This window comes from Salmo salar, chromosome ssa04, assembly GCF_905237065.1.
Source record: "Salmo salar chromosome ssa04, Ssal_v3.1, whole genome shotgun sequence".
In the NCBI taxonomy this organism is placed as follows: Eukaryota; Metazoa; Chordata; class Actinopteri; order Salmoniformes; family Salmonidae; genus Salmo; species Salmo salar.
In genome coordinates, this window is record NC_059445.1 from 24,333,826 (window position 1) to 24,910,541 (window position 576,716).

The window sequence follows — 576,716 nt, forward strand, 5'->3', positions numbered from 1 at the left end:
ATCTAACCACACTGTCCGATTTCAAAAAGGCTTTACAACGAAAGCAAAACATGAGATTATGTCAGGAGAGTACCCAGCCAGAAATAATCAGACACCCATTTTTCAAGCTAGCATATAATGTCACAAAAACCAAAACCACAGCTAAATGCAGCACTAACCTTTGATGATCTTCATCAGATGACACTTCTAGGACATTATGTTATACAATACATGCATGTTTTGCTCAATCAAGTACATATTTATATATAAAAACCAGCTTTTTACATTAGCATGTGACGTTCAGAACTAGCATTCCCACTGAACACTTCCGGTGAATTTACTAAATTACTCACGATAAATGTTCACAAAAAACAAATTATTTTAAGAATTATAGATACAGAACTCCTTTATGCAATCGTGGTGTCCGATTTTAAAATAGCTTTTCGGTGAAAGCACATTTTGCAATATTCTGAGTAGATAGCCCGGCCATCACAGGCTAGCTATTTTGACACCCACCAAGTTTGGTACTCAAAAACTCAGATTTACTTTAAGAAAAATTGGATTACCTTTACTGTTCTTCGTCAGAATGCACTCCCAGGACTTCTACTTCAACAACAAATGTTGGTTTGGTTCGAAATAATCCATAGTTATATCCAAATAGCGGCGTTTTGTTTGTGCATTCAAGACACTATCCAAAGGGTAACGAAGGGTGACGCGCGGACGCGTATCGTGACAAAAAAAAATCTCAAAATATTCCATTACCGTACTTCGAAGCATGTCAAACGCTGTTTAAAATCAATTTTTATGCGATTTTTCTCGTAAAATAGCGATAATATTCCTACCGGGAGTCGTTGTTTTCGTTCAAAGACTGAAATGTAAAATGGCCTTTTCACGTGCACGCGCACACCCGTCTCATTGTTCTCAGATCGACCACTATCCAAATGCGCTACTGTTTTTCAGCCAGAGAATGCAGAGTCATCATTCAACGTTCTGGCGCCTTCTGAGAGCCTATGGGAGCCTTAGAAAGTGTCATGTTACAGCAGAGATCCTCTGTTTTGGATGGAGATATGGTCAAACAGGTTACTTCCTGTACAGAATCTTCAGGTTTTGGCCTGCCATTTGAGTTCTGTTATACTCACAGACACCATTCAAAACAGTTTTAGAAACTTGAGTGTTTTCTATCCAAAGCTACTAATTATATGCATATTTCTGGGCAGGAGTAATAATCAGATTAAATCGGGTACGTTTTTTATCCGGCCGTGAAAATACTGCCCCCTATCCATAACAAGTTAACAAGAAGTTAAGCTTTATTTTGATGTATGACACTTGTATTTTCATGAATGTTAAATATTTCTATAATTTGAATTTCGCACTCTGCAATTTCACCGGATGTTGTCGAGGTGGGTCGCTAGAGGAACGCCTGCACCAGAAAGGTTAATAAAAAAAGTGAAAGCATAGTTTTGGTGCTGTAGTTCTGGATGACTTTTCACTGGAAGGAATGACAACTGCCAACATCCACAAACTTACTTCTTTCTTTGCAGTTATTTCAGAGCAGCAGTCTCAAGGTTGTGTTTCAGCTCTGAGTTGAATAATTGTTAGGGAACAAGGATAAATCTTTTTTTATACTCACCGTGACAACTCCCGCACTCTGCTCTACAGGACCGTGACAACTCCCGCACTCTGCTCTACAGGACCGTGACAACTCCCGCACTCTGCTCTACAGGACCGTGACAACTCCCGCACTCTGCTCTACAGGACCGTGACAACTCCCGCACTCTGCTCTACAGGACCGTGACAACTCCCGCACTCTGCTCTACAGGACCGTGACAACTCCCGCACTCTGCTCTACAGGACCGTGACAACTCCCGCACTCTGCTCTACAGGACCGTGACAACTCCCGCACTCTGCTCTACAGGACCGTGACAACTCCCGCACTCTGCTCTACAGGACCGTGACAACTCCCGCACTCTGCTCTACAGGACCGTGACAACTCCTGCACTTTGCTCTACAGGACCCTGGACAGCGTCCTCCTGACTAGGCAGTTTTACAGGACTACCCTCCACCCTCGCAGGACCTTGGGCAGCAGCTAACCACTCCACTCTAGAGGTCTTCAAGGATACACATGTACCCTAATAACAGAGACCAGATCCAGGACTTGAGCAGGTCCGGATCCAGAAATTCCATATAATGTCACAGGTCTGGGTCGGATCTGATATGATTGTCACAGGTATGTGTAACTTTACGGACTTATCCAGAAGGACCTGTACATATCCAAATGCGACAGCTTCAGTAGAGACAGAAAGCTCGTTGTTGGCCAATCATAAGTCATTAAAGCGTCATAGAGCCTCCTTCTGTGGCAAAAGTTAAGATACCTAGTCAATGGAAGATGGGATTAAAAATGAAAATGGCAGAATTAAAAGTTAAAGGAGAAGGACTGGGTACAAACGACCAAGAGCCAGCAGGTAGGCTGCTACTTAATATTCTGAATGGAGTTGTTCTTTGTAACTGTAGGATGAGAACGCACATGCAGCCTCAATTAGCCTAACTAGCTACAGTAGTAGAAATAGCTTCTCCCGGTTTGATGCAGTCACGACAGGTACTACGTAATCATATTACATGATAAATAACCTAGCTCTGGCAGTTATTAGTCTACTATGGCACGAGTCGGATTGGTTGGTTGCCATCTCTCGTCTCTCCCTCCCTTCTCAGTGCTCCCTGTGTCACTAGTTAAAAATAGCACGCCCCCTCTGCCACCTGCTAGAGTGGCACTTCACACCCCCTCTTCTACCTTGCGCTTTATCAGCTCCGGTTAATAAATCAGATTAAAAAACATGAATTTTCTGCTGCTTCCCTCATTCGGATCGGGTCTGGATCTGACCAGGTCTATACAGAACCAGTCTAGTTATCCTTGGGTTCATTTGGGACTGGGCTCTATATTTTAAAATAGATTAATGCATATCAAGTCCAGGTGGGAAAGTCCCAGGTCCATTTCGGAACGGGTCCAACTTTTTGGACCCTCTACAGGACCTTGGACAGCTACCCCTGAGTAGAATGACTTTCATCCCCACCCGCCAACGTCGCAGGCCCATGGACAGCTCCTAAACACTCCAATCTCTACAGGATCTCGGACAGCTCCGAACCACAGCACCTGAAGACACTTGGTAGTGCAATCATCCAGCTTCAGGGTATTGAGCAATCACATAACAGATATAATAGCCTGCCTCAAAAATTGCACCAATCAGAAGTTTGAAAGCCAGCATCCTCTGGCCAGCAACTGCTGTGGTCCATTCCTCTGTCCTTCTCCTCCCTCTAAAGTGTTCAATCATGGACTGACTCATACGAAATATGGTGAAAACACCTCTGGTAAAGTATGTCTTTCCATGTGGCAAAAATAAACAATTCTTCAATGCTTTAGGTTTGGAGTTGCGCTACAAAGCAGAAAGGATGGTATAATGGTTTGTTAGCACTATTCCCAGTGCCACCAATATACAAGGAAGAGCAGGAATCTCATGAAAGTGAAATGTATTCAGAAACAAAGAGATTTTATGTAAATCAACCACAATCCCCCAACAACACGAAAATGAAGTTACAAAATCCAAGCCCCCCCAAAAAATCCAATGCCCAATCAATGCAGACAGCGAGCAAATACAACCAGCCGAGCAAAGGAAGAAAAATAATTGATCTTACCACTTCATTTCAGATGACTCTGTCGTGATGTGTGTTTTCTCCTATATTTTTTTTAAATTTATTTTTAATCCCAGCCCCCATCCCCGCAGGAGGCCTTTTGGTAGGCCGTCACTGTCAATAAGAATTTGTTCTTAACTGACTTGCTTAGTTAAATAAAAGGTTAGAAAATAAATACAAATAAATAAAGTATTCCAAACAAAAGTCAGCCACAGAAAGGAAATTGGCATCCAATAGGCCTTAGAAAAAGGCTGTCATCTACAATGGTAGTCCACAACAAAACTTGATTCATGTTATTGAAAGTTTCCCAGCCTCCAACAAATCAGTTTTTATTTGACTGTTTACTCCCAACCTGCCACATCCCAATACCTATTTCACAAACCAGGAAGTGGTTTAGGGTGTTACTATAGTAGAGAGGGGAGTGACCAGGCAGCTCCAGGGTTGTCCCCTAGGTACAGATCTAGGATCAGCTTTCCATTCCCTAATCCTGACTTTAAATGCGAAACTCACCCAAGGCCACTGTCTAGGGTGCAACTTCCCCCTACACGACCGAACAGAGCCTACAACCTACACCCACTTTAAAGCGTAACTACAATCCCAATTCCTTCCAGCCTTTTATTTTACTTCCTGTTGGGAAACCTGAAAAGTGGGTGTTTCATAAGAAGTAGTCATATTTCAATGACTCATTAATAGGCACAAAACACTCTCATCCATCCTAACAAGCTCTACCATAGTTGATACTGAGGCAAAACCTTGTCATCTGCTTCGCTGTCTGGCAGCCCTGTCATTTCCATCCCACACACGCACAGTCAACCTATTTCCATGCTGTTAAATATGCATTGCAAAGTATTTAGTCAAGGTAATGTATAATTGCAACTGAAGACTGGTACTAACAGTTTTATAATTAGGAAATGTGGTGACCAAATCACGGTAAGCCAATTATCACAGTAATGCATGACCTGTGTGTTATCATTATATAAGCGAACATGCACAAACACACACACACACGTATAGTGCAGTATTCACTCTGATTTACTCTTTTGGCATCCTGTAAGAATATAGAGCTACCACTCTGCAGGTAATAGCCTTTCATTTTACAGTGAATGGGAAATGTATTATTTTTTTCCCCCAGCAATTCCATTCTGTCATTTTGAAGGACAATGGGTTAATGTATCCCTGAGGTATTGTACTAATGCATTTGGTCCTGCAAAGTTGCTGTATCCATACCAACATGATGGCTTGTAAGCAAAGTCGAATGCATGGCAAGTTGTAACACGTTTTTCGGGCCAGCTGAAACAATCTCCTACATTTGCAAAGTTGGCTAAGTAAAATGTGTCGAATCCCAACTGTGCACATGCAAGTATGGCTTGTTTACTTTTTTCTACATTTCGATATCCAGATATTCTGCTAAATGACTTAAATGTAATGTAATGTAATGTAATGATATCCCCCACGATAGTAGTGCAGCTGAACCTTTTGGCTGAATATTCACTCCAGAATATTCCCTCCCTCCTTTTACCAGTCCATCCTCAGTAACATTCTCAGTCACAGCATGCTCTAGTCAGACACAGTGTGCGTCCCAACAATTTCTCCTGAATTGAACACTTCCCACAAAGTTTCCATCCTATTTCTTATATCAGTCATTTATCTTCAGTGAAGTGATCAAGTGCACACTTTGGGAGGAAGAAGAGATAATTGGGAAATAATCACAGCAGCCTTACAGCCAACTCTGACATATGAAATCAGTTGAAGTGACAGACAGGGTTAACTGGCTCCCAGGCCTCATTTGGTTCTCTAAAAGATAAAAATTCAAAACAAGCTTGAAGGCTTATGTGGAGCGATCCTGCTGAGCCATCTCATGCATACTGGATTTTGATCCAATATCTCATTACGAACTGAAGCTTTGAATTATACGAAAAGTACTGTTGCGGGCCTGTGGCAATGTCAGCCAAATGATGTCACTTTGCATTTTGTGTACTGCATATTTTGAATGTGCCTAACTGTTGCCACAGGAAACCAATTTGGTGGCATTTTAAATTCATACCTGGTGACATTAACAGAACGCAACCGCCAGCCCAGAACACTGAAAGTCTCACAGGTAGCTCTCATTCCATCTTATCATTTGCTGCTCACATTTCACTTTGGGGGGTTGCCTTCAAAACTCATCGTCAGGGTAGACCTGCCCTGGGGCCAGCACTGTAATCCAGCCAACATATCTTGCTGCCCTCAACGGCGGGTCAACCTTGAATGCGATTGTGCCCCAAAAATAGCTACTTTAATAGTTTTGCAAAAAAACTTAGTCATGTATTCCTGTAGTCTGATTCTTCTTTTTTTTTATCTTCCCATGTTGTTCAGTCACCATCAGTGGTATGTATTCATGGATGCCAAGGGAAGCCAGGCTTCCCCCCCCTAAAATGTACCAATAATAAAACAAATCTCTCGTGTTTCATAATTGTCCTTCATTTTACAAGAGGCTGAATGTATCTCACCGGAGAAAGCATCTGAGCGAAACAGCACCCCTCTGTCTATCTGATGCTGTCTGCTCAAAGAGTATAATATTGTTGCCGCCCGCAGCATTGAATGCAAGGGAAGCCAGCGAGCATTTGGCCTCCCTTGATAAAAAAAAAAAAAAAGAATACAATAATGACCAGTCAGTATTGAGCTAAATTGAGTGAGCTCAACTGTGAATGGTCCCGGCGCACTAAAAGATAGTGTCAAGGGAAGCTAGTTTGGATTTGGCGTCACACCAATCACATCAAGCCAAATATCATTGACAAGAAATCTTGAATCGTTGCATCTCGTTGTGTTGTAGTTCTCTGGTGGCTGGCTAAAATTGGCCATTTCCTAAATTAGTCATGGACGGAGATAGGGATTTAGACTTGTGGTTTTACTTAAATTCTCCTTACTGGCCCATGATTATAACGGCGATTCTGATCCAACCAAAAATGTATACATTGTGCTTCTGACCACAGGGAATAGAAGTTCAATTTGTAGCTAGATGTAATAGGCTAATGTTAACTAGCTGGCTAATCATTGCCCATGAAATGCTAACGAGCAATAATTTTAGCCAGGTAGCCTAGCACAAGAACTCAGTGTGTACTGTATGACAGGGTCATAGACCGTTTCAGCAACATGAAAGAAAGGACAATGGCATTGACGTTTTTCTACAAATAGGGTGAGTCATGTTTTTTTCTACACACGATATTTAGCTTACGTTGATTGGACTAAATCGTTTTTGGAATGTTTCAGTTTTCAGTGATACAGTGACTTGGACTAAGCATAGGTGATTTGATGATGTTGAAACGTTGAAGTTGAAATGGTGCTGGAATAGTGGAGGCAGCTCCTGTTTTCTTTGCAACTTGTGGTAACTCTCCTGGTTTCTAAATCAATACTTGTTTAGTATTCTAGAAATGTCAGAAACATTAACTTGATTGACCATGCTGTAGGTCATGTAACTGTTTGTTACATTCAATATGCTTTGTGGACTCCACCGGACAGATGTTGCTCTCCGGTTTTGTGATGAAACAAAGGTGTGGTTGAATATATTCTACCACTGCGTCTTCCTATTGTCTCTGCCTTAGGCCTATACAGTGAGGGAAAAAAGTATTTGATCCCCTGCTGATTTTGTATGTTTGCCCACTGACAGAGAAATTATCAGTCTAATTTTAATGGTAGGTTTATTTGAACAGTGAGAGACAGAATAACAAAAAAATCCAGAAAAAAGCATTACAAAAATGTTATAAATGATTTTTTAAACATTTTATTTCACCTTTATTTAACCAGGTAGGCCAGCTGAGAACAAGTTCTCATTTACAACTGCAACCTGGCCGAGATAAAGCAAAGCAGTGCGACACAAACAGAGTTACACATGGAATAAACAAATGTACAGTCAATAACACAATAGAAAAGTCTACATACAGTGTGCAAATGAAGTAAGATTAGGGAGGTAAGGCAATAAATAGGCCATAGTGGCGAAATAATTACAATTTAGCAATTAAACACTGGAGTGATTGATGTGCCTAAGATGAATGTGCAAGTAGAGATACTGGGGTGCAAAGGAGCAAAAAATAAATATATATATCCTGTTGGGGATCTTATCCCGGTATAGGGATTCATTGTCAAGAGACCATGGCGGGAAAGTCAAAACTGCAAGAATCTAATAATTTCAATTTCTCAAACAATCAACTATTTCTCACAATTTGAAAGATAAACATCTCCTAAATCCAACCACATTGAAATCGGACAAAGAGGCTTTACGGCGAAAGCATAAAGTTAGGAGAGTACATTGAAAATAGCTGTGTGTAATGTTTTGTCAATTCAAAGACAGGCGTCACCAAAAGCGGATAACCTCTTCAGCGTCTGATCCCGTTAGCGGGATCAAAATCCAGCGAAAAATCATATCGCCAATTAGCATTAAAAAAAAAAAAATCATAATTTTTTTTTTTTTTATTATTATTTTTTTTATAGATACACCTCTCCTGAATCGACCCACGTCGTCCGATTTCAAAAAGGTTTTACAGGAAAAGCAAATCATTAGATTATGTTAGATGAGTCCATCGTAAAAAGCAGCAACATAGCCATTTTCCAACCAACCACTTGCATCACAAATAACAGCTAAATGCAGCACTAACCTTTTACAAACTTCATCAGATGACACACCTAGGACATCATGTTATACAATGCATGCATTCTTTTGTTCAATAAAGGTCATATTTATATATAAAAACAGCATTTTACATCGGCGCGTAACGTTGACTGACTATTTTCCCCTCAAATGCGTCCCGGGAAACAGCGCATAATTCCATTTATTACTATTCGAAAACGATTTTTTAAATTTATATTGTCAATCTAACATTTATAGATGAATATCTCTTGAGAACACCTGTCATACCAGATTTTAAATTAACTTTACTGGGTAATCACACTTTGCGATAAAAGGAGATGCGATACTCAGAAAATGAGCTAATATACCGAGCTCGGCGCCATCTTGGAACAATCGCATGTCACATCTCATCTTGTATAATATTGTCAATAATCGCCTACCTTTAGTTGTCTTCATCAGAAAGCACTTCCAGGAATCCCAGGTCCACAACAGATGTATTTTCGGTCGAAAAAGTCCATCCTTCACGTTCCATTAGCCTGCTGTTGGTAGCGCGTCCTAGGGCTCTCTCCAAATTCTCCGATGTGCGCAGGGCTGCAGTTTCGGATAAAATGAGATTCGCCCGCCTGTAGGTTCGTTCAAACATGTCAAATGTTGTAAAACATTAATCTTCAGGGCCTGTAACACCAAGAGAGCCAATAAGATTCGAGGGGGATGATTTCATTGCCTTTCAAACCGTTTCCAAAGGTGGGGGTAGACATGGCCGCCGGCGTCATAATGGTGATGGCCCATCCCCTGTGACCAATTTCCAATGAGTCTCATTCACTGAGTTTCGACTGTATAAAGGCTCAAACCACTGTGAAAAGACTGGTGACATCTAGTGGAAGCAATAGGAAGTGCTCACTGAACCATGGTTAACGGTGTGATTAATAGGGAAAGATGAGAAGTCGAGTCCACAATTCTGAATTCCACTTCCTGTTTCAATCGGTCTCGGGGTTTTGACTGCCATTTGAGTTCAGTCATACACAGACACCATTCAAACAGTTTTAGAAACTTTAGGGTGTTTTCTATCCATATATAACAAGTATATGCATGCCCTAGCTTCTGAGTTTGATTAGTAGGCCGTTGAAAATGGGAACGATTTTTTTTCAAAATGCGCTGTGGCGCCCCCTATCCTAGGATATCCTCAAGAGGATAACCAGCTAGAATTATGCACTAACCTTTGACAATCTTCCTCAGATGACACTCCTAAGACATTATGTTATACAATACATGCATTTTTTGTTCCATCAAGTTCATATTTATATCCAAAAACAGCATTTTACAGTAGCGGTGAAATTCAGATTTTTTTTTTCTCTCAAATGCTTCCGGTGAACAACGTTACAAAATTACTATTCGAGAACATTGGTAAATTATAATATTGTCATTCAAATATTCATAGTTTACCATTTCGTAAATGCTACTGCATTGCCAGATTTCAAAATAACTTTACTGGGAAATCACAATTTGCAATAAACCGGGTGCTGTGCTAAGAACAATAGGCTAGGCTATACAGGTTAGCACCATCTTGTAACCATGTAATATGAAAATTACTATTGTCAATAAGTCACGGCGAAAAGTAAAAAAAATAATCTATTTACGTTCGTTCAAACATGTCAAACGTTGTTTAGCATCAATCTTTAGAGCCATTTTTAACGTGAAACATCAGTAATGTTTCAACCCGACCTCTCCTGTGTCTTGAAAAGCGTATTTGAAAAATGTATCGCAATGATTGCGCAGGTGCAGCCAATAATGAAGTGACGACATCTTAGGGAGGTCAAATTCTCTTCCTTGTCATCCGGTCTCTGTTCATCATAGACGCTTCAAACAACTTTATAAAGATCGTTGACATCTAGTGGAAGCCGTAGGAAGTGCGAAATGAATCCTTTCTCACTGTGGTATCTAATAACAATGACTCAAAAAAAAAAATAGTACAGCCACAATATTTTTTTTTTTTCTCAGGTTTTTGCCTGCCATATGAGTTTTGTTATACTTAGACACCATTCAAACAGTTTTAGAAAATTCAGAGTGTTTTCTATCCAAATCTGTTAATAATATGCATATCCTACCTTCTGAGTTGGTGTAGGAGGCAGTTAAAAATGGGCACATATTTTTTTCAAAATTCTCAATACTGCCCCCTAGCCCCAACAGGATATATATATATATTTATAGATGGGCTATGTACAGGTGTAATGATCTGTAAGCTGCTCTGACAGCTGGTGCTTAATATTAGTGAGGGAGATACGAGTCTCCAGCTTCAGTGATTTTTGCAATTCGTTCCAGTCATTGGCAGCAGAGAACTGGAAGGAAAGGCGGCCAAATGAGGAATTGGCTTTGGGGTGACCAGTGAAATATACCTGCTGGAGCGTGTGCTACGGGTGGGTGCTGCTATGGTGACCAGTGAGCTGAGATAAGGCGGGGCTTTACCTAACAAAGACTTATAGATGACCTGGAGCCAGTGGGTTTGGCGACGAATGTGAAGCGAGGGCCAGCCAACGAGAGCATACAGGTCACAGTGGTGGGTAGTATATGGGGCTTTGGTGACAAAATGGATGGCACTGTGATAGAATGCATCCAATTTGTTGAGTAGAGTGTTGGAGGCTATTTTGTAAATGACATCGCCGAAGTCAAGGATCGGTAGGCTAGTCAGTTTTCCAAGGGTATGTTTGTCAGCATGAGTGAAGGATGCTTTGTTGTGAAATAGGAAGCCGATTCTAGATTTAATTTTGGATTGGAGATGCTTAATGTGAGTCTGGAGTTTACAGTCTAACCCGACACCTAGGTATTTGTAGTTGCCCACATATTCTAAGTCAGAACCGTCCAGAGTAGTGATGCTAGACGGGCGGGGCAGGTGCGGGCAGCGATCGGTTGAAGAGCATGCATTTGGTTTTACTTGACATTTAAGAGCAGTTGGAGGCCACGGAAGGAGTTGTATGGCATTGAAGCTCGTCTGGAGGTTTATGATGCCTTTGGTGATAAAAAACTAAAGACCGCATTCTATAGCAAGAGTTGATGTTTGTGTGCTGGAAGGTACCACAGAGAGATCGCTCGAGTATGGGTTTCTACATAATGAGAACAGTCTTTACAACAAATACTGTCTGCTGTGAATTATTAGTATCTTTCATACAAATCCTAACCTTGTGACTCATTCCATACATCTGTTGGTTGTCATGAACATTCAGGTGGATGTACTTTGCTATAAAATGCTGTGGCTCAAATCCGCTCATTGGGCTCTCAACGAATCATCTAGAGGTGGTTTGTTGACCATCTTCATTATTGAAACAATGAATCAATGTTATTAATACGTTTTGAATTAAGTAATATCCTGATTGGTGATTGACCTTGTCTCTCCTCAAAATTGATTGGTATTTCTAGATCAATTTATTTGGGTTTGGTTAAGCTGTTTTCTAGTGATTATTTTTTAACAATGAACTAATGATGGGAGATTTCACCTGGCATAGAAAATATGGTCTCTCATCAGGACAATGTTCAGAGGAGCTAGCCAACTACACAGCTAAAACAATCACTTCAAACTGAAGCTGGAATGACAGCAAATTAGCTGCATTCTGGGATTTTATTTTGACCTTTTTTTTGTACATATCCATAAAAATTATGCTGATTCCAGATTTCGATTGGCTGAGAAAAGTTGACAGCCTGTCTGTCTGTTACTATGGGACAGCTGGAGATCGAATTTGAATACTGAAACAATGTTGGAAATGTCAGAGAGACAGACAGGATAATACAAATGCTAGTCTAGAAGACATGGGTGATAATGGCTAGATGCTTTTTACAGTAAAGAACAAGTTTATAAATTGCCTGGCTGGGCTAATGAGACAGTGGATTGCACTGTCAGATGGAATAGTGAATGGGCATTTCAACTTCATAGCCTTAGCGGGTGGTAACTTGTGGAAAAGACACCAGTCTGGAACTCAGTTTTAACCAATCAGCATCCAGGATTAGACCCACCCGTTGTATAAATATGTTATAAACTAATACATACTTATTATCCTATCCTACAGTGTTTTTTCTTACCTTTAAATCATTTCACCTGGTGTTAATCTGCATGAAAAAATATTAAAGGGATAATTCATCCAAATTACAAAATGATATATTGCTGTCCTTACCCTGTAAGCAGTCTATAGACAAGGTATGACATTAATCCATACTTTGGTTTAGTTTCCCTGGCACAGTTTCCATATGCTAACATTTTGTGGCACAAATCCCATTCAAGTCATGGGACTGATATCAGCATTTTATGTTACCATTTTCAAATCATCTATAAGTGACTTTGTTGAGCTATGTAATCAATTCGAGATACTTTTGGGGGGGGGAAAGCATATAGAAACAGTGCAACTAAACCAAAGCATGGTTTGCTGTCATATCTTGTCCATAGACTGCTTGCAGGGTATAGAAACCAAAGTGTAATTTTGGTGTGAACTATCCCTTTTAGTAAGCGACTTGTTTTTAATTTTTTTTCAAACTTTGTATGGTTTATTACTATTTAAAGTGCATAGTTTACGATTTAACTCACTCTGAAATGTCAGGAAACATTTTTTATGAACACTGCAAACACTGTCAATTATAGTTCCAATTTAGACTGAGAAATGAAATGTTTTCTCCCCATTACTGTTCTTTACCAGCTGTTATCTGTTCAATAGGTGTCTGCACTGTGTTTTCTGCCCCCAACAGAATACATTTAGGTCATTATCTTGCCATTCATTATCATATATAAGTGACTGATACAAACTAGGTCAAAATTGCTTATCAAGTTAAAAGACATTGTAAGATAAGAGCTCAACAAGTTATATGATTGCCTTATATCATGATAGTGAACATTGGCTTCTAGTCATTGTTTTGTCTCTGTAGAATGGAAAAAGGTGAAGGTTATTGTAAAAGGGGAATTAAGTAACAAGGAGAGTCAAATACTATTGAGATATGTGTATATCATCATTTGTGTATTTGGAAGGTTTCCTAAAAAAATGTCTCATGTATCTTATGTTAGCATTTCACCCAGAGATCAGAATGAAACAGTTAGCTGCTGGCATCTTACCAACTGAGTTTGATCTGAAATATAGAGACGCAATCATGTCAAAATAAGAGCAATCACGGCTCATGTTATTTCATAACGCATATCTTACGCTTAGTTTATTTATCACACAGATCAGATTAAATACACTACCTGCACTGTTTCTGGACTAAAATCCCAAATATGTTATTGTTTAATTAAATATGTTCGCCACCTTTCTGTATAGGGTTGGTATTACTGTCATATATTGCTGCTATGATTCATAAACCGCTAATATTTTGGAGTTCTATACCTCTGTTTGTACAGGATGAAGACCATAGATGGCCAAAAACAGGACCAACGTCACAATAAAGGCTTCTTTCCAGTCAGCCGAACACAGATACACAACATGCATCGCTATTTGTCGACACTCATAAGACATGCAACCGAGAATATCACAGTGAAATTTGCAAACAAAATCTATAATACATCTTCAATTTGTTCACTTTCAGAGGAGAGTTTAACACTTATTTTTCTTACAACTGCATTGTTGGTTAAGGGCTTGTAAGCATTTCACTGTAAGGTCTACACCTGTTGTATTCGGTGGATGTGACAAATACAATTTGATATATACACTGCGTGCACAATTATTAGGCAAGTGAGTATTCTGATCTTATCCTTATTTCTACGCACATTTTCAACTCCAAACCATATAAACTTGAATGCTTCTTGGATTTAATCATTTTCTTGTGTAATGAGGGAGGGTGTGGTGGAAGTGAATAACACTTTATATCAAGGTGTGCATAATTATTAGGCAGCTTCATTGCCTCGGGTAAAATGGGCCAAAAAAAGAGATTTAGCTGACACTGAAAAGTCCAAAATTGTAAAATGTCTTTCAGACGGAAGCAACACTTGAAATAGCTAAACTATTGAGGCGTTTCCACCTGACAATCAAACGTTTTGTCCAAAAAAAGCATGGAGAGGAAAAGGGCGCAAATGAACTGCAAAAGACTTGAGAAGAATTAGCAAGGTGGAGGAGGGGTATGTCAGGGGGCTAGGGTCAGTCTGTTATATCTGGAGTATTTATCCTGTCCGGTGTCCAATGTGAAAATCTCTCTCTCACACACACACACACAGATCAAGAAACTGACAGACTCCATGGATGGAAGGCTCATGGCCGTTGACAAGGGTGGCTATATTGTGTTACTTATTTGTTACTTTGTCACAACGTCCACAGAAGGTGGCGCCTCTCTCCGGTCGGGCGGCACTCGTCGTCCTACTAGCTGCCACCAATTTCCTTATCCGTTTGGTAATGTCTGGTTAGTGTTGCACTTGTTTTGTGTTTAGTAATTAGTGGGGTATTTAGTCTGTCTGTTTTGTGTTTGGGGTTGTTTCGTCTCTGTTATTGTAGGTTGGGGATTTATTTTTTCTTGCCCTTTTTTTACCGTTACGTGTCTTGGCATTTGGGTTGCTGGGCTGCGTCCCGCTACTTTCCTAGACTGTGTTTTGTCTTTTATGGAATCATTTTTACCCTGCCTTGTCAGTTCGGTTCTTTGGACTTGACTTCTTCATTAAAACGTGTTTCACGTACCTGAGTCTCCTGCGCTTGACTTCACCCCTCCTGCAGATCTATTTTATGACACACTTACTCTAAAAATGTAGAATAAACAAGCGAGTTGGGCGAAATTATTTCTGTAATTTTGTTGCCTAATAATTGTGCACACATATATTCCCCTGAGAAAGACAAAACTCACTTTTCCTTTGTTAAACATTCAGGTTTGAGGTTCAGTAACATTTTGGATTGACTGAGAGCACCGAGTTTGTTCAGCAATAAACTGAATCCTGAGGAATACAATTTGCCTACTAATTGTGCACGCAGTGTATATGTGGAGATGATAGACTCTCTCACCCTATTAACATTCCAATCAGTCAGTTCTACCATTACTAGACCATCAATATAGACTTCTCATTTAAAACATTGTAATTGCATTTGGCATTGCTATTCATTTTATTATCTTGTTGACATGCCTGTTTTTCTGTTCCAGATGAAGAGCCCGATAGCAGTAGAGGCGACTAGCGGTAAATGATCACAGACGTAATGAAGGCTCTTATGTACAAAAGATTAATCAAACCAATTAAAATGTGAAAATACACAAATCTGTATTCGATATCTGAAGTGAGCCTGGTTTACCATGTTTCTGATTATGTATTTGGGTAGATACATTAAATCAATATAAGATATTTAACACCTACATGTATATCCCCTCATATTTTTGCTGCCACGTGAGGAAATCAATACTGTTGAATGTGTGGTATGTGTGGCACATTGTCTGTCCTTTGTCTTACCTTTCATCAATTGACAAATGTTGCTGTGTATTACGATTTCTGTATACATGGGGCTGGTCTCCAGTCTCTTTCTTCTCCTCCGACAGAGAGACTGTACAGGAGAGCCAATCAGAATCTGAGGGAGAGTACAGCAGCCAACTACTGACACTCACCAAGCCCTGAGGATCTGAAACATAGGGGCGGCAGGTAGCCTAGCGGTTAGGGCTTTGGGCCAGTAACCGAAAGGTTGCTAGATCGAATCCCCGAGCTAACAAGAATCTGTTGTTCTGCCACTGAACAAGGCAGTTAACCCATTGTTCCTAGGCTGTCATTGTAAATAAGAATTTGTTCTTAACTGACTTGCCTAGTTAAATAAAGATGAGATACTATACACACTTCATTCTTAAACTAGTTATCCCAGCTGTAATTACCAGAGGTGTTGTGTACTTGTTGTTCATTATTTTATCTCTGTCCCCTCTTCGTTTCTCCAGGTGAGTTTAGGTTGTGGTGACCATCTGATGAACCTGACCTCCTCCTCTTGCTTCAGAGAGAACTGGTTCACTACCTGTTACTAATGGACAGAAAAAAACAGAGAGGATGGACGCAGGCTATAAGCAGAACAAAATGGCTATAACCATGAGGCAGATTCCATTTAGTCAATCAATATTTAAGTGTGCATATTTTTGGTGAACAATCCCTATATTTCATTAAAACAAGGCGTTTAACCGGATCAAGGTTGGACCATGAGGGACCGACAAGATGAACCTCTGGGAATGGGTATAGGGGAAAGAAAGATAAGAACTTATGATCAGTGGTGTAAAGTACTTAAGTAGTACATTAAAGTATTTTTTACTTAAGTAGTTTTTTGGGGTATCTGTACCCCAAAAATTATATTTGAGAACTTTTATTTTTACTTCACCACATTCCTAAAGAACATGATGCACTTTTAACTCCATATATTTTCCCTGACACCGAAAAGTTTTCCTTAGATTTGGAATGCTTAGCAGGACAGAAATGGTCCAATTCAGGCACTTAGAGAAACATCCCTGGTCAACTCTACTGCCTCTTGTGACATGGTGAGGTTGGACCCAGGTGCGGAGAAGAGACCAGACGAGGAATCAGTGGTTAGGGATAAACATAAATACTTTACTGATAAACAGTACCCGCAGGATCACAGTACACTGGGAAAAAACAACAAACACTAAGTCTCGAAAACTCATTCAGGAAACAACCGCACACGGTAAACAATTCAAGCCTCTGCAATGAAACCAGAAAACCCAGGTCATTTAACATGGAAATCATAATGAGTAATAGGACACACCTGAGATTCATTATTGTCTCTAGGACGGTCTCTGCCGCCCTCTGGTGACAGGTGGAACCATGACACCTCTGATCTGATGACTCACTAAACACAAATGCTTTGTTTCTGAATGGTGTCTGAGTGTTGGATATGCTCTGTCTGTCCGTAAAAGAAAAACAAGAACAATTGTGCAATCTGGTTAGTTTAATATGAGGAATTAGAAATTATTTAAACTTTCACTTTTGATACATAAGTACATTATTACAATTACATTTACTTGAGTATATTTAAAACCAAAATACTTTTAGATGTTTAATCAAGTAGTATTTTACTGACTGACTTTCACTTTAGTCATATCCTATTAAGGTATCTTTACTTTTACTCAAGTAAGACAATTGGGTACTTTTCCTACCACTGCTTATGATAAAGACATATCTTGCACGCACAGCACTCAATGACGGAGAGGCATATATGTTTATAAGACTTTTGGGCAAATGTCATATATTGTAATCAACGGAGTGTAGAAATTCTCACCAGGTTTCTGAAATGTCATTGGAATAGTATAAGAGCTGCAGTATCAGCACCCTCAGACACAACCCTGTGTTAAAGAGGACATTATTATGACATCACCATCACAAGAAATCATGGCCAGCACAGTGTCTCTATCTGTATTAATGAAGAAACTATAACATTTAAAGTTATTACCAAACCAACTAGCAGGCCTATGAGCATGTATACTCTTGCAAGAGGTTCTAGGCGTGGCTAGTTGTTCCATACACTTGAGTGGACCAGGTGTTGGCTGCATGTGCTTACTTACTGGGCTCAAGGGGTAAGCTCTGTCCTAACTCTAGTCGGCAAGCCTAATGTTCCAGTTGATGACAAAAAAATTATGTATAGCAAAAGAAAAGGGAATGCCATACCACAAACATATCAAATGTGGGAAGACCATTTAGGGACCAGTTGATACTATGCCCACCTCTCACTCTGCAATCACCTGCCAATCCTCCACACCTGTAAGCCGTAACTCAGTTAACAATCATTGCTGGGCCCAGGCTGCTACCCCCAAACGAATAGGATGTGGTAGTGTACTGTCTAGCTATGACCTGTAAACACTTACTACCTCCATCCCTAATAAAGTGCATTTGATACCCACTGTAGTTGAATTAATTGCTGTCAAAACAGGAATCTATGTCATAAATAGATGCAGGATCCTGCTATAGAGTAGAATCCTGACTCTTGTTGGTGAATCTATCAGTGCCTATAGAAAGTCTACACCCTCTTGAACTTTTTTTCACATTTTGTTGCTTTAAGTGAAAAAGTGGAAGTGAAAAATATTTAATTGTATTTTTTTTTCTTCATTGATCTACACAATTCTCCATAATGTCAAAGCAAAAGAAAATTCTACACATTTTTTTGTAATTAATAAAACAATTAAATAACTAAAAGATACTTGCTGCATAAGTAGTCAAATTTGGCTTAACAAATCACATACGTTTTATGGACTCTTTGTGAAATAACAGGGGTTGACATGATTTTTGAATGGCATACCTAGAACATCTGTAAGGTCCCTCACTACAAAGACCAGGGAGCTTTTTCGAAAGCCTCAAAGAAGGGAAGCGATTGGTAGATGTGTAACAATAATACATCAGACATTGAATACATCTTATAGCATGGTCAAGTTAATAATTATGCTGGGGATGATGTATTAAACCACCCAGACACAACAAGGATGCAGTCGTACTTTTTAACTGAGCTGCAGGACAGACCGATGGAAACTGCTTAGGGATTTCACCATGAGGCCATTGATGATTTTAAAACCGTTACAGAGTTCAATGGCTGTAATGGGAGAAAGCTGATGTATCAACAACATTGTGACTACACAATAATTACCTACTAATGTTGGATCTTTATTTGACCTCTTTTGTCGCAGGAGGAAGAATAAATATGTTTTATCGCCACCAGGGGGCAGCTGGAAGTGATGTTTGTATACAAACGCACACCATACCTACTGTACATTGTACCTTTTGTAGGTTAAGTGCAGGCTACAGCACATGTCATGTGAATTCTTTTGTGGTTTATAATAAATGAAAAAGCAGCACACCGCTGTTCATGCTCACAGGTGATCTTATTGTTACAATGTTTCTACCCTTAGGGGTGGCAGGTAGCCTAGTGGTTAGAGCATTGAACCAGTAACCCAAAGGTTGCTAGATCGAATCCCCGAGCCGACAAGGTACAAATCTGTTGTTCTGCCCCTGAACAAGGCAGTTAACCCACTGTTTCTAGGCTGTCATTGTAAATAAGAATGTGTTCTTAACTGACTTGCCTAGTTAGAGGTTAAAATAAAAAGTCTTCATCAGGCATCCAGGAATGATGTTAGTCATCTTAAAACATGTGGGGATTATGATGAGGTTGAGAATATGCCTGCCAGCTGTTCTGAGAACACCCCCTGGAAGAATGTTGGGCCAGTGGGTGTTGAGATCACCCAATCCTCACCTGGCATGATGTTGTTGAAGTGTGCATAAAATGCATTGAGTTCATCTGGTAGAGAGGCATTGTTGGGCAGATCACAGCTGGGTCTTCCTTTGTAATCCATAATGGACTGTAGTGGCAGGCCTGTCTAATATAATTCCACCTTGTTCCTATATTGTCCTTTTGCTTGTTTGATGACTCTGCAGAGGTCATAGTGGTACTTCTTGGACTTCTTCCTGTCCATCTCAGAGTGTCGTTACAGAAGTCAACCCACATAATGCATTTGTGACTGACCACCTGGATTCGGTCTTATGTAGCAAAATTTGAAATTGTGTTTTTTTTATTTTTTACATTTGATAAAAGTAGAGACTCAGAGCTACAAAATGGCATATCATACCCTTTTTTTTGAACAATGGGAAAGTAATTCTGCTTTGAAAGTTGATAAACCTTTAAACTCACGTTTGGGAAAATGGCCTTGAATGTTTTGGCATCTACCGAAGAGCTCTTCTTTGGCTACACCCATTCAGCGTCGTTCACACCCTCTTAAGCTTTAGCCCCACCCATCTCATTTCGCTCTAGAAGCGTTCAGAGCGCACACTTGACACTCTGGCCAATGATTTGTTTACCTCTGGATAACATGAACAACTCAACCAGCTCTGCTGGCAACAATTTCATTACGTTTTTTACGCCGATGTTTACTAACACTGGTCATATTCAACATGCAGCTAGCTAAACAATGAACATAGCTAAGTAAACAATGTATAAGATCACACACGTCACGTAAGCTAACGAACCAGCCTGCTAACGTTAGCTAGTTAAACAACAATGAACATACAGAAGTGCCAAATCGTGTCATGTCTACCCTGTATGAATCTGCTGGGGTATAACCAACCAGGTTCAATGTTAGCTTGCTAACATTAGGCAATAACTAGCCAAGCAAACGGCTCTGGGATACGAATAACAACGTCAGCTAGGGAGCCAGCCAGCTAACGTTAGCTAGTTAACAGTATACTTTAGTTTAAGACATGTAGCTAGCTAGGTAAACAATGAACCTAGCTAGGTAAACAACGTGTAAGATCACACACACACGTCACGTAACATTAGCTAACGAGCCAGCCAGCTAACAATGAACATAGTGCCAAATCATGTTGTTACTACCCTGCATGAATCTGCTGGGAGCTAACCAACCAGGTTCAATGTTAGGTAGCTAACATTAGGCACAAACTAGCAAAGCAAACAGTTTTGGGATACGCATAATAATGTCATACACTTAATGTTAACTAAGGAGCCAGCCAGCTAATGTTAGCTAGCTAACAGTAGATTTTAGCTTGAAATAAAACCACTTTGTCAAAATTATAAATGTGTAATATCAGAAAATGTTGCCATCTAATGCTAGACCATCTTACCCGAATACACCATGCGTGATGGACGCGTCTCCCTGTCGCAGATGCCATGCCACGGTTGCCCTTAATTACAAGATTTAATCCGGAGACAGGCGTTTCCTCCATCTCTTCAACTATCAATACTCTAATTCCACTGATTTCAAAACAAGATCCTCCAGAAAGTGGAGAGCAACGCATATGCTACTACACGATATATTTTAAATTAACCCGCATTCGACAGGATTACCAACAGACTGACCAGCTAAAATAGCCTTATAGTTCTGTAAAAAAAACTCAATTTGAAAAATGTTAAAAAACATTGAAATGGCTCTCCTGTGAACTCATGACTTGCAACATATGCCTAGTTGCCTGAAACGGGTCACATTTAACTAAAATTCTCAAACTAAATCTAAACAAAACCCAACCAACCTCAAAAAGCACTAGTCGCTCAGCACAACCTTGCACACATACAGTATGTCAGGGTCGGCATTGAGTTTGAGTCAGGCCCACTGCCTTTTGACTCATGGATGAATGTCTATTTTTTATGCCTTAATTCTGCATGGTTGCAGAGACAATTCCACGTGGTCACAGGGTTAAAACAGAAACAACTCAAAGGATAATAGTTTAGTAATTAATTCAGGTTAGGGCCATGATTTGGGGAAGGTTTAAAACAAAATATGACACGCCCACGCATCATCTGTTTTCATAGTATTGTGCATGGTGATCTTAGGCTTCTGTGTGACTGCTCAGCCATGGAAACCCATTTCATGAAGCTCCCGACAAACAGTTATTGTGCTGACATTGCTTTCAGAGGCAGTTTGGAACTCGGTAGTGAGTGTTGCAACCGAGGACAGCCAGTCTTTACACGCTAGGCGCTTCAGCACTCAAGTTCTGTGAGCTTGTGTAGCCTACCACTGCGGCTGAGCCATTGTTGCTCCTAGACATTTCCACTTCACAATAAAAGCACTTACAGTTGACCGGGGCAGCTCTAGCAGGGCAGACACTTGAACTGACTAGTTGGAAAGGTGGCATGCTATGACAGTGCCACATTGAAAGCCACTGAGCTCTTCAGTAAGAACATTCTATTGCCAATGTTTGTCTATGGAGATTGCATGGCTGTGTGCCCTCGATTTTATACACCTGTCAGCAACAGGTGTGGCTGAAATAGCCAAATCCACTCATTTGAATGGGTGTCCACATATGTTTGTGTATATATTTTGCATTTAATGTGCATTTTAAATCGGAAAAGAGACATACGTCTCCATGTCCTCACTGTAAAAATAATCGTTAAATTAACTAAACATGTAAAGAAAGAGAACTACTCTTTTTCAGGGACTGACAAGGCTCATTTGAATGTCCTGATGCAGCAGCAAAAATAATCTGATTTGTCAAATTAGAGTTGACTTAAATCTGCTTAAAGATCTATGGCAAAACTTGAAAATCGTTGTCTAGCCATGATACCCAACACCTTGACAGAGCTTGAAGAATTTTGAAAAGAATAGGCAAATAATGCACAATACAGGTGTGCAAAGCTCTTGTGAGGCTTACACAAGAAAACTCACAGCTGTAATTGCTGAGAAATATGTATTGACTCAAGAGGTGAGTACTTATCTAACCAAGATATTAGTGTTTTATTTGTCATTAGTCAAAAATACAAGGAAAATATTTTCCACTTTGACATTAAAGTATTTTAGGTAGATCGTTGACAAAAAGTGACAAATCTATTTTAATCCCACTTTGTAACACAATCAAATGTGAAGAAATCCAAGGAAGATGTAGACTTTCTATAGGCACTGTAAAGTGGCAGTAAAGAAAGAACAGTGAACTTTGGACCTACGTTGGAGCAGTTTGATTATTTTACTACTACAATATATTGCCCAACAGAAAAGAGACATTGTGGAAATATACAAATGCAATCTGAGTGGGAGGTTGAGAGCTACTTTATGAATTATATTAGTCATATCATGTATTAAAAATCATATTTAATATTGCTTCATTTATTTTCAAAGCCTAGGGGAGAAGGATAATGTATTGTTTGTATAATAACAAAATGGTTGCTTTACTTACCATGTGTTACGCTCGTTGTTGGAATTGGACCAAGGTGCAGCATGGTAGGCGAACATTTTACTTTTATTAAAAATGACCGCCAACAAAATACAAACCGAACGTAAAGTTCTGCAGGCTACACAGCAACTCTACAAAAACAAGATCCCACAAACTAAAGGTGGAAGAAGGCTGCCTAAGTATGATCCCCAATCAGAGACAACGATTGACAGCTGCCTCTGATTGAGAACCATACCCGGCCAACAAAGAAATAGAAAACATAGATTGCCCACCCTAGTCACACCCTGACCTAACCAAATAGAGAATAAAAGGGATCTCTAAGGTTAGGGCGTGACACCATGATTATGTGTATAAATTGCAAAATTAAATGTTGTTTTGTCCACATAATACTTCAAGAAATTAAGTTTTATAAGCCTATGTGGGCTAGGTACCAGTATTGGTGTATCTCACCAGAGGTGATAGTTATATATAGAAGTAAAATACATTTGTTCCTGAGTGCATGGTCTCCTTCAATTCTGAGATTGTGAAATCAAAATCCTCTTTGGCTTTATATTTGTATACTGTACTGTATTTGTACTTTAAGAACAATAACGTGATAGTGAGAATAACTTTGTTCTCCCTCTGTCTTCTCCTTCTATTTTTCCTCACAGTCAGTAATTTCACTTCCTCCTCACAAACAAAACGTCTCCGGCTTATTCATTTACCAAACACATGAACTCAATATCCTGGTTAGTTTGCTTTTACAGCACGTTATGTGCACATCAGCTGAGTGTACAGTACGTATGATTATCATGGCTGGGGGATGAAAACCAGTATCCAAGGAACATGAGCCAGAAAGTGTGGAGCCACTCTCCTGTTCAAGTAAATTAGTCAGGAGCCAGAAGAGGAGTACAATACCATTTCCTCTTGCGTTTCCTATCTAACACTGCCAAGTTGACCCTTAAGAGTCTAAGCCCTGTCGAAGCCAACTTCTACTAAGTTATATGGAATTGTTTTAAGAAGGTCATATCAAGGATCATTTACCTATTTGATTTTTAATTTTAAGACCCCTTGACTTTATCCCCCGTCCCCCAAAAAATTGTTGATTCAAAAAAAGTGGGGCCTTACTGATATTAGCCCATAAAAAAAATGCATTGAATAAGAGATTCACAACGTGGAACAATAGATAGTACCTAACAAAAATCTAACAGTGTCTGTCCTATATCTGAGCGATATGAGAAAGATCAGGAAAAATTTGTTATTTAAAAATATGTATATACTTATTTTTTTACACTTATTTAACCCCTCATTTTTGGCAGTAAACAGTCTCCATATATACTGTACTTCCCTACATTTTTCAACTGGTACCGGGGGACCTTCAGACGAGTCTTGTAAGGCTTGTGGGCATCCTAGTGTACCACAACCGACATGTACATGTTTGTGAAAGTCCTTTGCATAGATGGGTCATATTATTGTGTATCCCAAACTGCTCAGATGCTACAGACAGAAGTTTGCAAATCGGCTGTACTGACTTCAGACGAGTCCCAATACGTTTGTGGGGGTCATAGAGCAAAAGGGAGTTTTTAGGCCAAACCGTTCGGAAGCTATAGACGATTTAGTGAGAAGACCGATTTTCGGGATGTCTCATGGTCTGACAAACACTGGTCTAGCTCTGTCACCTTTCACCGCAGATGCGGAAGTGTGACACAGGTGGATGAGGTGGATTGAGACGCACCCAATACAAAAAAAAAAAGATATCTCTCTAGCTTAATTTAGGGCTAGGCGTCCCAACTTCCGGTGAAACTGGAGGGCACGCAATTCAAATAAATAATCATAAAAATTATGGATATTAAAACCTGTTATGGACAGGAGTTCTGCTGCGGAACCCCTCGCCAACAGCCAATGTAATAGCAGGGTGCGAAATAGAAAAACAGCAAAAATCTCATAATTCACTTTTCTCAAACATACAACTATTATACATCATTTTAAAGATAATCTTCTCGTTAATCCAACCACATTGTCCGATTTCAAAAAGGCTTTATGGCGAAAGCATAAAATTAGATTATGTTAGGACATCAACTTCCCAAGAAAAACCACACAGCCATTTTCCAAGCAAGGAGAGGCATCACAAAAACCAGAAATACAGCTAAAATGAATCACTAACCTTTGGCGATCTTCATCAGATGACACTCCCAGGACTCAATGTTATACAATACATGTATGTTTTGTTCGATAAAGTTCATATTTATATCCAAAAACCCCATTTTACATTGGCGCGTGATGTTCAGAAAATGTATTGCCTCCCAAAACATCCGGTGAATGAGCACATCAATTTACAAAAATATTCATCATAAACATTGCTAAACTTTAGAACAGTTATTGAAAGAATTATAGATACACTTCTCCTTAACGCAACCGCTGTGTCAGATTTCCAAATAGCTTTTTGGCGAAAGCACATTGTTCAATATTCTGAGTACAGAGCTCAGCCATCAAAGCTAACAGTTATACTGTTACCCGCCAAGTTCTGGAGTCAACTAAACTCAGAAATAGTATTACAAATCTTCACTTACCTTTGCGGATCTTAGTCGGAATGCACTCCCAGGGCTCCCACTTCCACAAGAAATGTTATTTTTCTTCGAAAAACTCCCTATTTATGTCCAAATACCTCCTTTTGTTCGCGCGTTCAGATCACTATCCAAAAGGCAAAATGCGCGAGCGTAAAACCAGAGACAAAAAGTCAAAATATTGCATTACCGTTCGTAGAAACATGTCAAACGATGTTTACCATCAATCCTTAGGGTCTTTTTAACATAAATATTCGATAATATTCCAACCGGACAATAGTGTATTCATTACAGAGGAAAAAGAAGGAGCGGCGCCCCTGGGTGCTCGCACAGTAAACAACTCACTGGTCCCAGGCAGTCCACTGATTGACTGGGCTCTTATTCTCTGCCCAGTAACAGTAGAAGCATGAAACAAGGTTCTAAAGACTGTTGACATCTAGTGGAAGCCTTAGGAAGTGCAATATGACCCCACAGACACTGTAGTTTGTAAAGGGATTAGATAGAAAAACTACAAGCCTCAGATTTCCCACTTCCTGGTTGGATTTTTCTCAGGTTTTTGCCTGCCATATGAGTTCTGTTATACTCACAGACATCATTCAAACAGTTTTAGAAACTTCAGAGTGGTTTCTATCCAAATCTACTAATAATATGCAAATATTTGACTCTGGGCCCGAGTAGCAGGCAGTTTACTCTGGGAACACTTTTCATCCGAACGTGAAAATACTGCCCCCTATCCCTATTAAACATTTCGGTACAGTTGAAGTCGGAATCATTAAAACTCGTTTTTCAACCACCACACAAATTTCTTGTTAACAAACTATAGTTTTGGCAAGTCGGTTAGGACATCTACTTTGTGCATGACACAAGTCATTTTTCCAACAATTGTTTACAGACAGATTATTTCACTTATAACTCACTGTATCACAATTCCAGTGGGTCAGAAGTTTACATACACTAAATTGACAATGCCTTTAAACAGCTTGGAAAATTCCCCAAAATGATGTCATGGCTTTAGAAGCTTCTGATAGGCTATTTGACATCATTTGAGTCAATAGGATGTGTACCTGTGGATGAACTTCAAGGCCTACCTTCAAACTTAGTGCCTCTGCTTGACATCATGGGAAAATCAAAAGAAATCATCCAAGACCTCAGATAAAATATTGTAGACCTCCACAAGTCTGGTTCATCCTTGGGAGCAATTTCCAAACACCTGAAGGTACCACGTTCATCTGTACAAACAATAGAAGGCAAGTATAAACACTATGGGACGACGCAGCCGTCATGCCGCTCAGGAAGGAGATGTGTTCTGTCTCCTAGAGATGAACGTACTATGGTGCGAAAGGTGCATTTCAATCTCAGAACAACAGCAAAGGACCCTATGAAGAAAACGAGTCCTATATCGACATAACCTGAAAGGCCGCTCTGCTAGGAAGAAGCCACTGCTCCAAAACCGCCATAAAAAAGGCAGAACTGAAAAAGCGTGTGCGAGCAAGGAGGCCTACAAACATGACTCAGTTACACCAGCTTTGTCAGGAGGAATGGGCCAACATTCACCCACCTTATTGTGGGAAGTTGTGGAAGGCTATCCAAAACATTTGACCCAAGTTAAACAATTTAAAAGGTAATGCTACTAAATACTAATTGTGAATATGTAAACTTCTGACCCACTGGGAATGTGATGAAAGAAATAAAAGCTGAAATAAATCATTCCCCCTATTATTCTGACATTTCACATTCTTAAAATAAAGTGGTGATCCTAACTGACCTAAAACAGGGAATTTTTACTTTGATTAAATGTCAGGAATTGTAAAAAACTTTGTTTAAATATTTTTGGCTAAGGTGCAAGTAAACTTCCGATTTCAACTGTACATATAAGTGTATTATATCGGTTGAAAGCTTAAATTCTTGTTAATCTAACTGCACCGTCCGATTTACAGTAGCTATTACAGCGAAAACATGCCATTGCATTGTTTGAGGACCGCGCCCCACATCAAATATTTTTCCACCGGCACAGGTTTCATAAATTCACCGATAGCAATTAAATATTCACTTGCTTTTTGAAAATCTAACTCTGATTTGTCTTCCAAAGGGTCCTAGCTATAACATGTAGTGTCGTTTTGTTAGATAAAATCCTTCTTTATATCTCAAAAAGTCTGTTTAGTTGGCGCCATCGATTTGAATAATCCACACGTTCAACATGCAGAGAAAGGAATCCGAAAATCTACCCCTAAACTTTGTTTCAACAAGTACATTTCTATTTACTCCTCAGATACCCTAAAATGTAATCAAACTATAATATTTCTTACGGAAAGAAGAATGTTCAATAGGAAACCAATTTTAGCAGGTGCGTCCTGTCTTCATGGCAAACACGAATTTCCAAGACTGTGTCCCTCTACTAAAACTGATATTTCTTATTCGTTTTGGAAGTTACAAGCCTGAAACCTTGAACATGGACTGCGGACACCCTTTGGAAGCCATAGGTATTGGTTTCAGGGAGCTAATTGTCAGTATGACCTTATACTTGCCATTCTAAGAGGATGGTCTCTCTCAACCAAAAAATAATTCCTGTTGGGATTTTGGGGGATTTTCTCCTACCATATCTATTGTGTTATATTCTCCTACATTATTTTAACATTTCTACAAACTTCAAAGTGTGTTCTTTCCAATGGTAACAATTATATGCATAGCCTAGCTTCAGGGCCTGAGCAACAGGCAGTTTACTTTGGGCACGTCATTCAGGCGGAAATTGAGAAAAAAGGGGCATAGCCCTAAGAAGTTTTAAACTAACATATTTTTATGGGGATTTGTAAAATTATGCTAATTAGATTATCACGGGGGCGAGGACATCGACCTTAGGGGGTAGTAGGGACCCGTTTAGCACTGCACCAAATGTTACAATGAAGACAATATCAGGATATTTCTCACACAAAATTAGTAATGGGAAAATACTAATACTAGTAATTTCAGGACACCAGGGCCGTGGTTACCTAACTCTGCTGTTGAGTACACACTCAAAAAAATAGATTAATGTTTTGTTATGCTTATTTAATCATTCACAAGGCAACAAGTATATAACACATGTTTTAAAGCTGTTAGGCCATCATCAAACAATAGACCACAGAGCTGAGGTGTTGCTCTGGATTTTTTTAAAGTATGTTGTGTCAGCTGATATGTAAAATTGTGTCCACAATTTGCAGTATCTTCAAAGTCAATGTGTACCTGTAGACTATGGCAACAGCACTGTGTTTAAAAAAAAAATCATTACTGTATACAATATCCGGATGTTTAACGAATGTTTTATGTACACAATGTCAACCATTCAGAATTCAATAATTTTGTAGACAGACACTTTTATTTACATCAATAATCTTACTGCATGTAGAAAACTATACATTGTTGTGAAATCAAATCACATCAAAGTAATTTTTTTATGTGCACACGATACAGCGTATTGTACACAGCACAACAAAATGCTTATTAACAAGCTCTCCTTTCAAACAGCACAACATTTATAAAATATTCAATAAAAAATAAGTGAAAAAACAGAATAAGAACACTATGTCAATACAAATAAGTAGAGAAAAAAGAAGAAACCCACACACTGCTCTTGCTAGTATCACTGCTCTTTACTAAGCTTTGCGTATCGGCCTCACGGCAATCATCAGAGCTTTAAACTCCATATAAGGTAAAGGTAAAGAGGTCATCTGAATAGATGACCACTGTTAAGTTAAAATCATTTAGTTTATGTATTTTTGTAAAGCTCTGATACGTAAAGCTTAATAAAGAGCAGTGATACTAGCAAGAGCAGTGTGTGGGTTTCTTCTTTTTTCTCATCCTATCCAACTGTTACCATGCACCTGCAACAAAGATAGATGTACGAGTTCCTTTTGAATAACAATAAGTAGGAAAACACAAAAGAACACTAGTATGAAATTAGTAAGTAACATGAATATAATGACGCAGATAATTACATTGATAGAAGCTACAATCTATATGAAATATTAAAGATGAAATACTCCTCCTCCCCCCCAAAAAATTATGACAACAAGCCTAGTGTTATCACATACCTCTGCACATTGGATAAATCATTTTCAGTCTGACCAACGTCCCATAGATATCTACATGTCCTTTCACTATTTACAGGAGTTCAGCTATCCAGAATCATGCTGCACTGAGGCTGAACAAGAATTGTTCCACTGCACCAGGGTACAGAGAGGGATAAAAACAGAGATGCTTGCAAATCTACCGCATTTCACAAAATCATCCCATGTTTGCTCCCTGCATCATTATATCACCCTGTAAAACAAAGTACATTTTGTACATGATCTCTGCTTTCTTTATCTTTACATTAGTAAACGTTGCATTAGACAATGGATAAAACAGATGACTCAATCACAATGACATTTTAGGTTGAATTGGTGAGAGATGATACCTTTCTCTTTTGGTTTTGTTGCTCATACTTGCTGTAACTAGTCTGATCTTTCTGGGACAGTAGTCCCTATAGTATCTATTAATGTATAGCCTACCTCATGTATTGCCAAAGTTAAGGAGCAGGGAGGCTGAAACTTGGCCTCAAGTGGAGCTTCCAGCAAGACAATAACCTCAAGCACAAATCATAATCCACAAAGAAATTGTGAATTTAACCACAAAATCAACATTATGCAATGGCCATCTCAGTCTCTGGACTTGAACCCCATTGAAAACCTGTGGTTTGAATTGAAGAGGGCAGTCCATAAGAGCAAACGAAGGATATCAAGGATCTGGAAAGATTCTGTATGGAGGAAATACAAATATTTTAGGATAAGGCTCAGTGCTATTATCCTCGCAGTAGGACAATGCTGGAGTATTGAATACAGAGGTGCCAATAATTTTTACAACCATCTTTTTGAGATTTTTTTTGTATTACAAAAATCAACTTCTCTGAGCAATTGTATTAGTATAAAATAATATAATTTTCACTTTTTTAGCACTCAATTTGGCTCAGTATTTGTACTTTATTTGTATACATACTTTTTTGCCCATCTTTATCAAGGGTGCCAATGATTTAGGACCTGGCTGTAGTAGAAAATGATTTACACTTCAGCGGAGGATGTTATTGTGATCAAATATCGACATATATTTTAACATTGATACAACTGAGTGGTATTGATTAGGATTTCAAGTAACATTTTCAATTGACATTTGTAAGTGTTTAATTGTATGTGTGCATTTAAATGTATGTCTTACAATTTTTTGTTAGTGTCTCAGTTATAATAAGCTTTTAGAGGAAACATCAACGGTGAACCTCGGTGTCCACATCACTAACAACCTATCATGGTCCAAACACACCAATACAGTCATGAGGAGGGTACGACAACGCCTATTCCCCCTCGGGACGCCGAAATAATTTGGCATGGGCCCTCAGATCCTCAAAAAGTTATACAGCTGCACCATTGAGCGCATCTTGACTGGCTGCATCACCGCTTGGTATGACAACTGTTTGGCATCCGACCACAAAGCGCTACAGAGGGTAGTGTGGATAGCCCAGTACATCACTGGGGCCGAGCTCCCTGCCATCCATGACCTCTATACCAGGCGGTGTCAGAGGAAGGCCCTAAAAATTGTCAAAAGACTCCGGCTACCCAAGTCATCGACTATTCTCTCTGCTACCGGACGGCGAGCAGTACCGAGTGTCAAGTCTGGGACCAAAAGGTTCCTGAACAACTTCTACCTCCAAGCCGTAAGACTGCTGAACAGTTAATCAAATGGCTACCCGGACTATTTGCATTGACCACCTTTTTTATGCACTGACTCTCTTGCACAGGCTCTATGCACGCTCACTGGACACAACTCACACACACTACGCTGACACTCCCAACACACGCACACACACATTGATCCCAAACACACAAACTCCTTCACACTCTTCAAATATACTGCTGCGCTTCTCTGTTTATTATCTAACCTGATTGCCTAGTCATTTTTACCCCCCCTACATGTACGTATTACCTCAATTACCTAAACTACATCGTACCCCTGCACATTGACTCGATACCGGTAATCCTTCTATATAGCCTCATTATTGTTATTTTATTGTGTTAATATTTCCTTCTGTTTTTGCTAATTGTTTTCTTTTTAACTCTGCTTTGTTGGGAAAGGGCTCATGAATAAGCATTTCATGGTAAAGTCTACACCTGTTGTATTCGATGCATGTGCCGAATAAAATTGGATTTGATTATACTGACTATTTTTTGTTCAGTAATATCTAACATGATTATTGTTGTGGGAAGTTTGCACCTTTGTCATCTACAATCATTGAATTTTTAAGGGAAATGTGTCGAATCCAGGGCTAAATACAGCAAAGAATGTGTTAGAGTTAGATGACACGTCAGCAAAACTGTACAGATGTACTGCTGAATCAGCATCATAAAAGGAAAGAATCTGTCTGTCACAATCTAAGAACACTCCCAGTGTTTCAAGGTTTTCATTTCCAGAGAATGGTGTTGGAGGGTCTGTAGAGACACAATAACCTTTTCCTTTTTTATAGCGAAGAACCCAGAAACCATTCCCAGGTTTTAAGGGGACAATAGCCTTATTAATCTGGGCTGCGTCTGTGGTGGTTACCCCAACATACCATGTCTGTTTACACTTTGAATCCACCTCCACTTCCCAGTATATCTGTCCTGAGCTGAATTTGTTCTCACTAAGGACAAAATGAGCTGTGGAAGCATGATCTCCTTTTTTACAATGAACCATCTTTTTACAGCAAGACACCGCTTGCGAAGAGTGAGCAGTCAGTGGGTCCAAAGTGATGTCCACTAAGAGAAGAGAACAGGATTTAATTCATACATTCACTTACATGGTTACTCATTGGATTGTGTTATATTACTACACGTGCTATGTGTAGTATGCTAACACTATATGCAGTGCCTTCAGAAAGTGTTCACACCCCTTGACTTTTTCCACATGTTGTGTTACAGCCTATGTAAAATAGATTCAAATGAAATGTTTTGTCACTAGTTTACACACAATACCCCATAATGTCACAGTAGAATTATGTTTTTTGACATGTTTACAAATTAATAAAAAATGAAAAGCTGATCTGTCTTGGGTCAATGAGTATTCAACCCCTTTGTTATGGCAAGCCTAAATAAGTTCAGGAGTAAACATTTGCTTGACAAGTCACATAAGTTGCATGGATTTTGAATGACTACCTCATCTCTGTACCCCACACATACAATTATCTGTAAGGTCCCTCAATCAAGCAGTGGATTTCACACACAGATTCAACCAAAGACCACGGCGGCTTTCCAATTCCCCTATACAGGCGTCCTTCCTAACTCAGTTTCCTAGGAGGAAGGAAACAGCTCATGGATTTCACCATAAGGCCAATGGTGACTTTAAAACAGTTAGAGTTTAATGGATGTGATAGGAGAAAACTGGGGATGGACCAACAACATTGTAGTTACTCCACAATACTAACCTAATTGACAGAGTGTAACCTGTACACAATAAAAAATATTCCAAAACATCCATCATGTTTGCAACAATGCGCTGAAGTAATACTGCAAAATAATAAGACAAAGCAATCACTTTTTTTCATGAATACAAAATGTTAGATTTGAGACAAATCCAATAGAACACATTACTGAGTACCACTTCATATTTTCAAGTATAGTGGTGGATGCATCATGTTATAGGTACTCTCGTAGTAGTTAAGAACTAGGGTTTTTCCAGAATAAAAAATAAACGGAACAGAGCTAAGCACAAGCAAAATCCTAGAAGAAAACCTGGTTCAGTCTGATTTCCACCAGACACTGGGAGATGAAGTCACCTTTCAGCAGGACAATAGCTTAAAACACAAGGCCAAATCTACATTGGAGTTGATTACCAAGAAGACAGTGACTGTTCATGAGTGGCCGAGTTAAAGTTTTGTCTTAAATCTGCCTGAAAACCTATGGCAATGGTTGTCTAGCAATGATCATCAACACATTTGACAGAGGTTGAAGAATTTTGAAGAGAGTAATGTGAAAATATTGTACAATCCAGATGTGCAAAGCTCTTAGAGACTTACCCAGTAGGACTTACAACTGTAATCACTGCCAAAAATGATTCTAACATGTATTGACTCAGGGCTGAGAAAACTTACACTATATATGCAAAAGTATGTAGACAGCCCTTCAAATTAGTGGATTCGGCTATTTCAGTCACATTCTTTGCTGACAGGTGTATAAAAATCGAGCACACAGCCATGCAATATCCATAGACAAACACTGGTAGTAGAATGGCCATGGTGAAGAGCTTAGTGACTTTCAACGTGGCACCGTCGTAGGATGCCACTTTTCCAACAAGTCAGTTCGTAAAATTTCTGCGCTACTAGAGCTGCCCCTGTCAACTGTAAGTGCTGTTATTGTGAAGTGAAACGACTAGGAGAAACAATGGCTCAGCCGCAAAGTGGTAGGCCACACAATCTCACAGAAAAGGACAGCCGAGTGCTGAAGCGGGTAGCGTAAAAATCTGTAGTTGGTTGCAACACTCACTACTGAGTTCCAAGCTGCCTCTGGAAGCAACGTCAGCACAAGAACTGTTCGTCGGGAGCTTCAGGAAATGGGTTTCAATGGCCGAGCAGCCGCATATAAGCCTAAGATCACCATGCGCAATGCCAAGCGTCGGCTGGAGTGGTGGAAAGCTTTCAGCCATTGGACTAAGGAACAGTGGAAACGCGTTCTCTGGAGTGATGAATCATGCTTCACCATCTGGCAGTCCGACGGACAAATCTGGGTTTGGTGGATGCCAGGAGAACGTTACCTTTCCCAATGCATATTGCCAACTGTAGTTTGGTGGAGGAGGAATAATGGTCTGTGGCTGTTTTTCATGGTTCGGGCTAAGCCCCTTAGTTCCAGTGAAGGGTAAACTAAACGCTTCAATATACAATGACATTCTAGACGATTCTGTGCTTCCAATTTTGTGGCAACAGTTTGGGAAGGCTCTTTCCTGTTTCAGTATGACAATGCCTCCATGCACAAAGCGATGTCTATACAGAAAATGTTTGTCGAGATCGGTGTGGAAGAACTTGACTGACTTGCACAGAGCTCTGACTTCAATCCCATTGAACACCTTTGGGATGAATTGGAACGACGAATGCGAGCAAGGCCTAATAGCCCAACATCAGTGCACAACCTCACAAATGTTGCTAAAAGGAAATAGGCCACCACAGCAATGTTACAACATCTAGTGGAAAGCCTTCCCAGAAGAGTGGAGGCTGTTATTTGCAGCAAAGGGGTGACCAACTCCATATTAATGACCATGAGTTTGAAATGAGATGTTTGACGTGTTGGTGTCCACATACTTTTGATCATGTTGTGTATGTAAATGACATATTTCTGTATTTCATTTTCAATACATTTGCAAAAACATTTGAAAACATGTTTTCACTTTGTCATGATGGGATAATGTGTGTAGATGGGTAAGAAAAACATATTTAATCCATTTTGAATTAATGCTGTAACACAACAAAATGTGGAATAAAGGAATTAGTAATTATGTCTCCCCACTTCGAAAACCAAAGTAATAAGGAAACAAACCTGAATGATTGTGTATATAAGATGAAAGACTTGTCTTTTCCTACTACCTCTGATTTTGCAAATAAATACTTTGTTGAGGGAAAATGCACTTGATATGATTGTACTATGTTGTTGTCTCACCTAGCTATCTTAAGATGAATACACTAATTGTAAGTCGCTCTGGATAAATCAAATTAACATCAACATCATCACAATATTACATAATTATAAGTATATAAATAATACTACATTAATTCATTTAAGGTTTGTAAAGATTTTCCATTTACCTTTTGGGAATGATTCTCTCAGTGCAGTTTGCGTAGCACTTTCTGCCCAGAGTGAAACATATTATTGACTTTTTTGGGATGTAACATTATTTTATTCCTGAGAGTGTTGTCCAATTAATGGTACTAAACAACTGTGAATGATTTTACATGTACTGTATGTTTGAGTAATACATTTCAAAAGAAGAGAGAAAAAATAACATTTTGTAAAAAAGAATTTACCTTTTAGGAAAAATTCTGTCTGTGTTTCTGTTTCCATATCAGTTTTCTTTACACCTTCTGTTCAGAATGAAACATGATAGATTATTAATAAAATGTATTTACTGGCAAATGTAGCTACCTTTTCAAGGTTTAATATGAGTGCATTTCAACTCTATTTACCTTCAAGAAGATTTGCCTCTTCTATTTAATGAAGACCATAAACAACAAAAAAAGTTATGAAAGTTATGTTATTATGTGTACAAATACAACAAATAGACTTGTAGGAATACTGAATTCATACCTGCTGGCCTCTCATTAGACTCTGTTTTACCTGAAATCCAATGACACACGAATATCAAGATATTGTACGTAATAAAACATTGTTCTCATGTTTCCAGTGTTAGACATAACCATCTTTACTTGAATAGACAATACACAGTACCCTCTGCATTGTCATCTTTCTCTGATGTTGACAACCTGATAGACCCTGTGAGAAGGGGGAAAAGGAGATATTGTCAAATAAAACCAAAATAATACAATAGAGATGGGTAGTGAATGCTTGATCCCTACAATAGTATTTGAAATGTTCAAATGCAACACTTGTGGATGAAATTATAATAAACACTGACCAAAATATACATGTAAAAACATGTATGGTCATCCTGAGTGATTTCAGAAAGCAGTGGGTGCTCTGCTGTACATAGTTAACTCACCTTGGTGTATGATTCTGTATATTTGGGGGAAGTGTAAATACTATGATCAGGGAAATTAGCTGAGTATTTTCCTTGGACTCGGAGCACCATGAAAAGCAGAGCCTAAATGCCAAGCGCAAATACTATCATTCACACTTTATGTTAATGAGTTCTCCTATCACTAATTAGTATCATAGCTGGATTTTTCATGACTTGATTTCATTTAAACAAATCAGATGTGCACACCGTTAAATATTGGGAGTTCAAAATGTCTCCTTACATGTGTACTCTGAAATATGCCCAGGCCTAGTCCCTAATTTCGAATATTGGTATTGGGGAAGCTCTGGATTTTCCAGCTTGATGTGAGATGGTTCATCAACCTGAAAATTGTCTTTGTGCCTGAAGAAACTGTAATCCATAGTTCAGTTCCCGTTAAACAACCACTACAAATTTCAGCTAACTTTATCTACTGCTAGCTAACAAGCAATGGATGGGAAAGGGCAATTGTGAAATGTTTTTTAATGGCCAAATCAACTGAAATCAGCTATATTGGTTTGATGTTAATATAAGATCATTAAACTTTTTTTTTAAAGTACATTGCACATTTGCCCCTATCACTTGTTTGTTAGCTAGTGGTGGCTACAGTTAGCTGAATTCTTTCAATTTCATGCCCAAATCAACCTGATGACAGAGATTGTGTAGCTCAATGGCATGGTTTTGAAGTTGAAGTCGGCCATGGAATTAAATAATTGTCACATGGGTCGTATAAAGGGGACCAAGGCGCAGCGTGTAGAGTGCTCATTCTTACTTATTTATTTTAAGAGAACACTTAAACAAAGAAAAAACAAACGACAGCAAACAGTTCCGGGAGGTTCACAGACTATACGGAAAACAACCACCCACAAAACCCAAAGAAAAACAGGCTGCCTAAGTATGGCTTCCAATCAGAGACAACGAAAAACACCAGCCTCTGATTGGAAACCATACTCGGCCAAACATGGAAAATGAAACATAGAAATAGAAAACTAGAACCAAAATCCCCTAGAACCAAAACCCCCAAAACACACAAAACAAACCCCCCTGCCACGCCCTGACCATTCTATGGCAAAATACCCTTTTTACTGGTCAGGACGTGACAATAATAGCATCTTGTTAATATACCTGTTTTTTTGTTCCAGATGAAGAGTCCAATTAGAGTAAAGATTACTAGTAGATTGATGAACAGTAATGTCATGAAGGCACCAAGGCTCCAATGTCCTGTAGAAAGGATGTATAAACCACTTCAACTTTAAGAGAACATACAGCGCCTTGCATAAGTATTTACACCCTTAGACTTTTTATTCTGTTACAGCATGGAATTACATTTGATTTAATTGTAAAATGTCTGAGGGGGGTGAAAACTTTGGTACTTAAAAAATATATAATTTAGGGGGTATATCAGCTTTAATATTTGAAGTGTTCAAGTGGGAAGGATAACATTAGGACGAAGCCCAAAAAACAGAATATCTGAGCAGTATTTGTAACAATGACTTCAGAAACCCTATTGCAACGGTTTTATACCTGTCCTGACGAAGACCCTTGTAGGGTTGAAATGTTATACTTCTTTCATTAAACACTTTGAGAGCAGTATACCAGTTTGCAGATTTTCATTGTTTAACCCTTGTCTATCTTACCCTTTATCATTTTATACATTTTGATTTGCATTCTACTATGTTGGTACAAATTAATCTGGAAAAGCACCGACTCCGTCAGCCAGGCTAGGTAAAAGTACACTTGAACTTGAATTTACATAAGGTGCTACATCGAGTGAACCGACTGAAATAGTTCAATATTGAGATATTAAATGTTAAGGTATTGATAACCTTTTCTGAGACATTCACCTTCCATTGGAGCTCTTGGCATGATTCTGCTCTCTCTCTTCTCCCCAGACAGAGAGATTGTACAGGAGAGCCAATCAGAATCTGAGGGAGAATACAGCAGCCAGCTACTGACACTCAACAAGCCCTGAGAATCTGTTAGAGAGAAGGGGGTGATACACAACCATTTATTAATTGTGAAAGATACACCTTCTCAGATACAGTCACCCACAAACACACAAACATACAGTTGTAGATAGCCTTCTTCAGACTGATTTGGCATGTGTAGTGATTCTACAAGTAATTACCAGTGGTGTTGAGTACTTGTCCATGTCTGATCTCTGTCCCGTCTTTGTTTCTCCAGGTGAGTGTAGGTTGTGGTGACCAACCCTCTGATGAACAGGTAACGTTCACCTGACCTCCTCCTCCTCTTGCTTCAGCAACAGAGAGAACTGGTTCACTACCTGTTACTAATGGACAGATAAAAGGGGAGGGTGAGGACAAGCTATGATCATAGATTATTGGAATAGACTATTGTATCTCATGCATCACATTTTCCTGTAAATTATCATACAACAAAGATACAAGATCATTTCTGCTACAATATTGTGAGTATTACGCAGGGTTGAGTGAATTGCATTGGCATTTCAGTCAATTCAGGATGTACAGTGAAATTCCTATTCTCCTCAATGATTTTCAATTAGGAAAAGTTGGAATTGGAATTTGGTTTACTTTCTGGAAATGAATTGGAATTGACCCAAACCCTGGTATTACAGTATTTTTGGGGAAGTTGTAGTTTTGTGGACAGACCAAAAATTTCATCCCATGTTGAAGTGGTAGTTCACCCAAATTACAAAATTACACATTGGTTTCCTTACCCTGAAATCGGTCTATGGACAAGCTAAGACAACAATCCATGCTTCGGTTTTGTATACCTGGCCACTGTCACCAAATGCAAACTCTTTAGCAATTATGGCCTATTAACCAATGCAAGTGAAGGAAACCAATCTGTAATTTGGGTGAACTATCCATTAAGTAGGACTGTCCCCAATTACTTACCATTCACTGTGAGGAGTACAATGGCCTTGTCGTACCACTGTTCACTGCTAACATAGCACACATACTCCCCCCTGTCTTCCAGTGTGACCCTCTCCAGTGTCAGGGACAAATTCCCTCTCTCCAGCTCCCCAGTTAGAGACACCCTGCCCCTGTAACGGGGGTCCACAGAGGCCTCCTGGATCTTATGATCTTTGTACAACAAGGCAGTTGAGTCAAAGTCTTTGGCCCTGTACCAGCGCACCTCCAATGGCTCCGCATTGAAGAGAGGTGAAAGTTCACAAGATAAAGAAACGGAGGAGTTCAACCAGGTCAGGATTGGACCGTTTGGGACCATCAAGGTGAAGGTTTCTGGGGTAAGAGAGAGAGAGAGAGAGAGAGAGAGAGAGAGAGAGAGAGAGAGAGAGAGAGAGAGAGAGAGAGAGAGAGAGAGAGAGAGACTCATTTTCTTACTCAAGGAAATTGAAGAATAATATTTTTTATTTCTGAATTTGAGACGGTTATGTAGAGAAAATAGGATATTTTGCAGAAAACTAATAGCATATTCTCACCAGGACTTTGGACTATGATGGGAACGGTGAGAGCTGCCAGTATCATCACCCTCAAAGACACACCTGTGTTGAAGATCAGTGTGATGACATTATAATCATAACAGGGTATGCTGGAGTACGGAGTGGAGTAAGGAATCATGTCATCTCTATTCATGGAATTTCTATCTGCAATGTGAGTGAGTCATTTAAGCGTGTTAATCCTTGCAAGGCTACTGGCCCAGACGGCATCTCTAGCCGCATCCTCAGAGCATGCGCAGACCAGCTGGCTGGAGAGTTTACGGACATATTCAATCTCTCCCTATCCCAGTCTGCTGTCCCCACTTGCTTCAAGATGTCCATCATTGTTCCTGTACCTAAGAAAGCAAAGGTAACTGAACTAAATGACTGTTGCCCTTTAGCACTCACTTCTGTCATCATGAAGTGCTTTGAGAGGCTAGTTAAGGATCATATCACCATACCTTACCGGACACCATAGAACCACTTCAATTTGCTTACCGCCCCAATAGATCCAAAGACGATGCAATCGCCATCGCACTGCACACTGCCCTATCCCATCTGGACAAGAGGAATACCTATGTAAGAATGCTGTTCATTGACTATAGCTCAGAATTCAACACCATAGTACTCTCCAACCTCATCATTAAGCTTGGGGCCCTGGGTCTGAACCTCGCCCTGTGCAACTGCGTCCTGGCTTTCCTGACGGGCCGCCCCCCAGGTGGTGAAGGTAGGAAACAACACCTCCACTTTGCTGATGCTCAACACAGGGGTCTCACAAGGGTGCATGCTCAGCCCCCTCCTGTACTCCTTTTCACCCATGACTGCATGGCCATGCACGCCTCAATAAGTTTGCAGATGACACAACAGTAATAGACAATGATGAGACAGCCTACAGGGAGGAGGTGAGGGCCCTGGGAAAGTGGTGCCAGGAAAATAACCTCTCACTCAACGTCAACAAAACAAAGGAGCTGATCATGGACTTTAGGAAACAGCAGAGGGAGCATACCCCTATCCACATTGAAGGACTGCAGTGGAGAAGGTGGAAAGCTTCAAGTTCCATTCGGCGTACACATCACTGAAGGCGCAACAGTGTCTCTTCAACCTCAGGAGGCTGTATAAATTTGGCTTGGACCCTAATACCCTCACAAACTTTTATAGATGCACAATTGATAGCATCCTGTTGTGCTGTATCACCGCCTGGTATGGCAACTGCACTGCCCGCAACAGCAGGGCTCTCCAGAGAGTGGTGCGGTCTGCCCAACGCATCACCGGGGGAAAAGTACCTGCCATCCAGGACACCTACAGCACCTGATGTCACAGGAAGACCAGAAAGATAATCAAGGACATCAACCACCCGAGCCACGGCCTGTTGACCCCCCTATCATCCAGAAGTCGAGGTCAGGACAGGTGCATCAAAGCTGGGACAGAGAGACTGAAAAACAGCTTCTATCTCAAGGCCGTCAGACTGTTAAATAGCCATCACTAGCCGACTTCCATCCGGTTACGCAACCCTGCACCTTAGAGGCTGCTGCCCTATATCCATAGACTTGAAATCACTGGCCACTTTAATAATGGAGAACTAGTCACTTTAATAATGTTTACATACTGCTTTGCTCATCTCATATGTATATCCTGTACTCTATTCTGCTGTGTTTTAGTCAATGCCACATTGCTCGATCTATATTTTATATATTATTTTACTTTTATGTACAGTACCAGTCAAAGGTTTGGACACGCCTACTCATTCCAGGGTTTTTCTATATTTTTACTATTTTCTACATTGTATAATAATAGTGAATACATCAAAACTATAAAATAACACATATTGAATCATGTAGTAACCAAAAAAAGTGTTAAACAAATCAAAATATAAAGTTTTATATTTTTACAAGTAGCCACCCTTTGCCTTGATGACAGCTTTGCACACTCAGAATGTTCTCAATCAGCTTCACCTGGAATGCTTTTCCAACAGTCTTGAAGGAGTTCCCACATATGCTGAGCACTTGTTTGATGTTTTTCCTTCACTCTGCGATCCAACTCATTCCAAACCATCTCAATTTGGTTGAGGTTGGGTGATTGTGGAGGCCAGGTCATCTGATGCAGCGCTCATCACTCTCCTACTTGGTAAAATAGCCCTTACACAGCCTGGAGGTGTGTTGGGTCATTGTCCTGTTGAAAAACAAATAATAATCCCAGTCAGCGCAAACCAGATGGGAAGGCGTATCGCTGCAGAATGCTGTGGTCGCCATGCTGGTTAAGTGTGCCTTGAATTTTAAATAAATCACTGACAGTGTCACCAGCAAATCTCCCCCACACCATCACACCTCTTCCTCCATGCTTCACAGTAGGAACCACACATGCAGAGTTCATCCATTCACCTACTATGCGTCTCACAAAGACACGGTGGTTGGAACCAGAAATCTCAAATTTGGACTCATTAGACCAAAGGACAGATTTCTACCAGTCTAATGTCCATTGCTTGTGTTTCTTGGAACAAGCATGTCTCTTCTTATTATTGTTGTCCTTTAGTAGTGGTTCCTTTGAAGCAATTTGACCATGAAGGCCTGATTCACGCAGTCTCCTCTGAACAGTTGATGTTGAGATGTGTCTGTTACTTGAACTCTGAAGAATTTATTTGGGCTGCAATTTCAGAGGCTGGTAACTCTAATGAACTTAACCCCTGCCAGTTTCATCATAGTGCTTGATAGTATTTGTGACTGCACTTCAAAGTTCTTGAAATGTTCCATATTGACTGACCTTCATGTCTTAAAGTAATGATGGACTGTCATTTCTCTTAGCTTTTTTGAGTTGTTCTTTCCATAATATGGACTTGGTCTTTTACCAAATAGGGCTATATTCTGTATGCCACCCCTACCTTGTCACAACACAACTGACTGGCTCAAACACATTAAGAAGGAAATAAATTCCACAAATTAACTTTTAACAAGGCACACCTGTTAATTGAAATGCATTCCAGGTGACTACCTCATGAAGCTGGTTGAGAGAATGCCAAGATAGTGCAAAGCTGTCATCAAGGCAAAATGGAGGCTACTTTGAAGAATCTCAAATATATTTTGATTTGTTTAACACTTTTTTGGGTACTACATGAATCCATATGTGTTATTTCATAGTTTATGTCTTGACTATTATTCTACAATGTAGAAAATAGTCAAAACAAAGACAAACCTGTCCAAACTTTTCACTGGTACTGTGTATTGTTGTGAATTGTTAGATACCACTGCACTGTTGGAGCTAGGAACACAAGCATTTCGCTACACCCACAATGACATGCTAAATATGTGTATGTGACCATTACAATTTGATTTGATTTGTTGCACCCTGAATGTACGTGACTGGTAAATTGGGGATACGTCCCTATCCATCTTCTATCTCAAAATGAAAACTGTTGGTTCAGCCAAAACATCATATTCATCCAGCCAATGTGCAGCAAAGACACCAATTAACATACAGTATACAGTTGAAGTCGGAAGTTTACATACACCTCAGCCAAATATACTGCTCAAAAAAATAAAGGGAACACATAAACAACACATCATAGATCTGAATGAAAGAAATAATATGATTAAATACTGTTTTCTATACATAGTTGAATGTGCTGACAACAAAATCACACAAAAATAATCCATGGAAATCCAATTTATCAACCCATGGAGGTCTGGATTTGGAGTCACACTCAAAATTAAAGTGGAAAACCACACTACAGGCTGATCCAACTTTGATGTAATGTCCTTAAAACAAGTCAAAATGAGGCTCAGTAGTGTGTGTGGCCTCCACGTGCCTGTATGACCTCCCTACAATGCCTGGGCATGCTCCTGATGAGGTGGCGGACGGTCTCCTGAGGGATCTTCTCCCAGACCTGGACTAAAGCATCCGCCAACTCCTGGACAGTCTGTGGTGCAACGTGGCGTTGGTGGATGGAGCGAGACATGATGTCCCAGATGTGCTCAATTGGATTCAGGTCTGGGGAACGGGCGGGCCAGTCCATAGCATCAATGCCTTCCTCTTGCAGGAACTGCTGACACACTCCAGCCACATGAGGTCTAGCATTGTCTTGCATTAGAAGGAACCCAAGGCCAACCGCACCAGCATATGGTCTCACAATGGGTCTGAGGATCTCATCTCGGTACCTAATGGCAGTCAGGCTACCCCTGCGAGCACATGGAGGGCTGTGCGGCCCCCCAAAGAAATGCCCCCCCACACCATGACTGACCCACCGCCAAACCAGTCATGTTGGAGGATGTTGCAGGCAGCAGAACGTTCTCCACGGCGTCTCCAGACTCTGTCACATCTGTCACGTGCTCAGTGTGAACCTGCTTTCATCTGTGAAGAGCACAGGGCGCCAGTGGTGAATTTGCCAATCTTGGTGTTCTCTGGCAAATGCCAAACGTCCTGCACGGTGTTGGGCTGTAAGCACAACCCCCACCTGTGGACGTCGGGCCCTCATACCACCCTCATGGAGTCTGTTTCTGACCATTTGAGCAGACACATGCACATTTGTGGCCTGCTGGAGGTCATTTAGCAGGGCTCTGGCAGTGCTCCTCCTGCTCCTCCTTGCACAAAGGCGGAGTAGCGGGCCTGCTGCTGGGTTGTTGCCCTCCTACGGCCTCCTCCACATCTCCTGATGTACTGGCCTGTCTCCTTCCAGAGTGATATGACGGCTGCGTGGTCCCATGGTGTTTATCCTTGCGTACTATTGTCTGTGCAGATGAACGTGGTACCTTGCTCCCAAGGATGAACCAGACTTGTGGAGGTCTGCAATTTTTTTGTCTGAGTTCTTGGCTGATTTCTTTAGATATTCCCACGATGTCAAGCAAAGAGGCACTGAGTTTGAAGGTAGGCCTTGAAATACATCCACAGGTAGACCTCCAATTGACTCAAATGATGTCAATTAGCCTATCAGAAGCTTCTTAAGCCATGATAATTTTCTGGAATTTTCCAAGCTGTTTAAAGGCACAGTCACCTTAGTGTATGTAAACTTGTGACCCACTGGAATTATGATACAGTGAATTATGAGTGAAATAATCTGTCTGTAAACAATTGTTGGAAAAATTACTTGCGTCATGCACAAAGTAGATGTCCTAGCCGACTTGCCAAAAATATAGTTTGTTAACAAGACATTTGTGGAGTGGTTGAAAAACGAGTTTTAATGACTCCAACCTAAGTGTATGTAAACTTCCGACTTCAACTGTGGAACACATGTGATGCTGAACTTTGGACCTTCAGTTCAGAACTTGTGACAGTGTCATTAAATTGCACTACTGCTACTGTATCTTGTAAAGGGACATTTAAAAAAATACACAATGAAAGATATTGCAGAAAAATACATCTAGCCTTGACTGATCCTGCTTGATGAATGCTCAAGTAAATGCTGATTAAACCTCCATAAGAATTATTCTTATACTACAGTAGGAAGTTTAGCCTTTTTTTGTAAATATACAAATAACTCACTAAGTCAATCAATAGAATATCAAAACATGTCTTTGTAAATAACATTAAACCAAGGGGAGGAGAGGAGGAAAAGGATAGTGAAGTACAGAAGATACAACATGCTTCAAACAAAGGCAGTTGCTATATGGTGAAATTCATTTCTACCTGAACACATCATTCTTCTTCAATTTCAAGTTGTTGTAACATACATTTCCAGCTGTTGCGACATCAAACCTCCGTGGCTTTGGAATGCTCTGATATTCCTATAGATTCATGACCAGCTACCATATCACACCGTATTTGAGCTCTGCTCTGTAGGAGAGAATGAAGATAGAACAGTTTATCCACTCCCATCTGTCTACTCCCTCTGTTTATTGTATTGTCTTAACGTATAGTCATGTGACAGGGTAAAGGCTTTGAATTGATCGTAGAAACACTATGGATGTTATGTTGTTTGTAAAAACAACAAGTAACACCTACTTCTTAGGTCATTCTTCCAGTGTAGTTATATTAGGAAGAGTGAACTACACTCTTGGAAAAGAAGGTGCCATCTAAAACCTGAAAGGGTTCTTGAAGATCACTTTTTGTTTGCAAGTAGAACTAATTTAGTTCCATGTAGAACCCTTTACACAGAGGGTTCTACATGGAACCCAAAAAAGTTCTACCTGGAACCAGAAAGGATTCTCCTATGGGGACAACTGAAGAACCTTTTTGGTCCTGTGTAGTTGGTAGAGCATGGTGCTTACAAGGCCAGGGTTGTGGGTTCGATTCCCACGGGGGACCAGTATGATTTAAAAAAGATATATATATATTATGAAAATGTATGCAATCACTACTGTAAGTCACTCTGGATAAGAGTGTCTGCTACATGACCGATAAGTGGTTAGAGCGTTGGGCCAGTAACCGAAAGGTTGCTGGATCGAATCCCTGAGCTGACAAGGTAAAAATCTGTCGTTCTGAGTGGGGTGATTAAGGAGGGGTGATTAAAGAGGCCAAACCGATGGTTTGTGGGAAGGTCCTGATCATTGCAAATACAAAATTCAGCAGGAGAAAGTCTTGAAATTTAACTCACTAAATGGGGGTCGGGTGAAATGTCACATTCCCGGTGCCCTGTCTAAACGGAGAGGAGTAATTGCTGGGATGCCATTGGAAATTACCATGAAACAAGTTAAGGCTTCCCTGAAAGAAGGAAAAGTTATTGACGCAAAACGGATGAAAAGCAAAAAGAGTGGAAGTCCAGTGGATCCTACAACTGTATTGTTACAATTTGAGAGGAATCTGACGAATAGGATGCATCTAGGATCACTCTGTTATCCAGTTAGAGAGTGCGTGCCACTTTCACTTCCATGTGCCAACGGATGGGGCATGTTGCTAATGTCTGCAACGGTAAAATGAGATGTGCAAAGTGTGGTGGGGATCAGGAGTATGTGAAATGTGGGCCTGATAAAGTTAAATGTTGTAACAGTGACGGAAAACATAGTGTAGCAAATGGAGGATGTGAAATACAACAGAAAGTAATGGAAGCACAGAGGTACAAAATTACAAACAATGTATCCTAACTGAGGCTGTTTGGAAAGTAATAAAGTTAGTGTTCAAAATACTCCAGATACAACATATCGGCAGATAGTGGCCGCTCCGAGAACGCCAGTGGAACCTCAGCCGATTTCTAATGTGATATGTGAGCATAAATGCTCGATTACAAAGAAAACCACAGTAGTAGGTTGTGTAGACGTCCTGTCCTTCGTGTGTTGGGCAATCAATATTACAGCTCCACATAAAAGCAAGACTGCACGAATAAAAGTAGTCGTCAAGGCAGCCAAAGACATTCTGGAGATTTCTGAAGTTAAGGTCTAAGTGATACATCGGATGCTGAACCAAAGTTCAAATGATGATCAGGATTAAAAATAGTATTATTGTGTTCCTTATTGTTCAATGGAATGCTAGGAGTTTGATAGCCAATGGACAAGAATTGAAGAAGATTATATATGATTTAGATGTTTTACCGGACGTGGTGTGAAACATAAACATGGTTTAAACCTCAATTGGATAATATTATTCCTTGTTTTATCTCTGTGAGAAGTGATAGAATGGAGGGTTCACAAAGAGCAATTAATGGTTTCAAATGACATAAATGTGTGGCAGTGGAGATTTGTAGAGAAGGGGGAAATATCACATTGTTTAATTACTATAATCCGTGTAAGCCCATCTCTGTATCTGAATTAGATATAGTTGTGATATCCAGTAAAGGTGATAAGGAGATATGGTGTGGCGATTTCAAAGCGCATAACAGCTTGTTTGGCAGCAATACCACAGATGCCAATGGTTTAGCGGAGGGGACTAGTTTGTATAAATGATGGTCGGGGGACACGGGTAAATGTGACTAGAGGTACAGTACATCGTAATGTTTAGATCTTACATTGGTGTCTATCTCGATTGCTGGTATACAGTATGTGAGTGGGATGTGAAGATAGAATCCACAATAAGTAGTGATCATTTCCCAGTCATGTGCAACATCGATCTTGACGTATGTTTTCAGAAACGGGAACTGGTTTTAAATTGGTGCTTTGACAAAACAAACGGGGAACCTTTTTACACTTTCTGTGAAAAGGAGAGTCTGAAATTGTCAATGGAAGGGTCGGTAGAAGACTTTGCTGGATCTGTGAATTCAGTCAAATTGGATGCTGCTTTATTGGCTACTCCAATAGGAGGTGGGATGGTAGATGAAAGATAGTTCCTTCGGTGGCTGAAGCATGCCATAAGGCCAACAGTGATCGGGATAATGCTTTTAAAACTTTGAAGAAGAATTTAACATTTGATAGCATGATAGTCTTTCAGAGAAAGAAAGCGTTGGCTTGGAAAGTCATTAAGAACGCAAAGAAATGTGCATGGCAGGAATTCTGTTCTTCTATACAAAGGGAAACACAGCTGGGAGATGTGTGGAAAATGTTAGAGCATGATGAGGAAAGGAAAGACAGTACAGATACCTGTGTTAGCTGAGGAAAATATTATGGCTGTTTCAAACAAAGCAACAGCAGACGCTGTAGGAAGAACTTTCGCAGCAGTGCATGAAGTTGAGTGATAAATCTAAGTGATGAACGCAAAAGACGTAATGAAGAAAAGCTAAGAGTGCATGAAGATATACTGTATACCATAATAAGTCTTTGGAGGGGTGTGGTTGCACTGCTCCAAGTGAGGATCCATTATGTTTAAACATCTGCCTACTGTCACGGCCGTCGTATGAATAATTGGACATCTGTGAGCGTGAGTAGAGTTCCACATTTTAATGATAGTGAAACTTCCAAAACAACAAAGATATAACCATCGTGAAATACGTAGCGCACATAGGCACTCATACAAAACAATATCCCACATCGCAGGTGGGAAAATGGACACACTAAGTATGATCCCCAATTAGAGGTAACGATATTCAGCTGCCTCTAATTAGGAACCATACACATACCAACATAGAAATATAATACCTAGAAACCCCCCTAGTCACGCCCTGACTTAAAACACCATAGAGAACCACGACGGCTCTCTATGGTCAGGGCATGACACCTACAGACGTTTTGGGAAAGATTTTGAGTTTATTAAACAAAATATGGAGGACAGGAATGCTACCATTAGGATGGAAACGTGAAGTGCTTCTGCCTTTTGTGAAGCCTTGGTAAAGATCCATCCAGTCCTGCTAGATATAGACCTATTTCACATACAGTTGAAGTATGAAGTTTACATACACTTAGGTTGGACTCAATGAAACTTGTTTTTCAACCACTCCACAAATTTCTTGTTAACAAACTATAGTTTTCGCAAGATGGATAGGACATCTACTTTGTGCATAACACAAGTCATTTTTCCAACAATTGTTTACGGACAGATTATTTAACTTATAAATCATTGCATCACAGTTCCAGTGGGTCAGAAGTTTACATACACTAAGGTGACTGTGCCTTTAAACAGCTTGGAAAATTCCAGAAAATTATGTTATGGCTTTAGAAGTTTCTGATAGGCTAATTGACATCATTTGAGTCAATTGGCGGTGTACCTGTGGATGTAATTCAAGGCCTACCTTCAAACTCAGTGCCTCTTTGCTTGACATCATGGGAAAATCAAAAGAAATCAGCCAAGACCTCAGAAAACAACTGTAGACCTCCACAAGTCTGGTTCATCCTTAGGAGCAATTTCCACATGCTTGAAGGTACCACGTTCATCTGTACAAGCAATAGTACGCAAGTATAAACACCATGGGACCACGGAGCCGTCATACCGCTCAGCAAGGAGACGTGTTCTGTCTCCTGGAGATGAACGTGCTTTGGTGCGAAAAGTGCAAATCAATCCCAGAACAACATCAAAGAACCTTGTGAAGATGCTGGAGGAAACAGGTTCAAAAGTATCTATATCCACAGTAAAACGAGTCCTTTATATTGACATAACCTGAAAGGCCACTCAGCAAGGAAGAAGCCACTGCTCCAAAACCGCCATAAAAAAGCCAGACTATGGTTTGCAACTGCACATGGGGACAAAGATCATACTTTTTGGAGAAATGTCCTCTGGTCTGATGAAACAAAAATATAACTTTTTGGGCATAATGACCATTGTTATGTTTAGAGGAAAAAGGGGGAGGCTTGCCAGCCAAACGAACACCATCCCAACCGTGAAGCACGGGGGTGGCAGCATCATGTTGTGGGGGTGCTTTGCTGCAGGAGAGACTGGTGCAATTCACAAAATAGATGGCAGCATGAGGGAGGAAAATTATGTGGATATATTGAAGCAACATCTCAATACATCAGTCAGGAAGTTAAAGCTTGGTCGCAAATGGGTCTTCCAAATGGACAATGACCCCAAGCATACTTCCAAAGTTGTGGCAAAATGGCTCAAGGACAACAAAGTCAAGGTATTGGAGTGGCCATCACAAAGCCCTGACCTCAAATCCTATAGAAAATTTGTGGGCAGAACTAAAAAAGCGTGTGCGAGCATGGAGGCCTGCAAACCTGACTCAGTTACACCATCTCTGTCAGGAGGAATGGGCCAAAATTCACCCAACTTATTGTGGGAAGCTTGTGGAAGGCTACCTGAAACGTTTGACCCAAGTTAAACAATTTAAAGGCCATGCTATCAAATACTAATTGAGTATATGTAAACTTCTAACTCACTGGGAATGTGATGAAAGAAATAAAATCTGAATTAAATCATTCTCTCTACCATTATTCTGACATTTCACATTCTTAAAATAAAGTGGTGATCCTAACTGACCTAAGACAGGGAATTTTTGTGAGGATTAAATGTCAGGAATTGCGAAAAACTGAGTTTAAATGTATTTGGCTGAGGAGTATGTAAACTTCCGACTTCAACTGTACATCAAATCTCTGTAAATTAATGGAAAAGTTGATCGTAGGTAGATTTTTGTATTATTTGGAACATAGGGGTCTATTTAGTCCATACCAGAGTGGATTCAGAAAAGAAGGACTACCCTTGATGCATTAGTTAAAGTTAGTACTGAGGTGACCAAAGTCTCGGCATTGAAGGAATTGAGGTCAATAGCATATTTTGATATTGAAAAAGCATATGGTACAATTTGGTGGGAAAGTCTACTGATTAAATTGAATGAAATGGGAATTAGTGGGAGAATGTATAACTGGATTTTTGTTTGACCGAACCTTCCACGTCAGGGTGCGATTCGAAAATATGAGGTGGAAAATGGAACTCTACAGGGTAGTGCTATTAGTCCTATCTGATTCATGTTGATGATTGACGATATCTTTGGGGATATAGAACAGGGTTTGGGGTTGGCATTATATGCAGATGATGGTGCAATTTGGAAAAGGGGAAGGAATATTCCTTATGTAATTGAGAAAATGCAAGGTGCTGTTGTAGCAGTAGATGAATGGTCCTTATCATGGGTTTTCAAGTTATCTTTATCTAAATCTTGCCATTCTGTATGTTGTTCGCTAACAAAAAGATTAAGGAAGATGTCAGTGTTCAATTATATGGAGAACTAATGGAAAGGGTAAACATAATTAAAGAATTTGGGGCTATGGTTTGATGAAAAGCTTACATGGAGACATAGTACATGTATTGAGTCTAAATGTAAGTACAGTAGTATTAAATCTTATGAGGACAATAGTTGGTCATGATCGAGTGGCAAATTTTACTGAATATTTATCTTACTTTGATGAGATCGTCCATAGATTACGAGTGCTTTGTATATGGTTCTGTGGCCTTTACATCGTTATTGCAAGCGAGGGCACTCAGGATGTGCGATGGTGCATTTAAAACTACACCAGTTGAGGCTTTACAAGTACATAATGGGGAAATGCCACTATCCCATAGAAGAGTTAAGCTAGCCCTGGCATACTTGGCCAGACTGAAGGGTAGTACGGTAGATCATCTTACACTAACAGTACTGGAAGATTGTTGGGAATATGAACACTATCAAAAGAGGGGTTTTGGCCCAGAGATTAGAAAAAGGGTTGATGAATATGGACTCAGAGATATCGTTATAGGGCCATCTGTGGCAATAGGAAATGCGCCACCGGGGTTTTATACAAGACCACATGTTGATCTGAGCCTGATGGAAGAAGCAGTGGTGTGAAGAAGATAATGTAGGAACAATACTGGTTCAAAACATTAGTAATCCATTTTATTCTTGTCTTGCAATCTATACAGATGGTTCAGTGGGTCCAATGAATGGAAAGACAGGAGCAGGTGTATTTATTCCTGAGTTCGATGTTAATCTACACAAGAGACTAACTAATGATTTATCTGTATATTCAACAGAAATGGTTGCGATAATTGTTGGATTGCAATGGATAGAGGAGGTGCAACCAAGAAGTGTCACGTCCTGACCAGTAATAGGGGTTATTTGTTATTGTAGTTTGGTCAGGACGTGGCAGGGGGTGTTTGTTTTATGTGGTTCAGGCTATGTATTTAGGTAGAGGGGTGTTTGGTTTATGTGGTCCGGGGTTTGTTAGTCTATGTTCTATGTTAGTGTATTTCTATGTTCTGTCTAGTCTATTGTAGTTCTATGTTTAGTTAATTGGGGTTGGACCTTCAATTGGAGGCAGCTGGTTATCGTTGCCTCTGATTGAAGGTCCTATAATTAGGAGTTTGTTTGTCATGAGATTTTGTGGGAGATTGTTGCTGTGTATAGCTTTGTGCCTTACCGGCCTGTTCTTTGTCGTCGTGTTTTGGTTTTCCTTCTTTGTCCTTTAATAAAAGAAGATGAGTATACATTTTCCTGCTGCGTCTTGGTCTAAACCATACGACACCCGTGACAAGAAGAGTAGTAATATGTTCAGACTCGGCATCAGTTTTGTGTAGTTTAATATCAGGAAAGTCAGAACGTTAGGATTTATTACTAGAAATAATCAAGGTGTTGTTGGGGTTATAAAGAAATGGTATTGACATTCAGTTCTGTTGGATTCCAGCTCATACAGGAGTGTATGGAAATGATATGGTTGATATAATAGCAAAAAGAGCAGTAAAAATTAATATTGTGGATATACAGGTGCAATTGGGTAGAGGGGAAAATAAAACATTGATTTGATTAAAATGTGTTAGATTGCTGGCAGAGACAATGGGATGAAAGTAGTAAGGGCAGACATTTTTATAGTACAAGGAAATCTGTACAGGAGATAGTGTCATGTAATGGGAACAGAAGGGATGAGGTTATGTTTTGTAGGATTAGATTAGGGCATACGGGATTGAAATCAATATTTTCTCTAGTAGACATCTGGCACCCCTGACAAACAATAACCTCAAGTCAAAACCGTTACAAAAAAAATGGCATATAGTTGCTGTACAGTGCACTAACCAGACCACTAGGTGAAGGTGTTGCACTGAAGGACAACATGATCTTAATCCATTTTCAGTGTAGTACCCTTCCTATGAATTGGATTGGCACTGTTTTTTCAGTTTGAGTCTCCCCAACCCCTTACATCTTAACCACTCCAGGGGCCTCATTTATCAAATGTGCGTGTGCACAAAAAATACCCTAAACCTTGCATGCGTCCAATTTCCCACAAAGGTTGGTATTTTTAAATGTTGAATTTGATGGGAAAGTGTGCATGTTTCCACGCTAATCTCACACCATGCGTACGTACACATTCTATTGGTTAATCAACTGTATTGCAAGCAAATATTGTTATTTTATGCACAGGAATTATAATAATGGTTGGCTAATAAAAACATTTAAAACGCAGGCCTAATGATTAAACAGATGCATTTTCTGTTGGTAAGATCGCTTAGCAGCATGTCGACTAATATATTTATTTTACTTTTATTATATACTGTGTCTTCAGAAAATATTCACACCCCTTGTCTTTTTCCACCTTTTGTTGTTACAGCCTGAATTGAACATGTATTAAATTGAGATGTGTCACTGGCCTACACACAATACTCCCATAATTTCAATGTGGAATTACGTTTAGATTTATTTTTTATTTTTTACAAATTAATAAAAAAGGAACATTGAAATGTCTTGGGTCAATAAATATTCAACCCTTGTTATGGCAAGCTTAAATCAGTTCAGGAGTAAACATTTGCTTAACCTGTTGGGGCTAGGGGGCAGTATTTGCACGGCCAGATAAAAAATGTACCCGATTTAATCTGGTTACTACTCCTGCCCAGAAACTAGAATATGCATATAATTAGTTGATTTGGATAGAAAACACTCTAAAGTTTCTAAAACTGTTTGAATGGTGTCTGTGAGTATAACAGAACTCATATGGCAGGCCAAAACCTGAGAAGATTCCATACAGGAAGAGCCCTGTCTGACAATTTGTTGTCCTTCTGTTGCATCTCTATCGAAAATACAGCATCTGTGCTGTAACGTGACACTTTCTAAGGCTCCCATTGGCTCTCTAAAGCCGCCAGAAAGTGGAATGGGGTGTCTGCTGTCTCTGGGCGAAGAACAGCAGGAGAATTTGTGAGTGGTCAGCCTGGGGACAGTGACACTGGAGATGCGCGTTCATGAGAATTCTCCATTTTTTTCTTTCAGCCTTTGAATGAATAGATCGTTGCCCAGTTGGAATATTATCGCTATTTTACGAGAAAAATAGCATAAACATTTATTTTAAACAGCGTTTGACATGCTTCTAAGTACAGTAATGGAATATTTCGAATTTTTTTGTCACGAAATGCGCTCGCGCATCACCCTTCGGATAGTGACCTGAACGCACGAACAAAACGGAGCTATTTGACTATAACTATGGATTATTTGGAACCAAAACAGCATTTGTTGTTGAAGTAGAAGTCCTGGGAGTGCATTCTGATGAAGAACAGCAAAGGTGATCCAATTTTTCTAATAGTAATTCTGAGTTTAGGTTGTCCCAAACTTGGTGGGTGTCAAAATAGCTAGCTGTGATGGCCGGGCTATGTACTCAGAATATTGCAAAATGTGCTTTCGCCGAAAAGCTATTTTAAAATCTGACATAGCGTTTGCGTAAAGGAGTTCTGTATCTATAATTCTTAATAATTGTTATGTATTTTGTCAACGTTCATCATGAGTAATTTAGTAAATTCACCAGAAGTTTTCGGCGGGTATGCTAGTTCTGAACATCACATGCTAATGTAAAAAGCTGTTTTTTGATATAAATATGAACTTGATTGAACAAAACATGCATGTATTGTATAACATAATGTCCTAGGAGTGTCATCTGATGAAGATCATCAAAGGTTAGTGCTGCATTTAGCTGTGGTTTTGTTTTTTGTGACATATATGCTTGCTTTGAAAATGGCTGTGTTATTATTTTTGGCAGGGTACTCTCCTGACATAATCTAATGTTTTGCTTTCGCTGTAAAGCCTTTTTGAAATCGGACAATGTGGTTAGATTAACGAGAGTCTTGTCTTTAAAATGGTGTAAAATAGTCATATGTTTGAGAAATTGAAGTTATAGCATTTTTGAGGTATTTTGTATTTCGCGCCACGCGATTCCACTGGCTGTTGACTAGGGTGGGACGCTTGTTAATAAGGGACTGATGGGGCAGAGTACACTAAGAATGAGTATTCCACCTTGTAAGCGCTTGGCAATAGTCTTCATTCTTATGTAATTCAACAGTGAACTGTAAGCCTTAATAGTGCCCAAATAGCTCCAAAAACATCTCTACAGTCAAATACAGGTTTCCAATGCATATAGGATACACCACTTCTCTGCAGACATAGGTGTTCCCTATTCTGAAGTGTAAACACTTTCCTCCGTTATAAATGTATAACAAGTCATTATTACTCCAAATTAGGTTCCCTATTCTGAAGGGCAGGTTCACAGTTGCATGTTAGTGGAAAGAAGCAGAGGCAGAGTAAATATATCCTGTGTAAATTAATCTTTATTGTGTACAAAATTATTATTTTCTGAACAGAGACATAGAAAAGTGCAGAATAGCAGTTCACATTGTAATGAACACGATGGGAGACAGAGAGCTGGTTTCAAGCGCAGGGTGCAGCAGGTGTTTATTAGTAAAGGACCACAAGAGGAGACAGGTAGCTGGGTCCAGGGACAGGCAGAAGGTCATACACAGGGAATCCAAAAAGGTAACAGTACAGGCAGGGAAAAAGACTAATAACGTAGTCTGGGAGATCAGGCAAGGTGTTGATGACAGAAAATCTGATAGGCAAAAGTACAGGCAGGGAATAGGAAAAAAAACGTTGATAGTGAGGATGGCCAAAGAATACGATACACGGGAGGACTAATATGGAAATAAACAGATCTCCGAATAGAATGTGTACAAAAACAAACAATACCTCACAATGATGGGGTGCAAAGAACTGAACTAAATAGTGTGTGTGTTAATGACATGCAGTTGTGTGAATGACATGCAGTTGTGTGAACATGCAGTTGTGTTCAGGGGATCTATGTGTTTGAGAGTGTGAGTTGGAAGCAGACGTTACAGACAGCTATATCCCTTTAAAATGTGCAATAGGCAGTATACTATGGGTAATTTTGATTAACCAAGTTTGCCTCTGTACTATTTGTTGTGCCCCCACTCGCTCACTCAGTAGCTTTCCTTAGTGCTGGTTTTATTATCTCTCACACACACACAGAACCCTGGGTTTAAAGTGCACTGAATGTAGACCTGTGTAATAAAGTGCACAGCAACATATTATACAATTAAATAAAAAGCTGACATTTTTGCTTATGTCCCCCCAAAAATATTTAGTAAAAAAAAAAAGCTTCACTTCTACAATCACTTCTAAAGACTGTCTCGTATCAGAACAACATAGCCGAGATGATCGATGATATTTAATACTTTATCAGTGTTGGGAGCAAGTGGCCTCTTGCTTTCATATCCTCTATCCCTTTCTTACTATCTAGTGTTACATGGCCAGCGCAATGCTTCGCGAATGCATGCAGCATTTACATCAATTGGTCGAACACCAGGATGCTGTAGATTTTCTGGTCCACCTTTTGTAGCTTGGAGATCAGTGCTGTGGCTGCGATGGTGCCTTTATCCACGTTGTTGCTATGGAAGGTCCCAGACATGGTGCAGACCTTCTTGGAGGTCTTCAGGACGTTATGGTACCTGCAGATCACCTCTTCTGGACCTTTGACTGCACATAAGAAGAAAACAAATATTTGTGTGTGTGTGTAAACTAACAATAAATAGATAATTAAATGGATAGTTTGGGATTTGGCAATTCTGTACAGGCTTCCTTCTTTTCACTTTTCAATTAGGTTAATATTGTGGAGTAACTATAATGTTGTTGATCCATCCTCAGTTTTCTCCTATCACAGCCATTAAACTCTGTAACTGTTTTAAAGTCACCATTAGCCTCATGAAATCCCTGAGCGGTTTCCTTCCTTTCCGGCAATTGAGTTAGAAAGGACGCCTGTGTCTTTTCTAGTGACTGGGTGTATTGATACACCATCAAATGTGTAATTAATAACTTCACCATGTTCAAAGTCATATTCAATGTCAGCTTTTTTTCTACCAATAAGTACCCTTCTTTGCGAGGCATTGGAAAACCTCTCTGGTCTTTGTGGTTAAATCTGTGTTCGAAATGTATTGCTCGACTGAGGGACCTTGCAGATAATAGTATGTGTGGGGTACAGATATGAAGTATTCATTCAAAAATTATGTTAAGTCCATGCAAGTTATTATGTGATTTGTTAACCTGGATCCAAGTTCACTTTTGAGATCAACCGCCATCCTTGGAGTAGGGTTAGCTGGAAGTTTGACAACCCTGTTTGTAAGCTTTTAAATTATATCAAACTCAACCGTTTATCTTTTAAAGTGATGAAGACATGGATGTCTCATGGTAGGGTGGGTTTTGCAAAATGGGTCAACTTTGAGCACCTGTTTTGGCATTCAGGCCCAAAAAGTAACTTTCTGACAACTTTTACGATGGGCAAATATGTATAGAAAGTTTTGTTCAAATCAAAAGGGGTGCGGTCAAAAAGTGATTGGAATCAAATGGAACGACCCATAGCGTGCATCATGGGTGAATGTATCAGGAGATTGAAGATGTAGACCGGTGTTCAAGAGTCAGGTTATTAATACTTTCCTAAGGCATAAGGACCAACAATCCAGACAATTGGTAGATTTAGTTCAAATGTAATTTTATTCAACATTCTGACTTGTAGAGGTTTTGAGAGGAAACTTTCAAAAAAGTTATATTGCTTTGTTTCAAACTGTTTAACCAGCAAGGTATCACAGACTGATGTATTAGGCACGCCATAACCTTGCTGTTCCTAAAAAAAACACTAACTTTGTGTGAACTCACCAACACTGTGGAATTTCATGTATTCAACTGTGGTTTTGTATTTAAATATACAGTAAGTCTTATAATTCAGTTATAATTAGCTTTTATATAGACAGCGTGCCTGTTTTATATTCAGTAATATTGTCCATTGTTGTAGCATTTCTTTTAGCTTTTGTTACGAAACCACCTAGCTAGCCTACTGATTTTGCTACACTCGCTAATTCTAGGGGTACTAGGCCTAGCTAAAGAATTTGTGACCTGATTTAATGTGTGCATTGTGAGGAGTAAGCATACAGTATACTGTATGGACAGGGTGTTGAATGCGTGTGCCCCAGGAGAGGCAAACTTAGAGTTCAGGGCCAGCTCAATCTTGACTCTTTGGTCAGCCAGCTCAAGCAAGTTATTGATGTTCAAAATGGTGATCAACCAGTGGCGATTTCAGCATGTTAGTCTTGGTGGGGCAAAACAAAAATAATGTTTTGATGCATGCTGTTGTAACTAGAGGTCGACCGATTATGATTTTTCAACGCAGATACCGATTATTGGAGGACCAAAAAAAGCCGATACCGATTAATCTGCCGATTTTTATATACATATTTGTAATAATGACAATTACAAACAATACCGAATGAACAATGAACACTTTTATTTGAACATAATATAATACATCAATAAAATCAATTTAGTCTCAAATAAATAATGAAACATGTTCAATTTGGTTTAAATAATGCAAAAACAAAGTGTTGGAGAAGAAAGTAAAAGTGCAATATGTGCCATGTAAAAAAGCTAACGTTTAAGTTACTTGCTCAGAACATGAGAACATATGAAAGCTGGTGGTTCCTTTTAACATGAGTCTTCAATATTCCCAGGTAAGAAGTTTTAGGTTGTAGTTATTATAGGACTATTTCGCTCTATACCATTTGTATTTCATATAGCTTTGACTATTGGATGTTCTAATAGGTACTTTAGTATTGCCAGCCTAATCTTGGGAATTGATATGCTTGAAGTCATAAACAGCGCAATGCTTTTACGCATTGTGAAGAGCTGCTGGCAAACGCAGTAAAGTGCTGTTTGAATGAATGCTTAGGAGCCTGCTGCTGCCTACCACCGCTCAGTCAGACTGCTCTATCAAATCATAGACTTAATTATAATATAATAACACACAGAAATACGAGCCTTTGGTCATTCATATGGTCAAATCCAGAAACTATCATTTCGAAAACAAAACGTTTATTCTTTCAGTGAAATACGGAACCGTTCCGTATTTTATCTAACGGGTGGCATCCATAAGTTTAAATATTGCTGTTACATTGCACAACCTTCAATGTTATGTCATAATTACGTAACATTCTGGCAAATTAGTTCGCAACGAACCAGGCGGCCCAAACTGTTACATATACCCTGACACTGCGTGCAATGAACACAAGAGAAGTGACACAATTTTCCTAGTTTAATATGGCCTGCTAACATGAATTTCTTTTAACAAAATCTGCAGGTTTAAAAAATATACTTCTGTGTATTGATTTTAAGAAAGGCATTGATGTTTATGGTTAGGTACATTCCTGCAAAGATTGTGCTTTTTTTGCAAATCCACTTTTGTTAAATCATCCCCCGTTTGGCAAAGTTGGCTGTCTTTGTTAGGAAGAAATAGTCTTCACACAGTTCGCAACGAGTCAGGCGGCCCAAACTGTTGCAGATACCCTGACTCTGTTGCACAGAACGCAAGATAAGTGACACAATTTCCCTAGTTAAAAGAAATTCATGTTAGCAGACAATATTAACTAAATATGCAGGTTTAAAAATATATACTTGTGTATTGATTTTAAGAAAGGCGTTGATGTTTAGGGTTAGGTACAGTGCTTTTTTGCGAATGCGCTTGTTAAATCACCCCTTTGGCGAAGTAGCCTGTGATTCAATGATAAATTAACAGGCAACTCATCGATTATATGCAACGCAGGACAAGCTAGATAAACTAGTAATATCATCAACCATGTGTAGTTAAGATTGATTGTTTTTTATAAGATAAGTTTAATGCTAGCTAGCACCTTACCTTGGCTCCTTGCTGCACTCGCATAACAGGTAGTCAGCCTGCCACACAGTCTCCTCGTGGAGTGCAATGTATCGGCCATGATCGGTGTCCAAAAATGCCGATTACCGATTGTTATGAAATCTTGCAATCGGCCCTAATTAATCGCCCATTCCGATTAATCGGTCGACCTTTAGTTGTAACTTTAATGGGTTACAGAGTTAATGTTTCCAGTTAATTCATTGAGCTGTATCTAAAGATATTTTCTTTACAGTCATTTACATATGTAATTGTATTATAATTCATGTGTTGGAGATTGAGAGAACTACATACATATTTTGTTGTATTGGTCAGTATTGGATTACGCTTTTGACTGCAAGTTCCAGAATGCCTTGCGACAGGAAGTAGAGCGATAACGCGCCAGTTATGTATAAGTGACAAGTGATTATCCTGACTTTCGCTAGCAACTTTCTTTTATTGTTTTGTAGAATCTAAAGTTGTTAAATGTAACGTGAACAAGTAGTACTACTAAAAGAAAATGTAATTTCAAACCCAATGTCCCGAGTCATTACTTTGAAGATAGTTATTCTATATTTTGGTGCCGAAACCCGGGAAAAGTATGAGCTGCGACGAAGATCGTAGGGATGAAACTGCTGAAATGGCTGAGGAGGAATGTCGCCATGAAGCAGAAAGAATGAGAAGAAAGCGGGGTGCCATTCGAAGTGCCACAACACGGTTTTGAATCAGATTGACGTGGAAATAACCCAGTCAAATTCGGATACCGATCACTTGAGTACATTGTTGGAATTGCTATTGGCTAAGGAGGACAGTTTGTTTGAACTTGATCATGGAATTGAACAGTTAACGCCATTGGACGGATTGCACAGAGGATTACAAAGAGTGCGTTATCATGCTGAAGAGCCGTGCACGAGTGATAAAGAAAAAACAGGACCTCAATCCACTACCAGCATGGGTGAGTGACACGAACTCAAACAGATCACAGAGACAATCAGTAAGGCTACCAAAGTTGGTTATTGAGAAATTCTATGGAGATGTCAGTATGTGGTAGGAGTTTGAGCCAGTATGAGACCACTATTCACAACAATGATTCACTGTGTAATAGTTTACCTATCTGAAAACATATCTCACTGGACCAGCTGCAAAGGCAGTAGCAGGACTGACGTTAACAGACAGTAACTATGATGATGCAATCGCTCTGCTCAAGAGCAGATTTGGAAGGGAAGATCTTGTGATTAGTGCTCACATGTCAAAGCTGCTGAATCTCACTCCTGTGAAGAAATCCTCTGACCTAAATGCATCGAGGCAGCTATATGATGAATGTGAAATTCAGATTAGGAGCTTGGAATCACTGGGTGTAGTGTCAGAAACATATGGAAGCCTACTATGCCCAATCTTACTGCAGATGATTCCAGAGGACATAGCTCTTGACTATAGTCGTCAGAGGGGAGTAGATGATGAATGGAAAGTGTCTGAGATCGTCAGTTTCCACCAGGAGGTTCAGAGCAGGGAAAGAGCACTACAAATGACACGATCATGCAACCAACAGAAAGAGAGCAAACCATGGAACAAGTCATGCCCCTCCAATGAAATGAAAACAAAAAGACCCAACATGCCATCTGCTGTGGCACTGCACACAGCCAGCCAGAAGGAACGAAACTGTCTATTCTGTGACAGTGCAGACCACAAATCAGAAAACTGCCCTGACCACAATATTGCTACACGCAAAGAGAAACTAAAGAAAATGGGAAGATGTTTTGTATGTTTAGGACAGAAACACATTGCAAAATTCTGTAAAGTCAAAGATGTGTCATGTGCAACATGTGGAAGCAAACATCACATTACTGTGTGTACCGGTAAGAGGAGTGAGGTGCAACCCCCTACTGTTTCTGCAGATGCTGTTGTTTCCTCAGTTATTCCCCATTCAGTGAAGATGAAACCAGATGGACAGAACACTGTGTTGCTACAAACGGCAAAGGCATGGGTAGAAGGCCCATCGGGCAGGAAGATAGCTCGTTGCTTACTAGATGGAGGCAGTCAGAGAAGCTTCATACATGAAAACCATGTGAAGGGCTATCTTACCCAGTTGCGGCCCACTTTTTGGAAGCAAACCATTCGATTTCGTCTCTTCGTTATATTGGCATCGAACATGTCACCCTCCCGAGGAGAGGGGGCGACCTTGATAATTTATTGTTAAAACGAGAGGCTGCCTGGATCTTTAATTTAAAGACCCTTGCTCCCTTCGGTCTCAACATAGACTTTGATCTGAAGCCATTCTTGTGATTATTGTGATTTTGCCATTGTAATTGTTTGTTAGATCCATTTTAGACTACAAATGCTATGATCGTATGCTATCCATTTGTTTGTCTTTTTGTATGTTCTTTGTATGCCATTTTTTTTAATATTTGAGATATCCAATGATATTAGGCCATACTTGGCCATGATTACAAACACCTGTGTGTCTCTTGACACTATATAAATGACTCATCTCGCAGTGTTTGTGATGATACCCTGATGAAGACAGCTTCGCTGTCGAAACGTTGGTTATTACATTTTTGCATCTGAGCTCTTAGAGTGTGCGGCTTTCCTTTATTTTCTAGTGTTCTACTCCGCTAGCCAGCACCTCGCCTTTATAGGTGTGCGTTTCTTTTTTCTAGATTAAAGGGCTTGAAGCTACCAGTAATCAGACAAGAGGCACTCACTCTTCACACGTTTGGCTCCTCTGCTCCAGCAACGTCCCAACGTAACACAGTGAAAGTCATCTTGGAGAATGTCTGGGCCAAACAGCAGAGAATAGAGAGAGAGGAAATTGAAACCCCACAAGTGTGCACAGCTGTGATGAAGGTTCCTGGTGAACAGATTCAACATGAGCTCAATAGAAAGGGACTGCAGCTCGCAGACTTTCCAGGAGATGGCAATTATCCTGAACTCTCTGTCCTGATAGGAGTAGACTACTACTGGCAGATAGTATCAGGCAGAGTGGAGCGACTGACGGAGACGCTGGTTGCTTTAGAGAGCACCTTTTGGATGGTCGGTGCAGGGACCAGTGTCCATATCAAGTGTCGCCGAGGCAACATGCATGTTCATCCCACTTGATGAAGACACACTAGTCTCTAAACAACTGCATGCATTCTGGGAGCTTGAGTCTCTGGGTATTATAAGCGAGAAAACACAGAACCCAGAGGAAAACGAGGCTCTACAGAGGTTCGAGAAAACAACCACCTTCAAAGATGGACGATATCACGTGGAGTTGCCATGGAAACGAGAAATGCCAGAACTCCAAGACAACTATAGAATCGGCAAGAAACGGTTTGAAGGTCTGAAGAAAAGCCTGAAGAAGGATGTGACATTCACATGCAACGCCATGGGCCAAAAGTTATAATCTTGTCTCATCGCTAAAACACCCCTGCGGACTCGGCGAAGGTCGAGAGCCAAGACACACTGCATCTTGACATACTGCTCGCGTAACCCGGAAGCCAGCTGCACCAATGTGTCGGAGGAAACACAAGAGCATGATGAGACAAGGAAATCCCGGCCGGCCAAACCCTCCCCTAACCCGGACGACGCTGGGCCAATTTTGTGCCGTCCCATGTGTCTCCCAGGCACGGCCGGCTGTGACACAGCTTGGGATTGAACCCAAGGCTGCAGTGGCACCTCAGCACTCATTGTTAAATTTCCGATTTCCAACTCTTTGTGTAATGTTTATGTCCAATGGCCAATGAGCACGGATATGTTTTATCTATAATTTATCTTCATATGACAAGGATTGAAAAGGATTTCCCAGTAGATTGTCGACTTGATTCATGAGGATGACCGCTTGTCTAGTTTGCTAGCTAAGATTGTGAAAGTATCACGTTGACAAAATCAGTCCAATCAAAGCTACGGTAGATATAATGTGATTTGGCCAATGACCTTGAGCCTTCTTGGATGGGCACTTCTAATGTAAGTCTATGGCAGCACCCAAGGGGCTTGAATTTTCGATTTCTCCCTGTAGATTCTGCGGTGACGTAGCGTCCCCATGAGTGACAGAACACTGAGCCAATCACGGCGCGACTAGAGAACATTACCAACCCCTACGCTCCGTATTGCCCGCTTGTTGCCCCACCACCACAGAAAGCACTGAGCTAGGCAGAAACACCTGCATTTTGGAGTTGCCTTACTCAAGAAAGGAATAAAGAGATCATGTTTGTATGCAGCTTTATTAACTCAATGATACATTTTTTGTTACATTGTTTTCAAACTGCTCCACCTGCACTGAATGACGTGTCGCCACTGTGATCAACAAATAATAGTATATACAAAAATAACAGAAAAATGTCATCCCAAAAACTGAAGATTTAAAACCAAACCGAAAGCCCACATGGCCACCAAACTACAACAGCCTCACGGTGCTACAAGCTGCCACACCCCGATTGCCCACACCTGTTCAAGACTTCCTGGCAGAGGACAGCACCTGCCTCTGTTGCTGCTACCTGGGGATGAAGAGTATAATTGTGTTCCTAAGAACTAAACTACCTGACCTATTTCATAACACTTTGTCATGCAGAGTCATTTTACTGTTAAGGGACAGGTGTCACGTAACCCAGGGCTGAATACAGCGAAGAATGTGTTAGATGACACAACGTTAAACAAACTGTAAAGATGTAGCTTTGAATCAGCATCATAAAAAGAAAGCATCTGTCTGTCACAGTCTAAGAACACTCCCAGTGTTGTAAGAATGTCTGCTGATATGTCTCTCAACATTGAAGGGCTTTCATTTCCAGATACTGGCATTTGAAGGTCATCAGAGACACAATACCCTTTTTCTTTTTCATATGTAAAAACCCAGAAACCATTCTGAGGGGTTAAAGGTACAACACCAGTTGTCAGAGTGGCTGTGTCTGTGGCTACCCCAACGTACCATGACTGTTTCTCTCCAAGTATTGAATCGAAATATCCACTATTCCTCACCACCACTTCCCAGTATATCTGTCCGAAGCTGAATTTGTCCTCACTAAGGACATGAGGGGCTGTGGAAACATTAGGTTCTTTTGATGTCTTAGAGTAGACCTTCTTTCGATTTGGAGACACTTGTAGATATGGATGACCAGGCTTTGGGTCCAGAGTGATGTCCACTAAGAAAAGGAAAAAATAATTGGTGAATTTATTCAGTCACGTGGTCGCTGAGATGGATGTAGTAGGTACAGCCATGTAATAATATTATGTTTGATGTTTTTTTTTGTCCTACCTTTGAATCTTTTTACTTCACCCCATTCTGCAAGTGATTAACAAATTAAAATAAGAGACATTTTCTAACCATGAAGCTTATCAACAGAAAATAAATATTGGGTTGCATCTTTTTTTTATGGGTGTTCAATGAATGTGAATAAACATGGGAATGACTGTGTTTGTGGGGGAATAAGTTCTAAAAGATGAGGAGAAAAAGTTCAATAATAAAAACGTATGTACCTTTCGGGACACATTCCTTCTGCGTAGTTGTTTCCTTGGCAGTTTGCGTACCACATTCTGCACGAGTGAACATATTAGTATTGACATATAAGTTGATTGTTGATGCATCAAATAATCAACCATATTTATCTGTTCAATGGATGATAAATTACTAATTGGACTCTTGACTTTGATTTCCTTTACCCGGAAATTGACGCTTGTCAATTTCTAATTAAATTAGACACATAATTCATAGCAAATGTAGATGTATACATGAAATAATCAACAACACACATAAATACATAATAATCAATAGAAAACACAAAATGCTCAGTAAAGTTGCTTTTGCAATGCTAAATGAAATGTTCAAATTTACCTCCGGCAAGAGATGTTTCTTCTATTAAATGAAAACAGTTAAAAGTAAGATACCAAATATGTTGAATCATATAATGTGTAGAAATACACAAAGTAGTCTTGAAAAAAGATATATGTAATACCTTCAGGCCTCTCAGTAGACTCTGTTTTATCTGAAATAGATTGACACTAATATCACTACAGGTCATACAATATTGTTGACATATAGATTATTGACACAATATAATTAACCATATTAATCTATCTAGCTATACAGTATGTTCAACGCTTGATAAATTACTCAGTTGACACTTGAATTTGATCTCCTTCACCTGGAGATGTGTTAGAAATTGAGTGCCATACTAAAGAAACAACGTTTTGAAAATTGAAAATCAATCTTTCATTTGAACACCACCTTACTGAGATTTATTGAAAAAATATTTTTTTCAATTTCTAATCAAATAAGACATGTTTCTTAGATAATATAGATACACTCTCCTCTATTTATTTGGACAGTGAAGCTACAATGTTTAAAGTTGTCTCTATATGCCAGCATTTTGGATTTGAGATCAAATGTTTCATGTATTTTCATACGTATCTGTTTTACTGTTTAGAAATTAAAGAACTTTGTGTATCTAGTCCCTCCATTTGAAGAATAATCTACTGTGTCATTTTGGAGTCACTTTTATTGCAAATAAAAATAGACGTTACTTTTACTTTTTATTTTATTTTTTATAATAATATTTTTTACACCCTTTTTCTCCCCAATTTCGTGATTACGATCTTGTCTCAACGCTGCAACTCCCCAACGAGCTCGGGAGAGGCGAAAGTCGAGTCCTCCGAAACATGACCTGCCAAACCGTGCTTCCTAACACCCGCCCCCTTAACCCGGAAGCCAGCTGCACCAATGTGTTGGAGGAAACACCGTTCAACACTTTAATACACTATAATTTAATTTGTCCAAATATTTATGACTTCTTCAAATGGATGGACTAGATACATAAAGTACTTTCATTTCTAAACAGTACAACAGATATTCATGAAAATACCCTCAAATAAAAGGTGTCATTCTATACTGTCACCTCATATGAAATATTTGATCTCAAATATGTAAAACCACATAACCCATTGTAAATGATAGGGATGGGTGTGAGTGACCAATCAATGCAGTAGTACTTAAAAAAAATGTAAGCAACAATTTGTTGAATGAAAGGCATACACTTTAAGCATTGACAACATTACATATAAACACAATGTAAATATGTACAGTATATATGTTTGTGGAGTAGAATAGTCTAGCCACCCTATGAAGATCAGTTCTACTAATAATAGGTCACAGGCTGTTCACATTTAAATTAATTTGCGTTAGCTTGTTGACATACCAGTTTTTTTGTTCCAGATGAAGAGCCCAATAACAGTAGAGACAACTAGCAGTAAAATAATCAGAGTCGCGATGAAGGCTCCAAGACTCCAATGTCCTGTACAAAGAATTTATCAAACCACTTAAAATATTACTTTAAAAAAATGAGTCTTATTTCCCAGGTTTATGATGTTGTCTTTTGGTAGATACAGTAACTCAAGACAACATATTAGAGGACTTCACCGGTCCACCTGTACCCGAAAAGCCGGGTTGGACCTAATTGTCATGGGTCTTGGGTATTTGTAATTATAACCAATTTGCCCGTAAGGACCCGTACAGACCCGAATGCGACTGGTGCTGTGGAGAGAGAGTGAAAATTGGAGAATTTATGCTGCTGCTCTTGCTTTCACAAAAGTGGTGCGTGAAGCTTGCTGTTGTTGCCGGCCAATCACAAGTCATCAAAGCAGCACTATAGTAAAAGTAGTCTCCCTGTGTGGCAAGCAAGTTAGGAGATACAGGTACAGTGCCTTGCGAAAGTATTCGGCCCCCTTGAACTTTTCGACCTTTTGCCACATTTCAGGCTTCAAACATAAAGATATAAAACTGTAATTTTTTTTTTTTAAGAATCAACAACAAGTGGGACACAATCATGAAGTGGAACGAAATTTATTGGATATTTCAAACTTTTTTAACAAATAGAAAACTGAAAAATTGGGCGTGCAAAATTATTCAGCACCCTTAAGTTAATACTTTGTAGTGCCACCTTTTGCTGCGATTACAGCTGTAAGTCGCTTGGGGTATGTCTCTTTCAGTTTTGCACATCGAGAGACTGACATTTTTGCCCATTCCTCCTTGCAAAACAGCTCGAGCTCAGTGAAGTTGGATGGAGAGCGTTTGTGAACAGCAGTTTTCAGTTCTTTCCACAGATTCTCGATTGGATTCAGGTCTGGACTTTGACTTGGCCATTCTAACACCTGGATATGTTTATTTGTGAACCATTCCATTGTAGATTTTGCTTTATGTTTTGGATCATTGTCTTGTTGGAAGACAAATCTCCGTCCCAGTCTCAGGTCTTTTGCAGACTCCATCAGGTTTTCTTCCAGAATGGTCCTGTATTTGGCTCCATCCATCTTCCCATCAATTTTAACCATCTTCCCTGCCCCTGCTGAAGAAAAGCAGGCCCAAACCATGATGCTGCCACCACCATGTTTGACAGTGGGGATGGTGTGTTCAGGGTGATGAGCTGTGTTGCTTTTACGCCAAACATAACGTTTTGCATTGTTGCCAAAAAGTTCGATTTTGGTTTCATCTGACCAGAGCACCTTCTTCCACATGTTTGGTGTGTCTCCCAGGTGGCTAGTGGCAAACTTTAAACAACACTTTTTATGGATATCTTTAAGAAATGGCTTTCTTCTTGCCACTCTTCCATAAAGGCCAGATTTGTGCAGTATACAACTGATTGTTGTCCTATGGACAGAGTCTCCCACCTCAGCTGTAGATCTCTGCAGTTCATCCAGAGTGATCATGGGCCTCTTGGCTGCATCTCTGATCAGTCTTCTCCTTGTATGAGCTGAAAGTTTAGAGGGACGGCCGGGTCTTCGTAGATTTGCAATGGTCTGATACTCCTTCCATTTCAATATTATCGCTTGCACAGTGCTCCTTGGGATGTTTAAAGCTTGGGAGATCTTTTTGTATCCAAATCCGGCTTTAAACTTCTCCACAACAGTATCTCGGACCTGCCTGGTGTGTTCCTTGTTCTTCATGATGCTCTCTGCGCTTTAAACGGACCTCTGAGACTATCACAGAGCAGGTGCATTTATACGGAGACTTGATTACACACAGGTGGATTCTATTTATCATCATTAGTCATTTAGGTCAACATTGGATCATTCAGAGATCCTCGCTGAACTTCTGGAGAGAGTTTGCTGCACTGAAAGTAAAGGGGCTGAATAATTTAGCACGGCCAATTTTTCAGTTTTTTATTTGTTAAAAAAGTTTGAAATATCCAATAAATTTCGTTCCACTTCATAATTGTGTCCCACTTGTTGTTGATTCTTCACAAAAAATTACAGTTTTATATCTTTATGTTTGAAGCCTGAAATGTGGCAAAAGGTCGAAAAGTTCAAGGGGGCCGAATACTTTCGCAAGGCACTGTAGCTGCCAAAATAAAGAAAACACTGACATAAAGTGTCTTAAAGGGGAATAACGGCAAATTTCAGAAATGTGTCTAAGTTCCTAAACCCCTCGAACTTGTTGTTGGACTGTCTGTCAAAGTGCGTACCTCTCTCACTCTGCAAGGTAGAGCGAGAGCGAACGCTATGTCACAGGGTTATGCAACACCCCCACTCAGTGCACCGCTTTCAAAGAACTTTGTGGAATGACACAAATCTCAGAAAAAAAATTACGTTCTGTCACAGTGAAAATACTAAATTCGGGAAGTCCAAACAAATGTGAGATATGGCATATACATTTTATGTGATAGATGTTGGTCGCAGGTTCACAATTTTATATTTTCTGAGATCTAACATGGTCATACCATAGAGATGGTCATACCATGGATCATTTAGCTATTTTTTTATTTTTATTTTAAGACCCTTTAGGTATAAAAAAAAAAATTAAGATTTGATAAAATATTGAACTTGCCATTTACTACTATAGACATGTACTATATCTAGGAGATATATGAAACAGCATTGTTGAATATTTGTTCCTGATTGGCTTGAAGAGCATTCTAGAATGTACATTTATACCAGATAGCGGGACAGTTGGGAAAGATATAGGGACACCTTGCAATCATGACGCAATACGCGCCTACACATGCATACCCTACTTGCTACAAAGTTACCGAAGCTAAACCAACAACCACACAAACCAAAATTGGATACATTGTAAATGCAGGTCCAACGAGGAAAAAACTGGCTATTTTGTAAATGACATCGGCGAAGTCAAGGATCGGCAGGATAGTCAGTTTTACGAGGGTATGTTTGGCAGCATGAGTGAAGGTGTGCTTTGTTGCGAAATAGGAAGCCGATTCTAGATTTAATTTTGGATTGGAGCTGCTTAATATGAGTCTGGAAGGAGAGTTTACAGTCTAGCCAGACACCTAGGTATTTATAGTTCTCCACATATTTTAAGTCAGAACCGTCCAGAGTAGTGATGCTAGGCGGGCGGGCGGGTGCGGGCAGCGATCGGTTGAAGCGCATGCATTTAGTTTTACTAGCATGGCAATGGAACATGGCAATTATCCCTTACTTAACCACTTTTTTTTGTCACAAAACTGCTTACCTTCAGATGAGTCCCGTGACACTTGTGGATGTCGTACAAACTGAGAACACCATTGTGTTTGTGAGTGCCTCATCTTTCCATAGAGTGGTCATATTAGTTTGTAGCCCAAACGGTTAGAACGCTATATACAGAAGTCGGCACATTGATGGTACTGACTTCAGACAAGTCCCGTGGGGCTTGTGGGAGTCGTAGAGCAAGACGGAGGACAACATCCTGTTCGTGTGAGTCTCATCTTTCCATAGAGTATTAGTTTGTAGGCCTAACCATTCAAACACTACAGACGTTTTCATGAGAAGCCGGATTTTCAGGATGTCTCCTGGTCTGACAAACAATGCACTAGATCTGCCATTTTCCACCACATATGTGGTTGTGGGGGATTCAGACGCAGCCCATACAAAAAAAAAATCGGATCTCTCTAGCTTAAACAGTCAGATTTTGATGGGGATTTTTTATTATGTTTCGTCAAGTCAACTCTAATTACCTCAGGAACCACACATGTGGAAGCACCTGCTTTCAATATACTTTGTATCCCTCATTTACTGAAGTGTTTTCTTTATTTTGTCAGTTACCTGTATCTAATCAATGGAAGATGGAATTAAAATGAAGGAATTAAAAGGTAAATGAGAAGGAAAGGTTACAACTACCAAGATCTATGGCAGCTAGAAGTTACTGTATTCTATCTTGTGCGAGTCTATCTTGTGCGTTTAGGAAAGCCCAAGGTCCATTTCACAACAGGTCCAAGTTGTGTTGACTGGTTTGTGGGTATAATGAACTTATTGTTACGTTGACTCAAATATTAAATGATAAGATACTGATTAAGATTTCTGAGATTCTCACCCTCCGTTGGAGCTTTGGGCAGGATTCTACTCTCTTTCTTCTCCTCTTCAGACAGAGAGACTGTACAGGAGAGCCAATCGGTGTCTGAGGGAGAACACAGCATCCAACTACTGATTCTCACCAAGCCCTGAGGATCTGTTACAGAGAGGAAAAGGGGATATACACACTTACTGACAGACAGACACACACAGCCGTAAATAGTTGCAGTAATGTTCCAAAAAAGTGTCTGCAATAACCTGGAGTGTTGAGTACTTCTCGTCCATTTCTGATCTCTGTCCCCTCTTTGTTTCTCCAGGTGAGTGTAGGATATGGTGACCAGCCCTCTGATAAACAGGTAACGTTCACCTGACCTCCTCCCCCTCTTGCTTCAGCAACAGAGACCACCGGGGTACCACCTAGTACTAATAGACAGAGGTGGTGCAAAGTACAACCAAGAAGACAATGATTGTGAGAATGTATTTAATTGTGTGCAGTACATTTTCCCCTGGATAACTGTAAACCTGCATAAAGAATTGCCACTTTCTCTCTACACTTCAAAGGGAGAGTTCACCCAAATTACAAAATAGCATATTGGTTTCCTTACCCTGTAAGCAATGTTAGACCGCTACGTGTCCATATACTGCATACAGAGTAAGGAAACCAATGTAATTTTTTAAAACTATTCCTTTAAAATAAAGTTACAATATCATGAATATTTATTTAACCAGGCAAGTCATTTAAGAACAAATTCTTATTTACAATGACAGCCTAGGAACAGTGGGCTAACAACCTTGTCAGCTCAGAGATTCAATCTCGCAACCTTTTGGTTACTGGCCCAACGCTCTAACCACTAGGCTACCAGTATTACAGTATAATTGCAGTGCAACTGTTCTGTCTGTCCCTCACATACAGCTAAATACAGTGCCTTCAGAAAGCATTAACGCCCCTTGACTTTTTACACATTTTGTTGTTACAAAGTGCGATTCAAATATATTTAATTGTCATTTTCTTTCAGCGATCTGCACAAAATACTCAAATGTTAGTGGAAGAAAGATTCTTATATATTTTTCTTATGGAAAATAAAACACCAATATCTTGATTAGATTAGTATTCAACCCCCTGAGTCAATAGATGTTAGAATCACCTTTGGCAGCAATTACAGCTGTGAGACTTTCTGGGTAAGCCCCCAAGAGCTTTGCACACCTGGATTGTACAATATTTGACAATTATTCTATAAAAAAAGTATTCAAGCTCTGTCAAGTTGGTTGTTGATCATTGCTAGACAACCATTTTCAAGTCTTGCAATAGATTTTAAAGCCGATTTAAGTCAAAACTGTAACTAGACCACTCAAGAAGATTCAAGTTTATATTTGGCCTTGTGTTGTAGGTAATTGTCCTGCTGTAAGGTGGATTTATCTCCCAGTCTGTTAGAAAGCAGACTGAAATAAGTATTGCTCTAGGACTTTGCCTGTGCTTAGCTCTATTCTGTTTCTTTTTATCCCAAAAAATGACAAGCATAAACATAACATGACACAGCCACCACCATGCTTGAAAATATGAAGAGGGGTACTCAGTGTTGTGTTGGATTTGCCCCAAATATAACGCTTTATATTCAGGACAAAAAGTTAATTTCTTTACCACAGTGTTTGCAGTATTACTTTAGTGCCTTATTGCAAACAGGATGCATGTTTTGGAATATTTGTATTATGTACAGGCTTCCTTCTTTTCACTCTGTCATATTGTGGATCATCTACAATGTTGTGGATGCATCCTCAGTCATCTATCACAGCCATTAAACCCTATAACTGTTTTAAAGTCACCTAACTCAGTTTCCTCTCAGGAAACTGCGTGAGGAGGTGTGCCTGTATCTTAGTCACTACAAAGTGTATTAATACACCATCCAAAGTGTAATTAATAACTTCACCATTCTCAAAGGGATATTCAATGTCTGCTTTTTTTTTATCCATCTACCAATAGGTGCCCTTCTTTGCGAGGCACTGGAAAACCTCCCTGGTCTTTGTGGTTGAATCTGAGCTTGAAATTCACTGCTTGACTAAGGGACCTTACAGATAAGTGTATGTGCGGGTTACAGACATGGGGTGGTGGTTCAAAAATCATGTTACATTTGCATTTTAGTCATTTAGCAGACGCTCTTATCCAGAGCGACTTACAGTAGTGAATGTATACATTTCATTTCATACATTTTTTTTCTGTGCTGGCCCCCCGTGGGAATCAAACCCACAACCCTGGCGTTGCAAACACCATGCTCTACCAATTGAGCTACAGGGAAGGCTATGTTAAACACTATTATTGCACACAGAGTGAGTCCATGCAACTTATTATGTGACTTATTAAGCAAATGTTGTACTCCTGAACTTATTTAGGCTTGCCATGACAAAAAGGTTGAATACTTATTGACTCAAGACATTTTAGCTTTTCATTTTTAATTAATTTGTAAACATTTCTAAAAACATAATTCCACTGACATTATGGGTTATAGTGTGTAGATCAGTGACACAAAATCTACATTTAAACCATTTAAAATTCAGGCTATAATTCAACAAAAGGTGCAAAAAGTCAAGGGGTGTGAATACTTTCTGAAGGCACTGTATCTACCCATTCCACATTGTCTACACAAGTGCAGTGCAGTCTTCAGTCCCTTACCCTTTACTGTGAGGAAGACACTGGCTTTTTCATACCACTGTGCGTTGCTGACATGGCAGACATACTCCCCCATGTCTTCCAGTGTGACTCTCTCCAGTGTCAGGGACACGTTCCCTCTCTCCAGACCCCCAGTTAGAGACACCCTGCCCCTGTACCGGGGGTCCACAGGGGCCTCCTGGATCTTGTGGTCCTCATACAACAAGGCAGGTTTGTCGAAGTCACCGGACCGATACCAGCGCACCTCCAATGGCTCCGCATTGAAGAGAGGTGAGAGTTCACAAGCCAGAGAGACTGAGGAGTTCAACGCGGTCAAGATCAGACCATGAGGAACCATCAAAGTGAAAACCGCTGGGATAAGAGTGAGATGTAGAATTTTTGTAAGAGGGTGTGCAAAATTAGCCACTTATATAGGGCATTACAACACTTTGCTTCGTAAGGAACTATACAGCCTGGTCTTAATCCTCTATGAATGTTGTTATAGATTTAGATGAGCAGTTGTAATGCATTAAAGTATAGCTCATAAGGCATACATGTGTTTATAATGTATTATGAAGAGGGCATTCATAAGTGTTAATTAAAAAAGCTAAGACAGTTATATGGAAGAAATCAATGTTTTTGCAACTAGCAAACAGTTGATATGCTCACCAGGACTTTGAGCTGCCATGAGAACTGTCAGAGCTTTCAGTGTCATCAACCTCAGCCACACACCTGTGTTAAAGATAGAGGACATCCTATTGATGACAATATCATCATAACTGCAGTTTCTATAAAAAGTTGAATCTATTGCATCAATGAACACGTACAGTAGTAGGGTACAACACTGCTATGTTCCGATAAAAATATATTGAGTAAAACAGACATGCCTCTTGGTAGAGTATAGTGGAATTTCTTTCTGCAATGTTCAGTATGTTGCACCCTCCTGAATATGACCCTGGTCATTTGATCAAATTCCACGTTCTGTCTCAAAGCTAAAACCATTAGGTCATACAGTCAATGTGCAGGAACCATTGAACAAATAGGCTGTGTTATGCTGAACTTTGGACCATAAGACTGTTAGGTTCTAAATATCAGATTAAGAAATTGACAGACACTATAAAAGCTCCAACCAAGTTTATTCACCCAAAGGATTGAACAACTGAACAGACAAAAACATATTTCCAACAGTGGTAGTATATATAGCTCAATTTTGGTGGAGTCTCCTCCTCTCTAAACATTACATCTTTATTGATAGGCAGGACCTTAAGTGATACGGGCAATAAACTGTTCCTTCTCCCTTAATGTGACCTCACCTGACCTCGACCCCCTTCCTCACTAATCCACAGCTCTCCACCCTTATCAGTGCCTGCCAACATGTGATCGTTTTCCCTGCACTCAGCACATTCCAAGCTTAATTGCATCCACCATATGCGTACATTCCTCCTACAGATAATCATTAACTTCTGGTGTAGACTCTAGACTATGGCAACCCTCATGTCTCTAGTATAACTGATGATTAACAATATTTAAAGTTTAGAAATCCGAACCCAGCAAGACGTGTGACAAGTTAAATTACAGTGCGTTCGGAAAGCATTCAGACCCCTTGACTTTTTCCACATTTTGTTATGTTACAGCCATATTAGAAAATGTATTAGATAGTTTTCCCCCCCTCATCAATCTACACACAATACCACATAATAACAAATCAAAAACAGGTTGTTTTTGCTAAAGTGGCTAGGCCACTCAAGGACATTCAAATACTTGTCCAGAAGCCGTCTTGGCTGTGTGGTTAGGGTCGTTGTCCTGTTGGAAGGTGTACCTTTGCCCCCAGTCTGAGGTCCCGAGCACGCTGGAGAAGGTTTTCATCAATGATCTCTCTGTACTTTGCTCAATTAATCTTTCCCTCGATCCTGACTAGCCTCCCAGTCCCTGCGGCTGAAAACATCCCCACAGTATGATGCTGCCACCACCATGCTTCACCGTAGAGATGGTGCCTGGTTTCTTCCAGACGTGACGCTTGGCATTCAGGCCAAAGAGTTCCATCTTGGTTTCGTCAAACCAGAGAATCTTGTTTCTCATGGTCTGAGAGTCCTTAAGGTGCCTTTTGGCAAACTTTTGCCTTTTGGCAAGCGGGCTGTCATTTTCCTTTTACTGAGGAGTGGCTTCCGTCTGGCCATTCTACCATAAAGGCCTGATTGTTGGAGTGCTGTAGAGACTGTTGTATTTCTGGAAGGTTTTCCCATCTCCACAGAGGAATTCTGGAGCTCTGTCAAAATGACCATCTCCCTGATCTCCCTGACCAAGGGAGCGACCAGCTCTAGGAAGAACCTTGGTAGGTCCAAACTTCTTCCATTTAAGAATGATGAAGGCCACTGTGTTCTTGGGGACCTTTTGATGTTGTTTTGGTACAATTCCCCAGATCTGTGCCTCGACACAACCCTGTCTCTGAGCTCTACGGACAATTCCTTCAACCTCATGGCTTGGTTTTTGCTCTGACATGCATTGTCATCTGTGGGACCTTCTATAGGCATGTGTGTGCCTTTCCAAATCATGTCCAATCAATTGAATTTACCAATCCAATCAAGTTGTAAAAACATCTCAAGGATGATCAATGGAAACAGGATTCACCTGGGCTCAATTTCGATTATCATAGCAAATGGTCTGAATACTTATCTAAATACGGTATTTCTGTTTTTTATTTTTAATACATTTGCAAAAATGTCTAAATACATGTTTTTGTTTTGCATTATGGGGTATTGTGTGTAGATTTATGTGAAAAAAATATATTAATCCATTTTAGAATAAGACTAACATAACAAAATGTGGAAAAAGAGAAGGGGTCTGAATACTTTCCAAATGCACTGTACTTAATGACTGCTGTCATAACTGCTATAAAAACATACACAAACATATATTGTTGAAATATATGTTTCCTCCATAGAAATAATTTTAATCATACAGTCGGAAGTACATTTTTTTGTATTAGTATTATTTTTTGGTAGATAATAATGTCCAAAAAATGTATTTGAACTAAGTCCTTTGGTAAAACTTAATTAAGGAGACAAGCAATAAAATGTCAAATAATAATACATTTACATTTTAGTCATTTAGGAGACACTCTTAGCCAGAGCGACTTACAGTTAGTGCAATCATCTTTAAGATAGCTAGGTAAAACACCCACATAGCTGCTTTATTGATGAAAGGTTGTACTATGTCTTATAAAGCATAATGCTTTAATGATCCAATATGTAACTTGTTGGGCTCCCCGACCAAATTCACATAGAAATGTGTTTTTGGTCTGTCATTTTCATTGAAAGCAAGTCTAGGTTCTTTTTAGACTTACATGCGAATTCTGCTATCAGAATATGAAGATTGTATTGAAAAAATATGGGTGTAGATGCACAAAAGTCCCTTTGTGGTATGATTATGTTCAGATCTGTCTGACCACTTCAGTAGGTGTTCAGGGATGCATTGTGTGCGGATTTCTCCACAATCAGGATACCGAAAGTGCATACAGTGGGCGACGTCCTCAGCACTCCTCCCACAAGTCTACAGAAAACGTGTGTTGTGTTTTGGGACTGAGGCCCCTTTTCATTATAAAGTACATTCTTAGCGTGTGAGGAACGTGTTTGCTGGCCACAAAAATGCTAGCCTGCTAGCTAATATTTAGAAAACCAGCTAGAGTTATGCTAACCCGTTTGCAATCCTTTTAGCGTTGCCTGCTAGCTACAGAGGTTAGCTAGCTAGTTAGCTACAGTAGTTAGCTTCTCCCATCAGTTGTTGTTGTGCTATCATCATATTTAGCCTATTCCACCATTTGTCGAATGCATACTGGCATTGGAATATAGTGCGGGAATAGGGAATCCGGACACATTTAAATGTGGATGCATGACATGTTGGTAATTTTATGAACACATCATATTTGTGAATGAATGAGATCATATTCTCTTCCTTTAGAGAACATCACTATTGATGTCCAGACTGACCATCCTGCGATTAAAGTAACTGCGAAAGGAAGGATGGCTCAGTACAGCAAAGCAAAATATACTGGGAAGTCTAACATGTATCTCTATGTATTAGGTAATAAGGTTTTTGTCAAAGGACAACACTACTGTCAAGTGGAGGTAAAGGATAAATGGTTGTCTCTGAAAAAGTGTCATGGTATGTTGGTGTGACCAAATCAAATGCTGAGAGAAGGCCTACATTTCCTTTAACACCCGGGGATGATTTCTGGATTCTCTCTTAAGATAAAAGACAAGGTTTCCATGTCCTAACTGACCCTTCAACACCACTAACTTTTATAGAAGAGCTATTTACAATGGGAGTGTTTCTAGACTGTGCCAGACACACTCTGTCTATTTAGAATTTTGAGTCACAGCTCTACACTTTTACTGATGTGAAATCATCAAACTTTCTTCCTGTGTTTGGTGCTGGACACCGTGACTCATGGCAAATAAGAATATGTTGAATGAGTACTAGGAAATGGAAGGTGAAAACCCGTCAAATGAGACATACTGTAATTATACACATGTATTTTAAATTAGGCCAATGCTACAGCTATGACTCAACGTATTTTTTATATTTTTTTAGGAGGTTCCGACCCCCTTTCATATTTCTGTATGGCTTTAGTCAGTACAGCGGGAAGGTAGAGATGGAATACGGATAGTAGGGGCATTAGCCTTTGCAGAGTTGCCAACAACTGGAAATTCCGGTTTTCAGGGGAGAAGAGAGAGCCTGTGACAGAACTTCTGCTTTTGGACATTAAAGGGGAATTTCACTCAAAAACTATATTTTTCCCTTAGTCCACTGTTGATACAACCCCAACATATTTTTCATGTCAGCAGTCAAGATATTGGACTGTGTCTCCAGCCACTTGAACATGATGATACAACATTTTGTAACAACAGTGGACCAAAGGAAAAAAATACCAAAAGAGAGTTTTTGAGTGATATTTCCCTTTAACAAGGAGACGCTCCATCTTATCTCCTCCATCACGTTTACTGAAGAGAACCTCCCACGACAGTATTTTTAAATTCTCATCAAGACCAGAATGTGGAAGATCTAGTTTCAGGCATTTCTTTTACGCCTGGCTACCTTAGGTTTGTAGGGGCACAGAGAAGTGGCTGAGACTGGTTTACAAAACCAAAAGTAAAAGATGTAAAAACTCATCTTAAGAATGAGACGCATAGAAATAGCGCACATAGAACAGATCTAGGGTTTCTAGGTCGTGTCTAGACTTGACAGTTCATGCAGATTTAGTATTCTGATCATAGAGTTCTGTTCATGGAACTCCGAACGCGTCATGCATCTGTTGTGTAGTAAATATTTCCATTTTTATTCTGATTGACTTTAATTTAATTTTTTCCAGTGAAGCACATTGTATTGCATTCCATGTCTGAAATGTGCTGTATAAATAAAGCTTGATCTTATTTTATTTGGACCTTGCAAAATGTGGAAGCCATAACATCCACTCACTAGGTGCAATGTGAGCGCCTATTACCTTCTAGCAGCTGGCGGCTCGTTAGGGCGATGGGGATGGTGGATGGGTATTTCAACTGCAGTCGAGCTTCGAGGCTTATGTGTTCAATCCCAGTGCTAGGCACTTGTTTTTGTGTGTGTGTATGTTTTTTTTTAAAGCCATTCCCAAACCTAAATTGAACCATTTGGAATGAATGCCTAAACTTAAACTTTAGTTTAACTTTTGCGGCGTTTGACTGACAGCCAAGATACGGCACCACATGCCATAATTACGTTACTGCAGTTAAGCCAGGGTTGGCGTTTTATTTGGAAATTGGGCTGTGCAGATTTAAAAAACATAGCCCTGTCACATGGCTATACAGAAATAGGGAAATATAATGAGATAAGGAGAGGGAGTGGACATACACGGCCTAGAAACAGTAGATATATTCTATGTGCGCTGTTTCTATGCAGCTATTTCAAAAAGCTGAAAATAACAATTGTGGGTTATGGAAAAGATTATTCACAGCTTTTTAGATGGTACAATGATTATCTACACTATAATTGCTTGTGTGTCACATAAATTGAAATTGGGCAAACTGTTAGAATTTTAGCAACCAGGAAATGGCGGTGTGATTTCTTCATAGTGCATCTTTAAACCAATAAAGCAGCATCTCTTTCTAAATACAACTAAACAAGGGGAGGAGATGAGAGAAAGTGAAGGGAGATACAACATTCTTCAAACAATGGCAGTAGTTGATCTAGTGAAATTAATTTCTACCTGAATGCATGATCCCTCCTTCAATTTCCAGCTGTTGTAACATCAAAGTTATCTTCGGCTATGGAATCCTCAGATGACCATGTGGATTCATGACCAGTTGACATATCCACAGTATATTTTCATTCTACTTTGTAATAAAAAATGAAGATAGAACAGCTTCTCCTCTGTCCTGTATGTCCACTCCCTCTCCTTATCTCATTATAAAAAAAACTGTTGTGGGAGGTTCTCTTCAGTAAACGCGATGGAGGAGATAAGATAGAGTGTCTCCTTGTTAAAGGGATATATCACTCAAAAACTATCTTTTGGTATTTTTTTCCTTTAGTCCACTGTTGATACAAAATGTTGCATCATCATGTTCATGTGGCTGGAGACACTCTTCTTCTTAAAAGTCCAATATCTTGACAACTTGACTACTGACATGCAAAATATGTTGGGGCTGTATCAACAGTGGACTATGGGAAAAATATATATTTTTTGAGTGAAATTCCTCTTTGAAGTCCAAAAGCGGAAGTCCTATCACAGGCGCTCTCTTCTCCCCTGAAAACCAGAATTTCCGGTTTTGGCAACTCTGCAAAAGCAAATGCCCCTGCTATCTGTAATCCATCTCTACCTTCCCGCTGTACAGACTAAAGCCATACAGAAATATGAAAGGGGGTCAGAACCTCCTTTAGAAACATTTAAATATACATACAGAGTCATAGCTGTAGTATTGGCCTAATTTAAAATACATGTGTCTCATTTGACAGGTTTTCACCGTCATCTCCTAGTACTCAATCAAAATATTCCTATTTTCCATGAGTCACGTTGTCCAGAACTGAACACAGGAAGAAAGAGGGATGCTTTCACATCAGTAAAAGTCTAGAGCTGTGACTCAAAATTATAAATAGACAGTGTGTCACGGTTGTCGAAAGGAGGAGCGGACCAAAGTGCAGCGTGTGTGTCGTTCCACATTTTATTAACACTGTGAAACTATACTATGCAATGCAATCCATAAACAAAACTAACAAAAACAACAAACCGTGACGCAGCGGTGAAACACACTGACTCAAAGATAAGCTCCCACAAACCCAGGTGAGACAAACACCGACTTAAATATGACCTCCAATTAGAGACAACGATGACCAGCTGCCTCTAATTTGAGATCATCCCAAACACAGCCCAACATAGAAATACAAAACTAGAACAACCCAACACAGAAATACAAAACTAGAACATAACAGAAAAACTAAACTAGAAAAAAAACCTGTCACACCCTGACCTACTCTACCATAGAGAATAACAATTTACTATCATTATAACATACTATCATTATAACATGTTTATCACTTTTTCCAGGGCTGAACACAGGGAGAAAGTAATTTGATACCACATCAGCAAAAGTGTAGAGATGTGACTGTGTCTCAACATTATAAAATGCACATGATCTTTGATCAGAAACTAACCTGAAACTGGGAAACAAGCAAAACAATCATAATGTTAAGATTAAAACAAGGAAAGAGGGGACTAGGACACCATTCTTCTATGATACGTAAACTCGCAATTCTAGAGAACCATCATATTACTATATATTTTATATAGGAAGGCTGCAACTCATACAGTGTAATGGAATTAATTTGTACCAGAGTGCATGGTTCCTCTCCCTTGATTTCCTGTTATTGAAAAAACAAAACGCCTGTGATTTTCTGGTAATCCTGTAGATTCATGGCAATCTGCCAATCTGCCTGTAGCCTTCCCTGTAGCTCAGTTGGTAGAGCATGGTGTTTGCAACACCAGGGTTGTGGGTTCGATTCCCACGGGGGGCCAGCACAGAAAAAAAAAATGTATGAGTTGTATGAAATGTATGCATTCACTACTGTAAGTCGCTCTGGATAAGAGCGTCTGCTAAATGACTAAAATGTAAATGTAAATCTGAATATCACAATGTATTTGAATGATACTTTGAGTTCCACTTCGTAAATGAGAGAATAGACCAGTAAGCATGATGTAGCCTGTCCACTTGTATGATATTACCTGTGCGTTCACTTTCACCACCAAGGGTAACTGATTTACAAGTTAGCTGCCTACAGTTTCTACTAAGCATGAGGGGGACCCATTGTAGAGACCCATTGCCTTGACTGACCATGCTTATTTGATACCATCCATACAGTATATAACAAACAGTACAACGTTTATTTTGTGAATAAATAATACATCAAATTACCAGCTCTATGACTTGATCAAAACCCCAGCTGTAATAAGGAGACAGTCCAGAAAAATACACAAGGGGAGGAGAGAAAAAAGGAAAAAGTGAGAATCCCATTCTTTAAAGAGGGCAGAGTTGTTAATCATAGAGTGAAGTTTATTTGTACCTGAGTGCATGGTCCCTCTCCTTCGCTTTTCCAGCTGTCGTGACATCAAAACCTTCTGTAGGTAATTGGCATGCTGTGGCAAAACATATGACCACGGTGTATTAAAGTTGTCCTTTGGAGCCCAAAATTATAATAGAAAAGAAAATACTCAGTTCTCCCTCTCCTGTCTGTCCACACCCTGCCTTTAAGGTTGTGGACTTACCTTTCACATTCTCCGTGGTGCACTATAAAACTACGCCCAACACCTGTCATTCAGCAGTTTGATTTTTAATGAGGGATTCGAATAGTGTAGCTTGTCCCTGAGCTGGCCGACAAAAGGTTTCTCACATCTCTGCCTGCTGTAGGTACTGCAAGTTTGTTCTAAAAGTAACAACAAAGAATGTTAGCAGGTCTGTTAGGAAATGCCTTTGTCACACCATCTGGATAAGGGCATTTCTGTGCTGCACCAGAAATACTCTTAATGGAGAGATGGGAAACTCCTTTTTATTTGTGCTATTAAATTCCTCTTTCATTTACAAATTCATCATTAGGCACACCTGGACTCCATTACCTCACTCATTACCTCCCCTTTATCTGGCACTCCCTTGGGTTCTTTCTCCAGGCAGTATTGTTTCTGTTGTCTAGACGCTACTCCTACGTTGTATCGGTAGATGTTATATTAAACTTACCACCTGCTTCAAGACTCCCAGCGTCTACGTTACATGAAGTCACCGAAATTGTTTGAATTAACAATTGAGGTAGCTATGTTATCTAACTCAACGCTTAACTAAATCAAATGTATTTATACATCCCTCTTTACATCAGCAGGTGTCACAAAGTGCTTACAGAAACAAAGCCTAAAACCCCAAACAGCAAGCAATGCAGATGCAGAAGCACGGTGGCTAGGAAAAAATCCCTAGAAAGGCGGAAACCTAGAGAGGAACCAGGCTCTGAGTGGCCAGTTGTCTTCTGGCTGTGCTGGGTGGAGATTATAAGAGTACATGGCCATTAAGGCCAGATTGTTCTTCAAGACATTAAAATGCTCATAGTTGACCAGCGGGGTCAAATAATAATCACAGTAGTTGTAGAGGATGCAACAGGTCAGTACCTCAGGAGTAAATGTCAGTTGGCTTTCATAGCTGAGCATTCAGAGGTTGAGACAAATGGTGTGGTAGAGCGAGAGTCGAAAACAGCAGGTCGAGGGACAAGGTAGCACGTCCGGTTAACAGGTCAGGGTTCCATAGCCGCAGGCAGAACAGTTGAAATGGAGCAGCAGCATGACCAGGTGGACTCTGGACAGCCAGGAGTCATCAGGCCAGGAAGTCCTGAGGCGTTGTCCTAGGGCTCAGGTCCTCCAGGAGGGAGAGAGAGAGAATTAGAGGGAGCATACTTAAATTCATACAGGACACCATATAAGACAGGAGAATTACACCAGACATAACAGACTGACCCTAGCCCCCCGGCATATAGACTATTGCATCATAGATACTGGAGGCTGAGATAAGGGGGGTTCAGGGGACACTGTGGCCCCGTCCTACAATACCCCCGGACAGGGCCAACCAGGCAGGGTATAACTCCACCCACTTTGCCAAAGCACAGCCCCCACACAACTAGAGGGATATCAACAGACCACCAACTTACTACCCTGAGACAAGGCTGAGTACAGTCCGTGAAGATCTTCTCCACCGCAAGAGCCCGAGGGGGTGCTCCAGTGCCTTGCCATTCACCTTCGCACCCCTGGGCCAGACTACACTCAATCATAGGACCTACTGAAGAGATGAGTCTTCAGTAGACTCAAAGGTCAAGACCGAATCTGCGTCTCTCACATGGATAGGCAGATCATTCCATAAAAAATGTAGCTCTATAGGAGAAAGCCCTGCCTCGAGCTGATTGCTTAGAGATTTTAGGGACAATAAGCATCTTGTGATCGTAGTGTACATACATGTATGTTTGACAGGACCAAATCGGAGAAATAGGTAGGAGCAAGTCCATGTAAGGCTTGTACAATTCATTTGGAAAGTATTCAGACCCCTTGACTTGTTCCACATTGTTAAGTTACAGATATTCTAAAACTGATTAAATAAAACATTTTCCTCATTAATCTACACACATTACCCCATAATGACATTAAGTAGCAAAAACGGGTTTTTTAAAATATTTCTAGAAACCTGTTTTTGCTACTGTATGTCATTATGGGGTAATGTGTGTAGATTAATGAGGAAAATGTTTTATTTAATCAATTTTAGAATGTCTGTAACTTAACAATGTGGAACAAGTATGTATGGCAGGACCATAAGTATTCAAATCTTTGCTATGAGACTCAAAATTGAGCTCAAGTGCATCCTGTTTCCATTGATCACCCTTGAGATGTTTCTACAACTTGATTGAAGTACACCTGGGATAAATTCAATTGATTGGACATGATTTGGAAAGGCACAAGCCTGTCTATATGAGGTCCCACAGTTCACAGTGCATGTCACAGTAAAACCAAACAAAGAGGTCAAAGGAATAGTACGTAGAGCTCCAAGACAGGATTGTGTCGAGGTCTGAGGAAGGGTACCAAAACAATCCCGCAACATTGAAGGTCCACAAGAACACAGTGGCCTCCATCATTCTTAAATAGAAGAAGTTTGAAACCATCAAGACTCTTCCTAGAGCTGGCCGCTCAGCCAAACTGAACAATCAGGGGAGAAGGGCCTTGGTCAGGGAGGTGGTCACCAATGGTCACTCTGACAGAGCTCTAGAGTTCTTCTGTGGAGTTGTGAGAACCTTCCAGAAGGACAACCATCTCTGCAGCACTCAACCAATTAGGCCTTTCTGGTAGAGTGGCCAGACAAATCAAATCAAATTTTATTAGTCACATGCGCCGAATACAACAGGTGTAGACCTTACAGTGAAATGCTTATTTATGAGCCCCTAACCAACAGTGCAGTTTCCCCAAAAAATATAAATAAGATTAAGAGATAAATGTAACAAGTAATTAAAGAGCAGCAGTAAAAAATAACATAAATAGGGGGTTGCCGGTACAGAGTCAATGTGTGGGGGCACCGGTTAGTTGAGGTAGTATGTACATGTAGGTAGAGTTTATTTAAGCGACTATGCATAGATGCAAGCAGCGAGTGCCAGTGTTATGGGTTCGGGGGTGGGTGGGGGAGCAATGCAAATAGTCTGGGTAGCCATTTGACTAGATGTTCAGGAGTCTTATGGCTTGGGGGTAGAAGCTGTTCAGAAGCCTCTTGGACCTAAACTTGGTGCTTCGGTACCGTTTGCCATGCGGTAGCAGAGAGAACAGTCTATGACTGGGTGGCTGGAGTCTTTTTAGGGCCTTCCTCTAACACCGCCTGCTATGGAGGTCTTGGATGGCTGGAAGCTTGGCCCCAGTGATGTACTGGGCTGTTCGCACTACCCTCTGTAGTGCCTTGCGGTCGGAGGCCGAGCATTTGCCATACCAGGCAGTGATGCAACCAGTCAGGATGCTCTCGATGGTGCAGCTGTAGAACTTTTTGAGAATCTGAGGACCCATGCCACATCTTTTCAGTCTCCTGAGGGAGAATAGATTTTGTCGTGCCCTCTTCACAACAGTCTTGGTGTGCTTGGACCATGTTAGTTTGTTGGTGATGTGGACACCAAGGAAATTGAAGCTCTCAACCTGCTCTTCTGCAGCGCCGTCGATGAGAATGGGGGCGTGCTCGGTCCTCTTTTTCCTGTAGTCCACAATCATCTCCTTTGTATTGATCACGTTGAGGGAGAGGTTGTTGTCCTATGGCCTAACGCAGCTCTGACCAGGTCTCTGACCTCCTCCCTGTAGGCCGTTTCATTGTTGTCGGTGATCAGGCCTACCACTGTTGTGTCATCGGCAAATTTAATGATGGTGTTGGAGTCGTGCCTGGCCGTGCAGTCATGAGTAAACAGGGAATACAGGAGGGGGCTGAGCATTCACCACTAAGGGGCCCCTGTGTTGAGGATCAGCGTGGCGGATGTGTTGTTACCAACCGTACCACATGGAGGCAGCCCGACAGGAAGTCCAGGATCCAGTTGCAGAGGGAGGTGTTTAGTCCCAGGGTCCTTAGCTTATTGATGAGCTTTCAGGGCACTATGGTGTTGAACGCTGAGCTGTAGTCAATGAATAGCATTCTCACATAGGTTTTCCCTTTGTCCAGGTGGGAAAGGGCAGCGTGGAGTGCAATAGAGAATGCGTCATCTGTGTATCTGTTGGGGCGGTATGCAAATTGGAGTGGGTCTAGGGTTTCTGGAATGATGGTGTTGATGTGAGCCATGACCAGCCTTTCAAAGCACTTCATGGTGACAGACGTGAGTGCTACCGGTCGGTAGTCATTTAGGCAGGTTACCTAAGTGTTCTTGGGCACAGGTACTATGGTACTATGGTCTGCTTAAAACATGTTGGTATTACAGACTCGGACCGGGAGAGGTTGAAAATGTCAGTGAAGACAATTGCTAGTTGGTCATTGCATGCTCGCAGTACACGTCCTGGAAATCCGTCTGGCCCTGCGGCCTTGTGAATGTTGACCTGTCTAAAGGTCTTACTCACATTGGCCGTGGAGAGCGTGACCACACAGTCTTCCGGTACAGCTGGTGCTCTCATGCATGTTTCAGTGTTATTTGCCTCGAAGCGAGCATAGAAGTAGTTTAGCTCGTCTGGTAGGCTTGTGTCACTGGGCAGCTCTCGGCTGTGCTTCCCTTGTAGGCTGTAATGGTTTGCAAGCCCTGCCACATCTGACGAGCGTCAGAGCCGGTGTAGTACAACTCGATCTTAGTCCTGTATTGACGCTTTGCCTGTTTGATGGTTTGTCGGAGGGCATAGCGGGATTTCTTATAAGCTTCCGGGTTAGAGTCCCGCTCCTTGAAAGCGGCAGCTCTAGCCTTTAGCTCAGTGCGGATGCTTTTTGTAATCCATGGTTTCTGGTTGCGGTATGTACATACGTTCACTGTGGGGACGACATAATCGATGCACTTATTGATGAAGCCAATAACTGATGTGGTGTACTCCTCAATGCCATTGGAGGAATCCCAGAACATATTCCAGTCTGTGCTAGCAAAACAGTCCTGTAGCTTAGCATCTGCTTCATCTGACCACTTTTATATTGATCTATTCACTGGTGCTTCCTGCTTTCATTTTTGCTTGTAAGCAGGAATCAGGAGGATGGAATTATGGTCAGATTTGCCAAACTGAGGGTGAGGGAGAGCTTTGTATGCATCTCTGTGTGTGGAGTATAGGTGGTCCAGAGTTCTTTTCACTCTGGTTGCACATTTAACATGCTGATAGAAATTTGGTAAAACTGATTTAAGTTTCTCTGCATTAAAGTCCCCGGCTACTAGGAGCGCCGCCTCTGGGTGAGCATTTTCTTGTTTGCTTACGGCGGAATACAGCTCATTCAATGCTATCTTAGTGCCAACCTCTGGCTGAGGTGGTATGTAAACAGGTACGAAGAATACAGATGAGAACTCACTCGGTAGGTATTGTGGTCTACAGCTTATCATGAGATACTCTACCTCAGGCGAGCAATAGCTCGAGACTTCCTTAGATATAGTGCACCAGCTGTTATTTACAAAAATACATAGTCCGCCGCCCCTTGTCTTACCAGACGCTGCTGTTCTATCCTGCCAGTACATCGTATAACCAGTCAGCTGTATGTTGATATTGTTGTCGTTCAGCCACAACTCCGTGAATCATAAGATGTTACAGTTTTTAATGTCCCGTTGGTAGTTTAATCTTCCCCATAACTCGTCAATTTTATTGTCCAAAGATTGTATGTTTGCTAGCAGAATTGAGGGAAGTATTTGATCACCTCCTACTTCTCAGAAGGCAGCCCGCTCTCCAGCCTCTTTCTCCGCCTCCTCTTCACGCAAATCACGGGGGTCAGGGCCTGTTCCCGAGGGAGCCATATATCCTCCACATTGGGCTCATCAGAGTTGTGAAAGAAGAAAAAGGATTCTGCTAGTCCGTGCTGAGTAATCGCAGTCCTGATGTCTAGAAGTTATTTTCGGTCATAAGAGAGGGTAGTGGCAACATTATGTACAAAATGAGTAAAAAAATCAGTTACAAACAACGCAGATAAATTAACAAAAAAACACCATCGGTTGGGGGCACGTAAAATGTCTGCCTTCTGCTCCGGCGCCTTCTTACCAGAAGCCACTCCTCAGTAAAAGGCACATGACAGCCCGCTTGGAGTTTGCCAAAAGGCACGTAAACGAATCTCAGACCATGAGAAACAACATTCTCTGGTCTGATGAAACCAAGATTGAACTCTTTGGCCTAAATGCCAAGAGTCACGTCGGGAAGAAAAGCATGGTGGTGGCAGCATCATGCTGTGGGGATGTTTTTCAGCGGCAGGGACTGGGAGACTAGTCAGGATCAAGGGAAAGATGAACAGAGTAAAGAACAGAGAGATCCTTGATGAAAACCTGCTCCAGGGTGCTCAGGACCTCAGACTGGGGCGAAGGTTCACCTTCCAACAGGACAACGACCCTAAGCACACAGACAAAGCAGGAGTGGCTTCGGGACACGTCTCTGAATGTCCTTGAGTGGCCCAGCCAGAGCCCAGACTTGAACCCGATTGAACATCTCTGGAGAGACCTGAAAATAGCTGTGCAGCGATGCTCCTAATACAACCTGACAGAGCTTGACATGATCTGCAGAGAAGAATGGGAGAAACTTCCCAAATACAGGCATGCCAAGCTTGCAGCGTCATACCCAAGAAGACTCAAGGCTGTAATCGCTGCCAAAGGTGCTTCAACAAAGTAATGAGTGAAGGGTCTGAATACTTATGTAAATGTGATATTTCAATTTTTTTACCTGTTTTTAGTTTCTCATTATGGGGTATTGTGTATGGAGTTATGACCAATGTTCCCTCTATGCTGTGCGAAGAACAAATATCAGCAAGCGCAGAGAAACACAAGATTGAGCTTCACTCAGCTTTCTAGAGTTTTCTCCTTTAGTTAACACTATCAATGTTTTGCTCTACTGTGGGAATTGTGCTCGAATCAAAGCAATGTTAGTCACTTTCAATGTAACACACCGAAACAAAACAAACTATGCAAGAGATTTTCTTGTAGGCAGAGCGCATCGATGTAGGATTCTATTGCATTGACAAGGATATTCTATTTACCTCTACGGGATTGGTGTCCCTAAACTGGGATGGTTGTTGCTAATATGCACTAATGTGATTAGAATGATGTAAGTAACAGACAACTTTCCAGGACGTAGACATGTCTTATATGGGCACAAAGCTTAAATTCTTGTTAAATCTAACTCGTGTCCAATTTACAGTAGCTATTACAGTGAAACAAAATACCATCCTATTGTTTGAAGAGAGTGCACAACAACAAAACACTTTTCCCGACAACTGGTTTGATACATTCACCTCTGAAGGTAAATAATGTACTTACATTCAGTAATCTTGCTCTGATTTGTCATCCCGAGGGACCCTGAGATAATATGTAGCATAGTTTTGTTTGATAAAATCTATTTTTATATTCAAATGTAGGAACTGGGTTCTACAGTTTGAACCCCTGCTATCTCCCTCTCCTGTAAACTCCCTCTCTTCGGTTTTTATCACCAACATCAATCAATTGTCAGCTTCAAGCTATCTCTAGTAAAACCCATGTCCTCAACACCCAGACGAGCTACAGGGTACTAGAGTGGAGACCATAAAACACAGCATTAGACAGATATCTTACTGTTTGTTAAGTAAATAATTGTTACATATCCAACAAATAAGGTGAATACATCATTTTTCTATCACAATGCACAATTGTATGAATTTGTCAGTCTGTTTCATTAGTGGCATCCTGGTCCATTCTGTTCAATGCACTGAATAGACCACTGAGCAGAGGTGTTGCACAGGAGTTTTTCAAATTACATTAATTCAATATCAGGTTAGTTTATGTCAATACTCAATACAGAAATCAACAGTGTTGATATTCAAAACATTTATTACATATTTACATCAATAATCTTGCTAAAGGTAATAAATATACATTTAAAGAGTAATGTATCTACGCAGTTTAACTTCCTGTTAGTGTCTCAGAGTGTTACAATGGTATATGATTTAATATGTATGTCAGAGTCTAGGTGATGTGGGTAAGGCGGAGTCAGGCGCAGGACACAGAGATGAGTAATAATAGTAACTTTACTCAAAATAATCTTCCAACAAGGAGAACGAAAATCCATAATCACATAAACGAGACAACTGACAACAATAAACATGCACAAAACCATGATGGCTCCAGAGGGTTAAATAGGGAAATAATTCAAACGTAATGGGAACCCAGTGTGTACAATATAGACAAAACAAATGGAAAAAGAAATGTAGATCGGTGGAGGCTAGAAAGCCGGTGACGTCGACCGCCGCCTGAACAAGGAGAGGCACCAACTTCGGCGGAAGTTGTGACAGTGTATTTCCACCTTTGTCATCCAGAGTCATTTAACTGTTAAGGAACATTTGCCACGTAACCCAGGGCTGAATACAGTGAAGAATGTGTTAGATGACACAACGTTAAACAAACTGTAAAGATGTAGCTTTGATTCAGCATCATAAAAGGAAAGCATCTGTCTGTCACAATCTAAGAACACTTCAAGTGTTGTAAGAATTTATTTTCCAGATCCTGGTAGGCTTAGAAATATTAAAGGGCATTCATTTCCCAATTCTGGTATTTGAGGGTCATCAGGGACATAATAACCTTTTCCTTTTTCATATGTAAAAACCCAGAAACCATTCTCAGGGGTTAAGGGGACAACAGCCCTTGTCAGAGTGGCTATGTCTGTGGCTACACCAACATACCATGACTGTTTCTCTTTGCTAAAAATTGAATCTTCCCTCACCGTCACCTCCCAGTATAACTGTCCGAAGCTGAATCTGTCCTCACTAAAGACATTACGAGCTGTGGGAACATCAGCTACTTTTGAGTCCCTAAAAAAAAACGTTCTACATGCATACACGTCTAGGTTAGGGTGAGCAGACGTTGGGTCCAGAGGGATGTCCACAAAAAAAGAGAACAAGATTTGGTGAATTCATTCACTCACATGGTTTGCTGATATGGATGTTACTTGAAGGTACAGCCATGTAATGATATTATGTTAGTTCTATGTTAATGTGTCCTACCTTTGAATCTCTTCACTTCGCCCCATGCAGCAAATGAACAAATCATATCAGAGAAATATTTAACCACTAATCTTATCAACAGAAAATAGATATTGGATTGTACCACCTTTTGTTCTTATGGGTGTTCTTCAATGAATGTTATTAACCCTGAATGACTGTGCTTGGGGGGTGAATAAGATCTAAAAAGCTAGATAAAAAATATTAAATAATGAAAAGGTATGTCAATATAAATGTACCTTTGGGGACACATTTCTTCTGTGTAGTTGTTTCTTTGGCAGTTTGCATTCCCCATTCTGCATGAGTAAAACATGTGATTATTGACATATTATGTATTAATAATGAACTATAAATCAACCATATTGATCTATCTATATGTTCAATGCATGATAAATTACTCATTGAGTTAAAGATAGAATCCTTAGCTGCTGCATCCATTTTTGTTTTACATATAAGTTCATGATATACAGCGCTTTCGAAGGTATTCAGATCCCTTCCCTTTTAGTTACGTTATAGACTTATTCTAAAAATTTATTAAATACTTTTTTTCCTCAATCTTCACACAATACCGCATAATGACAATGCGAAAACAGTTTTTGGGGAATTTTGGCAAATGTATTAAAAATAAAAAACGGATACCTTATTTACATAAATATTCAGACCCTTTGCTATGAGACTCGAAATTGAGCTCAGGTGCATCATGTTTTCATTGATCATCCTTGAGATGTTTCTACAACTTGATTGGACTCCACCTGTCGTAAATTCAATTGATTAGACATGATTTGGAAAGGCACACTACTGTCTATATGAGGTCCCACAGTTGACAGTGCATGTCAGAGCAAAAACCAAGCCATGAGGTCGAAGGAATTGTCCATAGAGCTCCGAGACAGGATTGTTTCAAGGCACAGATCTGGGGAAGGGTCACCAAGAACACAGTGGCCTCCATCATTCTTAAATGGAAGAAGTATGGAACCACCAAGACTCTTTCTGGAGCTGGCCGGCCGGCCAAAAGTGAGCAATCGGGGGGATAAGGCTTTGGTGAGGGAGGTGACCGAGAACCCGATGGTCACTCTGACAGAGCTCCAGAGTTCCTCTGTGGAGATGGGAGAACCTCCCAGAAGGACAACCATCACTGCAGCACTCCAACAATCAGGCCTTTATGGTAGAGTGGCCAGACGGAAGCCACACCTCAGTAAAAGGCACATGACAGCCTACTTGGAGTTTGCCAAAAGACTCTCAGCCAATGAGAAATACGATTCTCTGGTCCGATGAAACCAAGATTGAACTATTTGGCCTGAATGCCAAGTGTAAAGTCTGGAGGAAACCTTGCACCATCCCTACGGTGAAGCATTGAGGTGTTTTGTGAAGGGAGGAGTACACAGCGTTGTACGAGATCTTCAGTTTCATGGCAATTTCTCACATAGAATAGCCTTCATTTCTCAGAACAAGAATAGACTGACGAGTTTCAGAAGAAAGTCCTTGTTTCTTGACATTTTGAGCCTGTAATCGAACCCACAAATGCTGATGCTCCCGATACTCAACTAGTCTAAAGAAGAGCAGTTTTTTTGCTTCTTTAATCAGAACAAAAGTTTTCAGCTGTGCAAACAGAATTGCAAAAGGGTTTTCTAATGATCAATTAGCCTTTTAAAATTATAAACTTGGATTAGCTAACACAACGTGCCATTGGAACACAGGAGTGATGGTTGCTGACAATGGGCCTCTGTACGTGTATGTACAGTCGTGGCCAAAAGTTTTGAGAATGACACAAATATTAATTTCCAGAAAGTTTGCTGCTTCAGTGTCTTTAGATATTTTTGTCAGATGTTACTATGGAATACTGAAGTATAATTACAAGCATTTCATAAGGGTCAAAGGCTTTTATTGACAATTACATGAAGTTGCAAAGAGCCAATATTTGCAGTGTTGACCCTTCTTTTTCAAGACCTCTGCAATCCGCCCTGGCATGCTGTCAATTAACTTCTGGGCCACATCCTGACTGATGACAGCCCATTCTTGCATAATCAAATCTTGTAGTTTGTCAGAATTTGTGGGGTTTTATTTGTCCACCCGCCTCTTAAGGATTGACCACAAGTTCTCAATGGGATTAAGGTCTGGGGAGTTTCCTGGCCATGGACTCAAAATATTGATGTTTTGTTCCTCGAGCCACTTAGTGATCACTTTTGCCTTATGTCAAGGTGCTCCACCATGCTGGAAAAGGCATTGTTCGTCACCAAACTGTTCCTGGATGGTTGGGAGAAGTTGCTCTCGGAGGATGTGTTGGTACCATTCTTTATTCATGGCTGTGTTCTCAGGCAAAATTGTGAGCGAACCCACTCCCTTGGCTGAGAAGCACTCCCACACATGAATGGTGTCAGGATGCTTTACTGTTGGCATGACACAGGACTGATGGTAGCACTCACCTTGTCTTCTCCGGACAAGCGTTTTTCCGGATTCCCCAAACAATCGGAAAGGGGATTCATCAGAGAAAATGACTTTACCCCAGTCCTCAGCAGTCCAATCCCTGTACCTTTTTCAGAATATCAGTCTGTCCCTGATGTTTTTCCTGGAGATAAGCGGCTTCCTTGCTGCCGTTCCTGACACCAGGCCATCCTCTAAAAGTCTTTGCCTCACTGTGTGTGCAGATGCACTCACACCTGCCTGCTGCTATTCCTGAGCAAGCTCTGTACTGGTGGTGCCCCGATCCCGCAGCTGAATCAACTTTAGGAGAAGGTCCTGGCACTTGCTGGACTTTTTTGGGCGCCCTGAAGCCTTCTTCACAACAATTGAACCGCTCTCCTTTAAGTTCTTGATGATCTGATAAATGGTTGATTTAGGTGCAATCTTACTGTCAGCAATATCCTTGCCTGTGAAGCCCTTTTTCTGCAAAGCAATGATGACGGCACGTGTTTCCTTGAAGGTAACCATGGTTGACAGAGGAAGAACAATGATTCCAAGCACCACCCTCCTTTTGAAGCTTCCAGTCTGTTATTCAAACTCAATCAGCATGACAGAGTGATCTCCAGCCTTGACCTGTGTTAACGAGAGAATCACTGACATGATGTCAGCTGGTCCTTTTGTGGCAGGGCTGAAATGCAATGGAAATGTTTTTTGAGGGATTCAGTTAATTTGCATGGCAAAGAGGGACTTTGCAATTAATTGCAATTCATCTGACCACTCTTCATAACATTCTGGAGTATATGCAAGTTGCCATCATACAAACTGAAGCAGCAGACTTTGTGAAAATGTATATTTGTGTCATTCTCAAAACTTTTGGTCACGACTGTAGATATTCCATTAAAAATGAGCCGATTCCAGCTACAATGTTGTAAATGACTAACAATGTCTACACTGTATTTCTGATCAATATGATTTTTTTTGTACACACCTACTTATTCAAGGGTTTTTATTTATTTTTGTTATTTTCTACATTGTAGAATATTAGTGAAGAGATCAAAACTATGAAATAACACATGGAATCATATAGTATCCAAAAAAGTGTTAAACAAATCTAAGTATATTTTATATTTGAGATTCTTCAAATAGCCACCCTTTGCCTTGATGACAGCTTTGCACACTCTTGGCATTCTCTCAACCAGCTTCACCTGGAATGAATGATTTTCCAACAGTCTTGATGGAGTTCCCACATATGCTGAGCTGGCTGCTTTTCCTTCACTCTGCGGTCCACCTCATCCCAAACCATGTCAATTGGGTTGAGGTCAGGTGATTGTGGAGGACAGGTCATTTGATGCAGCACTCCATTACTCTCCTTCTTGGTAAAATAACCCTTACACATCCTGGAGGTGTTTTGGGACATTGTCCTGTGGAAAATTTGTTTTGATTTGTTTAACAGTTTTTTGGTTACTACATGATTCCATATGTGTTTTTCATAATTTTGATGTCTTCACTATTATTCTACAATGTAGAACATATTCAAAATAAAGAGAACCTCTGGAATGAGTAGGTGTGTCCAAACTTTTGACTGGTACTGTACGTGTAGAAATACACACAATAGTTAACCATATAGAAGTAATACCTGGCCTCTCAGTAGACACTGTTTTATCTGAAATGCAATGACACTCATTTTAATATAGGTAGGTCATGGAATATTACTTTGTTAAAATGTATTGCATTATATCAGAGATGTTTTCAATGTTATCATCAAACATAATATTATAAAGGGGTAAATCTTAACTTTCACTTAAATTGAAATTTCACAGTCTTAAATTAACATCAATGCATGACCTGGTGAAACGTTGACTTAAGTGTAAGTTAAGATTTGCCCCTAAATTATTAGACAACGCTTAATTACATCTGCATTTGCATCTTTCTTTGATGTTGAGAATCTGATAAACCCTGCAGGAGGAAGAGAAGTAGATATTGTAAATATAAAACCAAATAACACATTGTCAATTATATGGCGTGCTCAATTAATACAGTAGTACTTGAAACAATGTAAAGCAACAATTTGGTGAATGATAGGCATACACTTTAACCACTGACAAAAATCCCTATAAACACAACATAAATATATATATATATATATGTTTGTGGAGAAGAATAGTCTAGCTCAGCCTATTATATCAGTATATTAGTACTATTATTAGACCATCAATAGACTGTTCATATTTAAATGAACGTGTTAGCTTGCTGTTTTTTGTTCCAGATGAAGAGTCCATTGACAGTAAAGATGACTAGCAATAAAATAATCAGAGTCGTGATGAAGACTTCAAGACTCCAATGTCCTATACAAAGGATTTATCAAACCACTTAAAATTTGACAAAATCTGTATTTAAAATCTGAAGTGAGTCTTATTTCTCACGTTTATGATGTTGTCTTTTGGTAGATAATGTAACTCAAAACAACATATTAGAGGACTTCACCGGTCCACCTGTTCCCGAAAAGCCAGATTGGACCTAATTGTCATGGGTCTTGGGTATTTGTAATTATAACCAATTTGCCCATAAGGACCCATAGTGAACCGAACGCGACTGGTGCTGTGGAGAGAGTGAAAATTGTACAATTTATCCTGCTGCTCTTGCTTTTCACGAAAGTGGTGTGTGAAGCTTGCTGTTGTTGCCGGCCAATCACAAGTCATCAAAGCAGCACTATAGTAAAAGAGCCAAGTTAGGAGATACAGGTAATTATAAAAATAAAGGAACCACCGACATAAAGTGTCTTAATGGGAATAACGTCAAATTCCGAAAATGTGTCTAAGTTTGTAAACCCCTCGAACTTGTTGTTGGACTGTCTGTCAAAGTGCTGGCCTCTCACTCAGGGAGAGCAAGGTAGAGCTAGAACGAACGCTGTGTCACAGGGTTATGCAGCCCCCCACTCACTGCAGCGCTGTATCGAACTTTATGGAATGACACAAATCTACTAAAAAAATAAACGTTCTATCACAGTGAAAATACTAAAAGAGGGAAGTCAAATCAATTGTGAGATATGGCATATACATTTTATGTGATAAATGTGGGTCTCGGGTTCACAATTTGATATTTTCTGAGATCTAACATGGTCATACCATAGATCATTTTGCTATTTAATTTTGAATATTAAGACCCACTTGGCACTTACTACTATAGCCCATATGCATTTTACATTTTAGTCATTTAGCAGACGCTCTTATCCTGAGCGATTTACAGGAGCAATTATGTTTAAGTGCATTTCTCAAGGGCATATTATCAGATTTTTCACCTGTCGGCTCGGGGATTCGAACCAGCGATGTTTCGGTAACTGGCTCAACGCTCTTAACCGCAGGGCTACCTGCATCCATAGAAATGCATTGAACAACACATTAATAAATGGCAAAACAGACAGTCAAAAACATTTATCATAAGGTTTTGAAGTATCTGAACTATGCCTAGGAGATATAAGAAAGCAGCCTTGTTGAATACTCGTTTCTGATCGGCTAGAAGGGCATTCTACAATGGACAATGCTTAGCTCTATTCCATTTCTTTTTATCCCAAACAATGACAAGCAAACCCCTAACTTGACGCATCCACCACCATGCTTGAAAATATTTAGAGTGGTACTCAGTGTTGTGTTGGATTTGCCCAAAACTATTTGTATTCAGGACAAAGATTTAATTTCTTTACCACATTTTTTGAAGTATTACTTTAGTGCCTTATTGCAAACAAGATGCATGTTTTAAAATATGTGTATTATGTACAGGCTTCCTTTTCACCCTGTCATTTGTGTTATTATTCTGGATCATCTACAATGTTGTTGATCCATCCTCAGTTATCTCCTATCACAGCCATTAAACCCTGTACATTTTTTTAAATCACCATTGGCCTTATGGTGAAATCCCTGAGCGGTTTCCTTCCTCTCCGGAAACTGAGTTAGGAAGGGCGCCTGTATCTTAGTAGTGACTGGATGCATTGATGCACCATCCAAAGTGTAGTTAATAATTGCACAATGCTCAAAGGGATATTCAATGTCTGCCAATAGGTGCCCTTCTTTGCGAACCATTGGAAAACCTCCCTGTTCTCTGTGCTCTAATCTGTGCTTGAAATTCACTGCTCGACTAAGGGACCATACATATAATTGTTTGTGTGGGGTACAGAGATGGTGTATTGATTTAAAAATCAATTTAAACACTTATGGCACACAGAGTGAGTCCATGCAACTTATTATGTGACTTAAGCACAATTCTACTCCTGAAAGTATTTGAATACTTAATGACTTAAGACATTTTAGCTTTTCATTTTTTATTAATTTGTAAACATTTCTAAAAACATAATTCCACTTTGACATTATGGGTTATTATGTGTAGATCAGTGACACAACATCTACATTTAAACGTATTTGATTCAATTCCTCGTTGTGTCTCAAAGCTAAAACCATTAGGTCAAACAACCAATGTGTAGGAACCCTTGAACAAATAGACTGTGTTATACTGAAACTTTGGACCTTCAGCTGTTGGATAAGTTTTATCTTATAACTGCTATTATTACTGTTATAAAAACGTACACAATGGGAGCCATTTTGAAATATACAGTCGCTAGTGAGTCTACACACCCCTTGCAAAGTCTTCACATTATTCTGCATTGAAATTCAATGTAAAAATGGTTGAATTAGATGTTTTCCTACCCATCTACACAACCTAATCCACATTTTCAAAGTGAAGAAAAATTATAGAAAATGTTCCTAATTAATGAAAAATGAAAATGTATTGACACCCAGAGTTAATACTTGGTGGAAGCACTTTAGGCAGCCATTACAGCTGTGAATCATTTTGAATAAGATGTTACTAACCTTGCACAACTCTTAGGGCAACATACAGTATATCCATTGTTTTTGTCAAAATTGGGCATTTGGGCCAGTAACCCGAAATGTTGCTGGTTCGAATTCTAAGCCGACTAGGTGAAAAATCTATCGATGTGCCCTTCAGCAAGGTGCTTAAACCTCATTTCTCCTGTAAGTCGCTCTGGATAAGACCGTCTACTAAAATGACAAATGTAATGCTCAAGCTCAGTCAATTTGGTTGGGAATTATTGATGACAGCAATATTCAAAGCATTAAGTCAGGAATAACAAAATCTCCAGTCCCTGCCAGTGACAAGCATAGCCATAACATGATGCTGCCACCATTGACTCCACATTACTGTCCTGTATAACACCGTGAAAAGGAAGCCTGTGTTACAAAATCCACTCCAAAGGCCATGTAAACAGTAAAAACCTGACCCTTGGATAGTTGTATTATTCAGCAGGACAATTACACAAATATTAATGCCAAAGACAGACCATAGTGACTTTCCAAGAGGTGTTGAGTGTTCCTCAGTGGTGTAGTCTCAGTCCTGACTTAAATCTGCTTACAAATCTGTTTAAAAATTGCTGTCCATCAATGACTCCCAACCAAATTTACTGAGCTTGAGCAGTTTTTACAAAAACAATGGATATATGTTGCCCTGAGAGTTGTGCAGAGCATCATTTTATTCTAAATGATTCACTGCTGTGATGGCTATCAAAGGTGCTTCCACCAAGTATGTAAGAAGACATACACAATCAAGACATGTTATTGGTTTGAGGTTTTTTAATCATTTAGAAATGTTTATATCATTTTCTTTCACTTTTAAAATGTGGAGTAGGTTGTGTATTTAATTCCTATTTATATTTTATTTTAATGCTGAAGAATATGAATACTTTCACAAGGAATTGTATGTATCCTCCATTGAAATGATTTTACTCATACTGTCTGTAACAAGCGTCGTTGTAGGTAGACCAAAATGCAGCGGGTATATTAATAATTTTCTTATTTATTGAAGAAAAAAAAACACTTGAACAAAACAAATGACGAAAACAGCCCAGTAAGGTGTACAGACTATACAAGGAACAACCACCCAAAAACACAAGCGAAAACTAACCCACTTTAATATGGCCTCCAATTAGAGACAACGACAACCAGCTTCCTCTAATTGGAGGTCGGTCCAAAACCCCAACATAGAAATAGAAAAACTAGACAAACACATAGAAATAGAAAATAAACCAAAAACCCCGAAACACACAAACCAAACAACCCCTGCCACGCCCTGACCAAACTACAATAACAAATAACCCCTTTACTGGTCAGGACGTGACCCTGTCAGAAGTACATTTTTTGTATTAGTATTATTATTTTTAAGAAATAATATATTTAAACCCAGTACTTTGTCATAACTCAGACAAACAATGGAATATCAAATCATGTACATCTACAGTGACATTTTAGTAATTTATCAGATGCTTTTATCCAGGGCAACTTGTTAGCGCATTCATCTTAAAGGAGTAGTTCACTATTTTACAACTTGATGTTAGATGGTTCCTTTTCCTGAAAGTAGTCTATGGACCAGGAGAAACTGTAATCCATAGTTCAGTTTTCATGATACAACCATTACGAATTTCTGCTAACTTTAATCACCGCTAGCTAACAATCAATGAAAATGTTAATTGTTTTTACAACAAAATGTAACAGTTGTACTTGTTAGATCATACTAGCTAAGGACAGGTCTCTATTCTAAAGCCTGTAGACATGTTGCATGTTGGTCTTGATTTTTCCATTTTGTCATTGTATTGAGTAATCCTATCGTCTGTTGTTTTTCAAATTGTTTTACAAAACATAACTATTTTATGTAATTGATCAAAATTACGTCAATAACATACGACAAATTCAAAACCGTCGAGGCTATACTTTGCTTGTATTAGCCAACAGGCAAATGTGTATGAGTTTTAGAAAGGAGAGCTGTCCTTAGTGCACAACCAGCATATTTTTGCCATCTGATTGGGACGTGCTGCTGTCCAATGCATGCGGTACAGTGCACTAACTAGACAACAAGGAGATGTAGCATTGGAATCTGAAACAAAATCTGTATTGTGGCAGCTGACAGGACACCATGGTCAATGGAAAATATTTAGCTGTCAGTCTTGTACTCTTGATATTAATTTATTTAAGCATATTACATTTTTTAACAGGAGGACATCATTATCTAAATACCTTTCAACAGAATTAAAGAATATGATACTGCTAGCTTTTATTACAGTTGAATTACAGTGTACATCAATTATCTCACTACAAGTAACAACAAGTTGAACAATTGTAGTGGTTTTGAATACCCTTGTGCCCTCAGACGACAAACCATATACACCTGGGAATCACTGAATAACACTCATGTCTAAAATGATATCTCTGACCACGTGTTGCTTACTTCAACATGCCTGTTCTATTGATGAGCAGTATTGTTGGACATGTGTCTCATGTGACATGTTTTTCCCCTCATCGCTTAGTTTTCATTCAATATTGTTATTGGGTGTAGGTCATGTTGTCCAGGACTGAACACAGGACAAAAGCTGTATGATGTCACCAAATTACAAAAAGTGTAGATATGTGACTCTGTATCAACATTATAAAACGACAGAGAGTGTTTATCACAGTCTAGAAACACTCCTACCACAGAGAGATCTTCTCTCACAGGTTCTGAGGTTAGAGGGTCAGTATTGACATGGAAACCCTTTCCTTCTTCATAAGAGAGAATCCAGAATCCATAATGAGCTGTTACAGGGACTGTAGATGTTCTATCAGCATTATCTCTGGCCACACCAACATACCATGACAGTTTCCTACAGTCACCCACTGCTTTAGCAAATGTTTCATCCCTCACCTTAACTTCCCAGTAGTGTTGTTCTGATTCGAAACTCTGATTAGCCAATACATGAGGATGCCTTCGATCGGAAGATTTCATATTTTCGTTGATGTACTGAGCTGTCTTTCCTTCTTGAGTCACTCTAATAGCACTGTGAGCAGTTTTTTCATTCATAGTAATGTTCTCTGAGGGAAGAGAATATGGTTTTATTTATTGACATCCAATATTAAGATTTGTAAGTAGTGTGATCTAGGCCTACTTAATAATTATCTTAAAGGGATAGTTTGGAATTTTGGCAATAAGGCCCTTGATCTAGCTGTCCCTGTACATTTTCAGTCACTGCGCTAACGCAACTTAGCATTAGCTCGCCAAACTACCTCAAACTTCCTTCATACTGGAAGGAGACATTAAAATGGTATCTGACTCTGGCGAAGTAGATTAAAGGCCTCATTGCCAAAATAACTATCCCAATAAAAGGGAAGTAATCAACATGTTTGCATGGCCAAATCAACTCAAATAAACTAAATCATTTGTTTTTTGGGGGGATTTTGAGTGGTTCTGGACCAGTTCCGACAGACATTTGTGTACAAAGCTCTCTGTGAACGTCGTGGGGTACCATGTCTTAAGGCGTCAGCATGCTTATTAATGGTGATTTGGCGACCGCATGCCCATATCTCTCCTGTATTACCATGGATCACAGTTTTTCCTGGCTCGAAGACTAAGGAACCATCTAACATTAAGTTGAACTTCCCCTAAACGTAAACATGGAACAATTTTGGCACATTGTTTTTCCTACCTTGGAATCCTTTCACCTGGCGCCAATCTGCATATAAACAAATACCAAGTAAATGTAAAACGCAATGTTAAAATTAAGATTGTGAAGGAAAATAATGTTAAACATTTTTACCTTGTAGATTAATTCCGTCTTTGACGGGTTGTTTCTCCTGACTGTTTTCTGTCACTAACAGGGCACATTCATAATACACATAGTTAGGTAAATATATTCCAAACCAAACTAAGAAATTAGGCATGATTATATATGTTATGCCATAGTTTATGATCAGTAATATTCATGAATTACCTTTAAAAAGTTTTTTTGTCTCTGTTGAGTGAAAATTCAAGACAGCGTATAAATATAAAAATATGAATAAAATTGTTGAACAGAGTCAAATCTAAACTTGAGATATTCGACTTAGAAATTTGAGTTCAAGACATGTCATATGAGAATATCTCCCACAAAAATGTATCCAGAATGAAACAGTTAGCTTACCTGATTTACTCTGTTCAAGCTTAATTTGATCTGAAAAACAAAGCCACAATCAAAATCATGTTAATATAAAATCAATCATGTTTTATGTTACAACGTGTCATATCTAATTTCATCACACAGATGAGATTTCACATATTTACAATCTGTATGGTTTTACATTTTCTGTGATGAAAACAATGTGCAAGACCCTGAAAGATAACAAGGATGACTGTTGAAAGGTTTTCAAATAAAAATCTTTGTTAACAAATCTCTATACAGTAATGTTATTATCAATGACATACTGTATATTGCTGTTAATGACAAGAATGTGTTTCATACCTCTATGTTTGAGCAGAATGCAGACCACAGTTGACAGAGCACAGAGAAGTAGCAGAGACAGGACCAAAGTCACAATGAAAGCTTCTTTCCAGGCTCCTGCACACAGATATTCAACATGGACCAAATTCTTGTAAAAATCCTCGTAAAACACAGATGGGCTGTGGATATTTGGATACAGTGCCTATAGAATGTTGTCATTGCATAACTATTCACCCCCTTTGTTTAGGCAAGCCTAAATTAGTTCTAAAGCAACATTTTGCTTAAACAATCACATAATAAGTTAGACGCTCTGTGTGAAATAACAGGGGTGTCATGATTTTTCATACAAACATCATCTGTAAGGTCCCTCAGTCAAGTACTGAATTTCAAGCACAGATTCAACTACAAAGGCCAGAGAGCTTTTTAAAAGCCTCATTAAGAAGGGCAGTGATTGGTAGATGGACAACAATAACAAATCAGACATTGAATATATTTGCATGGTCAAGCTAATAATTATGCTGTGGATGATGTATTAAACCACCCAGACACATCAAATACGCAGTCATCCTTCTGAACTGAGCTGTAGAACAGGAAGAAAACTCCTTATGGATTTCACCATGAGGCCATTGGTGATTTTAAAACAGCTACAGAGTTCAATGGCAGAAAACTGAGGATGGATCAACAACATTGTCATTTAGATTATTCTGGAGTCACCTCAGAGCGAAAAGAAGAATACAAATATACAGAAGATTTTTTTTAAATTCCCAAACCAGCATATGCATCTTACAAGGCACTAAAGTAATACTGCAAAAGAAACACGGCAAAGGAATACACTACACGCCTAAATGCAAAGCCTTATGTTTGGGGCAAATCCAACACATTACTGAAAAACTGCCTCCTTATTTTCAAGCATGGAGCTGGCTGCATCATGATATGGAATGCTTGACATCGGCAAAGACTGGGGAGTTTTTCAGGCTGAAAATAAATGGGATGGAGCTTAGCGCAGCCAAAAATCGTAGAGGAAAACCTGCTTCAGTATGCTTTACACCAGACACTGGGAGAGGAATTCAACTTTCAGCTGGATATTCCCTACAACACAAAGCCAAATCTACAATGGAGTTTCTTACCTAGAAGACACTGAATGTTCCTGAGAGGCTAAGTTACAGTTTTGACTTAAATCTGCTTGACAATCTATGGCAAAAGTTGCTGTCTAGCCATAATGCCCAACACTTTGACAGAACTTGGAACATTTTGAAAAGAATAATGGGCTTCAGTTTCTTGGCAATTTCTCACATGGAATAGCCTTAATTTGTCAGAAAAAGAATACACTGAAGAGTTTCAGAAGAGAGTCTTTGTTTCTGGTTATTTTGAGCCTGTAATCGAACCCACAGGCTGATGCTCCAGATTCTCAACTAGTCTGAAGAAGGCCAGTTTTATTGCTTCTTTAATCAGCACACAGTTTTTAGTTGTGCTAACATAATTGCAAAAGGGTTTTCTAATGATCAATTAGCCTTTTAAAATGATACACTTGGTGTGACGTGTGCTCCCTCTCCAGCTTCTAGGTCATCAGCCTGCTCGTTATGGTGCACACCTGTCACCATCGTTACGCGCACCTGCACATCATCACTCACCTGGACTCCATCACTTCCCTGATTACCTTCCCTATATATGACACTGATCTGTGTCATGTCTGTGTGTTGTTCGTGGTTTCTTGTTTTGTATTATATTACGTTTATTTATTAAAATACTCACTCCCTGAACTTGCTTCCCGACTCTTAGAGCACTCGTTACACTTGGATTAGCTAACACAACGTGCCATTGGAACACAGGAGTGATGGTTGCTGATAATGGGCCTCTGTAGATATTCCATCTGTTTCCACGTTTCCAGCTACAACAGTCATTTACAACATTAACAATGTCTACACTGTATTTCTGATCAATTCGATGTTATTTTAATGAACAAAAAAATGTGCTTTTCTTTCAAAAACAAGGACATTTCTAAGTGACCACTTTTGAACGTTAGTGAATATATTCTTATTCCATTCCTTTAGATTTGTGTGTATTAGGTAGTTGTTGTGGAATTGTTAGATATTGCTGCACTGTCAGAACTAGAAGCACAAGCATTCCGCTACACTCGCAATAACATCTGCTAACCATGTGTATGTGACCAATAAAATTTGATTTCATGGGTTTCTAACATGTATTGACTCAGGGGGGTGAAGACTTATCTAATAAAGTTATTGTATATTAGTGTTTTATTTTTCATTCATCTTTTAAAAATATGATTGCATTTTTCTTCCACTTTGACATTCAAGTATTTTGTGTCGATCATTGACAAAAAAAGGCATTTAAATCCATTCTAATCCCACTTTGTAAGACAGTAAAATGTGAAGAGATCCAAGGGGGTTTAGTCTTTCTACAGGCACTGTATGTGGATATTTTACTCTACTCTTTTCATTGTTATTATTCAGTATTGATTGATGTACTGCATTGTTGAGGGAGCTAGCACATAAGCATTTCACTGCACCTTTTATACCTGCTGCAAACTGTGTGTGATGAATACATTTGATTTGATATGGTGTTTGTGTAGAAGACACACTTACCAGGTTTGTGAGGAAGGACTCTACTCTCTCTCTTCTCTTCCTCAGACAGAGAGATTGTACAGGAGAGCCAATCAGAATCTGAGGGAGAATACAGCAGCCAACTACTGACACTCAACAAGCCCTGAGAATCTGTTACAGAGAGAAGGGGGTGATAGACAACCATTTATTATGAGAGAGATTTACTCATAGATACATTTTTGTGATGAATTAAAATTGCATAGTGCCTGGTTTGTTAAGACTGGAATTACAGAGGTTAATATGGGACCGGCGGGACGAATTCGTCCCACCTACGTAACAGCCACTGCCATCCTGTGGCGCGATTTTCAAAATCTTCAAAATCATATTACTTCAATTTCTCAAACATATGACTATTTTACAGCCATTTAAAGATAAGACTCTCGTTAATCTAACCACACTGTCCGATTTCAAAAAGGCTTTACAACGAAAGCAAAACATTAGATTATGTCAGCAGAGTACCAAGCCAGAAATAATCAGACAGCCATTTTTCAAGCCAGCATATAATGTCACCAAAACCCAGAAGACAGCTAAATGCAGCACTCACCTTTGATGATCTTCATCAGATGACAACCCTAGGACATTATGTTATACAATACATGCATGTTTTGTTCAATCAAGTTCATATTTATATCAAAAACCAGCTTTTTACATTAGCATGTGACGTTCAGAACTAGCATACCCCCGCAAACTTACGGGGAATTCGCTAACATTTTACTAAATTACTCACGATAAACGTTCACAAAAAGCATAACAATTATTTTAAGAATTATAGATACAGACCTCCTCTATGCACTCGATATGTCCGATTTTAAAATAGCTTTTGGTGAAAGCACATTTTGCAATATTCTCAGTAGATAGCCCAGGCATCACGGGCTCGCTATTTAGACACCCGGCAAGTTTAGCACTCACCATAATCATATTTACTATTATAAAAATGTCATTACCTTTTGTTGTCTTCGTCAGAATGCACACCCAGGACGTCTACTTCAATAACAAATGTTGGTTTGGTCCAAAATAATCCATCGTTATATCCGAATAGCGGCGTTTTGTTCGTGCGTTCCAGACACTATCCGAAATAGTAAAGAAGTGTCGCGCTTGGCGCAATTCCTGACAATAAAATTCAAAGTATTCCATTGCCGTACGTCGAAGCATGTCAACCACTGTTTAAAATCTATTTTTACGTCATTTTTCTCGTAGAAAAGCGATAAAATTCCGACAGGGAATCTCCTTTTCGGCAAACAGAGGAAAAAAATCCCAAAGGCGGGGGCGGTCGGGGTCACGCGCATAAGCTAGTGTCTCTTGATGGGCCACTTGAGAAAGGCGATAATGTGTTTCAGCCTGGGGCTGGAATGACGACATTCTCTTTTTTCCCGGGCTATGAGAGCCTATGGACGACGTGGGAAGTGTCACGTTAGAGCAGAGATCCTTAGTAAATGATAGAGATGGCAAAGAAGTTCCAGAAATGGTCAGACAGGCCACTTCCTGTAAAGGAATCTCTCAGGTTTTGACCTGCCATTTGAGTTCTGTTATACTCACAGACACCATTCAAACAGTTTTAGAAAATTTAGGGTGTTTTCTATCCATATGTAATAAGTATATGCATATTCTAGTTACTGAGTAGGAGTGGTAACCAGATTAAATCGGGTATGTTTTTTATCCAGCCGTGTCAATGCTGCCCCCTAGCCCTAACAGGTAACAGCCTCTAAGTACTCGCTAGAGAACGCGCTGTCGGGTGTCCTCTTTATCCTACATATCAGATTCATATACTGTGTTATTAGGGGTGTGACAACCTGGCTATACTTGTATTCGTAAACGGAGCCTTAAATTGACAGTTACTTTGTCACGTCCTGACCAGTAAAGGGGTTGTTTGTTATTGTAGTTTGGTCAAGGCTTGGCAGGGGGTGTTTGTTTAGAGTGTTTCTGGGTTTTTTGGTTCATGTTCTATGTTAGTGTATTTCTATGTTCGTTCTAGTTAGTCTATTTCTATGCTTAGTTTATTGGTTTGACCTTCAATTGGAGGCAGCTGTTTTTCGTTGCCTCTAATTGAAGGTCCTATTTAAAAGGGGTGTTTTTTCTATGGGATTTGTGGGTAATTGTTCCGTGTTTAGCGTTGAGCCTTACAGGACTGTCTTCGTCATCATTGTTTGTTATTTTGTTTTGTGTTCACGTTCCTTCGAATAAAGAAGATGAGTTTACACATTCCCGCTGCGTTTTGGTCCAATTCCTACAACGAGCGTGACATACTTGTGATCAGGAAAAAAATGAAAGTGTTTTTTATGCCTAACTAGACGTTGGAAAAATGTCTCATCTCCCTGTAGGCTTATAGACCAAAAAGCTAGGAGCCACTGAGGTGTGTGACTCTGTCTGTGTGTCCTTTCCTTAAAATTTTCAGTAGGCAGACACATTCTTTCCCTACTCTTGCTTCACTTGTTAGATATTATGCACATTGATAGCCTGCTAGAAAACATCCTTGCCTATTGATTTATCATAGTAGCAGGCTAACAGGAGGCAGCAACAATCTAAATGATCAGACCGAAATATGCATTACATTACATTACATTTAAGTCATTTAGCAGACGCTCTTATCCAGAGCGACTTACAAATTGGTGCATTCACCTTATGATATCCAGTGGAACAACCACTTTACAATAGTGCATCAAAATCTTTTAAGGGGGGGGATTAGAAGGATTACTTTATCCTATCCCAGGTATTCCTTAAAGAGGTGGGGTTTCAGGTGTCTCCGGAAGGTGGTGATTGACTCCGCTGTCCTGGCGTCGTGAGGGAGCTTGTTCCACCATTGGGGTGCCAGAGCAGCGAACAGTTTTGACTGGGCTGAGCGGGAACTGTGCTTCCTAAGAGGTAAGGGGGCCAGCAGGCCAGAGGTGGATGAACGCAGTGCCCTTGTTTGGGTGTAGGGCCTGATCAGAGCCTGAAGGTATGGAGGTGCCGTTCCCTTCACAGCTCCGTAGGCAATCACCATGGTCTTGTAGCGGATGCGAGCTTCAACTGGAAGCCAGTGGAGAGAGCGGAGGAGCGGGGTGACGTGAGAGAACTTGGGAAGGTTGAACACCAGACGGGCTGCGGCGTTCTGGATGAGTTGTAGGGGTTTAATGGCACAGGCAGGGAGCCCAGCCAACAGCGAGTTGCAGTAATCCAGACGGGAGATGACAAGTGCCTGGATTAGGACCTGCGCCGCTTCCTGTGTGAGGCAGGGTCGTACTCTGCGAATGTTGTAGAGCATGAACCTACAGGATCGGGTCACCGCCTTGATGTTAGTGGAGAACGACAGGGTGTTGTCCAGGATCACGCCAAGGTTCTTAGCACTCTGGGAGGAGGACACAAGGGAGTTGTCAACCGTGATGGCGAGATCATGGTACGGGCAGTCCTTCCCCGGGAGGAAGAGCAGCTCCGTCTTGCCGAGGTTCAGCTTGAGCTGGTGATCCGTCATCCACACTGATATGTCTGACAGATATGCGATGAGAAGTGATTGGGTGAAATAGACTGCTTCGCTCTATCCAATTAGATGAGCAGGATCAATGAACAGCCCTCCGTTCTCTTTCTTAAACTAGCTAGTTTAGTTATTTAGTGCACGATGCTGAGGAGGACGCGCAGTTGCATGCTTTCTTGGTGTTCACAATTCTTCTTCATCATTACACTATTATTCTAAATTCAATCAACCTCTTCATCCTCCTCATCATTCAGTTCATTCAAATATAATTGTAATGTCACGTGCACGATTATCAGTTTCTATCGCCAATTCATCTATTGACCGCATTCATTCAGTGAGGAGAGAGAGGCATATTAAGTCCCAGGTACCATTTAACATTTAACATTTTTACCAATGCCCAACAGGGCATTTGTCTTGGCTCCTTAAGTTAGGAATCGGTGTGAAAAAGTAAACAGGTTCTATATACTTTTCTGTTTGTGATTTAAAAATTCTGACAACTGAGCAATGTAAAATATAACTATTTAGGAGGAGAAAATTGCTTTCAAAATGGCAGATTTATTTTTATTAAAAAATCAAATGGAAGGTTCTAGTGTTGAGGCTAAGTTCATCTTTAAAACCTTTGTAGGAGCATCATTATATCTTTGAGCTGTTTCCTAAAACCATCGTTACTTAATTAAGTTGCACTTGAAAACACTCGTAAGTTAAGAACTGACCTAGACCACACGTAGAACAGGTAAGTGCGTCTTTAGATTATGTTTTGCCGTCCCACGAATCACCTGTATCACTGTAACCGCTGATAACTTTAGAACAAAACTGAATTCAAATACAAAGTTTACAAAATCTTTGCAATTTTTTACAAACAAGTAAAGGATACATTTTTTTTTAAATGCATTTTAAAGTAAATATTCATATGCTGCATAGTCCTAGATTCATATTGCATATTCAATCAATTGAGTTATATTTTGGTATTGCAGGCTAAAGTAATTTTTCATTTTGTGAAACAACATTATTATTATACATTGAGCTTTAAGAGTATTGGGAAAGTGACTTTTGTTGTTGTTTTGGCCCTTTACTAACAGGGCCAAAGATACAATGAATATGAGGTTGAAGTGCAGACTGTCAGCTTTAATTTGAGGGTATTGCCATCCATACTGGGTGAAGCGTTTAGAAATTACAGCACTTTTTGACATTGTCGCCCCATTTTGAGGGTCCAAAAGTATCGGGTCAAATTCACTTATGTGTATTAAAGTAGTAAGAAGTTAAGTATTTGCTCCCATATTAATAGCATGCAATGATTATATCAAGCTTGTGACTCTACATATGGTAAATCATGTAGTGTCATTTTGGAGTCACTTTTATTGTACACTGAACAAAAATATGAACGCAACATGCAACAGGTCATATGAGGAAATCAGTCAGTTGAAATTAATAAATAAATAAAGCCATAATCTATGGATTTCACATGACTGGGAATACAGATACGAATCTGTTGGTCACAGATACCTTTAAAAAAGCTAGGGGACTTGATCAGAAATCCAGGGCGGGATAAATGTAGGGGCTTACCGTCGGGGGCCCAAGAGTCAGCAGAAAATAAATAATAAAACAATGGTAATGAAAAAATATTATAATTGAGGAAATACAGTGCATTAGGAAAGTATTCACACTCCTTGACTTTTTCCACATTTTGTTACTTTACAGCCATATTCTAAAATGTATTAAATAGTTTTTTTCCTCATCAATCTTCACACAATACCCCAATATGACAAAGCAAAAAGGTTATTAGACATGGTAGACCAAAAACTAAAACATCACATTTATGTAAGTATTCAGACCATTTACTCTGCACTTTGTTGAAGAACAGTCTTCTTGGGTATGACGCTAGAAGCTTGGCACACCTGTACTTGGGGAGTCTCTCACATTCTTCTCTGCAGATCCTCTCAAGCTCTGTCAGGTTGGATGGGGAGCGTCGCTGCACAGCTATTTTCAGGTCTCTCCAGAGATGTTCAATCAGGTTCAAGTCCGGACTCTGGCTTTGCCAAAAGGACATTCCGAAACCTGTCCCGAAGCCACTCATGCATTGTCTTGGCTGTGTGCTTAGGATTGTTGTCCTGTTGGAAGGTGAACCTTTGCCCAGTCTGAGGTTCTGAGCGCTCTGGAGCAGGTTTTCATCAAGGATCTCTGTACAATGCGCCATTTATCTTTCCCTCGATCCTGACTAGTCTCCCTGCCACTGAAATACATCCCCACAGCATGATGCTGCCACCACCATGCTTCACCTTAGGGATGGTGCCAGGTTTCCTCCAGACGTGATCCTTGGCATTCAGGCCAAAGAGTTCAATCTTGGTTTCATCAGACCAGAGAATCGTGTTACTCATGGTCTGAGAGTCTTGAGGTACCTTTTGGCAAACTCCAATTGAGCTGTCATGTGCCTTTTACTGAGGAGTGGCTTCCGTCTGGCCACTCTACCGTAAAGGCCTGATTGGTGGAGTGCTGCACCTTCTGGAAGGTGCTCCCATCTCCACAGAGGAACTCTGGAGCTCTGTCAGAGTGACCATTGGGTTCTTGGTCACCTCTCTGACCAAGACCCTTCTCCCCCGATTGCTCAGCTCTAGAAAGAGTCTTGGTGGTTCCAAACTTGGGTTCTTTGGGACCTTCAATGCTGTAGACATGTTTTGGTACCCTTCCCCAGATCTGTGCCTGCCTCGACACAATCCTGTCTCTGAGCCCTATGGACAATTCCTTCGAACTCATGGCTTAGTTTTTGCTCTGACACGCACTGTCAACTGTGGGACCTTCTATAGACCGGTGTGTGCCTTTCCAAATCATGTCCAAACAATTGAATTTACCACAGACTCCAATCAAGTTTTAGAAATATGATGATCAATGGAAACAGAATGTACCTGAGCTCATTTTCGAGTCTCATACCAAAGGGTCTGAATACTTATGTAAATAAGGTATTTCTGTTTTTTATTTTTAATACATTTTCAAAAAGTTCTATAACCTTGCTTTTGCTTTGTCATTATGGGGTCTTGTGTATAGATTGATGAGGGGGAAAAGTATTTAATACATTTTAGAATAAGGCTGTAATGTAACAAAATGTGGAAAAACAGAAGGGGTCTGAATACTTTCAGTGAATTTGTCCCAAAACATTTGGTCCCCTAAAATAAGGGGGACTATGTACAAAAAGTGCTGTAATTTCTAAACGGTTCACCCGATATGGATAAAAAAAGCCTCAGATTAATGCTGACAGTCGTCCAAATACTTTGTAGCTCACTGTATTATAGACTAAGCCATTAGAATATCCCTTCTCAATATCAGTCGTCAGTGTTCATTCCAATGTTAAGGTAAGAATTTGAATAGAGAAAGCTGATCCGGGAGCAGCGCTGCCTTTCTTTCAACCCTATAATTATCGACACTCCAATGACACACTTAGCGAACTTTCTCTCTGTGTGGTGTTTTGGGAAACGGATGTTAGGTCTACATCTTTGACCATTGTATTAACTGGAGAAGGAGAGAGAGAGGGAGAGAGAGAATTTCTAGTGATGATTTATTACTGTCTATGTAATTACCTGAGGTGAAGAGTACTTGTTCATTTTTTATCTCTGTCCCCTCTTTGTTTCTCCAGGTGAGTTTAGGTTGTGGTGACCATCCCTCTGATGAACAGGTAACGTTCACCTGACCTCCTCCTCCACTGGCTACGGAGAGAACTGGGGCGCTGCCTGTCACTGATAGAGAGATAAGGGAGTGTGGAGGCAGGCTACAATGATGTAGGCTAAACAACAATTGTGAGAAACAATTGTATCACATTTTCCTGTGGATTACTTTTAAGTTGTAAAAATAAGTGCCACTTTATTGTGAGTATTCTATACTTTATGTAGAGTTCGGTGCAGTATTGCAGATGTAAAATCATGTTGAAACCGTTTCAGCCATAAGCCTCTTACCATTCATTGAGAGATAAACGTTGGCCTTTTCGTACCACCTTTCATTGCTGACATGGCACACATACTCCCCCCTGTCTTCCAGTGTGACCCTCTCCAGTGTCAGGGACACATTCCCTCTCTCCAGCCCCCCAGTTAGAGAAACCCTGCCCCTGTACCGGGGATCCACAGGGGCCTCCTGGATCTTGTGATCTTTGTACAACAAGGCAGGGCTGTTGGAGTTCTCGGACCGGTACCAGCGCACCTCCAATGGCTCAACATTGAAGAGAGGCGAGAGTTCACAAGGTAGAGTGACAGAGGCGTTCAACCGGGTCAAAATGGGACCATTAGGGACGGTCAAGGTGAAGACCTCTGGGGCTGGGTATAGGAGGAAAGAAATAAGAACGTATGATGAAGAATACTCATTCAAGTCCTGTTTAGGTCTTTAATAACCAAGAGATTGTTTTAGTGGGTAAATGGAAACTAATGTAATTAACAGAGTAAACGTTCTCACCAGGTTTTTGAGCTGTGATGGTAACAGTGAAAGCAGCCAGTAACAGCACCCTGAGGCATACCCCTGTGTTGAAGAAAGAGGACAACACTGTTACATTACCCAGCTAAAAGGATTAATAAATCACATTTTGTTTACATTATAATGCCAAGTCATATTTTTATTGCTCCTTTATTTAACCAGGTAGGCCAGTTGAGAACAAGTTCTCATTTACAACTGCAACCTGGAAATATAGCAATGAACATTGGACTTTCACTGATCCTACATAGAACATACACTGTAGAAAACCATAGTAATAGAAGCTGACTGATGTGAATTTAATGTGATACCATGTAAAGCAGTATGAGATAACATGAAACTACACAAGTGTTCCAAAAACAAGTTTTCACATGATTTTACATGTGAAATTTCACGTGAAATCATGTGGTTCATCTGTAAGTGGAGGGATTCATATAAGAACACCATTATTCAACAATAACAGGAAGGGTGGTAATCACACGGCATTATTAAATGCTTGTGTACCTGATTGCATGGTCCCTCCACCTTCATTTCCTTTTATTATGCGGTTGAAAATGGACGGGATCTTCTGGTAATCTGGTAGATTAATGGCTGAATCTGAATATCATAGTATATTAAAAAAATTATTCAAATAATTATTCTTATACCTTGTAGACAAGAGTGGTAATAGACCAGCGAGAAAAAGAGGGAGTCTGTCCACTCCTTCCCTTAGAGTATGACATTATCTTCACGTTCACCACATCTGTTTATTGATTTACAAGTTGGCTTTCTACCACAGTTTGTGCTCGTCATGAAAGGGGACCCATTCATTGAAGGGTAAAGTACAGTGCATTCGGAAAGTATGTAGACCTATTGACTTTTTACCACATTTTGTTACATTACAGCGTTATTCTAAAATTGTTTTTTTAAACTAATCCTCATGATACTACATACAATACCCCAAAATGACGAAGTGAAAACAGCTTTTTAGAAATGTTTGCACATTTATTACAAATAAAAAACTGAAATGATCTACATGAGTATAAGTATTCATACCTGTTGTTATATGACTCGAATGTGAGCTCAGGTGCATCCTGTTTCCATTGATCATCCTTGAGATGTTTATAGAACGTGATTGAGTCCACCTGTGGTAAATTCAATTGATTGGACATGATCTGGAAAAGCACACACCTGTCTATATAAGGTCCCACAGTTGAACGTGCATGTCAGAGCAAAAACCAAGCAATGAGGTCAAAGGAATTGTCCGTTGAGCTCTGAGACTGGATTGTGTAGAGGCACAGATCTGGGGAAGGGTACCAAGCCATTTCTGCAACATTGAAGGTCCCCAAGAACAGTGTTGTCTCCGTCATTGTTAAATGGAAGAAATTTGAACCACCAAGACTCTTCCTAGAGCTGGCCGCCCGGCCAAACTGAGCAATCAGGGGGGAAGGGCTTTGGTAAGGGAGGTGACCAAGAACCCGATGGTCACTCTGACAGAGCTCCAGAGTTCCTCTGTGGGGATGGGAGAACCTTCCAGAAGGACAACCATCTCTGCAACACTCCACCAATCAGGCCTTTATGGTAGAGTGGCCAGACGGAAGCCACGTCTCAGTAAAAGTCACATGACAGCCCACTTGGAGTTTGCCAAAAGGCACAAAAGGACACTCAAACCATGAGATCCAAGATTATCTGGCCTGAATGCCAAGCGTCACGTCTGGAGGAAACCTGGCACCATCCCTACGATGAAGCATGGCAGTGGCAGCATCATGCTGTGGGAATGTTTTTCAGCGGCAGGGACAGGGAGACTAACCTGGATCGAGGAAAAATGAATGGAGCAAAGTACAGAGAGATCCTTGATGAAAACTTGCTCCAGAGCACTCAGGATCTCAGACTTGGGCGACGGTTCACCTTCCAACAGGACAACGACCCTAAGCACACAGCCAAGACAATGCAGGAGTGGTTTTGGGACAAGTCTCTGAAGGTCCTTGAGTGGCCCAGCCAGAGCCCGGACTTGAACCTGATCGAATATCTCTGGAGAGACCTGAATATATCTGTGCATTGACGCTCCCCATCCAACGTGACAGAGCTAGAGATGATCTGCAGAGAAGAATGGGAGAAACTCCCCAAATACAGGTGTGCCAAGCTTGTAGCGTCATACCCAAGAAGACTCAAGGCTGTAGTCGCTGCCAAAGGTGCTTCAACAAAGTATTGAGTAAAGGGTCTGAATAGTGAATACTGATGTATATGTGATATTTCCGTTTTTACCTGTTTTTAGCTTCTCATTATAGGATATTGTGTGTAGATTGATGATTTTTTTTTATATTTAATCAATTTCAGAACAAGACTGTAACATAACATGTTGAAAAAGTCAAGGGGTCTGAATACTCTCTGAATGCACTGTATACCAATCAAGCAGTATGGAATTATGATCAATGTTTCCTCTATACTGTACGCAGAACAAATATCAGCACGCGCAGAGAAGCACAAGACTGAGCTTCACTCAACTTTCTAGAGTTTTCCCCTTTAGTTAACACTATCAATTTTTCGCTCTACCTTGGGAATTGTGCTCGAATCAATGCAACGTTAGTCACTTTCAATGTCACATACCAAAACAAAACAAATTATGCAAGAAATTTTCTTGTAGGCAGAGCGCATCGACGTAGGATTCTATTGCATTGACAAGGAGGACTCAGGCCCCTACTCTACACAGACTGGTGCGCCATAACCAATCAATCAGAGCTGCAGTAGGCCTATATGTAAATAGCCAATGCAATATATGGATATGTGCCACTCACTTTGAACTGGATTGTGTTTACAATATGAGCGGTCATGAGTAAATGTGCTTGTTTCGAGATCAAAGTGAGAGCTGCATGTAGCCACCTGTGCACATTTGTTCATATTCTTTGCTAGTTAGTTATTAGCCCAGTTATACCTAATTTCTAGTCATCAATTGGGGAATGGTACTGCATCGCAGTGCTAGCTGTGCCACTAGAGATCCTGGTTCGAGTCCAGGCTCTGTCGCAGCCGGACGCGACTGGGAGACCCATGAGGCGGCGCACAATTGGCCAAGCGTCGTCCGGGTTAGGGAGGGTTTGGCCGGCAGGAATGTCCTTGTCCAATCGCGCTCTAGTGACTCCTGTGGAGGGCCGGGCGCATGTACGCTGACACGGTCGCCAGGTGTACGGTGTTTCCTCTGACATATTGGTGTGACTGGCTTCCAGGTTAAGCGGGCATTGCGTCAATAAGTAACAATAATTAAAACATCTCTTTGAACTAAGTCATTGGTCAAAACTGACAGGAGACTACTCAGAAATTATCACTGTTTAAAGATTAAAGTAAGGGGAAGAGCAGAGAGAAAGAAGGTATTTGTAATGGAGAGGTGGTAATCATATAAAAAATGCCTTTGTACCTGAGCGCGTGATCCTTCGATTAGTTTCCATTGCACGATCAAAATTACCTTTGGAATCTTCTGATCACTCTATGACCGACTGACAAATCAGTGTTTGTATACTAAATGTTAAATATCACGTTTGCATTCTATCAATCATAACAAAAGACTGAGAATCACTTAATTCTCCCTCTCCCGTAAACTCCTCTCTTTCTCACTGTCAGTACTTTCACTTTCTCTTTTCCATCAAACACACCTAAGGCTTATTCATTTACTAACTGTTGAGAAACATAGTGCCTTCAGAAAGTATTCGTAATCATACCCCTTCATTTACTCCACATCTTGTGTTACACCCGGAATTCAAAAAGGATTACATTGATTATTTTCACCTCACCATTTACACACAATAGTCCATAATGACTAAAGGAAAACATGTTTTTAGAAATGTTGGCAAATGTATTGAAAATTAAATACAGAAATATCTCATTTACATAAGTATTCACAGCCCTGAGTCAATACCTGTTAGAATGACCGTCAGCAGCGATTACAGCTTTGTCTTTCTGGGTAAGTCTCTAAGAGCTTTGTATTGAATTGAGCCTGGATTGTAAAATATTTGCACATTATTATTTTTAAAATTCTTCAAGCTCTGTCAAGTTGGTTGTTGATCATTGATAGACAGCCATTTTCAAGTCTTGCCATAGATTTTCAAGACGATTTAAGTCAAAACTGTAACTAGCCACTCAGGAATATTCAATGTCGTCTTGGTAAGCAACTCCAGCGTACAGTATATTTGGCCTTGTGTTTTTGGTTATTGTCCTGCTGAAAGATGACTTTGTCTCCCAGTGTCTGTTAGAAAGCAGTCTGAACCAGGTTTTCCTCTAGTCTGTGTTTAGCTCTATTCCTTTTATTTTAATCCAAGAAAACTCCCTAGTTCTTGCTGATGACTAGCATATCAATAACATGTTGCAGCCACAACCATGATTGCAAATATGAAGAGTGGTACTTAGTGATGCATTGCGTTGGATTTGCCCCAAACATAACTCTTTGTATTCAAGACATAAAGTTAATTTCTTTGCCACATTTCTTGCAGTTCTACTTTAGTGCCTTATTGCAAACAGGATGCATATTTTGTAATATTTTTTATTTTGTGCAGGCTTCCTTCTTTTCACTCTGTCATTTAGGTTAGTATTGTGGAGTAACTACAATGTTGTTGATCCATCCTGTTATCTTCTCTCACAGTCATTAAACAGTGGCATAAAGTACTTAAGTGAAACAAATATTTAAATGACTACTTAAGTCATTTTTTTTGTGTATCTGTACTTTACTTTACTATTTATATTTTTGACTACTTTTACTTTTACTTCACTACATTCCAAAATAAAATAATATCCTTTTAACTCCATACATTTTCCCTGACACCCAAAAGTACTCGTTACATTTTGACAGGAAAATGCTCCAATTCACGCACTTATCAAGAGAACATCCCTGGTCATCCCTACTGCCTCTGATCTGACGGACTCACTAAACACAAATGCTTCGTTTTTAAATTAATGTCTGAGTTTTTGAGTGTGCCCCTGGCTGTCCGTAAGTTAAAATAAAACAAGAAAATTGTGCCGTCTAGTTTGCATAATAAGGAATTTTTTATTATCTCGACTTTTACTTTAAATATATTTGAGCAATTCCATTAAAACATTTTAATAAAAACAAATACTTTCACTTTTATTCAAGTAGTATTTTACTTTGTGAGTTTCACTTTTACTTGAGTCATTTTCTATTAACCTCTAGGGGATTGGTGTCCCTAAACCGGGATGGTTGTTGCTAACGTGCACTAATGTGATTAGAATGATGTAAGTAACAGCCAACTTTCCAGGACATAGACATGTCTTATATGGGCACAAAGCTTACATTTTTGTTAATCTAACTTGTGTCCAATTTACAGTAGCTATTACAGTGAAACAAAATACCATGCTATTGTTTGAAGAGAGTGCACAACAACAAAACACTTTTCCCGGCAACTGGTTTGATACATTCACCTCTGAAGGTAAATAACGTACTTAAATTCAGTAATCTTGCTCTGATTTGTCATCCTGAGGGTCCCAGAGATAATATGTAGCATAGATTTGTTTGATAAAATAAATGGTTATATTCTATTGTAGGAACTGGGTTCTACAGCTTGAACCCCTGCTGTCTCCCTCTCCCGTAAACTCCCTCTCTTTGTCTGACTGTCTGGACTTTCACTATCTCCTCTCCATCGAACCACACACCAAGGCTTACTCATTTACTAAATGTTGATGAAAGCAGACTTCAGTCTCCTATGTCAGTCTGTTCAAAGCACTGAATAGACCACTGAGTAGAGGTGTTGCACAGGAGTTTTTCAAATGACATTAATTCAATATTCGGTTAGTTTATGTCAATACTCAATACAGAAATCAACAGTGTTGTTTATATTCAAAACTTTTATTTCAGATTTACATCAATGATCTTGCTAAAGGTAGCAAATATACATTTAAAGTATAATGTGTCTATGCAGTTGAATTCCCTGTTAGTGTATCAGGGTGTTACAATGGTATTTTATTTTATATGTATTTCCTCCTTTATCATCCAGAGTCATTTAACTGTTAAGGAACATTTGTCACGTAACCCAGGGATGAAAACAGTGAAGTATGTGTTAGATGACACAACGTTAAACAAACTGTAAAGATGTACAGTTGTAGTCGGAAGTTTACATACACTTAGGTTGAAGTCATTGAAACTAGTTTTTCAACCACTGCACAAATTTCTTGTTAACAAACTATAGTTTTGGCAAGTCGGTTAGGACATCTACTTTGTGCATGACACAAGTAGTCCAACAATTGTTTACAGATTATTTCACGTATAATTCACTGTATCACAATTTCAGTGGGTCAGAAGTTTACATACATTAAGTTGGCTGTGCCTTTAAACAGCTTGGAAAATTCCAGAAAATTATGTCATGGCTTTAGCAGCTTCTGATAAGCTAATTGACATCATTTGAGTTATTTGCAGGTGTACCCGTGGATGTATTTCAAGGCCTACCTTCAAACTCAGTGCCTCTTTGCTTGACATCATGGGAAAATCAAAAGAAATCAGCCAAGACCTCAGAAAAAGAATTGTAGATGTCCACAAGTCTGGTTCATCCTTGGGAGCAATTTCCAAATGCCTGAAGGTACCACGTTCATCTGTACAAACAATAGTACGCAAGTATAAACACCATGGGACCATGCAGCCGTCATACCGCTCAGGAAGGAGACACGTTCTGTCTCCTAGAGATGAACATTCTTTGGTGCGAAAAGTGCAAATCAATCCCAGAACAACAGCAAAGGACATTGTGAAGATGCTGGAGGAAACAGGTACAAAAGTATTTACATCTCCAGTAAAACGAGTCCTATATTGACATTACTTGAAAGGCTGCTCAGCAAGGAAGAAGCCACTGCTCCAAAACTGCCATAAAAAAGCCAGACTGCGGTTTGCAACTGCACATGGGTACAAAGATTGCACTTTTTGGAGGAATGTCCTCTGGTCTGATGAAACAAAAATAGAACTGTTTGGTCATAATGACCATCGTTATTTATGGAGGAAAAAGGGGGAGGCTTGCAAGGCGAAGAACACCATCCCAACCATGAAGCACGGGGGTGGTAGCATCATGTTGTGGGGGTGCAATGCTGCAGGAGGGACTGGTGCACTTCACAAAGTAGATGGCATCATGAGGTTGGAAATTATGTGGATATATTGAAGCAACATCTCAAGACATCAGTCAGGAAGTTAAAGCTTGGTCGCAAATGGGTCTTCCAAATGGACAATGACCCCAAGCATAATTCCAAAGTTGTGGCAAAATGGCTTAATGACAACAAAGTCAAGGTATTGGAGTGGTCATCACAAAGCCCTGACCTCAATCTTATACAACATTTGTGGGCAGAACTGTAAAAGCGTGTGCGAGCAAGGAGGCCTAGAATGACCCAAGTTAAACAATTTAAAGGCAATGCTTCCAAATACTAATTGAATTTATGTAAACTTCTGACCCACTGGGAATGTGATGAAAGAAATTAAAGCTGAAATAAATCATTCTCTCTACTATTATTCTAACATTTCACATTCTTAAAATAAAGGGGTGATCCTAATTGACCTAAGAAAGGGAATTTTTACTCTGATTAAATGTCAGGAATTTTGAAAAACTGAGTGTAAATGTATTTGCCTAAGGTGTATGTAAACTTCCGACTTCAACTGTACCTTTGATTCAGCATCATAAAAGGAAAGCATCTGTCTGGCACAATCTAAGAACACTCCCAGTGTTGTAAGAATTGTTTTTCCAGATCCTGGTAGATTTAGAAATATTAAAGGGCTTTCATTTCCAAATTCTGGTATTTGAGGTTCAGCAGGTACATAATTACCTTTTTTATTTTTCATATGTAAAAATCCAGAAACCATTCTCAGGGTTAAGGGGACAACAGTCCTTGTCAGAGTGGCTATGTCTGTGGCTACACCAACATACCATGACTGTTTCTCTTTGCTAAAAATGGAATCTTCCCTCACCTTCACTTCCCAGTATAACTGTCCAGAGCTGAATCTGTCCTCAATAAAGACATGAAGAGCTATGGGAACATCCGCTACTTTTGAGTCCCTACAAAAAAAACTTTCTACCTGCATGCATGTCTAGGTTAGGGTGAGCAGACGTTGGGTCCAGAGGGATGTCCACTAAAAAAAGAGAACAAGATTTGGTGAATTCATTCACTCACATGGTTTGCTGATATGGATATTACTTGAAGGTATTACCATGTAATGATACTATGTTAGTTCTTTGTTCATGTGTCCTACCTTTGAATCTCTTCACTTCGCCCCATTCTGCAAATGAACAAAGAGTATTCTGTTAACTATTTTGTGTGTGTTCTACTGAGGATGGGCCTCTGGGAGATAACACTGACAGAGGAGATTTATGATGTCTTTTGGGTAATAAAACCTAAAGAGCATTCCAGAGCATGAGTTAATGATTCTGTTCTATACCGAACCAGGGAGAGATTGTTCCAGTTTGGAGTCGGAGGGCCAGACCCTGGTCTCTATACAATGAAAACTGTTGACACAGCAGATACTGTCTGCTATGTATTATAGGTATCTTTCATACAGATCTTAACCTTGTGACCCATTCTATATATCTGTTGAAAATAATGTAGGTTGAAAGGGGTGTATCTTGGCTAATAAAGACCTTTGTACTTTTGTCTCGGGGCTTTGAACGAATCATCTAAGCGTGAATCGTCGACCAGCCATGACCAGCCATCATTATCATAGAGCACTCAATCGATACACTTTATATGTGTGCGTTGTATTGACCTGCTCCCTTATTAATAAGTGATTAAAGATTTAGTTTATGTATAACTCTAACTTGTGTGATAAGTTTGTCTCTCCTCATTTGATAGTAAAGAAATTAACCACCACACTGTGCTTGTGGGGCGAATAAGTTCTAAAAACCTAGATAAAATAATAAAATAATGAAAAGGTATGTCAATAGAAATGTACCTTTCAGAACACATTTCTTCTGTGTAGTTGTTTCCTTGGCAGTTTGCATACCACATTCTGCATGAGTAAAACGTGATTATTGACATATTATTTCTCCAGGCCCACCCCTCAGTTGTTTACAAAAACAGAGGTGGGGTGGACGCTTTGTTCTTGTTTCAATTAAGGACTCTTTAATAGAACAGTATCTCCCATATACAAAATAGAAAATCTATTTTAAATTTGTACACCACCTTCCTGAATTTCATTCTAAACGTATTTTTGTCAATTGCATCTCAGTGCTTGAGGCATTACTACAGACACCCTGGTTTGAATCCAGGCTGTATCACAACCGGCCATGATTCGGAGTCCCATAGGGCGGCGCACAATTGGCCCAGTGTCATCTGGGTTTGGCCGGTGTAGGCCGTCATTGTAAAAAAGAATATGTTCTTAATTGACTTGCCTAGTTAAATAAAGGTTCAATTAAAAAATATACACTACCATTCAAAGTTTGGGCTCACTTAGAAATGTCCTTGTTTTTGAAAGAAAAGCAAAAAATATTACATTGTAGACATTGTTAATGTTGTAAATGACTATTGTAGCTGGAAACAGAAGAATCTTTATGGAATATCTACATAGGCGTACAGAGGCCCATTATCAGCAACCATCACTCCTGTGTTCCAATTGCACATTCTGTTAGCTAATCCAAGTTTATCATTTTAAAAGGCTAATTGATCATTACAAAACCCTTTTGAAATTATGTTAGCACATCTGAAAACTGTTGTTCTGATTAAAGAAGCAATAAGACTGGCCTTTTTTAGGCTTGTTGAGTATCTGGAGCATCAGCATTTGTGGGTTTGATTACAGGCTCAAAATGGCCAGGAACAAAGGACTTTCTTCTGAAACTCGTCAGTCTATTATTGTTCTGAGAAATGAAGGCTATTCCATGCGAGAAATTGCCAAGAAACTGAAGATCTCGTACAACGCTGTACACCTTTTTGGTTACTACATGATTCCATGTGTGTTATTTCATCGTTTTGATGTCTTCATTACTTTCCTACAATGTAGAAAATAGTAAAAAAATAAATAAATGGAATTAGTAGGTGTGTCCAAACTTTTGACTGGTACTGTTTGTGTAGAAATACACACAATAGTTAACTATATAGAAGTAATACCTGGCCTCTCAGTAGACACTGTTTTATCGGAAATGCAATGACACTCATTTTAATTTAGGTCGGTTATGGAATATTACTTTGTTAAAATGTATTGCATTATATCAGAGATGTTTTCAATGTCCTCATCAAACATAATAAGAATCTTAACGTTCACTTAAGTTGAATTTTCATTCTTAAATTGACATCTATGCATGACCTGGTGAAATGTTGACTTAAGTGGAAGTAAACCAGGCGGCGAATCGCATCTCTGCATGTCTGTCAGACATATCAGTGTGGATGACGGATCACCAGCTCAAGCTGAACCTCGGCAAGACGGAGCTGCTCTTCCTCCCGGGGAAGGACTGCCCGTTCCATGATCTCGCCATCACGGTTGACAACTCCCTTGTGTCCTCCTCCCAGAGTGCTAAGAACCTTGGCGTGATCCTGGACAACACCCTGTCGTTCTCCACTAACATCAAGGCGGTGACCCGATCCTGTAGGTTCATGCTCTACAACATTCGCAGAGTACGACCCTGCCTCACACAGGAAGCGGCGCAGGTCCTAATCCAGGCACTTGTCATCTCCCGTCTGGATTACTGCAACTCGCTGTTGGCTGGGCTCCCTGCCTGTGCCATTAAACCCCTACAACTCATCCAGAACGCCGCAGCCCGTCTGGTGTTCAACCTTCCCAAGTTCTCTCACGTCACCCCGCTCCTCCGCTCTCTCCACTGGCTTCCAGTTGAAGCTCGCATCCGCTACAAGACCATGGTGATTGCCTACGGAGCTGTGAAGGGAACGGCACCTCCATACCTTCAGGCTCTGATCAGGCCCTACACCCAAACAAGGGCACTGCGTTCATCCACCTCTGGCCTGCTGGCCCCCCTACCTCTGAGGAAGCACAGTTCCCGCTCAGCCCAGTCAAAACTGTTCGCTGCTCTGGCACCCCAATGGTGGAACAAGCTCCCTCACGACGCCAGGACAGCGGAGTCAATCACCACCTTCCGGAGACACCTGAAACCCCACCTCTTTAAGGAATACCTAGGATAGGATAAAGTAATCCTTCTAACCCCCCCTTAAAAGATTTAGATGCACTATTGTAAAGTGGTTGTTCCACTGGATATCATAAGGTGAATGCACCAATTTGTAAGTCGCTCTGGATAAGAGTGTCTGCTAAATGACTTAAATGTAATGTAAATGTTAAGATTTGTCCCTAAATGATTAGACAACGCTTAATAACATCTGCATTTGCATCTTTCTTTGATGTTGAGAATCTGATAAACCCTGCAGGAGGAAGAAAAGTACACAGTCAATGTATATCTAAATAACACATTGTAAATGATATGGAGTGCTCAATCAATGCAGTAGTACATGAAACATTTTAAAGCAACAATTTGGTGAATGATAGGCATACACTTTAAGCACTGACAAAAATCCCTATAAACACAACGTAAATATGTATGTTTGTGGAGAAGAATAATGTAGCTCAGCCTATTTTATCAGTATATTAGTACTATTAATAGACCATCAATAGACTGTTTATATTTCCATTTACGTGTTATCTTGTTGACATACCAGTTTTTTTGTTCCAGATGAAGAGTCCAATGACAGTAAAGATGACTAGCAGTAAAATAACCAGAGTCGTGATGAAGGCTCCAAGACTCCAATGTCCTGTACAAAGGATTTATCAAACCACTTAAACATTTTCAAAATCTGTATTGAAAATCCGAAGTGAGTCTTATTTCTTACGTTTATGATGTTGTCTTTTGGTAGATACAGTAACTCAAGACAACATATTTGAGGACTTCACCGGTCCACCTGTACCCGAAAAGCCGGGTTGGACCTAATTGTCATGGGACTCGGGTATTTGTAATTATAACTGATTTGCCCGTAAGGACCTGTACTGACCCGAACGCGACTGGTGCTGTAGAGAGAGAGTGAAAATTGTAACATTTTTGCTGCTGCTCTTGCTTTTCACGAAAGTGGTGTGTGAAGCTTGCTGTTGTTGCCTCCAATCACAAGTCATCAAAGCATCACTATAGTAAAAGAGCCTCCCTGTGTGGCAAGCAAGTTAAGAGATACAGGTAATTGCCAAAACAAAGGAAACACCGACATAAAGTGTCTTAATGGGAACAACGGCAAATTCCAAAAATGTGTCTAAGTTCGTAAACCGCTCTAACTTGTTGTTGGACTGTCTGTCAAAGTGAGGACCTCTCTCACTCAGGGAGAGCAAGGTAGAGCTAGAGCGAATGTTATGTCACAGGGTTATGCAGCCCCCCACTCACTGCAGTGCTAGACAGAACTTTATGGAAAAAAACGACTAAAAAACGACTAAAATAAACATTCTGTCACAGTGAAAATACTATATTCGGGAAGTCAAATCAGTTGTGAGACATGGCCTATACATTTTATGTGATATATGTGGGTCTCAGGTTGTAAGGGCTGTCGTCGGAAGAAGACCAAGGTGCAGCGGAGTTAGTGTTCATCTTGACATTTAATTCAAACAAAGTGAACACTATACAAAGAAACAGGAAAACCGACAGCCAAACAGTACTGACAGGAAACACACTGAACAGAAACAATTACCCACAAAACCCAAAGGAAAAACATGCTACTTATGTGTGACTCCCAATCAGCAACAACAAACTTCAGCTGTGCCTGATTGGGAGCCACACACACACACGGCCCAAAACAAAGAAATACAAAAACATTGAAAAATGAACATAGAACACCCACCCAATGTAACACCCTGGCCTAACCAAAATAAAGAACAAAAATCCCTCTCTATGGCCAGGTGTCACGTCCTGACCAGTATAGAGTATATTTGGTTATTGTAGTTTGGTCAGGACGTGGCAGAGGGTTGTTGATGTATGTTTATGGGGTTTGTCACTGGTCTATGTCTGTGTTTCTATGTCTAGTTGATTGGGGTTGGACTCTCAATTGAAGGCAGGTGTGTTGAGTTGCCTTTGATTGGGAGTCCTATATAGTAGGGTGTGTTTGTCTTTGTGTTTCGTGGGTAGTTGTATTTCGCACTGCGAGTGAATGTATAGCCTGTGAAACTGTCACTAGTCGTTCGTAGTGTTCTTGTTTTCACGTGTTCACCTTTATTTAATAAATGAAGATGATGAGCACGCAACCCGCTGCGTATTGGTCCACTTTCTCTGACAGTGACTTCAACATATCGTCAGAAGACGAGGTTCGTGACACCAGGGCGTTACAAGTGGTACTCAGTGTTGTGTTGGATTTGCCCAAAACTCTTTGTATTCAGGAGAAAGGTTTCATTTCTTAACCACATTTTTTGAAGAATTACTTTAGTGCCTTATTGCAAACAAGATGCATGTTTTTAAATATGTGTATTATGTACAGGCTTCCTTTTCACCCTGTCATTTGTTATTATTGTGGATCATCTACAATGTTGTTGATCAATCCTCAGTTATCTACTATCACAGGCATTAAACCTGTGAAAAAAATGTAATCACCATTGGCCTCATGGTGAAATCCCTGAGCGGTTTCCTTCCACTCCAGAAACTAAGTTAGGAAGGGCGCCTGTATCTTTGTAGTGACTGGGTGTATTGATACACCATCCAAAGTGTAATTAATAATTGCACAATGCTCACAGGGATATTCAATGTCTGCCAATAGGTGCCCTTCTTTGCGAACCATTAGAAAACCTCCCTGTTCTTTGTGCTCTAATCTGTGCTTGAAATTCACTGCTCGACTAAGGCGCCATACATATATGTGTGGGGTACAGAGATGGTGTATTATTTAGAAATCAATTTAAACACTATTATGGCACACAGAGTTAGTCCGTGCAACTTATTATGTGACCTATTAAGCACAATTTTACTCCTGAACTTTTTTAGGCTTGCCATAAAAAAAGGTTTGAATACTTAATGACTCAAGACATTGTTTTTAATTTTTTCTTAAATTGTAAACATTTCTAAAAACGTAATTCCACTTTGACATTATGGGTTATTGTGTATATATCAGTGACACAACATCTACATTTAATCCATTAAAATTCATGCTATAATACAACAAAATGTGTGAAAAGTCAAGGGGTGTGAATACTTTCGGAAGGCACTGTAGCTGCCCATTCCACATTGTCTACATAAGCATAGTGCAGTCTTCAGTCCCTTAACCTTTACTGTGAGGAAGACACTGGCCCTCCAGGATTGTGTGATCTTTATAAACTCAGCAAAAAAAGAAACATCCCTTTTTCAGGACCCTGTCTTTCAAAGATAATTCATAAAAATGTAAATAACTTCACAGATCTTCATTGTAAAGGGTTTAAACACTGTTTCCCGTGCTTGTTCAATGAACCATAAACAATTAATGAACATGCACCTGTGGAATGGTCGTTAAGACACCAACAGCTTACAGAAGGTCACTTAAGGTCACAGTCATGATTACTTAGGACACTAAAGAGGCCTTTCTATTGACTCTGAAAAACACCCAAATAAAGATGCCCAGGGTCCCTGCTCATCTGCGTGAACTTGCCAGGCATGCTACAAGGAGGCATGAGGACTGCAGATGTGGCCAGGGAAATAAATTGCAATGTCCGTACTGTGAGACGCCTAAGACAGCACTACAGGGAGACAGGACGGACAGCTGATCGTCCTCATAGTGGCAGACTCTCACCAGACATCACTAGCAACAATGTCACCTATGGGCACAAACCCACTGTCGCTTTACCAGACAGGACTGGCAAAAAGTGCTCTTCACTAATGAGTCGCGGTTTTGTCTCACCAGGGGTGATTGTCGGATTCGCGTTTATTGTCGAAGGAATGAGCGTTACACCGAGGCCTGTACTCTGGAGCGATATCAATTTGGAGGGTCTGTCATGGTCTGGGGCGGTGTGTCACAGCATCATCGGACTGAGCTTGTTGTTATTGCAGGCAATCTCAAAACTGTGCGTTACAGGGTAGGCTTCCTCCTCCCTCATGTGGTACCCTTCCTGCAGGCTCATCCTGACATGACCCTCCAGCATGACAATGCCACCAGACATACTTCTCATTCTGTGCGTGATTTCCCCCCCCCCTTTGTTCAGGGACACATTATTCAATTTCTGTTTGTCACATGGCTGTGGAACTTGTTCAGTTCATGTCTCAGTTGTTGAATCTTGTTATGTTCATACAAACATTTACACATGTTAAGTTTGCTGAAAATAAACGCAGTTGACAGTGAGAGGACGTTTCTTTTTTTGCTGCGTTTACAACTGGGCAGGTCAGTTGAAGTCACCAGACCAGTACCAGTGCACCTCCAATCTCTCCACATTAAATAGAGGATAGAGATAGAGCAGTTCCACCGGGTCAAGACCGGAACATGAGGGAACAACAAGGTGAAGACTGCTGGGGTAGGAGGGAGATGTAGTGCTTGTAAGAGGAAGTGCAAATCAATTTAATAGGGCATTATAACACATTGCTTCACAAGGCTTTATAAACCCTGGTCTGAATCCTCTATGACTATGGTTATAGATGTTGATGAGCAGTTATTACTGCCTGTGTGGTGCATTGTAATTCATTATGTATAGCTCATAAGACATACATATGCTTATGGATTATGAAGAGGATAAGTGTTACTAAACAATATGTATATGGAAGAAATAGGAGCTTTTGAAACTAGCAAACAGTTGATATGCTCACCAGGACTTTGAGCTGCCATGAGGACTGAGAGCTGCCAGTATCATCAAACTCAGCCACACTCCTGTCGTAAAGATCAGAACATCACTCTGATGACAATATCATCATAATTGCAGGTAAGAGAAGAAGTTTAATTTATTGCGTCATTAAACACAGGGTGCAATTTTCAGTATGTTGCACATCGCTAAACGTAACCCTGGTCATTTGATTCAATTCCACGTTGTGTCTCAAAGCTAAAACCATTAGGTCATACAACCAATGTGTAGGAACCCTTGAACAAATAGACTGTGTTATACTGAACTTTGGACCTTCAGCTGTTAGATAAGTTTTATCTTATGACTGCTGTTATTACTGCTATAAAAACGTACACAATGGGAGCCATTGCTGAAATATAGTCACTAGTGAAAATGCTTGACATCGGCAAAGTCTGGGGAGTTTTTCAGTCTATCCCAGTCTGACGTCCCCACATGCTTCAAGATGGCCACCATTGTTCCAGTACCCAAGAAGGCAAAGATAACTGAACTAAATTACTATCGCCCCGTTGAACTCACTTCTGTCATCATGAAGACTTTTGAGAGACTATCACCTCCACCTTACCTGTCACCCTAGACCCACTTCAATTTGCAAACCACCCCAATGGGTCCACAGATGATGCAATCGCCATCACACTGCACACTGCCCTATCCCACCTGGACAAGAGGAATACCTGTTCATTGACTACATCTCAGCATTCTACACCATAGTACCCTCCAAGCTCATCATTAAGTTTGAGGCCGAAGGTCTCAACCCCGCCCTGTGCAATTGGGTCCTGGACTTCCTGACGGGCCGCCCCGCAGGTGGTGAAGGTAGGAAACAACATCTCCACTTCGCTGATCCTCAACACTGGGGCTCCACAAGGGTGTGTGCTCAGCCCCCTTCTTTACTCCCTGTTCACCCATGACTGCGTGGCCATGCACGCCTCCAACTCAATCATCAAGTTTGCAGATGACACAACAGTGGTAGGCTTGATTACCAACAACGATGAGACAGCCTATAGGGAGGAGGCGAGGGCACTCAGAGTGTGGTGTCAGGAAAACAACCTCTCACTCAACATCACCAAAACAAAGGAGATGATCGTGGACTTCAGGAAACAGCAGAAGGAGCACCCCCCATCCACATCGACGGGACAGAAGTGGAGAAGGTGGAAAGTTACTACCTGCCCTCCTGGACACCTACAGCACCCGATGACAACAACCACCTGAGCCATTGCCTGTTCACCCCACTACCATCCAGAAGGCGAGGTCAGTACAGGTGCATCAAAGCTGGGACCGAGAGACAGAAAAATTGCTAATATCTCAAGGCCATCAGACTGTTAAACAGCCATCACTAACAGAGTGGGGCTGCTGCCTACATACAGACTTGAAATCATTGGCCACATTAATAAATGGAACACTAGTCACTTTAATAATGCCACTTTAATAGTGTTTACATATATTGCAATACTCATTTCATATGTATATACTGTTTTTTATACCATCTATTGCATCTTGCCTATGCTGCTCTGTCATTGCTCATCCATATATTTATATGTATTTTTTTCTCTTATTCCATTCCTTTACTTAGATTTGTGTGTATTATGTAGTTGTTGTGGAATTGTTAGATTACTTGTTAGATATTGCAGAACTAGAAGCACAAACTTTTTGCTAAACTCACAATAACATCTGCTAACCATGTATGTGACCAATAACATTTGATTTGATTTGATGTGTTTCTAACATGTATTGACTAAGGGGGGTTAAGACTTACAGTTGAAGTCGGAAGTTTATATACACTTAGGTTGGAGTCATTAAAACTAGTTTTTTCAACCACTCCACAAATTTCTTGTTTACAAACTATAGTTTTAGCAAGTCGGTTAGGACTTCTACTTTGTGCATGACGAAAGTAGTTTTCCAACAATTGTTTACAAACAGATTATTTCACTTATAATTCACTGTATCACAATTCCAGTGGGTCAGAAGTTTACATGCAGTAAGTTGACTGTGCCTTTAAACAGTTGTAAAATTCCAGAAAATGATGTCATGGCCTTAGAAGCTTCTGATAGGCTAATTGACATAATTTGAGTCAATTGGAAGGGTACCTGTGGATGTATTTCAAGGCCTACCTTAAAACTTTACTTGACATCATGGGAAAATCAAAAGAAATCAGCCAAGACCTCAGAAAAAAAATTGTATACCTCCACAAGTCTGGTTCATCCTTGGGAACAATTTCCAAATGCCTGAAGGTACCACATTCATCTGTACAAACAATAGTACGCAAGTATAAACACCATGGGACCACGCAGCCATCATACATCTCAGGAAGGAGACGCATTCTGTCTCCTAGAGATGAACACACTTTGGTGCGAAAAGTGCAAATCAATCCCAGAACAACAGCAAGGGACCTTGTGAAGATGCTGGAGGAAACAGGTACAAAAGGCTCTATATCCACAGTAAAAACGAGTCCTATATCGACATAACCTGAAAGGCGGCTCAGCAAGGAAGAAGCCACTGCTCCAAAACCGCCCATAAAAAAAGCCAGACTGCAGTTTGCAACTGCACATGGGGACAAAGATCGTACTTTTTGGAGAAATGTCCTCTGCTCTGATGAAACAAAAATAGAACTGTTTGGCCATAATGACCCTCGTTATGTGTGGAGGAAAAAGGGGGAGCCTTGCAAGCCGAAGAACTTCATCCCAACTGTGAAGCACGGGGGTGGCAGCATCATGTTGTGGGGGTGCTTTGCTGCAGGAGGGACTGGTGCACTTCACAAAATACACTGCGTGCACAATTATTAGGCACGTGAGTATTCTGATCTTGTCATTGTTTCTATTCACATTTTCAGACTCCAAACCATATTAATTTGAATTGTTATTGGATTTAATCATTTTCAAGTGATATGTATTTGTGTAATGAAGGAGGGTGTGGCGAAAGTGAATAACACCTTATATCAAGGTGTGCATAATTATAAGGCAGCCTCATTACCTCAGGTAAAATGGGCCAAAAAAGAAATTTAACTGACACTGAAAAGCCAAAAATGTAAAATGCCTTTCAGACGGATGCGACACTCTTTAAATAGCTAAACTATTGAGGTGTGACCACCGGACATTTAAACGTTTTGTTGCGAATAGTCAACTGGGGTGCAAAAAAAGGCATGGGGAAGAAAAGGCGCAAAAGACTTGAGAAGAATTAAACGTCAAACTATCAGGAACCCATTATCCTCCAGTGCCACCGTATTCCAGAACTGCAACCTACCTGGAGTGTTCAGAAGTACAAGGTGTCAAGTGCTCAGAGGTCAAGAAGACTGAAACAAGACCACCACTGAATAAGATTCACAAGTTGAAGCGTCAAGATTGGGCAAAGAAATACCTGAGACAGATTTTTCAAAGGTTTTATGGACAGATGAAATGAAAGTGACTCTTGATGGACCAAATGGATGGGCCCGTGGCTGGATCAGTAATGGACACAGGGCACCACTTTGAGTCAGGTACCAGCAAGGTGAAGGAGGGGTACTGGTATGGGCTGCTATCATTGAGGATGAGGTAGTTGGACCTTTTCGGGTTGAAGATGGACTGAAACTCAACTCCCAAACCTACTGCCAGTTTCTGGAAGATTCTTTTGTCAAACAGTGGTACAGGAAGAAGTCCTCAGCATTCTAGAAGGTCATGATCTTTATGCAGGACAATGCTCCATCACATGCATCCAAGTACTCCACTTGCTATCCAGCAAGGGCATCAACGATGCCTGAATAATGACCTGGCCTCCTTCCTCAACTGACTTAAATCCTATTGAGAACTTGTGGGCCCTTCTCAAACATGAGATTTACAGTGATGGAAGACAATACACCTTTTTGAACAGCATTTGGGAGGCTGTGGTTGCTGTTTCAGCTAAACTTGATCGTGAACAGATCAAGAAACTGACAGACTCTATGGATGGAAGGCTCATGGCAGTTATTGAAAATAAGGGTGGCTATATTGGTCACAGAATATTTTTGAAAGGCCAAAAATGTTATATAATTGTCATTTTGTGTTACTTATCTGTTACACTTACTCTAAAAATTGAGAATAAACAAGTGAGTTGAGAGATTATTTTTGTAATTTAGTTGCCTAATAATTCTGCACACTAATAGTTGCCTAATAATTGTGCACACTTATATATTTCCCTGAGAAAGACAAAACTCACATTTCCTTTGTTAAACATTCAGGTTTGAGGTTCAATAACATTTTGGATTGACTGAGAGCATTGCGTTTGTTCAACAATAAAATTAATCCCGAGGAATACAATTTTCCTAATAATTCTGCACGCAGTGTAGATGGCATCATGAGGTAGGAAAATTTGTTAGGAAGTTAAAGCTTGGTCGCAAATGGGTCTTCCAAATGGACAATGACTCCAAGCATACTTCCAAAGTTGTGGCAAAATGGCTTAAAGACAACAAAGTCAAGGTATTGAGTGGCCATCAATAAGCCTTGACCTCAATCCCATAGAAAATTTGTGGGCAGAACTGAAAAAGTGTGTGCGAGCAAGGAGGCCTACAAACATGACTCAGTTACACCAGCTCTGTCAGGAGGAATGGGCCAAAATTCACCCAACTTATTGTGGGAAGCTTGTGGAAGGCTACCCGAAACGTTTGACTCAAGTTAAACAATTTAAAGGCAATGCTACCAAATACTAATTGAGTGTATGTAAACTTTTGACCCACTAGGAATGTGATGTAAGAAAAAAAAGCTGAAATAAATCATTCTCTCTACTATTATTCTGACATTTCACATTCTTAAAATAAAGTGGTAATCCTAACTGACCTAAGAAAGGGATTTTTTACTAGGATTAAATGTCAGGAATTGTGAAAAACTGAGTTTAAATGTATTTGTCTAAGGTGTATGTACATGTCCCGTGTATATATATTTTTATATATTTTTCTTCGCATATCTTTTAAATATTTTTTTCTAAACCTAAACTTCAAAATACTCTCCTGCAACCCGCCTCATCCAATGTGGTGTGGATCTGTTTTTTCTAAAGTATTTTTATTTACCTCGAATCCGGAATCCCCCAACAGAAGCTAGCCAGCTCACTAGCAACTAGATAGTAGTCAGCTAACCACTGCTAGCTGTCATCTGCTAACCTTAAGCTCGGAAAGCTCTCGCCAGTTTGTACAACGTGACTCAAACATGAGCATACCGGACCTATTTTCTCTCCATATCCTCGGATTCAAACCGCAAGCTCTGGTCATTTTCACCTGGATCATCGCAGCTAGCTTGCTGCTATCCGTGTGACTACTCCGGCTAACGTCGGTCCCGAAGCAAGCACAAATTAGCCTGGAGCTAGCCCATGCTAGGCCCTTTCTCCCGGCTAGCTAAAGAGGCCCATCAGCCACTCCTGGGCTACAATACCTGGACCCCTTCTACTGCCTGTACAGGGCACGGAACCCCGCCGAGCCTTCATGACTGGACTACGACGTAATCTGCTCGAGGGGGTACTCAACTGGCCTCTACATCGCGACGTCCCCTGAATGCCCATCTGCTAGCCACGGCCCGCTAGCTGCTAGCCGCAGCCCGCTAGCTGTCTAGAGCATATTGGACTGTTAGCTGTATAGATCCATCGGCCAATTTCTTGGGCCACTATACATACTTTGCCAATTGGACTTGGACCCCTCTGCTACTCGGAACCCTACTATCCATCACAACTGGTCTATCGACGTCACTACACGCGGAGGCTAAAACAGACTTTCCTCCGTCGAGACGTCCCTCTAAGGCCCTTCTGCTAGCTTGCTAGCCCCGGGCCTGCTAGCTGTCTGAATCGCCGTGTCTCCAGCCAGCCCAACCACTCACTGGACCCCTATTGATCACCCGGCTACGCATGCCTCTCCCTAATATAAATATGCCTTGTCCTGGTTAGAGATTATTGTTTTATTTCACTGTAGAGCCTCTAGCCCTGCTCAATATGCCTTAACCCACCATTTAGTTCCACCTTCCACATATGCGGTGACATCACCTGGTTTAAACGTTTCTAGAGACAATATCTCTCTTATCATTACTCAATGCCTAGGTTTACCTCCAATGTACTCACATCCTACCATACCTTTGTCTGTACATTATGCTTGAATCTATTCTATCACGCCCAAAAACTTGCTCCTTTTACTCTCTGTTCTGAACGTAATAGACGACCAGTTCTGATAGCCTTTAGCCGTAGCCTTATCCTATTCCTCCTCTGTTCCTCTGGTGATGTAGAGGTTAATCCAGGCCCTGCAGTGCCTGGCTCCACTCCTACTCCCCAGGTGCTCTCATTTGTTGACTTCTGTAACCGTAAAAGCCTTGGTTTCATGCATGATAACATTAGAAGCCTCCTCCCTAAGTTGTTTTATTCTCCGCTTTAGCACACTGCCAACCCGGATGTCCTAGCCGTGTCTGAATCCTGGCTTAGGAAGACTACCAAAAACCCTGAGTTTTCCATCCCTAACTATAACATTTTCAGACAAGATAGAACTGCCAAAGGGGGTGGGGTTGCAATCTACTGCAGAGATAGCCTGCAGAGTTCTGTCTTACCATCCTGGTCTGTACCCAAACAATTCAAGCTTTTACTTTTAAAAATCCACCTTTCCAGAAACAAGTCTCTCACTGTTGCCACTTGCTATAATCCAGCTGTGCCCTGGACACCATATGTGAATTGATTGCCCCCCATCTATCAGAGCCAATGCTGCTAGGTGACCTAAACTGTGACATGCTTAAATAGCTAGCCCGTGATGCCTGGGCTATGTACTTAGAATATTGCAAAATGTGCTTTCACCAAAAAGCTATTTTAAAATCGGACATATCGAGTGCATAGAGGAGGTCTGTATCTATAATTCTTAAAATAATTGTTATGCTTTTTGTGAACGTTGATCGTGAGTAATTTAGTAAAATGTTAGCGAATTCCCCGGAAGTTTGCGGGGGGTATGCTAGTTCTGAACGTCACATGCTAATGTAAAAAGCTGGTTTTTGATATAAATATGAACTTGATTGAACAAAACATGCATGTATTGTATAACATAATGTCCTAGGGTTGTCATCTGATGAAGATCATCAAAGGTTAGTGTTGCATTTAGCTGTCTTCTAGGTTTTTGTGACATTATATGCTAGCTTGAAAAATGGGTGTCTGATTATTTCTGGCTTGGTACTCTGCTGACATAATCTAATGTTTTGCTTTCGTTGTAAAGCCTTTTTGAAATCGGACAGTGTGGTTAGATAAAGGAGAGTCTTATCTTTAAAATGCTGTGAAATAGTCATATGTTTGAAAAATGGAAGTTTTTGTATTTTAGAGGAGTTTGTATTTCGCGCCACGCCCATCATTGGATAATGGAGCAGGTGTTCCGCTAGCGGAACGTCTAGATGTAAGAGGTTAACACTCCGGCCATCCTACAATCTAAGCTTGATGCCCTCAATCTCACACAAATGATCAATGAATCCACCAGGTACAACCCCAAATCCGTAAACACGGGCAACCTCATAGATATCTTCCTAACCAACTTGCCCTCGAAATACACCTCTGCTGTTTTCAACCAAGATCTCAGCGATCACTGCCTCATTGCCTGCATCCGTAATGGGTCTGCGGTCAAACGACCACCCCTCATCACTGTCAAACGCTCCTAAAACACTTCAGCGAGCAGACCTTTCTAATCGACCTGGCCCGGGTATCCTGGAAGGATTTTGACCTCATCCCGTCAGTAGAGGATGCCTGGTTATTCTTTAAAAGTGCCTTCCTCACCATCTTAAATAAGCCTGCCCCATTCAAAAAATGAAGAACCAGGAACAGATATAGCCCTTGGTTCTCTCCAGACCTGACTGCCCTTGACCAGCACAAAAACATCCTGTGGCGTTCTGCATTAGCATCGAATAGCCCCCATGATATGCAACTTTTCAGGGAAGTTAGGAACAAATATACACTGGCAGTTAGGAAAGCTAAGGCTAGCTTTTTCAAGCAGAAATTTGCATCCTGCAGCACAAACTCAAAAAAGTTCTGGGACACTGTAAAGTCCATGGAGAATAAGAGCACCTCCTCCTAGCTGCCCACTGCACTGTCACCACCGACAAATCCACTATAATTGAGAATTTCAAGAAGCATTTTTCTACGGGTGGCCATGCTTTCCACCTGGCTACCCCTACCCCGAACAACAGCCCTCCACCCCCCACAGCAACTCGCCCAAGCCTCCCCCATTTCTCCTTCACCCAAATCCAGATAGCTGATTTTCTGAAAGAGCTGATTGTCAGCTGGCCTAGACAATCTGGACCCTCTCTTTCTAAAATGATCTGCCGAAATTGTTGCAACCCCTATTACTAGCCTGTTCAACCTCTCTTTCGTATCGTCTGAGATTCCCAAAGATTGGAAAGCTGCCGCGGTTATCCCCCTCTTCAAAGGGGGAGACACTCTAGACCCAAACTGCTACAGACCTATATCTATCCTATCCTGCCTTTCTAAGGTCTTCGAAAGCCAAGTTGCCAAACATATTACAGACCACTTCGAATCCCACCGTACCTTCTCCGCTATGCAATCTGGTTTCAGAGCTGGTCATGGGTGCACCTCAGCCACGCTCAAGGTCCTAAACGATATCATAACCGCCATCGATAAGAGACATTACTGTGCAGCCGTATTCATCGACCCTGGCTAAGGATTTCGACTCTGTCAATCACAACATTCTTATTGGCAGACTCAAAAGCCTTGGTTTCTCAAATGATTGCCTCGCCTGGTTCACCAACTACTTCTCTGATAGAGTTCAGTGTGTCAAATCGGAGGGCCTGTTGTCCGGACCTCTGGCAGTCTCTATGGGGGTGCCATAGGGTTCAATTCTCGGGCCGACTCTCTTCTCTGTGTACATCAATGATGTCGCTCTTGCTGTTGGTGCTTATTTGATCCACCTCTACGCAGACGACACCATTCTGTATACCTCTGGCCCTTCTTTGGACACTGTGTTAACTAACCTCCAGACGAGCTTCAATGCCGTACAACTCTCCTTCCATTGCCTCCAACTGCTCTTAAATGCAAGTAAAACTAAATGCATGCTCTTCAACGGATCGCTGCCCGCACCCGCCCGCCCATCCAGCATCACTACTCTGGACGGTTCTGACTTAGAATATGTGGACAACTACAAATACCTAAGTGTCTGGTTACACTGTGAACTCTCCTTCTAGACTCACATTAAACATCTCCAATCCAAAATGAAATCTAGAATCGGCTTCCTATTTTGCAACAAAGCAGCCCCCACTCATGCTGACAAACATATCCTCGTAAAACTGACTAGCCTACCGATCCTCGACTTCGGCGATGCCATTTACAAAATAGCCTCCAACACTCTACTCAACAAATTGGATGCAGTCTATCACAGTGCCATCCATTTTGTCACCAAAGCCCCATATACTACCCACCACTGTGACCTGTACGCTCTCGTTGGCTGGCCCTCGCTTCATACTCATCGCCAAACCCACTGGCTCCAGGTCATCTAAGTCTCTGCTAGGTAAAGCCCCGCCTTATCTCAGCTCACTGGTCACCATAGCAGCACCAACCTGTCGTGTCTTTGGGGGTACCATTAAACTGAAGATATGTTTATCAATTAGCTCCCTGTAATTATTATCACGCGATTAAATTGATTAATCGTTTAATTGTAATTAACTAGGAGATCGGGGCACAATATTCAGATTACAAAGCTATAATTTTCCTAATATAACTTTCCTGTACTATAATATTCTATTCTATTATAGTATAGGCCGATTATCTTCTGGTTTAAATGGTGTATTTTACCTCGAGTCCAGTCTCATTCCAAACGTCGTAAATTGTTGTATCTGCACGAACCCAGTCTTTACTAAAATCATCCATACATCAATTGTCTTAAAATCATTTATTTACTACACTAAGTAATTAACAGAAAACATACAAACAGCAATTATCGTCACAAAGGATTGGTATAGTAATGTGCCCTAATGGCTAACAAGCATGGCTGGTCTGTTAGACAATGGGTCATAAACGGTCAGCTGAGAAGTTACACAGAGTTCATTAATATTAACAATTGACAATTGAAGGCTCACTCATTCGGGAACAATTGCAATCAATATATATTTACGCTCATGTGTCGTCGTGATCCTTGTTCGAGAGTTCTGTTCTGTTGGGGAGTTTTGTCCTCGTTCTCTCTCTCGGTTAGAATGGATCTTTCAGAGCGACATTCATTAATGTCGTCATAGAATGGTTGTTTCGTTGGTCTTCGCGTTCAATGATATAATTTACTTAGCTGCAGACTAATAATTAATATCAAAGACTTGTTCTTATTCTGTCGGTCTCGATAGTCTAAAAGTTAACCACGTGGTATAGTTCACTTTCAGTAGAGTACTTGGATGGTCAAACCTATGGGCCAACCCGCAATGGAGTGGAGGCCTGGTCTGGGGAAATGTAAATCAAGGGGTGTTTTATAGTGCCCATCGAACAGGCTTGTCAAATGACGCCTGGTCCTGTATGGGTCCCTGGGGGCGTGCCCATGACTGAGCTAGACTTGGTTACAGAAATACAATTCTATCACATTACATCAGTACATAGCATCTCAATGTCTTACAAAAGCTTTATCCTTATTAATACATTCTATACAACCATTATGATGCTATTATATAAACAGTTTTATGGTAATATGGCTATATTGTCTCTTCTGAGTATCACAAAATTGTACCAAGCGGATCAGTTCGTAGCTGGATTCTTCACCAATCTTCCATACCTTCTCCAGAACACAAAATGTCGCTTGGCTCTCCAATTCTATGAGTTGGAAGAATTTCCTGTGTCTCTCTATGGGCCATGTGGCCAGAGACTCTCCTGGAATTTTAGAGTTTTTATGACCCTTTACACACAGGGTGGATTGGGGGGAAGGTAGGTTGGGTGGTGGTGCAAAAGGGAGGGGTCAACTGTACCAAAAGAGGCCAACGTCATGACAAACCCGTAGCATGCGCTCCAGCAGGTATATCTCACTGGTCACCCCCAAGGCCAATTCTTCCTTTGGCCGCCTCTAATTCCAGTTCTCTGCTGCCAATGACTGGAACGGACTTCAAAAATCACTAAAGCTGGAGACTCTTATCTCCCTCACAAGCTTTAAGCACCAGCTGTCAGAGCAGCTCACAGATCACTGCACCTGTACATAGCCCATCTGTAAATAGCCCATCCAACTACCTCATCCCCATACTGTATTTATTTATTTATTTATCTTGCTCCTTTGCACCCCAGTATCTCTACTTGCACATTCATCTTCTGCACATTCTACCATTCCAGTGTTTAAATTGCTATATTGTAATTACTTTGCCACCATGGCCTATTTATTGCCTTACCTCCCTTATCCTACCTCATTTGCACATGCTGTACATAGACTTTTTCTACTGTATTATTGATTGTGTGTTTGTTTATTCCATGTGTAACTCTGTGTTGTTGTATGTGTCGAACTGCTTTGCTTTATCTTGGCCAGGTCGCAGTTGCAAATGAGAACTTGTTCTCAACTAGCCTGCCTGGTTAAATAAAGGTGAAAAAAAATAATAATAAGTAAACTTCTGACTTCAACTGTGTGTATGCCAGTTAGTCTCTAAACCTGTGGTAAAGTGGATTAATGTGATTATTTTAGTAAGTTATTTTATCACTTTAGTTGTGATAGAGTTTCTATCAAAACATATAGGCCTATGGGCTAGGCTACATGAAGTGTGTAATTATGATTTGAAAGTCTCAAAATAAAGTAGGCGCTGTTTCTTGCCTTCAGCTGAAAATGCATGTGTTAAAGGGGAATTAAAGGACAGCTACACTAAACAATCTAACTTTCTTAGATTTTTCCCAGATCTCAAAAGTGGTCCCCTGATATGGTTAAAGCATTGTTGTGAACATAGAAAATCAAATTGTTTTTTTTTCTGTTAAAAAAGTGTGAAAACTGGGGAACATGGAAAAACAAAACAGAGAAAAATTAATAATATAGATGTATTTTTTTTAACGTATTTTAAAAGGCACTTTAGAGCACATGTCATCCTGCAGCATAGCATTTTGAGGAAAGTTGAAGTCCGGTTCAGTATTGGCTATGCACCCTAATATGTATGCCATTTAGCAGACGCTTTTATACAAATCGATATGGAAGAACTGGGACATTTTCAGCTTCCAAGAATTGTGTACAGATCGTTGCGACGTGCATTATCATGCTGAAACAAGGTGATGGCGGCGGATGAATGGCACGACATTCATGTCCTAGTTCCTCCATGGCCTACATACTCACCAGACATGTCACCCATCAAGCAAGTTTAGGATGCTCTGGATCGACAACAGGGTGTTCCAGTTCCCGCCAATATCCAGCAACTTCGCACTGCCATTGTGCCATTGAAGAGGAATGGGACAACAGGTCACAATCAACAGCCTGATCAACTCTATGCGAAGGAGATGTATCGCGCTGCATGAGGCAAATGGTGGTCACACCAGATACTGACAGATTTTCTGATCCACGCCCCTACCTTTTTTTTTAAAGATATATGACTAACAGATGCATATCTGTATTCCAGTCATGTGAAATCCATAGATTAGGACCTAATGAATGTATTTCAATTGACTTATTTCCTGATATGAACTGTAACTAAGTAAAATCTTTAAAATTGTTGCATTTATATATTTGTTCAGAACATTCAAGGTTTGACAGCTTTGTAAGCGTACAACTTCCTTATTTTTGAAACTTTATCAACAGATTACAGTAATTTATTAATTGGGACAACATTTTAACAGAATTCAAGAAAACAAAGGATATTGCTAACTTGTACTACAGTAGCTTCACAGTATACATTCATAATCTAGCTACAGGTAGAAAAAAAGTGAAAGATTTTTGGTTGATTTTATAAAACTCGGCAGCTTGTAGTATTAAAAAATTTGAGTAACTTTTGGTTCGTTCAGCCATTCTTAGGGGGAAAGAATAGGGTTTTGGGATAAACACAGAAAATAACATCTGAGGTTAACACAGGTTTAGGAGATGTTATACATTTTAATCTGAGATAACGTTCGTATTAACTGACGGATATTATGAATTAAGCCTTTGTGTTTTTTCTGATTACATAAATGCTTTTAAAAAATCGAAGTGACGTTAGCTGATGAAGATTAGCTCCTAAACCTGCGTTTACCACAGGCCTTATTTCAACGTTTATCCAAAAACCCTACCAAAACTCCATTCATTTTCCCATAGGGTTTGTTCAACAAACCATGGCGGAGTACTGCCTTCCAAAAGATGCCATTACTAGTGCTTTCTTTTTCTTGTGGTGTCTGAAAACTTTTCGGGAAAAAGATACACACATTTACCACTTGTTATCAGTGAATAACACAAAATGTGTATAATGCATGTCTCATTTGACATGAATTTCACCTGCATCTCAGACCCTTTTCACACTATCGTGCTGGCCCAATATATACTAACCAGGCCAGTCCAGTACAGCTAGACTTGGCTCACTGGTGTGAAAGGGGTTTTGGTATGCATTCAATTTATTCTTATTGGGGTTTTGTCATGTTGTCCCGGGCTGAGCACAGGAAAGTAGTTTGATGTCTTAACATCAGTAAAAGTGTAAAGAGGTGACTCTGTATCAACATTATAAAAAGACAGAGTGTGTCTGTCACAGTCTAGAAACACTCCCACAATAGTGAGCTCTTCCACAGTTATTGGTGATTGAGGGTCAGTATTGACATGGAAACATTTTTCTTTATCAAAAGATAGAATCCAAAATCCATTCTGTGGAGTCAAAGGAACATTACAATTTCTCTCAACATTTTCACTGGCCACACCAACATACCATGACAGTTTTCCTGTTGTTCGTTCCTTTACCTTCACTTCCCAATAGTGTTGTCCTGAACTAAAGCTCTCTTTAGAAAATACATGGAGATGCATTCTAATAGAGGCGTTTTCTGTATCTTTTTCTTTAACGTAATGAGCCTGATTTCCACGATTGACTCTAATAACAGGATGTGCAGTCTTTTCATCCAGAATTATGTTCTCTGAGGGAAATAGAAAGACAAGATGTCTTTCATTCACACAATATGTTGGGATGGATTGGTAAGGATTTAAGATAATGTGGACCTACACGTAACTGCCAAAATAAAGGAAACACTTGAGTAAATGAGGTTTCTGGTGTCTCTGTTATTGTGTGGGGTGATTTTTCCTGTCAGAGTTTAGGTCCACTCAAGCCGAGAGGTCTAGGAAAATGCCAATAACTACACATCCCTTCTGAGTGATCACCTTCAACCTATGCTGAAGCATTTCTATCCTGATGGGAGGGGTCTCTTACAAAATGACAATTCCCTCATAGGGCACGAGTGGTCACAATAGTTTGATGATCATGAAAACAATGTAAACCATATGCCATGGCCATCTCAGTCACTAGATCTCAACTCAATTAAACACTTATGGGTGATTCTGGAGCGGCGCCTGAGACAGCGTTTTCCACCACCATCAACAAGAGAGCTCCAGACACTTGTAGAATCCATGCAAATGCACATTGAAGCTGTCCTGGAAGCTGGTGGTGGCCCAATGCCCTATTAAGACACTTTGTTGGTTTCCTGTATTTAGGCTGTTACCTGTATATCGTAATAATCTAATGAACACACAATTTTTTATTTACCTTTGAATCCTTTCACCTGGTGCCAATCTGCATTTAAAAAAGTGAATTATGAGTGTCCTGAATATGAATTTCCAAAAATGTTATATTATAAATGGTTTCATGCACTCCAACATATCAGCACACTTAGTTTTATGAACACTGTAAACTATACAATTTAGAGGGTAATGCATTTTTTTCCCCCAGTAAAACTTCACCTTTCAGATTAACTTCTTTACCAGATGATATGTGTTCGGTAGGAATCTTCACTGTGTTTTCTGCTCCTAAAGAACCCATTTTGGTCATTATATTGCAATTCATTATCATACATACAAAACTAGGCTATTACATTATTATCCAAGTTATAATAATACATCATATACTGTGTATCATGATAGTGAACATTACCTTCAATGGAGTTGTTGGTCTCTGCTGAATGTAAAAAGTGAAAGTTATTGTAAAAAGGTTAATTACTTTACCTTCCAGATTAACTTGTTTTCCAGCTGCTCTCTGTTCAGTAGGTGTCGGCACTGTGTTTTCTGCCCCTAACGGAGCACATTTAAGTAATATTGAAATTCATCAGGTTACTACATTATGAAAGTTATATTATATCATATACAGTACATCATGAGTGAAGATTAAATTCAATTAGGTTTTTTGTCTCTGTTGAATGGAAAAGTGAAAGTCATTGTAAAAAGGTGAATGTGGAACTGGGACAGTCAAATCCTATTGCAATTAAGACAAATGATCATCAAATTATACAATTAAGAAGGTAATTATTTTTTTAATCCTATTTCTTTACCTTTCAGATTAACTTCTTCTTCAGCTGCTCTCTGGTCGGTAGGTGTCGGCACTGTGTTTTCTGCAACTAACGGAGGACATTTAAGTAATATTGAAATTCATCAGGTTACTACATTATCAAAGTTATATTATATCATACACAGTAAATCATGAGTGAACATTACATTCAATAAGGTTTTTTGTCTCTGTTGAATGGAAAAGTTGAAAGTCATTGTAAAAAGGTGAATGTGGAACTTGGACAGTCAAATCCTAATGCGATTATGTCAAATTATCATCAAATTATACAATTAAAAGCATAATATACTCGTTCTCGTATTACTTTACCTTCCAGATTCACTTGTTTTCCAGCTGCTCTCTGTTCAGTAGGTGTCGGCACTGAGTTTTCTTCCCCTAACGGAGCACATTTAGGTATATATTGAAATTCCTATGTAGAATCTATGCCAATGCGCATTGAAGATGTCCTGGAAGCTGGTGGTGGCCCAACGCCCTATTAAGACACTTTGTTGGTTTCCTTTATTTAGGCTGTTACCTGTATATCGTAATAATCTAATGAGCATACCATTTTTTATTTACCTTTGAATCCTTTCACCTGGTGCCAATCTGCATTTAAAAAAGTGAATTATGAGTGTCCTGAATATCAATTTCCAAAAATGTTATATTATAAACGGTTTAATGCACTCCAACATATCAGCAGACTTAGTTTTATGAACACTGTAAACTATACAATTTAGAGGGTAATGCATTTTTTCCACCAGTATAACTTCACCTTTCAGATTAACTTCTTTACCAGATGATATGTGTTCGGTAGGAGTCTTCACTGTGTTTTCTGCTCCTAACAGAACACATTTTGGTCATTATATTGCAACTCATTATCATACATATTTTATTGATACAAAACTAGGCAACTATATTACTATCAAAGTTACAATAATACATAATATACTGTGTATCATGATAGTGAACATTACTTTCAATGGAGTTGTTGTTCTCTGCTGAATGGAAAAAGTGAAAGTTATTGTAAAAAGGTGAATGTGGAACTGGGACAGTCAAATCCTATTGCGATTATGTCAAATTATCATCAAATAATACAATTAAAAGCATAATTTACTCGTTCTCGTATTACTTTACCTTCCAGATGAACTTGTTTTCCAGCTGCTCTCTGTTCAGTAGGTGTCGGCAGTGTGTTTTCTGCCCCTAATGGAGCACCTTTAGGTAATATTGAAATTCAACAGGTTACTACATTATCAAAGTTATATTATATCATATACAGTATATCATGAGTGAACATTACATTCAATTAGGTTTTATCACTCTTTTGAATGTAAATGGGGAAAGTTATTGTAAAAAGGTGAATGTGGAACTGGGACAGTCAAATCCTATTGAGATTATGTCAAATTCTCATCAAAACATACAATTAAAAGGGTAATATATTTGTTCTCCTGTTACTTTACCTTTCAGATTCACTTGTTTTCCAGCTGCTCTCTTTTCGGTAGGTCTCGGCACTGTGTTTTCTGCCCCTAACGGAGCACATTTAGGTAGTACTGAAAATAATCAGGTTACTACATTATCAAAGTTATATTTTATCATATACAGTATATCATTAGTGAACATTACATTCATGTAGGTTTTTTGTCTCTGTTGAATGGAAAACGTGAAAGTTAGTGTAAAAATGTGAATGTGGAACTGGGACAGTCAAATCCTATTGAGATTATGTCAAATTCTCATCAAAACATACAATTAAAGGGTAATATATTTGTTCTCCTGTTACTTTACCTTTCAGATTCACTTGTTTTCCAGATGCTCTCCTTTCGGTAGGTCTCGGCACTGTGTTTTCTGCCCCTAACGGAGCACATTCAGGTATATATTGAAATTCATCAGGTTACTACATTATCAAAGTTGTATTATATCATATACAGTATATCATGAGTGAACATTACATTCAATAAAAAAATGTTGTCTCTGTTGAACGGAAAAGGTGAAAGTTATTGTAAAAATGTGAATGTGAATCTGGCACAGTCAAATCCTATTGCGAAAGTTATTGTAAAAAGGTTCTTGTGGAACTGGGACTGTCAAATCCTATTGAGATTATGTGAAATTATCATCAAAACATACAATTAAAAGGGTAATATATTTGTTTTCCTATTACTTTACCGTTCAGTTTCACTTGTTTTCCAGCTGCTCTCTGTTCAGTAGGTCTCGACACTGTGTTTTCTGCCCCTAACGGAGAACGTTTAGGAAATATTGAAATTCATCAGTTTTTAACATTATCAAAGTTATATTATATCATGTACAGTATATCATGAGTGAACATTACATTCAATTAGGTTTTTTCTCTCTGTTGAATGTAAATGGTGAAAGTTATTGTAAAAAGGTGAATGGAACTGGGACAGTCAAATCCGATTACGATTAAGTCAGATTATCATCAAAATATACAATTAAAGGGTAATATAATGTTCTTCTATTACTTTACCTTTCAGCTTCACTTTTTTTCCATCTGCTCTCTGTTCGGTAGATTTTGGCACTGTGTTTTCTGCCCCTAACGGAGCACATTTGCAGTTGAAGTTGGAAGTTTACATACACCTTAGCCAAATACATTTAAACTCAGGTTTTCACAATTCCTGTCATTTAATCATGGTAAACATTCCCTGTCTTAGGTCAGTTAGGATCACCACTTTATTTTAAGAATGTGACATGTCAGAATAATAGTAAAGAGAATGATTAATTTCAGCTTTTATGTCTTTCATCACATTCCCAGAGGGGCAGAAGTTTACATACACTCAATTAGTATTTGGTAGCATTGCCTTAAAATTGTTAAACTTAGGTCAAACATTTCAGGTAGCCTTCCACAAGCTTCCCACAATAAGTTGGTTGAATTCTGGCCCATTCCTCCTGACAGAGCTGGTGTAACTGAGTGATAAGAGAATGATCTAATAAAGGTAAATGAATCAATAAACAATGATTAATTATTAGTCACAAAGCATGGTTAATGAATAATCAATGTAATGATCAATGTAGTGATCGATTGGTCTGATTAGTTCCAGAAAGTCCAGGAACCACTGGAGAGGGAAAGAAATGTGTGTATGCAATTAGTATAGAGAGCAGGGGACGGATGGTAAAGGGAGTAAAACTTCAAAGGGTTCCTGACCTTGAGGGAAAGGAACAGGCTGAGCTAGATAGTGATAAACAGTGTGGGACGTCGATGGGGGATGCAGGTCACCAACAGTGTGTGTGTAAATGCATGTGCGTAAGTAAGCAAGAACTATAAAATGACTGTTTTGTTATCCTGACCTCAGAACGTTCTCATGAATAAAGCCGAATGAACCTTTTGCAGAAAGCTGAGTCCTTGCCTAATTATTTAACCCATTGTCTTACAAACCTTGGGAATTAGTCAAGGCTTATTGATTATTGATTATTATCATGAAGATATAAAATTCCTTTAACAATTGGTCCTTCGAGCTGGATCTCAAAAACTGCCGCTGTCGTTCCAAGGAGACACCGAAACCGTGCACGGGCGGATGAAATATCCGTAAATCAAAGACCTGGCCCTTTACTGTGGGTTCTTTACAGGCCGGTGACAAACTGGTATGCGACAGAGGTGGTGACGAGATTCAACGAACATTGAAAAACTCAGCTGCAAATAACAAGGTTAGTAAGCTTTATTCATTGTTTTGGGGAATAGCACCTGTATGATTACATTAAATAAGGAATGAGTGGTAGCACCTGAATGTCTGCGTTGCATGATGAAATGAGTAATGCACCTGTGTGTCTGCATTGCATGATGGAATGAAGGATACAACTGTGTGTTGGCATTAAATGAGGAAACGATTGATGTGAGAGTGAAAGGCGGGAGCAATTAGAGGATTTGAACCTCTAGGGGCTAGGGGGCAGTATTTTCACGGCCGGATGAAAAACGTACCCAATTTAACCTGTTATGGCTAGGGGGCAGTATTTTCACGGCTGGATAAAAAACGTACCCGATTTAATCTGATTATTAGTCCTGCCCAGAAACTAGAATATGCATATAATTATTAGCTTTGGATAGAAAACACTCCAAAGTTTCTAAAACTGTTTGAATGGTGTCTGTGAGTATAACAGAACTAATTTGGCAGGCCAAAACGTGAGAAGATTCTATACAGGAAGTACCCTGTCTGACCATTTCTTGAACTTCTTTGCAATCTCTATCTTTTACTAAGGATCTCTGCTCTAACGTGACACTTCCTACGTCTTCCATAGGCTCTCAGAGCCAGGGAAAAACCTGAATGTCGTCATTCCAGCCCCAGACTGAAACACATTATCGCCTTTCTCAAGTGGCCGATCAAGGGACTGTGGGCTTAGGCGCGTGCACTGGCCGCCCCCGTCTTTGTGTTTTTTCCTCTGTTTACCGAAAAGGAGATTCCCGGTCGGAATATTATCGCTTTTTTACGAGATAAATTGCATAAAAATGTATTTTAAACAGCGGTTGACATGCTTCGAAGTACGGTAATGGAATATTTAGAATTTTTTTGTCACGAAATGCGCCATGCGCGCGACCCTGATTTACCATTTCGGATAGTTTCTGGAACGCACGAACAAAACGCCGCTATTCGGATATAACGATGGATTATTTTGGACCAAACCAACATTTGTTATTGAAGTAGCAGTCCTGGAAGTGCATTCTGACGAAGACAACAAAAGGTAATCAAACTTTTGTAATAGTAAATCTGATTTTGGTGAAGGCTAAACTTGCCGGGTGTCTAAATAGCTAGCCCGTGATGGCTGGGCTATGTACTTAGAATATTGCAAAATGTGCTTTCACCAAAAGCTATTTTAAAATCGGACATATCGAGTGCATAGAGGAGTTCTGTATCTATAATTCTTAAAATAATTGTTATGCTTTTTGTGAACGTTTATCGTGAGTAATTTAGTAAATTGTTAGTAAATTCCCCAGAAGTTTGCGGGGGGTATGCTAGTTCTGAACGTCACATGCTAATGTAAAAAGCTGGTTTTTGATATAAATATGAACTTGATTGAACAAAACATGCATGTATTGTATAACATAATGTCCTAGGTGTGTCATCTGATGAAGATCATCAAAGGTTAGTGCTGCATTTAGCTGTCTTCTGGGTTTTTGTGACATTATATGCTAGCTTGAAAAATGGGTGTCTGATTATTTCTGGCTGGGTACTCTGCTGACATAATCTAATGTTTTGCTTTCGCTGTAAAGCCTTTTTGAAATTGGACAGTGTGGTTAGATTAACGAGAGTCTTGTCTTTAAAATGCTGTGAAATAGTCATATGTTTGAAAAATTAAAGTTTTTGCATTTTAGAGGAATTTGTATTTCGCGCCACACCCATCATTGGATATTGGAGCAGGTGTTCCGCTAGCGGAACGTCTAGATGTAAGAGGTTAAACAGGTTACTACTCCGGCCCAGAAAATAAAATATGCATGTTATTAATAGATTTGGATAGAAAACACTCTGAAGTTTCTAAAACTGTTTGAATGGTGTCTCTAAGTATAACAGAACTCATATGGCAGGCAAAAACCTGAGAAAAAATACAAGCAGGAAATGAAGATTTTGTGGCTGTACTATTTTCAAGTCATTGGCAATAAATCACACAGTGACAAAGGATTCATTTTGCACTTCCTATGGCTTCCACTAGATGTCAATGATCTTTATAAAGTTGTTTGAAGCGTCTATGATGAACAGAGACCGAATGAGAAGGAAGGGAAGTTGACGTCCCTGGGAGGTCATCACTTCATTATTGCGCGCACGTGCGCGTTCATGTGAGGCGAGACATTTTTCAAAACTTGTTTCAAGACACAGGAGAGGTCGAGTTGAAATATTACTGATGTTTCACGTTAAAAATGGACCAAAAGATTGATGCTAAACAACGTTTGACATGTTTGAACGAACATAAATAGATTTTTTTTTTTACTTTTCGTCGTGACTTTTCCCTCCCATTTTGAGTAGCCTACCGAACACGCTAACAACACGGAACAGCATGGAGTTATTTGGACATAAATTATGAACTTCATCGAAAAAAACAACATTTGTTGTGAACCTGAGATTCCTGGAAGTGCCTTCTGATGAAGATTATTAAAGGTAAGGGAATATTGCTAATGTTATTTATGGTATTAGATGATTCCAACATAGCGGCTAGCTGTATAGCCTAGTGTATTTTTCTGACCAGAGTACTCAGATTATTGCAAAGTATGCTTTCCCAGTAAAGTTCTTTTGAAATCTGTCAATGCGGTTGCATTCAGAATGCAACCGTTATTCTTTGAATAACAGTTTAATACTTTAACCACGTTTTATAATGAGTATTTTTTGTAAATTCACTTGCAGTTTTGGGGGAGACACATTTTCTCAACGACACGCGCCGATGTAAAATGCTGTTTTTGAATATAAATATGAACTTGATAGAACACAAATGCATCTATTGTCTAACATAATGTCCTAGGAGTGTCATCTGATGAAGATTGTCAAAGGTTAGTGCATAATTTTAGCTGGTTTTCTGCTTTTGGTGACGCCTGTCCTTGAATTGAAAATGGATGTGTGTACTTTTTTGGCTATGTACTCTCCGAACATAATCTAACTTTATGCTTTCGCCGTAAAGCCTCTTTGAAAATCGGACAATGTGGTTCGATTAAGGAGATGTTTATCTTTTAAATGGTGTAAAATAGTTGATTGTTTGAGAAATTGAAATTATTCGATTTTTGATGTTTTAAATTTCCCGCCTTGCTAGCAATCCCGTCAGGGGGATTAGGTTACCCTCGATCCCCAAGAGGTTTTAATGTACTCTGGGTGTTAGACGCTGGAACTATCCGGAAGGGAGTTTGTATCTGGTGACCTGTCTTTATAAGTTTGTGTGGAGAAAAATGTTTTAAAGGGAACCAAGTATTCTGTGCAAATGGAAGATAGGAATCGGGTATAAGTTCAAACAGGAGGAGGAGGGGTACGAAATGACTCCATGGTATCTGTGGCCACTACCAATATGAACTAGCTAAATATTGAGTACCTAAAACGTAAAATTGGTGGGAAGACATTGGCAGGAAACGTAAATTGGAAGGCGAAATATAGTAATATAATTATGAGGGAGGAGGACAGAGACATGATTACATTAATATAGGTCGCCTGTCTAAATACGTCTAGGAGGGGATGGTCAGATCTTCCGGAGGCGCAACCTAGGTCTGATTATCCATGGGAGAAGGGAGACCTAATATGGCGGAGTGAGAAACAGATATTATTGTCAAAAGTTACATGAAGCAACAGATAAATAGGCTGTTAACCTCTATGGGCTAGGCGGGACGAATTCGTCCCACCTACGTAACAGACACTTTAAGCCTGTGGCGCGATTTTCAAAACCTTAAAAATCCTATTACTTAAATTTCTCAAACATATGACTATTTTACAGCTATTTAAAGACAAGACTCTCGTTAATCTAACCACACTGTCCGATTTCAAAAAGGCTTTACAACTAAAGCAAAACATTAGATTATGTCAGCAGAGTACCAAGCCAGAAATAATCAGACACCCATTTTTCAAGCTAGCATATAATGTCACAAAAACCCAGAAGACAGCTAAATGCAGCACTCACCTTTGATGATCTTCATCAGATGACAACCCTAGGACATTATGTTATACAATACATGCATGTTTTGTTCAATCAAGTTCATATTTATATCAAAAACCAGCTTTTTACATTAGCATGTGACGTTCAGAACTAGCATACTTCCGGGGAATTCGCTAACATTTTACTAAATTACTCACGATAAACGTTCACAAAAAGCATAACAATTATTTTAAGAATTATAGATACAGACCTCCTCTATGCACTCGATATGTCCGATTTTAAAATAGCTTTTTGGTGAAAGCACATTTTGCAATATTCTAAGTACATAGCCCAGGCATCACAGGCTAGCTATTTAGACACCCGGCAAGTTTAGCACTAAGCATAATCATATTTACTATTATAAAAGTTATATTACCTTTTGTTGTCTTCGTCAGAATGCACTCCCAGGACTGCTACTTCAATAACAAATGTTGGTTTGGTCCAAAATAATCCATCGTTATATCCGAATAGCGGCGTTTTGTTCGTGCGTTCCAGACACTATCCGAAATGGTAAAGAAGGGTCGCGAACATAGCGCAATTCGTGACAAAGAATTTCTAAATATTCCATTACCGTACTTCGAAGCATGTCAACCGCTGTTTAAAATAAATTTTTACGCCATTTTTCTCGTAGAAAAGCGATAATATTCCGACAGGGAATCTCCTTTTCGGCAAACAGAGGAAAAAATCACAAAGGCGGGGGCGGTCGGGTCACGCGCCTAAGCCCAGAGTCCCTTGATCGGCCACTTGAGAAAGGCGATCAAGTGTTTCAGCCTTGGGCTGGGATGACGACATTCAGGTTTTTCCCGGGCTCTGAGCGCCTATGGACGACGTAGGAAGTGTCACGTTAGAGCAGAGATCCTTAGTAAAAGATAGAGATGGAAAAGAAGTTCAAGAAATGGTCAGACAGGCCACTTCCTGTAAAGGAATCTCTCAGGTTTTGACCTGCCATTTGAGTTCTGTTATACTCACAGACACCATTCAAACAGTTTTAGAAACTTTAGGGTGTTTTCTATCCTTATGTAATAAGTATATGCATATTCTAGTTACTGGGTAGGAGTGGTAACCAGATTAAATCGGGTATGTTTTTTATCCAGCCGTGTCAATACTGCCCCCTAGCCCTAACAGGTTAACTAGGGCTTTACAACCCCTGGAAAATAGTTTACAGTTGCATACGTATGCGACCTAATGTCCGATCAAGAGACCCCTCTATAGATAAAGTTTCAAGAGAGATAGAGTAACTATGCTGGGATGAGTGATTGCATGTGAGGAGAATTCTGTCAACAATCGCGAGAAAAAGACAGGCAGTAAAACCTAAAAATTAAACGGGTTGCAGTGTTTGTCTATGAGTGAGATAAAGACAGGGTTTCAGGATCAATACGTATGATCATTCTAGCAGAATAACTCTATATTGATAATTAAGGAAATTAATGGGTGTTGTTACACATAGAGGATATATTGATAAAGTCGAGAGTCGCGAGAAAGACTGAGTAGTTCTACGCGTGAGATAGAATCAATGTGTCATGATAATTATTCTCCAAATTCTAGGTTAATAACGGAAAAAGATAATTAGTTACGTGTGCGAAAGATATATTGATAAAGTCAAGAGTCGCAAGGAACGACAGAAAAATAAGTATAACTTATAGTCGTATACGTGTGAGATATAAATAATATGTCAGGAAGCATGCGAATAATAATTCTAAAATTCTAGATTAATAACGGTAAATAGCATACACATAAAGATGAACAACGAGTAGACACTGATTGTATTTGATCCAGAGTTTTTATAAATTAAAGCACATAGAATAAAAGATAGTTTAAGGTTCTTACGAATAATCCTTCTAAAATTCTAGATTGGGAGAAGAAGCTGAATAATTACGAGTGGACTGTAACAATATGGGTAGTAAATCCTCTAAGAAAATTCCGGTATTGACGGGAGATGAACGTTTTATGCCGGGAAAAGATAAGAGGAACATTTATTTTGGGCCGAAATGGAGGAAGAAGTATGATTTTGATGGATGTTTAAATGTTGATAGATTGGAATCACTGGTAAAACAAATACATAGGGTCTGTGGGGATAAGATGGAGAGAAGCGGTGTTTTAATTGCGATAGAACAGGACATTTCACCAGAAACTGTAAAACACCCTGTAAACGTTGTGACCGAGTAGGACACAACCACCGAAATTGCAGCTCTAAGCAATAGCATTGTGGTTCAGTGGTAGAATTCTTGCCTGCCATGCGGGGGGCCTGGGTTCGGTTCCCAGCCCATGCACCATGGGACTAAAATTTAACTTAATTATTGTTATGTTTTGACTGGAACGATACGGTTGTTAGTGTTTGTTTAAGATAGAAACCGAATGTTTTGATAGCTTGTTTAGTTTAAATAGGAAGACAGATTCTTTCAAAATAATAGCGAGGCGAATTCGATAAAGTACGTTGTTTGTGGTCTAAATGGCCTGCTTAAAGGATTTATAGAGAATGGGAGTTGTATTTGAATGACGGAATCAAGGAAAAGGCAGTTACCTAAATCTAATGAATTATAAGGAGCAGAAAGGAATAATTGCGACAGAATTGTGGCGATATACATTATATTTTTTAAACCCTTGGACATTTCATAAGAGTGAAGCCGAAGGAGAGATAAAGTTGTAACATTGGTTTTAATCTTACGATAGAGGTAAGGCAGAACGCTGTTTGAAAAGAGATATAATTTTTTTCCTACGGGTAAAACGAGGAGAGTTGGTTGTGAGCACTGGACTATATGTAGCTGGAAGCGATTCTGGTCTGAATAATGGAATCGTAAAAGTTTTGTGATAAATTCTGGTTATTGATTCGTGGTTTGATTGTTTAGTAACACCAGTGAATTGAACGGGAAGTGAATGTATGCTAACATTATGTTTTCATTGCATGAAACAATGTCAGGTCAGAAAGGTGGATTGCAGGGCGAGTTTATTTTATTTCGCAGGAACAGTGCAAATTAATCATAGTTGTGCGTGTGCCTGGCCGGCGTGCGCGTTCCTGTAGGACGTAGAGTCGCAAGCGAACTCGAGGACGCGCTATTTGTAAGGGGGTGAGTGTAATCGCGGTGGTGCGAGTACAATGGAATTATAAGTATTATTAGGTTTTGGTTGTAGTTAACGTTTGGGTTTCTGAATCGGGGTAGTATAAGGAATGATGACCAAATGTTCATGGTTATTTTATGGAAAAAGGAGCGCTTAGCTCTCTTTGGGGAAAAAAATCCTAGGGACAGGATATCTTAAAGGGGTATACACACATGGCATTTTGGAAGTTTTGTTTTCTGAGTTTAATTAAACACGTGAAATTATTTTGATAGGGAATGTTCTGGGAACCTGGGATACAAAATGTGGATAAAGTTCTTAGCCTTCATTTGTCTAATGTAGTAAGAAACACGGTTCTGAAAGGGTGGTATGACTTTTGACCCCTCTAGTGGCTTCCCTGTGTGGTCTGATCAGTCACATTGAAAAGCCATTTGGATGGTGAATTTAAGGTCATTGGTGATATTGATTTTAAGGGAATTTGTAGAACTGATAATTACGATGAAGTTAAAGTTCTTAGACACAATTGATAATTTGAACCAATGAGAAGACAGAATGACAATAAAGGTACAATGATTTTTCTTTGTGGAGTAATTCAGATTAGTCATTTTGATCTGATTATGTTATTTCAAAATATTTTGACCAGTAGTAGGGGTATTTTTTACATTATCTAGATAAGTATTTTCCCTTAGGAAGTCAGCTGTTGTTGAATTCAATGTAAAAGATTTAGCACAACAAGGCTGTGGAATTTATATAATAGTATTAATATATTTTGTTGTGAATAAGTTTAATAATGGTAGACTTATGTCAACAGGACAGAGATATATGACATCTGTAGGTGATCCAGGATCATTGAGGGTATTGAGATACATTTAAGTAGATATGCAATATCTAGACAGGTTGATTTTTCTAAAACTCAGGAGTGCAACCAAGGAGACAATGAGACATTTAGTTAATATTTGGAAACAACCCATATTTGATACTTTCTGTTATGAGAAAAAGCTGGAGACAGATAGAAGGGCAGACGGAGAAATCCTCCCCTGCACTGCTGAAACCTTGAGGGTTGGGGAGTATCAGGAAGAAAGGAGGGGGGCCAGCAGGAGTAGATAGGAAGAGAATTTGGTTCACTTAGCTTTAGGATATTAATTCATGGAGAGACTATCGGCTCCGTTGGCAGGCATGTATTTTAGCTTCGATTTGAAGTTAGGTTTGGTAATTTTGTTGAAAGTAGTTGTTAAATCTTAAAGACGATAAGAAACTTGACAGAGGATTGTTAAATGATAGCCAAGGATGAAGGCCCCAGGGAGAATTGGACATGTGGAAAATGAAAGGGGGCATCCTACAAGAGAAGGTCTGACATAAGGATAATTTACTAATCTTACCAAAGACATTGTTTAGATACGCAGCAATATTGATACATAGGCTAAGCAATGTATCAAGGGGAGGGAAGTATAGTAGAGTAGTTAGGAAAGAGTGATGGCCTAGAGGATAATTACTTAAACAATTTTTTTTTTGTAAGAAGATCCATTCCAACATTTGGAATTGGACTTATTGAACTATTCCGAATTAAGGGGAAGAAGGGGTGTTTAACAATAATAGATAAGTATAGCAAATGGGTAGAAGCGTTCCCAACTTACTTGGTGGACATGATTATGGTAGCTAAAACATGAGGTCAAGATATGATCCCTAGAGTTGGTTTACTAGGAGCCATCTCTTTAAATGATGGATGACATTTTAGCTGATCAGGTAAAGCCTATAGAATGCCAGAGTTAGGGAGAATAGAGATACCAGAACAGGTAGACATAGAAGTTGAAGAAATACTAACAGAACTAGTGAGAAGACTGTTTGTTAACCAAACCCGTATGTCCAAGATTTTGTGTCCAACAGGTGAATTACAGGAGAAGGTGATTCACTCAGTACAACCAGGAGACTGGGTGTGGATCCAGTCCCTGAGGAGAAAAAACTGGAAGCAACACCGTTGGGAAGGCCCATACCAGGTTCTGTTTAACCACTGCCTTTGCCATTAGAAAAGCTGAAAGAGTCATTTGGGTCCACGTTACCCACTGCAAGAAGGTAAGTACACATATGAGCACTGCTGATCACACACAGAGTTAGGAGAAGAACCGTGTACCAATAGGGTCCAGGGGCTACCTCCTTAACGAAGATTCCCTATCCCGACCGTTCATCACTGTGTGTGCTCCTAGAGGTGTGAGTATGGGGTGGTACCTAGCAGAGAGACTAAGGGCAGGAGAGGGTTGGCGGTTTTTGGGAAGAGTAGAGACTCCGAGCTGCATCATAGTTTTGGTAACCTTTCTGATACATTCAGATCCACCACCTTCCGGTACTAATCATATGACACCGTTGTCATTGAGAAGAAGTAAAAGATAAACTATATAATACACTGATGAGTGACATACAGAATAAGGAATCAAAGAAGATCAAGATGTAGAATTTAAGGTAAACATTAAACAATTTCCTGGGGAAGCAGACAACTGTACAGGAATTGGGGTTGGCCAGATAGAAGTGCTTAGCCAACCCACCTTGGTTCACCTTAACTCCTTATGAGTACCAGTGTTATAGATACAGGAATGGCACCGAGAACTTAGATGACTTTAATGGCTGGAAAGTAGTCATTAATGTGACTGACTTAGGTTTGAAAGATGAATAGAAAATTCTTAACCTCACAGCACCTATAACTAATGTAGGGTGGGCTAGTACCAGCAAAGGACGCATACGACAGAAATTACCACAAAGGGTGGTTAGGAACTTGCACCCTGGGGTTATAGGTCCAACCAGTTCGAGTTAGTCATCAGAGGCCAGTTATAGGAGGCTAAAGTAGGCACAGGAGGAGTTTTGACCAGGATGGGAGTAGCTTTGTCTAGATGGATGCTATTGGCATCCTCAGGGAAGTTACAGATGAATACAAAGCTATGAATCAAATATGTGAAGGCTTTAACACTACATTATTTTGGTGGTTGACAATAAATAGAAATGTGGATTGGATTAATGACATCTTTTATAATCAACAGAGATTCATGAATGAAAACGGGGATGCAGTAAAGAGGTTCTCTGACCAATTATCCGCCACCTCCCTCATGACCTGGTAAAATAGACTGACTCTCGATATGTTATTGGCAGAAGAGGGCGGTGTAGGTAGAATGATTAGGTTCATCACTGCACGTGCATTCCTGATAACACATCTCATGTTTGGGAAAATGGAAAAGTGTTGTAAGAACTGTATTATGGGCTGCTTTCACCTGTATGAGTGTGTTTGTGTTGTGTGGATGTTGTCTCATCCCATGTGTGAGAGGTTTAATCCCCAGGACTCTAGTGAGATCGATGACACAGCAGTTGGTGAGATATGGACCGATTCCGAGCTCCGATCAGTGGGATGGCGAAAGCGGGCCTCCAGGCCAGGAAGATGGCTCCGTTTCTTTTAATCATGAGATGCCAATGTTTGATGAAACAATTTTCAACGTTTAGATTGAATTTTCAACGTTTTGATAGACTGTTCCTTTAATGAAAATGATGATGAAAATCCTGAATCGAAGTGTCATAATTGGAAACAGGCCCAGGACAGTCATTGATGAGTAGGAGGAATATTCATGTATTGGTCTTGTTTAATCCTTGTATCACAATTGTGTTTACTTACAGTGTGTGATTATTTGTGTTTCCATATAGTGTGTGATTATGTGTGATTACATATAGCATGATTAGTAGGGTTCTCATATAGCATTTGATCATCATGGTGAATTATTGAATCATTTAAGGGTGGAATTGATAAGAGAATTATTTAATAAAGGTAAATGAATCAATAAACCATGATGAATTATTAGTCATACAGCATGGTTAACACTGAGTCAGGTTTGTAGGCCTCCTTGCTCGCACACACCTTTTCAGTTCGGCCCACACATTTTCTATAGTATTGAGTTTAGGGCTTTGTGATGGCCACTCCAATACCTTGACTTTGTTGTCCTTAAGCCATTTTGCCACAACTTTGGAAGTATGCTTGGGGTCATTGTCCATTTGGAAGACCCATTTGTGACCAAGCTTTAACTTCCTGACTGATGTCTTGAGATGATGCTTCAATATATCCACGTAATTTTCCATTCTCATGATGCCAGCTATTTTGTGAAGTGTACCAGTCCCTCCTGCAGCAAAGCACCCCCACAACATGATGCTGTCACCCTCGTGCTTCACGGTTGGGATGGTGTTCTTCGGCTTGCAAGCCTCCCCCTTTTTCCTCCAAACATAACGATGGTCATTATTGCCAAACAGTTCTATTTTTGTTTCATCAGACCACAGGACATTTCTCCAAAAAGTAAAATCTTTGACCCCATGTGCAGTTGCAAACCATAGTCTGGCTTTTTTATGGCGATTTTGGAGCAGTGGCATATTCCTTGCTGAGCGGCCTTTCAGTTTATGTCGATATTGGACTCGTTTTTCTGTGGATATAGATACTTTTGTACCTGTTTCCTCCAGCATCTTTACAAGTTCCTTTGCTGTTGTTCTGGGATTGATTTGCACTTTTCGCAAAAAGTACGTTAATCTCTAGGAGACAAAACGCATCTTCATCCTGAGCGGTATATCAGCTGCGTGGTCCCATGGTGTTTATACTTGCGTACTATTGTTTGTACAGATAAACGTGGTACCTTCAGGCATTTGGAAATTGCTCCCAAGGATTAACCAGACTTGTGGAGGTCTACAATTTTTTTCTGAGGTCTTGGCTGATTTCTTTTGATTTTCCCATGATGTCAAGCAAAGAGGCACTGAGTTTGAAGGTAGACCTTGAATTGCATCCACAGGTACACCTCAAATTGACTCAAATGATGTCAATTAGCATATCAGAAGCTTCTAAAGCCATGACATCATTTTCGGGATTTTCCAAGCTGTTTAAAGGCACAGTCAACTTAGTGTATGTAAACTTCTGACAAACTGGAATTGTGATACAGTGAATTATAAGTGAAATAATCTGTCTGTTAGCAATTGTTAGAAAGATTACTTGTGTCATGTACAAAGTAGATGTCCTATTTGACTTGCCAAAACTATAGTTCGTTAACAAGAAATTTGTGGAGTGTTTGAAAAACGAGTTTTAATGACTCCAACCTAAGTGTATGTAAACTTCCGACTTCAACTGTAGGTAAAACTGAAATTCATCAGGTTACCACATTATCAAAGTTATATTATATCATATACAGAATATCATGAGTAAACATTACATTCATTTATGTTTTCTGTCTCTGTTGAATGGAAATGGTGAAAGTTATTTCAAAAGGTGAATGCTGAACTGAACTGCGATTATGTCAAATTATCATAAAAATATACAATTAAAAGGGTAATATATTTGTTCTCCTGTTACTTTACCTTTCAGATTCACTTCTTTTCCAGCTGCTCTCTGGTCGGTATGTCTCGGCACTGTGTTTTCTGCCCCTAACGGAGCACATTTAGGTAATACTGAAATTCATTACGTTACTACATTGTCAAAGTTATATAATATCATATACAGTTTATCATGAGTAAGCATTACATTCATTTATGTTTTTTGTCTCTGTTGAATGGAAAAGGTGAAAGTTATTGTCAAAAGGTGAATGTGGAACTGGGACAGGCAAATCCTATTGCGAATATGTCAAATTATCATCAAAATATACAATGTAATGGTTCATATATTTGTTCTCCTATTACTTTACCTTTCAGATTCACTTGTTTTCCAGCTGCTCTCTGTACGGTAGGTCTCGGCACTGTGTTTTTTGCCCCTAACGGAGCACATTTAGGTATTATTGAAATTCGTCAGGTTCCTACATTGTCAAAGTTATATTATATCATATTCAGTATATCATGAGTAAACATTACATTCAATTAGGTTTTTTGTCTCTGTTGAATGTAAAAGCTGAAAGTCATTGTATAAAGGTGAATGTGGAACTGGGACAGTTAAATCCTATTGCGATTATGTTAAATTATCATCAAAATATACAATTAAAAGTGTAATATATTTTATTACTTTACCTTTCAGATTCACTTGTTTTCCAGCTGCTCTCTGTTCAGTAGGTGTCGTCAATGTGTTTTCTGCAACTAACGGATCACATTTAGGTAATATTGATATTCATCAGTTTACTACATTATCAAAGTTAAATAATGTCATATACAGTATATCATGATTGAACATTACCTTCAATTAGGTTTTTTGTCTCTGTTGAATGGAAAAGGTGAAAATTATTGTAAAAGGGTGAATTGTGGAACAGGGAGAGTATACCCTATTGAGATATGTGCATATTATGCTTGGTGTCAATGGAATATTTCCTCAATATTAAGTTAGTTTCAAGTATTAGCATGTATTGCCATTTCACAGAGAGATCAGAGTAAAACGGTTACCTGCCGGCACCTGTCCTAGCTCAGTTTGAGTTGAAATATAGAGACACAATCATGTCAACATAAAATCCATCATGGCTTATGTTGTCATAACTCATCTCACACTTAGTTTATTTATCACACAGATCAGATGAGATACTGTTTCTGCACTTTTGGCATGACACATTTTACATGTTAAAGAAATGTTTCCCCCCTATTACTTATTACCTTCGAGATTAATTTCTATACTAGCTGCTATCTCTTCAGTTGTTGGTATCTGTTCTTTGCTTTCTGCCCCTAGGACACCCCATTTAGGTTATTATCCTGCAGTTCATTAATCATAAATATTTAATTCATACAAAACCTGGCTACTAAATGATTATCAAAGTTAGAAAATGATATCATCATGATAGTGAATAACCTGCAATAGTTTTATTTTGCTCTATTGAATGGAGAAGGTAACAGTTATTGTAAAAAGGTCAATTGTGGAACAAGTAGAGTGAAATCCTATTGAGATATGTGCATATCATGCTTTGTGTCAATGGAAAGTTTTTCTCAAAAATAAGTTAGTTGCATGTATATTATGATAGCCTTCACCCAGAGATCAAAATAAAACAATTACCTGCTGGCCTCTGTCCCAGCTCAGTTTGATCTGAAATATTGAGACACAATTGTCAAAATAAAAAAACTCATTATGTTATGTCATAACTCATATTTCATTCTTAGTTTATTTATCACTACCTGAACGGTTTCTGGACTTTTGGGATGAACACCACATGGACCCTAAAAGATAAAACAAAGATTATTGTTTCAATATTTTATGGACAAAATATTTTATGACACATTTCTATATAGGGTCATTATTACTGTTAATTAAATCACAAACACTAATATGACTGAATTCCAGATACCTCTTCGTTTCCACAGGATGACAGAGCACAGAGCACAGATGATGACCAGAGACAGGACCAACAGGACCAGAGTCACAATGAAGGCTTCTTCAGAGACTCCTGCACACAGAGACTCAACATGGATCAAATGACTCTAAAGCTCTCAAGACATGACATCATCAGAACATCATCACGGTGAAATTAATTAGCAAAAGAAATCTGTAGACACCTTTTCAACATGTTCCTCCTCCTCTAAACTAGTGTCTGTGGGATGGGGGAGAGAGGGATCTGATCGTGGGTAGGATGTTTGTGTAGGAGACTAACTCACCAGGTACAGCTGTAGGACCTGTGTATATATGTGGCAGAATCCTGCCCTCTCTCTTCATCTCCTCAGACAGAGAGACTGTACAGGCGAGCCAATCGGAGTATGAGGGAGCGTAGAGCAGCCAACTACTGACACTCACCAAGCCCTGGGGATCTGACACATAGAGGGTTGAGGATGCACATGTTCACAGACACACAACTCAAACCTATACAGTATAGCTGTGTAGTGATTCTAGAAGTAATTACCAGAGGTGTTGAGCACTTCTTGTTCATTTCTGATCTCTGTCCCCTCTTTGTTTGTCCAGGTGACTGTGGGTTGTGGTGACCATCCCTCTGATAAACAGGTAATGTTCACCTGACCTCCTCCTTCTCTAGCTTCAGCTACAGACAGAACTGGGATACCACCTAATACTAGTGAACATATAAAGGGTGAGTGTGAGGGCATGTTACAACCATGAAAAGTTTGGACAAGGCATATGTTCTGTGAACCTGTCCCCAGCCGCTTACCATTGACAGTGAGGAAGACACTGGCCTTATCGAACCACTGTTCGCTGCTGACACGGCACACATACTCCCCACTGTCTTCCACCGTCACCCTCTCCAGTGTCAGAGACACATTCCCTCTCTCCATCCCCCCAGTTAGAGACACCCTGCCCCTGTACCGGGGGTCCACAGGGGCCTCCTGGATCTTGTGGTCCTCGTACAACAAGGCAGGGCTATAGGAGTTATCGGGCCGGTACCAGCGCACCTCCAATGGCTCCGCATTGAAGAGAGGTGAAAGTTCACAAGGTAGAGAGACAGAGGAGCCTGACCATGCCGTGATTGGAGCATCAGGGACTGACACTGAAAAGTCATCTAGAGGTAGAGTAGAGAGATACAGATGGAACATTGGGGATGGATTCTCAGACTGTTTTATCCAGGTAGTGGAAAATATTGTAATTCCATTAGTATACAAATTCTTACCAGGTTTTTGAGCTGTGATGGGAACGGTGAGGACAGCCAGTATCACCACCTTCAGACACAAACCTGTGGTAAAGATATATCACTGTGACATCAGTTTGATTATGGGCAATTCCATGGTAAAATAATTGTCCTGTGCTTTTGTAAAATCTTCAGTGGAAATTCTTCAAATAAGTCCTTGTGCATAGAGGTGTGAGGTTTGTATTGTTTTTTTGTTTGACATACATTTTAAAGTGAAAAATCTGAGTCATTCTGTTTCCGTGGAAAAGCCTTTATATTACTGCTATCTTGCCTGCCAGAAAATGATACATTTATCAAACAGAGATTTTAGAAAAATAGAATACAAATACAAACGCCTGAATGAGTATCTGGTTGATGAATTCTTTATGAATTATACTAATCATGCAGGGCGCTCAGGACCTCAGACTGGGGTGACATTTCACCTTCTAACAGGACAATGACCTTAAGCACACAGCCAAGACAAAGCAGGAGTGACTTCGGGACAAGTCTCTGAATGTCCTTGAGTTGCCCAGCCAGAGCCCAGACTTGACCTCGATTGAACATCTCTGGGGAGACCTGAAAATAGCTGTGCAGCAGCACTCCTCATACAACCTGACAGAGCTTGAGAAGATCTACAGAGAAGAATGGGAGAAACTCTCCAAATACAGGTATGCCAGGCTTGTAGCGTCATACCCAAGATGACTCAAGGCTGTAATCACTGCCAAAAGTTGCTTCAACAAAGTACTGAGGAAAGGGGTCTGAAAACTGAATACTTATGTAAATGTGACATTTCCATTTTTACCTGTTTTTAATTTCTCATTATGGGGTATTGTGTGTAGATTGATGAGAATTGTTTTTTTTTTTCATCCATTTTAGAATAAGGCTGTAACGTAACAAAATGTGGAAAGAGTCAAGGGGTCTGAATACTCTCCAAATAATCTGTATACCAATCATGCAGTTTGGAGTTATGACCAATGTTCCCTCTGAGCTGTGCGCAGAACAAATATCAGCACGTGTACAGAAGCACAAGATTAATCTTCACTCAACTTTCTAGAGTTTTCCCCTTTAGTGAACACTATCACTTTCACTCTACTGTGGGAATTGTGCTCGAATCAATGCAATATTAGTCACTTTCAAAGTAACATACCGAAACAAAACAAACCTATGCAAGAGATTTTCTTGTAGGCAGAGCGTATCGACGTAGGATTCTATTACATTGACAAGGATTACTCAGGCCCCTACTCTACACAGACTGGTGCGCCATAACCAATCAATCAGAGCTGCAGTAGGCCTATATGCAAATAGCCATTGCTGTATATGGATCTGTGCCATTCACTTTGAACTGAACTGGGTTTACAGTATGAGCGGTCATGAGTAAATGTGCTTGTTTTGAGATCAAAGCGATAGCTGCATTTAGCCACCTGTGCACATTTCTTCATATTCTTTGCTAGTTAGTGAGTTATTAGCCCAGTTATACCTAATTTCTAGTCATCAATTGGGGAATGGTACTGCATCGCAGTGCTAGCTGTGCCACTAGAGATCCTGGTTCGAGTCCAGGCTCTGTCGTAGCCGAACGTGACCGGGAGACCCATGAGGCGGCATACAATTGGCCCAGCATCGTCCGGGTTAGGGAGGGTTTGGCCGGCAGGGGTGTCCTTGTCCAATCGCGCTCTCGCGACTCCTTTGGCGGGTGGGCGCATGTACGCTGACACGGTCGCCAGGTGTACGGTGTTTCTTCCGACCCATTGGTGTGGCTGACTTCTTGGTTAAGCGGGCATTGTGTCAAGAAGGACGCACGGCTCTCAACCTTCGCCCATCCCGAGTCCATATAGGAGTTGCAGCGATGAGACAAGACTGTAACTACCAATTGGATACCATGAAATTGCGGAGAAAAAGGGGTAAAAGTTAAAAAAAACAATTGGGGAGTGGTTACTTCCTACAAGAGCACGAAATGTCGGCATTTCTAGCCATCTTTGAAAAGCGAGACAGGTAAGAGCATTTTTTTTTTGTCTTAAAGGGGCAGTGTTGTATTTTGAGTGGGCTTGAATAAGCTAAGTAGCCAATAGGGAGAGGGTATCATAATGTGTCTGATTCTCTGTAATAATGTTATGGGAAAAATAATATTTGGCCACTGTTAAAACTGTAACTGAAAGCGGGTACTACATCAGTGTTCATAGTAAATTCGGGCCAGAAGTTGCACAGAATTTTCACAATTTTCAAATTTGCGCTCAGTAGACCTGAAAGTTGCTCAGTGCTGAAGAAAATTTGAGGGAACATTGGCTATGACTATAGACTGTAGATAGCAATAATTAAACATCTCTTTGAACTAAGTCATTGGTCAAAACTGACAAGAGACTAGTCAGAAATTAGCACTGTTTAAAGATTCAAGTAAGGGGAAGAGAAGAGAGAAAGAAGGTATTTGTAATGGAGAGGTGATAATATAATCAAATGCATTTGTACCTGAGCGCGTGGTCCGTCTCCTTCGATAAATTTCCATTGCACGATCAAAAATTACCTTTGGAATCATCTATTCACCCAATGACCGACTGACATATCAGTGTTTGTATACTAAATGTTAAATATCACATTTGCATTCTACCAATCCTATCAAAAGACTGAGAATCAATTAATTCTCCCTCTCCCGTAAACTCCTCTTTTTCCCACTGTCAGTACTTTCAATTTCTCTTTTCCATCAAACACCCCTAAGGCTTATTCATTTACTAACTGTTGAGCAACACGGTGCCTTCAGAAGGTATTCGTAATCATACCCCTTGGCTTATTACACATCTTGTTGTGTTACAGCCGGAACTCAACATGTATTATTTTCACCTCACCCATTTACACACAATACTCAATGACTAAAGGAAAACATCTATTTTTTTATGTTTGCAAATGTATTGAAAATTAAATAAAGAAAAATCTCATTTACACAAGTATTCACAGCTTTGAGTCCATACCTGTTACAATGACAGTCGGCAGCGATTACAGCTTTGAATCTTTCTGGGTAAGTCTCTAAGAGCTTTGTATTGAATTGAGCCTGGATTGTACAATATTTGCACATTATTATTAAAAAAATTCTTCAAGCTCTGTCAAGTTGGTTGTTGATCATTGCTAGACAGCCATTTTCAAGCCAATTTTAAGTCAAAACTGTAACTCACCACTAAGGAACATTCAATGTCTACTTGGTAAGTAACTCCAGTATACAGTACATTTGGCCTTGTGTTTTAAGTTATTGTCCTGCTGAAATATTACTTTCTTTCCCAGGGGCTGTTGGAAAGCAGTCTGAACCAGGTTTTCCTCTAGGATTTTGCCTGTACTTAGCTCTATTCCTTTTAATCCAAGAAAACTCCCTTGTTCTTGCTGATGACTAGCATATCAATAACATGATGCAGCCACAACCATGATTGAAAATATCGAGTGGTACATAGTGATGCGTTGCAATGGATTTGCCCCAAACATAACTCTTTGAATTCAGGACAAAGTTCATTTCTTTGCCACATTTCTTGCAGTTTTACTTTAGTGCCTTATTGCAAACAGGATGCATATTTTGTAATATTTTTATTTTGTACAGGCTTCCTTCTTTCCACGCTGTCATTTAGGTTAGTATTGTGGAGTAACTACAATGTTGTTGATCCATCCTCAGTTATCTCCTATCACTGCCATTAAACAGTGGTGTAAAGTACCTAAGTAAAAACCTATTTAAATGACTACTTAAGTCTTTTTTTGGTGTATCTGTACTTTACTTTACCATTTATATTTTAACAACTTTTACATTCCTAAAGAAAACAATTTACTTTTTACTCCATACATGTTCCCTGACTCCCAAAAGTACTCGTGACATTTTGACAGGAAAATGCTCCAATTCACGCACTTATCAAGAAAACATCCCTGGTCATCCCTACTGCCTTTGATCTGGCGGACTCACTAAACACAAATGCTTCCTTTGTAAATTAATGTCTGAGTGTTGGAGTGTGCCCCTGGCTATCCGTAATACAAGAAAATGGTGCTGTCTGGTTTGCATAATAAGGAATTTTTAATTATCAATACTTATAAATATATTTTAGCAATTCCATTAAAACATTTTAATAAAACCAAATACTTTGACTATTATTCAAGTAGTATTTTGCTTTGTGACTTTTACTTGAGTCATTTTCTATTAACCTCTACGGGATTGGTGTCCCTGAACTGGGATGGTTGTTGCTAACGTGCACTAATGTGATTGGAATGATGTAAGTAGCAGCCAACTTTCTAGGACATAGACATGTCTTATATGGGTACAAAGCTTAAATTCTTGTTGATCTAACTCGTGTCCAATTTCCAGTAGCTATTACAGTGAGAAAAAAAATACCATGCTATTGTTTGAAGAGAGTGCACAACAACACTTTTCACGGCAACTGGTTTGATACATTCACCTCTGAAGGTAAATATTGTACATTCAGTAATCTTGCTCTGATTTGTCATCCTGAGGGTCCCAGAGATAATATTTAGCATAGTTTTGTTTGATAAAATCAATTTTTATATTCAAATGTAGAAATTGGGTTCTACTGTTTGAACCCCTGCGGTCTCCCTCTCCAGTAAACTCCCTCTCTTTGTCTGACTGTCTGGACTTTCACTGTCTCCTCTCCATCAAACCACACCCCCAAGGCTTACTCATTTACTAAATGTTGATGAAAAGCAGACTTCCGTCTCCTATGTCAGTTGATGCACAATTGTATGGGTTTGTCAGTCTTTTTCGTTAGTGGCATCCTGGTCCAGTCTGTTCAATGCACTGAATAGACCACTGAGTGGAGGTGTTGCACAGGAGTTTTTCAAATAACATTAATTCAATATCAGGTTAGTTTATGTCAATACTCAATACAGAAATCAACAGTGTTGATATTACAGATTTACGTCAATCATCTTGCTAAAGGTAGTAAATATACATTTAAAGTATAATGTGTCTACGTAGTTGAATTCCCTGTTAGTGTCTCAGGGTGTTACAATGGTATTTGATTTAATATGTATTTCCTCCTTTATCATCCAGAGTCATTTAACTGTTAAGGAACATTTGTCACGTAACCCAGGGATGAAAACGCCAAAGAATGTGTTAGATGACACAACGTTAAACAAACTGTAAAGATGTACCTTTTGATTCAGCATCAAAAAAGGAAAGCATCTGTCTGTCACAATCTAAGAACACTCCAAGTGTTGTAAGAATTGCTTTTCCAGATTCTTGTAGGCTTAGAAATTGCTTGTATTAGGCAAATGTGCATGACCTTTATAAAGGAGAGCTGTCCTTAGTGCAAAACCAGCATATCTTCTCCATCTGATTGGGACGTGCTGCTGTCCAATGCACACGGTACAGTGCACTAACTAGACAACAAGGAGATGTAGCATTGGAATCTGTAACAAAAGCTGTATTGTGGCAGCTGACAGGACACCATGGTCAATGGAAAATATTTAGCAGTCAGTCTTTTACTCTTGATATTAATTTATTTAAGCATATTACATTTTTTAACAGGAGGACATCATTATCTAAATACCTTTCAACAGAATTAAAGAATATGATACTGCTAGCTTTTATTACAGTTGAATTACAGTGTACATCAATAATCTCACTACAAGTAACAACAAGTTTAACAGTTGTAGTTGTTTTGAATACCCTTGTTCCTCAGACGACAAACCATATACACCTGGGCATCATGAATAACACTCATGTCTAAAATGATATCTCTGACCACGTGTTCCTTACTTCAACATGCCTGTTCTATTGATGAGCAGTATTGTTGGACATGTGTCTCATGAGACACGTTATTACCCTCATCTCTTAGTTTTCATTCAATATTGTTATTGGGTGTGCGTCATGTTGTCCAGGGCTAAACACAGGAAGAAAGTTGTAGGATGTCACCACATTCCAAAAAGTGTAGATATGTGACTCTGTATCAACATTATAAAAAGACAGAGATGGTTTATCACAGTCTAGAAACAATCCTACCACAGAGAGATCTTCAAACATACCATGACAGTTGCCCACAGTCACCCACTGCTTTATCCACGGTTTCATCCCTCACCTTAACTTCCCCAGTAGTGTTGTTCTGATCTGAAACCCTGATTAGCCAATACATGAGGATGCCTTTCATCGGAAGATTTCATATTTTCGTTGATGTACTGAGCTGTCTTTCCTTCTTGAGTCACTCTAATAGCACTGTGAGCAGTTTTTTTTCATCCATAGTAATGTTCTGAGGGAAGAGAATATGGTTTTATTCATTGACATCCAATATTAATATATGTAAGTAGTGTGATCTAGGCCTACTTAATAATTATCTTAAAGGGATAGTTTGGGATTTTGGCAATGAGGCCCTTTATCTAGCTATCCCTGTACACTTTAACAGTCATTGTGCTAACGCTACTTAGCATTAGCTCGCAAAACTCCCTCAAACTTCTTTCATACTGGAAGGAGACATTAAAATGGTATCTGACTCTGGCGAAGTCGATAAAGGGCCTAATTGACAAAATCACTATCCCTTTATAAGGGAAGTAATCAACATGATTGCATGGCCAAATCAACTCAAATAAACAACATTATTTGTTTTTTTGGGGGGACCTTGAGTGGTTCTGGACCAGTTCCGACAGACATTTTGGTGTACAAAGCTCTCAGTGAACGTCGTAGGGTACCATGTCTTAAGGCGTCAGCATGCTTATTAATGGTGATTTGGCCACTTTATGCCCCTATCTCTCCCGTATTACCATGGATCACAGTTTATCCTGGCTCGTAGACTAAGGAACCATCTAACATTAAGTTGAACTTCCCCTAAACGTAAACAAAAACATGTAACAATTTTGGCACATTGTTTTTCCTACCTTGGAATCCTTTCACCTGGTGCCAATCTGCAAATAAACAAATACCAAGTAAATGTAAAACGCAGATGTTACAATGAAGATTGTGTAGGAAAATAATGTTAAACATTTTTACCTTGAAGAATCATTCCTTCTTTGACGGGTTGTTTCTTAGGACTGTTTTCTGTCCCTAACAGGGCACATTCATAATAAACATAGTTAGGTAAATATATTGCAAACCAAACTAAGAAAGGATGCATGATTATCAATGTTATCCCATAGTTTATGATCATGAATATTCATGAATTACCTTTAAATAGTTTGTCTCTGTTGAGTGAAAATTCAAGACAGTGTAAAAATGAATAAAATTGTTGAACAGAGTCAAATCTAAACTTCAGATATTCGACGTAGAAATTTGAGCTCCAGACATGTCATATGAGAATATCTCCCACAAAAATGTGTCCAGAATGAAACAGTTAGCTTACCTGATTTATTCTGTTCAAGCTTAATTTGATCTGAAAACAAAGACACAATCAAAATCATGTTAATATAAAATCAATCATGTTTTATGTTACAATGTGTCACATCTAATTTCATCACACAGATTAGATTTCACATTTACAATCTGTATGGTTTTTACATTTCTGTGATGAAAACAATGTGCAAGACCCTGAAAGATAACAAGAACGACTGTTGAAAGGTTTTCAAATAAAAATCTTTGTTAACAAATCTCTATACAGTAATGTTATCATTGACATATATTGCTGTTAATGACAAGAATGTGTTTCATACCTCTATGTTTGAGCAGAATGCAGACCACAGTTGACAGAGCACAGAGAAGGAGCAGAGACAGGACCAAAGTCACAATGAAAGCTTCTTTCCAGGCTCCTGCACACATATTCAACATGGACCAAATTCTTATAACATCTTCGTAAAACAGATATTCTTCCTAAGCATTTTCACCTCAGTTTTTGTGGGGGTGAGTGGATATTTGGATACAGTGCCTATAGAATGTAGTCATTGTAACGGCCGTCGTAAGGAGTAGACCAAGGCGCAGCGGGTTGAGTGCTCATCTTAAACTTTTATTTTAATAAACTTGAACACTTCACAAACTTAACAAAACGAATGACAGCTAAACAGTTTTGCAGGCTAACCCTAGCAGTGCAAAAACAACTTCCCACAAACGACATGTGAAAAAGGGCTACCTAAGTATGACTCCCAATCAGCAACAACGATGTACAGCTGTTCCTGATTGAGAGCCATACCAGGCCAACACAAAGAAATATACAACATAGAAAAACCATAGGAATACAAAACATAGAACAAAACCCCAACAACACAAAACAAACACACCCCTGCCACACCCTGACCAAACTACAATGACAAATAACCGCTTATACTGGTAAGGACGTGACAGTCATTGCATAAGTATTCACCCCCTTTGTTTAGGCAAGCCTAAATGAGTTCAAAAGCAACATTTTGCTTAAAAAAAATCACATAACAAATGATACACTGTGTGTGAAATGATAGGGGTGTCATAATTTTTCCTACATACAACATCTGTAAGGTCCCTCAGTCAAGTACTGAACTTCAAGCACAGATTCAACTACAAAGGCCAGAGAGCTTTTCAAAAGTATTGTTAAGAGGTTAATTATTATGCTGTGGATGATGTATTAAACCACCCAGACACATTAAATATGCAGTCATCCTTCTGACCTGAGCTGCAGAACAGGAAGAAAACACCTTAGGGATGTCACCATGAGGCCATGAGTTCAATGGCTGTGATGGGAGAAAACTGAGGATGGATCAACAACATTGTGGTGACTCCACAATAATGACCTAAATGATAGAGTGAAAAGAAGAATGAAAACTATACAGAATATAAACAAATATTCCCAAACCTGCATATGTATGTAACAAGGCACTAAAGTAATACTGCAAAAAAAACACAGCAAAGGAATACACTACACGCCTAAATGCAAAGCCTTATGTTTGGGGCAAATCCAACACTACTAAAAAACTGCCTCCTTATTTTCATATCATGGCTGCATCATGATATGGAATGCTTGACATCAGCAAAGACTGGGGAGTTTTTCAGGATGGAAAAAATAGGAAGGAGCTAAGCACATCCAAAAATCTTAGAGGTAAACCAGCTTCAGTCAGTCTGCTTTACACCAGACACTGGGTGAGGAATTCAACTTTCAGCTGGATATTCCCTACAACACAAAGCCAAATCTACAATGGAGTTTCTTACCTAGAAGACACTGAATGTTCCTGAGAGGCTAAGTTACAGTTTTTACATAAATCTGCTTGACAATCTATGGCAAGAGTTGAAAATTGCTGTCTAGCCATGATTCCCAACACCTTGACAGAGCTTGAAGAAATGTTGAAAAGAATAATGGGCAAATATTGCACAATTACAGGTGTGCAAAGCTCTTATGCGACTTGCGCAAAAAGACTCACAGCAGTAATCGCTGCTCCTCCCTTCCTATAGGCAGAAACTCAGGATGTACCCGTGATAAGGACTATTCAATGCTGGTCTGACCAATCGGAATCCACGCTTCAAGATTGTTTTGATCAAGTGGACTGGGGCATGTTCCGGGTAGCCTCAGAGAATAATATGGATGTATATGCTGAGTCGGTGAATGAGTTTATAAGGAAGTGCATAGGAGATGTACTCACTACGAATATTAAAAGCTACCCTAACCAGAAACCGTGGATAGATGGCGGCATTTGTGCAAAACTGAAAGTGCGAACCACCGCATTTAACCATGGAAGGTTGACTGGGAATATGACCGAATACAAACAGTGTAGTTATACCCTCCACAAGGCAATCAAACAAGCGAAATGTCAGTTTAACCTCTTGAGGATACCCTAGGATAGGGGGCGCCACAGCGCATTTTGAAAAAAAATCGTTCCCATTTTCAACGGCCTACTAATCAAACTCAGAAGATAGGGCATGCATATACTTATTATATATGGATAGAAAACACTCTAAAGTTTCTAAAACTGTTTGAATGGTGTCTGTGAGTATAACAGAACTCATTTGGCAGGCAAAACCCTGAGACATTTTCTGACAGGAAGTGGATACCTGATGTGTTGTATTGAGTTTAAACCTATCCCATTGAAAAACACAGGGGTTTAGGAATATTTTGGCACTTCCTATTGCTTCCACTAGATGTCGCCAGTCCTTTCACAGTGGTTTGAGCCTTATAGAGTCAAAACTCAGTGAATGACAGGAGTTTGAAATTGGTCACAGGGGATGGGCCATCACCATTATGACGCCGGCGGCCATGTCTGCCCCCACCTTTGGAAACGGTTTTAAAGGCAATGAAATCATCCCCCTCGAATCTTATTGGCTCTCTTGGTGTTAGAGGCCCTGAACATTTATTTTATACAACGTTTGACATGTTTGAACGAACCTACATGCGCGAGGATTGCTTTCAGTATGAAGTGCAGAGCTGCGTTTGGAGAGAGCCATAGGACGCGCTACCAACATCAGGCTAATGGAACGTGAAGTATGGACTTTTTGACCGAAAATACATCTGTTGTGGACCTGGGATGCTTTCTGATGAAGACAACTAAAGGTAGGCGATTATTGACAATATTATTGAAGATGAGATGGTTCATACTGTTGCATCCAAGATGGCGCCGAGCACTGTATATTAGCTGATTTTCTGAGTATCGCATCTCCTTTTATCGCAAAGTGTGATTACCCAGTAAAGTTAATTTAAAATCTGGTATGACGGGTGTTCTCAAGAGATATTCATCTATAAATGTTAGATTGACAATATACATTTAAAAAATCGTTATAGTATAGCAATTTATTGAAACGTAGCATTGTTTACCGGGACGCTTTTGAGGGGAAATTAGGTAGTCAACGTCAGACAGAGATGTAAAATGCTGTTTTTATATATAAATATGACCTTTATTGAACAAAAGAATGCATGCATTGTATAACATGATGTCCTAGGGGTGCCATCTGATGAAGTTTGTAAAAGGTTAGTGCTACATTTAGCTGTTTATTGATAATATGTGATGGAAGTGGTTGGTCGGAAAATGGCTATGAAGCTGCTTTTTACGATGGACTCATCTAATATAATCTAATGATTTGCTTTTCCTGTAAAACCTTTTTGAAATCGGACGACGTGGGTCGATTCAGGAGAGGTGTATCTATAAAAAAAAAAAATATATATTTTTTATTTTTGTAAAAAATTATGATAATTTTTTAATGCTAATTGGCGATATGATTTTTCGCTGGATTTTGATCCCGCTAACGGGATCAGATGCTCAAGAGGATAAAGACAAAGTGGAGTCACATTTCAACAGCTTAGACACGAGATGTATGTGCAAGGGTCTAAAGACAATCACTGACTACAAAATGAAAATTGACACAGACGTCTTGCTTCCAGACAAACTAAACACCTTCTTTGCCCGCTTTGAGGATAATACAGTGCCACTGAAGTGGCCCGCTACCAAGGACTGTGGGCTCTTCTCCTCTGTGGCCGACATGAGTAAGACATTTAAATATGTTAACCCTTGCAAGAGTGCCGGCCCAGACGGCATCCCTAGTCGCGTCCTCAGAGAATGCGCAGGCCAGCTTGCTGGTGTGTTTACGGACATATTCAATCTCTCCCTATCCTAGTCTGCTGTCCCCACATGCTTCAAAATGGCCACCATTGTTCCTGTACCCAAAAAGGCAAAGGTAACTGAACTAAATGGCTATCGCCCCGTTGCACTCAGTTCTGTCATCATGACATGCTTTGAGAGACTAGTCAAGGATCATATCACCTCCACCTTACCTGTCACCCTAGACCCACTTCAATTTGCGTACCGCTTCAATAGGTCCACAGACAATGCAATCGCCATCACACTGCACACTGCCCTATCCCACCTGGACAAGAGGAATACCTATGTAAGAATGCTGTTCATTGACTACAGCTCAGCATTCAACACCATAGTACCCTCCAAGCTCATCATGAAGCTGGGTCTCAACCCCGCCCTGTGCAATTGGGTCCTGGACATCCTGACGGGCCGCCCCCAGGTGCTGAAGTTAGGAAACAACATCTCCAATTCGCTGATCCTCAACACTGGGGCCCCACAAGGGTGCGTGCTCAGCCCCCTCCTGTACTTCCTGTTCACCCATGACTGCATGGCCATGCACGCCTCCAACTCAATCATCAAGTTTGCAGATGAAACAACAGTAGTAGGCTTGATTACCAACAACGACGAGACAGCCTATAGGGAGGAGGTGAGGGCACTCAGAATGTGGTGTCAGGAAAAAAACCTCACTCAATGTCAACACAATTGAGAGCATCCTTTTGTGCTGTATCACCGCCTGGTACGTCAACTGCACTGATCATAACCACAGGGCACTCCAGAGACTGGTGCAGTCTGCACAACGCATCACCAGGGGGCAAAATACCTGCCCACCTCATGTCCCAGGAAGGCCAAAAAGATCATCAAGGTCAACCACCACCAGAGCCACTGCCTGTTCATCCTGCTACCAGAAGGCGAGGTCAGTACAGGTGGATCAAAGCTAGAACCGAGAGACAGAAGCAATTTTTAAATCTCAAGGCCATCAGTATGTTAAACAGCCATCACTAACACAGTGAGGCTGCTGCCTACATACAGACTTGAAATCATTGGCCACTTTAAAGAAATTGATCACTAGTTGCAAAGAAAAAGCCATATCTCAGACTGGCCAATAAAAATAAAAGATTAAGTTTGGCAAAAGAACACAGACACTGGACAGAGGAACTCAGCCTAGAAGGTCAGCATCCAGGAGTCGCCTCTTCACTGTTGACGTTGAGACTGGTGTTTTGCAGGAAAAATGTAATGAAGCTACCAGTTGAGGACTTGTGAGGTGTTTGTTTCTCAAACTAGACACTTAAATGTACTTGTCCTCTTGTTCAGTTGTGAACTGGGGCCTCCCACTCCTCTCTCTATTCTGGTTAGAGCCAGTTTGTGCTGTTCTGTGAAGGGAGTAGTACACAGTATTGCACTGGATCTTCAGTTTCTTGGCAATTTCTCGCATGGAATAGCCTTCATTTCTCAGAAGAACAGACTGATGAGTTTCAGAAAATAGTCTTTTTTTTCTGGCCATTTTGAGCCTGTAATCGAACCCACATGCTGATGCTCCAGATACTCAACTAGTCTGAAGAAGGCCAGTTTTATTGCTTCTTTAATCAGAACAACAGTTTTCAGCTGTGCTAACATAATTGCAAAAGGGTTTTCTAATGATCAATTTGCCTTTTAAAATGCTAAACTTGGTGTCAAGTATGCTCCCTCTCCAGCTTCTAGGTCACCAGCATGCTCGTTAGCGCATCATCACTCACCTGGACTCCATCACTTCCCTGATTACCTTCCCTATATATGTCACTCCCTTTGGTTCCTTCCCCAGGCATTATTGTTTCTGTTTCATGTCTGTGCATTGTTCATGGTTTCTTGTTTATGTTACATTTATTTATTAAAACACTCACTCCCTGAATTTGCTTCCCAGCTCTCAGCGCCCTTATTACAGAATAACGCCTCAGCTAAGAGAAGTATCAGGGAGTGTTTCATAAAAATAAAAATAAAATAGGTTGGAATGACATCGGGTCCGGGAGCTGCTACAGGCTCTCATGCCTCAGACAGATTGCCAGGCTCCCCTGCCTCCGCCGGTTCGTCAGGCTCTCATGCCTTCGCCGGATCACCAGGCTCCCCTGCTTCCACCGGCTCTTCAGGCTCTCATGCCTCAGCCAGAACGCCAGGCTCCCCTGCCTCAGTCGGCCTGTCCGGTCCCCGCGCCCCAGCCGGTGACAGGTTCCCGCGCATCAGCAGGTGTGACCGGTCCGCTCCTGATCCCCGGGATCGTACCTTTCTTTGGCGTCCTGCGGCTGGAGCCGATCGCATCGGGGAGGGGGTACCGACACGTATGCTCTCTCTCCGGTGCTGTAGGTTGCTATGCTCCCGCGTCTCAGCCGGACTGACAGGTTTCCCGCGCCTCAGCAGCGGTGACTGGTCCGCTCCTGATCCCCGGGATCATCATTTTGGCTGGAGCTGCGCGTCGGGGAGGGTGTACTGTCACGTGTGCTCCCTCTCCAGCCTCTAGGTCACCAGCCTGCTTGTTATGGTGCACACCTGTCACCATCGTTACGCACACCTGCGTGTCATCACTCACCTGGACTCCATCACTTCCCTGATTACCTTCCCTATATATGTCACTCGCTTTGGTTCCTTCCCCAGGTATTATTGTTTCTGTTCTGTGTCATGTCTGTGCGTTGTTCATGTTCTCTTGTTTTTACTATGTTACGTTTATTTTTTAAAACACTCACTCCCTGAACTTGCTTCCCGACTCTCAGAGCACTCGTTACACTTAGATTAGCTAACACAACATGCCATTGGAACACAGGAGTGATGGTTGCTGATAATGTGCCTCTGTATGCCTATGTAGATATTCCATAAAAAATCTGCCGTTTCCAGCTACAACAGTCATTTACAACATTAACAATGTCTACACTGTATTTCTGATCAATTTGATGTTATTTTAATGGACAAACATTTTTGCTTTTCTTTCAAAAACAAGGACATTTCTAAGTGACACAACTTTTGAACAGTAGTGTATATATTCTTATTCCATTCCTTAACTTAGATTTGTGTGTATTAGGTAGTTGTTGTGGAATTGTTAGATTACTTGTTAGATATTGCTGCACTGTCGGAACTGGAAGCACAAGAATTTCGCTACACTCGGAATAACATCTGCTAACCATGTGTATGTGACAAATAAAATTTGATTTGAGGTGTTTCTAACATGTATTCACTCAGGGGGGTGAAGACTTATCAAATAAAATTACTGTATATTAGTGTTTAAATTTTCATTAATCGTTGATTATGTTAAGAGATCCAAGGGGGTGTGGTCTTTCTACAGGCACTGTATGTGGATATTTTACTCTACTCTTTTCATTGTTATTATTCAGTATTGATTAATGTACTGCATTGTTGAGGGAGGTAGCACATAAGCATTTCACTGCACCTTTTATACCTGCTGCAAACTGTGTGATGAATACATTTGATTTGATATGCTGTTTGTGTAGAAGACACACTTACCAGGTTTGTGAGGAAGGATTCTACTCTCTCTCTTCTCTTCCTCAGACAGAGAAATTGTACAGGAGAGCCAATCTGAGTCTGAGGGAGAACACAGCAGCCAACTACTGACACTCAACAAGCCCTGAGAATCTGTTACAGAGAGAAGGGGGTGATACACAACCATCTATTATGAGAGAGATTCACTCATAGATACGATTTTGTGATGAATTAAAATTGCACAGTGCCTAGTTTCTTAAGACTAGAATTACAGAGGTTATCAGCCTCTAAGTACTCGCTAGAGAACGCGCTGTTGGGCGTCATCTTTATCCTACATATCAGATTCATATACTGTGTTATTAGGGGTGTGACAACCTGGCTATACTCGTATTCGTAAATGGAGCCTTAAATTGACAGTTACTTGTGATCGGAAAAAAACTAAAGTGTTTTTTATGCCTAACTAGATGTTGGCAAAATGTCTCATCTCCCTGTAGGCTTATAGACCAAAAAGCTGCAGGTTAGGAGCAGCGCGCTGAGGTGTGTGACTCTGTCTGTGTGTCCTTTCCTTAAAACTTGCTGCAGGCAAACAAGTTTGCTGTCAGAGTTTCTTCTTCTTTCCCTACTCTCGCTTCACTTGTTAGATATTATGCACATTGATAGCTTGCTAGAAAACATCCTTGCCTATTGATTTATCATAGTAGCAGGCTAACAGGAGGCAGCAACAATCTAAATGATCAGACCGAAATATGCGATGAGAAGTGATTGGGTGAAATAGACAGCTTCGCTCTATCCAATTAGATGAGCAGGATCAATGAACAGCCCTCCGTTCTCTTTCTTAAACTAGCTAGTTTAGTTATTTAGTGCACGATGCTGAGGAGGACGCGCAGTTGCATGCTTTCTTGGTGTTCACAATTCTTCTTCATCATTACACTATTGTTCTAAATTCAATCAACCTCTTCATCCTCCTCATCATTCAGTTCATTCAAATATAATTGTAAAGTCACGTGCACGATTATCAGTTTCTATCGCCAATTCATCTATTGACCGCATTCATTCAGTGAGGAGAGAGAGGCATATTAAGTCCCAGGTACCATTTAACATTTAACATTTTTACCAATGCCCAACAGGGCATTTGTCTTGGCTCCTTAAGTTAGGAATCGGTGTGAAAAAGTAAACAGGTTCTATATACTTTTCTGTTTGTGATTTAAAAATTCTGACAACCGAGCAATGTAAAATATAACTATTTAGGAGGAGAAAATTGCTTTCAAAATGGCAGATTTATTTTTATTAAAAAATCAAATGGAAGGTTCTAGTGTTGAGGCTAAGTTCATCTTTAAAACCATTGTAGGAGCATCATTATATCTTTGAGCTGTTTCCTAAAACCATCGTTACTTAATTAAGTTGCACTTGAAAACACTCGTAAGTTAAGAACTGACTCAGACCACACGTAGAACAGGTAAGTGCGTCTTTAGATTATGTTTTGCCCTCCCACGAATCACCTGTATCACTGTAACCGCTGATAACTTTAGAACAAAACTGAATTCAAATACAAAGTTTACAAAATCTTTGCAATTTTTTACAAACAAGTAAAGGATACATGTTTTTTTAATGCATTTTAAAGTAAATATTCATAGGCTGCATAGTCCTAGATTCATATTGCATATTCAATCAATTGACTTATATTTTGGTATTGCAGGCTAAAGTAATTTTTCATTTTGTGAAACAACATTATTATTATACATTGAGCTTTAAGAGTATTGGGAAAGTGACTTTTGTTGTTGTTTTGGCCCTTTACTAACAGGGCCAAAGATACAATGAATATGAGGTTGAAGTGCAGACTGTCAGCTTTAATTTGAGGGTATTGCCATCCATACTGGGTGAAGCGTTTAGAAATTACAGCACTTTTTGACATTGTCGCCCCATTTTGAGGGTCCAAAAGTATCGGGTCAAATTCACTTATGTGTATTAAAGTAGTAAGAAGTTAAGTATTTGCTCCCATATCAATAGCATGCAATGATTATATCAAGCTTGTGACTCTACATACGGTAAATCATGTAGTGTCATTTTGGAGTCACTTTTATTGTACACTGAACAAAAATATGAACGCAACATGCAACAGGTCATATGAGGAAATCAGTCAGTTGAAATTAATAAATAAATAAAGCCATAATCTATGGATTTCACATGACTGGGAATACAGATACGAATCTGTTGGTCACAGATACCTTTAAAAAAGCTAGGGGACTTGATCAGAAATCCAGGGCGGGATAAATGTAGGGGCTTACCGTCGGGGGCCCAAGAGTCAGCAGAAAATAAATAATAAAACAATGGTAATGAAAAAATATTATAATTGAGGAAATACAGTGCATTAGGAAAGTATTCACACTCCTTGACTTTTTCCACATTTTGTTACTTTACAGCCTTATTCTAAAATGTATTAAATTGTTTTTTTCCTCATCAATCTTCACACAATACCCCAATATGACAAAGCAAAAAGGTTATTAGACATGGTAGACCAAAAACTAAAACATCACATTTATGTAAGTATTCAGACCATTTACTCTGCACTTTGTTGAAGAACAGTCTTCTTGGGTATGACGCTAGAAGCTTGGCACACCTGTACTTGGGGAGTCTCTCACATTCTTCTCTACAGATCCTCTCAAGCTCTGTCAGGTTGGATGGGGAGCGTCGCTGCACAGCTATTTTCAGGTCTCTCCAGAGATGTTCAATCAGGTTCAAGTCCGGACTCTGGCTTTGCCAAAAGGACATTCAGAAACCTGTCCCGAAGCCACTCATGCATTGTCTTGGCTGTGTGCTTAGGATTGTTGTCCTGTTGGAAGGTGAACCTTTGCCCAGTCTGAGGTCCTGAGCGCTCTGGAGCAGGTTTTCATCAAGGATCTCTGTACAATGCACCATTTATCTTTCCCTCGATCCTGACTAGTCTCCCTGCCACTGAAATACATCCCCACAGCATGATGCTGCCACCACCATGCTTCACCTTAGGGATGGTGCCAGGTTTCCTCCAGACGTGATCCTTGGCATTCAGGCCAAAGAGTTCAATCTTGGTTTCATCAGACCAGAGAATCGTGTTACTCATGGTCTGAGAGTCTTGAGGTACCTTTTGGCAAACTCCAATTGAGCTGTCATGTGCCTTTTACTGAGGAGTGGCTTCCGTCTGGCCACTCTACCGTAAAGGCCTGATTGGTGGAGTGCTGCACCTTCTGGAAGGTGCTCCCATCTCCACAGAGGAACTCTGGAGCTCTGTCAGAGTGACCATTAGGTTCTTGGTCACCTCTCTGACCAAGACCCTTCTCCCCCGATTGCTCAGCTCTAGAAAGAGTCTTGGTGGTTCCAAACTTGGGTTCTTTGGGACCTTCAATGCTGTAGACATTTTTTGGTACCCTTCCCCAGATCTGTGCCTGCCTCGACACAATCCTGTCTCTGAGCCCTATGGACAATTCCTTCGAACTCATGGCTTAGTTTTTGCTCTGACACGCACTGTCAACTGTGGGACCTTCTATAGACCGGTGTGTGCCTTTCCAAATCATGTCCAAACAATTGAATTTACCACAGACTCCAATCAAGTTTTAGAAATATGATGATCAATGGAAACAGAATGTACCTGAGCTCATTTTCGAGTCTCATACCAAAGGGTCTGAATACTTATGTAAATAAGGTATTTCTGTTTTTTATTTTTAATACATTTTCAAAAATGTCTATAACCTTGCTTTTGCTTTGTCATTATGGGGTCTTGTGTATTGATTGATGAGGGGGAAAAGTATTTAATACATTTTAGAATAAGGCTGTAATGTAACAAAATGTGGAAAAACAGAAGGGGTCTGAATACTTTCAGTGAATTTGTCCCAAAACATTTGGTCCCCTAAAATAAGGGGGACTATGTACAAAAAGTGCTGTAATTTCTAAACGGTTCACCCGATATGGATGAAAATAGCCTCAGATTAATGCTGACAGTCGTCCAAATACTTTGTAGCTCACTGTATTATAGACTAAGCCATTAGAATATTCCTTCTCAATATCAGTCGTCAGTGTTCATTCCAATGTTAAGGTAAGAATTTGAATAGAGAAAGCTGATACGGGAGCAGCGCTGCCTTTCTTTCAACCCTATAATTATCGACACTCCAATGACACACTTAGCGAACTTTCTCTCTGTGTGGTGTTTTGGGAAACGGATGTTAGGTCTACATCTTTGACCATTGTATTAACTGGAGAAGGAGAGAGAGAGGGAGAATTTCTAGTGATGATTTATTACTGTCTATGTAATTACCTGAGGTGAAGAGTACATGTTAATTTTTTATCTCTGTCCCCTCTTTGTTTCTCCAGTGAGTTTAGGTTGTGGTGACCATCCCTCTGATGAACAGGTAACGTTCACCTGACCTCCTCCTCCACTGGCCACGGAGAGAACTGGGGCGCTGCCTGTCACTGATAGAGAGATAAGGGAGTGTAGAGGCAGGCTACAATGATGTAGGCTAAACAACAATAGTGAGAAACGATTGTATCACATTTTCCTGTGGATTACTTTTAAGTTGTAAAAATAAGTGCCACTTTATTGTGAGTATTCTATATTTTATGTAGAGTTCGGTGCAGTATTGCAGATGTAAAATCATGTTGAAACTGTTTCAGCCATAAGCCTCTTACCATTCATTGAGAGATACACATTGGCCTTTTCGTACCACCTTTCATTGCTGACATGGCACACATACTCCCCCCTGTCTTCCAGTGTGACCCTCTCCAGTGTCAGGGACACATTCCCTCTCTCCAGCCCCCCAGTTAGAGAAACCCTGCCCCTGTACCGGGGATCCACAGGGGCCTCCTGGATCTTGTGATCTTTGTACAACAAGGCAGGGCTGTTGGAGTTCTCGGACCGGTACCAGCGCACCTCCAATGGCTCAACATTGAAGAGAGGCGAGAGTTCACAAGGTAGAGTGACAGAGGCGTTCAACCGGGTCAAAATGGGACCATTAAGGACGGTCAAGGTGAAGACCTCTGGGGCTGGGTATAGGAGGAAAGAAATAAGAACGTATGATGAAGAATACTCATTTAAGTCCTGTTTAGGTCTTTAATAACCAAGAGATTGTTTTAGTGGGTAAATGGAAACTAATGTAATTAACAGAGTAAACGTTCTCACCAGGTTTTTGAGCTGTGATGGTAACAGTGAAAGCAGCCAGTAACAGCACCCTGAGGCATACCCCTGTGTTGAAGAAAGAGGACAACAGTGTTACATTACCCAGCTAAAAGGATTAATAAATCACATTTTGTTTAAATTATCATGCCAAGTCATAAAAAAAAGGTTGGTCAATATATTTTTATTGCTCCTTTATTTAACCAGGTAGGCCTGTTGAGAACAAGTTCTCATTTACAACTGCAACCTGGAAATATAGCAATGAACATTGGACTTTCACTGATCGAACATACACTGTAGAAAACCATAGTAATAGAAGTTGACTGATGTGAAGTTTATGTGATACCATGTAAAGCAGTATGAGATAACATGAAACTACACAAGTGTTCCAAAAACAAGTTTTCACATGATTTTACATGTGAAATTTCACGTGAAATCATGTGATTTTCCACATGTGAAATCATGTGGTTCATCTGTAAGTGTAGGGATTCATATAAGAACACCATTATTCAACAATAACAGGAAGGGTGGTAATCACACAGCATTATTAAATGCTTGTGTACCTGATTGCATGGTCCCTCCACCTTCATTTCCTTTTATTATGCGGTTGAAAATGGACGGGATCTTCTGGTAATCTGGTAGATTAATGGCTGAATCTAAATATCATAGTATATTAAAAAAGTATTCAAATAATTATTTGTATACCTTGTAGACAAGAGTGGTAATAGACCAGGGAGAAAAAGAGGGAGTCTGTCCACTCCTTCCCTTAGAGTATGACATTATCTTCACGTTCACCACATCTGTTTATTGATTTTCAAGTTGGCTTTCTACCACAGTTGGTGCTCATCATGAAAGGGGACCCATTCATTGAAGGGTAAAGTACAGTGCATTCGGAAAGTATGTAGACCTATTGACTTTTTACCACATTTTGTTACATTACAGCGTTATTCTAAAATAGATTTTTTTTTAACTAATCCTCATGATACTACACATAATACCCCAAAATGACGAAGTGAAAACAGGTTTTTAGAAATGTTTGCACATTTATTACAAATAAAAAACTGAAATTATTTACATGAGTATAAGTATTCATACCTGTTGTTATATGACTCGAATGTGAGTTCAGGTGCATCCTGTTTCCATTGATCATCCTTGAGATGTTTATAGAACGTGATTGAGTCCACCTGTGGTAAATTCAATTGATTGGACATGATCTGGAAAAGCACACACCTGTCTATATAAGGTCCCACAGTTGAACGTGCATGTCAGAGCAAAAACCAAGCAATGAGGTCAAAGGAATTGTCCGTTGAGCTCTGAGACTGGATTGTGTAGATCTGGGGAAGGGTACCAAGCCATTTCTGCAACATTGAAGGTCCCCAAGAACAGTGTTGTGTCGTCATTGTTAAATGGAAGAAATTTGAACCACCAAGACTCTTCCTAGAGCTGGCTGCCCGGCCAAACTGAGCAATCAGGGGGGAAGGGCTTTGGTAAGGGAGGTGACCAAGAACCCGATGGTCACTCTGACAGAGCTCCAGAGTTCCTCTGTGGGGATGGGAGAACCTTCCAGAAGGACAACCATCTCTGCAACACTGCACCAATCAGGCCTTTATGGTAGAGTGGCCAGACGGAAGCCACGCCTCAGTAAAAGTCACATGACAGCCCGCTTGGAGTTTGCCAAAAGGCACAAAAGGATACTCAAACCATGAGACCCAAGATTATCTGGCCTGAATGCCAAGCGTCACGTCTGGAGGAAACCTGGCACCATCCCTACGATGAAGCATGGCAGTGGCAGCATCATGCTGTGGGAATGTTTTTCAGCGGCAGGGACAGGGAGACTAACCTGGATCGAGGAAAAATGAATGGAGCAAAGTACAGAGAGATCCTTGATGAAAACTTGCTCCAGAGCACTCAGGATCTCAGACTTGGGCGAAGGTTCACCTTCCAACAGGACAACGACCCTAAGCACACAGCCAAGACAACGCAGGAGTGGTTTTGGGACAAGTCTCTGATGGTCCTTGAGTGGCCCAGCCAGAGCCCGGACTTGAACCTGATCGAATATCTCTGGAGAGACCTGAAAATATCTGTGCATTGACGCTCCCCATCCAACCTGACAGAGCTAGAGATGATCTGCAGAGTAGAATGGGAGAAACTCCCCAAATACAGGTGTGCCAAGCTTGTAGCGTCATACCCAAGAAGACTCAAGGCTGTAATCGCTGCCAAAGGTGCTTCAACAAAGTATTGAGTAAAGGGTCTGAATAGTGAATACTGATGTAAATGTGATATTTCCATTTTTACCTGTTTTTAGCTTCTCATTATGGGATATTGTGTGTAGATTGATGAACATAAAATAATATTTAAGCTATTTCAGAACAAGACTGTAACATAACATGTGGAAAAAGTCAAGGGGTCTGAATACTCTCTGAATGCACCAATCAAGCAGTATGGAATTATGACCAATGTTTCCTCTATACTGTGCGCAGAACAAATATCAGCATGCGCAGAGAAGCACAAGACTGAGCTTCACTCAACTTTCTAGAGTTTTCCCCTTTAGTTAACACTATCAAATTTTCGCTCTACCTTGGGAATTGTGCTCGAATCAATGCAACGTTAGTCACTTTCAATGTCACATACCAAAACAAAACAAATTATGCAAGAGATTTTCTTGTAGGCAGAGCGCATCGACGTAGGATTCTATTGCATTGACAAGGATGACTCAGGCCCCTACTCTACACAGACTGGTGCGCCATAACCAATCAATCAGAGCTGCAGTAGGCCTATATGCAAATAGCCAATGCAATATATGGATATGTGCCACTCACTTTGAACTGGACAGACATTTTCAAGTCTTGCCATAGATTTTCAAGCCGATTTAAGTCAAAACTGTAACTAGCCACTCAGGAATATTCAATGTCGTCTTGGTAAGCAACTCCAGCGTACAGTATATTTGGCCTTGTGTTTTAGGTTATTGTCCTGCTGAAAGATGACTTTGTCTCCCAGTGTCTGTTGGAAAGCAGTCTGAACCAGGTTTTCCTCTAGTCTGTGCTTAGCTCTATTCCTTTTCTTTTAATCCAAGAAAACTCCCTAGTTCTTGCTGATGACTAGCATATCAATAACATGTTGCAGCCACAACCATGATTGAAAATATGAAGAGTGGTACTTAGTGATGCATTGCGTTGGATTTGCCCCAAACATAACTCTTTGTATTCAAGACAAAGTTAATTTCTTTGCCACATTTCTTGCAGTTCTACTTTAGTGCCTTATTGCAAACAGGATGCATATTTTGTAATATTCTTTATTTTGTGCAGGCTTCCTTCTTTTCACTCTGTCATTTAGGTTAGTATTGTGGAGTAACTACAATGTTGTTGATCCATCCTGTTATCTTCTCTCACAGTCATTAAACAGTGGCATAAAGTACTTAAGTGAAACAAATATTTAAATGACTACTTAAGTCATTTTTTTGTGTATCTGTACTTTACTTTACTATTTATATTTTTGACTACTTTTACTTCACTACATTCCAAAAGAAAATAATATACTTTTAACTCCATACATTTTCCCTGACACCCAAAAGTACTCGTTACATTTTGACAGGAAAATGCTCCAATTCACGCACTTATCAAGAGAACATCCCTGGTCATCCCTACTGCCTCTGATCTGACGGACTCACTAAACACAAATGCTTTGTTTTTAAATTAATGTCTGAGTGTTTGAGTGTGCCCTGGCTGTCCGTAAGTTAAAATAAAACAATAAAATTGTGCCGTCTAGTTTGCATAATAAGGAATTTTTTATTATCTCGACTTTTACTTTAAATATATTTGAGCAATTCCATTAAAACATTTTAATAAAAACAAATACTTTCACTTTTATTCAAGTAGTATTTTACTTTGTGAGTGTCACTTTTACTTGAGTCATTTTCTATTAACCTCTACGGGATTGGTGTCCCTAAACCGGGATGGTTGTTGCTAACTTTCAGCCAACTTTCCAGGACATAGAAATGTCTCATATGGGCACAAAGCTTACAGTTTTGTTAATCTAACTTGTGTCCAATTTACAGTAGCTATTACAGTGAAACAAAATACCATGCTATTGTTTGAAGAGAGTGCACAACAACAAAACACTTTTCCCGGCAACTGGTTTGATACATTCACCTCTGAAAGTAAATAACGTACTTAAATTCAGTAATCTTGCTCTGATTTGTCATCCTGAGGGTCCCAGAGATAATATGTAGCATAGATTTGTTTGATAAAATAAATGGTTATGTTATATTGTAGGAACTGGGTTCTACAGCTTGAACCCCTGCTGTCTCCCTCTCCCGTAAACTCCCTCTCTTTGTCTGACTGTCTGGACTTTCACTATCTCCTCTCCATCAAACCACACACCAAGGCTTACTCATTTACTAAATGTTGATGAAAGCAGACTTCAGTCTCCTATGTCAGTCTGTTCAATGCACTGAATAGACCACTGAGTAGAGGTGTTGCACAGGAGTTTTTCAAATGACATTAATACAATATTCGGTTAGTTTATGTCAATACTCAGTACAGAAATCAACAGTGTTGTTTATATTCAAAACTTTTATTTCAGATTTACATCAATGATCTTGCTAAAGGTAGCAAATATACATTTAAAGTATAATGTGTCTACGCAGTTGAATTCCCTGTTAGTGTCTCAGGGTGTTACAATGGTATTTTATTTTATATGTATTTCCTCCTTTATCATCCAGAGTCATTTAACTGTTAAGGAACATTTGTCAACGTTAAACAAACTGTAAAGATGTACAGTTGTAGTCGGAAGTTTACATACACTTAGGTTGGAGTCATTGAAACTAGTTTTTCAGCCACTCCACAAATTTCTTGTTAACAAACTATAGTTTTGGCAAGTCGGTTAGGACATCTACTTCGTGCATGACACAAGTAGTCCAACAATTGTTTACAGATTATTTCACGTATAATTCACTGTATCACACTTTCAGTGGGTCAGAAGTTTACATACACTAAGTTGGCTGTGCCTTTAAACAGCTTGGAAAATTCCAAAAATTTATGTCATGGCTTCAGCAGCTTCTGATAAGCTAATTGACATCATTTGAGTCAATTGGAGGTGTACCCGTGGATGTATTTCAAGGCCTACCTTCACACTCAGTGCCTCTTTGCTTGACATCATGGGAAAATCAAAAGAAATCAGCCAAGACCTCAGAAAAAGAATTGTAGACGTCCACAAGTCTGGTTCATCCTTGGGAGCAATTTCCAAATGCCTGAAGGTACCACGTTCATCTGTACAAACAATAGTACACAAGTATAAACACCATGGGACCATGCAGCCGTCATACCGCTCAGGAAGGAGACACGTTCTGTCTCCTAGAGATGAATGTATTTTGGTGCGAAAAGTGCAATTCAATCCCAGAACAACAGCAAAGGACCTTGTGAAGATGCTGGAGGAAACAGGTACAAAAGTATTTACATCCCTAGTAAAACGAGTCCTATATTGACATTACTTGAAAGGCAGCTCAGCAAGGAAGAAGCCACTGCTCCAAAACTGCCATAAAAAAAGCCAGACTACGGTTTGAAACTGCACATGGGGACAAAGATCGTACTTTTTGGAGAAATGTCCTCTGGTCTGATGAAACAAAAATAGAACTGTTTGGCCATAATGACCATCGATATTTTGGGAGGAAAAAGGGGGAGGCTTGCAAGCCCGAAGAACACCATCCCAACCATGAAGCACGGGGGTGGCAGCATCATGTTGTGGGGCTGCAAAGCTGCAGGAGGGACTGGTGCACTTCACAAAATAGATAGCATCATGAGGATGAAAATTATGTGGATATATTGAAGCAACATCTCAAGACATCAGTCAGGAAGTTAAAGCTTGGTCGCAAATGGGTCTTCCAAATGGACAATGACCCCAAACATAATTCCAAAGTTGTGGCAAAATGGCTTAATGACAACAAAGTCAAGGTATTGGAGTGGCCATCACAAAGCCCTGACCTCAATCTTATTGAACATTTGTGGGGAGAACTGTAAAAGCGTGTGCGAGCAAGGAGGCCTATAATCCTGACTCAGTTACACCAGCTCTGTCAGGAGGAATGGGCCAAAATTCACCCAACTTATTGTGGGAAGCTTGTGGAAGGCTACCCTGAAATGTTTGACCCAAGTTAAACAATTTAAAGGCAATGCTTCCAAATACTAATTGAGTGTATGTAAACCTCTGACCCACTGGGAATGTGATGAAAGAAATAAAAGCTTAAATAAATCATTCTCTCTACTTTTATTCTGACATTTCACATTCTTAAAATAAAGTGGTGATCCTAACTGACCTAAGAAAGGGAATTTTTACTCTGATTAAATGTCAGGAATTTTGAAAAACGGAGTTTAAATATATTTGCCTAAGGTGTATGTAAACTTAGAGTATGGGCCCATCGGATCAAACGATCGCGAACACCCAGCGGAACGAACTTCCGACCCGTGGGACATTGAGGTGGAGTGGGTTCGAGCTGACCCGCCCGCTCGATGTCCGCATCCACCTCCCACACCACCGGCGCCACCAGACAGGACGCAGGGAGTATGGGAGTGGGATCGATGGTCCGCTCCTCGGTGTCGTAGAGACGTGACAGTGCGTCGGCCTTCCGGTTCCGAGAACCCGGGATGTACGAAAGGGTGAACTGAAATCTCATAAAGAACATGGCCCACCTGGCTTGACGAGGATTAAGTCTCCTCGCTGCCCAGATGTACTCCAGGTTACGGTGGTCGGTCCAGATGAGAAAAGGATGACGTGCCCCCTCAAGCCAATGTCTCCACACTGTCAAAGCCTTGACCACGGCTAACAACTCCCTGTCCCCCACATCATAGTTGCGCTCCGCCGGGCTCAGCTTCTTAGAAAAGAAAGCGCAGGGGCGGAGCTTCGGAGGAGCGCCCGAACGCTGCGAAAGCACAGCACCCACCCCAGCCTCGGACGCGTCCACCTCCACTATGAATGGCAAAGAGGGATCCGGATGCGCCAGCACCGGAGCGTTGGTAAACAGAACCTTCAGACGACGGAAGGCTCTGTCCGCCTCTGCCGACCACCGCAATTGCACCGGACCCCCCCTTCATCAGTGAGGTAATGGGAGCTGCCACCTGGCCAAAACCCCGGATAAACCTCCGGTAATAATTGGCGAACCCCAAGAACCGCTGCACCTCCTTCACAGTGGTAGGGGTCGGCCAATTACGCACAGCCGTAACGCGGTCATCTTCCATCACCACCCCTGTGGTGGAAATGCGATATCCCAGAAAAGAAACGGCTTGTTGGAAGAACTCACATTTCTCAGCCTTGACGTATAGGTCATGCTCCAGCAGCCGCCCAAGCACTTTACGCACCAGAGCCACATGCGTGGCGCGAGTGGCGGAGTAGATCAAGATGTCATCAATGTACACCACCCCCCCTGCCCGAGCATGTCCCTGAGAACCTTGTCCACAAAGGATTGGAAGACAGCGGGAGCATTCTTTAACCCATATGGCATGACAAGGTACTCATAATGGCCCGATGTGGTACTAAATGCGGTCTTCCACTCGTCTCCATCTCGGATACGCACCAAGTTATAAGCGCTCCTGAGATCTAATTTGGTGAAAAAGCGCGCCCCGTGAAATGACTCCACGGCCGTATCAATGAGAGGTAGTGTGTAACTGAACCCCACTGTGATAGAATTTAGACCTCTATAGTCAATGCACAGGCGCAGGCCTCCCCCTTCTTCTTCACAAAAAAGAAACTCGAGGAGACGGGTGATTTAGATGGCCGAATGTATCCCTGTCTCAAGGATTCAGTGACATATGTCTCCATTGCCACTGTCTCCTCCTGCGACAGAGGATACACGTGACTTCTAGGAAGGGCCGCGCCAGCCTGGAGGTTAATCCCCTTGTCGATGGGGTGGTAATTGAGTCGCCTTCATTTTACTGAAGGCGATAGCCAAATCGGCATATTCAGAGGGAATGTGTACAGTGGAGACTTGGTCTGGACTCTCCACCGTGGTTGCACCGATGGAAAGTCCTATACACCTACCTGAGCACTCCCTCGACCACCCCTTAAGAGCCCTCTGCCCCCACGAAATCAGAGGATTGTGAGAGGCTAGCCAGGGAAGTCCCAGCACCACCGGAAACACCGGGGAATCAATAAGGAACAGGCTGATACGTTCCTCATGACCCCCCTGCGTTACCATGACCAGTGGCACTGTTTCCTCCCTCACTTGGCCAGACCCTAGTGGTCGACTATCTAACGCGTGCACGGGGAAGGGTTTGTCCAGTTTAACCAGGGGATCCCTAACTTATCAGCAACACTTCGGTCCATGAAACTCCCAGCTGCGCCTGAATCGACTAGTGCCTTATACTGGGAGTGAGGGGAAAAACCAGGGAAGAAAACAGAGACATACATGTGGTCGACAGGGGGGTCTGCGTGAGACTGGTGCGGACTCACCTGGGGGGGGGGGGTCGATGGAGTGCTCTGCCTGCCCTCTGAGTTCCCGGGAGAACCTCTCCAGCACCGGTCCGCAGTGTGTCCTCTACGGCCACAGTGGGTGCAGGAGAGGCCCCCTCCCCCTCCGGTCCTCCTAGCAGCGGTCCCTCCAAGCTCCATGGGTGTTGGAGCAGGAGGGATGGGAGGTGGAATGAATAGGCCCCGATCGGAACGTCCCCGGGCAGTTAGCAGGTTGTCTAGCCTGATGGACAAATCAATCAACTGGTCCAGAGTGATGGTATGGTCCCAGCAAGCCAGTTCCCGGCGGACGTCCTCACGTAGACTACACCTGTAGTGGTCAATCAGGGCCCGCTCATTCCACCCCGATCCGGCGGCTAGAGTCCGAAACTCCAGCGCAAAGTCCTGAGCGCTCCTCGTCTCCTGCCTCAGATGAAATAATCGCTCGCCCGCCGCCTTGCCCTCCGGGGGATGATCGAATACTGCCCGGAAGCGGCGAGCGAACTCTGGGTAGTTGTCCTTTGCTGAGTCTGGGCCCTCCCAGACGGCGTTGGCCCATTCCAGGGCTCTACCCGTGAGGCACGAGACGAGGACGCTCACCCTCTCTTCATCGGAGGGAGAGGGCCGGACGGTCGCCAGGTACAGGTCCAACTGGAGCAAAAACCCCTTGCACCCAGCGGCCGTCCCATCGAACTCCCTGGGAGCCATTATCCGTATCCCGCTTGTACTGGGTTCGGTTGGATTCGGTAGGGGCGCAGGGCGATGAATTGGTCCTGGTGGGGGTGATGGAGCGACTCGCTCCCAGCTCTCCAGTCGGGTCAGCACCTGGTCCATGGCCGTGCCCAGTCGCTGGAGGAGACTGGCATGTTGGCCGACTTGTTCCTCCATTGACAATGTTCCTGTCCCTGCTGACTCCATAAGTGGTGCGGGATTCTGTCACGAGCGGAATGAACAGTTTAAGGAGTGAGTCAAACGCAGGAGACTGAGGTCCGTTGGAACAATCTTAATTTAATAAATCCACGGGTAAGTTTCACATACGGCTGGGAGTATAACAGTCAGAAAAATTGACAAAAAGAAGCTCCGTTGAAAAGGCAGACGGGGCGCAGCCCGGCAACCCTAATGCCTAGATAATAAAAGTAACACCACACGTAACAACGAACAATCCCGCACAAAATCCTAGCTAAACACAGACAGACTAAATAACCCCCCCCCACTAATGACAAAACACAAAACAGGTGCAAACAAAAACCAGACATAACTAATAGACACTGAAACACAGATCGGTGGCAGCTAGTAGGCCGGCGACGACGACCGCCGAGCGCCGCTCGACCGAGGAGAGGCGCCCCCTTCTGTGGATGTTGTGACACACTGACAAAGAAATGATCAGTCTCTAATTTTAATGGTAGGTTTATTTGAACAGTGAGAGACAGAATAACAACAACAAAATCCAGAAAAACGCATGTCAAAAATGTTATAAATTGATTTAATACGTACGTTTGTCAGTGGGCAAACGTACAAAATCAGCAGGGGATCAAATACTTTTTTCCCTCACTGTAGGTAGGTCATGGAATATTACTTTGTTAAAATCTATTGCATTATACCAGCGATGGTTTCAATGTCCTCATCAAACATAATAAGAATCTTAACTTTCACTTAAGTTGAATTTTCATTCTTAAAATGACATTATGCATGACCTGGTGAAATGTTGACTTAAGTGGAAGTTAAGATTTGTCCCTAAATGATTAGACAACGCTTAATACCATCTGCATTTGCATCTTTCTTTGATGTTGAGAATCTGATAAACCCTGCAGGAGGAAGGAAAGTACATAGTCAATGTAAAACGAAATAACACATTGTAAATTATATGGAGTGCTCAATCAATACAGTAGTACTTTAAACATTTTAAAGCAACAATTTGGTGAATGATAGGCATACACTTTAAGCACTGACAAAAATCCCCATAAACACAACGTAAATATGTATGTTTGTGGAGAAGAATAGTCTAGCTCAGCCTATTTTATCAGTATATCAGTACTATTATTAGATCATCAATAGACTGTTCATATTTCAATTAACGTGTTATCTTGTTGACATAGCTGATTTTTTTGTTCCAGATGAAGAGTCCAATGACAGTAAAGATGACTAGCAGTAAAATAATCAGAGTCCTGATGAAGGCTCCAAGACTCCAATGTCCTGTACAAAGGATTTATCAAACCACTTAAACATTTTCAAAAACTGTATTTAAAATCCGAAGTGAGTCTTATTTCTTACGTTTATGATGTTGTCTTTTGGTAGATACAGTAACTCAAGACAACATATTTGAGGACTTCACCGGTCCACCTGTACCCGAAAAGCCGGGTTGGACCTAATTGTCATGGGACTCGGGTATTTGTAATTATAACCGATTTGCGCGTAAGGACCCGTACTGACCCGAACGAGACTGGTGCTGTAGAGAGAGAGTGAAAATTGTGCAATTTATGCTGCTGCTCTTGCTTTTCACGAAAGTGGTGTGTGAAGATTGCTGTTGTTGCCGCCAATCACAAGTCATCAAAGCATCACTATAGTAAAAGAGCCTCCCTGTGTGGCAAGCAAGTTAGGAGATACAGGTAATTGCCAAAATAAAGGAACCACCGACATAAAGTGTCTTAATGGGAATAACGGCAAATTCCAAAGATGTGTCTAAGTTCGTAAACCGCTCGAACTTGTTGTTGGACTGTCTGTCAAAGTGAGGACCTCTCTCACTCAGGGAGAGCAAGCTAGAGCTAGAACGAGCGTTATGTCACAGGGTTATGCAGCCCCCCACTCACTGCAGCGCTATATCGAACTTTATGGAATGACACAAATCTACAAAAAAAATAAACGTTCTGTCACAGTGAAAATACTATATTCGGGAAGTCAAATCAATTGTGAGACATGGTCTATACATTTTATGTGATAAATGTGTGTCTCAGGTTCACTATCTGACATTTTCTGAGATCTAACATGGTCATACCATAGAGATGGGCATACCTTGGATCATTTTGCTATTTTGTTTTCAATATTAACCACTAGGCTACCTGCTTCCATAGAAATGCATTGAATAACACATTAATAAATGGCAAAACAGACAGTCATACCCTGATGAAGACAGCTTCGCTGTCGAAACGTTGGTGATTAAATTTTTGCATCTGAGCTCTTAGAGTGTGCGGCTTTCCTTTATTTTCTAGTGTTCTACTCCGCTAGCCAGCACCTCGCCTTTAAAGGTGTGCGTTTCTTTTTTCTAAAACAGACAGTCAAAAACATTTCTCATAAACATTTGAAGTATCTGTACTATGCCTAGGAGATATAAGAAAGCAGCATTGTTGAATACTCGTTTCTGATCGGCTAGAAGGGCATTCTACAGAGTACAATGCTTACCTCTATTCTGTTTCTTTTTATCCCAAAAAATGAGAAGCATACCCCTAACATGAAGCATCCACCACCATGCTTGAAAATAGAAGAGCGGTGCTCAGTGTTGTGTGGGATTTGCCCAAAACACTGTATTCAGGACAAAGATTTAATTTCTTTACCACATGTTTTGAAGAATTACTTTAATACCTTATTGTAAACAAGACGCAAGTTTAAAATATGTGTATTATGTACAGGCTTCCTTCTTTTCACCCTGTCATGTGTTATTATTGTGGATCATCTACAATGTTGCTGATCCATCCTCAGTCATCTCCTATCACAGCCATTAAACCCTGTAACTATTTTCAAATCACCATTGGCCTCATGGTGAAATCCCTGAGCGGTTTCCTTTCTCTCCGGAAACTTAGTTAGGAAGTGCGCCTGTATCTTTGTAGTGACTGGGTGTATTGATACACCATCAAAAGTGTAACTAATAATTGCACAATGATCAAAGGGATATTCAATGTCTGCCAATAGGTGCCCTTGGATGCCCTTGGAAAACCTCCCTGTTCTTTGTGCTCTAGTCTGTGTTTGAAATTCACTACTCGACTAAGGGACCATACATATAATTGTATGTGTGGGGTACAGAGATGGTGTATTGATTTAAAAATCTATTTAAACACTATTATTTCACACAGAGTGAGTCCATGCAACTTATTATGTGACTTATTAAGCACAATTGTACTCCTGAACTTATTTAGGCTTGCTATAACAAAAGGCTTGAATACTTAATGACTCATGACATAATAGCTTTTCATTTTTTATGAACATGTAAACACTCCTAAAACATAATTCCATTTTGACATTATGGGTTATTGTGTATAGATCAGTGACACAACATCAACATTTAAGCCATTTAAAATTCAGGTTATAATACAACAAAATGTGCAAAAAGTCAAGGGGTGTGAATACTTTCTGAAGGCACTGCTACCCATTCCACATTGTCTACATAAGCATAGTGCAGTCTTCAGTCCCTTACCATTTACTGTGAGCAAGACACTGGCCTTTTCATACCCATGTGTGCTGCTGACACGGCACACATACATCACCAGGGGTCCACAGGGCCCTCCGGGATCGTGTGATCTTTATAAACTCAGCAAAAAAAGAAACATCCCTTTTTCAGGACGCTGTCTTTCAAAGATAAATCGTAAAATCGAAATAACTTCACAGGTCTTCATTGTAAAGTGTTTAAACACTGTTTCCCATGCTTGTTCAATGAACCATAAACAATTAATGAACATGCACCTGTGGAGCGGTCGTTAAGACACAAACCGCTTTCAGACAATTAAGGTCCCAGTTATGAATACTTAGGACACTAAAGAGGCCTTTCTACTGACTCTGAAAAACACCAAAAGAAAGATGCCCAGAATCCCTGCTCATCTGCGTGAACATGCCTTAGTCATGCTGCAAGGAGGCATGAGGACGGCAGATGTGGCCAGGGTAATAAATTGCAATGTCCGTACTGTGAGACGCCTTAGACAGCGCTACAGGGAGACAGGACGGACAGCTGATCGTCCTTATAGTGGCAGACCACGTGTAACAACACCTGCACAGGATCAGTACATCCGAACATCACACCTGCGGGACAGGTACAGGATGGCAACAACAACTGCCCACGTTAAACTTGGAACGCACAATCCCTCCATCAGTGCCCAGATGTTCCGCAATAGGCTGAGAGAGGCTGGACTGAGGGCTTGTAGGCCTGTTGTAAGGCAGGTCCTGACCAGACATCACCGGCAACAACGTCGCCTATGGGCACAAACTCACCGTCGCTGGACCAGACAGGACTGGCAAAAAGTGCTCTTCTCTGACGAGTCGCGGTTTTGTCACTCCAGGGGTGAAGGTCGGATTCACGTTTATCGTCGAAGGAATGAGCGTTACACCGAGGCCTGTACTCTGGAGCGGGATGGATTTGGAGGTGGAGGGTCCGTCATGGTCTGGGGCGGTGTGTCACAGCATCATCGGACTGAGCTTGTTGTCATTGCAGGCAATCTCAACGCTGTGCGTTACAGGGAAGACATCCTCCTCCCTCATGTGGTACCCTTCCTGCAGGCTCATCCTGACATGACCCTCCAGCATGGCAATGCCACCAGACATACTGCTCATTCTGTGCGTGATTTCCTGCAAGACAGGAATGTCAGCGTTCTGCAATGGCCAGCGAAGAGTCCGGATCTCAATCCCATTGAGCACGTCTGGGACCTGTTGGATCATAGGGTGAGGTCTAGGGCCATTCCCCCCAGAAATGTCTGGGAACTTGCAGGTGCCTTGGTGGAAGAGCGGGGTAACATCTCACAGCAACAACTGGCAAATTTGGTGTAGTCCATGAGGAGGAGATGCACTGCAGTACTTAATGCAGCTGGTGGCGATACCAGATACTGACTGTTACTTTTGATTTTGACACCCACTTTGTTCAGGGACACATTATTCCATTTCTGTTAGTCACATGTCTGTGGAACTTGTTCAGTTTATGTCTCAGTTGTTGAATCTTGTTATGTTCTTGGGGCTATGTGGGACGCTAGCGTGCCACCCGTGGTGCACCCTATCAACAGCAGGTGCATTTCAAGAGCGGCAAATTTGAAACCAAATAAAATGTCAAAATTCAAATTTTTCAAACATACAACTATCTTACACCCTTTGAAAGATAAACATCTCCTTAATCTAACCACGTTGTCCGATTTCAAAAAGGTTTTACGGCGAAAGCATAAAGTTAGATTATGTTAGGAGAGTACATTGACAATAGCTGTGTGTAATGTTTTGTCAATTCAAAGACAGGCGTCACCAAAACCATAAAACCAGCTAAAATGATGCACTAACCTTTAACAATCTCCATCAGATGACACTCCTAGGACATTATGTTAGACAATACATGCATTTTTAGTTCTATCAAGTTCATATTTATATCCAAAAACAGCGGTTTACTATGGCGTTGATGTTCAGGAAATCGTTTCCCTCCAATAACCGGCAGTCAAGTCAGCACCACAAATTAAATAATTAAAATATTATATTGTCATTTAAAGAATTATAGATTTACATCTCTTGAACGCAATCAACTTGCCAGATTTAAAAATAACGTTACTGGGAAATCACACTTTGCAATAATCTGAGCACTGCGCCCAGAAAAACACGCTTTGCTATACAGACAAACGGCCATGTTGGAGAGATCTAAAATCGAAAATACTATGTAAATAATCCATTACCTTTGATTCTCTTCATCAGATGTCACTTCCAGGAATCCCATGTCCATAACGAATGTAGTTTTGTTCAAAAAAGCTCATCATTTATGTCCAAAAAGCTCCGTGTTGTTAGCACATGATCTAAGCCAGCCGGACTTCTCGTCATGAACGAGGGGAAAAAATATATTTACGTTCGTTCAAACATGTCAAACGTTGTATAGCATAAATCATTAGTGCCTTTTTAACCAGAACATGAATAATATTCAAGGTGGACGAATGCATTCTCTTTTATAACGTATTGGAACGAGGGTACCCAACATGAACTCGCGCGCCAGAGTCTAATCGGCCATCACCGTTCCAAGGCTCTTGTTCGGTCAGATCTCACAGTAAAAGACTCAAAACACTTTGTAAAGGCTGGTGACATCTAGTGGAAGCAATAGGAAGTGCCAAAACATTAATCAACCCCTGTGTGTTTCAATGGCATAGGCTTAAAGGTAATTCAACACATCAGGTATCCACTTCCTGTCAGAAAATGTCTCAGGGTTTTGCCTGCCAAATGAGTTCTGTTATACTCACAGACACCATTCAAACAGTTTTAGAAACTTTAGGGTGTTTTCTATCCATATATAATAAGTATATGCATATTCTAGTTACTGGGTAGGATTAGTAACCAGATTAAATCGGGTACGTTTTTTTTATCCAGCCGTGAAAATACTGCCCCCTAGCCCCAACAGGTTAATACAAATATTTACACATCTTAAGTTTGCTGAAAATAAACGCAGTTGACAGCGAGAAGATTTTCCTTTCTTTGCTGAGTTAATGTATGCGAGTTAGTGTGACGTTCGTCGTTAAGGGTAGACCAAGGCGCAGCATGAGTTGGGTTCATCATAATTTTATTAAAGGTGAACCTGAAAAAGAAAAAAGAACTGAAAGTCTTGCAGGCTTCTAACAGCTAAACAAAAACAAGATCCCACACTGAAGGAGGGAAAAAGGGATGCCTAAGTATGATTCCCAATCAGAGACAACGATAGACAGCTGCCTCTGATTGGAAACCATACTAGGCCAATCAAAGAAAAAGACAACATAGAAATATAACACATAGAACGCCCACCCCACACCCTGACCTAACAAAATGGAGAAATAAAACTTCTCTCTCAGGTCAGGGTGTGACAGTTAGGCTCTACACCTGTTGTAAAGCAGATTAATGTGCTTATTTTAAGAAGTTATTTGGTCACTTTAGTTGTGATAGAAACTTCATCAAAACATATAGACCTTTTGGCTAGGTTACATGAGGTGTGTGATTATGATTGAAAAAGTCTCAAAAGAAAGTAGGCGCTGTTTCTTACCTTCAGCTGAACATGCATGTGTTAAAGGGGAATTAAAGGACAGCTACACTAAACAATCTAAGTTTCTTATATTTTTCCAAGACCTCAAAAGTGGTCCCCTGATATGGTTAAAGCATTGTTGTGAACACAGAAAATCAAATTGTTGTTTTTCTGTGGAAAAAGTGTGAAAGAACTGGGTAACATAGAAAAACAAAACAAAGAAAAATGAATAATATACGTACACTACTGTTCAAAAGTTTGGAGTCACTTAGAAATGTCCTTGTTTTAGAAAGAAAAGCACATTTTTTGTCCATTAAAATAACATCAATTGACCAGAAATTGTGTAGACATTGTTAATGCTGTAAATGACTATTGTAGCTGGAAACGGATGATTTTTTATGGAATATCTACATAGGCGTACAGAGGCTCATTATCAGCAACCATCACTCCTGTGTTCCAGTGGCACGTTGTGTTAGCTAATCCAAGTTTATCATTTCAAAAGGCTGATTGATCTTTAGAAAACCCTTTTGCAATTATGTTAGCACAGCTGAAAACTGTTGTCCTGATTAAAGAAGCAATAAAACTGGCCATCTTTAGATTAGTTGATTATCTTGGAGCATCAGCATTTGTGGGTTCGATTACAGGCTCAAAATGGCCAGAAACAAACCACTTTCTTCTGAAACTCGTCAGTCTGTTCTTTTTCTGAGAAATGAAGGCTATTCCATGCGAGAAATTGCCAAGAAACTGAAGATCTCGTACAACGCGGTGTACTACTCCCTTCACAGAACAGCGCAAACTGGCTCCAACCAGAATAGAAAGAGGAGTGGGAGGCCCCGGTGCACAACTGAGCAAGAGGACGAGTACATTAGAGTGTCTAGTTTGAGAAACAGACGCCTCACAAGTCCTCAACTAGCAGATTCATTAAATAGTACCCGCAAAACACCTGTCTCAACGTCAACCGTGAAGAGGCGACTCCAGGATGCTGGCATTCTAGGCAGAGTTCCTCTGTCCAGTGTCTGTAATCTTTTGCCCATTTTAATCTTTTCTTTTTATTGGCCAGTCTGAGATACAGCTTTTTCTTTGCAACTCTGCCTAGAAGTACAGCATCCTGGAGCCGCCTCTTCACTGTTGAGACTGGTGTCTTGCGGGTACTATTTAATGAAGCTGCCAGTTGAGGACTTGTGAGACATCTGTTTCTCAAACTTTTCTTTCTTTTTGCTTTTCTTTCAAAAACAAGGACATTTCTAAGCGACCCCAAACCTTTGAATGGTAGTGTATATGTATTTTTTTTTTTATGGATCTTAAAAGGTACTTTAGAGCATGTGTCATCCTGCAGCATAGCATTTTGAGGAAAGTTGAAGTCAGGTTCAAAATTGGCTATGCACCCAAGAGGGAAAGAGGTTGCGCCATCCTTAAAATGTTTTAGAGTAATATGTATGCCATTTAGAAGACGCTTTTATCCAAAGCGATATGGATGAACTGGGACATTCAGCTTCCAAGAATTGTGTACAGATCGTTGCGACGTGCATTATCATGCTGAAACAAGGTGATGGCGGCGGATGAATGGCACGACAATGCGCCTCAGGATCTTGTCCCAGTTCTTCCATGGCCTACATACTCACCAGCCATGTCAGCAATTGAGCATGTTTGGGATGCCCTGGATCGGCGACAGCGTGTTCCAGTTCCCGCCAATATCCAGCAACTTCGCACAGCCATTATGCAATTGAAGAGGAGTGGGACGACATTCCCACAATCAACAGCCTGATCAACTCTATGCGAAGGAGATGTGTCGCGCTGCATGAGTCAAATGGTGGTCACACCAGCTACTGACAGGTTTTCTGATCAACGCTCCTACCTTTTTTTAGGGTATCTGACTAACAGATGCATATCTGTATTCCAGTCATGTGAAATCCGTAGATTAGGGCTTAATGAATGTATTTCGATTGACTTATTTCCTGATATGAACTGTAACTAAGTAAAATCTTTGAAATGGTTGCATTTATATATTTTTTCAGTACATTCAAACATTCAACAACACAACAGTGAAACTTTATCAACAGATTACAGTAATTTATTAATTGGGACAACATTTTAACAGAATTCAAGAATGTAAAGGATATTGCTAATTTGTACTACAGTAGCTTCACAGTATACATTCATAATCTAGCTACAGGTAGAAAAAAAGTCAAAGATTTTTGGTTGATTTTATAAAACTCGCTAGCATGTAGCCCTAAAAAATTTGTATGAGTAAGTTTTGGTTCGTTCAACCATTCTTAGGGGGAAAGAATAGGGTTTTGGGATAAACGCAGAAAATAACATCTGAGGTTAACACAGGCTTAAGAGATGTAATACATTTTGGTCTGAGATAATATCCGTCATTTTCCAGAAGGGTTTGTTCAACGAACCATGGCGGAGGTATTTCCTACAAAAAGACACCACTATGGCTCTCTTTTTGTTGTGGCGTTTGAAAACATTTTGGGGAAAAGACACACACATTTACAATTGGGCATCACTGAATAACACAAAATGTGTATAATTCATGATTAATTTGACATGAATTTCACCTGCATCTCAGACCCATTTGACACTATCGTGCTGACCCAACCTATACAGTGCTGGCTCTAATATTCTATTTTCACATTGTCCTTTCCGGCACAGTTCCAGCAACTACAGTGGATGCTTAACCAGGCCAGCTCAGTACAGCTCGACTTGGCTCAGTGGTGTGAAAAAGGTTTTGGTATGCATTCAAATTATTCTTATTGTGTATTGGTCATGTCCCGGGCTGAGCACAGGAAAGTAGTTTGATGTCTTCAAGTCAGTAAAAGTGTAAAGAAGTGACTCTGTATCAACATTATAAAAAGACAGAGTGTGTCTGTCACAGTCTAGAAACACTCCCACAATAGTGAGCTCTTCCACAGTTATTGGTGATTGAGGGTCAGTATTGACATGGAAACCTTTTTCTTTATCAAAACAAAGAATCCAAAATCCATTCTGTGGAGTTAAAGGAACATTACATCTTCTCTCAACATTTTCACTGGCCACACCAACATACCATGACCGTTTTTCTGTTGATTGATCCTTTACCTTCACTTCCCAATAGTGTTGTCCTGAACTGAAACTCTCTTTAGAAAATACATGGAGATGCATTCTAACAGAGGGGTTTTCTGTATCTTTTTCTTTCATGTAATGAGCCCGCTGCTTTTCTTTATTGAGTCTAATAGCAGGGTGCGCAGTCTTTTCATCCAGAATGATGTTCTCTGAGGGAACTAGAAAGACAAGATTTCTTTCATTCACACAATATGATGGGATTGATTGGTAAGGATTTCAGATAATGTGGACCTACAGGTAACTGCCAAAATAAAGGAAACACTTGATTAAATGAGGTTTCAGGTGTCTCTGTTATGGGGTGATTTTTCCTGGCATGGTTTAGGTCCACTTTACCCCTTAGAGGGCCAGGTATATGCCAATAACTACACATCCCTTCTGAGTGATGACCTTCAACCTATGTTGACACATTTCTATCCTGAAGGGAGGGGTCTCTTACAGAATGACACTTCCCCAATAGGGCACGAGTGGTCACAATGGTTTGATAATCATGAAAACAATGTAAACCATATGCCATGGCCATCTCAGTCACTAGAGCTCAACTGAACACTTATGGGTGATTCTGGAGCGAAGCCTGAGACAGCGTTTTCCACCACCATCAATAAGAGAGCTCCAGACACTTATAGAATCTGTGTTAATGCATATTAAAGCTGTCCTAGCAGCTGGTGGTGGCCCAACGCCCTATTAAGAGACTTTGTTGGTTTCCTTTATTTAGGATTTTACCTGTATATCATAATAATAATCTAATGAACATACAATTTTCCTGTTCTACTGTGATTTTATTTACCTTTGAATCCTTTCACCTGGTGCCAATCTGAATTTAAAAAAGTGAATTGTGAGTGTCCTGTATTTCAATTGTTACAAAAAAATTATGAATTAAAAAGGGTTTAATACACTCCAACATGTCAGCAGACTTAGTTTAATTAACAATGTAAACACTGTAAACTATACAATTTAGAGGGTAATGCATTTTTCCCCCCAGTATAACTTTACCTTTCAGATGAACTTCTTTACCAGATGCTATGTGTTCGGTAGGAGTCTTCACTGTGTTTTCTGCTTCTAACAGAACACATTTTGGTCATTATATTGCAAATCATTGTCAAACATATTTTATTGATACAAACTAGGCAACTACATCAGTATCAAAGTTAAAATAATGCATTATATAAGACTACCGAATGGAAAAAGTGAAGGTTATTGTAAAAAGGTGAATGTGGAACTGGGACAGTCAAAGCAAATTACGCTAATAACGAAGGTAATACATTTTTTATCCTATTACTTTTCCTTCAAGATTCACTTCTTTTCCAGCTGCTCTCTGTACGGTAGGTGTCGGCACTGTGTATTCTGCCACTAACGGAGCACATTTAGGTAATATTTAAATTAATCAGGTTACTACATTATCAAAGTTATATTATATCATATACAGTATATCATGAGTGAACATTACCTTCAATTAGGTTTTTTGTCTCTGTTGAATGGAAAAGGTGAAAGTTATTGTAAAAAGGTGAATTGTGGAACAGGGACAGTCCAACCCTATTGAGATATCTGCATATCAGGCTTCGTGTCAATGGAATGGTTTTCTAAAAAATAAGTTAGTTGCATGTATATTATGATAGCCTTTCACCCAGAGATCAAAATGAAACAATTACCTGCTGGCCTCTGTCCCAGCTCAGTTTGATCTGAAATATAGAGACACAATTGTCATTGTTATGTCATAACTCATATTTCATTCTTAGTTTATTTATCAGATGAAATACACTACCTGAACGGTTTCTGGACTTTCGGGATGAAGACCACATGGACCCTAAAAGACAAAAAAAAAAAATATTGTTTTGATATTTTATGGACAAAATCTTTTATGACACATTTCTCTATAGGTTCATTATTACTGTTATATCTTGCTCTTATAATTAAATCACAAACACTAATATGACTGAATTCCAGATACCTCTTCGTTTCCACAGGATGACAGAGCACAGAGCACAGATGATGACCAGAGACAGGATCAACAGGACCAGAGTCACAATGAAGGCTTCTTTAGAGACTCCTGCACACAGAGACTCAACATGGATCAAATGACTCTAAAGCTCTCAAGACATGACATCATCAGAACATCATCACAGTGAAATTAATTAGCAAAAGAAATCTGTAGACACCTTTTCAACATGTTCCTCCTCCTCTAAACTAGTGTCTGTGGGATGGGGGAGAGAGGGATCTGATCGTGGGTAGGATGTTTGTGTAGGAGACTAACTCACCAGGTACAGCTGTAGGACCTGTGTATATATGTGGCAGAATCCTGCCCTCTCTCTTCATCTCCTCAGACAGAGAGACTGTACAGGCGAGCCAATCGGAGTATGAGGGAGCGTAGAGCAGCCAACTACTGACACTCACCAAGCCCTGGGGATCTGATACAGAAAGATGGGGAGGGGAAATCAAAATATGCACATTGACTTTGTTAGGTTCTAAATATCAGAGTAAAATTGACGGACTCTATAAAAGCTCCAACCAAGTTTATTCACCCCAAAGGATTGAACAGCTGAACAGACAAAAACATATTTCCACCAGTGGTAATATATATACCAAATCAAATCAAAGTTTATTTGTCACGTGCGCCGAATACAATAGGTGTAGACCTTACAGTGAAATGCTTACTTACAGGCTCTAACCAATAGTGCAAAAAAGGTATTAGGTGAACAATACGTAAGTAAAGAAATAAAACAACAGTAAAAAGACAGGCTATATTGCCTTTATAAGTTCCTTTCCGGAGGATGGCTCACCTCTCACAGTTCTGGGTGACTTTAACCTCCCCACGTCTACCTTTGACTCATTCCTCTCTGCCTCCTTCTTTCCACTCCTCTCCTCTTTTGACCTCACCCTCTCACCTTCCCCCCCTACTCACAAGGCAGGCAATACGCTTGACCTCATCGTTACTAGATGCTGTTCTTCCACTAATCTCATTGCAACTCCCCTCCAAGTCTCCAACCACTACCTTGTATCCTTTTCCCTCTCGCTCTCATCCAACACTTCTCACTCTGCCCCTACTAAGATGGTATTGCGCCGTCCCAACCTTCGCTCTCTCTCTCCCGCTACTCTCTCCTCTTCCATCCTATCATCTCTTCCCTCTGCTCAAACCTTCTCCAACCTATCTCCTGATTCTGCCTCCTCAACCCTCCTCTCCTCCCTTTCTGCATCCTTTGATTCTCTATGTCCCCTATCCTCCAGGCCGACTCGGTCCTCCCCTCCTGCTCCGTGGCTCGACGACTCACTACGAGCTCACAGAACAAGGCTCCGGGCAGCCGAGCGGAAATGGAGGAAAACTCGCCTCCCTGCGGACCTGGCATCCTTTCACTCCCTCCTCTCTACATTTTCCTCTTCTGTCTCTGCTGCTAAAACCACTTTCTACCACTCTAAATTCCAAGCATCTGCCTCTAACCCTAGGAAGCTCTTTGCCACCTTCTCCTCCCTCCTGAATCCTCCTCCCCCCCCCCTCCTCCCTCTCTGCGGATGACTTCGTCAACCATTTTGAAAAGAAGGTCGACGACATCCGATCCTCGTTTGCTAAGTCAAACGACACCGCTGGTCCTGCTCACACTTCCCTACCCTGTGCTTTGACCTCTTTCTCCCCTCTCTCTCCAGAAGAAATCTCGCGTCTTGTGACGGCCGGCCGCCCAACAACCTGCCCGCTTGACCCTATCCCCTCCTCTCTTCTCCAGACCATTTCCGGAGACCTTCTCCCTTACCTCACCTCGCTCATCAACTCATCCTTGACCGCTGGCTACGTCCCTTCCGTCTTCAAGAGAGCGAGAGTTGCACCCCTTCTGAAAAAACCTACACTCGATCCCTCCGATGTCAACAACTACAGACCAGTATCCCTTCTTTCTTTTCTCTCCAAAACTCTTGAACGTGCCGTCCTTGGCCAGCTCTCCTGCTATCTCTCTCAGAATGACCTTCTTGATCCAAATCAGTCAGGTTTCAAGACTGGTCATTCAACTGAGACTGCTCTTCTCTGTGTCACGGAGGCTCTCCGCACTGCTAAAGCTAACTCTCTCTCCTCTGCTCTCATCCTTCTAGACCTTTCTGCTGCCTTTGATACTGTGAACCATCAGATCCTCCTCTCCACCCTCTCCGAGTTGGGCATCTCCGGCGCGGCCCACGCTTGGATTGCGTCCTACCTGACAGGTCGCTCCTACCAGGTGGCGTGGCGAGAATCTGTCTCCGCACCACGTGCTCTCGCCACTGGTGTCCCCCAGGGCTCTGTTCTAGGCCCTCTCCTATTCTCGCTATACACCAAGTCACTTGGCTCTGTCATATCCTCACATGGTCTCTCCTATCATTGCTATGCAGACGACACACAATTAATCTTCTCCTTTCCCCCTTCTGATAACCAGGTGGCGAATCGCATCTCTGGATGTCTGGCAGACATATCAGTGTGGATGACGGATCACCACCTCAAGCTGAACCTCGGCAAGACGGAGCTGCTCTTCCTCCCGGGGAAGGACTGCCCGTTCCATGATCTCGCCATCACGGTTGAACACTCCTCCCAGAGTGCTAAGAACCTTGGCATGACCCTGGACAACACTCTGTCGTTCTCCACTAACATCAAGGCGGTGACCCGATCCTGTAGGTTCATGCTCTACAACATTCGCAGAGTACGACCCTGCCTCACACAGGAAGCGGCGCAGGTCCTAATCCAGGCACTTGTCATCTCCCGGCTGGATTACTGCAACTCGCTGTTGGCTGGGCTCCCTGCCTGTGCCATTAAACCCCTACAACTCATCTAGAATGCCGCAGCCCGTCTGGTGTTCAACCTTCCCAAGTTCTCTCATGTCACCCCGCTCCTCTGCTCTCTCCACTGGCTTCCAGTTGAAGCTCGCATCCGCTACAAGACCATGGTGCTTGCCTACGGAGCTGTGAGGTGAACGGCACATCCGTACCTTCAGGCTCTGATCAGGCCCTACACCCAAACAAGGGCACTGCGTTCATCCACCTCTGGCCTGCTCGCCTCCCTACTTCTGAGGAAGCACAGTTCCCGCTCAGCCCAGTCAAAACTGTTCGCTGCCCTGGCACCCCAATGGTGGAACAAGCTCCCTCATGACGCCAGGACAGCGGAGTCAATTACCACCTTCCGGAGACACCTGAAACCCCACCTCTTTAAGGAATACCTAGGATAGGATAAAGTAATCCTTCTAACCCCCCCCCCTAAAAGATTTAGATGCACTATTGTAAAGTGATTGTTCCACTAGATATCATAAGGTGAATGCACCAATTTGTAAGTCGCTCTGGATAAGAGCGTCTGCTAAATGACTTAAATGTAAATGTAATATACAGTAGCGAGGCTACATACAGACACCGGTTAGTCAGACTGATTGAGGTAGTATGTACATGTAGATTTGGTTAAAGTTACTATGCATATATGATGAACAGAGAATAGCAGTAGAGTAAAAGAGGGGTTGGCGGGTGGCGGGACACAATGCAGATAGCCCGGTTAGCCAATGTCGGCCCAATTGAGGTAGTATGTACATGAATGTATAGTTAAAGTGACTATGCATATATGATAAACAGAGAGTAGCAGCAGTGAAAAAGAGGGCTTGGGGGGGGATTGGGGTGGGGCACACAATGCTAATAGTCCGGGTAGCCATTTGATTACCTGTTCAGGAGTCTTATGGCTTGGGGGTAAAAACTGTTGATAAGCCTTTTTGTCCAAGACTTGGCAGTCCGGTACCGCTTGCCATGCGGTAGTAGAGACAACAGTCTATGACTGGGGTGGCTGGGGTCTTTGACAATTTTTAGGGCCTTCCTCTGACACCGCCTGGTGTAGAGGTCCTGGATGGCAGGCAGCTTAGCCCCAGTGATGTACTGGGCCGTATGCACTACCCTCTGTAGTGCCTTGCGGTCAGAGGCCGAGCAATTGCCATACCAGGCAGTGATGCAACCAGTCAGGATGCTCTCGATCTTGCAGCTGTAGAACCTTTTGAGGATCTCAGGACCTATGCCAAATCTTTTTAGTTTCCTGAGGGGGAATAGGCTTTGTCGTGCCCTCTTCACGACTGTCTTGGTGTATTTGGACCATTCTAGTTTGTTGTTGTTGTGGACACCAAGGAACTTGAAGCTCTCAACCTGCTCTACTACGTCGATGAGAATGGGGGCGTGCTCGGTCCTCCTTTTCCTGTAGTCCACAATCATCTCCTTAGTTTTGGTTACGTTGAGGGATAGGTAGTTATTCTGGCACCACCCGGCCAGGTCTCTGACCTCCTCCCTATAGGCTGTCTCGTCATTGTCGTTGATCAGGCCTACCACTGTTGTGTCGTCTGCAAACTTAATGATGGTGTTGGAGTCGTGCCTGCCCATGCAGTCGTGGGTGAACAGGGAGTACAGGAGGGGACTGAACACGCACCCTTGGGGAGCTACAGTGTTGAGGATCAACGTGGCAGATGTGTTGCTACCTACCCTCACCACCTGGGGGCGGCCCGTCAGGAAGTCCATGATCCAGTTGCAGAGGGAGGTGTTTAGTCCCAGGATCCTTAGCTTAGTAATGAGCTTTGAGGGGACTATGGTGTTGAACGCTGAGCTGTAGTCAATGAATAGCATTCTCATATAAGTGTTCCTTTTGTCCAGGTGGGAAAGGGCAGTGTGGAGTGCAATACAGATTGCATCATCTGTGGATCTGTTTGGGCGGTATGCAAATTTGGGTGGAGTCTCCTCTCTAAACACAAAATTTTTATTGCTAGGCAGGAAGTTAAGGGATACGGGCAATAAACTGTTCCTTCTCCCTTAATGTGACCTGATCTGACCTCGACCCCCTTCCTCACTAATCCACCGCTCTCCACCCTTATCAGCGCCTGCCAACATCTGATCGTCTTCCCTGCACTCAGTACATTCCAAGCTTAACAACATCCACCATTTTGGGGCGGCAGGTAGCCTAGTGGTTAGAGCATTGGGCCAGTAAACGAAAGGTTGCTATATCAAATCCCTGAGCTGACAAGGTAAAAATGTGTCGTTCTGCCCCTGAACAATGCAGTTAACCCACTGTTCCTAGGCCGTCAATGTAAATATGAATTTGTTCTTAACTGACTTGCCTAGTAAAATAAAATAAAAACATTAAAATACATTCCTCCTACAGATAACCATTAACTTCTGGTGTAGACCCTAGACTACGGCTCCCCTCATTTCTCTAGCATGATTATTAATATTCAAAGTTTAGAAATCCGAACCCATCAACTTACACAAAGTAATGTAACTGAAAATACACCACAACCCAGGTCAGATTTTTAACCCAAACCACAGGTACCAGAACATTTGTGTCAGCAGAGCAGAGACGGTGTGAGGAAGTACCAAAATGTAATTACCAGAAGTGTTGAGCACTTCTTGTTCATTTCTGATCTCTGTCCCATCTTTGTTTCTCCAGGTGAGTTTAGGTTGTGGTGACCAGTCCGCTGATGAACAGGTAACGTTCACCTGGCCTCCTCCTCCTCTTGCTTCAGCTACAGAGAGAACTGGTTCACTACCTGTTACTAATGGACAGATAAGGGGGGACAAGCCACAACTATTAGTACACAGATTGAATGACAGAATCATTTGGAAGAATGCAAGATAAAGTCAGCAAAAAAAGAAACGTCCTATCACGGTCAACTGCGTTCATTTTCAGCAAACTTAACATGTGTAAATATTTGTATGAACATATCAAGATTCAACAACTGAGACATGAACTGAACAAGTTCCACAGACATGTGACTAACAGAAATGGAATAATGTGTCCCTGAACAAAGGGGGGGGGGCAGTATCTGGTGTGGCCACCAGCTCCATTAAGTATTGCAGTGCATCTCCTCCTCGTGGACTGCACCAGATTTGCCAGTTCTTGCTGTGAGATGTTACCCCACTGTTCCACCAAGGCACCTGCAAGTTCCCAGATATTTCTGAGGGGAATGGCCCTAGACCTCACCCTCTGAACCAACAGGTCCCAGACATGCTCAATGGGATTGAGATCCGGGCTCTTTGCTGGCCATGGCAGAACACTGACATTCCTGTCTTGCAGGAAATCACGCACAGAACGAGCAGTATAGCTGGTGGCATTGTCATGCTGGAGGGTTATGTCAGGAGGAGCCTGCAGGAAGGCTACCACATGAGGGAGGAGGATGTCTTCCCTGTAACGCACAGCGTTGAGATTGCCTGCAATGACAACAAGCTCAGTCCGATGATGCTGTGACACACCGCCCCAGACTATGACGGACCCTCCACCTCCAAATCGATCCCGCTCCAGAGTACAGGCCTCGGTGTAACGCTCATTCCTTCGACGATAAAAGTGAATCCGGCCATCAACCCTGGTGAGACAAAACCATGACTAGTCAGTGAAGAGCACTTTTGCCAGTCCTGTCTGGTCCAGCGACGGTGGGTTGTGCCCACAGGCGACGTTGTTGCCGGTGATGTCTGGTGAGAACCTGCCTTACACCAGGCCTACAAGCCCTGTCCAGCCTCACTCAGCCTATTGCGGACATTCTGGGCACTGATGGAGGGACTGTGCATTCCTGGTGTAACTCAGGCAGTTGTTGTTGCCATCCTGTACCTGTCCCGCAGGTGTGATGTTCGGATGTACCAATCCTGTGCAGGTGTTGTTACACTTGGTCTGCCACTGTGAGGATGATCAGCTGTCCGTCTTGTCTCCCCGTAGCGCTGTCTTAGGCGTCTCACAGTACGAACATTGCGATTTATTGCCCTGGCCACATCTGCAGTCCTCATGCCTCCTTGCAGCATGCCTAAGGCACGTTCACGCAGATGAGCAGGGACGCTGGGCATCTTTCTTTTGGTGTTTTTCAGAGTCAGTAAAAAGGCCTCTTTAGTGTCCTAAGTGTTCATAACTGTGACCTTAATTGCCTACCGTCTGTAAGCTGTTAGTGTTTTAACAAATATTCCACAGGTGCATATTCATTCATTGTTTATGGTTCATTAAACACGCTTGGGAAACAGTGTTTAAACCCTTTACAATGAAGATCTGTGAAGTCATTTGTATTTTTACGAATTATCTTTGAAAGACAGGGTCCTTTACAATTTAATGTTAGATGGTTCCTCACTCTGAAAGTAGTCTATTGGCCAGGAAAACCGGTATTCCATGTTTTGGTTTTCTTTTTAACAATCACGACAAACTTCACCTAACTTTAGCCACCACTAGCTAACATTCAATTGGAGTGATAGGGGCATCCATGACATTTTTTAAATGCCAAACAACTCAAATCAACTTTCAGTTATTTAGTTCAAAGTTACTTAAAGGTGGTTTGGCCATTTTTTTTTTTTTACATTACATGGATGCCCCTAATACAGCTGAAGAAATTTGTAGGTTCTGTACTCCTAATGCAATTGTAACAGGTGGGTATAATTGGTGGAACGTTCCAACAGGAATCTGTTGCAAACACTTCGTAAATATCAAGGTTGCAAACAAACAACGCATACAAAGTTGTATAACTGCAGAATAAGATACTGGGTAGGGAGAGGGCAATTTTGTTACGTTTTTCACTCACCACATTTATTCCGAAAAATGTCTGTCCTCACTCTGGTAGCCTTTAGACAAACATTAAGAATAAGCTACGTGGTGAGTTGATGCCTAATCGGCAGCTAGTTAGCTAAGTGAATTGATCATGCTACTTTGTATGTGTTTGTTGGTATCCTTGTTATTTACGAAGTTTTTGGAACAGATTCCTGTTGGAACGTTCCACAGATTAAACCCACCCATTATAAACTGAGAGGTAGCAAATGCAACTGCCATTTTTTTAAACTCTGTGGTACCAAAGACTCCAGGGCCTGTATTCATAAAGTGTCTCATAGTAGGAGTGCTGATCTAGGATTAGGTGCTTCGGGGGTGACACCACAATACACAGTTTCACCATCAATTTCAGAGATAACCCTTACCATTCACTGTGAGGAAGACACTGGCCTTTTCATACCACTGTTTACTGGTGACTTGGCACACATACTCCCCCCTGTCTTCCAGTGTGACTCTCTCCAGTGTCAGGGACACATTCCCTCTTTCCAGCCCCCCAGTTAGAGACACCCTGCCCCTGTACCGTTGGTCCACAGGGGCCTCCTGGATCTTGTGATCTTTGTACAACAGGACAGGACTGTGAAAGTTACTGGAACGATACCAGTCCACCTCCAATGGCTCAGCATTGAAGAGTGGTGAAACTTGACAGAGTAGAGAGACAGAGGAGCCAGACAGGGTCGAGATTGGACCATCAGGGACAGTTAAGGTGAATGTCTCCTGGGCTGGAGAAGGAGAGATGGGGGAGAAAGGGGAGAGAAAGAGATGGTGACTGATTTGTGCTAGACTCCCAGGGCCAGTATCCTGGACACAGATTAAGCATAGTCCTGAACTGGATCTCCATTGAAATTACTTTCTGTGACCAGAAAACTGTTTCCTTTCAGTTACTTATGTAATTAACAGTTTAAACATTCTCACCAGGTTGAGCTGCTGTGATGGGAACTGTGAGAGCAACCAGTATCAGCACCCTCAGACACAACCCTGCATAAAAGATAAAGGACATCAGAATGACATTATCATGATTTAGGTGTTCGGTAGCCTGAGAGAGAGAGAGAAACATTGTAGGTACATACAAAGTATCAAAATACTTGACCAATAAAGTAACAAAAATGTTTATAATGATTATGCCCATGTTGACTCCAATGCTTCCCACAGTTGTATCAAGTTGACTATATGTCCTTTGGGTGGTGGACCATTCTTCATACATACAGGAAACTATTGAGCTTGAAAAACCCAGCAGCGTTGCAGTTCTTGACCCACTTAAACCGGTGCGCCTGGCACCTACTACCATACCCCGTTCAAAGGCACCTAAATATTTTGTCTTGTCCATTCACCCTCTGAATGGCACACACACACACAATCCATGTGTCAATTGTCTCAAGGTGTAAAAATCCTTCTTTAACCCATCTCCTCCACTTAATCTAAACTGATTGAAGTGGATTTAACAAATGACATCAATAAAATAAAATACCTTTCACCTGGATTCACTTGGTCAGTCTGTCATGAAAAGAGCAGATGTTCCTAATGTTTTGTACACTCATGGTCAAATCAGATTCCGCCCCTTTCTCTCAGAAGTGAAGCTATTGGGTTAATTGGCAACCAGGTGAAGGTGATTGAACAGACGGAGCCTGTGAGGCTGAACTTTGGACTTTCAGACATTGGTTTTATCTTTTTACTACTGCTACAGTATATTGATTAACTAGCCACACTAGCACTAGCAACCATTTTAGAAAAGGACACGCACAGTAGTCATTTTAACGGAGTTGAATGGAAGAATATAGAATACATGCCTAATAGTAATAGGCATAATACAACATTACTAGAAATAATACATTTATACAAAATCGAACAAAATGTCCTATTACTATGAAAGGAAAACAACAAATGTAACAAATCCAAATGTAACATTTCTTATAGATGCAATAGACAATAGTGAAGAGTTGGGGGGGTGGGTGAAGAGGTAACTGATAACCTTTCATTTACATTTTAACTAATCTTTTACTGGAGAAGTCATAGAAAATGCATTTGTACCTAAGTGCATGGTGCCTCGATGTCCAACGGTCGTAAACATCAAATGTATCCTCACTTTAGGGATCCTCCGATGATCCTATAGATTCATGACCCTCCAACATACATCCCGTGCATTTCAATTCTACCGTAAGGTGAGAATGCAAATAGAATAGTTAGTTAGCGCGAAAGTCAATTTTCTTTGCCACTCCCTCCCTATATATTTCATTGTCCTTTCACTTTCCCATTTCTTGCAGCAACATGGGTTAATGGTTGACAAAAGGTGACAATCCAGGTCGACACTACGCATCTCAGAAGATTGCTATATCATATTGATGGGATTCCAGAAATGTTAAACACTTATCCAGGTGTTGTGAGATCTGATAATATGTGTAGTGTGACTGTGAAAAAGACGACCTGGAAAGCCATCAAATCGACATGCCCACAAATCATGTAACCACAGGGGAAATAAATCATTGGGGTGTGCCCCATCAAACAATCCCTGTACCTGATTTTTTTTTTTACACTCAAACTCTGAATACCAAATAGACTGTGAAAAAATACACACCAGTGCTGAACAATCTAAATAGATAGAAGGGAAGGCGCCGATAAATAGACAGTTCTGCTCACCTGCCATTGATTTTTTTCAGCCTCATTCAGCCAATGACAACGCGCCACCTTATGAATATACAGTTCATCTTTGCATCAACAGCCACGCCCCTTTCAGCAGGAGAAAGGGCTGAAAATCTTCCCCTAGAAAGGTACATTTCGAAAGCATTCCCCTTGATATTTGTTTTCTATTACATTTTGAATGGCCACTTAGATACTTAAACATATGGAACGCAAATGCATTCTCTAACTTGAACGTTATAGCTATGGACCTTGTTGTGCACAAGTTAGGACACCCGCTAACCAGTTTTGTTTCTTTTCATTTGACTTTATCTGATGCAAGATGTCATCTCGTCGACCTTTTGGTTCGGTAACTAGTTAGCGAGCTACAGTTAGCTAACGTTAGCTTGGCTACCTAGCCAACTAGCTAACGTTAGTTAGTGCAGTCATTTAAAGATAGGCTACGACCAGATGAGGTACTGGCTTACTGTGAAAAGTTGCCCGCTAAACTGATGTAGGTAGAAGAAACAGGCACTGTTGTGACAAATGTTTGAAACCAGCTGGGGTTGTTGGGTTACTCCCTAGCTAAGTCATATGTTTACAAACGTAAGTAATCCACTGACAACATCATGACAGCCTGGTCCAAATCTGTATGAGTTAAACAACATTCCTCAATCATTGTCATGCCAAACCCAATTGGCCATACAAAACATTCAACAATAGCACACAGTGTATTGTGGACCAGGCTAGACTGACAGTATAGTTTAATGAATGTGATACATGAACATAAGACCACGACTTTCTCTTCCTAGCTCTCAGGGGCCCAGCCCACCAGTAAAGCTGTATAAACACCGGGTCGACGGGACAGACGGCAGCGACGCGTCGTCGTACGGGGAGGTCCGCAGTGACATCACGATGAGCTACAAACCCATCGCCCCTGCCCCGTCCGGCTCCAACCACACCCCGCCAGGTTTCTGCCAACTGTCAATCAGTTATTTTGTAACCACGATCATTTCTATTTCTATAGATGCACCCTCTACACTACCCATCTTTGGTTTGGTCTCCACCCAACTTTCTGAACTCTCTACTCTACCACAGTGCAGTGGATTCCATTCAATAGATAAGACTTGTGGTCCTATCCCTGCACCTGCCCAGAGACTAGTCCAGGGAACACACTGCACGTCAACCGCAAGTCTGAGTGTCATATAAACTCAGCAAAAAAAGAAACGTCCCTTTTTCAGGACCCTGTCTTTCAAAGATAATTCGTAAAAAAACAAATAACTTAACAGATCTTTATTGTAAAGGGTTTAAACACTGTTTCCCATGCGTGTTCAATAAACCATAAATAATTAATGAACATGCACCTGTGGAACGGTCGTTAAAACTTCTTATGGCTTGGGGGCGCTATTTTCACGTCCGGATGAAAAGTGTGTCCAATATAAACTGCCTGCTACTCAGGCCCAGAAGCTAGGATATGCAAATAATTGGTAGATTATGATCGAAACACTCCAAAGTTTCTAAAACTGTTTGAATAATGTTTGAATAATGTCTGTGAGTATAACAGAACTGATTTGGCAGGTGAAACCCCGAGCACAATCCATCCAGGGAATTGTTTTTGAGGTCAATCTGTTTTCCATTGGTTTTCTATGGTAAGCCCGTTTTAATAGAAATATGCTTGCAGTTCCTATAGCTTCCACTAGATGTCAACAGTCTTTAGAAATCGTTTGATGTTTTTCTTTAGAGAAATGAAGAAGTACGGCAGTTCAGAACGAGGGTCCAGCCTAGGGCTCTCTGTTTTGAGGCACGCGACCTGGAACGTTCTTTCTTTGTTTTCCTCCGGTATTGAAGACAATTTATCAAGTCTTAAATTTTATCGATTATTTACGTTAAAAAATACCTAAAGTTGTATTAGCAAAGTTGTTTGAAATGTTTGGATCAAGATTACAGGTAACTTCTAAGATATTTTGTAGTCATGTTGCGCGAGTTGGAACCGGTGTTTTTTTTAAATCAAACGCGCCAAATAAATTGACATTTTGGAGATATAACGACGGAATTAATCGAACAAAAGGACCATTTGTGATGTTTATGGGACATATTGGAGTGCCAACAGAAGAAATTCTTCAAAGGTTAGGCATGAATTAAATGGTTATTTCTGACTTTTGTGTTGCGCCTGGAGGGTTGAAATCTGATTTTCATGTGTTGGTATGCTGGGCGCTGTCCTCAGATTATCGCATGGTTTGCTTTCGCCGTAAAGCCTTTTTGAAATCTGACATGGTGGCTAGATTAACAAGAAGTTTAGCTTTCATTTGGTGTATTGCACTTGTGAATGTATGAAAGTTTCATATTAAAAAAAAAAAAAAATGAATTTGGCGCTCTGCCATTAAACCGGATGTTGTCAAATTGATCCAGTTAACCTGTTTAGGATAGGGGGCAGTATTTTCACGGCCGGATAAAAAACATATGTGATTTAATCTGTTTATTACTCCTGCCCAGAAACTAGAATATGCATATAATTGTTTGATTTGGATAGAAAATACCCTAAAGTTTCTAAAACTGTTTGAATGGTGTCTGTGAGTATAACAGAACTCATATGGCAGGCCAAAACCTGAGAAGATTCTAAACAGGAAGTGCCCTCTCTGACCATTTCTTGGCCTTCTATAGCCTCTTTATCGAAAACAGAGGATCTCTGCTGTAACGTGACATTTTCTAAGACTCCCATAGGCTCTCAGAAGGCGCCAGAACGGGGAATGATGACTCTGCAGTCCCTGGCTGAAAAACAGTAGCGCATTTGGATAGTGGTCGATCTGAGAACAATGAAACGGGCGTGCACGTGAAGAGTCCATTTTACATTTTCAGTCTTTGAACGAAAACGACGTCTCCCGGTCGGAATATTATCGCTATTTCACGAGAAAAATCGCATAAAAATTGATTTTAAACAGCGTTTGACATGCTTCGAAGTACGGTAATGGAATATTTTGAATTTTTTTGTCACAAAACGCTCCGGCCGGCGCGTCACCCTTCGGATAGTGTCTTGAACGCAAGAACAAAACGCCGCTATTTGGATATAACTATGGATTATTTGGGACCAAAACATTGGGTGTAAACTAGAAGTCCTGGGAGTGCATTCTGACGAAGAACAGCAAAGGTAATCCAATTTTTCTTATAGTAAATCTGAGTTTGGTGAGTGCCAAACTTGGTGGGTGTCAAAATAGCTAGCCATGATGGCCGGGTTATCTACACAGAATATTGCAAAATGTGCTTTCACCGAAAAGCTATTTTAAAATCGGACATAGCGATTGCATAAAGGAGTTCTGTATCTATAATTCTTAAAATAATTATGTTTTTTGTGAACGTTTATCGTGAGTAATTTAGTAAATTGTTAGTAAATTCCCCGGAAGTTTGCGGGGGGTATGCTAGTTCTGAACGTCACATGCTAATGTAAAAAGCTGTTTTTTTTATATAAATATGAACTTGATTGAACAAAACATGCATGTATTGTATAACATAATGTCCTAGGAATGTCATCTGATGAAGATCATCAAAGATTAGTGCTGCATTTAGCTGTGGTTTTGGTTTTTGTGACATTATATGCTAGCTTGAAAAATGGGTGTGTGATTATTTCTGGCTGGGTACTCTCCTGACATAATCTAATGTTTTTGCTTTCGTTGTAATGCCTTTTTGAAATCGGACAATGTGGTTAGATAAAGGAGAGTCTTGTCTTTAAAATGGTGTAAAATAGTCTTATGTTTGAAAAATGGAAGTTTTCGGATATTCGAGGAATTTGTAATTCGCGCCACGCCCTATCATTGGATATTGGAGCGGTGATCCGCTAGCGGAACATCTAGATGTAAGAGGTTAACGGGATTTGAGCCATAAGAAGTTTTAAAACACTAACAGCTTACAGACTGTAGGCAATTAAGGTCACAGTTATGAAAACTTAGGACACTAAAGAGGTCTTTCTACTGACTCTGAAAAACACCAAAAGAAAGATGCCCAGAGTCCCTGCTCATCTGCATGAACGTGCCTTAGTCATGCTGCAAGAAGGCATGAGGACTGCAGATGTGGCCAGGGCAATAAATTGCAATGTCTGTACTGTGACATGCCTAAGACTGAGTTATACAGGCCAGTAATGTGAGACGCCTAAGACGCCTAACATCACACCCGCGGGACAGGTACAGGATGGCAACAACAACTGCCTGAGTTACACCAGGAACGCACAATCCCTCCATCATTGCTCAGACTGTCTGCAATAGGCTGAGAGAGGCTGGACTGAGGGCTTGTAGGCCTGTTGGAAGACAGGTCCTCACCAGACATCACCGGCAACAACGTTGCCTATGGGCACAAATCTACCATCGCTGGACCAGACAGGACTGGCAAAAAGTGCTCTTCACTGACGTGTCGCGGTTTTGTCTCACCAGGGGTGATGGTCGGATTCGTATTTATCATCAAAGGAATGATCGTTATACCGAGGCCTGTACTCTGGAGCAGGATCGATTTGGAGGTGGAGGGTCCGTCATGGTCTGGGGCGGTGTGTCACAGCATCATCGGACTGAACTTGTTGTCATTGCAGGCAATCTCAACGCTGTGCATTACAGGGAAGACATCCTCCTCCCTCATGTGGTACTGTCACAAGTTTTTTTTTTTTATCCCAATGTTCTAACTGAACTATTTTAGAGCTTTGACCAATTCCCCCGAGGTTGTAAATCTCAGGTTAATGAAGAATTAGACAAAGTCTCAGATTCTGCAATAGGTTAGTTCTTTACTCAGAGAGCTCTGCCCTCTCAAGTTCAAAGCCCATCCTTTATACACACATACACGTTCCTGTCATAGGCTACTCCCTGCTCAGATAGTCTGTATTTTTCCACTATACTAACACATCTCATTATTTTCTGCAAGCCTAGCCATTTCTAACAGTTACTCCCCTACCTAGGTTGGGGAGGCCTCTTTCCTGTTATTGGTTTCAGAGTTATCACAAGGTCGTATGTAGACAGTTCAGTTGTCCTTTGATGTCTCAACTATACATTTCTCTTATTGCTAAATAGTAACAATATTTTAGTCTTAACTTGTCTTACACACATTAAATCAAATCAAATGTATTGATATAGCCCTTCGTACATCAGCTGATATCTCAAAGTGCTGTACAGAAACCCAGCCTAAAACCCCAAACAGCAAGCAATGCATGTGAAAGAAGCACGGTGGCTAGGAAAAACTCCCTAGGAAAAACTCCCTAGAAAGGCCAAAAACATAGGAAGAAACCTAGAGAGGAACCAGGCTATGAGGGGTGGCCAGTCCTCTTCTGGCTGTGCAGGGTGGATATTATAACAGAACATGGTCAAGATGTTAAAATGTTCATAAATGACCAGCATGGTCAAATAATAATAATCATAGTAGTTGTCGAGGGTGCAACAAGCACGTCCGGTGAACAGGTCAGGGTTCCATAGCCGCAGGCAGAACAGTTGAAACTGGAGCAGCAGCACGGCCAGGTGGACTGGGGACAGCAAGGAGTCATCATACCAGGTAGTCCTGAGGCATGGTCCTAGGGCTCAGGTCCTCCGAGAGAAAGACAGAAAGAGAGAGAGAGAATTAGAGAGAGCATATTTAAATTCACACAGGACACCGGATAAGACAAGAGAATACTCCAGATGTAACAGACTGACCCTAGCCCCCCGACACATAAACTACTGCAGCATAAATACTGGAGGCTGAGACAGGAGGGATCAGAAGACACTGTGGCCCCATCCGATGATACCCCCGGACAGGGCCAAACAGGCAGGATATAACCCCACCCACTTTGCCAAAGCACAGCCCCCACACCACTAGAGGGATGTCTCCAACCACCAACTTACCGTCCTAAGACAAGGCCGAGTATAGCCCACAACGATCTCCACCATGGCACAACCCAAGGGGGGGCGCCAACCCAGACAGGAAGAGCACGTCAGTGACTCAACCCACTCAAGTGACGCACCCCTCCCATGGACGGCATGGAAGAACATCAGTAAGCCAGTGACTCAGCCCCTGTAAAAGGGTTAGAGGCAGAGAATCCCAGTGGAAAGAGGGGAACCGGCAAGGCAGAGACAGCAAGGGCGGTTCGTTGCTCCAGCCTTTCCGTTCACCTTCACACTCCTGGGCCAGACTATACTTAATCATAGGACCTACTGAAGAGATAAGTCTTCAGTAAAGACTTAAAGGTTGAGACTGAGTCTGCGTCTCTCACATTGGTAGGCAGACCATTCCATAAAAATGGAGCTCTATAGGAGAAAGCCCTACCTCCAGCCGTTTGCTTAGAAATTCTAGGGACAATTAGGAGGCCTGCGTCTTGTGACCGTAGCGTACGTGTAGGTATGTACGGCAGGACCAAATCGGAAAGATAGGTAGGAGCAAGCCCATGTAATGCTTTGTCGGTTAGCAGTAAAACCTTGAAATCAGCCCTTGCCTTAACAGGAAGCCAGTGTAGGGAGGCTAGCACTGATCAAATTTTTTGGTTCTAGTCAGGATTCTAGCAGCCGTATTTAGCACTAACTGAAGTTTGTTTAGTGCTTTATCCGGGTAGCCGGAAAGTAGAGCATTGCAGTAGTCCAGCCTAGAAGTAACAAAAGCATGGATTAATTTTTCTGCGTCATTTTTGGACAGAAAGTTTCTGATTTTTGCAATGTTACGTAGATGGAAAAAAGCTGTCCTTGAAACAGTCTTGATATGTTCTTCAAAAGAGAGATCAGGGTCCAGAGTAACGCCGAGGTCCTTCACAGTTTTATTTGAGACGACTGTACAACCATCCAGATTAATTGTCAGATTCAACAGAAGATCTCTTTGTTTCTTGGGACCTAGAACAAGCATCTCTGTTTTGTCCGAGATTAAAAGTAGAAAGTTTGCAGCCATCCACTTCTTTATGTCTGAAACACAGGCTTCTAGCGAGGGCAAATTTGGGGCTTCACCATGTTTCATTGAAATGTACAGCTGTGTGTCGTCCGCATAGCAGTGAAATTTAACATTGTTTTCGAATGACATCCCCAAGAGGTAAAATATATAGTGAAAGCAATAGTGGTCCTAAAACGTAACCTTGAGGAACACCGAAATGTACAATTGATTTGTCAGAGGACAAACCATTCACAGAGACAAACTGATATCTTTCCGACAGATAAGATTATAGTCTTATAATTCTAATACATTTCACACAGTTATACAGTTTCAGGGTGGAACACTTTAGTCATTATCTTAAAACATATACATTATTCTATCAGGTACCCTTTCTGCAGGCTCATCCTGATATGACCCTCCAGCATGACAGTGCCACCAGCCATACTGCTCGTTCTGTGCGTGATTACCTGCAAGACAGGAATGTCAGTGTTCTGCCATGGCCAGCAAAGAGCCCGGATCTCAATCCCATTGAGCACGTCTGGGACCTGCTGGATCAGAGGGTGAGGGCTAGGGTCATTCCCCCAGAAATGGCTGGGAACTTGCAAGGTGCCTTGGTGGAAGAGTGGGGTAGCATCTCACTGCATGAACTGGCAAATCTGGTGCAGTCCGTGAGGAGGAGATGCACTGCAGTACTTAATGCAGCTGGTGGACAAACCATACTGACTGTTACTTTAGATTTTTGACCCCCCCCCTTTGTTCAGGGACACATTATTCCTTTTCTGTTAGTCACATGTCTGTGGAACATGTGTTTAGTTTGTCTCAGTTGTTGAATCTTGTTATGTTCATACAAATATTTACACATGTTAAGTTTGCTGAAAATAAACGCAGTTGACAGTGAGAGGACATTTCATTTTTTTGCTGAGTTTATTATGTTAGCGAGTTTAATGTTGTGAAAATCGTGACAGAAAGCAGCATTGTTGAATACTCGTTTCTGATCGGCTAGAAGGGCATTCTACAATGGACAATGCTTAGCTCTATTCCTTTTCTTTTTATCCCAAAAAATGAGAATATGAAGAGTGGTGCTCAGTGTTGTGTGGGATTTGTCCAAAGCACTTTGTATTCAGGACAAGGATTTCATTTCTTTACCACATTTTTTTGAAGTATTACTTTAGTGCCTTATTGCAAACAAGATGTATGTTTTAAAATGTGTATTATGTACAGGCTTTCTTTTCACCCTGTCTTGTGTGTTGTCATTGTGGATCATTTACAATGTTGTTGATCCATCGTCAGTTATCTCCTATCACAGCCATTAAACCCTGTAACTATTTTAAAATCACCATTGGCCTCATGGTGAAATCCCTGAGCGGTTTCCTTCCTCTCCGGAAACTGAGTTAGGAAGGGCGCCTGTATCTTTGTAGTGACTGGGTGTATTGATACACCATCCAAAGTGTAATTAATAGCTTCACTATGCTCAAAGGGATACTCAATGACTGCTTTTTTTACCCATCTACCAATAGGTGCCCTTCTTTGCGAACCATTGGAAAATCTCCCTGTTCTTTGTGCTTGAATCTGTGCTTGAAATTCACTGCTCGACTAAGCGACCATACATATAATTGTATGTGTGGGGTACAGAGATGGTGTAGTGATTTAAAAATCCTTTTATACACTATTATGGCACACAGAGTGAGTCCATGCAACTTATTATGTGACTTATTAAGCACATTTTTACTCCTGAACTTATTTAGGCTTGCCATGACAAAAAATACTTTTTGACTCAAGACATTTTGTATTTTTATTTCATTTGTAAACATTTCTAAAACATAATTCCACTTTGACATTATGGGTTATTGTGTATAGATCAGTGACACAACATCTACATTTAAACCATTTAAAATTCAGGCTATAGTTCAACAAAATGTGCAAAAAGTCAAGGGGTGTGAATACTTTCTGATGGCACTGTAGCTACCCATTCCACATTGTCTACATAAGCATAGTGCAGTCATCAGTCCATTACCATTTACTGTGAGGAAGACACTGGCCTTTTCATACCACTCTGCGTTGCTGACACGGCACACATACTTCCTGTCTTCCAGTGTGACCTTCTCCAGTGTCAGGGACACGTTCCCTCTCTCCAGCCCCCCAGTTAGAGACACCCTGCCCCTGTACCAGGGGTCCACAGGACCATCCTGGATCGTGTGATCTTTGTACAACTTGGCAGGTCGGTTGAAGTCACCGGACCAGTACCAGTGTACCTCCAATCTCTCCGCATTAAAGAGAGGATAGAGAGAGAGCAGTTCCACCGGGTCAAGACCGAAACATGAGGGAACCACAAGGTGAAGACCGCTGGGGTAGGAGGGAGATGTAGTGCTTTTTAAGAGGAAGTGCAAATAATACATTTAAATAGGGCATTATAACACATTGCTTCACAAGGCTTTATAAAGCCTGATCTGAATCCTCTATGACTATGGTTATAGATGTTGATGAGCAGTTATTACTACTTGTGTGGGGCATTGTAATTCATTATGTATAGTTCATAAGGGATACATATGCTTATGGATTATGAAGAGGATAAGTGTAGGAGCTTTTGCAACTAGCAAACAGTTGATATGCTCACCAGGACTTTGAGCTGCCATGAGGACTGTGAGAGCTGCCAGTATCATCAAATTCAGCCACACTCCTGTCGTAAAGATCAGAACATCAATGTGATGACAATATCATCATAACTGCAGGTATTAGAAGAAGTTTAATCTATTGTGTCATTAAACACAGGGTGCAATTTTCAGTATAGTATGTTGCACATCCCTTAATGTGGCCCTGGTCATTTGATTCAATTCCACGTTGTGTCTCAAAGCTAAAACCATTAGGTCATACAACCAATGTGTTGGAACCCTTGAACAAATAGACTGTGTTATACTGAACTTTGGACCTTGGGCTGTTGGATAAGTTTTATCTTATAACTGCTATTATTACTGCTATAAAACATACACAATTGGAGCCATTGTTGAAATATACAGTCGCTAGTGAAAGTCTACACACCCCTTGCAGTCTCCACATTTTCCTGCCTTAAAATTCAATGTAAAAATGGTTGAATTAGATGTTTCCTACCAATCTACACAACCTACTCCACATTTTCAAAGTGAAGAAAATTTTTAGAAAATGTTCCTAATTAATGAAAAATGAAAATGTATTGACACCCAGAGTTAATACTTGGTGGAAGCACTTTAGGCAGCCATTACAGCTGTGAATCATTTTGAATAAGATGTTACTAACCTCACACAACTCTTAGGGCAACACACAGTATATCCATTGTTTTTGTCAAAATTGGACGTTAGGCCAGTAACCCGAAATGTTGCTGGTCCGAATCCTAAGCCGACCAGGTGAAAAATCTATCGATGGGCCCTTGAGCAAGGTACTTAAACCCTAATTTCTCCTGTAAGTTGCTCTGGATAAGGGCATCTACTAAAATGTCAAATGTAATGCTCAAGCTCAGTCAATTTGGTTGGGAATTATTGATGACAGCAATATTCAAACTTTGTCTCTTATTGTCAAGCATTAAGTCAGGAATAACAAAATCTCCAGTCCCTAACGGTGACAAGCATAGCCATAACATGATGCTGCCACCATTGACTCCACATTACTGCCCTGTATAACACAGTGAAAAGGAAGCCTGTGTTTCAAAATCCACTCCAAAGGCCATGTAAACAGTAAAAACCTGACCCTGGGATAGTTGTATTATTCAGCGGGACAATTACACAAATGTTAATGCCAAAGACAGACCATAGTGACTTTCCAAGATGTGTTGATTGTTCCTCAGTGGTCTAATCTCAGTCCTGACTTAAATTTGCTTAGAAATCAATGTTTAAATGTTGCTGTCCATCAATGACTCCCAACGAAATTTACTGAGCTTGAGCAATTTTGACAAAAACAATGGATATATGTTGCCCTAAGAGTTGTGCAGAGCATCATTTTATTCTAAATGATTCACTGCTGTGATGGCTATCAAAGGTGCTTCCACCAAGTATGTATGAAGACATACTCAATCAAGAAGTGTCATGAATACTCAGGGAGAAAAAGGTGTAGATTCACACGCAGAGCGCGGCAGGTGTTTATTTCGCCTTCTCAGAAGACTGGAATCATGTCACAGGCAGGCAATGGTCATACACAGGTAGGCAAACAGGCAGGTGAATCAAAACTAGAACGAGCTAGGAAAAGGCTTAGTAGAGTTATAACGAACAATACCTCACAAAGGCAAAAACAGAATGAACTGAACTAAATAAGGAGCTGATGAGACCAGGTGAGTAACTAACACAGGTGAAATCAATGAACAAAAATGAAAGACAGGGCTACGTTCAAGAACACAAAGAAACAGAACACAAGGTTGACTAAGAAAATAAATACAGATATTACAACATGTTATTGGTTTGAGATTTTTTATTCATTTAGAAATGTTTATATCATTTTCTTTCTCTTTTAAAATGTGGAGTAGGTTGTGTATTGAATTCCTTTTTTAATTTTAAGGCTGCAGAATTTGAATCATTTCACTAGGCATTGTATGTATCCTCCATTGAATCATACTGTCAGAAGGAACTCCAATTTGAGCAGCAGCAGCTGAAAAATGAGCTCCTACAAATATAGAAATTTACATGGTTTTTAGAGTGAAGTACATCGGAAAAAAGCAAAAGAAAACTGCAAGACTGAATAGGAGAAAAAACAAGCAACAAACAAAGAAGATAGGCGTTTTGAAAAATAACTATTTTTCATAAAATTGTAGTTATCTTAGCAAGCTGAATTGTTTACCAGTTGCTAAGCAGTTGCTAGGGACTCTTTTGGAAGAAGCTAGCTAGCTAACGAAGAACAACAAAGAATATCTAGTTAACAGAAGAAAAGAAAGAGAAAATCAGGACAGAAGAAAAAGGATATCAAAGTGAAACAGTTCTCTAAAGACACAGGAGACAATAATACAAGAAACAACACTTCTGTAGCTTGTCAGCTATGTGTCTGTCTATCCCTGTTCTCTCCTCTCTGCACAGGCCATACAAACGCTTCACACCGCGTGGCCGCTGCCACTCTAACCTGGTGGTCCCAGCGCGCACGACCCACGTGGAGTTCCAGGTCTCCGGCAGCCTCTGGAACTGCCGGTCTGCAGCCAACAAGGCTGAGTTCATCTCAGCCTATGCTACCCTCCAGTCCCTAGACTTCCTGGCGCTGACGGAAACATGGATTACCACTGCTACTCCTACTGCTCTCTCTTCGTCTGCCCACGTGTTCTCGCATACCCCTAGAGCATCGAGCCAGCGGGGTGGTGGCACTGGAATCCTCATCTCTCCCAAGTGGACATTCTCTCTTTCTCCCCTGACCCATCTGTCTATCTCCTCATTTGAATTCCATGCTGTCACAGTTACCAGCCCTTTCAAGCTTAACATCCTTATCATTTATCGCCCTCCAGGTTCCCTTGGAGAGTTCATCAATGAGCTTGACGCCTTGATAAGTTCCTTTCCTGAGGATGGCTCACCTCTCACAGTTCTGGGTGACTTTAACCTCCCCACGTCTACCTTTGACTCATTCCTCTCTGCCTCCTTCTTTCCACTCCTCTCCTCTTTTGACCTCACCCTCTCACCTTCCCCCCCTACTCACAAGGCAGGCAATACGCTTGACCTCATCTTTACTAGATGCTGTTCTTCCACTAATCTCATTGCAACTCCCTTCCAAATCTCCGACCACTACCTTGTATCCTTTTCCCTCTTGCTCTCATCCAACACTTCTCACTCTGCCCCTACTCGGATGGTATTGCGCCGTCCCAACCTTCGCTCTCTCTCTCCCGCTACTCTCTCCTCTTCCATCCTATCATCTCTTCCCTCTGCTCAAACCTTCTCCAACCTATCTCCTGATTCTGCCTCCTCAACCCTCCTCTCCTCCCTTTCTGCATCCTTTGATTTTCTCTGTCCCCTATCCTCCAGGCCGGCTCGGTCCTCCCCTCCTGCTCCGTGGCTCGACGACTCACTACGAGCTCACAGAACAAGGCTCCGGGCAGCCGAGCGGAAATGGAGGAAAACTCGCCTCCCTGCGGACCTGGCATCCTTTCACTCACTCCTCTCTACATTCTCCTCTTCTGTCTCTGCTGCTAAAGCCACTTTCTACCACTCTAAATTCCAAGCATCTGCCTCTAACCCTAGGAAGCTCTTTGCTACCTTCTCCTCCCTCCTGAATCCTCCTCCCCCTCCCCCCCTCCTCCCTCTCTGCGGATGACTTCGTCAACCATTTTGAAAAGAAGGTTGACGATATCCGATCCTCGTTTGCTAAGTCAAACGACACCGCTGGTCCTGCTCACACTGCCCTACCCTGTGCTTTGACCTCTTTCTCCCCTCTCTCTCCAGATGAAATCTCGCGTCTTGTGACGGCCGGCCGCCCAACAACCTGCCCACTTGACCCTATCCCCTCCTCTCTTCTCCAGACCATTTCCGGAGACCTTCTCCCCTTCCTCACCTCGCTCATCAACTCATCCTTGACCGCTGGCTACGTCCCTTCCGTCTTCAAGAGAGCGAGAGTTGCACCCCTTCTGAAAAAACCTACACTCGATCCCTCCGATGTCAACAACTACAGACCAGTATCCCTTCTTTCTTTTCTCTCCAAAACTCTTGAACGTGCCGTCCTTGGCCAGCTCTCCTGCTATCTCTCTCAGAATGACCTTCTTGATCCTAATCAGTCAGGTTTCAAGACTGGGCATTCAACTGAGACTGCTCTTCTCTGTGTCACGGAGGCTCTCCGCACTGCTAAAGCTAACTCTCTCTCCTCTGCTCTCATCCTTCTAGACCTATCTGCTGCCTTTGATACTGTGAACCATCAGATCCTCCTCTCCACCCTCTCCGAGTTGGGCATCTCCGGCGCGGCCCACGCTTGGATTGCGTCCTACCTGACAGGTCGCTCCTACCAGGTGGCGTGGCGAGAATCTGTCTCCGCACCATGCGCTCTCACCACTGGTGTCCCCCAGGGCTCTGTTCTAGGCCCTCTCCTATTCTCGCTATACACCAAGTCACTTGGCTCTGTCATATCCTCACATGGTCTCTCCTATCATTGCTATGCAGACGACACACAATTAATCTTCTCCTTTCCCCCTTCTGATAACCAGGCGGCGAATCGCATCTCTGCATGTCTGTCAGACATATCAGTGTGGATGACGGATCACCAGCTCAAGCTGAACCTCGGCAAGACGGAGCTGCTCTTCCTCCCGGGGAAGGACTGCCCGTTCCATGATCTCGCCATCACGGTTGACAACTCCCTTGTGTCCTCCTCCCAGAGTGCTAAGAACCTTGGCGTGATCCTGGACAACACCCTGTCGTTCTCCACTAACATCAAGGCGGTGACCCGATCCTGTAGGTTCATGCTCTACAACATTCGCAGAGTACGACCCTGCCTCACACAGGAAGCGGCGCAGGTCCTAATCCAGGCACTTGTCATCTCCCGTCTGGATTACTGCAACTCGCTGTTGGCTGGGCTCCCTGCCTGTGCCATTAAACCCCTACAACTCATCCAGAACGCCGCAGCCCGTCTGGTGTTCAACCTTCCCAAGTTCTCTCACGTCACCCCGCTCCTCCGCTCTCTCCACTGGCTTCCAGTTGAAGCTCGCATCCGCTACAAGACCATGGTGATTGCCTACGGAGCTGTGAAGGGAACGGCACCTCCATACCTTCAGGCTCTGATCAGGCCCTACACCCAAACAAGGGCACTGCGTTCATCCACCACTGGCCTGCTGGCCCCCCTACCTCTGAGGAAGCACAGTTCCCGCTCAGCCCAGTCAAAACTGTTCGCTGCTCTGGCACCCCCATGGTGGAACAAGCTCCCTCACGACGCCAGGACAGCGGAGTCAATCACCACCTTCCGGAGACACCTGAAACCCCACCTCTTTAAGGAATACCTAGGATAGGATAAAGTAATCCTTCTAACCCCCCCCCTTAAAAGATTTAGATGCACTATTGTAAAGTGGTTGTTCCACTGGATATCATAAGGTGAATGCACCATTTTGTAAGTCGCTCTGGATAAGAGCGTCTGCTAAATGACTTAAATGTAAATGTAAATGTAAGTACATTTTTTGTATTAGTATTATTTTTGCATTTAACTCAGACAAACAATGGAATATCAAATCATGTTCATCTACATTGACATTTTAGTCTTTTATCAGATGCTTTTATCCAGAGCGACTTATTGTTAGCGCATTCATCTTAAAGGAGTAGTTCACTATTTTACAACTTGATGTTAGATGGTTCCTTTTCCTGAAAGTAGTCTATGGACCAGGAGAAACTGCAATCCATGGTTGTTTTCTTTACATAACCATTACAAATTTCTGCTAACTTTAATCACAGCTAGCTAACAATCAATGCAAGTGATGGAAAACTGAAAAATATACATGTACTTCTTAGATCATACTAGCTAAGGACAGGTCTCCATTCTAAAGCCGGTAGACATGCATGTTGGTTAAAAGCAGTCTTGATTTTTGAATTTTGTCATTGTATTGAGTAATCCGATCATCTGTTGTTTTTCAAATAGTTTTACAAAACATAACTATTTCATGTAATTGATCAAAATTACGTCAATAACAAATTCAAAACCGTCGAGGCTATACTTTGCTTGTATTAGCCAACAGGCAAATGTGTATGACCTTTATAAAGGAGAGCTGTCCTTAGTGCACAACCAGCATATGTTCTCCATCTGATTGGGACATGCTGCTGTCCAATGCACGCGGTACAGTGCACTAACTAGACCACAAGGAGGTGTAGCATTGGAATCTGAAACCAAAGCTGTATTGTGGCAGCTGACAGGACACCATGGTAAATGGAAAATATTTAGCTGTCAGTCTTGTACTCTTGATATTAATTTATTTAAGCATATTACATTTTTTAACAGGAGGACATCATTATCTAAATACCTTTCAACAGAATTAAAGAATATGATACTGCTAGCTTTTATTACAGTTGAATTACAGTGTACATCAATAATCTCACTACAAGTAACAACAAGTTGAACAATTGTAGTGGTTTTGAATACCCTTGTGCCTCAGACGACAAACCATATACACCTGGGAATCACTGAATAACACTCATGTCAAAAACTATATCTCTGACCACGTGTTCCTGTCTTTAACATGTCTGTTCTATTGATGAGCAGTATTGTTGGACATGTGACATGTTTTAACCCGCGTCTCTTAGTTTTCATCCAATATTGTTATTGGGTGTGGGTCATGTTGTCCAGGACTGGGCTGAACACGCTGCTGCTGCTCTCTGTTTATCATATATGCATAGTCACTTTAACTATACATTCATGTACATACTACCTCAATTGGCCCGACCAACCAGTGCTCCCGCACATTGGCTAACCGAGCTATCTGCATTGTGTCCTGCCACCCACCACCTGCCAACCACTCTTTACGCTACCGTTACTCTCTGTTCATCATATATGCATAGTCACTTTAACCATATCTACATGTACATACTACCTCAATCAGCCTGACTAGCCGGTGTCTGTATGTAGCCTCGCTACTTTTTTTCACTGTCTTTTTACTGTTGTTTTATTTCTTTACTTACCTATTGTTCACCTAATACCTTTTTTTGCACTATTGGTTAGAGCCTGTAAGTAAGCATTTCACTGTAAAGTCTACACCTGTTGTATTCGGCGCACGTGACAAATAAACTTTGATTTGGGGTCACCACATTCCAAAAAGTGTAGATATGTGACTGTATCAACATTATAAAACGACAGAGTGTTTATCACAGTCTAGAAACACTCCTACCATAGAGAGATCTTCTCTCACAGGTACTGAGGTTAGAGGGTCAGTATTGACATGGAAACCCTTTCCTTCTTCATAATGAGGTGTTACAGGGACTGTAGATGTTCTCTCAGCATTATATCTGGCCACACCAACATACCATGACAGTTGCCCACAGTCACCCACTGCTTTATCTTCTGTTTCATCCCTCACCTTAACTTCCCCAGTAGTGTTGTTCTGATCTGAAACCCTGATTAGCCAATACATGAGGATGCCTTTGATCGGAAGATTTCATAGTTTCTTTTTCTTTGATGTACTGAGCTGTCTTTCCTTCTTGAGTCACTCTAATAGCACTGTGAGCAGTTTTTTTTCATCCATAGTAATGTTCTCTGAGGGAAGAGAATATGGTTTTATTCATTGACATTCAATATTAAGATTTGTAAGTAGTGTGATCTAGGCCTACTTAATAATTATCTTAAAGGGATAGTTTGGGATTTTGGCAATTAGGACCTTTTATTTAGCTGTTCCTGTACACTTTCAGTCATTGCGCTAACGCTACTTAGCATTAGCTTGCGAAACTTCCTCAAACTTATTTCATACTGGAAGGAGACATTAAAATGGTATCTGACTCTGGCGAAGTCGATAAAGGGCCTCATTGCCAAAATAACTATCCCAATAAAAGGGAAGTAATCAACATGATTGCATGGCCAATCAACAAAATGATTCGTTTTTTGGGGGGACTTTTAGTGGTTCTGGACCGGTTCCAACAGACATTTGGGTGTACAAAGCTCTCTGTGAATGTCGTAGGGTACCATGTCTTAAGGCGTCAGCATGCTTACGTTTGAACCAAATGAGTGTCCTCGTATACTCCCTTAAAAACCATTTTGAGACATCGTAGCCAGTATACACTTCCTCAAAATAGTCAGAATTAATCTAAGATGACTCACTAAATCTGTCATTACATTTCAAGTTTTTGCAGAGGAGATCTTAGTCGTGCAATACATCTAACTAAGATGTTTGGTATTTCTCAATGAAAAAAATTACATGAAGATGAGTCGTCTCTCATTCTTCTTTGAGGTTTAACGGCAGTTGGCATCCAATAAATGTAGCATTACCGCCACCTACTAGACTGGAGTACAACTCCCTTGTACTTTGCTTGAAAAAAATAAAAAGTAAACAAATACCCTACTGTACCATCAACACTACACTCAAGTGCGAATTTAGTTATTGCACACGCGCACTTCAGAGTAGGCGTTAAATAACGCTAACGGAAATATGCAAATAAATGCTAGAACGCACCAATAGGATCTCACTAGCTCTGCTTGGCTCAACCCACCTCCTTGCTTGTTCTGCCCACTATGATTCATTGCTCCCATTGCAAACGACAGGCTCTGCTCTATTTTGAGTTAGTTATAAAAAATATTTGCCTATAGTGCAAGAAAGCCCCATCTCTGCTCTCCGTTCCCACTCTTCCAGCTGAGCTGACTTGAATGTCAGGTTTCAGACCCCATATTTGCGCATAGGGAGGGACGTATCACATTTTCTGGCCTATCCAGTCATATGAACAATTTCCTGTGTCTGTGAAACAGTTGAATTACAGTGTACATCAAGGATATATGTCCTATGTCTGTGAAACTCACAGCTGTGCTTGCAATATGTTTATGAAACGAGAGAATCTTGCGAATGCAACAGTACTACTTTCATCTCGCTGTGATATTCTCAGCTGGATTTAGAGATCTAAACATGAACATTTCATGGAATTGAACTAAGATCACTTTCTCTTGGCAACAGACAGATGAAATCACTTTGTGCTTAAGAAGGATCCAGCCCTTTTTTTCAATTTTCGCCTGAAATGACATACCCAAATCTAACTGCCTGTAGCTCAGGCCCTGAAGCAAGGATATGCATATTCTTGGTACCATTTGAAAGGAAACCCTTTGAAGTTTGTGGACATGTGAAAGAAATGTAGGAGAACACAATAGATCTGGTAAAAGATAATGCGAAGAAAAAAACAACTGTTCATTTGTATTTTATTTGTACAATCATCTTTGAAATGCAAGAGAAAGGCAATAATGTATTATTCCAGCCCAGGTGCAATTTAGATTTTGGCCACTAGATGGAAGCAGTGTATGTGCAAAGTTTTAGACTGATCCAATAAACCATTGCATTTCTGCTCAAAATGTTGTATCAAGACTGCCCAAATGTGCCTAATTTGTTTATTAATAACTTTTCATGTTCAAAAATGTGCACTCTCCTCAAACAATAGAATGGTATTCTTTCACTGTATTAGCTACTGTAAATTGGACAGTGCAGTTTGATGAACAAGAATTTAAGCTTTTTGCCAATATCAGATATGTCTATGTCTTGGGAATTGTTCTTGTTCCTGACAACCTCATGCTAATCGCATTAGCCTTCGTTAGCTCAACCGTCCCGTGGAAGGGACACCAATCCTGAAGAAGTAAAGCTGAAGTTGTAACGAGTCTGCACACATTTGAATGGTCTGTGCGCTACTCAGTGGGCGTTTAGTAAAACAAAATCTGTAGGCAGACTGTCTAAGTATGATCATATTTATTTTACAGTTATAAGAGATGTGAAATCTTATACTAAGTCATTTATATTTTGATTGTTACTATATTTAGAAAGCATTTCAGTCATTTCAAGCTCTATTTCCCCACTTTTGTTGGATAGGAAAATCTTTTCATATTTCCATAATATTTGTACTATGTCCTCAAAAGTGAGTACACAATTTATAGAAATGTTTACCAGAAAGGAGTTCCAGACGTTTCTAAAACTATGCAACATTACCAGTTTTTGTTTATGGCCACTTCATGAAAAATAATTACATTTGGGTATGTCTATTTAGGCGGAAATCAATATTCAGCCCTATTATTCAACTGCAGTAGAAACAATAACCAAGCGGGCTCCCCACTCCTGGTTCAGTAAAAAGCTGAGGAATGGGGCTGGAGAAATTTAACCACTCTCAAATTCATAAGCAGAGCTGTACGAATGCAAGGATTGACCATCCATGATATCAAAATTCTACTTTTAACAATGTTTTTTTCTTCTTTGTTTATAAACATTGTAGTAAAAACAAGCTGTATATTTGGGGTTCTGATGGGGTATGACAGTTGAACTAAGCTCATGAGGCATTTATAAGTGATATTCTTCAAATATCTATGGGTACATATCATTAATTTATAAGTCAAAAAATTGAAGTAGCAACTGCTGATTGCCCCATTAATGGTGATTTGGCCACTGCATGCCCCTATCTCTCCCGTATTACCATGGATCACAGTTTATCCTGGCTCGTAGACTAAGGAACCATCTAACATTTAAGTTGAACTTTCCCTAAACGTAAACAAAAACCTGTAACAATTTTTTCATAGATTGTTTTTCCTACCTTTGAATCCTTTCACCTGGCGCTAATCTGCATACAAACAAATACCAAGTAAATGTAAAACGTAGATGTTACAATGAAGATTGTGTAGGAAAATAATGTTAAACATTTTTACATTCGAGATGAATTCCTTCTTTGACGGGTCATTTCTCCTTAGAGTTTTCTGTCCCTAACAGGGCACATTCATAATACACATACTTAGGTAAATATATTGCAAACCAATCTAAGAAATTAGGCATGATTATCAATGTTATGCCATCAGTAATATTCATTAATTACCTTAAAGTATTTTTGTCTCTGTTGAGTGAAAATTCAAGACAGTGTAAAAATATGAATAAATTGTTAAACCAGAGTCAAATCTCAATTTGAGATATTCGACTTAGAAATTTGAGTTCGAGTCATATGAGAATATCTCCCACAAGAATGTATCCAGAATGAAACAGTTAGCTTACCTGATTTACTCTGTACAAGCTTAATTTGATCTGAAAAACAAAGCCACAAACAAAATCATGTTAATATAAAATCAATCATGTTTTATGTTACAACGTGTCACATCTAATTTCATCACACTGATGAGATTTCACATATTTACAATCTGTATGGTTTTTAATTTTCTGTGATGAAAACAGCGTGCAAGACCCTGAAAGATAACAAGAACGACTGTTGAAAGGTTTTCCAAAAAAATTCTTTGTTTACAAATCTCTATACAGTAATGTTATTATCATTGACATATATTGATGTTAATGACAAGAATGTGTTTCATACCTAGATGTTTGAGCAGAATGCAGACCACAGTTGACAGAGCACAGAGAAGGAGCAGAGACGGGACCAAAGTCACAATGAAAGCTTCTTTCCAGGCTCCTGCACACAGATATTCAACATGGACCAAATTCTTGTAAAAGCCTTGTAAAACACAGATGGGCTTCCTAAGCATGTTCACCTCAGTTTTGTGGGGGTGAGTGGATATTTGGATACAGTGTCTATAGAACATAGTCATTGCATAAGTATTCACCCCCTTTGTTTAGGCAAGCCTAACTGAGTTCAAAAGCAACATTTAGCTTAACCAATCACATAATAAGTTAGACGCTCTGTGTGAAATAACAGGGGTGTCATGATTTTTCATACAAACATCGGTAAGGTCCCTCAGTCAAATATTGAATTTCAAGCACAGATTCAACTACAAAGGCCAGAGAGCTTTTCAAAAGCCTCGTTAAGAAGGGCAGTGATTGGTAGATGGGCAACAATAACAAATCAGACATTGAACATATCTGCATGGTCAAGCTAATAATTATGCTGTGGATGATGTATTAAACCACCCAGACACATCAAATACGCAGTCATCCTTCTGACCTGAGCTGCAGAACAGAAAGAAAACTCCTTAGGGATGTCACCATGAGGCCATTGGTGATTTTAAAACAGCTACAGAGTTCAATGGCTGTGATTGGAGAAAACTGAGGATGGATCAACAACATCGTAGTGACTCCACAACAATGACCTAAATGACAGAGTGAAAAGAAGAATACAAATATACAGAATTTAAAAAAAATCCCAAACCTGCAAATGTATGGAACAAGGCACTCATGTAATACTGAAAAAAAACACAGCTAATGAATACACTACAGGGCTCAATGCAAAGCCTTGTTTGGAGTAAATCCAACACATCACTGAAAAACTGCCTCCTTACTTTCAAGCATGGAGGTGGCTGCTTCATGGTATGGAATGCTTGACATCGGCAAAGTCTGGGGAGTTTTTCAGGATGAAAATAAATGTGATGGAGCTAAGCACAGCCAAAAATCATAGAGGAAAACCTGCTTCAGTATGCTTTACACCAGACACTGGGAGAGGAATTCAGCTTTCAAATATTCCCTACAACACAAAGCCAAATCTACAATGGAGTAGCTTACCAAGAAGACAATGAATGTTCCTGAGAGGCTAAGTTACAGTTTTGACTTAAATCTGCATGATAATTTATGGCAAGACTTGAAAATTGCTGTCTAGCCATGATCCCCAACACCTTGACAGAGCTTGAAGAATTTTGAAAAGAATAATGGGCAAATATTGCACAATACAGGTGTGCAAAGCTCTTATGCGACTTACCCAAAAAGACTCAAAGCTGTAATCATTGCTCCTCCCTTCCTATAGGCAGTAACTTAAACAGGATGTACCCGTGACAAGGACTATTCAACACCGGTCTGACCAATCGGAATCCACGCTTCAAAATTGTTTTGATCACATGGACTGGGACATGTTCCGGGTAGCCTATAGATAATATTGATCTATACGCTGATTCGGTGAGTGAGTTTATAAGGAAGTGCATCGGCGATGTTGTACTCACTGTGACTATTAAAACCTACCCTAACCAGAAACCATGGATAGATGGTGGCATTCACGCAAAACTGAAAGTGCGAACCACCGCATTTAACCATGGAAAGTTGACTGGGAATATGACCGAATGCAAACAGTGTAGTTATTCCCTCCGCAAGGCAATCAAACAAGAGTATAGAGACAGTGGAGTCGCAATTCAATGGCTCAGACGTGAGATGTATGTGGCAGGGTCTATAGACAATCACGGACTGCAAAAAGAAAACCAGCCACGTCATTGACAACAACGTCTTGCTTCCAGACAAACTGAACACCTTCTTTGCCCGCTTTGAGGATAATACAGTGCCACCTACGTGGCCCGCTACCAAGGACTGTGGGCTCTCCTTCTCTGTGGCCAACGTGAGTAAAACATTTAAACGTGTTAACCCTCGCAAGACTGCCGGCCCAGACGGCGGCCGCGTCCTCAGAGAATGCGCAGACCAGCTGGCTGGTGTGTTTACGAACATATTCAATCTCTCCCTATCCCAGTCTGCTGTCCCCACATGCTTCAAGATGGCCACCATTGTTCCAATTCCCAAGAAGGCAAAGATAACTGAACTAAATTACTATCGCCCCGTTGAACTCACTTCTGTCATCATGAAGTCCTTTGAGAGACAAGTCAAGGATCCTATAACCTCCACCTTACCTGTCACCCTAGACCCACTTCAATTTGCGAACCGCCCCAATAGGCCCACAGATGACGCAATCGCCATCACACTTCACACTGCACACTGCCCTATCCCACCTGGACAAGAGAAATACCTGTTCATTGACTATGTCTCAGCATTCAACACCATAGTACCCTCCAAGCTCATCATTAAGCTTGAGGCCCAAGGTCTCAACCCCGCCCTGTGCAATTGGGTCCTGGACTTCCTGACGGGCCGCCCCCCAGGTGGTGAAGATAGGAAACAACATCTCCACTTCGCTGATCCTCAACACTGGGGCCCCACAAGGGTGCGTGCTCAGCCCCCTCCTGTACCCCCTGTTCACCCATGACTGCGTGGCCATGCACGCCTCCAACTCAATCATCAAGTTTGCAGACGACACAACAGTGGTAGGCTTGATTGCCAACAACAATGAGACAGCCTATAGGGAGGAGGCGAGGGCACTCGGAGTGTGGTGTCAGGAAAACAACCTCTCACTCAACATCAACAAAACAAAGGAGATGATCGTGGACTTCAGGAAACAGCAGAAGGAGCACCCCCCATCCACATCGATGGGGGGTGTGGAGAAGTGGAGAAGGTGGAAAGTTACTACCTGCCCTCCTGGACACCTACAGCACCCGATGTCACAGGAAGGCCAAGAATATCATCAAGGACAACAACCACCCGAGCCATTGCCTGTTCACCCCACTACCATCCAGAAGGCATGGTCAGTACAGGTGCATCAAAGCTGGGACCGAGAGACAGAAAAATTGCTAATAAAATTGCTAATATCTCAAGGCCATCTGACTGTTAAACAGCCATCACTAACAGAGTGGGGCTGCTGCCTACATACAGACTTGAAATCACTGTTGTTGGCAATCAGATATATATATATATATTTTTATATATTTTTCTTCGCATATCTTTTTTATATTTCTTTCTAAACCTAAACTTCAAAATACTCTCCTGCAACCCGCCTCACCCAATGTAATGTGTATCTGTTTTTTCAAAAGTATTTTTATTTACCTCGAACAACGCGACTCAAACCAGAGCATACCGGACCTTTTTTTTCTCCATATCCCCAGATTCAAACCGCAAGCTCTGGTCATTTTCACCTGGATCATCGCAGCTAGCTTGCTGCTATCCGAGTGACTACTCCGGCTAACGTCGGTCCCGAAGCAAGCACAAATTAGCCTGGAGCTAGCCCATGCTAGGCCCTTTATCCCAGATAGCTAAAGAGGCCCATCAGCCACTCCTGGGCTACAATACCCGGACCCCTTCTACTGCCGGTACGGGGCACGGAACCCCACCGAGCCTTCACGACTGGACTACGATGTAATCTGCTCCGGGGGGTACTCAACTGGCCTCTACATCGCGACGTCCCCTGAATGCCCATCTGCTAGCCGCGGCCCGTTAGCTGTCTAGAGCATATTGGACTGTTAGCTGTATAGATCCATCGGCCAATTTCTTGGGCCACTATACCTATTTTGCCAATTGGACTTGGACCCCTCTGCTACTCGGAACCCTACTATCCATCACAACTGGTCTATCGACGTCACCGCACACGGAGGCTAAAACAGACTTTCCTCCATCGAGACGTCTTTCTGGTAGCTTGCTAGCTAGCCCCGGCCTGCTAGCTATCTGAATCGCCATGTCTCCAGCCAGCCCATCCACTCACTGGACCCCTATTGATCACCCGGCTACGCATGCCTCTTCCTAATATAAATATGCCTTGTCCATTACTGTCCTGGTTAGTGATTATTGTCTTATTTCACTGTAGAGGCTCTAGCCCTGCTCAATATGCCTTAACCCACCATTTAGTTCCACCTCCCACATACGCGGTGACATCACCTGGTTTAAACGTCTCTAGAGACAATATCTCTCTTATCATTACTCAATGTCTAGGTTTACCTCCAATGTACTCACATCCTACCATACCTTTGTCTGTACATTATGCCTTGAATCTATTCTATCGCGCTCAGAAACCTGCTTCTTTTACTCTTTGTTCTGAACGTAATAGACGACCAGTTCTGATAGCCTTTAGCCGTACCCTTAACCTACTCCTCTGTTCCTCTGGTAATGTAAAGGTTAATCCAGGCCCTGCAGTGCCTGGCTCCACTCCCCAGGTGCTCTCATTTGTTGACTTCTGTAACCGTAAACGCCTTGGTTTCATGCATGTTAACATTAGAAGCCTCCTCCCTAACTTTGTTTTATTCATGCTTTAGCACACTCTGCCAACCCGGATGTCCTAGCCGTGTCTGAATCCTGCCTTAGGAAGACTACCAAAAACCCTGAATTTTCCATCGCTAACTAGAACATTTTCAAACAAGATGGAACTGCCAAAGGGGGTGGGGTTGCAATCTACTGCAGAGATAGCCTGCAGAGTTCTGTCTTACCATCCAGGTCTGTACCCAAACAATTCGAGCTTTAACTTGTAAAAATCCACCTTTCCAGAAACAAGTCTCTCACCGTTGCTACTTGCTATAGACCACCCTCTGCCCCCAGCTGTGCCCTGGACACCATATGGAATTGATTGCGGTCATCCCCCTCTTCAAAGGGGGAGACACTCTAGACCCAAACTGCTACAGACCTATATCTATCCTACATTGACTTTCTTAGATCTTTGAAAGTCAAGTAAACAAACATATTACCGACCACTTCGAATCCCACCGTACCTTCTCTGCTATGCAATCTGGTTTCAGAGCTGGTCATGGGTGCACCTCAGCCGCGTTCAAGGTCCTAAACGATATCATAACCGCCGTTGATAAGAGACATTACTGTGCAGCCGTATTCATCGACCTGGCTAAGGATTTTGACTCTGTCAATCACAACATTCTTATTGGCAGACTCAACAGCCTTGGTTTCTCAAATGATTGCATCGCCTGGTTCACTCACTACTTCTCTGATAGAGTTCAGTGTGTCAAATCGGAGGGCCTGTTGTCCGGACCTCTGGCAGTCTCTATGGGGGTGCCAACGGGTTCAATTCTTGGGCCGACTCTCTTCTCTGTGTACATCAATGATGTCGCTCTTGCTGTTGGTAATTATTTGATCCACCTCTACGCAGATGACACCATTCTGTATACCTCTGGCCCTTCTTTGGACACTGTGTTAACTAACCTCCAGACGAGCTTCAATGCCATACAACTCTCCTGTGGCCTCCAACTGCTCTTAAATGTAAGTAAAACTAAATGCATGCTCTTCAACCGATCGCTGCCCACACCCGCCCACTCGTCCAGCATCACTACTCTGGACAGTTCTGACTTAGAATATGTGGACAATTACAAATACCTAGGTGTCTGGTTACACTGTAAACTCAACTTACAGACTCACATTAAACATCTCCAATCCAAAATGAAATCTAGAATTGGCTTCCTATTTCACAACAAAGCATCCCTCACTCATGCTGCCAAACACCCTCGTAAAACTGACCATCCTACCTATCCTCGATTTCGGCGATGTCATTTACAAAATAGCCTCCAACACTCTACTCAACAAATTGGATGCAGTCTATCACAGTGCCATCTGTTTTGTCACCAAAGCCCCATATACTACCCACCACTGCGACCTGTACGCTCTAGTTGGCTGGCCCTCGCTTCATACTCATCGTCAAACCCACTGGCTCCAGGTCATCTACAAGTCTCTGCTAGGTAAAGCCCTGCCTTATCTCAGCTCACTGGTCACCATAGCAGCACCCACCCGTAGCACGCACTCCAGCAGGTATATCTCACTGGTCAACCCCAAGTCCAATTCTTCCTTTGGCCGCCTCTAATTCCAGCTCTCTCACTGGAACGAACTTCAAAAATCACTAAAGCTGGAGACTCATATCTCCCTCACAAGCTTTAAGCACCAGCTGTCAGAACACCTCACAGATCACTGTACCTGTACATTGCCCATCTGTAAATAGCCCATCCAACTACTCCCCATACTGTATTTATTTATTTATCTTGCTCCTTTGCACCCCAGTATCTCTACTTGCACATTCATCTTCTGCACATTCTACCATTCCAGTGTTTAAATTGCTATATTGTAATTACTTCACCACCATGGCCTATTTATTGCCTTACCTCCCTTATCCTACCTCATTTGCACATGCTGTATATACTTTTTCTACTGTATTATTGATTGTATATTTGTTTATTCCATGTGTAACTCTGTGTTGTTGTATGCGTCGAACTGCTTTGCTTTATCTTGGCCAGGTCGCAGTTGCAAATGAGAACTTGTTCTCAACTAGCCTACCTGGTTAAATAAAGGTGAAAAAAATAATAATAAGTAAACTTCCGACTTCAACTGTGTGTATGCCAGTTAGGCTCTAAACCTGTGGTAAAGCAGATGAATGTGCTTATTTTAAGAAGTTATTTTATCACTTTAGTTGTGATAGAAACTCTATCTAAACATATAGGCCCATGGGCTAGGCTACATGAGGTGTGTGATTATGATTTGAAAGTCTTAAAATAAACTAGGCGCTGTTTCTTGCCTTCAGCTGAACATGCATGTGTTAAAGGGGAATTAAAGGACAGCTACACTAAGTTTCTTAGATTTTTCCCATATCTCAAAAGTGGTCCACTGATATAGTTAAAGCATTGTTGTGAACATAGAAAAACAAATTGTTTTTTTTCTGTTAAAAAAGTGTGAAAAAACTGGGGAACATGGAAAAACAAAACAGAGAAATGAATAATATGTATTTTTTTTAATGGATTTTAAAAGGCACTTTAGTTCACGTGTCATCCTGCAGCATAGCATTTTGAGGAAAGTTGAAGTCCGGGAAAGAGGTTGGGCCATCCTTAAAATGTTTTAGAGTAATATGTATGCCATTTAACAGATGCTTTTATCCAAAGCCATATGAAAGAACTGGGACATTTTCAGCTTCCAAGAGTTGTGTACAGATCGTTGCGACGTGCATCATCATGCTGAAACAAGGTGATGGCGGCGGATGAATGGCACGACAATGTGCCTCAGGATCTTGTCCCAGTTCCTCCATGGCCTACATACTCACCAGACATGTCACCCATCGAGCAAGTTTAGGATACTCTTGGTCGATAACAGGGTGTTCCAGTTCCCGCCAATATCCAGCAACTTCGCACTGCCATTGTGCCATTGAAGAGGAGTGGGACAACAGGCCACAATCAACAGCCTGATCAACTCTATGCGAAGGAGATGTCGCGCTGCATGAGGCAAATGGTGGTCACACCCGATACTGACAGATTTTCTGATCCATGCCCCTACGTTTTTTTTAAGATATATGACTAACAGATGCATATCTGTATTCCAGTCATGTGAAATCCATAGATTAGGACCTAATGAATGTATTTCAATTGACTTATTTCCTGATATGAACTGTAACTAAGTAAAATCTTTGAAATTGTTGCATTTATATTTTTGTTCAGAACATTCAAACATTCAACAACAAAACTTTATCAACAGATTAGTCATTTATTAATTGGGACAACATTTTAACAGAATTCAAGAAAACAAAGGATATTGCTAACTTGTACTACAGTAGCTTCACAGTATACATTTATAATCTAGCTACAGATAGAAAAAAAGCTAAAGATTTTTGGTTGATTTTTATAAAACTCGCCAGCTTGTAGTCCTAAAAAATGTGTATAAGTTTTGGTTCGTTCAGCCATTCTTAGGGGGAAAGATTAGGGTTTTGGGATAAATGCAGAAAATAACGTCTGAGGTTAACACAGGCTTAGGAGATGTTATACATTTTGATCTGAGATAACGTTCCTATTAACTGAAGGATATTATGAATTAAGCCTTTGTGTTTTTTCTGATTACATAAATGCTTAAAAAAAAAAATCGAAGTGACGTTAGCTGATGAAGATTAGCTCCTAAACCTGTGTTTACCACAGACCTTATTTTCAACGTTTATCCAAAAACCCTACCAAAACTCCATTCATTTTCCCATAGGGTTTGTTCAACAAACCATGGCGGAGTATTGCCTACCAAAAGATGCCATTACTAGTGCTCTTTTTCTTGTGGCGTCTGAAAACTTTTGGAGAAAAAGATACACAAAGTTACAACTTGGTATCACTGAATAACACAAAATGTGTATAATGCATGTCTCATTTGACATGAATTTCACCTGCATCTCAGACCCTTTTCACACTATCGTGCTGGCCCAACCTATACTAACCAGGCCAGTGCAGTACAGCTCGACTTGGCTCACTGGTGCGAAAGGGGTTTTGGTATGCATTCAATTTATTTTAATTGGGGTTTTGTCACATCGTCCCGGGCTGAGCACAGGAAAGTAGTTTGATGTCTTCACATCAGTAAAAGTGTAAAGAAGTGACTCTGTAACAACATTATAAAAAGACAGAGTGTGTCTGTCACAGTCTAGAAACACTCCCACAATAGTGAGCTCTTCCACAGTTATTGGTGGTTGAGGGTCAGTATTGACATGGAAACCTTTTTCTTTATCAAAACAAAGAATCCAAAATCCATTCTGTGGAGTTAAAGGAACATTACATCTTCTCTCAACATTTTCACTGGCCACACCAACATACCATGACCGTTTTTCTGTTGATTGATCCTTTACCTTCACTTCCCAATAGTGTTGTCCTGAACTGAAACTCTCTTTAGAAAATACATGGAGATGCATTCTAATAGAGGCGTTTTCTGTATCTTTTTCTTTCATGTAATGAGCCCGCTGCTTTTGTTGAGTGACTCTAATAGCAGGGTGCGCAGTCTTTTCATCCAGAATGATGTTCTCTGAGGGAACTAGAAAGACAAGATTTCTTTCATTCACACAATATGATGGGATTGATTGGTAAGGATTTCAGATAATGTGGACCTTCAGGTAAACTGCCAAAATAAAGAAACACTTGAGTAAATTAGATTTCAGGTGTCTCTGTTATGGTGTGAGGTGCTTTTTCCTGGCATGGTTTAGGTCCACTTAACCCCTTAGAGTGCCAGGTATATGCCAATAACTACACATCCATTCTGAGTGATCACCTTCAACCTATGCTGAAGCATTTCTATCCTGATGGGAGGGGTCTCTTACAGAATGACACTTCCCTCATAGGGCACGAGTGGTCACAATGGTTTGATAATCATGAAAACAATGTAAACCATATGCCATGGCCATCTCAGTCACCAGATCTCAACTCAATTGAACACTTATGGGTGATTCTGGAGCAGCGCCTGAGACAGTGTTTTCCACCACCATCAATAAGAGAGCTCCAGACACTTGTAGAATCTGTGTTAATGCGTAATGAAGCTGTCCTGGCAGCTTGTTGTGGCCTAACGCCCTATTAAGACACTTTGTTGGTTTCCTGTATTTAGGCTGTTACCTGTATATCGTAATAATCTAATGAACACACAATTTTTTATTTACCTTTGAATCCTTTCACCTGGTGCCAATCTGCATTTAAAAAAGTGAATTGTGAGTGTCCTGAATATCAATTTCCAAAAATTGAATAAATTATAAATGGTTTAATGCACTCCAACATGTCAGCAGACTTAGTTTTATGAACACTGTAAATTATACAATAAAGAGGGTAATGCATTTTCCCCCCAGTATAACTTTACCTTTCAGATTAACTTCTTTACCAGATGCTATGTGTTCGGTAGGAGTCTTCACAGTGTTTTCTGCTCCTAACAGAACACATTTTGGTCATTATATTGCACTTCATTATCATACATATTCTATTGATACAAAACTAGGCTACTACATTATTATCCAAGTTATAATAATACATCATATACTGTATTTCATGATAGTGAACATTACCTTCAATGGAGTTGTTGGTCTCTGCTGAATGGAAAAAGTGAAAGTTATTGTAAAAAGGTGAATGTGGAACTGGGACAGTCAAATCCCATTGCGATTATGTGAAATTATCATCAAATTATACAATTAAAAGGGTAATATATTTGTTCTCCTATTACTTTACCTTCCAGATGAACTTCTTTTCCAGCTGCTCTCTGTTCAGTAGGTGTCGGCACTGAGTTTTCTTCCCCTAACGGAGCACATTTAAGTAATATTGAAATGCCTATGTAGAATCCATGCCAATGCGCATTGAAGATGTCCTGGAAGCTCGTTGTGGCCCAATGCCCTATTAAGACACTTTGTTGGTTTCCTTTATTTAGGCTGTTACCTGTATATCATAATAATCTAATGAACATACAATTTTCCTGTCCTACTGTGATTTTTTTTTAACCTTTGAATCCTTTCACCTGGTGAAAATCTGCATTGAAAAAAGTGAATTGTGAGTGTCCTGAATATCAATTTCCAAAAATGTTATAAATTATAAATGGTTTAATACACTCCAACATGTCAGCAGACTTTGTTCATAAAACTATGTAAACACTGTAAATTATACAATAAAGAGGGTAATGCATTTTTCCCCCCAGTATAACTTTAGCTTTCAGATGAACTTCTTTACCAGATGCTATGTGTTCGGTAGGAGTCTTCACTGTGTTTTCTGCTCCTAACAGAGCACATTTTGGTCATTATATTGCAAATCATTATCATGATAAATTATTGATACAAAACTAGGCTACTACATTATTATCCAAGTTATAATAATACATCATATACTGTATATCATGAGTGAACATTACCTTCAATGGAGTTGTTGGACTCTGCTGAATGGAAAAAGTGAAAGTCATTTTAAAAAGTTGAATGTGGAACTGGGACGGTCAAATCCTACAGCGATTATGTCAAATTATCATTAAATTATACAACTAAAAGTGTAATATATTTGTTCTTATATTACTTTACCTCCCAGATTCAGTTCTTTTCCAGCTGCTCTCTGGTCGGTAGGTGTCGCCACTGTGCTTTCTGCAACTAACGGAGCACATTTAGGTAATATTGAAATTCATCAGGCTAAAAACATTGTCAAAGTTATATTATATCATATACAGTACATCATGAGTGAACATTACATTCAATTAGGTTTTTTGTCTCTGTTGAATGGAAAAGGTGAAAGTTATTGTAAAAAGGTGAATGTGGAACTGGGACAGTCAAATCCTATTGCGATTATGTCAAATTATCATTAAATTATACAATTTAAAGCATAATTATTCGTTCTCCAATTACTTTACCTTCCAGATTCACTTCTTTTCCAGCTGCTCTCTGTTCGGTAGGTCTCAGCACTGTGTTTTCTGCCCCTAACGGAGCACATTTAGGTAATATTGATATTCATCACCTTACTACATTATCAAAATTATATTATATACAGTATATGATGAGTGGACATTACCTTCAATTAGGTTTTTTGTCTCTGTTGAATGGAAAAGGTGAAAGTTATTGTAAAAAGGTGAATGTGGAACTGGGACATTAAAATCCAATTGTGAATATTACATTTACATTTACGTCATTTAGCAGACGCTCTTATCCAGAGCGACTTACAAATTGGTGCATTCACCTTATGATATCCAGTGGAACAACCACTTTACAATAGTACATCTATATCTTTTGGGGGGGAGGGGGGGGGGAGTGTTAGAAGGATTACTTAATCCTATCCCAGGTAAATGATCAATGGCAAATGATCATCAAATTACACAGTTAAGAAGGTAATTCATTTTTTTTATTTTACTTTACTTTTCAGATGAACTTCTTTTCCAGCTGCTCTCTGGTCGGTAGGTGTCGGCACTGTGTTTTCTGCCCCTAACGGAGCACATTTAGGTAATATTGATATTCATCAGGTTATTACATTATCAAAATTATATTATATCATATACAGTATATCATGAGTGAACATTACATTCAATTAGGTTTTTGTCAATGTTGAATGGAAAAGGTGAAAGTTATTGTAAAAATTTGAATGTGGAACTGGGATGCTCAAATCCTTTTGAGATTATGTCAAATTATCATTAAATTATACAATTAAAGGCGTAATATATTAGTTCTCCTATTATTTTACCTTCCAGATGAACTTCTTTTCCAGCTGCTCTCTGTTCAGTAGGTGTCGGCACTGAGTTTTCTTCCCCTAACGGAGCACATTTAAGTAATATTGAAATTCCTATGTAGAATTCATGCCAATGCACATTGAAGCAGTCCTGGAAGCTCGTTGTGGCCCAATGCCCTATTAAGACACTTTGTTGGTTTCCTTTATTTAGGATGTTACCTGTATATCATAATAATCTAATGAACATACAATTTTCCTGTCCTACTGGGATTTTATTTTAACCTTTGAATCCTTTCACCTGGTGAAAATCTGCATTTAAAAAAGTGAATTGTGAGTGTCCTGAATATCAATTTCCAAAAATTGTATAAATTATAAATGTTTTAATGCACTCCAACATGTCAGCAGACTTAGTTTTATGAACAATGTAAACACTGTAAATTATACAATAAAGAGGGTAATGCATTTTTCCCCCAGTATAACTTTAGCTTTCAGAATAACTTCCTTACCAGATGATATGTGTTCGGTAGGAGTCTTCACTGTGTTTTCTGCTTCTAACAGAACACATTTTGGTCATTATATTGCAATTCATTATCATACATATTCTATTGATACAAAACTAGGCTACTACATTATTATCCAAGTTATAATAATACATTATATAGTGTATATCACGATAGCGAACATTACCTTCAATGGAGTTGTTGGTCTCTGCTGAATGGAAAAAGTGAAAGTTATTGTATAAAGGTGAATGTGGAACTGGGACAGTCAAATCCTATTGCGATTATGTCAAATTATCATTAAATTATACAATTTAAAGTGTAATTATTCATTCTCCAACTCCTTTACCTTCCAGATTAACTTCATTTCCAGCTGCTCTCTGTTTGGGAGGGGTCGGCACTGTGTTTTCTGCCCCTAACGGATCACATTCAGGTAATATTGATATTCATCAGCTTACTACATTATCAAAATTATATTATATCATATACAGTATATGATGAGTGGACATTACCTTCAATTAGGTTTTTTGTCTCTGTTGAATGGAAAAGGTGAAAGTTATTGTAAAAAGGTGAATGTGGAACTGGGACAGCCAAATCCTATTGTGAATATTACATTTATATTTACGTCATTTAGCAGACGCTCTTATCCAGAGCGACTTAGAAATTGGTGCATTCACCTTATGATATCCAGTGGAACAACCACTTTACAATAGTACATCTATATCTTTTTGGGGGGGAGGGTTAGAAGGATTACTTAATCCTATCCCAGGTAAATGATCAATGGCAAATGATCATCAAATTACACAGTTAAGAAGGTAATTCATTTTTTAAAATTTTACTTTACCTTCCAGATGAACTTCTTTTCCAGCTGCTCTCTGGTCGGTAGGTGTCGGACCTGTGTTTTCTGCCCCTAACGGAGCACATTTAAATAATATTGATATTCATCAGGTTACTACATTATCAAAGTTATATTATATCATATCCAGTATATCATGAGTGAACATTAACTTCAATTAGGTTTTTTGTCTCTGTTGAATGGAAAAAGTGAAAGTCATTGTAAAAAGGTGAATGTGGAACTGGGACAGTCAAATCCAATTGTGATTAAGACAAATTATCATCAAAATATACAATTAAAAAGGTAATATATTCATTCTCCTATTACTTTACCTTCCAGATGAACTTCTTTTCCAGCTGCTCTCTGTTCAGTAGGTGTCGGCACTGTGTTTTCTGCCCCTAACGGAGCACATTTAGTTAATATTAATCAGTTTACTACATTATCAAAGTTATATTATATCATATACAGTATATCATGAGTGAACATTACCTTCAATTAGTTTTTTTGTCTCTGTTGAATGGAAAATGTGAAAGTTATTGTAAAAAGGTGAATTGTGGAACAGGGACAGTCAAATCCTATTGAGATATCTGCATATCAGGCTTCGTGTCAATGGAAAGGTTTTCTCAAAAATAAGTTAGTTGCATGTATATTATGATAGCCTTTCACCCAGAGATCAAAATGAAACAATTACCTGCTGGCCTCTGTCCCAGCTCAGTTTGATCTGAAATATAGAGACACAATTGTTAAAATAAAATAAACTCATTGTTTATGTTATGTCATAACTCATATTTCATTCTTAGTTTATTTATCAGATGAAATACACTACCTGAACGGTTTCTGGACTTTCGGGATGAAGACCACATGGACCCTTAAATAAAAATAAAAATATTGTTTTGATATTTTATGGACAAAATCTTTTATGACACATTTCTCTGTAGGGTTATTATTACTGTTAAATCTTGCTCTTATAATTAAATCACAAACACTAATATGACTGAATTCCAGATACCTCTTCGTTTCCACAGGATGACAGAGCACAGAGCACAGATGACCAGAAACAGGACCAACAGGACCAGAGTCACAATGTAGGCTTCTTTAGAGACTCCTGCACACAGAGACTCAACATGGATCAAATGACTCTAAAGCTCTTAAGACATGACATCATCAGAACATCATCACAGTGAAATTAATTAGCAAAAGAAATCTGTAGACACCTCTTCAACATGTTTATCCTCCTCTAAACTAGTGTCTGTGGGATCGGGAGAGAGGGATCTGATCGTGGGTAGGATGTTTGTGTAGGAGACTAACTCACCAGGTACAGCTGTAGGAGCTGTGTTTATATGTGGCAGAATTCTTCCCGCTCTCTTCGCCTCCTCAGACAGAGAGACTGTACAGGCAAGCCAATCGGAGTATGAGGGAGTGTACAGCAGCCAACTACTGACACTCACCAAGCCCTGGGGATCTGATACAGAAAGATGGGAGGGGAAATCAAAATGTAAACATTGACTTACACAAAGTAGTGTAACAAAGTACACCACAACCCAGGTCAGATTTTTAACCCAAACCACAGGTACAAGAACATTTGTGTCAGCAGAGCAGAGACAGTGTGAGGAAGTACCAAAATGTAATTACCAGAAGTGTTGAGCACTTCTTGTTCATTTCTGATCTCTGTCCCATCTTTGTTTCTCCAGGTGAGTTTAGGTTGTGGTGACCATCCCTCTGATAAACAGGTAACGTTCACCTGACCACCTCCTCCTCTTGCTTCGGCAACAGAGAGAACTGGTTCACTACCTGTTACTAATGGACAGATAAAAGGGGATACGCCACAACTATTAGGACACAGATTGAATGACAGAATAAATTGGAAGAATGCAAGATATGTATTTTACAATGTAATGTTAGATGGTTCCTCGCAAGGTAGTCTATGGGCCAGGAGAAACTGTATTGTATGGTTTGGTTTTATTTTAAACAACCATTACAAACTCCAGCTAACTTTAGCCACTACTAGCTAAAATGCAGTGGGAGTGATAGGGGCATCCAAACAATTCAAATCACTTAAAGGATGGTTTGCCCATTATTTTACATTACACGGATGCCCCTATGACTTCCATATATTTTTTTGGGGGTGCCGGGGGGGGTGTTATATAAGGCTAAAGTCAGCTGAAGTTTGTAGTGGCTGTACCCCTAATGCAATTGTAAACTGAGAGGTGGCAAATGTAACTGCCATTTATTTTTTTACTCTGTGGTACCAAAGACTACTAGGCCTGTATTCAGAAGTATATCAGAGTAGGAGTGCTGATCTAGGATCAGGTGCTTTGGGGGTGACACCACAATACACAGTTTCACCATCAATTTGAGAGATAACCCTTACCATTCACTGTGAGGAAGACACTGGCCTTTTCATACCACTGTTCACTGGTGACTTGGCACACATACTCCCCCATGTCTTCCAGTGTGACTCTCTCCAGTGTCAGGGACACATTCCCTCTCTCCAGCCCCCCAGTTAGAGACACCCTGCCCCTGTAACGGGGGTCCACAGGGGCCTCCTGGATCTTGTGATCTTTGTACAACAAGACAGGACTGTGGAAGTTACTGGAACGATACCAGCGCACCTCCAATGGCTCCACATTGAAGAGAGGTGAGACTTGACAGAGTAGAGAGACAGAGGAGCCAGACAGGGTCGTGGTTGGACCATCAGGGACAGTTAAGGTGAACGTCTCCGGAGCTGAAGAAGGAGAGACACGACGGGGAGGAGATGGTGACTTATTTGTGCTAGACTCCCAGGGCCAGTTTCCAGGACACAGATCCAGCGTAGGCCTAACCTGGATCTCCATTAAAATTACTTTTTAATCCCAGACTAAGATTAAGCTGTGTCCAGGAAACCATTTATTTTAGTTACCAATGAAATTAACAGTGTAAACATTCTCACCTGGTTGAGCTGCTCTGATGGGAACTGGGAGAGCAACCAGTATCAGCACCCTCAGACACAACCCTTCATGAAAGATAAAGGACATCAGAATGACATTATCATGATTTAGGTGTTCGGGAGCCTGAGAGAGAGAAACATTGTAGGTACATACAAAGTATCAAAATACTTGACCAATAAAGTAACAAAAATGTTCATAATGATTATGCCCATGTTGACTCCAATGCTTCCCACAGTTGTGTCAAGTTGGCTATATGTCCTTCGGGTGGTGGACCATTCTTCATACAGGAAACTATTGAGCGTGAAAAAACCAGCAGCGTTGCAGTTCTTGACACACTTAAACCGGTGCGCCTGGCACCTAATACCACACCCAGTTCAAAGGCACCTAAATATTTTGTCTTGCCCATTCACCCTTTGAATTGCACACATACACAATCCATGTCTCAATTGTCTCAAGGTGTAAAAATCCTCCTTTAATCCATCTCCTCCACTTCATCTACACTGACATCAATAAAATATCATAACTTTCACCTGGATTCCCTTGGTCAGTCTGTCATGAAAAAGAGCACATGTTCCTAATGTTTTGTACACTCATGGTCAAATCAGATCCCGCCTTTTGTCTCAGAAGTGAAGCTATTGGGTTCATTGGTAACCAGGTGAAGGTAAATGAACAGACGGAGCCTGCGAGGCTGAACTTGGTTTTATCTTGTTACTACTGCTACAGTATATTGGTTAAATAGCCACACTAGCAGCCATTTTAGAAAAGTACACGCACAGTAGTCATTTTAACTGGGTTTAATGGAAGAATATAGAATACATGCCTAATAGTAATAGGCATAATACAACATTACTAGAAATAATACATTGAGAGAAAAAAAATCGAACAAAATGTCCTATTACTATGAAAGGAAAACAACAAATGTTACAAATCCAAGCGGCAAGTCACAAATGTAACATTTCTTAATGGACAAAAGTGGAGAGTTGTGAGAAGGGGGAATAGAAGAAGCATAACTTTTTTCAATTAAGAGGACACTGATAACCTTTCATTTAAATGTTAACTCATCTTTTACTAGAGAAGTCATAGAAAAATGCATTTGTACCTAAGTGCATGGTGCCTCGATTTCCAACGGTCGTAAACATCAAATGTATCCTCACTTTAGGGATCCTTCGATGATCCTATAGATTCATGACCCTCCAACATACATTCCGTGCATTTAAATTCTACCGTAAGGTGAGAATGCAAATCGAATAGTTAGTAAGCACGAAAGTCATTTTTCTTGCCCACTCCCTCTATATTTCATTGTCCTTTCACTTTCCCATTTCTTGCAGCAACATGGGTTAATGGTTGACAAAAGGTGACTTTCCAGGTCGACACTACGCATCTCAGAAGATTGCTATACCATATTGATGGGATTCCGGAAATGTTAAACACTTATCCAGGTGTTGTGAGATCTGATAATATGTGTAGTGTGACTGTGAAAAAGACGACCTGGAAAGCCATCAAATCGACATGTCCACAAATCATGTAACCACAGGGGAAATAAATCATTGGGGTGTGCCCCATCACATAATCGCTATAATTGATTTTTTCTTTACACTCAAACTCTGAATACCAATGAGATTATGAAAAATACACACCAGTGCTGAACCCTCTAAATAGATAGAAGGGAAGGCGCTGATAAATAGATAATCCTGCTCACCTTAGATTTTTTCAGCCTTATTCACCCAATGACAACGCGTCACCTTATGAATATTCAGTTCATCTTTGCATCAACAGCCACGCCCCTTTCAGCAGGAGAAAGGAAGCTGCTTTTTCGACCTGGCTGAAAATCTTCCCCTAGAAAGGTACATTTCGAAAGCGTTTCCCTTCATTTTTGTTTTCTATTACATTTTGAATGGCAACTTAAATACTTAAACCTATGGAACGCAAACTCATTCTGTAACTAGAACGTTATAGCTATGTACCTTGTTGTGCACCTAGCAAGCCTGTTTCACACCGAATGAAAACCTGTCAGCAAATAGCTAGTTAATGTAGCTAGCTAGCTTCCTTGCTAAGTAACTAGCTATGACATGCGCAGTGGTGAACAAATACATTGCAATTACAAGTTAGGTCACCCGCTAACCAGTTTTGTTTCTATTAATTTGACTTTATCTGAAGCAAGATGTCATCTCGTCGACCTTTGGTCCGGTAACTAGATAGCGAGTTACAGTTAGCTTGGCTACCTAGCCAACTAGCTAACGTTAGTTAGTGCAGATAGGCTACGACCAGGTGAGATACTGACTTACTGTGAAAAGTTTCCCGCTAAGCTGATGTAGCTAGAGGAAACAGGCACTGTTGTGTCAAATGTTTGAAACCAGCTGCGGTTGTTGGATTACTCGCTAGTTAGGTAACCTAAGGTCTGGGTCATTAAGTCATATGTTTGCAAACGTCAGTAATCCACTGACAACGTCATGGCAGCCTGGTCCAGGTCTGTATGAGTTAAACAACATTCCTCAATCATTGTCATGCCAAACCCAATTGGCCATACAGAACATTCAACAATACTTGCATAGCACACAGTGTATTCTGGACCAGGCTAGACTGACAGTATAGTTAATGAATGTCATACATGAACATAAGACCACGACTTTCTCTTCCTAGCTCTCAGGGGCCCAGCCCACCAGTAAAGCTGTACAAGCACCGGGTTGACGGGACAGACGGCGCGTCGTCGTACGGGGAGGTCCGCAGTGACATCACGATGAGCTACAAACCCATCGCCCCTGCCCCGTCCGGCTCCAACCACACCCCGCCAGGTTTCTGCCGACTGTCAATCGGTTATTTTGTATCCACTATAATTTATATTTCTGTAGATGCACCCTCTACACTACCCATCTTTGGTTTGCTCTCCACCCATCTTACTGAACTCTCAACCCTACCACAGTGCAGTGGATTCCATTCAATAGATAAGACTTGTGGTCCTGCACCTGCCCAGAGATTAGTCCAGGGAACACACTGCACGTCACCCGCAAACCTGAGTGTCATATAAACTCAGCAAAAAAAGAAACGTCCCTTTTTCAGGACCCTGTCTTTAAAAGATCATTTGTAAAAAAAAAACATAACTTCATAGATCTTCATTGTAAAGGGTTTAAACACCGTTTCCCATGCTTGTTCAATGAAACATAAACAATTAATGAACATGCATCTGTGGAACGGTCGTTAAGACACTAACAGCTTACAGACGGTAGGCAATTCAATTCTCAGTTATGAAAATTTAGGACACTAAAGAGGCCTTTCTACTGACTCTGGGGGGGGGAAGAAGATGCCCAGGGTCCCTGCTCATCTGCGTGAACGTGCCTTAGGCATGCTGCAAGGATGCATGAGGACTGCAGATGTGGCCAGGGCAATAAATTGCAATGTCTGTACTGTGAGACGCCTAAGACAGCGCTACAGGGTGACAGGACGGACAGCTGATCGTCCTCGCAGTGGCAGATCACGTGTAACAACACCTGCATAGGATCGGTACATCCGAACATGACACCTGTGGGACAGGTACAGGATGGCAACAACAACTGCTCGAGTTACACCAGGAATGCACAATCCCTCCATCAGTGCTCAGACTGTCCGCAATAGGCTGAGAGAGGCTGGACTGAGGGCTTGTAGTTCTGTTATAAAGCAGGTCCTCACCAGACATCACCGGCAACAACGTCACCTATGGGCACAAACCCACTGTCGCTGGACCAGACAGGACTGGCAAAAAGTGCTCTTCACTGACGAGTTTTGTCTCACCAGGGGTGATGGTCGGATTCGCGTTTATCGTCAAAGGAATGAGCGTTACACCGAGGCCTGTACTCTGGAGCAGGATCGAGGTGGAGGGTCCGTCACGGTCTGGGACGGTGTGTCTCAGCATCATTGGACTGAGCTTGTCATTGCAGGCAATCTCAACACTGTGCGTTACAGGGAAGACATCTTCCTCCCTCATGTGGTACCCTTCCTGCAGGCTCATCCTGACATGACCCTCCAACATGACAATGCCACCATACTGCTCATTCTGTGCGTGATTTCCTGCAAGACAGGAATGTCAGTGTTCTGCCATGGCCAGCGAAGAACCCGGATCTCAATCCCATTGAGCACGTCTGGGAACTGTTGGATCGGAGGGTGAGGACTAGGGCCACCACCCCCCCACCCTTTGTTCAGGGACACATTATTCAATTTCTGTTAGTCACATGTCTGTGGAACTTGTTCAGTTTGTCTGTTGTTGAATCTTGTTATATTCATTCAAATATTTACACGTTAAGTTTGCTGAAAATAAACACAGTTGACAGTGAGTGGACGTTTCTTTTTTTTGCTGAGTTTACTACCAACCGTAATGTAACAATCCCTCTCACCTGAGAATGAATGCACCACGATGCCACGCAGCCTTTCTGCCCCTGCCTCCCATTTTAAAGATGTTAACCAGTCATAGGGCGCTTCAGTGCGTCTGAATTCTCTCTTTCCTCTGCCTAGGCTCCAGTGTGCCCTCGCCCTCACTCCCCTCCTCCTCCAACTTCAGACCGGCGTTCAGTGATTTCGGCCCCCCGTCGATGGGCTTCGTTCAGGTAGGACTGAACAGCCTGATCCTCAGCTCCAACTGCTTTAACTAGTGCCTATGCTATTTTAGAAAGTCATGTTAAATATCATGTGATGTTATTCAGGGTATTATATCAATAGGGTCCAGGTATCACTAACAACAAATACAAAGCAGATGGTCATTACTGGTCAATTTAATTGTACGTTTATTTGCATTTCTGTCGATTCGTCATGGTAATTATCCCCGTATCTCTACTCTGTGTAAAATGATTATATCTTGTTCAGGGTCAATTCGGAGTTCTAGTTGTTTTTGCTCTTTTACAGCATATGACCTTTGTCTCGTATCCCCCCCCCCCTCTCACACACACAGCCAGTGAAAGTGTCTCAGGGCTCAACCTACAGCGAGCTGCTGTCAGTCATCGAGGAGATGAGTCGCGAGATCCGCCCCACCTACGCCGGGAGCAAGAGCGCCATGGAGAGGCTAAAGAGAGGTACTGCAGCCAGCCCGGCTAAACGCCTAGGCCGTAAATATCCTCCCGAAGCATGGATCAAAGGTTGTGGTTATATTGACATAGGATGTTTATCAGTACTCCATAGACGTTACTTTCCTTTTCCCTAACCACAGTGCACATACCCAGCAAGCAGACAGTAAGCACATTAATATTATTGGCATAAACACAGCTATAAGAAATTAACATAAGGCAGTGGGTGAAAGCAATCAGCAACATTGCATGGCAGCAGCAGCACACCTAAATCATTGAAATAAACCAAATGGTATGTTCCAAGGCTTTCTGCATTCAATAAAACCATCAACAAGCTGTCATCCAGTCAATCGTCAAAGTTTAAATCCACCAAGTTCAATTAGCAAAATAAAAGCCAGTCCAATCTGACATTGTCCTTTAAATCCAAAGATTCCTAAATTATGTTCAATTCATGAAACGTAAATGTTATGCACAAAATGAAAATGGGAAATTCCATGGTAACGGAATTACGCTGCGACTAAGATTTCACTTTAACATGGATACCAAACAAAAACCATCATTTTTGTATGGTTTGTTAAACTTTGAAATCAGTGTTTTTTGTTTGGCATACATTTTAAAGTGAAATATCGGAGTCTCGTCGTAATTCCGTTACTGTGGAATTGCCCCAAATGCAGGACACATCAAAAATAATGAATTAACCACTACTTGGTGATGAAAGGTAGTCATAGTATTTGAGATGGTCAGTCCAGAAATCCCTATTCCAAGGCTTGTAATCCCAAGGAAAATGTTTATCTTATGAATAATTACTGAAGTAAATGCTTTTCAATGAAACAAACATTTAACCCATGCTTCTCACACGACGGCCATTTTGTTCTCTACTCGCATGGTGATCTGGGCTCCTTGGGACGTCCCTACCCTAAACCCTAACCTTAACACATTTCAACTTCACTGAGGTGACAGTTAGTCCCAAGGATCCCATTTTTCCCTATTCACATGGCACCAATACTTAGTGACATGATTTTACCAATCAACGAAATGTAACAAACCAAAAAATACCAGAAGGTCAGAAATGATGGCACGTCTTACACAGGTAGGCCTACTTATTCCATATGAGTTTACCTGGAAATACCTGCATTTGAATTCACATTCAGGTTAAATGTGGAAATCTCCACACATGAAGTAAAAGTTATAAATCCCAACTTGTGATGTTGTTGATCTGTCTTCTAGGTATCATTCACGCGAGGGCGCTGGTCAGGGAGTGTCTGGCAGAGACGGAGAGGAGCGCTCGCACATAACCCTTTGCAGAATCCCCCCGTCCCTCGTCTCTGTACAGGCCTCATGTGTCACGTCTTCGTTATCCTGACTGAACTTGTAACCTTCCCTTGTTCCATTCCCTCTTCCATGTAGCCTCTCACGTCGCCTATGGGGTGTGTTCAGAATGTGTAACACATTTTGCAGTTGTAGGACAGTTCGCTCTCAGAACATTCTGTAACTTATATGGGTTTCATAGGCACCACGAGGGCCTGGTAAATATTGTCTGATTCGTGTTGTCCAGTTCAGGTAGATTATTGAAAACTACGCCATAATGAAATGTCTGAGTTTGATACTCAATCTTTCTCTTAGCTGCTATACTGACACCACTTAACCAAAGGTTCAATTACCCATTGTTTTACAGTAAGCAACACTTAAGCCTTGTTCACACTGCAGGCCTTAATGCTCAAATCAGTTTTGTTTTTTCAAATCCGTTTTGCAATACTGACTGTCCAAACAGCAAGTTAAGTGACCAAATCAGAGGTGTGTGTTGACAGCAGTCATTTGCTGACATGGCTGTGCTAGTTGTCATACTAATGAGGGTTGTGTGCGCGCAGTGGTGTTGGTGCTTCCTATCACTCAGAAGTTATGTAGCAAGCGAAGGTGACAATGCCTGCAATGAACATTTCCCAGTTGCTTTGAATGTTCAAAATCATAGTGTAAGAACACTTTAAAAGCCTCAGGTTAAGATACTTTCAAAACAAGTGTTGTTTGGCTAGACACAGCAGTCAACTAACTAGGTAGCTGTTTATCTTTCTAGCACATTCACTCATTTATTTGTAAACGATTAATAAGCTAGTTAGTTGGCACGTTCTTGTCAAACTGTCAAGTGTAGCTAGCAAGCAACAAGATATGCCAAATAAGTTTTTAAAAAACACTTGAGGGCAAATCAATCAGATTTGACCATTCAGACAAGTCTAATGGCCAGGAATCAGATTTGTAGGTGGCTTAAAATATCCTATTCCATGTGCTATTTGACTGTTCAGACTGCAGGAAAAATGTTTTGAATCGGATATGCAAAAAAAAAAATGGATTTGATGTGAACAAGGCTTTACAGGATCTTGAAAATACCCAGTGCTCTGTTCCACATGCTACCACCCTACACACATCAAATCAAACTTTATTTGTCACATGCACTGAATACAACCTTTCTGTGAAATGCTTACATTTCCTGCTGTCATAGTACCCTCTATTTGCTGCATACAGTCAAGCTTTCCTTGCCCTTCATCCTCCACCCAATTAACTATTACCTCCCTATACACCTGAAATCAATTTTGTTAGTATGGTAATTTTGTAAACCCAATTTTTGCAGTTCTGTACTTCAAAAATTGAATAAAATGAAAAGTTTTCCAATTAAAAAAGCGAGTGTTTGTTTCATTTGTATACAGTGCACAGGTTGGTTACACCTTAATTGGGGAGGTAATGTCTGGAGTGCAATGCGTGGGATGATATCAAACACACGATTAACATGTTTGATGCCATTTAGTTTGCTCTGTTCCAGCCATTATTGTGAGCCGTCCTCCCCTCAGCAGCCTCCTGTGATGTAGTGCCTGTAGAAAGTCTACACGCCCTTGAACTTTTCCCATGTTGTCAGTGCCTGTTTCATGCATTTAAAATAAGCATTTTTTTGCCCACATATCTACACCCCATATTCTACACATTTAAGGCACATTTTTGTGTTAAGAAAAATATAATTGGATAAGTCTCCACCCCCGAGTTAATACTTGGTGGAAGCACCTTTGGAAGCAATTACAGCTGTGAGTCTGTTTTGATAGGTCTCTACCAACTTTGCACACCTAGATTTGACAATGTCTGACCATTCTTTACAAAACTGTCCAAGCTCTGGCAAGTTCTCTGGGGAACGTTGGACAGAAATCTTAGTCATGCCACAAATTATTGATTGGATATAGGTCAGTGCTCTGACTGGGCCACTTAAGGACTTGAACTTTTTATTCCTTAGCCACTTCATTGTAGCATTGGCTATGCGCTTCAGGTCGTTGTCATGCTGAAAGGTGAACATCTGTCCCAGTTTAAGCTTTCTTGCAGAGGGCAGCATGTTTTCAAGGACTTTTCTGTGCTCATTTTCTGTTCTATCCTGATAAGTCCCTGACGATGAGAAACATCCCCATAACATGATGCTGCCACCACCATATGTGTTGGGTCTGCGACAAATGTAACACTTTGCATTTAGGCCAAAAAGTTACATTTTAGTTTAGTCAGACCACAAAACCCTTTGCCACAGCTACAATCTCTTGTGTTTTTTTACATACTTCAAGATGGGCTTCTTTGAGTAACGGCTTCCTTCTTGCCACCCTACGATACATGACCAGTCTTGGCCAGAAAAGCCTGTTGCTCTTTCAAAGTTTCCATCGGACTCCAGGTAGCCTCTCTGATCAGTCATCCATATTGGAGGGCAGCCTGATCTAGGCAGGGTCTTGGTGGTGCTATACACCTTTCACTTGTTAATAATCGTCCTGACCATGCTCCATGGGATATTCAAGGCCTCTATTCAAGGTCCCGGAGTTCATTTGAAAGCTCATGGTTGAGTGTTTGCTTTGCAATTCACTACCGCTCAGAGGGAACCTGCAGGAACTGCTAAATTTATCCTGAAATCATGTGAATCACTACAATTTAACACAGGTGGAGGCCAGTTAACTTGGTGTGTGATTTTGAAGGTGATTGGATACACCGGAGCTAATTTAGGATTGCTATTACAAGGGAGGTGGATGCTTATCCAAGCAAGCTATCAGTTCACAATTTTTGATTTTCAAAAATATATTTTTTTCACTTGGAAGTTGTGGGGTAGGATGCGAAGATCACTGGATAAAAAAAAGCATTTTAATTCCAGGCTATAAGGCAACAAAAGGTGAACATTTTAAAAGGGGGTGTAAACTTTCTATAGGGACTGTGTGTGTGTGTGTGGAGATATTGATGAAGGGGGTGAGCGTGCTCACACGTAAACATGGGGTCGCGGGTGGGTACCACTAGGAACACAGTAAGAGTTGCACCTCTTTATTTGGCTTCTCAGTCATAACATAACAGCAAAAGATGGCTGCAAAAAGCACTCCTCGCTGTCCCGCCGTAGACATTTTATAGAAGGCATGATAAGTAGCCTGGTTAAACCAGGTTGAACACTGCTCACCAATGAAAACAATGTTGAGTGTAGCATTTACTCTGCTTCAACCAGGCTAGATAAGAACACCAATTTCATACAACTGACACTTGAGTCAAGTCATGGTGACCCTTTGATACAATTTTCACAAATACAAGGGACAAATGAGTTAAATGCTGGTATGACGAGATGTGTCAGTCGTTTGATGTGCAAACCTAGGAAAATGGGCCCTACAGAAGAGGCTCTCTTGACCTTCTACTTGATGCTTGCCAGTGAGTCATCGCCCCGGTTCCATCTCTAACCTTTCAGTGACTATTGGAGGCCTGGAAGGAGTAGTCTAAGTCGAGCCTCCGCCATATTGCCTTTCCCTATCCAGTCCTTTCAGTTCGTTGAACACAGGAATGAGCTAGGGGCCAAAATGATGGCCACTATCAAAATTACACTCACTGATGCCAATGACTTGGCAAATCATTAGCTCTGTTCGACTGACCAAAAGGCAAGTGGGGTTGGGGTGGTGGTTGAGTTGAGAGCAAAACAGTCCATTACAAATATCTTATCTTAAAATATACAGGACTACAAAGGACACAGATTAGCAAATGAAATGTAATACGTCAAAATAACATAACAATAATAGATACAAGTGAAGATAAAAGTAAATAACTTGGGATAGTCATATATAGAACATTAATAAGGGTAAATAAGAAAGGGGTGAACAAGAGGGAAATGGTGGAGACTGCTCTAGTGTCCACACATATCATATATCTTATGATTGTCTCCTAAGTTGACATCCCAGTCATACTGCCAGAAGTGGAGGATCTCCTGCGTATTCCTGTGCTTTCGCTGCGTGTGTGATGTAACTGGCTGTTTGCGGTAGGGGAAAGCTGAACTTTGAAAGTCTGTTGGTGTGGAGGGTACATTTGTTTGGATGTGTAACGTCGTTCTATAAAAGATAAAATTGAATCTAGAAGGAGAATATGTGCCATGCGAGTGGCGTGTGGGTTTTGAGGGCATTGCGAAAGTGATATTTCATGGGGAAACTGAATATGGCTTTGATGTGTGGATAAAACTAAACGTGTCAGCAATGTGTCCACAACTGCTCCTCCGCTCTTCTTTATAACAAAAATAAACGTCTTCTTAATTCAACCCTAAAAGAGTGCATAACACAGTGTTAGACATTCAAAAAGTACAACATTACATAATTAGTCATTCAAAACTAATAAGGGATGAAATACTGCCAATTTAAAAATACATCAATTAGTGTAAAGACAGATGGATCATTAATTTCAGTAGTAAAACAAAGGGCAGATATTTTCTTCACACCGGGTAATCTGATTCTAGATCTGGGAAAAGCACTCAAATAGCGTTCATGTATGAGTGCTGATATAGATTAGTTTGGCCTATTAGATTATAATCAATTATATTATAGGGACTCCTACTCTTAGATGCTGTTTTAATATGGGCCCAGATTCTAAGAGAAACTTCTAGAAGGTACTCGGCTACTCACCGTGGTAGCGGTGGCCGGGGCGTTGCTGTCGTAGCTGAACAGACTCTTGTAGCGGCCCTTCTCCTCCTTCTCCTTGGAGCGGATCCTCTCCTCCATGGCCCTCAGCTCCTTAGCCACCGAGGACCCCAGCGACGGGTCCAGCTCCACCACCTTGGCAAAGTCGGCCCGCGCCTCCGTCTCGTTCCACACCGCCGCGTGGGCCTTGGCCCGCTTGAAGTAGGCCTTCACGTTGTCTGTGGGGGTGGGAGGCAAGAGTGTGTCAATGGGAAAGAGACTGGTGTGTTCAAATGTTAAGTTTACACACATTTAGGTTAAGCAGCTGGTAGTAAGCAATAACACTTCAAAAGGACTTGTCATTCACTAGCAACAAGCCTGCTGTAGACCGATAAAACAGAACAGCAAAAGTAACAAATGTTTATTTTTAAAGGGATTGCCTTAAGTAATGACAGTGCCGCAACAAATTACACATTCGCTTTCAGAGCATAGCTTATTGCTATGTGAATTCAGCATCTCCACTTGATCCTAGGGCAGGGCTACACCTGAATGTATTCAGAAGTTTGTGACTCACCCTCGTATTTGGAGAGGATGGAGGAGCAGTGGTCCAGCACCTCGTAGTACTGACCCTGGATCAGCTGACACTGGCAGTAGTTCAGCATCAGGGGCGTGATCATGAGGTCCAGCTTGATCCACCCCTCATCGCCCGGACGCTCCTGATTGGAGGAGGGGCCAAGGATTGGGAGGAGTTAGAAGACTAGCCACTTACTTAGTGTGGTTAAGACGTTCTATAGACGGGGAATGCATAGATCTCATTTGACGTGACAAGCAGAATGGCTAGTTATCTCAGCTAAATTAAAAGCATTTGTCTGAAGTGCTCTAAATGTTACCCTACTAAATAAAAATACCCCAAAAAGCATGGGGACCAGGTTTGAAGTCAGAAAGGTTTACCTTCATCTGCAGGTTCTTCAGACAGGCGATGGCGTTGTGGTATTTCTCGGCCGCCTCCTTCACGTCACCCTTCTTGTACAGGGCGTTACCCTCCACGTGGATCTGAGGCACCACCTCCAGCTTCTCGTCGTCCGTCATCGCCCAGATGTCCAGTCTGAACGAGCCGGGCGTCAAAACCTGGGAGAGAGGCGTCAATCATATTATTCCATCAAAATGTATTTATGCAGTGAACTGACAGGGGCATGAGTGCTGCTTGGGTGATAAAACGGATAGAAAACATTTTGATGTAGTGCTTTTAACAAAAACTGTTATCACAAAATGCTTTTACAGTAACCAGGCTTTGACCCCCAAAAAGCAAGCAGTAGCACAGTGGCAAAGGAAAAACTCTTGAGGACATAAACTTTGAAAGGAAGGGTGCCATCCTCCTCTTGATGTCGTGGTCGAAGTTCAGAGTTCATTTAACCATCTAGGTGAGACAGATGTCCATTTACTTAGCGCCCCAAGCAAGGAAGGTGCTTTGCTCTAAGAAATAAGCAGTAGCACCGTGGCAAGGAAAATTCCCTGGATGGAAGAAACCTTGAGAGGAACCAGACTCCCCCTAATGGAGAGGGAAATAAGCCCCCCCCCCTCACCTCCATGAGCTCCAGGGTGAAGACCAGGGGCTGAGGGTTGGCCTGGAGCTTGTCGAGGTCACAGTGGCCCAGGGAGTGGTGTGAGTGGATCTGAGCAATGCCACAGCAGTGTCTCTGGCCCTCCAGGGGGTCCTTCCCTGCACTGATGTTCCTCAGGGACTGGGACACCAGCGGGTATAGGGCTGTGTGCTGCAGGGAGAGAAAGAGAAGGAAAGAGGATGGTTACATTACATTCACTGGGACAAATTGAGGGACTGGTGGTTATGAAAGTACAATTAAGGCAGTTCTCTGAAGGGAAACAGTTAACAAAACATATTGACAAACCCTGTAAAATTCCATAACGGTCAATGTTTTTTGCCACGAATTGTATGTGTGTGTGTACAGATGTAACAGTCTCTAATCCATCCAAGTCAACCATATTAAGTTGGGCGACCCACCTTGACGTCACATGTGAAATCTGCCACCTCTCCCTCCCTCATGGTGGCAATGACTCGCTCCCACACGGCCAGCTTGAACTTCTTCCCCAAGATGAGTTCCATGGGCTTGCTCCGGCCCCCCATGGTCCTGGAGTCATCCAGCACCGTGCCATCACACAGGCTGGAGCGGTAGTGGAATATCACCTGTTGGAAAATTGAGGGGATAGAATGGAGAACGGGTATTACACAAAGTGGATAAATCATGAAATACACTGAACAAAAATTGTCCAAATGCACAAAAAGCGTATTTCTCTAAAAAGTTTAGCACAATTGTGTTTACATCCCAGTTAGTGAGCATTTCTCCTTTGCCAAGATAATCCATCCCCCTGACAGGTGTGGCATATCAAGAAGCTGATTAAATAGCATGATCATTATACAGGTGCACCTTGTGCTGGGGACAATAAAAGGACACTCTAAAATGTGCAGTTTTGTCACACAACACAATGCCAAAAATGTCAAGTTCTGAGTGAGCATGATATTGGCATGCTGAATGCAGGAATGTCCTCCGGAGCTGTTGCCAGAGCATTAAATGTTAATTTCTCTACCATAAGCCGCCTCCAAGGTTGTTTTAGAGAATTTGGCAGTACGTCCAACCGGCCTCAACTGCAGACCACGTGTAACCACGCCAGCCAAGGACCTCCACATCTGGCTTCTTCACCTGCGGGATCGTCTGAGACCAGCCACCCGGACAGCTGATGAAATTGTGTGTTTGCACAACCGATGAATTTCCGCACAAATGTCAGAAACCGTCTCAGGGAAGCGGATCGGCGTGCTTGTGGTCCTCACCAAGGTCTTGACCGGACTGCAGTTCAGCTTCGTAACCGACTTCAGTGGGCAAATGCTCACCTTCGATGACCACTGGCACGCTGGAGAAGCGTGCTCTTCGCAGCTGAATCCCGGTTTCAACTATACTGGGCAGATGGCAGACAGCATGTATGCAGTATTATGGGCGAGCTGATGTCAACGATGTGAACACAGGGGCCCATAGTGGTGGTGGGGTTATGGTATGGGGCAGGCATAAGCTACAGACATCGAATACAATTGCATTTTATTGATGGCAATTTGAATACACAGAGATACAGTGACAAGATCCTGATGCCCATTGTCGTGCCATTCATCCACCGCCATGTCCATCCACCGCCACGTCACCTCATGTTTCAGCATGATAATGCACAGGCCCATGTACCAAGGATCTGTACACAATTCCTGGAAGCTGAAAATCAAATAAAACTTTATTTGTCACATGCGCCGAATACAACAGATGTAAATAGTCCGGGTGGCCATTTTATGAATTGTTCAGCAGTCTTATGGCTTGGGGGTAGAAGCTGTTAAGGAGCCTCTTGGTCCTAGACTTGGCGCTCCAGTACCGCTTACCATGCGGTAGCAGAGAGAACAGTGTATGACTTGGGTGACTGGAGTCTGACAATTTTTGGGGGTTTTCTCTGACACGCCTAGTATATAGGTCCTGGATGGTAGGAAGTGTGGCCCCAGTGATGTACTGGGCTGTACACACTACCCTCTGTAGTGCCTTACGGTCAGATGCCGAGCAGTTGCCATACCAGGCGGTGATGCAACCGGTCAGGATGCTCTCGATGGTGCAGCTGTAGAAATTGAGGATCTGGGGACCCATGCCAAATCTTTTCAGTCTCCTGAGGAGGAAAAGGTGTTGTCGTGCCCTCTTCATGACTGTCTTGGTCTGTTTGGACCATTACAGTTTGTTGGTGATGTAGACACCAAGGAACTTGAAACTCATGACCCGCTCCACTACAGCCCCGTCAATGTTAATGGGGGCCTGTTCGGCCCGCTTTTTCCTGTAGTCCACGATGTCCCAGTTCTTCCATGGCCTGCATACTCACCAGACATTTCACTCATTGAGCATGTTTTGGATGCTCTGGATCGACGTGTACGACAGCGTTTTCCAGTTCCCACCAATATCCAGCAACTTCGCACAGCCATTGAAGAGTGGGTCAACATTCCACAGGCTGCATGAGGCAAATGGTGGTCACACCGGATACTAAATGGTTTTTCGAAAAACCAACATATGCATATCTATATTCCCAGTCATGTGAAATCCATAGATTCGGGCCAAATTAATGTATTTCAATTGACTGGATTTCCTTATATGAACATTACATTTTTTGTTCAGTGTACATGACATGCATTGTATTGATGAAACAGTGTTTTTTCTGTTTTGTAACAGTAAAAGTTGTAGTCTCTACATAATCACTTCCCAGCAGGCCGAACATTATTATATACAAACGTTGGACAATAAATGCTGATAGAGTGAGCTGGTAAAAGGTTTATAATGCATGTCTTTCACAGACGAAAAAACTCCACATAAAATCTCGAATTTATTTTTATCAACAGGAAAAGAGGCAGAAATTCACACTGATTATCCAACAATACTGTCGATCATGCCGAATATCCAATTAAAACGTATAACTAATGTTTACCGACCAATAAGAGACGAACATCAATGAAAATGTGTCCATCCTGTAAAAGCCCCGCCCCCTTACAGTTTCACCAAGACAATTATCGTTTTTGCTCCAATAATTACTTGTTAGCTGATAATTTCTGTAAATAACAAACTATAACTCTGTCTACCAGAATTAACTAAAATAAGGTAATGTATGCGTCACCTCAGAACATGTAAAACCTCGATAATTACGCTCCATGCTAACGTTAGCAGCTAGCTAATAATGCTAACCAATTTAGCCAGCCATACGCATACAAAACTACTCTTTGGACGTGGATTAAATGCAGTATTTTATAACTCACCTTGGTCCCATCAGGAAACGTTGACAGATCTCCTTTACCAGGACTGACCACTTTCTTCTGAATGCCTTCTGCGAGTAGCTTGGTAGCCAGTTCCTCCATCCTTGTTTCCCCGAGTGTCAAAAAGCAGCCGATTGCCTATCTTCGGGAGCTTGAGAGAAACCGACACATCAATTGACGTCACTGCTGACGGCTAGGGATTTCAAGCAGTGATTAGATTACCTTCTACCAGTTGAATGCGATTGTCCATTGATTCTTTTTCACAACTCTTCTCCAACATTGATGTGGTTAAGTTTTCCCTACATACCAACATAACGGTTTTCAAAAGCTTATTGTATCCAAAAATATGCATATAGGATACTCGTGCACTCAAATACTCATCCCATTCATTAAAATCTGGGATATGCGGCCCCACCAAACACATCAGAAAAATACCTAATACTTGATCAATAAGTTTGGCACCAACAGCATCACAGCCATCCTAAAATGCCCATACTGTTCGCATTGCATTACTGCAACACCACCGCTACTAACAAACACTGACTCATGGAGACCTAAAAGTAATATACAAAAAAAAAAGTTTATTGTAGTTTCACAGTCATTATTTACTCACGAGACATGACAAACAAGGCAAATCAGACTCCCTTCTCTTCCATACAGGATGTGCAGGAAGCTTATTGAGGCACAAAGTGGTTGAGTCCATAGTAGTGGTCAGTATAAAGACAGGGTAAAAAGGTTTTACAAAATAAGAAAAAACATCCATGGAACAATATCTTTCTGTTACATAATTTAAAAAAGTATGATTCTGGAAATTGGACAAAAAAAGGTGTAGTGCAATGGGTCATTTTTCAAAATAGGGCAAGTAGAAGAACTTGAAGCCTCTTCTTCCCCTAACTGCACAGCTGATGTAAATCACATGGTACACTGAGGGAGAAGGAGAGAAAACAATTACCACACTGTTTTAATAATTTCTGTAGTAAATATATGAAGGTATAGTAGGCCGTCATTGTAAAATAAGAATGTGTTCTTAACTGACTTGCCTAGTTAAATAAAGGTCAAATAAAGATATTAATGCACATGTTGCCTGTATGTTATTTAATCTGCAGATTACTTGTATCAACATACAGTGACAAGTATGTGACAGTGGGGACTCCTACAGACCATTACAGGAATGTTTAAGTTAACATTCCTCCCAAATGCACTGTCCAGACATTATGATTAAAAAGACAGGAGAAAAGCATGAAAGACGTGTGAAAAATGAAACACATTGGACAACACAACCAAGTCAAGGTAAAGAACGCTATATACCCCCAGGAATGAAGAGAAGAAATCCAGGGACGAAGAAAATGGCACTTGAGACACCTGTGGAAAAGGTCAAAGATCAAGTTGTCAAAGCCCACAGTAAAAGACAACCAACCAAGAACACAGACATCTTCACTGATTTGTGACAACACACACCACATTAACTGAGTCTCTTACCTGCATCCGGATTCAATTGTATTACGACACCAGTGAAAATGAGAGCTGAGAGAAAGAAAACATGGAAATTGAATGAAAAGGCAATATTTCAAGATAACAAACAAGAGATATGAGAAGACAGAGGAATTATTCTGAGGAAAAGTTCAGTGCCATGAATACATTACAATGGCTGACAATCGGTGGTAAAAAAACAAGACATATCTATAAAATATAAAGCGCTGTACACAAACAAAATTTTCAACTGCAGTGTTCCCCAACCCATTCCTGGGCTCCGCGCATTTTTTTTCTAGCCTAGTAATAACACACACAATTCAATGTATCAGTAAACCTTTGGTTAGTTGAATCAAGTGTGTTAGTGCTGGGCTGATACAAAAGTGTGCACACCTTGCGCGTTCCCCCAGGAATGGATTGGTGAACAACACTGTTGGATGAGAATCATGGGAGGTGTCATTTCTTTCAGCAGAGATGGAGTGACTTACCGACTCCAGTGACGAGGAGAAGGAATGAAGCGAGGACCACTCTTCTGTTCTTCTTCACCAGAGGGTGAGACGTCCATCTGAGGAAAACAGCAGGGCTTTCGTCAGTCGTTGTGGGTGATTGAGAGTGTTGGTGTGTGAGTACATCCTTGATCTTATGCAATATTCTGGGCATGGTTCAGTGTAAATGCCTTCTTGTGAATTACTGTTTGTGTGCATTTGTGTGCGTGGTTAAATACCCGCAGCACTGTGCAGAGAGCTGGGTGACAGAACTCAAGGTGCTGAACGACCACTGGGAGCTGCAGTAAGACAGAGTAGCAGGATCACTGAGGGGGGGAAAAAATGGAACGTTGTACATCTTTATTGATAACATAGAAAACAAGAAACACACATTTACATTTGAGGATGCCATTCTCATCTAGGTAATACCAGATGCAATCACAACATGCCAATGAAGACAAACCTGATTTTGAATAAGTTATTGAAAGAGGAATTGCCACTGCTGCCTAAGACGTCTTCATTTTCCAGATTCTGTGCGAGCAGAGAGAGTAAAATGTTAGGTCACTACCACACAACATTACACCCTGATATCACTTTGTGTGTATGATGGGGCATCACCTGGTACTTCAGACTGCTGCTGTGGTCGGGGGAGCCAACCACAGTGGAGGCCGGGTGAGCCTGGGGTTTGGCAAAGGACAGGGTACCGAACGTCATCTCCCCACCCTCTCTGTCTTTCTCTCGGCCCTTCCATCCTTCCTTCTCTCCATCGGACACCCCTTCGTCCTCTCCCTCCAGCACAAACGCATCATCGATGCTGAACTGCGTTGCCATAGCTGGCGGTTGCCAGTACTCACACCTTGCTGCTGCTTTGGTTGATATACACTGTGGGTTGAGGGGGAAATTCAGCAAACAATCAAAATGTACAAAAGCAGATTTTCTACCCAAGGGCCATATATGTGGACGTCAACATAGGGCTCTGATCTAGGCTAAACTACATTTTTGGGTTCAGTGGATTCGTCTTGTGTTAGCTGTTCGACATGTGTGAAATCGACATCATACAGCCATTGGGTTAATGATTAACCACATTGAAGCTTAGGGTGCATGTCGTTTTCAACAAAGAACATTCTGCTATATTTATTAGATTCTTTCCTTTCGTATTTGTAACGTTAATCTGAATTAAACAGATCTTGCGTAAATCTTTGATGAACCAAATTGTTAACAACTCCATTGCCACTGTACCCTCCAACCCTGCGATTTGCAAACACGTTTTTCGTAGATAAGGACATTAAGCGGCATACTAGTAACGTTATCCGGTTGAGAAACGTTAGCTAAGTGGTAGAAATAACATAAACAAAGAACGTTGCTAACTTATAAACACAAATGCGTTTGTCGTTAACGTACATTATTATCTAAAGCTCTGAGATAAATTATTGTAAAAAAAAAAAAAATTAAAAGCAACTTTTAAGTAGCTACTTTAGCACTGTTGTTTTGTCTACATTGTCTGGTTGCACTGCTCCGCTAACGGCTAGAAATAAAACTTACTATTTTTCAGGCGATTTTACTTTGACTTTCCATGTTCACATAAATACATTATTTACTGTAAGCTTTTGTTTGCAATATGTCATACAAATCACAGCATACGGACTGCAAAAACTTCCCAAAACTTTAGGCTTCGTATTTGCATCCGGTTCCCGATGGAACATGACTGAGTGAAAAGTATTCGGATTCGAATACGCCCAAATGAAAAGACTCTACTAATCGATCACTGACTTGCAATGTCAATCTATCACGTACTTGGGGCAAAAAAAGTATTATACACAAAAGAACACATTGTATATTTTCATTCGTTCATGTTATTTTAATAGCATAACAACAAGCGGCACACGGAAGTATTAGATCGATGCATATTTAAAAAAAAATGGACTTTATCAATGCTAATCAAGATGAGTATACATAACTATAGAAAAAAAATACGAAGATAGGATTTAAAGTCTAAACAGTAATAATACTGGACAAATATTGAACAAAAATATAAATGCAACATGAAACAATTTCACAGATTTTACTGAGTTACAGTTCACATAAGGAAATCAGTAAATTGAAATAAATTCATTTTGCCCTGATCTATGGATTTCACATGACTGGGAATACAGATATGAATCTGATGGTCATAGATACCTTCAAAAAAGGTAGGGGCGTGGATCAGTATCTGGTGTGACCACCACTTGCCTCATGAATCTCCTTCACATAGAGTTGATCAGGCTGTTGATTGTGGCCTGTGGAATGTTGTCCCACTCATCTTCAATGGCTGTGCGAAGTTACTGGATGTTGGCGGGAACACGCTGTCGTACGTGTCGGTCCAGATCATCCCAAACTTGCTCAATGGGTGACATGTCTGTTGAGTATGCAGGCCATGGGAGAACTAGTAAGTTACTCTAGAAATGACATTTTCAGCTTCAAGGAATTCTGTACAGATCCTTGCGACATGGGGCCGTGCATTATCATGCTGAAACATGAGGTGATGGCAGCGGATGAATGACAATGGGCATCAGGATCTCGTCACGGTATCTTTGTGCATTAAAATTCAGTTGTATTCGATGTCCGTAGTTTATGCCATAACCCCACCATGGGGCACTCTGTTCACAATGTTGACATCAGCAAACGGCTCGCCCACATGACGCCATATACAGTTGAAGTCGGTAGTTTACATACACCTTAGCCAAATACATTAAAACTCAGTTTTCACAATTCCCGACATTTAATCCAGTAAATAATCCCTGGTTAAGGTCAGTTAGGATCGCGACTTTATTTTAAGAATGTGAAATGTCAGAATAAAAGTAGAGAGAATTATTTATTTCAGCTTGTATTTCTTTCATCACATTCCCAGTGGGTCAGAAGTTTACATACACCCAATTAGCATTTGGTAGCATTGCCTTTAAAGGGTTTTGTGATGGCCACTCCAATACCTTGGCTTTGTTGTCCTTAAGCCATTTTGCCACAACTTTGGAAGTATGCTTGGGGTCATTGTCCATTTGGAAGACCCATTTGCGACCAAGCATTAACTTCCTGACTGATGTCTTGAGATGTTGCTTCAATATATCCACTTAATTTTCCATTCTCATGATGCCATCATTTTTTGTGAAGTGCACCAGTCCCTCCTGCAGCAAAGCACCCCCAAAACATGATGCTGCCACCCCGTGCTTCACGGTTGGGATGGTGTTCTTCGGCTTGCAAGCATCCCCCTTTTTCCTACAAACATAACAATGGTCATTATAGCCAAACAGTTCTATTTTTGTTTCATCAGACCAGAGGACATTTCTCCAAAAAGTGTGATCTTTGTCCCCATGTGCAGTTGCAAACCGTAATCTGACTTTTTTTATGGCGGTTTTGGAGCAGTGGCTTCTTCCTTGCTGAGCGGCCTTTCAGGTTATGTCGACATAGGACTCGTTTTACTGTGGAGATAGATACTTTGTACCTGTTTCCTCCAGAATCTTCACAAGGTCCTTTGCTGTTGTTCTGGGATTGAATTGCACTTTTCAGACAGAACGCATCTCCTTCCTGAGCGGTATGACGGCTGCGTGTTCCCATGGTGTTTATACTTGCGTACTATTGTTTGTACAGAAGAATGTGGTACCTTCAGGTGTTTGGAAATTGCTCCCAAGGATGAACCAGACTTGCAGAGGTCTGCAATGTTTTGTCTGAAGTCTTGGCTAATTTATTTTGATTTTCCCATGATGTCAAGCAAAGAGGCACTTTGTTTGAAGGTAGGTCTAGAAATACATCCACAGGTACACCTCCAATTGACTCAAATGTTGTCAATTAGCCTATCAGAAGCTTCTATAGCCATGACATCATTTTCTGGAATTTTCCAAGCTGTTTAAAGGCACAGTCAACTTATTGTATGTATACTTCTGACCCACTGGAATTGTGATGCAATGAATTATAAGTGAAATAAACTATAGCTTGTTAACAATACATTTGTGGAGTGGTTGAAAAACGAGTTTTAATGACTCCAACCTAAGTGTATGTAAACTTCCAACTTCAACTGTACGTGGTCTGCGGTTGAGGCCGGTTGGACGTACTGCCACATTCTTTTAAATAATATTGGAGGTGGCTTATGGAAGAGAAATGCAAATAAAATTATCTGGCAACAGCTCTGGTGGACATCAAAACTTGACTTCTTTGGCATTGTGTTGTGTGACAAAACTGCACATTTTAGAGTGTCCTTTTATTATCCCCAGCACAAGGTGCACCTGTGTAATGATAATGCCGCTTAATCAGGTGGATGGATTATCTTGGCAAAGGGGAAATGCTCACTAACAGGGATGTAAACAAATTTCTGCACAACATTTGAGACAAATAAGCCTCTGCGTATGGAACACTTAATTTCATTTTATTTCAGCTCGTGTAACATGCGTTTATATTTTTGTTCAGTGTGTATGGGAGCTTTTGCCAAATAACCATGTGATTTTCGGTAAATCAACCCGTACAAAGTGCAAACACACAAGACCACTAATCAAACAATAAACAGATAAGTCATTTGTTTTGGAGAGAGCAGGGAAGGGAAGGACATACACGTACTGAATACAAGCAGTAGATGAACACACGCATTAGGACGTGAACTCTTTTTTCCCAGTAGAGAAAATATATCATCCTCCTTAGACTACTTCTGATGCTGTAATATTTGCAAGTGACCTGCAGTGTAAGTACACTTTTTAGATGACTTTCTAAACATCTACCAATGACTCAATCATGATAGGCCTACTGTCATAAGGATATCATGGTTAGTTACTCTAGAAATAATATTTCGGATATTGTTTATCTATGTTGTTATAACTGCAAATGATATGTCTAATACTTTGCTTGTTGCACTAAGAAATGAGGCATGGGTGAATGGCCCACCGGATTAGGAAAGAATGCATGAATATGTGCCAAACTAAGCTTGCTTTTGTGTTCTATTGATTTTCTCCATTACCACTGACCCTTTGCCCGCTATGTCCCGCCATCCCTTCCTACCTCTTCTCTCCCCCTCTATCTTTCTTCATCTTCCCTAGATGAGGATTTCAGTCCTATCATGTGTCTCCCTCCTGCTCGTCTTTGAGGTAAACACGAAGAGCCAGTTTCCTGGAGAATGATTAAACACACTCTTGGTCTGAAAAGCATGCTAAATGGAGAACCTCTGTTAAATGCTTTTTAGTCCCGGGTCCGTTGTCTGTATTTACAAAGAGTAGGATTGCTGTTCGGCTTTAACTTTTAGATCATAATGAATATGATAATATGGACAGGGCAGACCTGTCGCTAGATCAGCAGTCCTACTCTAAGACACTTTTTGAATACGGGCCCAGCAGTGTAGGCGAAAATCTGGTTCTAATATTAATCTGTTTTTTTTAGGACAAATGCTAATGTAGGACAGAGACACCTCATGTACCTTACAGCCTCCACCTTCTTGTTTGGTTTTCCATCTCTGTCTCTCGATCCAGCTTTTCTCTTCCTCCATTGGGGTCCTGCATGGTGTACCTGGCTCCACCCTGGTCATCCCATGTCTCCCTGGCCAAAAACAACAAAGCTTTGCTGGGGCTAAGATCACCTGGAAATACAATGACTCCCTGGTTCCAGACTACCCACAATCCTCAGAGCAACTCAAGCTCTCCCCGGATGGCTTCTTTCTGGAAATCTCTCCTGTCAGTGTAGCCAACGAGGGGGACTATGAATGTGTGATCAAGCAGAATGATATGGAGTGGCAAAAAGTGCACATAGTCCAGGTTGATGGTGAGGACACATACTGCCACCTTCTATTTTCATCACATCTGCCTGTGACGTGATTTAGGCCTTTCTTGAAATAGACACTCGGCTTGTGGTTTTTACACACAACTTTATTTTAAAAAATCATGTTACTTTAGATTATTTGTGTAAAGTGTGCCTACATTTTTATACTTAGGAATGAATCTTTGAGTCCATGTTGAGGAGAGAAACAGGACGACAACTTGAGCAGAGGGTTTAGATCACAATGAATAAGGCATTCAGTCAATTTAAACACACAGCCCCAGAACTTCACTCTATTCATAGATTGCAATTGTTAAACTGGTGAAATATGGGGCCATTTTTTTTGTTGCAGTTTAGCAAACTCTTCAGGTCAGCAAACATTGCATTCATTTTGAGGTTGGCTCCAGAAATCAACTCCACTGTTGTGCTGTCTTTCATCTTGTTCTCTATCCCTCCAGTGTCCAGCAGCTACATTCTCAAGGTAAACGAAGGGTCCACTGTGAATTTACCTTGTGAACGCCCACCATTCAGCAAAGACCAGGTCCATTGGTACAGATATGATAAAGTAATGATGAACGGCACACGGAAGCAGTTGAATCCCACAGAGACTGGAGAAATGGTGGATGGTGACAGACTAGAATGGCTTTTTGGCCCCTTTGAAAAAGACATGACAATAACACTTAATGATGTCAAAATGGAGGATGCCGGCATGTACTACTGTGAGACAGCTGAGGAGGGCAGAGACAGCAGCAACTTTAATACAATTGAGCTAATTGTGGAAGGTAACGTAGCTAACCTTCTATTACACGCTAAAACTTTTGCATGTATATACACACACACGTTTGTTAAATTGGTGTAATTCACAAATGTAACATCAATTGGTTCCGAATAGCCATAATGCCCAAATGTTAGACTCTCACCTGCAATGTTCAAGACACTGTTACGCTCTAGATTTGTTGAAATTATAATAATAGTTTGCCATTTCTTTTAGCTGCGCCCACCATTCTTCCTTACTCCTGCGTTGGGTTCATGACCCCCTGGGAATCGTGTCAAGACGAGACCAGCAGGTCGTGGGAGGCCATGCTAAAAGAATCCCTCAATGAGTTCTCCATGAAGCTTTATGCCCATCTCAGCCAATCGCAGCCCATGAAAAACCTGCTCTTCTCTCCAATCAGTATCAGCGGGGTGTTAACCCACCTGTTACTAGGTAAGAAAGAGAGGGTGAGGTTTCTTTGGGTGAGGTTTCTTTAAAAGGAAACATGGGGAGGGGTTGTCCAAGTGCACTCAGGTTTTTTTTTTTTTTTTTTAATAAAGCAACATTCTTGATATAAACTCTTACTGTGTGAATAATAGACTCATGGGGAGCCAAGTAAAATACCTACTGTATCATTCTCTCTCTCTCTCTCTCTCTCTCTCTCTCTCTCTCTCTCTCTCTCATTAGGTGCTCGTGGCAAGACAAGGAGAGACATGGAGACAGCTCTCTGTCTGTCTCACGACTTCTTCTGCGTTCATTCCGAGATGAAGAAACTGAAGCTGAAACTTCAGGACACACTGAAGATGGCCTCTCAGATCTATTACAACCCCAGTACTACCAGAGCACAATTAGTACTCATGATAATTATAACTTATTCTCCAGCTATAATTTCGAATTCTCGTCGTATATATTGTCAATTTAATCATGAGTCGCAGACACCCCTTAACTCACTGTCTGTCTGTCCACCTCTCTGACATTCCCTCTCTCTCCCACCTCAGACATGAAGTTGAGTGAGTCCTTTACCAACCAATCCATGCAGTTCTACGATGCGGATCCAGTCAAATTGACCAATAGTAGTGAGGTAAACGTGGAAATGATCAACAGCTGGGTGGCGAAGCAGACAAATAATAAAATCAAAGAGCTGGTCGACTCTGTTCCTGCCCACACCGAACTGGTACTCCTCAATGCTGTGTATTTCAATGGTCAGTATCGTGTGTGTGTGTGTGTGTGTGTGTGTGTGTGTGCGTGTGCGTGTGCGTGTGTGTGTGTGTGATCAAAGTAAGATCTTGATAAGCACCGATGCTCTATCTATCTGATAGGATATAGTCTATTTTAGCGGAGTTTGTGGGTTATAAACATATCTGTTTTAGGTCAATGGAAGATGAAATTTGATGAAAAATCAAAGAAGTCTTCATTTTTGAAACTGAATGGTGATACTGTGAAGGTGCCTGTCCTCTACAGTGCCAAATACAAATTGGCTATGCAATACGTCCCGGCAGTGAAGGCACAGGTAACCATTTTGAATACACACACCCACACCTACATGCATAGCTACACTAGAAGCAGTCACACACACGATCTACATAACATTCTGACCTTGCCTATCACCCATAGGTGGCGATGTTCCCTCTCTCTGGTGAAAGTAGCCTGTTCATCCTGCTCCCGCCCACTGCCAAGCTCTCTGATCTGCAATTGGTGGAGGGGAAGATGACGGACAAGGCAGTGAGTCAGATGGTGGAGCAGATGAATCAGGTGTCTCCCCAGGGCACCGAGGTCACTCTGCCCAAAATCAAACTGGACGTCCGGACCGAGATGAACACCCTGCTCAGGAAGATAGGTCTGTTTGTATGCATGTCATGTCTGTGTCTATCTGTCTGTCTTTTAGCTTACCTGCTGCCTGACTTTTGGAATTACAAGACTTTTGTTATAGCCACCTGATTCAATTAATCACCAAGCCCTTGATTGGTTGAACCAGATGTTTGTGCTTGGCTACTACGGAAAGGTGCACACCCAGATGCAGGAATGAATTTCCCCAGGTCGTTCTAAGTCAACCTAAACCAACAAAACAAATTCCAATCATTTATATACCTCTGGCTTTTCTTGATTTGCCTCTCTCACTTCACTCCCTCCCTTTCTTTGATCTCCCTCTATCCTTCTTTTTTTCCTTCTGGCCCTCTTCGCTCTCCTTCTCCATATCCCCCTCCTCTTACTCCCCCGCCTCTTTCTTCCCTTAGGTTTGTCTGAGCTGTTCGACAGCACCAACCTGTGTGGCCTCTACCCTGACAACGAGTTGCTCCTGACGGACGCCCGCCACCGGGCCTTCCTCTCCCTGACGGAGCAAGGTGTGGAGGCTGGTGCGGCCACTTCCCTCTCTTTCTCCCGCTCCTTCTCTTCCTTCTCAGCCCTCAGGCCCTTCCTGATGATACTGTGGAGCGACCAGGCCAAGGCCCCACTGTTCGTGGGCCGAGTGACCGAGCCGTGAGAGAAGGAGGAAGAGAGAGGGAGCGAGAGTAGCATGCATGTAGAAAAAGCCATGTTTGCAAAGGAAAGGACATTAGCAATAATATTAGCAGTATTACTTCATTGAGAGATTGTGCTTTTTGACGATGCTGTACGTTTAATCATCAGTGCGTTTCATCATATAATATAAATCGATATAGACTCATTATAATGACATGTTCATTGTAACTTCGTAGAATGACTATCAAAGTGTTTTAAAACGAAATGCTTGTGAGGGCTCGCTGTAGGTTGTCACAAAATGCATGACTTGTCAAAGAATAAAAGGTGACAACATCTCTCCACATGTGGTATGGAAATCTTTTTTGGGGGACAAATGTCACATTTAAATCACTCTTCTGTCCAACAACGTACACAGTAAGCCACTCAAACGGGTTCAGTTTATTTTGAGAAGTAGTTCCACAAATTCACCACAGGATGGCAATCACACCGTATGTTCCACATAGAGATAGACAGTACAGTATGTCAGTGAGTACACAGGGATGCTGTAACAATAGTCCTCCCCCTCCACCATGTCTCCCCATTCCATTAATGTCATTAAAGGAAGACAATGTCAATATCCATGACGATAAAGGTTTTAAAGCAACGGCAGAACCGAGTAAAGCATAAAATTGAGCAAGTTACCCTGAATTATCCCTTATTTTTTTTCTTACAAACAGTAAATTACAAACCAACGAGTACACAGCAGCGATGATAGCTGTAACAGATTTGATTGATGATACCATGTCAAAGATATCAACAAGAAAGAAAATGGCATTGATCAATGTTAGTTACAATGTTAGTTACATATGCATATATATGACAATTGTTAAACATGCATTTCGTTATTAGACTGTTAAGATGCATACGTTTTTTTTTTTGTCACATGATGAACAAAGTCAAGTTCGCTTGACCGACAACATATCAAAATAAAAGGCAGAGATAGAGAGAATCTGAGTGAAAATAAACCACCAGATCACCTGGACAAGAGAAGAAATATCTCCCGTTGTTACATCAGAACTTCAAGCCTGGCTTCCCATGATAAGGAATATCCCGGGGAGGGAAGTACCTACATACTAAGTAACTTGTGGAATAGACACTGGCTGGAATGCGGTTTTAACCAATCATCTTTCAGGATTAGACCCACCCGTTGTATACATACGCAGTATAACATACAAAAAAAACTAAAACATGAATGCATCTTTGACAACATATCACATAGTGATATCGGAGATGTTTATCATCTGATTATTCATTTCACTGTTGTTGCTGCGCGTGGAGAGGCTTCCTGTATCGTCGTTGGTGTGCATAGAGAAGAACAGATTCCGCCCTCTCCACTCCGCCACCATCTTTGTCAAGGTCAATCAACGTGTGTTCTTGGTGACCGCGAAAGACTAGACGAGCTGAACTTCTCACTCGTCGTTTCAGAGTTCAGTACCTAGCTTTGACGATCCATGATCCATGTCACAGTCCCCCTATATTTGACCCCTAGCCATGCTGAATCGTCTTTGTTTTTTTGCTATCCATGATGACGCCTTCATTCACACCTTTGTTCAAGTACAGAATTACGAACACAGAGATCCCAGACAACGATTAGAAAGTAAGAAAAAGTCCAGGAGACTGTTGACTGACTGAAATGTCTAATCACACTACAGGGCTGACCCAAACCATACTGTGCTGGCCTGGATATTTTATTTTCACATAGTCCTTTTTTCATTCCAGCAACTACAGTAGATGAGTAACCAGGCCAGTGTGATACAGCTTGGCTTGACTTGGCTATGTTTGTCTCAGTAGTGTGAAAAGGGTAACAGTGTGCTTTAGTGGGCCAACGTTGGAACTATAAGGTGTCCAAACTGTAGCCAGGGGCCACAGGGTTGGGCCTCTGTCCTTAGTGTGGTTAACCCCTCGAGGTCTGTCTCTGGTGAAGGAATCCGTGGTGAGAAGTCACTGTCTACTTTATGCTAGTGTTTTTTGTTGTTGCGAGGAATGGTGGGGGAGTGAGGTGTCCATGAGTGTGTTTAGATTCAATGCATGGACACGCACACACACAGACATATACACAATGCACACACACACACACACACACACACACACACACACACACACACACACACCACGTCTTGTCAGTGTCCTTTGATCCTGCATGTACATTAGTCCATGATTGTCCACACAGTCCAGTGGTCGAGCCTCAGGGAGGGATTGTTGCCATGCTGAGTATAATTCATCACAGCCAATCTCTCTTTCCTCCAGGGAAATCTCTGCTGTCCATCCCTGCAAGTCTGGCAACCCATGGTAGTCTTTTAAGCTCTATGGGCAGTCCTCTCTCATAAAAACAGCCTGGGTAGTCTCTCTCGCATAGTTCCCTAAACAAACCCTAACTCCTAGACCTAGACACTTCTTGATATGCTCGACTAAGACATGAATAGATGAGTAAATTGATAAAATCTCAAATTAACCTATTCCTTTGGTTACAGGTGGGTTTTTTTCTCCATATTTCTCACACTAATAGTTTTTTTTATCTCCATGATGGAACATTTGAAAGTCATAAGAGACTCAGCGAAATTGAAAAAATCCTGGCATTTATAAATAACATCTTAGTGTAAGGGCGCCTTAAAGAAGGAGGAAACTCTCTACGTCCTCGACAGCTACTGGGATGTGCATGCCTTTGTTCCAGCATGTACACACCCGATGACACTTATTGTCGTCCAGACTGCATTAGGTTGGAGCTGGAGCAAAAGCCTGCATACCCAGTAGTTGGTATTTGATAACCCCTGATAACCCCTCTTTAGAGCAGAGGGCTATAGTTTGTTTGAGACTGTGCCGCAGAAATCTCTCTGTGTAGCTTTCAAGTCACTCAAAGTCAAAGGTCAAAGGGCACAGAGCAGGGTTTAGAGAATAATCCAGACTGATGGTTATCTTGTGTGACTGTCACCAAGGAAAAGTGACTCACTGGACTGCCAGCCATACTGTTGCACATGTGACAGGACATCAGTTTGTTAGACCAGGGAGACATCCAGGGAACATAGGAGTGAGTGTCGTACTGTAGGAGTGAGTCTTGTCTCTTTTTTTCTGTCTTTCTTCACAGCTCCATGCTTTGGATGGATGGAGACATTTGGAGACATGCTTACAGACAAACACACACACGCTCATTCACACAAAAACACACGTGCCCACACATTTGTATGCAAAATGTATGCACACACAAACACTCACTCACACACAAAGACACATACACACAGGATAAGGGGAGATACAGACACCCACTGTCATCACGTACAGATATCGGAAAAGTACACAGAGACAGTACCGTCAGATGGATCCTTTTGTGCTTTAACGTCATGGTGTGCCAGTTTGCATCAGAGCGACAACCACCATAATAAAAATCTATAGCAGGTGACTTACCCAACTTGTCCTCGTCATTTGGGTACTTTGTATAGTAAATCAGGGATGCAGAGGGGGGTAAGCACATGCTAACGCTGTTAACGCACCTTGGTGAATACTGTTTTCACACCTATTACGCTAAATTAGCGCTAGCACTGTTAGCGCTGTTAGCACTATTAGGGCTGTTAGTACTGTTAGCATTGTTAGCGCTGTTAGTACTGGTACCATTGTTAGTACTGTTAGCGCTGTTAGCATTGTTAGCGCTGTTTGAATTGCTAGCATAGTTAACGCTCGAACTGAGTCATGGGTAACTGCATATGTGGAGTGTGTCTGAAAGTTGACGTGGCGAAAGAAGTGGGTTGATCAACACAAGCGGGTATATGGAAAGCGAATCATTAAATTGGGCAGATTTGTTGGCGCTAAAGACCGTTTAGCGTGGCTGACTGGGCTGCACGAGGAGTGTATACGCCAGTGCGAATGTGCCGTTGTATCGAGGTGTCTGCCAACCTGAGGTGCTTCCCACTGGGCAGCCGTATCAGCTGTGTCGCTAGCAGTAGCTAAAGTGGACATTTTTGCCCTCCCATTATTTTATTTAAAGTGGGATAGCAGCCTACACAATAAATAACTAATATTGATAACTATCTAGACGTCACCTTGATACAACCTACTCAAGGGCATGAACGGCAACAACACCGGGTCTGTCGCTTCCACTTGCTAAGCACTTTTGTCCCGCAACGGCGTGGGAAGTACAGTGAGGGAAAAAAGTATTTGAGCCCCTGCTGATTTTGTACGTTTGCCCACTGTCAAAGAAATGATCAGTCTATAATTTTAATGGTAGGTTTATTTGAACAGTGAGAGACAGAATAACAACACAAAAATCCAGAAAAACGTATGTCCAAAATGTTATACAATTATTTGCATTTTAATGAGGGAAATAAGTATTTGACCCCTCTGCAAAACATGACTTAGTACTTGTTGGCAATCACAGAGGTCAGACGTTTCTTGTAGTTGGCCACCAGGTTTGCACACATCTCAGGAGGGATTTTGTCCCACTCCTCTTTGCAGAACTTCTCCAAGTCATTAAGGTTTCGATGCTGACGTTTGGCAACTCGAACCTTCAGCTCCCTCCACAGATTTTCTATGGGATTAAGGTCTGGAGACTGGCTAGGCCACTCCAGGACCTTAATGTGCTTCTTCTTGAGCCACTCCTTTGTTGCCTTGGCCGTGTGTTTTGGGTCATTGTCATGCTGGAATACCCATCCACGACCCATTTTCAATGCCCTGGCTGAGGGAAGGAGGTTCTCACCCAAGATTTGACTTGACGGTACATGGCCCCGTCCATCGTCCCTTTGATGCGGTGAAGTTGTCCTGTCCCCTCAGCAGAAAAACACCCCCAAAGCATAATGTTTCCACCTCCATTTTTGACGGTGGGGATGGTGTTCTTGGGGTCATAGGCAGCATTCCTCCTCCTCCAAACACGGCGAGTTAAGTTGATGCCAAAGAGCTCCATTTTGGTCTCATCTGACCACAACACTTTCACCCAGTTGTCCTCTGAATCATTCAGATGTTCAAACTTCAGACGGGCATGTATATGTGCTTTCTTGAGCAGGGGGACCTTGCGGGCGCTGCAGGATTTCAGTCCTTCACGGCGTGGTGTGTTACCAATTGTTTTCTTGGTGACTATGGTCCCAGCTGCCTTGAGATCATTGACAAGATCCTCCCGTGTAGTTCTGGCCGATTCCTCACCGTTCTCATGATCATTGCAACTCCACGAGGTGAGATCTTGCATGGAGCCCCAGGCGGAGGGAGATTGACAGTTCTTTTGTGTTTCTTCCATTTGCGAATAATCGCACCAACTGTTGTCACCTTCTTACCAAGCTGCTTGGCGATGGTCTTGTAGCCCATTCCAGCCTTGTGTAGGTCTACAATCTTGTCCCTGACATCCTTGGAGAGCTCTTTGGTCTTGGCCATGGTGGAGAGTTTGGAATCTGATTGATTGATTGCTTTTTTGGACAGGTGTCTTTTATACAGGTAACAAACTGAGATTAAGAGCACTCCCTTTAAGAGTGTGCTCCTAATCTCAGCTCGTTACTTGTATAAAAGACACCTGGGAGCCAGAAATCTTTCTGATTGAGAGGGTGTCAAATACTTATTTCCCTCATTAAAATGCAAATCAATTTATAACATTTTTGACATGCGTTTTTCAGGATTTTTTTGTTGTTATTCTGTCTCTCACTTTTCAAATAAACCTACCATTAAAATTATAGGCTGATCATTTCTTTGTCAGTGGGCAAACGTACAAAATCAGCAGGGGATCAAATACTTTTTTCCCTCACTGTAGCTACCTAGTGTAGCCAACATCAGGGTGATAGTCACAGTAAGCACACACAGACATCTCATTCAAGCAACAGTACACCCATCATTAGTACTTTTAATAAAAAATTCTAAGTTGTCAGTTTTATTCACTGAAAATATAAAAATATTTGTAGCAGTGAAATACAATTTGCGCTCATCTTCTGGCTTCAAAACTGAAGTCCAAACACTTGCGGTATGGTAGTTGCATGGTAAGAAACGCAAAACAACACCGCTCGGTCAAAACCGTCTAACCAATAACAGAGCGCTGATGTTACCCCCATCGTTGTTGATCCACCCACTTTATTCGCCGCAGCCACTTTCAGAGACACACCAAGTATGCAGTTACCCATCCTAGAAGTGTTATAGCAGTTAGCATTAGCGTTGCTAGACGCCAGTCATCTCAACCAGACGTTCAGCACTCTTACCCGCCTTTTTCAACTACATCCCTAGTAGAAACAACATGTGACTACAACGTTCGTAACAAGACCTTGTTGGGCAATGGGCCCAAAGGTGCTTACAGACTGTTCCAGTATTGTAGTTACAGTGCAGGTAAGATATTCTACACTATTAATGTGTACATTTGAATGACTGAAATACCAGTGACTTCACAATATTGAGGGCTAAGGTCAAATTTGTTTGCACCTTCACATTAAACATTTCATTGAGGGACATTTTCACAAATGTATTTACTTAGAAAAAAGCTACATTGGGATAATTACCTACTATTATGATTTGTATTATAATTACTATTATTATTGTTATTATTATATCATCATTATCCATATCATTATTGCATGTTTTATCACTTTATTACTTTATTACTTTATTATTTCTTTCCTTCTTCACCATTCATTGATTATCGTTTAATAATTGCGATAAAGTGTGTGTGTATGTCAGTCACTGCGGGGGGGCCTCCGGAGGGGCTCCTTGCTGTGTGAGGGTGTGCCAGTACTCAACTTTCTTGCCGATGTGTTTGAGACACTCGAACCAATGTTTCAGCCTCACTCCCTTGGCATTTATGCCCAGTTCAACTCCGCCTGTGAGAGAGGGAACAGGCGGAGAAGGTGGAAGGGAGAGAGAGACAGACAGAGAGAGATAGACAAAAAGAGAAAGAGAGGGAGAGGAAGAAGGAGAGAAGAGAAAGTGAAAGGAAATCTTTAACCTTAAGTCAGGTAGGTGAGTCATCAAGAAAAACATATATTTTACATGAACAACCTAGCGACAGACATTCAGACAGACAGACACGCAGACAGATCCACAGAGAAATAAACAGAGAGACACGGGAGACACACAGGGAGAGAGAGAACAGCAAGAAAAAGGGGAGCGATTAAGAAAGAGGGGAGTTGATAAATAACGATAAATTGACAGATAGGAAACGAGAGAGAGAGATGAACAGAGAAAGACAGAGTCATCACTGGGGGGGGCTTCATCAGACAGACAGAGGTTTTCCTGGCTGTGATTGCATAGTTGATGGAGTGTGAAGTTTTCAACACAGTATTTAACAGACGCCGGATTTCACATCTCAAACATGCTCAATAGCTCATCTGTGGCCCCACTAAGCCTTGGTATTATACTCAGATACAGTGAGAGGTGTGGGGGAGGTTAATGCTGTTCTCTTACATAACTCACACTCCCTCGGAACCAGACATACACACATGAACACACAGTCCTCACAAGTATAGTAACACAAACACACACACAGATCCCACTGGGCACAGACTTCAATTCAACATCTATTCCACGTTGGTTCAACGTAATTTCATTGAAATAATGTGGAAACGATGTTGATTCAACCAGCGTGTGCCCAGCGGGACGTGTGTAATTGCATGTGCGCAAACGCACCTCGCCCAAGTTTCAGAGAGCAAGTGTGTTTGGATAGTCGTCTCACGTACCTTCCTAATGACCCGTTTTCATTCTTGCCACCAACAAACACAGACACACACACAGTGGTACACACACCTGACCTGTTTGCCCAGTTTGTTTGTTTAGGCCACTCAAGTACCCCCCTAATGACCTTCCACCACCCCCCCCACACACACACACACACACACACACACAGATCGATACCATGTTTCATGAGCCCTGAGGGGTGTGGGTGACAAATGGCGGGCGATTATGCGACCCGGCGTGGGACGAGAGAAAGAGGGGCGAGAGAGAAACACTGACGGATGGGATGAGATGGATGAGGGAGGACCTGGCGGGGGCCGTCCCACTCCCTTTCTCTTTTCCTCCTCTTCTATTCCTCCCCTTCTCCTCCTTCTTCGACACCTCTGTCTTTGTGCAAAATGAGAGGTCCAGTCCGCCCATCAATTGCTCCCACAAATCAGGGGGGACACTGCAACTCTCTCTCCATCTCTCCTCCTATCTCTCTGCCTTCCAAATTACTCTATTTCTTTTTCATTTTTCTGTCCCTGGCTTCTCATCTTCTTCCTCCATCATTCTTCCTGGCCTTTACAGAGAGTATTTGACAGCACATTTGCTTCTCCCTCTGCTCTATCCGTCTTTTTTCCTCTCGGTCACTCCCCCCTTTCTCTTCCCCATCTTCCTCCCGTCTCGCTCTGTCTCTCCCAGTATCACAGTCATTTTCCGCAGTGCTAACAGATCTAGGCCATTGTGTATGTTGGCCATTACACCATAATGATAACAGTCATGGGAGAGGTTAGCCGGAGCAGTGTGTTAGAGCGATGGCCTTTTTCCCCTTCTCTTCTGGCACGGGTAATAACTCACAAACGTTATGTCCTCAGCTTGAGAGAGAGAGAGAGAGAGAGAGAGAGAGAGAGATGTAGGGAGAGAGAGATGACATGGTGGGGTGAGTGAGAGAGAGGGAGAGAGAGAGGGCATGAAGGATAGATTGAGTGTATGCGTGTGTGTGTGTGTGTGTGTGTGTGTGTGTGTGTGTGTGTGTGTGTGTGTGTGTGTGTGTGTGTGTGTGTGTGTGTGTGTGTGTGTGTGTGTGTGTGTCTGTGTGAAAGAGAGAGTGGGCCTGAGATAAATAGAAAGGGTGAGTTGGAGAAAGAGAGAGAGAGAGAGCAAGGGAGAGAGAGCGAGGGCACTAGGGAGACAGTCGGAAAGAGAGAGAGACTCAGCCTGTTACAGGGAACCTCCAGATGGGAGTAAAACACTTTGATCTCAAGGCCTTCCAGCTCCCTGGGAGACAATCCATTCTGCCCCAGCTGCCTCCCCACCGGTTCTCCCTGTGATATACGGTACACGCCGGGCCGTGTCAGAGCTGTTTAGTGCCTCACAAAGCAGTGTGAATCTGACGTGTCGCCCCGTTGAGGAATTGAGGACAGCTTTCTGTCGCTCTCGTTTTCATTTCCCAATGCTCTTGCTTCTTCACATTCGGCCCCGCAGGCCTTTCCCTCTTTTCTGCTCGTTTTCATTTCATCCCCCTTTTCAGTTCTTCCATCTTTCACTATTTATTCTCCTCCTTTCACTCCCTCCCTCTCTTTTACCTATGACGTCATTGCTCCCTCCCTCTCTTTTACCTATGACGTCATCGCTCCCTCCCTCTCTTTTACCTATGATGTCATTGCTCCCTCCCTCTCTTTTACCTATGACATCATTGCTCCCTCCCTCTCTTTTGCCTATGACGTCATTGCTCATCACACTGCGGCCCGCGTTGCTTTCCTCCTCGCACCCACAAATTCTATTACATTATTTTCTGTAGCTATATTTCTCGCTCTCTACCTCTCCTCCTTTCCCTCACTCCCCCTTTCTCTTACCTATGAAGTCGTTGCTCATCCCCAGATCGTAGTCCCATACAGAGATCTCCAGGGTTTTCTTCGCCAGCTGGTCGTGTGGAACTTCATACACAAACTCCTGTAATGAACAGAGGTAGAGAGAGCGAAAGGTATTCATGTACTCACACTTAGCGGAAATTATTCAGATTATGTTTAACATTGAATGTGAAACATGCATTGACTTAAATTCACATTGATGGTAGGGTAGGTAGTTATGCGGTATTGAAGGAGATGGAAAATGTATTCAAGTTATGGCACATACTGTATACAGTCCTGGAATTAAATTATGGAATTAAATGCATGGGAGAATATTCTTACACAAATGCATGAGAAGGGGTAAGCTATAGCTCTCCATCACTTCCAAGGGCATACAATTCAACTTCAACAAACAACATTAATATAATATATTATATATCTTGCACATCTGGTTGCCAAATGTGAGTCAGAGAAATGGGTTGCCAGGTACAGATGTAGGATCTTAATTTGATCATCCTTTTGTTGCTGAGGATTTTCCTGCAAACTTGTAGTGTAAAACTTTGAGTTTTAAAAAGGCTTCTAAAGTTTGTGATTTCCACTTTGAAATTTCAGAATTGATTTGCCCTAATGAACAATGTATCAACCCATACAAAAATGTTCATTAATTATAATCCACAAAATAATTCACGTTTATTGTTGCTAAGGATTATTTTCCTGCAGTAGCAAACTGCTAAAATTAAGAACCTACATCTGTATGTGTTTATGGGAAGAATGATAGATATTACTTCACTGGAAGTTTGTCAGGTATTGGTTTATGTATTAGGGAGAGTGATTTGTAGTGCTCGGAGCGGGTGGAAGTACCTCATTAAACTCGGGATTGAGAGTTTTCTTCTTCACTGTGGTTTTGTACTTGGACTTTTTCCCCATATCAGGCTGCAGCACACTGAGAGAGAGGGAGAAAAGAGCGAGGGAGATATAGAGAGAAAGGGAAGGAGGGGATGAGAGTGTGAAAGAGAATGAGGCATAGTGAGAGAGAGTTAGAGGGCATGGGAAAGCACAGAGGAGAAAGGGAGCAAGCGAAAGCGAGATCGAGAGGGAGAGGGAGAGAGAGATATGAAGGGAGAGCAGGAGAATGAGAAAAATATGGAATCTTAATTAGACAGTTGACACAGCATGACGACTGAAAATGCCGCTTTTCCCCTATATTTCTGACACAGGTCTTTTATTGTTTCTGAAACATCAAAGCAAATTATCTTCCATTTAGTCTTACGCCCCGATATGACATTAAACCCCACCGGAACGAGGGAGGAAAATAGAACAAAGAGAGACAGTGAGAGAGAAAAAAAAAAGAGGAAAAAATTCAGAGCCGAAAACGTTCATTTCATTTTTTGGGAAAGGGGCGAGAGAAATCGGTGATGAGAGAGTCAGAGACTCAAAAGCTCAAGCCAAGAGTGGGACAGACGGCTTCCCAGAAGGCCATTGGTTTTTATTGGAGGAGGCATCAGCATAAATTCAAGCAGCGAAGTCATGATGTTCTAGCGGGGGAGAGATATGTCACTCCCCAACGCCACCCACCTTCAGCCCATGTCAATAACACGTACTCAATGACAAGCTAACAGATGTGCTGCTAGGGTTGGGGTTTGTTCACAACAACAAGACAGGCGGGAGGGAGAGAAGGATGAGAGAGAAAGAAAGAGGTAGTATGAGAGAGTTCTCAACCAACCCAGTGAAAGAAAGAAACACATTGGATTTGTTGGAAAAGAGGGAGAGAGTAAGTTTATTGAAAGAAAGATATAGAAAGATGGAAGAGGACTGGCCACCCCTCGGAGCCTGGTTCCTCTCTACGTTTCTTCTTATGTTCCTGCCTTTTCTGGTGAGTTTTTCCTAGCCACTGTGCTTCTACATCTGCATTGCTTGCTCTTTAGCTGAGTATCTGTACAAGCACTTTGTGACAACTGTTGATGTGAAAAGGACTTCATAAAACAAATTGGAATTTGATTGATTGAGATAGGGATAGAGAGTCGTCAACCAACGCAGTGAAAGAGAGAAAGAAATTGGGTTCGAGAAAATACAAGCTTGGAGAAAAATTAAGGCAGAGAGGGATGGAGGGAGAGAGACAGAAGAGTGAAAGAACGAGAAAAACAGCCAATTTCACACAGAGACAGAGGATAGAAAAACAGAGTGACAGTTGGAAAGTGGGGAGAGGGGAGAGCAAGGAGAGAAAGGAGCAAAACAAACTGCCCAGTTTCGAGACTCACACATCCACACAGCACAGGCCGAGATGACAGTTTGCTCACTCAGCACCAGAGGGACGAGCGGCATCCCAAATAGCACCCTATTCCCTACATAGTGTACTACCTTTGAACAGAACCCTATGGGCCATGGTGCACTATACAGGGAATAGGCTAACATTTGGGATGTAGAGAAATTGAAATCCTTGTTTCCAAATATATAATGTCTCTTCATGATCTCTGGTTTGAAGCGATTATTAAACGCTCTAATATCTTAGTTCATCTGTATTAACGGAGAGAGGAAAATAGAGAAAAGGCAAGTAGGCAACACACCAGCACTACTGAAGAGGTTCATATTGGTCTTTAAAATGTTGATGGAACGTTGCTCTAACATTTCTGTTTATCTGTATCCGAGAAGAGAGGAAAATAGAGGAAAGGCAGGCAACCCACCTAGAGCAACTGACCTAGAGGTCAATATTGGTCTTCAAGGCATTGATGGAATAGCCTCTTGGTCGCTCTAAACAGGGTTGAGGGGGTTGTGTGGGTGATTGGGATTTTGATATATGCTTAAGTGAATTGTAAAGACCAGTAGTAGGCGGCTCAAACCATAGGAGCCAATCGTATGTCGGAAAGATAGGAAAAGGCCCCCTGGACATTTGTAATGAGAAGTTAATCGGCACAGAATTAAGTACGACATAATATACATATGTATCTCTGTGGTTATTATAAGAGTGCCGGAGTCAGGAATCTCCTGGTCCAAGACCTCCAGCCATCAAATCTTGGATGAGCTACTGGGTGTGCAGGCTTTTGTTCCGGACCAGCATGATCAATGATGATCATACTCTTGTTTAAATAACCTGTGTAGTTGCTAATGCTACTGACAGTATTGACATTATTGACATGCTTGATTGACATGACGAGTGGGACCCTACCCTGCGAGGGTATATAGGTGCCTACCACATTGTTCCTACTTAAGGCTCTAACAAAGGCGATTCATGCCGAAACGTAAGACTATTGGTTGTTTCTCCCATTAATAAATCTATTAGATTTACCCAGCAACAGAGTGTCATGGTTCCTCCTGGCACCAGAGGGCGGCAGAGACCGCCCTAGAGACTTTTATTGGACTCGGGTATGTCTTGTTATTTCATGATTGTGTCCCTGTTAAAAGAGGTGTGTTTTCTGTGATCCTTTGTGTGTTTGTTTCCTGTGAGTTTGAGACTTAGTGTTTGTTGCTTTTCAAGTGTACTGTGATCCTGCGGCTATCGGTTCTCAGTAAAGTATTATGTTTATCCTTAACCACTGATTCCTTGTCTGGTCTCTTCTCTGCACCTGGGTCCAACCTTACCACATCACACATAGTGCTCCTTTTTCTTTATTCTCCCGGATAGTCAACAGTTGAAGTATCCTGGAGTAAGGAATGTTTTTTTTTGGAGTCAATGTTGATTTGTTTGAAACTGACATCCTTGTTTCACACAGCTCTGCTTCATCTTTTTTTTTGGGGGGGGGGGGGCTCTGGTTGAAGGCCCCTGGACATTTTGTAATGAGGTTATTAAGAGTCTGACTCAGGGACTCTGGGAACCCATTTGTCTTGCTCTTGGCTCCAGCTTTTGACTCGCTGATTGATGATTAGCATATTTTCTTTGTCTCCCTATACCCCCCCCCCTAAAAATGTTTTTGCTCTGAAATAGTGTCATGCATTGATCATTTGGACGATGTTGTCTCTTCTCTTTCCTCATTGTAGATGTGTTAGTGCTGGGTTGGAGCAAAAGCTTGCACGCCCAATATTCCAGGACCAGAGTTGGAGACCCGCAGCCATAAGTTGTGCTGCGTCCCAAATGCCCCCCCCCCCACACACACACACACACACACATTCTGAAATTACATTCTTGCATGTTCGGTACATCCGAACATCACACCTGCAGGACAGGTACACAATGGCAACAACAACTGCCTGAGTTACACCAGGAATGCACAATCCCTCTATCAGTGCGCAGACTGTCCGCAATAGGCTGAGAGAGGCTGGACTGAGGGCTTGTAGGCCTGTTGTAAGGCAGGTCCTCACCAGACATCACCGGCAACAACGTCGCCTATGGGCACAAACCCACCGTCGCTGGACCAGACAGAACTGGCAAAAGTGCTCTTCACTGACGAGTCACGGTTTTGTCTCACCAGGGGTGACAGAATGGAATGAGTGTTACACCGTGGCCTGTACTCTGGAGCGAGATCGATTTGGAGTTGGGGGGTCCGTCATGGTCTGGGGCGGTGTGTCCCAGCATCATCAGACTGAGCTTGTTGTCATTGTCAATCTCAACGCTGTGCTTTACAAGGAAGACATCCTCCTCCCTCGTGTGGTACCCTTCCTGCAGGCTCATCCTGACATGACCCTCCAGCATGACAATGCCACCAGTCATACTGCTCAATTTGTGTTATTTCCTGCAAGACAGGAATGTCAGTGTTCTGCCATGGCCAGTGAAGAGCCCGGATCTCAATCCCATTGAGCAAGTCTGGGACCTGTTGGATTGTGGGGTAACATCTCACAGTAAGAACTGGCAAATCTGGGGCAGTCCATAAGGAGGAGATGCACTGCAGTACTTCATGCAGGTGGTGGCCACACCAGATACTGACTGTTACTTTTGATTTTGACCCCCCCCCCCCCTCACAGGTCTGTGGATCTTGTTCGGTTTATGTCTCAGTTGTTGAATCTTGTTATGATCATACAAATATTTACACATGTTAAGTTTGCTAAAAATAAACACAGTTGACAGTGAGGACGTTTCTTTTTTTGCTGAGTTTACATACACGCAAGTCCCTGACCTGGACTCCATCCTAGCTGAAGGGGTGCTTTCATCTTATCTATGAACATAGACAGGGCTCTAACTCCTCTTGCTCCACAATGAGATAGGGTGCAGGCTGTTAGTCAGCCTACCAGCTTAGTGGAGTCTGCCACTAGCACAGTCAGTGTAGTCAGCTCAGCTATCCCCATTGAGACCGAGTCCGTGCCTCGATCTAGGTTGGGCAAAACTAAACATGGCGGTGTTCGCCTTAGCAATCTCACTGGAATAAAGTCCTCCATTCCTGTCATTATTGAAAGATTGTGATCTCAAAATGGAGCTACTTAATGTTAGATCCCTCACTTTCAAGGCAGTTATAGTCAATGAACTAATCACTGATCATAATCTTGATGTGATTGGCCTGACTGAAACATGGCTTATCCCTGATGAATTGACTTTGTTAATAAATCCTCTTAAGGATCGGCCCCTTTTTCTTTTTCAATTTTTGCCTAAAATGACATGCCTAAATCTCATTGCCTGTAGCTCAGGACCTGAAGCAAGGATATGTATATTCTTGCTACCATTTGAAAGGAAACACTTTGAAGTTTGTGGAAATGTGAAAGAATTGTAGGATAATATTGCACATTAGATCTGGTAAAAGATAATACAAAGACAAAAGTTAACTTTTAAAACTTCTTCAGGATTGGTGGGTCCCCTGTGGGACGGTTGAGCTAATGTAGGCTAATGCCATTCGCATGAGATTGTAAGTAACGAGAATTTCCCAGGACACAGACATATCTGATATTGTCAGAAAGCTTAAATTCTTGTTAAACTAAATGCACTGTCCAATTTACAGTAGCTATTACAGTGAAAGAATACCATGCTATTGTTTGAGTGCACTGTTATGAACATGAAAAGGTATTAATAAACAAATTAGGCACATTTGGGCAGTCTTGATACATTTTTTTTTACAGAAGTAAAATGGTTCATTGGATCAGTCAAACTTTGCACATACACTGCTGCCATCTAGTGGCCAAAATCTAAATTGCACCTGGGCTGGACTAACACATTACGGCCTTTCTCTTGCATTTCAAACATGGTCCAAAAAATTGTTGTTTTTCTTTGAACCAGATCTGTGTTATATTCTCCGACATTCCTTTCACATTTACACAAACTTCAAAGTGTTTCCTTTACCAATACTATGTATATCCTTGCTCCAGGGCCTGAGCTACAGGCAGTTAGATATGGGTATGTCATTTTAGGCCCCTTTTTTCAATTTTTGCCTGGATAAGTTAAGAGGTTATATGAGGGCTCTCCTCCTGGTTACACTAGTGACCATATCCCCTGCGCATCCCGCAAAGGTGGAGGTGTCGCTAACATTTACGATAGCAAATTTCCATTTACACCCCCCCCCCCCCCCAAACAAATGACTGTTTTTGTCTTTTGAGATTCTAATTGTGAAATCTATTCAGCCTAGTCAATCACTTTTTACAGCTACTGTTTACAGGTCTCCAGGGCTGTATACAGCATTTCTCACGGAGTTCCCTGAATTCCCATTGGACCTTATAGTCATGGCAGATAATATTCACATTTTTGGTGACTTTAATATTCACATGGAAAAGTCCACAGACCCACTCCAAAAGGCTTTGGAGCCATCACCGACTCAGTGGGTTTTTTACAACATGTCTCCGGACCTACTCACTGCCAGTCATACTCTGGACCTAGTTTTGTCCCATGGAATAAATATTGTGGATCTTAATGTTTTCCTCATAATCCTGGCCTATCGGACCACCAAGAGAGGATGGCTTTCACTTCAGCATAGTGATAGATTCATGAACTTCTTTGACGTAAAGATCGTGATCATTGGAAAGCAAATTACAGGCTCCTATTTAAATCTACGTATTTCTCCAAAGCTCAGTTGTCCTGATTCTGCACAACACTGCCAGGACCTAGGATCAACGGAGACACTGAAATTGTTTAATACTATATCTCTTGACACATTGCTGAAAATAGTCATGGCCTCTAAACCTTCAAGCTGCATACTGGACCCTATTCCATTGTAACTGAAAGAGCTGCTTCCTGTGCTTGGCCCTCCTATGTTGAACATAATAAACTCACTAAAAGTGGCAACAATAAAGCCTCTCTTAAAATACAAACCTTGACCCAGAAAATATAAACTGTGGGCCTATATCGTCTGTCTCATTTCTCAAAAATTTTGAAAAAGTGGTTGCGCAGCAACTCACTGCCTTCCTGAAGACAATGTATACAAAAGGCTTCAGTCTGGTTTTAGACCCCATCATAGCACTGAGACTGCAATTGTGAAGGTGGTAAATGACCTTTTAATGGCGTCAGACCAAGGCTCTGCATCTGTCCTTGTGCTCCTAGACCTTTGTGCTGCTTTTGACACCATCGATTACCACATTCTTTTGGAGAGATTGGAAACCCAAACTGGTCTACGTGGACAGGTTCTGGCCTGGTTTAGATCTTTTCTGTTGAAAATATATCAGATTGTCTCTGTGGATGGTTTGTCCTCTGACAAATCAACTGTAAGTTTCAGTGTTCCTCAAGGTTCCGTTTTAGGACCATTATTGTTTTCACTATATATACTGCTCAAAAAAATAAAGGGAACACTTAACCTCTCTAGGGTAGGTGGCACCAAATCGTCCCACCTACGTAACAGCCAGTGTAATCCTGTGGCGCGTTATTCAAAAACCTCAAAAATGCAAAAACTTAAATTTTTCAAACATATGACTATTTTACACCATTTTAAAGACAAGACTCTCGTTAATCTAACCACACTGTCCGATTTCAAAAAGGCTTTACAACGAAAGCAAAACATTAGATTATGTCAGCAGAGTACCCAGCCAGAAATAATCAGACACCCATTTTTCAAGCTAGCATATAATGTCACATTAACCCAAACCACAGCTAAATGCAGCACTAACCTTTGATGATCTTCATCAGATGACAACACTAGGACATTATGTTATACAATACATGCATGTTTTGTTCAATCAAGTTCATATTTATATTAAAAAACAGCTTTTTACATTAGCATGTGACTAGCATGTGACTAGCATTCCCACCGAACACTGCCGGTGAATTTACTAAATTACTCACGATAAACGTTCACAAAAAGCATAACAATTATTTAAAGAATTATAGATACAGAACTCCTCTATGCACTCGATATGTCCGATTTTAAAATAGCTTTTCGGTGAAAGCACATTTTGCAATATTCTCAGTAGATAGCCCGGCATCACAGGGCTAGCTATTTAGACACCCAGCAAGTTTAGCACTCACCAAAGTCAGATTTACTATAAGAAAAATGTTATTACCTTTGCTGTCTTCGTCAGAATGCACTCCCAGGACTTCTACTTCAATAACAAATGTTGGTTTGGTTCAAAATAATCCATAATTATATCCAAACAGCGGCGTTTTGTTCGTGCGTTCAAGACACTATCCGAAAGGGTAAATAAGGGTGATGAGCATGGCGCAATTCGTGACAAAAAAATTCTAAATATTCCATTACCGTACTTCGAAGCATGTCAACCGCTGTTTAAAATAAATGTTTATGCCATTTTTCTCATAAAAAAGCGATAATATTCCGACCGGGAATCTGCGTTTAGGTAAACAGACGAAAGAAAATAAAGCATGGGGTCGACTCGGGCACGCGCCTAAGCCCATAGTACTCTGATCGGCCACTTGCCAAAAGCGGTAATGTGTTTCAGCCAGAGGCTGCCTCGATATCGTTCAGCTTTTTCCCGGGCTCTGAGAGCCTATGGGAGCCGTATGAAGTGTCACGTTAGAGCAAAGATCCTCAGTCTTCAATAAAAAGAGCCAAGATGAAACACAACTTATCAGACAGGCCACTTCCTGCATGGAATCTTCTCAGGTTTTGGCCTGCCATTTGAGTTCTGTTATACTCACAGACACCATTCAAACAGTTTTAGAAACTTTAGGGTGTTTTCTATCCAAAGCCAATAATTATATGCATATTCTAGTTACTGGGCAGGAGTAGTAACCAGATTAAATCGGGTACGTTTTTTATCCGGCCGTGTCAATACTGCCCCCTAGCCCTAACAGGTTAAACAACACATCCTAGATCTGAATGAAAGAAATCATCTTATTAAATACTTTTTTCTTTACATAGTTGAATGTGCTGACAACAAAATCACACAAAAATAATCCATGGAAATCCAATTTATCAACCCATGGAGGTCTGGATTTGGAGTCACACTCAAAATTAAAGTGGAAAACCACACTACAGGCTGATCCAACTTTGATGTAATGTCCTTAAAACAAGTCAAAATGAGGCTCAGTAGTGTGTGTGGCCTCCACGTGCCTGTATGACCTCCCTACAATGCCTGGGCATGCTCCTGATGAGGTGGCGGATGGTCTCCTGAGGGATCTCCTCCCAGACCTGGACTAAAGCATCCGCCAACTCCTGGACAGTCTGTGGTGCAACGTGGCGTTGGTGGATGGAGCGAGACATGATGTCCCAGATGTGCTCAATTGGATTCAGGTCTGGGGAACGGGCGGGCCAGTCCATAGCATCAATGCCTTCCTCTTGTAGGAACTGCTGACACACTCCAGCCACATGAGGTCTAGCATTGTCTTGCATTTGGAGGAACCCAGGGCCAACCGCACCAGCATATGGTCTCACAAGGGGTCTGAGGATCTCATCTCGGTACCTAATGGCAGTCAGGCTACCTCTGGCGAGCACATGGAGGGCTGTGCGGCCCCCCAAAGAAATGCCACCCCACACCATGACTGACCCACCGCCAAACCGGTCATGCTGGAGGATGTTGCAGGCAGCAGAACGTTCTCCACGGCGTCTCCAGACTCTCTCACGTCTGTCACGTGCTCAGTGTGAACCTGCTTTCATCTGTGAAGAGCACAGGGCGCCAGTGGCGAATTTGCCAATCTTGGTGTTCTCTGGCAAATGCCAAACGTCCTGCACGGTGTTGGGCTGTAAGCACAACCCCCACGTCGGGCCCTCATACCACCCTCATGGTGTCTGTTTCTGACCGTTTGAGCAGACACATGCACATTTGTGGCCTGCTGGAGGTCATTTTGCAGGGCTCTGGCAGTGCTTCTCCTGCTCCTCCTTGCACAAAGGTGGAGGTAGCGGTCCTGCTGCTGGGTTGTTGCCCTCCTACGGCCTCCTCCACGTCTCCTGATGTACTGCCCTGTCTCCTGGTAGCGCCTCCATGCTCTGGACACTACGCTGACAGACACAGCAAACCTTCTTGCCACAGCTCGCATTGATGTGCCATCCTGGATGAGCTGCACTGCCTGAGCCACTTGTGTGGGTTGTAGACTCCGTCTCATGATACCACTAGAGTGAAAGCACCGCCAGCATTCAAAAGTGACCAAAACATCAGCCAGGAAGCATAGGAACTGAGAAGTGGTCTGTGGTCCCCACCTGCAGAACCACTCCTTTATTGGGGGTGTCTTGCTAATTGCCTATAATTTCCACCTGTTGTCTATTCCATTTGCACAACAGCATGTGAAATTTATTGTCAATCAGTGTTGCTTCCTAAGTGGACAGTTTGATTTCACAGAAGTGTGATTGACTTGGAGTTACATTGTGTTGTTTAAGTGTTCCCTTTATTTTTTGAGCAGTGTATTTTCACTCTAGGTAATGCCATTCGGAAACGTAATGTTAACTTTCACTGCTATGCAGACGATGCACAGCTGTACATTTCGATGCAACATGGTGAAGCCCCAAAATTGCCCTCCCTGGAAGCCTGTTTCAGACATAAGGAAGTGGATGGCGGCAAATGTTTTGCTTTTAAACAGAGATGCTAGTTCTAGGTCCCAAGAATCAAAGATCTTCTGTTGGATCTGACAATTTAATGTTGATAGTTGTACAGTCGTCCCAAATTAAACTGTGAAGGACCTCGGCGTTACTCTGGACCATGATTTCCCCTTTGACGAACAAATCAAGGCTGTTTCAAGGACAGCTTTTTTCCATCTACGTAACATTGCAAAAATCAGGAACTTTCTGTCCAAAAATGATGAAGAAAAGTTAATCCATGCTTTTGTCACCTCTAGATTAGACTACTGCAATGCCTTACATTCCAGCTACCCGGATAAAGTACTGAATAAACTTCAGTTAGTTCTAAACACGGCTGCTAGAATCTTGACTAGAACCAAAAAATTTGATCATATTAGTCCAGTGCTAGCTCCTCTACACGGGCTTCCTGTTAAGGCAAGGTCTGATTTCAAGGTTTTACTGCTAACCTACAAAGCATTACATGGGCTTACTCCTACCTATCTTTACGATTTGGTCCTGCCACACATACCTACACTTACGCTATGGTCACAAGATGCAGGCCTCCTTACTGTCACTAGAATTTCTAAGCAAACAGCTGGAAGCAGGGCTTTCTCCTATAGAGCTCCATTTTTATAGAATTGTCTGCCTATCCATGTGAGAGACGAAGACTTGGTCTCAACCTTTAAGTCTTCATTGAAGACTCATTTCTTCAGTAGGTCCTATGATTGAGTGTAGTCTGGCCCAGTGGTGTGAAGGTCAATGGAAAGGCACCGGAGCGACGAACCACCTTTGCTGTCTCTGCCTGGCCGGTTCCCCCCTCTCCACTGGGATTCTCTGCCTTTAACCCTATTACGGGGGCTGAGTCACTGGCTTACTGGTGCTCTTCCATGCTGTCCCCAGGAGGGGTGTGTCACTTGAGTGGGTTGAGTCACTGACGTGATCTTCCTGTCTGGGTTTGCGCCCCTCTCGGGTTTGTGCCGTGGGGGAGATCTTCGTGGGTTATTCTCAGCCTTGTCTCAGGGTAGCAAGTTGGTGGTTTGAAGATATCCCTCTAGTGGTGTGGGAGCTGTGCTTTGGCAAAGTGGGTGGGGTTGTATCCTGCCTGGTTGGCCCTGGCCGGGGGTATCGTCGGATGGGGCCACAGTGTCTCCCGACCCCTCCTGTCTCAGCCTCCAGTGTTTATGCTGCAATAGTTTGTCGGGTGGCTAGGGTCAGTCTATTATATCTGGAGTATTTCTCCTGTCTTACCCTGTGTGAATTTAAGTATGCTCCCTCTAATTCGCTCTCCCTCCCCTTCCGGGGGACCTGAGCCCTGGGACCATGCCTCAAGACTACTTGGCCAGATGACTCCTTGCTGTCCCCAGTCCACCTGGTCGTGTTGTTCTGCCTGTGGCTATGGAACACTGACCTGTTCACCGGACGCGCTACCTTGTCCCGGACCTGCTGTTTATGACTCTCTCTACCGCACCTGTTGTGTCGAACTCTGAATGCTGAATGCTCGGCTATGAAAAGCCAACTGACATTCACTCCTGCGGTGCTGACCTGTTGCATCCTCTACAACCACTGTGATTATTATTGTTTGACCATGCTGGTCTTCTATGAATGTTTGAAGATCTTGGCCATGTACTGTTATAGGGCTCTCGAGTGGCGCAGCGGTCGAAGGCACTGCATCTCATGCTAGAGTCATCACTACAGACACCCTGGTTTGAATCCAGGCTGTATCACAACCGGCCGTGATTGGGAATCCCATAGGGCATCGCGCACAATTGGCTCAGAGTTGTCCGGGTTTGGCCGGTGTAGGCCTTTATTGTAAATAAGAATTTGTTCTTAACTGACTATTCTAGTTAAATAAAGATAAAAAATTAATAATTATAATCTCCACCCAGCACAGCCAGAAGAGGACTGGCCACCCCTCAGAGCCTGCTTCCTCTAGGTTTCTTCCTAGGTTCCTGCCTTTTCTCGGGAGTTTTCCCTAGCCACCGTGCTTCTACATCTGCATTGCTTGCTGTTTGGGTTTTAGGCTGGGTTTCTCTGTAGCACTTTGTGACATCGGCTGATGTAAGAAGGGCTTTATAAATACATTTGATTGATACACTCCAGACAACTACTGCTGTGCAGGTGTGTCACACTGAGCGAAGCAATGCATTATGGGATGTTGGGGGCATAGCGGATCTTAACTTCATACCTTCCATAAAAGTAGGATCAGTGACACACACACTGAGAGAGAGGCAACCATGCTCACCGCAGTTACTCTCCTACAGACAGTGAGAATACGTCTGACAGGTGAACATCTACTTTTCACCAGAGCCATATGGGCCCTGGTGAAAAGTAGCGCACTGTTTACTGAGTAGGGTGCCATTTGGGATGCACATCTTGGTTGTTTCAGAGCATCAATTCTGCTCAGTTGCTGATCACTGACTCCCTGAGCAGACTGACTGATCTACAAATCACTTTTGCCTCCTAAATAACTACTGTAAGTCGTAAATCAGTCATATCTAGATTGATGCTCTCAAACACAGCCAACTAGTCAGGGTCACAGTTTGCAAGTGCAGGGGCAGCAGTTATAACTAAAAGTTACACATTGCCATGAGGGGAAAATGATGATGAAACGCTTTTAACCTAAAACATATTTTTTTACTTGAGCGAGAGCTGTGTTTTTCCCCCCATGTAAACCTTACATTTCAGCTGCACCTCCACTCGGTTTTGAGTCTTACCCTACATACTTAGGTTAGAGTATGCCTTTAAACCACCATCACAAACAGTACAGGCAAATAGTTACTCTATTTGAGGAACAACAAAACAACACAGACAAGCGCGACGGAACTCGCCAAAATAGGATCAACAGAACTCCTCGCTCTGAGGCCAATACAACAATAACAGCAGCCGCCGTTGCAACACTCCGCTGCTTCTGATTCTACTGACCAGCTTGACTGAACACACTTCAAACACACATGACAACTCCCCACAGTACGAGAAGAGAGACGGTGTCTCGAACACAGCTCAGACATAATAGGCTACTAACTAAACAGCAGGTGGTGAATGTCAGAGATTTGAGACTGTGAAAGAAGAGCGTCTCCAACGCAGCTCAGACGCAAGGCGTCTCGTAGACAGAAATGAGAAACTATAAGAGAAAAGAGACTTGAACGCAACTCAGACAGAAGTCTACTTAATCACATGGAGTGGATGTCGTAAACAAATAATTTGATTTGTGACTGTAAAATAAGAGAGTGCATTGAACGTAACACAGATACTAAACTGCACGTCAAAGACAGCAAAATATGAGAAACTCTCACATAAGAGAGTGCCTAAAATAAGATTTGTGACTGTAAAATAAGAGAGCTCCGACATACTAAACAACAGATACTGCATGTCAAAGACTTAAAAAAAGAGGTTAAAGATCAAATAAAAAAGCGGGGAAAATGAAAAACAATCTCTTGGCTCCAGAACTCTATCGCGCCATACATCAAAATAGAGGCAGATAAGACACCCAGCTCTGGCTCAAAAGAACAGGAACAAATCAATGAACAGCAAAAAGTGGAGAAAAATGAGGAAAGGGAGAGAGAAAAAAGAACAAAAAGCAGCTCTTTCTGTCCGTCACGGGTCTGCTTACAGCCTCCCTGCTTCATTTCTTTATCTGAATCTAGCCTTGATGGGAAGTTGGAGGAGTAGTATGAGTTTCAGGGAGTCATGAATGAGAGTATATGTAGTTAGCGATAGACCTCTTTGTCCCATTGACTAACCTCTTCTCTCCATCTTTTGGGGTTTAGATTGAGTTCCTACTTCCTACATATTTTCCTACATCTCAAAAGGGACGGGGGAGGAATGCATATGAGGGAGCCATGAATGAGAATGAGGATATGTGTCGTCATTTATAAACCTATTTTCCTCTGGACTAACACCTTCTCTCCATCCTTAGGCCCACTGACTTCCGAGATACAGTCATGGATATTGTGTGATTCCATAAGCTCAATCTCTCATATATGGATTGGTGATGCATTAAACATATCTATATCACTCCAATGCATCTCTCTCTCTCTCTCTCTAAACCTCTCTCTCTCTCACAGCTCAGACATAATATGCTACTAACTAAACAGCTGGTGGTTAATGTCAGAGATTTGAGACTGTGAAAGAAGAGCGTCTCCAACGCAGCTCAGACATAGGATACTAAATAACAGGAAGTGTACGCCAAAGAAAATACATCTCAAAAGGGATGGGGGAGGAATGTATACGAGGGAGCCATGAATGAGAATGAGGATATATGTCGTCATTTATAAACCTATTTTCCTCTCGACTAACACCTTCTCTCCATCCTTAGGCCCACAGTCTTCCGAGATACAGTTACAGATATTGTGTGATTCCATTCTCTCTCTCTCTCTCTCTCTCTCTCTCTCTCTCGGCTATGAAAAACCAACTGACATTTACTCCTGAGGTACAGACCTGTTGCACCCTCTACAACCACTGTGATTATTATTTGACCCTGCTGGACATCTATGAACCTTTGAACATCTTGAAGAACAATCTGGCCTTAATGACCATGTCCTGGCCACCCCTTAGAGCCTGGTTCCTCTCTAGGTTTCTTCCTAGGTTCCTGTCTTTCCTAGCCAACGTGCTCCTATATCTGCACTGCTTGCTGTTTGGGGTTTTAAGCTGGGTTTTTGTATAATCACTTTGTGACATCTGCTGATGTAAAAAGGGCTTTATAAATACATTTGATTGATTATACATTTCTTATTCTTCGTACCATTGTTCCAATCTCATCTTGGATTTATACATTTGACCCCTGAATATGGGAATTCCCAACATACTTTACATTCAAGTCCCACCCCTCCTCAACACAGTTTACAAACAAGTGCAGGGGGAACCCAGAGCCCTATACTACGAATCAGAGGGGTATACTACGAAGCAAGCTAGATCTACTCAGGGTTTTCTAAAGCTAGCCAGCTTCAGTTAGCTTCACATTCCAGCTCAGGCTTCATCCGTACTACGACGGTGGATATTGCTCATCTGCCTTGCTGCTAGCAGGCTTGTAACTGCACGTGGATAGTCGAATGCCAAACTCTTCATTGAGACAATGCTGAAACATCAATCCATCGGTGAGTCAGTGCCACATTTACATTTGTGCCAAAATCTAAATGAAAGAAAAGTTATCTTGCAAATTCAGCTGGCTATGGTGTGAAATAGGCTTTTAGAAGTGCTGTCTTTATTTTATTACTTATCGTGAATGACGTCTTTGGTGTGTTTTGGTGTTTTTCCCCCCCTCCTATCAATAAAATAATTGTATTAAGTCCTCCAAAGGTTTTACTGTGGGTGAAGTTTTAAATGCACTCTGTCATTATTAAATGTGTAACGTGATAGGTATTTTAACATGACTCTTTTAACACATCAAAAAAAAACATTTAATTCAAATATTTTATCAGTCATCTTCCTCAAATGAAGGGGATGATGAAGCAACCTTAGTGAGAGGGAGGGAATCTGATTTTGTTGGTTCTCAACTCGCAGCAGAGACACTTTATCAAATCCTGAGTAGATATACCACTCTGTTTCAATCGAAAGTTACAGATTATGCCCTTTAGAGCACCATCTTATCAAAATCAACACTACAAGCAAATAGAAAAAAAAGGCAATTTCGTTGATGTAACCATGTAGGAGTGGAAACTGAATCTAATGACTGTTGGGGATTTTCGTATTCAGGTGTGAAGTGTACCGATAATGATTATCTGTTTACACCGAGGATGCGTCCCAAATGACATCCCTATTCCCCAGAGTGCGTTACCTTTGACAAGGGCCCATAGGAAATATGGTGCCATTTGGGACTCCGGCTCAGCCTGAATGATCTGTCAAGACATGATGCCGACAGTATATGTACAGTGCAGGTTGTCATATGAATAACAACGAGCCTGCTAGCTTACATAATGCAAGCACAGTGATTCCCAATGTGCTCCTAGGAAACCTATCACGACCGCACATTTTAATCAAAGGCTTGACGAGTAGCTGATTAGTTGAATCAGGTGTGCTATTTTCCCAAACTAGAAGAGAAAATATGCAGTCCAGTGGGTATTGTAGGACCAGATAGGGAAACATTGACTAGTGACGGTTTAGAGTCTAGAGAGTAATAGCAGTTGATTATTTATTTATGTTACATGTTTTTATTTATGCCAGTCAGTCTCCCTATCAATTTGTATGGAGCATAAATAAGGTGTCAATGTGTCATGACTCATGCTGTCACGTCCTGACCATAGTAAGTGGTTATTTTCTATGGTAGTGTAGGTCAGGGCGTGACAGGGGGTGTTTTTCTATGTTTTAGTTCTATTTCTATGTTGGGGTTGTTTGGGTTGATCTCGAATTGGAGGCAGCTGATCCTCGTTGCCTCTGATTGGAGATCATATTTAAGTAGGGGTTTGATCTTTCTGTTGTTGTGGGTGGTTATATTTTGAGTAGTGTGTTTTCTCTCTGCGTCACAGTTTGTTGTTTTTTGTTAGTTCAAGTATTTAATGTATTGCATTACGTTTCACGAATAAATAAAGATGTGGAACTACAAACACGCTGCATTTTGGTCCGTTCCTTCAGACAGCCGTCACAGAATCACCCACAAAAAAAGGACCAAGCAGAGTGCTCAGGAGGAGCAGGGATCCTGGGCCAGGGAAAGGAGAGAATGGAGGACATCCTGGACATGGGAGGAGGTAATGGCAGGGGACAAGACCCTGCCATGGAAGCAGGTGGAGACAGCGAGGGAGGAACGGCGACATTACGAGGAGCTAGCCCAACGAAGGAAGCACGAGAGGCATCCCCCAATAAATGTTTTTGGGGGGGCACACGGGAAGTTTGGCAGAGTCAGGATGGAGACCTGAGCCAACTCCCTGTGCTTACCGTGGGGAGCGAGTGACGGGGAAAGCACCGTGTTATGCGGTGATGTGCACTGTGTCGTCAGGGCGCACTCACAGGCCGGTGCGATCTGTGCCCGTGCCCTGCATTAGTCGAGCTAGGTTGAGCATCCAGCCAGAACGGGTTGTGGCAGCTCTACGCTCGAGATCACCAGTGCGCCTCCACGGTCCAGTATGTCCTGTTCCTGCTCCCTGCACTCGCCCTGAGGTGCGTGCTACTAGTCTGGCGCCTTCTATGCCAGCCCCACGCATCAGGCCTCCAGAGACGCTCCCCAGTCCGGAGCCTCCAGCGGCGCTCCCCAGTCCGGAGCCTCCAGCGGCGCTCCCCAGTCCGGAGCCTCCAGCGGCGCTCCCCAGTCCGGAGCCTCCAGCGGCGGTCCGCAGCCCGGAGCCTCCAGCGGCGGTCCGCAGCCCGGAGCCTCCAGCGGCGGTCCGCAGCCCGGAGCCTTCAGCGGCGGTCCGCAGCCCGGAGCCTTCAGCGGCGGTCCGCAGCCCAGAACCTTCAGCAGCGGCCTTCAGCCCAGAACCTCTAGCAATGATCTACAGTCCGGTTCTTTTGACGACGATCCACGGTCAGGTGATAAAGAAGCAGAGGGATCAGTGGGTGGAGTGGGGGTTATGCCCCAAACTCGAGCCACCTCCATGGGGAGAGGAGCTAGATAGGAAGGTTCTGGGTACTGCATATGAACCGCCATAGACATTAGTCGCCCACCCTACCCTCCCTTTGTGTTTTGTTGTTGGGGGGGGGGGGGGTTGTTGTGTGGGGAGGTTTGTTGTTGGGGGGTGTTTTTGTTGTTGTTGTTTTTTATTTGTTTTTTTTTAGGTGCGCACCTTTGGGGGGGGGTACTGTCACGTCCTGACCATAGTGGTTATTATCTATGGTAGAGTAGGTCAGGGCGTGACAGGGGGTGTTTTTCTATGTTGTCTATTTCTATGTTTTAGTTCGAGTTTTTCTATTTCTATGTTGGGGTTGTTTGGGTTGATCTCCAATTGGAGGCAGCTGATCCTCGTTGCCTCTGATTGGAGATCATATTGAAGTAGGGGTTTGTCCTTTCTGTTGTGGGTGATTATATTTTGAGTAGTGTGTTTTCTCTCTGCGTCACGGTTTGTTGTTTTATGTTAGTTCAAGTATTTAATGTATTGCATTACGTTTCACAAATAAATAAAGATGTGGAACTACAACCATGCTGCATTTTGGTCCGATCCTTCAGACAGCCGTGACACATGCACTATAACAAGGTTGTGGTAGAGACTGTCAATGTGACATATGTAGTTGTTACACATAAATATAACCAGCATCAGTGTGCTAGCTTAGCATATAGCGCTGCCTCCCTGAACTTGCCTCTGAATGGGCTTGAACCAGGGTCCTCTACCTCATCAACACACCTGACAACATACAAACCAGTTGAGCTATAGAAAAGGATCCAATTCAATAGCACCATTGGCGAAATTTCAAGCTAGCTGTACCCTCTGGGCGCAGGTATAGGGCACCCCTCAGCAGGAAAAACAGAACTAGACAATCATTTGTGCCAGGTGTGATATCCCTCCTAAATAGCTCGGGCTAATGTTCCAAAAGACTCAGTAAGGCCAGCAGGCTAGTCTTTAAAAAAAAAATGTTTTATTGGTATGTAACTGTTATGAAAGTTGTATTGTCAATTTTGTTTTGTATTTAAACGCCACTTTAAATGTGTACATGACACTGCAACAAAATTTCCCCATGGGGACAATAAAGTCAGTAAGTAAGTAATCTTACGGTACCTTTGTCTTCATCTAATAATGTAGAGTCTTTTATTTAAAAAAAACTATTTTTAGGTGGTAGATTCAATCCCCCATATATATATATTTGTAAATATATATACTCTATATAACATTCTATTGGTTGCAAGAATTTTGTATAATAATTTAAATTGAAATACTAAAAGTTTTGAATCTGCCACAGTTTTATGGAAACTATTTTTGCAATCTATATGGCACAGCTGTACATTTTTGGTCCTTAAATGAAACTGGTATACTTTTTTAGTTATTACAATTTTCTTTAACCAATTTTGGTCTTTAATGCAGGGCCGACATAACAAGTTCCTTACTTTCTTCTCCCTCTTCCACTTCCTTTTTTGCAGTAACGCTAGAGAGCCTTTGTTGCTGCCCTATATGTGCCAGCCGGCACAACAGGGAGGACTGCTGACTGGCATCTAGCAACAGGACACCACAGGACCTACTAATGTATAACAACAAGTAATGTGAAATGACAAGGGACAACAACAACAACAACCTCTCCTCCATTCGTTCCATCCATCATCACATCTTCATTCCGTCCTTTGTGTGTGTGTGTGTGTGTGTGTGTGTGTGTGTGTGTGTGTGTGTGTGTGTGTGTGTGTGTGTGTGTGTGTGCGCGGGTCAAGACTTACATCTTGACGAAGGGGTCAGAGTACCCATTGGAGTCCATAGCAGCGAGGTGGGCACAGCGTACGATGCCAACCAGTAGACAGCTCTTTTCTGGACTGTAGCACAGCGACACCAGGATACGACCACGCTGGGGGAGGGGGGACACAGTTAGCCGTGACACCACTACAAATTTGAACTAAACTGGATTGATAGTTCCCTTAATGTATGTCAATGGACTGACTGTTCATGAATTAAGACCAACACGTGTAAAACAGACAATTAAAAACATACTACAAATAGAGTCACTTAAAATTCATGGAACAAAAAAGTTATAAAATGAATGAAAATAATAAGATGAATTGCATGTTGGGAAATCAGTGACAGGACTGTCAATAACAGTGGGATTAGTACTACTACTATCATAGTGGCACCACTGTTGTTGCTACTACTACAGTAATAGTAGTAGCACAACTAATGTTACTACTCCTGCTACGGGCCAATACTATATGTATATGACAATCTCTACTATTTATGACAATGATGGTAATCTTCTTACCTCTTCCTCAGCCACAGGAGTTCCTTGCTCCACGGTTTCTTTGTTGATATCTTTGTTCTGAGTGGGAGAAGGGAGATTCAATTCAATACACAGTTTATAAATCATTAGAGCCCATTGACGAACTGACGCATACACACGCAAGCCCACATGTGCACTCACTCACATGCACACACATGCATAAGCACACACTCTCTCTCTTTCTCTCTCGCATGCACACACACACACACACACACACACACACACACACACACACACACACTACATACCTGTGTAATTCTCTCCAGACCCATTTTGAATCTTTTGCTCTCGCCCTTGCTCAGTTTCTTCAAGGCGACACGGACCTCTCCGATAAACTCGTTACGACCGAGCCTGTCCATGTCGCACACACACAGCCTACACACAGACAGGAATGACACACAGACACACACACACAAACACACACACACACAGACAGAAAGTGAGAAATAGAAACATACACTCTCAAGAGCTAGCAGTGGGGACTCTATGCTGCAGATAGAAACCCCACTGATCTACAAGTAACTGCCAAAATAATGTAAATAATTTAGTAGATGAGGGATGCAAAGGATATTAAAATCAGGTGCTTCCACACAGGTGTGGTTCTTCTCTAACAAGAGAGTTCTCATCTATATTATTCGTAGCTGTCTACTTACCACCACAGACCAATGCTGGCACTAAGACCACACTCAACCAACTCTATAAGGCCATAAGCAAACAACAAAACGCTCATCCAGAAGTGGCGCTCCTAGTGACCACCTTTACTCCACACACAGAGATGCATACAAAGCTCTCCCCCACCCTCCATTTGGCAAATCCGACCATAATTATATCCTCCTGATTGCTGCTTACATGCAAAAACTAAAGATGGAAGTACCAGTGACTCGCTCAATACGGAAGTGGTCAGATGACACGGATGCTACGCTTCAGGACTGTTTTGCTAGCACAGACTGGAATATGTTCCGGGATACATCAAATGGCATTGAGGAGTATACCACCTCAGTCATCGGCTTCATCAATAAGTGCATCGACGACGTCATCCCCACAGTGACCGTACGTTCAAATCCCAACCAGAAGCCATGGATTACAGGCAACATCCGCATCTAGCTAAAGGCTAAAGCTGTCGGTTTCAAGGAGCGGAGCACTAATCCAGACGATTATAAGAAATCCCGACATGCCCTCAGACGAACCATCAAACAAGCAAAGCGTCAATACAGGATTAAGATTGAATCCTACTACACCGGCTCTGACGCTAATCGGATGTGGCAGGGCTTGAAAACTTTTACAGACTACAAAGGGAAACCCAGACGCAAGCTGAACAGTCCACCGAGCATACCAGATGAGCTAAATACCTTCTATGCTCGCTTTGAGGCAAGCAACACTGAAGCATGCACGGGAGCACCAGCTGTTCTGGATGACTGTGATAACGCTCTCAGTAGCCGATGTGAGCAAGACCTTTAACAGGTCAACATTCACAAAGCCGTGGGGCCAGAAGGATTACTAGGACGTGTACTCAAAGCATGCGAAGACCAACTGGCAAGTGTATTCACTGACATTTTCAACCGAGTAATACCTACATGTTTCCTACAGACCACCATAACAGTCCCTGTGCCCAAGGAAGCGAAGGTAACCTGCCTAAATGATTACCGTCCCGTAGCACTCACGTCAGTAGCCATGAAGTGCTTTGAAAGGCTGGTCATGGCTCACATCAACAGCATCCTCCCAGATACCCTAGACCCACTCCAATTCGAATACTACCCCAACAGATCCACAGATGATGCCATTTCTGTCGCACTCCACACTGCCCTTTCCCACCTTGACAAAAGGAACACCTATGTGAGAATGCTGTTCATTGACTACAGCTCAGCATTCAACACCACAGTGCCAATGAAGCTCATCACTTAGCTAATGACCCTGGGACTAAACACCTCCCTCTGCAAATTGATCCTGGATTTCCTGAAGGGCCGCCCCCAGGTGGTTGCTGTTACTCGCTGTTTATCTATGCATAGTCACTTCACCCCTACCTACATGTACAAATTACCTCGACTAACCTGTGCCCCCGCACACTGACTGGGTACTGGTACCCCCTGTATATAGCATCATTATTGTTATTTTATTGTGTTACTTTTTAGAATTTTTTACTTTAGTTTATTTGGTAAATATTTTCTTAACCAACAGTGAAGTTCAAGAAGAGTTAAGGGCTTGTAAGTAAGCAATTCATGGTAAGGTCTACACTTGTTGTATTCGGCGCATATGACAAATAAAGTTTGATTTGAGTTAATTAAGAAATGAACATCCCATCATGCTTAGGCTCATGTATAAAAATGGTGGGCAGGCAATAATTTTGGCTACCATGGCTATGCCCCCATAGGATGACAATGCCCCATCCACAGGGCAGGAGTGGCCATTGAATGGTTAGATGAGCATGAAAACGATATAAACCATATACCATTGTCATGTGACCAGATCTCAACCCAAATGATGAAATTTATTGTGGAAGAATGGTGTTGCATTCCCCAGTAGAATTCCAGATACTTTTAGAATCTTTGGCAAGGTGTATTGAAGCTGTTCTGGCTCGTGGTGGCCCTATTAAGACAAATTATGTTGGTGTATCAGTAATTTTGGCAGTTACCTGTAGCTATACTCTATGCTGTACATGTCTGTCTGTTTGTCTGTGCATGCTGTGCTGAACATGTTGGTCTGTCCATCTGTCTGTCTGCTTTATCTGTCTGTCTGCCTGTCTGTCCTCAATGACAGCAGACCAGTGGAGGCTCCTCGGAGGAGGAAGGGGAGGACCATCCTCCTCAGTGAATTCAATACAAATAAAAATGGTAAAACATTGAAAAGTTATCCTTTTTAGATAAAACTATACTAAATATTTTCATGTAAACAAATAATTTATTAAACACACTGTTTTGCAATGAAATCTCTACAGTAGCCTCAACAGCACTCTGTAGGGTAACACCATGGTGTAGCCGGAGGACAGCTAACTTCCTTCCTCCTCTTAGTATATTGACTTCATTACAAAACCTAGGAGGCTCTTGGTTCTCACCCCCTTTCATAGACTTACACAGCAATTATGACAACTTCCAGAGGACATGCTTCAACCTATCAGAACTCTTGCAGCATGAAATGACATGTTGTCCACCCAATCAAAGGATCAGAGAATGAATCTAGTACTGAAAGCATAAGCTACAGCTAGCTAGCACTGCAGTCCATAAAATGTGGTGAGTAGTTGACTCAAAGAGAGCAAAAGACAACAGTTTTGAACAAAGCAATTTCTTCAAAAATGAAGGAGAAGCAAGAGAAAGATAGAGATTTCAAATTAGTTTTTTCACTTTCAGTTTCACTTAGCTAGCGAATGCAGCTAGCTAGTTTGGCCTACTCAAAACACCCAGCTCAAACACAGGGATGCTATGTTAGATAGCTGGCTATGACTATCCAACACAACACAGGAACTCTTCCATGTCAAGGTAAAAGCTTTTGGTTTTATTCATTTATTTCAACCGGGGCCCACTGGTATAACTGCTATACTGCTTAGTGACTGTAACGTTACTGCATAATTAACTGCATAACTGCGTTCATCCACCTCTGGCCTGCTGGCCCCCCTACCTCTGAGGAAGCACAGTTCCCGCTCAGCCCAGTCAAAACTGTTCGCTGCTCTGGCACCCCAATGGTGGAACAAGCTCCCTCACGACGCCAGGACAGCGGAGTCAATCACCACCTTCCGGAGACACCTGAAACCCTACCTCTTTAAGGAATACCTAGGAAAGGATAAAGTAATCCTTCTAACCCCCCCCCCTTAAAAGATTTAGATGCACTATTGTAAAGTGGTTGTTCCACTGGATATCATAAGGTGAATGCACCAATTTGTAAGTCGCTCTGGATAAGAGCGTCTGTTAAATGACTTAAATGTAAATGTAATTGTAGGGGGTTTACTAATGCATGAGTTCAATTAGCTATGTTGACTAGAATGTTAGTTTAGTTAATATGGTGACAACGATGTGTGGTTAGGATATGGTTTGGCTTGTTTTTTAGTTTTTTTGCCTGGTCACATACTGTTGATGTGTTGTGCATTGAAGTCCACAAACGAAGGGAAAAGGTGAGAGGAGGACAGCGCATAGATGCGAGAAGGAATACAACGTGGCTGCTATGAAAGTGAACTGTGTTTACACGTGATCAGGGGTGTATTGAATGTGTTGCTGTCTGTCCATGTGTCACTGTCTGTCACCTCAACATTTTCTCTCGACCCGTGTGCATCTACGTTGTAAATGTTAATTCATAGGCTAGGTTGTAACAACCTCATCATGGGTATAGTAAAAATGTCAGTATCACGTAGCAGCCTAAACCTATCGATGTTACATTGAACTGGGTGAATGGAATATGAATGACAGCCATCCAAAATGCTGTAATAGAAATAAGGCCATGCTAATGAAAAACAAATTGTCCTCCCTCATCATAAACGGCACTGACCGCCACTGCAGCAGACAGACAGACAGACATGTCTCTGTGTGTTGCGGAACAGCTCTGATCGGAACCTTAGTTTTGAAGTGAGGAGTAGAACAAGAGTAGATTTAGCAAATCTTGTGTTGAAGAAATATGGTCCGCAAAAAAGAAAATTGAGAGTACATTTGTGCCTCTATAGTGCACTTAAGATGTTTTATTAAGAACTGAGAATGGCCTTGAGTTTTTCTCATGTCACTATGACAACTGCGGTATGCTAGTCATTTTACAAGGCTGGTCGTGTTTACTCTTTCAACTACTACTACTCTACTGCTCTCAGATGTTCTCTCACCTTCCTGCATATCCCTCTGGGCTGTCGCCTGGGTAATTGTGCTCTCTCTCTCCCTCCCTCTCTCTCTCTTTTTTCCCCCTGTGACAGTGGTTCCTGTTGGTTCCAGCGTGTTAGTCATACCTGCCGTGCGTGCGTGTGCGAGTCAGGACCAGAAGGCTCTTCATGATACTCCCACAATTTCACCCCAACCGTGTTCTCTACATCTTAATCAGTGTGAGGCATGCACTGCATCCCAAATGGCACCCTACTACTTATATAATGCATAGGGCTCTGGTCAAAAGTAGTGCACCATATAGGGAATCGGCTGCCATATGGGATGCAGATATACAGCAGGGTCGCAGTAACATGCATTTGACCAATTCTTATATAACGGATCAGTAACCATTTTATGTGTCATTCTATATGAAATGATGGTGGTATGTCGCATTGCACCTCAGCAGTCGTGAAGAAGCGATGTAGAGAGACAGATAGAGATACACTAAGTATACCAAACATTAGGAACACCTTCCTAATATTGAGTTGGACCTCCCCCCCCCCCCTTACCCTCAGAACAACCTCAGTTCATCGGGGCATGGAGTCTACAAGGTGTCGAAATTGTTCCACAGGGATTCTGGCCGATGTTGACTCTCAAGCTTCCCACAGTTGTGTCAAGTTGGCTGGATGTCCTTTGGGTGGTGGGCCATTCTTGAGCGTGAAAAACCCAGCAGCGCTGCAGTTCTTGACACAAACCGGTGCGTCCGGCACCTGCTACCATACCCCGTTCAACAGCCCTTAAATATTTTGTCTTGCCCATTCATCCTGGCACAATACATGTCTCAATTGTCTTAAGGCATAAACATCCTTCTTTAACCTGTCTCCTCCCCTTCATCTACACTGATTTGAAGTGGATTTAACAAGTAACATCAATATGGGATCATAGCTGTCACCTGGATTCACCTGGTCAGTCTATGTCATGGAAAGTGCAATGTCTTGCATACTCAGTGTAGAGAGATACAGTAGGACCTCAGTGATACGAACATGTCGGCTGAACTGAAATGTCTGTAACTTTGAAATTCACTGTGCATCAAACCATTACAGAAGATATTTATTGCGTAGTTACATGTGTTTTCTAATCGTTTAGCCAGATAGTATAAAGTTCATTTTTTTTAATATGTGTACTGGACTGGTTTGATTTTGCCTGTTCAGTTGACTGGTCGGCCCGTAACTCTGAGGTTTGTATCTTTGAGGTTCTACTGTCGAGAGATAGAGGGGTGGAAAAATGGAGTTCTGCCATAAGACTGGCACTCTGTCGGTCTTGCCTGGGCAATGACAAGGTGTTGACGGTAGCCGTGGTTTTGTCGCACCGAGGCAACATACTTTTCCTACAACGCTATGGAGCTCTCCATTGACTGACAGTAGGATTCTTCGGGGTCAAGTTTACCCTGGGTACAGATCGACGATAAACTTCCCCTCACCCAATCCTAACCATAATCATTAGTTAGCAGAATGCTAAACTTTTCATCATTAATGTCTCCCTTTGTCATACATTTATTGATTGCAGCCAAAAAATATGATATAAGAGGAGGACATTTGGTATTTTTGTACCTCATTGGCAGTTACAATTGCCAAGACCCACCCCTGCAGTCTACTAACAAGTATAGGGGCAGCAGTTTGGAAGAATTGAAGTTACAGCTAATGCCTTGCGCCTGAAGATATAAAACACAATAAAAGTCCTTGCTGGATGCTAAATGCACATTAGCATTATCAGTCCCTATGCTCCACTACAATTCCCTATCCCCATCCACTCTATGCTACACTAAAATTCCCTATTCACATCCACTGCCTATGCTACGCTACAATTCCCTATTCACATCCACTGCCTATGCTGCGCTAATTCCCATTTCCCAGTCATTGTGCCCAAGTGTAAAGCCTGCTGTTCAGACATTATCCAGTTCTACAGCTCTGGTTCCCCAGGCTGCCCCCATGGAGAGAGGCTGAGCTCGGCGGTGCACCGTGTTGGGGGAAGAGTTTTGAGTAGCCCCCCCCTCCTGATCTACCCTGCTGGGACTGATGATGCAGGTCTCACAGAGGGGCCAAGCAGCACGTCAGGGTACCCACAGACTGGGACTCACGCCCTCTCCTATCTCCCTCGGTCTGCCCTCCCGCTTTCTTTGTCTCTCTCTCTCTCTCTCTCTCTCTCTCTCTCTCCAAATGTTCCCCCTCTCCTAAGCACTGTGCCTCTTTCTCTCCTCCTGTTCCCTCACTTTCTCCACCTCTATCCCCTCTTTCTTGGAACCCCAATTCTCTCTTTTATCCTCACCTCCCTTTCCTTCCCCATCTGTTCTCACCTATTCCCCTGTTTCTTGGCATCCACCTCATTCCCTGGCTTTCTCCCCTCCTCTATCCTCCCTTTCCCTGGCATCGCTCTCCCATCTTTAATCCCCTCTTTCTTGGAACCCCTCCCTCTCTATCTTCCGTTCTGTCCTCCCTTTCCTGGCTCTACCGAGCTTCTGTGCTGGCCTGTGTCTGGGGGCTGTCTCCTTGGCTGGAGGTCAGGTGGGTTCCCTGGGCATTCAGGGTCTTTCCTGAAACCTTATCTACAAAGAGACGGAGTGTGTGTGTGTGTGTGTGTGTGTGTGTGTGTGTGTGTGTGTGTGTGTGTGTGTGTGTGTGTGTGTGTGTGTGTGTGTGTGTGTGTGTGTGTGTGTGTTTGGGAGGGGTTGGTTGGTGTGTGTTTGTGTCTGTTTCTCGGGTGAATGGGGTCTACTTGGCTTCTCTGCCCAGTGTCTGCCCTTGACTGCATGCCAGAGGGTATCTGTCCAGTGCACACACCAGATCGGATGCATTAGAGAGGGGGTGAGGAGTGTGTGTACAGTCCCTTCAGAAAGTATTCACACCACTTTACTTTTTCTACATTTTGTTGTGTTAAAATGGATTGACATTATGTCCCATTATGTCAAAGTGGTGTTACGTTATTGGAAATCTTTACAAATTATTTCAAAATTAAAAGCTGAAATGTCTTGAGTCAATAAGTATTCAGCCACTTTGTTCTGGCAAGCCTAAATAAGTTCAGGAGTACACATTTGCTTAACAAGTCACATAATAAGTTGCATGGACTCACTCTGTGTGCAATAATAGTGTTTAAAATTATTTTTGAATGACTACCTCATCTCTGTTCTCCACACATAGAGTTATCCGTAAGGTCCCTCAGTCGAACAGTACATTTCAAACACAGATTCAACCACAAAGACCAGGGAGGTTTTCCAATGCCTCGCAAAGAAGGACACCAATTGGTAGATGGGTAAACATTTCAAAAGCAGATGCTGAATATCCCTTTGAGCATGTAATTAATTACACTATGGATGTTGTATCAACACACCCAGTCACTACAAAGATACAGGCGTCCTTCCTAACTGAGTTGCCAGCGAGGATGGAAATGGCTCAGGGATTTTACCATGAGATCAATGGTGACTTTAAAACAGTTGCAGAGTTTAATGGCTGTGATATGACAAAACTGAGGATAGATCAACAACATTGCAGTTACTCCACAATACTAAACTAAATGACATTAAGGGGAAACCTAGTCAGTTGTCCAACAGAATATATTCAACTGAAATCTGTCTTCCATAGTGAAAAGAAGGAGGAAAATATTCCAAAACACGCATCCTGTTTGCAATAAGTCACTGAAGTAAAACTGCAAAAAATGTGGCAAAGAAATTAACTTTATCTCCTGAAAACAAAGAGCTTTGTTTGGGGCAAATCCAACACATCACTAAATGCCACTCTTCATATTTTCAAGCATGGTGGTGGCTACATCATGTTATGGGTATGCTAGTCATTGGCAAGGAATATGGAATATTTTAGGATAAAAATAAACGGAATAGAGCTAAGCACAGGCACAATCATAGAGGAAAACCTAGTTCAGTCTGCTTTCCACCAGACACTGGGAGACAAATATACCTTTCAGCAGGACAATAACCTAAACACAAGGCCAAATCTACACTGGAATTGCTTACCAAGATGACATGGAAAGTTCCTGAGTTGCCAAGTTACAGTTTTGACTTAAATCGACTTGAAAATCTATTGCAAGACTTGAAAATGGCTGTTTGGCAACGATCAACAACCATCTTGACAGAGCTTGAAGAATGTTTTTAAAGAATAATGTAAAAATATTGTACAATCTATGTGTGCAAAGCTCTTAGAGGCTTACCCAGAAAGACTCACAGCTGTAATTGCTGCCTAAGGTGATTCTAATATGGGTTGACTCAGGGGGTTCAATACTTATCTAAAAAGACACACTAGAATTTTTATTATTCTAATAATGTTTGGAACAAAAGTTAGAAATGGTCTTCCGCTTTGACATTACAGAGTATTTTGGGTAGATCGTTGAAAGAAAATGACAATTAAATCCATTTTAATCCCACTTTGTAACACAATAAAATGTGGGGAAAAAGTCAAGGGGTGTTAAAACTTTCTGAAGGCACTGTGTGTGTGCGTATGGGTGCCTATGTCTGTGTGTATATCCCTGAGGCATTTGTTTTACATTGCTGCATTATCATGACGGTGCCAAACACACACACACACACACACACACACACACACACAAAGTTGCCACGCTCGACCTCAATCACTTCAGCACTTCGTATCAAGAGCACTCGATGAATGAGGGGGCTGAGACTCGAGAGAACGAACGAGAGCCAACACCTGAGTGGGTTACCGCGGCGACAGCTAATGGAACAGTTGGCCGGTGTGCATGGCAGTTTTTTTGGTTCGTCCGCAGGACAATTAATTGGCCAGATGGCCCTCTGGGAACTGTAGGCAAGTTGTTTTATAATATATGCCAGTATAATACACACATAGGAGTTGTAGTTCTCTGTAGTTCAGTACCTGAGGGTTTTGGTGGTCATGTCGATAGCGGTGATGCCGTGGTACATCAGCGTCTCGCTCCATACCGGGTTCAGAGTGTTCTTCAGTGTTTTGGTGCGGAGCTTGTTCGCCTGCAGGGGACCAACGTGAGAAGGAGAGAGGGATGAGAGGTGGAAAGGGAGAAGAGGAGGAGAGAAAGGATTGGGGAAATAGGGAAAGAGAAGAGAGAGAGTATAGAAAACGGTGCATCTGGGAGCATAGGGGAAAGAAATGGGCAATCGAGAAAGTGACAGGTGGGAAGAGATGAGAGAGAGAGAGGTGGGTCAATTGGGGAGGAGTACGAGGGAGTTGAGATGATAGAGAGAGAGATAAGAGGGAAATAATTAGAGAGAGAGAGAGAGATAAACTTAATTTCTCTCCTTCCCTCAGGAAATGGTAGACATCTGCTCACCTACTTTATAGAGGAGGACAGGAGGCTTCCCCACTTCACCTGTCTGTCTGTCCCCCCTAGCCTGTTGCTAGCACCACTACCGGCCAGACCCGCAAACAAGCACCTGTCAATTAACCCGCGCTAACACAATTAGCATGAAAAATCAAAGCCCCTCAATGATGAAAGGCCTAGTGTTACCGTCCGATAATGCTACGCTAACTTCCCCTTCATGAATGATTGAGAAGGCAGGGTTTTCACATTAGCCAGCTCTAGACTATTTTCCATTATAAGCTGCCTCCAGGATGTGCTGCTGTTTTACATATTTCATTTATTTTCTCGGTTACACAACGGCTGTTTTTTCGTTTTGATGCCGAGACCAGGCACGCTTCCTCAATTACTCAGCCTTGAATCCCCCCAGTGCACACACAGATACATACACAAATACACACACACACGGACACACATGCACACACACACGCACACACACATACGCACACACATACGCACACACATACGCACAAACACGCCAAGAGAGTGGAGAACTGTATACTCTCGAGGTACTCAAGCACGAGCCTAAATCCCCACTCCCCGGGGCATTCTGGTGCTCCGGAGCTAATTACCTCTCTCTCTCCATCCTTCAGTCTCTCTCTCTTTCTCTAAACATCTCCGTCTCTCGCTCTCTTTCTTCCTCAAATCTCTCCCCCCCCTCTCTTCCTCCATTCCTCACTCTTTTTCATCTTTCCCACCTATACCACTAGGTACATCCCCGTCCAAAACAGCATATGGTGTCAGCAAAAATCACCTGCCTGGCTCCCCTCCCTCTTCATCTCCATCTATTTCTTTCTCTCCCCTGCTCCCTTCCCCTCGTCATCAATGGTGTTACATGTTTCCCTAAATATTTCATCTTTAGCCCTCCACCTCTCACTCACTCCCCCCCCATCCATCTATATGGACCCTCTCCCTCTCTTCCTCTCTCCCTTTCTTCCTCTCTCCCCTGTTCCCCCGAGCTCACGCACACAACTGGCTAAGACTGTGACTCAGAAAACTCATTCTCCATGCGCCACAATTAGGACAGGGAGCAGATGAGAACGTCGAGCCGGGCAGACACCAAGAACCTCTCTCACGGCTCTCTCACTTTCTCTCTCTTTTCACCTCTCTCTCACTAGCGGTTCTGGGGGGGGGCAGTGCCCCTGTGACAACAATTTTGGACCCCCTTGTGGCCCCCCTAAATGTGGAGTATGAAATAATTTTTACATAACAAATTTTTGCAATCGTTCTTTTTTTACATCCGTTATTAGACAGTGGCAACGCGGAACATGGTCTTTTGCCTGCTAATGCCTGCAATGCAGTGAAGAAAACGATATGACAACAATAACGTCTAATGTAACTGGCCCCTCTAACAGTACAACTGGCCCCAGCTTGGCCCCCCCAGTTGAAATGATCTAGAACCGCCACTGCTCTCTCTCTCTCTTTCTTTCTCCCTCTCCTCTATCCCTCTCTCTCTTCCTCTCTCTCTGTGTAATGTGTTAGTGTGTGTGAGGAGGAGAGAGTGTGTAAAGGCGTGTGTGTTGTGTTTTTGTGCATGAGAGAGAGAACAAGTGTGTGTTTCTGTGGAGGTGTGTTTAGTCAGGTGTGTCTGTCCATGTGAGCCCAGCGTTCCTTTAGTATGAGTAATCATCTTGTGCCCCTGTATGTGTGGACGCTGGTGTGTGAAGGAGTGTGTATATCTATGTGGGAGTATCTCTGTGTGTGAGTGTGTGTGCGTGTGTGTGTGAGTTAGAAAAAAAATAGAAAGGTTGAGAGGGGAGAGTGTGTGTGTGTGTGTGTGTGTGCTCGTGCCCCTGTGTGTGCAAGATGGTGTGTACGCGTGTGAGTCCCTCCCTGCCGTCTGCCAGCCCGCCTGTCATCCTCTGTTTCACACTCACGTGCTCCCCACTCCTCGGCGCTGTAGACTCGTGTGGTCGATATTTACCAAACGGGGGTTTGTGGGTACTTACGTATGTGCTGACGTAGGCCCCCCCCCGGTCTACACTCGCCTGTTGACGTGAGTAGTGTAACAATCGGCGCTGTTTCCATAACAACCGCCCGCTGCTGTCCTCCCTTCATCCATCTCCCCCCTCCTCCCTCCCTCCTTCTCTCCCCCTTTACCTCCAGCCCTCCTCCTCGGCACTGTGTTGCTATTCCAAGGTCATAGAGGGTCACATAGAGAGAGAGAGAGAGAGAGAGAGAGAGTGACAGAGATGGGGACGGAGGTCAGGGTGAAGAAACAGGGTGTGGAACAAAAGGAGGGGGGGAGGTATAAACAGAAACAGACCTAGTAACTTTGTTTGCTGTATTTTTGGAGGGGTTTGACCACAGACATTGTGTTTATAATACCGGTCTCTATCTCTATGCGGCTATCACAACTTACTTCGATGTTGACCCAAACCCAAGATGGCCGCCATCAACAAACAACCACATGAGAAGATTTTGTGTCAGATGCCAAATCCTCCCGACCGTTCACAAGAACAACTCCGAAATCTAAACAAAGCCAGTAAAGTGGGACCAAAACATTGCTGTGGAGCACAGAGAAATACCACATTAATCAGCAAAGTGCCAAAACAACTCCTTTTCAAAGTCGATGTAGCGTGTCAACGTGCTACATTAGCTAGCTAGTTACATTTAGCTCTAAAGCCAAAGCCCAGTTTTTTCAAAGTACATGGACTTGCCAGCCAAATAGAAAAAGTAGCCATACAGAGTTCCCGGGCTGGGGTAAAAAAAAAAAATTCAGAACAAGCTCAATTTTGCCACGATTTCATCCGAAATACACAGCTAAATTATTGAATACTGATTTGTAAAATAAATTGTGGTATTGAATAGAAAGACATTCATTTACAATTGAAATTACTGAAAATGTATGCATTCAGTCTGTTGTAAAATGATGCAAAAACAACTTAAGAATGGGAAGCATAGAAATAGCTCACATAGAACATATTTACTGCTTCTTAGACTTGTGTTCAACGAGAATGACAGATCTAACTAATTTCTATGTGAATTTGGTAGGGTTGCCCAAAAAGTTACATATAGCAGCTTTAAACCTGTCTTCTCTTGAGATGAAAGTTTTACTGAAATATATGAATTGCCATAATTATGTTTGTTCTTCAAATTATTTACTTTATTGGCTCAGCTACTGTGGACATTTAGGGTAAGGAAACCAATGTGTCAATTTGGATTGACCTTTAACAGTTTGGCCTGTCAATCAATCACTGTCTGGTGGGACTGTCAGGAGAGGGGGCAGGATGTTTGTGAGTCACAGAGTTGGTTGGGTTTCAGACCTGTCAATCACTGTGGGTGGGACTTTGAGGGATGGTGGTAGAGTAGTAATTTAGTCCGAAAAACTAGTTTAGTCTACTCTTTCAATTTAGTTTGTTGTGGCAAAAACCTAAGAAAAAAGGTTGTGTTCTGTCAAGTAAACATGGATTCCCTGTTGAGAAACAACAATATAGAATTGCAGGAAAATGGTTTTAAAAATGCTGCTGTATAAGTGCTGTAGCATGCCAAGGGCATACTTTATGTATACGGTAGCTAAGAAAGTACGTGTATGTTGTGTAGTAAGCTGTTAGTAGCCCATGTGTCTTACCCTAAGAATTTGGTCCCTCTAGCCCTCAGAACTTAGCCTGCTGTTCTGACTTGGTGGTGCACAAGTAGCCTGTAGCCTGTTTTAGAGAAATGTCATCATCGAATATTGTAAGAGCTTTCATTGTCTGCTTATGGTCCCCCGTTATTTATCCTACGGTTCTGGCTTGGTGTGCAGGGAGAATACAGTAAGAAAGGCCCATGTTCTGAATTCTGTTGCTGTACATTTCAAAAGTGCAGAACGAATAGGCATATCATCCGTCTCAGCTCGCTCATGTCTTAATTGAAATTATGGCTTGTGAGAATGCTATTCATTGACTACAGCTCAGCATTCAACAATATAGTGCCCTCAAAGCTCGTCAATAAGCTAAGGACCAAACACCTCCCTCTGCAACTGGATCCTGGAATTCCTGATGGGCCTTCAACCAGGTGGTAAGGGTAGGTAACAACACATCCGCCACGCTAATCCCCTCAGGGGTGCATGCTCAGTCCCCTCCTGTACTCCCTGTTCACTCATGACTGCACGGCCAGGCACGACTCCAACACCATCATTAAGTTTGCAGATGACACAGCAGTGCTAGGCATGATCACCGACAGTGACGAGACAGCCTATAGGGAGGAGGTCAGAGACCTGGCTGTGTGGTGCCAGGACAACAACATCTCCCTCAACGTGATCAAGACAAAGGAGATGATTGTGGACTACAGGAAAAAGAGGACTGAGCCCCCATTCTCATCAACAGGGCTGTAGTGGAGCAAGAGAGCTTCAAGTTCCTTGGTGTCCACCTCACCAAACTAACATGATACAAGCACAAAACCTACTACCCCTTAAAAGACTGAAAAGATTTGGCATGGGTACTCAGATCCCTAAAAAGTTCTACAGCTGCACCATCGAGAGCATCCTGACTGGTTGCATCAGTGCCTGGTATAGCAACTGCTCGGCCTCTGACCGTGAGGCACTACAGAGGGTAGTGCGTACGGCCCAGTACACCAATTGGGCCAAGTTTCCTGCCATCCAAGACCTCTATACCAGGCGGTGTCAGAGGAAGGTCCTAAAAATTGTTAAAGACTCCAGCCACCCTAGTCACAGACTGTTCTCTCTGCTACCACATGGCAAGCGGTACCGGAGTGCCAAGTCTAGGTCCAAGAAGCTTCTAAACAGCTTCTACCCCCAAGCCATAAGACTCCTGAACATCTAATCAAATGGCTACCCAGACTATTTGCATTGCACCCCCCCTTTTACGCCGCTGCTACTCTAAGCTATTATCTATGCATAGTCACTTTAATAACTCAACCTACATGTACATATTACCTCAATTACCTCGACGAACCGATGACCCGCACATTGACTCTGTACTGTTACCACCTGTATATAGTCTTTCTATTGTTATTTTACTGCTGCTCTTTAATTACTTGTTCCTTTCTTATTCGTATTTTTTAAACTGCATTGTTGGTTAGGGACTTGTAAGTAAGTATTTCACTGTAAGGTCTACACCTGTTGTATTCGTCGCATGTGACTAATACAATTTGATTTGATTTGATCATCCGTCTCAGCTCACTCATGTCTTAACCAAAATGACGGCTTGCCTCTTATGCGCTCATCATTTCCTTATGTCATAGTCTGTACATCTCCATTGTTAGATTGCTTATACATGTGTAGGTCTATCTCGTTAGTATCTTATTCATCATTTTAGACAATGTTAGAATGATGCATTTCATTGTTTTGCTTACTTTGTGTAGCCTATTAAAATTCACTCATGTGGTTTTCTCCACAAGGAAGGAATACTGCATGATGGTCTGTAACCATGTTTGCCAGTGACAGTCTCTTCACATTCAAATACTTTTGTTCAACAAAAAGTTAATGTAATTCCAGTACATATTGCGAGGGTTGTTGCAAGGGTTGTTTTGTTTGCGCAACGCGCTGTCTTTGAGTCAGTATATTGTCTATAAAAGTGGAGCCTCTTGATAGTGTCTCTTACAGTCCATTTTGAAAGTGTTAACTGAATAGGCACTTGCTCATACGTAGAGCTAAGTGTGGTAATGAGATAAGAAACAACATTATGAATTTACTGAACATAAATATATAGCAATAGCAATAAGTATCATGACATTAGCTTTTATAACCTTAATAATCTCTATTCTTTTATCATATTTTGGAACAGAATGAGTCTCTCTCTCCACTACCTATTGTTCCTGCAGTGAGGATTCAACATAATATATCTGCAGATAATCGCCAGAAAGCAGTAATAGACTACCTGTATGCAAATTAGGTAGCCAAATGAACAGCTATCTCACCGACGCGATTCGTTTCCCGTTTACCGACAATGTTTCTGCCATCTTTTCCTATGAATGAAAACAATGATCATTAACCTTTGATTTGGATGAATATTTCTACTTCGAATCAGCTGCTCAGGACATACTGCTCACCCCGGACTAAGCCCTGATCCCAGAGACTCAGAAGAGGAAAAGGCAGCGTAAGAGAGGCCAACGTGTAAGCACCCTGACGAAACTACGCTGGCGAATAAATAATCTACCCCTACCCCGAGTTCTACAGGTGAACATACAATCACTGGAGAACAAACTGGACAAGCTCTGATCGAGACTATCCTATCAACGTGACCGGAAGAACTGTAATATCCTATGTTTCTCAGTGTCTTGGCTGAACAAGGACATGGATAATATACATCTAGCTGGTTTTTCTATGCATCGTCAAAACCGTAAGGCAGCGTCAGGTAAGGTTGGGGGGGGGGAGTTGTGACTCTTTCTTAACAACAAAATAACTGCGCAATCTGTAATATTAAGGAAGTCTCGAGGTTCTGCTCGCCTGAGTTAAAATACCTTATGATAAGCTGTAGACCAGGGTACCCCAACTGGCCCCCCAAGCTTCATGAGCAAAATAATACAAAAAAACGTTTTTTTATTTTTTTATTATTGTAATTTTTTATTGTTGGACATAAAATACTGTAAAAACACCAGGAAATCAGCTCCAAACGATTTTAATTTAAGACATCTGTTTCCAAGTAATCCCACGCATAATAGAGAGACACGTGATTGTATACAAATGTAAGCAAGGTTTGAAATGATTATGATTTTGTCAAACATTATATCTGTTTGGGCATCTTGCGGTCAATTTGCAGTTCTACAAATCATTTGTAATTATTTTCCGGCCCCCAAGAAAAAAATTGTCCCACGGTTGAATCTAGTTGATGATCCCTGTTGTAGACCATACTATTTACCAAGAGACTAGCTGTCTATTTACCACCACAAACCAATACAGGCACTAGGACTGCACTGAACTAGTTGTAAGCAAACAAGAAAATACTAATCGAGAGGCGGCGTTCCTAGTGGCTGGTGATTTTAATGAAGGGAAACTGAAACCCGTTTTACTTCATTTCTACCAGCATGTCACCTGTGCAACTAGAGGAGACACAAGTCTAGATCACCTTTACTCCACACACAGAAATGCATACAAAGCTCGCCCTCCATTTGGACAATCTGACTATGACTCTATCCTCCTAATTCCTGCTTACAAGCAAAAACTGAAACGAGAAGTACCAGTGACACGCTCAATACGGAAGTGGTCCGATGAAGCGGTGCTAAACTACAGGACTGTTTTGCTAGCACAGACTGGAATATGTTCCTGGATTTATCTGATGGAGTTTACCACATCAGTCACCGGCTTCATTAATAAGTGCATCGATGAGGTTGTCCCCACAGTGACCGTGGCAGCTCAGGGGAGTCAGAGGTGAAACTCACAATAAAATAAGCCAGCGCGAAACCGTTTTGCGGTGCTCAAACAAAAGCTGTTCTTTAATAAAGGTTGGGGGAACGGGAATGGTAGACAAACAACTAAAAGGCCTCTCAGGTAACGGGTGGGTCGCTCTATGTCAGGCGTGGTGGCTCCTCGAACCACCTGTGGTAATGAACAACAAAAGAGAGAGAGAGCGATGAGTCCGGGGTTTCAATACTTGCTCTCAACTTGCACCGGGTGGCATGCTTCCAGGGAATGAGTCCTCTTCTTCGATTCTTCTAAGGTCTAGGCGTACCCTCTGCCTGTCTGCCCAAGCGCCCGAGTGACTGCACCTCCACCTATACCCATTTGGGGTAATGACGGACAAGTGGGACCAATTCCAGATGCCAATTGGTTGCAGCACCTGGACTGGGTAGTATTGGTGTTGAATCACCAGCCCCAGCTGGTGCATTTAGATCTGTCCATGGTGTTGATTCACCTTGGCCTCTTTAGCCCTCTGGAGCTGACCAAGGTCCTGCTCCTTCCTTTGTAGCTTCCTGCTGGTTCCCAGGTTGCCACAGTATGTACACATCCCATCCAGAAGCCATGGATTACAGGCAACATCTGCACTTAACTAAAGGCTAGAGCTGCCTCTTTCAAGAAGACACTGTGGCAGGACTTGCAAACTATCACGGATTACAAAGGGAAGCCCGGCCGCGAGCTGCACAGTAACGCAAGCCTACTAGACGAGCTAAATGCCTTCTATGCTCGCTTCGAGGCAGGCAACACTGAACCATGCATGAGAGCACCATCTGTTCTGGTTTACTGTGTGATCACGCTCTCTGTAGTCAATTTGAGTAAGACCTTTAAACAGGTTAATATTCACAAGGCCGCAGACGGATTACCAGGATGCATACTCAGAGCATGCGCTGACTAGCTGGCAAGTGTCTTCACTGATCTGTAATACCTACATGTTTCAAGTTGACCACCATAGTCCCTGTGCCCAAGAACGCCAAGGTACATAGCACTCACATCTGTAGCCATGAAATGCTTTGAAAGGCTGGTCATGGCTCACATCAACACCATCATCCCAGGCACCCTGGACCCACTCCAATTCACATAACGTCCAAACAGATCCACAGATAATGCTAATCAAATCAAATCAAATGTATTTATATAGCCCTTCGTACATCAGCTGATATCTCAAAGTGCTGTACAGAAACCCAGCCTAAAACCCCAAACAGCAAGCAATGCATGTGAAAGAAGCACGGTGGCTAGGAAAAACTCCCTAGGAAAAACTCCCTAGAAATGCAATCTCTATCCACACTGCCCTTTCCCACCTGGACAAAAGGAACACCTACGTGAGAATGCTGTTCATTGACTACAGCTCTGTGTTCAACACCATAGTGCCCTCCAAGCTCATCACTAAGCTAAGGACCCAGGGATTAAACACCTCCTCTTCCATTGGATACAACAGGAACAGGATCCCACCTGTCTACCTGTACTTCCCCATACCTTTTCCTATTTGCCGGAAAATGGCTGCTGGCTAAGCTATGGACGCTACTGGGACACTTGCAGCATTACATTTTTCACTCTTTACTTTAATTGCTGTTAAATCTGGCTTTGGAATTTAGCGATTTTACCTGCGTCTTGGTTTTGTCTTCTACCAAACTTTGACTGCAGCCAACCAGCGGTATTTCCCTGTAATCATGCACTTTGTGCGCATGTGCTATCAATAGATCACTAGAAGATGCATTCTAGCAGGAGAAGACTATACAGACGTTTCTGACTAGTGAATTGAAACGTTTAAATGAAAAGAAGCCTAGTTAGTTGGAAAAAACGACAGCCGGCGCTTATGGAAAACCCTGATTAAGCCCAGTGCTCTGGCCAAAATCACAGGTGGTATTGTCTGTCCACTAAACAGCAGAGAGGCACTCAAAACTCAACATATTATCCAGAATATATGCAACTGGATTCATTTCAAAATCGATTTATTTTTAAATTGACTATGTCTGTGAAAGTATGGCAATAATTTCTATGACTCTTAAGTGCCGTGCTATCGCCAGCGGCAGGAAAAACTCTCCCGTCTGTTCGAGATGTTATGGTGGTTTAGGTGAGACCATTTATCACTTCACTGTGAGGCTGTTTCAGTGGAAAGAAACACACTGGGTACCACTAATATGGAAGCTGATGAGGGATAGGAAGGTTGTAGTGACCTTGCTTGCTCCAGGCAGGAGGTGGAGCTTGACGTATGGATCGGCCAGTCCGTTGGAGTCCATGGCCTTTAGTCCCTGTGGAGACACACACAGGCATGGTTACAGACGCATGCACGTACACACACATACACAGTGAGAGACACACACACACACACACACACACATAGACACACACACACACACACACACACACGGTCAAGGTTTAACTATCATACACACGACATACAGTCATATAATACAGGCTGTAAGCCAGACAAGGTCAGGGCGTGACAAAGAGCATTATGTCCTTTGCTGTTGAACTCTACTCTTGTTTTGTCTATTGTGTCGCATGCCATTCTACTCAAATCGTTTTCATTCCAAGTTCATCATTTCTCAAGCTAGTCTGTTTCTATGTAAGGTGTGCCAGCACTACCGATGATTTCCATTGAGTTGGGGTGCTTATCTGGGTATAAACACAGTCAATCACCTCCCAAAAATGGAGAAACGATAGCAACTCCCCGAAATGTCCTGGTAGGAAGGCACAGGATTACGTCTGGATCCCAAATAGCACCATATTCGCTATGTAGTGCACTACTTTTGACGAGGACCCATATAGCGCTGGTCAATAGGGAATGGGGTAACATTTGGGACACATGTTTAGTCTGTGTATATTATTGAATGGGTGCATCTCAGCTTCACATCTACCATAATACCCATAAGGGGTGTATAAAATATGTTTGTCTGGTGTGGACTGAATGCCATATCGATCTTTCTAGCCCGGATCGCATCAATACTTAACTCTGCCTCATTGTCAAGAGATAAACCTCAGTTCTCTCTCACTGAGTAGAGTTCCCGGGTTTTCGAGGCAAGTGCCATTGTCTTCATGACTTGGCTCAATGTTCTGGGTTAGAGCTAAGCCTGTCTCCGTGGAAAAGATATGTGGAGTGGCTTTCAACGCTGCAACGCTAAACTAAGGCTTGCAGTGGATTGGATAGAGCTTAAGCTGACAGCACTTTGATTCTGGACGCTTTGTGTGGAAGGGACATGGTTTAGCGTATGCTTGGGGTGTAAGTGGAGTCTCGTTTAGAATAGTCTGTATGGGGTGTATAGGGTTGAGTTTCTTACCTTGGCCTTGTGGATTGTACAGTGTAGACAGTTGTTCTCGTGATCAAAGAGCAGGGTGAACTCCAGGGTGCCCAAATAAGCTGTAAAACAAAACAATTAATTCAGACGGTCCATTATTGGCCGTTGGTTTGGACCTGGCTGTGAATACAGCCTGAATAAAAGTGTGTATAAAGGAATTGAATACACATAAACACATATTCATGCACAGATGGCCACACCGATGAATACACATAAGCATAAACACAAAGACACACACGCATACCTTCCACCCCCAACCCTACCCACCCACCCCCCACCAAACACAAACACCAGTAACTCCAGCCTCCTGCACAATTCTGGAAACGGGATACGCTGAAGCTTATTTTCCTGACACTCTCTTAAAAAACATGCCTTGTTTTTATTACTCGCCATGAGTGGAAAGAAAATAAGCTTGAGGGCTGAATCACATTACTCTGACACAGCTAAATAAATCACACACTTGTGTGTGTGTGTGTGTGTGTGTGTGTGTGTGTTCCCCTCTGTCGGCGAAACTTGGAGCGAGTCTTGCGACATCCAACGTGGGACAATGATGATGGCGAAGACACTCAACTCACAATTACTTCCCTTAAACACACGCAGTGCCAGCTGACACTGAGAAATGTACCCAGAAACTGGTTTTGACATAAACAAACGGCGACTTCGAGAGTCGGGATTGAACCGCGAGAATATTGAGGCACATGTTTGTTTTCGGTGATTAACTAGGATACACATTTATTTACATAAATCACCGCAAGGACCCCATCGAGTTTATGAGCGGAGACACGCACGAACATACAGAATTTGACAGCTGTGCACACATGGACTGTGATGCACATACTCGTACACACACATAGAAACACACTCAAAGAGAACACACACACACTCAGAGACAAATGCATGAATATATGGCTTCACAACTGGAACTTCATTCACTAGCCTCATTTTAACACCCACAGTTAATTAAACCCATAATGACATTCAGAAAGACAAACAAATAAAACACAAGCCACACTGACTACAGCCTTACACAATTTGACCAACGGATGTACACAATTGTCAAAATGACTGTAGTAAAACACAGTTCCTTCAGAAAGTATTCACTCCCCTTGACTTTTTCTACATTTTCTTGTCTTACAGCCTTCATTTTAAATGTATTACATTGAGATTTGTGTCACTGGCCTACACACAATACCCTATAATATCAAAGTGTGTCACGACTCCTACCGTTGGTAGCTCCTCCTACCGTTGGTAGCTCCCCCTCCTGTTCGGGTGGCGCTCGGCGGTCGTCGTCGCCGGCCTACTAGCTGCCACTGATTCCCTTTTCCCCCTTTCCGTTTATTGTGTGCACCTGTTTTTGGTTTGGGCTGATTAGCTGGGCTATTTTAGCCAGGAGGCCCGCCTGCTCTGTGTGCGGGATTATTTGATCTGTGTGTAGCTTGTGATTGGACGCTCATTGTATTTTGAGGTGCGAGTGCGTATTTTGCGCCGACCTGTTCTGTCCCATGTGTTTGGGCACTTTGGTTTTGTGTGCGCCCTAGTTCGCTGTTGGGGTGGCTTGTGTTTTGCCGTTGTGTGTTATAAAAAAACACTACCCTGAATCCTCTGCTTCCTGCTCCTGACTCTGCACCCACTACGCCCAAGCGTTACAAAGTGGAATTATGTTTTTGGACATTTTTACAAACTAATTAAAAATGAAACACTGAAATGTCTTGAGGCAAGAAGTATTCAACCTCTTAATTATGGCAAGCCGTAATAAGTTCAGGAGTAACAATGTGCTAAACAAGTCACATAATAAGTACCACTCTCTGTATTTTCAAGCATAGTGGTAGCTGAATCAAAAAAGAAACGGGATGGAGCTAAGCAAAGGCAAAATCCTAGAGGAAAACCTTGATCATTGTGCTTTCCACCAGACACTGGGAGATGAATTGACCTTTCAACAGGACAATAAGCTAAAACACAAGGCCAAATATACAATGGGGTTGCTTACCAAGACGATTTTGAATGTTCCTGAGTGGCCTAGTGACACTTTTGACATAAATCGTCTTAAAAATATATGGCAAGACTTGAAAATGCCTGTCTAGCCATTTTCAACAACCAACTTGACAAAGCTTGAAGAATCATAAGAATAATGTGCATATATTGTACAATCCAGGTGTAGAAAGCTCTTAGAGACTTACCCAGGAAGGCACAGCTGTAATAGCTGCCAAAGATGCTTCTACAAAAAAATTTACTCAGGGCTGTGAACACTTATGTAAGTTAGATATTTCTGTATTTAATTTTCAATAAATTTGCAAAAAATGTTAAGTTTTCACTTTGTCATTATGTGGTAATGTGTGTAGATGGGTGAGAATTTTTTGGGAGTTCATCCATTTTGAATCCATTTTGCTGTTACACAACCAAATTTGGAATAAATCAAGTGGTATGAATACTTTCTGAAGGCACTGTATATATTTGATGAGTGTATGCACAGAAAAAAAAACATTTCCACAACAGTTGTGGCTAGAATACATCCAGAGGGTAGTGTGTAATGGTTGTGGATGTGTTGTGAATGCATTGTGTGGAATATTTTGTACAAATGGTCAAATATTCTCAAATGAGAGTTCTCCATTTCCAATCCTTTCTGTTCTGCGTCCTCATATACCCAAAAAACACTGTTCATTTGTGCTTGTGTATTGCTCATTCCGTTGAAATGTACTTGGATCAAAACACGGATTTATGCGATATTAATTGGATGCTGTTGGAGATGTGAGAAGGAACATTTGGCCCACTTATCTTTCTTTAAAACCCTGGCTAATGATGTGTTACCAAGCAATGTTCTTAATTATTGTAAACATTGAGATGAATTGAGGATATGACATCTTATTGAGAATGTTTGCGTTGGCGGTAGAATGTTTCGAAATAGATTCACACACACACACACAGCCACACACACCAAACTTGACTCAAAGGCCTTCCTTTCCCTAACCCCAGAATCCTGACCCCCCCCACCAAATCCCCCCCTCCACTCACTTTCATCATCGTCGTCTGAATCCGCCCCTTCTTGCCTCTCCCCCCGGTCCACCTCGATGGGTTTCCTTTCCTTCTCCTTATTCTCTCCGTCCGTCTCCCCTCCATTGTTCAATCCGAAATCGGGTTCCTTCAGGATCTTCTTCTCCCGGGGGCGGGGGCGGCGTCATGGGAAAGTCGTGGAAGCGCGGGAAGAAGTCAGAGATCTGCGGGATAGGCATGATGGGCCCGGGACACACGTTGATAGCAAAGTGCTCCTGCATGGAGATCTTGACTGGAGAGGGAGGAGGGAGAGATCTGGGAGCAGAGGAGGTGGCACGAGAAGGTGCGGGGGAGGATGGGGTGGAGGAGGAAGGAGGGATGGAGAGATGGGAGGAGGTGGAAGAGTCAGGTGGGGGGGCGAAGTGGGAGTGGGGCGGAGGAGGTTTCGATACGCTCATGTGGACCGCCGGATGGGACTGTGGGTAGGCGTGAGTGTGTGGGTAGTTAGGTAGGTAGGTGTGTGTTTGTGTGTGTGTGTGTGTGCGCGTACGTGTGTGTAGTGGGGGGTGGGGATGGAGATGAGATGAGATGAAGAGAGAGAAATAGAGAGGGAGATGTGAATGAGAGAGGAGGAAAGGACGGAAGTGTGGGAGACAAAGCGATAGTATCACTCACTTTATCGAGTATATCTCACTTCCTGGTTCTTTCGCTGTCTTTAGTCCCTCCCTCTCCCTCCCTCTCCTACAGTACATAACGCTGTTCTTCAAGTACCTGAGCTGACATAAGCTACTCCCAATATCTCATAAGACTTTCAAGTCAAAATGTTGTGCTACTGTATCAGATCTCCGAATATATCTTCATGTTTGACAGTGTATCGTCCTACTCAATTGATCTCTCTCCATTTACTGTTATTTATACCTCTACTAAACAAGATAATCCCTGCATCTCTCTCTCTTTCTCCCTCTCTCTCTACATCTCTCTCTCCCTCATCTTTCTCTCGCTTTCTCTCTACCTCTCTTTCTCTCTTGCACTCTTTCCACTTCTCTCTCTCTCTCTAGCGCTCCACCTTGTCCTCAATATTTACATAACAGTGCTTGAAGTCTTATTCTCCAGTCCAGACAATCGCTGTCACCTACAAAATGAACAATCGTCTTTTACATAAAGATCAATGGTAAACCTGTCTAAACGGAGCCACACACACACACACACACACACACACACACACACACACACACACACACACACACACACACACACACACACACACACACACACACACTCACCACAGGAGGTTGGTGGCACCTTAATTGGAGAGATCGGGCCCGTGGTAATGACTGGAGCGGAATCAGTGGAATGGTATCAAATATATCCAACATATGATTTCCATGTGTTTGATGTCATTCCATTCACTCCGTTCTCCCTTTAGCAGCCTCCACTGACACACACACACACACACACACCACTAATCCCTCCACACACACACACACACACACTCACACTCACACACACGCACATGCACACACACACACACACACACACACACACACACACACACACACACACACACACACACACACACACACACACACACACACACACACACACACACACTCAAGACCAGTGGAGGCTGCTGAGGGGAGGACAGTTGATAATAATGTCTGGAACAGAGTAAATGGAATGGCATCAAACGCCAGGAAACCATGTGTTTGATGTATTTAATACGACCACTCATTCCGCTCCAGCCATTACCACAAGTCCGTCCTCCCCAATAAAGGTGCCACCAACCTCCTGTGCTCAAGACAAACACACAGAGACACACGCAGAAACATACAAATGAGCAGACACACAGACAGATAATAAACCATTTGTTTTGCCTCAAATTAAGCTAGCACCCGAATGCAATCCAGAATCGTTCATCAATGTAAGAAATGGTTCAATAAAAAGCCCACATTTTACCACAGCCACACTTCTCTGTCTTTCCATAGGAAACCCAAACTCATACACACTGGCTGTACTCACAGCATACCTGTACACTCTCGCATGCACCCACTCTAACATGAATTATGCACACACACGCTCTTACTCAGTTAGAACTACACAGAGAGAGAGAAAACAGTGTGATTTACAGCTTCTTGAAGATACACACGCACTTACTCTTTCACAAACGCACACAGACCGTCAGGCACACACGCGCTCTCACCAAGTCAGACTTACACACAGGCATCGCCTAAACTCAAACTGTCTGACTTACAGCTTCTTCAGCGTTCACGCGCACCCTCAGTCACTCACACATGCACACACAGACACACTCATTCACTCACACATGCACATACAGACACAGTCAGTCATTCACACATGCACACACAGACACTCTCATTCACTCACACATGCACACACAGACACAGTCAGTCATTCACACAGACAGTCGGAGACATGCAGACAGGCGGAGACACAGAGACACGTACCCAGTGACAGTCTTCATCTGTTCCAGCGCTCCATCTTGTCTTCTCACACGTCCTCTGTCTCTTCTCTCACAACACTGAGGAGCAAGCAGAGCTGCTTTGACTCAATATATCCTTCCCCTCTCTCTCTCACTCTCCCTCTCTTTCTCCCGCTCTCTCTCTCTCCTCCCCTGTCCCTCCCTTTCACTTGGTTGTGACGTTTCTAGTTAAATTCTCTCACAGTCGGTTGTGCGCGCACACCGTGTACAACCATGTACATTGTACTGTCACTCAGTGGCTCCGCAGTGAGGTATTTAACTAAACAGAAGGGGGGGGGGGGGGTTGACATTTCATTGATCTTTGCTGGCACATTTCAATATAATAATAATTATTGTTTGGGGGGGGTGTTTATATTTGTCCTGTAACACACAAGCGTGTAATGGAAATGTGTTTTTCGCATATCCCCAACTCCCCCTGAGACACCCGCAGGGAGTGGGGTCACAGCCAGGGTCACCATTGTACAGTGCTACTGGAGCCATTAAGGAGAAGTGCCTTGCTCAAGGGCACAGCGACAGATTTTTCACCTTGTCGGCTCCAGTATTTGAACCAGCTACCATTTGGTTACTGACCCAACGCTCTAAACTCGAGGCTACCTTGACACATTTCAACTCATCGCAGCCATCCATACAGGCAATGAATTGGGATTAATCAGTGTCAGGGACGCTTCAAAAGTTAATAATATCCCTTAGAGAGAGAGAGAAATTCCATTGCCCTTTGCTGGTACCTTCTAATAGACACATTTCAACCATTAAATAAGGTAAGACTTCATCCAAAACAATGGAAACGCCACAGAAACCTGGTTCCCATGTGGTGGATAGAGCCAGAATCCCCTCATTGCTGGCCATCACAATCAGCCTACATTTAGGTTGTTGTTTACATGTGTATTTCACACTATGTTGAGGTCAAATCTGAGTATAATGCTAGTATTGATGTCAACCACAATACACGTTGATGTCGTCATCACCAAGAAACTGCATTACAGTTAAAAATGACTGACTACCACCATTGATTTCTACAGTATACGGCCAGCTATCCTCCCAGGTTATCCAAACGGGAGTTAGTGTTTAGCAGACAACTTCTAAACAGCCAAAACAGCCAAATATATCCAAATCCAATTTTTGGAACCATGTTGTGGGCCACATAAATCGTGACGGATTTGACGAATAGCCACTTTCTTAGATCAGCTTCTTTGAATGGGCGCCAATGATGGCATCCTTGTTCTACCCACCAGGATCTGTGTTCCACTAATCTCTTAATGCTCCATACAGTCAATGGATTTGGGTTAATCTGTATCAGGGATACTTCAAAAGTTAATGAGAGAGAGAGAGAGAGGGAGGGAGGGAGGGAGGGTGGGAGGGAGAGAGAGAGAGAGAGAGAGAGAGAGAGAGAGAGAGAGAGAGAGAGACGAGAATGAGCAACAGGGAAATTGAAAGAGAATGAGAAATTGAGAGGCATAAAGAAGTCATAAAGGGAATACACTTCAAATGATTTGAGTCATATACAGTACGTGGGTCAAGAAAGAAATAACAAAGAAAGAGTTACAGCAGTACAAAGGCAAAAACACATTCTATATGATAGATTAAAGGAAATGCTCTTCGATACTGTCACCGATAATGCTCTCAGGATGCACCTGATCTCTCTCGATAGATAAATGTCTCCATTTTCATGTTTCATCTGATGAGGAAAACATGGTTAGCCAATCAACGGAATGCATGGTCAAATTGAAAGAGAAGATCGATTCTCTTTGTGCGTTAACATGCCTCTGGACTTGGTATCATTTGTGAGATAATCGGTTACGCTTTCTACAGATTTTTTTCCAGTGAACTGTTTACTCGTAATCCGCTTTTAAAATCACTTCATAACATGTTCATTACATGGTTATTGTGCCTAGCTATTACGCCTTGCTATTTTTGCTTGTTTTGGGGCTCATTGAAAGAAGCACCTATATATAGCATACCGTTTCATACTAGGTTACCAATTGGGTTGAATTCTACGAGGCGAATACCATAGCATAGTCCCCGTTCTTCTGACATTGTTTTTTTAGCAGTTAGAAATAGGACTCTATCGTCAAGCCATGACCATGACATTTCCATCCAATCACAAGTTGTGTGAAACCCATTCCCTCAGCCCCGAGCCCTGATTGTGCTCCAGTAGCGAGCCAAGACGACAGGCTCATGTTATCTCAGAGTGCTATATCATTTCAGAACTAGAGCCGCCCATCCCTGGAGTTTATATGTGACAGCCTGCGTTCACACAGCCTGTTGGGTAGACGAGTACCTCGCCGCTTTGGGCTCCCTGCTGTCAGAGTGCTGGGCGTCACCAGAGAATGTTATCTTTTTCTACGGCCGCACACCGCTCCGTGTCTGCTTTGAGTCTCGACCCTTTTCACATGACCGCCAGCCGCGAGATGTACGCTCTGAGCTGTATGCGCTCTTGACACGTCTCGGGTCATGGCTGAACGGCGGCAGAGTCATGGAGCTCGCTGTTATTAATGTTTTATGTCATGGGAGGGAGGGAGGGAGAGAAAGAGAGAGAGAGAGAGAGATGTGTGTTGAGGTAGAGTGATGGGTGCTTTTTTATGATCTTTGGAGTTTGTCGTTTTGACCTTATTTCAGGACCGGGTGGACACAGACAGGACTAGATGTACGGAACACACTGTTTACATTTCAGTTCTGAATTTCATTCGGGGGCATTATGAAAATCCCCCGGAAAAGGGGATTCTATTAGAGGTTGGCAGTGTCGCAGGTAAAATGCAACCCCACTGACCAACAACTTTTGGGGGGGTATGCAAAAATGTCTAGAATGCAAGTATAGGCCTAATTAGAGAAAGCGAGATGAATGGGGATTCCGGGAGACACCAAACCGGGAGGGTTGGCAACCCCCACCAGTTACCCAAACCATTAACCTTGAGAAAAAGCTGCTCGAGAGACGCTCGGTACTCCTGCCCCAGATACACACTTTTTGACACCTAGATATCAGTCTTGTGATCCGATTCTCTATAAGCTATTTCTCCCTGATGTGTTCACTTCTGTACTCCCCTTGTGGATTTAAAAGCATTGGAATGGTGCCAGAGATTACATAATATTTCTTAAAGCAGTCGATTTTTCTTAAATCCATGAGGGGCAGTGAAGTCAATAAGGGCACCGCTGGGATATTCATTATAATACTATGCAAGTCTTAATCCTGGAGTCTGTGTAATGACCTCCTCCAGGGCTGTAGCCCTCCCACTAGTGGCAGCTAGGCTCAATCGCTAGCCGTTCAATAGAAACATTACATTAACTAACAAAGCTTACGGCAATTTCAGGAGGTCACTAGAGGAAGCACCCTAATTCAACAATGGCACAACCGCCATTTTGGCTCCAAAGATCCGCAGTCGAACGGTGCCATGGGCAACTATGGGTAAGAATAAAAAAAGAAGAGGAGAGTTGGATCCAGTCTGGATTGACGCCAGCCTCCATTTAACAATGACCTATACGGAGCACATAGATTTGTCTCTCTCCCCATGCTCAGCGCAGTGGATGAAATGTAATCAATTGGGCTTGAGGAATGAAGTCTGGAGAATGGCTGGCGCTGGGTATTGATCGCTCCAGCGGGGTAAACATGAGGTATTAGATTGATATTTTAGACAGTGGTCTGGTGCGGTTCATGAGGTGATTAGTGCAGGTAATCATCTGTATTTTCAGGGAGGAAGTCATCTGAAACAGGAGAGAGTGGTGTAAGGGCCTATTACGATCCAACGAGCAGAGAAAAACAACGAGAGAGGGAGAGTGAGAGAGAGAGAGAGAGAGAGAGAGAGAGGAAAAATTGCAAAAGATAGACAAAAGAGAGAAAGACATACAGACAAAAAGACAGACAGAAAGAAGAGGAGAGAAGGAGGGGAGAGAGAAAGAAAAAAAAAGATGGTGAGAGAAAGAAACCAAGAGAGAGAGAGCGAGACCAAGCGGCTGCTTTGGCAATGTAAACACGTTTCCCATGCCCCTTTTGAATTGAATTGAATTGAATTAAGAGAGAGAGAGAGAGAGAGAGAGAGAGAGAGAGAGAGAGAGAGAGAGCAAATTCTCAGTCCCACTGCATGTTGAGATTATCTTCTCCCATTACCTCAGTACAAAGAGGCAGCTGCCCCTCTATTAGGAAATACAGCACTGAACTTTCCCAGCCTCTCAGCACCACATTACCATAGCGGCGAGATAAAGTCCACCTCTATTTACATTTTACATAGCGTCAAAATCAAATATTTCCCTGTTTGACTCAGAGGGAGGGAAATCGCATAAATCTCACAATTGGTATAGAGCGAGTCGCTCCGCATGTCCTTCATGACTGCACGGCCAGGCACGGCCAGGCACGACTCCAACACTATCATTAGGTTTGCCGATGACACAACAGTGGCAGGCCTGATCACCGACAACGACGAGACAGCCTATAGGGAGGAGGTCAGAGACCTGGCCGTGTGGTGCCAGTATAACAACCTCTTCCACAATGTGATCAAGACAAAGGAGATGATTGTGGACTACAGGAAAAAGAGGACCAAGCACGCCCCCATTCTCATCGACGGGGCTGCAGTGGAGCAGGTTGAGAGCTTCAAGTTCCTTGGTTTTCACATCACCAACAAACTTACATGGTCCAAGCACACCAATACAGTCGTGAAGAGGGCACGACAAAACCTATTCCTCCTCAGGAGACTGAAAAGATTTGGCATGGGTCCTCAGCGCCTCAAAAGGTTCTACAGCTGCACCATCGAGAGCATCCTGACTGGTTGCATCACTGTCTGGTATGGCAACTGCTTGGCCTCCAACCGCAAGGCACTACAGAGGGTAGTGCGCACGGCCCAGTACATCACTGGGGCCAAGCTTCCTGCCATCCAGGACCTCTATACCAGGCGGTGTCAGAGGAAGGCCCTAAAAATTGTCAAAGACTCCAGGAACCTTAGTCATAGACTGTTCTCTCTGCTACCGCACGGCAAGCGGTACGGCACATCTATGTCCAAGAGGCTTCTAAACAGCTTCTACCCCCAAGCCATAAGACTCCTGAACATCTAATCAAATGGCTACCCAGACTATTTGCATTGCCCACCCCACACCCTTCTTTTACTCCGCTGCTACTCTAAGTTATTATCTATGCATAGTCACTTTAATAACTCTACCTACATGTACATGTTACCTCATTTACCTCGACTAACCGGTGCCCCCGCACATTGACTCTGTACCGTTACCCCCGTGTATAGTCTTGCTATTGTTATTTTACTGCTGCTCTTTAATTACTTGTTCATTTTATTTCTTATTCTTCTTCATATTTTTTAAACTGCATTGTTGTTTAGTGGCTTGTAAGTAAGCATTTCACTGTAAGGTCTACACCTGTTATATTCGGCGCATGTGACAAATACACTTTGATTTGACTTGACTCGCCCTTCGAAAATGTACATTGTCTTATCTCGGTCCGAATATACACTTTTTCCTGCTCCTGTTAGAAATACAAGGCCAGACCGGTGATGTCATTCAGTGTTTGGTGGAATTTTTAAGTGTACTGTGAATACCGTACATTGGTTTCATCTCCCAGGGGTTTGCCAACAGCATCGAAGTGGTGCTTAGTTGAATTCTGAGTTTTTGCTGTAGCCCATTGTTTTTCTCTGCATTGTTTCAATGTAGCTCTGCTGGCTGATTGAGGTTAATTGAGCTTAGTTGAGAGCAGTCTCTGGTTGAACAGTCTCTGGTTGAACAGTCTCTGTTCATTTCAGTTTATCATCACTCTTCCCTTTGTCTTTTGGATTTGGAAGATGCAGTATACTACAGCTGAAGTGTGTAACAATGAATCAATACTTTTGAAATATGGGAATGTACATGATATAGGTTAGGCCTACTGCTTTGATACCTGATTATAAACCCAGAGATGTGAAATATTGCTCTATTGTTTGTGTTTATGGCAGGTCTACTAATATGTTGGACCTGTAACGTGTACGCTGGGAGTCGGGAAGCAAGTACAGGGAGTGCAGATGTAATAATAAATATAACATAGTACAAAACAAGAAACACGAAAAAGGGGACAGACATGAAACAGAAACAGAGTCAATAACGCCTGAGGGCAGAACCAAGAGGAGTGACAGATATAGGGGAGGTAATCAAGAAGGTGATGGAGTCCAGGTGAGTGTCATGAGGCGCAGGTGCGTGTAACGGTGGTGGCAGGTGTGCGTAATGAGACAACTGGTGACATCAAGCGTCGGCGAGAGGGAGCGGGAGTAAACGTGACAGTACCCCCTCCCTGACGCACAGCTTCAGGCCGCCAGACGATGCTGGCCAGAGGGACGGTCCCGAGGACCAGGAGAGGGCCGATCACTTCTGCTGAGGTGCGAGAACCTGTAGAGCCGGCTGTTATGACGTGCCCCTTTTGGGTGAGGATCATAGCCTCCTCTCTCTCTCCCACCACAGGTTTAATACGGTCGTAAATACCGAAACTCCTTTCCCCACTCTGCCAAAATGAAAGTTGAGAATCCCTTTGTTAACACAGAGAAAGACTTTGCAGTACGGTAACCTCAAAAGGTTGAATAATGTAACAATATTTCTGTATTCCAAGCAGTTGGAGTGGTCCGTGGACACTTAAGGAACAGTCATGTCGAGTTTGTTTCATTTGGTGACCTCATGAAGGACAGGAGACACACATTACTGTTTCTTTGTTTGTATTCACTTCTCAATTATGGGGTTTGCATCTGAATGCTGTATAAAAGAAATGATTGAGTATAGGAATACTTTTGGAAAGATGTGATGTTAGTGTTCTAAATGAGAATTGTTTTTCATAATAACTTATGATCAGTCAGTGGCCACACCCCATTGAGCACGGACATTACATCGGCGTCATGGAACACCCCGTTTTCTACTAAAAGTATAAAACCCGCGGGAACCTGTAGAGCTGAGGCGCGGGTGCCTGATTAGCCGGCTAAGGCATGGAAGTCTGACGAGCCAGCTGAGGCAACGCCGGTTGCTTCGGCAGCGGGACTTGGACCTGACGTCACCAGTAAAAAAAAGAAAATCCTTGTTGCTTCCCGATGGTGAGGAGTTATTCTGTAAAGTGTATGCTGGGAGTCGGAAAGCATGTACAAGGAGTGCAAATGTAATAATAAATAGAACAGAGTACAAAAGAAGAAAATCGAAAAAGCATACAGACATGAAACAGAAACAGAGTCAATAACACCTGAGGAAAGAACCAAGAGGAGTGACAGATATAGGGGAGGTAATCAGGAAGGTAATGAAGTCCAGGTGAGTGTCATGAGGCACAGGTGCGCGTAACTATAGTGGCAGGTGTGCGTGATGATGAGAGAGGGAGCGGGAGTAAACGTGACAGGACCTCAGCGTCTGAGGTATTCTCTGTTGCTGTGTTGTGTTCTACTTTGCTGCTCAGCCTAAGGGAAGGATCATTGGCCTCCTTGCGAGTGGTGGTGTTCAGTCGATGTCTCAGTGTCCCCTCACTGAGTCCCTCGGGCACTTATCTTTTCCCTCTCTCTCTCTCTCTCTCCCTTGCTCTCTCTCTCCCTCCACCCTCTCTACACACACCTCCTCTGACAGAGACAGATTCTATTAACCCGACCAGTGAATTGTCCTTAACTCTGACTGGCAGAGGAACGGCCAGACACGTCACTTTTTTTTCTCTCTCTCTTTTTTTCTTTCATCAAACAAGTTTTCTGTTTCTGTTACATTTGTGACAGCTAAGCCAGCGGTGTAGAACAACGGTGAAAGAAAATGCCTCATGACAGATTGACAGATGCATTCCCCCGAGGATTTAAGAAAAAATATGACACGTTTTTTTTCTCACTTTTGTGACTGTTCTCGTTTGCTGGAGCTTTAGCCTTGATAAAGATCCCTGTGGTATTCCGTGGCATTATCATTACCATTCCATGTTGTATTATGGAGGGAGAAGATTAGCATTACATTTTGAGTGATGCAGTGGGCCTAGGTAGTAAGGGATCGGTTTGAAGAGCTGAGTGTGGCACCCATGGGAGGAAGGGATGTTTGGGGTTCGCCTCAAATCCCTCTATCCTCATCTCTCCGGGCATTCAATTAGTCTCATGCTGGGGATGATGTGGTGCCGACCTCTAAGTCAAACTCAGCACTAACTCAGCCACTTTTATTTGCAACTGACCCAATTACGTACTGCCAACCTCGTGACACACTTTTATACTTTTCCTCTCTCTTTTTCTCTCTCTTTCAACTCTTTTTTTTCTTGTTTCTTCACTGTTCATGATGAATGGTTGCTTGCTTTTTAGGATAAATGACAGGTCAATGATTAATAGTACGCTCTCTTTCGCTCTTCCTTCCCACCCCATCTTTTGCCTTCCACGCGCTCACTCTTTTGTTCTCTCCCTCCCTCTTTTCCTTGTAATCTGGTGTATTTTTTTCTAAACCTGTGTTAGCCCCATCAGCATATTTCCATAAATAAACGAGTAGAGCGCAGGGGGGAAGCATGGCCCAGAGGCAGGGCAGTGGACATGTGCAGTATGGAGGGATGGAGGGATGGAGGGAGAATGGGATGAAGGGAGAGAAGCCAACTGCTTCAGAATGGAGTGTGAAGGTGACTGCGGAAAGACGTAGAGGGGGACATGGAGAAAGAGGGAGACGGTAGGAGAGAGAGAGAGCTACAGTGTATTAGAAAGGAAGAGACAGACAGACAGACGGATTGATATTGAGCCACAAATGGGAGAAGAGAGCGAGATAGAGATTAAGGAGAAGGAGGAATCAAGAAGGGAATGCCGAGACAAAGCAACAAAAGATGACGTTCAAAGGTTTTTAATTAAGTACGATCCGCGAGAAAGACAGGAAGGAGTGGTAAAGGAAAGCAAATGAAGGCAAGGCCATCTAAAAAGATGGAGGGATGAGAGCAGGAAGAAGAGAGGAGGGAAGGGGAAGGAGGAGAGGGGAGATGAAGAGACAGTGTGATGTGGCTGGGTGTTGTGGCCAACACCCGATGGCGGTGCTGTCCTGTTGTGGTTAATGAGGCAACGTTGCAGGTAATTAGCTCTCAATATGGCATTATCAGTCACCAATAACGAGACGCTTCATTATGCTCAACCCACCCAGCACACTTACCGAAGGCGAAGCACCTCATCGACACAAACACAAATCTGTAACTACAAACACCCTTACACACAACATCAGTTTCGGCCCTGTCTTCTTACTTGCGAAGGCATTTCTCTCACCAGATAATCCATATTTCCACTTGAAAAGCACTCAAACACTATACGAGGCACAATAACCTCTTGAAAAAGCAACAAGAACTGGGCTTGGCCTGTCTTTGCACCACAGCCTTGAGGCAAGAGTGAGGCAGTGAGCTGCAATAGCAGATTTCCACTTTAGTAAACATTTCAGTGCCAAGGTACACAGTCCACCGGGAGCTGACTGGTGCATGTAATGTGACAACATTGTTGCTACCCCATTTCTTTTTCAGGTGGAAAGGAGGGTGTTTACTCACTTTACAAAAGGCAGAATGCTAAATTAGAGCTTTGTTTGGCCGGACTAAGCATATTTGAGCGTGGCGAGGTTCGAATAGCGTTGGGAAACAGTTCACCTGCAAAGAGCTCCCTTACTGCGCCAGTGCTTGGCAAGAGAGGGCGGTATAGGACGACATTGCAGTAGAAAAGGTAGGATAGAGAGGTGGTTCCAAAACGTTTCCCTTCGCTGACTACACAGTAAGACGAACAAACATGTTTGGCAGCCCACCAGTAGGCTAACGCAATTTTCCAGAAGAAGAGAGGTCTGACGTTCTGCATACTTAGCTATCTCGCACTCCACTACATTGATGAAGGTCATTTGAGCGAGGACTTACATAAATGGAAACTTGCACTGACATCATGTATACATTTCTGCACCATAGCACAGTTTAGTCGGTTGCGCGGTAGCCTAGATCCCCATGCATCTAGCCTACTGTGTTACAATTTTCCGGAAATGCATTTAAAGCCTTCTGACTGATGCTGAGGTAGCACCTCAAAGACCAACACTGTTCCACAGACCACCATTTTGGGAAGCTCTTTTAAGACATATTGTACCGTCAAACAATATCAAATCAAATCAAACCAAATGCATTTATATAGCCCTTCTTACATCAGCTGATATCTCAAAGTGCTGTACAGAAACCCTGCCTAAAACCCCAAACAGCAAGCAATGCAGGTGTCGAAGCACGGTGGCTAGGAAAAACTCCCTAGAAAGGCCAAAACCTAGGAAGAAACCTAGAGAGGAACCAGGCTATGAGCACATGGCCTAGATGTTCAAATGTTCATAAATGACCAGCATGGTCAACTAATAATAATCATAGTAGTTGTCGAGGGTGCAACAAGTCAGTAACACAAGAGTAAGTGTCAGTTGGCTTTTTCATAGCCAATCTTTGAGAGTATCTCTACCGCTCCTGCTGTCTCTAGAGAGTTGAAAACAGCAGGTCTGGGACAGGTAGCACGTCCGGTGAATATGTCAGGGTTCCAGCAGGTCTGGGACAGCAGGTCTGGGACAGGTAGCACGTCCGGTGAACAGGTCAGGGTTCCATAGCTGCAGGCAGAACAGTTGGAACTGGAGCAGCAGCACGGCCAGGTGAACTGGGGACAGCAAGGAGTCATCAAGCCAGGTAGTCCTGAGGCATGGTCCTAGGGCTCAGGTCCTCCGAGAGAGAGAAAGAAAGAAAGAAAGAGAGAAAGAGAGAATTAGAGAGAGCATATTTAAATTCACACAGGACACCGGAAAAGACAAGAGAAATACTCCAGATGTGACAGACTGACCCTAGCCCCCGACACATAAACTACTGCAGCATAAATACTGGAGGCTGAGACAGGAGGGGTCAGGAGACACTGTGGCCCCATCCGATGAAACCCCCGGACAGGGCCAAACAGGTAGGATATAACCCCACCCACTTTGCCAAAGCACAGCCTCCACACCACTGGAGGGATATCTCCAACCACCAACATACCATCCCGGGACAAGGCCGAGTATAGCCCACAAAGATCTCCGCCACGGCACAGCCCAAGGGGGGGCGCCAACCCAGACAGGAAAACCACGTCAGTGACTCAACCCACTCAAGTGACGCACCCCTCCCAGGGACGGCATGGAAGAACACCAGCAAGCCAGTGACTCAGCCCCCGTAATAGGGGTAGAGGCAGAGAATCCCAGTGGAAAGAGGGGAAACCGGCCAGGCAGAGACAGCAAGGGCGGTTCGTTGCTCCAGCCTTTCCGTTCACCTTCACACCCCTGGGCCAGACTACACTTAATCATAGGACCTACTGAAGAGATATGTCTTCAGTAAAGACTTAAAGGTTGAGACTGAGTCTGCATCTCTCACATGGGTAGGCAGACTATTCCATAGAAATGGAGCTCTATAGGAGAAAGCCATGCCTCCAGCTGTTTGCTTAGAAATTCTAGGAACAATTAGGAGGCCCGCGTCTTGTGACCGTAGCGTACGTGTAGGTATGTACGACAGGACCAAATCAGAAAGATAGGTAGGAGCAAGCCCATGTAATGCTTTGTAGGTTAGCAGTAAAACCTTGAAATCAGCCCTTGCCTTAACAGGAAGCCAGTGTAGGGAGGCTAGCACTGGAGTAATATGATAAAAAATGTTGGTTCTAGTCAGGATTCTAGCAGCCGTATTTAGCACTAACTGAAGTTTATTTAGTGCTTAATCCGGGTAGCCGGAAAGTAGAGCATTGCAGTAGTCCAACCTAGAAGTAACAAAGGCATGGATTAATTTTTCTGCGTCATTTTTGGACAGAAAGTTTCTGATTTTTGTAATGTTACGTAGATGGAAAAAAACTGTCCTTGAAACAGTCTTGATATGTTCTTCAAACGAGAGATCAGGGTCCAGAGTAACGCAGAGGTCCTTCACAGTTTTATTTGAGACGACTGTACAACCATCCAGATTAATTGTCAGATTCAACAGAAGATCTCTTTGTTTCTTGGGACCTAGAACAAGCATCTCTGTTTTGTCCGAGTTTAAGAGTAGAACGTTTGCAGCCATCCACTTCCTTATGTCTGAGACACAGGCTTCTAGCGAGGGCAATTTTGGGGCTTCACCATGTTTCATTGAAATGTACAGCTGTGTGTCATCCGCATAGCAGTGAAATTTAACATTATGTTTTCGAATGACATCTCCAAGAGGTAAAATATATAGTGAAAACAATAGTGGTCCTAAAATGGAACCTTGAGGAACACTGAAATGTGCATTTGATTTGTCAGAGGACAAACCATTCACAGAGACAAACTGATATCTTTCCGACAGATAAGACTAAACCAGGCCAGAACTTGTCCATGTAGACCAATTTGGGTTTCCAATCTCTCCAAAAGAATGTGGTGATCGAATTGTATCAAAAGCAGCACTAAGATCTAGGAGCACGAGGACAGACGCAGAGCCTCGGTCTGACGTCATTAAAAGGTAATTTACCACCTTCACAAGTGCAGTCTCAGTGCTATGATGGGGTCTAAAACCAGACTGAAGCGTTTCGTATACAATGTTTGTCTTCAGGAAGGCAGTGAGTTGCTGCGCAACAACTTTTACAAAAATGTTTGAGAGGAATGGAAGATTCGATATAGGCCGATAGTTTTTTATAAAATCTGGGTCAAGATTTGGCTTTTTCAAGAGAGGCTTTATTACTGCCACTTTTAGTGAGTTTGGTACACATCCGGTGGATAGAGAGCCGTTTATTATGTTCAACATAGGAAGGCCAAGCACAGAAAGCAGCTCTTTCAGTAGTTTAGTTGGAATAGGGTCCAGTATGCAGCTTGAAGGTTTAGAGGCCATGATTATTTTCATCATTGTGTCAAGAGATATAGTACTAAAACACTTTAGTGTCTCCCTTGATCCTAGGTCCTGGCAGGGTTGTGCAGACTCAGGACAACGGAGCTTTGGAGGAATACGCAGATTTAAAGAGGAGTCCGTAATTTGCTTTCTAATGATCATGATCTTTTCCTCAAAGAAGTTCATGAATTCATTACTGCTGAAGTGAGAGCCATCCTCTCTTGGGGAATGCTGCTTTTTAGTTAACTTTGCGACAGTATCAAAAAGAAATTTCGGATTGTTCTTATTTTCCTCAATTAAGTTGGAAAAATAGGATGATCGAGCAGCAGTGAGGGCTCTTCGATACTGCACGGTACTGTCTTTCCAAGCTAGTCGGAAGACTTCCAGTTTGGTGTGGCGCCATTTCCGTTCCAATTTTCTGGAAGCTTGCTTCAGAGCTTGTGTATTTTCTGTATACCAGGGAGCTAGTTTCTTATGACAAATGTTTTTAGTTTTTAGGGGTGCAACTGCATCTAGAGTATTGCTCAAGGTTAAATGAGGGAAGCAAAGTTGTAGCAGTGACGAAGCAAGGACAACTAAGTTTCGGACAGAGTAGCAAGGAATACAAAGTTGGAACAGTGACGAAACAAGGCCAACTAAGTTTCGGACAGAGTAGCAAGGAATACAAAGTTGGAACAGTGACGAACAGTGGCAATTACAACTAAGTTTCGGACAGAGTAGCAAGGAATACAAAGTTGGAAAAGTGACACTTCGGTGAATCAATCAATCAAATGTATTTATAAAGCCCCTTTTAATGTCAGCAGGTGTCCCAAAGTGCTATGCAGAAACCCAGCCTAAAGCCCCAAAGAGCAAGCAATGCAGATGTAGAACTCTGTAGAACGTTGCAAGGGAGATGAGTTTGGAGGAGCGATACAGTCATCCACAATAACCAGGTAACTGCAACGTTTGTAACCTGAGGGTTAACAAAAGGACAAGCTCAGTGGTTAAGTCCATCATAGGTCTACCTGAACAAATGTCAGCTTGTGAACCAGTGGCTCAAAGAATGAGTTCCCCCGAAAGATACACTGAATGTTTTCATTGTTTACGCACAACACAACTACCCCGACAATGTAATTTCACGCCTCTGTCCTCAAGACAGTGACTCGGTCACGCATCTCAAAGTCTAATCCAGACATATTTAGCAAGATAATCACCCGTCTTATTGTATAATCCGGTGAGGCAGCGGAGGGCGAAGGTAGATGGGCAGGAGGGGAGTTATACTCCTAATCTATATCAGTCAACACGTCCGCGCCAAACGGTAAAGACTGGACTTGTCAGAAAAAGGGGGGAAACTCTCTCTCTATTTTTCTTCCTTTCTACTTCTCGCTGCATATTGAAGGTAAGGAGGATCGAGGACAGGGAGGAGGTCAAGGGCTGTTGACCATTGGCCAAATTGTGCTTGTGTTTGTTTGCTTCAATCGATCGGCTAATCAATCGATACATTTATCCATTCGTCAATAGGACTTAATGTGTTGTAGCCCTCTTTGGAATTTCTCCAGAGAGTTTGGGCAGTGCGAAGTGTACGGTCTGAATGGAAAAGAACAATTACTGGTGGTAACAAACAGGAACTGACGGACAGACAGGATGCCAGCAGATACCAGGACAGAAGGCACTGAAATGACAACCGCACAGGAGATTGATTGTGTGAGATGCGAGACGGCGGTGTACGGGTGGAAATGACAAGATGTAACCATTGATAGGAGGATGACAGGGCAGCCGGCGGACAAGAAAATCCACTCATCTCCCTCTCCTCTTCTGGACCCCCAGCTCCCCCCTTCCCTAAACGGTAACGAAGGGGAGTCTGATTTCTGAGTCGTGACACAAAATCGGTGGTGGAGATCGATAGGAAGAGGAGGAGGCAGCCAGGCCTATTGTACCGTGGGTTGTTTTAAGACATTGGATGAGAAGAGAGTAGCTGAGCCATCTGGGCATTGATCTTCTTTCGAATGCAGATGAACAGCAAGGGAACAGGAGGAATGTCAAAAAAACATAGGGAAAAACACTGGAGAGAAAAAAGGACAAAGGATGAGACCCTCAGCTAACCGGTTCTGGATCACAGCCGGTCTGTGACATCATCCGCTTTAACCCCCCCCGGTCCTCCGTTTCATTATTTCAATTAGCGTGATTAGGATCTGAAATTGCTTGTGTCGACTTGGTGATTGACAGCGATTGGCCACTTAGGGAGCAGCTCATGCTGTCTCTAATGGCTCATGTAGAAGTGTGTGTGTCTGTATGTGTGTGTGCATGTGTACGAACGTGCACGCGTGTGTTTGTTTGTTTACCCTGATGGGTACTTTGCTCATTCAAGAGGAAAGCTGTTCTTGAGGCAAACAACAGTTAGGCCTATTGTTAACTATGAATGCGCCACCATGGAAATTGTATCAGTTTAGCTATAGGTGTGTGCGCAAGCCCCTCATTATCTTGGAATCCATTTTGTACAGTGGAGGCTGGTGAGGGGAGAACGGTTCATAATAATGGCTAGAACGGAGTGAATCGAATGACATCAAACACATGGAAACCATATGTTGGATGTATTTGATACCATTCCACTGATTCCGCTCCAGCCATTACCATGAGCCCATCTTCCCCAATTAAGGTGCCCCCAACCTACTATGATTTTGAACAACAATTATACAGACAATATGGCACTAACTTTCCAAATACCAGCCAACTGCTCACACATTCCTATTTCTAGTTGTTTTCAGTCATTCCCTGAACCAACTATGAGAGAGGAACAACTGTTAAGATAGGCTAGATGGGTGAAACGCCCAGAGAGCTCGAGGAATTAGTAGGGAGACCAAAGATGATCTATAATAAATATAGCCGAGTGACTGCTCTAACAATGGAAATACATGTCCTCAATGATTGAAGGCAGGCGAGATCAGGTGGGACCATTCTAGCCAATGAGAGGGCAGATACGCGTGTAAGCAACAGGCGCGACAAATTATTTTTTTCTCAAAGTTGCCAGAATGCATCCAGTTATATCAGTACATTTGTAACAGACTAAATATTTCGAAACTTCTATTCGATCAAATAAGCCTCACGTACTTGCTCATAGGCCTCCGTACAAAAATTGCTCGTCTCACGCGGACCGATTTTGGGAGGAGTAAATCTTCTCGCTTCGCCTCTTCCTCTCTGGGGAGACAGCATGCTCAGAGAGTTGCAATCAGTACACATCACCTGCGTGCCGCTCGCATTGCCGCTTTCGCCGGAGACAGTCTCTCTCCTGTAATATTGCCGGACTGAGAAGGGGGTTCTGGTTTGCGTGGAGAGGCACATTAGGTGGTTAATTGTAATTTATAGGGCCTACCTGTTCTGCTTGTCTCATCTCATTATGATCTGTGGTCTCTAGGGAGGAGAAGGCAGACTAACGCTGTCTTGTTGGCGTGCCTCTCTGCACTTCACGCGTCTTCATCAACATTCGTACAACGTATGTTCAAACGTGAGGCATCAGGCACAACTTTATGAGCATCTGAGATGGTCGGGGGTGTAAAGGTGTTCTGTTTGACGTGTCCGTGTGAACTGTCTGAGAGGCAGTCTTTCATCCTGGGCCCTAGTTCTGACAGCACAGTGCTATGACAAGGCATTCAACGTGCAGCCATAAGTCTCTCTGTCTTCCTCACGCTCTCTCTTTCTCTTCTGCGTCTCTCTCTTTCTCTTCCGCATCTGTCTCTCTGTCTCTCTCTCTCTCTCTCTCTCTCTCTCTCTCTCCTCTGCATCTCTCTCTCGCTCTCTCTCTTCTGCATCTCTCTCTCTCTCTCTCTCTCTCTCTCTCCAATTTGCTTTATTGGCTTGACGTAGCAATGTACATATTGCCAAAGCTTACTTTGGAGATTTACAATATTAACATCATTCAAATAATAATAATCAAGATTGTCAACGGGACAACAGTAACAACAATAATCAAGGGTCAAAATAACCATACATTGTAAAATAACAATAACAATGGCATAGAGGACATGTGCAGGTCGGTTGGTCTGTCAGACACTGTCCCTCATCTTATGGCAGGCAGCAATGTATAGCGCTGCCAACCCACAGCTCTCTGCGTCCTCCCCCAACAGGACGGATAGCCTATTCTCATCAGAGAGGTCTTTGAAACCTTGAATAAGTGTTTGAAATTTGGGTAAATGACACTCTCTAATTGCTTTATATATTTTTTTTACATTTTGTCAGGAAATGCAGCTGTCTGTAGTGCAGTGGTTGCACAGACTTTCCTCTACAGGGAGCCAGGTTTTCCTGTGTCTACCCTTCTCAATGGCAAGGCAGTGCTCACTGAGCCTGTACTTTGTCAAGGTTTTTCTAAGGTTTTGATCAGTAACCATGATCAAATAGTTTGCCACGGTGTGCTGTCGATTTAGGGCCAGATAGCACTGCATTTTGCTTTGTGCTTGTGCTTGTGTTTCCCAACAAGTGAATTAGTTTTGTTTTGACTGTGTTGTAATTTGTTTTATTCTGATTGATTGGATGTTCTTGTCCTGAGGCTTCAGTGTGTTAGTTGAACAGGTTTGTGAACTCAGCCCCAGGACCAGCTGGATGAGGGGACTCTTTTCCTTGCTCAGCTCTTGGCATTACAGGGCTTGGTAATGTGAGAGGGGGTTTCCAAAACTTAAATGGTATATTTTGAGTTTTTATTATTAGTGGATATTGGCCTAATTCTGCCATGCATGCATTGTTTGTAGTTTTCCTCTGGACATGAAGGAGAATCTTATAGAACTCTGCATGCTGGGTTTCAATTGGGTGTTTGTCCCATTGGATGGAATCTTGTTTTGCAGGTGGACCCCACACCTCGCTGCCATAAAGTGCAATTGGTTCAATGACACATTCAATTCATTTTAGCCAAACATTTTTTTTATAGGTATTTAAATTTGAATTTGTTTTTTAAATGGCGTAGAATGCCCTGCATGCTTTCTCTCTCAGTTTATTCACTGCCTCATGAAAGTGTCCAGTTGAGGTTATTTTTAAACCTAAGTAATTGTAGTGTGTGCCGTACTCTATATATAATGTACTTCCCTGAGGTCTGGATCTTCTCTGGAAATCATTATTTTTGTATTTTTAGGGTTTACTGCCAGGGCCCAGGTCTGGCAGTACTGCTCTAGCAGGTCCAGGCTCTGCTGTAGGCCATGTGCTGTGGGTTACAGCAGGCACAGGTCATCTGCGAAGAGCAGGCATTTAACCTCTGAATTGGGAAGGCTAACACCAGGGGCTGAGTATTTTTTCTAGAATAGTGGCCAATTCGTTGATGTAAATATTGAAGAGTGCAGGGCTCAGATCGCAACCCTGGCAAAGGCGTCGCCCCTGGTTAAAGAATTCTGTTATTTTCCTCTCTCTCTCTCTCTCTCTCTCTCTCTCTCTCTCCCTTCCTCAGCATGTCTCAGAAAGGGACAAAAAAGGGAGGAGCGCCCTCACCCAGAGCGAGGTAAGTGAGACCCACCCGCAAAGATAACAGTGATGACACAATGGCAAAGATGATAATGTTGACAAAGATGAAGTCAGACCTTTTTGTCCTACTCTCCTCTCCGTCCCTTAACAGCACGTCATCAAACACCTCCTCTGGACATGGGACCCCTGGGCGCCCCGCGCTCCGCCAGCCCAAGTCAGGAGAAAATGGCAACAGCTCCAAGAGCGGCAGGAGCCACAGCCAGGGCTCTGTAGCAGCCGTCTACCTGTCCTACCTCAACACTCTCTTTGGACAGGTCAGTAACACTGTCGCCTTTTTATACCTCTGGGGTGATTTACAGTTTTGATGCAACGCAACCTGGACACAGATCCATAAACCAACTGAAAATGAACAACAGCCATATTTCTCACACCTCAATTCCCTTCCCTCGACCCTAAGCTGACAAGTATATATCAGAGAATTGGCAACAACCCCTACTCAATACTGACTCTTAGCATAGGGGTCCCCCAGGGGTGTGTCCTCAGCCCTCTGCTGTACTCCCTGTTCACCCACAACTGCGCGGCTTTGCACGACACCAACTCCATCATCAAGTTTGTTGACGACACCACGGTCGTAGGCCTGATAACCAACAATGACGAGTCAGCCTGTAGGGAGGAGGTAAGTGAACTGGCATTGTGGTGCCAGGACAACAACCTCTCCCTCAACGTCAGCAAAACAAAAGAGTTGATTGTTGACTCCAGGAAACAGATCCACATCAACGGGACTGTTGTTTTAAGTTCCTCGGTGTCCACATCACCAAGGACTTGACATGGACCAACAACACTACCACTCGGCAAGAGGGCGCAATAGAGTCTCTATTTCCTAAGGTGGCTGAAGGAATTCGGCATGCCACTCCGGGACCTCTCCAAATATTACTACTGCACCATTGAGAGCGTCCTGACCGGTTCCATCACGGCCTGGTATGAAAATTGCTCGGTCCACGACCGCTAGGCCCTCCAGTGCATCACTGGGACCGTGCTCCCAACCATCCAGGTTACTTACTCAAAACGGCACATGAGGAAGGCCCGCAGCCATGAGCTGTTCACTCCCATGGGGCAGATGGTATGTGTGCTACACACACATCAAACTGATTCCACCAGACTTATTTTGATTGCTAAATACTGCACAATTGAAACAATTGCCCCCCAATCACCCCTTCTCCAATACACGTGTAAATATTATAAATTGTGCCTTCCTGTATTATACTCATGATAAAATTGTTATTCTATTTTACTGAGCCATTTACTTTATGTTTGTATTCTTATCTTGAATTATTTCGTATTGTTGTTGCATTGTCAAGAAGGAACCTGCAAGTAAGCATTTCGTTGAACGGTGTATACCATGTGTGGGTAAAATCGGTCATAGAAAACCAAACATGACAATCAAAAGCGTGATGAGCACTAAGCAGTTGGATAAAGCACAAACAGATTGACATCCAGGCTACCACAACCCAATTTTCCCAATTAGCAGCCGTATCTCTGCCCATGTACCTCCCTTGGCCCGCCCTGCCCTTGCAGTGACATTGCCATAGAGTATTTGTTTTTTTCTGTGCTTGGACACACACACAGTGAGAGGAGGTTACCCCACCCCATAGCATTCTAATCCCTGCCTTGGCGCAAGTATTAATAACGCCGTTAGCCAGGCTCACTGTCATCCTTCATTAGCCATAATGAGAACAGAGACACAGACAAACAGACACAGACCAAGATGAACATGTTAGACAGTAATACAGAGGTATAGATATGTGTAAGGCAGAATGTATGGCATTTTTAGCGCCAATTTCTTAACTTGAGCTTTAACGTACATTTGTTTGTGTATTGTGTGTGTGTGTGTGTGTGTGTGTGTGTGTGTGTGTGTGTGTGTGTGTGTGTGTGTGTGTGTGTGTGTGTGTGTGTGTGTGTGTGTGTGTGTGTGTGTGTGTGTGTGTGTGTGTACCCGTTCTTCATGTGTGTACGCTGACTGTCCATGTATGCTCTTTGTGTGTTCATATGTCTAATAGTTATTTAAAACATTTTACTCAGCCACCCATGTGAAAGCAAGTAGATTGGAATGAATTGTTAATGGGTCTGTGTATTGACTGATGATTGGAAACTTGACTTTGGCATACTGTCTAATCTTCTCTTGATGAATAAATCAAATGAATGTGTGCTGACCTTGCCATCTAAATATGTCCTCGTGTACGCCAGAATCTCCTCTACAGTGAGCACAGGAGCACATAGCGTGTCTGTACACCATTTGATATTATGTTGCTTTTACGATGCCTGACCATTTTGATAGGGTATTATTTATTTTACTTTGGTTAGTTGTTGCTGTTCTAATCTTTAGAAAAAAAACAAAGATGGCATTCAATGTATACAACAAATTATGCCTAGTAACATGGGGTGTTCAAAGACTAGGCTTCTACCTAAGTATGTCATCAAAGTACAATTTTGGGAAGTTTATAAATTGCAGGTGCTTTACATTTAGCTTTAACAGTAGCCTAGAGGAAAAACATCCTTTTGGCCTGAGTTTTATTTTATTTAACCTTAACCAGGAAGTCCCATTGAGTTCAGAGGACCTCTTTCCCAAGAGAGACCTGCGAATGCATTGTGTTTGTGTCTGCTGCTGACCTTTGGCATGACCGGCATACATTAAGCTTGACCCTGATATGTCTGCCGAAATGTGATCCACATGTGTTCTGTAGCATGTTTCCTTAGCATCCTGTGTTTTGTAACGCTCGTATCCCACTTTATAGCATCATCCTTACTGTAATGTCCATTGCGCACATCTTTCTGCCAGAAAACTTAATGTAGCAAGAATTCTTATAGGGCGGCAGAGTTGCTAGCTGTTTGTACAATTATCCTTGTTGAAATGTGCCATTCATGTACGTCATTGATATGTATGACAGCATACTTAAATGTGGTTAACATGTCTCGTATGTATCTATTGAGCTACCTGTAGGTTATCTGTACAGCCTTGTCTCATAGACTAGACACAACATAGTAAATGTAAATCTGGGATACTCATATTAGTATATGTTACATTTGGTGTTGTTACATAAGACAGATGGTTGCTTAAGGCAAAAACAAAACTGGGGTGGATGTGTGGGCATATAACATGAACGTCTAGCAACCCAAAGGTTGCGAGTTGGAATCTCATCACGGACAACTTTAGTATTTTAGCTAATTAGCAACTTTTCAATTACTTACTATTTTTTGCTACCCTTCCCCTAACCGTTTAACCTAACTCCTAAACTTAACCCTAACCTTAACCCTAACCCACAACTCTAACCCGTAGCCTACCTAACATTAGCCAGCTAGCTAACGTTAGCCACCTAGCTAGAATTTTTGCAAATTTGTAACATATCATATGCTTTGCAATTTCGTAACATATAATACGAATTGTAATTCATACCATATCATACGAAGTGGGTGATGGACATCCACAAATGAATACATGCCATACAAAATGTAACATACAGAATAATACGAAATGCTCTGAGGCCAGGTTGATCTGTATTCTCATACAATGCAGGTTAGCCTTTGTGCTACCAAAATTCGGTGCTGTTTGTATGCTATATGCCTTTCTGTTTCTACTAGCCTGTGGGGCCTGTCTTTGTGGAAGAAAGATTCAACGTTATAACTATCTTAGATTTGCTATACTGGATATACAATAGCCTTTATATGCTGAGGGAGTTCAGCTTCACTTTTATGTTGCCATTTCTAGCCTGTGTCACTGCAACAAAATAGAAAGACATGAAGCACAAAATGTAATTTTCTACTCAATAATTTCATCTGCATTCCAGTGGGATCCGCAGATGGATCTAGCATGCCGTTGTTTTCTATCTAGCCTACAGGCCTATCTGTGAGTCCAGTAAGACTCATTGACTTTAGCATGTTTCTGCCCCTAGTCCTTTGAGTACTGTGAATTGTCCCAGTGCTCTGTGCTTTGCCTGGCCTTACCACCAGCCACAGTCATAATATATCTGTCATGACTAAGGGCGCATACATATATATACAGTGCATTCAGAAAGTATTCAGACCCCTTCCCTTTTTCAACATGTTGTTATGTTACAGCCTTGTTCTAAAATGTATTACATACATTGTTTACTCATCAATCCACACACAATACCTCATAATGATGAAGTGAAAAAAGGTTTTTAGACATATTTTCAAATATATTACAAATAAAAAACAGAAATACCTTATTTACATAAGTATTCAGACCTTTTGCTATGAGACTCTAAATTGAGCTCAAGTGCATCCTGTTTCCATTGATCATCCTTGAGATGTTTCTACAACTTGATTGGAGTCCACCTGTGGGAAATGCAATTGATTAGACATGATTTGGAAAGGCACACACCTGTCTATATAAGGTCCCACAGTTGACAGTGCATGTCAGAGCAAAAAACAAGCCATGAGGGTGAAGGAATTGTCCGTAGAGCTCCAAGACAGGATTGTGTTGAGGCAAAGAGCTGTGGAAAGTTACCGAAACACAGTGGCCTCCATCATTCTTAAATGGAAGAAGTTTAGAACCACCAAGACTCTTCCTAGAGCTGGCCGCCTGGCAAAACTGAGCAATCGGGGGAGAAGGGCCTTGGTCAGGGAGGTGACCAAGAACCCAATGGTCGCTCTGACAGAGCTCCAGAGTTCCTTTGTGGAGATGGGAGACCATCCAGAAGGTCAACCATCACTGTAGCACCCCGCCAATCACGCCTTTATGGTAGAGTGGCCAGACAGAAGCCACTCCTCAGTAAAGGGCACATGGCAGCCCGCTTGGAGTTTGCTAAAAGGCACCTAAAGGACTCTCAGACCATGAGAAACAGGATTATCTGGTCTGATGAAACCAAGATTGAACTCTTTGGCCTGAGTGCCAAGCGTCACGTCTGGAGGAAACCTGGCACCATCCCTACGGTGAAACATGGTGGTGGCAGCATCATGCTGTGGGGATGTTTTTCAGCGGCAGGGACTGGGAGACTAGTCAGGATCGAGGGAAAGATGAACGTAACAAAGTAGAGAGAGATCCTTGATGAAAATTTGCTCCAAAGCGCTCAGGACCTCAGACTGGGGCGAAGGTTCACCATCCAACAGTACAACGACCCTAAGTACACAGCCAAGAAAACGCAAGAGTAGCTTAGGGACAAGTCTCTGAATGTCCTTGAATGGCCCAGCCAGAGCCAGGACATAAACCCGATCGAACATCTCTGGAGAGACCTGAAAATAGCTGGGCATTAATATGGAGTTGGTCCCTCCTTTGCTGCTATAACAGCCTCCACTCTTCTGGGAAGGCTTTCCACTAGATGTTGGAACATTGCTGCGGGGACTTGCTTCCATTCAGCCACAAGAGCATTTTAGAGGTCAACACTGACCTGACCAAAGGTGTTCAATGGGGTTGAAGTCAGGGCTTTGTGAAGGCCAGTCAAGTCCTTCCACATTGATCTCGACAAACCATTTCTGTATGGACCTTGCTTTGTGCATGGGTTATTGTCATGCTGAAACAGCAAGGGGCCTTCCCCAAACTGTTGCCACAAAGTTGGAAGTACAGAATTGTCTAGACTGTCATTGTATGCTGTAGCATTAAGATTTCCCTTCACTGGAACCAAGGGAACTAGCCCGAACCATAAAAAACAGCCCCAGACCATTATTCCTCCTCCACCAAACTTTACAGTTGGCACTATGCATTCAGGCAGGAAGCATTCTCCTGGCATCCGCCAAACCCAGATTTGTCCATCAGATTGCTAGTTGGTAAAGTTTGAATCATCACTCCAGAGAATGGTTTTTGCCAGACGTAGAGACCAATCTCATCCAAAAAGTTGACTCAAGTTTGCGAAGAAGTACCTGGATGATCATCTGACTTAAAATTGCTTCAAAATCAGTCAAAGTTGAAATGTTGCTGTCTATCAATTATTCCCAACCAAATTTACTGAACTTGTGTAATTTGGACAAAACCAGTACAGTATGTTTCCCGAAGAGTTGTAGAAAGTAAAATCTTATTCAAAATGATTCACAGCTATAATGGCAGCCAAAGGTTCTTCCACCAAGTATTAACTCTGGGGTGCGAAGACATATGTTTCCAACACATTTTTCTTCATTTTTACTTAATTTGGAAAATGATCAATAAACGTCTTTCACTTTGAAAATGTGGAGTAGGTTGTTTAGATCTGTAGGGGGAAAAATCCAACGTAATCCCTTTTTAGATGTAATTTTCAGGCAGCAAAATGTGAAGACTGTGCTAGAGGTGTGTACACTTTCACTAAGCACTGGAGTCTGAAATTATTGATACCCTTGATAAAGATGAGCAATAATGACTTCATAAAATAAATGCTTCAAATACTGAGCTACAGTATATTGTATATTCAGAATAATACATCTTCTTCTGAAAAAGGTAAGGGTAAAAATTATTATAATTCTTAGAAATAAAGTCGCCAAAAGTTTAGTATTTGGTCCCGTGTCCCTAGCACGCAATGACTACATCAAGTTGTGACTCTATAAACTTGTTGGATGCATTTGCAGTTAGTTTAGGTTGTGTTTCAGATAATCCTGTAGCCAATAGAAATGAATGGTATATTCTGTCATTTCGGAGTCACTGTTATTGTAAATAAGAATATAATATGTTTCTTAACAATTCTACATGAATGTGGACGCTACCATGATTACGGATAATTCTGAAAAAATCGTGATTAATGATGAGTGAGAAAATTACAGAGGGTCAAAGATCAAACCCCCAAGACATGTAACCTCCCCTGTTATTGGTAATGAGGAGAGATTAGCATGTCTTGAGTGTATGATCTTGCACCAACAAGCATCCATGTTTGTAGAGTCACAAGCTTGATGGAGTCATTGAGTGCTAGAAATATGGGACCAAATATGGGGCCAAATAAGGATAATCTTTAGGGGTGTCAATCATTGACCTTTTTGAAACAAAATCTTTCTCTGAACTGTAGGGGGGAACGAGAGAGAGAGAGAGAGAGGGGGAGGTGGGAACGAGAGAGAGAGAAAGGGGGGGAACGAGAGAGGGGAAGGACGAGAGAGAGAGAAGGGGGGGATGAGAGAGAGAGTGGGCTATTGAGAGTACGGTAGCTGCACTTTGTGTGTGTGTGTGTGTGTGTGTGTGTGTGTGTGTGTGTGTGTGTGTGTGTGTGTGTGTGTGTGTGTGTGTGTGTGTGTGAGTGAGTATTCTTGCACATACTGTGTGTGTATGTCATTGCTCAGATTAGAAAGGCATGTCGTGGAGTAATCCCATTAGGGTCTCTGTCAGGCACGCAGCGGTGGTTGATATGATATGCATGTTACCTTAATACGCTATAAAAATAAAAAAAGATTAAAGTGGGGTGTATTTCTCAAGGGACTACTCTGCTTTAATGGAGCAGAGATTTACAGAACACACTCATGCTCTCTCTTAATCTCCCTTCTCTATCTGTTTACTGCAGGATAGGGAGCTGATGCCTGAGGAGTTGGATGGTAAGTCTTTGTTATTGATGATAGAAATGTACTATGCAAGTGCAGCCCACACAGTGGGCGAGAGTCCATTTTACCAGTTCACTTAAGGGTAGTGCCAGCGATATGATGTCTTCGTACGCAGCGGTGCGACTACCTGCATACATAAATCAACATCAACTAAATTATAATCCTCCAAGAATGACTATTGGCTCGCCCCAACGTGGCCAGACCTCAAGGGAGGGTGCCAATTTGGGCGCACCAATTTGAGGTATTCTTTGCGGATGTGAATGCAGTTGTTGTTGATGTCTGTAAGCAGGACATCGGCCAACTGATGTCATATTGCTGAGTATACTTTAATCCTTTGTTATTGACATGAATAGTGCTAATGTAAGCAATATTATAGGATGTTTTAGGAAACTAAATATTCCACAGGCACAGTTTATTACCCAAAAGGCTTGAGCCTCTCATAAGCTCCACTTACCCTTGTGAGTCATACAGGACACAATGGTAGCTTGTAAACGTTACTTGCTATTAGCTTCTTGAAACATTTCCGCAATACGAGTGTTGGAGCTGCTAAGCTGCTCGAAAACCACTGCACAGCCATTTTTGACTACTGCAAATGTTATAACATTATACACGATGTTGTGTGTGTGTGTGTGTGTGTGTGTGTGTGTGTGTGTGTGTGTGTGTGTGTGTGTGTGTGTGTGTGTGTGTGTGTGTGTGTGTGTGTGTGTGTGTGTGTCTCAGAGCTGCAGGTGGCCTTTAAGGAGTTTGACTACGATGGGGACGGCTTCCTGCATTACAAGGACGTGGCCGACTGTATGAGGACCATGGGATACATGCCCACTGAGATGGAGCTCATAGAGATTATACAGCAGATCAAGATGAAATGTGAGCGTGTGTGTGTTTGTGTGTGGAGGAGATAGTGGTGTGTGTGTGTGTGCGTGCGTGTGCATGTGTGTGTGCGTGTGCGTGTGTTTTTTTTTGTGTGTGTGTGTGTGTGTGTGTGTGTGTGTGTGTGTAATCTGATGTCTCCCCCTCTGTAGGGGGCGGTCACGTGGACTTCGATGATTTCTGTACTGAGCTGATGGGCCCCAGGATGCTGGCTGAGACGGCTCACATGATGGGGATGAGGGAGGTACGCAGTGCATTCAAACAGGTGAGAGAAGGACACTAGGAAGTGTGCAAGATCCATAAAAATGTGCTTTCAAAGAGGTTAAATGCAAGTAGAAAGGGTGATATCAGACAGGTGAGAGTACAGTGCTTTCAAATAACTTCTTAAAAAACCAAAGCAAGGGGTGCATTTTCTAATCATTATGAATGATAACAGAGTGAAAGTTAAAGTGGAACTGACAGCGTTTTAGCAACGTGAAATCTTTTTTAAATTTTTTTTACATTTTCCGAAAAGCAATCGCTTAGATAGGGTCGTTTTCATGAATTCATAGAATGTTTGGAAATGATGTAGAGTAAGGCATTTGTGAAAGTTCTATAGCAATATAGAGTGGGAAAGGAGCCGTGCGTTTGGACAATTAATAGACACTGCAGTTAATAAAACCTTTATAATGTCCACTTATGTACATATGATGCTGTATACAGAATTTTAAGATATTACAACAAAAGATTCAAATAATATTTGTCCAGCTTTTGCTGCTATGCTTGTAGATGTGTATAGTATGCTGCGACCCTAATGAAAAAGTATTTAATAACTCCAAATAACAAAAACATAGCTATAGGTTGTTGTAACATCTACACTTAAAACATGTTGAATGCAGCATTGCTGTACGGTGCACTCAAAGTGTATTGTAGCCAGTCTAGGCTAATGTTCAAATGTTGCTGTAATAGGCCTACATGTTTCTCCTTTGCATGGTGCTTTGTTGCAAGGTTTGGTTTTTTGGTTATTCATTCTCAAGCTTTAAAACCGAAGCCAGAGTGCAACCTTTTAGTAGCCTAGCTAGAACTGTGTCTGTACACTTTGCCTCCACTGCACGCTGTAAACCAGACACACGACAGCAGCGCAGTTGAAGTTGAATTCACCTATGCGAGCGGCACCAGGGTATAACCTCCTAAAGTAGATGAGACAACTGTTGACTTGTGTGTCCAATTCGGCCCGTGGGCCTTGTGTTTGACAGCCTATTAGCCTATTATCCTATTAGCCAAGTTATGACTGACTTCTGATCATCGCCCTTGCTAGTTTGATACATTCCCAGCCTTAGTTACAGTTATCAAGGGTTTTTTTTCTCAAAATATTGAGTCATTGTAACTAAAACAGTGCATCCCGAAAGGGTGGAAGCAGCAAACAATGTACCAGGCCAGCTGTAATTTACAACCTCACTGGACTACACACAATACACATAATGCAAAATAATATTATTTATTTGTTATTTAATTTTTTTTGACAAATTCATTAAAAATGAAAAGCTCAAATGTCTTGAGTCGATAAGTATTCAACCCCTTTGTTATGGCAAGTCTAAATAAGTTCAGGAGTACAGCATTTGCTTAGCAAGTCACATAATAAGTTGCATGGACTCACTCTGTGTGCAATAATAGTGGTTATCATGATTTTTGAATAATTACCTCATCTCTGTACTCCACACACATCTGTAAGGTCCCTGAGTCGAGGCTCAGTCAAGGAGGGAATTTCAAACACAGATTCAACCACAAAAACCGGGGAGGTTTTCCAACGCAACTATTGGTAGATGGGTAGAAATAAATAAAAAGGTGAACATTGAATATTACTTTAAGTTAGTAACTACACTTTGGATGGTGTATCAATACTCCCAGTCACTACAAAGATACAGGCGTCCTTCCTAACTCAGTTGCCGTAGAAGGAAGGAAACCACTCAGGGATTGCAGCATGAGGCCAATGGTGACTTTAAAACAGTTATATAGTTTAATGGATGTGATAGGAAGAAACTAAGGATGGATCAACAACATTGTAGTTACTCCACAATACTAACCAAATTGGCAGAGTGAAAAGAAGGAAGCCTGTACAGAATACAAATATTCCAAAACATGAATCCTGTTTACAATAAGGCAAAGCAAATAACTTTTTGTCCTGAATACAAAGTGTTATTCTTGGGGCAAATCCAATACAACACAAAACATCTCTTAGAGACTTACCCATAAAGACTCACAGCTGTAATCACTGGCAAAGATGCCTCTACAAAGTATTGACACAGGGTTGTGAATACTTACTGTATGTACAGTCGTGGCCAAAAGTTTTGAGAATGACACAAATATTAATTTTCACAAAGTCTGCTGCCTCAGTTTGTATAATGGCAATTTGCATATACTCCAGAATTTGCTATGCAAATGAACTGAATCCCCAAAAAACATTTCCACTGCATTTCAGCCCTGCCACAAAAGGACCAGCTGACATCATGTCAGTGATTCTCTCATTAACACAGGTGTGAGTGTTGATGAGGACAAGGCTGGAGATCACTCTGTCATGCTGGTTGAGTTCGAATAACAGACTGGAAGCTTCAAAAGGAGGGTGGTGCTTGGAATCATTATTCGTCCTCTGTCAACCATGGTTACCTGAAGGAAACACGTGCCGTCATCGTTGCTTTGCACAAAAAGGGCTTCACAGGCAAGAATTTTGCTGCCAGTAAGATTGCACCTAAATCAACCATTTATTGGATCATCAAGAACTTCAAGGAGAGCGGTTCAATTGTTGTGAAGAAGGCTTCAGGGCGCCCAAGAAAGTCCAGCAAGCACCAGGACCGTCTCCTAAAGTTGATTCAACTGCATGATCGGGACACCACCAGTACAGAGCTTGCTCATAAATGGCAGCAGGCAGGACTTTTGGAGGATGGCCTGGTGTCAAGAAGGCCGCAAAGAAGCCACTTCTCTCCAGGAAAAACATCAGGGACAGACTGATATTCTGCAAACGGTACAGGGATTGGACTGCTGAGGACTGGGTAAACTCATTTTCTCTGATGAATACCCTTTCCGATTGTTTGGGGCATCCGGACACAAGCTTGTCCGGAGAAAACAAGGTGAGCGCTACCATCGGTCCTGTGTCATGCCAACAATAAAGCATCCGGAGACCATTCATGTGTGGGGTTGCTTCTCAGCCAAGGGAGTGGGCTCACTCACAATTTTGCCTAAGAACACAGCCATGAATAAAGAATGGTATCAACACATCCTCCGAGAGCAACTTCTCCCAACCATCCAGTTTGGTGACGAACAATGCCTTTTCCAGCATGATGGAGCACCTTGCCATAAGGCAAAAGTGATAACTAAATGGAACAAAACATGGATATTTTGGGTCCATGGCCAGGAAACTCCCAGACCTTAATCCCATTGAGAACTTGTGGTCAATCGTCAAGAGGCGGGTGGACAAACAAAACCCACAAATTCTGACAAACTCCAAGCATTGATTATGCAAGAATGGGCTGCCATCAGTCAGGATGTGGCCCAGAAGTTAATTGACAGCATGCCAGGGCGGATTGCAGAGGTCTTGAAAAAGAAGGGTCAACACTGCAAATATTGACTCTTTGCATCAACTTCATGTAATTGTCAATAAAAGCCTTTGACACTTATGAAATGCTTGTAATTATACTTCAGTATTGTCACGACTTCCGCCGAAGTCGGCTCCTCTCCTTGTTCGGGCGGCGTTCGGCGATCGACGTCACCGGCTTTCTAGCCATCGCCGCTCCATTTTTCATATTTCCATTTGTTTTGTCATGTTCCATACACACCTGGTTTTCATTCCCTAATCACACTGCATGTATTTAGTCCTCTGTTCCCCTCCATGTCTTTGTGTGATATTGTTTTATGTTATGTGGATATTGTCACACGCTAGACTTTTGTTACATGTTCTGTGTTTTGGGCACGTTTATGTCTTATGTGCTTTCGTTTTGGAACGGAATAAAAAGTGCGCCTGTTAATTACACTCTGCTCTCCTACACCTGACTTCGCCTCCCTGTCACGGTTGTCGTTGGTAATGGAGGACCAAAACGCAGCAGGTATGTGTACGCTCATCTTGACATTTATTAACTCAGAATGAACACACCAAAACAACAAAACGAAACGAACTTACGAACAACGAAACAGTCTTGAAAGGCTCACTCGGCAAAACAAGAAACAATCTCCCACAAATACACAGACAAACACACCCAACTAATATAGGACTTCCAATCAAAGGCAACACCACACAGCTGCCTTCAATTGGAAGTCCACCCCAATTAACCAAACATAGACATACAACCAACTAGATCAACATAGAAATACGTAGACAAGGAACAGTGCCCAAAAACCCCGGAATACTAAATCAAATGCCCTTTTAGAAAAAACACCACCCCGAGCCACATGAAACAAATACCCTCTGCCACGTCCTGACCAAACTACAATAACAATTTATCCTTATACTGGCCAGGACGTGACAGTACCCCCCCCCCCCCCCTAAAGGTGCTAACCCCGGAAGCACCTCAAATTAACAAAAACCCCAAACAACAACAAAAAAATCCCCCTAACTAAAGGGAGGGAAGGGAGGGTGGCTGCCGTCAACGACGGCACTGTGCTACACCCCCCCTCCCCAACCCACCTATATCTGGAGGTGGCTCTGGTTCAGGCAGTTCCGGGCAGACGACCCACCCCGGCAGCTCCGGGTAGACGGGCCAGTCTGGCAGACCCAGAAGACAGAGTGGCATCGCCGGGCAGTCTGGGCAGTCTGGCTTCGCCGGGCAGTCTGGCTTCGCCGGGCAGTCTGGCATCGCCGGGCAGTCTGGCATCGCCGGGCAGTCTGGCATCGCCGGGCAGTCTGGCATCGCCGGGCAGTCTGGCAGCTCAGGGCAGTCTGGCAGCTCTAGCTGATCCTGTCCGCTGGGGCAGTCTGGCAGCTCTGGGCAGTCTGGCCACTCTGGCTGATCCTGGCCGCTGGGGCAGTCCGGCAGCTCTGGGCAGTCTGGCAGCTCTGGCAGTTCCGGGCAGTCTGGCCACTCTGGCATCTCCGGGCAGTCTGGCCACTCTGGCATCTCCGGGCAGTCTGGCCACTCTGGCATCTCCGGGCAGTCTGGCCACTCTGGCATCTCCGGGCAGTCTGGCCACTCTGGCATCTCCGGGCAGTCTGGCCACTCTGGCATCTCCGGGCAGTCTGGCCACTCTGGCATCTCCGGGCAGTATGGCCACTCTGGCAGCTCCTGACTAGTGGGTGGCTCTGGCAACTCTTCACTGACGGGCGGCTCTGGCGATTCCTCACTGACGGGCGGCTCCGGCGACTCTTGACTGACGGGCAGTTCGGGCGACTCTTGACTGACGGGCAGTTCGGGCGACTCTTGAATGACGGGCAGTTCGGGCGACTCTTGACTGACGGGCAGTTCGGGCGACTCTTGACTGACGGGCAGTTCGGGCGACTCTTGACTGACGGGCAGTTCGGGCGACTCTTGACTGACGGGCAGTTCGGGCGACTCTTGACTGATGGGCAGTTCGGGCGACTCTTGACTGACGGGCAGTTCTGGTGACTGTTGACTGGCGGGCAGCTCTGGTGACTGTTGACTGGCGAGGCTGGGCTGACGCACTTGAAGCCTGGTGCGTGGTGCTGGTACTGGACGTGCCAGACTGGGAACACGTTCCTCCATGCTAGTGCGGGGAGCTGGCCTGGGGCTCCATTCTTGCCCCGCAAAACTGCCCTTGTGCCCCCCCCAAAAAAATTCTTGGGGCGGCCTCTCGAGTTTCCGAAACTCTTCCATCGCCCTAGAAACGCTCCTCCTTAGCTCTGCCCACGTCCATCCTTCCTCCTCGTTCCTCTGCTGCTTGGTCCTGGTTTGGTGGGAGATTCTGTCACGGTTGTCGTTGGTAATGGAGAACCAAAACGCAGCAGGTATGTGTACGCTCATCTTGACATTTATTAACTCAGAATGAACACACCAAAACAACAAAACGAAACGAACTTACGAACAACGAAACAGTCTTGAAAGGCTCACTCGGCAAAACAAGAAACAATCTCCCACAAATACACAGACAAACACACCCAACTAATATAGGACTTCCAATCAAAGGCAACACCACACAGCTGCCTTCAATTGGAAGTCCACCCCAATTAACCAAACATAGACATACAACCAACTAGATCAACATAGAAATACGTAGACAAGGAACAGTGCCCAAAAACCCCGGAATACTAAATCAAATGCCCTTTTAGAAAAAACACCACCCCGAGCCACATAAAACAAATACTCTCTGCCACGTCCTGACCAAACTACAATAACAATGTATCCTTATACTGGCCAGGACGTGACACTCCCGTACACACCCATAACAAGTATTCCATAGTAACATCTGACAAAAATATCTAAAGACACTGAAGCAGCCAACTTTGTGGAAATTAATATTTGTGTCATTCTCAAAGCTTTTGGCCACGACTGTACAGGGCCTTCTGAAAGTATTCAGACCCTTTGACTCTTCCCACATTTTGTTACATTACATTACAGCCTTATTCTAAAATAGATGTAATAAAAATAAAAACTCAGCAATCTACACACACTACCCCATAATGACAAAGCGAAAACAAGCATTTAGAATGATTTGCACATTTATAAAAAATACCAAACTGAAATACCTTATTTACATAAGTATTCAGACCTTTTGCTATGAGACTCTAAATTGAGCTCAGGTGCATCCTGTTTACATTGATCATCATTGAGATGTTTCTACAACTTGATTAGAACTCACCTGTGGAAAATTCAACTGATTGGACATGATTTGGAAAGGCACACACCTGTCTATATAAGGTCCCACAGTTGACAGTGAATGTCAGAGCAAAAACCAAGCCATGAGGGCAAAGGAATTGTCTGTAGAGCTCCATAACAGGATTGTTTCGAGGACAGATCTGGGGAAGGGTACCAAATAATGTCTGCAGCATTGAAGGTCCCCAAGAACACAGTGGCTTCCATCATTCTTCAATGCAAGAAGTTTAGAACCACCAAGACTCTTCCTAGAGCTGGCCGCCCGGCCAAACTGAGTAATCGGGGGAGAAGGGCCTTGGTCAGGGAGTAGACCAAGAACCCGATGGTCACTCTGACAGAGCTCTAGAGTTCCTCTGTGGAGATGGGAGAACCTCCAGAAGGACAACCATCTCTACAGCACTCCACCAATCATGCCTTTATGGTAGAGTGGCCAGATGAAAGCCACTCCTCAGTAAAACACACATGACAGCCCGCTTGGAGGCACCTAAAGACTCTCAGACCATGAGAAACAAGATTCTCTGGCCTGATGAAACCAAGATTGAACGCTTTGGCCTGAATGCCAAGCGTCACGTCGGGAGGAAAACTGGCACCATCCCCACAGTGAGCATGGTGGTGGCAGCATCATGCTGTGTGGATGTTTTTCCACGGCAGGGACAGGGAGACTAGTCAGGATCGAGGGAAAGATGAACGGGTGTTACGGGAATTTTCGAATCCCAATGCTAATAATTACCAATCAATAAGCCTTGACTAATCCCCAAGGTTTGTAAGACACTGGGTTAATAATAATTAGGCAATGACTCAGCTTTCTGCAAAAGGTCTGTACAGTTTATTCAGAGAACGTTCTAAAGTAAAAAATTAGGACTCAGTCCTTTTATAATCCACACACATATTCCTATCTTTAGACCACTCCCTTCTCAAACAACCAGTACTTTTCCACTCACCACAAAGAACCATAAAGTTTACCACATTCTTCAAGGCTTTCACCTCCCCTCCCCATTTATGACCCTCTTGGTTTGAAACCTCTCCAATGTTTCTCAAACCTATCACCCCCTATCCTACCATTTAAGAGTGGAACAATTTAGTCATTATTCTAACACATACAAATTATTCTAACAATCCACCCTTTGACTAAATGTTACACACTGATACTTACATTTGAAAATAAAATCATACCCAATCTATTCAAATCTTATTTGAAAATAAAACCATACCCAATCAAACCATTACATGTATATACATCATCTACTCATCGATGGCTGTTTAATACTACTTCCAATCATAACTCTTCTGTTCAGGATTTTTTTCATGATCTTCATTGAATAAACAGTCGCTAAACATTGAATATAGTCTCATGAAGTTCCGGCTCCTCAGGATTGAATGTATCCACGGTGTCCATCAGGTCTATATCTGTATATTGTTCATTCCATTGATCAGACTCTGGCATAGGCCCGTACCTCACCATCTGCTGAGTCACTGGTGAGGCACTAACGCCTTACCCACCAAACCTCGTACACAGGGAATAAAACAACAACCACATAATACCAGCATACCCATACAAACAATAGCAGCCCCCACAATAGTAGCTACCATGGTTTTCCATTTGCCAAACATTTCATCAAACCAACCGGTCACAGATGTATTAACCCCTGAGTTGTCAGCCCATTCATCACTTAGTGCGGTCAACCCAGCCAAGGCTCTAGTTACAGTCCCCTCTGGTGATGTATTATTTGGAATAAAAGTACAGCGATGACCCCCCCCCCCACCATTCTACAAACCCCACCCTTCTCTGCCAATAACATATCGAGAGCCAACCTATTTTGCCAAGTCATGAGAGAGGTGGCGGATAATTGGTCAGAGATTCCCTTCACTGCATCTCTAGTTTGATTTACGAATCTTTTCTGATTATAATAATTATAGTTTATCCAATCCACATTCTTATTTATCGTAACCCACCAAAAGGAAGTTGTTGTGAATCCTTCACCTATTTGATTCAACGCCTTGTATTCATCTGGTGCTCCTCTAGGGATCCCAATGGAATCCATCCATATGGGGCTACCCTCATCTAGGACCAGACTTCTCTTATTTCTTACTATTTTACTCACCACTGGCCGTTGATGACTAATCCTCACTGGTTGTACCAATAACACTGGGGCGCAAGTACCTACCCACCCTTTTGGTAATATCTGTCTTATGTGTCCTTGGTCGGAACATGCCCACCATACATCAGTTACAGGTGCTGTGAGGTTAAGAATGTTCTCCTGCACTTCCCAATCTAAGTCTGTCACATTCACTACTGTCTTACATCCATTAAAAATTCCCAAATTCCTACTACCATTCCTGTGCATATAACACTGATACTCTCCAGGAGTTAGAGTGAACTGAGGTGGATTGGCGCGCTCTTTAATCTGGCCAACCCCATCCCTGTACAATTGACCTCTTCCTGATTAGATCCTAAGTCTAACACACAAGAGAGCATCGTCTGTGGCATTGGAGCAGTCAACATAGTTGGTCGCCCAGTAGAACATGCATAACAATTAGTTTGGCCCAGAGCCCTGGCCGTGTAATTCATCCATTTTAACCAGAGATTTTAATCTGGTATTCCTTCTATCTCCCCTTGGTTCCTTTCTTGGAGAAGGGAATCCTTCACATCAGGTAGACTAGTGGAACCAAAGGATTTTCCACCTGATTTATCAATTCCTAATAATGGATTTACTACGGGGTATATCACTGTAGTGTCTGTCAACTGAAATGATATGCAGGTATCCTTGCCATACTCCTCAGCGCATGCCATATACTTCATTTGTATGTCATTACTAGTTACATTTTGTATAGTTACTTCTATCCCCAACATACATGAGGGAATATCCTTATTCTGTTCAACACCCCACCGTGCACTCCATTTCCAGATATTAGTCTCATATTCCCTGCCCCATGTGTGTTTAAACACCTGGGACCAGGAACACAGGGCATAGTTGGTTGACACAGGTATAATGGGGTGTTGTCGTCAGTTCTCACTATAACAGTGTCCCCTTCCGTTAGTCATATTTAGTACCCTCATCTTAAATCACGCGTTTTGTCCTTCTCTAACCCCTATTTTATAGGTTACTCTTCCTTGCCTGTCCTTATTTTGAGTAGTTTGTCTTTTGCTTCTCAACCCTGGTGGAGATTCAGTACGATTTAGGCCGACTGGTAGTGGATCTGGATGTATCAAAAATATTATTAGTACTATGATGCAGCTTAGGGTCCCCCATATTCCCAAAAACCGACAACCCTCTCCTGCCTGTAGCCTATCTGTATGGAACCACCCCGTACTCACACTCTAGGAGCACACACAGTGATGACAGGTCGGGTTAGGGAATCTTCGTTAAGGAGGTAACCCCCGAACCCTATTGGTACTCGGTTCTTCTCCTAACTCTGTGTGTGATCAGTAGTGCTTGTATGTGTTCATACCTTCTTGCAGTGGGTAACGTGGACCCAAGTGGCTCTCTCAGCTATTCTAATGGCAAAGGCGGTAGTTAACAGAACCTGGTACGGTTCTTCCCAACAGGGCTGTTTCCAGTCTTTCCTCCTCAGGGACTGGATCCACACCCAGTCTCCAGGCTGTATTGCGTGAATCACCTTCTCCTGTAATTCACCTGTTGGACACAAAATCTTGGACATACGGGTTTGGTTAACAAACAGTCTTCTCATGTGTTCTGCTAGTATATCTTCAACTTCTATGTCTGCTTGTTCTAATCTCCCTAACTCTGGCATTCTATAGGCTCTACCTGATTAGCTAAATTGTATTCCATTATTTAAAAAAATAGATCCTAGTAAACCAACTCTAGGGATTATATCTTCACCTATTATTTTAGCCACCATAATCATGTCCACCAAGTAAGTTGGGAACGCTTCTACCCATTTACTATTCTTATCTATTATTGCTAAACACCACTTCTTTCCCTCACTCCGGAATAGGTTATAACATATATCAATGAAGTCCATTTCTAATTGTTGGAATGGATATTCTACCTGGGGGGTATTCTCCCAGTGGTGCTCTTCCTCTACCTTGAAGATTATTCTATGCACATCTAACACACCTTGAACAAAAAAAATGTTTGTAAGTAATTTGTTATCACTTATGCTACGAAATGTTACCTAATTCTTTCCATCAATGTTACCTAATTCTTTCCATCATCCTCCCTTTTATGTCCTCGGCTTTCTGTGGGGGTGACAACCCCATTCAACAGAATCATTCCACAGGTTATCTAGACATAACCTGGAGTTCAGGATTGGAATGCATGCCTGCTCTCCTGACATCACATGTTTCATAACCACTGGAGCAGACAGTCTTTCCACTGTCTGATGTCCGGAAGTTGAACAACCAAAATCTTTCCCTCATTTGTTCTTACTCCTTCAGACTTCAAATATATCCTAAATACTTCAAATAAGTTTACCATTATTAAACTCGTTCTCGCTAACTCAATAACCTTGTTCAATAACAAAATATAATAATACTTATTATATCAATTTCACAGCCTTGTTGTCCTCACTATCTTACACTGCCGTCTCATGTGCTTAAATTACAGATATGTCTAAGAACTTTAAACTCCATCCTAATTATCAGTTATACAAATTTCCTTAAAATCCGTATCACAAATGACCTTAAATTCACTATCCAAATGGCCCTCCCATGAGGCTGATCAGACCGCAAAGGAACAAAATGATAGAGGTCAAGAGTCAGACCACCCCTTCACAGAAGTGTTTCTTACCATATTAGACAAATGTTAAAAAACTTCAACATTTCCTACATGTTGCATTTCAGGTTCCCAAAACATTACTCTATCCAAAAGAATTAACGTTTTTAATTAAAACTCAGAAAATAAAACTTCTAAAATTCCATGTGTGTATACCCCTTTAAGATATCGTCTTTAGGAAACTTTCCACAGAGAGACAACGAAGAGCTCCCTTTTCCATAAAATAACCACGAACATTTGGTCAGCATTCCGTATACCACACCGATTCAGAAACCCAAACGTTGACTACAAACAAAACCTAATAATAACTCCACTGTAACCCCCCCAAATCATGAATCATTAGTTATAAACTTCTTCAATGGTTATGTGTTCTTAATTGAACATGCACTACCCTTGGATACAATACTGTACTTCAAATCTATGAAACTCCCACATTTAACGTACTATTTTACTAATTTGACCCAAGCTTGCTTTACAACATTAAAATCCTTTCCGTTTGTCTGCAAACAGGCCCATTCTGTTTGCTAGGAATACCCTGCCATTATATACACAACTGTGTTCAATGTGCACTGTCCCTGTAAAATAAAATTAACTCAACCTGAGATCAATGGTGGCCAATTCAACACCTCACAGTCTGTGTCCTCTGAATCCTCACTGTCATTCCCCTCATCTAGTCATGCCTGTTCTTCCTCCTCCTCGGACTCCTCTCGCTCTCTCATTCGCCTACGTTCCCTCTTCTGTCTATCCCTAAACTGTCTCTGTCTACTGTTCCTTGGTGGGTCCTTACAATCCTCTGCAATGTGGCCTGTTTTATTGCAGTTGTAGCACTTTCTGTCCTCGGGTTCTATCCACTTTCTACTCTCCCTGTTTTGACCTTTCTTTTTAAAATCGTTCCTGTTCTTTCCTGCAATTTCCCCAACAGTGGCGATCAAATATTCCGCTTCTGTCTGTTCTTTCTTACTTTTCTTTCCTTGAAGCCTCCTTTACGTTTATCTACGATTATCTCGAGAGTTACTATCAGATGCTCTCCTTCTTTCTGTTCTTGCCTTCCTTCTCTTGGAGGTGCCTTACAGTCCCATGAGATATGTCCCTTTTTATTACATTTGAACACGGCCCCTTACACTCCCGCGCAAAATGTCCTTTTTTATCGCAATTATAACACCTCCTATTATCAGACCTTGTCCATTTTTGATCTTCTCTGTCTGGTCCACTTCCCTTAAAACCTCCCTTATTCTGACCTATAACTTCCTCAAGAGTATCTATCAGGTACTCTGCTCCTTTCAGGTCTCTCTTACTTTTCTTCTCCCTTTCATTATGTTCATGGTGAATCGCATACCTCTTTACTTCGGCCAATGTAGCTGTTCCCCACCCAACCAGAGTTTTTTTTTAAATTGCTTGGCAAATTTCAGGTCTCATACCACTCAAGAAAGCAAATTTTTAACTGTTGGTGATAAGGCCCATCTCCTCCTGTCCCAGGGCCAGGTTGGATCAGTCCACTATTCCCATTAAACACGTCCCTCAATCTTTCCAAATATTGACTAACTGTCTCACTGTCTCCCTGTCTACATTCCTGGATTTTTGAAAAATCAGCATACCTGTGATAATAATCAATAAGATTATTGCATAGCTGATTGAGTTTATCCTGATAATTTCCTTCTGCAGTCCACTGCAGAACAACTGTGTCCCCCTGTCCTGGGGTCCAGTCTCCCTTCACGGTTGCCCAATCTTTTCCCACTATCTGTCTAACTGCTAGTTCCAGCTCCCCGGTATTTAGTTTAAAACTTTCGGTCAATCCTTCCATGTCCTCCCTAACTCCCTTCAGTCTGTCTTCCCAAGGTCCCTCATAAGGAGCCCTTCTTCTCCCTATGATCACTACCTCGTTATCTGGATCCTCCACCCATGCCTGTTCTGTTAGGGCAAGATATACTGCTCAAAAAAATAAAGGGAACACTTAAAAAACACAATGTAACTCCAAGTCAATCACACTTCTGTGAAATCAAACTGTCCACTTAGGAAGCAACACTGATTGACAATACATTTCACATGCTGTTGTGCAAATGGAATAGACAACAGGTGGAAATTATAGTCAATTAGCAAGACACCCCCAATAAAGGAGTGGTTCTGCAGGTGGTGACCACAGACCACTTCTCAGTTCCTATGCTTCCTGGCTGATGTTTTGGTCACTTTTGAATGCTGGCGGTGCTTTCACTCTAGTGGTTGCATGAGACGGAGTCTACAACCCACACAAGTGGCTCAGGTAGTGCAGCTCATCCAGGATGGCACATCAATGCGAGCTGTGGCAAGAAGGTTTGCTGTGTCTGTCAGCGTAGTGTCCAGAGCATGGAGGCGCTACCAGGAGACAGGCCAGTACATCAGGAGACATGGAGGAGGCCGTAGGAGGGCAACAACCCAGCAGCAGGACCGCTACCTCCACCTTTGTGCAAGGAGGAGCAGGAGGAGCACTGCTAGAGCCCTGCAAAATGACCTCCAGCAGGCCACAAATGTGCATGTGTCTGCTCAAATGGTCAGAAACAGACTCCATGAGGGTGGTATGAGGGCCCGACGTCCACAGGTGGGGGTTGTGCTTACATCCCAACACCGTGCAGGACGTTTGGCATTTGCCAGAGAACACCAAGATTGGCAAATTCGCCACTGGCGCCCTGTGCTCTTCACAGATGAAAGCAGGTTCACACTGAGCACATGTGACAGACGTGACAGTCTGGAGACGCCGTGGAGAACGTTCTGCTGCCTGCAACATCCTCCAGCATGACCGGTTTGGCGGTGAGTCAGTCATGGTGTGGGGTGGCATTTCTTTGGGGGGCCGCACAGCCCTCCATGTGCTCGCCAGAGGTAGCCTGACTGCCATTAGGTAACGAGATGAGATCCTCAGACCCCTTGTGAGACCATATGCTGGTGCAGTTGGCCCTGGGTTCCTCCTAATGCAAGACAATGCTAGACATCATGTGGCTGGAGTGTGTCAGCAGTTCCTGGAAGGCATTGATGCTATGGACTGGCCCGCCCGTTCCCCAGACCTGAATCCAATTGAGCACATCTGGGACATCATGTCTCGCTCCATCCACCAACGCCACGTAGCACCACAGACTGTCCAGGAGTTGGCGGATGCTTTAGTCCAGGTCTGGGAGGAGATCCCTCAGGAGGCCATCCGCCCCCTCATCAGGAGCATGCCCAGGCGTTGTAGGGAGGTCATACAGGCACGTGGAGGCCACACACACTACTGAGCCTCATTTTGACTTGTTTTAAGGACATTACATCAAAGTTGGATCAGCCTGTAGTGTGGTTTTCCACTTTAATTTTGAGTGTGACTCCAAATCCAGACCTCCATGGGTTGATAAATTGGATTTCCATTGATTATTTTTGTGTGATTTTGTTGTCAGCACATTCAACTATGTAAAGAAAAAAGTATTTAATAAGATTATTTCATTCATTCAGATCTAGGATGTGTTATTTTAGTGTTCCCTTTATTTTTTTGAGCAGTGTATATTTTCCCCCCTCCCATAAGTGGACTTTCTATGGGGGCTGTGGGTATTGTTTCCCTCTCTTTCTCACCTTCTCTGGCCTGTTTTCTATTACCCTCTACCCTTTTCCTGGCCTCCAACAACCACACCCTAGCTGTATCTAAGCCCTCTGCCTGTTGTTTCTTCATTTTATCTCCACAGGTTACACGCATCTGTTTTATCATGGATTCAAGCTTATCTACATCCAGACATCCAACAAAACCATACTTCTTCCTCCACATCGAACCATGATATACATTTCTCTTATCTTTCATTTGCATATATCTCTCGTCTCCCGTTAATTCCGGGACCTCTTTTGAGGTTTTACAACCCAATATTAGTTAACTCTTCCCGTTGTTACCCTTCTAGGAATTCAGAATAATTATTTTTATGACTTTTTATAGAATATTAGGTCTTACCTCCCTGACCTACTCAAATCATTAACCTTTAATTCCTCCCTCTCGGAAGAGTCAGACCTAATTTTCTTTCCTCCCTTTGATCTCCACTATCCCTCTGTAACGTATTTCGATAGGCGATCTATATTCATACCATTACGTCTCTGACCTAGTTTAAACCTATCTATAGAGGTGATCTTTTATCGAATATTAGTCTCACACGTGAGCGAATTAACGTTTATGTGTCTGGCTGATTAATATTTCTATCACTACTTATAGACAATAGAGTATTAGGTCTTACACACATACGATTTAACACTTCTTATGACTTTTGACTCAGTTAATATCTCATTTCACACACTCTATTTTTAGGTTACCCTCATATTTCCAATCATTATTACTTTATATTTTGCCTTCTATATTACGTTTTCATAGTACTCCTTTGTCCCATAGGTTTTTGGTGTGAATACCTCTTCCTGAATCTCTTTCAACCCAGGGTAGTTTATTTTTAGTAATGGCCTCAACAACTACGAGTCATTACGGACCCGTCCGATTCCGTTACACTCCTTTCAATGATCTGCTACCCAATGCCGCCACCGCTAACATAGATACTTTTGTAATTAAACTTTTTCTATGTTAGATTCTATCGACAGTATACCAGATACCATTCACTCCAGTTTGGTTTAAGAATCAAGCATTTTCCCACTCTATTTTGACTAACGCAAAGTCAATTTTTTAAGCAAGTTTTTTTAACTTAACCCCCAAACAAATGAATAAAGATTACTGACCTTTTCTTTGCAGCTGAGGTATAATTTTGGTTAGCTCTCATCACTGTTTACTGTCGTGTTCCAGTTCGCCACCGGCCTGAAATTAACCCTCAATATTAGAGGGCAGGACTTTGTTTTTTACGGATGTTTCATCCGCCCGTGCACGGTTTTCAGTGTCCCCTGGAACGACAGTCAACAGGTATATGAGATCCGGCTCGAAGGACCAATTGTTACGGGAATTTTCGAATCCCAATGCTAATAATTACCAATCAATAAGCCTTGACTAATCCCCAAGGTTTGTAAGACACTGGGTTAATAATAATTAGGCAAGGACTCAGCTTTCTGCAAAAGGTCTGTACAGTTTATTCAGAGAACGTTCTAAAGTAAAAAATTAGGACTCAGTCCTTTTATAATCCACACACATATTCCTATCTTTAGACCACTCCCTTCTCAAACAACCAGTACTTTTCCACTCACCACAAAGAACCATAAAGTTTACCACATTCTTCAAGGCTTTCACCTCCCCTCCCCCTTTATGACCCTCTTGGTTTGAAACCTCTCCAATGTTTCTCAAACATATCACCCCCTATCCTACCATTTAAGAGTGGAACAATTTAGTCATTATTCTAACACATACAAATTATTCTAACAAAGGGGCAAAGTACAGAAATCCTTGATGATCATACTCAAGAAGACTCAAGGCTGTAATTGCTGCCAAAGGTGCTTCAGCAAAGTACTGAGTAAAGGGTCTGAATACTTATGTAAATATGATATTTACGTTTTAATTTTTAATAAATGAGCAAACATTTCTAAAAACCTGTTTTTTGCTTTGTCATTATGGGTTCTTTTTTGTAGACTGATGAGAGAAAAAAACCATTCAATACATTTTAGAATAAGGCTGTAACCTAACAAAATGTGGAAAAAGTAAATGGGTCTGAATACTTTCCGAAGACACTGTAAATAAGATATTTCTGTATTTCAATTTCAATAAATTAGCAAAAAAATCCTTTAAACATGTTTTCACTTTGTCATTATGAGGTATCCCCTCCTCTCCCCCTCCTCTCCTCTCTCCCCAGTTTGACAGTGACGGAGATGGGCGCATCACCTTGGAGGAGCTGAAAGACAGCATGAAGGCCCTGCTGGGTGAGAAGCTGAAGAAGGGCGAGCTGGAGGAGATCCTCCAGGACATTGACCTCAACAAGGACGGTGGAATAGACTTCGACGGTGAGGGGAGGTGGGGAGGTGGATAAGGGGGGGAGGATGAAGGATGGGGGGGTTGAGGCTGGAGGAGAAAGGGAGGGGGTAAGAGGGACAGAGGGGATGGGAGAGGGAATAAGGGTCAAGAGAGGGGAGAGGATGAGAGAGGAGAGAGGATAAGGTAGGAGAAGAGAAAGGATAGGAGAGGGAGGGGACAGAAAGAAAGTAGGTCCTAGAAGAGAGGAGGGGAGAGGAGGAAAGAGCAGAGATAAGGACAGTGAATGTAATGGATAACCCAATCCATCAGTAGTGCATTAAGGTAATCATTACAGTGCACATATTGCGGACACAAGTCGGGCATGGCTGCTCATTGTCACGTGATGAGGTAGCCCCGCCTGCAAACTTGAAAAGCAGTGTCTGCCGTTAGACCAAAATGGAATTTCCACCTGGTATAATGGTCTAAAAGAGGGTTCCCCAACTGGCGGCACGCGGGTCAAATTTGGCACCCTGTTTTCTGAGCAAAAAAATATAGTTTTTAGTTTTTTGTATTATTATTTTTGGTTGGACATAAAATACTGTAAAAGTGATTTTAATTTTGGAAATCTGTTCCAAAGTATTCCCACGCATAATAGAGAGATATATGTGATCGTATACAAATGTAAGCAAGGCTGGAAATGATTCAGTTTGAGTCAAATATTATATTATTTGGGCTTATTGCGGCCAATTTGCAGTCTACAAATGATTTGCAATTATGTGCCAGCCCCCTGAGCATCCATTCAAGAAAAAAATCAGCTAGCAGCTGAATCTAGATGATCCCTGGTCTAAAATGTTGGTTACACCTGTGGGAGACCCGGGTTCATATCCTGCACGTTACATTGGCGCCCAACGTGGGGCGGTCTCTCGTGGGGAAGTAGGTGTGATTGTAGTGGACATGAATCGGGCATGGTTGCTCATGGTCCCGTGATGAAATAGCCCTGCCTGCGAACTTCAAAACTAGAGTCTGCCCTCAGACCAAGGGGCGTACTTTATTTTGGCCTGAGACAGTTACTCCCGTGGGAGACCCGGGTCCACACATGCCCAGTCACACATGGCACACACACCTTAGGACTGCTCAAAGACGCCACAATTCACACGGTTTCAAACCAGCGCACACACACACACACACACACTCACATGTCTCAATAACTATAAAACAAGACCTGTCTCATATCCCTCAGTAAGCCCCCCCCCCCAAAAAAAGCAACGCATGCTTGTGTTTGTCCTAGCCAATCGAAGTCCCAATCAATAATAATAATTGGAAACGTGGACGGGAGTGTCTGCGTTAGCAGGGGATCAATAAGCAGGTGGCCCACACATTATCAACAATTAGCACCAGGGGCGATACAACTGGCCTATCCCTCTTACTGAGCCCTCCAGCCATCTCGACAAATCAATTGTTGAAGTTTAGAAGACAAGACATTGTCTGAGATCCAAATGGCACCCTATTCCCTACTTAAGTCATTCAACAGCCAAGGCCTTAAAGATGCATAATGGAAAATGTAACCAGAATTGACCGAGGGACTGAAATGATGGGATGGATGGGGCCTGCCTATGGTTGTTTGATGGCTACTACTGGCTGAAGCCATGTTGTGATTGACAGGTGGATAGATTGATGTTTGATTGACAGATGGGAGGCATGCTGAGGGTGCAGGTGACACAGTGAGATCGGTCATGCTTGGTTAACCAATTGGTAAAGAGAACTTTACGGACAGGGAAACAGGAAGGAGGAAACGGGCAGCTAGACAGGAAGGGAGATTTACGAGAGGGGTGATGGGATGCAACCTGGTCTCAGAGTATTTTGTATGATTATGTATGTAAAACCATAACACTCCATTTAGTATGTGTCATGTCCTGACCAGTTTAGGGGTTATTTGTTATTGTAGTTTGGTCAGGACGTGGCAGGGGGTGTTTGATTTATGTGGTTCAGGGTGTGTTTTGTGTATGTGTTTATATAGAGGGGTATTTGTTTTATTAGTCCGGGGTTTGTTAGTCATTGTTCTATGTTAGTATATTTCTAATGTTCTATCTAGTCTTTTGTAGTTCTGTGTTAGTTAATTGGGGTTGGACCTTCAATTGGAGGCAGCTGGTTATTGTTGCCTCTGATTGAGGGTCCTATAATTAGGAGTTTGTTTTTCATGGGTTTTTGTGGGAGATTGTTCTTGTTTAGCTGTTTGCCTGACAAGACTGTCAAGTTTGTTTTGTATACGTGTTATGTGTTTTCCTTCTTCACCAAATAAAAGAAGATGAGTGTACATTTTCCGGCTGCGTCTTGGTCTCTACCCTACGACAATCATGACAGAATCTCCCACCAACCACGGACCAAGCAGCGGAGGAAGCAGCAACAGAAGGACTGTCGGGAATCATGGACATGGGAGGAAATTCTGGACGGGGCTGGACCATGGCACCAGGCTGGGGAATACCGTCGCCCACCGGAGGAGATAGAGGCAGCCAAGGCGGAGCGGCGCTGGTATGAGGCTTTATACGCGCCGATGGGGAAGCACGAGAGGCACCCCCAAGATTTTTTTTGGGGGGGGGCACACGGCTAGTTTGGCGGGGCCAGGATTGAGCCGCAAGCCAACTCCCCGTGCTTATTATGGGAAGCAACTGGAGGGGAGAGCGCCGGAGTATGCGGAAGTGCGCACGATCTCGCCCATGCACACGCAAAGTCCGGTGCGAGTGATCCCAGCCCCTCGCAAGTGCTGTGCTAGAGTGGGCATCCAGCCGGGAAGGAGGATGCCTGCGCAGCACATCTGGCCACCAGTGCGCCTCCTAGGCCCAGGCTACCCTACGCACGGCAGCCATCAGGCCTCTGCACAGCCCAGTTCGCCCTGTACCAGCAGTCCGCTTGTGCAGGGCTGCTATCTCTATCCAGCCAGGACAAAGGACATAGTTTCGGTTACTGGCCCAACGCTCGAACCACTAGGCTGCCTGCCGCGACAATGCCACCAGCCATACTGCTCGTTCTGTGCTTGAATTCCTGCAAGACAGGAATGTCAGTGTTCTGCAATAGCCAGCGAAGAGCCCGGATCTCAATCCCATTGAGCACATCTGGGACCTGTTGGATCGGAGGGTGAAGTTGTCTGTGATGAGATTTGACATTCATATTATACACCAACTCATCCACCCCCCCTTAAGTAACAATCTTTCTGATATAACCATAACAAATGTAACATATCATACTACATGCAGTGTGTTGGATTTACAAACAGAATTATACGAAATGTTCTGAGACCAGGTTGTGGGATGAATTCCAATTCAACCCCTATGGTCTCTACATCAACCCTATGCACACCTACGGATCTGAGGGGGGTCAGGTGTGTTTAAGCAATATGCCCTGTCATAGGTTGGGTGTAGATTACAACATATTGCTTCATACCTGTCCATTTCTTCCAGATATACAAGTGCCTGGGGCCAGTGGTAGGTAGGTGTATGGGCTTGGGGATGGATTTGGAAACTCAAATTGGACACAAATTAACTGGTTCTTTTACAGCCCCACTATGTACCTAGTTTTAACTAAGAAATGACAAGGTCGTTACACCTACTGAATTCTTTGGATTACTATACAGTACCCACTGTAGCCACATTTTGTTGTTGTAAACACAAGGTCCATAGAGCACAAACACTACTGTAAAAGTGACTGTCATATCGGACTGTAAAATCAAAGGTCACCCTCAAAACTAAAATAGTCCCCCCCCCCCACCACCTGTCTTTTTTAATTAACTGCGGACAGAATGGAAATGACATTGTTATTATCATCACACCGTGAGTTCTATTGGCATCCAATGCATTTTAATGAGGGCAGGATGTAAACATGGGGTTGTGTCTTATGTTGCCCCCTGGTTCTAATCAATGGATCTGGTGCTGTGTCTGTCTCCCCCCCCCCTGCAGAGTTTGTCATGATGCTGTCGTCGCGGTAGCCTGCCTCAGCCATCAAACTAACTAGCAAGACGCACTGGATGAGGTCTGGATCACCAAACAAGTGACACAATTCTTGTGTCAATTTCCTGTAGCATTGTGCATAATGTCTGTATGAAATGATTTTGCATATTCATCAGATTTAGATCTGAATGATTTTCTAGTGGAAAGACTTAGATTGTAAGATAACAATTTAGGTCAAATTGTTGCCTTTTTTTTATTTATTTACAATAAACTGGTTTAAGCAATGCAGCAGAGGGCGAAGGGTGAGTTATGAAACAAGACTCGTGTTGCAGACTCACCACTGCTATGTAAGAGCTATGTCGCCACCTTGTGGAAGCATTCTGAACAACCAATTGAACAGATTGTCCTGAATGTGCCAAGCGTTTCCTGATGATGTAACACCCAATGCATAACACTGGGATCGGGATGGTTACATTGACAATGGGTTACATTCATGGGTTACATTTAGTCCATACATTAACATAATACCACTTGAGGCTTCGAGTTGAAAAAAATGAGTTCATTTATTATTGAAAATTGATAATTTAAACATTAGAGGAAAAAGCATGATCTGTCCAAAAACAAAATGATTTAAACAAAACAAAGCCGCGACTTGACAAACATTATACACATTGTGAACGATTCGGGCCATGAGGCGGCTAAAGAAATGACAAATAATTAACACAAATATCATAATTACTAGTACGGCAAAAGGAACGCTAACCAAGCCGTCGCATTGTGCCATTCAAAGCAAAATGCTAAAATGGTATAAGGCAAAAATTAGTCTGAAACCGACCACCCCAGATATATTCACCTATATTAGTCCTTTTTCTGACAAAAGGCAGGCGACTGCTTTTTTACTTGACAACTGGGTGACCTTTAACCCTTGCAGTGCTGAATGCAGGTCATTGTTTAGTGTTGTTTCTTTTTCCTTTTCACTGTCACAATATTGCAAGTTCCCCTTTTGTGATTTTGTACATACAAACATACTGTCAAAATATATATATATATATATCTGTCCTTAAAAATTACTTCAGTTTACATTGAATTTAAACAGGAAGTTGGAACTTTTGGCTTAGAGGGATAGGAAATACAACACTCGAGTTACATGGATGACTTTTGATGTTTCTCTCAAGAATCGATAACTCGGAATGGGAAACATCCCCAATGCAAAAATCAATAACGCTTCCTAAGCTATCGGGATTCAAGAGGTTCGTATCCACTGAGAAACGACAACAAAAACAAAACCATAGAGTTATTCATGTATATTGGAAGTCTGGATTTTTTTGAGTTGTGCCTTGTTTTCAGCTATGAAAAAAAACTGTTAAAGAGAACAGAACTTGGGAGCGTCGCGAGACCACAGTCCAACATCTGTAGCTATACTACAGACTGGACAAAATGGCTGCCACAAGGGTTTTCTTTCTGAAGTCATGGAAGAAAACAACCATTTATGAAAAAGTCAAAACTTGGGAGACATTAATAAAAAAGGGGGAAGCTCTCTTTTTCATCAGGGTCCACCACCGCCAGGTGGCAGCGGTGAAGGAAGTTGTGCGTTTAGTCGACAGAGAGAAGTGACAGAGGGGCTTAATGATCGGAAGAGTAAGATTCACACTTTTTTGTTTTCAGTGTAATTGTAAGGCTGCACCATCCCACTTGTTGGGCTTTGTAGTACACAAACAATTCTAGTACCCCCTCCCTCCATATGTTACCACCAACCTTCTACAATTCATCCACCCTGTCAGACTCAATTTCAGCATTTGGGATTTGCACAGAAGCACCGTCCACCCATAGAAACAAACACACATCCACCCGCTCCATCCCTTCTACCCTTCAACAGTGACCGAATAGAGACAGAGAGGCTGCTTGGGTCGTCTTGAGTAGACAAGAAAACGGAGACATCTCTTCACCAATTTCTCTCTCTTTCTTTCTCTCTCAAGTAACCAAGCTGACAGTGGCAGGTGTTGAGGGTGGTTGGTGCCACTGTTGAGGCCAGCGTTGAGTATAGACAGAAAGGCCTTTCTTGTTTTCACCAGCATCACAGAGAGAGAGAAAGAGAGAGACATCTATCTCAGCCTACCAAAAACCAAAGAGACAAGATCGCCCCTGGAGGATGGAGAGAGAGACAGACAGAGAGAGAAAGCGTCATTACAAGAGATAAGACCAGTTCTTAGAATTCGGCTGATTTCTCAGCCGTCTGTGGATTCTCGCCGATGTAGCTAGCTGGTGTGTGATAGTTGTCGTGCTGCTCAAGCTAGCTGTCGTGCGGCTCAAGCTAGCCGTCGTGCGGCTCAAGCTAGCCGTCGTGCGGCTAAAGCTAGCCGGCGTGCGGCTAAAGCTAGCCGGCGTGCGGCTAAAGCTAGCCGGCGTGCGGCTAAAGCTAGCCGTCGTGCGGCTAAAGCTAGCCGTCGTGTTGCTAAAGCTAGCCGTCGTGTTGCTAAAGCTAGCCGTCGTGTTGCTAAAGCTAGCCGTCGTGTTGCTAAAGCTAGCCGTCGTGCTGCTAAAGCTAGCTGCTTATGTGACTGGGATCTTGCTGGTGTCTTAGAAGTGTTGGGTGACTCTGTCTTCTCAGGGAGATGTCTCATTGATGTCTCACTGTCCAGATGTCTCACGGATGTCTTGTGGCGGATACCTCAGCAGTAATAAATAGCGAAATCCGATGTATGGAGTAGTAGGAGTCTGTGTTGTTAGATGTGGTATGGAGGTACATGGTGCAGGGACCAGGGTGTAGTAAGTAGTTGTGGTCGGGTGGAACTCTACTCTTCTACTCGTTGGGGATGCTCTGCAGGTAGGAGAGGATGTGCTGGATCTTGACCAGGCGTTCGCGCAGCGTGGTCATGGAAAGCACCGACAGCTGGTAGCGAGGGTCGATGGGCAGCACGGCCAGCAGCCACCAGCAGCAAGCCGGACCGTTGGGTGTCGCCTAAAAGGGAGGAGGAGAGGAAAGGAAAAAAAAAAAAAAATCACTGACCAGAAACATGATATCACTCACCCAAAACAATGGACAGACAATGGCTTGTTGGCAATTTTTTATTTTTTTCCGCTGGGCCACCAACGAAATCAAAAGGCTTTAAGGGGTCACAGCACAAACAAATGTGATTGGATAGGTTTAAACACTATCGTCATGACCTTGCCATCTGAAAGACTAGGTGGAATAATTGGCATATTGGCTACTCCTATCCAATCATTTCAGATCTAGAAGGAACTTGAGAGTAGAGGCTAGCGAGTGAGACGCAGTTCAGTACATGCCTTACATCAGACAGATATAATGGAGACACTTTAGATTTACCAGATGTAGTAACTCATGTAGAGAGTCGGTATCTTAAATAGGCTGTTCTATAATTGAGCCAAGAATCTCAGGAAATGACTGATGTGGTGAATTACCTTGCATCTTAAGCAGCTCGAACCTAATCTGCCACTTATTGGATGTTGCTGTGTCAGAGTTACATGTTGTTTATTATAAAACTGGGTGGTTCGAGCCCTGAATGCTGATTGGCTGAAAGCCGTGATATATCAGACCATATACCACGGGTATGACAAAACATTTCTTAATAGAAACAGGCGCGCAGCGGAAATGTCATCTAATCTAGACTATGGTTTATCCCTAGACACTCATGATTAATCCTAGTATCTCCATATATAGCCAGGGTCCAGCCACACATTATCCCAATTATATAACTGTACCATTCCAAATGTTCCATGAAAAATGCTAAGCCTCCATTGGATATTGCGCGTCCAATTGTATATCTGTGTGTGTCTGTGACGTAAGTGTAGAGGATAAGGGGTTGACACCTTCCTCCAGAGGATTAGTTAAGAATTACCCACAATGATCTATTCTAGATCAGTGAAGAAACCATAGAAATAGATTGTTTCTGCGGGAGCAACACTCCACACCATTCTCTAACGCAGCGTTAACGGAGATACTTCCTGTTTGTAAACCTGGGTCGTATTAATTTAAGAACCAAATGGAAGAAAGCCTGAAACAGGGAGGGACTAACTGAACTTGTCCAATAAGAAACAATCATTTTCATACTCTGTTGCAAAACATTTTGCTATAGTGAGCCCTAATGAATGATCCTGAAAAAGGAGAGGGGGGGAAAAAACACTAAATGATGGGATGCGATTTGTGTCTTAGCTCCCTGTATGTCAGTTTAAACCTGGACACACACACACACACACACACATACACACACACACAAACCGTATATTGTGTGTCTTAGCTCTTACCTGGATGTCGGGCTCTCTCTCGGGCATGGCGCCGAAGTGCTGAAGGATCTGGTTGCGGAAGCGGTTCTTGAGGTTCTGGAACCAGGTGCGCGCTTGTTCGTAAACGGCGTCGTGGAGCTGCTGCAGCTGTGTCAACTCCTCGTCGTCGCTCACCTGTCAATCAATCAACTCATTTTAACCATGCAAAGAGGGGCGTTAGGTTTGAAAGCATAGATTGCAGTGTAGGGATTCACCAAAACACCACACTACCATAATCCATTAACAGATAGATGGCCTCAACAATTTCTGTTTTTACAGGAGGCCTTCTAAATCAAAGGGTGAATAATGAAATGAAAAGTGGATTATTCAAATTAAAATATTAGGCTAATTCAAGCTGTGCTAAACGTGTAAGCGGGTGTGAGTGGGAGTTATTATCAAGGTATTCACACGTATGTAAAACGGATTTCAATATCATTTCGTCTCTATTTGTGTTTTTTATTTTATAATAGAGGATTATTTTGTGATCCTTTCTTTACAAATCAAAATATAACCAAATATATGCCCATAAAAGACAAAGAACAGAAACTCGCCATTAAAAATAGAAATATCCGAACCAGTATTTTCAGATAAGAGAACATGGGTTCTTACCCTGGTATCCTCCAGGTACTTGATGTCGGCGATGCAGTACCCGTCCTTCATCCCGCGGGTCAGCACCCGGAACCTCTTCCCTCCGATGGTGTCCACCACGGAACGCCCGTCTGGGAGGAAGTGGACGCTCCGGATGATCAGCATGCAGCCGTACTCCACAAATCTGAAAACGGGAATATTCTGAATTTTACTTTGTTGTAATCGTATAGTCATTTTGAGGTGATTTGCCAATGGTCTATATAGCTAAATTAAAGTTGCATATATAATTACACTTAGCAGGCACTTTTGTACAAAGCGACTTAATCATGCCTGCATACATTTTACGTAAGGGTGGTCCCATGAATCGAGCCAACTATCCTGGCATTGCAAGCGCCACGCTCTACCAACAGAGCTAAAGAGGAGAACAAATATATTGCATATGGTCACTGCATAGTCAAATCAGACAGCAATTCATAGTATTGTGAAAAAAGTATTGGCTCATCGTAAGCAGTCGATTGCAGTGATTTGTCAATGGCCTATTTTGTTCAAGTGAACTTACACAGGGCCGTTGCATAGTCAAGTGAAACATCAGCATTCAACTCATTTGAGAGAAGGTACAGTAGCCTAAGGCATCTTGAAACACTTAAATATAAGCATATAGATATGCTTAAATCTCATTAAATGTTTTGAATTGTCTTTTTCCATCAGGAGGATGCTTCTAAGTTGCATTTGATTTTATATTCAGTCAAAATCCTATTAGCTAGTATTTTCATAATTCCGCAGGCCCCGCCCCCTCCCTCGCCTTTATACTGTTCTCCAGAGTGAGGTGACAGAAGGTGATGCATTAGTGCGCAGCAGAATGGTGTGTGTGCGCGCGCATTTGAGTGAGTGTTTACGTGCCAATGTGTGCGCACGCTTGCCTACGTCAGCAGGTGCTTGCATCGGGCGCAATTGCGCCACTGTTCCTACCCTTTCTGAGCGTCGTTGATGCACATCCCAAACTGGCGCGTGCCGGTCTCCATGCAGCGGCGGATCATGAGGCGGTAGCGCGGTTCGAAGACGTGCAGGGGGCAAGGCACGGTCGGGTAGGCCATGGTGCACACAAAGATGGGGACATTCTTCATCAGGCTGCGGAGAGAGAGAGAGAGAGAGAGAGAGAGAGAGAGAGAGAGAGAGAGAGAGAGAGAGAGAGAGAGAGAGAGAGAGAGAGAGAGAGAGAGAGAGAGATGATGCTGAGACACTCGAGCATCTCTCACAAGTTAAAGGGATTCAAAGGTGACGTGCATTCCAAAGACGAAGTAAAAATCTATATCAATAGAATTCTATCTAACAGTCAGTGCGAACATTAGGTGAGCCTGTCTGCTGTGTGTGTTTTGCATGATCTCTGCTGTATTCATTAAAAAAAAAAAAGTAAAGTAGGACAACCAGGGAGAAAGAGAGAAAAGGGTACAGAGAGAAGGCTGAAGCCATAGCAATACAATTACCAGAATGGAACATTCTAGGTTAATTCTATGTTAGGAGCACAACTCACTCTGCGAGCTCTTGGGTCTCCTCCAGGTGAGTCTTCTGCCGTTCCGACTGCTCCTCAGACAGGTACTGCTTTATCACTCGGTCCAGCACACTGGTGACTGTGTACTTCCTGGCTGCCAGGTACTGGGGAGGGGGGGAGAAGGAAGGAAGGAATGAAAGAAGATTAAGGTTAAGATTTATTTTTGAGGACATGGCCTTTAAGAAGAGGTCTTCCCCAAGTTAATTGTCTTAGATACTGTCCCAAATGGCACCATGTTCCCTATTTTGTGCACTACTTTTGACCAGGGCCACTCAAAAGTAGTGCACTATATAGGGAATAGGATGCCATTTGAGATGTAACCCTTAGCGAAACTAAGGACACCCTTCCAGTTCTAAGAAAAGCAGGCGCTGAGTCGTGGTTGGTGGTGGTCTCCTCTTACCTCTTTGAGGCTCTCCTTGCAGAGGGGGCACTGGGGTGTGTGGTCCAGACAGCGCTCCAGGCAGTTTTTACAGAAGGTGTGACCGCACGGCGTGGTCACCGGTTCGTAGAACAATCTAATGCAGAGGGAACACTCCAGGTCGTTGGGGTCCAGTAGGTCCCTGGGTACGACTCTGTGAGCTCGCGCTGAGGCTCCCTGGCTCGACGCACCACAGGCCCCTACAGAGGAAGCCACAGGATGACGTCAAGCGCTTCACACACCCAAGTACGCATACAAACACAGACACAGCAAAGGTACCTGGCAATGGCTAATGGGACCGTTGCTAATTGATACTGTGGCGGTTCCGATTTATAATCCAATTTAAAACAATATAAAGAGCCAGCACTCAAGCTAAACCAGGGTTCCCCAACAGGCGGCCAGCAGGCTGAATTTGGCCCGTGGGTGGTTTTATTTCGCCCCCAAAGTTATCTGATCATATACAAATGGAAGCAAGGTTTGAAATAATTATGTTTCAGTCAAACATTATATCTGTTCGGGCTTCTTGAGGTCAATGTGCAGTCTACAAATTATTAGCAATTATGATCCAGCCCCTAGACCATCCGCTAAAGGAAAAAACGAGTTGATGATCCCTGAGCTTAACTATTCCCTTTCTAATTACGACATACTAGCAGCGATCATGATTCCCACCTCCTTGTTTCTTATGCTTGCTCCCGTGTCTGTAGACGACGTGGGGTCCGCACTCGGAGGCCGACAGCTTCCTCTTCAGCAGCACGCCTTTCTCCTGATCCCCCAGCTGGGGTGCAGAGCAGACACGTTTAAGACCCTCATCCAAGCTGCCCAGACCCGGCCCGTGGGCTCGCATCGAGTGAGCGCGGCTGAGGCCCGAACACTCCTGGCTCCCGGAGCGACCCGGCTTCTGGACGGAAAGAGAGGAGGGGGAAGAGGAGTGTGAGTGAGAGAGAGAGTGAGTGAGTGAGTGAGTGAGTGAGTGAGTGAGTGAGTGAGTGAGTGAGTGAGTGAGTGAGTGAGTGAGTGAGTGAGTGAGTGAGTGAGTGAGAGAGAGAGAATTAAAAAGTTAAAAGGAGTGTTAGACATTGTTGATGCATTTTAAATGAACAAACACCAAACAAATATCAAAACATAATTGACTTTGGAAACTTTTAAGGCCACCGTAGTGATTCAGGACTGTATCAAACACACAGTCCAGTTAGCGTACCTCGTGTTGTGCGACGGGGCTGGGGTGTGCCAAGGAAGTGCGAGCCTGGACTTGGTGCAGGGCAGGGTGTTTGGCTTTGGCCTGATGCTGTTGGGCTCTGGCCTGGGCGTCCGCTACCACAATTTTACTTCGCAGGTGAGGCGACGTGCTCTGCGCCGTCTCCCTCAGGCCCACCTTCACGTTCTCGCCGGCCGGAGACAGCAGGTCGCACAGCATCTGTGGTACACATTGCGTTAGCCATCGGAGCAGTGCAACTGGATAGAAAAATCGGCCAAAAATGAAGGAATAGGAGCCTAGATCACAAGGATCTTATAACACGATATCGTGACAGATTCACATGAACAGTGTATAAAGAAAATCCCCAAAATAGTGGATTAGAAGCCAAGTTCAAGAAGAAGGTAATAATACAATAATAATAATATAACAAAGACAACATCCTGACAGATTCACACTAACACTACACAGTACAGAGCAGGGGACATAAGACGTGAGGCAAGGGTCATTCTCTTTCTAGGAATGCCCTCTCCATTCAGATAGAGATGTAGTTAGGGGCTAAGTTTAAGGTCTTGAAGCAGTAGGGGGGTGGGGGGGGGGAAGCTAGGCTATGCCAAGCATGTGTCCCCCGACTAGACCGCAATGCAGTAAAGTGGCTGGCCAAGACTGGGACCACTGGCACCAACGTGGGTTTAGGCGTAGAAAAACGTACTTGTCCAGACAATGTGGAAATGTGCCTTTGTCTTCACAATAACATGATTGACATCAAAAACAAACAAAAAAAAGGTTCAATCTGCAGTCAGGTTCACTTGTAGAAAATACAACATGTGTTGGTTGTTGCACCCTCTCTGTCGCTCTACTTCCACCCAATCCCCCTCGTCCTATATATCAACGTTATTCTCCTCCTCTTCTGCGTTTCACCTTCAGTCCATGACATGTTATTAGATGCTGACGAACCCCCAGGCCCCGTTCCAATCGCTTTAAATCTATCTGATCCTCATCCATTCCCCCCCGTTACTCCCAGACACACAAAACGGCCCATTTTTGTCTCTGCTAACCTGGGGCCCATCCAGGATCACAAGATGGGGAATTTGTGTTTACATCAGCATTTAAAAGGAGATGTATTAAGCCCAATTGTTTTAGCACCATATGATATAGGCTACTCGCTGTATTAGAGCTAAAGAAACCAGAAACGCACCTTTGCTTAGGCACACACATCACACAGACAATCCCATATAGCTCTTTTCAATCAAACATTACCCTTCTTGAGCAGAAAGAGAAGCCATTTGCCTTCAACAACTCAACCAAACAAAGCTCTTCCTAAAGGGAGAAACAACAGGAACGCAGATCCACACGTCAACAACACGATCAAAGTAGCACAGCGCTACTTTCTCACTCCACCAGAGTAGCACCCTGACATTTCACATAGCCTCGGAAACCCTGTCAGCGATTGAGGTCGGACAACGGTCCACAGTGTCTCTGACTTATGTAACAGTACTTTAGTCTCAGTCCCAAATTACACCCTATTCCCTACATAGCGCACGACGTAGGTCTCTGGTCAAAAGTAATGTCCGATGTAGGGAATAGGGTGCCATTTGGGATGAAGCCTTTGTCTAATGCGGTTTATGTCATTACAGGAGGGGAGAGTCACAAGGGCTGACTCACTTGAAAGTAAACTTATGTCATTTGATTACAGAAATTGCATGAAACACAGCCTTCGGTCAAAGCTTCAACATGGAGTCTAAGTCGGAATGTGGTGTTGAGGGAGGAAGGAAAATATTTGTAACGCTTTATTTTAACTGAGACACTATGTTAATTAGTGAATACAGCATAATTAATTACTACCCAAGACTTAATTGTTCGTCATGGGGCTTCAATTGTAACAAATAACGTAAAGTCCCAACTGTTACCAAGTACTTTTATAGCACATACCAAATAGATGCAAGTGGTAATAGGAAAATAAAGTGTAACCAAAAAGAGTGGCAAAGCGATGGATAGGCCTAACTATGACCATTCCAACTCTTTTTCAACAGGGTGTCAACAAAAACAAGAAACACGCTTTACTGCGCTCTGAACTTCAACTAAGTCTGACAGGTGATTCATCATGGAAGCAAAACTCACAGTGCATCATAGTCACTACATTTTCCGTCACCTGCGAAAACAGACGCTTTTCTCTATAAATAATGTGATTTTGCTATTAAGGCCGCTGTCAGCCCGATTTGTTCCATCTCTCATGCAAGCGCCTAAGGGCTTGATTCCATTAGGCCGATGCTAAGGATAATAACCTAGCTAGCCGACGCTAGGCTATCAGCAAAGTGAAGGCACACAGTGTTCCTTTTCATGGATGGTAAGCAAATCTGTACTGGGAAACGCATGGCTTAAGTAAGACAAAGGGGGTACTCAGAGAGCAACTGGCTTCTTATGAAACGGACTATGGCGCTAAGGGGTCTAGACTTCAAACGCTCCCAGAGATAAAAAAATATATATATATTTATGCTAGTTTATAACCTTAGGCACTGCCATTAGTGATAGGGGGGGGGTCTATCATTGATACACAGAGGTTTGGCTCAACAGAGCAACCTCTTCACAAAATAAAAGAAAGACATTGAGAAGAGACAATATCTCCCTTCACTCATGGCAAGTCCAAAGGCTTCCAGGAAGAGCAAGGGGACTTAAGCATCATTGCCAAAGCAAATAGCTCAACAACAACAACAACATCACTCTCCCTCCAACTCCTTCTCTCACCGTTTCCACCTCTCGTTTTGCCAGGGTGAAGTCCTCATCCAGGGCCAGACAGTGGAGGAAAACCTGCAGCGAGTCGTCCACCTGGCCCATGTCCTGGAGCACCTTGGCCTTCCAGTAGAAACCCTGGGAGAGAGAGAGGGACGGGGACGGATTATAAAGAGTGTAAGACTTCCAGTGGAGACTCTGGGAGATCGGTTACGTCGCTGCATTTCAACTGGACAATACTGTAAATGAACAACAGCCAGAGGGTGAACCGCTAGAGAGAATGGTAGAGAGACGAGAGAGGGTATTTGGTATTTTACTAGGATCCCCATTAACTTCTTATGGCTGGATGGCAGTATTGAGTAGCTTGGATGAATAAGGTGCCCAGAGTAAACTGCCTGCTACTCAGGCCCAGAAGCTAAGATATGCATATTATTAGTAGATTTGGATAGAAATTACTCTGAAGTTTCTAAAACTGTTTGGATGATGTCTGTGAGTATAACAGAACTCATATGGCAGGCAAAAACCTGAGAAACAATCCAACCAGGAAGTGGGAAATCTGAGGTTTGTAGTTTTTCAAGTCTTGGCCTATCCAATATACAGTGTCTGTGGCGTCATATTGCACTTCCTACGGCTTCCACTAGATGTCAACAGTCTTTAGAACCCTGTTTGAGGCTTCTACTGTGAAGTGGGGGAGAATAAGAGCTGATTGAGTGAGGGGTGTGCCAGCAGGGCATGAGCTTCAGTAATGCGCGCGCCCGCGAGAGGTAGCTGAGTTCCATTGAATTTCTAAAGACAAAAGGAATTCTCCGGTTGCAACCTTACTGAAGATTTATGATAAAAACATCCTAAAGATTGATTCTATACATCGTTTGACATGTTTCTACGAACTGTAATGGAATTTTTGGATTTGGATTTGTGAACAAAAACAAAAAGGAGGTATTTGGACATAAAGGATGGACTTTATCGAACAAAACAAACATTTATTGTGGAACTGGGATTCCTGGGAGTGCATTCTGATGAAGATCAAAGGTAAGTGAATATTTATAATGCTATTTCTGACTTCTGTTGACTCCAACATGGCGGATATATGTATGGCTTGTTTTTGTGTCTGAGCGCCGTACTCAGATTATTGCATGGTGTGCTTTTTCGGTAAAGCTTTTTTGAAATCTGACACAGCGGTTGCATTAAGGAGAAGTTTATCTAAAGTTCCATGTATAACACTTGTATTTTCATCAACATTTACGATGAGTATTTCTGTAAATTGATGTGGCTCTCTGCAAAATCACTGGATGTTTTGGAAGCAAAACATTACTGAACGTGACTAGTTGCTGACCTAACAATCGTTTGGTGTGCTTTCGCTGTAAAGCCTTTTTGAAATCGGACACTGTGGTGGGATTAACAACAAGTTCATCTTTAAAATGGTGTAAAATACTTGTATGTTTGAGGAATTTTTTATGATGAGATTTCTGTTGTTTGAATTTGTCGCCCTGCACTTTCACTGGCTGTTGTCATATCAATCCTGTTAACGGGATTCCAGCCATAAGAAGTTAACTGTTGCAAAAGCAGCAGCTACTCTTCCTTGGGTCCACATAAAACATAATACAGAACATTATAGACAAGAACAGCTTAAGGACAGAACTAGATCAATTAAAAAATCAATTTTAAAAAAAGGCACATTACCAATACATACACACAAACAATCCAGGTCAAATAGGGGAGAGGCTTTGTGTCCCGTGAGGTGTTGCTTTATCAGTTTTTTTAAACCAGGTTTGCTGTTCATTTGAGCAATATGAGATGGAACGGAGTTCCATGCAATAATGTGGTTCTATATAATACTGTACAGTTTCTTGAATTTGTTCTGGTGGTATGTCTGGTGGGGTAAGTGTGTGTGTCAGAGCTGTGTGTAAGTTGACTATGCAAACAATTAGGGATTTTTAACATATTCATTTTTCTTATAAAAATAAGAAGTGATGCAGTCAGTCTCTCCTCAACTCTTAGCCAAGAGAGACTGGCATGCAAAGTATTTATATCTGCCCTCTGATGACAATGAAGAGCCAGACGTGCCGCTTTGTTCTGGGCCAGCTGCAGCTTAACTAGGTCTTTCCTTGCAGCACTCGACCACACGACTGGACATTAATCAAGATAAGATAAAACTAGAGCCTGCAGCATCTCTTTATTACGGACAGACCTCTCCCCATCTTTACAACCATTGAATCTATATGTTTTGACCATGACAGTTCACAATCTAAGGTAACACCAAGTAACTTAGTCTCCTCAACTTGTTCAACAGCCACACCATTCATTACCAGATTCAGCTGAGGTCTAGAATTTAGGGAATGATTTGTACCAAATACAATGCTCTTACTTTTAGAGATGTTCAGGTCTAGTTTATTACTGGCCACCCATTCCAAAACAGACTGCAACTCTTTGTTAAAGGTTTCAGTGACTTCGTTAGCTGTGGTTGCTGTTGCGTATATGGTTGAATCATCAGCATACATTGACACACAGGTTTTGTTTAATGTCAGTGGCAGGTCATTGGTAAAAATAGAAAAGAGTAGAGGGCCTAGAGAGCTGCCCTACGGTACACCACACTTTACATATTTGACATTAGAGAAGCTTCCATTAAAGAAAACCCTTTGAGTTCTATTAGATAGATAGCTCTGAATCCATGATATGGCAGATGTTGAAAAGCCATAAAATAGCCAGTTTGGTCAATAATATCAAAGGCCGCACTGAAATCTAACAGTACAGCTCCCACAATCTTCTTATTATCAATTTATTTCAACCTGTCATCAGTCATTTGTGTCAGTGTTGACATGTTGAGTGCCCTTCTCTATAAGCATGCTGAAAGTCTGTTGTTAATTTGTTTACAGAGAAAAACATTGTATTTGCGTTGTGCTGCTACCATGTTGTGTTGCTGTCATGTTGCTACCATGTTGTTGTCATGTTGTGTTGCTATCATGCTGTGTTGTCATGGCTTGCTGCCATGCTATGTTGTCATCTTAGGTCTCTCTTTATGTAGTGTGGTCTCTCGTCGTGATACGTGTTTTGTCCTATATTTTTATTTTATTTATTTTTTATCCCAGCCCCCATCCCCACAGGAGGCCTTTTGTTAGGCAATCATTGTAAATAAGAATTTGTTCTTAACTGACTTGCCTAGTTAAATAAAGGTTAAATAAATTAATAAATTTAATTAATTAATAAGTAAAGAGCTGACAGCAAGCTGATAGGCCTGCTGTTAGAACCAGTAAAGGCCGCTTTACCACCCTTGGGTAGCAGAATTACTCCAGGCCTGAGGACAAATATTTTCCTCTAGGCTCATATTAAAGATATGACAGATAGGAGTGGCTATAGAGTCAGCTACCATCCTCAGTAGCTTCACATCTAAGTTGTCAATGGCAGGAGGTTTGTCATTATTGATCGATAACAATCATTTTCCCACCTCTCCCACACTAACTTTACAAAATTCGAACTTACAATGCTTTTCTTTCATTATTTTGTTTTTTATGCATGAATACGATGGCTCACTGTTCATCGTTGGCATTTCCTGCCTAAGTGTGCCCACTTTACCAACGAAGTAATCATTAAAATAAGTGGCAACATCAAATGGTTTTGTTATGAATAAGCCATCTGATTCAATAAAAGATGGAGTTGAATTTGTCTTTCTGCCCATAATTTAATTTAAAGTACTCCAAAGTTTTTTTCCCATCACTCTTTATATCATTGATCTTGGCTTCATAATACAGTTTCTTGTTTTTGTTGAGTTAAGTCACATAATTTCTCAATTTGCAGTAAGTCAGATGTTTGGCCAGACTTATTAGCCACTCCTTTTGCTCCATCTCTTTCAACCACTACAGTTTTTTAATTCCTCATCAATCCATGGAGCCTTAACAGTTCTAACAGTCGGGTTTCTTAACAGGTGCACGTTTATCAATAATTGGAAGAAGCAATTTCATAAATCCATCAAGTGCCGTGTCTGGATGCTCCTTATTAATCACATCAGACCTACAAATATTTTTTACATCATCCACATAAGAGTCACAGCAAAATCTTTTGTATGATCTCTTATACACTATTTTAGGCCCAGCTTTTTGAACTTTGGCTTTCCTGGATATAGCCACTATATTGTGATCACTGCATCCAATGGGTACGGATACAGTTTTAGTACAAAGTTCTACAGTATTAGTAAAGCCGTGATCGATACATGTGGATGATCTTGTCCCTCTAGTGTTTGTAAACACCCTGGTAGGTTGATTAATAACCTGAACCAGATTACAGGCACTGGTTACAGTGAGAAGCTTCCTCTTGAATGGACAGCTTGATGAAAACCAGTCAATATTCAGATCCCCAAGAAAGTAGACCTCTCTGCTTACATCACATACACTATCAAGCATTTCACACATATTATTTAGATACTGACTGTTAGAACTTGGTGGCCTACAGCAAGAAAAGGCTTTTGATGTGCCAAGTGAACCTGCAAGCCACAACACTTCAATAACACTTGACATAAGATCTTCTCTAAGCATTACAGGGATATGGCTCTGAATATATAGAGCAACACCTCCCCCATAAGCGTCTCTTCTATAGATGTTATATCCTTGTATTGCTACTGCTGTATCATCAAATGAAGTATCTAACTGAGTCTCAGAAATGGCTAATATAGGAATGTTGTCTGATGTTAGCAAGTTATTGATTTCATGAACCTTATTTCTAAGTCCACATATATTAATATGGGCTATTTTCATCCCTTTCCTGGGTAGCTTATCAGAGATAGACATAATATGGAAAAGAATTTGCAAACAAAGCAAGAGAATAAATATATACATTCAGCACTCCATTAATCAATTGATGTGTGTGTGTGTGTGTGTGTGTGTGTGTGTGTGTGTGTGTGTGTGTGTGTGTGTGTGTGTTGCTGAGGGGTTGAAGCTGCAAACCCATAGGCTTGGCTCTCTCATCCCTTCCAGGCTTCTGGGAGATGTAAGCAATGTCGTCACATGCTCTGGCAGCTTTCATGGCTGGGATAAGTTCTTTCCTTTTCTGGCGCACAGCTTCAGGATAGTTCTCATTGAGGAAGATATGCGTTCCTCTCAAGTTCTTGGCTCTTCCCAGAACAGCTACCTTGTCCTTGAACCTCAGGAACTTGGCCACTATCGGGCTTGTCACCAGGGCCGGTGGTGGGTTTTCCAGTCCTGTGGGGGCGCTCCACCTCAATCTTCCGGTGGGCCATCTTCAATTTCTCAGAGAACCTTTCCCTCACTTTGTCTTCAGATTCCATCCAGGTCTCATTTGGGGATTCTTCAATTCCGTCCACAACTATGTTGTTCTGCCTTGATTGTCCCTCATAGATTTCTCCGCCATTGTTATCATGGATTCACACACAGAACTGATGTCCCCTCTCAATGACTTACAGATTGCGGTCATCTTGCCGTTCTCCTGTTTCAACTGATCGAGCTGACCCTGAGAGAACTGCAAACTGTTCTTCAGGTCCTGGACCTCTCTGGTCAGGTCGTCCATTATTTTATTAGTTGAATCGACCAGTATTTAGACAAAACACTTGAAGCTATTTTCTTGTTTTTGTAACAACTGCTTGTAGAACTATTTGTGTTTGTTTAAAAGACCCTTCACCTGTGATAGAGAGACACCACTGTCCTCAACGGTATTCAAGCTGGCTTTGGTCTTTGTCATGGTAGCTAATAACGTAGATTACGCTGTTAATCCTCACAGTTCCAGACAGGGCAGGTCAGAGGGAAGATTGAACACAACAAGCAGCAGGGATCTAGACAGCCACAAACCCGGGACAATCCGCGGTCCCAGGCACAATGGCTAACTGCGACGCGGGCTGTGTTCAAGCCCTCAAGAAACCCCACTAGCTTGAAAGGCAGGTACGCCAAATAGCTCCTCAGACCCGGCCTTGGTCGGCAGGATCACTGGACAGAGAGTAGCAGTCCCAGCAACTGATGCCAAATGCGTCGCGGGATCCAAAGTAAAAAGTTAGTTAGCTACTAAGAAACTTTCCAATACACTTTAAAAACAACAAACCATTCAAAACAACAAACCAAGCTCTCCCTCGTTCAACAGGAAGTGTTCATCAGGAGAAGGGGCCCTAGTTAGAACACAATGCAGGTAGCCTGACAACAACAGCCAACAAGACCTGGATAACTCAACATCAATTCAGTTGCCAGGCTTCACTGAATAGGATTAACATACAATGCAAAAATTCCTAACCCCTTGGGGTACTGAACCAGTTCGTCTTCTCTCTAAGAGAGGCATGACTCCTGCTGAGTAGCCTAGTTTGCTAAACTACACATTACCAACTAAATCAGCAGTTATGGAAATACAAATTTAAACAAAAGATGTACCCTATGTGGCATCTAGCTCGGGCCTTTATGTTTATCCCCAACTATATATTTCCACCTCTTCAACTAACCTCTCACCATTAAGAATAACAGGGGAGGTTAGCATGTCTTGGGGGTATGATCTTTGACCCTCTGCAACTTTCTCACTCATCATTTCAAAAAGCATTTTTCTATGAATGGCCATGCTTTCCACCTGGCTACCCCTACCCCGGTCAACAGCTCTGCACCCCCCACAGCAACTTTCCCAAGCTTCACCCATTTCTCCTTCACCCAAATCCAGATAGCTGATGTTCTGAAAGAGCTGCAAAATCTGGACCCCTACAAATCAGCTGGGCTAGACAATCTGGACCCTCTCTTTCTAAAATTTTCCGCCGCAATTGTTGCAACCCCTATTACTAGCCTGTTCAACCATTCTTTCATATCGTCTGAGATCCCTAAAGATTGGAAAGCTGCCACGGTCATCCCCCTCTTCAAAGGGGGAGACACTCTCGACCCAAACTGCTACAGACCTATATCTATCCTACCCTGCCTTTCTAAAGTCTTCGAAAGCCAAGTTAACAAACAGATCACCGACCATTTTGAATCCCACCGTTATGCAATCTTGTTTCTGAGCTGGTCATGGATGCACCTCAGCCACGCTCAAGGTCCTAAACGATATCATAACCGCCATCGATAAAAGACAGGACTGTGCAGCCGTCTTCATCGACCTGGCCAAGGCTTTCAACTCTGTCAATCACCGCATTCTTATCGGCAGACTCAACAGCCTTGGTTTCTCAAATGACTGCCTCGCCTGTTTCACCAACTACTTCTCAGATAGAGTTCAGTATGTCAAATCATAGGGCCTGTTGTCCGGACCTCTGGCATTCTCTATGGGGGTGCCACAGGGTTCAATTCTTGGGCCGACTCTTTTCTCTGTATACATCAATGATGTCGCTCTTGCTGCTGGTGAGTCTCTGATCCACCTCTACGCAGACGACACCATTCTGTATACTTCTGGCCCTTCTTTGGACACTGTGTTAACTACCCTCCAGACGAGCTTCAATGCCATACAACTCTCCTTCCGTGGCCTCCAACTGCTCTTAAATACAAGTAAACCTAAATGCATGCTCTTCAACCGATCGCTGGCTGCACCTGCCCGCCCGTCCAGCATCACTACTCTGGACGGTTCTGACTTAGAATATGTGGACAACTACAAATACCTAGGTGTCTGGCTAGACTGTAAACTCTCCTTCCAGACTCACATCAAACATCTCCAATCCAAAGTTAAATCTAGAATTGGCTTCCTATTTAACAACAAAGCATCTTTCACTCATGCTGCCAAACATACCCTCGTAAAACTGACCATCCTACCGATCCTCGACTTTGGCGATGTCATTTACAAAATAGCCTCCAACACCCTACTCAATAAATTGGATGCAGTCTATCACAGTGCCATCCGTTTTGTCACCAAAGCTCCATATACTACCCACCACTGCGACCTGTATGCTCTCGTTGGCTGGCCCTCGCTTCATATTCATCGCCAAACCCACTGGCTCCAGGTCATCTATAAGTCTTTGCTAGGTAAAGCCCCACCTTATCTCAGCTCACTGGTCACCATAGCAGCACCCACCCGTAGCAAAATAAATAAACATTTGTATTCACAATTCATTCAGGGTTATCCATAATCATGGTAGAATCCACATTTATGTAGAAGTATTTAGAAACATATTATATTTTTATTTACAGTAAAAGTCCTTCCAAAATGACACAATACATTATTTACCATTAATTTCTAATGGGCACAAACAAATCTGAAACACAACCAAAACAAACTGCAAATACATCCAACAAGTTTGTAGAGTCACAACTTGATGTAGTCATTGCGTGCTAGGAATATGGGATCAAATACTAAACTTTTGACTACTTTATTTATAAGACTATTTATTTGAGAAAAAAAAAGTTATCTTTTCTCTGAGCAATTGTATTAGTATAAAATATCATTTACCAATTTTTTTGAGCATACAATATAGCTAAGTATTTTAATTATTGATTTTATACAGTCATTATTGCTCATCTTTTTCAAGGGTGTCAATCATTTCAGACCCCACTGTATATTTCCACAGTATGAGGATGGAATAATACTGGGAAATGATGAAAATTATGATATTGCCCTTTGAGAGTAAGCGATGTTTGAAAAGACCACCTGAAATTTCAGCCTTGGTGGGACCAAAAGTGTGACCAAATGTGTAACAAACAAATACACAACTCCCAAATGAGAGGCTCTGAACCCTCCATCAAAACAGTTATGTAAAGGGAAAACAAATCAACATTTGATAACAGAAAAATATTATACAGTAATATTATATTAGAATTTATCAAGACTTAAAAATCGAACTAGAGGACATAGTGAACAATGATGTTAATAGCGCTAAGACGCCCTAAAATATATCCTACCGGTTCTTATTCAGGATGGCCCTGCTAACACATTTAGACTTACTAAAACCTGACTGAGCCTCTAATCAGCCTCCACTTTCCCTCCATGACGCATCACACGGTGTCGTAAAGCGTGGAGGATATTACCGGAGCTATAGGCTTCTAATTCACTGTTTAAAAGTGCCACAGGGTGCCTGGTAAGTACTAAGGATAATGATAGTGCTGGGGAGCAGTGAATAAAGTGAATAAAGTAGGCCTCAGCAAACTTAAAACCTCCCATAACATTTGTTTAAATTTCGTAAATATTTTTTTTTCTCCTCTACTTGTGCCTACTGAACTCAACACACAGTTTGCCCCATTGGTCCAGTAACCTACCTCTGCAGAGTGGGCGGAGCTAAGACAGAGTTCAGCGTCCTCCAGGGCCAATCGGTACTGCTGGAGCCCGGTGTAGGCCTTGACCCGTGACCACCGCACTGCCTCATCCCCAGGATCTGGGGGAAAAAGGAGGGAAGGATAAAGGAGGAGAGCAGAGACAAATTATTTGATTAAAAAAATTTAAAAGACACATTTCAGACAAATTTCCAAATATTTTAGGATCTGTCACCGAAGATGACCATAACTCTAGGGCGAAATATTCGTGTTATGAGAAAAGCATACATTCAACATAATAGCAAAAGAGATTCCATGTCAAACACATGACATGAAGACCCATAGACATTAAAACCAGTAGATAGTGATAGCACTTTATTTTATTTATTTATTTCACCTTTATTTAACCAGGTAGGCAAGTTGAGAACAAGTTCTCATTTACAATTGTGACCTGGCCAAGATAAAGCAAGCAGTTTAACACATACAACAACACAGATTACACATGGAGTAAAACAAACATACAGTCAATAATATAGTACAAAAATAAGTCTATATACAAAGTGAGCCAATGAGGTGAGATAAGGGAGGTAAAGGCAAAAAAGGCCATGGTGGCAAAGTAAATACAATATAGCAAGTAAAACACTGGAATGGTAGATTTGCAGTGGAAGAAAGTGCAAAGTAGAAATAGAAATAATGGGGTGCAAAGGAGAAAAATAAATAAATAAAATAAATACAGTAGGGGAAGAGGTAGTTGTTTGGGCTAAATTATAGATGGGCTATGTACAGGTGCAGTAATCTGTGAGCTGCTCTGACAGCTGGTGCTTAAAGCTAGTGAGGGAGATAAGTGTTTCCAGTTTTAGAGATTTTTGTAGTTCGTTCCAGTCATTGGCAGCAGAGAACTGGAAGGAGAGGCGGCCGAAGGAGAAATTGGCTTTGGGGGTGACCAGAGAGATATACCTGCTGCACTTACAATGCATTCAGAAAGTATTCAGACCCTTTCATTTTTTCCACATGTTGTTACGTTACAGCCTTATTCTAAAATGGATTATTTGTTCCACCCCCATCAATCTACAAAGTACCCCATAATGACAAAGCAAAAACAGGTTAAGACATTTTTGTCATTTATAAAATAAAATGAAAAGGGGAAATATGACATTTACATAAGTATTCAGACCCTTTACACAGTACTTTGTTGAAGCACCTTTGGCAGTGATTACAGCCTCGAGTCTTCTTGGGTATGACACTACAAGCTTGGCACACCGTTATGTGGGGAGTTTCTCCCATTCTTGTCTGCAGAGCCTCTCAAGCTCTGTCAGGTTGGATGGAGTGCGTCGCTGCACAACTATTTTCTGGTCTCTTCAGAGATGGTCGATCGGGTTCAAGTCCGGGCTCTGGCTGGGCCACTCAAGGGCATTGAGACTTGTCCCGAAGCCATTCCTGCGTTGTCTTGGCTGTGTGCTTAGGGTCGTTGTTGTGTTGGAAGGTGAACCTTCGCCCCAGTCTGAGGTCCTGAGCGCACTGGAGCAGGTTTTCATCAAGGATCTCTCTTGTACTTTTCTCCATTCATCTTTGCCTCGATCCTGACTAGTCTCCTAGTCCCTGCCGCTGAAAAACATCACCACAGCATGATGCTGCCACCACCACACTTCTCCGTAGGGATGGTATTGGCCAGGTGTGCAGTGCCTGGTTTTCTCCAGACGTGACGCTTGGCATTCAGGCCAAAGATTCCATCAGACCAGAGAACCTTGTTTCTCACGGTCTGAGAGTCAGTTTGGCAAACTCCAAGCAGACTATCGTGTATTTTACTGAGGAGTGGCTTCCGTCTGGCCATTCAACCATAAAGGCCATAAAGGTGGAGTGCTGCAGAGATGGTTGTCCTTCTAGAAGGTTCTCCAATCTCCACAGAGGAACTCTGGAGCTCTGTCAGAGTGACCATTGGGTTCTTGGTCACCTCCCTGACCAAGGCACTTCTCCCACGATTGCTCAGTTTGGCCGGGCTGCCAGCTCTAGGAAGAGTCTTTCTTGGTGGTTCCAAACTTCTTCCATTTAAGAATGATGGAGGCCACAGTGTTCTTGGGGACCTTCAATGCTGAAATGTTTTGGTACCCTTCCCCAGATCTGTCCCTTGACACAATCCTGTCTCGCACCTCTACAGACAATTCCTTTGACCTCATGGCTTGGTTTTTGCTCTGACATGCACTGTCAACTGTGGGACCTTATATAGAAAGGTCTGTGCTTTTCCAAATCACGTGAGCTCAATTTCGAGTCTCAAAGCAAAGGGTCTAAATAGTTACGTAAATAAGGTCTCTGTTTTTTAATTTTCAATAAATTAACAAAAATTACTAAAAACATGTATTCGCTTTGTCATTATAGGGTATTGTGTGTAGATTGAATCCATTTTAGAATAAGGCTGTAACGTAACACAATGTGCAAAAAGTGAAGGCGTCTGAATACTTTCCGAATTAACTGTACATCATCCACATATTCGTACGGAAAACTCATGATGGCGCATGAAGCTGGAAATATTTGAATTTGAAGCGCCCCATATTGCTGAATGGAGCTGAATGGCACCAAAAAATGTCTTAGGATCATGGTCAAAGTGGCCGTGACTAGCAAAGGATGATGGTCGTTGTAGTCGTCTTCATCCTACCTGAGAGTCAACCCAACGATGCTAGATGACATCGGCGTCAATACCGGATACCACGTGAATACCACGTGCAATGAGAGTGCATCAGGGTGCGATCACTATGTAACTAAATATCTCGATTGGTAGCAAACTTAAAGAATTTACCGAGGGGATCGAACTAGATCATAATAAACACATTTTAGAGCCCAAAATAGGCATCTAAATTTTTTTTAAAAGAGTCGGTTCTAGCGATCTTAATGTCCATAGGCTTTCTAGTGCAGACCAGTTAGGCACCACTAGGTTGCTACGCAGTAGCCGACCAGCAGAGCTCGTGACTTCACACTCCAGACTGCACACTGGGGGCCTGTGAAGACCGTGACAATCCTGTCAAAGAGTAGTCCTAGCCTATAGAAGTTAATGATCCAAGGCATGAAATTGGTCCGGAAGGTCTTAAATCAGTCCGGAATTGGCGGCAGAGAGAAGCATCCTGCAATTCTATAAATGAGAGAAACTTGTGAAAGCCAATTTCCTGCAATTCTATGCATTTTGCAATGGCTATTTCTGTGTTCTTATGCTCAAACATGATTTTTTTTTTTTTTAAATCAACAGGGACCGCAATCAGGGCCCCTGGGCATATACCCTAAGTATCTTATCAGAAATCCAGCCATGCCAAAAATACTCCTAAACTCAACGTTTTGGAAATTTTCGATTAAACCTGGCTGTCGTAGCATTTATTTGGTGATTTCTATTTCTCAAAGATGACATTATAAAACAAGTATGTAGGTCAATTATATGTTCTACATACTTTGTGTGGGTTTAGTCATTTAAGTTTACACTGAAAGCGTTTTTACACCCCGAAGATTTTTTTCTAAAAAAAAGATTTTTTTAATATACTGTATATAAATAATTTTACTTTTTGTTGTTGTGTGGCAGCTAAATGAATAGAGGGAAAACACTGTAGACCAGGTTAAGCTTCCCAGCTTTCAAATGAGGTCATAGACTAGGCCTATTTGGTCTTCTATGATGAATGTTCAAAATCATGTGCGTCGCTGGCAAGATAAGAGACACACTGTGGCATCTTGTTTGCGGTCCAAGATGGGCCTCTGTGATTCTGAGCCTGCGGCTAGAGGTGACATGTCTACAAAACGCACAAGGGTTGCATCTCCATCGTTCAAAGTGGCTTCCTCTCCCGGTCTCCTTTCCTTCACCCACACTGTCTCCTGTCTAGCATGAACCCCTGGATAGGAGACACTGTCTGGTTTGCTTTAACCTAACATGCCTTTGTAGATCAGTACAGATGAAGGACAAGGTCAAGAACACTAAGCCCCTTTAGACTATTGAGACGCACCCCGGTGGGTTTTCCGTTGTGTGGGGGAAAAGACAGACAACGACTGTGTGATTCACTTCACTAGAAGGGGGATTACTCCATATTAGCTTATGTGCTTCAGGCTTGGCTAGCTCACCAAGTCTCAGACAGATACAGTAATGTCATAGCGGTGGCACCTCTAGTCTGGTTCTTGCCGCTCTGTTGGCGGTGACCGACTGTGCCACCAGCGTTGGCACTGCAACTGTGTCACACGCCTGCGCCCCAAAACCAAAGTCACCTCAGCGAAGTCCTTAGCTGACCCAAAATGCCACACTGGCTATGGGCTCTTACATTTGCTACCGTTTCTCACAGTTGCCAACATTTCCACATTAAACACTGTTGAAAGATAAGGGCATAACTTTCCACCTCTAGACCAAACAATGTTTTTGTTGCACTCATTTAGTCTCAAATCAAAGAAAGTAGCTTTAGGCTACACTTATATGCAATAAGTGCTCATATTTTTATTATTGGGCAATATATAATTTGTAACCCCTTTATTAATAAGTGAGATCAGTTCAGCGTCAAGAGAGAGGGGAGCCTGTGCAGTTTGATGAGTTATCTTCAGTGACAGAGGGGCAAGGGTCTTGGAGGTGACCTTATAATATGGCCGAGGCTATGAATACGGAGTTTTCGCACCCCGCCCCTCTGGAAACGTATTTCTCAAATCTAAAGATGCGAATCTTGTTCCGCACGTGTTATTTTACACACACATTCGCGGTTCTCTCTTTACTTACCCTCTTCTGAACCCTCAACCAATTTGATCGACATGATGACGTGGGCTATGTCTCTGCCTAATATATCTGGACAGCTGCGATTTGAACAAACTTTCCAAAAATATATATGAAAGCTACATTACAACCTTCCTCATTCTGTTGTAATGGATATTAGCGTAGCACAAGCAAGATACAGTCTACACATTGCATTGGGGGAAAACAATTAGCGTTATGTGTGATGATGTCATCTTTATAGTTATGCTGCCATATAGCCAGCAGTCTACTTCCTGTTTAGCCAATGTGTGTAATACTGCCTGTCTGTGTCTTGCTTGTTTGATATGCTGTGCAGGCTCTAGCTTCTGTTGTGCTTATGTTTACAATAGTATGTAGTGTTTTTTTGTTGTTTTTTTTGTTTTTTACAGTCAAAGAACTATGTTTAATCAAACTATTTTGTGTACAAGCGGCAGCGGAGTCACAGAGTGACTGAGCAGTAGCTGAAAGGAGGTAGGCTAGCCGATCTTGAATGAGCAGAAATCTTCGGATTTTTTAGCAACAGCATGTCGGGTTGTAGAAAATCCAGACCTCTGTTATAATATTACATCACAGCATGAACAACTTCAGGTTGACTCAGATATCTGGAATCTTTATGTCATACCTCCGCACCCCCTTATTAAATGTATAAACATACACCAGTTTAGCATGGCTTACAACGGATGACTTTATTACTCTTTAGCGTTTACTTTTACTTTTTTCATATATACAAATAAATGTCTTCTGAAGAAACAGCGTCGGCGTAATTTGGTCTAATTGTGAGGTCAACAACATGACAAGAGATTGTTAGACACATTTTCTTTCTCAACGTTCTTGCTCTTATCATTTCAATAAGTACTTACATGACACGCTAGGGCTACATTTAGCATGTTATTGTGCAAAGCATACTACTCGATGTAATAACCATGCATCTACAGTACATAGGTGCCATTAGAGTTCCTGAGTAGGCCTTCACATTACGGAGAGCATTGCCTTGGTGAGTATTTGTAACTGTTGACCTGATCGATTTCACACTTATTTTCCAGGAATAAATTGCTTTCCGAGAAGCTGAACCATCAAACAAGGCCAATGGCTGTCAAGGTGAGATTTTGAGGTCGGTTTCGGTTCGATTGTTACAAAAATAATCACGTTTTTTCATTTTGGTGCATTAAATGCACTGTTGGTTGAACGCTGTAACAACACAGAATAAAAATTAAAAGTCCCATTATGTTAGTGACTGCCCATTACTGGTTATCACTTATTAACCATAATTTACTCACATTACTTTAATAAAATATTTAAGTTGTTGTGTGTATTGAATTTGTTTTATTTGATGACTTTATTATTTCATTCCAAGTCTTCATTTCATTCATACCTCGCAAAGCAACTGGTCTCTATCCCTCTCCATAGCGCATTCTTCTGTCTTCTCTCGTGTCTGCCCCCACACTAACCTAACATAGCAGGCCTAAAAGGCTGCGTTTACACAGGCAGCCCAATTCTGATATTTTTTCCACTAATTGGTCTTTTGACCAATCACATCAGATCTTTTCACATCGAGAGCTTTTTCAGAGCTGCTCTGATTGGTCAAAATAACAATTAGCGAAAGAAAATATCAGAATTGGGCTGGCTGTGTTAGTGCAGCTGAAGAAACAATGGCTGGACAAGTAGGCGAGCAATGGATTATGGTAATTTGTTGTTAATTATGATGTTTTCTGCAATAAACTATGTAAAATATTGGCCTGATGTAAACTACAACTCCCTACTAGGCCTACATCGCACAGTTTGGTCTTGATGTGATTTCTCTAAAGAAACAGCACTGAGCTCACAGAAGAAAATAAAAGAAAATATGGAATTCAGATAATTTAACAGATGTCAGTCAATTAGTTGTTTAAAAAACGAAAAATAGGCAAAATGTTGGTTAACCGCTCAGTATTACCCATAGGAGACAGAATGACAACTTTCAGTAATCTCTTTGGTATTTATTTTGTAAGTATCACTAATTGTATGTCTGGTGTCATTAAAACCTAACACAGCCTACAGCAATGACTATAGACTTCAGTGCTGTCACTTTTTATTGCCTTCGCAATATTTGCATTGGCACTCTCTGCATTTTGACTTCTTCGTCTTATGTACCAGTAGAGACTTGGCAACACACAGGTATACACCCGTTTGTTACGTAAAAATGCCATCACGTTAATAACTGCACCGCCATGCCTTGATTGGGCAGCACATTTTGCCTTTTTAAGTGTCTTTTTCGGACTTTGAGAGGGGACCAAACGTTATAACATTACTGTTTGGCAAACCCATCCCCCGCTACTTAGTTACAAAACGTTCCACTGTGTCACGACCTGCCTTATGAAACTCGCTGCTTGTGCGCATGCCCAACTTAAGAAATGTCGTAACAGGGCGGCACGAGGGTTACATCAGTGGCACAAAGGCTGCGTTCACGCAGGCAGTTCAATTCTGATGTTTTCCACTAATTGGTCGTTTGACCAACCACATCAGATATTTTTCAGATCTAATGGTCAAAAGATAAATTGGTGAAAAAAAGATCAGAATTGGGCTGCCTGTAAACGCTGCCAAAAAAGCTAGTCAAACACATGACAAGCGGGTACCTTCAATATTGGTCAGTGGAACTCCCCTTCCCTACTCTTTGATAATAAATACCAGAAACAGTAACAGGGAATGACTAAAATAACACTTGGTGTTCATGCTTTGACAGAGTTCCTAAATGTCTCATCATAGCACACAAAACAAGGATGGGAAGTGGTATCCACAAAAGCCTTTCCTCCCCCCACTCACCAGATTCAATCATATCTGTCGCTAGTGATACGGCCTCCTCGAAATGTTTCCTTCTAGACAGGTCTTCAATTTCACTAATAGCTCTGGACCTTTTCAGCTCCTCGGGAAACCACTTTTCCAAAAGTCCGAATAGAATCACATTTGTTTTAGGCTCCGTCGGCCTGCCTCCAACATCGCTACACAGCTTGCATTTGGAGAGCAGCTGATGTTGTAAACATCTTTTACAGTACGAATGTCCACAGCCGATAGTCACGGGCTCGCCTAGAAATCTATGACAATTCGGGCAGTCAAAAACATCCTCCTCTCCGGCGTTATCCAAAATATGTAGCGTTCGTTCCGAAGGCGGCTCATCCTTTCCCAGCTTTCTCTTGAAGTTGCGCAGAATACAATCCACTAAAGTGCTCATCTGCTCCGGCCCTACAGAACCATATCTCAAGGCCATCGAGTAAACATCGATGGCTTCTTTGAGACGGTTTTCTGATGCCAGTGCATCAGCTTTTTGTAAAATAAGTGTGTGGTGGTCTACATTATCCTGCTCCTCGTCCCAGTCGTATTCTGGTTCGATGAAGAATCCTCTTCTTTCTTCGACGTCGTCCTCTCTGTCGGGGTGTTGGACCGACATTGTAGGCTAGACGATCGGCATACAATGTATGCCGGTTTTTATAAATGTATTTAAAAAATGTGTTTAGCCATAGCTGTAGCCAACAATGTGTCTCTAGTTTATGTGCCAGTAGCGACTTGGCAACATACAGGTGTACACCCGTTTGTTACGTAAAAATGCGATCACGTGACGGGAATCACAGTTCCTTGATTGGCCAGCGAGTCTCGATTACAAAACCTTAGTTTAGAAGTTTCATAACTACGAAAAGCGTCTGACGAAAAGTGCGCAGACGCAGAGTGTATCACATTGGGATATAAAAAAGAGGCGCGAACAGTTTTTTTCCGCTGTGCCATCACTAAATAATGCAGTGGCGTCATTTCAGCCAAACCTAGGGAATGGCAAAGTTGGGTGTGGTGGGGCGTGATTGCAAAGCCTCCACTGAGTTTTTGGTAAATCGAAGCTCATTTAGGCATACTGCATTTCTACACAATTTAAAAACTTTAAAATGGTATGCGGAGAACAGCAAAAACAAACAAAAATGGACCAGCCATGAATTATCACCTCCATATAACGTTTAAAGGTCTGTGGAACGGTGTGTAAATGGTTAGCTACTCAACCTCAACATAAATTGACTAATTTACTTGTGGAATGTCGCATACAGTGCACCAAGAAATAGATGCGTAATACACGCTATCAAATAACAACAAGGCCAACTTCAAATATCAATGTGAAAATAACCGATACATTAAAGTGTTGACAGGGAAGGCAAACTATGCCAGATAAATTCTACACATGCATTGAAATAAAGCGCATACATTAAAGGACTTAAGCCTACTTAGGTCTACAATCGACAGGGACGCATATAGACAAACAAACTCGACCAAATAATGACGAAAATCACGAAAGGAAAATCTACACAGGCCTCGCCCATGATTCAGCTGAATGGACAGTGCCTCCGTTCAGGTAGGCGTAGTGGAGCTCGTTGGTTTGGTGCTGAATGGACAGCGTCTATGTTTAGTTGCCAGTTAATAGAATTATTTCATTTATGGGCCGTTAGACATTTTTGGGGCACAGTTAGGTAGCCTACAATGAGTATATGAAAATCATAACTCGCATGCAGATATTTAGAAATGGTATGTAGGATCTATTGTAAATTGGCACTCCTCATGAAAAAGGTTGCCATCCCCCTGCCATAGGCTTTATGAAGCCAACGTTGTGGAACGCCAAAACAGTGTAGTCTACTAAGACAGTGTCTCTTGCGCATCCCGCTCATTTCTGCATTTGCCCGTCTGCCTTATTTGCCAGGGAAGGAGAAAAAAAAATCTGCGAACATTGAAGCATTTTATCAACAAGGTGGCCCTGAGAATATTGAAACATCGTATCAATCGATGAGGCTGTTTGGAGAAAATTGAAAAATGTAGTAGGTCAACAAAGGCAGGACATGTATTTTGGGGAAATGCTCTAAATAGCTAATTGTTCAGTTGTGTTTATTTTCATACCAATACATGAAACCAAAATTGTGCTAGCCAAATGGGTGAATAAATGAAAATATATACTGAACAAAAATATATAAAGGCAACATGCAACAATTTCAATGATTTTACTGAGTTACATTTAAGGAAATCAGCCAAATGAAATAAATTCATTAGGCCCTAATCTATGGATTTCACGACTGGTCAGGGGTGCAGCCATGGGTGGGCCTTGGAGGGCATAGGCCCACGCACTTGGGAGCCAGGTACACCCACTGGGGAGTCAGGCCCAGCCAATCAGAATGAGGTTTTCGCCACAAAAGGGCTTTATTACAGACAGAAATACTCCTCAGTTTCATCAGCTGTCCGGGTGGCTGGTCTCAGACGATCCCTCAGGTAAAGAAGCCAGATGTGGAGGTCCTGGGCTGGCCATTAGCCTACTTAGCTGCTTCTCGACATCTATTCTTTCTGCCCATCTCCATCTGTTTTAAGATGTTATTTAGCCTTAATGGCAAGCTGGGGTGTGTAGACAGTGATGGGTTTTCTGTTGTTGTTACATTTGTTTATTTATTGGAGTGAAGTGGGTACTTATCTTTTCATTTCGCCTGTAAGAACATGCAGTAACAATGTAACACCAAACCGATTCAGATTGATTACAAAAGCGTAAGAGAGGTTATGTCACTTGCAGAAAGATTGGATGTTTGCTGAATGCTGATATCAGACTAAATGTCTGTCCCTTTCCCAGAATATTTTGACTATAGCACAGCAATAAGCTGTCTATAAAATGTCATTCTGTCAATGAATCAACAAGGATATGTTAATCATGCATCCGGGATCTGATATGACTTCAAAGGAATGTTATGACGTTTAATCACTCTCATACTGTAATTCCATTGCAAACAAAGCACAATAGCATAATTGCCCCTTTAATGTAGCACATTACATGAACACATTGAATATAAATTACATTGTTAAAATTGTTGTTGACTAGTCAAACAGCTGCTTGGTAAATGCATCAGTTTTTATGCTCCAGTAGTTAAGAATAGGCTATGTATGTCTAAATCGGGGATCAAAAAAAATAAAAAATAATTCTTGAGTGGATGGTGAGGGGGCCAGAACATGGTACAAATAATTTTTAGACTGCAAATTGACCACAAGAAGCCCAACAATATATAATGTTTGAATAAAACATCTCAAACCTTGCTTGTGTAACCGATGTGAAATGGCTAGTTAGTTAGCGGTGGTGCGCGCTAATAGCATTTCAATCAGTGACGTCACTCGCTCTGAGACTTGAAGTAGGGTTTCCCCTTGCGTTGCAAGGGCCGTGGCTTTTGTGGGTAACGATGCTTCGTGGGTGTCAGTTGTTGATGTGTGCAAGGGTCCCTGGTTCGAGCCCAGGTTGGGGCGAAGAGAGGGACGGAACCTACACTGTTACACAGTATACAAATCACACCATTTGTATACGATCACATATATGTGTGGGAATCACTTGGAGCTCATTTGCTGGTGTTTTTAGAGTCTTAGGTCCAACAATTTGCTCAGAAAAGTTGGGGGCCAAATAAAATCACACCAGTTGGGGAACCCTGGTCTAAAGGAAGTACATTGCACATACATTGCACAATAAAAAACAAATATCACATTTACATAAGTATTCAAACCCTTTACTCAGTACTTTGTTGAAGCACCTAGGGCAGCGATTACAGCATAGAGTCTTCTTGGGTATGACGCTACAAGCTTGGCACACCTTTATGTGGGGTGTTTCTCCCATTCTTGTCAGCAGATCCTCTCAAGCTTTGTCAGGTTTGATGAGGAGCTTCGAGGAGCGTATTTTCAGGTCTCTCCAGAGATGTTTGATCGGGTTCAAGTCCAGGCTCTGGCTGGGCCACTCAAGGACATTCAGAGACTTGTCCCGAAGCCACTCCTGCATTGTCTCTGCTTTGTGCTTATAGTCGATGTCCTGTTGGAAGGTAAACCTTCACCCCAGTCTGAGGTCCTGAGCACTCTAGAGCAGGTTTTCATCAAGGATCTCTCCCCTTCATCTTTCCCTCAATCCTGACTAGTCTCCCAGTCCCTGAAAAACATCCCCACAGCATGATGCTGCCACCACCATGCTTCAACGTAGGGATGGTATTGGCCAGGTGATGAGCAGTGCCTGGTTTCCTCCAGACTTTCTGCTTGGCATTCAGGCCAAAGAGTTCAATCTTGGTTTCATCAGACCAGAGAATCTTTTGGCAAACTCCAAGCGGCCTGTCATGTGCCTTTTACTGAGGAGTTGCTTCCGTCTGGCCACTCTACCATAAAGGTCTGATTGGTGGAGTGCTGCAGAGGTGGTTGTCCTTCTGGAAGGTTCTCCCATCTCCACAGAGGAACTGAAACTCTGACAGAGGGACCATCGGGTTCTTGGTCACCTCCCTGACCAAGGCCTTTTTCCCCCCGATTGCTCAGTTTGGCCTGGCGGATAGCTATAGGAAGAGTCTTTGCGGTTCCAAACTTCTTTCATTTAAGAATGATGGAGGCCACTGTGTTCTTGGGGACCTTCAATACTGCAGACATTTTTGGGTACCCTTCCCCAGATCTGTGCCTTGACCCAATTCTGACTCGGAGCTCGATTGACAATTCCTTCAACCTCATGGCTTGGTTTTTGCTCTGACATGCACCCTCAACTGTGGCATGTCCAATCAATTGAATTTACCAGTGGACTCCAATCAAGTTGTATAAACATCTCAATGATGATCAATGTAAACAGGATGCACTGGAGCTCAATTCTGAGTCTCACAGCAAAGGGTCTGAATACTTATGTAAATAAGTTATTTCTGTTTTTATTTTTAATACATTTGCAAAAATGTATCTTAAATAGTCCTCCTCACACTTAACCTGCTCTTGACCCCATCCCCCCCCCCCTTCGAGGTCTGACTCTATCGACAGCTACGTTATTGAGGAAAAATGTACTTTCTATGCCTGTGATATGTGGTTGTCCCACTTAGCTATCTTAAGATGAATGCACTAACTGTAAACCGGTCTGGATAAGAGTGAGAAAATGTGCATGAAAACGATTCGTCACTCGTTGAACAATAACAAAGACTTGATGGAAGAGTCCCTACTCTTGACCAATCACCGACGTAGGGGCGTATTCTTCGGCTCCGAACTTCGGCTTGCCTCTAGAAAAAATAAAATATGTGTGTGCCTGAACAGCTGAAAAAACCCTCACCAAAAACATCACAAAATCTTGTCGTAATATATGCACAAACTCTTCCGAAATGTTTCTGCTGTGAAGCATGTGGACCGCTTTTGTGGAGCGAGATACCTGCCAAAAGGTACGTATCGTTAGGATCGTAAGAAAATCCATATGCAAATTGTTAGTATAGTAAGAAAAGCCATGCGTGAAAGATGAACTTCAGCGTGAAAGATGCAAACACCAGGTTACGATTATGGACTAACATTTTAGGCCTGAACAAATTTTGTTGCAATAATACCTTTCAGAGTTTTGGCAGTTTCATCTCACCAACAAAAAAACGTACACCAAACAGCCTGTGGAGAGTGCTACCCAAACAAGCTTAACATAGTATAAAACCGGAAAGAGCTGTCCTGCACGTTTTCAAGTTAAAAGTCTTCATTGTCTGTTACTCCTCAGTTGAGTTTACTTCACATTTAGGTTTCTAATGTAATGGATTTGTTTGCCACCGCAAGTCTAGATAGTACTAGCTGTATTGTGCCTACAACAGTGAAGTTTCAGTCCTCTAGGTATATCTCTACAGCATGGGCATAACTCTGGGTGACGTGGACATCCCCATGCATGCACCTTATCAACTTATGACTATTTCAATATTGTATTGTCCCATTCTCTGGGCTCTGTCTTTAATCATAACCAGTAGTATATACCAGGAATAATGAATCATAACCAGTAGTATCTACCAGGAATAATGAATCATAACCAGTAGTCTCTACCAGGAATAATGAATCATAACCAGTAGTCTCTACCAGGAATAACGAATCATAACCAGTAGTATCTACCAGGAATAATGAATCATAACCAGTAGTATCTACCAGGAATAATGAATCATAACCTGTAGTATCTACCAGGAATAATGAATCATAACATGTAGTATCTACCAGGAATAATGAATCATAACCTGTAGTATCTACCAGGAATAATGGATCATAACCAGTAGTATCTACCAGGAATAATGAATCATAACCTGTAGTATCTACCAGGAATAATGGAATCATAACCAGTAGTATCTACCAGGAATAATGAATCATAGAATAAGGATAGCTGTTTGGTGAATCTATTAATTATGTATGACCACAGGAGCCTTTGCCTCTCAAAATATTTTTTTAATAGAATATTTTGATATTTATTTCATCACTCCAAATCTTGCCAAAGCATATTCTGTAGGAGGGGTTAATATGAATTAAAAATAATTTGACATGATTTATATGAATCAGGTCATGAACATATGGACTTTGAAATGAACAAGGGAGAGGTTAAACGTAGGCTAAGTCTGGCATAAGTTTATTCCCACACTTTACAGTAACTCTGTTGCCGTGGTTTTACGTAGTCTCTGTATAGGCTATTCCGTCCATCACGACACTGCTGCCCAGTTGAAGAGCTTGTGATCTCCATGCAGAACCACAGCACCATGCCTTTCGGAAAAGCACCCCTCAGCCTCAGAAAATGCCCTTCTGGAGGAATGCCGTAATAGAGTCATTATAACCTAATGTAGGCCTATTTGCCTACTAGCCAAATAAAGTGCAGAGCATGCGTTCTAAAAAAAGCTCTACACTTTTATTTTGGAAATGAAACCAAAAGGTAAATTGTAGTAGGCTAGGAGTTGGAGGGTTGTTGGAGGGAGCCGGCCTTCATTGCACAACTTCTACTTGGCAGCAGACACATGATCTCCATTTTGCAAGTGTTTTTTGGTTGGGATCATGAGGTGAGCGAGGGTGTGTGGCATTGTACAAAGGAGGAGGTGATCATTTAAACGGCCAATAGGTCTGTGATGTGAAGCTTTAAAAAGCTTGACATGATGTAATTCACAGATGAGGAAGTCATTCAACTGAATTATTAACAAGTTGGTATCGCCCTCTGCTGGACAATATGATTATCTCACCACACAGATGGACAGATTAAGTCAATGGTTTAATTTCCGGGAGTAAAAAAAATATTTTTTAAAAAGTGCAGTAATCATCAAGTGTAAAACAGATTCATGTCATAAGCTAACTATGACATGAATCTGTTTAACGCTTGATGATGATTTTTCCATGTAATGACATGGCATCTGATCTGCTCAAAGAAAATATTGTGACTGTAAACAATGTCATGATACAAATATCTTGAACGTCTTATCACAGGGTTCCCCAACTGGCCCCTCCAAGTTTCCTGAGCAAAAAAATAAATTATATATATATATATATATATATATATATATATATATATATATATATATATATATATATATATATATATACTGTATGTATGTATGTATGTATGTATGTATGTATATATATATGTATATGATATATATATGTATATATATATATATATATATATATATACTTTCAAAGATAATTCGTAAAAATCCAAATAACTTCACAGGCTTTCACTGTAAATGGTTTAAACACTGTTTCCCATGCTTGTTCAATGAACCATAAACAATTAATGAACATGCACCTGTGGAACGGTCGTTAAGACACTAACAGCTTACAGACAGTAGGCAATTAAGGTCACAGTTATGAAAACTTAGGACACTAAAGAGGCCTTTCTGCTGACTCTGAAAAACACCAAAAGAAGATGCCCAGGGTCCCTGCTCATCTACGTGAACGTGCCTTAGGCATGCTGCAAGGAGGCATGAGGACTGCAGATGTGAGACGCCTAAGACGGCTACACAGAACAAGCAGTATGGCTGGTGGCATTGTCATGCTGGAGGGTCATGTCAGGTTGAGCCTGCAGGAAGGGTACCACATGAGGGAGGAGGATGTCTTCCCTGTAACGCACAGTGTTGAGATTGCCTGCAATGACAACAAGTACAGTCCGATGATGCTGGGACACACTGCCGCAGACCATGACGGACCCTCCACCTCCAAATCGATCCCGCTCCAGAGCACAGGCCTTGGTGTAACGCTCATCCCTTCGACGATAAACGCGAATTCGACCATCACCCCTGGTGAGACAAAACCGCTACTTGTCAATGAAGAGCACTTTTTGCGTGTCCTGTCTGGTCCAGCGACGGTGGGTTTGTGCCCATAGGCGACGTTGTTGCCGGTGATTTCTGGTGAGGACCTGCCTTACAACAGGCCTTCAAGCCCTCAATCCAGCAATTCTCTCAGCCTATTGCGGACAGTCTGAGCACTGATGGAGGGATTGTGTGTTCCTGGTGTAACTCGGGCAGTTGTTGTTGCCATCCTGTACCTGTCCCGCAGGTGTGATGTTCAGATGTACCGATCCTGTGCAGGTGTTGTTACACGTGGTCTGCCACTGTGAGGACGATCAGCTGTCCGTCCTGTCTCCCTGTAGCGCTGTCTTAGACGTCTCACAGTAAGGACATTGCAATTTATTTCCCAGGCCACATCTGAAGTCCTCACGCCTCCTTGCAGCATGCCTAAGGCACGTTCACACTGCCGTGTTTGGAGGAGGAATGCTGCCTATGACCCCAAGATCACCATCCCCACCGTCAAACATGGAGGTGGAAACATTATGCTTTGGGGGTGTTTTTCTGCTAAGGGGACAGGACAACTTCACCGCATCAAAGGGACGATGGACGGGGCCATGTACCGTCAAATCTTGGGTGAGAACCTCCTTCCCTCCGCCAGGGCATTAAAAATGGGTTGTGGATGGGTATTCCAGCATGACAATGACCCAAAACACACGGCCAAGGCAACAAAGGAGTGGCTCAAGAAGAAGCACATTAAGGTCCTGGAGTGGCCTAGCCAGTCTCCAGACCTTAATCCCATAGAAAATCTGTGGAGGGAGCTGAAGGTTCGAGTTGCCAAACGTCAGCCTCTAAACCTTAATGACTTGGAGAAGATCATCTGCAAAGAGGAGTGGGACAAAATCCCTCCTGAGATGTGTGCAAACCTGGTGGCCAACTACAAGAAACGTCTGACCACTGCGATTGCCAACAAGGGTTTTGCCACCAAGTACTAAGTCATGTTTTGCAGAGGGGTCAAATACTTATTTCCCTCATTAAAATGTAAATAATTTTATAACATTTTTGACGTGTTTTTCTGGATTTTTTGTTGTTATTCTGTCTCTCACTGTTCAAATAAACCTACCATTAAAATGATAGAGAGATCATTTCTTTGTCAGTGGGCAAACGTACAAAATCAGCAGGGGATCAAATACTTTTTTCCCCTCACTGTATATAATAGGTGGTGTCAGAGGAATGCCACAAAAATTGTCAGAGACTCTAATCTCCCAAGTCATAGACTGTTTTCTCTGCTACCGCACAGCAAGCAGTACCGGAGCGCCAAGTCTAGGACCAAAAGGCTCCTTAACAGCTTCTACCCCCAAGCCATAAGACTGCTGAACAATTAATCAAATGGCCACCGGACTATTTACATTGACCCCCCCATTCGTTTTGTACACTGCTGCTACTCGCTGTTTATTATCTATGCATAGTCACTTCACCCCTACCTACACATACAAATTACCTCGACTAACCTGTACCCCTGCACATTGACTCGGTACCAGTACCCCCTGTATATAGCCTCGTTATTGCTATTTTATTGTTACTTTTTATTATTTTTTACTTTAGTTTATTTGGTAAATATTTTCTTAACTCTTCTTGAACTGCACTGTTGGTTAAGGGCTTGTAAGTAAGCATTTCACGGTAAGGTCTACACTTGTGGTATTCGGCGCATGTGACAAAGTTTGATTTGAATTCTCAATCAGATGAGATACACAGCTAACTCAAATGTAATTGAATTCATAAATGTGGGCACTAATTATAGTTAATATTCTAATTCTCTAGGTCCTCCATTCCCAAACCTGAAGCACCCTGTCCCCAGCAAGAAAGACCAGGAAAATGTGTTAGCTTAAGGTACAACTTCCTATTGAGGAAATGTAAGATATTTAGTGCTTATACAGATACCCAGCCTAAAGCCCCAAAGAGCAAGCAATGCAGATGTAAATCAAATCAAATCCAATTGTATTTGTCACATGCGCCGACTACACCAGGTCTAGACCTTACTTCCAAGCCCTTAACTCCCATTCAGCATGATATGCCATACTGGCATTCAGCTCTGCTTTCAATAGACCCCTTTCTTTAGCATCTGCTCTTGACATTGAATATACTGGTCATCCACTGCATTAGGAGCTATGTCCATTTTCTTTACCACAGCAGTAACTTAAAGAATGGAGAGTAGTTAAACAAATTATTTCAACCAAGAAAAACTGGCAAACTCCCATGTGGGACTCAACTTTTCATGACAACTTGTAATTATTCTAATAATTATAACTCTTTACACTCAGGGGAATTGGCCTATATGGAGAGGGCCAAATTGAAATGTTTCTCATTGAAGAAATATGAGATGCCTATGCATAGCCATTGGTAAAAACTGAAAGGGAACACTTTGGAGATTATGAGGAAATGCTCAGAACTAAGGTGAGGACACAACAGTCAACCTGACACAATACAGAATCCCCCAAAAATGTACGTACCAAGGCCATTCCCTGGCTACCCATCCACATCGCTCCGGCCAAACTGATGTTTGTTCTCCACAATGAATGAATGTAGCGATTAAAAACCAGGCAACCAAAGACTAGAGAGAGAGATGACTTGGAGGGAGTTCCAGATCTCAGCTTTTTATGAAGCAGAAAAGCAGAGATGAGTGGCTGACAAGGAAAAATGAAGACAACATGCATCTCTCTCTCACACACACAGTCTGTAAATATGTAAATACATTGTTAGATATCTAGGCCTAAAACTCTAGAGTGCAGTAAAACATGTTTATCATTAATAACTGACAGAATTCTATAATGAATACATTTACATTTTACATTTTAGTCATTTAGCAGACACTCTTATCCAGAGCAACTTACAGTAGTGAATGCATACATTTCATACATTTTTTTCTCTGTACTGGTCCCCCGTGGGAAATGAACCCACAACCCTGGCATTGCAAACACCATGCTCTACCAACTGAGCCACAATTATAATACATAGAGTGACCAGTAGTTACAGTATTGTGTTTAGTGTTTTAATTACTCAACAAGTAGTGCCCCAAGGTGGGATTGAAACGTGTCTCAAAAGCAGCAGAAAAGGTCAACTAAGGTCACAAAAATGTCCTTACGGCTATACACGTCATGTCTGGCCCGGCACGGATAGCTGCAACAAAAAAGATGCTAAACTAGGTGACATTAGCTAACATTAGCTGGCTAGCAAGTAGAGGTAGCTAGCTAAATGCTTGTGCTCAATGGCTAGCTAGCTATCAATGTTGTTGGATAGGTGGAAAAAAAACATGCTAAACTAAGCGGCATTATTCAACAGCATATTTACACATTATTTCAATCTAAAACTGCTTATAACTCACCTGAGCACTGTTGAGACTTAGCTAGGCAGACAGGTCAGAACAGCTGTCTGTCTGCTCTTCGATTTGTTTTGCTAGCTTTACAACAGCACATGGAACCAATTATTGTATGAGCATTGGAGATGTACTTACCGTAATCGATTTGTTCCATAGACAGTAGAGTCAACAACTCACAAAAATATTTTGTAGTGTACCGACTACCGGTACACATGTTTGCATTTCTGATTAAATTGCAAAGAGCTGGGACAGACAGTAGGTGAAAGTTAGTATAAAAGTCTAGCTCCTTTTCTTATTATTATAAAGTTTCATTGTAGGCCAGGCCCTCATGCAGTCTTTAATTTATTTTAATTTCAAATGCAATACAAATACGAATGACAAAATATGCAACAGGAAATATTACACACTGAGACAAAATAATTCCTTCCTTCCTGATAAACTTGACCCAAATTCCAGAGCTGTTGACCACAATATAATTTGTCTTAAGATAAATAATCAAAATACATGCTGTAGGACTATAGCATTCAGGTTTATTATATATTATACTGTAATCAGACACTGAAACACACTGAGCAAGAAAAGCATACAGAGCAGCTTATTTTGACCAGACCATTTAGGTTGTCATGTTTCTTTTCTTGGTCTTGTGATGAGTTATGCAAAGTGCCAGTATCATCCCCAACAGACCCAGTCCAACTACAGTTGCATGCAGATGAGCGAAGGAGAGCCCGGAGGTACAACTACACAATGCAGGCGAAGCTAAAAGGAGAAGTATAGGAGAGGCAGGGGTTAACTTTACCTGACAATATTATGCTACATTGCATGGCTCATTTTTGTTAGTGTTGAATGCAGTAGGACACAGCATTTAAATTGTAATATCATTTATTTTCTAGATTTATGTTACCTTGTTCATAAGTGGTAGAAGATGCATTTATAGCTTCAAGGCCAGACACTGAAAAATAGAGACATAAATTACTTATGTTGGGTCACGTCAATTCGAATCTGGTATCAGAACAAAATAGTCAGCACATAGTAACTTCTGATTTCTTTGTACTTTAATTAATGCAAACACTTGAATGGTAAATATGTGGTTCGTATATACGGGCTCGCTGTAACACCATGCAGGGCAGACAGAGAACTGGTATGACATCACAAGTTCTTCCTTAAATACTAGACAGACTTAGTTCCCTCTCCTTGAGGGCCTGTCATAGTAGAGGCTAGAATATGGTTTAGACTTATTCCAGCCTATCGTTGGCGTGCAGGTTGGTCCCAACCTCTAGACGCACTCCTGTTTCCTGGCATAGCTATTGTCTCTAGCAGATGTCTCATCTTGTGACTGCACAATGCAGTTCTCTAAAACCCTTACACCCCCCCGCATATACCTTTTACCCATATCCCGTTCTTGCTGTTGTTCAGCAAAAAGCTCTTGCTTAAAGCATCAGCATTCTGTCCACATGACCCACCATCACATGAGCCACTTACTCTAACATATAGCAGTATTCAATTATCTATAGTTTATATACTTATTATTATAGCATAGCTGCTCTGTTATTTTATATAGGTTATGCTAACAAATAGTTGGTTAAACCCTAACACTTATGAGATCGGTTGATGATTAGGTGTACCACCAGTGAGGATGAATCGGTTTGTAAACTTCAAAGGTCACAGTTGGAGGAACTGAACATAAAGTGAGAATATTATTTTGTGACAGATTTAACCATTAAAATGTTCTAAATTGAGTAGCTGGCCAGTGCAAGTGAGATTTGGTTCTGGGTGCCAAGATGAATGTGAGAGTAAACATGATATTAAATGGTATTTTGTGAAAAATACACGCATGTTTTTGAATAGCAAAAATCCCCTCTTACCGTGAAGTCTGCTTCCTCCCCCAAGCATCATACTTTTCCCAACCTTTCCCATGCAGTAATACAATCCAAGGTCTGCATCTTCAACGGTGTTCATTTTCAATGCCAATGACCTGTTGGCAATCTCTGCCTCAAAACGAAGATTGGGTCGGTGCCCATAGATTATATTTCCACCATTTAGACTCACACACAGCAAAACGTCAGGAGTCTGCTCAGGATTGTGCTTCAACCAGGTTATCTCGTAATGGTAAGAGATATTACAGAGCAAAATGGCAGTATCTCCAAGCTGGACCCTTCGAAACACAGACTCCTCCACAGACTGCCGTGGCTTGACAATGAACACTGTTTGATAGATAGATTACAACACATTAGGCAATTTTCTATTACAATCGAAGAAGAAGAAAAAAACATGTGTAATCAAATCAAGCTATTCATTAAGAAGATCCTCTGAAATTACAATAAATTGTACTCACAAATCATTAAGATAAACCAAAGAGATGCCATTCTCTGTGTGCTGTTACTAGCAGAATTACAGGTCACTGGTTACAGTCTGACAATGGACAGTTATGTTCACTTGTAAAACCACTAGTTGCTGGAAAGTTCCACTTCCTTTTAGATGTAGACCACCTTTATTAAAAAAAAAGTTATCACCTCAACTCAGGTTTTCCGTTTGCAAACCTTCAGCGTCATACCTTGAAACATATGATTTTATAAAAAAATTGCCTAAGCCTCCTAAAAAAATAAAAAATAAAGCTTTGTCGTAAATGGTAGCATGCATAGTGCGATGGTTTGGTGTTGTATTCTCATAGGTGAAACAACAGTTGCTTCTGAGCTGGTGTGTTATGGACTGGTCTTGCAGGAAGCTGCGCCCACAGAGGTGTTTAGGTTGTAGGCCTAAGTGGCCTTTCTCTCTCTCACTCCTGTTTACCCTGGAAACGAAACCACCAAAAGAGCAACTGCCTTTGATTGAAACAAACAAAGCCAGAGACAATAACAAAAACAAAGTTTGATTGTTACTTCCAAATAGGCTAGGTAACGCATCTATTGGAGTGTTTTTTTATTAGGTTTTGTTACTTTTTTATCATTTTGATAAAATAGTTGAATTGTCTCCAGAGATAAAAATATCACTGTCATCCTTATAATAACAAAAACTTGGCATTCTATTCCCTATATAGTGTGCTCCTTTTGACCAGAGCCCTATGGGGTGCTCTACAATAGGGTGTCAAGGCCGCATACACAATGTCCATAACCTCGACACTGAAACTGGGATAAAGCCAGTTGGTGGAGAGAACACAATGTCCCTGACCCCTGAACAGCTTCTGTAGAGCTGGAATGCACTTTTTTCCCCCAATGGGGAATTGCCTTTCTTGACCCATGTCTGCACTTGTCAAAATGCCCATGTCCACTTCCTATAAACTTTTTTCCATGTACGTCTCTTGCTGTATTTGTGATTTTACATTGTATATTGTTTGTTCTGTTTTGTTTGTTCTGTTTTGTTTATAATAAAATAAAAACAGTGCCATAAACTGATGTACTGCTATAAAATAAAAAGCTGCCAATCGCAAGACTTTTACTGATGACGTAGCTAAAAAAGGTAAAAGTTCAGTCACACATGCCAAGAGAAACAAACATCAGAACAGCAACAAGGACCAGAGCGAGGTGACAGACAGCTTTTTAAGATAATCGTATTCTTATTTATGACTACAGTTTAGATCAAACGAGACTGTTGCGAGCGACACAGCAAGGAAAGTGGAATCAGCCAACCTGGGTTCCTTTATAAGCTCACTGACTCAGTGGTCACGACGAATGAAGGTATGAGCCGAGGTGAAATGCTAGGCTAGGTTAGCTAACTGCATACGACGACTCACAGGTGATACGTTAACGTAACTAGCTAGCGGTAGCTGTCAAACCAGCTCTCAACCCGATGTGATCACTAAATAAATATGTATGTTTGATACAGTCAATTTTGTGATTTAACTAACTCAAGTGACGCAAACTTGGTTTTCTAATTTCTTACTACATTCCAACACAGTCTGAACTTTCACATGAGCTGGCTAGCTCTCTGACTCTGGTTCTCTTGAATCTAGCCGATTAAACAAAATAATGCGATTTTAAGATGGAGGCGACTAGTGTAGCAGTGGGCGGACAGGAACTCCGACATTACATAAATGAAGTTTTTATCAATAACTACTGATTTCAGCACCCAACCATGCGGGCTATGCTTTTGAGTCCTGGAATCAGTAGTTCGTTTTTGATAACGTCGTTGTAACGTCGGGAGCTCCTGTCCCCCCCAGACTAGTCACCGCTCAACTCCATCGTAAATCGTTGAGTTTAGTCGGCTATCTCCAACTATGCCTGTTGACAACGCTCAACAGCATTAGCTAGCTAGCATTAGCATTGCCTTCCCTGCCCGCGGGCCCAGTAAGAAATATTCTCTAATGCATAAACTTCACCCATAAGCCGGTTAGCCTGCCTAGATCCCATCTAGGTTAACGTTAGATAACGCCAGCTTCTTGTCTAGCTTTGACAGTGTAGCTGCTTAGTATTTGCACATGTCAGGCATAGCTAGCTGGATAGTAACAACAACTGCGTGTTTCATTGCTAACTCTGCCGTTGTTTTTGTAATGACATATCACACCTAGCTAAGCTATAACTCTAATTTATTTCGCAGGATGGCTGGTGTTTTCGATATTGACCTGGAGTCAGAAGACCTTAGCGATGCCGAGGTGGGGATTTGTCACTTGTTTTGTTGGGGATTTGAGGACACTTTTTTTTTAAAATTATTATTATTATTTTTTTATGGAAGAAAATTAGGGTACCTAACTAACTTGCTATCAGAGTGTCAGATCAGGGTTGTGTTCAGTGTAGTGAAGAAAACGCCCAGAATAAACAGCATATAAACTACAAAGTTGTTCCCCAAAACAAAGATTTATGCATGTTCTGTGATATTAAATAATGCTGTCTTCAGTCTATCGGCAGTGAATTAACTTTGACCCCCTCTCTTCTGTCCCTCTTGTACTCTGTAGGATGACGTTTGTGACTTCACATTAGCAGAGACAGACCCGTAAGTGGAACTCTGAATTTAGTCACTTGTTCACCATTCTTGCTTGAGACTATATTGACAAGATGGCGCCGGAGAACAAGGCTGACGTTTTACGTATTCCTAACCAATTGTGGTTTTTGGTTAGTTTCTTTGTGTTGTTTGTAACTTATTTTGTATGTAATGTTGCTGCTAACGTCTCTTATGATGGAAAATAACATCTGGGCATCAGAACTGCGATTACTCACCACGAAGTGGCAGAATCCTTTTTTTCCTTTAACGGAAGACACAGGATTGCTAGAGGGGATACGGGTGGAGATCTTTGGATTAGGCATCAAGGGGGTTGAGGTCAGGTCAGATCCCCTTAAGGTAATAAACCATTGTGTCTTCCTGTCGAACCATAAAAGATTGGAGAGGAGGAGTGCCTAAATTGAAGTATATATACTTGTGGTGGTGGAAACATGTATTTGTCTGAATGCAGCTGTATTGACCCTCTGGGCAGAATAAACTTGGTTAAGCTTTCATAATGTCCGTTGAGTGTTTTTACTCTGAGAAATAGAACCGAACAAAAATTAAAGCAGGAAGCACCAGTGACTCGATCAATAAAAAAGTGGTCAGATGAAGCAGATGCTAAGCTACAGGAATATTTTGCTAGCACAGACTGGAATATGTTCCAGGATTCCTCCGATGGCATTGAGGAGTACACCACATCAGTCATTGGCTTCATCAATAAGTGCATCGACAACGTCATCCCCACAGTGACTGTACGTACATACCCCAACCAAAAGCCATGGATTACAGACCACATCCACGTCGAGCTACAGGCTAGAGCTGCCGCTTTCAAGGAGCGGGACTCTAACCCGGAAGCTTATAAGAAATCCGGCTATGCCCTCTGATGAACCATCAAACAGGCAAAGCGTCAATACAGGACGAAGATCGAATCTTACAACACTGGCTCAGATGCTCGACGGATGTGGCAGGGCTTGCAAACCATTACATACTACAAAGGGAAGCCAGCCGGGAGCTGCCCAGTGGCACGAGCCTACTAGACGAGCTAAACTACTTCTTATGTTTGCTTCGAGGCAAATAACACTGAAACATGCATGAGAGCACCAACTGTTCCGGAAGACTGTCTGATCACGCTGACCTGTTAAAAGGTCTTACATTCACAAGGCCGCAGGGCCAGACGGATTACCAATACGTGTACTGCGAGCATGCGCTGACCAACTGGCACGTGTCATCACTGACAGTCTGTAAAGTCAACATGTTTTAAGAAGACCACCATAGTCCCTGTGCCCAAGAACACTAAGGTTACCTGCCTAAATGACTACCGACCCGTAGCACTCCCGTCTGTAGCCATGAAGTGCTTTGAAAGGCTGGTCATGGCTCACATCAACACCATTATCCCAGAAACCCTAGACCCACTCCAATTTCCATACCGCCCAAACAGATCCACAGATGATGCAATCTCTATTGTACTCCACACTGCCCTTTCCCACCTGGACAAAAGGAACACCTATGTGAGAATGCTATTCATTGACTACAGCTCAGCATTCAACACCATAGTGCCCTCACAGCTCATCAATAAGCTAAGGACCCTGGGACTAAACACCTCCCTCTGCAACTGGATCCTGGACTTCCTGACGGCCGCCCCCAGGTGGTAAGGGTAGGTAACAACACATCTGCCACACTGATCCTCAACACGGGCCCCTCGGGTGCGTGCTCAGTCCCCTCCTGTACTCCCTGTTCACTCATGACTGCACAGCCAGGCACGACTCCAAACCATCATTAAGTTTGCAGATGACACAGCAGTGCTAGGCCTGATCACCTATAACGACGAGACAGCCTATAGGGAGGAGGTCAGAGACCTGGCCGTGTGGTGCCAGGACAACAACCTCTCCCTCAACGTGACCAAGACAAAGGGGATGATTGTGGACTACAGGAAAAAGAGGACCGAGCACGCCCCCATTCTCATCAACAGGGCTGTAGTGGAGCAGGTTGAGAGCTTCAAGTTCCTTGGTGTCCACATCACCAACAAACTAACATGGTCCAAGCACACCAAGACAGTCGTGAAGAGGGCACGACAAAACCTATTCCCCTCAGGAGACTTAAAAGAAGCTTCTGGCCATCCAGGACCTCTACAACAGACAGTGTCAGAGGAAGGCCCTAAAAATTGTCGGACTCCAGCCACCCTAGTCGTAGACTGTTCTCTCTGCTACCGCACGGCAAGCGGTACCGGAGCACCAAGTCTAGGTCCAAAATGCTTCTAAACAGCTTCTACACCCAAGCCATAAGACTCCTGAACATCTAATTAAATGGCTACCCAGACTTTTTGCATTGCCCCCCCTTCCTCCCTCTTACACTGCTGTTACTCTCTGTTATCATCTATGCATAGTCACTTTAATAATTTTACCAACATGTACATATTACCTCAACTAACCGGTGCCCCGCACATTGACTCTGTACCGGTACCCCCCTGTGTGTTGTCTCGCTATTGTTATTTTACTGCTGCTTTTTAATTACTTGTTACTTTAAATCTTACTCATTTTTAAAAAACTGCATTGTTGGTTAGTGGCTCGTAAGTCAGCATTTCACTGTAAGGTGTACACCTGTTGTATTCGGCGAATGTGACTAATACAATTTGATTTGATCTTTCTCTGAATCCTTTAAACTCACCCTCACTCATTCCCCTCTTCCTAACTCTCTCTTATCCCCCTCTCACTTAGTGTTCAAACAGAAGAGATAGAGCTGACCAGTGCCATTGTCAACAGAGACAGTGAGAGGATCGGACCAGACAGCTTTGAGCTGCTAAGTGTGCTGGGCAAGGGGGGCTATGGCAAGGTGTGTGTGCGCACACGAGTCAGTTAATCAGTGCGTATTTGCGTTTCTAAGAGTTTCAGCTTCACAATGTACTTGGATATACACCATGCTCTTGACCAGAAACTCATCCCGTTTGTCATCGACCTATTTAACAATTGTATTTCTACTTGCAGGTTTTCCAGGTACGGAAAGTGCAGGGTGCACAGACAGGGAAGATATTCGCCATGAAGGTTTTAAAGAAGGTACATACGATTCCTCTTAATCATTTTTCTCAACCAAAAGAATGCTCTAAACATTGCTACGGTACCAGGGCAAAATGTAATATCTCTAAATACACAACTGACTTTCTCCTATCCCCACCCCCCCCATTCTCTCCTTCCACCCATCCCGCTCTTTCTCTCCTTCCACCCATCCCGCTCTTTCTCTCCTTCCACCCATCCCGCTCTTTCTCTCCTTCCACCCATCCCGCTCTTTCTCTCCCTGCCAGGCGAAGATTGTGTGTAACGCAAAGGACACAGCCCACACGCGTGCAGAGCGGGAGATTCTGGAGACGGTGCGGCACCCCTTCATCGTGGACCTGCTGTATGCCTTCCAGACTGGGGGTAAACTCTACCTCATCCTGGAATGTCTCAGTGGTGAGCGATGGGGGAAGGGAGGGAGAGGGACCTGCTGTATGCTTTTGACCTCATCCTGGAGGGAGGGAGGGGATCTGGGTAGGACAACCATGTCTATCTCTGTATCCTGGCACTTCCACTTCGACACTTCTATCTCCTTAATCTTGTTTTTGTTTATCAGGTGGAGAACTGTTCATGCAGCTGGAGAAAGAAGGAATCTTCATGGAGGACACAGCCTGGTAAAAAGCGAGAGATGCTTAGCTTCAGGTTATCATTGAGAAAGGATACAAGTGTGAGGCTGAGGCCATAAACAGCAGTGAATTTCCATGTGAACATTTTGTAGAAGAGAGGAGGAGAAGATGAGATAATCGTTTGACAGTATGTGTTGTGCATGCGTAAGAGGAGGGTTAATAAATATTTTTCCCTCTTTGACAAATAGTTTTTATCTGGGCGAGATTGTGCTTGCTTTGGGACACCTCCACTCAAATGGAATCATCTACCGAGATCTCAAACCAGAGAATATCATGCTGAACCACCAAGGTGTGTCTGTCTGTTACGTGGAAATCAATGTCAGTGAGATTAAAATAGTATCTTTTTGGGGGGATAATTGATCTGCTATGGATTGGATTATTGTTAGAATTGACACAGATATTGTTTCTGTTTCCCAGGACACATCAAGCTGACTGACTTTGGCCTGTGTAAGGAGTCTATTCACGACGGAGCGGTCACGCACACCTTCTGTGGGACCATAGAGTACATGTGAGTCTAGCACCACGCTGATGAGGATGCCGTCTCTTGAGTCGGCTATCGCCAAAGATTTTTTTATAGCTAAACCAAGATACACCACAGCCTGTCGTTTCCAATGTGAACAGATGAGTCATAGTGGGTAGAACAAGCAAGGAGGTGGGCAGAGCCAAGCACGAGCTAGCGAGATCCTATTGGCCCGTTCTAGCATACATCTGCATATTTCTGTTAGGGAACACCTACTCTGTGCAATGTGTGTGTGCAATGACTCAATTCAACTTTGCACTCCTAAACAACGCAATTTGTTCAACTTTGGCAAAGGCTAAGGTCTACAAAACTTAGTCCACTCTGTTCATAACATATTCTAGTTTTGGGAACAGAACTGTATTGAGATCCAATGTTTTATCGATGAGAAAATGTGCAGAATGTAGGCCAAAATACTTCTCGTTCCATGTTCTCCCACTGCCCGCCAGTGGGCTTCCTCTTACTACCATATTTGGTAGTGAGTGGAAATGCCACGTGGATGCTTCATATTTATGAGTCCAGTGAAATATCTGTCTCATTGTTCTATCTGTGCTATCGCTCTGAGACTGCACTACGGGTCGCTGTAGTAGTCGTAGTTCAGATAGGTCTTAGTTCACCTAACTAGTTCTAGTACAATTCTTCCCCTCCTCCCCGAAGTCAAGTGTGGATTTAAAAACGTTACATTTGTCCATGGGCTGCATGGCCGAGTGTGAGATTTCCACCATTTTCCTTACACTAACGGTGGAAACTCCTTTATGCGCACATATTGATATAATAACCATCATATTGAAGTAAACTTGAGTCACGAGATGATATGGTGTGTGGTCGTCCCACTACGACTGGGGAAAACCATTCAATTTATTAGGCTACAGATGAAATTACTTATGATAAACTTCACAGGGGGGTGAAAGGTCACATTGATCTTGACGCTCTTTTCCAATAAATATGGAGTCTGATTCTGGTGACATGATGATCGGTGCTTGACAAATAGAAATGTTCTTATCCATAATAGAATCTCATCATGTAGACTAGCCTACATGCGCTGTAGGCCTATCTAAGCGCACGTGCCAAGACCGGCGTAGGCACATTTTCTATTTAACGCAACAGTTTTTGTGACAAAACTGTCGGTAGAGTTGAAAATGCTATCGAAACACAGAATTTTAGATTTTGGTTTCATACATGAAAACTTAAGCGAAAAATAACTTTTTGCGTGCACTACGTCATCATGGTGGGGAAAATGTGCAGATTTTATTTATTTGGATTTTAGAATATTCGCATAAAAATCTGTCGCATATTGGATTCTCTTTCAATCCATGTAGGGGAGTGAACAGTTCACACTTCTAGGAGAAGGTTGGGAATCGAATCACAGCCAATGCGTATGTCTCTTCCCTGCGCTCTCTATCCCCTCACTCTTTCCCTCTTTCTTACATTTTCTCGCCCGCCACCTCTCTCGCTCTCAGGGCTCCAGAGATTCTGACACGTACAGGACACAACCGGGCGGTGGACTGGTGGAGTCTTGGAGCCCTGATGTATGACATGATGACGGGCTCGGTGAGAGACAGACAGAGAGAGGGGGAGGGAGAGCGCCTACATGAATGAAGGAAAAATTATTGGGAACATTTTTGATGATTCTGAGTGTGAAGTACAGTAAGCCACTATTCTAAACCAATCGGATACCATTTGAAAGACGTTTGACTCAAACCTCTGTGGTCTTCCCGCCTGTCCCTGTCACTCCCCCGTAGCCTCCGTTCACTGCTGAGAACAGGAAGAAGACCATTGATAAGATCTTGAAGTGTAAACTCCACCTACCGCCCTATCTCACACTGGACGCCCGAGATATGATCAAAAAGGTAGACGCCCACCACTTTCTCTCTCACCCACTTCCTTACTCTCTCTTGTTCTCTCTCCTCTCTCGACATGCCTCTCCTCTCTCGCTACATCTTTTTCTTCATCTCTCTGTTCAATTTAATTCAAAGGGCTTCATTGGCAGGGGAACATATGTTTACATTGCCAAAGCAAGGGAAATATATAATCATCTTGCTCTCCATCTCTTTTGTCTCTGTGTGTAGCTGCTGAAGAAGAGTCCTCTTCAGCGACTAGGCTCTAGTGCGGCAGACTGTAAAGACATACAGGTGATAGACACACGTCTCCCGATTTGTTTTCTATTGACATCATCAACCTTTTGTAATAGGCTTGGGGTCAATTCAGGAAGTGAACAGAAATGTCTACCTCCTTGAATTGACTGAAATGAAATGTACCCTAACCCTGCTTTATGATCAGCGCTTATACTGATAGCAATTGAACAAAATCCAATAGTTCATGAGCCTATGCCTGCGTTGTACAGGGATAGATTCTAAGTGCAGCGTTTAAAAAAAAAAAAGGTTTTTCTTCTGCTGGTTTTACAGAAGCATCCCTTCTTCAGACACATCAACTGGGACGACCTGCTGAATAAGAGGTGTGAGCCGCCCTACAAGCCATGCCTGGTACGACCACTATACTACTGTCACTCTCTCAACAGTCCCTTTTTATTCGATAGCTAAAATGTCAAATCAGTGCTGGGTCTTTTTTTTTTTATATATATAATTGAGGCGGTACCTGTAAAGTTTGAAACTGTGGCATACCTCTCTGAGCACAGTTTCTCCATCCCTCTGAGTACGGTTACATGCACACAATAATATGATTATTGGGGATGGTCAGGTGAATATAATAGTTGGTTTAAAATGTTTACATGCTTTGCAAGAACGATTTCCCTAATAATCCTGCTTACATGGAAATCAGAAATAAATGGGACTGATGGGACATTTTGATGAATGCAGAAAATCGGCAATCAAAATAAACGTTCTACCACAGCGACCATGTTATTTTTGGGAAGCCTTTTTGATTCTGAGTTCGGGACATATAAAGTTTTACGTGAAAACAATTTCTAAGAGGCACACATTTTTGTTTTTCCGAACTCACTTCACTCGCACGTTAGACGGAGGCTTGCGCTGCTGGAACGCCAATTGAGCTGTTTTACACGTCCTAATAATTCAAACGATTGCTCAGAAAACCAGGTGTTTTAATCGGCGTATGCTTACTTTGATTTTGACCTTACGCAGATTAAGATAAGCAGAGTAAAGTGTTTACGTGACTATTGCCGTGCTCGGCCTACTGCCACAATCAGTTGAAGCTCTAATTATTAGCGTGCATGTAAACGTACTCTCATCCCCGCGTTTATTTATCTTCTCCCATCATTTCTCTCACTATTCAACCACTTCCCCTTCTCTTTTTCTCCTTTCTGTCGCTTCACCCCCTGTAGCAGTCGGATGAGGACGTGAGCCAGTTTGACACGAGGTTCACCAAGCAGACCCCAGTGGACAGTCCCGACGACTCCACAATCAGCCACCAGCACGAACACGCCTTCGCTGTGAGACTTTTTTTTACATTTTAGTCCTTTAACAGTTACTCTGGATAAGAGCATCTTACAAGTAGTGAGTGCATACATTTTCAGTACTGGTCACACATGGGATTTGAACCCAGAACCCTGGCATTGCAAGTGCCACGCTCTACCAACTGAGCCACACGGGACCACGATTATCTCCTTTGTCCACCTTTTTCACCGTTCCATCTCTCTCCTTTTGCTCCTTTCATCTTTTCCTTCAGTAATTTTCCTCCTCCTTTCACATCCTCTCTCTGTCATGGGTTCACGCTTTCTTCTCAACCTCACACATGGGTCATGTTCATTTGGCACTAAACGGAACAAAATTGACAAATGGGGACTAGTCCAATAAAAGGTTGTTTTTCGTTTTAAAACGGTTTCAGTTGCGAGTATTATTGTTCTCACCTTTAACAAAACACCCCTTATTCTGGTCTTTCCCAAACCAACGTAGAGTAGTGAAAGTGTTGCTGGAATGACTAGTCAGCCTATATAATTAATTCATGGATGTTGTCTGTCAGGGTTTTACCTATGTGGCTCCCTCTGTGTTGGAGAGTCTGAAGGAGGGATTCTCCTTTGAGCCACGGACACGTCCTGTACGCAGACACAACAGCAGTCCACGCACCCCCATCAGGTGACACACACACACACCGTATGCACGGACATATACTCACCTACGAATTTATTTTGACTGAAGCTAAATATTTTAATTTGGCTCTACTCCAGCATTTTGGATTTGAGATCAAATGTTTCATATGAGGCGGCAGTACAGAAATCCACCTTTTTTTCTTTATTTTTTTGAGGGTATTTTCACATCTGTTTTACCATTTAGTCCCACCATTTGAATGTGTCATAAGTATTTGGACAAATTCACTTAGTGTGTTAAAGTAGTCAACATTTTAGTGTTTGGTCCCATATCTCTAGCACGAAGATCATACAGTGCCTTCAGAAAGTATTCGTACCCTTCAACTTATTCCACATTTTGTTATTACAGCCTGAATTCAATTATTCTTTAAAGTCTTCAAGCACTGTCAAGTTGGTTGTTGATCATTGCTTGACAGCCATTTTCCAGTCTTGCCATAGATTTTCAAGTAGATATAAGTCAAAACTGTAACTAGCCACTCGGGAACATTCAATGTCATCTTGGTAAGCAACACCAGTGTATATTTGTCCTTGTGTTTTAGGTAATTGTCCTGTTGAAAGGTGAATTTGTCTCCCAGTCTGAAAATCAAACTGAACCTGGTTTTCCTCCTAGGATTTTTTTTATTTTATTTTTTATCCCCCCCCCCAAAAAAAACCTAGTCCTTGCAGATGACGAACATACTCATAACATGATGCAGCCACCACCATGCTTGAAAATATGGAGAGTGGTACTCAGTCATGTGTTGTGTTGGATTTGCCCCAAACATTTGCATTCAGGACTTAAAGTTAATTTCTTTGCAACATTTTTTGAAGTTTTACTTGAGTGCCTTTTTCATTTTCAATTCATTTTTAAAAATGTCAAAAAATAATTCCACTTTGACATTATGGGGTATTGTCTGTAGGCCAGTGACACAATCTCAATATAATACATTTTCAATTCGGGCTGTAGGTGTGTGTGAATACTTTTTGAAGGCACTGTACCCCCATAACATGATAACCTCTCACCATTACCAATAACAGGGGAGGTTAACAATTTTTTTTGGGGGGGGTATATTTATGCCTAACTTTCTCAGTCATCATTATTCACGATTTTTAATTTGTGATTATCCATAATCATGATGGCGTACATATTAATGTAGAAGTGTTCAGAAACATATTCTATTCTTGTTCACAATAAGTGACTCAAATGACAGTTATTTAAAATTAATTTCTATAAGGCACAATATAATCTGAAACCAAACCAAACTACAAATGTATCCAACATGTTTTTAGAGTTACACACGTAATGTAGTCATATGTGCTAGGATTATAGGACCAAATACCACACTTTTGACTAGTTTAATACACTAAGTGAATTTGTCCAAATACATATAAGACCTTCAAATGGGGGAGACTAGATACATAAAGTGCTTTCATTTTTTAACGGTTAAACAGATATGTATGAAAATACTTTAACATGAAAGGTGGCGTTCTGTACTGTCGCCTCATATGAAACATTTGATCTCAAATCCAAAATGCTGGAGTATAAAGCCAAATGAAAAGATTTAGCTTCACTGTCCAAATAAATACTTAGGGTAGTATATATGCATAAACATGCACGCCAAATATATATATATATATCTCTCTCAACCCCACCCCATGATTGATATGCATTTCCCTTATCTAATGTTTCTCCTCATTTCTTTCTATTATTGTTCTTATTCTCTTTCCTCAGTCCTCTCAAGTTCTCTCTCCCCGGGTCATTTGCCAAGTCCACAGGGGGAGGAGAGAGCGAGTCGGACCTTCTCTCCCAGACCTCGTTCCATCTCCCGCCAACCGCCCCGCCCACCGACAACGGCGCCACGCAACCAATCCGCACGCCGGGCCGGAACAAGAAGCAGAAGGGTAACCGGAGATGAACTGGAATAGGCGGAGTCAGCGCTTTTGGCCGCGTTCCAGGCCGACTACTTTGCAGTCGTGCCGCGCGCATCCACCAGTGGCGAATTACCACGTCATCGACAGTTGGGCGCTGGTTGCTATATCATACGATGTGGTTAGCTGATATGTTTAAAACCTATCCAGGCGTTGTGACATCTGGCAGACGACTGCTAGTCCGTCTGGAACGCGGCCGTCCTCAGGAGGCCCTGTGTTTCTCACAGGCTGGGTCCCAAACCCCATACTGCGCACTCGCTCCCTTCGCCTTATACCCTCGTTGACTCATTCCTTTGAGGTCTGAATGGGGGTGAGCTTAGTGGTCATTTTGAAGAGCTACAGGGTGTGTCGCTCTTTGTTCCAGCCAAGCACTAACACACCTGATTCAGGTCTTGATGATTAGTCTAGTAGAATCAGATGTGTTAGTGCTGGGCTGGTGCCCACCTCCACCTACCAGGGTTGTGACTAGAGGGAGTACTACGACCGGACGTGACTTTTCGTAGCAGGTTACGAGAGCATTTTAGCAAACCCTAACCCTTTTCTTAACCTAGGTCTCCTAACCTGCCACGTTAATGATCCGAACCTGCAGCATAAAAGTCCCTTCCGGTCGTAGCTGTACTCCCTCTAGTCAGAACCACCTACCAGGGGTGGGGTCAATATATGTTAATACTTGAAATGGAATTGACCCCGACCTTGCTTACGCTACGAGGGCCAGCCACTGCTTTTACATGTCCAGCTGTCACAGACCCACTAAGGGAAGTCAACAAGAGTTTAGGGAACGGGTTGAGTTATCAGTTTGGGATCCAGCCACTACACTTGAATGTTTCTCAACTTGCCACATAAGCAAAGAGAACACCAACTACTGCCAAAGCATTTGACATTGCTGTTATCAAAATGTTAAAGGTCAACTTTGGGCAGGAAATAACAGCTTTAAACTGTATACCTGATCAATGCACTATCATACCAGGTTATTTAATGCTTTAAAAAAAAAAAAAAAAATTGATGAATAAGACATTTCACTACAGAAGTGGCATTTCTTCCTGAGCTCTACAGTTTCTGGCCAAAAACAAATCATGTGAAATGTCGTCCACGTGTACTGGAGGAGTTCCTGGCTAGCTACATTGGCTAGCGTCGCTAACGAACTAGCAACGTTGGTCGCAGCACGCATGACAAGAAAAACACAGCAATGAACCACCAAAGGCACAGCCCATTTTCTGTTTGGAAGTTGAGAAATAGGCAGAGTTGGACCGTTTTTTGTTCCCAAAGTCGACCTCTAAATGGTTCATTTTAGGCTAGTGATCATTGTCATAATGCAGGAATGAAAGTATTGAATGACGCACATTTCCAAAAACACTGTATAAAATAGATAATCTTTAAAATACAAAAAATAAGAGTATTTTTGATTCATGAAAACGACCGCATTTATACATGAGCTCGTATTACAGCTGTGAAGCAGTCCGGCTCATATGTATGAGTCCTATGTGTCTGAAGCGATGTTGAATTAGCCTTTTATTTTGAACATGCACACCTACCATTACTTTCATGTCACGTAGAACCATAGTTCTAGCAAACTGTCGTATATGTGGGCAGACCTGGGTTCAAATAGTATTTATTTTCTAACAGCTTTAGCTCCGTTTGATTGAGCTTGTCTGGCGAAATGGGACCAATGAAATAGTCCCAAAAGTCGGAACTCTGCCCATCTGGCACTCCAGACAGGCTCAATCAAATGATCAAAGAAAACGGATAATATTTGATTTTGAACCCAGGTCTGTTGCCAACGTGGCACCCATTCACATTCTTGGTGAACTCTGTTTATCCATGGGTCTTTCATCAACCATCCTGTCTTACTATTGTGAGCACTAGTTTTGGAAGACACAAGACCTCTATATGTCATATATTTGGGTCTGGGGAGGGAAATAATATTGACAAATGTATATTTCATTTAAATATAGTATTATTTAATGGACTGATATGTTCTGGATCAAAGTGGAATGTTTTGATTTTATTTTCTCTGGTTAATGTGGTTGTGAGGAAGATAGGGTTGCAGAATCCTGAAGAATAAAGACACATTGAATGTCTGGACTCTGTGGTATTAATTTAGGGTTAATGCAATGTCTGTCTGGCTCTCTCTGGTCAGTCCATCTGTCTGGTCTGTCCATCTGTCTGTCACAGGAATTGATCAACAGCCTCCATAGTCCAGAGGTAATGTAGGATATAGTTCCCTAAATGTGTGCTGTTGACCTAATAATTGAATAATTCAAACACATTTAGTGATTAAACAATCGCTGAAAACTTTCTCTTGCACATGTAGGTTTGCGGCCAAATACACTGAGTATATTAAACGTTAGGAACACCCTAATGTTGAGTTGCAAGGGAAAAATATGCTTATTTTATCTGTCTCCCTTCATCGACACTGATTTGAAGTGGATTTAACAAGTGACATCAATATGGGATCATGGCTTTCACCGGGTCAGTCTGTCATGGAAAGAGCAGGTGTTCTTAATGTTTTGTCTACTCTGTATTTTAGCGCCCTTGCACTTTTTCAGTGGAGGTCAATGCAGCAGAATGTTCTGTTTTCTCTTTACTGAACTGATTGAATGGATATTTTTTTACCTTGTAGGCACCTGCAACTTACCACAGGTGAGAGAAATTACACACAATCAATCACCTACCTTCAACCAAATGAATTATAATTCAGAATAATTTAGTCCGGGACATCTTTTACTTTGAAGTGACAAATCTCAATATCCGTTTAAATAAATGGAGGTGCAGTTGTAAATCAAACAAATACACGTGAACACCGTTTTTTTTCAACGTCAACTTATTTTAGCAGAAATAGCGAATTGTGCACACGTGTGTAATATAAATTAGAAGCAGGAATCTATTAGTGGGTCCATCAGTTTATTAAAACACATGTAACAGAGATTACCAAAAACTATATATTTGGCTGACATTGACACGCTTAAATGAAAAAATATACTCCATAGGAAGAGTGAATTGTGTCACAATTAAACAATTATCTTATTTTATCCCACTCTTAACCCCTTCCTCCCTGTTTCCTTACAGTGCTGTGAGGTCACAAGTATCTCCCTCACCGGAGATTTCCCCTGTTCGCTCTTCACCACCCTCCTTCCTTCCATCAGTCCTCTCTCCTTTCATGTTATCCTGGCCTCCCTCGCCCCCACTCTTCCCCTTCACAGCCTCCTCCTTTTTCTCATCATCCTCTAGGTTCTTGGCTCTCTTGCTGAGGTCAATCCCGTCTAAACTGGAGTAGTCTGAGGAATCTCCTTCATCCTGTCCCCCTCTCACTCCTGCAGCAGCCTCTCCATCTCCACTCTTCCCCTCCTCCTCCCCCTCCCCCCCCCTCTCCCTCCTCCTCGTCCCCCTCCAACACGCTCTTCCCGGGCCAGAGGCTGAGCCCCAGCCAATCCTCCAGGCTTCTAACCCTGCCCCTCATGCGCTCCCTGACGCCCAATAACAGCCGAGGGGCGGAGCTGTCCTGGCCTGAGTGGCGGGTGTTCCACTTGTAGAAGCACAGCACGGTAATCAGTGCGAGAAGAATAATGACCACAACCAGGACCACAATGAACCCCTTCTTTAACGGAACAGGTTGGGGTTTAGTACTGGATGGAGGGGTTGAGGTGGTGGGGAGGTCTTGGGAAGAGACGTAGGGATTGTCTGTTTAGTGAGTGGGGGGGATGTGGTCTTTTCAGTCTGCTGGGTTGTGCTTCCTGATGTTGCAGATGTCTGACTCTCTGTGGATGTGGGTGTACCATTCGGGGGGGCTATTGTCATGCCAGAATGATTACCATGCATTCCTCTGTCATGCTTCTCAGGTGTGGATTGGTCAGGGGAGTTCCCGGTATCATTTAAAAGTCCATCTCTCGCGCTCGTCTTTTCAGTTTGTGTGTCATCGTTCAAAGTTCCATTAGAGTCAGGCGTGGCTTCATGGATGAAGATCAAGAGGACCAGAGAGAGCATGCTCAGAGCCAGGGTGATATTGGCCTTCATTGTGACTGACTGAGAGAGAGAGAGAGAGACAGAGAGAAATGGAGGATAAGGTTATGTCAGCCTAACATGGTGGGTGATAGGAAAAAATGTAACAGGCCTAAATGACTCATATGAGGTGGAGAATGAGATCAAGAAACAGAACACCAAAGTAGGTTACAACTTATTTGCTATTTGAAGTGTACAATAAAAGGGACTTAAAGTGAATATTTATGTTAAGATTTATTTCATGCATCGGAAACACAAAGGTGTGCTAGCATGCACACGCACGCATGCACCGACACACAGGAAATGGCGGTGTGCTCCAGAAGCTGCTGTTAACAGGAACTAAAGACTGCTTGCGGCTGAGCCACCTGTCCTGCATCCTCCCTCGTTTTGCAAACTGAACCACCATTTGACAATGCACGCAACGAGCAGAAGAAGGTCCATGAGAGGAAAAAGAAATAGAACACCCAGTCTAAACATTCACATTACTATCGCAGATTCAAAATGGCTGAATTTTCCCTTAAGAAAGCAGAAACACTAAGTAACCTAAGATTTCGACCACTGCAAAGCCTTTAACCTTCTCTACATCCCTGAACAACAGCACATACAGAAGAGGTCAATAACCACTGTATGGCCAATTTACTCTCTTTCACTCAATTCAAGTAATAAAGCAGAACTATAGACTATATAACCTCATCTGTTCTGTCAGTATAATCGCTGTAGTGCTTCAATTGCTGCGTTGTGGTAACCAGGCCCAGCCCACAGAGAACTATTAGAAACCAACATGAATTTCTTAAACAGACAACTGATTGTGTCTGTGCATGTTTCCAACTGATAAACAAATAAAGTTGGATTGGATTGGAATGACTATGTCCATCCTCAGGAGTCTGAATCCTTCTTGAACACAACCAAAATGATGCTAAGTTTGCTTGGTCAATTCTCAATGGTGAAAAAAAACGGAAATCAAGAACATCAATGGAAATAATAAGTCCTGCTTAAATAGGAAGTGGAATACAGGATGAGAAAATAAGAAATCAAGTGTGGTCACATAATGTGCCGCCCCAAACACTGTCATGTTCAGATAGCCTAGTGGAAAGGTTGCTGGATCAAATCCCCAAGCTGTTAGGTAAAAATTTGCTCGGCCCCTGAACAAGGCAGTTAACCCACTGTTTCCCGGTAGGCTGTCATTGTAAATGAGAATTTGTTCTTAACTGACTTGCCTAGTTTAAAAATATATATATATAACCTTTATTTATGTTTTTGAAGTGGTGGGGTCGAGAGGGGTGGACATCGGGAGGAGATGTAGAGATGGACACCAGAGAAAATGAGAGGATGGAGAGATTGGAGGAAAGGATCAACGACAAAGGCACAGAGAAAGACGGTCTAAATGAGCAGAAAGCATCAAACATGACAAAGAAAACAATTACTTATCAAACAAATAAACATGACATGAAATCAAAGCGTTCAACTCACCTGATCAATGTGATTGATCGGTTCTGAAGTTGACAGGGAAATAAAACTGAATGAATGAGACGGAGAGAAAAGATTGAAAGAGCGTGGGCTCTTGCAGATGTGTACGAAAGTCAGTTAAAGAGAGAAAAAAGAACAGAACAGGGAGGGAAGGAAGGAAGGTGGGTGGAGGTAAAACACAGTGAGACAGACGTGTGTGAGTGTGACGCTGCAGAGGAGAGAGAACGAGAGAGTGAGAGATGGTTGAGATAAATCACAAAAAGTGTTCAGTGATTTATATTTTTTTTACTATTTATATTTTTGACTACTTTTACTTAATTCCTAAAGAACATAATGTACTTTTTACTCTATACATTTTCCCTGACACCCAAAATGACTCGTTACATGTTGAATGCTTAGCAGGACAGGAAAATAGTCCAATTCACGCACTGAACAAGATAACACATGGTCATCCCTGCCTCCTCTGCTTCTGGCTGACTCACGAAACACAAATGCATCCTTTGTAATTGATGTCTTAGTGTTGTAGTGTGCCCCTGGCTGTCTTTACAACAAAAAAACACAGAAAAGGGTGCCATCTGCTTTGCTTAATACAAGGAATTTCGAATGATTTTGACAATAAAGTATATTTTAGGAATTACATTTACTTTTGATAGTTTAGTATATTTAGAAGCAAATACTTTTAGACTTTTACTCAAGTGGTATTTTACTGGGTGTCTTTCACTTTTACTTGAGTAACTTCCTATTATCAAAGGTTTCTGTACTTTTACTCAGTTTTGTAAAGAGGAATGGTCCAAAATTCCTCCTGACCGTTTTGCAGGTCTAATCCGCAACTACAGAAAAAGTTTGGTTTAGGTTATTGCTGCCAAATGAAGGTCAACCAGTTATTAAATCCAAGTGTTCACATACTTTTCCCACCCTGCACTGTGAATATTTACACGGTTTGTTCAATAAATACATGAAAACATATACTTGTTTGTGTGTTATTAGTTTAAGCAGACTGTGTTTGTCTATTGTTGTGACCTAGATGAAGATCAGATCAAATTTTATGACCAATTTATGCAGAAATCCAGGTATTTCCAAAGGGTTCACATGCTTTTTCTTGCCACTGTACTGTATGTAGATTGAAGCATCTTTTTCCAAAATTCTGCTGTTGTTAACGATCTGAATTCTCAAACATCATTGCTTATGCGTGAGACTCATCCAATGCAGACCTGTCATTGTCTTACTGTAAACGACATCATTTATAATAAAACATTGATCTGGAATGTGTCAGCACTTTACATATTCTTTGAATTCACCTCAGGTAGTAAAGGTGCAAAATAACTTTTCTTCATAAACTAAATCAGGGTGGAACATATTTATTATAATGATGGACAATATTTACATAGTGTGTGTAAATTGGCCTTTATTTTGGTAGCCAGAGAAACCACCACAGATATAACCTCTTGAATACTCCTTTATTTTGTACAATGCTGCCACCCAGTGGATATTATTGTTGAGATCACAAAGGCAACAAACACTTACAGATGAAACGGCATCGACTCATCCTCATGGAGCACAGACAAGCCAGTGGTACTGATGGTCAAAGACCACCAGGGTGTCCCTGAACTCCCATTTCTGTAATAGTGTCCAACAATTCATTTAAGCAAACCCCTATTTCAGACCCATCAATGTCTTATGAAGGCCAGAGTACCATATTTTACCTTTATTTAACTAGGCAAGTCAGTTAAGAACAAATTGTTACTTTCAATGACAGCCTAGGAACAGTGGGGTAACTGCCTTGCTCAGGGGCAGAATGACAGATTTGTAGCTCGTCAGCTCGGGGATTCAATCTTGCAACCTTTCGGTTACTAGTCCAACGCTCAAACCACTAGGCTACCTGCCACCCCTATTGTATATCATCTATGCCACCCAGTGGAAACTAATGCAGTAGTCATATATGAACTGAGAGATTAAGGTTGTAGATGAGGTGACTCCACCTCCCCTGTGGGGACAGACAGGAAGTCAAACACCACTGGGAATAAGTCTTATCAGTTTAGTTACGACCAGATAGATGTTGGACTGACTAAGAAGATGGTACGCTATTTAATACCTACTCTCTTGCTTTTCGTTGTGGCAGGTAGCATAAACAATTTTTTAAACAGGTTTTTACAGCTATGTTCTGTTATTTTGTTATGATGTGGATATTTGATTTAAATCAAAGTATTTAAACTATGCTTATTAGTGGTTGAAAGATATCAGTTAAATACAATACTAAAGGTAGCAATAAGAGGGAATAAGCCTGTATCATCTAATATGTCCTTTGTGTTCCTATTTTACTGATGCACATAATATAATACCTGGATACAACTTTAATTGATGTGGCATTTCTCCTATTGTGTACTTGATGAAGGAAAAGGGAAACCGCTCACTGCTCTTGATAGTATCACTGATATTTAATAAGCTTTACGTATCGGCCTCGCGGCCTTTGTCAGAGCTTTTGTGATTTTTTTTACATTTTTGATTGATTTTCCTATTGTGTACTTAAAATATGGTGTTATATTGATGAATCAAGAAAATGTCCACATTCATTTTTCTTTTTTAGACAGAGCAATGGCGATCGTAGTAGTCAAAAGCTGTTAGAATTTCCTGTTTGTTCACAAAGAGTAAGCTTGGCTCTTCCTGTGTGGTCTGGACTCAGGCCCCTGATGTGTGAACTCTTCTTAGACTAGGTGGGTGACTTATCGAATGTGTTACTGTGTTTCAGATCTGAAGGAGGAAGTGAAGCCACTGAGAGGGAGAGAAGGGCAGACTGCCACTCTACACACTGGACTTGCCAAACTACAGAGTGACGCAAAGATATTATGGATATTTGGACCAGACAGTCCAGACATATTCATTGTTGAGAGTCTTCAGGTCTTCAGAGGAGAAATTATAACTGAGTACAAAGGGAGATTCCAAGGCAGACTACAGCTGGACAGAGAGACTGGATCTCTCACCGTCAGAAACATCACCATCAACGACGCTGGACTTTATCAGCTTCAAGTCATCAGTGAACTGGTCACCTACCACAATTTCATTTTCACAGTCTACGGTGAGTGTGTTTTATATCAAAGCAAGAGACCAGTTTTCAATCAACATCGAACAAGATCTGTATTTAGAGTGAAGTTGTTCATGGTAAATCCACAAATTCCCTTTCCTATTGTTCATGATAAATGTGACTTTTAGTCAATGTTATGTCCTGTAATCACTGTAGTAACTGTTGGTCTCTCCTGGTGTCCCAGCTTCAGTGCCTACTCCTAACATCAGAAACACCCCACATAATCCCTCAGTAGACAGTCGGTTGGTCAGTGGGAGCTGTTCTGTGGTGTGTTCTGTGGCGAACGGGAAAGAGGTAACCTTGTCCTGGTACAGAGGAGAGGAGAAACTGAACAATACAAGTAGTCCCCATCAGGCCGACCTGTCTCTCCCTCTGGAAATTAAAGGAACAAACAGTGACACCTACAGCTGTGTAGCAACCAACCCTGTCAGTAACCAGACAACCAAACTCAGCATTGAGGAGCACTGTCTGCAACATGCAGGTATGTCAACAATCCACAGCATACTGATATTGTATCAGTTGATATGCGTAATGTGACTCTCATTGTCTGTGTGTCTCTCTCACTCAGACTCCAGTGACTGTGCCCGGTGCATCACCCTGACTGAGTTGGTGGTGCGATCAGTCCTGTCTGCCCTGGTGGCTGTGGCTACGATCGCTCTGCTAGTTCATCACTTCTGGCACAGAAGAAACCCTTAGACTCAGACCTGACTCTCTGGGGTATCACTATTTAAAAAACTGTCCATGGTTTTGCATGGACTTGAACAGTGTCATAATATTGTCATTTACATGACATAACAAATGTCATGACATAATGAGAAGAAAAAACAAACACCTTTCTTCCCTTTCTTGAACTAACACTTGTACTTGTCTTGTCTTACTAGTACTGACTTTACTGATAGCTACATGAGGAAAATGTTTTGATTACTATGACTGTGATATGTTATGTTTCTCTTTGCTACCTTAAGATAAACGCACCAACTGTAAGTCGCTCTGGATAAGAGCGTCTGCGAAATTACTCAAATGTATATGGAAAAGTAACTATGTATTGGAAACAGTTTTATAACTTAACAAGTTGTTTCCACTTGCCCACTAATGTCAATTGCTATAGCAAAAGCATAAGGATACCTGTCAAGACTACATAACTTTGTCATAACCATGAAAAGTGTCATAGTGTCTGTTGATGGACTTTTTTGTTTTGTTTTAGGAAAGTGGACCTTGCTCTCCTTGTCATAATGCTATCACAGCGTCATTGGTGCTTTCACTCATGTAGGTCACGTCAGACACATAACAGCACTTTAACAGGGGCCTGTTAACACTTTGAATAACTATATTTTTTCAGCAGGAATTCGTCTTGTCATGTACTAACAAGGACATTGAATCAACAGTTTGTTGTATATTCAAATATGTTAAAAATACTATTACATATAAATTATTAAAATAAAAACATTCTCTCAGCATTTGTATTTTGGCACAATGTTAGCTCACTGAGCAGAGCTCCTGGAGCTGTGCAGCAATAGTGCTTTTCTGTTGTTGTGATGACAACCAGGATCTTTTTGTTGTGCAATCTGGAGATTGGTATGAGTGTAAAAGTGTCTAGTGCCTACACTCTTAGAAGAAAAAAATGCTATCTAGAATCTAAAAGGGTTATTCGACTGGCCTCGTAGGCAAACCCTTTGAAGAACCCTTTTTGTTTCCATTCCATCCAGGTAGAACACTTTTGGGTTCCATGTAGAACCCTTTCCACAGAGAGTTCTACATGAAACCCAAAAGGGTTCTAACTGGAACCCAAAAGGCTATTTTTTATCTGGCCCCTCACCCCTAGCACCCAGTTGGGCTGATTAAAGTTTCCCTGCTCCTCAGCACAGATAAAACAAACAAAAAACACTTTTGTAGATGCTAAGTTGCCTACAGGTTTTGGGTCCATATGTATTTCCATAGATGAGATGAGAGGTTGCTGTTGAAGTTAAGAAAACATTAACACGCAACAGACTGTGCCTTGTAAGGGAATAACTGCACACCTCAGCGGTGTGAGAATGAAAGAGGCCTCAATATCCAAGCGATATTGATGCCAAACAATGATACAAGTGGAAGGTAAATTCAATCCAAATAAAGCGATATATAAACGTTTGATATAAAACAGTTTAAACTGTAGCTCCACATGGCACCTTCTAAGGAAGCAAATGGAATGAAACAGCAAGGGACCCACCTGAATTTGTCTAATAGAAACTCTAATTTTTGTTGAAGAAAGTTCAGTTTCGAGGAAACGGTTTCCATTGCTAAACGTTTTGCAACAGTGTCCGACTAATGAATACACTGTCCTAATTAGAGTTCAACTTATGCTATGTTACCTATAACCCTTTATGCTACTATACTAGCAAACCCACAGTTGGTGTCACAATAACCACAAAATCCCATCGGACACAAACTGGTTGAATCAACATTGTTTCAACGTAATTTGTCAACGTATTGTGACGTGAAAATACATTGGATTTGGAAAAAGTCATCAACGTTGTTTTGAGGGGAACATTTCAACCACCGGAGTACACTGAGTTTATAAAACATTATGGACACCTTCCTATTATTGATTTGCACCCCCCTCTGCCCTCAGACCAGCCTCAATTTGTCAGGACATGGACTCCACAAGATGTCGAAAGCATTCCACAGCGATGCTGGCCCATGTTGACTCCAATGCTTCCCACAGTTGTGTCAAGTCGACTGAATGTTCTTTGGGTGGTGGACCATTCTTCATACACATGGGAAGCTGTTGAGAGTGAAAAACACAGCACCGTTGCAGTTTTTGAGACACTCAATCCGGTGCGCCTGGCACCTACAACCTACGATACCCCGTTCAAAGGCACTTAAATCTTTTGTCTCACCAATTCACCTTCTGAATGGCACAAATACACAATCCATGTCTCAAGGCTTCAAATAATCCTTATTTTACCTGTCTCCTCCCCTTCATCTACACTGATTGAAGTGGATTTAACAGGTGACGTCTATAAGGAATCATAGCTTCCACCTGGATTCACCTGGTCAGTCTGTCATGGAAAGAGCAGGTGTTCCTAATATTTTGTACACTCAGTGTACAGTGTGTCATCATGGTAACCAATTTTCAACATCGACAAACCTTATATAACATATGTTGCTTTTGTACCTTTGAAACAACATCAGATCTTCAACATTATATCCACTATCAGAAGAAAAACAATAGGCTGGACAGCAACTCCTACTGGAGAGTTAATCTTTCTACAGCTACCCATTTGGTCTCCCATCTAGGGTCTTAACCAAGCCCAGCTTTGATATTTGTCACTGACTATTACCAATGTGCTATTGTGAGAATGATTGAGATATCTCTTAATAACTAAATAGATGCACTGTTGCTATCAAAGTCATTCCAAAGGATAGGTTTAACAGAGCAAATGAAACATAACCATACTTTATAAATCATATATCAATGATACTATTTAGGCCTTTTATAGCATTTGCAAAGCCACCAACAGCTATTGTTTAAAATTCAACAAATGGTCCAAGTTAAAATAGATAATACATATAGGCCCAGGGTTTCAAGCTTTAGTTGGTTTCTAATTTTAACATAATTGATATGTGGTATTCACGTCTCCATCTCAACCAAAAATGAAGAATAGGACTAAATCAAACCAATCAAACATTAAATGCACCTCAAATAAAGTTTGAGTCTCTGTTTCAGACTGTTTCAGTCTCTACATATGTGAAAATGGCACATTTATACATTTTCAAAAGTTAAAACATCAAAAACAGTGATTTTCAAACATGGGATTCACATTGAAGTGAGCAGCACCGTGATGTCACAGAAGCATTTTTTAACCACAGATCATAGAAACGCGCTGTAGACACTGGTTTGGTACTGGAAATAATAAATATGAGGTTGAAAAGTGGCGGAATTGCCCTTTAAGGCTATCTTACAAACAAATGTAACAATATTTACTCAACTGTTGGTCAATTTCATCACCAAATGATCAGGTCTATATAATTATCAAACATACATTAGTAATGGAAAGGAAACACAGACTCTTTGTTTATGTATTAAAATTCTTCTTTGGTAATACAATTGTAGACAGAAGTTGGTACAGAGTAGAGGAGTGATTATTTGCTGCATAAAACACATCCTTTGGTCATGTCAAAATGTGCATCCTGTTTTTACAGTGGCAGGGATGCAGTCTAATGAGTTCTCATTCTTCACTGGGGAAGAAGGTGAAATGCAGGGTCTGACAGAGTAGGCTACACCACAGAGTCCTCCTCTTCTGGACTCCCTGAGGTGGATACACAGCACCCTGTACAGTGAGCACAAAAACAATTGCCTATTTCAACACTGCTCTTTGTTTCTGGAATGCATCCACAGAAAAAGGAGCATAATCAGAAATTCCATATCAACCATGACAGGAGTACTTTGTCTTTAGGCTACTCAAGTAGTATGTCACTTACATTTAATATCTTTCTTTTTCCAGATGCAGCATATTCCAATAAATAACGTTCGGACTATTACAAGGACTATCACAATGATAGTGGTTAGATTAGGACCAGACTCTGTCAAAATAAAAACAGGAAACAAATTGATGAGTCCCAAAACAATATTTACACTTTACCCTGTTTCTTCTCATAATCTAATTTGATAGTGTTGCTAAATTGTTCTAGTTTTTGTCTTAATTTAATCAACAACAAAAAGAAGGTAACTGAATGCTGTCTGTGTGGGCTGTTCCTGTCGATAAATATTATTGTTTTATATGGTGTCTAACCCCCAGCGCTGGAAGAATAGCAGTGAATGGGGATCCTAGTAAACTAATTAACCAGTCCAATAACAAAACAAATGTTGTACATTACCATTAATGACATACCTACAAACTGAAGGCAGAGCGTTTCAATGTTGAGTTTGGTTGTCTGGTTGCTGACTGGGTTGGCAGCCACACAGCTGTAGATATCTTTGTCCTGTAGCTTTATCTCCAGAGAGAGAGACAGGTTGGTGGAGAGGTCAGGGCTGCTGGTCTGGTTGAGTCTCTTCTCTCCTCTGTACCAGGACAGGGTCCTATATATCTGGTTCTCCACAGAACACACCACTGAACAGCTCCCCTTCTCTGATGAACTGTCCAGAACATCACCTTGAGGGATTTTTCTGACTTGAGGAAGTGGTACTGGAGCTGGGATATTAAAATTCAAACAATGATTTAACACAGATTCATGTCTGTGTTCGACCACAAACTCTAAACATGGTTTATTTTATTTGACAGGTGATCAAAAAACAAGACATCGGATAACATGACTAACCCCACATTATTATAAGAACATACATGTGATTCGCATAAACGGTTTCCATTCTCAGTGTCTGGTTAGGCCTATTCATAATACGGCTTTAGATTAGGTGACTGAGGACATAATAACAATCGCTACAATGGTGTTGTAAAGATCAGAATTGAATTGATACACTTTAAGCTGATGATACTGTAGCAGTTACAGTACTGTATAAAGAAACGGTTTCTGTAAATAAAAATAAAAAATCTCAACATGCTCCAAAGTTTGATAAACTGTATGGAAAATGTTATTTATCCTCTATTTTGTATTCTATTCAGCACTTCAAAAATATCCGTTTTGAATTATTGTATCATGTATTCTGTGCTATAAGGTTAAATGTTATATTCAAATTACTAAATGGTGAGCCTATGTCATTCTCTGATATACAATATTAGTGCCTAAATTAAATGTTCATGTTATTTTCTGAAGAAAAAAAGATTTTTTTCATGAATGACTCAGGGTAAAAAGATTTTTGACCCTGATTTTTGACCTTGAATGATTAATCAAAGGTTCAGAACATAAGACAGGGGGCATTACAAGTGTTGTACCAAGAGTTTAGAAAATATACCTTACATCTGAAAAATGTGCCAAAGTGATTGAAAAAAAAACTGCAACAACTTAGCTAGCATTACAATATAGCCTCTTATATAATAATAATAATAATAATAATTACATAGTGCCTGTAACAACAATTTTATTGTGCTATAAAATGGAATGGATTTAATGAGGCATTGGAACATCTCCCTGGTCTGTGTGGTTGAATCTGTGCTTCAAATTCACTACTCAACTGAGGGACCTTCAGATGTTGTATGCAGCCTATCCAACACTCACCATAGACAGTTAGGTTGAATCTCTGAGATGTTTTGTGTGTATTGAAAATGTTTAGCTGATAAACTCCAGAGTTGTTGAGGGTGAGATTTCTGATGGTGAGAGATCCAGTTTCTCTGTCCAGCTGCAGTCTGTCTGGGAATCTTCCTTTGAATTCTGTGATGTTCTCTCCTCTGATGACCTGACTCTCAACTATTGAGGTGTTTGGAATGACTGGACCAAAGAACCAAAATATCTTATCAACATGTAGTCCAGTTAGTCCAGTGTGGAGAGTGACAGACTGCCCCTCTCTCTGTGTCAATATATTCACTTCAGCATTCACAGCTCCCAACAGATCTGGAATCAAAAGAATGAAATATGAATGTGTTGTTCAGTAGCAAAGACAAAGGGCACAAATCATACTGTGTATGTGTCAAGTTTATTATGGTTTGTTTTAAGTTTAGCTTAAGTTTGTTTTCAGATCCACTTTACTAGTTTTTATTTAGTTTAAGTTTTATAAAAAACATGTATTTTTCATTTTATTTGTTTTAGTGTTAGGGACAGAAAGTTGCCTATTTGTGGGAGGCTAGGAGCCATTTCTGTTTTAGTGTTTTGGGGGTATGTCACTTTCATGCAGATGTGGGCGGTAATGGTACGTTCAAGACAACTGGGAAAATCATGACATGTGATGTAGTTGTTTAGCGTCTTCCCAGCAAGTATATTGTATGTTTTAAATATATATATATATTTTTTTAAATCATGAACTTCAGGTAGGAAAGTCAGAGCTCTAGGAAGAGGCCCGGGTTGGATTCCGAGTTGGAAGACAGTTCAAAATTCAAAAGATTTTTCCTTGTAAGAGCTCGTTTTCTTCCGAGTTCCCAATTGTGATAAACGCCCTGAAGTCGAAGAGTTCTGAGTTCCCAGTAGTTTTGAAATCGGCATAATGCATAAGGTGATGGGTCAGGTCATAAGTTAGGTTTAAAGGTAGACTCAGCGAGATGACGTAGATACCACAAACTAAACTATTGCCACAACCTGGGCCCGGTTTCCCAAAAGGAGTAAAAAGTTCATCAGTAGAACCTTCATAGGAACATCTTTAAATCTCCGAGCTGTTTTCCAAAGCAATATCTAATAGGCTAGCCTATACATTATGAGACCTGCATGTAAATTACAGCAGTAACAAATCAAATCAGTGGATTTGTCACGTGCGCCGAATACAACCTTACAGTGAAATGCTTACTTACCGGCTGTAACCAACAGTGCAAAAAGGTATTAGGTGAACAATAGGTAAGTAAAGAAATAAAAACAACAGTAAAAAAAGACAGTGAAAAAGAACAGTAGCGAAGCTATTTACAGTAGCAAGACAATATACAGACACCGGTTTGTCGGGCTGATTGAGGTAGTATGTACATGTAGATATGGTTAAAGTGACTATGCATATATGATAAACAGAGAGTAGCAGTAGCGTAAAAGAGTGGTTGGGGGGCACACAATGCAAATAGTCCGGGTAGCCATTTAATTACCTGTTCAGGAGTCTTATGGCTTGGCGGTAAAAACAAACACCAACACGAAGTACAATTTATATTGGAATAGCCTACTTACCGATGATGAAAAGTACTGATATTCCCAAATATTGAAGCGTTGTCATTGTATAGTTCTCTATTACCGGGACTTCATAGGTCTCTTCACAGCCGCTTTATTTGCACTACGCTTTCAGGCGGTCGCACCGTTAATAGTTTAAGTTGCGGCAAAGTCGGTTACTGTAGGCTCCTCCCCGTATTTCCCCCCCTAGGATGTCCAGTGTACAGGGTAACGTTTTCCGCGTCGCTAATTTCACCTCTTCCTTTTATCGGCGGATTCCAGAAAGGGCTCGCTTGGTAAGAGCTCTATGTTTGTGTATAAGCGCAGAAGTATAGTCTACCCGCAGCTATTCAATAGTTTGGAGCAGCTAGCTAGCCTCTCCATCAGGGGTGCTCTGCTGTACTCCAAGTCGGTTTGGATTGTACCATCTCGTTTGTGTTTCGTCCTTGTTTTTATTACTTGTGACAGTGTACCAACCTGGGCGATACTCGGTTTGGTCGAGCGGTATTGCGGCGCTGAGGGTTTGTCTTAGTTGTCTGTGTAGACAGCGAGATGACTTAGATACACGAAGTAAACTTGGTCAATTGCCACAACTGGTCCCGGTTACCCAAAAGGCCCAAAAAGTTAATCAGTAGAACCTTCATAGGAACATCTTTAAATCTCCGAGCTGTTTACCAAAGCAATCTTTATTGTTGTTGCACTTGAAAAAGCTCGTAATCTAACGCTGATAACTTCAAATTCGACTACAAATAAAGTTGCCACTTACTTTGCAATTGATACAAACCAGCAATGTATTAAAATATGCTTGAAATGAAAACCGAGATTCCATGTCATGGTCAATCAATTGAGTAATCAGAATGACGGCACAAACCGTAATTCTCTTACCAAACTTTGTTTCAGCGCTGTTCAAAGACCGACTACAGATGGATGCTCAGACTGGATCTCTCACCATCAGAAACCTCACCATTAAAGACAATGGACTTTATCAGCTTCAAGTCATCAGTGAACAGGTGACCTACCACAAATTCATTTTCACAGTCTACATGAGTATGTTTTAAATCAAGAGACCAGTTTTCAATCAACATCGAACAAGATCTGTATTTACAGTTAAATTGTTAATGGTAAATCCGCAAATTCCCTTTCCTATTGTTCATGATAAATGTGACTTTTAGTCAATGTTATGTCCTGTAATCACTGTAGTTAGTAACTGTTGGTCTCTCCTGGTGTCCCAGCTTCAGTGCCTACTCCTAACATCAGAAACACGTCTCCATCTCAACCAAAAATGAAGAATATGACTAAATCAAACCAATCAAACATTAACTGCACCTCAAATAAAGTTTGATTTGATTTAGTGCTATTCTTTAACTTTGATTATTGGTTGAGGTGGAGATGTGAATCTGACGTGTCAATTATTAATTTGTAGAGGAACTGGAATTAAAGCCAGACTAAGTCAGTGACACAAAAGATACAACTCCTTCAAATGTTGATAATTGGTTGCATTGGCAACATTTCATTATCAGTCATGTAATACAGTAAATAGTCTATTAACTTGTCGACAAGTTAACAAGTGATATGTTGGATTTACGTCTCCAAATAAACCAAAAATGGAAGTTAAATAATAGGATTGAGCCAGTTGCTCAGATGAAACTATCCAACAATTAGATACATACATTATCTTTTAAATGTTGATATTTGGTTCCGTTGTCAACCAAACACAGTTCAATATAACTTTTGTAATACAGTAAATAGTCAAAAGCTTAAGGGCAATTCCACCACTTTTAAACCTCATTTTCATTATCTCCATCACAATACCAGTCTCTACATATGTGAAAATGGCGCATTTATACGTTTTCTAGAAATAATATATACATTTTAAAAAGCTATGTGATGGCATCATCAAAAGTGATTTTCAAACATGAGAATTACATTGAAATGAACAGCACTGTGATGTCACAGAAGCATTAAAATATACTGTAATTGTAATGTAACTATCTGGTGCTATTAGATGAAAGTGATATTTTGCATAAATACAAAATGTATTCCCATTTGAACTTTGTTGTGCTTTTAAATGGTTGAATGCACAGTGATAACACATTTCAATGACAACTGAACCAAAAATCAGACATTGTTTTTCCATTTGATTGTGGTTGTGCGTTTAGATGGTTGAAAGCATATAACATATTGGGAATTCAAAACTTCTGTCTGTCCTTTGATAGTCGGTGAATAAAGTTTGAAATCTACTGATCAACATCTGAACCAATTATTACCCAAATGTCCATATTGAAATGATGTGGTGAGCCCAGTTGGAGGCTTCTAATACCGTAATAAATATGGATTATTTCCATTTAATAGTACTAATTTTCTATACATTCTACATAGTCATAAAATCACCCTAAATGAGTTCTATACATTTTATTTTCTACATACAAAATGGCTCTTATCCACTTTGCAGCAGATGTTTTATATAACTGCCTTGTCAGGGGCATATTTCAGGAAGTTCACTATTACATGGGTTATTGTTAGATGATCGCAAACAAACTTGCCACTAGGTGTCACCCTGTGAGAGAGTTTGTCACATTTATGATGTACCACTGCTGCAGCACAGGCATTTTGAAAAGTAACTTTTAAATCAATGCATCTGTAGCCCTCAGGAGATTTGACAACATTTAGACAGGCATCCCAATTCTGACCCCCCCACCACACACACACACACACACACACACACACACACTAATTGGTCTTCTGACCAATCAGATCAGCTCTGAAAATGATGAGTGATTATTTGCTGCATAAAACACATCCTTTGTTCATGTCAAAATGTGCATCCTGTTTTTACAGTGGCAGGGATGCAGTCTAATGAGTTCTCTTTCTTCAGTGGGGAAGAAGGTGAAATGCAGGGTCTGACAGAGTAGGCTACACCACAGAGTCCTCCTCTTCTGGACTCCCTGAGGTGGATACACAGCACCCTGTACAGTGAGCACAAAAACAATTGCGTACTTCAACACTGCTCTTTGTTTGTGGAATGCATCCATAGAAAAAGGAGCATAATCAGAAATGCCATATCAACCATGACAGGAGAACTTTGTCTTTAGGCTACTCAAGTAGTATGTCACTTACCTTTAATATCTTTCTTTTCCCATATGCAGCATATTCCAATAAATAACGTTAGGACTATCACAATGATAGTGGTTAGATTAGGACCAGACTCTGTCAAAATAAAAACAGGAAACAAATTGATGAGTCCCAAAACAATATTTACACTTTACCCTGTTTCTTCTCATAATTTAATTTGATAGTGTTGCTAAATTGTTCTACTTTTTTGCTTAATTTAATCAACAACAAAAATATGTTAACTGAATGCTGTCTGTGTGGGCTGTTCCTGTCGATAAATATTATTGTTTTATATGGTGTCTAACCCCCAGCGCTGGAAGAATAGCAGTGAATGGGGATCCTAGTAAACTAATTAACCAGTCCAATAACAAAAAAAATGCTGCACATTACCATTAATGACATACCTACAAACTGAAGGCAGAGCGTTTCAATGTTGAGTTTGGTTGTCTGGTTGCTGACTGGGTTGGCAGCCACACAGCTGTAGATATCTTTGTCCTTTAGCTTTATCTCCAGAGAGAGAGACAGGTTGGTGGAGAGGTCAGGGCTGCTGGTCTGGTTGAGTCTCTTCTCTCCTCTGTACCAGGACAGGGTCCTATCTATCTGGTTCTCCACAGAACACACCACTGAACAGCTCCCCTTCTCTGATGAACTGTCCAGAACATCACCTTCAGAGATTTTTTGGACTTGAGGAAGTGGTACTGGAGCTGGGATATTAAAATACAACGATTTAACAGAGATTCATGTCATTAATATCAGTCCTCTGGGTAGGAGGACAACTCTCACTAGTAACAAAAGTGTGGTGAGCACATTCAGTTTTTTTTTATCACTTTGGTGCAATTTTCACAAGTATGTGGTACATTTTCACAACTCTAAGCACCAAAATCTGTGCTTGTGTATCCAACGGGTATAATGGAAGTAGGCTGGTGTGAGGAGCTATTGGAGGACGGGCTCATTGTAATGGCTGGAACTGTATCAAACACGTTAAACATATGGAAACCACGTTTAACTCTGTTCCATTAATTTAATTACAGCCATTACAATGAGCTCGTTCTCCTATAGCTCCTCACACCAGCCTCCTCTGGCATAAGCTACTTCCATTATAACCGTAGGATACACTGAATAAACCATGAACTCAAATGCACCCACTGATTGACAGTCAAAACTCGGACCAGGAAATGGACAATAAACAAGGTAATCGTTAAATATTAGTTTTGATATACCTTCACGTTTGAATTGTTACACATGATCACATTGTAGTTGTAAGTTTCGATAAGTAGGCTAAATACATGATCAGACAGAGCATTTTAGGCCACCGGGTGGTAAATATCAGCTGATGATTTTAGGTGATGATACTGTAGCAGTTACGGCAACAACTCACACAGAAAAGTTGATATTGTGCAATGTTGCTTGGGGCAAAAATGGCATACAGTATACTACATCAATACCTTTTACTGTAGGCTTCTGTTTTACAATACATGCCACAATACTCCTATATCTGACGATTTATTCTACGTATGTACTGTATAAGGATACTGCTGCTGTAAGACTGACATTTTTTTTCTCAACATGCTCCAAAGTTTGATAAACAAATGGGAAATGTTATTTATCCTCTGTTATTTTTGAAGAATGACTCAGGGTTGAAAGATATTTTGACCTCCAATGAATCCTCAATGAAAGGTTCAGAACATAAGACGGGGCATTACAAGTGTTGTACCAAGAGTTTTGAAAATATACCTTACATCTAAACAATGTGCCAAAGTGAATGAAAAAACCTGCTACAACTTGGCTAGCATTATAATATAGCCTCTTTATATAATAATAATAATAATAAAGTGCCTATAATAAGCATTTTATTGTGCTATAAAATGGAATGGATTTAATGAGGCATTGGAACATCTCCCTGGTCTGTGTGGTTGAATCTGTGCTTCAAATTCACTACTCAACTGAGGGACCTTCAGATATTGTATGCAGCCTATCGGGTACAGAGGAAGGGGCAGTCATTCAAAAATCATATTATATTATTTCACACAGAGTATGTGATCTGTTAGGCCAATCTTAATCCTGAACTATTTTAGGCTTCTCCTAACAAAGAGGGTGAACATTTTATAGTTTTCTTTTCACTTTGACATTATGGAGTATTTTGTGTAGATCAATGACAAAACAATTATATTGGTCTAAATCCATGTCAATCCCACTTTGTAACACAACAAAATGTGAAAAAAGTCCAGTTGGGGTGAATATTATAGGCACTGTATAATGTTTTGTGTCACACCTATGACTGTAAGGTATGGGCATTAGGTCCCACTTGAAACACTGTTATATATAAAACCAACACTCACCATAGACAGTTAGGTTGAATCTCTGAGATGTTTTGTGTGTATTGAAAATGTCTAGCTGATAAACTCCAGAGTTGTTGAGGGTGAGATTTCTGATGGTGAGAGATCCAGTTTCTCTGTCCAGCTGCAATCTGTCTGAGAATCTTCCTTTGAATTCTGTGATGTTCTCTCCTCTGATGACCTGACTCTCAACTATTGAGGTGTTTGGAATGACTGGACCAAAGACCCAAAATATCGTATCAACATGTAGTCCAGTTAGTCCAGTGTGTAGAGTGACAGACTGCCCCTCTCTCTGTGTCAATATATTCACTTCAGCATTCACATCTCCCAACAGATCTGGAATCAAAAGAATGAAATATGAATGTGTTGTTCAGTAGCAAAGACAAAGGGCACAAATCATATTGTGTGTGTGTCAAGGTTACTATAGTTTTGTTTACATTTTTTTAAATTCATAAGATTTTAATTTGAAATTCAGTTCAGTTTAAGTTAGTTTTCAGATCCACTTTACATTTTATAAAAACATTTATTTTTCATTTTTATATTATTTCGTTTTAGTGTTAGTGACAGAAAGTTGCCTATTTGTGGGAGGCTATGAGACATTTATGTTTTAGGGGATGTCACTTCATGCAGCTGTGAGGCAGTAATTGTGTGTTCAAGACAACTTGGAAAATCATGACATCAGTGAACTTCATCTCTAGAAAGGGTCCCGGGTTCCCGAGTTGGAATTCCGAGTTGGAAGACCGTTCAAAATTCAAAACGATCCAGTCGGATTTCGTTCCCCCCCCGAGTTCCCAGTTGTCTTGAGCGCATTGAAGTCGGAGAGTTCCGAGTTCTCAGTAGTTTTGAATTCGGCATAATGCAGCGAGATATCGTAGACGCACAAAGAACACTGTAGTAGTGGGTCAATTGCCACAACCTGGTCCCGGTTTCCCAAAAGCCCCCCAAAAAGTTAGAACCTTCATAGGAACATCTTTAAATCTCCGCGCTGTTTCCCAAAGAAATCTTAGGGATAGGGGGCAGTATTTTCACGTCCGGATGAAAAACGTACCCAAATTAAACTGCCTGCTACTCGGGCCCACGAGGTAGGATATGCATATTATTAGTAGATTTGGATAGAAAACACTCTGAAGTTTCTAAAACTGTTTGAATGATGTCTGTGAGTATAACAGAACTCATATGGCAGGCAAAAACATGAGAAAAATCCAACCAGGAAGTGGGAAATCTGAGGTTGTAGTTTTTTCAAGTGATTGCCTTTACAGTATACAGTGACTTAGGGTTCCTTTTGCACTTCCTAAAGCTTCCACTAGATGTCAACAGTCTTTAGAACCTTGTTTGAGAATTCTATGGTGAATTTGAAGGGAATAACAGCCCAAGGAAGTAGGTGTCCCATTATAAAGCATGGGTTCAGTCACGCGCAGAGACTTGGGAGCGAGCCGAGTTCATATTCACTCCTGAAGAGAACGGATAGGTCCGGTTGGAATTTTATTTAAGATATATGTTAAAAACAAGCTAAAGATTGATTCTATACACCGTTTGACATGTTTCTACAAACTGTAGTATAACTTTTTGGCCTTTTTGTCTGGACTAAGTAAGCACACACGTTGTGGATTTGGATAGTGAACCTAAAGCGCGAACAAAATGGCTGTATTTGGACATAAAAATAAACTTTATCAAACATTTATTGTGGAGCTGGGATTCCTGGGAGTGCATTCTGATGAAGATAATCAAAGGTAAGTGAATATTTATAATATCATTTCTTAGTTTTATTGACTCCAAGATGGCGGGTTTCTGTTTGCTAGTTGTTAGTGTCATCTGGGCTGTACTCAGATTATTGCAAATTGTGCTTTCGCCGTGAACCTTTTTGGAAATCTGACAAAGCGGTTGCATTTAGGAGAAGTGTATCTATAATTCTGTTCATAACACTTGTATATTGATCAAAGTTTATGATGAGTATTTCTGTAAAATGTGTGCTCATTGTGCTCATTCACCGGTAGGTTTGGAGGAAAAACATTTCTGAACATTACGCGCCAATGTAAAATTGGGTTTTTAATATAAATATGAACTTTATCGAGCAAAACATACATGTATTGTGTAACATGAAGTCCTATTAGTGCCATCTGATGAAGATCATCAAAGGTTAGTGCTTAGTGCTTAATTTTTGCTGTATTTCTGTTTTTTGTGACGTCTCTCCTAGGAAAATGGCTGTGTGGCTTTTCATGTTTAGGTGGTGTCCTAACAATCTGTTTTGCTTTCGCCGTAAAGTATTTTTGAAATCGGACAATGTGGATAGATTAAGGAGAATCTTATCTTTAAAATGGTGTATAATACTTGTATGTGTGAGAAATTTTAATTTTGAGATTTTTGCTGTTTTGAATTTGGCGTTCTGATTTTTCACTGGCTGTTGTCAAATCGATCCCGCTAACGGGATCCGCCTGTTAAGGGGTCACTAAGAGGTTTTAATTAATGTTGCACTTGAAAAAGCTCGTAATCTAAACGCTGATAACTTCAAAGTCGACTACAAATAAAATGCCACTATCTTTGCAATTGATACAAACCAGCAGTGTATAAAAATATGCTTCAAATTAAAACAGAGATGACTGCATTAAAATATAAATACAGTGGGCCAATAATATTGAAAAACATTTCATGTTCAATCAATTGAGTTATATTTTGAGACTTGTACGCTCTGTAATTTGCCTCAATATATAACATGATGTGTAGCCTAACGTGCAAATCATGTGCCAAATCTTGATTTAGTGCATTATTATAGGGTAAGCATTAGAATAAGCCGGCGTAATATTTGAAGCCATAGGTAATAATATATTTCTTGGAATATCGTTAAAACATTCGTAAGCATAAATTCCATCACTATCGGGAAACCGGGCCTTGTAGCGTTGAAGCACAAGGCTAAACTCTCTGCTGTTTTGGTCCCGTAGCTACCACTTTATAGCAACCTGAAGCAAACCCTTGCACATGCGCAGATACTCGGTGAGAAAATAAGCCTTGCATTGTAATCATCTCAATGGGCGCGTTCGAGCTGATCCCTTTTGTCAAGTCCAAATGTATTGCATTCTGGGGATACACATTTTCCGACTTGCATCTACATGTCAACTGCATAAACTTTACAAATATCATGTGATCAAATGTCATGAAGCTTTGACTGCAGTCGACTTCAAGTTTCTGCATTTACTCTTTACAAACTTCATCCTGCAGCCATCACATTGTAGGTGGCTCTATTGTCACCCAATCTTTAGGGTGCTTTTATTTGACGCATGCGAACGTGACCAAAGACATGACTGAAACGTAAACCAATTTGCTGCAATGTATGTGTACAGTGAATATATACAAATAAATGTGATTTGAGTCTCCCTCACTAAGTGATTGTACAATGTAGCCTACACACATTATGATTTTAGTTTGTGGGTTTGTGATATGGGGGTTAGATACATGTTTATTTTGACAATTTAAAGAACCTTTTATAAACAATGCCAACAATGATGTTGATCTGAGCCTTGCTGTTGGAAAACAACTTTAATGTCTGGCTGTTGCAGATGCACCTCCCCTACCCTCCGTTTGTGCCCATAGGCTACGTTGTTGCCGGTGATGTCTGGTGAGGACCTGCCTTACAATAGGCCTACAAGCCCTCAGTCCAGCCTCTCTCAGCCTATTGCGGACAGTCTGAGCACTGATGGGGGGATTGTGTGTTCCTGGTGTAACTCGGGCAGTTGTTGTTTCCATCGTGTACCTGTCCCGCAGGTGTGATGTTCGGATGTACCGATCCTGTGCATGTGTTGTTACACGTGGTCTGCCAATGCGAGGATGATCAGCTGTCTGTCCTGTCTCCCTGTAGCGCTGTCTTAGGCGTCTCACAGTATGGACATTGCAATTTATTGCCCTGGCCACATCTGCAGTCCTCATGCCTCCTTGCAGCATGCCTAAGGCACGTTCACACAGATGAGCAGGGACCCTGGGCATCTTTCTTTTGGTGTCTTTCAGAATCAGTAGAAAGGCCTCTTTAGTGTCCGACGTTTTTATAACTGTTACCATAATTGCCTACCGTCTGTAAGCTGTTAGTGTCTTAACGACCGTTCCACAGGTGCATGTTCATTAATTGTTTATGGTTCATTGAACAAGCATGGGAAACAGTGTTTAAACCAGGGGTCACCAACCTTTTTGAAACTGAGAGCTACTTCATGGGTACTGAGTCATACGAAGGGCTACCAGTTTGATACGCTCTTCTGAAATAACAAATTTGCTCAGTTTGCCTTTAGTTATACGTTATTAATAATGATTAATGATACTCATCTATGTGAAGACACTGATCACGTTAATAATTTCTCACAGTAATTATCAACAATGACAATAAGGTGGGAAACAGATATCAATATTCAGCACTTTAATCTCAGTAATTGTTACATTTTCAGATGATCACTTACATCACTACATTTCATAGGAAAAATGTCCCATTTTCACTAGCCACTGACAAACCCTTTTAACAAATCATGAACTGTTTCAAAAAGTTATCAATTATGTAATGTTAGAAAAATATACTTATTTTTAAATAAATCTTGTCACATTTTGAACTAATGACCAAATCTGCTGCATTTAACACACTTTTAAATTAAACACAATTCTTCAATATTTTAATTCGACTTCGCCATGGCACTGCCATGTTGCCACTGACAACATCTAGTATCTGTTTCTTTGTTAGTGGGAAGACTGACATTGCATGCTGTTCACCAGTGTATTCTAATCTGGTGTGTAACTTGACACTGCAATTGTGAGTGAGTCTTTCAGATGTGCATCAGTGAGGCGTGTTCTGTGTTTGTTCTTGATGAAGTTCATGTCAGAAAACGCTGATTCACAGAGATTGGTTCAACCAAACAGGCTAGCAACCTTCATAGCTGCTGTGCATACTCCACTGTACTTCTGTGTCAACAAGGCACCAAAAGTTTGGTGCAGCCTGATAGGCTTTGAGGTGGATGTCATTTTTTGCAATGTTATGATTTCAATCTCCACCTGTCCAGCATCCAAGTCGAACATTGCACTTAGTTGCTCAGCAAATAATATTGTGTCAACATTCATGAAAGGATTGGAAATGAACGACACACATGGCTCAAGCTGATGAAGGTCACAAAACCTATACTCAAACTCTTGCCCAAGTCTGTTTATGACTTCACAGTACTTTTCTGGAACTTTGTCAAATGTCTCAGATGCAGAAGCACTGTCTTTCAGCACCGACTGCACAGAGGGAAAGTGCAGCACCTTTTTTTTCTGTAAATCCACAGAGAAAATGTTCATCTTGGCTTTAAATGCATTTAAAGCACTTATCAGATCAACAACAGTCTTACCTTTGCCTTGCAGTTCAAGTCGTTTAGTTTCCCAGTAATGTCCGTCAAAAATGCAAGGTCAAGTGTCCACTCTGTGTCCTCTAGCAGTGAGACGTCTTCGCCTTTGGACTGCTTGAACTCTTTGATTTCACCCAAAAGTGACAAAAAACGAAGTGGTCCTCTGCTGAGCCATCGGATTTCTGTGTGTAGCAGCAGGTCACCATATTCAGCTGACATCTCCTCCAATAGCACCTTGAAAATCCTGTACTGTTTTGCTTTGGAGCGGATGTTGTTTATGATTTTTTCAACGGGAGTCATCACGTGCTCAAAGCCGATCACTTTTGCACATAACGCCTGCTGGTGAATGATGCAATGTTAATGTAGACATTTTGGGAAGTCTGGGTCACTTTTACAGTGAGCGATGAAACCTGTATGTCGGCCGATCATAGCAGGAGCCCCGTCTGTAGTCACCGCTACCAGCTTTTCCAATGGTACCTTTTTCTGCAGGGCGTTTTAGACCATAGCCAGCTGGTCCACGCGTCCTCAGAACATGCGTGGACCAGCTGGCTGGAGTGTAAACTGACATATTCAATCTCTCCCTATCCCCGCTTGCTTCAAGATGTCTACCATTGTTCCTGTACCCAAGACAGCAAAGGTAACTAAATGACTATCACCCGTAGCACACACTTCTGTCATCATGAAGTGGTTTGAGAGACTAGTTAAGGATCATATCACCTCTACCTTACCAGACACCCTAGACTCACTTCAATTTGCTTACCGCCCCAATAGAGCCACAGACGATGCAATCGCCATTGCACTGCACACTGCCCTATCCCATCTGGACAAGAGGAATACCTACGTCCGAATGCTGTTCATTGACTATAGCTCAGCCTTTAACACCATAGTACCCTCCAAGCTCATCATTAAGCTCGGGGCCCTGGATCTAAACCCCGCCCTGTGCTACTGGGTCCGGGACATCCTTGACAGCAGCCCCCAGATGGTGAAGGTAGGAAACAACTCCACTTCACTGATCCTCAACACAGGGCCCCCACACGGGTGGGTGCTCAGCCCCCTCCTGTACGCCCTGTTCACCCATGACTGCATGGCCATGCACGCCTCCAATCGTCAAGTTAGCAGACGACACAATAGTAGTAGGCCTGATTACCAACAATGACGAGACAGTTCACCCCGCCGGTTCACCCTGCTGTCATCTAGAAGGCTAGGTCAGTACAGGTTCATCAAAACTGGGACCGAGAGACTGAAAATCAGCTATCTCAAGGCCATCAGACTGTTAAATAGCCATCACTAGCAGGGTACCACCCGGCTACTCAACCCTGCACCATGGAGGCTGCTGCCCCATATATTATAGACATGTTTGAATTCTAGAAACACCGGCCACTTTAAATAATGGAACACTAGTCACTTTAATAATGTTTACATACTGCTTTACTCATCTCATATGTATATACTGTATTCTATTCTACTGTATTTAGTCAATGCCACTGACATTGCTCGTCCTACAATGTATATTTATATATTTATTAATTCCATTCTTTGACTTTTAGATTTTTGTATTGTTGTGAATTGTTAGATACTACTGCACTGTCGGAGCTAGGAACACCAGCATTTCGCTACACACGCAATAACATCTGCTAAATATGTGTATGTGACCAATAAAATTTGATTTGGTTTTTGAATTAAAGGTATACATGAATAACCATAGGTCTATACATTATGAGAATAACTGCCTTTATATTACAGCAGTAACAAACACCAACACGAAGTACAACTTCTATAGGAATAGCCTACTCACCGATGATGAAAATAACTGATATTCCCAAATATTGAAGCGTTGTCATTTTCCAGTTCTCTACTGCTGGGACTTTAACAGTCTATTGACTTGCTTTACATTTGCACCTCTGGAAGCATCCGTCTCTGTCTCAACTAAGTGAAATGGCACTTTCAGCCAATCCGATTCTGGGGGCGAGCTTTTCTGCACAACACCTGCAGTTCTAGTTCACCTCAGAATCGCTCGTCTTAGCCCGCCCAGAGTGGCTCGCTTTTGGGCAGCATATAGCAGCACTTTCGGTTGTGCTTCAAGAATGCAGCATAGCAAGTTCGTATGAAGGTCTGGTTATTAAATGGGTAAATAGTTCACGTTACATAGTAATATGGTCTAAAACGCTCTGGTGACAAACGTTGCTGCCCTGTTTCCAATCGTCCACATGACTGGGAGGACCTATTCAAGTACTAGTAAGTAAATACATTTCTAAAATGTTTTCCCAAAACATGTTTTATTTGCTAACTAGCAACAGTGCGGGCTAACTCAAATGAGCTGCTAACGTAGCTAACACTAGTTAGCTATCTAGCCGACTTTACATACTGTATAGATAGATATTTAATAATTTTTTATATCACCAGCTGCCCAACTTCATATTGGCTAGCTATCTTGATGTATTTAGCACTGTTAAAAAAAATACAAATGAATTTGTAGGTAACGTTAGCTTGCTAACAGCCATGGAGGAGCAGATGCACCTCCCCCTACTTCACTAACATCAACTTTCGGTTGCTTTAGCCTTACCAAGCACGCCCAACAGTTTGGAGTAAAACGTGGTTAATTTCTAAAATAGACCTATAAATAAATAGCCTACATGAAAATATTTGCTACCTGATTGACTCAAAATGTTTTTGTGTAGCCTATTTAAGTAGGCTAAATAGCGCATCAAACACCAATGAAGAGAGAAGCCTATGCCAATAGGCTATGGGGCAAGGGCGCTCCCTGTAGCCTATTAATTAAAAAAATAAAAAAATCGAAGCTGCCAGTTAGCATCATATAGTCTAAATTTCGCATCTCCATGTGACACGGTTACTTGTAAATTAGAACATTGTCATGTTTCATAAGACAATTGGACTCATATATTTTCTCATAAGGCACAGGCCTAGGCTAATTTAGGCTACATGCAAATTTGACACACCGGGACATTTTTTATTTTATTTAAAAAAAATAATTTGGAATGCTTCTTACAATTTGCGTTCAGCTATTACATTACACTCCTTGTACTCCATGTCATCTGGTATCATAACTGGCCATTTCCCCTGACAGTGAGAGCTGTTCAGTGGTGTGTTCTGTGGACAACGGGAGAGATTCTACCCTGTTCTGGTACAGTGGAGAGAAAACAGACTCAACCAGACCAGCAGCCCTGTTCTCACCCACATCTTTTGTGTGAGGCAAAGTGGAAGGTCTTGGCAGAGCTGTATAATTTTTGTGCTCCTTAATTCGTGGGAAATGGGGTTTTAAAAGGACAAGGACAATAGGCTATACAATAGATAAAGCAAATGTATAGGCTTGCCGATATGCAAGGGGCTTAATACAGTTTTATTCCAGTCACTAGGGGGTACTCATGGTGAAGCCCATGGGAAATAAAGAAATATAGTTTAAGTGAACTGGGGAGAGGAAGCAAAATGAACAAAAAGTGCTGTAAACTGCTGTTACATGTGCTGTCATGATTCAAAGTCAAGTAAACAGTACCTTTCGCGTTGTAGTTTATATTATAAGCTCATAGAAAGGGTAACACATTTGTTGGCTCCGCTGAGATTTATTTTCACGTGAGCACCAGCCCATATTCCTTGAACAACAACGAGTGAGCGACATTGGGAGAGTAGCTAGCTTGCTAACATTAGCAGGCTAAACACCAAACGGATTGTAGCTATCTTGCCATTGGCTGCATTGTCGTTGTTGCCACGTGAGTAGGACAATATGAGTCGAGAGCGGGAAACTTTGTTGGGTGAAATCGAACAGAGTTTATGGACTTTAACTGAGGACAATTTATGACACTTGTGTGTATGTTGTGGAATAGGTGTTGCTGACTCTGAAGTCAAAGAAAAGAGCCATCACGCTTTGCGGCGCAAATTGATGTAAGATTACTGTGAGAAGGAGGATTTAATGGAATCAGAGGATGAGGGAAAGTCTTGGCTGCTTCAACTGAAAGACGAAATCAAAGGAATATTGGACTGAGGATACTGCGAAAAGTCTGCCTACAAGTCCCAGCCAGTCGGCGCCAACGATGCAAGTGGACAGCGAACCCAGCGGAGAGACGGGAGCTGCAGCAGGACGAAAAGAGGAGGGAGGGGGCCTTCAGCCCAGCAGAGAAGTGGTCTCAGCTCCAGAAAGGCACCTGCCACAGAGAGAGAATGGAGTGAGTATGTCCAGTTATAAAGATTTTAAAATCCTTGGGCAGATAGGAGATCAGAATCATTAAGATAAGCTCAGCTTCAGCAGCCTAGAACATCAAATTGAAAATGGATGGAGAAAAGGGTACAATGAATTAGAAATCATAGAAGCAGTAATCAGAGCTGTGAGCCCAGGGTTTAAAATGTGGAGTTATCTGGAGGGAAAAACAGACATGACACTCTACACACTAAGGCAAATCTTGAGGACACATTATGCAGAGAAGGACGCTGCTGAACTGTATCACAAGTTGACCAAGGCAACACAAGAGCTGGGAGAGTCTGCCTTGGACTTCCTAGTCCGAGTCTTTGACCTCAGCTCGAGCCCAATCAGGACTGAAATATGGCACAGAGTTAGTCAAGAGCCAATGCCCGCAGGCCATTGTTACTGGATTAACAAATGTTAATGTCAGGGTAGAGATGACAGTGCATCTCCAGAATATTAACACCAGTGATGAACTCATTAGTACAGTCAGTGCAGGGCCAGGGTGACAGTTAAGTTAGGAATCGCTCCAACAGAAAACCAAGTCCAACCAACAGAGAGAAATGAAAAGGTTGTTATGAGACTGGTCAACAGACTTGCCAGCGTTGCTACAAATGTGGCAGTGATAGCCATTGGGCAGTAGGATGTAGGATCAGGGGCAACGTACATCCATCGGGAAACGCCTGGGGGCCACAACCATGGATCGGAGATGCTAACATCTCTGTTGACGAGTCTACGATATGTAAAACACTAAAGAAGAATGGTGTTCATGGGAGGACACCACGGAAGAAGCCACTGCTGTCCAAAAAAACAGCTGTCTGAAAATGGCAAAAGTGCACCTGGATGTTCCATAGCGCTACTGGCAAAATATTCTGTGGACAGATGAAACTACAGTTGAGTTGTTTGGAAGGAACACACAACACTATGTGTGGAGAACAAAAGGCACAGCACACCAACATCAAAACCTCATCCCAGCTGTAAAGTATGGTGGAGGGAGCATCATGGTTTGGGGCTGCTTTGCTGCCTCAGGGCCTGGACAGCTTGTTGTCAACGACAGAAAAATGAATTTCTAAGTTTATCGAGACATTTTGCAGGAGAATGTTAGGCTATCTGTCCGCCAATTGAAGCTCAACAGAAGTTGAGTGATGCAACAGGACAACGACCCAAAATACAGAAGTAAATCAACTACAGAAGAAAATACCCCTTCTGGTGCGGCCCAATCAGAGTCCTGACCTCAAACCGATTCAGATGCTGTGGCATGACCTCAAGATAGCAGTTCACACCAGACATCCCAAGAATATTGCTGAACTGAAACAGTTTTGTGAAGAGGAATGGTCCAAAATTCTTCCTGACCGTTGTGGAGTAGCATAATTTTTTTTTATATTTTACCGTTATTTAACTAGGCAAGTCAGTTAAAGGTAGACTCAGCGAGATGACGTAGATACCACAAACTAAACTATTGCCACAACCTGGGCCCGGTTTCCCAAAAGCAGTAAAAAGTTAATCAGTAGAACCTTCATAGGAACATCTTTAAATCTCCGAGCTGTTTTCCAAAGCAATATCTAATAGGCTAGCCTATACATTATGAGGAGACCTGCCTGTAAATTACAGCAGTAACAAATCAAATCAGTGGATTTGTCACGTGCGCCGAATACAACCTTACAGTGAAATGCTTACTTACCGGCTGTAACCAACCGTGCAAAAAGGTATTAGGTGAACAATAGGTAAGTAAAGAAATAAAAACAACAGTAAAAAAAAGACAGTGAAAAAGAACAGTAGCGAAGCTATTTACAGTAGCAAGGCAATATACAGACACCGGTTTGTCGGGCTGATTGAGGTAGTATGTACATGTAGATATGGTTAAAGTGACTATGCATATATGATAAACAGAGAGTAGCAGTAGCGTAAAAGAGTGGTTGGGGGGGCACACAATGCAAATAGTCCGGGTAGCCATTTGATTACCTGTTCAGGAGTCTTATGGTTTGGCGGTAAAAACAAACACCAACACGAAGTACAATTTATATTGGAATAGCCTACTTACCGATGATGAAAAGTACTGATATTCCCAAATATTGAGGCGTTGTCATTTTATAGTTCTCTATTACTGGGACTTCATCGGTCTCTTCACAGCCGCTTTATTTGCACTACGCTTTCAGGCGGACGCACCGTTAATAGTTTAAGTTGCGGCAAAGTCGGTTACTGTAGGCTCCTCCCCGTATTTTCCCCCTAGGATGTCCAGTGTACAGGGTAACGTTTTCCGCGTCGCTAATTTCACCTCTTCCTTTTATCGGCGGATTCCAGAAAGGGCTCGCTTGGTAAGAGCTCTATGTTAGTGTATAAGCGCACAAGTGTAGGCTACCCGCAGCTATTCAATAATTTGGAGCAGCTAGCTAGCCTCTCCATCAGGGTTCTCTGCATTACCCCAAGTCGGGTAAGCTTGTGCCACCTCGTTTGTGTTTCGTCCTTGTTTTTATTACTTGTGACAGTGTACCAACCTGGGCGATACTCGGTTTGGTCGAGCGGTGTTGCGGCGCTGAGGGTTTGTCTTAGTTGTCTCTGTAGACTGCAAGATGACTTAGATGCACGAAGTAAACTTGGTCAATTGCCACAACTGGTCCCGGTTACCCAAAAGGCCCAAAAGGTTAATCAGTAGAACCTTCATAGGAACATATTTAAATCTCCGAGCTGTTTACCAAAGCAATCTTTATTATTGTTGCACTTGAAAAAGCTCGTAATCTAACGCGGATAAGTTCAAATTCGACTACAAATGAAGTTGCCACTCTTTGCAATTGATAAAAACCAGCAATGTATAAAAATATGCTTGGAATGAAAACCGAGATGATTCCATTTCATGGTCAATCAATTGAGTTATCAGAATGACGGCACAAACCGTAATTCTCTTACCAAACTTTGCTTCAGCGCTGTTCAAAAACCGACTACAGATGGATGCTCAGACTGGATCTCTCACCATCAGAAACCTCACCATCAACGACAATGGACTTTATCAGTTTAAGTCATCAGTGAACAGGTCACCTACCACAAATTCATTTTCACAGTCTACATGAGTATGTTTTAAATCAAATCAAGAGACCAGTTTTCAATCAACATCGAACAAGATCTGTATTTAGAGTGAAGTTGTTAATGGTAAATCCACAAATTCCCTTTCCTATTGTTCATGATAAATGTGACTTTTAGTCAATGTTATGTCCTGTAATCATTGTAGTAACTGTTGGTCTCTCCTGGTGTCCCAGCTTCAGTGCCTACTCCTAACATCAGAAACACCCCACATAATCCCTCAGTAGACAGTCGGTTGGTCAGTGGGAGCTGTTCTGTGGTGTGTTCTGTGGCGAACGGGAAAGAGGTAACCTTGTCCTGGTACAGAGAGAAGAACGGAAACCCATTCACCTTCTGAATGGCACACATACACAATCAATGTCTCAAGGCTTGAAAAAAAATCCTTATTTAACCTGTCTCCTCACCTTCATCTACACTGATTTAATAGGTGACATCAATTGCCTCGTTAAATAAAGGTTAAAATAAAAAATATATATTAAAAAAATAAGGGATCCTAGCTTTCACCTGGAATCCCCTGGTCAGTCTACAGTATGTCATGGAAAGAGTATGTGTTGTATACTCAGTGTATGTCATCATGGTACCCAATTTTCAACATATGTTATACAAGGTTTGTCTATGTTTATTTTGTACTTTTGAAACAACATCAGATCTTCAACATTACATCCACTATCCATTGGCGAAAATCTGATATCAACTTTGGAGGGGACAATTACATGAAATTTTCTGAAGAGCAATTCCTGAGGGGGACACCAAAAGTAGTGCTGTAACACATAGCCTACATTGTAATATGGTAAATGTATATTGAGGAACGAAAGAAATAAGGTGTTTGCCGTACTCCTAACTACCGGCACCCAAAACTACACAACTAATCACAACAGCAATACCATTGCCTTTAACAAATCTTAGTTCAGTCACCAGTTTAAGTTGAGAGTGGGGGTATCCATGGCATTTTCCAATTATGTTCCTATTTTACAAGTAAAAAAAATTGAGAACCTTTCATAATGTTGCCAAACAAAGACTCAACAAACTTACCTGAGACTCCCTGTCTCTGCCAGTCTGTCCCTGCATATCTGTCCCCAACTCTGCTGTCTGTGTGCCATCTGTTGCCTGCTCTGCCTAATGACATCATTGTGAAACATTTCCATTAGAATTTCATTTCTTTCTTATGAACATTTTATCAACTAGTCTTTGAGATATTAGGGTACTAGGGTTCTTACTATGCGTTTTGGTGTATTGAAAAATACTCTGATGTCTGTCTTATTTTTCTGCCATTTTTCTACCTGGCTGGCTGGCTACACACACAGTGTGTAGGTTATTTACAGTAGGAGATGGGCTTCTATCATCTTATCTTTTATCATTCTATTTGGGCTTCGATCTAAAAGGTAGCTAGCAAATGTGAAACGGATTAAAATGACAAGAGTTGACAGCTGTATGAGTTCACCATTTACACAACATATGCTGCAACCTTTTGTAATTTTAATAGTTTGTTTCATATTGGCTGGCTTCCAACAATAGCTGAATTTGCAAAGCTAGCGAGCACCAATTCAGTTTCAGTGGTGTTTGCTATAATCTTTGCTACCCGGGTTAAATAAAGGTGAAATAAAATAAATAAATAAAAGTTCACTTGCGACAATTTAGCTTTTGCAACGAGACCATTAAATATATTTAAGACAATGGTAGAAGAGAGTGTAGTTCTGTTTCAGTTTGGATTTCAGTTTATCGCTAACCTTATCACAGGGACTTTGAAGCACTAATTTACATCATCTGCATGCTGATTCCATCTTTGACGACGCCACATAAATGGAATAGGTACTAGCTAGCTTAATAGTTAATATTTGCGCGCTAGCTCTGCAAATTCAGCTAGTGTGTGTGCGCGATTGACTGGATTAACCTCACGTCAGTTACGTGTGATGAGTGCCTTTCAGACAGTAGATACGACCTCTCTGTTACCTAGCAAGCTAAGGGTGGGGGGGTCGCAATCTTTTGAAACTTAAAAATGCGCTATTAAGTGTCTATAATCAGCACAATTGCTTTCATTGCGTATTATTAATATTATTTAAATTACATAGTTATGTTTCAGTGATATATTGGGGGGGACAAATCATATTTTTCCCAGGATGGGGGGGTCGTGTCCCCCCCGGGATTTCTGCCCCTGCTACTATCAGAAGAAAAACAATAGGCTGGGCAACACCTCCGACTGGACAGTTAATCTATATACAGTTAATCTATATACTCATTTGGTCTCCCATCCAGGGTCTTAACCAAGCCCAGCTTTGATATTTGTCACTGCCTATTACCAATGTGCTATCGTAAGAATGATTGAGAGATCTCTTAATAACTAAATAGATTCACTGTTGCTATTGAAATCATTCCAAAGGAGAGGTTTAACAGAGCAAATGAAACGTAACCATACTTTATAAATCATATATCAATGATACTATTTAGTCTTTTATAGCATTTGCAAAGCCACCAACAGCTATTGTTTAAAATTCAACAAAGGGTCCAAGTAAAAATCGATAATACATATAGACCCAGGGTTTCAAGCTTTAGTTGGTTTCTAATTTTAACACAATTGATATGTGGTATTGACGTCTCCATCTCAACCAAAAATGAAGAATAGGACTAAATCAAACCAATCAAACATTAAATGCACCTTAAATAAAGTTTGATTTGATTTAGTGCTATTCTTTAACTTAGATTTTTGGTTGAGATGGAGATGTGATTCTGACGCGTCAATTATTAATTTGTAGACGAACTGGAAATAAAGCCAGACTAAGTCAGTGACACAAAAGATACATCTCCTTCAAAATGTTGATATTTGGTTGCATTGGCAACCAAACACAATTCAATATTACTTTTGTAATACAGTAAATAGCCTATTAACTTGTCGACAAGTTAACAAGTGATATGTTGGCTGAGGATATACTAAAAATGTCTGGTATGTAATGACATTTTAATTCAAAGTAAATGTAAATTCTTTATTTTTATGTAGTTGTGTGGGACAGCCGTATGATCAGTTCATGCCTATGATTTCAGAGTTCAACAAAGCCAACAGCTGCTTCATGTGTGCCACTGATAAAGAACCTGGATGTGGCCCAAAGACTGACTGGGCTAGTAACTTTATTTAACATGTTTATAATCTTTTGACAACAGTGACGGCATGTAAGACAATTTATGATATAACACAATGGATGGCTAATTCGTCATTCGTCATACTGCATTGATATTTGATATTATTTATAACGTGTTACTTTGTTTTGTTTTAGACTGAATGTTTTGCATGCCAATGGTGGTTCCATGTGCTGTAACTAGGAATGAAGACAAAATAGTTCCGAGTAAAGAACACAAACTGGAAGTGCAGTCTTTGTTGTTGAAAATGTCCGCTATACCCCATCCACACTGAAGAGGCTCTGAAATGTACATCAACCAGGGATAAAGAGGAAGTTAACACTGAAATGTTTCATACTTATTTGAAGTTAAAAGTGTCTGTTGACATGTTGGAAAAGATTAATGGTCTACAATTTGTTTAATTTGTCAATATTACATTTTTATTCCTTGATTTACTGGCCACCATTACTGTGGTTACATGTTCAGTATATGTATTGACCAGCAAACCCACTGCAGCCTACCTCACTAGCTCACTCTCCATCCCTGCTTTGGACAATTAATAGCATGACTCTCATACTTTGCCCTTTTCCTTTATGGTTGATATTAACTGTCTCTCCTATTGTGTACCGCTGTTAAATACTGTGGAAAAATAAAACACAGGGGAAAAAAGTACTTAGAACTACCAATTATTATAGATAAATATTAAAGAAAAGGGTAAACACAACACTGGACTGAACCCCCTAAATGGCAAACTAATATTAATGTTCAACAATATAGAAGAGACATAAATAGAGGGTATGCAATATGGGTGTATATCCACTGCACGCTTCTTAGGTGTGTAATTGACATGACCAAGGAGCTATTGAAATGTAAAACTATTAAAAATGCATGTTACACCGCGTTATTTAACAGCACACAAACAGGAGTGTGCAATATAGAAGGGTACATTCTGCACGTTCTGCATGTTTGAAGTCACAAGGTCACATGACCAAGGAGCTATTGAAATTTTACATTTTGAAAAATTCATGTAAAAACGTGTGAGATGAAAATGGACAAACTAAAGGGTTGCAATATAGAAGGGTAGTCAGTGGACATTCTGGACCTTGTTTGAGTCAGGTAGGTCACATGACCAATGAGCTATTGAAATTCGAATGTTAAAAAGCTGGTACTTTGTTTACGCTCCCTAACTAATTCAACTAGGAATACAAACATGCTGCTCACATTTCCACACGTTTATTAGCTCTGGAAGGCGAATGAATGTCCAAATCGTGAAAATAAGACCTGTGCAGTGTTGTGCGCAATTCTTCCAACATAATGACACTTATTTGGAGTCTGTGGCTCAAGTGGTTTGAAAGCTATTGAGGTTTAAAAGTGCGAATATCCGTCCAATATCCAACCTGAAACTGGCTTTACCTCGGTCGATATTCTTCCCTTCTGCAAACACTTGACACATGACCACATCTTTTACATGTACGACACTGAAGATGCTTGTGCACAAAAGCTCTTACAGGGTATCTCATGAATCCAAACGTTATAGGACAAGGGAGAGACTCTTCATCAAAGACTAGCATGGATGAAGTGAACTTTTCTCCGTCCACCATACAGGTCAATCGACGTGCACCAACCACTCCATCGATGTCTTCAGTCATATCGTGTGGTTTCATTTCTTGCGCGAACCCAGAAATAACCCTCTTGATAGGCGCCCTGCTACGAAAATCCATGCAGAAAACATACCACTCCGATCTTTTTGAGTCTTTAAAACACGCTTCTACAAATCTAAATCTCTTGACTGGAGACGATAAACGAGTCTAGTGGTTTCCTATTTTACAACATAAGTTGAGTTCTCGTTTCCCTTTTTCTTCGCCACTGTGTAACCAACTCATTCTCACTTCCTGTGAAAGGAGTCACAACTAGACTCACTATTGCTTTCAAACGAAACCTCGTTTCCGCCATTCCTTCCTTCTACCCCCCACCTCCGTTCTCGCACGTCCTCGGTTTGTTTTCTGAAAATTCGATTTGGGGCCAGGGCGAATATAATTGGAACCAATCATATTGGTGGTTGGATTGTTAGTTGACTGTCTCGCATTCCCATTGGCTGACAGTGTCATTTCACTTAGTTGTGACAATTGAGACAGAGACGGATGCGCTCCTGAGGCGCAAATGTAAAGCAAGTGAATAGACATTTAAAGTCCCAGCAGTAGAGAACTGGAAAATGACAACGCTTCAATATTTGGGAATATCAGTACTTTTCATCATCGGTAAGTAGGCTATTCCTATAGAAGCTGTACTTCGTATTGGTGTTTGTTACTGCTGTAATATACAGGCAGGTATTATCATAATGTATAGACCTATGGTTATTAATGTATACCTTTAATTCAAATCAAAATCAAATCAAATTTTATTGGTCACATTCACATATTTAGCATATGTTATTGCGGGTGTAGCAAAATGCTGGTGTTCCTAGCTCTGACAGCGCAGTAGTATCTAACAATTCTAATCAATACACAAATCTAAAAGTCAAATAATGGAATTAAGAAATATATAAATATTAGGACGAGCAATGTCAGTGGCATTGACTAAATACCGTAGAATAGAATACAGTATATACATATGAGATGAGTAAAGCAGTATGTAAACATTATTAAAGTGACTAGTGTTCCATTATTTAAAGTGGCCAGTGATTCCATTTCTATAATATATGGGGCAGCAGCCTCTATGGTGCAGGGTTGAGTAGCCGGGTGGTACCCTGCTAGTGATGGCTATTTAACAGTCTGATGCCTCCGAGATAGAAGCTGTTTTTCAGTCTCTCGGCTCAGCTTTGATGAACCTGTACTGACCTAACCTTTAGGATGGCAGCGGGGTGAACCGGCCGTGGCTCGGGTGGTTGATGTCTTTGATGATCTTTTTAGTCTTCCTGTGACAACGTGTGCTGTAGGTGTCCTGGAGGGGAGGCAGTGTGCCCCCTGTGATGCGTTGGGCAGACCGCGGCAGCGTAGACTAGTGGTTAGAGCGTTGGACTAGTACCTGAAAGGTTGCAAGTTCAAATCCCCGAACTGACAAGGTATAAATCTGTCGTTCTGCCCCTGAACAAGGCAGTTAACCCACTGGCCGTCATTGAAAATAAGAATTTGTTCTTAACTGACTTGCCTAGTCAAATAAAGGTAAAATAAAAACCCTCTGGAGAGCCCTGCGAGACATAGGTGTCCGCGACGTGCCTGGTTTTCCTTTTGTAATCCGTGATGATCTGTTGACCCTGTCACATACCTCCCGTGTTGAGCCCTTGAATTGCGCCTCCACTTTGTCTCTGTACTGACGGCCATATTCCCAGTCACCTTGCCGTGGTTAAATGCGGTGGTCCGCGCTTTCAGTTTTGCGAGAATGCTGACATCTATCCACGATTTCTGGTTTGGTTGGTTTTATTAGTCACTGTTGGAACAACATCCCCTATACACTTCCTGATGAACTCTGTCACTGTTATGGGTGTAAGATGGTACAGTGATGCCATCTGTTGGTAAATGTGAATTACTGCAACTCCAGTGTTTTTACCGGTTTGCTTGAAATACCCGGATGAATTGCAATGTACTGAACCAGACTAGTTACTCGCATCAACGCCTCTGTCTTGTCATTTAACATTCAAATATGGAGTCACCTGGTCTGGTTTACCAAAAAAAATGCTTATTTGAGTAAAAGTTCGCCGGAATTGATCTTAGCTAGAGTGAGTTTGCTAGTTCGCTTCAGTGTTGTTAGCACCTGTTAGACATGGCAGCGAACATTCCCCCTCCCGCGGTTATGAAGCTCAGCGGAGATTGGAGCACCAACTGGGATACGTTTAGAGGTGAATGGGAGGACTATGCACTAGCCACGGGACTTCTGGAAAAGGACGATGAGGTTGTGGCTGCCACTTTGAGGACTATAATGGGATCTGAATGCCGACACGTATACAAACACAACCTGAACCTAACAGCAACTCAGCAAGAAATCTTCCTCATGTGGTACCCTTCCTGCAGGCTCATCCTGACATGACCCTCCAGCATGACAATGCCACCAGCCATACTGCTCGTTCTGTGCATGATTTCCTGCAAGACAGGGATGTCAGTGTTCTGCCATGGCCAGCGAAGAGCCCGGATCTCAATCCCATTGAACACGTCTGGGACCTGTTGGATCGGAGGATGAGGGCTAGGGCCAGTCTCCCCCCAACCCCAGAAATGTCCGGGAACTTGCAGGTGCCTTGTGCCTTGGTGGAAGAGTGGGGTAACATCTCACAGCAAGAACTGGCAAATCTGGTGCAGTCCTTAAGGAGGAGATGCACTGCAGTACTTAATGCAGCTGGTGGCCACACCAGATACTGACTGTTACTTTTGATTTTGACCACCCCCCCCTCCCATTTGTTCAGGGACACATTATTCAATTTCTGTTAGTCACATGTCTGTGTTGTTGAATCTTGTTATGTTAATGCAAATATTTACACATGTAAAGTTTGCTGAAAATAAACGCAGTTCACAGTGAGAGGACATTTCTTTTTTTTGCTGGGTTTATTATGTTAGCTATGTGGCAAAGAAGGGGGTCGAGTGATAAATGGCAGATATGTGAGGGCAGAACTAATAAACGGGCTCTGCCTGATCACTAAAATGGCCACCCCGATCAGAACTACAGATCACAAAATGGCCGACTGCCAAAACTACAATTCCCAGAGGCAAGGGGAACCCTCAGAAGGTGGAGCCGACCCACAGATAAAAGGTCAAGAAAAACCAGGGGGGGGGAGAGAGAGAGAGAGAGAAGGATCTATGAACCATAGAGAAAGAGACAATCTACATTGGCTGGATTTACCGTGCACGAGCTGGACTGTTTTGGACTTACCTGTTGGCGTTTAGACCTGGACCTACCGAGAACCAGATTTGTGTACCGAACCCTGCTATCCTTGACCTTACCTGCGGCCTGGGTGGACCAGGACAGCGAAACAAACACACAGGTACTGTCATGTTCGAAATAACTTTCATTCTGGGCTGACTTTGGTGACAGTTTCCCACTTAATTTGTGACAAACGCTCCTAACTTTGAAGAGGTTTGCCACAGCTAGCTTAATGGTGTGAAAATCGTGATATTTGCCTTGAATTTCAATCTACACATGCATTAGGGGCGGCAGGTAGCCTGGTGGTTAGAAGGTCGGGCCAGTAACCGAAAAGTTGGTGGATCGAATCCCCGAGCTGACAAGGTAAACATTTGTCTTTCTGCCCCTGAACAAGGCAGTTAACCCACTGCCATTGTAAATAAGAGTTTGTCTTAACTGATTTGCCTAGTTAAATAGCGGTTAAATAATATATTTTTTTTTATATGGGTCTGCAGGCTATTCTGTAGGCTATTCAATTCCCTTGACATTCTTCAAGCATGAATACTTGCCCATGCAGATTTAACATGCATTGAATGCTACACAACTTTACATGCATGCGTTCCATAAATGCAATGTGCACTTTGCAAAGATGCAAACGGTTCCATGATGACACTCCCTGTCCCTGGTGATCTACCCAAGGCCCCCTTGTCTCCACCCCAGGCTTCTGTTCTTGCCCCGGTGGGGCGAAGACCAGCAGCAGAGGGTGATGTCCTTCCTGCTCTTCTCTCCCTTAAATGCAGCTAGTGATTCCAGAGAGCTGGCGGGCAACTCTCAACAAGAAGCAGTATATTGACCGGATGCTGTTTACCAGGAGCCGCCTACGGAGCTCACAGTTCATCACTGTCCTTGCCCCGGTGGGGTGTAGAGGGTGATGTCCTTCCTACCTCCAAGGCCTGCCTCAGAAAGTTCTGTGGTGAGTTTTTCTATAATAAATGAGAAGCTTAGAAATGGTAATTGAATATTTGCTAATATTGGGCGACTGTTAGTAGTGTAACACTCTCTCCCTCCCTCTGAGCTGGCGGGCAACTCTCAACAATCATCATCAGCAGCGTTGGATTGGCCGGACGCTGTTTAGGCAGGAGCAGCATGGGGAGTTCACAATTCATCACTGACTTGCTTGAGAGACACCAGACTAACATCAGTCCAGTGTGAGCTGGCGGCCAGCAGTGGATTGGCAGGACGCTGTTTACCATCGCCCGACCCTCTTCTTTGCATGTCCACTGTTCCTCTGGATGCTGCTTTGTATGTGGGCATTTAAGCTGACACGCCCCCTGCCTGGGTGAGGGCACAATTCATCACAGACTTGCTTGAGACACCAGACTAATGATGGTCCAGTGTTGGCTTGTGTAACCCATGCTGACGTGTGACATTTTGTAACTAATCAGCATTTCACTGAAATGTGTGGCATGAATATACAATGCTTTAAACTGTCTACTACAAAGGGACAGTTACAGACACTCTGTCATTTCTATGGCCTCTAACTTCAAAATTTAAATTGTGAACTGAAAATAACTAAGTGCTGCTGAGGGGAAGACTGTAGAACAGTGGCTGGTGGAGAAGAGGCGCGAAGGGGCAAGGTGCTGAAGGAAACTGAGCCACTCGTTGGGTGGTCGTTAAACATTCCTTTTGTACAGTAACAGTCAAAAGTTTGGACACGCCTACTTATTCAAGGGTTTTTATTTTTTACTATTTTCTACATTGTAGAAGAATAGTGAAGACATCTAAACTATGAAATAACACATGGAATCATGTACCAACCCAAAAGGTTTTAAGCAAATGTAAATATATAAAGTTGCCACCCTTTGCCTTGATGACAGCTTTGCACACTCTTGGCATTCTCTCAACCAGCTTCACAGTCTTGAAGGAGTTCCTGTATATTCTGAGCACTTGTTGGCTGCTTTTCCTTCACTCTGTGGTCCAACTCATCCCAAACCATCTCAATTGGGTTGAGGTTGGGTGATTGTGGAGGCCAGGTCATCTGATGCAGCACTCCATCACTTTCCTTCTTGGTCAAATAGCCCTTACACAGCCTAGAGGTGTGTTGGGTCATTGTCCTGTTGAAAAACAAATGATAGTACCACGGAATTCTAAATAAATGACAGACCGTGCCACCACCATCACACCACCTCCATGCTTCACTGTGGGACCTACACATGCGGAGACAATCCGTTCACCTACTCTGCGTCTCACAAAGTCACGGCGGTTGGAACCAACAGTCTCAAATTTGGACTCCAGACCTAAGGACAAATTTCCACCGGTCTAATGTCCATTGCTCGTGTTTCTTGGTCCAAGCAAGTCTCTTCTTATTGGTGTCCTCTAGTACTGGTTTATTTGTAGCAATTTGACCATGAAGGCATGATTTCATGAATTCTCCTCTGAACAGTTGATGTTGAGATGTGTCTGTTACTTGAACTCTGTGAAGCGTTTATTTGGGCTGGTAACTCGAATGACCTTATCCTCTGCAGCAGAGGTAACTCTGGGTCTTTCTTTCCTGTGGCGGTCCTCATGATAGCCAGTTTCATCATAGCGCTTGGTTTTTGTGACTGCACTTGAAGAAACTTTCAAAAGTTCTTTCAATTTTCTGTATTGACTGACCTTCATGTCTTAAAGTAATGTTGGACTGTCTTTTCTGTTTGCTTATTTGAGGTGTTCTTGCCATAATGTGGACTTGGTCTTTTACCAATTAGGGCTGTATGCAAACCCTACCTTGTCACAACACAGCTGATTGGCTCAAAGGAAAGAAATTCCACAATTTAACACCTGTTAATTGAAATGCATTCCTGGTGACTTCCTCTTGAAGCTGGTTGAGAGAATACCAGGAGTGTGCAAAGCTGTCATCAAGGCAAAGGGTGGCTACTTTGAAGAATCTCAAATATAAAATATATTTTGATTTGTTTAACCTCTCTGGGCTAGGTGGGACGTGAGCGTCCCACTCTATTCAACAGCCAGTGGTAGAGCGTGGCGCGAAATTCAAAACCTAAAAAATGCTATAATTTCAATATTTCAAACATACGACTATTTTACACCATTTGAAAGATAAGACTCTCTTTAATCTAACCACATTGTCCGATTTCAAAAAGGCTTTACAGTGAAAGCAAAACATTAGATGATGTTAGGAGAGTACATAGCCAGAAATAACCACACAGCCATTTTTCAAGCAAGCATATATGTCACAAAAACCAAAAAAACACAGCTAGAAGCAGCACTAACCTTTGATCTTCATCAGATGACACTCCTAGGACATTATGTTATACAATACATGCATGTTTTGTTCAATCAAGTTCATATTTATATCAAAAAACAGCTTTTTACATTAGCATGTGATGTTCAGAACTAGCATAACCACCGAAAACTTCCGGTGAATTTACTAAATTACTCATGATAAACGTTGACAAAATACATAACAATTATTTTAAGAATTATAGATACAGAACTCCTTTATGCTATCGCAGTGTCAGATTTTAAAATAGCTTTTCGGCGAAAGCACATTTTGTAATATTCTGAGTACATAGCTCGGCCATCAAGGCTAGCTATTCAGACACCCGCCAACGTCGAGGCTCACTAAACTCAGAATTACTATTAGAAAAATTGGATTACCTTCGCTGTTCTTTGTCAGAATGCACTCCCAGGACTACTACTTCCACAACAAATGTTGTTTTTTGTTCCAAATAATCCACAGGAATACCTGGGATAGGATAAAGTAATCCTTCTAACCCCCCCCCTTAAAATATTTAGATGCACTATTGTAAAGTGGTTGTTCCACTGGATATTATAAGGTGAATGCACCAATTTGTAAGTCGCTCTGGATAAGAGCGTCTGCTAAATGACTTAAATGTAAATGTAGTTATGTGCAAATATGTCCGTTTTGTTTGTGCGCTCAGGTCACTATCCAAAGGGTAACGCGCGAGGGCATATCGACACAAAAAAAAACCAGGCAGTCCACTGACAAACTGAGCTCCTATACTTTGCCCAGAGACAGGTGACGCCCCAATCCACTTTCTGGTGGCTTAGAGAGCCAATGGAAGCCTTAGAAAGTGCAACATAACCCCACGGATACTGTAGTTTCGATAGACAAGCAAAAGCAGAACTACAAAATCGCAGACAGGGCAGTTCCTGCTTGGAATCTTCTCAGGCTTTTGCCTGCCATATGAGTTCTGTTATACTCACAGACACCATTCAAACAGTTTTAGAAACTTTAGAGTGTTTTCTATCCAAATCTACTAATAATATGCATATTCTCGTTTCTGGGCAAGAGTAGTAACCTGTTTAAATCGGGTACGTTTTTTATCCGGCCGTGAAAATACTGCCCCCTAGCCCAGAAAGGTTAACACTTTTTTTTGGTTGCTACATGATTCCATATGTTATTTCATTGTTTTGATGTCTTCACTGTAAAAAATAGTCAAAATAAAGAAAAACCCTTGAATGAGTAGGTGTGTCCAAACTTTTGACTGGTACTGTATATACTGTAGTTCAGTTCACCTTGTTCCCCTCTACCAAGACAATTCAGAGACTTGTGGGGCTTGAGGACCCTCTGAGCTATATTGTATGTAGCCTATGACTACTGGTAGGAACTCCCATTATAAACAGGTCTGAGGTGAGACACCAGCCTGACATCAGTCCTGTTTTTAATTTGGGCCTGTAATCAATGCTAACAATTATCTATTCCAAAGAAATGGCTTACAATTGCCTACTACAAAGAGACAGTTATACAGGCACTCCTGTAATTTCTATGGCCCCCTCTAACTTCAAAATGTTAATGGTGATCTGAAATGAACGTAACCATTTTAAGAGTACAAGAGGCACGGTAAAGGTTTATTATACATTCAAAATGGGAAAGGGATACATTTTGAGGGATATGTAAAGAGACCCCTCTAATTGAAAATAAATACAAGAATGTGTGTGAGAGCAGGGGTAATAGGGAAAGGGATATATCAACAATGTATTAAATTGAAATTTAAACTGTAAAAAAAGAGTCATAGGTTGAGTAAAATACAATGACATTCTTATTTGTGTTTACTACAAAGGAACAGTTTCACCTTAACTTGTATGTCTTGTAACTGAGTCAATCTTCTATCACCTTAATTTGTACATTAGGTATACAGGGGACATACAGACAGTGGGGCAATTTTGCTGTGACGGTGTGGGGCACACATTATCCTGTCATTTCTTACACTGTGTTTTCCACATTTTGTACAGGTGTGGCATCTGGTGTGAGTTGATGTTCAATGTTCCCCTCCTGTGAAAATGTACACTATTTATCTTTGCAGACTTTAATAAATAGGTTTTTAATTAATTACATTTCTGTCCAGTTTGCGGTCACAAGGGACCTGTCTCTAATACAGTGGTCCCTTGTTGGACACCATAATGAAAAAGCATTTAAACAATGAAGCTGCAAGCAGCCATGGTGGGGTTCAAGCTAGGGCTGTGTATACATCCTAATGATGTAAAAAAAAAAAAAAATTGTATGCAGTTTCAATCACAAGGCAACTGTTACTAATTTAGTCACCTATTAGACACCATAATGCAAATCAATTTAAACAATATACAGTGCCTTCGGAAAGTATTCAGACCCCTTGACTTTTTCCACATTTTGTTATGTTACAGCCTTATTCAAAAATGGATTAAATAAAATAAAACCCTCGGGAATCTACACACAATACCCCATAATGACAAAGCCTAAACAGGTTTTTAGAATTTTTTGCAAATTTATTACAAATAAAAAAACAGATACCTTATTTACATAAGTATTCAGAACCTTTGCTATGAGACTTGAAATGGAGCTCAGGTGCATCCTGTTTTCATTGATCATTCTTGAGATGTTTCTCCAACTTGGATTCCACCTGTAGTAAATTCAATTGATTGGACATGATTTGGAAGAGCACACGCCTGTCTATATCAGTTCCCACAGTTGACAGTGCATGTCAGAGCAAAAACTAAGCCATGAGGTTGAAGGAATTGTCCGTAGAGCTCAGAGACAGGTTTGTGTCGAGGCACAGATTCTGGGGAAGGGTACCAAAACATTTCTGCAGCATTGAAGGTCCCCAAGAACACAGTGGCTTCCATCATTCTTAAATGGAAGAAGTTTGGAACCATCAAGACTCTTCCAAGAGCTGGCCGCCCGGCCAAACTGAGCAAACGGGGGAGAAGGGCCTTGGTCAGGGAGGTGACCAAGAATCCGATGGTCACTGACAGAGCTTTAGAGTTCCTCTGTGGAGATGGGAGAACCTTCCAGAAGGACAACCATCTCTGCAGCACTCCACCAAGCAGGCCTTTATGGTAGAGTGGCCAGATGGAAACCACTCCTCAGTAAAAGGCACATGACATCCTGCTTGGAGTTTGCCAAAAGGCAACTATGACTCTCAGACCATGAGAAACAAGACTCTCTAGTCTGATGAAACCAAGATTGAACTCTGGCCTGGTGGTGGCAGCAACATGCTGTGGGGATGTTTTTCAGTGGCAGGGACTGGGAGATTAGTCAGGCTGAGGCAAAGATGAACGGCGCAAAGTACAGAGAGATCCTTGATGAAAACCTGATCCAGAGAACTCAGGACCTCAGACTGGGGGGAAGGTTCACCTTCCACTAGGACATCGACCCTAAGCACACAGCCAAGACAACGCAGGAGTGGCATCGGGACAAGTCTCTGAATGTCCTTGAGTGGCCCAGCCAGAGCCGGACTTGAACCCGATCTAACATCTCTGGAGATACCTGAAAATAGCTGTGCAGCTTTGCTCCCCATCCAACCTGACAGAGCTTGAGAGGATTTGCAGAGAAGAATGGGAGAAACTCCCCAAATACAGGTGTGCCAAGCTTGTAGCGTCATACCCAAGAAGACTCGAGGCGGTTATCGCCGCCAAATGTGCTTCAACAAAGTATGCACCAATTTGTAAGTCACTCTGGATAAGAGCGTCTGCTAAATGACGTAAATGTAAATGTACTGAGCAAATGGTCTGAATACTTATGTAATTGTGATATTTTTCTATTTTTCTTTTTAATACATGTCTAAAAACCTGTTTTTGCTTTGTCATTATGGGGTATTGTGTGTAGATTGATGAGGGGGGGAAACGATTTAATCAATTTGAGAATAAGGCTATAACATCAAAATGTGGAAAAAGTCAAGGGATCTGACTACTTTCTGAATGCACTGTATTTCACCCATGCGAACGTGGCCAAAGACATGACTGAAACAGGAACCAGTTGGCAATTTATGTGTACTATGGATATATATACACATGTGATATTTGAGTGTCTCTCTCACTAAGTAATGAACACACATTCAATTATGCTTTTAGCTTGTGATTGTGTGATATGGGAGTTATATGGGCTACATGTTTATTTAGACATTTTAAAGAAAACCTTTTATTTTATTATTTAACCTTTATTTAGATAGGAAAGTCAGTGGTCCCGTGTGGCTCAGTTGGTAGAGCATGATGTTTGCAATGCCAGGGTTGTGGGTTCAATTCCCACGGGGGACCAGTACGGAGAAAAAAAATGTATGAAAAAATGTATCCGTAAGTCGCTCTGGATAAGAGTGTCTTCTAAATGACTAAACATTTTACATTTAGTTAAGAACAAATTATTATTTACAATGACTGCCTACCCCGGCCAAACTCTCCCCAAACCTGGATGACACTGGGCCTGTCATGCCAAATAAGGCCCCCGGCCAAATAGTGTCCCCCTCCACCTCACAATGGGATTCTATGAGTTCTAACATCTGTTGCTCGGGCTGTTGCTAGAACTTGCAACATTCCGACCGGATTACGTAATGAACCAACGCGAAGGAAGGAGGACGCCGGTGTTGTGCCGAAAAGCTCCCCCTGCCAGAATCCCTCCTCCCCATTCGCTTGAACGTGCACTCGCTCAATTCTTCATTGCTGCGAATTGCTTGCTAGTTGAGATTTCTGATCACGTTAGGCTGCGTTTCATTTAATTTTTAATATCGGTTTGATCGCAGGGGAGGCACTAGTAATGTCTGCAGTTTTCGGTTTGGCTATTTGTTTCAAGTGTATTAGTCCATAAATACATCTCTTTGACAAAATTTGTCATCTCTCCCATGTCTTATTTGATGAGTAGTTGTTCTGAAATGTTATAATGCTTGCCTACATTTTACTCCCTCTGTTTAATATTACACATACATACATTCATTATTCATTTCGGTTGCCTATCCTGATGTGAAGTTTGTTCTATGGGAAGTATTTGACTCTGATGTGTGCTACAGAAAGTATTTGACTCTAGCCACATAATTAAGGAAATTAGAAGGGGGGGGGGAAGGATTTTGCCAAGGCTATTTTCTTGCCTGCCGAAACAGAGGGAGTAAAATGTAGGCAAGCAATAAACATTTCAGAACAACTACTGTGGTGGCTAATTTCTGCATTACCAAATGAGGAGAGTTACAAACCTCACACACCAGTCAGAGTTATACTTAAACTACATCTTTAATAATAAGAGCTTTGCAAAAGCACTTGACTTTAAATGATGCGCTATTTCTAATGAACCATTGAAAAGTGACAACACAAAAGTACAAAGATCTTTTATAGCCAAGATACACCCCTCTCAACGTACATGACGAACCACAGATCTTAGAAACAGTTCACAAAGAAATACTTTTACTTGAGAGAGGAGTATCCCAATGCCAGATAGCATTCGCTATAAATTATCGTTCAGTTTGGTCCCTAAGACGAGGTTCCAATCCCGTTCCTGGTACTTCATAGCACAAAAACACCATCTCATCCAATGGCATAAATCAATTGTCAACTCTAGATACTCCCATCTCAAGTAAACCCCCTCTTGACCCCACTCCTGGACAAGCTCACTGAGGGGAGTGAGCCTCTAGGTCATACACTATCCTAGGATAAGTGCAACATGAGAGAGGACATACAATGGTTCCAGACACTGCCATACACCTCCCCCCAATGCCAAAGGAGGGAGAGACTTGTGCACAAACATTGTGGAGACAAGTAATTGGTTCCCCATTAATCACACCATCCCTTCACATGGTTTAACAGATACATTCACATATGAAGACAATGTTCCATCCTGTCCTCTTCCCTTTCTGATATTCTGCATAGCACCAGGGATATGTGAAAGACAAGCCTGACCTCTCCCCTCTCTGGGCCCCAAGTGACTGAGCCCCAGCTGAGGGAAGAAGTGCAACTGCCAACACCAGAGTCCAAAGGGATACATTCTGACTCATCCACTACACTACTCATCAAATAAGACATGGGAGAGATGACAAATTTTGTCAAAGAGATTTATTTATGGACTAATACACTTGAAACAAATAGCCAAACCGAAATTATTATTTGTGCCTCCCTGCGATAAAACCGACAGAAAATGTCATGAAACGCAGCCTAACGTGATCAGAAATCTCAACGAGCAAGCAAGTCACAGCATTGAAGAATTGAGTGTGTGCGCGTTCACGCGAGGGGGGGTAAATCTGGGGGGGAGCTTTTCGGCACAACACCTGCAGTTCTAGTTCACCTCAGAATCTCTCCGCTTAGCCCGCCCAGAATGGCTCGCTTTTGGGCGGGCTGGCATCATATAGCAGCACTTTCGGTTGTGCGTCAAGAATTCAGCATTGCAAGTTTGTATGAATGTCTGGTTATTAAATGGGTGAATAGTTAACGTGACATAGTAATATGCTCTAAAACGCTCTGGTGACAAACGTTGCTGCCCTGTTTCCAATCGTCCACATGACTGGGAGGACCTATTCAAGTACAAGTAAGTAAATACATTTCTAAAATGTAATTTGTTTTTATTTTATTTGCTAACTAATGTTAGCTACAGTGCAGGCTAACTAAATTAGCTGCTAAGGTAGGTAACACTAGTTAGCTATCTAGCCAACTTTACATACTGTATAGATAGATATAAAATAATAAAATATCACCAGCTACCCAACTTCATATTGGCTAGCTATCTTGATGTATTTATCACTGTGAAAAATAACTACAAATGCATTTGTAGGTAGTTAGCTAACAGCCATGGAGGAAGGTGAAAGGATAGCAGCCCCAACTGTCAAAGTGAGAGGTACCTTTGTGTAGTTCCAGGCCCTAGAAGTGAGGAGGGAGATAATGGTAACATCATTTTCAGTGTGGTCTAATTTGAGTATAATGAAGTCTGTTTCTTGTGAAGTTTTCTGTCCTCGGATACAGAGAGCTGTGAAAGCCTGTCTATATATGAAGAGGTCCCAATAAAGATCGGTGGTTCTCACAAAAGAACTGTCAATCTCCCTCGTTTTTCTGGATTTTTGTTGTTGTTATTCTGTCTCTCACTGTTCAAATAAACCTACCATTAAAATTATAGACTGATCATTTCTTTGTCAGTGGGCAAACGTACAAAATCAGCAGGGGATCAAATACTTTTTTCCCTCACTGTATAGTCATAAGAGGCATGAGTGTGTCTGTATGTGTTTGTGGTATATGTTGGATTTTGGACAAGCCACAGTGATGGAAAATAAATCAGTTCATTCTGTCTTTATTGTATATCATGATATCTGTGAGGCAAGACAATACCATATCTTATTATTAAAAAGACAAACCAAACCTGTTGTATCATTTGAGGTTAAAATGTTTTAGAAATAAGGACGGGGAGAATAAAGAGGATCAGGGGAGAATCAATGTACCTTTAGCAAATCACATTTATTTAAAGTTATCAATTTGTATAGTATATGCTGAAACCATAAATACATGTTATGGTAGATGTCGTATTACATGATGGAATCTACCATATTCTAAAATGTAACATTGCAGTATATTATATGCAATATGATCAGTAGAAAACTGCTACCTAACCTGTTCACTGCTAGAGTAAAAGCACAACAAACGTATGTTTTTATTATAAACTGTTAATGTTGCGACAGTTCGTTTCTGGTAACAGAACAAAATAGTCAGCACATAGTAACTTCTGATTTAGCTGTACTTTAATTAATGCAAACACGTGTATGGTAAATGTGTCGTTCGTATACGGTCTCTCTGTGACACCTCGCAGGGCAAAACAGAAGAAGAGCACGACACCTCCTTTGTTCTCTGTTTTATACTGAGAGATATTTCCCGCTCAATGCTGGCCTGTCCGAGGGAGGAGGAGCGTGGTTTAAACTTGCTCCTCCTGTCGTCGGCGTGTAGGCTGATCCCAGCGTCGTGACGCACTTCCTGTTGCCGGTTGTAGTTCTTGTCTTCAACAGATTATCTACTCGTAGTTTATGTACTTAGCATAGCTTCCCCAGTATATTATAAAGGTTATGCATATAAATAGCCAGTTCAACCCTAACAAAACATAGAGCAACAAGTAGAAGTGTATTTCTAGTACAAAAGTATCTCAGTATCAAAGTGCTTTTTGAATAGGTGGTTATATAATCAGCATTTACAAACAGCAAAGGACAGTTATGATGTTATGATGCATGCAGCTCAACTCATTCAATCAATTAGGCAACAGTACACAGCAAAGTCTTGGTGATTGTCCACTGAATCCTTAAAGAGAAGACAACTTCAAGAATGCCGCAATTGACATCCCACCTCATTATAGGACATCACATGAATCTATAACCAAGACCTTAAAGCTATCAAGCTGTCAAGATCACATTGCCATACAAACCGTTGTACCAGCACAAAATAAATATCGACATAGAGAAAAAGGTCAAGGGTAGGCTACGAACCAATATGTTTTTTTGGCCAACTTTTTGCAACTTTTCTTTTAGGCCTATATGTGAAAGGTATTGCAGGAGAACTGCCTGTATGTTATTTCCAGCAATAGCCTAGACCTAGTCATGATTGAGGTAGGCCCAATGTATTTAAAAGTACCTTACATCTTACCAGGGGTGCAACTTTCACTGGGGACTGGGGGGGACATAACCCCCCCACATTCTGAAATTGCATTTTTGTTCCCCCGCCCCATTTTATCATTGCACTGTGATACAAAACGCGGCACCAGTGTGCTTTAGGACCATGCAGACACCTCAGAGCAGTCAGGTAGGCTGTTTTCCAGTTTCAGCAGGCTTGATTTAGGACTGCGGACAGGCTGTGTGAAGGCAAAGCTTCTGAAAGGCTGGCATATAGGATAGGACTAGCACGGGAGAGATGAACAGAGGCAGCTGCTGTCTGTGTTGAGCTTTTTCTCCAAGTTGTAAAAGCAAGCAGAGCAGAAACTGGCTACTCTTTAGTTGACTGATCTAGCTGGCAAGGTAAAAAAAAAAGAAGTATTTATTCCAAGTGAATTAACTATTAGCAGCTAGTTAGCTAGCTAGTAGCTACCACAGCCAGTTCAGCTCTAACTATTCTCTAGCTATCTGTCAGTTAGCAGTATCTAACAGCTGTTGTGTGTATGGAAATGTTTTGTAGCCTTTGTTTTGTCCCGTATCCACAAAAGTACATTTTATAATGTACCATTGTACCATTAGCTAGAGCTAGCCAAAAGTTGGCTAATTTTGACTAGCTAGCTCACTAACTTTAGCTATTATTTTTGCCTCAATTACACTAGACCTAAACCAAACAATGAAACCAGCGGCCAAACGATTGAACACCGATATATTCGGACATTTCTTCATTATAATGTGAGATTTATTAGTCAGTATAGCAATGCAATGTCATTGATCTGTCAGTTTCCCTAGCTAACTCCTTACTTTTCACACTGACACGGTATAAACAGCTCTACAGGCTTCACTGTCATGGTACAAAGTCTGCACACAACACTATGCTCATCATGTCATAGCAGAATCAGGACATATTTGCATATGTTATGATCTTGTGAAGGCTGCCTGAATTCTGTCAAAGAGTATGTTATTTTATCTGTCTACAGGTTCCCCTTGTTTTTGTTTGCTTGACTATAACTTTTCAAATCACCCAGCAGTGCTATTTGCAGAGTTAGCTCCAGGAAAATGTTGCAATTCTTCAGCCATTCCTGAACCTGTGACCAAAAACAAGCTACATATGGAAACAAACATACCAAAACAAATGATCTGATGATTCTGTCTCTTTGCATCAAAATCTGCAGAGTTTGGAAGGTTGTATCCCCCATATATATAACATTCTATTGGTTGCAAGAATTTTGGATAATAATTTAAATCGAAAAATGCAAAGTTTTGAATCTGGCATCGTTTTGTATATCAGTTCATAAACCATGTGCTTCTTGTCACACTATGCCGGTGCAGACCATGTTTAAATCTCTCCTCCAGATCGGTTTTGCTTTGTCCAAAGAGCACCTATGCAATAGTACCATGTTTTACATAAAGTAAACTGCCAGACTTCAACACCCTCTCTGGAAAAGAGAAAGACAGTCCCATGATGACCTTTACCTGCTGAGTGTCAGATTGGTCTGTTTGCTAGAAATCACAAAGTACTGTGGAGAGAAGGAGAAACTCAAGATCAATTCACTGTCTTAAATATCACAGTTGTTCTCTGATCACATAGCAATGTAGCAAATGAAAGTCCTGATGTGAAGGTTAGGAAACAAGTGATAGGACTGGTAGCTCTATGAATGTGTCTGTATACACACTGAAATTAAGTTCACATGGTAATAAAGATTACCTGAGCATATTATTATTCCTCTGTTAATTGCACTTTCAATGATAGGGCATTATTGGCAAAAAGCATCAATCCTTTAAAGGGACAATCTGCAGTGCAAACAATAACAAAGTGGGTACACCACCACTGGTTTGGTAAACAGGTGAGGGATGGGGCTGGAGAAATGAAACCACTGTCAAATTATACATTAACATATCAGATAATCACATCATATGACATAGCAATTGATTTCCTTGCCACGACACTAGCAATTATTGCAATACTGCCCTAACAAAATGCCCCTTTCAGGTCAAGGAGAATTTAGAGAATAAGGATGAGGGCACCTGCATCAGCAGATGTTAACATGTCATTTACATCTTAGAGCTCTACAGTAGATGGCGCTAAACTGCCATAAGTGTTAGTAGAGTCCTGCAGAATCAAAGAAGCTAATGATTCAAACAATCAAATATGCTGAATCAGCCCTTGCCATAACAGGAAGCCAGTGTAGGGAGGCTAGCACTGGAGTAATATGATAATTTGTTTTTGGTTCTAGTCAGGACTCTAGAAGCCGTATTTAGCTCTAACTGAAGTTTATTTAATGCTTTATCCGGGTAGCCGGAAAGTAAAGCATTGCAGTAGTCTAACCTAGAAGTGACAAAAGCATGGATTTATTTTTCTGCATCATTTTTGGACAGAAAATCTCAGATTTTTGCAATGTTACGTAGATGGGAAAAAGGTGTCCTTGAAACAGTCTTGACATGTTTGTCAAAACCACGGTTGGCTGTCATCAGCTATCCTTTAGCTCGAAAAGCTATCGCCAGTTTTGTACAACGCGACTCAGACCAGAGCATACCGGACCTATTTTCTCTCCATATCCCCAGATTTCTACCGCTAGCTCTGGACATTTATACCTGGATCTTGCAGCTAGCTAGCTGCTATCCGAGTGACTATTGGCTAACGTCGGTCCCGGAGCTAACATCAATTATTCAGGAGCTAGCCAGCTGAAGAGTTCCATCAGCCACTCCTGGGCTACAATCACCTATTCGGACCCGTTTTACTGCCGATGCGGAGCCCCATCGGGCCTTCATGACTGGACTACCGACGTTATCTGCCCGAGGGAGTTATCCAACTGGCCCCTCCGTCGCGACGTAACCTGAATGCCCATCTGCGGCCAGCTAATCATTAGCTGTCTTATCGGCTGCTATCTAAATAGGTCTATCGGCCAATTTTCTTGGGCCACTATAACTATTTCTTGGGCCACTATAACTACTATCCCTCTACCACACGGAACCCCACTAATCTACCGACGGAAATGCACGAGGTGGCTAAAAACAGACCATCTTCTGCCAACTTGCTACCCATGGCCCGGCTAGCTATCTGAATCGCCGTGACCGCAACCGACCTCACTACTCACTGGAACCTTTTGATCACTTGGCTAAGCATGCCTCTCCTTAATGTCAATATGCCTTGTCCATTGCTGTTCTGGTTAGTGTTTTTGGCTTATTTCACTCTAGAGCCTCTAGCCCTGCTCATTATACCTTATCCAACCTCTCAGTTCCACCACCCACACATGCGATGACATCACCTGGTTTCAATGATGTTTCTAGACATTTCTCTCATCATCACTCAATGCCTAGGTTTACCTCCACTGTATTCACATCCTACCATACCTTTGTCTGTACATTATACCTTGAAGCTATTTTATCGTCCCCAGAAACCTGCTCCTTTTACTCTCTGTTCCGGACGTCCTAGACGACCAATTCTCATAGCTTTTAGCCGTACCCTTATCCTACTCCTCCTCTGCTCCTCTGGCGATGTAGAGGTGAATCCAGGCCCTGCAGTGCCTAGCTCCACTCCTATTCCCCAGGCGCTCTCTTTTGATGACTTCTGTAACCATAATAGCCTTGGTTTCATGCATGTTAACATTAGAAACCTCCTCCCTAAGTTTGTTTTATTCACTGCTTTAGCATACTCTGCCAACCCGGATGTTCTAGCCGTGTCTGAATCCTGGCTTAGGAAGACCACCAAAAACGCTGAAATCTCCATCCCTAACTACAACATTTTCAGACAAGATAGAACGGCCAAAGGGGGCGGAGTTGCAATCTACTGTAGAGAGAGCCTGCAGAGTTCTGTCCTACTATCCAGGTCTGTACCCAAACAATTTGAACTTCTACTTTTAAAAATTCACCTCTCTAAAAACAAGTCTCTCACTCACTGTTGCCGCCTGCTATAGACCACCCTCTGCCCCCAGCTGTGCTCTGGACACCATATGTGAACTGATTGCCCCCCATCTATCTTTAGAGCTCGTGCTGCTAGATGACCTAAACTGAGACATGCTTAACACCCCAGCCATCCTACAATCTAAGCTTGATGCCCTCAATCTCACACAAATTATCAATGAACCTACCAGGTACCACCCCAAAGCCGTAAACACGGGCACCCTCATAGATATCATCCTAACCAACTTGCCCTCTAAATACACCTCTGCTGTTTTCAACCAAGATCTCAGCGATCACTGCCTCATTGCCTGCATCCGTAATGGGTCAGCGGTCAAATGACCTCCACTCATCACTGTCAAATGCTCCCTGAAACACTTCAGCGAGCAGGCCTTTCTAATCGACCTGGCCCTGGTATCCTGGAAGGATATTGACCTCATCCCTTCAGTAGAGGATGCCTATTATTTTTTAAATGCCTTCCTCACCATCTTAAATAAGCATGCCCCATTCAAGAAATGTAGAACCAGGAACAGATATAGCCCTTGGTTCTCTGCAGACCTGACTGCCCTTCACCAACACAAAAACATCCTGTGGCGTTCTGAATTAGCATCGAACAGCCCCCGTGATATGCAACTTTTCAGGGAAGTTAGAAACCAATATACACAGGCAGTTAGAAAAGCCAAGGCTAGCTTTTTCAAGCAGAAATTTGCTTCCTGCAACACAAACTCAAAAAAGTTCTAGGACACTGTAAAGTCCTTGGAGAATAAGAGCACCTCCTCCCAGCTGCCCACTGCACTGAGGATAGGAAACTCTGTCACCAGCGATAAATCCACTATAATTGAGAATTTCAATAAGCATTTTTCTACAGCTGGCCATGCTTTCCACCTGGCTACCCCTACTCCGGTCAACAGCACTGCACCCCCACAGCAACTTGCCCAAGCCTTCCCGATTTCTCCTTCTCCCAAATCCAGTCAGCTGATGTTCTGAAAGAGCTGCAAAGTCTGAACCCCTACAAATCAGCCGGGCTAGACAATCTGGACCCTTTCTTTCTAAAATTATCTGCCGAAATTGTTGCAACTCCTATTACTAGCCTGTTCAACCTGTCTTTCGTGTCGTCTGAGATTCCCAAATATTGGAAAGCAGCTGCGGTCATCCCCCTCTTCAAAGGGGGGGACACTCTTGACCCAAACTGCTACAGACCTATATCTATCCTACCCTGCCTTTCTAAAGTCTTCAAAAGCCAAGTCAACAAACAGATTACCGACCATTTCGAATCCCTCCGCACCTTCTCCGCTATGCAATCTGGTTTCAGAGCTGGTCATGGGTGCACCTCAGCCACGCTCAAGGTCCTAAACAATATCTTAACCGCCATCGATAAGAAACAATACTGTGCTGCCGTATTGATTGACCTGGCCTTGGCTTTCGACTCTGTCAATCACCACATCCTCATCGGCAGACTCAATAGCCTTGGTTTCTCAAATGATTGCCTTGCCTGGTTCACCAACTACTTCTCCGATAGAGTTCAGTGTGTCAAATCGGAGGGCCTGTTGTCTGGGCCTCTGGCAGTCTCTATGGGGGTGCCACAGGGTTCAATTCTTGGGCCGACTCTTTTCTCTGTATACATCAATGATGTCGCTCTTGCTGCTGGTGAGTCTCTGATCCACCTCTACACAGACGACACCATTCTGTATACTTCTGGCCCTTCTTTGGACACTGTGTTAACTACCCTCCAGACGAGCTTCAATGCCATACAACTCTCCTTCCGTGGCCTCCAACTGCTCTTAAATACAAGTAAACCTAAATGCATGCTCTTCACCCGATCGCTGGCTGCACCTGCCCGCCCGTCCAGCATCACGACTCTGGACGGTTCTGACTTAGAATATGTGGACAACTACAAATACCTAGGTGTCTGGTTAGACTGTAAACTCTCCTTCCAGACTCACATCAAACATCTCCAATCCAAAGTTAAATCTAGAATTGGCTTCCTATTTCACAACAAAGCATCTTTCACTCATGCTGCCAAACATACCCTCGTAAAACTGACCATCCTACCGATCCTCGACTTCGGCGATGTCATTTACAAAATAGCCTCCAACACCCTACTCAATAAATTGGATGCAGTCTATCACAGTGCCATCCGTTTTGTCACCAAAGCTCCATATACTACCCACCACTGCGACCTGTACGCTCTCGTTGGCTGGCCCTCGCTTCATGCTTGTCGCCAAACCCACAGGCTCCAGGTCATCTACAAGACCCTGCTAGGTAAAGTTCCCCCTTATCTCAGCTCGCTGGTCACCATAGCAGCACCCAACTGTAGCACACGCTCCAGCAGGTATATCTCTCTGGTCACCCCCAAAGCCAATTCCTCCTTCGGCCGCCTCTCCTTCTAGTTCTCTGCTGCCAATGATTGGAACGAACTACAAAAATCTCTATAACACTTATCTCCCTCACTAGCTTTAAGCACCAGCTGTCAGAGCAGCTCACAGATTACTGCACCTGTACATAGCCCATCTATAATTTAGCCCAAACAACTACCTCTTCCCCTGCTGTATTTATTTATTTATTATTTTTGTCCTTTGCACCCCATTATTTCTATTTCTATTTTGCACTTTTTTCCACTGCAAATCTACCATTCCAGTGTTTTACTTGCCATATTGTATTTACTTCGCCACTATGGCCTTTTTTGCCTTTACCTCCCTTATCGCACCTCATTTGCTCACTTTGTATATAGACTTATTTTTCTACTATATTATTGACTGTATGTTTGTTTTACTCTATGTGTAACTCTGTGTTGTTGTATGTGTTAAACTGCTTGCTTTATCTTGGCCAGGTCGCAATTGTAAATGAGAACTTGTTCTCAACTTGCCTACCTGGTTAAATAAAGGTGAAAGAAAAATGTTAAATTAAAAAAGAGAGATCAGGGTCCAGAGTAACGCAGAGGTCCTTCACAGTTTTATTTGAGACGACTGTACAACCATCAAGATGAATTGTCAGATTCAACAGAAGATCTCTTTGTTTCTTGGGACCTAGAACAAGCATCTCTACCTTCTCTGCCTTTTCCAGCATGATGGAGCACCTTGCCATAAGGCAAAAGTGATAACTAAGTGGCTCGGGGAACAAAACATCTATATTTTGGGTCCATGGCCAGGAAACTCCCCAGTCCTTAATCCCATTGAGAACTTGTGGTTAATCCTCAAGAGGCGGGTGGACAAACAAAAACCCACAAATTCTGAGAAACTCCAAGCATTGATTATGCAAGAATGGGCTGCCATCAGCCAGGATGTGGCCCAGAAGTTAATTGACAGCATGCCAGGGTGGATTGCAGAGGTCTTGAAAAAGAAGGGTCAACACTGCAAATATTGACTCTTTTTATCAACTTCATGTAATTGTCAATAAAAGCCTGACACTTATGAAATGCTTGTAATTATACTTCAGTATTCCATAGTAACATCTGACAAAAATATCTAAATACACTGAAGCAGCAAACTTTGTGGAAATTAATTTGTGTCATTCTCAAAACGTTTGGCCACGACTGTACACCTGTGTGACTGCCAAACCTGTCAGTAACCAGACAATCAAACTCAACATTGAGGAGCACTGTCTGCAACGTGCAGGTATAACCACAATCTATAGCATTAATATAATTGATGTGCTTTGAATATCCAGAATTAGATTTCTGTACATGTATGCTCTTTATCTTACCTACTCCCTCTCTACTTCTCTCTTTCCACTGTCATTTGTCTCTCCGATTCCCGTGATTGTTCCCAGTGAATCAGCCTGAGTTGGTGGTGCGATCAGTCATGTCTAATCTGGTGGGTGTGGCCACAATTGTTCTGTTGGTGTCACACCTGCTCCCGCTCTTCCAGCATTGCGCACTCCTGGCATCAGCAATTATTGGACTCACCTGGACTCAATCACCTCTGCCATTACCTTCCCTATATCTGTCTGGTTCCCCGCTCTGTTCCCCACTTCAGCATTGATTGTCATATGTCATTGTTTATCCGTGTGCTGACGCTGTTCCTGTCTTGTTCTATGTCTGTTCCCAATTAAATGTTTGACTCCCCGTACCTGCTTCTCATCTCCGGAGTCGGTTCTTAGAGTTGGTTCATGAGTTTTACACAGAAGAGGACCTCAGACCTGACTTTCTGGTACATCACTTTGTTTTGCATTCTCATTAGAATTGTATGTGCCCCCAAAAATTACAGTAACAAACTCTATATCTAGGGCTTTAGCAGTCTTCTACATGTCTTCTGTGAAACCTCTTCTATGTGCTTTGGTAATCTGTTCTCTTCAACTGTCTCAGACACTAGAGGGAGCCATTGTATAACATGAGCTACTCTTCTTTAGCAGCTCTTAAAGATCTTATGGAGAGACTAATGAATCATGAGTCTGAATGAATTATTAATTATTATTAAGCACCACTGTGACATACTACGCCTAGTCCATTACTAAAATGCACGATCAATGGAGAATCTCCATAGAAATAGCTTTTTACTCCAGGACTATACCTAATCTGTCCAGGAAACTGGCCCTGAATGTCTCCTATCCTATGGTGTCTGGACAGCCCACTTCTTTGTCAGGATCTATGGTTTGTATACCTGCATTTGTGCAAATAAATGGCAACAAAATTGCTAACTATTCTTTATTAGTAATTTCCTTTTTCTTAGTGATGTGTGGTGGTTATGGTCAATCCATTTGAAATTAAATGACATTTCAGGCCTGTAGGGGGACCAACTACAACCAACCCAAAGCTGCTGTTTTCACTTGTTATTCACTCAGCCCCCACCATAAGAGTCATCACTTGTTATTGACTCAGTCCCCACCATAAAAGTCATCACTTATTATTCACTCAGACCCCACCATAAGAGTCATCACTTGTTATTCACTCAGACCCCACCATAAGAGTCATCCCTGTCATGTGCATTGTCGCATGACTTGGAACATATTATCACTCCTCATCTGCTGTTGTCTGCGAAATACATCCTTTTATCTCTTCATTTTCCAAAGCGGACAGGATTACCGGTACATTCTTAGAACTTGCCAAACCCACATCCTCACACAATGTCACCAGAGGGCTATGTGTTAGTATTCTGCATCTGGCTGGTATAAGGCTAATCAATGTAATTGCAAACACAGCCATTTTATCAGTCTAATTTCTATATACCATTTCAAGTATGTGGTACAAAATAAAAACACTACTGTATGAACAAAGCTTTCTCTCAAGTTTTTAGTAGCCAGTTATCAGACTCAGAGTCTGTAAGATTTTCAGAGGACTGGGGTAGCAATACTACAAGTCCATACCTGTTCATAAGATAAACAGGTTCGGGCAGTCAGTTAAAGTTTATGGCAGTTGTCTTTTGAAAGTAAATGAGCGACATTTGCTTTAGGGAGTGTACATTTGTGTGTGCATGCTGTACATGTACAGTGAGGGAAAAAACTATTTGATCCCCTGCTGATTTTGTACGTTTGCCCACTGACAAAGAAATGATCAGTCTATAATTTTAATGGTAGCTTTATTTGAAAAGTGAGAGACAGAATAACAACAAAGAAATCCAGAAAAACGCATGTCAAAAATGTTATAAATTGATTTGCATTTTCTATTCATCAAATGGCCACTGCAGAGCTTGGATTGATTGATTGTTTGAATCTGTTTGTCATAAAAAAAATAGAAAAATACACTACATGACCAAAAGTATGTGGACACCTTCTCGTCGAACATCTCATTTCAAAATTATGGGCATTATTGTGGAGTTGGTCCCCACTTTGCTGCTATAACAGCCTCCATTCTTCTGGGAAGGCTTTTCACTACATTTTAGAACATTGCTACAGGGACTCGCTTCCATTCAGCCACAACAGCATTATTGAGGTCGGAAACTGATGTTGGACAATTAGGCTCGCAGTTGGCAATCCAATTCATCCCAAGGGTGTTTAATGGGGTTGGGGTCAGGGCTCTGTGCAGGCCAGTCAAGTTCTTCCACACTGATCTCAACAAACCATTTCTTTATGGACCTCGCTTTGTCTAGAATGTCATTGTATGCTGTAGTGTTAAGATTCCCCTTCGCTGGAACTAAGGGGCCCAAACCATGAAAAACAGCCCCATACTATTGTTCCTCCTCTAATAAACTTTACAGTTGACACTATGCCTTCGTGCAGGTAGCACTCTCCTGGCATCTGCCAAACCCAGACCCATCCATTGGATTGCCATATGGTGAAGTGTGATTCATCACTCCAAATAACACATTTCCACTGAGAGTCCAATGGCGGCCAGCTTTACACCACTCCAGACGATACTTAGACATTTTAGTCATTTAGCAGACGCTCTTATCCAGGGCGACTTACAGTAGTGAATGCATACATTTCATACATTTGTTTTTCTTCCCCGTACTGGTCCCCCGTGGGAATCGAACCCACAACCCTGGCATTGCAAACACCATGCTCTACCAACTAAGCCACAACTAAGCCACACGGGACTACTTAGCATAGCGCATGGTGATTGTGTGCGCTTGTGTGCAGCTGCTCGACCATGGAAACCCATTTCACGAAGATCCCAATGAACAGTTCTTGTGCTGACATTGCTTCCAGAGGCAGTTTGGAACTCAGTAGTGAGTGTTGCACCTGAGGACAGGCGATTTTTACGTGCTACACGCTTCAGCATTCCCGTTCTGTGAGGTTTTGTGACCTACCATTGTTGCTCCTAAACGTTTCCACTTTGAAGACTGAACTCAAGTTAGGGGATGTACAGCTGTCATAGCATTTGCTGTCATTAAATATGAAGACTGTAATATTATCAAATCAATTCTCTATGTGTAATTATTCCGTAATTCGAATCATGGAATAGCAATTAACTTGGAAGTCGAGGCACCACGGGAAAATGTTGTTTATAGAGTTTCAATTTCCCGAATATAACCCCCGAATCTAATATTCTATTATCTTATCAATTACAGTCTTCTATTAATGTATTGTTACATCATCAGTCTCATTTCTGAACGTCGTAAAACCCTTGGATATCTACACGAACCCTAGCGTCAAAATCAGCAATATACAAATTGGCTTAATTATTTACTAACTAACTAACTAACTAATCAATCACAGAATTACATAAACACACACACAATAGGTCATTCATTGGTGACTAACATGATACAAATAAAAAGTCCCTAGTGGACGAAACCGCTATGGCGGCTTGGTAGACAAAGGAAAGGGGTGGGGACAGTTCAAGAGCGGGAAACTCAGAGTGGACCCACTGTAATACACTCATGTAAATGCTAATACTTTGAACCTGAACAGCTGCTCATTAGAAAAGTAATAGCAATTTACATATTTACAAGTGTATGCCTTTGTTGTCCCTCTCTGTGATCGCTGGTCTGTCTGCTGGATAATAGTCAGTCGATTTTTGTATTTTTTTTTCTTCCCCTTTCTCTCCCCAATGTCTTGGTATCCAATTGGTAGTTACAGTCCTGTCTCATCGCTGCAACTCCCGTATGGACTCGGGAGAGGCGAAGGTCGAGAGCCATGCGTCCCCGAAACACAACCAAACAAAGCCGCACTGCTTCTTGACACAATGCCCAACATGACTGTTCCTTAAGTGTCCACAGACCACTCCAACTGCTTGGAATACAGAAATACTGTTCAATCATTCAATCTTTTGATGTCCATTTGTCTCTCTATGTTAACAAAGGGATTCTCAACTTTCATTTTGGCAGTGTGGGGAAAGGAGTGACGGGATTTACGACCATCATAAACCTGTGGTGGGAGAGAGAGAGAGAGGAAAGGATGGAAGAGGATGTCTTCCCTGTAACGCACAGCGTTGAGATTGCCTGCAATGACAACAAGCCCAGTCCAATGATGCTGTGACACACCGCCCCAGACCATGACGGATCCTCCACCTCCAAATCGATCCCGCTCCAGAGTACATGCCTCGGTGTAACGCTCATTCCTTCGACGATAAACGCGAATTCGACCGTCACCCCTGGTAACGTGAAGAGCACTTTTTGCCAGTCCTGTCTGGTCCAGCAATGGTGGGTTTGTGCCCATAGGCGACGTTGTTGCCGGTGATGTCTGGTGAAGATCTGCCTTAAAACAGGCCTACAAGGCCTCAGTCCAGCCTCTCTCAGTCTATTGCGGACAGTCTGAGCACTGATGGAGGGATTGTGCATTCCTGGTGTAACTTGGGCAGTTGTTGCCATCTTGTACCTGTCCTGCAGGTGTGATGTTCGGATGTACCAATCCTGTGCAGGTGTTGTTACACGTAGTCTGCCACTACGAGGATGATCAGCTGTCCGTCCTGTCTCATTGTAGCTCTGTCTTAGGCGTCTCACAGTACGGACATTGCAATTTATTGACCTGGCCACATCTGCAGTCCTCATGCCTCCTTGCAGCATGCCTAAGGCACGTTCACGCATATGAGCAGGGACCCTGGGCATCTTTCGTTTGGTGTTTTTCAGAGTCAGTAGAAAGGCCTCTATAGTGTCCTAAGTTTTCATTACTGTGACCTTAATTGCCTACCGTCTGTAAGCTGTTAGTGTCTTAATGACCGTTCCAAAGGTGCATGTTCATTAATTGTTTATGGTTCATTGAACAAGCTTGGGAAACAGTGTTTGAACCCTTTACAATGAAGATCTGTGAAGTTATTTGGATTTTTCCGAATTATCTTTGAAAGACCGTGTCCTGAAAAAGGGACGTTTCTTTTTTTGCTGAGTTAATATATATTTATTACTTTCCAAATAAACTTTATATTTCCATGGCAATACATGAGATGGAGATCCCCCCCCCATAGCGATCGAGGATCGCAATCGGGCGATGAAGGCTTGTACACAATCACCCAACACACACACACACACACCTCACCTCTCTGTGTGTGGTTACAGTAGGCTAATGTATGTCAATGGTTTTAGGAACAGCAGTAACATCAGGCAGGATTTAGGCTACCAACTGCCTAGCCAGTCGTAGCTCAATCTTGAGTGCAATGATCACGTTCCCGCATTGACTGACTGTGTGGAGGCTCATTGATTTAATTACGTTAGCCAACATGCTTCACTAGCAAAGGTATATATAGCTGTTGGCTATATTAGCCACGACTTACCGTTCTTTGTGCAGCTTCAAATGTCGAACAAAGTTGGAAGTTGTTGCGCCTCCGTCTAATTTTCTTCCCGCATGTTTTGCAAGCTGCAATCTGTTTTTTGTTGACTACAGCGTAGTCTTTATATCCGAAAATATTAATTTGGGGTATCATCTTTCCACGGGCTCCGTCTGACGTTCCTCTGCACTGTCACGCTCAACTTTTTGTCAGCTGGCACAATTTGATTGGCTGCTGTCTGATTCAAACTGTAATCTGTTAAATGAAGAGTTGATGCGCTGCACACTTTTTTTTAATAGCATCATTTTAAGTATTTGGACTTGGGGAGGGTATCAAGTCAGTTCGAGTCAAAAGGCTCAAGTCCAAGTTAAGTCACGAGTCATTGGTGTTAAAGTCAAAGTCGAGTTGCAAGTCATTATATTTTGACGAGTCCAAGTGGTGTCTCTTTATCACAGGTGAAGGTTCTTTTCAACCAACATAAATAGTTCTACAGTTGCAGTTGTTACAACAACAACAAAATAGCTTCAAGTGTCCAATTACAGCTGGAGTCAACTAATGAAAGAATGGACGACCTGACCAGAAAGGTCCATGATTTGAAGAACAGTTTGCCGTTCTCCCAGGGTCAGCTCGATCAGTTTAAACATGAGAACGGCAAGATGACAGCAATCTGTAAGTCATTGAGAGGGGACATCAGTTCTGTATGTGAATCCATGATAACAATGACGGAGAAATCAGATTATCTTGAGGGACAATAAAGACAGAAGAACATGGTTGTGGACAGAATTGCAGAATCTCCACATGAGACCTGGACGGAGTCTGAGGACAAAATGAGGGAAATAATCTCGGAGAAACTGAAGCTGGACCACGGGAAGATTGAGATGGTGCGCACACACAGGACTGGAATACCCACCACCGGCCCAGGTGACAGACCCAGGCCAATAGTGGTCAAGTTCCTGAGGTTCAAGGACAAGGTAGCTGTTCTGGAAAGAGCCAACAACTTGAGAGGAATGTACATCTTCCTCAACGAGGACTATCCTGAAGCTGTGCACCAATAACTTATCCCAGCTATGAAAGCTGCCAGAGCGTGTGGGGACATTGCTTACATCTGCTATGACAGGCTCATTGTCCACCCTCCCTCCCAAAAGCATGGAAGAGATGAGAGAGCCAAGACTATGGGTTCGTAGCTTCAACCCTGGAGTGCACACACACACACTTACACATACCAACTGATTAATGGACTGCTGAATATATATACTTTTTTTTATCTTGCTTTGTTTGCTCTTTTCCATATTATGTCTGGTAAGCTACACAGGAAAGGGCTGGAATAGCCCATATTAATATATGTGGCCTTAGAAATAAGGTCCATGAAATCAATAACTTGCTACCATCAGATAACAATCATATATCAGCCATTCCTGAGACTCTTAGATACTTCATTTAATGATACAGCAGTAGCAATACAAGGATATAACATATAGAAGAGACAGGAATGGCTATGGGAGAGGTGTTGCTGTATATATTCAGCCATATCCCTGTAATGCTTAGAGAAGATCTTATGTCAAGTGTTATTGAAGTGTTGTGGTTGCAGGTTCACCTGGCACATCTAAAGCCTTTTCTTTTGGGGTGTTGCTATAGGCCACGAAGTGCTAACAGTCAGTATCTAAATAATATGTGTGACATGCTTGATAGTTTATGTGATTTAAAAAGAGGGGTCTACTTTCTTGGGGACCTGAATACTGACTGATTTTCATCAAGCTGTCTGCTCAAGAGGAAGCTTCTTACTGTAACCAGTGCCTGTAATCTGGTTCAGGTTATCAATCAACCTACCAGGATGTTGACAAACACTACATGAACAAGATCATCCACATGTATTGATCAAATTTGTACTAATACTGTAGAACTTTGTTCTAAAGCTGTATCTGTACCCATTGTATTCCGTGATCACATTATAGTGGCTATATCCAGGAAAGCCAAAGTTCCAAAAACTGGGCCTAAAATTGTGAACACAACAGATTTTGCTGTGACTCTTATGTGGATGATGTGGCTGAAAGAAATGGGGCAAAAGAAGTGGCTAATATGTCTAGCTGCACATCTGACTGGCTGACTTACTGCAAATTGAGAAAAGATGTGACTGAACTCAGGAAAATGAAGAAACTGTATTGCCAATTATTTTAATGATTACTTCATTGGCAAAGTGGGCAAATTTAGGCAGGAAATGCCAACAAGGAACAGTGAGCCATCGGACTCATGTATAAAAAAACAAATCATGAAAGAAAAGCATTGCAAGTTTGAATTCAGGAAAAACTATTGTTATAGATCGATAATGACAAACCTCCTGGCATTTGCAACTTAAATGGAAAGCTACTGAGGATGGTAGCTGACTAAAGCCACTCCTATCTGTCATATCTTTAATCTGAGCCTAGAGGAAAGGGAAGCCAAAGTCATTCCGCTACCCAAGAGTGGTAAAGCGGCCTTTGATGATTCTAACAGCAGACCTATCAGCTTGCTGCCAGCTCTTCGCAAACTTTTGAAAACATTGTGTTCGACCAAATTCAATGCTACTTTCTGTGAACATACTTTCAGCATGCTTGTAGAGAAGGGAACTCAACATGTACTGCACTGACACAAATGACTGATGATTGGTTGATAGAAATGTATAATAAGATTGTGGGAGCTGTACTGTTAGATTTCAGCAGTTGACTGTGCCTTTAAACAGCTTGGAAAATTCCAGAAAATTATGTCATGGCGTTAGAAGCTTCTGATAGGCTAATTGACATAATATGAGTCATTTGGAGGTGTACCTGTGGATGTATTTCAAGGCCTACCTTCAAACTCAGTGCCTCTTTGCTTGACATCATGGGAAAATCAAAAGAAATCAGCCAAGACCTCAGAAAAAAAATTGTAGACCTCCACAAGTCTGCTTCATCCTTGGGACCAATTTCCAAATGCCTGAAGGTTACCTCGTTGATCTGTACAAACAATAGTAAGTATAAACACCATGGGACCATGCAGCCGTCATACCGCTCAGGAAGGAGTTCTGTCTCCAAAAGATCAACGTACTTTGGTGCGAAAAATGAATCCCAAATCAATCCCAGAATAAAAGCAAAGGACCTTGTGAAGATGCTGGAGGAAACAGGTACAAAAGTATCTATAGCCACAGTAAAAGGAGTCCTATATCGACATAACCTGAAAGGCCACTCAGCAAGGAAGAAGCCACTGCTCCAAAACCGCCATAAAAAAGCCAGACTATGGTTTGCAACTGCACATGGGGACAAAGATCGTACCTTTTGGAGAAATGTCCTCTGGTCTGATGAAACAAAAATAGAACTGTTTGGCCATAATGGCCATCGTTATGTTTGGAGGAAAAAGGGGGAGGCTTGCAAGCCGAAGAACACCATCCCAACCGTGAAGCACGGGGGTGGCAGCATCATGTTGTGGGGGTGCTTTGCTGCAAGAGGGACTGGTGCACGTCACAAAATAGATGACATCATGAAGAACGAAAATGGTGTGGATATATTGAAGCAACATCTCACGACATCAGTCAGGAAGTTAAAGCTTGTTCGCAAATGGGTCTTCCAAATGGACAATGACCCCAAGCATACTTCCAAAGTTGTGACAAAATAGCTTAAGAACAACAAAGTCAAGGTATTGGAGTGGCCATCACAAAGCCCTGACCTCCACCCTATAGAACATTTGCGGGAAGAACTGAAAAAGCGTATGTGAGCAAGGAGCCCTACAAACCTGTCTCAGTTACACTAGCTCTGTCAGGACGAATGGCCCAAAATTCACAAATAATTCAACTTATTGGGGGAACTTGTGGAAGTTAAACAATTTAAAGGCAATGCTACCAAATACTAATTGAGTGTATGTAAACTTCTGACCCACTGGGACTGTGATGAAAGAAATAAAAGCTGAAATAAATCATTCTCTCTACTATTATTCTGACATTTCACATTCTTACAATAAAGTGGTGATCCTTACTGACCTAAGACAGGACATTTTTACTAGGATTAAATTTCAGGAATTGTGAAAAACTGAGTTTAAATGTATTTGGCTAAGGTGTATGTAAACGTCAGACTTCAATGGTACAGTGCATTCGGAAAGTATTCAGACCCCTTGACTTTTTCCACATTTTGTTATGTTACAGGTTTTTAGAAATGTTTGCCAATTAATTAAAAATAAAAATATCACATTTATGTAAGTATTCAGACCCTTTACTTAGTACTGTGTTGAAGCACAGTTGAAGTATGACCCTACCAGCTTGGCACACCAGTATTTGTGGAGTTTCTCCCATTCTTCTCTGCAGATCCTCTCAAGCTCTGTCAGGTTTGGTGTGGTGGGTCGTTGCACAGCTATTTTCAGGTGTCTCCAGAGATGTTCGATCGGGTTCAAGTCCGGGCTTAGGCTGGGCCATTCAAGGACATTCAGAGACTTGTCCAAAGCTACTCCTGCGTATCTTGGCTGTGTGCTTAGGGTCGTTGTCCTGTTGGAAGGTGAACCTTTGCCCTTGTCCTGAGTGCTGTTGAGCAGGTTTTCATTGAGGATCTCTCTGTACTTTGCTCCGTTCATCTTTCGCTCGATCCTGACTAGTCTCCCAGTCCCTGCCGCTGAAAAATATCCCCACAGCATGATGCTGCCACCGCTGTGCTTCACCGTAGGGATGGTGCCATGATTCCTCCAGACTTTATGCTTGGCATTCAGGCCAAACAGTTCAATCTTGGTTTCATTCAGACCAGAAGTTCTTGTTTCTCAAGGTCTGAAAGTCCTATTGGTGCATTTTGGCAAACTCCAAGCGGGCTGTCATGTATATTGTACTGAGGATTGGCTTCCGTCTGGCCACTCTACCATAAAGGCCTGATTGGTGGAGTTCTGCAGAGATGGTTGTCCATCTGAAAGGTTCTCCCATCTCCACAGAGGAACTCTGGAGCTCTGTCAGAGTGACCATCGGGTTCTTGGCCACCTCCCTGACCAAGGCCCTTTCCCCCGATTGCTCAGTTTGTCCGGGCAGCCAGCTCTAGGAAGAGTCTTGGTTCCAAACTTCTTCTATTTAAGAATGATGGAGGCCACTGTATTCTTGGGGATCTTTTTTTAAATAAAAATGTTTTTATTGAATGTTTAAAACATACACTATACTTGCAGTGAAGCCGCTCAACAACTACATCACATTAGTCATCTAACAGACTCCCATCCAGAGCTACACACAGAAGCAATCATGGTCAATGCCCTGCTCAAGGGCACGGCGACAGATCTCCCACAAGGTCAAAAACGGGGACCCGAAACAGCGACCTATCAGCCACCGGCTGAATCTTGCGTCGTTTTATATATCAACTCATACACCCTGTACCATGGAATCGGTACATCAAACATCTCTTCCAAACTTTTTGGCAATCTGTATGGCAGAGCTGTCAACATCCTCGTCCTCAAATTAAACTGGTATACTTTCCTACTTATGCTATTTTATTTCTCTGCCAGTTTTGACCCTTTTATATTGGGCAGACAGACCAGTTCTCTACCTCCTCCCGCTGGTTCTTGGGGACCTTCAATGCTGCAGAAATTATTTGGTATCCTTCCCCAGATATGTGCCTCGACACAATCCTGTCTCGGAGCACTACCGATAATTCCTTCGACCTCATGGCTTGTCTTTTTCTCTGACATGCACTGTCACCTCTGGGACTTTATATAGAAAGATTTGTTCCTTTCCAAATCATGTCCAGTCAATTGAATTTACCACATCTGGACTCCAATCAAATTGTAGAAATATCTCAAGGATTATCCATGGAAACAGGATGTAACAGAGTTACATTCTGAGTCTCATAGGAAAGGGTCTGAATACTTATGTAAATAAGGTATTTATGTTAACCAGGCAGATACAGAATACTAACCAACGAGCTCACAGTCACACGTCAGAATTAGACGTTCATCCGTGTTTCTCTAACGTCAAATTTCGAAGTTGTTCCAAACGTCAAATTTCCAAAAGTTTAATAAGGTTAAGTTTAGGCATTTATCTCTGAATTTCTAAGGTTAGGGTGACATTTAGGCATTAACTCTGAATTCTTACATTTAGGCATTAAATCAGAATGCTTAAGGTTAGGGTTGAGGTTTGGGATAGGCTTAAAACAAAAATAACTTTCTATTGCTAGTTTCGAACATGCAACCTTTGGAAGCAGAGGCAGATGAACCTACTTGAAGTTAACGGTTCTCTCTTTTGTCCCTAGTGGCCGGTTTTTACATAATCTCCCGACATCCTCAGACATGGATGGATTTATATACAGTACCAGTCAAAAGTTTGGACACACCTACTCGTTCCAGGGTTTTTCTTTATTTTTACTATTTTCTACATTGTAGAATAATAGTGAAGACATCAACATTATGAAATAACACATAAGGAATCATGTAGTAACCAAAAAAGTTTTTCTTCAATGTAGCCACCCTTTGCCTTGATGACAGCTTTGCACACTCTTGGCATTCTCTCAACCAGCTTCATGAGGTAGTCACCTGGAATGCATTCCAATTAACAGGTGTGCCTTGTATAGAAGTTAATCCATTTGAGCCAATCTGTTGTGTTGTGACAAGGTAAGGGTGGTATACAGAAGATAGCCCTATTTGGTAAAAGACCAAGTCCATATTATGGCAGGAACAGCTCAAATAACCAAAGAGAAACGACAGTCAATCATTACTTTAAGTCATGAAGGCCAGCCAATGCGAAAAATTTGTGCAGTCGCAAAAATCATCAAGCGCTATGATGCAACTGGCTCTCACGAGGACCGCCACAGGAAAGGAAGACCCAACCCAAATAAATGCTTCACAGAGTTCAAATAACAGACACATCTCAACATCAACTGTTCAGAGGAGACAAGGTGAGTCAGGCCTTCATGGTCAAATTGCTGCAAAGAAACCACTATTAAATGACACCAATAAGAAGAATAGACTTGATTGGGCCAAGAAATATGAGCAATGGATATTAGACTGGTGGAAATATACTGCTCAAAAAAATAAAGGGAACACTTAAACAACACATCCTAGATCTGAATGAAAGAAATAATCTTATTAAATACTTTTTCCTTTACATGGTTGAATGTGCTGATAACAAAATCACACAAAAATAATCAATGGAAATCCAATTTATCAACCCATGGAGGTCTGGATTTGGAGTCACACTCAAAATTAAAGTGGAAAACCACACTACAGGCTGATCCAACTTTGATGTAATGTCCTTAAAACAAGTCAAAATGAGGCTCAGTAGTGTGTGTGGCCTCCACGTGCCTGTATGACCTCCCTACAACGCCTGGGCATGCTCCTGATGAGGTGGCGGATGGTCTCCTGAGGGATCTCCTCCCAGACCTGGACTAAAGTATCCGCCAACTCCTGGACAGTCTGTGGTGCAACGTGGCGTTGGTGGATGGAGCGAGACATGATGTCCCAGATGTGCTCAATTGGATTCAGGTCTGGGGAACGGGCGGGCCAGTCCATAGCATCAATGCCTTCCTCTTGCAGGAACTGCTGACACACTCCAGCCACATGAGGTCCAGCATTGTCTTGCATTAGGAGGAACCCAGGGCCAACCGCACCAGCATATGGTCTCACAAGGGGTCTGAGGATCACAAGGGGTCTGAGGATCTCTAATGGCAGTCAGGCTACCTCTGGCGAGCACATGGAGGGCTGTGCGGCCCCCCAAAGAAATGCCACACCACGCCATGACTGACCCACCACCAAACCGGTCATGCTGGAGGATGTTGCAGGCAGCAGAACGTTCTCCACGGCGTCTCCAGACTCTGTCACGTCTGTCACGTGCTCAGTGTGAACCTGCTTTCATCTGTGAAGAGCACAGGGCGCCAGTGGCGAATTTGCCAATCTTGGTGTTCTCTGGCAAATGCCAAACGTCCTGCACGGTGTTGGGCTATAAGCACAACCCCCACCTGTGGACGTCGGGCCCTCATACCACCCTCATGGAGTCTGTTTCTGACCGTTTGAGCAGACACATGCACATTTGTGGCCTGCTGGAGGTCATTTTGCAGGGCTCTGGCAGTGCTTCTCCTGCTCCTCCTTGCACAAAGGCGGAGGTAGCGGTCCTGCTGCTGGGTTGTTGCCCTCCTACGGCCTCCTCCACGTCTCCTGATGTACTGGCCTGTCTCCTGGTAGCGCCTCCATGCTCTGGACACTATGCTGACAGACACAGCAAACCTTCTTGCCACAGCTCGCATTGATGTGCCATCCTGGATGAGCTGCACTACCTGAGCCACTTGTGTGGGTTGTAGACTCCGTCTCATGCTACCACTAGAGTGAAAGCACCGCCAGCATTCAAAAGTGACCAAAACATCAGCCAGGAAGCATAGGAACTGAGAAGTGGTCTGTGGTCCCCACCTGCAGAACCACTCCTTTATTGGGGGTGTCTTGCTAATTGCCTATAATTTCCACCTGTTGTCTATTCCATTTGCACAACAGCATGTGAAATTTATTGTCAATCAGTGTTGCTTCCTAAGTGGACAGTTTGATTTCACAGAAGTGTGATTGACTTGGAGTTACATTGTGTTGTTTAAGTGTTCCCTTTATTTTTTTGAGCAGTGTATAATGAGTCCAAATTTAACATGTTTAGTTCCAACCGCAGTGTCTTTGTGAGATGCAGAGTAGGTGAACGGATGATCTCCACGTGTGTGGTTCCCACCGTACAGCACGGAGAAGGTGTTGATGGTGTGGGGGTGCTTTGCTGGTGACACTGTCATTGATTTATTTAGAATTCAAAGCACACTTAACCAGCATGGCTACCACAGCATTCTGCAGCAATATGCCATCCCATCTGGTTTGCACTTAGTGGGATTGTCATTTGTTTTTAAACAGGACAATGACTTAACACACCTCCAGGATGTGTAAGGACAATGACCCAACACACCTCCAGGATGTGTAGAATTGTGTCATTGTGTAGTTTGACAAAGAAGGAGAGTGATGGAGTACTGCATCAGGCCTCCACAATCACCTAAACTCAATGCAATTGAGATGTTTTGGGATGAGCTGGACCAGAGAGTGAAGAAAAAGCAGCCAACAAGTGCTCAGAGTATGTCAGAACTCCTTCAAGACTGTTGGAAAAGCATTCCAGGTGAAGCTGGTTGAGAGAATGCTAAGAGTGTGCAAAGCTGTCATCAAGGCAAAGGGTGGCTACTTTGAAGAATCTAAAATCTATTTTGATTTGTTTAACACTTTTTTGGCCATCATGTAGTAACATGATTCCATGTTATTTCATAGTTTTGATGTAGAAAATAGTAAAAATAAAGAAAAACCCTTGAATGAGTAGGTGTCCAAACTTTTGACTGGTACTGTATTTATGCCAAACTATGCCTTTTTCCCCTGTCCTATCTTACCTGTTATGTGTACTTGTCCATTGTCGTATCACTACTCGTATCTGCTCATTCCCAAAGAGTTTTCTCTGTAATGTATGGAGTTGTACATTCCTCACTGCTAAACACACATCTTAACCCTGCATCAATTACAGTATGCTGGTAGTAGTATGCTGTATCTGGTTGATATACAATAATGTTAAATACATAAGCTAACTTACTCACTTTTTATTAAGTTAATGACTATGACACTTATGTCCAATGTGGTTAAGAACACTACAGAAACCTTCCTATCAGGCTTTAATGTAGTTTGGTAAATAGTGGAGAACATAACAGAGAGTCTCTAGAGGGAAGATAAAGGCAGGACAAACCTACATGAAAACATTCCTCCACAAGTTTAAACATGCCCATGAAATCAGCAGGTTTGGGCAGTCAGTTACAAGCATTTTGAAAATAAATGGAAAACCTGTTTCAGGGAGTGGATGTGGTGCCATGATTTAACTAATTTGCTTGTTTAAATACTACTAATCTTGGATTTCAGACAAATGTTCTGACCTAAATATAACAACAATAATATTGTATTTTTATCAAGCACATTTCTAGCAAAGTAAAGTACAACACAATGAAAAAGTACACATCTAAAATTACAGTAAAGACACACAGCATGCAGCAGACAAATAAATAGCGATGCTATTTGTATGTGAAATGACATACTCAATTATACAATAGTGGCAATGAAAGGTATAAATGTGAGATCGGTATAAAATCTTAGTTTTTTGTGTGTTTTTTGGGGGGAAATGTAATTTGCTGAGCTGGCTCACAAGGACCAGGTCAACCTTGTGGTTGACAAATGTTAAGACTTAAACAACAACAATTAAATTGCATTTTTATCAAGCACATTTCTTGCAAAGTAATGTACAACACCATGAAAAATACACATTTAAAATTACAGTAAAGACATTGACATAGTGGTATGGTTGCCTACCTACCTACCATGCCAACGTGAAACATGTAGGACCAATGCTGTCGTTGGTCTGGCCCCTGACCTAAGACCAATCCGGAATGGCTAAACCTACCAGGGGCCCAAGCCCCCTCCGGCATAGCTCTCAGGGTCATTGAGACACACAAGCCTCTAAACCACTCCAAGGTCACAGCTTTGAGAGAGGAGTGATTGAATCCAGTCATGTCTGAACAAAAGGTAAGATTCTGACATCTGAGTACAAAACAGACTCTTCTGGTAAACAGATTCCTCCGGTGCCAGATGCCAGATACCAGTATATATCCCCAACCTGTACAGCCAGCACATAAAACAAATAGAAACAGAAACCTGTAATTCAATAAGATCCAACTATACTGAACAAAAATATCAATACAACATGCAACAATTTCAATGATTATACTGAGTTACAGTTGATATAAGGGAATCAGTCAGTTGAAATAAATAAATGAGGCCCAAATATAGGGTTTTCACATGACTGGGCAGGGGCGCAGTCATGGGTAGGGCTGGGAGGGCAAAGGCCCACCCACTGGGGAAATTCACCTCAGTTTCAATCGCTCTCCGGGTGGGTGGTCTCAGACGATCCCGCAGGTGAAGAAGCTGGATGTGGAGGTCCTGGGCTGGGTGTGGAGGTTCTGGGCTGGCATGGTTACACGTGGTTTACGGTTGTGAGGCCGGTTGGACGTACTGCCAAATTCTATAAAACAATGTTTTAGGTTGCTTATGGTAGAGAAGAGTGCATTCAATTCTCTGGCAACAGCTCTAGTGGACATTCCTGCAGTCAGCATGCCAATTGCACTCTCGCTCAAAACTTGAGACATCTGTGGCATTGTGTTGTGTGAAAAAACTGCACATTTTAGAGTGGCCTTTTATTGTCTCCAGCACAAGGTGAACCTGTGTAATGATCATGCTGTTTAATCAGCTTCGTGATATGCACACCTGTCAGGTGGATGGATTTTTTGGGGCAAAGGAGAAATGCTCACTAACAGGGATGTAACCAAATTTGTGCCAAATGATTGAGAGAAATAAGTTATTTCTGCGTATGGAAAAATTCAGGGATATTTCAGCTCATGAAACATGGGACCAACACTTTACATGTTGCCTTTATATTTTTCTTCAGTATATTTGCATGCTATGCTTGTTCTTGTGTATTCTGTATTTTCACATTGGCTGGTATGTTATACAAGCCAACAACAAGTGACCACTTCCTTCCTAAATGTGTGTGTTCACAGATACAGAAGTTGCATAGAAAACCAAGTAGCATAATATGCATGCACATATATACACAGTGCATGCACACATTCATTCACATTGACCTTACCGATCTCTGAAAGTTTACATCAGCATCATTCTTCTTCTCTTTGCATGCAGGCTGCATGGAAATGAAGGTGAAAAGGCATAATTTTACACGATTACCTATGTTCTGTGTTTGTTGCCTTCAGGGTGCTCTGTATGATGTGAACTGTAACACAGATTGTACTTACCTCCACATGTTCTTATTTTAACTGCCCAGAATATTCCAACCATTTATTATCCCAACTGCTAACAATGTGACCAGTGCGAATGCGACAGGATTGGGACCAGACTCTGTCAGGAGTAAAATGGAGGGTGGGGGGAAGGTAACTGTTCAGTCACTCATTTGGCATTCCCTGTCATATCTTTTTCATATACTTTTTCTCATCTACTATATTTTTTTATCAACTGTATGTTGTACGTGGCCTTGCCCTGTATTCACCTGAAACCGATATTGTTCCTGTCTAAATGAAACTCAGCTGTTCAAACCCATGCCATGTACTTTAGTCAATACTGATGAATGACATTGATGAAGGTATTATAAGGTAGGCTACAAGGATCATGGGCAAATAAATACAGAAATCAGCTTGCTGTAATACAGAAGTTAAAAGAAATACGATAATACGCATGTTGAGGGATTTTGTAAAAACTGCCCTCACGTTTTAATGTTAAAAATACAATTGGTTATTTTTCACCTTACTATCCTACAAAATAAGTTGTTAGTGAGCTTCAGCTGGTATCCATCTCCCCCTAGAATTAGAGGAAACGAAGAGCAGACAATCTGTCTGGGGGTCAGCTCTGTCCAATGAAATCTCTGGTGAGGTCATTTTAAACAGAGCTTGCTATTTACTGGTCTGTCACTACGGTCCCTGACTCATCCACAAAACAGAAAAACAATACTATATGCAGTGTTGACATACCTGTGAGGGCAGAGCGTGAGGACAATTGAGGGCAGAGAATTTCAATGTTGAGTGGAGTTCGTTTTGAGTCAGCAGGGTTGGAAGCCTCACAGCTGTAGGTGTCAACATTTCTTTTGTTTAACTCCAGAGGGAGAGAGAGATTGGCGAGAAGATCAGGGCTGCTGGTCTGGTTGAATATCTCTTCTCCTCTGTACCAGGACAAGATCACCTCTCTCCCGTTCTTCACAGTGCACACCAATGAACAGCTCACTTTTTCAAATGGACTGTCCACTGAGTGACTGATGTGAGGAGCAGACACTGAGGCTGGGATAGCAGAATGATTAAGCAGTGACTCAATGACAAACAGAGATTAAAAATAATGTGTTACAGTAAAAACTAAGATGTCATAAATGAGACCTAAACATATATGAAGAAGTGGGCTATTTCTTTTTCAAACTCTAAATACAAAGGTATTTTTTGATCTTCATTGAAAACAACTCTGGGTAACAGACTAAATGAGAGAATCGAAAAAAGGGAAGTAAAAAAAGAAGCCAGACACGCACCATAGACAGTTAGATTTGCTATCTTAGATGAACTCTGGGTATTGATGATAAGTATTTTATAAAGTCCAGAGTCGTTGATGGTGAGGTTTCTGATGGTGAGAGATCCAGTCTGAGTATCCAGCTTCAGTCTGTCTTTGAACTTCCTACTGTAGTCCGTTTTAATCACACCAGCATTCAGCAGAGCTATGTTATCAAATAAATCTGAACGACTCAATGGGAAAGACCATGATATAATAGTGCCACTAGTTAGTTCAGTAAGTCCAGTCGGTAAAGTTACTTTCACTCCCTCTTTTCCAGACACATTTACAGCATCAATCAGATCTGAAAGGAAGAAAGAAAACATAGACTACTGGCAATAGTTACATCAATACAAGACATTAGTTAACAGGACTAAATCCTGTAGGTGATCCAGGATGCAAGCCAAGCACATGACAGACTTGGCTTAATTTATTTCTACTTTTACAGTACGCAGTGACCTACTTACTTTTTTGATTTATTGTCTTTGTATTATTATTATTATTGTTATTATTTTATAATCCATTGAGTTGTAGTTATGGCTCCTAGGTGTAGCCTAGTTCACATTTCTAACTCATGAACATTAAATAAGACTATTTTTATCTTTATTTAACCAGTAAGTCATTGAGAACACATTTTCTCTTTTACAATAACGACATGACCAAAATGCAAAATTATAACAGCCTTTCTTTCTGCACTTTTGTAATAATAGCCTATTCACATAATTTACACAATAGTTATGTAACATGATAGTAGCCTACTTTTGTTATTGACTCACAGTTTGGCAAGACAGACTTACCACTTTCGAGCAAGAGTAATATCCAGAGAACGGAGTTAATCATTTTCCATTTCAATAGGGTACTCAGATAAAGTGTAATTCAAAGATACATTTTCTTCAAGACGCATCGGTCTCCTACCCATTGCTCTGCAAGTGTCTGTGTTTGTGGGTGGGTATAATTTCTGGGACGGGGTGGGTGTAATCTGTGGAACGTTCCAATAGGAACGAGTTCCAAAAACTTCGTAAATATCAATTTGCCAACAAACAACGCATATAAAGTCGTATAGCGGTAGAACGAGATACCCTGTAGGGGGTGAGCTATGTAATTACGTTTTTCACTCACCACGTTTATTCGGAAAAATGTCTCTCTTCATTCTGGTGGGCTCCACCATTTCTCGTTCGTTGGTTTAGTTATTATTCCGTGTTCCGGCATTCGCCGGTGAACTCTGTTGCGCCTCAATTAGACTATCGCTTTGATTGAAATGTAACTAATGACCGCTAGCCCCAGTATTCTATTAGCTAGGTGGCTTGTACTCAATTGTTACCTATGATACTGTATAAACCAGCCTACTCGTACTACAGAAATGTACATTGTATTTTGCCAAGTTTTCTCGGTTTTAATCCTGTTTCACAAATATAGCAGGTAACTTGTGTCTGTGTCGATGTTGTTGAGTTCAACTTGCCCAGTTAAATAAAGATGAAATAAATTAGAAAATGTAAAATATATGCTTTAACCTATTTCAGGCAACCTCAAGATGCTTGACTCACTATAGCTGCTTTTGAGGAACTTTTCCAGTCGTTTGTGCTTTACATTCCGACTTTTGAATGTCTGTTTATTGGACATATATATTAGTGTCTATTAAAAAAGAGCAATGTATGTAAAGCATCCAATCTGGATATAGTGTGTGTGTCTGAGTGTTGGGGGGGGGGTGTAGTTTCTCTTGATGTCCACTAGGTGTCAGCACAGTTTCAATAATGCCATACCAGGTTCACAACATGTTTTCATGTGAAACAAATCAATTTGTATTTGTCAGATGCGCCGAATACTACATGTGTAGACCTTAGTGAAATGCTGACATAAAAGCCCTTAACCAACAATTTATTTGTAAGAAAAATACGTGTTAAGTAAAAATAAGAAATTAAAGTAAAAAATAATTAAAGAGCAGCAGTAAAATAGCAATAGCGAGGCTATATACATGGGGTACAGAGTCATTGTGCGGGGGAATCGGTTAGTCGAGGTAATTAAGGTGTTTCTTTCAAGTCCAGTGGTGTAAATTACTTAACAAAAATGTATTGCAAGTACTCCACTACATTCCGTCTATATATATATATATATATATATATATATATATATATATATATATACACACATACTGATTTTTCTGCCGTTTTCATTGCACAAATATTTCACTCACATTTCATGGCTTACAATATCAAACAATTTCATACAGTTTATATATATATATATATATACACACATACATACATACATACATACATACATACATACATACATACAGATGGGTCATGTACATTCAAGGACATTTTTACATTGCTAGAGGGAAATGCTTCTCAACTACTGGCCTTAGGACTCCACTACATTCCGAAAGAAAATGTCCTTTTTACTCCATACAGTTTCCATGATGTAAAAATACTTGAAAGTACTACTTAAGTCCGTTTTTTTTTGTATCTGTACTTTTACTCTTTCTATTTCTTTACCACTTTTAATTTTACTTCACTACTCTCCTAAAGAAAATCATGCATTTTTTACTTCATACAGTTTCCCTGACACCCAAAAGTACTTGTTGCATTTCGAATGCTTAGCCGGACAGGAAAATGGTACAATTCACACACTTATCAAGAGAACATCCCTGGTCATCCCTACTGCCTCAGATCTAGAGGACTCACTAAACACATGCTTCGTTTGTAAATTATGTCTGAGTGTTGGAGTGTTCCCATGGCTATTTCTCCAATAAAAAAACAAGAGAATCGTGCTGTCTGGTTTGCTTAATATAAGGAAGGTCAAAATATTTATACTTTTACCACTGATACTTAAGTATATTTTAGCAATGGTGTTTACTTAGTATTTTACTGGGTGACTTTCACTTTTACTTGAGTCATTTTCTATTAACGTATCTTTACTTTTACTCAAGCATGACAATTGGGTACTTCTTCAACCACTGTTCAAGACATTTAGCACCCAAGACCCAACATTCACTTGGTGGCTTAGATCTAGGAGTGCTGAACTAGGATCTGTTTAGCATTTCTGAGTAGAATGAATAACATTACTTTGACGGGGGGGGGGGACTGATTCCAGTTCAGCATTCTTTGCCTGAGACATTTCATATATGTGTACAGAGGCGTACTGTTCTACGATCAGCTTTGCCTAGATCATACTGAATAAGTTGTCTCTAGAACAAGATTATATGGACAGGGGTGGGTTTGATCATAGCTCAGCACTCCTACTCCACACCAGTTGCTATAACCTAACATTTTATAATCCAATTTCCATGCTGTCTAATGTCCTTCCGGAACCCACCTCAACATTGTTCTGTCAAGGCAAAGCATGCCCCTAGGTAAAAGTTTTTCAGAGAAGGGTTGTATTGTTACTCCATGACATAATATGTTATCACAACTCTATTAAAAGGACATTCTATACAGGGTGTCACTTCATTCGTGCTATTTGATGGCAACTAGCCCCTGTCCCCCTACACACCTTAAGTTTGCTCTTTCAGGCCCACAAAGGCAACAAGACAAATGTTGCTCTATTAATTGCTCCTCTGGGATTTGAACTCTCAAACCTTCCTTTGGAGATCAACCACCATAACCACGACTCTACTGGTCAGACAGAGTGAAAATGTTAAGGTTACTTAAAAATGCACACACCAAAGACAAGATTTCAGAGGTTGGAGAATGATGTGGGGGCTTGTACTTCTTGGATCCACCAACCGTTCCTCAATCTTCTTCTGATGACTACAAGCCTAGATTATGAACCTTCAAAACCTACACAATAGGATGGATGTGTTTAGGAATGGGGGACGCAATTCGAAACGTACGTGTTTCCAATTACCAGCAAATAGGCGCTAGAAATGTTATACCATCATCATATTATTGTACCTTTTTCCCTTCATTTGCCTACTACTGTTTCTAAGCTATCATAACATGTGGGTTTTTTCAGGGGGACCAAGTATCGGAAAACCTTTGAATGGTCTATAAAGCATGCCCCCAGGTAAAAGTAATTTCAATGATTATACTGAGTTACAGTTGATATAAGGGAATCAGTCAGTTGAAATAAATAAATTAGGCCCAAATATATGTTTTTCACATGACTGGGCAGGGGCGCAGTCATGGGTAGGGCTGGGAGGGCAAAGGCCCACCCACTGGGGAAATTCACCTCAGTTTCATCAGCTGTCCGGGTGGGTGGTCTCAGACGATCCCGCAGGTGAAGAAGCTGGATGTGGAGGTCCTGGGCTGGCATGGTTACACGTGGTTTACGGTTGTGAGGCCGGTTGGACGTACTGCCAAATTCTATAAAACAATGTTTTAGGTGGCTTATGGTAGAGAAGAGTGCATTCAATTCTCTGGCAACAGCTCTGGTGGACATTCCTGCAGTCAGCATGCCAATTGCACTCTCGCTCAAAACTTGAGACATCTGTGGCATTGTGTTGTGTGAAAAAACTGCACATTTTAGAGTGGCCTTTTATTGTCTCCAGCACAAGGTGAACCTGTGTAATGATCATGCTGTTTAATCAGCTTCGTGATATGCACACCTGTCAGGTGGATGGATTTTTTGGGGCAAAGGAGAAATGCTCACTAACAGGGATGTAACCAAATTTGTGCCAAACGATTGAGAGAAATAAGCTATTTCTGCGTATGGAAAAATTCAGGGATATTTCAGCTCATGAAACATGGGACCAACACTTTACATGTTGCCTTTATATTTTTCTTCAGTATATTTGCATGCTATGCTTGTTCTTGTGTATTCTGTATTTTCACATTGGCTGGTATGTTATACAAGCCAACAACAAGTGACCACTTAATTCCTAAATGTGTGTGTTCACAGATACAGAAGTTGCATAGAAAACCAAGTAGCATAATATGCATGCACATATATACACAGTGCATGCACACATTCATACACATTGACCTTACCGATCTCTGAAAGTTTACATCAGCATCATTCTTCTTCTCTTTGCATGCAGGCTGCATGGAAATGAAGGTGAAAAGGCATAATTTTACACGATTACCTATGTTCTGTGTTTGTTGCCTTCAGGGTGCTCTGTATGATGTGAACTGTAACACAGATTGTACTTACCTCCACATGTTCTTATTTTAACTGCCCAGAATATTCCAACCATTTATTATCCCAACTGCTAACAATGTGACCAGTGCGAATGCGACAGGATTGGGACCAGACTCTGTCAGGAGTAAAATGGAGGGTGGGGGGAAAGTAACTGTTCAGTCACTCATTTGGCATTGCCTGTCATATCTTTTTCATATACTTTTTCTCATCTACTATATTTTTTTTATCAACTGTATGTTGTATGTGGCCTTGCCCTGTATTCACCTGAAGCCGATATTCTTCCTGTCTAAATGAAATTCAGCTGTTCAAACCCATGCCATGTACTTTAGTCAATACTGATGAATGACATTGATGAAGGTATTATAAGGTAGGCTACAAGGATCATGGGCAAATAAATACAGAAATCAGCTTGCTGTAATACAGAAGTTAAAAGAAATACGATAATACGCATGTTGAGGGATTTTGTAAAAACTGCCCTCACGTTTTAATGTTAAAAATACAATTGGTTATTTTTCACCTTACTATCCTACAAAATAAGTTGTTAGTGAGCTTCAGCTGGTATCCATCTCCCCCTAGAATTAGAGGAAACGAAGAGCAGACAATCTGTCTAGGGGTCAGCTCTGTCCAATGAAATCTCTGGTGAGGTCATTTTAAACAGAGCTTGCTATTTACTGGTCTGTCACTACGGTCCCTGACTGATCCACAAAACGGAAAAACAATACTATATGCAGTGTTGACATACCTGTGAGGGCAGAGCGTGAGGACAATTGAGGGCAGAGCGTTTCAATGTTGAGTGGAGTTAGTTTTGAGTCAGCAGGGTTGGAAGCCTCACAGCTGTAGGTGTCAACGTTTATTTTGTTTAACTCCAGAGGGAGAGAGAGATTGGCGAGAAGATCAGGGCTGCTGGTCTGGTTGAATATCTCCTCTCCTCTGTACCAGGACAAGATCTCTCTCCTGTTCTTCACAGTGCACACCAATGAACAGCTCACTTTTTGAAATGGACTGTCCACTGAGGGACTGATGTGAGGAGCAGACACTGAGGCTGGGATAGCAGAATGATTAAGCAGTGACTCAATGACAAACAGAGATTAAAAATAACGTGTTACAGTAAAAACTAAGATGTCATATATGAGACCTAAACATATATGAAGAAGTGGGCTATTTCTTTTTCAAACTCTAAATACAAAGGTATTTTTTGATCTTCATTGAAAACAACTCTGGGTAACAGACTAAATGAGAGAATTGAAAAAAGGGAAGTAAAAAAAGAAACCAGACACGCACCATAGACAGTTAGCTTTGCTATCTTAGATGAACTCTGGGTATTGATGATAAGTATTTTATAAAGTCCAGAGTTGTTGATGGTGAGGTTTCTGATGGTGAGAGATCCAGTCTGAGAATCCAGCTTCAGTCTGTCTTTGAACTTCCTACTGTAGTCTGTTGTAACCACACCAGCATTCAGCAGAGCTATGTTATCAAATGAATCTGAACGACTCAATGGGAAAAACCATGCTATAATAGTCCCGCTAGATAGTTCAGTAAGTCCAGTCGGTAAAGTTGCTTTCATTCCCTCTTTTCCCGACACATTTACAGCATCAATCAGATCTGAAAGGAATAAATAAAACATAGACTAAGGGCAGTAGCTAGATCAATAGAAGATATTAACAGGACTAAATCCTGTAGGTGATCCCAGATGCAAGCCAAGCACATGATAGACTAGGCTTAATTTATTTCTACTTTTACAGCACGCAGTGACCTACTTCCTTTTTTGTTTGTATTGTCTTTTGTTAGGGTTAAACTGGATATTTGTTTGCATAACCTATATAATATACCGGGGAAGCTATGCTACAATATTAAGTATATAAACTACGGATAAGTCAACTGCTGAAGACAAGAACTACAACCGGCGACAGAAAGTGCGTCACGAGGCTGGGACCAGCCTGCACGCCGACGATAGGATGAGCAAATTTAAACCACGCTCCTCCTCCCTCTGACAGGCCAGCATTGAGCAGGAACTATCTCTGTCAGAGTATATAAGAGAGAACAATAGGATGTGACGTTCTCTTCTCTGTCTGCCCTGCGTGGTGTCACAGCGAGACCGTATATATACGAACAATTTATTTACCATACACGTGTTTGCAATAATTAAAGAACAAAGAAAACTTGAGTTACTCTTTGACAAATAATTTGTTCTAATACCAGATTTGAATTGACGCGACCTTACACTTTGTATTATTTATTTTTAAAAATGTGTTCCATTGAGTCGCAGTTATGGCTACTAGGTGTAGCCTAGTTCACATTTCTAACTCATGAACATTAAATAAGACTATTTTTATCTTTATTTAACCAGTAAGTCATTGAGAACACATTTTCTCTTTTACAATAACGACATGACCAAAAAGCAAAATTATAACAGCATTTCTTTCTGCACTTTTGTAATAATAGCCTATTCACATAATTTACACAATATTTATGTAACATGATAGTAGCCTACTTTTGTAATTGACTCACAGTTTGGCAAGACAGACTTACCACTTTCGAGCAAGAGTAATATCCAGAGAACGGAGTTTATCATTTCCCATTTCAATAGGGTACTCAGATAAAGTGTAATTCAAAGATACATTTTCATCAACACGCAACGGTCTCCTACCCATTGCTCTGCAAGTGTCTGTCTATTTATGGGTGGGTATAATTTCTGGGACGGGGTGGGTATAATTTGTGGAACGTTCCAATAGGGACGCGTTCCAAAAACTTCGTAAATATCAATTTGCCAACAAACAACGCATATAAGTCGTATAGCCGTAGAACGAGATAGGGGGTGAGCTTTGTAATTACGTTTTTCACTCACCACGTTTATTCGGAAAAATGTCTCTCTTCATTCTGGTAGGCTCCACCATGTCTCGTTCGGTGGTTTAGTTATTATTCCGTGTTCCGGCATTCGCCGGTGAACTCTGTTGCGCCTCAATTAGACTATCGCTATGGTTGAAATGTAACTAATGACCGCTAGCCCCAGTATGTTATTAGCTATGTGGCTTGTACTCAATTGTTACCTATGATACTGTATAAACCAGCCTACTCGTACTACAGAAACGTACATTGTATTTTGCCAAGTTTTCTCTGCTTTAATCCTGTTTCCCAAATATAGCAGGTAACTTGTGTCTGTGTCGATGTTGTTGAGTTCAACTTGCCTAGTTAAATAAAGATGAAATAAATTACAACATTTAAAATATATGCTTTAACCTATTTCAGGTAACCTCAAGATGCTTGACTCACTACAGCTGCTTTTGAGGAACTTTTCCAGTCGTTTGTGCTTTACATCCCGACTTTGAATGTCTGTTTATTGGACATATATATTAGTGTCTAATAAAAAAAGAGCAATGTATGTAAAGCATCCAATCTGTTTTAAGGTTATAGTGTGTGTGTGTAAACAATTTCCAAATGTTTAATAAGGGTAAGTTTAGGCATTTAACTCTGAATTTCTAAGGTTAGGGTGACATTTAGGCATTAACTCTGAATTCTTACATTTAGGCATTAAATCAGAATGCTTAAGGTTAGGGTTGAGGTTTGGGATAGGCTTAAAACAAAAATAATTTTCTATCGTTAGTTTCGAACATGCAACCTTTGGAAGCAGAGGCAGATGAACCTACTTGAAGTTAACGGTTCTCGCTTTTGTCCCTAGTGGCCGGTTTTTACATAATCTCCCGACATCCTCAGACATGGATGGATTTATATACAGTACCAGTCAAAAGTTTGGACACACCTACTCGTTCCAGGGTTTTTCTTTATTTTTACTATTTTCTACATTGTAGAATAATAGTGAAGACATCAACATTATGAAATAACACATAAGGAATCATGTAGTAACCCAAAAAGTTTTTCTTCTTCAATGTAGCCACCCTTTGCCTTGATGACAGCTTTGCACACTCTTGGCATTCTCTCAACCAGCTTCATGAGGTAGTCACCTGGAATGCATTTCAATTACAGGTGTGCCTTGTATAGAAGTTAATCCATTTGAGCCAATCTGTTGTGTTGTGACAAGGTAAGGGTGGTATACAGAAGATAGCCCTATTTGGTAAAAGACCAAGTCCATATTATGGCAGGAACAGCTCAAATAAGCAAAGAGAAACGACAGTCAATCATTACTTTAAGACATGAAGGCCAGCCAATGCGGAAAATTTGCGCAGTCGCAAAAATCATCAAGCGCTAATATGCAACTGGCTCACATGAGGACCGCCACAGGAAAGGAAGACCCAGCCCAAATAAATGCTTCACAGAGTTCACATAACAGACACATCTCAACATCAACTGTTCAGAGGAGACAAGGTGAATCAGGCCTTCATGGTCAAATTGCTGCAAAGAAACCACTACTAAATGACACCAATAAGAAGAATAGACTTGATTGGGCCAAGAAATATGACCAATGGATATTAGACTGGTGGAAATATGAGTCCAAATTTGACATGTTTAGTTCCAACCACAGTGTCTTTGTGAGATGCAGAGTAGGTGAACGGATGATCTCCGCATGTATGGTTCCCACCGTACAGCACGGAGGAGAAGGTGTGATGGTATGGGGGTGCTTTGCTGGTGACACTGTCATTGATTATTTAGAATTAAAAGCACACTTAACCAGCATGGCTACCACAGCATTCTGCAGCAATATGCCATCCCATCTGGTTTGCACTTAGTGGGATTGTCATTTGTTTTTAAACAGGACAATGACCTAACACACCTCCAGGATGTGTAAGGACAATGACCCAACACACCTCCAGGATGTGTAGAATTGTGTCATTGTGTAGTTTGATAAAGAAGGAGAGTGATGGAGTACTGCATCAGGCCTCCACAATCACCTAACCTCAATGCAATTGAGATGGTTTGGGATGAGCTGGACCAGAGAGTGAAGAAAAAGCAGCCAACAAGTGCTCAGAGTATGTCGGAACTCCTTCAAGACTGTTGGAAAAGCATTCCAGGTGAAGCTGGTTGAGAGAATGCTAAGAGTGTGCAAAGCTGTCATCAAGGCAAAGGGTGGCTACTTTGAAGAATCTAAAATCTACTTTGATTTGTTTAACACTTTTTTGGTTACTTTTTTGGCCATCATGTAGTAACATGATTCCATGTTATTTCATAGTTTTGATGTCTTCAATATTATTTTACGATGTAGAAAATAGTAAAAATAAAGAAAAACCCTTGAATGAGTAGGTGTCCAAACTTTTGACTGGTACTGTATTTATGCCAAACTATGCCTTTTTTCCCCTGTCCTATCTTACCTGTTATGTGTACTTGTCCATTGTCGTATCACTACTCGTATCTGCTCATTCCCAAAGAGTTTTCTCTGTAATGTATGGAGTTGTACATTCCTCACTGCTAAACCCACATCTTAACCCTGCATCAATTACAGTATGCTGGTAGTAGTATGCTGTATCTGGTTGATATACAATAATGTTAAATACATAAGCTAACTTATTCACTTTTTATTAAGTTAATGACTATGACACTTATGTCCAATGTGGTTAAGAACACTACAGAAACCTTCCTATCAGACTTTAATGTAGTTTGGTAAATAGTGGAGAACATAACAGAGACTCTCTAGAGGGAAGATAAAGGCAGGACAAACCTACATGAAAACTTTCCTCCACAAGTTTAAACATGCCCATGAAATCAGCAGGTTTGGGCAGTCGGTTACAAGCATTTTGAAAATAAATGGTGAAACTGTTTCAGGGAGTGGATGTGGTGCCATGATTTAACTAATTTGCTTGTTTAAATACTACTAATCTTGGATTTCAGACAAACGTTATGACCTAAATAACAACAATAATATTGTATTTTTATCAAGCACATTTCTAGCAAAGTAAAGTACAACACAATGAAAAAGTACACATCTAAAATTACAGTAAAGACACAGGGCATGCAGCAGGCAAGTAAATAGCGGTGCTATTTCTATGTGAAATGACATACTCAATTATACAATAGTGGCAATGAAAGGTATAAATGTGAGATCGGTATAAAATCTTAGTTTTTTTTGTGTTTTTGGGGGGGAAATGTCATTTGCTGAGCTGGAGCACAAGGACTAGGTCAACCTTGTGGTTGACAAATGTTAAGACTTAAACAACAACAATTAAATTGCATTTTTATCAAGCACATTTCTTGCAAAGTAATGTACAACACCATGAAAAATACATGTTTAAAATTACAGTAAAGACTTACACACAGCATGTAACATTGACATTGTGGTATGGTTACCTACCAATTGCACCATACCAACGTGAAACATGTAGGACCAATGCTGTCGTTGGTCTGGCCCCTGACCTAAGACCAATCCGGAATGGCTAAACCTACCAGGGGCCCAAGCCCCCTCCGGCATAGCTCTCAGGGTCATTGAGACACACAAGCCTCTAAACCACTCCAAGGTCACAGCTTTGAGAGAAGAGTGATTGAATCCAGTCCTGTCTGAACAAAAGGTAAGATTCTGACATCTGAGTACAAAACAGACTCTTCTGGTAAACAGATTCCTCCGGTGCCAGATGCCAGATACCAGTATATATCCCCAACCTGTACAGTCAGCACATAAAACAAATAGAAACAGAAACCTGTAATTCAATAAGATCCAACTATACTGAACAAAAATATCAATACAACATGCAACAATTTCAATGATTATACTGAGTTACAGTTGATATAAGGGAATCAGTCAGTTGAAATAAATAAATGAGGCCCAAATATAGGGTTTTCACATGACTGGGCAGGGGCGCAGTCATGGGTAGGGCTGGGAGGGCAAAGGCCCACCCACTGGGGAAATTCACCTCAGTTTCAATCGCTCTCCGGGTGGGTGGTCTCAGACGATCCCGCAGGTGAAGAAGCTGGATGTGGAGGTCCTGGGCTGGGTGTGGAGGTTCTGGGCTGGCATGGTTACACGTGGTTTACGGTTGTGAGGCCGGTTGGACGTACTGCCAAATTCTATAAAACAATGTTTTAGGTTGCTTATGGTAGAGAAGAGTGCATTCAATTCTCTGGCAACAGCTCTGGTGGACATTCCTGCAGTCAGCATGCCAATTGCACTCTCGCTCAAAACTTGAGACATCTGTGGCATTGTGTTGTGTAAAAAAACTGCACATTTTAGAGTGGCCTTTTATTGTCTCCAGCACAAGGTGAACCTGTGTAATGATCATGCTGTTTAATCAGCTTCGTGATATGCACACCTGTCAGGTGGATGGATTTTTTGGGGCAAAGGAGAAATGCTCACTAACAGGGATGTAACCAAATTTGTGCCAAACGATTGAGAGAAATAAGCTATTTCTGCGTATGGAAAAATTCAGGGATATTTTCAGCTCATGAAACATTGGACCAACACTTTACATGTTGCGTTTATATTTTTCTTCAGTATATTTGCATGCTATGCTTGTTCTTGTGTATTCTGTATTTTCACATTGGCTGGTATGTTATACAAGCCAACAACAAGTGACCACTTCCTTCCTAAATGTGTGTGTTCACAGATACAGAAGTTGCATAGAAAACCAAGTAGCATAATATGCATGCACATATATACACAGTGCATGCACACATTCATTCACATTGACCTTACCGATCTCTGAAAGTTTACATCAGCATAATTCTTCTTCTCTTTGCATGCAGGCTGCATTGAAATGAAGGGAAAATGCATAATATTACACGATTACCTATGTTCTGTGTTTGTTGCCTTCAGGGTGCTCTGTATGATGTGAACTGTAACACAGATTGTACTTACCTCCACATGTTCTTATTTTAACTGCCCAGAATATTCCAACCATTTATTATCCCAACTGCTAACAATGTGACCAGTGCGAATGCGACAGGATTGGGACCAGACTCTGTCAGGAGTAAAATGGAGGGTGGGGGGAAAGTAACTGTTCAGTCACTCATTTGGCATTGCCTGTCATATCTTTTTCATATACTTTTTCTCATCTACTATATTTTTTTATCAACTGTATGTTGTACGTGGCCTTGCCCTGTATTCACCTGAAACCGATATTCTTCCTGTCTAAATGAAACTCAGCTGTTCAAACCCATGCCATGTACTTTAGTCAATACTGATGAATGACATTGATGAAGGTATTATAAGGTAGGCTACAAGGATCATGGGCAAATAAATACAGAAATCAGCTTGCTGTAATACAGAAGTTAAAAGAAATACGATAATACGCATGTTGAGGGATTTTGTAAAAACTGCCCTCACATTTTAATGTTAAAAATACAATTGGTTATTTTTCACCTTACTATCCTACAAAATAAGTTGTTAGTGAGCTTCAGCTGGTATCCATCTCCCCCTAGAATTAGAGGAAACGAAGAGCAGACAATCTGTCTGGGGGTCAGCTCTGTCCAATGAAATCTCTGGTGAGGTCATTTTAAACAGAGCTTGCTATTTACTGGTCTGTCACTACGGTCCCTGACTGATCCACAAAACGGAAAAACAATACTATATGCAGTGTTGACATACCTGTGAGGGCAGAGCGTGAGGACAATTGAGGGCAGAGCATTTCAATGTTGAGTGGAGTTGGTTTTGAGTCAGCAGGGTTGGAAGCCTCACAGCTGTAGTTGTCAATGTTTCTTTTGTTTAACTCCAGAGGGAGAGAGAGATTGGCGAGAAGATCAGGGCTGCTGGTCTGGTTGAATATCTTCTCTCCTCTGTACCAGGTCAAGATCACCTCTCTCCCGTTCTTCACAGTGCACACCAATGAACAGCTCACTTTTTCAAATGGACTGTCCACTGAGTGACTGATGTGAGGAGCAGACACTGAGGCTGGGATAGCAGAATGATTAAGCAGTGACTCAATGACAAACAGAGATGAAAAATAATGTGTTACAGTAAAAACTAAGATGTCATAAATGAGACCTAAACATATATGAAGAAGTGGGCTATTTCTTTTTCAAACTCTAAATACAAAGGTATTTTTTGATCTTCATTGAAAACAACTCTGGGTAACAGACTAAATGAGAGAATTGAAAAAAGGGAAGTAATAAAAGAAACCAGACACGCACCATAGACAGTTAGCTTTGCTATCTTAGATGAACTCTGGGTATTGATGATAAGTATTTTATAAAGTCCAGAGTCGTTGATGGTGAGGTTTCTGATGGTGAGAGATCCAGTCTGAGTATCCAGCTTCAGTCTGTCTTTGAACTTCCTACTGTAGTCCGTTTTAATCACACCAGCATTCAGCAGAGCTATGTTATCAAATAAATCTGAACGACTCAATGGGAAAGACCATGATATAATAGTGCCACTAGGTAGTTCAGTAAGTCCAGTCGGTAAAGTTACTTTCACTCCCTCTTTTCCAGACACATTTACAGCATCAATCAGATCTGAAAGGAAGAAAGAAAACATAGACTAAGGGCAGTAGCTAGATCAATACAAGATATTAACAGGACTAAATCCTGTTGGTGATCCAGGATGCAAGCCAAGCACATGACAGACTTGGCTTAATTTATTTCTACTTTTACAGTACGCAGTGACCTACTTACTTTTTTGATTTATTGTCTTTGTATTATTATTATTATTATTTTATAATCCATTGAGTTGTAGTTATGGCTCCTAGGTGTAGCCTAGTTCACATTGAAAACTCATCAACACTAAATAAGACTATTTTTATCTTTATTTAACCAGTAAGTCATCGAGAACACATTTTCTCTTTTACAATAACGACATGACCAAAATGCAAAATTATAACAGCCTTTCTTTCCGCACTTTTGTAATAATAGCCTATTCACATAATTTACACAATAGTTATGTAACATGATAGTAGCCTACTTTTGTTATTGACTCACAGTTTGGCAAGACAGACTTACCACTTTCGAGCAAGAGTAATATCCAGAGAACGGAGTTAATCATTTTCCATTTCAATAGGGTAGTCAGATAAAGTGTAATTCAAAGATACATTTTCTTCAAGACGCAACGGTCTCCTACCCATTGCTCTGCAGGTGTCTCTGTCTGTTTGTGGGTGGGTATAATTTCTGGGACGGGGTGGGTGTAATCTGTGGAACGTTCCAATAGGAACGAGTTCCAAAAACTTCGTAAATATCAATTTGCCAACAAACAACGCATATAAAGTCGTATAGCGGTAGAACGAGATACCCTGTAGGGGGTGAGCTATGTAATTACGTTTTTCACTCACCACGTTTATTCGGAAAAATGTCTCTCTTCATTCTGGTGGGCTCCACCATTTCTCGTTCGTTGGTTTAGTTATTATTCCGTGTTCCGGCATTCGCCGGTGAACTCTGTTGCGCCTCAATTAGACTATCACTTTGATTGAAATGTTACTAATGACCGCTAGCCCCAGTATTCTATTAGCTAGGTGGCTTGTACTCAATTGTTACCTATGATACTGTATAAACCAGCCTACTCGTACTACAGAAATGTACATTGTATTTTGCCAAGTTTTCTCGGTTTTAATCCTGTTTCCCAAATATAGCAGGTAACTTGTGTCTGTGTCGATGTTGTTGAGTTCAACTTGCCCAGTTAAATAAAGATGAAATAAATTAGAAAATGTAAAATATATGCTTTAACCTATTTCAGGCAACCTCAAGATGCTTGACTCACTATAGCTGCTTTTGAGGAACTTTTCCAGTCGTTTGTGCTTTACATTCCGACTTTTGAATGTCTGTTTTTGGACATATATATTAGTGTCTAATAAAAAAGAGCAATGTATGTAAAGCATCCCATCTGTTTTAAGGTTATAGTGTGTGTGTATATGGGGGGGTTGTAGTTCCTCTTGATGTCCACTAGGTGTCAGCACAGTTTCAATAATGTCACACCAGGTTCACAACATGTTTTCATGTGTAACAAATCAATGTGTATTTGTCAGATGCGCCGAATACTACATGTGTAGACCTTACAGTGAAATGCTGACATAAAAGCTCTTAACCTCTCTTAGGTAGGGGGCAGTATTTTGACGTCAGGATGAAAAGCGTGCCTTTAGTAAACTGCCTGCTACTCAGGCCCAGAAGGTAGGATTTGCATATTATATGCATATGCCTCGCCTGGTTCACCAACTACTTCTCAGATAGTGTTCAGTATGTCAAACCGGGGGGCTTGTTGTCCGGACCTCTGGCAGTCTCTATGGCCGTGCTACAGGGTTCAATTCTCGGGCCGACTCTCTTCTCTGTATACATCAATGATGTCGCTCTTGCTGCTGGTGATTCTCTGATCCACCTCTACGCAGATGACACCATTCTGTATACTTCTGGCCCTTCTTTGGACACTGTGTTAACAAACCTCCATACGAGCTGCAATGCCATACAACACTCCTTCCGTGGCCTCCAAATGCTCTTAAATGCTAGTAAATCTAAATGGATGCTCTTCAACCGATCGCGGCCCGCACCCGCCCGCCCGACTAGCATCACTACTCTGGACGGTTCTGACTTAGAATATGTGGCCAACTACAAATACCTAGGTGTCTGGTTGGACTGTAAACTCTCCTTCCAGACTCACATTAAGCATCTCCAATCAAAAATTAAATGTAGAATCGGCTTCCTATTTCGCAACAAAGCCTCCTTCACTCATGCTGCTAAACATACCCTCGTAAAACTGACTATCCTACCGATCCTTGACTTTGGCAATGTCATTTACAAAATAGCCTACAACACTCTACTCAGCAAATTGGATGTAGTCTATCACAGTGCCATCCGTTTTGTCACCAAAGCCCCATATACTACTCACCACTGCGACCTGTATGCTCTCGTTGGCTGGCCCTCGCTTCATATTCGTCGCCAAACCCACTGTGCTTTGACAAAGTGGGTGGGGTTATATCCTGCCTGTTTGGCCCTGTCTGGGGGTATCGTCAGATGGGGCCACAGTGTCTCCTGACCCCTCCTGTCTCAGCCTCCAGTATTTATGCTGCAGTAGTTTGTGTCGGGGGGCTAGGGTCAGTCTGTTATATTTGGAGTATTTCTCCTGTCTTATCCTGTGTCCTGTGTGAATTTAAGTATGCTCTCTCTCTCTTTTTTCTCTCTTTTGCTCTTTCTTTCTTTCTCTCTCTCGGAGAACCTGAGCCCTAGGACCATGCCTCGGGACTACTTGGCCTTATGACACCTTGCTGTCCCCAGTCCACCTGGCCGTGCTGCTGCTCCAGATTCAACTGTTCTGCCTGCGGCTATGGAACCCTGACCTGTTCACCGGACGTGCTACCTGTCCCAGACCTGCTGTTTTCAACTCTCTAGAGACAGCAGGAGCGGTAGAGATACTCTGAATGATCAGCTATGAAAAGCCAACTGACATTTACTCCTGAGGTGCTGACCTGTTGCACCCTCGACAACCACTGTGATTATTATTATTTGACTCTGCTGGTCATCTGTGAACATTTGAACATCTTGGCCATGTTCTGTTTTAATCTCTACCGGGCCCAGCCAGAAGAGGACTGGCCACCCCTCATAGCCTGGTTCTTCTCTAGGTTTCTTCCTAGGTTCTGGCCTTTCTATGGAGTTTTTCCTAGCCACCGTGCTTCTACACCTGCATTGCTTGCTGTTTGAGGTTTTATGCTGGGTTTCTGTACAGCACTTTGTGACATCAGCTGATGGAAGAAGGGCTTTATAAATACATTGTGATTGATTAATTGACTGGCTCCAGGTCATTTATAAGTCTTTGCTAGGTAAAGCCCCGCCTTATCTCAGCTCACTGGTCACCATAGCAACACCCACCTGTAGCACGCCCTCCAGCAGGTATATTTCACTAAATTTTCTCCTTTGGCCTCCTGTCCTTCGAGTTTTATGCTGCCATTGACTGGAAGGAATTGCAAAAATCACTGAAGCTGGAGACTTATATCTCCCTCACTAACTTTAAGCATCAACTGTCAGAGCAGCTTACCAATCACTGCACCTGTACACAGCCCATCTGTAAATAGCCCACCCAACTACCTCATCCCCGTATTATTTATTTTTGCTCTTTTGCACCCCAGTATCTCTACTTGCACATCATCATCTGCACATCTATCACTCGTGTTAATGCTAAATTGTAATTATTTCGCCACTATGGCCTATTTATTGCCTTACCTCCCTAATCTTACTACATTTGCACACACTGTACACACTGTACGTTTGTTTATCCCATAGATTTTTCTATTGTGTTATTGACTGTACGTTTGTTTATCCCATGTGTAACTCTGTGTTGTTGTTTTTGTCGCACTGCTTTACTTTATCTTGGCCAGGTCGCAGTTGTAAATGAGAAATTGTTCTCAACTGGCCTACCTGGTTAAATAAAGGTGAAATAAAAAAATTAAAAAAGACTGGTCTGCTAATGCTGAGTTTTTATGGTGTCCACTCTAGCTTCCTGCAGTTAGTCTGGGCTTCTGGTTAAGGAAATGGGTTTTGCTAGGGATAGCTTGAGCTGACAATGACTTGGTGATACAAATCTAAAAGCTGACTGCCTTGGCCTCTTCAACCATTTCTGGTGCTGCCACCACCAGAAGGGTTGCGGGTCGAGTCTCCATATGGGTGACAAATCCGGGGAAAATGTTACCCATCATATGTGTTGTCACCAACTCGTCCTGGTCCAAAACAGTGACGTCACTTGCTCGGCGAATTGTGTTCTTCACTTGTGCCAAGTTGCGAGGTTGGTACTCTGCCATGAATGATGCATTTGGGGGTGATGGTGGGTTATTGGTCATGTCTGAGTGTACTTTGCCGGGTGTTTCAGTCTTTCGCCTGGACATTTCATCTATAATTGAGGGTGCCGATCAGATGGAATCCCTTGCTTGCTGCTGTTGGCTGTTGCCGTGGGGGTGGGGGACAGCGGAGTGTGCCTCCTCACCAAAGTAGTGAATTAGCACAGTATGAGGCTGATGCAGCAACTCATACTCCCTTTTTTGGAGCCCCGGTGCTTCCTTCCCTGCATACTACCGCACCCTTAGTTTTGGTGAATGGCGAGTATGGCTGTGGGATCCCTTCTGAATCCTACGCTTTTGGTCTGCCTTCCAGTCATCACATGATGAGGAACTATCTTCAAATATAAAAATATCTCCAGGCTTGGGGTGTAGTGGTGGAAGGTGGGATACGTTAACGGCATCAACCGTTTCAAACATTTCAGCTGCTTGTGCTGGTGTTAAAGGCAGCAGGCGTGTGGTGTTTACTTGCTGGGCAATTGATTGGGGGACCTGGGGTAGAGGTGGGCAATCTGGGAGACAGAGGGGGGGTTGCGCATTGGCTATCCTTCCCTTACTCCACACGTCATCGTAAGGATCTATGTGTAGCTGGTGCAGAGGAGTCAGGCGCAGGACAGCAGAGATGAGTAAATAAAAGTAACTTTACTCAAAGTCATCAAAATACAAGAGAATTACCAAGCCCACAATACAACAAACAATCACTCACAACCAAACATGGGGAACAGAGGGTTAAATAATAAACAGGTAATTGGGTGAGTGAAACCAGGTGTGTAAGAACTAGACAAAACAAATGGAAAATGAAAAGTGGATCGGCGGTGCCTAGAAGGCCGGTGACGTCGACCGCCGAACGCCGCCCAAACAAGGAGAGGGACCGACTTCAGCGGAAGTCGTGACAGTCGTAGAGTTGACGACGATAGTTGAGGGTGTTCGACCTTTCCAGTTCAATGTCCAGCACAGAAGATAATACATTTTCCTGATGGTAGCACGCTGCTGTAACTTCGTCTGGCGAGAGGCCTTTTAACAATTGAGGCAATGTCATCAAAAGTTGGGGCCCTCTTTCTTTTTGGCATTCTGATAAGTATGGAGATGACACATAGGACAAGTTTTCCAGACAGTTACAGGCTAACTACATGGAATGTTATTTGGAAAAATGTCCCCTAGTGCTTCAAATAGTTTACCAAGCCAGATTGGGGTCCATTCAGAATTAAATTGATACCTGTTACATTCTACATCAGTTACCTCTTTTGAATGGAAATAATCAGTATGCAGAATTTGACATTGAATGTAAAGAACATGGATTGAAAGTGAATTACATTAGTTAAAAAAAATGGAACCATATCCCCCCTGCAATCAATGATCATTTCTAAATACATGACTTGCCCAATCATGTCTAAGCAATGCTTACTTCCAGGGAGGATGGAATTGCGCTATGACGCATAACCACAGGGAGCTACAGGCATAATCCACATAAGCAGTAGCTAGGGGGCCACCGACCATTATTATCATTATTATTAAATTTTTTAACAACGGTCACTTACTGTTGTGTTACAATAGTAAAATACACAAGGTGAAATGTCGAGATGTGGTTGTGCATCGGCAGTTGGTTAGAAAATAAAGGTTTGTCACATACGTTATCGCAGGGGCAGCAAAATGTTGGATTCTAGCTCCAACAATGCAGTAATACCTAACAATACAAAACACACAATCCTAAAAATTTATATAGTAAATATCAGAAAAAGTATTGTCAGTCACAGAGTAACAATTAGCCATGTCAGCTACAAAATGTAGATTGGTAAGTTAGTCTAGCCAGTTATCTAAACTTTTTGTAATAATGGCCCGATACCGACTGGGCACGCAGAGCATGTTCCCAAGGGCCCTAACCTCCAGGAGGCCCCCAATGATTTTGTTAGTCACTCTCACTCAGATATGGTTAACATTGCACAAGTCTTTGCAACATGTGTAGAATTGCAGAAAATTCACTGTAATACTGCACCTTTTCTCAGCTCCATGGCAGAATGAGTCTAATTGCATGAAATGTATAAAAAAAAGCTAAACCTTGCCCCATACAATGGCAAAATGGACAGAATTGTACATGTAAATAATTCAACATTCTCTCTACCTTCAAGATGGGGGGGGGGGGGGGTTGGCACTACAATATTTTGCCAGCGAGGTGGGGAGCCCACAAACCAAATATCGGTTAGGGCCCCCAAAAGGCATGTTAAGATCCAAATGAACAACATAACATGGACAGAGGGGGACCTGGGACTTCATCCACAAATCATGTAACAGTCAGTGCTGATCTAGGATGTGTCTATAATCGTATTCTTGTTGTAAACTGCAAAACTTATCCGAGAGGAACACTCCTACTACTCTGAGACACTTGATACGTAAGGCCCTAGGTTAGATTGAATGTTGACACTTGGCCCCTGGGGTTGAGTGGGGTCATATGGGTATCAAACTTCATGCCAATGAATTTACCTGTAGTAGGAGTAATGAGCTATTGCTGATCTAATGCTTTTATATTTATGGAGAATAGTGAATCATATTATGTGCCCCCTTCAGGAGAAGTAAGTGTTTGATGTCATTACACTAAATTGAAATAATGATCATCATAAGTCATTTCTTACAGACATCCCACCAAATGATATTAAATGTATTTCAAAATGACAAATTAAGAAAGACTACAAATGAAATGCTTCACCCACATATTAAACATATTCAAAGTATGTCTACATGAACAAATATAGCGATGTGCAGAATAAATTAGCAAGTTCAATTGTCATAGATTGACATTTCCCCTCATCCCAAATCAGATGTTATGTCTACATCAAGTAGCACCTTTCCATTTAACTGCATGGTAGGTCAGCCAACATGGGACAAGTGCTGGGGGAAGAAATAGTCACACGCTAGATCAAACAATGAAATGCGAACAAAGTTCGGCAGGATGTCATCCAGAATGTGGAAATTTAAGGCCCTTTGCAAGGGGTCAAAGGTCACAATAGGGCAGAATGGAAAGAATCACCAATAACCAGAGACTGGATGCATTATTAGTGTATTTGTATACAGTTCTGCATATACACAGAAAAAAAAACAGGTTAATTTTTCACCCGTTAGTTGGAATTTCTCTACCCCACACTGTCAGATCGTGAAGGTATAGTTGTTGTAATTCATGAACGTCTTTGACAGGAAAGTTGTGGTTAGCCAATGGCCAACTTTCACCAAAATTGAGCAACTGGTTGTTTTTGTGTATATGTAAGACTTAAAGTATAATAAATGCAAAAAGTAACTAAATGTTTTCTGATAGGGTCTACTACATCATAGGCCCTGTCCGGGGGTATCATTGGACGGGGCCACAGTGTCTACCTCTCGTATCTCAGCCTCCAGTATTTATGCTGGAATAGTTTGTGTCAGAGGGCTAGGGTCAATCTGTTATATCTGGAGTATTTCTCCTGTCTCATGCACCCTCTAATTCTCTCTCCCTCCCCTCCCAGAGGACCTGAGCCCTGGAACCATGCCTCAGAACCTCCTGGCCTGATGACAACAACCTCTTCCTCAATGTGAGCAAGACGAAGGGGCTGATCGTGGACTATAGGAAAAGGAAGGCCGAACAGGCCCCCATTAACATTGACGGGGCTGAAGTGGAGAGTTTCAAGTTCCTTGGTGTCCACATCACCAACGAACTATCATGGTCAAAACACCAACACAGTTGTAAAGAGGGCACGACAAAACCTTTCCCCCTCAGGAGACTGACAATATTTAGCATGGGTCCCCAGATACTCAAAACGTCCTGAGAGGTTGTATAACAACCTGATGTGGCAACTGCTGGGCATCTGACCATAAGGCGCTACAGAGGGTAGTGCGTACGGCCCAGTACATTACTGGGGCAAAGCTTCCTTCCATCAAGGGACCTATATACTAAGCGGTGTCAGAGGAAGGGCCAAAAAATGTCAAAGACCCCCCCCGTGTTTTTACACTGCTGCTTCTCGCTGTTTATTATCTATGCAAAGTCACTTTACAAATGACCTCAATTAACCTGTACCCCCGCACATTGACTCAGTACTGGTACCCCATGTATATAGCCTCGTTATTGTTATGTCATTTTCTTGTGTTACTTATGGATTTCATTTTTTGACTTTAGTTTACTTAGGAAATATTTTCTTAACTATATCTTGACCTGCATTGTTGGTTAAGGGCTTGTAATTAAGCATTTCAAGGTAAGGTCCACAGCTGTTGTATTCGGCACATGTGACAAATACAATTAGATTTGACTTGGTTTTTGCTCTGGCATGCACTGTCAACTGTGGGACCTTATATAGACAGGTGTGTGCCTTTCCAAATCACGTCAAATCAATTGAATTTACCACAGGTGGACTCCAATCAAGTTGTAGAAACAGCTCTAGGATGATCAATCGAAACAGGATGCACCTGAGCTCAATTTGAGTCTCATAGCAAAGGGGATGAATCATTATGTAAATAAGGTATTTCTGTTTTTTATTTGTAATGAATTTGCTCAAATGTATAAACCCGATTTTCGCTTTGTCATTATAGGGTATTGTATGTAGATTGAGGGAAAATGTAAATGTAATCGATTTTAGAATAAGGTTGTAAGGTAATAGCACGTGAGAAAGGGGAAGGAGTTTCAATACATCCAAATGCTTTGTTTTAACTCTGTCTGACCGGTAGAGTAGTGGTTATGCTAGTTGATTCTCAAACAAGGGTTCAAGAGTTCAATTAATAGAGTTGTGATAACATATTATGTCGTGGAGTAACAATACAGCCTACTTTTACCTGGGGGCATGCTTTGTAGACCATTCAAAGGTGTTCCTAATATTGGTCCCCCTAAAGAAACCCACATGTTAAGATAGCTTAGAAATAGTTGTAGCAGTGGTTATGGTGGTGAATTCCCAAAGGAGAAGTTGTGAGTTAAAATCCTTGCAAGAGCATGTGTAGTAGAGTGATGTTGTTCCCCTAGATTATGCACCAAGTTGCACACAAGGACAGTTCAAGTAGGCCAGGTCAAGAGGGGATGTTAATAAGTTAATAATAATAATTCAATGTGTTCTTTATTTAATTACAGCTGCATAGTTAATGTTATTTTTCGGTGTACAAATATTTTTTTGATATCTATATTGTAAATACACCTAATTGTAAAAGTTTTGTATATTTTGGTTTGGTCCATCGCGGGTTATCTGTACTTACGTACCCTCTTATTGTTCTCTTTTGCCTGACCTTCAACTAGCAAGGTGCCCGAGAGCTGTGACTGTACCGAGGGCTAACATATTGTGTGTTGTTTCTTCGTGTGCAGGTCGAATAAAAATGATCCAACCATCAGAATTCCAGTTGTGGCAGTGTCCTAAGTAAAAGTACGCAACGCAGAACGAACCACGCTACACATGCAAACTTGCTTTTGATGCCTTGACAGAACAATGTTGAGGTGGGTTCCAGAAGGACATTAGACAGCATGGAAATTGGATTATAAAATGTTAGGTTATAGCAACTGGTGTTGAGTAGGAGTGCTGAGCTACGATCAAACCCACCCCTGTCCATATAATCTTGTTCCAGAGACAACTTATTCAGTATGATCTAGGCAAAGCTGATCGTTGAACAGTACGCCTCTGTACACATATGAAATGTCTCAGGCTAAGATTGCTGAACTGGAATCAGCCCCCCCCGTCAAAGTAATGTTATTCATTCTACTTAGAAATGCTAAACAGATCCTAGTTCATCACTCCTACGTCTAAGCCACCAAGTGAATGTTGGGTCTTGGGTGCTAAATGTCTTGAACAGTGGTTGAAGAAGTACCCAATTGTCATACTTGAGTAAAGATACATTATTTGATCTTCCTTATATTAAGCAAACCAGACAGCACGATTCTCTTGTTTTTTTATTGGAGAAATAGCCATGGGAACACTCCAACATTCAGACATAATTTACAAACGAAGCATGTGTTTAGTGAGTCTGTAAATAAATATATATACATAAAATAGCCTAGCTATTGTTATTTTACTGCTGCTCTTTAATTATTTGTTACTTATGTTTTACTTAACACATATTTTTCTTAAAGCTAAATTGTTGGTTAAGGGCTTGTAAGTCAGCATTTTACTGTAAGGTCTACACATGTAGTATTTGGCTCATGTGACAAATACAATTTGATTTGTTACACATGAAAACATGTTGTGAACCTGGTGTGACATTGAAACTGTGGTGGCACCTAGTGGACATCAAGAGGACGTACACCCCCTCCACCCACACACACACACACACTATAACCTTAAAACAGATGGGATGCTTTACATATGTTACTCTTTTTTATTAGACACTAATATATATGTCCAATAAACAGACATTCAAAAGTCGGAATGTAAAGTCAGAATGTAAAGCACAAACGACCGGAAAGTTCTTCAAAAGCAGCTATAGTGAATCAAGCATCTTGAGGTTACCTGAAATAGGTCAAAGCATATATTTTAAATTTTCTAATTTATTTAATCTTTATTTAACTTGGCAAGTTGAACTCAACAACATCGACACAGACACAAGTTACCTGCTATATTTGGGAAACAGGATTAACACAGAGAGAACTTGGCAAAATACAATGTATGTTTCTGTAGTATGAGTAGGCTGCTATATACAGTATAATCGGTAACAATTGAGTACAAGCCACCTAGCTAATAAAATACTGGGGCTAGCGGTCATTAGTTACATTTCAACCATAGCGATAGCCTAATTGAGGTGCAAGAGTTCATCGGCGAATGCCGGAACACCGGAAATAATAACTAAACCAACGAACGAGAAATGGTGGAGCCTACCAGAACGAAGACATACATTTTTTCGAATAAACGTGGTGAGTGAAAAACGTAATTACATAGCTCACCCCCTACCCGGTATCTCATTCCACCGCTATACGACTTTGTATGCGTTGTTTTTTGGCAACCTTGATTTTTACTAAGTTTTTGGAATGGATTCCTGTTGGAATGTTCCACAAATTATACCCACCCGTTTTCATGTTATCCATAGCGTTGGTGACTGTAACAGGCTGACTACACCGCGAGCGTTGCAAAATAAATTTAGAAATCTATATAATTCAATTATTGCACCCACACTGCTCGCGCGCGCCAACGTGCGTCTATGTTGCCAAGGGCTAAAATAGAAATCAGTTCTATTTCTGCCGCAGATCGCGCTGCAAGTCTTGCCTCTCCCATCTCCTCATTGGTTTATAGAAGCAGGTAGCCAGTTGCCATCTCATTGGTTATACCCACGTGGGTAACTGAAAGACGAATGAGGTCAGTGGCGGTATTGCACCTAATTTATGAAAGTTGCCAATCGCAATATAAAGTCAAGAGAAGTGCCATCCGTTTTGTCACCAAAGCCCCATATACTACCCACCACTGCGACCTGTACACTCTCGTTGGCTGGCCCTCGCTTCATACTTGTCGCCAAACCCACTGGTTCCAGGTCATCTACAAGACCCTGCTAGGTAAAGTCCCGCCTTATCTCAGCTCGCTGGTCACCATAGCAGCAACCACCCGTAGCACACCCTCCAGCAGGTGTATTTCACTGGTCACCCCCATGGCCAATTCCTCTTTTGGCCGCCTCTCCTTCCAGTTCTCTCCTGCCAATGACTGGAACAAACTACCAAAATCTCTGAAACTGGAAACACTCATCTCCCTCACCAGCTTTAAGCACCAGCTGTCAGAGCAGCTCACAGATCACTGCACCTGTAGATAGCCCATTTATAAATAGCCCAAACAATTACCTCATCCCCTACTGTATTTATTTATTTTGCTCCCTTGCACCCCAGTATTTCTACTTTGCACATTCACCTACTGCAAATCTACAATTCCAGTGTTTTTAATTGCTAAATTGTATTTACTTCGCCACCGTGGCCTTTTTTTGCCTTTACCTCCCTTATCTCACCTCATGTGCTCACATTGTATATAGACTTATTTTTGTACTGTTTTATTGACTGTATGTTTGTTTTACTCCATGTGTAACTCTGTTGTTGTATGTGTTGAACTGCTTTGCTTTATCTTGGCCAGGTCGCAGTTGTAAATGAGAACTTGTTCTCAACTTGCCTACTTGGTTAAACAAAGGTCAAATAAATAAATAAATTGTATGGGTGATTTCTACGCCAAACTTAGTGATGTAAAAAAGCACATGACAACTCAAAAACATACTCAAAACGCAAAGCCTTATAACAGTTCCACCCAAAACAAGCTGCCATTTATGGTTAAAAAATTTGACTCTGCAAAAAAGGCTGAGACCACCATGGCATTAGCTATTGCTGAACACTGTTCCATGCTGGCATGTGATCACATTGGAGAAGCATGTAGAGCTGCTTTCTCAGACTCCACTGCTGCTACCCACTTCAAAATGCACAGGACAAAGTACACAGAAATGATTAATGGTGTTCTAGTACCATACTTTCTGAAAAAGTTGGTCGCAGATGTGGGAGACCAGCGTTTCAGCCTCCTCCTCCATGAATCCACGGATGTAAGTGTTTCTAAGTACCTGGGGGTTGTGATAAGGTACTTTAGTGACACCAAGCAGACAATTGTATCAACATTTCTGGGGCTTGTTGAGTTGGAGGGAGGAGATGCCAAATCTATAAAGCCCGTGCTGTTGTGGCTTTCCTCGAGAAGTGTTGTCTTAAAAAGAGAAACTCCTGGGGATAGGGACTGACAATGCCTCTGTTATGATGGGGATTAATAATGGGGTCCATAAAGTGCTGAAGTAGGAGTATGGCCTCAAATATCTGGTTCTTATTTGCTGTGTGTGCCATTCTCTGCAGCTTGCTCATTTGTAGTTCTAAACATATTTAGGTGTTTTTTACTCACTTTTTGTCTCTCCCACAACATTATTCCTCTTTCCTACAGCGTCCATCACAATTACATGCACATGGCAAATTATGCAAATTAGGTGATGACATCATTTAGCGACTTCTAGCGACTTTTAGGACAGCCAATAGCTACTTTCTTTACTGAGGAGTTGGCAACACTGCTGTCAAGCCATGTTTCATTGGGACAACCACAGGTCCATTGACTACTGTAGTGGTAGTCAATGGACCTCAGTTCACTTGCCATTAAAGCCTAGAACATATTCTTGGACACAGGACCGTGAGTTTATTTAGGACAGAGTATTTTTCTTGTTTATTTTATTGTGTTGAAGGTGATCCACATTTAAAGAATCTATGAGCCCTCTGTGGTGTTAAAACCTTGGTACCAGATCAGAACTAATTAGTGTATATATCTGCGATTCAATGGGACTGATAATAATTGTTGGGGTATAACATGTTTTCAACTTGAGTTGTTTATTGAAACTGAATTGCAGGGATGCAAACTAGTCACCTTTAGATGAAATTCGCCATTTTGAATCCAAAATAAGTAACCTATGTGATTCGTGTAGATCCGACGAGAAAAGTTTTGGGGGGCTTTGGATCACTACTGACCGTAAGCGAACGAGTGATGCGCGTTTGGGCAATACTGGCTGTATCCAAGGCTCAGCCAATCATTCACATAACAACAGAATATGGGGAGTGATAAGGGACATATATAAGCCTTGGCAACCGTACCACCTGACATGACATGATACCAACGCATTACTAAAGTCTGCGTGACGCCTGCATCGCGTGTTAAAGAAAATCATAATGTGCATAGTTTATATTAATTAAATCTCAACCATAAATGTTAGAAAAGTACAGTTTTTCCCGTGCAAGCAGACATTCCGACGCCACCTTGAGCTATAGTGTAGCCTACGGCTTGTGTATTTCCTGTTATCGCTAATGGCCTAGAAAAGATTATGCCCAATCTATAGATAATCTGTTTTCCCCTCAACACCTCATGGCATGGTATGTTATCTCGCTGTATACAGATCTAAATGCTGTTAGCCAATCACAGACTTTGTTCCACATCAGACAACCAATAAGAGTTGTGTCCATGGCTTTCAGATGAGTTCATAGTTTCTATTTGGAATCCTTGGGATGTCCTGCTGTTAGGAATCCTTGGGATGTCCCTTCAGTCGAATAGAGCAGTTCATAGACTTTCCCAGAGGGTCCGTGCTATTCGGGATCCTTGGGATGTCCACACCGCTATCAAGTATAAATTTATAAAATGGTTACGTTTAGTGTTAGTTTAGGGTAAGGACGTCCCAAGGAATACGGATTGCAGTGACCGTTCATAGATTTAGACACTGGCACTGTATTTGAGAGCTCCGCGGCGACACAGACGTTAATGACATTTTTTTTTTTTTTTTACTTGCGGCAGAAGCGATTTCCGAGTGTCTGCCCCAGATAGTTTCCTTTTTTGAGACGATGAAAATAATTACCAAGATGTCCTTGATCCAATTGAGGAGTAAGTAGGCTATATTTAAATGAAGTTGTGATATCGAAGACCTAAAATCATGCCTGACAAAATCACAACAGTATCCTAATATAGTGTGGATACAGTAGTAGCATATTCTATAGGAATATAACTGTATGTGCTAGTATTATTTATCTAATTGATCATTTAAATTGTAAATGTGGATGGGTACGCTATTTCATTCAATTATTACGTTATTGTACAAAGGTAGAGGAGTAGTCTATAGTCTACAATAATAATGTCATTGAATGTGCTATTGTATCATTTATTTCATTGATTAATACAGTTGTGAATGGGGATGGGTAGGCTACGTCATTCAGTGAATACTGAATATATTGCTATCTCTGGGAGTATGTTAATGATGGCTTTTCAGCTGTTGAACTATGGCAATGTCTAACTAATTTCTAAATCTCTTTATTTTAGTCAAGATGTGATGAGCCAGAGAAACCAATCAGCTTCACGGCAGGTGCTCAACCCACCACCCTCACTGTTCTCCCTCCACAAGTAACCACATCCTCTTCTCCTGTTCAACTACTTTGCCACCACACTAAAAATGACTGTACATATACCCCTGTGCCCATCTCAGTGTAACATGATCCATCCAAGGCCTCAGCTGAATGCCTAAAATGTGAGAAATGTAAGCAAGATGCCATAGTATGTGTGTGTGTATATGGATGTAGTTCCAAGTAAAGACTTGAGAAGAGGGCAAAGGAGATAGTGATGAGAGTGAGAGCATACAGTATGAAAATAAAGACCCCTTGGGATCTAAAATGAGTGTGTGGTGCCTCTTGTGTCTCCTTTTTGTCCGTTTGAGGATACTACAGTCACCCCTGGTGGAGGTTCTTGGAACACTACGATTTATGTCTGAGCAGAGGTTGACGAAAACCTTCAAAGGTGGTGGTGCTATGTTGCATGTTATCTTGAGTACCAGGCAGATGTTTGAGTACAGAATCAAATGGTGTAAACTTAACAGGCTAAACTTGTTGAGTACACTCTTTGAGAAAGGAGTTCCAACAGGGTTCTTTGGCTGTCACCAAAAGATAACTTTTTGGCTCCATGTAGAACCCTCTGTGGAATGGAGCCCAAAAGGGTTCCACCTAGACACAGAAGGGGTTCTACCTGGAACCAAAAAGGGTTCTCCTATGGGGACAGCGGAAGAATCCTGTTAGTTTGTAGATAGGACCTTTTTATCTGAGTGTAGGCCTATATTTCAGTCGTGGTTCCATGGATATCTGTGAAAAATAACATTCATTGGTAGTGAGTTAATCAGAAATACTATGCAACTTCCCCACTTAGGTTACTTTGCCTGCTTGCAAATGTGTGCTATGTGTATGAGGCGTGTGATCACTCAACATTGACAGGACCAACAAAAAATACATGCTTGGGACTCCTGAGTGGCGCAGCGGTCTAAGGCACTACATCCCATTGCTAGAGGCATCACTACAAACCCTGGTTGGTTTCCAGGCTGTATCACAACCGGCCGGGATTGGGTGTCCCATAGGGACAATTGGCCCAGCGTCGTCCAGGTTAGGGTTTGGCCGGGGTAGGTCGTCATTGTAAATAAGAATTTGTTCTTAACTGACGTGCCTAGTTAAATAAAGGTTCAATAAAAAAATATATAAAAAAACATGCACAAAAGATGACGTGTCTATCTTACACCGTTATGCAATTATTAGGAGATGAGATACGCTGCTACATTGACCCCCCCCCCCCCCCATTTGTTTTGTACAATGCTGCTACTCGCTGTTTATTATCTATATCTATGCATAATCACTTCACCCCTATCTACATGTACAAATTACCTCAACTAACCTGTACCCCTGCACACTGACTCGGTACCGGTACCCCCTGTATATAGCCTTGTTATTGTTATGTTATTGTGTTAGTTTTAATTATTTTTTAATTTTATTTTTTACTTTATTTGGTAAATATTCTCTTAAACTTCTTGAACTGCACTGTTGGTTAAGGGCTTGTAAGTATGCATTTCACAGAAAAGTCTACACTTGCTGTATTCGGCGCATGTGACAAAGTTTGATTTGAAATAAATAATCCTGGCTAAGAATGTTCTAGTATTAATTTATTGAGGCATGCAATCAGAGATGTCAAGGTGGTACTCAAGCATATGCCATGTGTATGTAACACACATATGTATGGTCATATTTTTTGTGTTATATTTTGTATATTTTGCCTCCTAGGTATTTGCATTTAATGTGTGTATATAATTACTGCCACTAGGGGAGCTGTGACAATGAAGTTTTTTATTTTTGAAGCGTTTTAAAAATAAATTATTAACAGTAACATGCAAAACAAACATAACAGCCAGAGGTATTCCACAAAGAAATGAGAAAAATAAAAAATAAATAAAACTAATCCACATTATATCAATTCAAATAGACATGTAGCGAATACATTTTTTTTTTACATTTTGTTTTGTATATGTTTTAATGACTTAATGTATATGTTTTAATGACTTTAATGAAGGGGCTTTTTCTTCATAAATTTTGATTTGTGTATGAAAATGTTTCCTAATAAAATAGGAGATTTATGACATACTCACATTCAATTGTGGAATCAGTGTAGTAAAATAATGTGTCAAACTTAGAAATGTCAATGGTTGTATGCATTTTGAGGTCAAGATATAGTTTTACATCAGTCCAGGACACTTCACTATATAAACAATGACAGAATAAGTGTTCAATAGATTCAGTTTCTAGTTCACAAAAACTACATTCACTGGTAACATCAGGTATATATTTAGAAATCAAGCTATTACACGGATAGAATCTATGGATAATCTTAAAGGAGATCTCCTTTACTTTATTGGTCAGAATACATTTGTGTGGAGTGAGCCAAGCACGGCGCAGGTTTACAGCAAACGATGAAGCCCAACAAAATATCGCAGGGAATAGACTTCCTGTAGAAATTATCCCTTAATAAACGATTGTTGAATTTCGTATCTAGTAGACCTATGCCATTCACCTGGATATCGCTTACAAACGGAGATATTCCAAAATATGCATTATTCTGAAGTAAAGTTTTTATCCCACTAGGTATAGCTAAAATAACAGTGTCATATTCCTTGCTTGAAACCTCAAAGTATCTTTCCATAAATTCTCTCCGCGTAAATAGATTCCCACTAATATTAACTAATTGGCTAACAAGGACAATGTTTTTCGAGAACCATTTATGGTAAAATAACATCTTGTTTCTATATAATATCGACCCATGTTCCATATAAAAAATGTATGAGGTGAAAAGTTGTGTTTATACAACAAAGCCCAGCACATTAAAGCCTGCTTGTGAAAAGCCACCAGTTTCACAGGAAGTTTACCCACAATATATGGACATTGTAGTAACAAAGTAAGCCCTCCGAATTTCTGAAAAACAAAATGAGGTATAATATTCCAGAAACTATGAGGATTTTTTTATGGACCTTTTAATCCAGTTGACATTTGATTGAAGAGAGTGAAGTCTAAGACATTTAGACCGCCAGCACAAACCCTGTTGGTGGTAACATCTCTTTTTATTTTATGTGGCTTGTTTTTCCATATGAAGTTGTACAATAACCTATCTAAAAGGTACAGCAAGTGGATTTGGGAATGTCAATAGATGAAGAAAGATAGGATACATGAGGATGCATGAGATAGCCCCTCAGTTTTGGATAAAAGCACCCTTCCTTGAAGACTTAAATCCCTCCCTAACCATGAGGCACATTTTTTTTGGACAGATTCAGTTACAGGGTTCAAATTAAGATAATTCACAACCTTGAGATTTTTGGTGATCTTTACACCGAGATAGGTTACAGTATCTTTTTCAGAGATGTTACAATCTGCTGGATTGACAGCTCCTTTCAAAACAAACATCTCACATTTGCAAAGATTTAATACCAAACCTGAGATTTTGGAGAACTGCTCACGATATCCAATGCTAATCTAAATGGACCTTTATGAACTAATGAGCATAACATTTGAGATACTAACAAAAATTTAAAACAGGTGAAATTGGACAACCTTGTCATATTCCTTTGTAAATGTTAAACCTTGAAGATGTTCCATGACAGAGTTTGATACAGCTATTGCCACCATTATACAGAGTTCTAATAGCATCAACAACAAAAAAGACCAAACTTCAAATGCTTAAGACAATCAAAGATAAAATTGTGACTTACTGCATCAAATGCTTTCTGAAAATCCAAAAATAGGATAACAGGGAAGTCATCCAATAGATCACAATACTCAAGTCTAACACCAGCTTCAGGTTATTAGATATATGGCGCCCTTTCATAAACCCTGATTGACATTCATCAATCAGCTCATTCAGGCAAGACTTTAACCTTTTTGCAAAGATTAAGACTATAATTTTGTAGTCGTTATTTAGGAGTGTGATTGGACGCCAATTATCAATATTTAAGAGATCCTTGTGTGGTTTAGGTATAAGAGTAATAACCCCTTGCTTCAGAGAGGCAGGTAGTTCTCCCTTCTTTATAGCCTCAAAGGTTTCAATTAAAAATGGTGCTATTTCTTCAGAGAAGGTTTTGTAAAATTCAGAGGTTGATCCATCACAACCTGGAGATTTGTTATTTTTTAACTGAGCAACCCCGTACTGGATGTCCATAATGGATAAATCTTGACAAGACCGATTGAATTCTTCACTAACCGAATTAACATTCTCTATAGAATCAAGGAGATCCTTAGTCACTCAAATTGTTATTTAAGGAGTAAAGATTCTCATAAAACTTAGTGGTAAAGTCTGATAACTCTCTATCCTCACTGGTAACCCCATTAATCTTAAATTCCCAAAGCGTGTTGAGTTCCCCTCTCCTCTTTTCTAAATTAAAAAAGTATCTACAGTTCTTTTCCCCTTTTTCAAGCTATTGTTTTCTGGATCTTATGAAAGCTCCTCTAGCCTTTTCCTCATACAATGTATCTAGTTGATTCTGTAAATCATTCAATTTAGCTTTCTCATTAAGATCAAGATGCTAAATCTCTGTGATATCCACAATTGTCTTAGAGAGTTCAGCTACCTCACATCTCCTTCTTAAAGCAAGCCATTTTCCATAAGTAATACAGTTTGAGCGGATTTTACATTTCAGCAGTTCCCAATATTTCCCTTATTCTGCATTAGACGTAGCTAAACTCCAGTAAACAGAAATTAGATTCTTAATCACATTTTTTAACTCCTCATGCAATAACAATGAGTTATTTAATTTCCAATAACCACCAGAGTATTTCTTACCATCATTACTGCACATTCTTATAGTCAACCATATGACTTTATGATCCGTCAGTATTTTTACCTCTACAGTGTTGGGCTCAAGACTAGAGGCTATCACCCACAAATCAATTCTTGATTGTAGAGAACTATCTCTATTACTCTATGTGTATTGTTTCTCTCCAGGGTTTTTAACTCTCCATATGTTAATTAAGTCCAGGCTTTGGCAGAAATTCACCAACTTGTTCACGCCAATGTTATGCCTATGGGGCAATCTATCAGTCTCATTAGAATAAACCATATTACAATCTCCAACTATAATCTGACTGGATGGATATTTTCTTAGAAGATTTAAGGATTTCTTCAATTTCCTCTAGAAGTAAGTTATTTGGAGGACTAGAAAAGTATACATATACATTACACAACACAAATAATCTGTCCATGTGGTTGATGACCGCTACAAGCCAATGTCCATTGGTGTCCATTTGAGTAAACAAAAATGTCCCTTTTTTGAGAGGGATAAAAGTTAAGGTTACTCAGAGCAAGCTAAAATCTCGTCTGCACTCGCCACCATCTTCAGCACCCCCTCGACATTAATGAAGTGAGTTAGTGAGATTTTTAACATTTCTTCTTCATTATGGAGAATGACTAGTTCTGAAAACGAACGTTTCTCCGTCTCATCGTTTTACCCTATTAATTCATATATTGCTTTTTTCAACATTACATACGACTCAATATTGAGGTAACTTGGTTAATTACATAGTCCATGAGTTTGATGTTTGAAGGCAGTTTTAACTGAGTGAAAAACTGGTTGGTATTTTCCACATTGTAATTAAATTAATGGAGTTAGGCTAGGTTGCTAATGGTTTACATGAATGAGAAGGAATTAACATGGCGTCCAAACCTTCTTTCCCCAACATTTTAGATCCAATTTGTTTTATTTTCTATGAACAAAGACTCAGTTTACTTTAAGTAAACTATGTAAATATGTGATGTCACGATAAAATGTGTTAGTGTTAATATTTGTACGAAAATAGTGTTTAACAGTTTACTAGCTTGATGCTAACCAAATGTAGCTTGGCTAAACGCTATAGTAGTGAGCTCTAGCCTAGTTGGTTTTAGTCAATGTCAGTTTTTAATGTAATGGTTGTAGTGTAACGGTGTAATTAAATTGTTAAATTCCTGCATAAAATGGGTGTTATGCCACCTCCTGGTGGATTAGTGTGTTTACATTGTCTAAAATACACTCAGTGATAAAGGTATGGTATTCTGTGTAATCCACAGCAGATCTATGGAGAATTGCTGTGGGTGAGTTGAAAGTTGAATGGTCCCGGGATACAAATGTATAAAGTTGACATTACATCATAAAATCAACCTTTTACATCGTACATTAGTAATTTATGCTATTAGTAACTAATGTTGTCGGTTTGGCGTCAAATAAGCAACTCTTTATATGTTATTTGCCGAATCTCAGTTTGCCATGTAAGGTTTTATGTTAGCTGAAGTTCCATCTTTGAAGTTGGTAGCTAACTTGAAAATGCATCTTCTTTAGGAGTGCTATTTATATCCCGTCGACAACTAATCAGTTTTATATATAATGTGAATGTGTAGATATATGGTGACTCCACGTTTGGATGAATGGACCAACGGGAGTGCCAATGGCAAGTCCCTTGATGGGTAACAGGAATGGTGGAAGGACAATCTGAAGGTAATTATCTTTTCACACAACACAGCAGTGTCCAGGCATCCAGAGTATTCACTCTATCGCCTGCTATATGGAGGGGAGCCGCAGCAGTTAACTGGCGTAAACAATGCAATTGTATATAACATTATTGCATATACTGTAGTATATATATTTTTTTATTGACTTAGTGTTTTTCTTTTGCTGTTTTTGTATAATGTACTTTGTCACTGATACTTCACCTGATGTGGAAGTTGTCGAACCAGATCAGAAGCCTTCGAATACCACCTTCAGGCACTGAGAAGGATGTGGAGGATTTTGACCAGGTAAAAATTAGTTGTCTGCTGTTAATTTATTTTCTGGACTTCCAAGAGATATATAAGAGATGTATTTGTAATCATTTGAAATATAATTGCATTTCTCTATTATCAATTTCTATTATCAATTGCTTCTGGCCTATTTATCGCCTACCTCCCTACTCTTCTACATTTGCACGTACTGTACATAGATTTTTCTATTGTGTTATTGACTGTACGTTTGTTTATGTGTAACTCTGTGTTGTTGTTTTTGTCGCACTGCTTTGCTTTATCTTGGCCAGGTCGCAGTTGTAAATGAGAACTTGTTCTCAACTGGCCTACCTGGTTAAATAAAGGTGAAATTAAAAATAAATAAAATAAAAGGTGAGACAACATGGACAGGGTGCATGAGGAGAGCCACCTGAGAAGAATCAAAGGGACCAAGTGCTTCGACATCTGGGTGAATGACTTGGCTTGGAAGAAGGATGAAAGGAAGGCGAGACCCGGGAAAGCTTGGTGCTCTTTCACTCCTAGCTGGGATCAACATCCATTAAGGTGAATATAAAAATCTCTGCTGATAACTATTTGCATTTGCTGCCTCATGGTGGGCGGCATCGCTATGCTGTCAGCAGTACCAACACTGGTCCAGGGGTTTCTCCAAATAGTCAATCGCAAGGCTAACCACTGGGTCACGTTAAGTAACCTCCGCTGCCAGGAAGGTACTGTTAAGGTGTATGACTCCAGTGGTCATGACACCATCCTGGAGTTTCTCTCAGAACTCATCTCTCTATCTTTTCCAGGGACCATCCCTTACCTCCCTCATCAACCCCACTGACATCAAAAATTAGACAGGCATGCTTTATTTTAATGTCTGCCATTAACATTATTGCATGTCTAATCAAACATTTAAATTAAATCATTCAGTATTTTTACATACCTGATAATCATTTAACCTGTGTGTTTATGTCTGTTCCCTTTACTCTGCTCCTGTTCTCCAGGACCTAGGGGTTCTGCCTAACACCCAGACATGGATCCACCTGATGTTCTCCATTACTAACCACCCTCCAACTTTTCATTACATCAGCTACTGTTATTGTCAAGTTGTCATTATCTGCTAAGAAAGAGCAATACAACTGTCATACTGGGCACATAATGTGAGCTGCACAGATTAGCTAAAAACACTAGCACTGCAAACACTCAGAACAAAGAGGGCAGCAGCGCCTGGACTTTGCACATTCTCTCTTCGGGTCCACTACCTGTTGAAAAACAAGTAACAGGCATAACCTCCCATCCACACAATACCCACCTCCTCTCTATTCCACACACCAGAATTCTGTATTTCAGTCTGATTGCCATGTGAGTGTACAAAAAATCTGAAAGTAAATTGACACACATGTACAAAAAAAATATCAATGGTTATATATTTAAATCTAAAATATTGCTAGATTGGTTTTCACAGCTGTTTCATAAGGTGTTCATTATTGTAAATTGTAACGTATCCCTTGACGGTATTTGTTAGTTCAATATTATTAATTGTATCATAAGACATACAATAGATATATATTCAACCACAAGGGTGTACTAATGAGCTATGATTTGTTTTTATCATAATTGAGGACCACAATTATTTCAGTGTAGATAAGGGAATGCCTGTTTAAAATGAAAACATGCCCCCCAGACAAGCCAGTGTATGAATCAAATGTATTTGCATATGAATGGGGTGGAAATTAGCTCACTTTGTGATCTGTAAGGTAAGTAACATGAATGTGTGCGGGGGTGGAGGGGTGGGGGGGCAATGAAATTATTATTATTATTATTTCTACCAACAAGAAAGAATGGTTAGTACAGCATGCCAAACTGACCCCTGGGTGCCAGAGTGTTCCTGTGCTGCGGTGGAGAAGAGGTCCACTGGGACCATCACTAAAGAGCTCAGGGCCCAGCTAGATTGCGCTCACGACCATCAGTATAAAACCTGCCCCTATACGCCACAGTTGGAGCTGATGCAGAATGAGATCAGTGAAGACCATAACTCGCTGTATGAACATGAGAGCTCAGAATCACAATCATCCCAGCGCAGGCCAAGATATACTATCGACACCTTTGGGGGAGCGGGATGGTGTTCCAAAAATGGAGAAGGAGCAGGCCATTCAACAGTGAATTCAAAGATACACACATCCATAAAAGGAAACCGGAGTGGAATTGATTTTCTGCTGATTGTTTTACCCTTTTCAATGGATGTGCTACCTTGTCCCGGTCTTGCTGTTTTGACTCTCTCAACCTATGATGGCTCAGCTATGAAAAGCCAACTGACATTTGCTCCTGAGGTGTTGAACTGTTGCACTCTCTATAACCACTGTGGTTATTATTTTGATGTTAAAAGGCCTTTTGTAAAATACATTTGATTGATTGTTTGCTGTGCTGGATGCTGTGTATTCACTAACTGTCTGAGTGATAGACATTTTTATAGTATCTGAACATATTTTGGTGTGCATTTCATCTGCATTTTAAAGTAGAAATAGAATGAAACTGGCATTGTATTTTTGCTCTATTATAGTGGCCACTATAATCAAGTGCACACAAAAAAAATGTTGAGTAAAAAAGTAAATAATCCCCCCTCACTCATACACAAGTGTTACTCTATGTCAAGTTCAACACAACAAAATGAATGTATTTGGGCTACACTACACATTATTAAATTGTACACTTTCTGCCTGTGGACATCTGTTCTACAATGTGCTAGCAGCAGAGCAGGAGACCCGTTGTTGGCATAATTTCTCTCTTTCAGGCAGAGTGTTGTCACGGTTGTGTGTAGAGAAGGACCAAGGCGCAGCGTGCTCCGAGTTCCACATCTTTTATTTAATGAAACTCACAAAACAAAAAAGGAAACAAACAACTAACCGTAACGAAAGAGGTGCTACATGCACTAACTCAAAACAAGATCCCACAAAACACAGTGGGGAAATGGCTGCCTAAATATGATCCCCAATCAGAGACAACAATAAACAGCTGCCTCTGATTGGGAACCATACCAGGCCAACATAGAAAAACAACTTAGATAACCCACCCTAGTCACACCCTGACCTAACGAACAGAGAATAAAAGGCTTTCTATGGTCAGGGCGTGACAGTACCCCCCCCAAAGGTGCGGACTCCGGCCGCAAAACCTGACTATAGGGGAGGGTCCGGGTGGGCATCTAGCGTCGGTGGCGGCTCCGGTGCGGGGCGAAGTACCCACTTTGCTCGTGGATCCGCCACCATCGGTGGCGGCTCTGGTGCGGGACTCTGGCCCGGCCCAGACCACGGGTCCGGCCATGGAGCCGGGTAGAACGGCGTGCCCGGACTGGGCCTCGGCGCAGAGGAAGGCTCCGGCCATGGAGCTGGACTGGGCACCGTGCCTGGACATCGGCACAGAGGAGGGCTCCGGCCTGTGGACCGTCGCAGGAGGCTCCGGCCTGTGGACCGTCGCCGGAGGCCTGATGGGTGGGGCCGGTACAGGTGGCACCGGACTGGTGACACGCACCTCAGGGCGAGTGCGGGGAGGAGGCACAGGACGTACCGGACTGGGGAGGCGCACTGGAGGCCTGGTGCATGGGGCCGGTACAGGTGGCACCGGACTTTTTATTTTACACACAGAGACTGATCATGTAGATCATATTCTTTGTTGTTTAATTAGTTAAAACCTGCATTTCAAGAAGGGATCCAGCCTAAGTCACTAGAAATTAGCATTTTAAAGCTGATATTTATTTATTTACTTTTTATCTCCCCTAGCAGGGAGTTTCAGTGCAAAAAGCAAAAAAAAGTGTCACCTTTTTGGGCCCTCACCAGTTTGCATCCCTGGAATTGACATGTTTTCATTTTAATAATAATTCATAACTGTACGTTGGTTGTTGGTGATTGTTCTTTAGCACAATTCGAGGGATATCTAATGTTAATTTATGCGTATTTCAATACTGTGTGGGCATATTATATTTCCTAGTGTGTAAACTATTTAAGTGATAATGCTTGATGGATATATTGGCACAGGTGTTGTAGTTCATCTCGGGCTGGCAAACCTTGCCAATATAGCCTCCAAGCACCAGCTTCAAGGGCGTTATCACTTTTATACAACAGGTTACCAACATATTAAAATAATGATTGCCATATTTCCATTGATATTATTTTGATTAATTTATACACAATATTTCATCCTTCTACAAGATATAGTCCGGACACAAAACTAGGGTTGCTACGGATGTCACGTCCTGACCAGTAGAGGGTGTAGTTGGGTCAGGACGTGGCAGCAGAGAAGTGTGTGTTTTGATTGTTTCGTTTATTTTGGCCGTGTGACTTCCAATCAGGCACAGCTGTAGAGGGTTGTGGCTGATTGGGAGTCACACATAAGTAGCCTACTTTTCCTTTGGGGGTTGTGGGTAATTGTTCTTGTTACAGTGTTTGCACCTGACAGGACTATGTTGGCTGTCAGTTTATTGTTTTTGTAATTGTATAGTGTTCCGTTTCATTAAATATATCATGAACACTAACTCCACTGCATTTTGGTCCACTCTCTCTAAAGACAGCCGTTACAACGGACCCAAGAGCGCGACCCAGTTGTTCAGTCTTTTTGTTCTGTATCTATGGACGTGACCCAGTCATTCGTTCTAAATGTTTAATTGCCATATTGGTTGGCAACGTTCATATCCTTTGCTTGCTTGCTTGCTAGCCAACTACGGCTAACTTAAAATCACGTCAAACAGTGCAGCCAGAATAACAACAGAATCTGCATTTTCATTTGTTTAAGCTGTTTTCTAGTGACATTTATCCATAACCTGAACTAATGATGCGCGATTTCACCTGGCATAGAAAATGTGCTCTCTCATCAGGGCACTGTTGTTCACTAGCCAACAACACAGCTAACACCATCACTTCAAACTGAAGCTGGAACGACTGCAAACTAGCTGCACTTTGTTTCATTTGACCTGTTTTCTATTGATGGCGCTTTGTATATATCCATAAAAATTATGCGGATTCATGATTTCGACTGGCTGAGAAAAGCTGCCTACCTGTCTCTATGACCAGTTCATTATTATGGGACAGCTGTAGATCGAATTTGAATATTGAAACAATGTTGCAAATCTCGGAGAGACAGACAGCAAGGTTTATAAAAACCTCCAAATGTTAGTCTAAAAGAAATTTGAGATAATGTCTAGCTGCTTTTTAAAGTTGAGATCAAATGTATAAATTGCCTGGCTGATGAGACAGTGGATTGCACAGTCAGATTGAACAGCGTAAAAAGGCATTTTAACTTCATGATTTAGCCGGTGGTAACTTGTTGAATAGACACCGGCTGGAATGCGGTTTTAACCAATCAGCATTCACGATTAGACCCACCCGTTGACCAAACCCGCATTCCAGCTGGTGTCTAATCCACAGTTTTGACTTAAATCTGCTTGAAAATCTATGGCAAGACCTGAAAATGCTTGTCTAGCAATCATCAACAACCAATTTGACAAAGCTTGAAGAAATGTGAAAAGAATAATATGCATATGTTGCACAAACCAGGGGTGGAAAACTCTTACATGCTGACCAGAGCGCACACGTCGCGTCCGAGCATTGCAAAATAAATGTAGAAATCCATGTTATTTCAATATTGCACCCACACTGCTCACGCGCGCCAACGAGCGTCTGCGTTTCCAAGGGCTAAAATAGAAGTAACTCCTATTTCTGACACAGATTGCACTGCAAGTCCTGCCTCTCCAATCTCCTCATTGGTTTATAGAAGCAGGTACACAACAGGTGGTTATAACCACGTGGGTGACTGAAAGACAAACTGTTTTGCCGGTCGTCATGGTAATACTATGAAAGTTTAGATGCCAATCACCATATAAGTTCAAAGATGAAAAAGCCTGGAAGGAGGAGAGATGAGTAGAAATGATTCGGTTGACCGTTTTATGTGTGGATTAATTGTCGGAGTAGAGGACCTTGTGCATTTCAGGTAAAATAACAACTCAATGTTTATATCCCAGTACAAATTAGCTAGCAACAGCAAGCTAGCGAAATAGGACAAATTAGCTAGCATGTGCAAGCTAGCTAGCTAAATTGCCATACATGTTTAATGCTTTTCGACCTGTCCCCAAATTAATGTAATTGGTTCAGAGTTTGTTTTGATATTTTAACCTGCATGTCATGATCGCGTTTGGTGTGGGGGGACAAAATAAATGTATGCACGATGGCGCACGATAGCGCACACAAGCAGCCGGTTTAAGTTCTGTGTTAGAGACTTACCCAGAAATACATAAATATTCATACTCCTGAGTCAATACTATGTAAATTAGATATTTATATATTTTATTTTCAATAAATTAGCAAACATTTCTAAAAACATGTTTTGACTTTGTCATTATGGGGTATTATGTGTAGATGGGTGAGAAAAACAATCAATTTAATCCATTCTGAATTGAGGCTGTAACACACCAAATGTGGAATAAGTCATTGGGTATGAATACTTTCTGAAGGCACAATATCTAGTATGCTGGACTGACAGGAAATTGGAATAAGGAAAATTATAGCAGCATATAAACTAAAAGGATCTTAATATTATTAACGTTACATCTTTAATGTGTAAGGTACTAAATGTGTCAGTCACGCACAACATGGAAAGGAAAACGTAGGATGGCCGCCCCATGCATCCACCTACAGGAAAGTACTGCTGAAGGGAAAAACTGCTGCTTATATAGTGTGGGAGTGCTAATGAGCAGAGTGGGGACAGGTGTGGTGAGTGGTAAGGGAGGGGCGTAGCCAGAGTTAGTGGTGAGGACATGAGCCTTCACAAGGAAAAGGCTATACGAATGTTCCTGACCTGCAACCAATATTTAATTTCAGAATTGGTTAATTTGAAGTTAGGGTTAGGGTAAAAAGTTAGGGCCAGTTTTAGATTTTAGTTAGTCATTTTGCAGGTCAGCAGGGTCCTTATAGTCTACCTGTTCACAACAGACATACCGGTTAACATTCCTTGGAAGCGTTGACCCTCCTTTCCTTGAACAAATAATTATTTGTGATATTTTACCTTACTTCTTTGGCTTGCTGGCTTGCTAGGTAATCAATCCTCTGATAACATTGGAATGAGCAGGTATTTTTTTAATATATTTTTTATTTCACCTTTATTTAACCAGGTAGGCTAGTTGAGAACAAGTTCTCATTTGCAACTGCGACCTGGCCAAGAAAAAGCAAAGCAGTTTGCCACATACAACAACACAGAGTTACACATGGAATAAACAAACATACAGTTATTAATACAGTAGAAAAAGTAGATCTATAGCATGTGCAAATGAGGTAGGATAAGGGAGGTAAGGCAATAAATAGGCCATGGTGGCGAAGTAATTACAATATAGCAATTAAACACTGGAATGCTAGAGGTGCAGAAGATGAATGTGCAAGTAGAGATACTGGGGTGCAAAGGAGCAAGATAAATAAATAAATACAGTATGGGGATGAGGTAGTTGGATGGGCTATTTACAGATGGGCTATGTACAGGTGCAGTGATCTGTGAGCTGCTCTGACAGCTGGTGCTTAAAGCTAGTGAGGGAGATATGAGTCTCCAGCTTCAGTGATCTTTGCAGTTCGTTCCAGTCATTGGTAGCAGAGAACTGGAAGGAAAGGCGGCCAAAGGAAGAATTGGCTTTGGGGTGACCAGTGAGATATACCTGCTGGAGCGTGTGCTACGGGTGGTTGCTGCTATGGTGACCATTGAGCTGAGATAAGGCGGGGCTTTGCCTAGCAGAGACTTGTAGATGACCTGGAGCCAGTGGGTTTGGCGACGAGTATGAAGCGAGGGCCAGCCAGCGAGAGCGTACAGGTCGCAGTGGTGGGTAGTATATGGGGCTTTGGTGACAAAACAGAGTTGTATGGCATTGAAGCTCATCTAGAGGTAAGATAACACAATGTCCAATGAAGGGCCAGAGGTATACAGAATGGTGTCGTCTGCGTAGAGGTGGATCAGAGAATCACCAGCAGCAAGAGCGACATCATTGATGTATACAGAGAAAAGAGTCAGCTCGAGAATTTAACCCTGTGGCACCCCCATAGAGACTGCCAGAGGTCCGGACAACAGGCCCTCCGATTTGACACACTGAACTTTATCAGAGAAGTAGTTGGTGAACCAGGCAAGGCAATCATTTGAGAAACCAAGGCTGTTGAGTCTGCCGATAAGAATGTGGTGATTGACAGAGTCGAAAGCCTTGGCCAGGTCGATGAATACGGCTGCACAGTAATGTCTCTCATCGATGGCGGTTATGATATCGTTAGGACTTTGAGCGTGGCTGAGGTGCACCCATGACCAGCTCTGAAACCAGAGCTGGTCGTGGCAGTATTGGAAGATTTACATTTTGTTTACTGTCCTGCGGTGTATAATGATGTCATATTGTAGAGTCTGTCTTTAAGGTACAGTATAGGGAGTTATTCAGGCAGGATTATGGTCTTTCTATAGACTAGGAGAAAGAGAGCATGAGCTGTACTCTCCTTGATCTTCAAACTGTTTAGCAGTTTGCATGTGCTCTCATCGGTCAGTTTATTTCCCAAGGAGGAACTTTTCAGAGCAGTCACTTACACGTTGCATGCAATGTCTGCTTCCCACAACCACAACATATTTTGTTCTTTAGCTCACTGACCACTAGACAAGTCTGTCATTGTGTCATCTGACACACTTCCCTATTTCTGTAGAATTAGTTTCAATAGAAGTCCAACCCCTCAGTTCATACCATGGAAAGAGGTCTGTCCATGATAGGGCATTGCTCTGCCTTCACATCTCAGTCAACCATACAGGTACTACAGCCCCTAGTTTTGTTGCTACTACTGCCCAGCTTTGTGGTCATGTGCTGCAAAGAGGGACGTAGGTAAATTACAGTTAGATGTACACGGGGGGCAAGTGTCCGTAACATGCATGTCAATCTCTCCAGACTCAAAGTTGAGGAGAGATTGACAGCGCCACTATTGGTCTTTGTGCAAGGTATTGATGTGTTGAAGGTACCGAACTGGCTGTTCAAGCAGTTGGCACACAGTTTGGACACTTATCAGTACAACACATGACATATAACCAGAGGTCTCTTCACAGTCTCCAGGTCCAGAACAGAGGCTGGGAAACACACAGAATTAAGTAGAGCCATGACTACATGGAACTCTCTGCCACCCCAGGTAACTCAAGCTAGCAATAAAGCCAGATAAAAAGATGATAAAAAACACCTTACTGCACAAAGAGACTGTGAAGAGACACAGCCATTTTATATATCTTGTATTGTAATTTGCACTGTATTATGTACATGTATTAGACCTAGATATTGTGTGTATGTACTGATGTAGGCTATGTACAGTGTATTTCAGTCCTTGCCTAATAATATTCTGTACTATGTATTATGTCATGTTTCATTTGGGCCCCAGGAAGAGTAGCTGATGCTTTTGCAAATAAATACCAATATAATGGTGATCTTGACCAAATACCCAGGATGTTTCTGCCACCATTAGAGCGGTTTGCGTTAATGATTGCACTGAATCTTTCAGACGATAATATTCAACACTGCCACACTTTTGTCCAATTCAGTGTGGAAAGATATCTTGTGAATCTTGCATACGTAACCCTTATTTCTAGTTACTTATATTTACCCTTTTCAGTTTGTCCTCTTACACAGTTTATCCTTGTCTTTTGTAATGTTCAGCCCCCCCACCCACCAAACACACTGTCACGAAACACTTCGATAGCAGGAGGGGTGAAGTCATGCGCAGGAGACTGAGGTCCGTGAAACACACGTTTAATCAATCCTTGAAAAAAATGCAGCAACAAGGCAGGGTGCACAATAATACAAAAGGAGATCAGCTCCAAAATACTAAGGGATGGTACGCAGCCCGGCAACCCTAATGCCTAAAACACGCAGCGTAATAAGGAAATGACAATATTCCCCTTCATGACCAAAAGGCATGACACATAAACAATCCCGCACAAATCCCCAAACGAAACAGACAAACTAAATACCCCACTAATTAACTAACACAGAACAGGTGCAGACCTAAACAGACATAACCAAAAGACACAGAAACATAGATCGGTGGCAGCTAGTAGGCCGGCGACGACGACCGGGGAGAGGCGCCACCTTCTGTGGACGTTGTGACACACACAACATAAATGACTATAACTTCAGCTTGTGTTTATAAATAACTTATCTGGCTGCCAAAAGACAGAATGTCTGGAAATCCATCCCACTCCCCGATTTTCATGGCGGTCCTCCCTGTTTAGGCCAGATGTGAAATCTATGAGTTTCGCACAGCAGAAGTCCCTAACTTCCGCTAAGACTCCACCATGGGTAAGAGACAAATAAAGCACTTAGCATATCCTCAAACTCATATTCTATACACTTTAACGCTACTTTATTTGGCACTAGGCCTACTCTGAATCCCACATCTAGTTTCAACAGGTTTTTGGTGTTTGTCACCTTGGCCGTGTGGTTGATGATATCAGTCAGAGATGGTGTATTTCTCCCTGCCCCCGTTTTCTATCATCTGTGTTTCTCTGCAGCTCCACCACATCCTGTCTAGCTTAGAGACAGGGACCCTCACTACACATCTCAAACAATAAGACCCCATCTCTCTGCCCTCCTGTATGTGCATAGCAGCCACACACTTTCCAGTTCTGGCTAAGCTTGGCAAATCATTATTACCACACGAATCAAGCACTTCAAAATGTTTTTCAATGGCTAAAGCATTTTTTATATGTTAATGATTGTCTCCACATAGCAACGTTTCATAATCTTAAATGCCTTATTGATGGAGCTCTCTCTATATGTCTCACTTTTTCTCTCTGTCTCTTTCTCTGTCTCTTTCCTCAAAGTGAAAGTAGGGGCCATATAATGTTAAAATGTCATCATACAGCTAGAAAGTCTATTCAGTGCACATTGTAAAATCTTTGTTATTTAGCAGACCCTTTTATTCAAAGTGACTTACACATTTTACGTACGGCTGGTCTCGTGACTCAAACCCACTGTCCTGGAGTTGCAAGGGCCACACTACCAATGAGCTATGGAAGATTATGCTGCCCTGAGAACTAACAGAGCGACACTTTGATAACAGGTCACAGTTAGAAGCCGTCCTGTTGCCTCTGACCACAGAACAACAGGCGTCATTATCTGTTCTGTTCATTTCCCTTTCTGTTCAGGTAAAACTACGTTGAGGTTAAAGGTTAGGCACAGGAGTCCTTAATTTGACTAGCTTACTTGCACAGATCTGACTTGCACAGAATTGGCTGATAGAGGTTATTTTGGAATGATTGTGATACTGTATCAGAGGACGCTGGTGGGAGGAACAATAGCAGGACGGGCTCGTTGTAATGGCTGGAATGGAATCAATGGAACGGTATCAAACATATGTAAACCACGTTTGACTCCATTCCAGGGATTCCATTCCAGCCTTTACAATGAGCCCATCCTCCAATAGCTCCTCCCACCAGCCTCCACTGTACTGTATGTGGTTATCTTACCTACTTTAGTTGAATGCACTGATTGTAAGTCACTCTTGATAAAAGTGTCTACAAAATGTGGGTGCAGGGGACTGAGAGCATGGTTTGTGGTGTCAGCTCTCTTGCTTGAGAGAAGCTGTGCAGAGATAGAAGAAGGTACCACATCTCCCATATAAGCAAGTGAGAATGACAGCAACTGACCCATAGATACACTGGAATAACCTCTTCCAATTTCAAAACACATTGATATCCTATTCAAGGTATCACACAAGATGAACCACAACAACCTTTGAATAACACTTTGAAAAGTTTGTGTCTTTAGGATTTACAACAGTTTATTCTACTGTATATGTCAAGTCATATTACAGTTAAACAATAACACACAATTTTACTATTACTGTATTGCAATGAAGAATGAGTCAGAGACCGGAACAGCTATATGTAAATATGATATTGATGATACATTCAGCACTGTATGTGCTGATAAATTATTCATTTAAACGTTAAAGCACTTGATGAGCTCTTTGCCAAGTCCAATTTCAACCCTCCACACAGCTTGTTTATCCCACCCACCACTAGCAAGAACAATCTTCTAGTAAAGGTTGTTTCACCTGGCCGAGTTAGCCAATGCCTCCACACAGATCTTTGGTTACCTCCCCACAGGCCCCACCACAATCTGGCTGCTCCTCCCAAAAAAATCATTCCTCAGGCAAATGTTTTCTTTGTTCTTTGCCCTAAATCAGGGAGATTCCAAAGATTGTTTTTAGCAGTGTTGTGTTACTATCCCACTGGTCTTCAATTTTAACCCCCCTACTTTCAGGATTGTGTCGAGGCACAGATCTGAGAACTAGTACCGAAACATTTCTGCAGCATTGAAGTTCCCCAAGAACACAGTGGCCTCCATCATTCTTAAATGGAAGAAGTTTGGAACCACCAAAACACTTCCTCGAGCTGGCTGCCCGACCAAACTGAGCAATTGGGGGAGAAGGGCCTTGGTCACCTCCCTGACCAAGTACCTGATGACCACTCTGACAGAGCTCCGGAGTTCCTTTGTTGAGATGGGAGAACCTTTCAGAAGGAAAACTGTCTCTGCAGCTACTCCTCGGTAAAAGGCTGCTTGTAATTTGCCAAAAGGCATCTAAAAGGACTCTCTGACCATGAGAAACAAGATTCTCTGGTCTGATGAAAACAAGATTGAACTCTTTGGCCCGAATGCCAAATGTCATGTCTGGAGGAAACTTGGCACCATCCCTACGGTGAAGCATGGTGGTGGCAGCATCATGCTGTGGGGATGTTTTTCCATCGGCAGGGACTGGGAGACTAGTTTGGATCGAGGGAAAGATTAACGGAGATATCCTTGATGAAAACCTTCTCCGGAGCACTCAGGACCTCAGACTGGGGCGAAGGTTCACCTTCCAACAGGACAACGACCCTAAGTACACAGCCAAGACAACGCAGGAGTGGCTTCGGGACGAGTCACTGAATCTCCTTGAGTGGCCCAGCCATAGCCCGGACTTGAACCCGACTGAACATCTCTTTAGAGACCTGAAAATTGCTGTGCAGCGACGCTCCCCATCCAACCTGACAGAACTTTCCAATTTCGGTTAAACCCTGCACATCATTACCACATGGTGCCAGGAAACATAGAAAGCACTTTGGAATGGTATGGCTAATGCTTTTTTATTCATCCAACATGGTGTGCTCGTTGTTAACCCAAGACAGCAAGATAATAAATGCCATGTCAGACACTATTAGTAAAATGTCAACCGTTTTGTGCATACAGTATTCCTGTAGTGAGGCAGTCTTCTTTGACTTTGCATACATGTTTTATTATATTCTCCTCTGACAGAGAACAGAGGGATGTTTTATCAGGTGAGGTTAACTACAGTTAAACCTAGTGTGATAAAGGAACAGAAAAACCAAGATGGAGGTGAAAATACACTGTGACCTATTACTCTTAAAGTCTGAGAAAGTTCCATCCAAACCTAAAATAGAAATGAGGAGTGGGGGTAAAGGGGATTGAGAGCATGGTTTGTGGCGTAAGCTATTTAGCGTAAGAGAAGCTGTGCAGAGCTGGAGAAGGTACCACATCTCTCCTATAAGCAAGTGAGAATGAGAGTGACTGACCCATATAGGCTACTGACTACAAAGAGAACAGACAGAAGCGGTAACCACACGCTATGGTGAGAAAGAAGCTCATTTCTACACAGCATGCAATCGCACGCATACGCACACGCATGCACATACACATACACACCAACGATACTATGGGGATGATGAAGGTGTTGATGGAATCCATGTGGGTTGACATGTTCATTTTGATCAAATCAAATTTTATTTGTCACATGCGCTGAATTAAACAGGTGTAGACCTTACAGTGAAATACTTACAAGCCCTTAACCAACAATGCAGTTAAGAAAATACCTAAAAAAAGTAAGAGATAAGAATAACAAATAATTAAAGAGCAGCATTAAATAACAAAAGTGGGGCTATATACATGGGGTACCAGTACAGAGTCAATGTCAATGTGCGGGGGTGCCGGTGTCAATGCAAATAGTCTGGTTAGCCATTTGATTAGCTCTTTTGTGTTCTTTTGGATGTTGTATTACATTTCTAATGCACTGCAATATTTTTGTAGCTAAGCGAAGGCTTATCCTACTCTCTGAACTGCATTACATTTTTCAAGATCAATGCATGCGTTGTCAATGTAAGAATTCTAGATCGATGTGTTTTCAAATAGGCCACATATAAGATTCAAGTGTTACAGTTGTACAGCAGTCCCGACGATGCTCTGTCTAAACATTAGTAATTCTCGATTGCAATACAGTTTTGGAAACCTTTGAAAATGTACTTTCAAATCATCAATAAATAATTTTCAAAAACAAGAAGGATGCCTCAGCCATATTACACTAACTCTATGTCTAAGAGTTGTTGTAACTCTGGACATAACATAAGGATATTGGACAGAAAAGGAGTAGACTAGCCATCATGGGCTAGGTTACCGGTTTCATGCCTATCAGCAGATGCATTCCTCTTTCCACTGCTGTCATAAAGACATCCTCTTGTTCATCCTATCTGAGAATAGGCCTGTCTATGACATTTTATGACACACATATTTACAGAGAGAGAGAGACAGAGGATGTGAGAGAGAGAGCAAGGGTGGTGGTGTGTGTGTGGGCAGGGCAAACTTGGTGAATTGGAGGCTCCAGGCAGAGGCCCTGCCCATGTCTATTTAACAAAATCATGGCTACTGAACGAAGGGCTGTTCGGAACCGGCTCTTTTAGGTGAACCAAGCAAATGAAAAGCCTAACTGAAAATCCTTTTCCTGACCGATTTGTTCGTCAAAAGCTATTTGCGGCCCAGAAAAAGGTCAGTTGTTTTAAAATATATAGTTCCATTATAATTTCTATCTTCCCCCTTTCAGTCGGTCACTCAGTATAACATACTATGGGGAATTAACGGCCAATCATAGTCACCTGGGGTAAGAGTACTCGTCCCGCTAGATGTTGCAAGTTTTGGGTCTTAGTATCGGTTGTGTTTGCTAAAACCCCACTACTTTCTGCTCTGCTTGTGTAGCCAGGTAAGAGTAAGCTCAAAAGGATAACCAGGTGAGTTTGAACCTCCGGCCATACCTGAGGGCATGTGGTTTCACAATGAAAATTAAAGATACTCAGGAGTGCTGTTCTGTTTGCCGTGGGTAAAAACACACTCAGGAGGATTTGGCTTCTAACAGTTTGTCTCCGGCTGCATTCAACTTCCATTGAGCATTGGGCTGACTTTGTGAGAGAGATTGGGGCTGCTGGCAAAGGGTCTTCTGGTGAAGCGACCTCGGGAATGAGGTTGTCTGAGGCCGGGAGAGAGCAGAGACGAGGGGGGGCTCATTTACACACCACCGATGGATGGAAAGCTGCTGAGTTACTTTGCTCCAGAGGCTATCAAGTGGGCTAATCCTAGCGCTGTGCTTCCGAATAAATCTTGGAGGATTAGCTGGACAAAGTGTACCAGGCGGCCCGGTCGTTGAATGTGATCACAATGCTGCAGATGTATCATATTGATTTGCTGCAAGAGTTGAATAAGAACATAGATGTGGGGTTTTCATGAACCAGGTATTGTCCTGCAGAGTAATCATGACAGAAGCATCCTTACTGGTGTTGGATTTGAAATTTTTGGATTCTTGCTACACCAGAGTTAATGATTACATTTATTTAACTAGGCAAGTCAGTTAAGAACAAATTCTTATTTTCAATGACCGCCTAGGAACATTGAAAATAACTGCCTTGTTCAGGGGCAGAACAACAGATTTTTACCTTGGCAGCTCAGGGATTCGATCTTGCAACCTTTCGGTTACTAGTCCAATGCTCTAACCACTAGGCTACCTGCCACCCCACATGTATGAGGAATGTATATGATTGGGTTAATGGAAGTTGGATAAGAAGTATGGGTGTGGAAAGTTAGAGTGAGGAAAAAGGCAATCACCTCTTTGCGATCACTGGTAAGTTTGGATAGCTGTAGCTTAGGGAGGAGTGAGGAACGTGGGCCAAGGTCAGGTCGGATGAAGTGACAAGGAACAGTTTTATTACACACATCACTTAACTTCCTGCCTATTAATCGAGGTGTGTTGGTTGTCTGGAGGTGCAAGGAGGAGACTCGGCCTAATGAGAAGTTATAAATAATTGTGCTGTTGGAAACATGTCTTTGTCTTTTCAGCTGATGGACACAGTGGTTGAATAAACTTGGCTTTAGCTTTTCCTAGTTGTCTGTGGGTCTTTTACACTGTTTGTCAGAACAGTTGGTGTTGTCGGCAGGATTCACCACGATTTGCAATCGAACTAGATAGTCCGAATCTGTAGAGCAGGTGCCAAAAAATAAGGTAGGCACAGTTCCTACCCGTTACCACGCATTCTGACATCTTGGGGAGATGAGTCGTAGGATGAATACAAATTATAGGATACGAATCTAGAAAGCCTGAGTTTGTTTAGAAGTCCCATTGTATTATGACCGGTCGTAGAATAAGGGTAAGTCCCGAACAGGGTGGTACCTGTGGAGAGTAAATCCATAGTGGGGTGGTTTCTTGGCCAGACCCATAAGGTGGTGAAAGCACAGCCGAGGTGGCAGTGAGGCCGTAGAGTGTGTGTGTATGGATAAATTGTCATGCTTGTCTACTAGTACGATAGGTTGTAGAGATCCAGTCCATGTAGAAGGACAAAGGTAGGAAGTGTGTTCAGTAGAGAATAGGAGATTTCTGAGAAATATCTATGCTTGAAGAAGAAACATTGTCAGTGAGAGGGAATGTGAATGGTAATAGAAAAATCGCCTAGAATTCTGGAGGAGAGCCTCATCTATGATTGGAAGTGGCCTAGTAGCCTAAACCAAAAGAGATTGGTTTAGGCCCTATTAGGGGCGGGGAACTGTGACAGATTTGGTGGCAATAGGAGAACAACTGAGTAATTGTGGGTACAAGTGTTGTCGGGAACAGTGGTATTTACATCCAGAGACTGAGCCAAAACCCCTTTCCGTGTTGCTCATTAATTGTCCACAAATCGCCTGTGGTGAATTGACAGACACTACAATGGTCTGTCAACCATCACCAAAATTGTACAGACAAATGACAAAAATTATTAAGAGCTGATGCTGTTACTACTAAACGCCAAGTTAATAATAACTAAGATGGCTTCTGGAGGCCAGGAGAAGGTGGAGTAGAGGGAGAAAATGTTACCAAGGCACTAGAGGTACTAAAAATAGCATATGAACAGCACGAAAAAACCCAAATAAGTGGTGGGGAAAATTTGCTAAATTGGTACACATTATCCCTTGGATGGAAAGTTTAAATCCAGCCAAGAGTGTATGGATGCAATAAAGAGCTGCGAGGTAAAATGGAGCAGGCAGTAGACAAGAGGCAACGAAAAAAAATAGGTGTATCCAAAGGGCGTTGCATAGATTAGATGAACAGAAGCAAGAAATGGCTAATGTGATAGAAAATAGTCACAAACTAAACCAGGAATTAGAGACAGCCCTTGAGGATAGACAAAAGCAAATAAACTAATGGTTGCACTTCAACAGTATCAAAATACGTGTGGAAGAGTATATGCAATTGCCACCCCTCCAACACTCGCCCAATGCTAAAAGGTGAAACAGGTCACATCTGGTGGGACACCATTATACCCCTCTTTAAGGAAGAAAAGGAGTGAAGGAGGAAAAGGAGTGATATGGATTGCGAAATGCCGAGAACGAGCACATTACCAGCCCGGACATAGTAGTACCGGACTGGATAGTGGATCAGCAAGATCTAGGTAATCATAGAGAAGTACACCCAGTAAGAATGCACTTGAACCCCGGTGACATATTATCCGGGACAAATTGTACCAGGGGAGGACAACCCTGTTCCCAATGACGCACATCCCCAAGTACGGATGGAAATTCAGCATTACCATCAACCACTGAGCATGAGCGAGATGCGTACTATTATGAAAGAAGTGCCTGATCCGGTAAAGGAGGGACAGGAATTTATCAGTTTTTTTGAGGAAACAGGGTCGATTTCTGGATTCCATGCTGGAGATAACGTTCATGTTGTACACTTGCTTTTGCCACGGGCCATGTGTAAGGTTCTGCTTTTCTTTTCTTAGTCAACCTTGTTCTTTTTCTTTGTGTTCTTGAATGTAGCCCTGTTGCTTTGTGTTCTGGAACGTAGCCCTGTCTTTCATTTTTGTTCATTGATTTCACCTGTGTTCGTTTCTCACCTGGTCTCATCAGCTCCCTATTTAGTTCAGTTCTTTCTGTTTGTATGGTTGTGAGGTAATGTCTGTTTTTGAATGCCTACCTGTGTTTGACCTTTGCCTGCGACCACGATTCCTGCCTTCTGTGAAGGCTTAATAAACATCTGCCGCGCCCTGCGTATTGAATCTACAACTTTTTCTTCCTGAGTATTCATTACACCATGTTGCCAACACTGACACAGGGATATCGAATGTCGTCTTGTTCCTTCGGACGCAAACCGTGTGACCCAGCGACAGCAGATGATGAAATTGAGGGATTCTTAACTACAGTTGTATGTATATACACTACCGTTCAGAAGTTCGGGGTCACTTAGAAATTTCCTTGTTTTTGAAAGAAAAGCAAATCTGTCAATTTAAATAACATCAAATTAATCAGAAATACAGTGTAGACATTAATGTTGTAAATGTCTATTGTATCTAGAAACGGCAGATTTTTTTATGGAATATCTACATAGGCATACAGAGGATCATTATCAGCAACCATCACTCCTGTGTTCCAATGGCATGTTGTGTTAGCTAATCCAAGTTTATAATTGATCATTAGAAAACCCTTTTGCAATTGTTAGCAAAGCTGAAAATGGTTGTCCTGTTTAATGAAGCAATAAAACTGGCCTTCTTTAGACTAATTGAGTATCTGGAGCATCCACATTTGTGGGTTCGATTCGATCACAAATTAGTGATTTGGCAATAATGGGAGAATCGGTTGTCCTGTTGTCAGAAAATTACCCAAGCATTGCAGTGTGTATATTCACAGGTGAAAGCATCCCATGAGGAGCAGGTGCCAGGAGATAACTGGGAGCACGGGCTGAATCCCGGAGACCGAGTGTACATCAAGATCCATGACAAAGACCAAAGCCAGCGGCAGTACCGTTGAGGACAGTGGTGTCTATCACAGGTGAAGGACCTTTTAAATAAACAAAACGAGTTCCACAAGCAGTTGTTCCAACAACAAAAAATTGCTTCAAGTGTTTTTTCCAAATACTGCTGGAATCAAATAATAAAATAATGGACGAGCTGACCAGAGAGGTCCAGGACCTGAAGAACAGTCTGCAGTTCTCCCAGGGTCAGCTCGATGAGTTAAAACAGGAGAATGGTAAGATGACCGCAATCTGTAAGTCATTGAGAGGGGACAACAGTTCTGCATGTGAATCTACGATAACAATGGCGGAGAAATCAGATTATCTAAAGGGACAATCAAGGCGGAACAACATGGTTGTGTTCAGAATAGCAGAATCTCCACATGAGACCTGGACGGAGTCTGAGGACAAAGTGAGGGAAATGATCTCGGACAAACTGAAGATGGACCACAGGAAGATTGAGGTGGAGAGCACCCACAGGACTGGAAAACCCACCACCGGCCCAGGTCGATAGTGATCAAGTTCCTGAGGTTCAAGAACAAGGTAGCTGTTCTGGAAAGAGCCAACAACTTGAGAGGAACATACAGTGCATTTTGAAAGTATTCAGACCACTTCCCCTTTTCCACATTTTGTTACGTAAAAGCCTTATTCTAAAATGTATTAAAAAAATGTTTTTTAATCCTCCCACATAACATCTACAGAAGAGACAGGAATGCTTATGTCCTTGTATTGCTACTGCTTTATCACCAAATTAATTATCCAAGTGAGTCTCAGAAATGGCTAATATTTGATTGTTATCTGATGTTAGCAAGTTATTCATTTCATGAACCTTATTTCTAAGGCTAAATATATGAATATGTGCCATTTTCAACACTTTCCTGGGTAGCTTATTAGAGAGACATAATATGGAAAAGAGCAAATAAAGCAAGATAAAATATATACTTTCAGCAGTCCATTAAGCAGCTGGTGTGGGTGTGTGTTGCGGGGTTGAAGCTATGAACCCATATGGTTGGCTCTCTCATCTCTTCCAGGCTTTTAGGAGGGAGGGTGGACAATGAGCCTGTCATTGTGGATGTAAGCAATGTCCCCACACACTCTGGAAGCTTTCATGACTGGGATATGTTTTTTCCTCTTCTGGTGCACAACTTCAGGATAGTCCTCGTTGAGGAAGATATACAGTGCATTCGGAAAATATTCAGACCCCTTGACTTTTTCCAAATTCTTACGTTGCAGCCTTATTAAAAATGTTATGAAAAAAGATATCAATCTACATCTGTGGAGATTTTAGCAAATACATCTTGGTGGGGCAAAAGATAAAAAGTGGGATGCATGCCAGCAAAACCCCTACATATAAAAACATAGCTGATATGGCAGACTTGCTAAAACAAATGTGGTCTCTACTGACAATTGAGATGTACCAACTAAGGCATAAGGGGACGACAAGCAGATAAGAGGCAATCCGTAATTTCGATTAAGACATTAATGAGCAAGCGATGACGGACGTAGTCAATAACTATTTGTTCAGCACTTTTGAAATGTACAGCGACAGAATTCAGAACATGGGCCGTTCTTACAGTGTACTCCTTGTACACATCAGAACCGTAGGATAAATAAATGGGGCATATAAACAGACAATGAAAGCTCTTACAATATTCAATGATTCCATTTCTGAAAAACAGGTTATAGGCCATTTGTGCACCACCAACTTAGAACAGCAGGCAAAATTAAAGAGTTGAAATTAGACCACATTATTAGGGTGAGGCACATTGAACGCTGTTTGGGTCTTTGCGTGTCAAAAAAGATACACGTACAACACCATTTGACGCGTTAAATAAGCTTTTATTTTGACATGTCAAATAACACAATTATAATACAGAGAATGTTGTGTGTGCTGAATTTGCACGTGCAAGCCAAGCACAAATACTATCAGTAGCACTGTCAAAGCTGTACAAAAAAAATGTTGACAAACAAGCACACACCGGCCACGAACGACGTGTTTACAATACCGCGTTGGTGAAAATAGAACAAATTATTAGGGTGACGCACATGAGCTACTAACAGCTTACTACACAACATACACTTATCGCTTTCTTAGCTACAGTATACATTTCTCCCCTTGCATATTCCATCATTTATGCAGCAGCACACAAGACATTCTTGGACTCACCTTGTGAAGGTGGCGCAGCGGTCCTTTGTTGGCAAATTTTGTCATCAAAGTCTGGAATTCTCTGGATTTATGATTTATGGTGGGAACTCGTAAAAAATAACAAGCTAAACAGGCATTGTCCTGTTTGAAGGAGAACCTCCAATCCAGTCTGAGGTCCTGAGTGCTCTGGAGCAGGTTTTCGTCAAGGATCTTTCTGTACTTTGTTCATCTTTACCTCGATCTTGACTAGTCTCCCAGTCGTGCCACTGAAAAACATCCCCACAGCATGATGCTGCCACCACCATGCTTCATCGTAGGAATGGTGCCAGGTTTCCTACAGACATGACCCTTGGCATTCAGGCCAAACAGTACAATCTTGGTTTCATCAAACCAGAGAATCTTGTTTCTCTCTTCTTCTTAGTGGCGTCTTTGCAGCAATTCGACCATGAAGGCCTGATTCACACAGTCTCCTCTGAACAGTTGATGTTGCGATGTGTCTGTTACTAGAACTCTGAAGCATTTATTTGGGCTGAAATTTCTGAAGCTGGTAACTCTAATGAACTTACCCTCTGCAGCATTAGTAACTCAGCGTCTTCCATTCCTGTGGCGGTCATCATGAGAGCCAGTTTCATTATAGCGCCTGATGGTTTTTGTGACTGCACTTCTTGATTGTAAGTTCTTTAAATTTTCCGTATTGAGTAACCTTCATGTCTTAAAGTAATGTTGGACTGTCGTTTCTCTTTTATTTGCGCTGTTCTTGACATAATATTGACTTCATCTTCTGTATCCCCCCCCCCTCCCCCTCACCTTGTCACAACACAGCTGATTGTCTCAAACGCATTAGGAAAGAAATTCCGCAAATTAACTTAACAAGGCACACCTGTTAATTGAAAGGCATTCCAGGTGACTACCTCATGAAGCTGGTTGAGTGAATGCCAGCAGTGTGCAAAGCTGTCAAAGGCAAAGGGTGGCTTTTTGAAGAATCTCAAATATAAATGTAATTTTGATTTGTTTAACACTTTTGGTTACTACATGATTCCATGTGTGTTTTTTCATAGTTTTTTTGAGAAATACCCTTGAATGAGTAGGTGTTCTAAAAGGTTTGATACTACTAACCCCGGTTCAGACCAATTTTCTGACCAAAATAACAATAATATTGCATTTTTATCAAGCACATTTCTAGCAAAGTACAACACTATGAAAAAGTACACATCTAAAATTACAGTAAAGACACACATTATGCAACAGACAAATAAATAGCAGAGCTGTTTGTATGTGAAATGTGACTTAAACTCAGCAAAACAATAAACATCCCTTTTTCAGGACCCTGTCTTTCAAAGATGATCTGTGAAGTTATTTGGATTTTTCAAATTTTAATTGTGAAGGGTTTAAACATTGTTTCCTATGCTTGTTCAGTGAATCATAAACAGTGAATGAAACTGCACCTGTGGAACGGTCGTTAAGACACTAACAGCTTACAGATGGTAGGCAATTAAGGTCACAGTTATGAACTT

General features: G+C 41.6%; 15 protein-coding genes and 5 long non-coding RNA genes across 94 annotated transcripts in view; 7 read left to right on the forward strand and 13 right to left on the reverse strand.

The window, feature by feature from the left end:
• LOC106602704 (uncharacterized) overlaps positions 1-16,199 on the reverse strand; it is a 21,701-nt gene extending 5,502 nt beyond the window's left edge. The window contains exons 1-2 of one of the 2 annotated variants that reach the window (XR_001328282.2): positions 16,064-16,199; positions 15,654-15,819 (exon numbers count right to left, since the gene is read on the reverse strand). This is a non-coding gene — a long non-coding RNA (uncharacterized lncRNA). Of the gene's footprint in view, positions 1-3,666; positions 4,015-15,653; positions 15,820-16,063 lie in introns of those variants that run through there. The other variant, XR_006769571.1, reaches the window with a different exon arrangement.
• Positions 16,200-28,720: 12,521 nt separating this feature from the next.
• On the reverse strand, positions 28,721-45,380 carry LOC106602705 (butyrophilin subfamily 3 member A1). 2 transcript variants are annotated; one of them, XM_014195497.2, is made up of 12 exons: positions 45,183-45,380; positions 39,573-39,635; positions 39,025-39,372; positions 38,274-38,435; positions 37,990-38,121; positions 37,271-37,366; positions 35,860-35,904; positions 35,719-35,748; positions 35,598-35,618; positions 35,439-35,495; positions 35,220-35,261; positions 28,721-32,187 (listed from the first exon to the last, which is right to left on the reverse strand). In XM_014195497.2, exons 1-12 carry the CDS (start codon positions 45,193-45,195, stop codon positions 31,682-31,684), a joined length of 1,515 nt encoding a protein of 504 aa, XP_014050972.1. In that variant the 5' UTR covers positions 45,196-45,380; the 3' UTR covers positions 28,721-31,681. The 2 variants fall into 2 exon arrangements, with proteins under 2 accessions (XP_014050972.1, XP_014050973.1); XM_014195498.2 differs by having other exon boundaries at positions 45,227-45,342.
• An 18,558-nt stretch (positions 45,381-63,938) lies between these two features.
• LOC106602683 (butyrophilin subfamily 1 member A1) lies at positions 63,939-82,497 on the reverse strand. 3 transcript variants are annotated; one of them, XM_045716736.1, is made up of 12 exons: positions 82,429-82,445; positions 82,227-82,299; positions 74,310-74,372; positions 73,665-74,012; positions 71,258-71,422; positions 71,022-71,156; positions 66,922-67,017; positions 65,683-65,712; positions 65,562-65,582; positions 65,207-65,263; positions 64,986-65,012; positions 63,939-64,872 (listed from the first exon to the last, which is right to left on the reverse strand). In XM_045716736.1, exons 2-12 carry the CDS (start codon positions 82,270-82,272, stop codon positions 64,307-64,309), a joined length of 1,554 nt encoding a protein of 517 aa, XP_045572692.1. In that variant the 5' UTR covers positions 82,273-82,299; positions 82,429-82,445; the 3' UTR covers positions 63,939-64,306. The 3 variants fall into 3 exon arrangements, with proteins under 3 accessions (XP_045572692.1, XP_045572693.1, XP_045572694.1); XM_045716737.1 differs by lacking the exons at positions 82,227-82,299; positions 82,429-82,445 and adding an exon at positions 79,879-80,168; XM_045716738.1 differs by lacking the exon at positions 66,922-67,017 and having other exon boundaries at positions 82,227-82,497.
• A 7,643-nt stretch (positions 82,498-90,140) lies between these two features.
• On the reverse strand, positions 90,141-117,163 carry LOC106602684 (butyrophilin subfamily 1 member A1). Of its 9 annotated transcripts, XR_006769575.1 has the most exons (15): positions 116,914-117,153; positions 114,561-114,649; positions 114,030-114,122; positions 113,511-113,573; positions 113,021-113,374; positions 112,649-112,804; positions 105,614-105,742; positions 103,032-103,127; positions 102,714-102,743; positions 102,525-102,545; positions 102,351-102,404; positions 102,240-102,266; positions 95,634-97,088; positions 95,358-95,384; positions 90,141-91,620 (listed from the first exon to the last, which is right to left on the reverse strand). XR_006769575.1 is itself a non-coding variant. In XM_045716735.1 (14 exons), exons 2-14 carry the CDS (start codon positions 114,613-114,615, stop codon positions 90,657-90,659), a joined length of 1,164 nt encoding a protein of 387 aa, XP_045572691.1. In that variant the 5' UTR covers positions 114,616-114,649; positions 116,914-117,149; the 3' UTR covers positions 90,141-90,656. The 9 variants fall into 9 exon arrangements, 7 of the variants coding, with proteins under 7 accessions (XP_045572691.1, XP_045572690.1, XP_045572688.1 ...); XR_006769574.1 differs by having other exon boundaries at positions 95,358-97,088; XM_045716735.1 differs by lacking the exons at positions 95,358-95,384; positions 95,634-97,088 and having other exon boundaries at positions 90,141-90,685; positions 91,564-91,620; positions 116,914-117,149.
• A 24,645-nt stretch (positions 117,164-141,808) lies between these two features.
• Positions 141,809-254,495, reverse strand: LOC106602685 (butyrophilin subfamily 2 member A1). Of its 50 annotated transcripts, none has more exons than XM_045716730.1 (38): positions 254,207-254,495; positions 252,510-252,572; positions 251,952-252,305; positions 251,213-251,377; positions 250,893-251,042; positions 250,590-250,685; positions 250,407-250,448; positions 250,272-250,301; positions 250,070-250,090; positions 249,913-249,978; positions 249,590-249,655; positions 249,258-249,278; positions 249,095-249,160; positions 248,936-248,959; positions 248,755-248,799; positions 248,264-248,329; positions 247,942-248,007; positions 247,601-247,621; positions 247,443-247,508; positions 247,120-247,185; positions 246,960-246,983; positions 246,763-246,826; positions 246,290-246,357; positions 160,602-160,667; positions 147,064-147,129; positions 146,745-146,810; positions 146,367-146,432; positions 146,045-146,134; positions 145,722-145,799; positions 145,562-145,585; positions 145,360-145,425; positions 145,167-145,193; positions 144,918-144,983; positions 144,595-144,660; positions 144,272-144,337; positions 144,011-144,076; positions 143,817-143,843; positions 141,809-143,193 (listed from the first exon to the last, which is right to left on the reverse strand). In XM_045716730.1, the coding sequence occupies exons 3-38, from the start codon at positions 252,022-252,024 to the stop codon at positions 142,682-142,684; spliced, it is 2,658 nt and encodes an 885-aa protein (XP_045572686.1). In that variant the 5' UTR covers positions 252,025-252,305; positions 252,510-252,572; positions 254,207-254,495; the 3' UTR covers positions 141,809-142,681. The 50 variants fall into 50 exon arrangements, with proteins under 50 accessions (XP_045572686.1, XP_045572650.1, XP_045572647.1 ...); XM_045716694.1 differs by lacking the exon at positions 254,207-254,495 and adding an exon at positions 253,607-253,885 and having other exon boundaries at positions 248,755-248,793; positions 248,936-248,956; XM_045716691.1 differs by lacking the exon at positions 254,207-254,495 and adding an exon at positions 253,607-253,885 and having other exon boundaries at positions 248,755-248,796; positions 248,936-248,956.
• On the forward strand, positions 215,487-225,417 carry LOC123742433 (uncharacterized). Of its 3 annotated transcripts, XR_006769578.1 has the most exons (4): positions 215,559-215,986; positions 216,193-216,350; positions 224,329-224,568; positions 224,853-225,417. It is a non-coding gene; the product is annotated as an uncharacterized lncRNA (long non-coding RNA). The 3 variants fall into 3 exon arrangements; XR_006769577.1 differs by lacking the exon at positions 215,559-215,986 and adding an exon at positions 215,487-215,532 and having other exon boundaries at positions 224,329-225,417; XR_006769576.1 differs by having other exon boundaries at positions 224,329-225,417.
• LOC106602686 (cyclin-dependent kinase 2-associated protein 2) lies at positions 254,227-260,206 on the forward strand. Of its 2 annotated transcripts, none has more exons than XM_014195469.2 (5): positions 254,227-254,351; positions 255,148-255,299; positions 256,990-257,081; positions 257,423-257,543; positions 258,762-260,206. In XM_014195469.2, the coding sequence occupies exons 2-5, from the start codon at positions 255,245-255,247 to the stop codon at positions 258,827-258,829; spliced, it is 336 nt and encodes a 111-aa protein (XP_014050944.1). In that variant the 5' UTR covers positions 254,227-254,351; positions 255,148-255,244; the 3' UTR covers positions 258,830-260,206. The 2 variants fall into 2 exon arrangements, with proteins under 2 accessions (XP_014050944.1, XP_045572695.1); XM_045716739.1 differs by lacking the exon at positions 254,227-254,351 and adding an exon at positions 254,671-254,974.
• A 1,635-nt stretch (positions 260,207-261,841) lies between these two features.
• On the reverse strand, positions 261,842-268,436 carry aip (aryl hydrocarbon receptor interacting protein). Its single transcript, NM_001140060.1, is given in 7 exon segments — positions 261,842-263,102; positions 263,462-263,694; positions 264,030-264,171; positions 264,407-264,583; positions 265,039-265,227; positions 265,476-265,658; positions 268,293-268,436. Coding segments are annotated over 7 exon segments (1,029 nt in total). The 5' UTR covers positions 268,392-268,436; the 3' UTR covers positions 261,842-263,096.
• A 414-nt stretch (positions 268,437-268,850) lies between these two features.
• On the reverse strand, positions 268,851-271,980 carry LOC106602689 (transmembrane protein 134). 2 transcript variants are annotated; one of them, XM_014195471.2, is made up of 8 exons: positions 271,787-271,980; positions 270,863-271,126; positions 270,708-270,775; positions 270,484-270,543; positions 270,248-270,324; positions 269,769-269,813; positions 269,598-269,651; positions 268,851-269,213 (listed from the first exon to the last, which is right to left on the reverse strand). In XM_014195471.2, the coding sequence occupies exons 2-8, from the start codon at positions 271,073-271,075 to the stop codon at positions 269,131-269,133; spliced, it is 600 nt and encodes a 199-aa protein (XP_014050946.1). In that variant the 5' UTR covers positions 271,076-271,126; positions 271,787-271,980; the 3' UTR covers positions 268,851-269,130. The 2 variants fall into 2 exon arrangements, with proteins under 2 accessions (XP_014050946.1, XP_014050945.1); XM_014195470.2 differs by having other exon boundaries at positions 270,484-270,570.
• A 2,771-nt stretch (positions 271,981-274,751) lies between these two features.
• Positions 274,752-279,562, forward strand: LOC106602690 (plasma protease C1 inhibitor). The gene is made up of 10 exons (XM_014195472.2): positions 274,752-274,946; positions 275,299-275,346; positions 275,725-276,013; positions 276,466-276,789; positions 276,999-277,214; positions 277,449-277,592; positions 277,760-277,963; positions 278,132-278,271; positions 278,376-278,598; positions 278,996-279,562. The coding sequence occupies exons 2-10, from the start codon at positions 275,299-275,301 to the stop codon at positions 279,241-279,243; spliced, it is 1,836 nt and encodes a 611-aa protein (XP_014050947.1). The 5' UTR covers positions 274,752-274,946; the 3' UTR covers positions 279,244-279,562.
• Positions 279,563-284,909: 5,347 nt separating this feature from the next.
• LOC106602691 (double C2-like domain-containing protein beta) lies at positions 284,910-335,712 on the reverse strand. Its single transcript, XM_014195474.2, is given in 12 exon segments — positions 284,910-286,030; positions 288,719-288,815; positions 289,574-289,655; positions 308,783-308,907; positions 309,316-309,372; positions 309,582-309,708; positions 318,992-319,101; positions 328,959-329,033; positions 330,063-330,142; positions 333,090-333,240; positions 333,242-333,544; positions 335,534-335,712. Coding segments are annotated over 11 exon segments (1,329 nt in total). The 5' UTR covers positions 333,527-333,544; positions 335,534-335,712; the 3' UTR covers positions 284,910-285,890.
• Positions 335,713-345,010: 9,298 nt separating this feature from the next.
• On the forward strand, positions 345,011-383,717 carry LOC106602693 (calcium-binding protein 2). Of its 3 annotated transcripts, none has more exons than XM_045716740.1 (8): positions 345,011-345,188; positions 353,724-353,774; positions 353,889-354,051; positions 361,204-361,234; positions 361,961-362,104; positions 362,260-362,372; positions 379,391-379,538; positions 383,439-383,717. In XM_045716740.1, exons 2-8 carry the CDS (start codon positions 353,725-353,727, stop codon positions 383,465-383,467), a joined length of 678 nt encoding a protein of 225 aa, XP_045572696.1. In that variant the 5' UTR covers positions 345,011-345,188; position 353,724; the 3' UTR covers positions 383,468-383,717. The 3 variants fall into 3 exon arrangements, with proteins under 3 accessions (XP_045572696.1, XP_014050953.1, XP_014050954.1); XM_014195478.2 differs by lacking the exon at positions 345,011-345,188 and adding an exon at positions 349,575-349,697; XM_014195479.2 differs by lacking the exon at positions 345,011-345,188 and adding an exon at positions 349,752-350,420.
• Positions 383,718-383,973: 256 nt separating this feature from the next.
• Positions 383,974-411,647, reverse strand: LOC106602692 (LON peptidase N-terminal domain and RING finger protein 1). Of its 2 annotated transcripts, none has more exons than XM_014195477.2 (11): positions 410,862-411,647; positions 403,331-403,446; positions 394,203-394,325; positions 391,464-391,679; positions 390,935-391,160; positions 390,248-390,465; positions 389,830-389,951; positions 389,268-389,426; positions 388,320-388,482; positions 387,693-387,845; positions 383,974-386,388 (listed from the first exon to the last, which is right to left on the reverse strand). In XM_014195477.2, the coding sequence occupies exons 1-11, from the start codon at positions 411,481-411,483 to the stop codon at positions 386,230-386,232; spliced, it is 2,277 nt and encodes a 758-aa protein (XP_014050952.2). In that variant the 5' UTR covers positions 411,484-411,647; the 3' UTR covers positions 383,974-386,229. The 2 variants fall into 2 exon arrangements, with proteins under 2 accessions (XP_014050952.2, XP_014050951.2); XM_014195476.2 differs by having other exon boundaries at positions 390,935-391,163.
• Positions 411,648-416,116: 4,469 nt separating this feature from the next.
• LOC106602694 (ribosomal protein S6 kinase beta-2) lies at positions 416,117-439,607 on the forward strand. 4 transcript variants are annotated; one of them, XM_014195480.2, is made up of 16 exons: positions 416,117-416,245; positions 426,987-427,041; positions 427,342-427,379; positions 430,082-430,196; positions 430,349-430,417; positions 430,663-430,810; positions 430,971-431,028; positions 431,229-431,329; positions 431,458-431,548; positions 433,018-433,108; positions 433,300-433,407; positions 433,627-433,689; positions 433,963-434,040; positions 434,856-434,963; positions 435,494-435,606; positions 437,329-439,607. In XM_014195480.2, the coding sequence occupies exons 2-16, from the start codon at positions 426,988-426,990 to the stop codon at positions 437,510-437,512; spliced, it is 1,419 nt and encodes a 472-aa protein (XP_014050955.2). In that variant the 5' UTR covers positions 416,117-416,245; position 426,987; the 3' UTR covers positions 437,513-439,607. The 4 variants fall into 4 exon arrangements, with proteins under 4 accessions (XP_014050955.2, XP_014050956.1, XP_014050957.1 ...); XM_014195481.2 differs by lacking the exon at positions 416,117-416,245 and adding an exon at positions 425,891-425,974; XM_014195482.2 differs by lacking the exon at positions 416,117-416,245 and adding an exon at positions 425,900-426,127.
• LOC106602696 (uncharacterized) lies at positions 422,781-425,406 on the reverse strand. The gene is made up of 4 exons (XR_001328276.2): positions 424,789-425,406; positions 424,319-424,657; positions 423,358-423,405; positions 422,781-423,212 (listed from the first exon to the last, which is right to left on the reverse strand). It is a non-coding gene; the product is annotated as an uncharacterized lncRNA (long non-coding RNA).
• Positions 439,608-440,409: 802 nt separating the features above from the next.
• Positions 440,410-443,183, reverse strand: LOC106602706 (uncharacterized). The gene is made up of 2 exons (XR_006769579.1): positions 442,992-443,183; positions 440,410-441,545 (listed from the first exon to the last, which is right to left on the reverse strand). It is a non-coding gene; the product is annotated as an uncharacterized lncRNA (long non-coding RNA).
• Positions 443,184-444,514: 1,331 nt separating this feature from the next.
• LOC106602655 (SLAM family member 5) lies at positions 444,515-447,524 on the forward strand. Its single transcript, XM_045717631.1, has 4 exons — positions 444,515-444,560; positions 445,735-446,061; positions 446,252-446,548; positions 446,636-447,524. Exons 1-4 carry the CDS (start codon positions 444,515-444,517, stop codon positions 446,761-446,763), a joined length of 798 nt encoding a protein of 265 aa, XP_045573587.1. The 3' UTR covers positions 446,764-447,524.
• A 2,107-nt stretch (positions 447,525-449,631) lies between these two features.
• Positions 449,632-467,316, reverse strand: LOC106602656 (uncharacterized). The gene is made up of 8 exons (XM_045717632.1): positions 466,368-467,316; positions 459,228-459,560; positions 457,293-457,592; positions 456,895-456,984; positions 452,221-452,586; positions 450,939-451,238; positions 450,529-450,630; positions 449,632-450,377 (listed from the first exon to the last, which is right to left on the reverse strand). The coding sequence occupies exons 1-8, from the start codon at positions 466,411-466,413 to the stop codon at positions 450,325-450,327; spliced, it is 1,590 nt and encodes a 529-aa protein (XP_045573588.1). The 5' UTR covers positions 466,414-467,316; the 3' UTR covers positions 449,632-450,324.
• Positions 467,317-473,895: 6,579 nt separating this feature from the next.
• Positions 473,896-481,743, forward strand: LOC106602700 (uncharacterized). Of its 4 annotated transcripts, none has more exons than XR_006769581.1 (3): positions 473,896-477,205; positions 480,575-480,747; positions 480,850-481,743. It is a non-coding gene; the product is annotated as an uncharacterized lncRNA (long non-coding RNA). The 4 variants fall into 4 exon arrangements; XR_006769580.1 differs by having other exon boundaries at positions 480,575-480,744; XR_001328279.2 differs by lacking the exon at positions 473,896-477,205 and adding an exon at positions 479,913-480,158.
• Positions 481,744-514,159: 32,416 nt separating this feature from the next.
• On the reverse strand, positions 514,160-532,774 carry LOC106602699 (uncharacterized). Its single transcript, XM_045717633.1, has 11 exons — positions 532,605-532,774; positions 531,801-532,121; positions 531,259-531,561; positions 529,687-529,742; positions 529,292-529,337; positions 524,076-524,396; positions 517,157-517,459; positions 516,428-516,530; positions 516,265-516,315; positions 515,487-515,640; positions 514,160-515,235 (listed from the first exon to the last, which is right to left on the reverse strand). The coding sequence occupies exons 1-8, from the start codon at positions 532,645-532,647 to the stop codon at positions 516,445-516,447; spliced, it is 1,479 nt and encodes a 492-aa protein (XP_045573589.1). The 5' UTR covers positions 532,648-532,774; the 3' UTR covers positions 514,160-515,235; positions 515,487-515,640; positions 516,265-516,315; positions 516,428-516,444.
• Between the last annotated feature and the right edge of the window lie 43,942 nt (positions 532,775-576,716).

Excerpts from the sequence above, each read along its gene's own strand:
- LOC106602690 (XM_014195472.2), top strand. The coding sequence starts at position 275,299 with ATGAGGATTTCAGTCCTATCATGTGTCTCCCTCCTGCTCGTCTTTGAG. Across the intron at positions 275,347-275,724 it reads CCCTCCTGCTCGTCTTTGAG|CTTTTCTCTTCCTCCATTGG; the intron begins GTAAACACGAAG and ends CTCTCGATCCAG. Across the intron at positions 276,014-276,465 it reads GCACATAGTCCAGGTTGATG|TGTCCAGCAGCTACATTCTC; the intron begins GTGAGGACACAT and ends CTATCCCTCCAG.
- LOC106602655 (XM_045717631.1), top strand. The coding sequence starts at position 444,515 with ATGAAACGGCATCGACTCATCCTCATGGAGCACAGACAAGCCAGTG. Across the intron at positions 446,062-446,251 it reads TTTCATTTTCACAGTCTACG|CTTCAGTGCCTACTCCTAAC; the intron begins GTGAGTGTGTTT and ends CTGGTGTCCCAG. Across the intron at positions 446,549-446,635 it reads GCACTGTCTGCAACATGCAG|ACTCCAGTGACTGTGCCCGG; the intron begins GTATGTCAACAA and ends TCTCTCACTCAG.
- LOC106602693 (XM_045716740.1), top strand. The coding sequence starts at position 353,725 with ATGTCTCAGAAAGGGACAAAAAAGGGAGGAGCGCCCTCACCCAGAGCG. Across the intron at positions 353,775-353,888 it reads GCGCCCTCACCCAGAGCGAG|CACGTCATCAAACACCTCCT; the intron begins GTAAGTGAGACC and ends GTCCCTTAACAG. Across the intron at positions 362,105-362,259 it reads ACAGCAGATCAAGATGAAAT|GGGGCGGTCACGTGGACTTC; the intron begins GTGAGCGTGTGT and ends CCCCCTCTGTAG.
- LOC106602683 (XM_045716736.1), bottom strand. The coding sequence starts at position 82,272 with ATGTCACGACAGCTGGAAAAGCGAAGGAGAGGGACCATGCACTCAG. Across the intron at positions 65,713-66,921 it reads CATCTGGAACAAAAAAACTG|ATAAAACAGAGTCTACTGAG; the intron begins GTATGTCAACAA and ends AATCTATTTCAG. Across the intron at positions 64,873-64,985 it reads TGAAGTAAAAAGATTCAAAG|TGGACATCACTCTGGACCCA; the intron begins GTAGGACAAAAA and ends TCCTTTTCTTAG.
- LOC106602692 (XM_014195476.2), bottom strand. The coding sequence starts at position 411,483 with ATGTCGGTCCAACACCCCGACAGAGAGGACGACGTCGAAGAAAGAAGA. Across the intron at positions 394,326-403,330 it reads GCTCCGCCCACTCTGCAGAG|GGTTTCTACTGGAAGGCCAA; the intron begins GTAGGTTACTGG and ends TCTCTCTCCCAG. Across the intron at positions 387,846-388,319 it reads AGTACCTGGAGGATACCAGG|GTGAGCGACGACGAGGAGTT; the intron begins GTAAGAACCCAT and ends ATTGATTGACAG.
- LOC106602694 (XM_014195481.2), top strand. The coding sequence starts at position 425,928 with ATGCCAAGAGAAACAAACATCAGAACAGCAACAAGGACCAGAGCGAG. Across the intron at positions 434,041-434,855 it reads CGCCCTACAAGCCATGCCTG|CAGTCGGATGAGGACGTGAG; the intron begins GTACGACCACTA and ends CACCCCCTGTAG. Across the intron at positions 434,964-435,493 it reads AGCACGAACACGCCTTCGCT|GGTTTTACCTATGTGGCTCC; the intron begins GTGAGACTTTTT and ends GTTGTCTGTCAG.
- LOC106602705 (XM_014195497.2), bottom strand. Across the intron at positions 39,373-39,572 it reads CATCATAGTCCAAAGTCCTG|AAACCTTCACCTTGATGGTC; the intron begins GTGAGAATATGC and ends CTCTTACCCCAG. Across the intron at positions 35,496-35,597 it reads AGAGGCAAATCTTCTTGAAG|AAGGTGTAAAGAAAACTGAT; the intron begins GTAAATAGAGTT and ends CATTCTGAACAG.
- LOC106602686 (XM_045716739.1), top strand. Across the intron at positions 255,300-256,989 it reads CTCCAACCACACCCCGCCAG|GCTCCAGTGTGCCCTCGCCC; the intron begins GTTTCTGCCGAC and ends TCCTCTGCCTAG. Across the intron at positions 257,082-257,422 it reads CGTCGATGGGCTTCGTTCAG|CCAGTGAAAGTGTCTCAGGG; the intron begins GTAGGACTGAAC and ends TCACACACACAG.
- LOC106602699 (XM_045717633.1), bottom strand. The coding sequence starts at position 532,647 with ATGATTAACTCCGTTCTCTGGATATTACTCTTGCTCGAAAGTG. Across the intron at positions 531,562-531,800 it reads AGCAAAGCTAACTGTCTATG|CCTCAGTGTCTGCTCCTCAC; the intron begins GTGCGTGTCTGG and ends CTGCTATCCCAG. Across the intron at positions 517,460-524,075 it reads AGCAAAGCTAACTGTCTATG|CCTCAGTGTCTGCTCCTCAC; the intron begins GTGCGTGTCTGG and ends CTGCTATCCCAG.
- LOC106602689 (XM_014195470.2), bottom strand. The coding sequence starts at position 271,075 with ATGGCAACGCAGTTCAGCATCGATGATGCGTTTGTGCTGGAGGGAGAG. Across the intron at positions 270,776-270,862 it reads GCAGCAGTCTGAAGTACCAG|AATCTGGAAAATGAAGACGT; the intron begins GTGATGCCCCAT and ends CTGCTCGCACAG. Across the intron at positions 269,814-270,247 it reads TCTCCTCGTCACTGGAGTCG|CTCTCATTTTCACTGGTGTC; the intron begins GTAAGTCACTCC and ends TCTTTCTCTCAG.
- LOC106602684 (XM_045716732.1), bottom strand. The coding sequence starts at position 114,615 with ATGATCAATGGAAACAGGATGCACCTGAGCTCACATTCGAGTCATATA. Across the intron at positions 113,375-113,510 it reads CATCACAGCTCAAAAACCTG|CCCCAGAGGTCTTCACCTTG; the intron begins GTGAGAACGTTT and ends TCCTATACCCAG. Across the intron at positions 101,629-102,239 it reads CCAGGTGAAAGGATTCCAAG|AGAACATTACTATGAATGAA; the intron begins GTAGGAAAAACA and ends CTCTTCCCTCAG.
- LOC106602685 (XM_045716682.1), bottom strand. The coding sequence starts at position 253,646 with ATGTTTACGACCGTTGGAAATCGAGGCACCATGCACTTAG. Across the intron at positions 250,449-250,589 it reads CATCCTGTGGAAACGAAGAG|GGTCCATGTGGTCTTCATCC; the intron begins GTATCTGGAATT and ends TTTTTATTTAAG. Across the intron at positions 250,302-250,406 it reads AAAGTCCAGAAACCGTTCAG|ATCAAACTGAGCTGGGACAG; the intron begins GTAGTGTATTTC and ends TCTATATTTCAG.
- LOC106602656 (XM_045717632.1), bottom strand. The coding sequence starts at position 466,413 with ATGACAACGCTTCAATATTTGGGAATATCAGTTATTTTCATCATCG. Across the intron at positions 459,561-466,367 it reads ATCAGTTATTTTCATCATCG|ATCTGTTGGGAGATGTGAAT; the intron begins GTGAGTAGGCTA and ends TTTTGATTCCAG. Across the intron at positions 457,593-459,227 it reads ATTCAACCTAACTGTCTATG|CTCCAGTACCACTTCCTCAA; the intron begins GTGAGTGTTGGT and ends TTAATATCCCAG.